The following is a 468,675-nucleotide window of genomic DNA, read 5'->3' as shown; positions in this document are numbered from 1 at the left end:
CTGGTCATGTGCCACATTCGTAGCTGGTCATGTGCCACATTTCGAAGTCATCCACGGTCTAAAATCACTTTACAAGATATTAATCATTCTCAATTATTTTCTGGATTTTGTATAGTTCACAAAATTTTAAATATAGGGATATCCGATTTCTGGGGTTATATTTTTATTATTACAATATCTCCCTTCTGGAATCTTTTAATCGTAGCTCGACCTCTCAAAAACCTAGCTTTGTATCTTCTCTCCGCCTCGACCATCTAAATTTTCCACATGTATTCTTATCACGTAATAAATCTGCTCCGGTTAATATATTAGTAGTCGTTTCAAAACCTGGAACTATAGAAAATTATTTCTACATTAATAACTATTTAACTATTCATTGAAATAGAAAGGTCCCATCTCAATCCACGCAAATAGTTTACGATTTGTTTTCTACTCCCAGAGATTTTATTTGCAATTGATTCTTTTATACGCACCACTGCAAACTTGCTTTTAATTTAGGGTACATTTACCAGTCGATATTGAATTGAAATTTGGCGTCATCTTCTTTTTCTCGTCGGAAACACGATTCAAACGCATGACCACGGTTAGCAGAAAAGGAACAGAAATTAGTTATATTTGCAATAGATGTATTTGATCAGGATTTTGGAGTCGAGTATGCTTTCGTTTGACTTACAGCATCGTTTTTGTAGAGGCACTGCCGTGTGTTAACCAGACATGTTGCAAATATTACTATGAAGAGTATGTCTATTGTCGTATTTAAATAAAGCAATGGTCTCAGTAGTTTGATATTAAAATCATGCAAGTTCTTATAGATCGAGTGTGTACCTTTCTACTCAAGTCTTCCCAAGGCCTCCCTACGCCATCTCATGGTATTCTTAAGGATACAGCAAGGACCTGTGGTTAGCTCAAGAGTAACACGCGATTAGTTCAGAGGTACTCTCTCCACATCTGTGGTGTAGACTTGTCTTCTCACGGCTCCACAAGGCATCCCTACGGAATCTCATGGTTCTCTTATGGATACATCAAGGACCCGTGGTTAGCTCAAGGGTAACACGCGATTAGCTCAGAGGTCACGCTCTCCAGATCTGTGGTGTATAATTGTCTTGTCACGGTACCACAAGCCTTCCCTACAGAATCTCATGGTTCTCTTCAGAATACATCATGGACACGAGGTTGGCTCAAAGGATAATAACAAATGTTAGCTATGGTCTCACGTAATGCCTCTTGTGTAGATGTTGCAACTAACCAATCGTCTGCACACTTTCTAGCTCGCTCCTTTAAAAGACTTTAATTCTAATGTCGTAGTTACTGATTTGGTACGTATTTACAGCCGTAAAGATGCGTTTGAATCAATCCCGAACACACACACTATCACCGGGATCAAAAGATGATAAAATTAATATGATCTTGTTAGTAATTTTAATCGTATCCCTTGTTTTTTTTAGTAGCAAACGTTCGGTCACGCTCTGCATTGTTGACATCATTTGCATGAAAGACTGAGGAGCGTTCTTCATTACCCAAGTTCTCCGGATGATTATTTTCTTGAGCTGGATCAGGATTTACAAATACACTAAGACCGGCAGTAACTGATCACAGGAGCGATCCCACTTCTGATATCGGATTTTATTATAAATTCATTATTTTAAAGACAGGACGCCAGCCTCGCTGACGTCTCTAATGTCACTTGTTTCAGTAAGTTCCAGATATTTTAAAATGAAACTTCAATTCTTCTAAATGTTCTTGTATTTCTCGAAGGTTCTTCATAATCACATTCTTTATGCTCCGCACTCGCTGAACTCTGCAGTCCCTTGTCGTGCGTCCAGACGTCATATTTAAACCAGAATTCAAACATAGTTCTATTCTCTTTGATTTCGTTTTACTTTTAACAATAGTAACGACGACCAATAAGGTGTTATAATAATTGGTGCCAGTTATTTCCATGTTGCATCCGTCATTGAAGCTGCTTGCGCCGATATATACATTTAGCGAAGCTTTGATGTAAAAAACTAAAAATCTAAATTTATCAGGTCAGTTATAATACAATTAATATAAATGTGCCCTTAAACACAAGGTATACTGACGCTTTTCTTGGGTGTAAACAAATGGGATAGAAAATGTGACAGATTTTTTTTCACCCGTGATGCTTTGCCTCATTTTGAATTCATCTTAAAGGAAGTACAATTAGAGTAATTACTACAGTATCCAGACAAAATTAATACATTCATCTTTTCTTTTGGCACTTTTCCAAGTATAAATTTTAAATTTCAAGAAAGTAATTGAGGACGTATAAACATATATTTCATTGGCCTTAATGGAGTTAAGTTTCAATACAACTTTGTAAATTTATAACGCTATGATCTGGATAAAGCAATGTAGTTTTTTCTTATGGTACTAAAATTTAGTATTTGTATGTACATTTTCTCAGCTCCTTGTATTTAAAAAAGTTGTGTACGGTTCCATGCAACTACAATACAAGTGAAAATATCTTCGGTATATAAGCATTCAAGTGTGTCTGTTCTTTATTTTTCTTTACCTTTACTGCTTACAACGGCGAAATCAAATAGGCGAAAAAAAAACCGAAAAGTTTTATTTTAACGAGGAAATTATTTAAAAAATATATTTGTAGGGCGAATAGTACAATTTAACATTACAGTTTTACATGAAATTTATAATAAAAGGCTTTATCAGTTAAAACAAATCCCTCTTTCCTCATTTTAGAATATAAATGAGATTACTTTACATGATTGGAAAAGTTTTGAGTGTTTGTGGTTACGCATGAGTGATAGATTTATTTAGTGCTTCGATACAATTAAAAACATTAATTCGTATTATACATGTTCTTTGAATAAATTAATAGTTAGCATGAAATTACGATTATATTAAAATTAGCTTCGTAGAAATTTATATTTAATAAATGCATATTGTATAGGCCTCAAATAAATCTGAGCAAAGCCAGTAATTTTTGAAATAAAAATATAAAATGATGCTGGTATAACACTTCTATGAATGCAGTGTTAAATAAATCCATTTTATACTCATATATTATATTATATAATATAATATATCAATTAAAAGTTTAAGTATCGATTTTGAGTATATATGGTTTGGGTAACATCACTTATTATTATGTGTGACGTTGCTACCATATTATCGACGTGGAAAAGACGTTTTCTAATATCATAAAATATTTCATGATATTATTATTCTGACATGATATACGACATAGATTGAAATTTCGTATATAGTATAAGAAATTGTATATGTGTACCAAATATAATATACATAATATCCAGGTGGTTGTAGTTTATCCTGAAACGCATAAACAATCAAATTTTATTTTCAATTTAAATGCATCACATTATTAAGTGAAAAAGCATAAAAACATTTATAATAAAAGTTATTTAAAAATCATCAAGTTCCCTTAAATTCTACTTAATAGAATATTGAGTAGTAATTAGATCAAACACTTGTTCCTGAAATGCTTTATTAAAGATATAACTTATCAAGACTGTTTAAAATTTATAAATATTTTAGTAAAGATGTCGACTTACAAGACTCAGTTTTTTTGTGAGAAACGACTATTAGGGATGTTTTTTTTTTTATTAGAATTTTCCAATATCTATTTATTTTAACCTCTTTTCCAATAAAAAAAATATGTAATATTACTTACTAATTTTTAAACATTTTTTTAGTTTTAAACACTTTTATTAATATCTGCAACAGGTTGAATCAATAATGTCTTCCCTAATGTTCCTTTTTGATTATTGATTCTAAGTAACGACGAGTTAACCTATATGTATAAATATATCGTTGTTAGTTTCACTTTGATGCAACTTACATAACATGCGGTATTTGTTTTCTAACAAACATTTTTAAACTAAATAATTTATTGAGTGTAACGAATATATATATATATATATATATATATATATATATAATATCTAATCTAGGTCTTTTGAAAAATACCATTAACATAAAAAAGCCAAGGTAAAATATCATATTTTTAGAAGCTTATTATTTTTGAAATTTTATTCATTTATTTATTTTATTGATTTATTTCGGTAATCCAATTGATATATCTAAACCTTTACTCCACAGTACTTCTTTTACTCGACCAATTCTTCAAATTCACCTTTAAACAATAATTTTCGAATATTTGTTCATATTATTATATAAGTCGTGGTGGCCTGGAGGTTAAAGGCCCGCCTCTCACACGTGAGGGCGCGGGTTTGAAACCTGGCAAATACCAATGTTATGTTTTCCGAGTCATATGTACTTTCTAAGAGTATTTAGACACCACTGACAGACGGTGAAGAAAACATCGCGAGGAAACCTGGTCTTATAGTTTCAAATTATAAGACTGAAATCGCCAACTCGTCTTGAGCAAGCGTGATGATTAATGCTCCTTCCTTCTTCTTCTTGCATGCTCCTGCATGCTTGCATGCTTCACCTTCTCCATGCGAAAAAGAGGCCTTATCTCGGCAGTGGGCTCCGATAGGCTGATGATTATTATATAAATTGCTATTAGACAAATTTTATTATTTTTAAATTTTAATTTGAAAGAAATGTGTATGCAATAATATATTGTATTATAATTGCTATTTCGAGTCATATCGAGCACGAGACGCGATGATTAATTTATGTAATCAATATTAGTTATTACAACAAAATTATCAAACAATAAATCTGCTTCTTATGTGTATTCGAAACTGATTTAAAGTAATATTTGAAGCTAAGCTTGAAAAAAAACCTATGATACTTTTGCTATTCTTGACATACGAGTATAGTGTGAGGGCTATAAAAAGAAAGTAATGTCCTTACAAGATTGACGATTCATATAATATTTCTTGTTTTTTTTTCATAATTTTTTCATTCTGGTAATAGAGAATTATGGAAAAAAGATTAGATGTAAGTATTTTTTGTATGAAAATAAACATAAATGTATCATATAAAGCAATCGATACACAGTTACGATGAAAAAATCAATCGAATTTTCTGCAGACATCAAATTTGGTAGCTGTCCGTTAGAAAGGACTAAGGAGTTTTCAATGCCCTTTGAAGTAAATAATCTTATGAGAACAAAATCTGTTTTTGAGAGGTCCAAGAGATAACCCTTTATCCGATAAACTTAACTCAATAACATTTCTACATTAAATATCCAAAACTGTCATTAATATTGGCTGTTATTATTTGTGCTCTTCGTGTTCAAATTTAATAATATATGATCCGAATGCTGTTAGGAAAAGGAATGAAAAAGTGTTTTAGAAAATTAAAGGATATTTAAAAATAAATAATATTCGATGACGCTTGAAACAGAATTAATTTTGTGCTGGAACGTTAATTTCAAATTCTATAACCGCACGTCGTTTGAGGTAACTCTATCGACACTGCAATGTTTAAATATAATATCAAAGCGCATAGTCTACTCGACATCAGAGCTATATATTGTTTATTTAATGTATAGTAAATTACTGTACTAATTTTTTCGCGCGACTTTATCTTAATATTCTTCGGAATTGGGCTCAAAGAAAAATTTATGAAATTTTAATGAAACTAATATATTTTCGGATGTACTACGCGGATTTTTTTTTATTTTAAAACTACATAATCCCGACGTTTCGGTTACTTTTCAGCAACCGTGATCACGGGCAGACGAGATGTGAATGTCTGTCAGTCGGTCCTTGTTATTTATCATCTATCCCCATCGATTTCTTAATTTTCTGGCGTACCGCTCTGGATGCCGGCAGAATGCGCTTACGATTTCACGAGGTCATGCGGTGTGGTCACGAACATGGGATTTTATATTTTTAAGGAGGGGGTCCCAGGTGTTGGAGAGATTCCAGCCATCTTTTCTATTGAAATTTGGATATTTTTTAATTCCAATAGCGTCGCGGATTAACCTCGGTATGTACCTGTCTTTACGAGCGAGGATTTATGAAGGGAGTTACTGACAAAGTAGGCAACATCTTGAAGAAGATTTCGATCAAGACTATTTACAAACCACATAAGAAAGTGAGCCAATTCTTGAGACCTATCAAGAGTACCATTCCTTTGCAACAAGCGGGTGTATACAAACTCGATTCTTTGAATCTAGCCTCACAAAACTTCCGAACTTCGGCAAACGGACAACGGGAACAAAGTGGCGAACGTTCTCAACGTTTGATCTCAGAGAAATCCCGAACTTTGGCGAACCGACAACGGGAATCATGCGCTGAACGATCTCAACGGTTTTCCATACAAAATGCCCGAACTTTGATAAACCGAGAACGGGAATCAAGCACTAAATGATCCCATCGATTGGCACAGAAAAATGCGTTATCAGCAAGAAATAGAACTTGAAGGCAACTTAATTTATTAAATGCTGCATTTGCTTATGATTATATCCTTGACTATACTGAGCTAAATGATATAGATATTGGCAGAATGGATAAAATATGTAACTTATGCCAAGCAAAGAAATGGGCGAATGAAGCTCCTGGACTGTGTTGTAGTGGCGGCAAAATAAATATACCTAAAATTCCGGAACTAACTACAGTTTTAAAAGAACTGATAACAGGCTCACATCCATCATCTTATTTTTTTATGAAAAAAAAAAAGTAAATTGTCTAAAATAATAACAGAAATTGGAGCGGACAAAGTGTTGGCTATAATTCACAGAGCTGAGGAGGTTCTTTGCAAAAATGAATATGATGCCTAAAATAATTATTTCACGCGAACGAAGTCACGGGCACAGCTAGTTGTAGATATTTGGGAAAACCTCCGGAGAAAGGTTCCACATCGTGAACTTGCGTGAAAATCATGTTCGCGATGAATAATGTTATAATAATATTTTTATTGTCAGACTTGACTACTAATTATAACAACTTAAGTAAAATTTTCTCATCAGCAGATTTCAAATATTTATTGTTTTCGTAAACTTAACAACTGCAAGTTTTACAATTGGGATAAACAAGAATACAGAATACTTTACTGAAACAACATTACCCGTATTTGTTTGAATATTTACAATATTATTTATGTTTATGAAAAAAAAAATCTATAAATGTAAAGCTTGTATTGTAATTCTTTAATTGAGCATCATAATAGAATATAAACGTTTTAGAAGTGTGTTCCTTTTATATGTGTCTGTAGGACATAACATATCTAACAAATATTAACTTAAAGGTGATACTGCAATAGTTATTAAATATATATAAAGCCCATAAAAATATTAAAGTAACCCGTGTAATGCGTAATGAGTAATAATAAGTATTAGGACAATAAATTCTAGCTTTATTTTTATATAATAAATTAGAACCAAAAGAAGAACAAACTTTACACAAAATTATTCATTAAGATACGGCTTGCGTTTAGCAGCGGACGGCAATAGACTGACGTGATTGATTGATTGATTAAGATTTACAGCTTAAGTTTAAATTGACAATTTTATTGTAAGAAAATAGTTTTTTTACTCTTAGTTTAAGTTGTGTCTTTATCTTAAAAATTATAGAATAATATTATTTGTTGCTAAAAAATATTTTGTGTTATCATAATTTGAACAACCTGTATCAGAAATTAAAATAACAGGGTTTATAAATATATGATAAAAAAACAATATGGTTGTTATTAAGTAATAAATAATGTTTTTTTTTTATTTGTTTCTTTAACTGATTCGTATAACAAAATGAATATCACCCCGTGCCACATAATATACATGTTAGAATTTCAGAATTTGGATTTTAGGTGTGGATAACCAAAATTTGCACTTTCGCTTTACCGCTCTATTTTAGAGACAACCGAAATTTTAAGTCACAAAAAATTGAGTTAAAGCCTTTGAAGTCAATTTTAAAGCTAACAATGTTTCTTTGATGGTAATTGTTTCCATTTAGTTAATAATATATCTAATAAAGCAAAACATTTTCATATTTACATATTAGCAAATAGAAAGAATTTTTATGACAATTCTTAATTTATACCAGTATAATGTACATTTAAAATATATTTAATACCAAACTATTTTATAAAAATCATATTCTTAACACTAATTAGGAGAACGAATTATAATTATTTTAAACTTTGAAGCTTTCTGTTGATTCATTTGTACTTTGATTAAAAGGCTACTATTATCATTGTTGACGACAATTTGTAAATTTTTGTCATAACTTTTAACAACAGAATTTCCTAAACTTATTTTAATGATGAGTTCTATTTTAATGATCAAAGAAACTTGAATGAAGCTAAGTAAAATATTACACGAGTTCTTCTTCCCAACAGATTAGTAATCTAGAATGAGAAATTAAATACACATTGTTTGTATTCCTACTTTTGCTTTCAAATTCTCATAATAACGTTTTAATGTTCTGTAGATTTGTGAGCAGTCTTAGGCAGGTCTCCATAGAGAATATCTATATCTATATCTGTGTAAGTCTGGCTTAGTCGGTGTCATGGACCTACTAAGGTCGGTGCATAAACCTGCATGACTACGAAGTTGTACCTCACGGTCAACTTTATTATAAGGTATGGGACCCTGAGTGATATATTGACACTTCGACAATTCTATCGGAAAAAATTTATAACCCCGAAACCCAACGCTATCTCGGGGGAGTCAATTATGTTGTCCAGCGAGAACATCATAATTGACTCATTGTGTTATTTTTGACGTCGTTGACATCATAATTGCAATAGCATAAAAAACAGCTTTATCTCGATGAAAAAGTCATGTTGCGTATTTATATATGTGTAAAGTTGCAAGTGTTCTTAGCATGCACTCTGAATATTGACTTTAAATACAAAAAACACTCTAGTTGGAAGTCAGGCCATTACCGAGAGTAGATTTAAATTCCCTAGTTTTTCTGTTTAAGTTGCAAACCATTTTGCTTATTTAGAAAATATTAACAGCGTAGTCCAATAACTTGACCGAGTCGACAATTCTCTAAAATAAGAGAGCAATTTATTATCTCCAGTGAAAAAGCCAAACCTTCGGGGAAGATTTTGGATCTCACGAATGAACGACAGCAACATTTTCCAACTTTCTCAGAACATCCCAATTTAATTTAGAAAATCAAGAAGCTGGTGTGACCCGATCATCAAGTCTTTATCATGATACAGAAAAAAAAACTGAGCAGATTTGTGGGTAAAAAATCCAACCACTTTGAAGAAGCTACTGGACAAGGCTGACAACACAAGCCGGAATAATTGTCACCTTATAGGTCGGTGATTCTCAGGGAAGAAATTCTTATAGGCAGTTGTATGCCTTGCATGGACCAAGACCTAGAAGTTTATATCCATAAAAACAAATTGTCTACACTTTATTCTAACAGCGCTCTAGTCAAAAAGTTGAGATTAATAGAGAGTTAAATAATATTAATTTATATGTGGCGATCCCCTTATTAACAATATAAAATCCCATGTCCGTGACCACGCCGCAGGACCTTGTGACACCGTAAGCGCATTCTGCCGGCATCTAGAGCGGTACGCCAGATCATTAAGAAATCGTTGGCGGTAGATGGTAAATAACATGACCAACAATACAGACATTCACATCTCGTCCGCCCGTGATCACGGTTGCTGAAAAGTAACCGAAACGTCGGGAGTATGTAGTTTTTAAAATAAAAAATAGTTTAATAATCTGAGACATATTAGTTTCAGGTAACATGTTTAGCTCTACCTATAATATCGCACCTGTCATCTTCATTCTTTTCTAAACCTGTTATCCAATAATAAGCCAAAGTATTATTTTAAAAGCTTTTTGAAACTATAAATAGTGACGTTAAATAGAAGTACACACTTATAGAGCTGTACTTCAAACTCCTGTTTATTGATCAAAGCTTGTGATGGAACTTTCAGAGAGATAGCTCGAAATTTAAATACCATCGGGTAAAAGGAAACCTGTTTATAGTTTAAACCGAACAAAATTGGGATCCGTAATTGTAACTAAAATATAAAAATTATATTATAGTAATCGTATTTTCATTTTTATTTTATCAACAATCCGGGGCTGTTTTCTCAAAACATAAATTTATCGCTAACCCTAAATAGCACTAATCTATTTAAATTAATTTAAAAAGTCTGCAGTTGTCCGTCTATCACGACAAAACTGGTAGATATGAGTAAAATAAGTTATTTTGTCATCACTACTAGAACCTCCTTTTTAAAAAAGGTTTAAAAAAAGTTTCTTGCTATTACGGTTTAAGGAAATAATTAATTTTATAAGCACTGCGTGTTCAATGATGTTTGTTTTGTTGCGCATCCGAAAACTTGCTTATTATGTCATACAACTAATGAATTAGGGTGCAACTAATTAAGAAATAAGTAAATAATTAATGAAATCTGCAGGTTTTATCTTAAATGTATTACTTATAATCAAGGGTACTATTCCTACTTTTTTTTAAGTTACTGGCAATTCAAGTAAATAAAATTAATTGTAAACTTTTTATTACGACTAATAACCACAATCGTCTCGTCTGCCTTCCGTTATTGGATTGATGGATCCACTACCATTAAAGATGAAGATCTTCGTTAGCTGCAAGTCCAAGATGAGAGTACCTATATATAATTAAGTAGCAACATTTTTTTAGTTGTTTGATGTAAACAACATTGTACGTATAGGAGAAAAAATGAAAAAAAATACACATATAATATGATGTACTGAAAAACACTGTTACAGATGATTAAATAATTTATTTTTATGTAAAAATATCTAAAATATTATTATCGTGAGTTTTTAATGGGTATAACTACATAATCTTCAAAGCATAATATTTTATATAAAGTACTGTGCTTCAATAAAATCCAAAGCGACATCTGTTGTAGAGTAGCAGTGGTATTAAAAACTAAGGAATCTCGATAGCGAATTAGTTAACTTCGGTATACATAGAGGACGTTGACATCGTAATAAATTGATAATGAAACCGTCTAAAAAATTTCCACGAATATTAAAAAAGTACAATAAACTTGGTACAAATATTTCAAAGAGTTGAAGTAATAATATATAATTTATAAGACCTTACACTAGATTGCGGGTAATACCTAGAAAATATGTTCGAAAAAAGAGAAAAGAAGATCTGAAATATAAAAATGTTTTAAGAAGGCAGAATAAAGTTTTTTTGTGTACCTGTTTATGACACTTGTTATCAACGTTTTTTGAACCCGATACTATTAGGAGTTAGGCTCTATACTGTCAGGAGTTAGAAAGTTGATTGTAATTGATTGTAATCCTAATTACCCGTATTAGAATTACCCGTATATTGCTGTTTTACTAAAAAATATATGTAGAAAATCTAAATAATTTCAAGAAAACTATCGGAAATTACAACGACCTTGAACAAGTTATAAATTATTTTGTGTTTTACCACTGTGACATGTCCAATAAAACAGCACAAAGAGAAAGTACAACGATCGCGTTAATAGTTTAATTACTTCTACTCATGGCCAAAGCCGAAACGCTTCACTAATTTGATTTCTGTTTCAGATAATTGTAAGATTGATACGGGGTATAAACTTCATACTTATTTACATACTTACAACTGTTTATTGGATTAGACCAAAGTTCTGAAGCGCTAAAGGACCATTTGTGCAATTATTTTTATTAGCATTAAAGCAATATTAACCACGATTTAAACCTGTAACATCCGGAATTACGCGCTCCAGTAGCTTTATTTGTTTTTGTCTTCAATGACATTTTCGTCACTTTTATAACCTAAAGATTACATATTTTGGATGATGTTGGATGCTGTATGATACTTCCATGGTCATGATAGTTTATGATGGTGTCTATCGATAGCACAGCGACGACCAGGTGTCGACTTTCTATATTCCAAAGGTTTTAATTGAGATATTTTCTAATTTAATTTTTATTTCGCTAAAGCACGTATTGTAATCCAATTATGTGGCTACTAATATTGTAAAATTTCACTGCATATCAAAAAAAGCATGATGCTAAATGTTCAAAATTGTGTTATTACGTGTTCGAGAAATCTTTTTCTTTGCTTTGTTTTTGTAGAAAAACTTTATTTTTTTCTACATTAATCTAATTTTTTTATAGGGTTTATGTTACAGAGAAGATTTTCCCGTCATACCTATCTAATTTTTCGTTGCAATTCTGTTTTTAAGCTCCTTAAAAAATCAAGGAAGCCAAATCAATATCAATTTATACATTCCAATGCATTCTTTAAATAAGTTCTTTAACTTTGTAACTAATAATATAACAGTGAAATAAATTATATGTAAATTTTTCAACTTGTGTTATCCACGGCATAAAATACAAATTGTTTCTTATAAATTACTCAAGTAACAAAAATAGCGACTACTATATATAAAGACGTTCTCATTAAAAGTGCCATGAAGGATAAGAATTTTAATTGCGTTTCAACAATTTCTACTATAAAGATATTAACAAGTTAATTTAAGAAGAGATCCTTGATCAAGATATTGTTATTGCTGCGTAATGCATGCTAAATGACAACAATAGCCCTGCGCTTTCACTATGAAATATATTAAAATTTAACAAATTGGCTTCTCTGTAGGAAATTTTATTTCACAAACATATTCTTTTCATTGTTTTTGATGTTTGTTTGTCAATGTAAGATAAAATTATTAGAACGTAAACTATGCTTTCGTTGACCTCATTAATGTAGATAACTTTTATTTGCTCAGATCCTCATAGCTTTATTTAATCAAAGATCTTTAAGTAAATTACATAATATATTATATAAAAAGATAAACAAGAAAACCAAAATGGATCCAGATAATACTCGTCGCTGTGATTATGATATCGAAAAATAACATCTTAATAAATGCAAAAAATAAACCGATAATCAATATACTTCGACTTTAATACTTCTTTAATAATTTATTTTTTAAGGAGTTTTTTGCTTAATTACACTCATAACTTGAATGTCAAACGTGTATCAAGATTGGTATTATCAAGTTTTTTTCTTTGAATATCAACTTATCATTCACTTTAATTAAATTAGTCCTATAATATAACTTGTGTGTAGTAAGTGAAATTTTATAAAATTATTTGTTTTTACCCAAGAATACTTTAAGTAATCTGGATAATGTAAACGTATTTGTAATCATTATTAGATTTGTTATTACTTTTGTACTTTGCTTACCCTCTCACATAAACTTGCAATTCTGCAATATTGATGCAGTAACTAGTGATGACCACATAGACTAAAGGTCACAATTCAATTACCCGATATGGAAAAACCAGAATACGTCTCAGACATGTTAATATCGGAATATAGGATTTTACAAGTGCTATACATTTGAGAAATTTAATTAAGGACGTAAAAAAAATAATAGGATTAAAACTTGACTATTATTTTTGCACACAATTATTTAGTATCATAATTATTAATTTTAAATAATATTTCTAAAATAAATGTCTTCTATGTGTACATATAAGTCTTGGTTATATCAGCTATATGTCAAAAATTTCCTCGAAACAAAATCAGTGGCTATTGAGATTATACGGAACGAACAGACAGACAAAATTTGTAAAATATATTATTTTGGTATTTAAACTGGTTAGTTTGTGTGTAATTTCCAAATGCATTAAATGAAAAGCGTTTATTAATTTATTCAATTCAACAACATTTATATACAATTCACTCCAAAGTTATTTGTTTGTATATATTAAAAATTTTATTAGAAAACATATGAATACAGTAACAAATTATGCCAAAAAGATTTTTTCACTATTTCCTTTAAAAATTATTTTTAATTACAGGAAAAAGTGAAACAAATTATGTAAATATATTTTTTTGTTCATAGGAAGATATAGAAGTTTTATTGAATGCACTGGTTTTTAGCTCCTTTTTATATTAAGTACATATATATATATGTACTTAATGTACGAGTATGTGTATTTCTTATTTTTGTAAACTTTTGTTTCTGAATGTGATATAAAATATTGGGTAATTTTATATCACATTCAAAGGCTCATGCAAATCCTAGTTTAACTTATATTCGTTTATATTCGTAAATTTAAACATAAACATAGCACTTACTAAATTAATATACTATTAATGCTATTCTATTATTTTCAATAGAAATACATAAAGAGTAAATTATGAAGAAACACAGTTATTCGTATAACATATAACATGCTCATATAAAAAAATATTAAGAAAAAAATTTAATGTAATATAAAAAATATATATATATATAACTTTATAGGAATAAATTTAAAATAATTTACTATATTATATAAAATGATGTCGTCCTCTTTGTGATAGTTAAGTCTCATGTTTTTTTAACCTCACGAATCGTCACACATTATATAATTTTAATTCACACGATACTACTTAAAAAAATTTTTTTTCCAAAAATTTTAGTTGAATTACATCTACTGACAAGTTTTTTGTTTCTGGAAGATAAATGAAGGCGAATACCGCCGTGAAGACAGAACAACCGGCAAAAATAAAAAAGATTGGTCCCAGACCTGAAAACAAAAGGTAAAATTATATTATTTGTATTCTAAATACTTTTTAAAATTAAAAAAGAATTTAATATGTAAATGTTTAAGATTTAAAAAATATTTCAATATATTTTTATTTAAGGCAATATTTAAATATACATTTGAAATATTTACCAAAAGCGTTGAAGAGTGGATTAAACATAAAAAGTATTACAAAGGTACAAAAATAAGACCACTCAAAAATAAAGGTGGTGGCAAAACTTTTGATCTGAAACATAAGAGAAGTAAACAATACCAACATATTTTATACAATGTAAGATGTATATAAGAAATAAGATTAAATTCAAAATCGTGAGTACTCATATATATTCGAAATGTCTTCGTGTTAAGGGCCTTGGGTTATTTAAGCGATTAGACGGGGTTCAGACGAGACTGACTTGTGACATATACGAAATATTAGAGTGTAAATAAATGTCCGGGTATCCAAGTTTACAATTCGTCATTATTAACATAACGAGAATATTGTTTTACATTTTGCAACAATTATGGAACTTAAGAAAATGTAAGGAAAGAAAAGTATTAAAAAATATAATATTTTATCTCAATCAGTAAATTAATATATTATTTTCGATTTATATCATTGCACTTCTAACGTTATAAGTATCTTGTTTTTATTACTGGATATTCCTTCAAACTACAAATCCTCCTCAGAATGTAACTCATTTTCCAGGTTATTAAATAAATTTTCCATAACGGTATCGAAACTCAGGTGTAAGTCCCAAAAATGGTTAAAATTTTTTGTATGTGATCTCGACACTGTTTTTCTTAAGTTTTATTAATCAAATAAACAGCCTCTACTTTAGTCTTGTTTCTAAAACAATACTTTAGAAATTGTGAATAACATTTTTAACTTGAAATTGGATTGAATAGTTTAAGCAATTGGAGAGTATAGGATAAACTTTCATTTTCAACAAAAAAAAATCCATAATTAATTAGAAAATTCGAGACCCTTTGTTAAAAAGAAAAGACGACAAATAGTTACCTCAGGAAGAAATATCTCTCCCGTTAAAACGTATGGCACAGAACCAGCGCCAAAAGTATAAGTCATGGAATAAATATAAATGAAACCTGCTGTCAACCAGCCTGGACCCCACTGAAATTGTATTTGCGTCCCTAAAATTAGACACATCAGACCAGTGACCAGTGAAGAGCCTATTAATAACACCTGAAATAAATATATGGAATAAAGATTTTAATTTTTTACATTTTATTACATTGTATTTGTTATATCTTTTAACTTTATTACTTACTCTTCGGCCAATTGCTTCGACTAAGACGGCTTCAACGAAGCCAGATATTATGATTGTCAAGGCAAATATAATAGACGATAAAGTTGATGACATGCTCGGAACTGCAGTCGCAAATAGTGGTTCTGCGTTTATTTGCACCACAACCAAGCCTTGAAATATAGATGTGGTAAAAAGAATGAATAGTACGATAAATGCTCGACGAGTAGAAGGCGAATTCCCTTAAAAAGACATAAGAAATCGTCTTAAAAAAATTATATCAGATATAATATGTAGAACAAACAATTATACAATTAATATTGAATACTTGGTCATTATCGTTAGTAAACCTACTTAAAAATTTTAATATTGATACATTTTTCTGGGGTGCTTTTGTGTCTGTCTTTAAGCTGTCCTTTTCTGGAATGTCATCTGTAAAAATATTTTTGTGTAATAAAAATATCAGGGTCAATGAAAATCAAATCATTCCCTTAATTTTTAAGAATGTATCATACTTATTTTCATGTCACTTGCTATTATAACTTGTCTTAAGTTCTCTAATTGAGTTTCTATTTCTTTACAATCAAGGTTAAGTCCTTTATAATAGGTGATGGTTTTAGCAGCTTCCTGTAAAGTATTATATCCAACATATATTTCTATGATACATCTAATACTTTCTGATTACAAAAAAAGACTAAAACTTACTTTTTCCAAGCCCTTCTTCATCAAATACAAGGGTGATTCTTTTAAGAACAAGAGCAATATCATACCAATGACCGCCAAACTCAGTCCTATATAGTTGATTATAGTATACTCTTGTGTACCACCTATCCAATATGATAATAACATTCCTAATCCATGGAAGATTACACCACTGGAACTGAGGGCTCCTCTGATGGATGGTTCACAAAACTCATTGATGTAGACCGGAACGATAGGAAATATACTGCCACTAAGACCGCAGAGGAACATCGCACAAATAAACGCTTCAACTCTTTTCATTAAAACCAATAATATCCAAGCCAGCTAAAAAAAAAGGAAATATTTATTGCCTCTGAAATACAATATTTATTTAAAGATATTTTCCACGGTATCCAATATCTAGAAATCGTACCAATTGTGGCAAAAAGAAAATAATTAAGGAACGCTTCCTTCCAAATTGGTCCAAAAGATAACCACAAAATGGAGTTATTATAAGCGTGCTAGCAGACGAAATACTTCCCATAACTGAAATTTCAGTTTTTGTCATAATTCGATTTAATGGTGTATTTTCTGAACCGAAGAGCTTGATTGTAGAAGACGGGAGTGTGTATAGTAGGCCCAAGGTCGTACATACGTAACTTACTGTAAAAGAAATTTTTGTTGGTAAATTATTTTTAAATTAACCATAATTTTTAATTTTGATAAACCCACATGATGTAAATGAAATTGTGATAAAGCAAAATTAGAGTAACGCGAAATAAAATTACTGAGTCGCCCAGTTTCGGTCAAACCGCATCCGGCGAGGCCCAGGGGGTAGTCCGAAAATTTAGGTAGTCCATCAATGTTTGCTATAACTATGCATTTTATAACTATATATTATATATACTGCAGAAAAAAAATCATTCGTATTTATCGTATTTATTATACACAGATATACGTGAAAATATGAGTATAAAAATCATTAATATTTATAATTAATATATCGGCCATTTACATTGAATTCTTTTTTAAGCAATACTTACGTCATTATATTTATTCTCTTACTTCATTAAATTTATTATATAGGTTAAATTGTCGTTCCAATATGTGATGAGAAGAATATTAAAATGTTCTTTGAAAAAAATAAAACTTTATTTTATAGGAATACAACGCTAATAAACTATTTATTAATTTTTTTGAGGTCTTATCCCAATTTTCTGCTTAATATTTTTTTATATTTCTACACTACAGTATAATTTTATATTGTTTTATTTATGATTAAAATAGATTTTTCCAAATTTAAGACATTTAAATCGTTTATTCACATTATTTCTTTCACTGGGGTTAGTTTAATAAATAAAAATCGTAATGGCATACGGTTTGTTTGACATTGTTATGGAGTGGTAAGTTATTATGTTTTATTTTACAATATTTATAATTAGTTATACATTTTTTTTTATTACGAACACACAAATAAGTTTTAAAAACCCTTTATAATTTTTTTTTGGAATACTAAAAACATCTAAAAAATTATTTTAATGAAAAAAGTCTTGAAAAAAAATTAATTAATACACTTTCACATTTCAACTTACTTATTGCTGTAGCCAGTAGTTGGTTAATTATACTCATTGTGATATATTTTCAATAAACTCGATAACACATTTGACTCGTGCTCTGGCGTACATCGAGGTAAAAGTGCAGATTAATAGTTGTATGTTAAACGAACGATAGTCTAAGTTGTTATTCGTACAAATTGATCGGGTTTTACTTGTTATTCAGATATCAGACGTTTTATGGAAAGTGATAGCTTATTTAGTTGTAAATTTTTGTACATATCAGGACAGTTGGAAGGTCACTAGATACTTTGAAAAAAAAAAAATTCTTTTAAATCCACAACATTTTCAGATTTATTTAGAACTAGCTTTACCCGCGACTTCGTCCACGTTTCCGTCGTTTTCCGTAAAAAAGTAGCATATGTCCTTCCTCACGGTTCAGTGGTTTTGATGTAACAGACAGATTAACTGTCGTATTTTAGTAGGACAATATGTCAATCCACAATACTTTGGAAAAATATAAGGAACCGCAGAATATTATTATTAATAGCTGTGGGCGAGACTCCGTCAGCGTGTAACTCCTTATTTGTTATTAAGTTAAATTATTGCTAACATTGTCTAGATCAGTTTCACATGAGGCTTAAGTACCTATGGAACGAAAATCCTTCAGCGCAAAGCTTCCGGGTAAACTATGTTGAAAGTTAGCTCGTCCGGCACGTGAACATAAAGATATCTAGAGCTGCTAACCCGGGAAAGAGTCTACTCCATCAACATGAAAAGACTGTCATTCGGTACTTGACCCTCAAGAAGCTCCCGAGTGATTTTATCCCACTTGGGATTGGTAGTTAAAGTAGTAAATAAGTCGTTATGTCCATTTTTGCTTACGTAACAAAAAGCGTCTTAAGTACGTTCGGGTGTGTTGGGTGAACCACCAGAAAAGAAGAGGGTAACATAACTAAACGGCCCATATTCACAGTAACATTATCTTGCTGCATGGCGTCACGAAGGTGCACGTACTCTTCAACACGTAGCTGCCTTTGATCCTATCAAATGGTAAACCTGACCTTGTATCTTAAAAGTAGGCATAAAAGGACCTTCTGAGATTTTTTGGGCACCAAAGGATGTCATTTGAAATGCATTATTATACAGTACAGGCCTTTCATTTTATCATTTATTTCCCCAATAAATTCACAATATAAAGTTGCTTCACCCACTGGAAGCTGCTTGTCAAAAACTATTATTGCAGTTTCATCAGCCGGTTCAAGTCGTACTTCCACCGGATTAAGTGTTGAAACTGAACCCCCATCATTGATTTGGAGTCTTACACTTTTTAAATCCAAATCTAAACTGTTAAGCACTATTTCTTTTATTTATTGTACATAACGTATATGTGTAAGTATTTATGGTTAAGTAATTTGCATTAAAAGGGATTTTTGCCAACTACTTTATCTAGATGTAGTCCATTTCGTTCTCGGCACTCCTGCTACCTACAATTACTACAATTTTCTATCACTGCCCGGTAAGTGCATCAATTGACCACGGATTTGTTTTGTAGTCTTTAGACTGTGCTTACAGTATTATTACCTTATTTAGTAGGCGTAAAATAACAAGACTATAATATCAAGAGTCTGTTTAAACGAGTGTCTATTACAGTACTGAATAATAAAATCATGTGACATAATATTTATAGTAGGCACAAAACTTACCCCTTTTATTTTTAAATTGCGTATACACTATGATACGTAACTATTTATTACAAAAAGAAATTCACAATAACATTTCACACTCTAAATATATATTACCTGCATACAAATTAATTTATAACAATGTAATTAAAACTATTTCTTGTAATGCAATAATAAAAATATAATATAATATAATTCAATGTATATGTAGTCTAAATTATAACAACTAATAAAAATATATGTATAAATCTTTTAAAGTAACACTCATTAACATATACTCATACTAATTCAAATTCACTTCACACAATCACTTATGAAGTTGGACTTGATTCATCTGTCACTGCTGTCGAAGTGGCGGCACTATTTCCTGCCCCATTTTGAGCTATAATGACGTGCTCGTCTGTGTTTTTTTGTGTAGCCACTCTTATGAGGGAAGAGGGGGAGGAAAAGTGGGAAAGGAGGGAAAAGGGAAGGGATAGGTAAAGGTGGAAAAAGGAAAACGGTAACCGGCTCACTCATTCATCGGACGAAACACAGCCATTAAAGACTACTTCACGCCAATCTTCGGTGAGAGGGTGGTAGTTCCCCGGTTAAGCCAGCCCATGTTCGAGCTGCAATGTTCGAACTGTAACTTGACCACAGCTAGGCTCTTCTACCTACAAAATTTGCTGAAGAATAAACTATAGGCTTATGAATCATATATACAGTTAATGGCCTGCCTTCTATTAGAGATCGAAAGTGTTTTATGGCTATATATATAGTCAATAATTATCTGTCATGCGTGGTGTAAGGTTGTTGAGCTTCGCTTAATATATTTGAGAAAAATCATAATGGTCTTTATGAATTACCTTCTTTTTAAAAACAGCGCCTGCGCAAGTACTCGAGCAATCTGTCATTAGCGCGATTGGACAATCCGGCGCTGGAAAGGACAAGGTAACAGCGTTTTTAATGCCTTTCTTACATAGTTCAAACGCTTCGATGGATTCTTCTGACCACTGAATTAAACTTTTATCTCTTTTCTTGGTGTTATGTAAAAATAATTTAATTTAGCGTGACTTTCAGAGGCTTTAGGCATATAATGTCTATAAAAGTTTATTATTCCGAGAAGATGACGTAATTCTTTAACCGTTTTCGGTCTCGGAAATTCCGATAAAACCTTAACTTGCTCTTATAATGGCTTCTAATGGTTTCAGCCCTTCTTTCGATTCTCGAATTCCCAGAACTCTAACTCAGGTTTTCCGAACTCGCATTTGCTAAGATAATAGTTATACCTTACTTACTAAGACGATTTAGTACTTGTCTAATGTGCTCCTTATATTCCGATATTCAGTTTGACGCAATCATGACGTCGTCGTAATAGATAAATATAAAGTTTAAGTCCCGTAATATTTCATCGCTTAAAAATCTTTGTAAAGTCTGGGCAGCATTTCTTAAACTCACATAGTCCAAAGGGTAAAGTTATGGCAGTTTTTGATATATCCTGTTAATTATTTCTTATATTATGGTAAGCTCTGTGTATATCAATTCTCGAATATATAACTTTGCCATGTAGGAGGTAAGTACAGTCCTGAAAACGAGGTATTGGATATCAATCTGGTTTCGTTATAGCGTTTAACTGTCTATAATCACCGCAGGGTCTTATTTCTACGATCTTCTTCGTAACTACATGTAATGGACTAGTCCAATTACTTTTTGATGGTCTACAAATGCCCATTTCTTGCATTCGCTGAAATTCGGCTTTAAACTTACTGTAGTTATCTGGCGGTAGCGGTCTCGGGCGCTTGTAAACAGCTGTACCCGTAGTTTCTATATAGTGGACGATAGAATGTGTTGGAGTTTCTTTAAAGCACTTATGTTTGGTAACGTTGGGAAATTCACATAAAATGTTACTGTACTGATTTTTACAATTTATTTGTCTAGCTGAAAGAATTTTTTTTAAAGTTACGGATCCAATAGTTTATAAAATAGCACTGATTCGATAAGGTTTCATTTACTTACATTTATTAATAGCTTATAATGACTTAAAAAATCAATCCCTCAAACAGGTTGCTTAAGGTCCGCCAATACAAAAGCCCAACGATATGATCGACGTAAGCTAAAGTCCAAATTTAAAGTTTTTTCACCATAAGTTTTTATTTCGGTGTCATTTTGCGGCGTAAAGTTTATAGTCTTCACACCCGTTTTAATATAATCTGCGACTATTTAATGGTAAAACCGAAATGTTTGCCCGTGTTGAGTAAAAATTTTATACCACTATTGTTATCACTAATACATAGGAGGTGTACTGGAATTATGGCGCAAATCACCGCTTGCGATTGCAGATCATTAAGTTTTCCTTATTTTGTAATTGTAATCGTGATCGTGTTCGATCAGCGTCTCGTCGAACTATGACCTCTGTATGTTCCTCGTCTATTCCTTTGTTTCTAGATATTAGAAATTTTTAGACTTAATTTTGCTATCACGGTAATAATGAATGCGGTGTCACTGCTGGTGCTGGCGCTAGAACTTGACATAGCTTGAACTTCAGCTACTTGCAAAGGTCGTGTTATTTCCATAACCTTGTCGGCAATGGCTGCTAAAACACCTCGAACTGATGGAGGCAGATGCCCTTGCCACATTATACTTAATGTCTCGTCCAAAATTTTTATACGTGCCAGGTCTCTCATTCGCCATAAAAGCTGAGTTGGTTTCTGATCCCCAACTTCCATTTCACTTAGTAGTTTTTGGAACTGTCTAATTTCCGATTCTTCGTAGAACTTTAACAATCGTTCTTTCAGGGTATCATATTTCTTTACTTAAGGCGGCTTAAGCAGTAGGTATGTCACTGACCTACACTATGGCGTCCTTACCTAATTTGGTGAAAACTAAGTTAAATCGCGCTTCATCCGATTACTTTTGAGGTACAAGGATGGCTTTGCATTTAACAAACCAAAATCGCAGTTGGTCGCACCAAACTTCTGGTATTCTGGATGACACGGTAACAACTGCCAATTCCAATAGATCACTTATGTTGTCTCCTGCTATTTCTTAAGACGTCATTTTTTACTTTAAAAATAAGATATAATACACAGGATAGCACCTTATTTAGTAGGCGTGAAATAACAAGACTATAATAGCAAGGGTCTGTTTAATTGAGTGTCTATTACAGTAGTGAATAATGAAATCATGTGACATAGTATTTATAGTAGGCACAAGACTTAAGGTATCTCCATAAGAACAGGTCTATTAGACTCAAATTCGGGTTGCATGGTGGCCAGGGAATATCTTCTCTTCGAGATATCACTTTGTTAGGGAAAAGTTGACGAACGACGAATCTTGTTGAAACAAAGTCCGGGTATTAAAGTTTGAAAATTCCGACAGACTGTTCAAAATTTTATTCAAAATTTATTTTCCAAGGATTTATGAGATAAACTGTGTTTTATGTTCTATTCACAAGATTACGTAAAGTATAATTATTAAAAGATCTCAGTTTTGAAACACATTTTTTAAAGAAAGGCAAATTATGATTTAATTTAAATCATCATAAATAGATTTTGCAATACGAAATACAAAAAGTAATGACACCAGCTAACGATATTTTTAGTTATAAGCATTATTTGCTTGCTAATTAATTGCAATTTCTGTGTACACTTTATTTTTATTCTTATAAATATCTTATTGTGCAATTTGGTTAAAGTGATTATTTTTGCATGTTATTCAAAATATTCTATCTTATACTAATATAGCTACCATTTGTTATAAAAATATGTTATAAAATAGTAAGAAGGTATAAATAGCCTTTAAAATTTAATTTGTATGTAACCTTAACAGTGTGTTTAATTTCTTGTACTTATATCTTAAGATAGACTTATATAACATTGGGATTATTATTAAATTAAGAAAATTTTGTCTTGACCTATCAAATATAGAATTTTCATTTCTAAGTATTTTTAATTATCTACTAATTGTTACGTCACATCTTCATCTGGGTGTTCCACGCAGACAAACTAAAGTTAAAACACTCGCCCAGTCTCTGTACTATATTAGTTTGTAAAGATAAATAGTTCACTGAGGTCACAGACAGGGAGTCTATAAGAGACGTTAAGATAATAAAAGAAACTAAGAAAAATTAAGGTTGTAAAAGAAACCCTGCAGCTAAAGTTATGAAAAATTCCAAAAAGTTATGATAACAGTAAACTAAAAATGTCTAGGAGCAATTCAACAAAGACATCACAATTTTAAAACAGCAATATTTTAGTTTTTTTTTTTCAAATAAAACTGAGTTTGCTGGAATGAAAATACCAACTAGATTGTGTCTCAATTTTGTCCATTTGAAATCGAAATGTTTAAAGTATGCTAAGATAATCGATATGATAAATTTTTATAAAAATACGTTAAGTCATTTGCGTTAATGGCAGCATCCATAAATCTTCACAAAGTTGCTCATTGATTAATATCAGTAAGATATAGCTAAGTGTTCTGTGATTACAAAGTGCTTTTTTATTAAATAACATTGAATTTATATGCCCATCTGTCCCATGTCAAATTATAGCAAAAGACGTCTGCCAAGTACTAGTTGTAGAATTTCAATGCTTACTGAAGATAATGCTTTACGATATGTGTTCTCGAATTAGTGGTTAAATTAAATATTGATCTCAAATTATAACGTGAAAACAGGAGCACAACTGTCCATGCAGCTTGTAATTTACTGCATTCTAATAGATAGCTACCGATTAAAATTACGCGTCTTTTATTTATTTTTTATAAAAGTCAATAATTCTTCTCAAAACAGATTCACTGACATTCAAGTGTTTCTTCACAAAACTGACATAATATTTTTGTATCGAAAATAAGTCATTAACGAACATTAACAATGCATAAAATTATTCAAATTCAATCCTTTAGACGTGTTATAAAAGCGCGACGTGCGTTGAAAAACAATTTATTTGCGCGTCGTTTTATGCAATATATTATAAAAACATAAGTAAAACAAGTCCTTGCCGAGGCAGTACGCGTCATCAATTCGGTTTATATTCTTTTGTAGATGTTAAAAAAATGTTCCCAATTTATTTCGAATAAAGTTGTTATTGTGTTACATTCGTATTTACACAAAAACTAATAAATAAAACGAAATTATAATAAAAAAATTTAGATATTGAAAAATGTATAAAGAATTCATAATTTATACATTGAACACAAACACTCCAAGCGTAGAATGCCATAAAAAGAGAAAAGCATGTAAATTTTATCATTTTTCAAGGTCACGATGATAATAATAATTTCATTCATTGGGAATGTTTAAATTAGTTGATGTCATAGTTTTTATGACCTATACATTGGCATGTATTAATTATATTATAATAAAATTGAATATGACTAGTATTTTACTAATGATTTTATTCTAAATATAATAAAATATAGTTCTGCATCGTATCAAAGAGTTCTTAAAAAATATTATAATTTTCATTTAAGTACTATCTCTAACTGCTTTACTTTTAAGACTACTTAACTTAACTTAAACGTATAAGACATACTTTATATTTTGCATTTAAATTATGTAAATGCTTATTTCCATAATTATCTTACCTGTTTAGAAGCCTTCATATAAAACATGTTGCAATTTTGCAATATTCTTATTATTTTGTATAAAAGTAATAATTACATATTCAATAATGGATCCACAGTTATTTTATGTATGATTGTCTACAATCTATCTTCTATGCAATCATTTTTTAGGTAGGTATTTAATTACACAGGGTAGACCTTTAGTGGTAGAGGGTAGGTTAATTAAGAGAGTTATATATGGAATGTTTAATTGTATTATATATATAACAGTTGCTATTTTTGTTATTTTAAGATTTTATTAAAAACATGTTTGGGACTGTTAAAAGAAAGATTTTTATTTAAGTTATGTTGTTTTACATAAAATGGTTCTTCTGTGCAAGTGGTTGAATAAAAAGAAGTCCATTACAGTGACGAGCAGTGGCAGATTTGTCGCAATAGATTTTACTGGCACAAAGTTTCTTTACTACTGAAATATTCTACACAAAAAAAAAATAATTACTTTAATTGTAATTTGAAAAAAAAGATAAAACATAGAAAGAAAAGTTGAAAAATAACTAATATAATTTCCATATTTTTGACCCAGTTTCATCAAACTCTGTTTTTTAATAAAAACGAGGCATTCACTGATGAATCTCCAAAAATATAAAAGTCTGTCGAAATATTTACGTCCCACGATGAAAAGTGAACAAAGCATTATTAAATGTTACGTTTAAATGTGCAATGTCAAAAAAGAGTCGTGGGCCAAATTTCTCATCATATGAAAAAGAAATTTTATTTCACTCTATTAATAGATGTAAGGAAATGGTTGAAAATAAAAAAAAAACAGCTGCTGTTACTATGGCTACAAATATCAGGGTTAGAATTGACATTTGTGTTTCGATTATACAATAGATTAGCAGTCCGTAAGCCATTTGACGGACCTCTAGAGCAGGTATTAATGTTCTTGCCTGGTTAAGGCACCTAAACACACATTACACGCTCGATACATCTAACAGTCTATGAAATACTTTGACAAGACATCGTTTATTTAACATTGTTTGGTGAAAATGAACCGTAATGAATCAAACAGATTTTGTTAAACAATATTTTTTTTTTAATCTGCCAAAATATTCAGTTGTATAATTATAATTTAAAAAATTAAACGTTGATAAAGGTTTCATACACGACTACAGTATCTATGAAATTGTTGTTTATAGAGATTACATACTAAAATTTAGAAAAATAGGTTAATTACATTAAACATTCTTGAGAAATAGACACATGACGTTAAAATTTAATTGTTTTGTTGATAATTCTCTTAACTGTTACGAATTATTTATTAGTGTATACAGTCGTACTATATGTGTATTATATATAGTAAAAATTCAGCGCATTGCTCTCTATACGTAGAAGGTATATGAGAAAAATATACCTGGCTTTATAACTTTATGTGGCTCTGTCCCTGTTAGCAATGCGAAGAGTTTTGTGTTTTGATGTCCAATGGCCGAACGTCTAATATCGAGTATAGAGAAACATTTTTGTAAGATGATAACCTTTAAATATCGAAACGACTTTATTATGATACAAAATAAACCAAGAGTTCTCTAAAATGTTGCTTTAAAAGTCACGGGTACATTGACTACAACAATGAATATTCATATAATTCAATATATTAATGTTATTAGAATTTAATTAGAAATTATGATTGACTCTTTTAATAAATATATATAAGAATTACAAAAAAATCAATCCATCAAAAGTAATCGAAAGAAAAAATTTATGAATCCAATTTTTGGTCTTAAGTTATGTAAGTTCATTTTATATTTCAGTCAAATATTGAAGAGAAAATCTTTAAAAGCAGAACATAATATCATTTCCCTGAATGCCATATCTCATATGGATTGTAATAGGATCATTAAATTTGAAATAAATCCTTAAAGCTATATCTACGTACAAACTTTTAAAAACTCGTTTTAAATTTGAATAAATAAATTACCATAACCGGTGCCATAAAAGTGATTTGTGCTTTGAAAATATTTCCTTGCAAGATTATATTTGATTAGCAAAAATATATTTCAAATCTAAAAGGAAGTTATCTGCGTGATATATGTCAATCAGTTACTCTGCATCTAATTTATTCAAATTATAGTAAAGGGCGAGCAATAATATCAATGTCTAAAACACTGACTATTATTAAGAAGTCAGTTGTTAGTTGTTAGACATTTTGAATATTTTATATATTATATATGTACAATACTTTATAATACGTTTAAATTATTGTGAGAACAATTCTTCTTAACTAAATAGTAACATCGGTCCAGATGACGGAGTCATCATTAAATACCGCTGATCCGGTGCCTAGCGCTGTTCCCAGGTCCATATTCTGAAGAATCTTCTAGGTGGGCGTCTTTGCGATAATTAAAACAATCAATCGTTGTCATTATAATAATGAGAGCCTCCTGGGTGGCATTTGTATTAAAATTCAAAATTGTATTAATATTTGTAATTGTTTCTATAATTACATATCAATTATATTTGAATAAGGTAAGCGTAAAAAAAAGTCTGTACCTTGAATACAACAGGCCTGGCGCAGCCGATAATATTCCACGTGACTACTATTTGAATATTATCTATGGCGACCGTTTAATAACTGTCTCTAAGGAAGCCAAACCCTATAAGTCACATATAACGCGTACATCTTCTGAAACTACTGCTGGCTTCAGACTCAAGAACGAGATGATCTGCAGAGTGGACCCTAAAACCATTCCTACTTACTCATTTCCTGTATCCTAGATATGTGTGTGAATTAGATTTAAAGTTTTTGAAATATAATAAATAACATAATACATATGAATTTACTTTTAAGGCATTGTAATTTTTTACACTACATCATATTACTTTGAGAATAAAATTAAATTTGAAATGAAGTATATAATTAAAATATCTTTAGAAATTAACAATGTCGTTCCTATGCACTTCACGTTATAACAGTCAAATTAATAGTTTTATTTAAATAAATTGTCAGATCCAACTTGTGGTTAGATGGAAAACAATTGAGGACTAATAATAATATTATCTATATTTTAATGCCTTACTATAATTCTAGCCACAACCTACTTCGACATATATATTGACATATATAGATAGGAAATGTATTTAATTCTATATTGTTAAAACAAATTTTTATTACTTTTATAATTAAAAATGAATTCAGGAATGGAATTGATATTACTTTTGATTATAAGGCAAGTGTTTTAAATAATCTATGACTTCAGAAATCTATGTCGCAATTATAAGAAATCCAAAAATACAGGTTGGATACTTAAGATTTATTTTAAAAAATTGTTATAAATATAAATATAATTCATTAGTTTACCTAGAATTATTATGTAATACAAAATGAGGTAGTGTCGTGTTTATTTTATTAATTCTCATATTTTATTAAGGTCAAGCCTCGTCACACATTATATAATTTTACTTCACTCGACACTTATTTCAAGTAAATATTAATAAGTCCCACATAATAATAACTACTTAAAATAATTTTCTCTCCAAAAATTTTTTTTGAATTACATCCACTGACAATTTTTTTGTTTCTGGAAGATAAATGAAGGCGAATACCGCCGTGAAGACAGAACAACCGGCGAAAATAAAAAAGATCGGTCCCAGACCTGAAAACAAAAAATTAAATTAATATTTATATTTTAAATATGTTTTAAAATAAGAAAGGAGAGTCCATACTTTTTCACAAAACACACACACACATACGAATGCACACATCCACACACACACGCACGCAAATATATATTTAAAGAAGTATTGAAATTTCAATGTGAAATATTTACCGTAAGCGTTGAAGAGTGGATTGAACATAAAAAGCATTAAAAAGATACAAAAATAAGACCACTCAAAAATAAAGGTGCTGGCAAAACTTTTGATCTGAAACATAAGAGAAGTAAATAATACTAATATATTTTATACAATAAAAATAAAAAGAAGATTAAATTCTAAATCGTAAGTACTCAGATATATTCGAAAAGTCTTCGCAATAAAGGCCTTGGGTTATTTAAAAGATAAGACGGGGTATGGATACGACTGACTTGACATATACGAAATATTGGAGTGTAAATATATCTCCAGGTATCCAAGTTAGAGTTCGTCATTATTAACGTAAAGAGAATATTTTTATACATTTTGCTAGAACTATGGAACAAAAAATTATTTTCCGTATATATCATTGCACTTCCTAAGTTTTTATAGTATTTCCTTGTTCATTACAGAACATGCCTTCAAATTCCAAATCCTCTTGTATGTGATATTCACACTTTTATCTTTATTTTTTTAATCAGATAAACGGCCTCTGCTTTAGTCTTGTTTGAGAAAAAAAAAACATTTAACATTGCGAATATCATTTTTTCACTTGATATTGAGTTTAAGCGAGAAGACTATGATAAAATTTATTTGCAAACAGCATTTTATTTTCAAGTTTAATATTTTTATAATTATTAAAGATATATAATATGCAATTTACCTGAGGAAGAAATACCTCTCCCATTAAAACGTGAGGCACAGTACCAGCTCCAAAAGTATAAGTCATGGCATAAATATAAATGAAACCTGCTGTCAACCAGCCGGGACCCCACTGAAATTGTATTTGGGTCCCTAAAATAAGACACAACAGACCAGTGACCAGTGAAGAGCCTATTAGTAACGCCTGAAAAAATATATTGAATGATGATTTTAATTTTATTTATTATATCCTTTAACTGTATTACTTACTCTTCGGCCAATTGCTTCGACTAAGAGGGCTTCAAAGAAGCCAGTTATTATCATTGTCAAGCCAAATATAACGGACGATACAGTTGACGACATGCTCGGAACTGCATTCGCAAATAGTGGGTCTGCGTATACTTGTACTACAGTCAAGCCTTGAAATACACATGTGGTAAGAAGAACGAGTAGTACAATAAATGCACGACGAGTAGAAGGCGAATTCCCTAAAAATGTAACAAACCCTCTTAAAAAATTATTTTCAATAAATGAGATATTATAATTAAAACTAATAAATATAAAATAAATATTAATTCTTTTATTATTATCGTTATCATATCTACCGAAAAATTTTAATATTGATACATTTTTTCGAGTTGCTTTCGTTTCCGGATTTAAGTTCTCCATTTCGGGGATGTCATCTGTAATGATATTCTTGTTAAAGAAAATCGATAGCTCCCTTATTTATTAAAACACTATTTTTAGCAATATGTCATACTTAATTTTATGTCACTGTTTTTTATAAGTTGTTTTAAGTTCTCTAGATGTGTTATGACTTCTATAGAATCAAGCTCAAGTCCTTTATAATAGGCAATGGATTTAGCAGCTTCCTGAAACGAGTAACATCCAGCATATATTCCTGTGATACACCTAGTACTTTTCGCTTCCACTAAAAGAATAAACCTTACCTTATCCAAACCCTTCCTCAGTAAATACAAGGGTGATTCTTTTAAAAAGAAGAACAATACCATACCAATGAGGGCCAAACTTAGTCCTATATAGTTCAATGTACTGTAGTCTACTATACCACCTATCCCATAAGATAATAACATTCCTATTCCATGGAAGATTATACCACTGGAACTCAGGGCTCCTCTGATGGATGGTTCAGAAAACTCATTGATGTAGACCGGAATGATGGGAAATACACAGCCACCAAGACCGCAGAGAGACATCGCACAAATAACCCCTTCAACCCTTTTTACTGACACCAATACTATCCATGCCATCTGAAAAAAAAGAAATATTTATTGCACCTGGCACACAATATGTTTTAGATAGATCTCAACGAAATCTACTACGTATCTAGAAATCGTACCAGTTGTGGCGAAAATAAAATAATTAAGGCACGCTTCCTTCCTAATAAGTCCGAAAGATAACCACAAAATGGAGTTATTATAAGCGTGCTAGCAGACGCAATACTTCCCATAAGTGAAATTTCACTTTCTGTCATAACTCGGTTTAGTGGCGTGTTCTCTGAACTAAAGAGCTTGATAGTAGAAGATGGTAGTGTGAATAGTAGACCCAAGGTCGTACATGTGTAAGTTACTGTAAAAAAGAAATTTTAGGTAAAATATTTCATCATATTTCATCATGTTATATTATGTGACGTAGCAAAATCAAAATAACGCTCAATAAATTCTTTATATCGCCGTGATTTGACTAGACTGCATACCGGGCGTGGACTACGAGGGGAGAAAGGGTCCAAAATTTCAGGTAGTCAATCAATGTACGGTAAAACTATGCATTTTATGGTGCCTAAGGTGAGCGATGTCATATATATATATATATATATATACAAATCATTAATATTTAAACAAGCCATTAACATATAATCCTGTTTAAGAAACATCTATATATAATTATTCGTTGATTTATTTATTTAATTTGAATTAAGATAAGGAAGTCTTACAAACTGGTCAGATTTTATTTCAATATGTGATGAGATGGATCTTAATATGTTCTTTCAAAATAAAACATTATTTTTTATAAACTATTGCTAATAAATTTACGAGAGAAAGGGTTTTATTTTAATCTCCCAAACAAATTAATTTTTTTTGGAACTAATCACAATTTTCTACTTAATTTTTTTACAATTCCAAATGTATATATACTAATTACGTTAATGACAACCGGAGATTTTTAGCAAACTAAACTTTTCCTATAATATATTTATAATTAAAAGTTACAACTAAAACCTGTTCTGATAAAAAATAATGAGCGATGTTAGATCAAATATTGAATGTCTCTTGATGATTGAACCTTACTAAATATATTGTCTGGAGTACTGACATTGAGTATTAAATTAGAGTTTCTCGTACATCGACGACCTGGTAGCTCGGCAGCATCAGCGGTTGCCCAATAGGTATTGCATATAATGTGCTAAGTATAACTGGGGTCGAAGTGACAGCAGTTGCTTAATAGTCTGAGTCTATACTCTCAGGGGACTAGTCCCCATAGCAGCAACTATTTGAGGAGTTTCGGCGATAATGTTGCTGGTGCAGATTCATGGGTTTTCAATCCACTTGATTCGGCATTAGTATGCTCTTTTTATCTATCGTGGTTCTTGTTTTTTTTTTTGGTACTTTTAGTTTTCGTTCCTTTAAAATGACTTTGAATGAGAATGATTAACGTAAATGCAGCTTTAGCAGCTATAATATTATACAGAAGTATCATGGTGAGATATGATATGGTATCTCTCTGGTCCGATTTAATTGTGTTCTGGACTGGTATTCCATCTTTGTAGGTTTTTAGGGTTCAGTGTATTCAGTGTCATGTGAGGAATCTTGTCAGCCTCTAGTGATGCATAATTATTAATATAATTTCTAGCTTCTGTGAATTTCAGTGGCCCCCCTATAATTTCATCGCTGATGTTAAGTGTATAGATAGCTTCGATCTGTAGAGAACACTCATGTGGCATAGTAGCGAGATAGCTCCCGGACATAATTTTCGTTTATTTTAGAAAATGTAAGAGTATTAGAGCGATAATCCAGTTGCTCTAATACTTTTTCATAGATAAGCATTCAAACTTCGGGTATTCTGTTTCCATGTACCTGAACGATTTTCAATCGGTTGCTATAAAGGAATACGGAGGTATAAAGGTCTGCCATAGCTTATTAGGCCCAATGGAAAATTCAAGGATATCGACAGGTATAATTGAGAAACTGAAATTTATTACTATACATTTACCTACCACTAACTACCAAATTGTATTCAATAATAATAGTCTATTAAATCAGCACCAAAAATGTAATGAATCAAAGCTAAAGCTGTCAATTCATGGCAGGGACCCGGTTCGAAATATTGTTATACTAATTGGTCGCAGACATTATTAACTGAGTTAGAAACGTGAGTCTTCCTGTCAAAGTCCGGTAGCAACTTTAATAATCTATAAAAAGTGTCAACGTCAGCTACTTTACCGTCTAAATCTCATTTTTCGTCTATAACACCAAACCTATAATTTTTATCTAAACTATTTTTTAATCTAGAGTTACGATATTCGAGTGGATAGAAAATGGTGGAATAAGGATTGGCAACACTTAGAAATTGTTTACACTACTTACATCTATTTGTTTTGGCTTTTCGTTACACTGATTTCTAAGTGTGTCCTCAGCAACGTTCGTTGATTCGCATAAATATACGAGTATAAAAATCTTAAAAGTGTAAGCCGCTGAATATGGCCCGCTTGGAGACGATTTTGGTTTCAAGACGTATCATGACTACTTCGACTTATCCTACCGACTGCGGGAATTATGTAGGGTGCGTTTCACAGCCGCTAGAGGTTCCAGCAAAACTTCGAAACTTACCTATATGTTTATTAGATTAAATATTACATAGTTAAAATTTCTGACCTATACCTAAGAGTGTATTATTGCCCCGATGGCAGGACAGCAATGCCATTCCATTGCTTGTGCTGTATCTTCAATATTCTAGTTAAAGAAGCCGTGTGTTCAGTTCGCCAAGTCAGCATCGTCACTCGTAATGTGATATTTTATCCAAACAACGAGATTGCCAGGGCGATGTTCGTTTATTTTTAATGACATACTTTTAAGTAAAGTCACATAATTTATTTTATTTCATGAATTTTCCTTATATAACAATCTCAATTATTTTCTCCAGAAACAATAATTTATTGCAAGTAAATTAAAAATTAATTAATAAATTAACATAACCATTTAAAAAGTGACTGACTTTTGATTTAAAGGTGATATGTATTATTGACTAATTACTGACTAATTGATTAACTAGCAACAAGTCCATTGATAGTTCTGTATTATAATCTTGTTATTTTTATGTTTTATTTACTATTAAAATAGATTTTTTCGAAATTTATGACACATTTAATTCGTTTATTTTCGTCACTTATTTCCCTGGGGTTAGTTTAATAAATTAAAAACATACCTTAGTTATTGAGGTGTGTTGGACATTGTCATTAACTGGTACAATATCATATTTTATTTTACAATATTTGTAATCAGTTGTATTGCTTTTTATATCAAGAATAGTTAAGGTTTAAAAACCGTTTATAAAAAAAATATTGTAATACATAAAACTCCTTGGAACCTATTTTAATGAAGAAAAGTCTTAAAATAAAATTAATATTTCAACTTACTTATAAATGTAGAAAGAATTTGTTTAATAATACTCATTGTGATATATTTTCAATAAACTCAACAACACCTTTAACTTGCGCTCTGGCGCACGTCGAGATAAAGACTGCAGATTAATTTGTAAGTGAAACGGACGATAGTTTAATTTGTTGTTTGTACAAATTAGTCGAGTTTGTTTATTATTAGATGTTGTCTGGCAGGTGGTGGCTTATTGACAGTTGGCTATTTGGATCAAGACAGATGAAATGTCACTTGTCACTATGAAAGGAAAGCTTATTTTTCAAAATACCGTTTACCTTTTCTGGTTTATTAATACTATTTTATTAAAATAATACATAGTATTCATATCTTCTTAATGCACCTTTAGCTAAGAAATAAGAGTCATTTTATATTTTCGAAGGTCACTTTTGTTTTCTTTTTCAAATTTGTGATTATCAGAAAATTTTCACAGAATCTTCACCATCAGTTGAAAATCGATGGCAAAAACCAATCAAAGCATACTATCGATAAAGGTGGTCGAGAAAAGATATGTTTATGATATTACCAATACAGTCATTGTGTGTTTGTAATTTTCATTTTTCTAATAATGTAATTTCATATGAAACTGATTGTTATATTTACAGACGAAAGCTCTCAGCATTCCATGGATTCACCGTGCTAGTGCCGGGTCCATCGCGTTGCAGGGAGAGGAACTTCAACAGTGCCTGGGACTTGCGACCCAGCTGTAGGTTTAAGGGGCCCCTATCTGACGCGCGTTAAACGCTCTTCTTTACTGTCCAAGCTCCTCTCTCTACCTATAATCTAAATATATATATATATATATATATATATAACACAGAAAACTGTTATATATAAATAAGAGTTAAAAAATTCAACATGCCAATTAGGTTTACAATTTAAATCATTATTTATTTATAACAGTAGCTGTTAATACAGCCTTACACAAGTGAATATTCTTGTGTACATTTATTTATCTATTTTATATAAACAAAATACAGTGAAATTTATAAAATATAAATTTCTTGTTCCTTTTCAAATAAAAAAAAAATATATGAATATATAATTTATATTTATCATAACAAAAATTTAATTTTAAAATTTTGACCTTAGATTTTCTCCGTTAATATTTATTTCTCATTGAGAAATTTTTTAACGGATTCCGACTAATTTAGTAGAGGTGATAGGTTTTGGGTGATGGGTAAAAAACAAGATATATTAAGCCCCTAGAAAAATAAAAAATAATTATTATTAATTACTACAATGCTAATTATTAGATTATCAATCATTATTCAATTCAATCCATTAAGTGTCACAAAAAAAAAACATGCGCTATATTTTGAGGTCTCGTTGTGTGTTGTTGTCTTGTTTTATATTTTTGAGGATTGGATACCAGTCTTACAATGGCCAGCCATATTCTCTAATAAAATTAGTATATATTATTGTGAGTTAAGTTATGTAAATTTTATTTTATTAGCTTTTGCCCGCGATCACGTCCGCTTGAAGATAAGAGTTGTTTTCGGAGAGAAATGTTTAATTGGTCAAAAAATTATATATGTATATAGCAATTTACGTTGGAGCATCTTCACTTTAAATAATCTATACACCGACTATAACGCCGTCCGCCAAAGTAACTAAATAAAAAATTTTTAGTCTAAGAAGTATTAAAAATAAAATATTTTCCGGCCACAACCGTTTCTGAAGTAGGCAACACCCTCTCATCCCTCATGAACGCCACAACATAGTTCACTCCAGCATGAAGCGAAGCCGTTTTAATAAATTTAAATAAAGTTAAAGGAACCACTTATTGTGAGATAACGACGATAGTAAGACATATGGTACGACATTGCTTTATTGTATAATCAATAGTTTTGGCAGCGCTAGCCAAGTAAGGATTTTTTCGGGTAATTTTTTTACACCTTAGGTTTCGAAAGACAAAGATGCCCCAGAGCAAAAGTCAAGGCTTCAATTCTACAAGCAGTTTATGATAGGAGCACAAAGTAACAGAGTAGGGTTAGGATCAAGTAGGAAAGTTCAAGGTACGGATATATTGAAGTCTTTTATTTGGCAAGACGAGAATGATAAAAATAAGATCCATGCAATGGGTTTAGAAATGCAGAACGAGTGGTTCGACATAGAAGATTTTTGCATCCCATTAGCACTAAAATGGCGCATCTTAATCCATGATTAGTCGGCAGCATTGCTGAAATTATATATATATAAGATGGGGTAAAGGTACCGAAAGACTTACTATATCTGCGGGAAGGCAGTTGGAACTGCTAGGAATTTGTTAGTGGGATGCAAGGTACTCCTGGAAAGCGGTCAATACTCGCGTCGTCAGGTAGGGTTCTGGAAATCATACGTAAAGCGGTAAATCTTTCGGTAGAAAGAGCGCATAGGGAAATAACCAAAAACGAGTGATCAGTAGGTTTTGTGAGATAGAGCACAAGGGCTATAAAATCAAGCGTCCAGCCTTACTCCATCCTTAAAGTGGCTTCGGATTGAACTATAATGATGGATACGTATGAAAAACAATACAAAATCCCCGAGGATATTTGTGCGTTGGCCTCTAGACCAGACATATTTATGTATTCGCGAATTTTAAACCGCGTTGTGATGATAAAGCTTACGGTTCCTTGGGTAACCAACATTCCCAAAGATCATACCATCAAGGTCAACAAATATTACGAGCTTACTATCGAACCCACTAGAAATAGGTTTGTCGTGGATTTATACGAGGTAGAAGTGGGAGCGAGAGGTATAACGGCTAAATCTCTCTACAACCTACTAAAAGACTTGGGCCTGTCCAGAACTCACGTCAATTCATTCTTGGAACGTACTTCGAAGGCAGCCCTAGTAGGTTAGTAGCGTTTAACACGCGTTAGATAGGGGCCCCTTAAACCTTTACCTGGATCGCAAGTCCCAGGTACTGTTGAAGCTCCTCTCCCTGCAACGCGATGTACCCGGCGCCCGCACGGTGAATCCATTGAATGCTAAGAGGTTTCGTCTCTGAAGCAAATTTCAAACAATTCAAATTATTACAGAATTTAAAAAAAAAACTACCTTTGAAATAGTGAACAACTACATTTTTTAAATTAATATTTCACATATAATAAGTTTAAGATTTATATATTCATAGTGATATACAAAATTATTAATAAGACGAAATCGTGGTAAACATTTTAGATATAAAAAAAATCTAGAGTCAATTCAAAATTCATTCTTTGAATACTGTCATTCCAAATGTAAAATAAAAAAAGAAAAGAAACAAACTGTAAACTTTCAAGAATTCGTTGATGAGTTCATTCATTGGGTATGTTTTAATTAATTAATTATATTATTAGAACATTAAATATGACTCGGATTTAACTAATGATTTTATTCTAAATATAATAAAGAATAATCATTAATCATATCAATGAGTTCTTAAAACTTATTTTAATTTTCTTTTAAGTGATTTATATTTACATTTCCACAATTATCTTTTAGAAAATATTTAGAAGCCTTCATATAAGAGATGCTGCAAATTTGCAATGTTATTAATATTTTTCTTTAAAAGTAATAATTACAAATTCAATAATGTATCCACAGTTATTGTATGTATGATCGTCCACAATCTATCTTCTATGCAATAATTTTTTTTGTGGACCCCCTCTTGTAATTGTATTTGTAGGTATTTAATTACACACGGTAGACCTTCAGTGGTAGAGGGTAGGTTAATTTAGAGAGTTATATATGGAATGTTTAATTGTATTATATATAACAGTTGCTATTTTTGTTATTTTAAGATTTTATTAAAAACATGTTTGGGACTGTTAAAAGAAAGATTTTTATTTAAGTTATGTTGTTTTACATAAAATGGTTCTTCTGTGCAAGTGGTTGAATAAAAAGAAGTTCGCTAGAGTGACGAGCAGCGGCAGATTTGTCGCAATAGATTTTACTGACATAAATTTTCATTACTACTTAAATATTCTACCCAAAAAAAAAAACTATTTACTTTAATTATAATTTGAAAAAAATGTTATATATAGGAGGAAAAAATTGTTTATTTATAGATATATATATTTATAAATGCCAGCGCCACCGCCTACTTAAGAATATTTGTCGATTTTAGGGTATTAAAATAGTTTTTCACGGACTAATGTTGATGAAAATCGAAAAGTAATAGGACTTTTCTAATATTTCACAGTTACTCTTTTTTGCTATTCTTTTTTTAAATAATAATTAATTAAAAACTGTATTTAATTTTAAAACTAATAATAGTGATTGATTGAAAGTGGAATAATGAAATGCGGATATTTAAATTTATTTATATTTGTTTGTTTGTCAATATGTCAGATTTTATATTTTCATTACCACTAAAACTTTGCATATATTAATACTTAAGAAACTCTTAACAGGAAGGAAGGCAAATTTCAATACTATAAACAAATTTAGATGAGAATATTTGATAAAAACAAAAAAAAATAAAAAAACAACAAGGATGGAATAACTAATATAATTTCAATATTTTCGACCCAGTTTGATCAAACTATGTTTTTTTAATAAAAACGAGGCATTTACTGATGAATTTCCAAAAATATAAAAGTCTGTCGAAATATTTACGTCCCGCGATGAAAAGTCAACAAAGCATTATTAAATGTTACGTTTAAATGTGCAATGTCAAAAAAGAGTCGTGGGTCAAATTTCTCATCCTATGAAAAAGAAATTTTAATTCACTCTATTCATAAATGTAAGGTTAATTACAATAAATATTCTTAAGAAATAGAAACATGACGTTAGAATTTAATTGTTATGTTGATAATTCTCTTAACTGTTGCGAATTATTTATTAGTGTATACAGTCGTATTATATGTATATTATATAAAGTAAAAATGTAATTGCTCTCTATACGTAGAAGGTATATGACAAAAATATACCTGGCTTTATAACTTTATGTGGCTCTGTCCCTGTTAGCAATGCGAAGAGTTGTGTGTTTTGATGTCCAATGGCCGAACGTCTAATATCGTGTATAGAGAAACATTTTTATCAGATGCTAACCATTAAATATCGAAACGACTTTATTATGATACGAAATAAATAAGAGCTCTTTTAAAATGCTGCCCAAAGTACAATACAAAGGGCAAAGTCACGGATACAGTGAGTAAAACAATGAATATTCATAGAATTCAGTATATTGATGTTATTATTCACTAAAATACATTTAATAAATAAAAATTATGATTGACTCTTTTAATAAATATATATTAGAATAAACAATAAATACATATATTTCATTAAAAGGAATCGAAAGAAGAATTTCTAAATCAAATTTTGGTCTTAAGTTATGTAAGTTCATTTTAAATTTTAATCAAATATTTAAAGGAAAATCTTTAAAAGCATGAACGTAATATCATGTCCCTGAATGCCATATCTCATGTGGATTGTAATCAGATCTTTAATTTTGAAATAAACCAATAAACCCTTAAAGCTATATCAATGTACCAACTTTTAACAAATCGTTTTAAATATGAATAAATAAATTACCATAACCAGTGCCATAGAAGTGATTTGTGCTTTAAAAATGTTCCGTTGCAAGATTATATTTGATTAACCAAAATATATTTCAAATCTAAAAGGAAGTTATCTGAGTGATATATGTTAATCTGTTTACTCTGCATCTAATTTGTTTTCTCACTAGTGAACATATGTATATAATTGTATCCAAGTTATAGCAAAGGGAGAGCTGTAATAGCAGTGTCTAAAACAATGATTATTATAGTTATGTGAACATCATTTTGGAGGGAGCTGAGAGCTCTGTATTGGGTCCAATCCGAGGACAGACTAACTATACCAGTTTTGTAAATTTAGTTTCGACTTGACTGTATCTGTTAGTCATAATGGATTTGTCAGCGTCACCAGAAGGAGTGGGTGGCCCGATGGAACCTAACCGTTAAATTAGGGCCTGGAGAGCTCGGGGTAGGGGACGGTGCTACCACCCCAAAGGTATCATTAAAAGGCCATACCTCTACATAGGACCTCGTTGAAGGAAGGGTGGCCTCATCAGGTGATACGACTGCATGACGTCCTCCGATGACAGAACGCCGGTCCAACATGAATGAACCGTTATATGGTCTTCGCTGGCGAAGACGGTGTATGCTGGTTTGTCCTGAGGGTTTTCATGTCTGTGTTGTCGCTTGCTATTTTGTCGTCAGTGTTCAAAAGGACATCTTACTTATCGGGGAGTGTGCAGACCGGAAAATCTTTGCACGCTTTGACTATTAACGCGTTGGGATATATCAACGCGTCTCGAAATATGTTTTTTTATGTTAAAGGTGACAAATGGGAAGACGGCCTAGTTGGTAGGCAGTAGCTACCGTCGCCCATGGACCAAGATTGCCAACCTTGATTTTTCAAGAATAGGGAGGGATGGGAATAAGGGAATATCAGGAGAAGGTGGGATTAGGTAAAGGGCAACCGGCTTTCCCACTCATCGGACGAAACGCAGCCATTAAAGTCTACTTCACGCCGATCTTCTGTGAGTGGGTGGTACCTCCCCGGTCGAGCCATCCCATGTTCGATCTGTAGTTACATGACTACAGCTAGGCTCTACCACCTTTGAAATCATCCTGAAGTGTGTTGCTATCGTAGGAGGTTGGAGATCCCAATGGAAATATGATATATAGATAGGAAATGTATTTAATTCTATATTGTTAAAACAAATGTTTATTACTTTTAGAATTAAAAATTTATTGATAAATGGAATTGCTATTTAATAGTATTCACAAATGCCAACGCTATTAAGAAAAGGTGTTTAAAATATTCTGTGATTTAAAGACCTACGTCACAATTATACATATTCAAAAAATACAGGTTGGATGATTAAGATTTATTAAAAACAAAAGGTATAAATATAAGCAAAGCCTTCAAAGTATTTCACAAAATAAATTATATATAATAAAAATATAAGAAACAAAATATCGTTGAAAGAGAGTTCTTAACAAATATAAATAATTATGTAGAAATTATAAATTAGTTTACCTAGATCTATGTTATATAAAATGATATCTACAATGTTCTTTAAAATATTAATTCTCATGGTTTTTTATGCTCAAGAATCGTCACATTATTTTATTTTAATTCACTCGACACTGATTTCAAGTAAAAATTCCTAAGTCCAATATAACAGTAATTACTTAAAATATTTTCCTTTCCATAAATTTTTGTTGAATTACATCTACTGACCAGGTTTTTGTTTCTGGAAGATAAAAGAAGGCGAATGCCGCCGTGAAGAAAGAAAAACCGGCGAAAATAAAAAAGATTGCTCCCAGACCTGCAAAGAAAAGGTTAAATGATATTATTTAGGAGAGTCCATACGTTTTCCACACACACATACACGCACGCACACACACAGACACACACGAACAATAAAAATTATATTTAAAAAGATATTGAAATTTCAATGTGCAATACTTACCAAAAGCGTTGAAGAGTGGATTAAACATAAAAAGCATTATAAAGGTACAAAAATAAGACCACTCAAAAATAAAGGTGGTGGCAAAACTTTTGATCTGAAACATAAGAGGAGTAAACAATACCAACATATTTTATACAATGTAAGATGTGTAAAAGAAATAAGATTAAATTAAAAATCGTAAGTACTCAGATATATTCGAAAAGTCTTCGCGTTTAAGGCCTTGGGGTATATAAGCGATTAGACGGGGTTAAGGCGAGACTGACTTGTGACATATACGAAATATTAGAGTGTAAATAAATGTCCGGGTATCCAAGTTTACAATTCGTCATTATTAACATAACGAGAATATTGTTTTACATTTTGCAACAATTAACCAAAAAAAATTAAGGTAAGAAAATATACTATTTATATTATATCAATCAGTAAATTATTTTCCGTCTATATCATTGCACTTCTAATCTTCTTTTTTTATTACTGAAAATACCTTCAAAATCAAAATCCCCTCAGAATCTAACTCAAATTCCAGGTTTTTTTTACAACGGTTCCATCTTGTTATAGAAACTCATAACTTAGTCCCAATATTGGTTTTAAAGATTTCGTATGTGATATTCACACTTTTCTTTTAATTTAATAATCAGTTAAACGTCCTCTGCTTGAGAAAAAAACATTTAACATTTTTCACTTGATATTGAGTTTAAGCGAGAAGACTGTGATAAAATATATTTGCAAACAGCATTTTATTTTCAAGTTTAATATTTCTATAATTATTAAAGAAATTTAATATGCAATTTACCTGAGGAAGAAATACCTCTCCCATTAAAACGTAAGGTACTACACCAGCGCCAAAAGTATAAGTCATGGCATAAATATAAATGAAACCTGCTGTCAACCAGCCTGGACCCCACTGACATTGTATTTGGGTCCCTAAAATAAGACACAACAGACCAGTGACAAGTGAAGAGCCTATTAGTAACGCCTGAAAAAAATAGATTGAATGATGATTTTAATTTTATTTATTATATCCTTTAACTGTATTACTTACTCTTCGGCCAACTGCTTCGATTAAGAGGGCTTCAAAGAAGCCAGTTATTATCATTGTCAAGCCAAATAAAACGGACGATACAGTTGATGACATGCTCGGAACTGCATTCGCAAATAGTGGGTCTGCGTATACTTGTACTACAGTCAAGCCTTGAAATACACATGTGGTGAAAAGAACGAGTAGTACAATAAATGCACGACGAGAAGAAGGTGAATTTCCTAAAAATGCAACAAACCCTCTTAAAAAATTATTTTCAATAAATAAGATATTATATTTAAAACTAGTAAATGTAAAATAAATATTAATTCTTTTATTATTATCGTTATCATATCTACCGAAAAATTTTAAAATTGATACATTTTTCCGAGTTGCTTTCGTTTCCGGATTTAAGTTCTCCATTTCGGGGATGTCATCTGTAATGATATTCTTGTTAAAGAAAATCGATAGCTTCCGTTATTTATTAACACGCTATTTTTAAAAATGTGTCATACTTAATTTTATGTCACTGTTTTTTATAAGTTGTCTTAAGTTCTCTAGATGTGTTATGACTTCTATAGAATCAAGCTCAACTCCTTTATAATAGGCAATGGATTTAGCAGCTTCCTGAAACGTGTAATATCCAGCATATATTCCTGTGATACACCTAGTACTTTTCGATTTCACTAAAAGAATAAACCTTACCTTATCCAAACCCTTCCTCATTAAATACAAGGGTGATTCTTTTAAAAAGAAGATCAATACCATACCAATGACGGCCAAACTTAGTCCTATATAGTTCAATGTATTATAGTGTACCATACCACCTAGCCCATAAGATAATAACATTCCTAATCCATGGAAGATTACAGCACTGGAACTCAGGGCTCCTCTGATGGATGGTTCAGAAAACTCATTGATGTAGACCGGAATGATGGGAAATATAGAGCCACCAAGACCGCAGAGAGACATCGCACAAATAACCCCTTCAACTCTTTTTACTGTAACCAATAATATCCAGGCCAGCTGAAAAAAAATGAAACATTAGTTCACCTGGAACACAATATGTTATAGATAGATTTCAACGACATCTACTGGGTATTTTAAAATCGTACCAATTGTGGCGAAAATAAAATAATTAAGGCACGCTTCCTTCCTAATACGTCCAATAGATAACCACTAAATAGGGTTACTATAAGCGTGCTAGCAGGCGAAATACTTCCCATAAGTGAAATTTCACTCTGTGTCATAACTCGGTTTAGTGGCGTGTTCTCTGAACTAAAGAGCTTGATAGTAGAAGATGGTAGTGTGAATAGTAGACCCAAGGTCGTACATGTGTAAGTTACTGTAAAAAAAAGTTAGGTAAAATATTTTATTTCATCATGTTAATTATATTTATATGACATAGCGAAATCAAAATAACGCTCAATAAATTTAGTACGTCACCGTGATTCGACTAGACTAAATAACGGGCGCAAGCTGCGAGGTGTGGAAGGGTCCGAAATTTTAGGTAGTCAATCAATGTACGATAAAACTATGCATTTTATGTTTCCTGTATATATATATATATATATATATATATATATATATATAATACTTATTCGTTATCTTTGACGGTAACTATCGTTCAGATTTTTATAGATTTTATCATTGTAAAGGTAAAAATATTACGAGAAAGAATACGGAAAATTTACATAAAGTTCATTTTTAGGGAATACCTAAATAGTTAATTATAATTATTCGATTATTTGTTAAACTAATTTGAATTAAGGTGTTAATGTTGACAAGACTCCCGTGATCATGGTTGCTGCAAAGTAACCGAACCGTCGGTAGTATATAGTTTTTTAAAGTAATTAAAATCGCTTAGCCATCCAAAAAATATTAGTTTCATTTAAATGAATACTCGAGACAGTCTTAGATCTCATCATTATGTTACTTTAATTTTCGTTCTCGTCAGATGACTTTGAATGAGAATTATTTACGTAAATGCAGCAGTACCAATTTTAATTTTATACAGAAGTATCGTGGTGAGATATGATATGGTATCTCTCTGGTCCGATTTAATTGGGTTCTGGACTGGTATTCTATCTTTGTAGGTTTTTAGGGTTCAGTGTATTCAGTGTCATGTGAGGAATCTTGTCAGCCTCTAGTGATGCATAATTATTAAAATAATTTCTAGCTTCTGTGAATTTCAGTGGCCCCCCTATAATTTCATCGCTGATGTTAAGTGTAGAGATAGCTTCGATCTGTAGAGAACACTCATGTGGCATAGTAGCGAGAAAGCTCCCGGACACAACTTTTGTTTATATTAGAAAGTATAAGAGTATTATGGCTAACATCCAGTTGCTAGAATGATTTTTCATAGATGAGGTAGCGATCGAACTTCGGGCATTCTGTTTCCATATACCTGAACGATTTTCACTCGGTTGCCATAAAGGAATACGGAAGTATGAAGGTCTGCCATAGCTTAATATGCCCATTGGAAAGATCAAGGGTATTGACAGGTATAATTGAGAAACTGAAATTTATCACTATACATTTACCTTTTGTTTTTTTTTTTGATGACGCAGGGAAACTCTTTTTACGAGCCGTCTCAGCGGCCTTGGTGAGGCCGGAGAGGATGTGTGAGACTCGACCTGGGCAGGTCCCTACTCACTAAAACCACTGCGAAAGCCATCGGCCGCTATGTTGGTGCATCCCGGATCTGTCAGCGACAGGGCACACCAGCGACTGGCCGGTCCTGGCAAAGACCGGACTTACTCCCTCGGAGAAAGGAGGCGATCCCGGCAATTAGGATCGCCCCGACGACGCCGGGCTTTCACAGGAGCCGGGTTACCGGCCCGACCCCAGCCCGGAGTGCACGGGCGCCATTGGAGGCGTTGCAAATATCGCCTCCGGCGCACCCCGTCTGTCGTCTGCAGAGGGAGGGTGCATCAGCCGCAACCTCCCGTTCCCACTCAGATGCCTCCTTCGTGGATATAACCGTCTCACAGAAAAAGGGCACCGCCATCCAGGACCTGTTACTCTCAAGCATCTTCTCCGCAACACTCGAAAGCGACAAGCCCAGTCCGCCGAGCGCCGCCACAAGGTCTTGGCGCTGCGCAGCCCATCTCGGGCACACCTCGAGGGTGTGCTGGGCTGAGTCCACCGCAGCGCCGCACTCATGGCAACCTCCTCCCGGCTCTCTCCTGGCCACCCGACACAAGTAGTCACCGAAACAGCCGTGCCCGGTGAAAACTTGCGTCAGACGGAAAGTGAGGGACTATACGTTTACCTACCACTAACTACCAAATTGTATTCAATAATAATAGTCTATTAAATCAGCACCAAAAATGTAATGAATCATAGCTAAATCTGTCAATTCATGGCAGTGACCCGGTTCGAAATATTTTCATCGCACCCATTATCAAAACTGGTTATAAACATAAGTATTCCTGTCAAAGTCCGGTAGCATCTTTAGTGATCTACTTTCTACAGAAAGTGTCAATGTCAGCCACTTTACCGTCTAAATCTCTTTTTTCGTCTATAACATCAAACCTATAATTTTTGTCTAAACTATTTTTTAATCTAGAGTTACGATATTCGAGTGGATGGAAAATGGTGGAATAAGGATTGGCAACACTTAGAAATTGTTTACACTACTTACATCTATTTCTTTTGGCTTTTCGTTACACTGATTTCTTAGTGTGTCCTCGGCAACGTTCGTTGATTCGGATAAATAAATAAAACACCTAAAAGATAAAATTTCTGACCTATACCTAAGACTAAACTACACTATACTATACTGTACCTATACTGTATTATTGCCCCGATGGCAGGATAGCAATGCCATTCCATTGCTTGTGCTGTATCTTCAATATTCTAGTTTAAGAGACCGGGTGTTCATTTCGCCAAGACAGCATCGTCACTCGTAATGTGATATTTTATCCAAACAACGATAATACCAGGGCGATGTTCGTTTATTTGTAATGACATACTTTTAAGTAAAGTTAAAGTTTTTATTTTATTTCATCAATTTTCTTATAAAGCAATCTCTAAATTTTCTCCAGAAACAATATTTTTTTCCAAGAAGTAATAAATATTATGTATATTTAAAAATGTATCGACTTCTGATTTATAGATAATATGTATTATTAACTTATTGCAATATTTCTATTGATAGTCTTGTTATTTTTGTTTTATTTACTATTAAAATAGATTTTTTCCAAATTTATGAAATATTTAATTCGTTTATTTTCGTCACTTATTTCCCTGGGGTTAGTTTAATAAATTAAAATAGCAATAACTAAGGTATGGTGGACATTGTCATTAACTGGTACAATATCATATTCTATTTTACAATATTTGTAATCAGTTGTATTGCTTTTTATATCAAGAATAGTTAAGGTTTAAAAACCGTTTATAAAAAAAATATTGTAATACATAAAACTCCTTGGAACTTATTTTAATGAAGAAAAGACTTAAAATAAAATTAATATATCAACTTACTTATAAATGTAGAAAGAACTTGTTTAATAATACTCATTGTGATATATTTTCAATAAACTCAACAACACCTTTAACTTGCGCTCTGGCGCACGTCGAGATAAAGACTGCAGATTAATTTGTTGTCTGTACAAATTAGACGGGTTTGTTTATTATTCGGATATTAGATGTTGTCTGGCAAGTGGTGGCTTATTGACAGTTGGCTATTTGGATCAAGACAGTTGAAATGTCACTTGTCACTATGAAAGGAAAGCTTATTTTTCAAAATACCGTTTACCTTTTCTGGTTTATTAATACTATTTTATTAAAATAATACATAGTATTCATATCTTCTTAATGCACCTTTAGCTAAGAAAAAATAGTCATTTTATATTTTCGAAGGTCACTTTTGTTTTCGTTTTCAAATTTGTGATTATCAGAAAATCTTCACGGAATTTTTTTTTTTTCATTATCCAATGCATAATGAAGATAGTTCTTAACAAATATAATATACAATGATTTACTAAAAACAAAATCGTGAATAACTTTTAGCATGACTATCAACCATCAGTTGAAAATCGATGGCAAAAACCAATCAAAGCATACTATCGATAAAGGTGGTCGAGAAAAGATATGTTTATGATATTACCAGTACAGTCATTGTGTGTTTGTAATTTTCATTTTTCTAATAAAGTAATTTCATATGAAACTGATTGTTATATTTACAGATGAAAGCTCTCAGCATTCCATGGATTCACCATGCTAGTGCCGGGTCCATCGCGTTGCAGGGAGAGGAACTTCAACAGTGCCTGGGACTTGCGACCCAGCTGTAGGTTTAAGGGGCCCCTATCTGACGCGCGTTAAACGCTCTTCTCTACTGTCCAAGCTCCTCTCTCTACCTATAATCTATATATATATATATATGTATAAATTATATATTCATATATATATATATATATATATATGAATATATAATTTATATTTATCATAATAAAAATTTAATTTTAAAATTTTGACCTTAGATTTCATCCGTTAATATTTATTTCTCATTGAGAAATTTTTTAACGGATTCTGACTAATTTAGTAGAGGTGATAGGTTTTGGGTGATGGGTAAAAAACAAGATATATTTAGCCCCTAGAAAAATAAAAAATAATTATTATTTATTAATACAATACTAATTATTCGATTATCAATCATTATTCAATTCAATCCATTAAGTGTCAAAAAAAAAAACATGCGCTATATTTTGAGGTCTCGTTATTTGTTGTTGTCTTATTTTATATTTTTGAGGATTGGATACCAGTCTTACAATGGCCAGCCATATTCTCTAATAAAATTAGTATATATTATTGTGAATTAAGTTATGTAAATATTATTTTATTAGGTTTTGCCCGCGATCGCGTCCGCTTGAAGATAAGAGTTGTTTTCGAAGAGAAATGTTTAAATTGTCAAAAAATTATATATGTATAAAGCAATTTACGTTGCAGCATCTTCACTTTAAATAATCTATATACCGACTATAAAGCCGTCCGCATAAGTAACTAAACAAAAATTTTTTAGTCTAAGAAGTATTACAAATAAATTATTTTCCGGCTACAACCGTTTCTGAAGTAGCCAACACCTCCTCATCCCTCATGAGCGCCACCACGTAGTTCACTCACGCATGAAGCGAAGCCGTTTTAATAAATTTAAAAAAAGTTAAAGGAACCATTTATTGTGAGATAACGACGATAGTAAGACATATGGTACTACATTGCTTTTTAATATAATCAATAGTTTTGGCAGCGCTAGCCAAGTAAGGATGTTTTTGGGTAATTTTTTTAAACCTTAGGTTTCGAACAATGATTGGACTTTTGGATTTCCAAGAGATATATCCTGGGGAAATCCCATGATAACGTCGTTACATCGCTCCCTAAAGACGAAGATGCCCAAGAGCTAAAGTCAAAGATTCAATTCTACAAGCAGTTTATGATAGGAGCACAAAGTAACAGAGTAGGTTTAGGATCAAATAAGAAAGTCCAAGATACGGATATATTGAAGTCTTTTATTCGGCAAGACGAGAATGATAAATATAAGATCCATGCAATGAGTTTAGAAATGCAGGACGAGTGGTTAGACATAGGAGATTTTTGCATCCCATTAGCACTTAAATGGCGCACCTTAATCCAAGGTTGGTCTGCAGCATTGTTGAAATTATATCTCACTGCATTCCAAATGACTCTCCCAGATTGAAGTAATTCAGTAAGATGGGGCAAATGTACCGAAAAGACTTGATATATCTGCAGGAAAGCAGTTGGAACTGCTTAGAATTTGTTAGTGGAATGTTAGGTAGTCCTGAATAGCGGTCAATACTCGCGTCGTCAGGTTAGGGTTCTGGAAATCATACGTGAAGCCGTTAATCTTTCGGTAGAAAGAGCGCATGGGGAAATAACCAAAAATGATCAGTAGGTTTTGTGAGATAGGGCACTTAGGCTATAAAATCAAGCGTCAAGCCTTACTCCATCCTTAAAGTGGCTTCGGATTTCACTATAATATAAATTAAAAAAAAAACAATAAACCCTTAAAGTAATATCAATGTACAAACTTTTAACAAATCGTTTTAAATATGAATAAATAAATTACCATAACGAGTGCCATAGAAGTGATTTGTGCTTTAAAAATGTTCCGTTGCAAGATTATATTTGATTAACCAAAATATATTTCAAATCTAAAAGGAAGTTATCTGCGTGATATATGTTAATCTGTTTACTCTGCATCTAATTTATTCTCTCACTAGTGAACATATGTATATAATTATAACCAAGTTATAGTAAAGGGAGAGCTATAATAGCAGTGTCTAAAACAATGATTATTATAAACAACAACAACTCGATTGTGACTGTGGCTTGTCATACATTGGACAGACGAAGAGGAGCATCGGTACAAGGGTTAAAGAACACATCTCAGACCTCAAAAACAGGCGCGCTTCGAAGTCAGCAGTGTGTGAACACACAATGGACAAACCAGGCCACTACATTCGGTTTGATAAACCTCAAATCCTCGCTCGGGAAGACAAGTATATACTGAGATTAATTCGCGAGGCTATTGAAATTAAAAAACATCCCAATTTCAATAGAGAAGATGGCTGGAATCTATCAAACACCTGGGACCCCGTTCTTAAAAATATAAAATCTCATGTCCGTAACCACACCCCGCAGGACCTCAAGACACCGTAAGCGCATTCTGCCGGCATCCAGAGTGATACGCCAGAAAATTAAGAAATCGATGGCAGTAGATGATAAATAACAAGGACCAACTGACAGACATTCACACCTCGTCTGCCCGTGATCACGGTTGCTGCGAAGTAACCGAAACTTCGGGATTATGTAGTTTTTAAATAATAAAATCCGCGTAGTATATCCGAATAATACTATTTTCATTTAAATGATTATTATAGTTATGTTAACATCAAGTTTAGTTTAATGGTGATGCTATTTTAAATGCATCTCAATTTTGTAATGGTGTTTTAATTACTGCCGCCTTAGTTAACTATAAAAACCGATATGTGACAACTATGATTAAAACTAGCCTCGAAATAGAACTGACATTGACTAGTAGACCTTTTATAGTGACAAATATAAACCAATGTATTTCTAACAAATTAGATGATGGCTTAGAGATAAGCTAATAAGTTGAAGGTTTATCTACCCCTCTAGAACGTATATTAGAAATTCACTATCCAAATTTAACGGAAAGAATAAGATATTTACTAATCTAATCAATTTATTTAAGTTACTTACAATATAGTCGAGAACATAATATAATTAATACTAAAACCTACACAACATACACAGAACCCTTGCTATATTAAATATTACACTCACGAGTAGCGTATCGCAATGATGCAGCTTCACAATATACAACACCCCATTGTACCAAGCAAACCGACAATTTTGGAGGGAGCTGAGAGCTCTGTATTGGGTCCAATCCGAGGACAGACTAACTATACCAGTTTTGTAAATTTAGTTTCGACTTGACTGTATCTGTTAGTCATAATGGATTTGACAGCGCCACCGGAAGGGGTGGGTGGCCCGATGGAACCTAACCGTTAAATTAGGGCCCGGAGAGCTCGGGGTAGGGGGCGGTGCTACCACCCCAAAGGTATCATTAAAAGCCCATACCTCTACTTAGGACCTCGTTGAAGGATGGGTGGCGTCATCAGGTGATACGACTGCATGACGTCCTCCGATGACAGAACGCCGGTCCAACATGAATGAACCGTGATCTGGTCTTCGCTGGCGAAGGCTTCGCTGGTTTGTCCTGAGGGTTTTCATGTCTGTGTTGTCGCTTGCTATTTTGTCGTCAGTGTTCAAAAGGACATATTACTTATCGGGGAGTGTGCAGACCGGAAAATATTTGCACGTTTTGACTATTAACGCGTTGGGATATATTATCGCGTCTCGAAATATGTTTTTTTATGTTAAAGGTGACAAACTGGAAGACGGCCTAGTTGGTGGGCAGTAACTACCGTTGCCCATGGACCAAGATTGCCAACCTTGGTTTTTTAAGAATAGGGAGGGGTGGGAATAAAGGAATATCAGGAGAAGGTGGGAATAGGGAAAGGTCAACCGGCTCTCCCACTCATCGGACGAAACGCAGCCATTAAAGTCTACTTCACGCCGATCTTCTGTGAATGGGTGGTACCTCCCCGGTCGAGCCATCTCATGTTCGATCTGTAGTTACATGACTACAGCTAGGCTCTACCACTTTTGAAATCATCCTGAAGTGTGTTGCTATCGTAGGAGGTTGGAGATCCCAATGGAAATAGGATATAAAGATAGGAAATGTATTTAATTCTATATTGTTAAAACAAATGTTTATTACTTTAAGAATTAAAAATTTATTGATAAATGGAATTGATATTTAATAGTTTTCACAAATGCCAACGCTATTAAGAAAAAGTGTTTAAAATATTCTGTGATTTAAAGACCTACGTCACAATTATACATATTCAAAAAATACAGGTTGGATGATTAAGATTTATTTTAAAAAAATGGTATAAATATAAGCGAAGCCTTCAAAGCATTTCACAAAATAAATTATATAAAATAATAATATAATAAACAAACTATTGTTGAAAAAGGGTTCTTAAAAATATATATAATTATGTAGAAATTATAAATTAGTTTACCTAGATCTATTATGTTGTATAAAATGATGTCTAAAATGTTCTTTAAAATATTAATTCTCATGGTTTTTTAAGCTCAAGAATAGTCACATTATATTATTTTAATTCACTCAACACCCATTTCAAGTAAAAATTCCTAAGTCCAATATAACAGTAATTACTTAAAATATTTTCCTTTGCATAAATTTTTGTTGAATTACATCTACTGACCAGGTTTTTGTTTCTGGAAGATAAAAGAAGGTGAATACCGCCGTGAAGAAAGAAAAACCGGCGAAAATAAAAAAGATTGCTCCCAGACCTGCAAAGAAAAGGTTAAATGATATTATTTAGGAGAGTCCATACTTCTTCCACACACACATACACGCACGCACACACACACAGACACACACAAACAAAAAAATATATATTTAAAAAGATATTGAAATTTCAATGTGCAATACTTACCAAAAGCGTTGAAGAGTGGATTAAACATAAAAAGCATTATAAAGGTACAAAAATAAGACCACTCAAAAATAAAGGTGGTGGCAAAACTTTTGATCTGAAACATAAGAGGAGTAAACAATACCAACATATTTTATACAATGTAAGATGTGTAAAAGAAATAAGATTAAATTAAAAATCGTAAGTACTCAGATATATTCGAAAAGTCTTCGCGTTTAAGGCCTTGGGGTATATAAGCGATTAGACGGGGTTAAGGCGAGACTGACTTGTGACATATACGAAATATTAGAGTGTAAATAAATGTCCGGGTATCCAAGTTTACAATTCGTCATTATTAACATAACGAGAATATTGTTTTACATTTTGCAACAATTAACCAAAAAAAATTAAGGTAAGAAAATATACTATTTATATTATATCAATCAGTAAATTATTTTCCGTCTATATCATTGCACTTCTAATCTTCTTTTTTTATTACTGAAAATACCTTCAAAATCAAAATCCCCTCAGAATCTAACTCATGTTCCAGGTTTTTTTTTACAACGGTTCCATCTTGTTATAGAAACTCATGTCTTAGTCCCAATATTGGTTTTAAAGATTTCTTATGTGATATTCACACTTTTCTTTTAATTTAATAATCAGTTAAACGTCCTCTGCTTGAGAAAGATACATTTAACATTGCGAATATAATTTTTCACTTCATATTGAGTTTAAGCGAGAAGACTGTGATAAAATTTATTTGCAAACAGCATTTTATTTTCAAGTTTAATATTTTTATAATTATTAAAGAAATTTAATATGCAATTTACCTGAGGAAGAAATACCTCTCCCATTAAAACGTAAGGTACTACACCAGCTCCAAAAGTATAAGTCATGGCATAAATATAAATTAAACCTGCTGTCATCCAGCCTGGACCCCACTGAAATTGTATTTGCGTGCCTAAAATTAGACACAACAGACCAGTGACCAGTGAAGAGCCTATTAGTAACGCCTGAAAAAATATATTGAATGATGATTTTAATTTTATTTATTATGTCCTTTAACTGTATTACTTACTCTTCGGCCAACTGCTTCGATTAAGAGGGCTTCAAAGAAGCCAGTTATTATCATTGTCAAGCCAAATAAAACGGACGATACAGTTGATGACATGCTCGGAACTGCAGTCGCAAATAGAGGTTCTGCGTATACTTGTACTACAGTCAAGCCTTGAAATACACATGTGGTAAAAAGAACGAGTAGTACAGTAAATGCACGACGAGAAGAAGGTGAATTTCCTAAAAAAGCAACAAACCCTCTTAAAAAATTATTTTCAATAAATGAGATATTATATTAAAAACTAATAAATATTTATTATTTGATTATTATCGTTATCATATCTACCGAAAAATTTTAAAATTGATACATTTTTCCGAGTTGCTTTCGTTTCCGGATTTAAGTTCTCCATTTCGGGGATGTCATCTGTAATGATATTCTTGTTAAAGAAAATCGATAGCTCCCTTGTTTATTAACACGCTATTTTTAAAAATGTGTCATACTTAATTTTATGTCACTGTTTTTTATAAGTTGTCTTAAGTTCTCTAGATGTGTTATGACTTCTATAGAATCAAGCTCAACTCCTTTATAATAGGCAATGGATTTAGCAGCTTCCTGAAACGTGTAATATCCAGCATATATTCCTGTGATACACCTAGTACTTTTCGATTTCACTAAAAGAATAAACCTTACCTTATCCAAACCCTTCCTCATTAAATACAAGGGTGATTCTTTTAAAAAGACGAACAATACCATACCAATGGCGGCCAAACTTAGTCCTATATAGTTCAATGTATTATAGTGTACCATACCACCTAGCCCATAAGATAATAACATTCCTAATCCATGGAAGATTATACCACTAGAACTTAGGGCGCCTCTGATGGATGGCTCAGAAAACTCATTGATGTAGACTGGAATGATGGGAAATATAGAGCCACCAAGACCGCAGAGAGACATCGCACAAATAACCCCTTCAACTCTTTTTACTGTAACCAATAATATCCATGCCAGCTGAAAAAAAATGAAACATTAGTTCACCTGGAACACAATATGTTTTAGATAGATTTCAACGACATCTACTGGGTATTTAAAAATCGTACCAGTTGTGGCGAAAATAAAATAATTAAGGCACGCTTCCTTCCTAATACGTCCAATACATAACCACAAAATGGAGTTATTATAAGCGTGCTAGCAGACGAAATACTTCCCATAATTGAAATTTCACTTTCTGTCATAACTCGGTTTAGTGGCGTGTTCTCTGAACTAAAGAGCTTGATAGTAGAAGATGGTAGTGTGAATAGTAGACCCAAGGTCGTACATGTGTAAGTTACTGTAAAAAAAATTTTTGATAAAATATTCTTTTTCATCATGTAAATTATATTTATATGACATAGCGAAATCAAAATAAAGCTCAATAAATTTAGTACGTCGCCGTGATTCGACTAGACTAAATAACGGGCGCAAGCTGCGAGGTGCGGAAGGGTCGGAAATTTTAGGTAGTCAATCAATGTACAGTAAAACTATGCATTTTATGTTTCCTGTAGAAAAGTGAGCGATATCATTTTTTTTTTGGTTTCGGGTTGGAAAATCCTCATGGAGCCCCGTCGCCCTCGGGGAAGGGCGAAGGGGACTGTCAGACTCTTACTGACTAAAAACCAACCCGTGTTCCTCATGTACCCGTATGTCAAAGGGGCGGGTATCGCCAAAGCATTCGTCGCCACCCCCCCGACAAGTATTGACCCACCAGATGGTCAGGTGGGCCCCGTCAGCAAGCGATATCATAATATATATATATAATATATATATAATATACATACTTATTCGCCATTTTTGACAGTAACTATCGTTCAGATTTTTATGGATTTTATTATTGTAAAGGTAAAAATATCATGAGAAAGATTTCATTATACTTAAACCAATAGTAAAACTAGATGCAAAAATTTTCCATCCAAATCATACACACAAAAAAATATATCTATAAAATCATTAAAATGTATACGGAAAATTTACTAAAAATTTATTTTTAGGGAATACCTAAATAGTTAATTATAATTATTCGATTTTTTGTTAAACTAATTTGAATTAAGGTGTTAATGTTGACAAGACTCCCGTGATCATGGTTGCTGCAAAGTAACCGAACCGTCGGTAGTATATAGTTTTTTAAAGTAATTAAAATCGCGTAGCCATCCAAAAAATATTAGTTTCATTTAAATGAATACTCGAGACAGTCTTAGATCTCATCATTATGGTACTTTAATTTTCGTTCTCTTCAGATGACTTTGAATGAGAATGATTTACGTAAATGCAGCAGTACCAACTTTAATTTTATACAGAAGTATCGTGGTGAGATATGATATGGTATCTCTCTGGTCCGATTTAATTGGGTTCTGGACTGGTATTCTATCTTTGTAGGTTTTTAGGGTTCAGTGTATTCAGTGTCATGTGAGGAATCTTGTCAGCCTCTAGTGATGCATAATTATTAAAATAATTTCTAGCTTCTGTGAATTTCAGTGGCCCCCCTATAATTTCATCGCTGATGTTAAGTGTAGAGATAGCTTCGATCTGTAGAGAACACTCATGTGGCATAGTAGCGAGAAAGCTCCCGGACACAACTTTTGTTTATTTTAGAAAGTATAAGAGTATTATGGCTAACATCCAGTTGCTAGAATGATTTTTCATAGATGAGGTAGCGATCGAACTTCGGGCATTCTGTTTCCATGTACCTGAACGATTTTCACTCGGTTGCCATAAAGGAATACGGAAGTATGAAGGTCTGCCATAGCTTAATATGCCCATTGGAAAGATCAAGGGTATCGACAGGTATAATTGAGAAACTGAAATTTATTAGTATGCATTTACCTACCACTAACTACCAAATTGTATTCAATAATAATAGTCTATTAAATCAGCACCAAAACGTAATGAACCAAAGCTAAAGCTGTCAATTCATCGCAGGGACCCGGTTCGAAATATTGTTATACTAATTGGTCGCAGACATTATTAACTGAGTTAGAAACGCGAGTGTTCCTGTCAAAGTCCGGTAGCAACTTTAATAATCTACAAAAAGTGTCAACGTCAGCTACTTTACCGTCTAAATCTCTTTTTTCGTCTATAACATCAAACCTATAATTTTTATCTAAACTATTTTTTAATCTAGAGTTACGATATTCGAGTGGATGGAAAGTGGTGGAATAAGGATTGGCAACACTTAGAAATTGCTTACACTACTTACATCTATTTGTTTTGGCTTTTCGTTACACTGATTTCTAAGGGCGTCCTCGGCAACGTTCGTCGATTCGGATAAATAAATAAAACACTTAAAAGTGTAAGCCGCTGAATATGGCCCGCTTGGAGACGATTTTGGTTTCAAGACGTATAATAACTACTTCGACTTATCCTACCGACTGCGGGAATTATGTAGAGTGCGTTTCACAGCCGCTAGAAGTTCCAGCAAAAAGTCATCATCGTCACTCGTAATGTGATATTTTATCCAAACAACGATATTGCCAGGGCCATGTTCGTTTATTTTTAATGACATACTTTTAAGTAAAGTTAAAGTTTTTATTTTATTTCATCTATTTTCTTATAAAGCAATCTCTAAATTTTCTCCAGAAACAATATTTTTTTCCAAGAAGTAATAAATATTATGTATATTTAAAAATGTATCGACTTCTGATTTATAGATAATATGTATTACTAACTAATTGCAACAAGTCTATTGATAGTTCTGTATTATAGTCTTGTTATTTTTGTTTTATTTACTATTACAATAGATTCTTTCCAAATTTATGAAATATTTAATTCGTTTATTTTCGTCACTTATTTCCCTGGGGTTAGTTTAATAAATTAAAATAGCAATAACTAAGGTATGGTGGACATTGTCATTAACTGGTACAATATCATATTCTATTTTACAATATTTGTAATCAGTTGTATTGCTTTTTATATTAAGAATAGGTTTAAAAGTTAAGGTTTAAAAACCGTTTATAAAAAAAATATTGTAATACATAAAACTCCTTGGAACTTATTTTAATGAAGAAAACACTTAAAATAAAATTAATATTTCAACTTACTTATAAATGTAGAAAGAACTTGTTTAATAATACTCATTGTGATATATTTTCAATAAACTCAACAACACCTTTAACTTGCGCTCTGGCGCACGTCGAGATAAAGACTGCAGATTATGTATGTGAAACGGACGATAGTTTAATTTGTTGTTTGTACAAATTAGTCGGGTTTGTTTATTAATCGGATATTAGATGTTGTCTGGCAAGTGGTGGCTTATTGACATTTGAATATTTTGGGTCAAGACAGTTGAAATGTCACTTGTCACTATGAAAGGAAAGCTTATGTTTCAAAATACCGTTTACCTTTTCTGGTTTATTAATACTAATTTATTAAAATAATACATAGTATTCATATCTTCTTAATGCGCCTTTAGCTAAGAAAAAATAGTCATTTTATATTTTCGAAGGTCACTTTTGTTTTCTTTGTCAAATTTGTGATTATCAGAAAATCTTCACGGAATTTTTTTTTTTTTTTTTTTTCATTATCCAATGCATAATGAAGATAGTTCTTAACAAATATAACGTGCAATGATTTACTAAAAACAAAATAGTGAATAACTTTTAGCATGGCGATCAACCATCAGTTGAAAATCGATGGCAAAAACCAATCAAAGCATACTATCGATAAAGGTGGTCGAGAAAAGATATGTTTATGATATTACCAGTACAGTCATTGTGTGTTTGTAATTTTAATTTTTCTAATAAAGTAATTTCATATGAAACTGATTGTTATATTTACAGACGAAAGCTCTCAGCATTCCATGGATTCACCGTGCTAGTGCCGGGTCCAACGCGTTGCAGGGAGAGGAACTTCAACAGTGCCTGGGACCCGCGACCCAGGTGTAGGTTTAAGGGGCCCCTATCTAACGCGCGTTAAACGCTCTCCTCTACTATCCAAGCTCCTCTCTCTACCTAACCAAATTTGAAAAAAGAAAGTAATTTTAATCTTTTGCTATTCAACTACATTTCCATGTTCTTAGATTATAAATTTGATGGCTTTTCGATATTATAATTGATTGTTACTAGATCTCAAGCTACAAATTTAAAATGGTGAAATTTTGTGTTCTATAGTGAAGGTTTTTTTTTATTAATCATACATATGAATAATTTTTTGTTTAGTCAAAAACTGCTTCATTTTAAAGTTAAATTCTTTGACTTCTAGTCTTTTCACGGATTAAAAACTTTTTGAAATGAATTCTTTCAACAGCAGTAGTTACTCACTGGCCGAAGCAGAATATTGTTTATGACAGAATAAATATATATTCTGAGTAAAATCTTTGCTGCGCTTTCTGACTGAACTATGAACTCATTTATCAAACATGGGTATCAAACCCATTGTCGAACTATGCTGTAAATAAATAATTGTTAGTTAAACAATCTTTTTAGTTAACGAAATAAGTGACTATCACACTAATAATGACTTGCCTGTATATATACACACATCAACATTGCCTAGGGATATTTAATTTTTACCTTATGTTATGAAATTCTGTATATATTTCGTTAAAACAATTATATATGAAATTAAAGTTTATACTTGCAATACATAAAAAGAGATGCATCAAAGATTTTTTTTTTGTATTGTGATTTTTTTTTTTTGGGTTAGGGTTTGAAAGATTGTGATTTTATTTCTAGGTGTTATTGTTACTTTGAACATAATGGATTTTATGTTGGAAATTATGAAAATTAAAGTCATAAAATAAAAAAAAGGCATTTTATTAAAGTTAGTAATCAGTATTTTCTTCCCTAATATTAATTAGAGTTCGGCATCAATTACTCATGCTCAAAATTCAGTTATCCAAATCGAGCTGTAGTATCAGGTCCCAGGTTCTTTCAAGTGTAGGAAAAGTTGTTCTTCTGTTATCAAATTTGAAGAAAAATTTACCATAGCTCTTCGATGTAACATGTCCCATGCTTGTTCAATGGGATTCACGTCGGGGGACTGAGCAGGCCAGTCCATAACCGTAATTTCATGTTCCCTAAGCACAGTTGATACCAGCTCAGCCGTAAGGGCACGGGCATTATCGTGCATAAGTAGGAACTCCTGACCCATTTGTACCCTGTGTGGGATAATCACAGGTTCCACTACCTCATTGCGGTATTTCAGTGCATTCATGTTCCCTCTTATACAAATGAGATCGGTTCGCGCACCGATACGAATACCAGCCCATACCATAAAAGTTCTGCCTTGATATGAATAGACTTCTTGTGGATACTGGAGACGGCTTCGTCTACCAGGAACTCGCCAAACCTTCGCCAAATCTTCGTGAATCCGGATGAAATCCAAGCCGAGACTCATCAGAAAAAAGCAACATGGACCATTGCTTGTCACTCCATGTGAAATGTTCTCGAGCCCAAAATAGTCTCCGTCCGCAATTACCACGCCGCAAAGCTGGAACCCGAAGTGCTCTGCGAGAATTAAGACCAGCTTCATGTAATCTTTATCTTACATTTTGGTCACTAACCAACAATTGGTGGTCAGATTGTTGCCTTTGAACCATTTGCATAGCTGTAATATTGGGTTGTCTTCTAGCGATATTTTGAAGAAAATGGTCCTGTCTAGGAGTGGTGATGCGATATCTGCCTGAATGCCGTTTAGCGACATCGCCTGTAGCACGATATCGTGACCGGGAGCGTACATTTTGTCCGGTTTGCAGAGTTTCAGCAACCAGGCTTTGTATAGCACCCACTTCCAACATGCCTACAGCTCCAATCTGCTCTTCCCTTTCAAATGTCGACGTGACATAACAATAAATTTAACACACGTTGGAAAAATTGAAGGAAAGAAGAAAATGTGTAATCACTTATATTTTTCAGTACTTCACTGTTTTATTGTAACATGAACTAACTTTTCGACGGCCAAATTCAAATAATCATAAAAAAAATAATAATAAGAGAAGAAAATATTTTATATCCAAACTTTTTTATACAGTAAATAGTTTTTAAGTTAAGAAGTCTTTCATGTAATATCCCTAGACATTGTTGATGTGTATATATATATGTTATTTATAATTAAGATTAAAAAAATTCAAAATGCCAATATGTTTACAATTTAAATCATTATTTCTTTATAACAGTAGCTGTTCATACAGACTTACTCAAATGAATATTCTTGTGAACATTTATTTATCTATTTTAAAAGCAAAAAACAGTGTAATTTATAAAATATAAATTTCTCGTTCCTTTATAAATACAAAGAAATTTATGCCCATATAATTTATATATACCATAACAAAAATTTTATTTTACAATTTTAACCGTACATTTTATTCGTTAATATTTATTTGTCATTGTGAATTTTTGAAAGGAATCCGACTAATTTAGTAGAGGTCATGGGTTTTGAATTCCATTGTCATGTAAAAAAAAAGGAAAATTTAGCCTCTAGTAGAATAAAAAGTAATTATTATTAATTAATACATTGCTAATTATACAAAGCGTGACGTGAGGTGAAACACAATTCAGGTGCGCAATGTTTTATTCAATATAACAATATATTATAAAGACTTCAATAAAACATCTTCTCGCCGAAGTAATACGTGTTAAAGATTTTGTTTACATTAGTATAAATATGAAGCAAATTTAAAACAATTCAAATTATTACAGAATTTTGGAAAAAACTACCTTGTAAATATTGAACATTTATTCATGTAAGTTTTTTTTTTAATTAGTATTTCACATAAAATTATTTTAAAATTTATATATTCACGAGAAACCAGCCCCGGCTTCGCACGGGCTCTTTACAAAAAAAAATAGCCTATTTAATTTTGAGAATTATTAAACTTATATTATGATAATTTTCAAATAGTATTCCTGATTTTAATGATTTAAAAAGTAATTTACGGATACTGATATAGGATTGAAAACGAAGTAATTTATTTTGATAAGACTTAATACCGTATTTATGTAAACAGCTTTCCAATAAACGCTTTAGGAATACCAATTTTTAAAAGTTGTAAAATGGATATAGTTGTAAAATAGACATATGCCACCGCGGACTTTAAGATAAGATACATAATTCCACCATTTTTATTTTGTTATATCTCAAAGACTTTAGGCAGCGTTTTTGTTAAATGCTATCAGAAGGCTCATGTTTTCCCGACATCTTCAACAAATATCGTTAATGTACACCAAGTAAATACAAAAACTTAACAAATAATATACTAAAACCTTCCTCGAGAATCATGCTATCGAGTGATGATAACTGTTTTATAACTCTCTCAGAACTCTCACAGAAATCCGGCGTGAAGTAGTCATTAATGACTGCGTTTCGTCCGATGTATGAGAGGGCCAGTGTCCCTTTCCCTGTTCCCACCCTTTCCTGTAATTTTCTTATTCCCACCCCAGCCTTTTCCTCAACAACTAAGGTTGACAAAGCATCCGTAACAACTATGTTGCGAATGTCCATGGGCGACGGTGCCCATCAAGTAGGCCGTCTGCTCGTTTGCCATCTTTTACATAAAAAAAAATCACAGGTAGAGAAGTTATATGCGTAATGTGCGTAATTTTTAAATGTGTTGATTTGAATTTTTAATTGCAGACAACATTTTTAATTACAGACCGGACTCATTCACGTTAAAATAATATATATAAATAGCTAATACTGCAGCAGGTTTTTCACGGGCTTATGAGGATTGAAATAGAAAAGAAAGATGACTTTTATAATATTTCGGAAGTTGTTTTACTGCAATTCCGAACGTGGAATAAAAATTTATTACTGATATAATTACTTCAATGTCTGGTTTTTTGATATTAATCTTTATTAATGCAACTGAGAAACTTTACAGCTTATTTTATTTCTTAACACTATGTATGAAAATTGTATATAGATATTATTATTTTCTATTCATAGGTACTTAGACTTATTTTTTGTCTTTTATAATATTTAAAAAAAGTTAAAATGTGCAGTAAATAACTCATATCATTATTCACAAATTATACAAACATGTTTACTAAGCTTATACTAGTAAAAGTGGCGAAGAAACTTATTTTAAAGTTAGTTTATTGGATTTTTTCTAAATTTGATCGTTAATCCCAAAAAAAAAAATAATTAATAAATTCATTACAAATATTTTCAAAAATTTAGGACAGTTTTGAAAGTAAAAATAAGAATGATTCACAGCACGTCTCCGCACAAATCTTATTCAGGCTCGATAACTATTGATTCATTCATCTAGGACAAGTTGTTAAAATATTGACTTTTGTTAAGACGCAACTAAATATTTTAATTTCAATGTAAGTATAACATACCCGAATGAGGAGACGAAATCTCTAAGCATTCCATGGATTCACCGTGCTAGTGCCGGGTCCAACGCGTTGCAGGGAGAGGAACTTCAACAGTGCCTGGGACCTGCGACCCAGGTGTAGGTTTAAGGGGCCCCTATCTAACGCGCGTTAAACGCTTTCCTCCACTGTCCAAGCTCCGCTCTCTACCTAACCAAATATGAAACGAACCTGCTAGGGCTGCCTTCGACGCACATTCCAAGAATGAACTGATGTTAGTTCTTGGCAGGCCTAAGTCTTTTAGCAGGTTGTAGAGAGATTTGGCTGTTATACCTCTCGCTCCTACTTCTACCGCGTACAAATTTACAACGAACATATTCTTAGTGAGTTCGTTAGTGAGCTTGTAATACTTGTTGACCTTGATGGCATGGTCTTTGGGGATGTTCGTTTCCCATTGATAGCAAGGAGTATGTTACGCAAACATAACCGGGGAATAAGTTTATAAGTACAACAATAATGTTAAGTACCAAATGCTGACTCTGAGATATCGGTGGGAATGGGAACTGGGTTCCAACACATATTCAGTCTGGAGTCAATCGTTGACTTAAAGACACAATATAAGTCTTAATTTGTTAATTGAATATAGTTTTATAAGTAAAACTGATTTTTTTTGCATCCTTCGCTGCCACCAATCGTAATTGGCGCAGTCGGTAGGATATTCGAGTTATATTCGGTACGGTCGCGTCAAGATTTCCCCTAACATCGGTCCGAAGTCTCGCGTGACTTACCGATATCGAGTATTTGAATCTACTTGGTGGTCAGCAAAGGTGAATCCAGACATCGATTCAGCAAGAGAATGATGTTAATGTAAGTACTCTGAATCTTTCAGATCCTTACCTATCCTAGTTATAACTTTTATCCTTACCTATTTCAATTAAAATTAATAAATTTATTATATTAATTTGTTTAATGATATTTAAATATATTTTGTGAACTCTACTTTTATTTCTAGCGTTAAAAAATTTGTTCTCAAAATTTTTCATCCAAGGGAATCGAGTAACCGTAGTACGAGTAGGAGTAGATCTCGTAGACTCGATATTATTGACGAAATCAGACAGTTAAGCGAATTTAATATATCTAACATTAATATGTCTCAGTATAAAATAGGTGAGATTTACAAGTCACTCAGGGTTTTGCCTGATTTCGACGGTAAACCCCACGTATTAACGCGTTTTATAAATTTATGTGATCAATTAGTATGTGCATATTTTAAAACAGATCCAGGTTATGAGTAAACCAATTTTTCCCTTATTAATGGCATATTAAACAAGGTCATAGGCTCCCCAGCTAAATTGATAAATTCCAATGGTATTCCCGAAAATTGGTTCGGTATTCGGAATGCACTCGGTAACGACTTTGTAGATCATCAGCAAGAGACAGGGGTCTTCCACCACAAAAGAATTTTATGAAGAAGTTCAAAATGTATTTAGCACCATCATGACATACGTCACGTTGCATAAAACCGTGGATACCACCATTGAGGCCAAACGCGATTTATATAGAAAGTTAACCCTACAATGCTACTTGCGTGGTCTTAAAGATCCTTTAGGTTCTAGAAAACGTTGCATGCGGCCTAAACTATTGCTAAAATGCTTTAGAGTTTGTACAGAAAGAGCTTAATACACTCTATATGCAGCAGCGCGCTGAAGGTTCACATAAGGGTAAACATAATATTAATAACCAACAGCCTATTAAATCTAATTTTAGCCTGCCTTTAAATAACTTCATGCAACATACAGGGAACAGATTTAATATTAGTTCTTTTAAACCGCAAACATATAATATGTCAGGTACAGTTCGTCCTCACCAATTTAGCTCTCAACCTAATCAAGGTTGGCGGCCTAATATGTCTCCAATTCACCAACCCCGTGGTCTTACACGCACTCAACAAATGTTCCGTGCTCCACCTTCAAATTATAATGCGCACAGTAATATCTTTAGAGTTCCAAATAAGCCACATTTACAGCCCACTAATAATTTTAATTATATGACACGTCCTATGAGTGGTGTCAGTCACTTCGTGTCCAAACCCTTACCTTTGACCGGACATAATTGGCGTAGACCCGCAACTGGCAACCCGCAACCGAATAATTATTTTAAAACTCGTGAAATGAATAACTATGAATTTGACTACGAACCTTATTACGACTATGATAATTTCGACTATTACCAATAAGAACGTTTTAGCATTCATAAGGACATCTACGGCTCACCATGATGTCATTAGTTTAAACTCAATCAGAAGTATAATAGATAAGTTACGTAGTATTTACAGTAGTTATTACGTAGTAGTTAGATTAGGGTCATATTATGTAAGTAATTAAATAATTATAGTATATAAATTCCCAATTATTTTATCCCAAACATGTGACATATATAAAATATCATTTACCCCTAACAAAAACCATGAAATTCTGATCCCTCACTCCGGATTCCTTGCAATCCATCTGAAAGATTTCAAGTACATAGAGGCTGAATGCCCGAAGTCCACTAAAGGGCATCTATGTGAAGAGATACACCACATGTACAGCCCAACATTGCGTGATTGTATAACAGCCCTTGTTAGGCCAGCCTACGAGAAACTCGACGACCGACACTACACCATCAGTTTTCCAACATAAACTAAAGCACGGTTATCTTTGCGGTCAAGATGAAAAGAAATACATTACATTAATAAAGATGAAAAGAAGTACATCTCAATTCTATTTCACATTATATTCTTAAGGATTGTTCTTTAAACCACAAATAAAATTACAGATATCGGATTAAAATTTTTAATGTTATTATACAAAAGATTATAATTATTACAGGATATGAAGAGATAACAATTTTTGCTATAATTGGTTCTACAAAATGGAACATAAAAAGTCTGTTTTAGACGTGATGTTGGACGAGAGCAATTGAATCGAATTTTGTTCCATAAATATTCTGAGTCTATGAAGTAGTTTAAAATTAAAAAAAAATTTCCCTTTTTCTCGCCGTTTCTCCCAAGAATCCTAGCGGATAATTTTAACAGCGTTTATGCCAAACTTGTATATTAACCTTTTTACATATTTTGAACTTTCTCTATCGCTTTAATACTATTCATGTAATGTGGATTCGAAACATAAGACGCAAATTCTAATCTAATTTGGAGCTAACGAGACTGTTATATTGTAAATCAAAAGTTAATATATTTTTAAAATCAATACGTTGACGAAAGATGAAACCAAAAATTTGGTATGCTCCCGAAACGATGTTTCGAACGTCTCTTCCAAATGTAAGTTCCTGATGAAGAGTTATTTCGAGGTCACTAATCTCAGTTAGCCTAGACAGATGAATGCCATTTATATGATAATCGAAAGAAATTGGAGTTTTTTTCTTGGAAAATGTAATTACATGGCACTTATCAGTGTTCAAATGTAAACCATTAATGATACAATAGTGCCCCAAGGAAAAAGGTATTTTTGTAGATTTGAACAGTCTGTATGTTCCTTTATAACTTTATAAATTTTCGTGTCATCGGCGCAGAGTAAAACGTTTAAGTGTTTAAAACAATTACACATATCATTAATGAAAATATTAAACAAAAGGGGACCCAGATCAGAGCCCTGGGGAACTCCAGATGATATTGGTACAAAGGTTTGTATAAATCCCTTAACTGCCACTGCGTGAGTTCTATCCCTTAGGTAAAATTCCAACCATCTCAGAAAGTTACCATGTACAACAGCAAGACAAAGTTTCCCTATAAGTAATGAGTGAGAAATTTTATGAAATGCCTTTGAATAATCGGTTTACACGGCATCCACCTGAAATGCCTCCTCTAAAGCGTTAAGAACAACAACAAGAAATTTACAAAGATTAGTTTCGATAGAACGCTTTTTAATAAATCCATGTTGTGTCCAAAAATATCTGAAAAAGAGTGTCGTAAATAATTGTCTCAAATAATTTCAGAATAACAGATAACTTAGATATTCCCCTATAATTTGTGACATCATGCCTATCATCACTTTTATGTATCGCAACTATTATTGATTTTTCCCAGAGGGGTGGTAAGTACCCGGATTTTAATGATTTATTAAATAACATAAACAAGGGAAAAGAAAGTTGTTTGTAACATCTTTTAAGAAATACCGGATGAAGTAAGTTTAGGCCTGGGCCCTTATTTATATTGAGATTGGAAAATAAAATGGATATTTTTCCACCTGATTATAACTTATGGGGAAATTGTTAATTGGTATTTGATTATCGTAAAATGAAAAACCGTTCATTGTTAAGTAACCTGCAAGGTTGCCATCAATTTTGAAGACAGACTGAAAAAATGAGGTAAACAAATCTGAGATAAATTGGCCATCGGATCCTAAACGCTCGTCTAAAAACATTCTATCTGGTATATCATTACTTCCTCGCTCGGATTTAATGAAGGTCCAAAATTGTTTAGAGTTGTTACGAATGTTACGTTCTTTAACTGACATAATTATCATAACAATCCACCGCAAGTCGCTTAGTTCGCGTTCTTAATTCAGAAAAACGATCATAGTCGCAGGTTCTACCATGAATCTTCTATTTTATATGCAATTTCAATTATTTATTGACGAGTTTTATTAAAGATTTCTAGAACCGCTTTGGAAATTTATTTTTGTCATATACAACTTTATACGGAATACAACGATCAATTGTATTATTATAAATAGAATAAAAATTATTTACCGCAGACAATTTGTTATCAGAGTGAAGTTCCTGTATCCAGTTCACATTGTCTAATTCGCCAATGATGAAATCATAGTTAGCATCATGAAAGTTACGACTTATGCGAGGAGCAGCTGCTAAATTATTTGTGCTGATATTAATTTGTACTGAAATTAATAAAGCAGGGTGATTCATATCCTCAGGAACTGAGAGTGTTGAGGTTCTTTCAACGTTACAGCGAAGGTTAGACATTATGAGATCCAAAAGTCTATTAATTATTACTGCTAAGCACATGACTGTATTGAAACCAACCAGAAAAAGTAATGAAAGCGAACAGTTGCATAACAATTATTTTCAGAGGAATTGAATATACTAAGGGCTTCCTCAGACCCCAATGAAAAAATTGCATCCCTAATATTAAAGTCTCCTATAACAATAAATTTGTCGTAAATTTCAGGTTAATGTCACAGCTTTTGACAAAATATAGCTCCCTGTATTACGAAACGCGCTAACTTAGTTATATAGACGAGACAGACAGACACTCACATCTCGTCTGCCCGTGATCACGGTTGCTGAAAAGTTACCGAAACGTCGGGAGTATGTAGTTTTGTATAGAAATAAATCACGCGTAGTTTATACGAAAAATATTAGTTTCATTTAAATAGCTATATGTTTTGAACCTGAGTGCAGTCCCTGTCTATACTGGTCGTTACGACGTTTTTATATTGCGATATAATTTTTTCGCTAAGGATATTAGATCTTATTGTCTTAATAGTATAAATGTTAATTTTAGACTTACATATATGGTTTTCTCATCAACGTATCGTTTTCTCATAGTATAAAAGTAAAGGGCGAGCAACAATATCAATATTTAAAACACTGACTATTATTAAGAAGCGATTGTTAGTTGTTAGACATTTTGAATATTTTATATATTATATATGTACAATACTCTACAATGCCTTTAAATTATTATGAAAACAATACTTCTTAACTAAATAGTTACATCGGTCCAGATGACGGAGTTATCATTACATACCGCTGATCCGGTGCCTGTTCCCAGGCTCATATTCTGAAGAATCTTCTAGGTGGCCGTCTTTGTGATAATTAAAACAAACAATCGTTGTTATTATAATAATAAGAGCCTCCTGGGTGGCTTTTGTATTAAGATTCAAAATTGTATTAGTATTTGTAATTGTTTCTATAATTAAATATCAATTATATTTGACTAAGGTAAGTTTAAAAAAAGTCTTCACCATGAATAGAACATGACGGCGCAGCTGAAAATATCCCGCGTAACTAACTAATGGAATATTATCTACGACGGACCTTTAATAAGTGTCTCTAGGGAAGCCGAACTAAATAATAAATAAGTCACATGTAGAGCTTACATCTTCTGAAAATACCTCTATTCTGCCTTCAACTTAAGAGGGAGATGATCTGCAGAGTGGACCCTAAAACTATTCCTACTTATTCATTTCCGGTGGTATCCTAGATATGTGTGTGAATTAAATTTAAGTCATATGAATTTACTTTTAAGGCATCGTTATTTTTTACACTAAATCATATTACTTTGAGAATAAAATTAAATTTAAAATGAAGTATATACTTAATATATCTTTAGACAGTAACAATGTTGTCCCTAAATTTAATGGTAGAGAAGTTATAATTTCTATTCATTACAAAGTAAGAGTATGTTACAGATACGTTTGTAGTAGGGGGGAATTTCGATTACGACCTTTGTATGCATTTCACATTATAACAGTCAAATTGAGGAGACGAGGGGTTATTTAACTTTTAAAAGACAGGATTTGTATTTATGGCCTAGTCTTAATATCGCCATTAAGCATCATTGCGTTCTGAAGAATGTATCGCCATTGAATTAGAAACTGAGAAAATTGAGAAAATAATCTTGTCTACATTTCTGTAACAGGGTCCAAAATACCAATATCACATTAATTACTAAATTCAATTTTATACTCAATTCAAGTTTGCTTGAAAGTAAAATAATAAAATACAATTATTAAGCTATGAATTTATTTTTATATAATTTACCGGAAGATTTACTAAGATTTTTTCCTTTAAAAGTGTGCGTTTTCTTCGTTTAAATGTATGCTTCACTTGAATGGGCTATAAGTGTCGTATTAGAGCAAGTAGATTTCATGCAACAATAAAATTCTCGGAATAAAATGATGAAGCATCCTCACTTCAATACGGGATATGCTACATCTTCCAACAAATACCTTGAGAAAATTATAATAAAACTCTCCTTCTCAAACTTCTACTTCAGTAGCAATCCTGACAAAAGCCGGATACTTTTCAAAATTTTTGAAAATTCCTCGCAACCTCCCAAATACAAATTTGGTATAGCTCCTAGTAAAACAACGTCAATTAATTTAAAATCAACACTCTTGTCACCTCCCTTACCAATCAATGTACAGCACAGATGTGAGTAAGAAAACTCATCCACCTTTTAAACCACAACGTTTTCACCTAAATCAACATATTGTTGAGCAGCAAGGCTCTGAACACCCCAACCGTAGACCGAGTTTCAATATTATGACTAGTATTCACTAGGAAATTAATGACATAACAAATCATAAAAATATTGAGCGATATGAAATGATAGAGAAATATTTAGTTCCAGATCAATTATCAGAAAAAAAGCTAAAGAATATTTAAAAGATATTAAATACATTGACACCTTTGGAGTTATCAGAACTCATGCCTCTACCCGAAATCATGAAGTCATACGTTATTCCTTTATTCCAAACGTTCTGTAACCCTTAAACACAAATATTACATCTATAACGTAGACGAATTCTGTGGAGAATTAGTAGGAAGCGATCTTTTAACGCATCATCTTCGCTGGCGAAGACGAAGTGCGCTGTTGTTGTGATGGTGTGTCATGAAGGTATTCATGACTATGTTGTCATTTGTTATTTTAACATCAGAGTCCAAAAAGACGTGTTTAGGACGCATCTTACCCATCAGGAAGTTTGCAGATGGGAAATAGTTTCACGCTTTAACTATTAACGGGTTGGAGTGTATCATCGCGGTCTCGAAAAATATCTTTGAAATCGTCTTGAAGTGTGTTGCTGTCGTAGGAAGTTGGAGATCCCAACAAAATTCGGACTTCCTGATAAACCCAGGATGCGCCTATGTCAGTTCAGCGTAGGGACGAGTATCGTACAAAAAGTTATATTACAACAGAAGCAATCAAAGTATTATTTGTTTTAAACAGAAGCAAAGGGATAGTTTTATTTAAATAAATAGTCAAATCCAACTTGTGGTTATATCGAAAATAATTGAGGACTAATAATAATATTATCTATATTTGCCTTACTATAATTCTAGCCACAACCAACTTCGACACATATATTGACATATATAGATAGGAAATGTATTTAATTCTATATTGTTAAAACACCTGTTTATTACTTTTATAATTAAAAATTAATTAAGGAATGGAATTGATATTACTTTTAATATAAGGCAAGTGTTTAAAATAAACTATGACTTCAGAAATCTAGATCGCAATTATAAGAAATCCAAAAATACAGGTCGGATACTTAAGATTTATTTAAAAAAATGTTATAAATATAAATAATTCATTAGTTTACCTAGAATTATTATGTAATACAAAATGAGGTCGTGTCGTCTTTTTTTCATTAGTTCTCATAGTTTCTTTAAATCAAGCCTCGTAACACATGATATAATTTTACTTCATTCGACGCTTATTTCAAGTAAAAATTACTAAGTCCAATATAACAGTAATTATTTAAATATTTTCCTTTCCAAAAATTTTTTTTGAATTACATCTACTGACATTTGTTTCGTTTCTGGAAGATATAAGTAGGCGAATGTGGTCGTGAAGAAAGAAAAGCCGGCGAAAATAAAAAAGATCGGTCCCAGACCTGAAAACAAAAGATGAAGTGATCATTTATATTTTAAATGTTTTAAAATAAAAAAAGAGAGTCCATACTTTTTCACATAACACACACACACAGACACATATATATATATTTAAAGAAATATTGAAATTTCAATATGAAATATTTACCGTAAGCGTTGAAGAGTGGATTGAACATAAAAAGCATTAAAAAGATACAAAAATAAGACCACTCAAAAATAAAGGTGCTGGCAAAACTTTTGATCTGAAACATAAGAGAAGTAAATAATACTAATATATTTTATACAAAAAAAATAAAAAGAAGATTAAATTCTAAATCGTAAGTACTCAGATATATTCGAAAAGTCTTCGCGTTTAAGGCCTTGGGGTATATAAGCGATTAGACGGGGTTAAGACGAGACTGACTTGACGAAATATTAAAGTGTAAATAAATGTCCACGTATTCAAGTTTACAATTCGTCATTATTAACATAACGAGAATATTGTTTAAAATTTTGAAACAATTATAGAACAAAAAAAAATTTAAGGAAAGAAAAGTATTACAAAATATAATATTTATATTATCTGAATCAATAAATTAATATATTTTTTTCCGTAATATCATTGCATTTCTAAAGTTATTAGTATTTTCTTTTTTTATTACTGAAAATGCCTTCAAATTCAAAACCCCTCAAAATCTAACTCATTTTCCAGGTTTTTTTACAACTGTTCCATCACGTTATCAAAACTCACATCTTAGTCTCAATATTGGTTTTAAAGATTTCGTATGTGATATTCACACTTTTCTTTTAATTTAATAATCAGTTAAACGTCCTCTGCTTGAGAAAGATACATTTAACATTGCGAATATAATTTTTCACTTGATATTGAGTTGAAGCGAGAGGACTATGATAAAATTTATTTGCAAACAGCATTAAATTTTGAAGTTTAAAATTTTCATAATTATTAAAGATCTATAACACACAATATACCTGAGGAAGAAATATCTCTCCCATTAAAACGTATGGCACAGAACCAGCTCCAAAAGTATAAGTCATGGCATAAATATAAATAAAACCTGCTGTCAACCAGCCTGGACCCCACTGAAATTGTATTTGGGTCCCTAAAATAAGACACAACAGACCAGTGACCAGTGAAGAGCCTATTAGTAACGCCTGAAAAAAATAGATTGAATGATGATTTTAATTTTGTACATTTTATTACATTATATTTGTTATATCCTTTAACTATATTACTTACTCTTCGGCCAATTGCTTCGACTAAGACGGCTTCAACGAAGCCAGATATTATGATTGTTAAGCCAAATAAAACGGACGATAAAGTTGATGACATGCTCGGAACCGCAGTTGCAAATAGAGGTTCTGCGTATACTTGTACTACAGCCAAGCCTTGAAATACACATGTGGTAAGAAGAACAAGTAGTACAGTAAATGCACGACGAGAAGAAGGTGAATTCCCTAAAATGACAACAAATTCTCGTAAAAAATTATGTTCAATAAATGAGATAAATTTAAAACTAATAATTATGAAAGAAATATTTATTATTTTATTATTATCGTTATCATATCTACCGAAAAATTTAAATATTGATACATTTTTCCAAGTTGCTTTTGTTTCCGGATTTAAGCTCTCCATTTCTGGGATGTCATCTGTAATAATATTCGTGTTAAAAAGATATCAGTAGCTTCCTTTATTTATTAACACGCTATTTTTAAGAATGTGTCATACTTAATTTTATGTCACTTGTTTTTATGAGTTGTCTTAAGTTCTCTAGATGTGTTATGACTTCTATAGAATCAATCTGAAGTCCTTTATAATAGGCAATGGATTTAGCAGCTTCCTGAAACGTGTAATATCCAGCATATATTCCTGTGATACACCTAATACTTTTCGATTTCACTAAAAAAATAAACCTTACCTTATCCAAACCCTTCCTCATTAAATACAAGGGTGATTCTTTTAAAAAGAAGAACAATACCATACCAATGAAGGCCAAACTTAGTCCTATGTAGTTCAATGTACTGTAGTCTACTATACCACCTATCCCATAAGACAATAACATTCCTATTCCATGGAAGATTATACCACTGGAACTCAGGGCGCCTCTGATGGATGGTTCACAAAACTCATTGATGTAGACCGGAATGATGGGAAATACACAGCCACCAAGACCGCAGAGAGACATCGCACAAATAACCCCTTCAACTCTTTTTATTGTAACCAATAATATCCATGCCAGCTGAAAAAAAAATGAAACATTATTTCACCTGGAACACAATATGTTTTAGATAGATTTCAACGACATCTACTGGGTATTTAAAAATCGTACCAGTTGTGGCGAAAATAAAATAATTAGGGCACGCTTCCTTCCTAATATGTCCAATAGATAACCACAAAATGGGGTTACTATAAGTGTGCTAGCAGACGAAATACTTCCCATAAGTGAAATTTCACTCTGTGTCATAACTCGGTTTAGTGGCGTGTTCTCTGAACTAAAGAGCTTGATAGTAGAAGATGGTAGTGTGAATAGTAGACCCAAGGTCGTACATGTGTAAGTTACTGTAAAAAATAAATTATATTATGTGACGTAGCAAAATCAAAATAACGCTCAATAAATTGACTATGTCGCAGTGATTTCACTAGACCGCACACTGGGCGCGGACTACGAGGGGAGAAAGGGTCCGAAATTTCAGGTAGTCAATCAATGTACTGTAAAACATAACATGCATTATGGTGCCTATTGAAAAGTGAGCGATATCATATTTATATGTAATAATTATTCGCCAGCTTTAACAGTAACCATGGTTTAGATTTTGATAGAATTTTATCATTATAAAGGTATATTTACTATTACAAAGATTATATAATAATTAAACTAATAGTCAAACTAGATGCAAAAATTTTCCATCCAAGTCATACATACAGGAATATATATATAAATCATTTATACATAAACGATCCATTTACATAAAATTCCTTTTTAAGAAACGTCTGTATATAATTATTTGTTGTTTGATTTATTTCATTTGAATTAAGATAACAAAGTGTTAAAAACAGGTCAAATTTTAGTTTCAATATGTGATGAGATAGATCTTAATATATTCTTTCAAAATAAAACATTATTTTTTATAAACTATTGCTAATAAATTTACGAGAGAAAGGGTTTTATTTTAATTTCCCAAAACAAATAATTTTTTTTTGGAACTAATCACAATTTTCTACTTAATTTTTTTACAATTCCAAATGTGGATATACTAATTACGTTAATGACAACCGGAGATTTTTAGAAAACTAAACTTTTCCTATAATATATTTATAATTAAAAGTTACAACTAAAACTGATTCTGACAAAAGACAATGAGCGATGTTAGATCAAATATTGAATGTCTCTTGATGATTGAACCTTACTAAATATATTGTCTGGAGTACTGACATTGAGTATTAAATTAGAGTTTCTCGTACATCGACGACCTGGTAGCTCGGCAGCATCAGCGGTTGCCCAATAGGTATTGCATATAATGTGCTAAGTTTAACTGGGGTCGAAGTGACAGCAGTTGCTTAATAGTCTGAGTCTATACTCTCAGGGGACTAGTCCCCATAGCAGCAACTATTTGAGGAGTTTTGGCGATAATGTTGCTGGTGCAGATTCATAGGTTTTCAATCCACTTGATTCGGCATAAGTATGCTCTTTGTTCTACCGTGGTTCTTGTTTTGGTATGGTACTTTTAGTTTTCGTTCCTTTAAGATGACTTTGAATGACAATGATTAACGTAAATGCAGCTTTAGCAACTATAATAGTATACAGAAGTATCGTGGTGAGATATGATATGGTATCTATCTGGTCCGATTTAATTGGGTTCTGGACTGGTATTCTATCTTTGTAGGTGTTTAGGGTTCAATGTATTCAGTATTATGTGAGGAATCTTCTACGCCTCAAGTGATGCATAATATTTTCTAGCTTCAGTGACTTTCAGTTGCTCCCCTTTAATTTCATCTTTGATGTCAAGTATGTAGATTGCTTCGATCTCTTGAGAATACTCATGTGGCATAGAAGCGAGATAGCTCCGGGACACAACTTTTGTTTATTTTAGAAAGTATAAGAGTATTATGGCTAACATCCAGTTGCTAGAATGATTTTTCATAGATGAGGTAGCGATCGAACTTCGGGCATTCTGTTTCCATGTACCTGAACGATTTTCAATCGGTTGCCATAAAAGACGGAAGTATAAAGGTCTGCCATAGCTTATTAGGCCCAATGGAAAGATCAAGGGTATTGACAGGTATAATTGAGAAACTGAAATTTATTCTATGCATTTATCTACCACTAACTACTAAATTGTATTCAATAATAATAGTCTATTAAATCAGCACCAAAAATGTAATGAATCATAGCTAAAGCTGTCAATTCATAGCAGGGACCCGGTTCGAAATATTGTCATTCCAATGGATCGCACACATTATCAAAACTGGTTAGAAGCATAAGTATTCCTGTCAAAGTCCGGTAGCAACTTTAGTGATCTACTGTCTACAGAAAGTGTCAACGTCAGCTACTTTACCGTCTAAATCTCTTTTTTCGTCTATAACATTAAACCTATAATTTTTATCTAAACTATTTTTAATATAGAGTTACGATATTCGAGTGGATGGAAAATGGTGGAATAAGGATTGGCAACACTTAGAAATTGTTTACACTACTTACATCTATTTGTTTTGACTTTTCGTTACACTGATTTCTAAGTGTGTCCTCGGCCACGTTCGTTGATTCGGATAAGTAAATAAAACACTTAAAAGTGTAAGCAGCTGAATATGGCCCGCTTGGAGGCGATTTTGGTTTCAAGACGTATAATAACTACTTCGACTTATCCTACCGACTGCGCCAATTATGTAGAGTGCGTTTCACAGCCGTTAGAGGTTCCAGCAAAATCTCGGAATTTACTTATATGTTTATTAGATTAAATATTACATTATTAAAATTTCTGACCTATACCTAACACTGTATTATTGCCCCGATGGCAGGACAGCAATGCCATTCCATTGCTTGTGCTGTATCTTCAATATTCTAGTTAAAGAGGCCGAGTGTTCTGTTCGCCAAGTCAGCATCGTCACTCGTAAGGTGATATTTTATCCATACAACGATATTGCCAGGGCGATGTTCGTTTATTTTTAATGACATACTTTTAAGTAAAGTTACATAATTTATTTTATTTCATGACTTTTCCTTATATAACAATCTCGATTATTTTCTCCAGAAACAATAATTTATTCCAAGTAAATTAAAAATTTATTAATAAATTAACATAACCATTTAAAAAGGTTCTGACTTTTGATTTAAAGATAATATGTTTTATTAACTAATTACTGACTAATTGATTAACAAGCAACAAGTCTATTGATAGTTCTATATTATAGTCTTGTTATTTTTATGTTTTATTAGTATTAAAATAGATTTTTTCGAAATTTATGACACATCTAATTCGTTTATTTTCGTCACTTATTTCCCTGGGGTTAGTTTAATAAATTGATATCGCAATAACTAAGGTATGATGGACATTGTCATTAACTGTAAGAATATTATATTTTATTTGACATATTTATAATTAGTTATAATATTTTTATATAAAGAACACTTAAGGTTTAAAACCGTTTATCAGAAAAAAATTGTAATACATAAAACTCCTAGGAACTTATTTTAACGAAGAAAAGACTTGAAATAAAATTAATAAATAAAATTTGATATTTCAACTTACATATAAATGTAGAAAGAATCTGTTTAATAATACTCATTGTGATATATTTTCAATAAACTCAACAACACCTTTAACTTGCGCTCTGGCGCACGTCGAGATAAAGACTGCAGATTAATAGTTGTATGTAAAACGGACAATAGTTTAATTTGTTGTTTGTACAAATTAGTCAGGTTTGTTTATTAATTGGATATTAGATGTTGTCTGGCAAGTGGTGGCTTATTGACAGTTGACTATTTGGATCAAGACAGTTGAAATGTCACTTGTCACTATGAAAGGAAAGCTTATTTTTCACAATACCGTTTACCTCTTCTGGTTTGTCAATGCAAATTTATTAAAATATTATATAGTATTCATATCTTCTTAATGTACCTTTAGCTAAGAAAAAAGAGACATTTTATATTTTCGAAGGTCACTTTTGGTTTCTTTGTTAAATTTGTAATTTTAATCTTGTGCATTTAAATTACATTTTTCATGTTCTTAGATTATAAATTTGATGGCTTTTCGATATTATAATTGATTGTTACTAGATCTCGAGCTACAAGTTTAAAGTGAAGGTTTTTTTTTCTATTAATCATACATATGAATAATTTTTTGTTTAGTCCCAAACTGCTTCATATTAAAGTCAAATTCTTTCACTTCTAGTCTTTTTTCGGATTAAAAACTTTTTGAAATGAATTCTTTCAACAGCGGTAGTTACTCACTGGCCAAAGCAGAATATTGTTTATGACAGAATAAATATATATTCTGAGTAAAATCTTTGCAGCGCTTTCTGACTGAACTATGAACTTATTAATCAAACCCATTGTCGAACTATGCTGTAAATAAATAATTGTTGGTTAAACAAGGTGTGATTCCTTGTGAACTAGGAATATATATACCTGTATGTTAAAGGTGGCAAAAGAGCAAACGGCCTACTCTATATATATATATATATATATATATAATAGACAAAACTGTTATATATAAATAAGAGCTAAAAAATTCAAATTGCCAATATGTTTACAATATAAATCATTATTTCTTTATAACAGTAGCTGTTCATACAGCCTTACACAAGTGAATATTCTTGTGTACGATTTATTTATTTATTTTTATCATAATAACATTTTTATTTAAAATTGACCTTAGACGTTATTCGTTACTAATTTTTTCTCATTGAGAAAGTTTTGAAAGGATTGCGATTAATTTAGTAGAGGTGATGGGTTTTGAATTTCATTAACACGTCAAAAAGCCTAAATATTTAGCCTCTAGTAGAATAAAAAATTATAATAATTAATTAGTACAATGCTAATTATTCGATTATCAATCATTATTCAATTCAATCCATTTAAGTGTCAAAAAAAACATCTTCTTGCCGAGGTAATACGTGTGAACGATTTGGTTAACATTTTTTTGTATATGTTAAAACAATGACATACAAAGAATATATTTGTAAATAAAACTATGATTTTCGGATTTTCCAACACGATTTACAGCAACCATTGTCACGGGCAGACTTGATAAGCGTTATGTCAGTTTGCTTTCTTTCTTTTCATTAACAGCTAATGATTTATTAATTACTTCGAGTTCTCTTCTGGAAGTCTACGGGATGCGCGGTATTTTGAGGTCTCGTTGTGTGTTGTTGTCTTATTTTATAATTTTGACGATGCCAGTCTTAGACAATGGCCAGCTATATTCTCTAATAATATATATTATTATGTGAATTAAGTTATGTAAATATTATTTTATAAGCTTTTGCCCGCGACCCCGCTCGCTTGAACATAAGAGTTGTTTTCGGAGAGAAATGTTTAAATTGTCAAAAAATAATATATGTATATAGCAATCTATGTTGCAGCATCTTCACTTTAAATAATCTATTTACCGACTATAACGCCGTCCGCATAAGTAACTAAACAAAAAATATTTAGTCCAAGAAGTATTACAAATAAATTATTTTCCAGAGCACAACCGTTTCTGAAGGAGCCAACACCCTCTCACCCCTCATGAACGCCACCACATGGTTCACTCACGGATGAAGCGAAGCGTTTTACTAAATTTTAAAAAGGTTAAGGGAACCATTTATTGAGAGATAACGACGGTAGTCAGACATATGGTACAACATTACTTTGTTGTATAATCAATAGTTTTGGCAACGCTAGCCAAGTAAGGATTTTTTCGGGTAAATTTTTTACACCTTAGATTTCGAATAATGATTCGACTTTTAGTAAGGATGTCAAATTTTTTGAAATATTATCTAACATATAGCTTTTTGTAATAATGGACTTTCTAGCATTGAAAGAATTTTCCAAACAGATCCAGCAGTTTCTGAGATTGACGCGTTCAAACAAACAAACCCTTCAACTTTTTCATATTAGTATAATACGAAACAAATTTAAAACGATTCAAATGATTACAGAATTTTCTAAAAAAACTAACTTTTAAATAGTGAACAATTACATTTTTGTTATTTGTATTTCACATATAATAAGTGTAAGATTTATATATTCATATTGATATACAAACTTATTAATAAGACGAAATCGTGGTAAAAATTTTAGATATAAAAATAATCTAGAGTCGATTCAAAATTCTTTCTTTGAATACTGTCATTCCAAATGTAAAATAAAAAAAAGAAAAGAAACAAACTGTAAACTTTCAAGAATTCGTTGATGAGTTCATTCATTGGGTATGTTTTAATTAATTAATTATATTATTAGAACATTAAATATGAATGAGTTTTAACTAATGATTTTATTCTAAATATAATAAAGAATAATTATTAATCATATCAATGACTTCTTAAAAATTATTTTAATTTTCCTTTAAGTACTACCTCACACTGCTTTACTTTAATAACATAATTATCAGACATACTTTAAATTTTACCTTTAAGTAATTTAAATTTATATTTCCATAATTATCTTACCTGTTTAGAAGCCTTCATATAAGAGATGCTGCAATTTTGCAATATTCTTATTATTTTGTATAAAAGTAATAATTACATATTCAATAATGGATCCACAGTTATTGTATGTATGATTGTCTACAATCTGTCTTCTTTGCTATCATTTTTTGTGCCCCCCCCCCCCTTGTAATGTATTTGTAGGTATTTTATTACACACGGTAGACCTTCAGTGGTAGAGGGTAGGTTAATTTAGAGAGTTATATCTGGAATGTTTAATTGTATTATATTTATAATAGTTGCTATTTTTGTTATTTTAGGATTTTTTTGTTTAAGTTATGTTGTTTTACATAAAATAGTTCTTCTGTGCAAGTGGTTGAATAAAAAGAAGTCCATTACAGTGACGAGCAGTGGCAGATATGTCGCAATAGATTTTACTGACACAAAGTTTTTTTACTACTTAAATATTCTACCCAAAAAAAAAATTACTTTAATTGTAATTTGAAAAAAATATATATAGAAGGAAAAAATATAAATAACAAATATAATTTTCAGAGCTTTCGACCCAGTTTAATCAAACTCTGTTTGTTAAATAAAAACAAGGCATTCACTGATGAATCTCCAAAAATATAAAAGTTTGTCGAAATATTTACGTCCCACGATGAAAAGTCAACAAATCCTTAATTAATGTAATGTTTAAATGAAAGACTACCAAATCTTTCGTTCTCGTTAAAAGACAATCAAATTGAGGAAATCAAATCAAATTTAACACTATTTGTTTGCTGCTATACAAAACTTTATCCCTTAATCGTATAACAAGTAACCTGTTAGATAAAGCGACCAAATTTTATTCATCCTTGATTGCATACATTTGGCAAAAAAAAGTTTTCTTTTCAGTTTACTAGATGTAACCTGTCAAAACCGTGTTGTGAATTGTGACTGTTTTGAAGAGATTTGTTATTATATATTGTATTAAATAAAAAACAAATAAAAATCATTTGCTTGTTTTTCATTCATAATTTATGAAAATCACGCGATATTCTCATAAATTCTATTCAAGTTATTAGTAAAGTAATGCAAACTAGCTAATGTACAATGCCACAAAAGAGTTGCGGGCCAAATTTCTCCTCATATGAAAAAGAAATGTTAATGTACATTATTAATAAATCTATGGACGAAAAAAAAACAGCTGCTGTTACTATGGCTACAAAAATCAGGGTTAGAATTGACATTTGAGTTTCGATTATACAATAGATTAGCAGTCCGTAAGCCATTTGACGGACCTCTAGAGCAACTATTAATGTTCTTGCCTGGTTAAGGCACCTAAACACACATTACACGCTCGATACATCTAACAGTCTATAAAATACTTTAACAAGACATCGTTTATTTAACATTGTTTGGTGAAACTGGACCGTAATGAATTAAACAGATTTTGTTAAGTTTAACAAAATCTGTTCGAAAATATAGTTATATTTTTTTTAATCTGCCAAAATATCAAGATGTATAAGTATAACTTAAATAAGTAAACGTTGATAAAGGTTTATACACGACTACAGTATCTATGAAATTGTAGTTTAAAGAGATTACATACTAAAATTTAGAAATATAGGTTAATTACATTAAACATTCTTGAGAAATAGAAACATGATGTTAAACTTTGATTGTTATGTTGATAATTCTCTTAACTGTTACGAATTATTTATTAGTGTATACAGTCGTATTATATGTATATTATATATAGTGAAAATGTAGCGGATTGCTCTCTGTACGTAGAATATTCTTCTTCGTCGCAAGAGTCTTTGCAGACTCGTCGTTGTCATCACGTATCAGTGATCCGTATACATAATGACTTTCATAGGAAGCTAGTTGCAGTGGTGTCCCCTTGCCTTCTGCACCAGCACTTTTTTATAGTTATTTAGACCCCAAGGCTTGCTGTAGCCTGTTCCAGCGAATGGTGTCTAAATGCTCTTAGAAAGTGCATATGCCTCAGAAAAGATCACATTGGTACTTGCCAGGTTTCGAACCCGCGCCCTCACGTGTGAGAGCGAGACATTTTTTTTTTACGTAGAATCTGAAAAATATACCTGGCTTTATATTCATAACTTTATGTGTCTCTGTCCCTGTTAGCAATCCGAAATACAAATAAATACAAATGTTAACAGACATTTAAGATGACATTTGATTCACGATTTGTTAAAAGTGCCATCTATCAATATAAAAACGAAACATTTTCGATCGGCCACTGCTAACTGCTAGCGCCGCTATGCATCTAAAGCGGCGGTAGACACAACTACTCGGTGCTTATTTTCCATACAAAAATTCAGAAGGACGATCTACAAATCTCGTGTTGTATGAGAAAATGTTTGCATGTGTGTGTGCAAAAATCTATGTGTCGGTTGTATTCGAGAAGCACTGCATCCTTTTCATCGTATAAAATGTCGTAGAAAGTCTATTAATTGTCAAATGAAACGGGACTCTTTGATTGGTCGGTAAACTGTTCATATATTTTTTTCGTCATTTTGTTATTTTTGAATATTGTCAGTTGTCTTTCTAAGCGCAAGTGAATAAGTTTTAAGTAGCTAATTAGTTAATAGTGAATTAATTTATTAACGAATTATGGAAAATAATAACTGGTGATGTGTGTCTAACGAAACTTATTACGAGTAAATTTTCAATTGTCGTTTGAGTTTGTCGTTTCTTGTTATTTGATGATACAATTAAAATAATTACAAAGGGAAGGTGTGTGACCAGTTGTGAATGAACTAAATAAAAGGTAATGTTCTTCGTTTTAATAAAAAGTATTATGATAGTTTTAATCAGCTAGCAGGTTGTGTACACACAAATAAGCTATTTTGTTTTCCTTGTTTGTTGTTTTCAAACAATAATAATAATAAGACTGTTTGTATCTCCACTGGATATTCCGATTTAAATAACATTTATAAAGTGGTGATGAACAAATCGTAATCGTTCTAAGGTACTTTCGTGACTCAGAGGTAGTTGAGAGATTCATAAAATATATAGATGTTCGTTCTGACCAGACTGCTGTAACTTTATGCGCATTATTTTATTATTTTAAAAACTACATACTCCAAACGTTTCGGTTATTTGCGGCAACCGTGATCATACCAGACATCCCGTCTGGCCGGTTAAATAATAAATTACGCGTAGTAATCTCAAAATATAAGTTTCATTTAAATAAATAATTGTGAAAAATCTCAATATTATCAATAGTTTAGAGGAGGAAATTATGATGAAAATTGGTATATTTTTCTCAAACATATTCTGCCTACCCTACCCCAAATCTCTGTGCACGCCACTGACCAGGAGCTCTTTAAAAATGCTGCCCAAAGTACAATACAAAGGGCAAAGTCACGGGTACAGTGAGTAAAACAATGAATATTCATAGAATTCAGTATACTGATGTTATTATTCACTAAAATACATTTAATTAATAAAAATGATGATTGGCTCTTTTAATAAATATATATTAGAATAAACAATAAATACATATTTCATTAAAAGGAATCGAAAGAAGAATTTCTAAATCAAATTTTGGTCTTAAGTTATGTAAGTTCATTTTATATTTCAATCAAATATTTAAAGGAAAATCTTTAAAAGCAGAACATAATATCATGTCCCTGAATGTCATATCTCATGTGGATTGTAATCAGATCTTTAATTTAAAAAAAAATAATAATAAACCCTTAAAGTTATATCTACGTGCATTTTTTTAACAAATCGTTTTAAATATGAATAAATAAATTACCATAACCAGTGCCATAGAAGTGATTTGTGCTTTAAAAATGTTCCGTTGCAAGATTATATTTGATTAACAAAAATATATTACAAATCTAAAAGGAAGTTATCTGCGTGATATATTTGAATCTGTTTACTCGGCATCTAATTTATTCTCTCACTAGTGAACATATGTATATAATTGTATCCAAGTTATAGTAAAGGGTGAGCTTTAATAGCAGTGTCTAAAACAATGATTATTATAGTTATGTGAACATCAAGTTTAGTTTAAAGGTGATGCTATTTTAAATGCATCTCAATTCTGTGATGGTGTTATAATTCCAGCCGCTTTAATTAACTTTAAAAACCGATATGTGACAACTATGATTAAAACTACCCTTGAAATAGAATTGACATTGACTAAAAGAACTTTTATAGTGACAAAATATACCCGAAACTAATGTATTTCTAACAAATTAGAAGATTACAATATAAATTAAAAAAAAGATCAAATACTGATATTGATACTAATAGTAGATTGAGACGTTAATCTAAGAAAAGAAACAGAAGATTTAAAAGAATTAGAAATATCGAAAAGGGCTATTTTAACAAATACCTCACCAACTAATGATATTGATCAAGACTCAGAAGAAACCCTTTTTGCTAGAAATTAAAATGGATCCCCTTATTCTTTATCATTTTCTTTTAGTTCTTCTTTATGAGCATCAGAAACTGATACAGTAGAATCCAAAGGCATCCCTATATTACAGGAAGTACTAGACACTAAGCCGACATTTTAATTTTTACATGGTTTAGCGAAAAGATAACAGTTGAAGATTTATCTAACCCTGAAGAACGTATATTAGAAATTCACTATCCCAATTTAACGGAAAGAATAAGATATTTACTAATCTAATCAATTTATTTAAGTTACTTACAATATAGTCGAGAACATAATATAATTAATAGTAAAACCTACACAACATACACAGAAACCTTGCTATATTAAATATTACACTCAGGAGTAGCGTATCGCAATGATGCAGCTTCACAATATACAACACCCCATTGTACCAAGCAAACCGACAATTTTGCAGGGAGCTGAGAGCTCTGTATTGGGTCCAATCCGAGGACAGGCAAACTATACCAGTTTTTTAAATTTAGTTTCGACTTGACTGTATCTGTTAGCCATAATGAATTTGACAGCATCACCGGAAGGAGTTTGTGGCCCGATGGAACCTAACCTTTAAATATGGGCCTGGACGGCCCTGGGTAGGGGGCGGTGCAAAGGTGTCTTTAAGAGGCCAGACCTCTACTTAGGACGTCGTTGAAGGGTGGGTGGCGACATCGGATGACACGACTGCATGATGTCCTACGATGACAGTACGCCGATCCAACATGAATGAAACGTGATCTTGTCTTCGATGGCGAAGTCGGTGTATATTGGTATGATGATGATGTGTCATGAGGGTTTTCGTGTCTGTGATGTCGGTTGTTATTTTGTCTTCAAAGTTCTAAAGGACGTCTAAAGGAATCTTACCTATCAGGGAGTGTGCAGACCGAAAAATATTCGCACGCTTTGACTATTAACGGGTTGGGATGTATCATCGCGTCTCGAACAATGATTTTTTTTAATGTTAAAGGTGACAAACAAGAAGACGGCCTAGCTGGTTGGCAGTAGCCACTGTCGCCCATGGACATTTGCAACATCTATGTTGCGGATGCGTTGCCAACCTTGGTTTTTTAGGAATAGGAAGGGGGAAAGGGCAACCGGCTGTCTCACTCATCGGGTGAAAGGCAGCCTTTAAAGGCTACTTCACGCCGATCTTCTGTGAGAGGGTAGTACTTCCCCGGTCGAGCCAGCCCATGTTCGATCTGTAGTTACATGACCACAGCTAGGCTCTTCCACCTACTACTGTGCCTTTTAATTCGTCTTGAAGTGTGTTCCTAAGGTTGGAGATCCCAATGGAAATATGATATATAGATAGGAAATGTATTTAATTCTATATTGTTAAAACAAATGTTTATTACTTTTATAATTAAAAATTAATTAGGGATTGGAATTGATATTACTTTTGATATAAGGCAAGTGTTTAAAATAAACTATGACTTCAGAAATCTAGATCGCAATTATAAGAAATCCAAAAATACAGGTCGGATACTTAAGATTTATTTTAAAAAATGTTATAAATATAAATTTAATTCATTAGTTTACCTAGAATTATTTTATAATACAAAATGAGGTAGTGTCGTGTTTATTTTATTCATTCTCATAGTTTTTTAAAGTCAAGCCTCGTCATACATTATATAATTTACTTCTTTCGACCTTTTGTTTCAAGTAAAAATTACTGAGTCTCACATAATAATAACTACTTAAAATATTTTCCTTTCCAAAAATTTGTATTGAATTACATCCACTGATAAGTTTTTTGTTTCTGGAAGATAAATGAAGGCGAATACCGCCGTGAAGACAGAACAACCGGCAAAAATAAAAAAGATTGGTCCCAGACCTGAAAACAAAAGGTAAAATTATATTATTTGTATTTTAATTTTTTTGTAAATAAGAAAGGAGAGTCCATAGTTTTTAAACGCACACACATATTTAAATATATTTTTAAAATATATAGAAATTTTAATATGAAATATTTACCAAAAGCGTTGAAGAGTGGATTGAACATAAAAAGCATTAGAAAGATACAAAAATAAGCCCACTCAAAAATAAAGGTGGTGGCAAAACTTTTGATCTGAAACATAAGAGAAGTAAACAATACCAACATATTTTATACAATGTAAGATGTATATAAGAAATAAGATTAAATTCAAAATCATAAGTACTCAGATATATTCGAAAAGTCTTCGCGTTAAAGGCCTTGGGGTATAAAAGCGATTAGACGGGGTTAAGACGAGACTGACTTGTGACATACACGAAATATTAGAGTGTAAATAAATGTCCGGGTATCCAAGTTTTCAATTCGTCATTATTAACATAACGAGAATATTGTTTAAAATTTTGAAACAATTATAGAACAAAAAAAAATTTAAGGAAAGAAAAAAATATAATATTTTATCTCAATCAGTAAATTAATATATTATTTTCCGTATATATCGTTGCACTTCTAAAGTTATTAGTATCTTTCCATTACTGAACATGCCTTCAAATTCCAAACCAAAATCTAACACATTTTCCAGGTTTTTTTATAACTGTTCCATCACGTTATCTAAACTCATGTCTTATTCCCAATATTGGTTTTAAAGATTTTGCATGTGGTTTTCACACGTCTTCCTCTATTTTCTGTTAAATGCTATAAACGTCCTCTGATTTAGTCTTGGTTGAGAAAAAAACATTTAACATTGCGAATATCATTTTTCACTTGATTATGAGTTTAAGCGAAAGGACTATGATAAAATTTATTTTCCAAACAGCATTTTATTCAATGTTTTTACAATTGTTTAAGATATATAATTACCTGAGGCAGAAATATCTCTCCCATTAAAATGTAAGGCACAATACCAGCGCCGAAAGTATAAGTCATGGAATAAATATATATAAAAACAGCTGTCAACCAGCCTGGACCCCACTGAAATTGTATTTGCGTCCCTAAAATTAGACACAACAGACCGGTGAGCAGTGAAGAGCCTATTAGTAACGCCTGAAACAAAAATGTTGAATGATGATTTTAATTTCGTACATTTTATAACATTCTTTTTGTTATATCCTTTAACTTTATTACTTACTCTTCGGCCAATTGTTTCGACTAAGATGGCTTCAACGAAGCTAGATATTATCAGTGTCAATCCAAATATAATGGACGATACAGTTGATGACATGCTCGGAACTGCATTCGCAAATAGTGGTTGTGCGAATACTTGTACTACAGTCAAGCCTTGAAATACACATGTGGTGAAAAGAACGATTAGTACGATAAATGCACGACGACTAGAAGGCGAATTCCCTAAAAAGACAACAAATTCTCGTAAAAAATTATGTTCAATAAATGAGATATATTTAAAACTAATAATTATGAAAGAAATATCGATCATTTTATTATTATCGTTATGATATCTACCGAAAAATTTAAATATTGATACATTTTTCCAAGTTGCTTTTGTTTCCGGATTTAAGCTCTCCATTTCTGGGATGTCATCTGTAATAATATTCGTGTTAAAAAGATATCAGTAGCTACCTTTATTTATTAACACGCTATTTTTAAGAATGTGTCATACTTAATTTTATGTCACTGTTTTTTATAAGTTGTCTTAAGTTCTCTAGATGTATTATGACTTCTTTAGAATCAAGCTCAACTCCTTTATAATAGGCAATGGATTTAGCAGCTTCCTGAAACGTGTAATATCTAGTATATATTCCTGTGATACATCTAATACTTTTCGATTTAACTAAAAGAATAAACCTTACCTTATCCAAACCCTTACTCATTAAATACAAGGGTGATTCTTTTAAAAAGAAGAACAATACCATACCAACGACGGCCAAACTTAGTCCTATATAGTTCAATGTACTGTAGTCTACTATACCACCTATCCCATAAGACAATAACATTCCTATTCCATGTAAGATTAAACCACTGGAACTCAGGGCTCCTCTGACGGATGGTTCACAAAACTCATTGATGTAGACCGGAATGATGGGAAATATAGACCCACCAAGACCGCAGAAACACATTGCACAAATAACCCCTTCAACTCTTTTTACTGTCACCAATAATGTCCATGCCACCTGAAAAAAAAAATTTTTTTAATGCACCTGAAAAATATATTTTAGATAGATTTCAACGACATCTACTAGGTATCTAGAAATCGTACCAATTGTGGCGAAAATAAAATAATTAAGGCACGCTTCCTTCCTAATACGTCCAAAAGATAACCACAAAATGGAGTTATTATAAGCATGGTAGCAGACGAAATACTTCCCATAATTGAAATTTCACTTTTTGTCATAACTCGGTTTAGTGGCGTGTTCTCTGAACTAAAGAGCTTGATAGTAGAAGATGGTAGTGTGAATAGTAGACCCAAGGTCGTACATGTGTAAGTTACTGTAAAAAATAAATTATATTATGTGACGTAGAAAAATCAAAATAACGCTCAATAAATTGACTATGTCGCAGTGATTTGACTAGACCGCATACTGGGCGCGGACTACGAGGGGAGAAAGGGTACGAAATTTCAGGTAGTCAATCAATGTACGGTAAAACATAACATGCATTATGTTGCCTATTGAAACGTGAGCGATATCATATTTATATGTAATAATTATTCGACAGCTTTTACAGTAACCATGGTTTAGATTTTGATGGTATTTTATCATTATATACATATATCATTAATATTTAAGGGAGCCTATTACATAAAATTCATTGTTAAGAAATATCTATTATTCGTTAATTAATAATTGAATTTTAATTAAGATAAGAAAGTGTTAAAAACAGGTCAAATTATTATGTGATGAGATGGACTTTAAAATATTCTTTGAAAACAAAACATTTTTACAATTCCAAATGTGTATATACTAATACGTTAAAAAAAACCGGAGGCCTTTAGAAAACCAAAATTTTCTTTTAACATATTTAAAAGCAGCTGCTTAATAGTTACAGTAAAGCCTCCAGAGCAGGAACTATGTGAGGAGTTTCGACGAAAATGTTTCTGGCACATATTCATGGGTTTCCAATCCACTTGATTCGGCATAACTATGCTCTTTTTTCTCTCCTGATTCTTCTTTTGGTATGGTATTTTTAGTTTTCGTTCCCTTCAGATGACTTTGAATGACAATGATTAACGTAAATGCAGCTTTACCAACTTTAATATTATACAGAAGTATCGTGGTGAGATATGATGTGTTATCTATCTGATCGAATTTAATTGGATTCTGGACAAATATTCTATCTTTGTAGGTTTAGGTTTTAGTCATTCAGTATTATGTGAGGAATATTGTCCTCCTCTGTTGTTCCATAATAATTACTAGCTTCAGTGAATTTCAGTTGCTCCCCTTTAATTTCATCGTTGATGTCAAGTTTGTAGATTGCTTCGATCTGTTGAGAACACTCATGTGGCATAGTAGCGAGATAGCTCCCGGACACAATTTTCGTTTATTTAAAATGTATAAGAGTATTATGGTGATTATCCAGTTGCTCCAATAATTTTTCATAGATGTGGTTGCGATCGAACTTCGGGTATTCTGTTTCCATGTACCTGAACGATTTATAATCGGTTGCCATAAAGGAATACGGAGGTATAAAGGTCTGCCATAGCTAATTAGGCACAATGAAAAGATCACCGGTATTGTCAGATACAATTGATAAATTGAAATTTATTGAAATGCTTTTACTTACCACTAACACCAGCCTTTATTAAATTCACTTATTCAAGTCACTCGTAATGTTATATTTTATCCATACAACGATATTGCCAGGGCGATGTTCGTTTATTTTTAATTACATACTTTTAAGTAAAGTTACATTATTTATTTTATTTCATCAATTTTTCTTATATAGCAATCTCTAATATTTTCTCCAGAAACAATAATTTATTCCAAGTAGTAATAAATCAAAATAACCATTTAAAAATTTATATGTGATATGTATTATTAACTAATTACTGACTAATTGATTAACTAGCAACATGTGTATTGATAATTTTATATTATAGTCTTGTTACTTTTATGTTTTATTTAATATTAAAATAGATTTTTACCAAATTTACTTACTGCCCCTGGGGTTAGCTTAATGAATTAAAATCGTTATCACATAAGGTACGTTGGATATTGTCATAAACTGGTACAATATTATATTTTATTTTACAATATTTATAATTACAACAAAAAAATAACGTCTTTGAAAAACGAGATTACCTATAAAATCCAACACCAGTAACCATGCACCAGATGTGCAGCTGTAAATGGGCAATGGTAGGCACTTAATGTCAAATACGTCCTCCGTGGAGTTGTTACCTTTTTAACACGCTTTTATTAGCTTGGGTTGTATGTACATATGTACGTATGTATATAACGGAATCTTTGAACTTAATTTTCTCCGGTTTCTAGAAATCTGAATAATTTGAAACTTTGCATACATATCAACGACCGATGGCAATGCAATAATTTGATAACAGTTTTCCATTGTCCTTATTAGGACCGCCAGGACTAATGAATTATTTTATAGATCATCTGCAGTGGAGTGAGAGAGATAGAGCTAGTGCGTGATCTGAACATGTCTGCAGTTTAATAATAGTTTTAATAAAATAAAAAAACACGCTTTTAAATTTAATTGAACAAAAAAAAATTTTATTTTATTAGAGCTAACCGAACTAAAAACTAGAAAATAATTTTCAATTAAAACCAAAATTATATTTTAGTATTAGAAGGTTAAACAATCATTTATAGTTATTCACTTCAAAATAAAATTTTCATGAAATTTAAGTTATTAGCAGAATAATTTACTTCAGAGTAAAAAGCGTGGGGTGCATTTGACTTCATTACATATCATAGATAGTTGCCACTAGAGTGATTATAACATTCAATATCGAGTACCCCACGCTTTCTACTCTGTATTCAATTATCCTGTCAATAACTTAAATTTTATTATAATTTATTTTTAGGTGTTGGACTATTTATTATAATTTATTTTGAGGTGTTGGACTATTTATTATAATTTATTTTGAGGTGTTGGACTATTTATTATAATTTATTTTGAGGTGTTGGACTATGAATGATTGTTTGACCTTCTACTACTGCAATATAATTTCTTTGAAATTAAAATTAATTTCTAATGTTTAGTTCCGTTAGCTATAAAAGCGTGTCTTTTTAGTTTTTTTTTTAACTATATTTTTTTTTTACTGACATAAAAAAATAAAACGTACAGGAGAAAGAAGGGATTCTTAATCTTTTTGATTTTATACATCAGTATCCTTAAAATAAAAAGTAATATAACTTATTAGTTATATTACTTTTTATATAAACAACACTTAAAGTTAAAAAATAGTTTATAAAAAAAAAATTGTAGTACAAAAAACTCCTTGGAACTTATTTTAACGAAGAAAAGTCTTGAAATAAAATTAATAAATAAAATTTAATATTTCAACTTACTTATTAGTGTAGAAAGAATTTGTTTAATTATACTCATTGTGATATATTTTCAATACACTTAAAAACACTATTAACTTGTTCTCTGGCGCACGTCGAGGTAGAGACTGCAGTTGTATGTAAAACATATGATAGTTTTTTAATTATTTGTACAAATTGATCGGACTTATATAGTATGCAGATGTTAGATGTTTTATGGCAAGTGGGAGCCTATTGACAATGAATATTTGGATCAAGACAGTTGAAATGTCACTTGTCACTATGAAAGGAAAGCTTATTTTTCAAAATACCGTTTACCTGTTCTGGTTTCTAAATGCAAATTTATTAAAATATTATATAGTATTCATATCTTCTTAATGTACCTTTAGCTAAGAAAATATATATTTTTTTTATTTTTTCACTTTTGGTTTCTTTGTCAAATTTGTATTTTAATCTTTTGTCAATTAAATAACATTTTTCATGTTCTTAGATTATAAAATTGATGGCTTTTCGATATTATAATTGATTGTTACTAGATCTCAAGCTACAAGTATAAAGTGAAGGTTTTTTTTTTTTATTAAACATACATATGAATGGTTTTTTGTTTAGTCCCAACCTGCTTCATATTAAAGTCAAATTCTTTCAATTCTAGTCTTTTTTCGGATTAAAAACTTTTTGAAATGAATTCTTACAACAGCGGTAGTTACTCACTGGCCGAAGCAGAATATTGTTTATTACAGAATAAATATATATTCTGAGTAAAATCTTTGCAGCGCTTTCTGACTGAACTATGAAGTTATTAATCAAACATGGGTATCAAACCCATTGTCGAACTATGCTGTAAATAAATAATTGTTAGTTTAACAAGGTGTGATTGAAGTAATAGCAATATAAATAATTTTGTTCAGTTAACGAAATAAGTGACTATTACACTAATAATGACTTGCCTTGCCTTGTGAACTAGGAATATATATATATAACACAGAAAAATGTTATGTATAAATAAGAGTTAAAAACTAAACACAAAAAAAATTGTCTAAGAAGTGTTAAAAATAAGTTATTTTCCAGAGCACAACCGTTTCTGAAGGAGCCAACACCCCCTCACCTCTCATAACCGCCACCACATGGTTCACTCACGCATGAAGCGAAGCCGTTTTAATTAATATAAAAAAAGTTAAAGGAACCATTTATTGTGAGATAACGACGACAGTAAGACATATGGTACTACAATGCTTTATTATATAATCAACAGTTTTGGCAGCGCTAGCCAAGTAAAGATTTTTTCGGGTATTTTTTTTACACCTTAGATTTCGAATAATGATTTGACTTTTAATAAAGATGTCTAATTTTTTGATATATTATCTAACCTATAGCTTTTCTTAATAATGGACTACCGAACACTGAAAGAATTTTTCAAACAAAACGAGTAGTTCCTGAGATTAGCGCATTCAAACAAACAAACTCTTCAGCTTTATAATATTTGTATAGATATGAAGCAAATTTAAAACAATTCAAATCATTGCAGAATTTTCTAAAAATACTACTTTTCAAATAGTGAACAACTACATTTTGTTTAAATTAGCATTTCACATATAATAAGTGTAAGATTTATAAATTCATATTGATATACAAACTTATTAATAAGACGAAATCGTGGTAAACATTTTAGATAAAAAAAAATATAGAGTCGATTCAAAATTCATACTTTGAACACTATCAATCCAAAAGTAAAATAAAAAAGAAAAGAAACAAACTGTAAGTTTTCAAGACTTCGTCGATGAGTTCATTCGCTTTAAATGTTTTAATGTGTTGATTTCACAGTTTATATTAACTATAGATAAAGATGTATTAATTATATTATAAGCATACTAGTAGATATTAATGTCATTTTACTAATGATTTTGTCATAGGGGAAGTCCGGGGTAGTTAGCTATAGTTTTTCTTACATGCTGTTCAAGAAATACCTTACATGTTTTTCAAAAATTTTGTATTTGTAAATAAACTTTAAACAATTTACTTTTAAATTATAATAACAAAATTAACATTATCAAATGAGATCAATGAAAAAAATATATTTTGTTTTTAAATCATGATTGGCCATCTCTCAGAAAGCATCCGGGTTTCATGGCAAAGGCATTAGAGATAACTTGGCCATATTCTTAATTCTATATTTTTTGGTATGAATATTATTTTTTTCACAGCGATTTTGTCGGTGCTACATTCAGAACACATGTCTTCAATTTGAGTTCAATTTTTATGAACCTAATATTAAGTATGAAACGAGCCTCCGCAGAGACGAGTTTCATAAAAATTTTCTTCACATCTGCGACATTTATATAGTCGTGTCAATTCTTATTTGCTATCATTTCTAATGGGCTATCGCTACTGTTATCATATAGTTCGAATGCCTTTTTCGTTACCGCATCTAAAAGTATTTTTTACCTTTTATTGGATTTTTTAGTTCTTTCCTTTTTGACATTTGTCTGCAGGGCATTTTCTGACGTTGATGTATTCTTCCGAGGTCACTATTGTTCCAGCCCGTTTTGCTCCCTATGTCTGCTGATTTTGTAGTTGTAATCTTGGAAACATGCCACCTTCAAACTCAAGTTTTGCCCTTCATGATACAAGCAGGTGGCAGAAAAATGCCTTCAGCATTGTAGCAAACTATACATGTCACCGTCTCGCCTTTTTAGGTGGAAGCATCTATGGAAACTACTTTAGCACCTTTTTGAGCAAGTACAGACCCTGGACGACTATTTTATTACAAACCTGACTCATTCACTTTAAAAATATATATATATATATATATATAAATAGCTAGTACCGCAGCATGTTTTTCACGGGCTCATGATGATTAAAATAGAAAAGAAAGATGTCTTTTATAATATTCCTCAAATCGTTTTACGACAATTCTGTGCTAAAATAACAATTAATTAAAAATATATCTCATTTTAAAACTAACAAGAATATTGAATTGAACGTGGAATAAAAATTTATTACTAATATAATTATTTAAATGCTTGTTTTTTATATATTAATTTTTATAAATGCAACTGAGAAAGTTTATAATTTACATTATTTCTGAACACTATGTATGAAACTTGTATATAGATATTATTATTTTCTATTTATAGGTACTTAGCCTTATTTTTTGTCTTTTATAATATTTAAAAAAAGTTAAAATGTGCAGTAAATTACTCGTATCATTCACAAATTATACAAACATGTATGCTAAGCTTATACTAGTAAAAGTGGCGAAGAAACTAATTTTAAAGTTAGTTTATTGGATTTTTTGTCACTTTTCTACATTAGGTCGTTAATACCAAAAAAACAATAATTAATAAATTCGTTACAATTTTTTTCAAAATTTAAGGACAGTTTTGAAAATAAAAATAAGAATGATTCACAGCACGTCTCCGCACAAATCTTGTTCAGGCTCGATTACTATTGATTCATTCGTCTAGGACAAGCTGTTTAAATATTGACTTTTGTTAAGACACAACTAAATATTTTAATTTCAATGTAAGTATAACATACCTGAACACTTCTATTTGAAGAACAAATCTGAAACCTAGTAAGTTTTTTTTGGCCGTCTGCATGCATTCGAAATTTTATCTGTATAGTTACAAATTTAATGTTTGTTATGGTGTTTACAGCTATATTGGTAATAATTATTAGTAAATAGAATAATTGCAGGTTAATATAATAATTCTTGACTAAATACATATAGATGCCTGTATTACGAAACGCGCTAACTTAGTTATATGTTTTGAACCTGAGTGCAGTCCCTGTCTATACTGGTCGTTACGACGTATACTACGTATATAATTTTTTCACTAAGGAATATTTGATCTTATGGTCTTGCTAGTGTTAATGCTAATTTTAGACTTACATATATGGTTTTCTCATTAACGTATGGTTTTTTCATAGTATAACAGTAAAGGGCGAGCAATAATATCAATGTTTAAAACACTGACTATTATTAAGAAGTGAGTTTTTAGTTGTTAGACATTGTCAATATTATATGTATACAATACTTTATAATACGTTTAAATTATTGTGAAAACAATACTTCTTAACTAAATAGTTACATCGGTCCAGATGACGCAGTCGTCATTAAATACCGCTGATCCGGTACCTAGCGCTGTTCCCAGGTCCATATTCTGAAGAATCTTCTAGGTGGCCGTCTTTGTGATAATTAAAACAATCAATCGTTGTTATTACAATAATGAGAGCCTCCTGGGTGGCTTTTGTATTAAGATTCAAAATTGTATTAATATTTGTAATTGTTTCTAGAATTAAATATCGATTATATTTGAATAAGATAAGTTTAAAAAAAGTCTTCACCATGAATGGAACATGACGGCGCAGCTGAAAATATCCCGCGTGACTAACTAATTGAATATTATCTACTACGGACGTTTAATAAGTGTCTCTAGGGAAGCCGAACTAAATAATAAATAAGTCACATGTAGAGCTTACATCTTCTGAAGATACCTCTAGTCTAATGAGATCTAAGATTTTCGCGAGTATTCATTTAAATGAAACTAGTATTATTCGGATTTACTACGCGGATTTTATTATTTAAAAACTACATAATCCCGACGTTTCGGTTACTTTGCAGCAACCGTGATCACGGGCAGACGAGGTGTGAATGTCTCTCAGACACACACGTCGGGATTATGTAGTTTTTAAATAATAAAATCCGCGTAGTAAATCAGAATAATACTAGTTTCATTTACCTCTAGTCTGCCTTCAGACTTAAGAGGGAGATGACCTGGTGAGTGGAACCAGTAGTTCAGTTACGAACTTGTTTACGTAATGGTAATGCTTTTTTAAATTTATCATAATTTTTTGATGGCGGTAGAATTCCTGTCGCTTTATTTAACTATAAAGATAGATATGCGACAACTATTATTGAAACTGTCCTTGAGATGTGTGACATTGACTAGTGCCAGACCTTTCATAGTGACAAAATAAAACCCAAATTAATGCATTTTTAATAAATTAGATAATTACAATACAGATTTAGAATTAGATAGAATACTGACATTGCTACTAATAGTAACAGAAGATTTAAAAGAATAAGAAAAAATTTAAAGGGCTATTGTTCTTAACTCTCCACCAACTAACAATATTGATAAAGAACCAGTAGAGTCTATAAATATTTGTGATCAAGATTTAGAAGAAACACTTTTGGGTAGAAGTAAAAATGGATTCCCATATTCTATACCACATTCTTTTAGTTCTACTTTATCAGTATCAGAAACTGGTACAGTACATTCAGCAGTGAGAAGGAATCCGAAGGTATCCCTATTTTACAGAAATAATAGATACTAAACAAACCAACATGGTTGGCGAGATAAGCTAACAAGTTGAAGATTTATATAAATCTCTAGGACGTATGTTAGAAATTCACTATCCCAATTTGACGCAAAAAATAAAATATATATCTATTGAATAAATTTATTTAAGTTATTTACAATACAGTCATTAACACATTATAAATAATAATAAGACATACACAGAACCGTCGCTTTATCGAGTATTACACTCGCGAGAAGCGTATCGGAATAATACAGCTACATAATATACAACACCTCACTTATACCAAGGAACCCGACAGTTTTGTGGGAAGCTGAGAGCTCTATATAGATTCAAGTCCGAAGAAAGACTAACCTTACGCGCTTCACTAAGTTTACGCCCTTTTTTATGGCCCATTATCGGTTACCACTCCTATCGTGTGCTCCACTATTATCCTGTCCGACTGTTGGACGTATTTACATCGAACAATAATACATTCTAATTTACAATATCAAAATTGATCTTACAGCTAATAGATTCCAATTGAAATTTCATTAAATAATTTCCTCCGAATTGTTTTGATACAATAACAACAATCAAAGTAATATCAACAATGTCTTGTTGGTGAATCGAAAATGTTGAGGAAGAAAAATAATCAATATGAATATTTTAATGCTTCACCCACAATGGTTCAAAACATTTTTTATTACTTTCATAATTTAAAATGAATAAAGGAATGGATTTTTTATGACAAATGCCAATACCATAAAGATAATCAAATAATCTGTGACTTACCTAATATGTATCAGGATTTCTAACAAAACGTTTTTAAATGTAAGCGGAAGTTGAAACTACATTTAAAAAAAAAATCTTTAAAAGATAGTTGAAATTGAATTCATTATACCTATATATATATACATTTCTACAAAATTATATATATATATATATAAATTAGTTTACCGAAAATTATTATATAAAATAAAATGATGTCGTAAAGTGTTCTTTGTGATATTAATTCTTATGGGTTTTAACCTAGACACCGCTGACACATTATATAATTTTAATTAATTCGATAATTGTTTTAAGCGAAAATTACTAAGTCTAACATAAAAATTAACTACTTAAATAATTTTTTTTCTAAAAATTTTCGTTGAATTACATCTACTGGCAAGTTTTTTGTTTCTGGAAGAAAAAAAAATGTAACTAGAGCTGTTAAAAAACAGGAACCGGCGAAAATATAAAAGATTGGTCCCAGACCTAAAAACAAACAATTTAATTATATTATTTGTATTTCATATAAATTTTTCAAATAGAAAAGAATCTACATATATATTTCAATATGAAATATTTACCAAAAGCATTGAAGAGCGGATTGAACATAAAAAGCATTAAAAAGGTACAAAAATAAGAACACTCAAAAACGACGGTGCTGGCGAAACTTTTGATCTGAAAAATGAAAGAAGTTAACAATATAAATACATTTTATACAATGTTATAATTTGAATTAAAAAGGATATTAAATAGTGAATATTAAGTACTAAGAAATATTCGTAAAGTCATCGCAAAATTTACCTAGGGGTATGCAAGTTACAAGACAGCGTAAAGACGAGACTGACTTGACGTACACAAAATATTTAAACAAAACTAACGTCCGGATCACCGAGTCAAAGTTCGTCTTTATTATTGTAACGAGGATATTGTTATTACATATTACCTTATTTATCAAACTAAAAAACATATATACACCAATAAAAGTATTAAAAAAGTATTTTATCTCATTCAGTACATTAAAGTTATTCTATTCTATCTAGTATAATATGTCACAGGTCCTATTATATACATAATAATCGTAATCGTAATAAATAAACTAGCGCGAATGATTGAATTCTATAACTCCACAACAAATAACACATGCGTTTACCCCCACCAGCCTACTACATATGTATTTCATGAGATGAATAGTATTAGCGAGAAGACTATGATGGAATTTAATTGGATAGAACATTTCATTTAAACGGCAATATTTCCATATTTATTAAAAAAAAATTGAGACCCATTGTTGGAAAAAGAAACTGACAAATAATTACCTGAGGAAGAAATATCTCTCCCGTTAAAACATAAGGCACAGCACCAGCTCCAAAAGAAAAGGTGCTGGAATAAATATATATTAAAACAGCTGTTAACCACCCTGGACCCCACTGAAATTGTATTTTCACCCCTAAAATTATACACAACAGACCGGTTACGATTGAAGTGACTATTAATAACATCTGAAAAAAGTAACGTTGAATTATGATTTTAATTTCGTACATTTTATTACATTCTATTTGTTATATCCTTTAACATTATAACTTACTCGTCGACCAATTGCTTCGACTAAGACGGCTTCAAAGATGCCAGATATTACGATTGTCAAGGCAAATATAACGGACGATAAAGTTGATGACATGCTCGGAACCGCAGTCGCAAATAGAGGTTGTGCGAATACTTGTACTATAGCCAAGCCTTGAAATATACATGTGGTAAAAATAACGATTAGTATGATAAGTGCACGACGAGAAGAAGGCGAATTCCCTAAAATAACAAAGCCTTTTATATATAATAAAGATATATTTAAAGCAAATTCATTCATTGTCATTGTTGTTGAGATACCTACTTAAAAATTTTAATATTGATAAATTTTGCTGGGGTGATTTTATTTCTGAGTTTAAGCTCTCCATTTCCGGAATGTCATCTGTAAAAATATTCTCGTGAATCAAAATATCATGGTCAATCAAATTCGAAAGTTTTCCTTATTTATTAACACCTTATTTTTAATAATATATCATACTTAGTTTGATGTCACTGGTTATAAGCTGTCTTAAGGTCTCTAAATGAGATATGATTTCTATACTATCAAGATTCAGTCCTTTATAATAGGCGATGGATTTAGCAGCTTCCTGAAAGGTAAAATAATCTAGCTCATATTCGTGTTATACAACCTAAACTTTCTTATAACACAAAAATACTAAAACTTACTTTTTCCAAACCCTTGATCATCAAATACAAAGGCGATTCTTTTAAGAATAAGATTAATACCATACCAATGATGACCAAACTCAGTCCTATATAGGTCATTGTAGTATACTGTACTGTACCACCTATCCAATAAGATAATAATGTTCCTACTCCATGGAAGATTATACCACTGGAACTCAGGGCTCCTCTGATGGATGGTTCACAAAACTCGTTGATGTAGATGGGAAAAATGGAAAATAGAGTTCCACCAATACCGCAGAGAAACATCGCACAAATAAGCGCTTCAACTCTTTTTAGCGTAACTAATAATATCCATGCCAGCTAAAATAAAGAAATATTTGTTGCTCCCGAAATATAAATTTTATTTTTTAGATAACCGTTTCAATAGTAACCAGTAATTTTAAAATCGTACCAATTGTGGTAAATATAAAATAATTATGGAACGCTTCCTTCCAAATACGCCCAAGAGATATCCATAAAATGGCATCATTACAAACGTGCTAGCGCATGAGATGCTTCCCATAATTGATATTTCAGCTACTGTCATAACTCGGTTTAATGGTGTATTCTCTGAAGTAAAGAGTTTGACTGTAGAAGACGGGAGTGTGTATAGTAGTCCGTAGGTCACACATATGTAACAAGCTGTAAAAGAAATTTTAGTTGGTAAAATAATTTTAACACCTCTAGCTAACACCTCTTCTGCGGAACATTTGGTCAGCCGAGGAGTTACCGGATGACTGGACTAAAGGGCTTCTCATCACTGTGCCAAAGAAGGGAGATCTCAGTGAATGCGCCAACTGGAGAGGGATTACCTTGCTTTCTACTCCGTCTAAAGTGCTGTGCAAGATTATCCTAGACAGACTATCGAGGGCCATTGAACCTCTTCTTCGCAGAGAACAGGCTGGATTCCGACCCAACAGATCGTGCACCGACCAGATTATTACCTTACGCATAATCCTCGAACAAGCATCAGAATGGCAGAGGGAAATGTATTTGACCTTTGTGGATTTCGAAAAAGCTTTCGACACGCTAAGATGGACAGGTATCTGGGAACGTTTACGTGAAGTTGGAGTCCCCGACAAAATAATTAACCTGATAAAAGCCCTCTACAGGAAATATTCCTGTAAAGTAATTCACAACGGTCTTTTGTCGGAGGACATACCAGTCAATGCAGGTGTTCGCCAGGGGTGTCTCCTTTCTCCTATTCTCTTCCTTGTCGTTCTGGATGGTATCATGCAGAAAGTGACGAAAAGCAAGCGCCGCGGCATAGAATGGGGACTGTCCAGCACTTTGGAAGATTTGGACTATGCCGATGACCTATGCCTGCTGAGCCATACACACGCCAACATGCAAACCAAACTGGACGACCTACGACGAGAAGCATTAGAGATGGGGCTAAAAATAAACACGCGTAAGACCCAGGAGATGAGGTGCGGAGCAACAACCTCTCTGCCGTTGCTCATTGGCACAGAGGCTATAGAAAAAATCCACAAATACACCTACCTAGGAAGCATAGTATCGGAGAGTGGAGGTGCCGAAGAGGACATCGCTTCGAGAATCGCCAAATCAAGAGCAGCCTTCGCGCAACTCCGTCCTGTATGGCAGTCGCGGAAACTAACCAGGAGAGTTAAACTCAAAATATTCCGGTCCAACGTCAAATCCGTGCTGTTATACGGATGTGAGACGTGGAAGGTTACTAAGGACATCTCGCATCGGCTTCAGGTCTTCGTCAATTGGTGTCTTCGCCGTATTCTCGGTATTTACTGGCCCGAGAAAATTTCCAACGTTAATCTCTGGGAACGCTGCGGTGAGACACCGATTGACCTGCAAATCAAACGTCGCAAGTGGAAGTGGATCGGCCACGCGCTCCGAAGGGATCCGGAACACATACCGAAACAAGCCCTAGACTGGACCCCTGAAGGAAAGCGGAAACGTGGTCGCCCTAAGCAGACCTGGCGGCGGACGATCATTGCAGAGGTCAAAAACATCGGCAAGACTTGGAGCGACATAAAAGGCGAAGCTCAAGATCGAACGAGATGGCGACGTACTGTGGATGCCCTCTGCCCCATCTAGGGGACATAGGACCAAGAAAGAAAAAGAAGAAAAGAAAATAATTTTAAAATCCATAGGGTTTTCAATGGTTATTTATGAACAGTTAATTTTTTAGAAATAATTATTTTATCAATGCGATCAATGTTCCTTGACTTGCTTGTCTCGTGTTATACCCTTTTACGTAATACTTATTTACTTTTATCCGTCATAATTATAAATAAAAGTTTGAACTACTTTCTTGAAAAGTAGCATAATGAACATATAAGATAATAAAAAAATAACCTTTCCATCATAATTATCAATTAATATAGTATATAAATTACGTTACGTTTTCGGGCCCTATAATTTAAATTACTTATCCGCTTCATTTTTTTATAACCCTCTCCCCCCCTCAAATAACTGACATATCAAGTTTAAGAAACTGGACTTTATGGGGCATTCGATGATAAGACAATCTCCGTGGATGAAGGACTTGAGTCGCCAGTATAGCGTTCAGCTCATTTTGCTCGCTTCACTCAATAACTGTAAAGTATACAATGAAATTACTCACCGCTGTTTGTCCCTATGTACGAATAAGCCTTTGTCTAAGTAAGTATGTCTCTGGAACATTATAACGGCTTTTGATTTCTTATCGACTGAGTCTTTGACGAGGAAGGCACGAGTATAATACATCTATAACATAATAGCGACATACTGTTGACTTAAGTGGTTTCTTATATGATGTTGTAAATAAAGATATTTTTGGACATTACTTTGTATACGCTAAATCCTTGGAGTTATACCCGTAACAAGTAACTTATGGTGGACACGTGTATATTACGCAGGTCTTACGTAAAGTTCACATAGGTGTCAATGAAGGCATCATTGCTCCGACTTTATTTATATACCCAATATAAAAATTTTACCACCTTCAAAAATTAATAACTAAAAATGAAATAAACGCCTTAAAGCTATTCACATCAATTGATTATAAATTCTTATGATTTTATATAATTTTTTTGCTTGAGTAGGTATTTCATTAAGATTGTTTTTATGTACACCATGTAAATTAAAATAAATCCTTAGATGATGTCGCAAAATAAAAATAAACGGCGATATAACTCAGCTAGACGGCATCCCTATAGGAAAGTCAGCGATATGATATATCCATAAGTATGGTATGGTTATCAAAATTTTCAATTTTAGTACTTTAAAAAGTTTTCCAAATATTGTACTAATTCTTCCATAATGCAAAATGAAGTCCTTCGCTGCTATTGTCAATCTATTTACAACAAACTCAAAGAATTGTGTTCTAATTTGACCGAGATCTACATCTCGTAGTGACCCGGCTATTTTATATTTTCTGTAAAGGTCTTTGGCTTTGCAAAGCTGTGACAGGTTGGGGGTTATTGATGTAATGATTTGATATTTATTTGCTCTCATTTTATTTTATTTAATGCCTGTATGATGGAAACTAGTTTATAGAAAACTGATGTGATTTAAGGTCACTTTTTCGGTCAATTAAATTTGGAATAAAAATGTCATCTTAAAAACAATTATTCAATCGATGCCGTTTGCTGTACAAGTCCTTTTTAAAGACAAAAAAATTAGAGTTTTCTTGAGTTTGGCTTATCTTATAAAAAAAATGCTATATCAATGATATTAACAAAAAACTTTAGAGTCGAGTAAAACTTGAAAATAAAATTTAAGTATCTATTTTTATTTGTTAAAATATAAAATAAATTCTTTGTCTTAATAAGAATTTTACTTTTAGAATGACGGAATTCTATATATATATATACAATAAATAATATCAAAGAGTAATATAAAAACAATTAATATTTATACATGTATATACCGGCCATTTACATGAAATTCCTTTTTGAGAAACAGCAACGTCATTACATTAATTCTTAGTATATGTGATGATTTAATAATTTAATTTTAATTAAGTTAAGGGAGTGTTTAAAGCAGAATAGATTGACGTTCTAATATGTGTTGAGATGGAATTTAAAATGTGTGCATTATACAGGATCATGAAGTCGAAATTACTTATAATTTAGTAAAAAAAAATTGTGTTTTATATAGTTTTTGATTTTTTTTTTTTTCATCATATTTTTTTATACAAAAATTCGTTATATATTTTCCAGAACCAATAATTTATTCCAAAAGTAGTAATAAATCAAGACCATAACCATTTAAAAATTTATTGATTTCTGATTTAAAGATAATACTTACATTATTATTAAGTAACAACAAATCATTTTTTTTTTATATATGTTATAGTCTTTTTATTACAAAGGTGGCCAACCAGCTGACGGCCTACTTGATGGGCAGTATTGACGGTCACCCATGGACATCCGCAACAAAGGAGATGTTGCGAATGAGCTGTCAACCTTGGTTGTTGAGAAAGAGAGAGGGGTGGGAATTAGGAAATGGCAAGAAAAGGCGGGAACAGGGAAAGGGCAACCGGCTCTCTCACTCATCAGATAAAACGCAGCCATTAGAAACTACTTTACGACGATTTCTGTGAGAGGGTCTTCCCCGGTCAAGCAGTAGTAACAGATCAGAGCTAGGCTCTAGCACTTTTAAATTTTTATTTCTTTTCATGTTTCAATTAGTATTCAATTGATTGTGCCAAATTATAACTAATACTGTCTGTCTGCCTCGCTTGAACGCGAAAACCACATGACTGATCGGAATGAAATTTGGTACACATTTAGACTAGGACTCTGAAAAACGACATAGAATACTTATTTCCCGACTTTAAAAAACGAGTTCGGATGTCCGCATTTTTTTCAAAAACTACTGATGCTATTTGGACGAGGTTTCCACTATTAATTGTTATCTTAATTTTAGAGAAGGGTTTTAGAATATATTTTTTTAGAATCTGATGACGGATCATCAAAGAAAAAATCATGAAACTCCTGGCCAACCTGCACTAAATAACTGTTGCTTATTGCAAAGTAAAACCCGAGTTTTACTTAGTGTAAGTGACTCAATTTAATCATCTTTTTTCTTTTTAATAAAAATCCTAAGAATTATCTTAAGCTAAAAGTATTTTGGTAAAAACTCTTAAAATATAGGTTGTAAATAGTGTCTCACTCTATTTTACCTTTAACACCAGTCTTCCGTCATTATTACCCTTCCGTCGTCACCACACTTCCATCATGAATTCATTACCAAAATTATAATCACAAACCTTCCACAATCATCGTCCTTCATTATCATCGACTTTACAACGTCATCGGTTAACAATGTAGAAGTCACTTATACATGTAGTGCTGTTAAATGTTTACCGACTTAAATTAAACTAATATATATAATGTGAAGGTCTTAGTCTCTCAACTTTGGAAATTTGGTATTTCAAAGAATTTTCAAATCTAAATATCTGTAATATTAGCAGACGCAGTGACGTCGTAAGACTGTTAGAGCACTCTAAACTGTTGGTTTGGGATGAAGCACTTAAGAGCAAATAAAGGCTTGAAGGACATTAAAGGCAACCACTATATCATGGGCGGGATGGTGGTATTTTAAGCTAGCGAATTTAAATGGTCTCTTCCGGTTATCACTGCAGACGAAATAAATGTCTGTGTAAAAACATCTGTTTATGGGTAGTCATGGAAAAGGTTTATCTGGCTACTAATGTGCCTGTACAAAATCAATACGATTCTCAAGCAAGAAAACATGCTTCTGTTGTTCTAAAAACCGAGAAAATGTTTGGATTCCCTTTAGCCCAATAATTCCAACTGTTTTGTCTTTTCGGTTTAAAAGCCTACAGTTCTCTCTAGAAACACCATTTGACATAATTTTTAATAAAGCTCAGATTCAAACACACAAAGTGACAGTTTGTCATATGAGCAACTCCAGGTAGTGTACTCACGAATGCAACCTCCAAATGTTTTTATTTTGACAAAATACGGTACAACAAAAAAAGCGTATAAAAATGTCCTTAAGTAAACTTATAATCATCCTGACCAATCCTAATCCTGTCTGTCTCTGTCATGCAAAAAACACTGAATCTTTTGATCATTTTGTTCTCTTGGAAAATACTCCATTTTAGTAACACTTATTTGATTCTATTTATTTTAAGACTCGACGTTTTCTAAATGGTCATGTTGAATTTAAAGAAATAAACGATTTTGATAATGGTGAAATTTGGTACTCAAGTAGATTGGAGCCGAGGGAAGGACATTGGTTACTTTTTATCTCGATGATACAATGAAAACGGAAACTACGGGGGTAAACCCACTGCGCACACCAAGTTTATGATATTTCTAATCGTCTATTTTCGTTATTTATTGCACTTGGGTTGGTTTACTAAATTAATATCGAAGCGCCACACTATATGTTGGATATTATCATAAACTGATGATTAAATGAATCGTTAAAATTCATTTAATCAAATATCAGTGTATTATTATATTTAATTGTATAATATTTGTAATGTATTGTATAATTTATGCAATAAGTACTAACATTTGAGATTTAAGAACCGTTAAAAAGATTGTTTGTAGTGAAAAAATCGTTATACCTTATTTTAATGAAGAAAGAATTGTAAAAAAAAATTCAATAAAATTTAACATTTCAACTTACTTATTCCTGTAGCAAGAAGTTGATTGAATATCCTCATTGTAATATTTCCAAAAAAACTAAACAACACTAGTAACTTGTGTTCTGGTGCACGTCGAGATACCGACTGTATATAAATAGATCTACTCAAAACGAACGATATTTTTCACTTATTATTGGTACGCATTGGTCAGGTTTGTTTATATTTCTAATATCAAAGGTTTTATGGCTAGATATAGTCTGTTAACAATTGAAAGTTTGCGTTACTCAGGACACTTGTTACGTCACTTGACACTTTGAAAAGAAATTAAATCTATAAAGAAATCAGAACCACGTACAATACTTTGTATAAAATTTCAGATGATTTTTGACATAGACAAACTTACATCCATTTCCTGCAAAAAAAACTTAGAAACGCGAATTTTAACTATAACTTCAATAATTCAAAAACTGTGGCAAAAACCAATCAAAACCTATACATATTATTTTGATGAATACGGCCGGGAAAACTTATATGATATTAGGAGTATGTATTAACTATACACTTATAACTATACACTTTTGACCAACTTCTGTATGTAAAAATATAGGAAGATTGTATTTGCTGCACCTAAAGGATCTGAAATATTAAAAATACACTATAATAAGACGAGGTATAAACACTATAACAAGACTAGGTACAATACTTTCGCATATTGATCATTACAAAGGAGTTTACGAGAGCAGAAAGTATGGGAGATTGGCAAGCACATTCGGACTGCATTAAAGAAATGCTACCATATCTCCACGCGTCTGGGCTAATTATGTCCACTTGTACTTGCAAAAAATGCTTTAATTGGACGAAGTAGTCGATCCTAGTGTATATCAAAGGCTAGCAGAATGATTTTTGACTCTTTGACACTCTGATGAACTTTGTTGTGGAGCTTCAAGAAATATGATTACTGAACAAACGATGATGAAATCTATGAAAACAGTTGAAGGCATTTGTCGAGAATGAAAGGAATATTAAATTGCACAACAACGTCAAACTGCAAAGACAACATCCCTGAGTACCTTTGGATTTGAAAATTCCATCGAATTAACATAACTTTTTCGCTTACAGTTATAATAAGTCTCGTTTCCGTTATAGTAAAATTGTCATGACAGTTAGCGGAGTGTATTTACAGGGGACTTCTGGAAAAAAAACTCCGAGTATATCACAGATGGTGAGGAAATGTGTGCATATCATGTGTAATTTGTCCCAAATGGTAGGGAAAAAAACATAAGGACAGTTAAAGATCTACAATTTCGGTTCGAGATTTTTTTCATAAAACAGCATTTTCTAGAAAAAACAAAATCTCCAATTTGGATCTTTTAACCCCAAATTACTTTTGTAGCACACATAGGATGCTCATTGGGTGGGTATTTTTAAAACTTTATTTATGACGATAAACCCCAGCTCTCCACCAATTTTTGTGTAATCGAAAAATTTTGTTATTTTAAATGTCTATATTGACTGAACTAGAATGCAAACATCAACAAAAATAAATTAAAAAGTTTAAAAGATTTGTCCTTGACCTGAAAGTAAAAATAATCGTTTAAAAAAAATAAAAAAAAAACGCTTTTATAGCTAACCGAAATTAAAAATAGAAAATAATTTTCAATTACAAAGAAATTATATTGCAGTAGTAGAAAGTAAGACTATCATTCTGCAGAAGCCCGACTCGCGGACGGTCTCTTCCAACGGAGGTCTCAACGTGGAAGAGCTTCTGCAGCGGGCCGTTCGGGAGGCCGTTTCATTAATGAGTGCCCGTATGGACGCCCGACTCGAGAGTCTGAGTGACCGGCTCTTACCGGAGCCTCGAGTGCGACCACCGCTTGCCTCGGACAAGCGAAGAGACAATGCGGCCCCAACAATAACGTCCGCGGGGCCATCGCGAGATAATGAAAGGCGTAACGAGTCAACCCCTGCGGTTACGAAGCTCATGCCACCGGCAAATCCGGGCCCAGGAGTGAGTAAGAAAAAGAAACGCCAGACTGCTGCTGCTGCTGAAGCGGCGAGTAAAAGACGCGATGCACCGCAAGTCACAGCGGCATCGGATCAACCTCCTAACGAGAGTTGGGTAACGGTGGTCAAAAGGAAGACCAAGAAGGGGCCTCCAAAAGGAAATAGTGGGCAGGCCTCAAAGCAGAAGGAAAAGGGGAAACGAAAGCTCCGTTCTCCCAAGTCCGAGGCCGTAGTCCTTACCCTACAACCAGGGGCAGAAGAGCGCGGAATAACGTACAAGTCTGTCTTAGAAGAAGCAAAACGGCGAGTTGACCTGGCTGCGCTGGATATTCCGGCAGTCAAGTTCAGACTGGCTGTCACCGGAGCTCGCATCCTGGAGATCTCCGGTGATGCCAGCAAACAGAAAGCGGACGCCATGGCCAATAGGCTAAAGGAAGTGTTAGAGGGGGAGAACGTGCGCATCTCTCGCCCACAGAAATGTGTTGAGTTGCGGGTGAGCGGTCTCGACGACTCCGCCACTGCCGAAGAAATCGCGGAGGCCGTTGCGAAGCCAGGCAATTGCTTGCCCGGCGATATCAAGGTGGGAGAAATCCGCCGTGATCGGAGAGGACGCGGAACCGCATGGATAAGGTGTTCTGTAGAAGCCGCCAAGATGGTCACGGCACCGAATGTCAGGGTGTGTGTGGGGTGGACAGTGGCACGGGTACAGCTGCTGCCCGAGCGGCCGATGCGATGCTATCGCTGTCATGAGCCGGGGCATACGCGGGCAACCTGCACCAACGAGACCGATCGCGGCGAGCTATGCTTCCGCTGTGGTCAAGCGGGGCACCAATCTGCACAGTGCCTGAACGCGCCACACTGCGTATTATGCGCGGAGAAGGGAAAGGCCGCAGATCACAGCCTCGGTAGCAAGAGTTGTATGAAGTCGACTCCGAGAAGTAAGAGCTCAAGAAAGAGCACGAAAGCTCAGATGCTCGCCCCACCAACTATGGCGGGAACTGAAACCGGAGTGGCCCCGATGGAAGCTCAATAACGGCGTCTCTAAGATTTCTGCAGGGCAATCTCAACCACTGTGCCCAAGCACAGGACCTCCTGGTGCTGTCTATGGCGCAGTGGTCGATCGATGTAGCCATCGTGTCGGAGCCGTATCGAGTCCTTCCAAGGTCTGATTGGGTCGGGGACTGTGACTCTGTCGTGTGCTTGGTCCTGGGTTCCAATATGCCGCCACCGTCACCTGGCAGCACAACAAGGGGCCATGGCTTTGTGGCAGCCAACATAGGGGCGCTAATAGTCGTGGGGGTATACTTTTCCCCTAACAGGCCGCTGGTCGAATTCGAGGCCTTCCTGCTGCGTCTTACGGCCCTCATAGGTGGTGCAGATCGTTCTGTAGTCGTGGCCGGGGACTTTAATGCGAAGTCAACGCTTTGGGGTTCTCCGGCGACGAACACAAGAGGTCATGCGGTGGTCGAGTGGATGGCGTCCGTAGGACTCGTACTGGCCAATCGAGGTGCTGTCAGCACCTGCGTTCGCCAACACGGAGAGTCTATCATAGACCTGACTCTCGCAAGTGCGAGTCTTGCGCGGCGCATTACGGACTGGCAAGTGGCGGAGGGTGTCGAAACCCTTTCAGACCACAGATACATACGTTTCGACGTATCTACTTCTGCGTCTGATTTGGGCCGCACAATAACACCGCGTGTTGGCCCAAAATGGTCTCTAAAAGGGTTAGACAAAGGATTACTGCAGGAGGCGGCAATCGTTGCTTCATGGGCGCCATTAACTGCAGGCGATGTCGATGAGTGTGCTGACTGGCTGAACGAGGCAATTCACAACATATGTGATGCCTCGATGCCCCGTGTCAGCACACTCAAGTTTCCGCGAAAGACCTACTGGTGGCGCCCAGAAATACAGAGGCTGCGGAAAGAATGTGTGGCTGTCCGCCGACGCTACACAAGGTACCGAAGGAGACGGCTCAGAAGCCAGGAGGAAGAGAACGCCATTTACCAGGCCTACCGCACGGCACGCCTTGCACTGCGAGACACCATCCGGCAATCGAAAGCTGAAGCCTGGCAGGAGTGGCTCAATACACTCGAGCGGGATCCATGGGGCAGGCCATACAAGTGGGTGAGGCAACAGTTTCGTCCCGCTGCTCCACCCCTGACCCAGAATATCGACCCCATTTTGCGCCGAACAGTCGTGACGACACTATTCCCAGACAGGGCCGACTGGTCTCCCCCAACAATGGCCCCCCCAAGGGAAGACTCGCAGGAGGAGGAAGAGGAGATCCCTTCAGTTACCCCGGAAGAGTTGCATGCGGCGGTGGTGAAGATGGGCTCTAAAAACACAGCCCCAGGCCTTGACGGTGTGCCAGGAAGGGCTTGGATGTTAGCAATACAACATCTAGAGCCACGGGTAGTCTCCATTTTGACTAGTGGTCTGGTCCATGGCAGAGTACCCCGCAGGTGGAAGACCGGGAAGCTCGTCCTCCTTCAGAAGAATGGGCGACCAGCAGACCAACCGTCAGCTTACAGACCCATCGTTCTTCTCGATGAGATCTGTAAGATGATGGAAAGGGTTATAGTGGCGCGTGTCACGGGACACATGAACATCGTGGGGCCGAGTTTAAGCCCCAAGCAGTACGGCTTCCGTGCGGGACGGTCAACGATTGGGGCAATAGCGCACCTGCGCGATGTTATAGAGGAGACCTTAGCTCAGGACGGAGTAGTTCTGGCGGTATCGCTAGACATATCTAACGCGTTCAACTCCCTGCCCTGGGCTACAATCATAGAAGGACTCCGGTACCACGGAGTACCCAAATATCTACGGAGGGTCATAAACGACTACCTCTCTGCCCGCTCGGTGCAGTTCCCGACGCGGGATGGATGGGAGGAGCACGAGGTCGTGTGCGGCGTTCCACAGGGGTCGGCTCTAGGGCCACTCTTGTGGGACATTGGGTACGACTGGGTGCTCCGTGGTGCCTTCATACATGGAACAGACGCGATCTGCTACGCCGACGACACTCTAGCCATCGCGCGAGGGCAATCACACAGGGAGGCAGTGCTACGAGCCACAGCTGTGGTTGCACAGATCGTGCAACGAATACGCGCCTTAGGATTGACAGTTGCCTTGAATAAGTCAGAGGCCATCATCTTTCACAGACCGAGGAACTCGCCGCCACCAGGGACACGCATCGTGGTCGGTGGCACGAGTATAGAGGTCAGGCCATCTATGACCTACCTAGGTCTCGTCCTTGACAGCAAATGGTCCTTCAAGGACCATTTCAAGAGGCTGTCCGAGAAGGCCACGAAAGCTGCGGGAGCGTTGGCGGGGCTCCTCCCTAATCTTCGGGGTCCGAGCCTCGGGTGCCGACGTCTCTATCTGGGAGTGGTACAATCTATGGTAATGTACGGTGCACCGATCTGGGCAGCGAATCTGCAGTCCGAAAACCGCACAATGCTCGGGAGGACGCAGAGAATCCTTGCTATCAGAGTCGTGCGCGGTTACCGTACCATTTCCAGGGATGCGGCATGCGCATTGGCGGGCAGCCTACCTTGGGACATAGAGGCCGAGTCATTGGCCGAAGTGTTCTGGCGCTGTCAATCCCAAAGAGAAGAGGAAGGACGCAACCCACCACCCAACATCATCCGGGGGTGGCGAAAGAGTGCGAGGGAGCGGGCGTTCGAAGCCTGGAAACGGAGACTCGGGGAGCAAAATACCAGCTCCAATCTGATGACGGCCATACGTCCCGTCCTGAAGGACTGGGCCAATAGAAAAACTGGCGCTTTATCATTCCATCTCACACAGATGCTGACCGGGCATGGCTGCTTCGGTAAGTACCTGTGTGAGGTGGTACAACGGGAAGAGACAACGGCCTGTCACCACTGTACTGAAGTGTGTGACACGGCCGAACACACGATTTTGACATGCCCCGCATGGGACAATGAACGCTCGTATTTACGACAAATACTCGGATATGACATCTCCCTTCCAACATTGCTTCACGCATTGTTGGACGGGGAAAGGAAGTGGCAAGCGGTGGAGACCTTCGCTCATAGAGTGATCTCCGCCAAGGAGGAGGCTGAGCGCAGAAGGGAGCTGGAGACGCTCAACCCCCGACGCAGACGCAGGCCAAGACAAACGAGACGCCAGATCGACCATGATCGGAACGTCCTGCCTTAGCCTGGGAACTCGGGGTGGCGGCGTGGGGACGCCGTCGCCCATTGCACTGGGTCCCCGAGCTGGTTAAGGTACGCATCATACTCCATGCGTGCCGTAAAGAAGAAGAAATAGAAGGGTGAAAAACACTCTTGCAGAGTCGGTCCTGCTAGACCCACACGGCAGGTAGACTGTCGGCGGAGTCGCGGAAGTCAAATAAACAGTTCCCGTGGCTCCTCCAATGGCGGTGAAGAGGGAGTATCGCTGAGTTTTTAGTGGGTAGAGGCTGCGTCCATTTACCATCTTTCGGGAGCAGCGAGTCCCACATACCCGCGGTCGGTTTCCCCAACTGACCGAGGGATGCGGAAGAGCATTTACTCAGCGTAAAAAAAAAAAAAAAAAAAAGACTATCATTCATAGTCAATCACCACAGAATAAAATTATAGTAAGCTATTAACAGAATAATTTAATTCAGAGTAAAAAGCGTGAGGTGCTCGATATTGAATGTATCAATCATTCTAGTGGCAACTATCTATGAGAGAAAAGATATGAAATGGAGTCAAATGCAAAGTCTGTATTTATACAAACCCCTAACAATTATGTGCCATCATTCATGTAATTCAAAATTTGTATGTGGTAGATATAAAAAAAAATCTGACCTAACTTACACAAACTTATATTATTTTAGAAGACATTAAAATACTGGGTAGTTTTTTTTTTTTTTTTTTGATGACGCAGGGAAACTCTTTTTACGAGCCGTCTCACCGGCCTTGGTGGGGCCGGAGAGGATGTGTGAGACTCGACCTGGGCAGGTCCCTACTCACTAAAACCACTGCGAAAGCCATCGGCCGCTATGTTGGTGCACCCCGGATCTGTCAGCGACAGGGCACACCAGCGACTGGCCGGTCCTGGCAAAGACCGGACTTACTGCCTCGGAGAAAGGGGGCGATCCCGGCAATTAGGATCGCCCCGACGACGCCGGGCTTTCACAGGAGCCGGGTTACCAGCCCGACCCCAGCCCGGGGCGCAGGGGCGCTATTGGAGGAGGCGTTGATATCGCCCCCGAAAATACTGGGTAGTGTTTTAATGTCTTCCAACCCCTTTTTTATGTGTTGCAACCCCTACTTCTGTTTTTTGTTAACCTAGTCGTGAATTTTGATGTTTCGTGTAAAATTTAAGTATTAAAACAGAAATTTACATAGAAATAATATTTGCGCACATCACTGAGTGTTTAGATGTGTATAAACATCAACACAATAAAAACGTCATAGTAGTTAGCGGCATGTCACTATAAATAGTCACTATAAACAAAATTGCCAAAAAGACATACATTGAGCGTTAACTTCAAAACTATATTGTTTCTCATTGGAAATTTAAAAATTGTGAGTTAAAGTGTTTTTTAGGAGCATCGTAAGGCTTTAAAATAAAATTTCCTGCGTAAGTAAAATTCCTCAACTAGTTTCTTTGTATATTGAAGTAATATAAATGCGACGAAAAAGCGATTGTTTCATTAATTCCTTAAATATGGTTCTATGATGATGCCTATATAGATATAGAATAGCAGATAGATGGAATTGTTATATGATTTACAATTTTTAAAAAGTTTAAGTTATAAATATAAATTGTCTTGCTTTTCACGCTGTATAAAATTCTCGTGTCACAATGTTCGTTCCCGTACTCCTCCGAAACGGCTTGACCGATTCTCATGAAATTTTGTAAGCATATTGAGTAGGTCTAAGAATCGGCCAACATCTATTTTTCATACCCCTTAGTGAAAAGAGTCGTTCCCCCTGAAACTTTTTTTTAAATTTTTGAACGAAATTTTTTGTTTTTATTTTTTTATAATGTGGCATCAAAAAATACAAACAACTCAAAATTTTTGCTTTTTTTATCACCAACTCCTACTTTTTTATATATATGTAAACACAATACGAGTGTATGTTTGTTTCGGCTAATATCTAAAATGGCCGAACCGCGTTTAACGGCACTTATTGGCAGGTAGCTGATGTAATAAAAAGTAACTTAGGGTACTTTTTTTCAAGATCCCGAATGACCATCCCCAAATTATAACGCGCGAGTGGGAGGCAGGGCGCATACGGGGCTTTAAAGTTTTGTCATAATTTCTTATTATTTTTCTTACGCAGACGGAGTCGCGGGTAACAGCTAGTATATTTTTTAGATTGTATAGTAAAGTTTGACCAAAATGATGTTTATTAGAGAAAAATCAGGAATATGACATCTGTAGTAATGAGGCATTAATTTTAAATTAGATAAGACCTCATTATAAATGGGTCAATAATATATATCTTCTTAAATTAAAATATGATATATTATAACTTGATAAGTATTGAATTCTATATTGTGAAAACAAATTTTTATTACTTTTAAGGAATGGAATTTGTATGACGAATGCAGGTATTACAAATAGCAGATTTTTGCATGGTTATGTACGTGAGTGGTAGTAAATCTTGAATATTTAAACTTTGGTGTGTGTCTCCAGTAGCGAAGAGCACGATAGGGACAATATAGACCTTATTTAGGTTCCAGATTCTAATTATTTCTTCTTTTATTTCTGTATATTTATTGATCTTTTCCGTAATTGTTTTTAATAAGTTAAGTGTGTTTAGAACAGAAACATCAATTAGGTAAGCTTTTTATTATTATTAAGTAAGATAATTTGTCAGCTTACGTTATATCCGGTAGTTATATAAAGTTTAAGTGAAGTCTTTTTGAAGTAATATTTGTGTGCAAGTTTTTGATGTATGTAGTGAACTATTTGGTTGTGGCGATGGGTGTAGTCTGTTTGAACTAAAGTGAGGCAAGCTCGTGCAATATGTTGTATATTTTCCGGCATTCTGTGATAGTTTCTGATTCTATTCTAATCTGATCTGATTCTTGTCTGATTCTTTAAGTATATATTTTTTTAAACTTCGTGTATTGATAGCATGGTCTTGAATAGCAATTAGGAAGCCTTCTGTTTTGGGGACCAGAAAACCTTTCGATAACCATTTATTTGATGCATCTAAATCTACGAAATTTTATCAAACACTCTATTGCAATCTACTAAAAAACTATATTTTGAATTCCCAAAAACTTTAGTCGCTACATGATCTACATTAAAGCCTTTTTTTTTGTTTGAAAATAAGACCTCTCTGGAAAACCATATTTAATAGTAAAACAAATATTCAACTATTGCTTCCGATGACAGACCATTTATGTAGGTGAAGTGATAAAATGGTTAATGTTATAATATTTTGAAAATTGAAATGGTTGAAATTTCCTTAATACTTGCACTGGATTGCTGCAGAAAAAATATAATTACTGCAGAAAAAAATGACTGGCTGATCCCAAGTTTAGGACCTTAAAAAACTATACATTCCTATTACACAACAGGAGCATAAAGTTATGCTAAACTGCATATCGATTGTTTGTTATCTCTTACTGAACTTCTAAAGTAAAAGTAAGTGTAAGATGTTAAGGAAATTATTAGCCATAAATGCAGCAAATCCCAAACATAATCCTGGAATGTTTTTTTAAGAATAATTAAAATTTTCTAGTCCAGTCATATGTCTTTTAGCAGCCTTCGCGGGCAAAAATTTGGAGAGTAGCATTTTTGCTATTCCTTTTAACATGTAGTTTAACATTGTGATTTTCCTTATATTTTTAATGCCACACGATTTATATTTTAATTTTTTTTATTAGCTTGAGGCGTTCCAAAATACGTTTATATGTATATAAAATCTGTTTAATATATCTTGTTATATCACAAACATAGCTTGCAACTGACAATCTAGTTGAATATACCTGTTATTTAAATTAAGATACGTGTGTCAAGAATCACTATATTTATAAGATAATCATTAATAGCAGGCGCTAAGTTGATACAAAAATTATACACTTGAAAGATGATTAATGTTTATGAACAAGTGCCAGTCGATAATTATTATGCCAGAAATAATGTGACTGCAATGAACAATATATATTCACATCTTCAAGGCTACAAACAACATCAGACTACGACACAAAACAGATATACAATAATAGAAAATAATATAAAAAAAAACATTCAATTCATTTTTGAACTGTGCACTTGCTATATTACGTTTTATGTAATGACCATAAAAACCTATAGACGTTATGTTAATTCCGTTAATGTTGATTGAGTGATAGAAACGACTTCCATATCGATAATTAAAAATTATTCTTTGGTTAAGATAATAACACAATTGAGAATTAATACAATTGATTTTGAGTTTGTTTAAGCACTTAAAAAACATTGAGAAAATTAAGTGCACAACAAATAATCGTGAAAGATATTACAAGAAACTTCTAGAAACTTTGTGCTTACATTATAATAGATAGAGATAATCCATAACAGATTTTTAAACTTTAGGAATATCTGACTTTTAAAACTATTGAAATCATTGGTTTGGAATAAAATAAATATCATAAATCGTGAAGCAAAGTTATGTATATGTAAATATATCAATATTTTATAATTAATGGAATTTTTATTAGGTTATAAGAAAAAAATTATTTTAGAGTTGACAGCTATAATACTTTTTTTATGTTATTGTATTCAAAATCATTGAGGGGGCAACAGCTTTATGGTTTAATCTAAGTGATTTTATTTAAAAAAATAAAAGAAATAGTAGCTTTTTTCATAAGATTTTTGAATATAATTCTTTAAAAAAATTTGACTCTTAAAAAGCGTTTGTAGATACATATACCTGATTTAAATATTTTTTAGTACTTAAACTCCAGGTTAACAGTCTTACGGTAGCATGCATATGCATTCTAACAAAGCAATGTAGAAAATTAAAATATTATTTCTTTTTCACAAGTGTTAATTTGTTACGTGTTATGTACATATACATACACACACACATACACACACACATGTACAGTAATTAATTGATGTGTACTCGTCACTTCTTAATAGTTTATTTCACGAACTATGATAAAAACTGTTAGTTCAGAAATAATACTGTAATTACCGTAATCACAAAATTAACATTTTGATTGCTGATGACTGAATGTAATTATAAACTTTTTTTGGAAATAGCCAAAGACAGCCATGACCTCTTTTGTCTTAACAGTTAACAAATAGAATATTTATTGGAATTTCAAAACGCCTTATGTCTTTAAATATATATTTTTAAGCTTGCTTTAATTATATATACCAACTTTGTTATTTTGTTAATAGCTATTGGAATAAGATTTAAAAATCCAATTCTTTTACATATCATACATTTAATGAATTATAGATTATTTGCGAATCTAACAATCTGTCTTTATTATGATTCATATCTTTAATTCTTCATAAAATACTTTTGATTACTAGGACTTATGAAAATAAACAAGACTTTAGCGAACAATGAAACAAAGAGTTTTATTTATAAGAAGGCCATAATTTAAAGAAAAAACTCTCGTCCCAAAGACTAAAGTGTTATGGAACTTTAAGGAAAATAAAAATCAGAACTATGTGTAAAAGAATGAACCATCTTATCGATGTGATTGTTTACAGGCAGTATTTTTCTTGCTACCTTTATGTTTATTCATGTCTTAAGTCGACTCATTATGTGAATAGTTTTTCTATCTTTATAATTAGGACATCAAGCATTCAGTTTTTTACTTCTTGTTTATTTTTATTTATCATTTAAACATTGTTTCGTTCAATACCGTCCATTATTATCCTAGGAATATGAGAAAAACGTTGGCTATTGTTAAAGCTTTAAATTATCAAAGTATTAGCATTTTTGGTCATTCTTAATGCTCTTTATTTAACCCTACACACTTTTCTACCTCCCAAAGAAAATGAGTTTTTCTGGGGGCTGGACTAATAAAAGGTAGAAAGTTATATCTATAAACTAATTTTATATGTGCAAGCCACGGTTAGCCCGATATCCGTGGAAAGCTACTTAGATGCATATTAAAATAAATTTACATATCTATAATCAATACCAGAGCCTACTCGATTTTCCTGGCATCAGGTTAACGAAGCTATCACATTCTTATGTAGTATCCGGAATAATGATATCTAAGATTTTAACGAGTTTTATTCATTTAAATGAAACTAATATTTTTCGGATAAACTACGCGTGATTTACATCTCGTCTGCCCGTGATCACGGTTGCTGAAAAGTAACCGAAACGTCGGGAGTATGTAGTTTTTTACAAAAATAAATCACGCGTAGTTTATCCGAAAAATACTAGTTTCATTTAAAAGTATCCGGAATTTTAGGGTTGCCACGGCAAAGTGATTCACTCCTTATATTTTATACAAACAACTGTATTGCCCCTACGATGTGTCTTTTTTAAATAAATGTTTTGCATAGGTACTTAAATACTAAGGAAGATAAAGCTATCTTTAAATTATAAATAGGCACTTAAATATAATTCATACGTAAAGTGGAAATTTTTAACAATCCTAGTGATTATGGATGCATTTTATTTTTTGAATATTTAATATTATTAAGGATCTTTTATACTTCAGTATACACCAGTTCCATCGTATCCTTTCCATTGCATCGTACTTTGTTAACAAATGTATTTGTTTTTGTAATCTTTAGTCGGGTCTAGACGATAGATCATGAAAGTTCATACGTGGGTGATCTTTAAATCTTTCTTACACAACATCATTCTTCATTATGATTTTTATCGGTCACATTCCAGTCACACATGGTAAATATTTTGAAGTACTCCAAATATATCACAGTTGGGGGTGTCTGATTTTTCCGTAAGACCTTTAAATTTATAGAAAGGAGTATGACCGTATTTAATTCTTAATACTCTAACAGTTAGTTAGTACGCTTTTATAACAAATTCCATTTTCTTTAGATCCCTCATTAAATTATTCCTTTCAGATTTTAAAACATACAATTTAACTTTTTTCAGTACTTGCCAATAATTTGGTGAAATATTCAATACAACGCCATCCGATATTTCTTTTTCTCGCTAAAATATCAGCCTCTTTGCTTCACGTCAATCCAATGTGAGAAGGAAAGTATTGAAAAACAAAGTTCACATACATAAGATATTGAACGAAAAAAAACTGTTTGTGACAGGAAGTATATGAAACTAATAAACTTCTATTTACATAAATTCATAACCAAGGAAGTTTGTAGGCTGAAGCTGAACATACATACGTCTACATAACTTCTGCAGTTTGCTCCGTCTCTTTTCCACATTTTGCTTTGTTTGGAATTAGTTACAAATATACCTTTAAAATATATTTAAATATTTATTGGTTCAGACTTTGAAAGCAACCGTACTGTTGTATCAATTAAAAAAAATACACTTTTTTTTTTTAACTTACTAGATAATTGTAGACATAAATTTCTTTTTAGATATGAGTTTAAAAAATATTTAATTTAGTCTAATATACATTTTTTTTAATAGGATACATAAATATATAAAACTAAATGTAAGTACTTAATAGAAGATGTATATTTTTTAATTCTTTGGGATAACATCAACTGACAATTTTTTCGCTTGCGGCAGATAAAAAAAAAAACTCAAATACCGCTGTAAAAAATAATGCAACTGGAAAATTATAAAAGATTAGTTCCAGACCTAAAATCAAAAAACAATTATTACTCGTAATGGAAATGAGATAATATTAATTACTTATAAAAAAACTATAAGCCATAAAAATAACAACAACAAATGACAATTTTATATATATAAAACTTATATATAAATTAATGTCTGCAATCGAAATCTTTGATATCGTTAACACGTGTACATAAGTGAGTACATAAAAATTGAACGCTTTAATTTAGTTTAGAATGTATGAATTGATTATTAAAATACTCAGCCTCAATGAGGGCAGCGAATATAAAAAGCATAATGAAATTACACGAAAATGCGTTTAACGGGCGTCTAACGGGCTGGCAAAACTTTTATTCTGAAACAATAAAACAAAGAAAACACTTAAAGTAAATAAAACAAATCTCAGTGTAATACAATAAGCAATAGAAAAATCGACATGCTCGTAAGTATTTCCAAAATGTTGAACTACTGATTAGTCATCGACCGCTGCCTTCAACTAAATACGTTTCCAAAAAAGAACAAACTACTTTTATGATAATTCATTATAAAATAAACGATGTACTTTAGAAGATCTTCTGAATTGCAGATCTAAATAATAGTTCTTCAAATACTTGTCCTATAACCAGTCCGGGGCTTATTGATGTGTGGCAAGTGATTTTCTTTAAAAACAAAATGAAAATATTATTAATGTTGACAAAAAAAAAATTATAACAATCAATATAAAAATTTTGTAAGTATCTGATCAATATTCGATACTATAGAAAAGAAACTGTATGCTTTTTAAGATAATAAAAAAAAAAACAATTAACATATGTACGTACTCAAATATTTTAATACTTTATGACTATTTGTTAAGTATTATCATCTGAGTTAGACTGGTACCATAAAATATATAGCTACTTAATCGAAATATACACATTGCGCGTAAAGACGCCTCGAAAATTTTTTACGAAACTGTTAGAATTTATGGCAGTTGTAATAAGACAACTTATAACTGGCTTCTCATGTTTTATTAATATTTGTATATTATTAATTAAAAGCAGCAATTGCGGCAAGAAAAATGTGATCACGGTTCGTTCCCTCCCAAATGGGTCCAAAAGATAACCATACAATGGCGTTAATATAAGTGCCAGCACACGAAACGCTTCCCATAAATGCAATTTTAATTTCAATCATACCTCGGTTTCACTTAGTTTTTTCTGGAGTGAAAACTTTCATTGCAGACAGTGAGAGTGTTCAATAGTCCAAAGATAGTAAAGGGTGACTTTTATAAAAAACAACTATGTAACATGTTTCTTATCACCGATGATAGTCACTGATACAACCATAGAAAATATATTTGTAAGAAATATGTCAATAACCGATTAACTGCCTTCTTTCAGTAATTATAGTTAATATAACCGTCAATATCCCTTATTTACTAATTGTGACAATGTTAAAAATAAAATACAATTCTCAATTATGCTAAGACAACAATCTAGTTGGAACCTAGATCTTTTAGAAGATATACTATTTATATATCTAGTATTTATTTCCATTTAAAGGGTTTGATGTGCAACAGAAAAAAAATAACACTATTAAAAAATATATATTCTTTAATACATTATTGCTATATTTTATACATTTTAAATAAGAGAATAATGATTACATATTAAATTAATTCTAAGCAAACATTGGGCATGGCTAAATATTTAAAAAAAAATATATCCTTTCGAATTAATATCTTCAAAAAATTGTCTATCGGTGATAAAAGGTTTCAAGACGGAAGCACATATTTTTCTTTTAAACATCAAACTTAGTGAAAAATTTCTTATATTAAATTATTTACGTCGTTTATCGCAATTTTTATTATTAAATTGTTACTTATTATTACATAATATAACTATTATTGTCTTACATTAAATTTTTAAAGGAATATGATTATATTTGAACCTCTCAATTTAAGGAATCTGTAAGGGAATCTGTGAGGATATATTTTTAGGTCAACCTTAAATATCAACGTTTATTGTAGCCGTCCGGAGTAGGGGAGTTACAATAAAGTATCATTTTAAGTGACACTCACTTTATGAGTTTAATAAAATACATTCATTATAATGAAAAAATACATTACTACTGACTTAAAAAAATATGCCCACGCTAACGTAATTTTCCTACTTTTAATTTTATTGCATCAGAAATCTTCATTCGTAATATACGTTTCTTAAGTTCCGTATGACGACGATGGTCATTCTCAAAAGATTGTGATTTCGTAATTTAATTACTTAAAAAAAAAATTGTTATAAAATTACCTGTAAAAATTATTTATGCATTTATGGCAGAATAGTCCTAAATCTATTGACGATTGTGTCTCGGAATCATCAAAGCATCGGAGTGAATTATATTTTTAAATGTTAAAACATAATTAACATACGAAATCCATAAAAAGGTTTAGATGTCGATTTTTATTTTAATCCAATTATTTTGCATAATTTCAACGTAATCCTCGCACGTTGTTTATTAATTATTGTTATTATTCCCACTTCGTGAGAAGTAAACAAATAGCTTATAACAAATAATTTATATCTTATGTTATTTTCCTACCAAGGTCAAACCCGAAGGGAAATAAATGTAGATTTTTTTATATTTAATATTTATATTTTGATACCGGATATTTTTTTCTCATGATACCATTTTTGTGTGTTAACATTTTTCCTAATAAACAAAATTATTTCCTATTGTTTCCATATTTCGTGGAATTACTTCCAATGTTATTCCACTATTACTATAGCATTACTTCTTAACAAATAGTTTATATTAGACAATATTTAATTTGATAAAAAGACATATTTTTGATTGTTCAAAATTTGTCAAGACACTCACAAGGGTTCACTAATAATTTACGTTTGTTTTCATAACTTATTTCTTTAAAACTTATGTAACCGATTTTAACTAAGGATAATGTTTGTAAATAAATTTTGGACACACAAACACTGTGTTCACTTGTATTCCAGTTTTATTTCGAGTTTATACTGTATTTGAAAAGGTTTAAGTTATTTAAATCATTTATATTAACAATATGTTTAATAATTATAGTAGCAACAAATATATTTTTTATTTTTAAACGCATTATTTTTTGTTTCTTGATCTAATGTTGGCAGTACATATACTTACATAAAATACAACATCTGGTGTTGATTATCAATGAAAATTACCACGTGCATGTTACGTGTATGTTTTATAATATCCTTGTTCGGTATCCTATTTAAATGACAGCTATATATTTTAATAATTTTAAATATATGACATCAATTAATATTCATTGCTGTAAATGTACTTACTTTTTTATTGTAAGTAGAGAATAAATGAATGAAATATATTTAAAGTTTTTATGCTTTGTTCTTAATATAAAGAATAATAGTATAAACTAAATAAAAATAAAGTATTTTTATTCTACTACTAAGGTACTCATATAAGAATATTGTTAATTTCTTGGCGTTTCATAGTATGGACTGATTCAGTAAAACATATTATTTTATATTAATAATGCAAACTTACAATTTTTTTCATATTTTCTAAGTTCATTTAGCCAACCCTAAGTTTCATCATCATCATCATCATCATCATTAGCCTATAGGAGCCCACTGCTGAGCAAAGACCTCTTCTCACACGGAGAAGGTGAGCATTAATCACCACGTTTACTAAAGACGGGTTGGCGATTTCAATTTTATGATTCGAAATTATACGACCAGGTTTCCTCACGATGTTTTTTTTCACCGTCCCTCAGTGGTGTCTAGAAACTTTTAGAAAGTACATATGATTCGGAACAGATCACATTAACCTCCAGGCCACCACGTCTTACCCCTAAGTTTAAAAGTTATTTATTTCGTAAAACATTCTGGAATGGCGTGTAAATAGCTTTACCGACGTAATGAGATTTTTACGATATACAATTTTATGTGAATAAAATATTATATAATGAAACGAAGTCCGAATTCAAAACGGTCTGTACCTAAGTGATGAAGAACCTTGCATGGACGCCAGGCTCCAAGAACTGCTGGCGGTCGAACCTAATTCCAATAATTCCAGTAAAGTGAAGCTTTTAGAATGGAAATTCAAAACATTACCAATTGCTTGTCATACTATAAAGTCTCTTGTGCACAAATTTCAACAGAAAGTCAAAGGATTCAGACACAAGAGGATATCATAGCGGGACAGTTCAAATTAAGTTCATAAATCATAATGGTGGAAACCGGAGAGTTCGATAACATTAGCGCCATCTACAAATCCGCATGCTAACTATTTCAGACCCGCATCAAGATAAACGCTACTTTTTATATATCATTATATATCACAAGGTGAGAGGAATCATCAAATTAGATATTAGATTCATTATACATTTTATAAGATATATTACAAAAAAATCTAAATTATTTTATGGGGTAAAATCCATAATGGAATTTTAAATAAAATATATATAATTTAAAACAGAAAGACTTGAACAGAATCTTTTTTTCTTTTACAGGATATTGGATATTTAATACACATTCGACATCTATCATATACGTCTTCCGAATAAAGAGCCTCGTATTGTATTCTTTTACTTGCAAAAAATTTTGCATGCCAATCTATTGATTGTTAATGTAGAAAAGGGTTTTTTTAAATAAATGTCTAGATTGTTGGTTTATTTAAATCTCATATCTTAAATATTCTCACGCTTCTAATTATTATATTGAAATTTGTGAACCGGCAAATTATCTTAAAAAAAATAAATTTCATGAATTTAAACACCCTTTCATATAAAAATTTACTTCTCGTTAATTTTTATTTGTGCTAATCTTAATCATTTTTTTATTTATTAAATACACAAAATTAATACATATATTTAAATTAAAACGAAAACTTAGCTGGTTATAACCACGACGTTTTTTTTGATAATACTAAAAAAAATAAGTATACACTACGTGTATAATCAAATGATTCATCTCACTAACATGGGTAATTATTTTGAATTGATTACAATAGATTTGTAATCAAATTAATTAAACTGTTGGTACATTATCGAGTGCACAGTGTGTTAGTATATATGTGTGTTAGTATGTATTAGTATATATTTGTACAACTCCATTAATAAGTCTATCGCGTCATTAATAAACAGTTCCTCTGCATATATTACGTTTACATCATGTGGACGTTCAAAGGTTTTATTTACAAAAAAAAAACATGAAATATTCATACGGTAGCCTTTGTGAACTTCTTCCGGCAGACATTAATCATGGTTTCCATTTAAAAATGATTAAATTTCCTTTGTTAATATTCTTATATGGAAATTATATCCGAGAAGCATATGTGATGTTATTTTTCATAATACATTAGACGACTGACTAGCATTAAATCAATTAAACATATATTAAATTAATTAATTTATTCATAGTCATTTGCGTACTTAAATCTTTAAACAATTAATAGATTTTTTGTTCCCAGTAGATATCACAACAATATGATAATGGCAAACACATTAATTTCATAAATGTATCTAATGGCGGAAATTTAGCTTATTTTTGTTTAAAGCACAATAAGGCTAAGCATTTTTTTAAATTACATTAAATTCTCTTTCAATGGCTCATCGAACATTTGTATCCGAAATTTCTAGGATTTGTTATGAACTTATATACAGTATAATACTTTTATTTGTATAATCTTATAATACTCTTATATGTATAATCTTTCGATTATGTTTTATGTATAATCGATTTCTTTTCAGCTTAAACAAATAGACGTTAAGGTAAACAAAGTCTTCAGAATGACACCTTTATTCAAAGCAATATAATTCGTTTTACAGGATCTTACTTGTGTACTCCAAAAATGTTATATTATTACATATATATATATAAAAATTACGTGTCCGTAAGAATTTGTTTCGCTGAAAAAGAATTGGTAAAGTATTCCTCTTATAATTTTAATTTGACATGCTTGAAAATCTCTCCAATCGTATGTTGAAAAAATATATATTTTTTTTTATATCAGAGCGAAAGTAATTGGCATAGTAATCACCAAAATACCTGTTGTATCGATAGGCTTGTATCGATTGAGTAGAGACTAGGTATGTCTTTTTTCCAATAAATATCCAGAGTTTTATATAAAATTATATTACGACATAGTGAAGACGAAAAACATCGCAACGAAGATAAAGAAAATCTGACTACTTGAGGATAGTCTCAGTAATTCTACGAAGTAAGGTCTCTGTGGAATATACTGCGCAAGAATGTCTTGGTTTTTGGGCTTATTATTATCATAATTTTTTATTACTACTCTATTATCAGCCCAGTATTATTATTGCGTTTTGATTATGATTTGTGATCACCCAAGATCCAGTATAAGAGCCATGACAAGGCTGCAAGTTTTATTTAGTCGTCTTTACAATCACTGTGGAAGATTGTACAGGTACACCCAGTCCCTGAAAGTACTAGTAATCAGGTCATTCAAATTACAGGTTTATCATTCCTTATCCCCCTTCTTTCTAAAGTATATCTAGAAGTGCACAATCTGGTGTGTCTTCTAATGTAATCTCGTAATTAATCTCACCTGGTGTGTCTTCTAATGTGGCTTATTCACCCCTGAGCTTCGGGCATTAAGAGTGAAAATGAGGCTTTGACAGTCAGGCTAGATAATGTGAAACCGTTCGGTCAGGTCTGGCAACGGGGCCTTCTAACAATCTCCACAATTACGGATTTTCCACAGAACTTTGCAAAAGGATTGCTAGATTTCTGTTCAGCAGATAAAGAAAACCAAGAGCTGTTGACGACAATTACGAAATATGTTGTGTCGTATAGAACGAACCAGGACCAGGAGCAAAAAATATTAAATGGCAAGTTTAACCCCACATAGAAAACTTCTCTTATCTTTTTGATTTATTCTTATAAAATGTATTAATAATATTTTTACCGACTTCAAAAAGAAGGTTCTCAATTCGTATTAATCTTTTTTTATGTATGTTCTCCGATTTCTCGAATAATCCCGGACCAATTTAAATTTATTTTTTATCTGAAAGGCTGGATCCTCCAAATCGTCCCATAGTCACCAAGTGAGGCACTAAAAATTTAAGAAAATCAAAAATATTGGGGAAAATAAAAATAATTGTTGTTGATTTAAATAGTGCAGCATTATACAAGTTTCTCCTATTGCGGACACACATGTTATTCAGGTTCTGGTTCAAACGAAATAACTCCGCTGGAACATTTCATAAGACAGTCAGCAATGTTTAGTCACCAATAGTGATTAGATATTAAGAAATTTTATATATTTAAATGTAACTTAAAATTTAAAATTTAATAAAATTAAAAAAAAAGTCGTGGTGGCCTGAAGGTTAAAAGGCCCGCCTCTCATACGTGAGGGCGCGGTTTCGAAACCTGGCAAGTACCAATGTGATCTTTTCCGAATTTTCTAAGAGTATGTAGACACCACTGGCTGGAACAGGCTACAGTAAGCCTATGGGGCCTATAGCCCCAAAAAAGTGCTGGTGCCGAAGGCCAGGGGAAACAATTACAACTATCTCTTCCCATGAAAGTCATCATGTATCGCGAACCACTGATACATAATAACCACGACGAGTCTGCAAAGACTCTTATGACGAAGAAGAAGTAATGCAACTAATATTTTCAGAATACTTCGCGTATTTTATTACTTAAAAAAAAACTAAATACTCCTGACGTTTCGGTTACTTTGCAGCAACTGTGATCACAGGCAGACGACATGTGAATGTCTGTCAGTTGGTCCTGCTATTTATCATCTACAGCCAACGATTTCTTAATTTTCTTAATTCTCTGGATGCCGGCAGAATGCGCTTACGGTTTCTCGAGGTCCTGCGGTGTGGTTACCGACATGGGATTTTATATTTTTAAGAAGGGGGTCCCAGGTGGTTGTTAGATTCCAGCCATCTTCTCTATTGAAGTTGGCATGTTTTTTAATTTCAATAGCCTCGCGGATTAACCTCGGTATGTACCTGTCTTCATGAGCGAGGATTTGTGGTTTATTAAACCGAATGTAGTGGCCTGGTTTGTCCATTGTGTGTTCACACACTACTGACTTCGAGGCGCGCCTATTTTTAATGTCTGAGACATATTACTTCACCTTTCTACCGATACTCCTCTTTGTCTGGCCAATGTATGACAAGCCACAGTCACGATCGAGTTTGTATACACCCGCTTGTTGTAATGGAATGGTACTCTTGACAGGTCTCAAGAATTGGCTCACTTTCTTGTGTGGTTTGTATATAGTCTTGATTGGAACCTTCTTCAAGATGTTGCCTATTCTGTCAGTAACTCCCTTTCCATGGTAATATCGCAGGTTGTCACTAATCTATGGGTGGCTTCAAGTGGTTTTTACGATGCTGGCGAGGCACGGCACGGCACGGCAGGTTGTTGATGGTGAAAGCATGTTTTATATGCTGCAGCTCGGTTTCTTGATGGTCAGCATCACAAAGGTAACTGGATAGGGTAGTGATGTGAGTTACCATTGAGATACCTATACGTTCGTGTGGGTTTTCTATAAACAGTATATTCCAAGGCATTGCCAGTATTCTTAATGACAAGTATATTAAAGAAAGTTATAGAATTATTTGCCTCTAATGCTATAGTAAACTGAACCTTGCTATTAATAGAATTAAGGTTGTACAGAAAAGTAGATGTTTGATTTTTATTAAATATTGTGAAGGTGTCATCTACATACCGCTTATATATTAAAGGTTTTATTGGACTAGAGCAAAGGATTCGCGCCTCAAAGTCCTCTATGAATATCAGCAACAACGGGGGAAACCGGTAAACCCATTGCATCTCCATCTACTAGTATGTAGAATGCATCCTTCTGCATAAGGTAGTTTTTTAAAAATAATAAAATACGCGAAGTAATCTGAAATATTAGATAGATTTAAATAAATATTCGCGAAAGTCTTAGATCTCATTGTATATATTTAGTTAGGTATTAAATTAGATTATTGGAAAGTAAATAAAAATAGTCATTGTTTATCTAAATAAGATGTTTAGTCTTTTAAGTACAAATATTCAAAAATTATTATTAGACAGGTTAGAAAAAATATTCCAGGGTATTTTTTTTTTGCGTTTTAGTACCTATGATGTTTTGTTGAAGTCGTTTTTTTTACTTTAAAATAATTTTAACCACAAAATATTATCAATCTGCTTTTAGTATTTTCACTAGCCAACCATTATATTGCATCAATATTTGTTTTTTAAGTTTTTTCCATCGATTTGGCCGTGGTTAATCTCAAATCAAATTACCTCATTGTTTATTACTTTACAACAAATTGATATATTTTTATGAATATAAGTTTATCCATCCTAAAAATTACGTAAAAAAAGGAAAATTAGCTTCAACGACTTTGCCACTAATAAAATATGAAACAGTTTAATTGATCCTATATATATAGCAATATTTAGCGTTAAATATTCGTCAAAGTTTATTAGTTTGTCTGCTTTACATTTGTTTATTTCGTGATTAATCAAAATATTATTTGGATTGTGGATTATTTTTTGTATACTTTTTTTTTATAAAAAGTATTAAATTACATTAGGGGCCCCTTAAACTTAAACCTGGGTCGCAAGTCCCAGGAACTGTTGAAGCTCCTCTCCCTGCAACGCGATCGACCCGGCATCCGCACGGTGAATCCATGGAATGCTGAGAGGTTTCGTCTCGTGGAACAGGGTGTTAAAGTAAATAGAAATGCAGTGATCACCATACATAAAGTAATAAGTTCTAAGACTTTCGCGATTATTCATTTAAATGAAACTGATGTTTTCGGATAACTACGCTTTATTTATTATTTTTAAAAACTACATATTGAATATCATTTACATCTCGTCTGCTCGTGATCATCGTTGGTGCAAAGTAACCGAAACGTTAGGAGTATGTAGTTTAAAATAATAAAATAAGCGTAGTAGTAGTAGTAAAATAAGCGTAGTAGTCCGAAAATGTTAGGTAATATTTCAGACACTTCAAAAGATAGGCATCAGCATTGTGTGCATATAACGAGGTATCAACAGATACTACAACACTTCGTCTATCGAATACAGAATAGATCGGATCCGATAAGAAGAGATAAAATTGGATATAAGAAGTACAAATTACAAGTCGCAAGCAACAAATCTTGATGATTCTCATTAGGACTCTGTCATATATAATAAAACAAGAATTTCAGCTCGGTGCTCATTGTCAATATACTGGACTTGTCCTTAATTAGTCCTTACAATTAAAGATAATGAATTGATCTAAACGTCTTGTGTCGAGGTATGTAAATGAAAGACATATAAATATCCTCTTTAACATGGTCATCATCCTGCATCTATGGTAGTTTGTTGTGGCTTATTTTATCATGTAGTCATAAAACTACATTCTTGTGAAAATGGAGTCAAGAATTCAGCCAAATTGTATTAGGATACAGTCTTGGTTCATCATCGATCATTGGATTTTATAAGAGCTGAAAACTAGCCTTAGTCTACTACAGACCTAAATCCTCTAGATTTCAAATTATAGTCAGTTTTAAACGACATGACCTGTTCTCAATGTGTTTTTAAAATCTTCAAAGTGGTCTCTGTGATGTTTCCTCAGATTTCAATTCTGTACTAAAAGGACAGGTTACTAGAGAATTATTAATAATTAATATATTGTGCTTTTGTACAAAAATTCTGTTAATTATTGAACTTTTTGAGTAAAAGTCAAGTATTTAAAGATTTATTGTAAAAATTTTACTTTTCGGTGGCAATTGTGCGCTGGTGGATGCTAAATTAAATGAATAATTTATACTTTTAGAAAAGAATATCATTTAATTATTCAAATTTTGTCGTTAAACCAAAATGGATCTTTTCAATCTCAAGTTCATATTATCTTATTTAATTGCTTATATTTGAATATCATTTCAATTAAGTATGACATATCGTAAAGTCTACAACATCGCTTGTTTGCTATCGAATATGATGACAGCATAAAGATTACTTTCACTAAGCTGACAGTCAATGTAGATATTTTTAGACATTCCTTCCATTTTCTAAAATAATATTGATTTCTTCTTCAGACTTTGCTCTCGTCTCTGGCATGAATAAAAATGTGAAAATAGATCCTAGGAAGTTAACAAACGCATATACTATGAATGTAGCATATGATCCTATGGAGTTTTTTAGTGGCATATATGTACAAATTAGAAGAGACGTCAAAATCCACGCAATGGTGATTACCATGCCCATGACTTTGGCTCAAATCTGTCAAAAAAAAAGAAAACTAATAAATTGTCATGATTAAGTAAAAAAAATATCACTAATGTTATGAGTTTGCTTACTTGAAAGCTGAACATCTCTGTCACTATAATATATGGCAAAGAGGATATGCCCCCACCATACATAGTTACTGTAATAATGATGGAAAAGACTAACAACCACGATGGTATACCCCAGCCTCCTTCTTGTAATATCATAAGTATTGCGATAACAGCCATAGATACAGCCGATACAAAAAATAGACCCACCAGTAAATGCTAAAAAAATATGTAATTTACTGCAAGACTAAATGGGTTAAAAACCATAAATTAGGGTTTAAAACTTAACAAGCAATTTGATATGTTAAAAAGAAAACGGAATTTAATTTGTCTTTTCATGATGAAAGTAATGTTTACCTTCCTTCCACATTGTTCAACGACAGCTGCTAGTAACAACGTAGCAACAATCATAAAGATGGGAAAACTGAAAGTCTGCACCTCTGGGCTGATATCGAATTTAACTCCAGAAGAAATAAGTATGGTTGATGCGTAAGTTACAATGACAAAGACTCCATTAAAACCTTGAAAGACGAAGATTGTAAAAATAAGAAGGAACCCACGGCGCCAGGACTTTTTTTTAACTGAAAATTGCATACATATGTTATAGACAGATATCTAAAAAAAAATTGAACTACATAATTTGTAAACAATTTTTTTTTGAGCATTTTTCATAAGGAGAAATTTGTTTATTAAAAGTTATTTCTCAAAGTTAACTTGTAACAATTTTAAAAATAATTAATTTTGTTTATTTTTATATCCTTACATATACTAACAAATGAAACATTTGGCAACGATTTAAATAAAATTTCTTCATTTTTCATATATTCTATCAAAGTTTTTACAATTTTGTCATTCGGATCCAATCCTCTGAGGCTCGCAACAATATTCGTTGCTTTCTATAAAATAAATATGAGATAAAAAAAATGCATCGATCAGTATTATAAATGAAAAAAATATAAATAACAGAGCATTCGTTAAACAAACAAAAAACACATATTTTAGGAATTAAATCAAAGTATTCGTATGTACAAAGGGATTGATTTATAGATATTTTAAACTTACTTCGTATTTCTCCTGCTTAACGAGAAAAGCTGGTGATTCGGGAGCAAAGGGTACCAATAATGTAACAAAAATAGGTATAGCGAAAGCTATGATTGAAACGGTATAATAACTGAAATTAAAAATTTAAATTTAAAAAAATTTAAAATTTAATAAAATTAAAAAAAAAGTCGTGGTGTCCTGAAGGTTAAAAGGCCCGTCTCTTATACGTGAGGGCGCGGTTTCGAAACCTGGCAAGTACCAATGTGATCTTTTCCGAATTTTCTAAGAGTATGTAGACACCACTGGCTGGAACAGGCTACAGTAAGCCTATGGGGCCTATAGCCCCAAAAAAGTGCTGGTGCCGAAGGCCAGGGGAAACAATTACAACTATCTCTTCCCATGAAAGTCATCATGTATCGCGAACCACTGATACATAATAACCACGACGAGTCTGCAAAGACTCTGGTGACGAAGAAGAAGTAATGCAACTAATATTTTCAGAATACTTCGCGTATTTTATTACTTAAAAAAAAACTAAATACTCCTGACGTTTCGGTTACTTTGCAGCAACTGTGATCACAGGCAGACGACATGTGAATGTCTGTCAGTTGGTCCTGCTATTTATCATCTACAGCCAACGATTTCTTAATTTTCTTAATTCTCTTAATTCTCTGGATGCCGGCAGAATGTGCTTACGGTTTCTCGAGGTCCTGCGGTGTGGTTACCGACATGGGATTTTATATTTTTAAGAAGGGGGTCCCAGGTGGTTGTTAGATTCCAGCCATCTTCTCTATTGAAGTTGGCATGTTTTTTAATTTCAATAGCCTCGCGGATTAACCTCGGTATGTACCTGCCTTTATGAGCGAGGATTTGTGGTTTATTAAACCGAATGTAGTGGCCTGGTTTGTCCATTGTGTGTTCACACACTACTGACTTCGAGGCGCGCCTATTTTTAATGTCTGAGACATATTACTTCACCTTTCTACCGATACTCCTCTTTGTCTGGCCAATGTATGACAAGCCACAGTCACGATCGAGTTTGTATACACCCGCTTGTTGTAATGGAATGGTACTCTTGACAGGTCTCAAGAATTGGCTCACTTTCTTGTGTGGTTTGTATATAGTCTTGATTGGAACCTTCTTCAAGATGTTGCCTATTCTGTCAGTAACTCCCTTTCCTTGGTAATATCGCAGGTTGTCACTAAACTATGGGTGGCTTTAAGTGGTTCTTACGATGCTGGCGAGGCACGGCACGGCACGGCAGGTTGTTGATGGTGAAAGCATGTTTTATATGCTGCAGCTCGATCTCTTGATGGTCAGCATCACAAAGGATAGTGTAGTGATGTGAGTTACCATTGAGATACCTATACGTTCGTGTGGGTTTTCTATAAACAGTATATTCCAAAGCATTGCCAGTATTCTTAATGACAAGTATATTAAAGAAAGTTATAGAATTATTTGCCTCTAATGCTATAGTAAACTGAACCTTGCTATTGATAGAATTAAGGTTGTACAGAAAAGTAGATGTTTGATTTTTATTTAATATTGTGAAAGTGTCATCTAAATACCGCTTATATATTAAAGGTTTTATTGGACTAGAGCAAAGGGTTCGCGCCTCAAAGTCCTCAGTGAATATCAGCAACAACGGGGGAAACGGGTAAACCCATTGCATCTCCATCTACTAGTATGTAGAATGCATCCTTCTGCATAAGGTAGTTTTTTAAAAATAATAAAATAAGCGAAGTAATCCGGAAATATTAGATAGATTTAAATAAATATTCGCGAAAGTCTTAGATCTCATTGTATATATTTAGTTAGGTATTAAATTAGATTATTGGAAAGTAAATAAAAATAGTTATTGTTTATCTAAATTAGATGTTTAGTCTTTTCAGTACAAATATTCAGTAATTATATTCAAACAGGTTAGAAAAAATATTTCAGGGTAAAATTATTTTTTGTTTTTTAGTACCTATGATGTTTTGCTGAAGTCGGTTTTTTTTTGTAACTTTAAAATAATTTTAACCACAAAATATTATCAATCTGCTTTTAGTATTTTCACTAGCCAACCATTATATTGCATCAATATTTGTTTTTTAAGTTTTTTCCATCGATTCGGCCGTGGTCAATCTCAAATCAAATTACCTCATTGTTTATTACTTTACAACAAATTGATATATTTTTATTGCAGCATTGCTTTTATAACTTATCAGGATCTATGTTTTTTTTGAGTTTCTGTATTTTTTTATGAATATAAGTTTATCCATCCTAAAAATTACGTAAAAAAAGGAAAATTAGCTTCAACGACTTTGCCAAAGTTTATAAGTCTGTCTGCTTTACATTTGTTTATTTCGTGATTAATCAAAATATAATCACAATATTTGGATTGAGGATTATTTTTTGTATACTTTTTTTTCATAAAAAATATTAATTACATTAGGGGCCCCTTAAACCTACACCTGGGTCGCAAGTCCCAGGCACTGTTGAAGGTCCTCTCCCTGCAACGCGGTGGTCCTGACATCCGCATGGTGAATCCATGGAATGCTGAGAGGTTTCTTCTCGTGGAACAGGGTGTTAAAGTAAATAGAAATGCAGTGATCACCATACATAAAGTAATAAGTTCTAAGACTTTCGCGAGTATTCATTTAAATGAAACTGATGTTTTCGGAAAACTACGCTTTATTTATTATTTTTAAAAACTACATATTGAATATCATTTACATCTCGTCTGCTCGTGATCATCGTTGGTGCAAAGTAACCGAAACGTTAGGAGTATGTAGTTTAAAATAATAAAATAAGCGTAGTAGTAGTAGTAAAATAAGCGTAGTAGTCCGAAAATGTTAGGTAATATTTCAGACACTTCAAAAGATAGGCATCAGCATTGTGTGCATATAACGAGGTATCAACAGATACTACAACACTTCGTCTATCGAATACAGAATAGATCGGATCGGATAAGAAGAGATAGAATTGGATATAAGAACTACAAATTACAAGTCGCAAGCAACAAATCTTGATGATTCTCATTAGGACTCTGTCATATATAATAATACAAGAATTTTAGCTTGGTGCTCATTGTCAATATACTGGACTTATCCTTAACTAATCCTTACAATTAAAGAGAATGAATTGATCTAAACGTCTTGTGTCGAGGTATGTAAATGAAAGACATAAATATCCTCTTTAACATGGTCATCATCCTGCATCTGTGGTAGTTTGTTGTGGCTTATGTTATCACGTAGTCACAAAACTACATTCTTGTGAAAATAGAGTCAAGAATTCAGCCAAATTGTATTAGGATACAGTCTTGGTTCATCATCGATCATTGGACTTTATAAGAGCTGAAAACTGGCCCTAATCTACTACAGACCTAAATCCTCTAGATTTCAAATTATAGTCAGTTTTAAATGGCATGACCTGTTCTCAATCTTCAAAGTGGTCTCTGTGACGTTTCCTCAGATTTAAATTTTGTACTAAAAGGACAGGTTACTAGAGAATTATTAATAATTAATAAAAATTATGTTAATTATTGAACTTTTTAAGTAAAAGTCAAGTATTTAAAGATTTATTGTAAAAATTCTACTTTTTGGTAGCAATTGATATATTATTTTATAACTGAGCGCTGGTGGATGCTAAATTAAATGAATAATTTATACTTTTAGAAAAGAATATCATTTAATTATTCAAATTTTGTCGTTAAACCAAAATGGATCTTTTCAATCTCAAGTTCATATTATCTTATTTAATTGCTTATATTTGAATATCATTTCAATTAAGTATGACATATCGTAAAGTCTACAACATCGCTTGTTTGCTATCGAATATGATGACAGCATTAAAATTACTTTCACTAAGCTGACAGTCAATATAGATTTTTAGACATTCCTTCCATTTTCTAAAATAATATTGATTTCTTCTTCAGACTTTGCTCTCGTCTCTGGCATGAATAAAAATGTGAAAATAGATCCTAGGAAGTTAACAAACGCATATACTATGAATGGAGCATATGATCCTATGTAGTTTTTTAGTGGCATATATGTATAAATTAGAAGAGACGTCAAAATCCACGCAATGGTGATTACCATGCCCATGACTTTGGCTCGAATCTGTCAAAAAAAAAGAAAACTAATAAATTGTCATGATTAAGTAAAAAAAATATCACTAATCTTATGAGTTTGCTTACTTGAAAGCTGAACATGTCTGTCACTATAATATATGGCAAAGATGATATGCCCCCACCATACATAGTTACTGTAATAATGATGGAAAAGACTAACAACCACGATGGTATACCCCAGCCTCCTTCTTGTAATATCATAAGTATTGCGATAACAGCCATAGATATAGCCGATACAAAAAATAGACCCACCAGTAAATGCTAAAAAAATATGTAATTTACTGCAAGACTAAATGGGTTAAAAACCATAAATTAGGGTTTAAAACTTAACAAGCAATTTGATATGTTAAAAAGAAAACGGAATTTAATTTGTCTTTTCATGATGAAAGTAATGTTTACCTTCCTTCCACATTGTTCAACGACAGCTGCTAGTAACAACGTAGCAACAATCATGAAGATGGGAAAACTGAAAGTCTGCACCTCTGGGCTGATATCGAATTTAACTCCAGAAGAAATAAGAATGGTTGATGCGTAAGTTACAATGACAAAGACTCCATTAAAACCTTGAAAGACGAAGATTGTAAAAATAAGAAGGAACCCACGACGCCAGGACTTTTTTTTAACTGAAAATTGCATACATATGTTATAGACAGATATTTAAAAAAACTTTTTTCAACCACATGATTTGAAAATAAATTTTTTTATCGTAATTTATCGTATTTTTCGTAACGAGAAATTTGTTTATTAAAAGTTATTTCTCAAAGTTGATTTGTAACAATTTTAAAAATAATTCATTTTGTTTATTTTTATATCCTTACATATACTAACAAATGAAACATTTGGCAACGATTTAAATAACATTTCTTCATTTTTCATATATTCTATCACAGTTTTTACAATTTTGTCATTCGGATCCAATCCTCTGAGGCTCGCAACAATATTCGTTGCTTTCTATAAAATAAATATCAGATTAAAAATTTGCATCGATCAGTATTATAAATGAAAAAAATATAAATAACAGTGCATTCGTTAAACAAACAAAAAACACATATTTAAGGAATTAAGTCATAGTATTCGTATGTACAAAGGGATTGATTTACAGATATTTTAAACTTACTTCATATTTCTCCTGCTTAACGAGAAAAGCTGGTGATTCAGGAGCAAAGGGTACCAATAATGTAACAAAAATAGGTATAGCGAAAGCTATGATTGAAACGGTATAATAACTGAAATATGTACCAATTATGTACATAAAGAGTAAACCTATTGTTTCTAATAATACAACAAAGGTTCCTAGAATTCCTCTTATATTATCTTGACTTATTTCTTTAACGTACGTTGGAATTACAACAAAACATCCACCAGCTGACAGTCCTGCTAAGACTCTTGATATGATCAAAGTTATCGTGGTCGAATAGCACAGTCTTATTATCCAAGAAATCTAAAAAAAACACGACCATACTTTATATATATATATGGCATGACTTCGGGCGATGAAACATCGGTTCCTTATTGAAGAATCGAAGTTTCATTTTAAAATATCATGGAACGCACTGAAAGAAGTGACATTAGTGATGCTGGCGATGCTGGCGTCTATCTCTTTTAAAACAACGAATTTGTATTAAATCCGATATATAGGTATATATTGATAGAATAACAAATAGTAGTATTATTATTACGGCCTTGCAAGTTTTTGTAGCCTTTTCTTGCAAAGTACGTTGGTTTCAATGAGGTATTGCAAGTTAATTTATTTAACACATTATTCGATATAAAGTGATTGGTTCACTATGTGAAGTTGTTCTTCATATTAATTGATGGAACACTTAAAAGATTACGGAATAGTTAGTTACGCATTTTTACAATCTAGATATGAAATGAAAATGCTTTGGCAAAAAGAACTCGAATAAACCAAAAAATTTAAAAAGTCTTTTTAATATAAAAATTACGTGTGTTGATAAAGAAATAACTTGATCCTATTGTCGGTTAATTAAGAACAATTATTATAATATTTTGGACAAGAAATTATATAACACAAATTGGGTATGAGATATTGTTATAATGTACTAGCAAATTATTTACGGATTCCTTTATTTTCCATTTCTTAAACATTAAAATAAAAACTTTATTTGCAATACAATTAATAATTACTTACTGCTTGCGGAACAGCAATACATGTGATACTTATTTTTCTACCATAACTATCCAAAATGAAGGTATAAATAGATACTCCAAAAGTAGCTGCTATATTCAAAGAATTTGCTATCCAAGATAGAAAAGTGTCAGTAATTGCTTGTCCTGTTGGAGATTCGTTTGATTGTAATATTTTGGTCATTGGCGATATCCATCCACAATCCATTCCATAAGTAAAAAGTGTACAATTCGCTAAAAAACCAAAAAAAAAAAAAAATATGGAAAAAAAGATGATTTTTTTTGTTTCTTTACTTAGTATTTCTTTTTAATGTCCTTGTTACGTAAGTTCTTAACGTGAAGGTTGTAAATCGTAAAAAAACAACATCATTACCTAAAAAGGTAAAGATCCATTGACGATAAGTTTTCCCTGTTTTACATTTCTTGAATAAAACCACCATTTTTAAAACTGCTACAACATTTTCTCTTTATTTATTTTTAACGGTAGAGAAATTAAAAAAAAGTTTAAACTGCAAAATAAATTATTTTTATTTATCGTCAGAAAAACAGTATCTCAATTCTAATTTAAATACCTACTAGTAACTATTAAGCTATGAACACTGACGTAATTATCGCGAAATAAATGCGTTGTTAGAACTTTTGATTTAATTTCCACTTTATTATCCCTTTATTTTCATTTTAGTTTTTGTGTAAAATATTCATCAAAATACTAATTAATATTAAATTGAAAACATGCTATTTCATTGAAATATTTTTGAAAATACATACCTTCTAGACAGTAAAGCTTTTCGTACACTTAACCAGTTATATTCACCTGTACTTTAGAGAGCATGTATGCCTTAAATTACTTATAATATACATATATAAATATTTTGTAATTAATAAGATATTGATGGTTCTGTGGATCCTTAATATTTTAGCACACGATTTGTAATTTAAGATAATAATTTACAAAAATAAACTACATATATACATAGAAGTCTCTATTTTTGACACAAAAATTTGTCACTGCCAAAACTTCAAAACAAGCCTTTTTACTTATCGGCTTAGAATAATCGTAATAGAATTGACAACAACAGCTTATATTTTACAGCCAAAAATACATCTAAGAAGAAAAATTAAGTCGTGTCTGCTTATGTGGTATTTAAGTCTTATGGATAATTCAAGGCAAATTATTTAAACACACAAATTTATATTTATTTTTTTAGACTTCACTCAACGCCATACAATTGAAAGGAGTTGCTTAACAGTAAGATACTATAAACAGAATTTGATCTTATTTCCAAGAATCTGGAAGAAATCTCTTCCAAACAACCTTACCAAGGAGATAGTTGATGTGAAAATCAGATCGTGATGCAACATAAAAACATAATACATAAATGATATGAAATGTATACATAGGTATCAAAAATAAACAAACAAATAATATATATATATGTGAGAGCGAGGGGATCCTCGTGGAACCTTGGCCAAGACCCTAGTCCTTTAAAAGGCTTTCAGGTCTGGGCGTTAAGTACCGATGACGATGGACAGGCTTCCATTTTGAAGCAAAGATAGTCTTTACTCAAAATGATACTTGTTTATTGCTAACAAATTCTTACAATGAATGTCAAGAATTGTATAGCGGAGATTCTACCACTGTGACTCCTAAGAGCGACCAATGTAGAATGAATTCAGTACGATTATGCTTTGACTTTTATATGGTAAATTCTGTATTACAATTGTGGGTACTTGGAAAAAACTAATCACCTGATGTATTAATAAAATTATTAACATCGGTTAAGTGGGTAATTTGAAAACAATTATAATGAACGAAAACACGAAAAGGAATATTTTCGATACGAGAAGGCTGTCGGCGCGACATATATATTATTTGTTTGTTTTATATATATCCGAGGAAATGGAAATTTTATATATATACATATAAAATTTCCATATATATATATATATATATAAATAAATATAAAATTTCCATTTCCTCGGATAGTTAGTGACGCTTGACCAAGGTCTTAATTTTTTTTTAAACATTCATATTACTATATATTGTACAGTCTAAAGACATGCATATTAAAATATTGACAACAAAAGAACAACAGTTACACACAGTAGAATCTAAACCTTGGGAAATTTGATCTCTATGACTTGATACCAGATCATATGTAAAGTATGAGTTCAGTTATATCACTCCTTCAGCATCCACTTTACCAATACTATAGTTACAAATATATAGATATTCTGGCAAATTATAAGACGGTTAAACAAAGTTTTAACAAAGAGAGTTACATAAGTATAGCGAGAATCAAAAGACCTTAGTATCAGAGTGATGAGCATACTTACATTCAGCATTAATGTGGATAATGCTAAAAACTTCCAGTAAACCTTAGAAGAAGGAATAAGTTTGGGACACCTACTGCTATCTAAGATTTTGAGATGTAGTATTAATCGAAAACCTTATTATAGATTTATAGATTGGTTTGGTTTACTTTGAAAAATTTAATCACTCGAGGAATCACCACAGGAAGATAGTGTGAAACTATATCTACTTTCTATAGGAGACTTTTTACAATAGAAATTAATGCTAAACATTCACATAAAACATGTTATATATATCTGCGCAATTCTTATTATTTGAATGAGTAATAATTGAGGGTAGTTGAAATTATCAGATGTCATCCGCATAACCACCTGCAGAGTCACCTGTGCAAGTGTAGTCACAACAATATTGGTATAAATAGAGGCGAGAGTAAAGATGACGGGGGAGTCTCGCTCGAGCCGTTGCAGGGATCGGATCTCTTTGAAGTAGGGGATTCGTCAAACCGTGTACGAGGTTACCTTCAAGAGTCTAAGATCCAGACGACATTCAAGAACAAAGGCATCGGTGACGTCAGGTATACTGAGGTTACTGTTTTCAAATACGACAAAGTGCTTCCTACTCCGACATATATTATTATAAACTATAATACTACTAACATAAGTATTTAAAAATACAAGCCAATGTTAATAGTCATAATAATAATAAATTCTAGTAGTTACGGCTATTAAGATAAAGCAACAATGCAGTATTCAGTAAACGCAAGCATGTGTTGTCAATTCAAATTAACTTCTCGCTATTTTTTTAAATATGATTTGAGAAATTTTAAATTTATATACTCCTTAAGGAACAGCAATACATATAACGCTTATCTTCTAAAACAATTCACGATAAACGTAAACATTGCTACTGAAAAAGTTTTTGCTATGCTCAAAAAACTACTCCAAAAATTCATCATCATCAGCCTATCGGAGCCCACTGCTGAGCAAAGGCGTCTTCTCACATGGAGAAGGTAAGAGCTTTAATCACCACGCTTGCTCAAGATGGGTTGGCGATTTCAATCTTATAATTTGAATATAAGACCAGGTTTCCTCACGATGTTTTCCTTCACCGTCTGTCAGTAGTGTCTAAATACTCATAGAAAGTACATATGACTCGAAAAAAATCACAATCACACGAGTTTCACTCCAAAAATTGCTGCTTGGCTTTTGATGGTTGTAGATCCTAGCTGTGGCCAGTTACTACAGTTCAAACATAGGCTGGCTCGATCGGGGAAGTACTATCCTCTCACAAAAGATTGGCATGAAGTAGTTTGTTGGCGATTTCCAGTCCGTACTGGTTCACATAATGAGATCTAAGACTCGCGAGTTTTATTCATTTAAATGAAACTAATATTTTTCGGATGTACTACGCGTGCTTTATTTTTTTGTTAAAACGACGTACTCCCAACGTTTCGGTTACTTTTCAGCAACCGTGGTCACGAGCAGACAAGATGACATCACGCATTGATACTACAAATTAGATATCCTTATACAATTTATGTTTTATGAATATATTTAGAACTTTAGTATTAGCGTTACGCTTACATATCTTATGACGATCATATTTTTATGTTTAGGTATATAGCTACAATGATATATGACTTTAAGGGTGGGAGGTTGTTGGCAGGCTTCCTTGTTCTTTCCATATTCGTACTTTCAAATATATTTAAAAAATGGACCTTAATTATCAGTCAGAAAGATTTAACATAATTACATGCATCTGTGTCAAGAGGTGCTGACACTTATACATACTGATAAATTTGAGCATATGCCACCGTTATTTAATTTTTAATTAGAGGTATGTTTTCTGAACACTATTAAATTCTTTTTCTTATTTGGCATGGAAAATTATAAAGTAATCTAGTTTGACATACATATCTATATCTGTATACTAACATTCTAACTATACTATACTATAACTAACACTCTCATGCAGTTTTCATCAGGGTTATTTATCTTCCTGCTTGTTAAAATTCATAAAAGTTTTGTTTTTGTTATGAAAGATGGCACTTTTACTCACCAAATCATGAATCGAATGCAATTATAAATATCTGTGCATACTCGTACTGAATAACGTATGAATGAAAGTTTTTAAATGAAAATTTAACGAGGTAGGCTTAGCTATTTTATATGTATGAGTTTTAATGACAGTACTAATTTACATTTATGCTGTGCAAGCAAGTGTATAAGCCAGTTAATAAGGAAACGACAAAAAATACATAAAAACAAAGAGGTGTACCAAAATCATAATAATGAAGCTTTATTAATACTCGATAAACTGCGAAAAACATCGCAAATTAATGTCTTATTTTAAACTTCTTAAACACCATCAAAATTTAATAATTAATCAGAAAAAAAATAACACACACAAAAGACGATCTTATAGCCAAATGGAAACTTGATAACTGTTCCAGCTAAGTTAGGAGAATATCGTCGTGGAGTATTATATTACGTTATAATAATATATATACAGAAAGACGAAACTTCTCACCATTCCATGGATTCACCGTGCGGGTGCCAGGCCAGGCGTTGCAGGGAGAGAAGCCTCAACAGTGCCTGGGACCCACAACCCACGTGTGGGTTTAAGGGGCTCCCATATAACTCCTTACATACATGAACATAAAACTTAAATAATTTAAATATATAATAAGAATAAAGTATATATATATATATATATACTTTATTTTTCTGCTATGAACGTAATTGAATAAGTTAGTAAACGAGAACTGCGTTTTTTCTCTTTTACTACTCAGCCAATCTATGTAATCATGTATTTAAATATTAATCACAAATATTAAAAGTATAGATAAAAAATATTAAAAGTCACAAGTCCAAACAAATAATAGTTCAAGATTTTAGAAGTGGTATAAAATATTTTATAAAAATAATTTATGTTTTCAAGTCATTATAAACCAGTCTTTTCAAAAAGAAGCAGTCATATAAAAAAGACTTTCATCATTTTAATATTATAACTTTTAGTCATTTAGAAAAATATGTTGTCTGAATTCTTATTTCTTATGTATCAGGATGTATGTATGTCTGAGTATAATTCAAGAGCAGCGTTTAAAGCTGTGACATCTTTGTGGAAACGCATTAAGTTAATACCATTAATTATTTCCGGTGTGTGTTTTTCTCGGTAAATACAATCCTAGGTCGTACTAGGTAGAGAGGTAGAAAAATTGAAAAGAAAGAAAGGTAGGTAGAAAGAATAAAATGAAAATAAAAATGAATCCTAATTTAATAAATCTTGGCCACCATTCTGTAAAAATTCTATTTTCTTGCCTTTACGCAAGACTGAAAAAATTACTAGAATATGACAAGAGCAAACAACGCGATTAAAGTTTTACTTTTTATGGCATAGTAAGATGGTGAAATAGTTTTCTGAATAAAATACAACAAGTACATACGTGATATAGCAAATAGTTTATTAAGACCAATAAGACAAAATCTGCCAACAAAACCCTAGTAGGGTGATATTAATCGTTAAAAATATATACTTTTATTGCACCTAAAACATTCATTGGTTGATTACAATAAATTCCATGTTGGATTTCAAAATTTGTATCTCTTTTTCTATGCTATCGTTTCCTGGGTAAAACATTAAATATCGTCTTTAACTTAATAATAATAGTATGCACATTCGTTTTCAATGAAGACTGATCACGTACTGTATTTGATCTGTCCTGAATCGTTTAAATATAAAGGTTTGTAATTGATTTATTTTCCATAACTCAAGAGTCTTGGAACTGCAGGCTATAAACCCTTCTCAATTCTATTTTTTTTAAACAAACTCTTCATCAAATAGTAGAAATTTGTCCTAGCCATAGCATAAAAACTACTGTTCTAAGGATTATAAAGAAATTCTAAATACACCCTTCTTATAACTAACCCATATTGCACCCCAGTCTTATCTTAACATTTTGTCGTAAAAAATTCTATTGACTTTCCGTGTTTTATTATTTTCATTATTTTCATAAATAAATAAAATTTAAACTGTTAAAGAACAATGACCAGTATTTATTACATTTTTTACTAGAACTAGTTTTGTATTATTGTCAAAAAAAAAAATTAATAATGACGTCATATTTTTGTCATAGTCTTGAAGAGTCACTTTGAATTACAATGTAATTTTTTTTTATATGTGTCAGTGTAAACAAGCTGGTGGTCCTTAAAAAGATTAATAGTATAATAGTTATTACTGAGGCAACGCCGTGCATTTATCTATTATACAAATAGATTTATTTTTGTCTTGCTATAATATTTATATTGCCTTCATGATAACAATTTATCAATTCAAATATATGTCAAAGTCAAAGTGATATCACAATAATTTTAAAGTTATATATTGTATTTCATTCGACAAACTCCTCCGTCTTTTCTTCACAGAGTACTAAGATAATGATTCGTTCAATAAATAAAAACGTTAATATTAGCAAAATATTCCACGATTCCAGTGCAAATGAAGCGTTAGTATTATATATATAAACTCTGTATTGTATTTCTTTTTACTATTATAATATATACGAAATCACATATATACAAACACTATGTACAATGAATGTATGCAAAAACACTTTTTTTGATTGGTGTATCTATTCTTCTAACAAAGATATCATAAAAATTCTTTGGCGTTATGGTGGCTGGCCTAAACTGCAGAAATAAGCTATTGTATGTCAATGGAGTCGTGGTGGCCTGGGGGCTAAAGGCCCGCCTCTCATACGTGAGGGCGCGGGTTTGAAAACCTGGCAAGTACCAATGTGATCTTTTCCGATTCATATGTACTTTCTAAGAGTTTTTAGACACCACTGACGGACGGTGAAGGAAAACACCGTGAGGAAACCTGGTCTTATTATTTCAAATTATAAGATTGAAATCGCCAACCGGTCTTGAGCAAGCGTGGTGATTAATGCTTCTCCATGTGAGAAGAGGCCTTTGCTCAGCAGTGGGCTCCGATAGGCGATGATGGTGATAATGATGATATCAATGGAGACATATTAAGTGAAATCGTAGATATCACTTACAATAAATAAAATCATAGAAAATTATAACTTTCACTTTCAATTTTGTACATCAACCGCTACAATTTGTGGAAGACAGAATTAAAATTGGATAGATTAATCACACGGTAAAGCTACGGAGTATAAATTGAAATAATTATATGATTTGGAATATCACACTCCAACCCCATAAGTATTGTATAAAGATTATGAAAGCAGTGTGCTCGCTTTGGGTTTCAATCTATATAAATATTGGATTTGTAGCTGAATGTTCAAATGTTCTAGGAAAATATTTTTTTTCAAGTTTGATTAGGTGGAGAGAGGAGTTTTAACGGTGGAGGCGAACGTTTAGATAGGAGAACGTATCGTTCGATAGGAGCCCCTTAAATCTCCACCTGGGTCGCAAGTCCCAGGCACTGTTGAAGCTCCTCTCCCTGCAACGAGATTGACCCGGCACCCGCACGGTGAATCCATGGTGTAGTCAAATAAAAGATTAGTTATTATATCTTCAAATATATTTATATAAAATAATTCAATAAAAGACAGCTCATTATTAGTATAAAACTAATAAAATATAATTACAAACGTTCTTAAGAATAAATTATTAATGTCGATATGAAATGTTGCTTGTTTCTAAAAAAACTTATATCACTATAGCGTAGAGATCACAATGAACTAAACAACTCATTTGCAATCTTAAGATATTTATAAAATAAAAGAAATCCTCTTCCTAAAACTATAAGGAAAAGAGATACAAAAAAATAACAAATATTATTCCATTTTACTGACCCCTCAACTATTTCCATTACATTTAGATATCACTTTTATTGTCTTATACTATGATGGATGTGTTATTACCTACAACAGTACTTTTATTTAATACCAAACAGTCAACTAAACCGATACCTATTAAAATTCAAATTAGACCTCTTTGGTATTATTTTTCACGAGCCCTTGTTTAATATAAGTTATTATTTTATAAAAAACTTGGACTATACATTTTCATTTCAATTTACCTTAAAATAAAATATTTATTAATTGTTTTATATTGTTCAAGTTTGACTATTCAAAATATTATTTCTATTTTCTAAAATTGCTTCAATTTCTTCTTCGTTCTTTGCTCTCGTTTCCGGGATGTAAACAAAAGTAAAAACAGCTCCCAAGAAGTTGACGAAAGTGTAAAATAAGAATGGCGCGTATGGTCCTATGTAATTAGTTAACGGCGTATATGTGGTGACCACAAATGCCGTCAAGGCCCACACTAAAGTAATCACTATGCCCATTACTTTGGCTCGGATCTGGAAAAACATTTATTACTATTTATTATTGAAAATAATTTTAAATTACTTTATTAATTTTTATTGATCCTTTTGTTTATAAATATTTTTTAACACAATACGATAGAATGCTTACGTTATTTACAAGGAACCGGTATCGTAAGAATAAGTCTACTTTAAATGCGTTGCGTCATAAATACTATAATTCGCATTACTTAAAGTTTACGATATTTTATAAACTTATACAACCTCTATAAACGTTGTTATAACAACCTTAATTTCGTATTATTTTTGTTACCGAATGGTTTATTATGGGAAAACATAAAAAACTATAGCTTACCTGAAAACTAAACATCTCTGTCATTATAATATACGGTAAAGCAGATATGCCCGCACCATAGATAGTTACTGTACTAATGATGGCTAAAACTGGCAGCCATGCAGGTATCCTCCAACCCAGTCCTTGTAATATTATAAGTATTGATATAACAGCCATAGACAAGGCGGCTATTAAAAACGACGCAAACAGTAAAAACTGTAAAAAAAATCAGATTTTATGAAATTCTACTAAGATTAGAATTATGTCATTACTTTTAAAGTTAACATACTTTTCTTCCACATTTTTCTACACAAGAAGCGAGCGCCAATATACCAATGACCATGAAGATTGGAAAACTAAAAGTTTGTATTTCAGGACTGATTTTAAACTTTACTCCTGTAGAAAGAAGGACTTGTGATGCATAAGTTGATATGACGTAAGCTCCATTCATCGCGTGGAAGGAAAAGATTGTTATAATAAGAAATAAGCCTCGACGCCATGACGTTTTGCGTACTGAAAAATATCACACAAATATTTATATGTATGTTATAAATTTTCTTGAATATACGTATACGTTATACATACATATGCTAGCGAAAGAAACATTTGGCATTGATTTACATAAGTCATCTTCATTTTTCATAGAATCTACCAAATGCTTTACAATTTTGTCATCCATATCCAACCCTCTAAGGTAAGCAACAGTTTCCGTAGCTTCCTATAAAAAATATGGAACATGAAGTCTAGCCTTAAACCAACCATAGTGCTATAAATTATTAAAGTTTTTTTTTGGAAATACGTCAATATTGCGCAAAAAAACATTTTGCGATCGAATTATATTTAGTACAAAATAATAAGCAAGGATTTCTTAGCATACTCTGTTAACTTACATCATATTTCTTTTGTTTAACGAGAAAAGCTGGAGATTCGGGAGCTTTGAGTACCAAAAACGTTACAACAATTGTGAAGGCCAATGTTATTATTATAACTGTGTAATAATTCAAAAACGCGCCAATTATGTACATGAACAGTACACCTGACATTTGTAATAATGCTACAAATGTTCCTAGAATTCCTCTAATGTCATCTTGACTTATTTCTTTAACGTACGTCGGAACTACAATGAAACATCCACCAGCTGCCAATCCTGCTAAAACTCTTGATATGATCAAAGTAATGGTTGTTGAATAACACAATCTTATGATCCAAGAGATCTAAAAGAAATAAAATTTGAGAATTAATTCATTTTATGGTGAGTATTTAATCGATGACAGAAGTATGTGCTTATACATACGAAATCTGATCTATAAATAACAAAAGCATGTGATATACTTACTACTTGTGGAATAGCAATAAGTATGAGGCCAAGTTTTCTTCCGTAATTATCTAAAATAAATATATAAAAAGATACTCCTAAAATAGCGGACAGGCTCATGGAACTTGCTATCCAAGATATGACATTGACAGATACAACCTCGCCTACAGGTGATTGTTCTGACTGCAGGATCTTAGTTGTTGGGGATATCCATCCGCATTCCATTCCATATGTGAAAATTATGCCATTAGCTGTGAGCAGATATAATACAATCAGGCAAAGAGAATTTTAAATAAATCAATTTGAATTTACATAGATATATATAAATTTTATGGCCTTATTTTACTCTTTCTGGTTGGAGACTTGGAGACAGTATTTGAATTACCAAAGAGTAAGCTAAAAATTTTAATTTCTGTCTTATACAATTAAAATTGTATACCTATTAATGCAAAAATCCACTGTCTGTAAGTGTGTCCTCTCTTGAAGTCCTTCTCTAATGAAATCATTTTGTTGCACTTTTATGATAACCACTTAAAATATTAAAAAATAAAAGCTATTTTTTTATTCTTATTCAATTATATGTCACACATCACTTGCATTCGGATGTCAATCATCAAATGGCGGTCGGGATGTATAGGCTTCGTTTATAATTAACTTTATCTTTGCTGAAGGATTTTCTACGTAATAAACGTATATAAACGCCTTTATTTAATTTTAACCAAATCTAAGTGGAAAAATTCTAACTGAAAATTTTGTTTTAGTTCTATTAGCTGAACCAAGAATGTTCTAAGAAATTATAGGGTCAATTGAAATACAAAATGAATAAATGCAATTTTGTGAAGATTTTGTTTTTCTCGTCCGTCCTTAAATGTTTAAGGTAACCAACGAACGTGTGGGTCTTTTTGGTTCATGATGGAAGTGTTTGGAAGTGGTTTTATTCAGTTCATGAAATTAACACGAGTAAAATTTTGTATAAAATATATATAAAAATTATCATATTTATTTATTTTGTAACTTAAAGTTAACCGTATTTAAACTAAAGCTTAATATAAAAAACAAACATTAACAAATAATCATATTAAAAAAAAATCCTATGAGTAAGGTAAAGGTAAATTATTAAATTTACAAATTATAATACTAAGAGTATATCATATTTACAAATAAGTAGCTGGGGAGAAAATATTCTATGATAAAAATAACGTCGAAATAATGTATGACGATATTAATATTGACATTAAAGTAATTTAATTGTTTATACTGACACTGGGTAAGCCTTTTATTTGCATTTTACTCCGCTTCTATTAGCTTAACATTTAAAATTGTGATAAAAGATTTAAATGAAGAAATCCCGCGACTATTAATCATTCTGTCTACGCAACCTGGAATAATTTTGATAATTGATAAATAGAAATAATATGAGACACGGTTTAAAAAAGTAAAAAAAAATCCCAAGCACGGAAACATGGGGTACATATGGCATAAGTTTACTTTTTCTCAGAGTCCAGTAATTTGTCTAACCAGGTTCTTATGGCTGACGAAGAGATTCTAGTTACAAGTGTGGGACTATTTTTTGTGAGACATTCATCCAGGGTCCATCCAGATGTGATCCCCCAAAGCCCATCTTCAGCTGTAATCGGAGCTCCTGCATCAGGCTGTAAATTTTAATGATTTTATTATATGATAAGATAAAATTTTGATTAATAAATGGTCGTGAGTAAAAAGAACTAAGAGAAATGTTACCATGCACGGACTATGGTGGGACTTAATTGGTATTAAACATAGACTAGATTCGTCTAAGGTCTGGTTTTGTGTTTTCATTAAATCAAAGCATTTTTCCCAAAGTATCATTTTCTGTGTTGAAACTCTCATGCTATTTTGTTTCATTCTTTCCTTTGCGGTTTGGTCAAGCACTCTACCGTTGACCTGAACAAAAATCATTAAAACTGAATTCGTTTAATAGAGCTCAATAACAAATAATCATAGCTTAATTTCCACATTTAAAGGTACAAATATTTTAATTAACTTACAATCAATCTAGGCCAATAAGTAGTTAAGAAACTAGCACTGACAATTTTTTCCGTAACATCAGTTAAGGCAATTGGTTTTATGAGATCAGAAAAATCAAAAAAGTGACCAATCTTCAGCATCGATATATCAAAATTTGGTTTTCTGTATACATATGACGGATGAATTTCAATTTCTTTTATTGGCACTAATAAACCCCCTTTTTTGCAATTCACTGTTCCCAGCCTTGCTCTAAATAACTTAATCGTTTCTCGAATACTGTGAAAACATAGAAGTATTATTTAAATTACGTTAACAAGTTTTGAATTAGCAATAAATAAATCTTTATGTAAGTCAGAATAAAAATAATAACATTAAGATATCTTACTTGTAAAATTCACTAGCAACGGTCACAATCCATTTCTTGCCAATTAAAGCACCTGAAGTATAGTGCGATCCTTTCCTTTGAATAGAGACAGAGAACGGATAGCTTGCTAACGCCTTGTTGCAGCTTGAGGATAAATGATGACCGGTGTCGTTTTTTAACGTTACGTTCGAAAAATCGTTGCCTGAAAGTTTTAAATTGCAAAGTCAACCAATTTTCAAACAACAAAAGAAATGCTGATTCTTTTTAGTAAGTATAAGTGACTCAAATTCCTAATGCTAAGTTTCCAAAAAGCTCAGATAAGATTATTGAAACATATTTGTAATTAATGGAGTCCTAATTCCTATTCTTGTGCTTATAAGTATGTTTTTACTGTAATCAAATTTTAGTAGGAGACTATAAACGTTTATTATTGATTGACTTTATTGATGATTTTTATCAGTCACATAATTATTGTAAATATTTTGTTGATTGTATAAATGTGTATATTTTTACGTAGCAGCAGATAAATCTAGGTTTGTTTGTTTCGAAGAGTCTTTAATAAATATGTTCATATTGCAACTTTTTTGCTAATTTAAGGTGTTGAAGAAAATTAATATTTTTTCAAAAAAGATTATACGAACCAACATCATATGTATTATTAGAATCTCCATACATTATTAATCTCCGTGGTTTTTCTCTGCTACTAGAATTAAACACTTCATTACTCTCTGAGTCTACTGACGTGCTTATATTACTCTCTTCTTGTATATCTTCATAGTCTTCTGTTTTTAACACCTCGATATTTATAAAAATGACTAGAGCAATTATTTTGATACTTAATGAAGTCATTATAAAAATTTTACTAAAACTTATAAGAAAATATGTTACATAATCATTTTTAACTGATATATTTTTCTGCCTATCTTTATGACAGTTTAATTACACTTTTAAAGCGACCTAGTTCATATTAACAAAAAATTTTGGAAACAGGTGTTAAATAAAGAAGGGACATAAAAAAAGGAAAAATTCTTTTCAATTCATTTATGAAAATAAAAGACATCGCTTGCAAACAATTGTAATGATCGTAGTTGAATTGAACAATCGATCTGATTTCTAGAAGAAAAAAACTTAATTGATACTTTTTTGTTTATTTCTAGAACTACATAAATTTTCATTGAAAGATGTTTAACTCTTTCAGCCAGTCATTGTCATTATTAGAATTCCACTAAATGGATGTTTAATACGCCAGAGGTCAGAGTATTATAAAATCTTATTTACCTAAGCAGTTATTGTTACTTATTATACAACTGTAAACAAAGTTACAAAATTTTCGCTTTGTTTAACAGTTGCGCCATTGTACCTCGTGTTTGTTTATTTGCGGCTAACAATTATTGTTTTCATACAGTTCTCAAAACTAGCGATAATTAATAATTAAGCGGAAGTTTCAGTTCATTTGAAAATTTAAAATGGATAAGAGATGGTTACTCGAAATATTTTAATTTTCTCTTCGTTTTTTATTTACTTACATTTTAATAGTAGTTATATTTTAAGTGGTAGGTCTTTTCTTCTTTTTTCTTTTTAAATAATACTCCGTAGTTTTTTTGGCTAATCGTCATATTTATCTGACGTTTTTAGCGACCACAGCTAAGTCACAACTAGAATGTGAATTTCCACCAAAGCAAGAAGAAGACTTTACTCACATAAGAAGGAAAAGATTAACAACAGAGTCAGGACTTGTCTGCTTAGAAGATTATCCTTACACTGTGTCCATACGGTACGTAAAAATTATAATGATTATTTCATTCGTTAACATATTTTGTAAGAATATAAATAAAAAATAAAATTTTCATAAAATTATGTATGTATATTATTGTTCTAAAACTTCTAAGCAGCTATTTTATTTCTTATAAGTCATTTGAATGATGTCATCTTCCATACTTTCTAGTACATATGGAAGTTTTAAATAAAATAATATTTTTGTTGAACACACACAGCTTCGTTCGTTCCAAAATCAACCCGTCCTTATTAAAAAACCCTTTAGTATAGTAATAAGACATATCTTTATTTTGGGTATCTGTCTTTTAAGATTGCACGGGAAGCATTGGTGCGGCGGCGCTATAGTTGGTCTTCAATGGATACTCACAGCTGCTCAATGTTTTGACTAGTACGTATATAAATAAAATGTGTCCACATATATCATTATTAAAAACCTATGACTATTAAGTTGTTTCGTGCGTTTACTAAGTGTTTGTAAATTACTCAGTTTGGTACAGTGAGAAACACTTACTGTGCCAAATATATTAACAACTTTATATATTTCCTTATAACTTAATCTTTCCCCAAAACTTTATCACTGCCAATTAGTAATTCGTAATCCAAATAATTTAACCTGGTAATCGGTTCATTAAACCTAACATTATTATTATTTAAGATGAAAGAAGCCATATTAGTGACATTAAAATTCAGATTTTATAAAATGTATCTCTTAAGTGTTGATTATATGTCTTGACATGATTACCGGTATTCAATAGACCTTTCGTCTAAGTTGAATGCCTCTGATTTGCCTAGACAAGATCTGTTGTGTATTTACAATTTCTTATTAAAGTAAACCATATGGATTAAAAAATACTAAGACTTTTGTAAAAGTCATAATAATAATAAATTTTTAGATTTTTTCAACACGAACTATGGAAAATCAAATTTTTAAAATGCCAAAATGTTTATTTTATGATGTATGTTTATAAAGTGTGATTACGTTCCTAGTGTTACTATAGAAGAAGTAACAGTTCGCATGGGGTCGGTGTTTAGAGACTTCGGCGGTAAAATGGTATCAGTTATTGATATCCAACGTCATCCAGAGTACAAGATGGATCAATATTATCCCGAACATAACTTGGCTTTAATTAAGGTATTTTAAAGGAATTTTTGTAGCAAGAATTGTTGAGTTCTTATGAGTTCTTAACAGCTTCAAATTAACTTTGTGACTCGTTGCTTTAAAATATTTAGATCGATTTGATAAAACGTTGATTTATAGATAAACATCAAAATAGAGGTGAGTAGCAGGATCCAAACGGTATCACTTGCAACGACTGATGCTGAAATTCCATCAATGTTTGGAGAGGTTGTTGTCACTGGATATGGCTCTGTGGTAATATCTTTACCTAATATTAATAATAATTACCAAAGTTGAAAGGACTTTACAACAATATAACGTTATGTAGGTGACAGGTCAAATAAGAGAAGGAGTGAATCAAGAACTTCGTCGCATGATAGTTAAACAAGTTCCTCGGTCGGATTGTCGTGTTGTATATGGCAATGACTATCACATACAGCACGATCACATGTGCTTGGAAAGTGTTGTCAAAGGAGTAGCTTTGTGTGCGGTAATAATATTCTACTACCAGTATTCTATCTAACATATAACTTTGGTATAGGACTAGTTAATGTACACAGATATCTATCATGCTGTATTTTTCAATATAACAGCTCTATGAAAGTACGGCGATGCTAAAAAAAATAAAAATAAATGGAATAAATAGAATTTGAAAGTTATTTGTTATCTGATCTTTGAATCATTAAGAGGAGATTATTTTGAAATAACCAATTTCAGGGTGACACAGGCGATCCCGCGGTACATTTCAGCGGTATCAATAGGGCAGGCACGTTGTTTGGGATAGCTTTGTTTTCTGGTACTGAGGAATGCGCTAACAAACACAAACCCGGCGTCTATGCCAAGGTATTGGCAAGTTTAATTAAAGGAAACAAAATGATTTTCTCTTAAATTACATTTTCTTAATTTGTATATATTATGACAGGTCTCCCTTAGCCGTGCCTGGATCAATGGAATATTAAATGAAAATGAACGTTTTGAAAGTGCTGATAGTGTTGAAAATGCAATACCGATTGATATGGACTAGCTTTAATAAAAATAAAACTGTAATTTATGTGGCTACCAAAAATACACTGTTCATTTAATTTTTTTTTCCTTTACAATCAATGCCTCTTTGTTATACTAAAAATAGCTATGGACTTACTATAAAGAATACTGTAATAATTCTTAACTATAGATAAAATCCATCCATTTTGCTCAAAAAGTAAAATATCCTCATTTTTTTCGACCTTTTTGGATGTAAAATTTTTAAACGAAATAGTTTTGACGTCTACACAATAACAAAGTCAAATATTGGATCAAATTATAAATACGGAGTGGAATTATATCTGTAACAACAAATCAAACAAACTTCATCGCCTACAATATAAAAGAAACACACGTCTTTTGTTTTGAATTTGTAAAATCTTTTAATAGTTTTAATATTTTTATAATGAAGTGACTGAATTGATATTACACATAAGTGTTTTAATATTTCTTGTGACTTTGAAAAAAACAATTTATGGCATGGTTATGGCTGTTTTCATATATATTCATAGTTGGTGAGTATCACATATATTTTTTGCAATATTAACTTGAAACTAACTTAGCTCTTCCTGGCTTAGTCTCTTTTATTTAAACATTTGATGTCTAGTCGGACTTTAAAAAGTGTTGCTTAAATATGTTCATTTAACAAAACTCATTAAAATCTTGGGTCTTTAAAGAATTAATACTCCTAAATATATCAAAATAGATATTTTTCTCTACAAAGATTTTTGCCGATATTATATACAAAATATTATATATTGATGAGGACTTTAAATATAACGTAAGAATCATTTGTAACTTGTAGTAATGATACTCAAAATCAACAATGCCCTGGACCTGGCAACATTTTCTAAATTCGTCGAGAATTTCCATAAATTAGTGGAAGAGATGTCCATTTACTTCGAGCCCTGTGGATTTCCAATAGAACTGGTGGAAAGGTTTGAATAAAAATTGTATAAAATCTGTTCTTTTAATAAATTAAATCCCATATTATAGTTAACAGCTTCACTGAGGCGACCTATTTACATCTGAAAATAACAAAATCCTGTCTAGTACAACAATTTTAAAGCTTTGTTAGAATAAGTGTAAAAATCGTTACTTGTGTAATTTTCAAAAGTATATATTTCTAGTGTAATTTTTAAAAATATATACATATATATATATATATATATATGTGTGTCTTCGACTTTATGATGGTTTATTTTGAATCCCATCAAAATCTTTTAATCTGTTTTAAAACAAGTGATTACAAAAATATAATAGGAAGACTGACGAAAAGACAAAAAAACTTGTTTGTAGTTCCTTACGTACATAAATTTAAATAGTCACAAGTACTTGAATCTTGCGATAACATTTTTTGAAATCACTAACTGTTAGTTATACGAAATGTCCTTTTTGTTACAAATTTGTCATTTGTCAATTTTTTTGATTAGTTTTTACTGAAGTAAATGCAATAAAGAAATTCATATCATTTCAGATGTCAGCGTGATAGTCAATATGCTCAACAAGAAATAGTACGACTTACCGAAAGTATGAAGTAAATAGACATTTTTAGCACTTGAAAGAATAAAATGACGATTTAATTTTTTTAATAATTATTTTTTTCTTTTCATTTAAACTCTTAATTGGTGAGATGAATTGGCTCACTCACTTAACTTGGTTGATGTATCCGTATAGCTTTGAGGGAAACCTTCTGCAAGATGTTGTTTATTCTGTCAGTAACTGACAGAATCTGTACAATTGATTCTTACGGTGTTCGTTGTTGCTCGTTGATAGAAAGGGCTTTTTGCTGGAAAGAACGTTGATAGAAAGAGCTGTTTGCTTTACATACTTCAACTCAAACATCAGAAAAATGTCTTGAGACCTCTATAACACCAACGGTAGTTAACTGGTTAGGGTGGTGGTATGATTTTACAATAAAGTACCTATCGGTTTATGAAGGTTTCCTGTATAGTGTATCCAGTCTAACCCAGAGTATTCTCAGGCTTCTTAATGGCAAGTTTATTGAGCAAAGCTAACAAATTATTCTATAGTAAATTAAATTTTAGTGTTAATAGAATTAACGCCTAAGGATTAAGAAAGGCAAATGTTTTATTATCCTGTAAAGTGTAATGCAATCAAAACTTCACTTAAAAATGTAAAATAATACATAAAATCGCTAAGTATATACGACAATCATAGTTTTATTTATCCTGTAAATGTATTTTTGTATCAAAAATTACATTGTAATATATGGGTATGAAAGACAGAGGCAAAACCTTTCAGCATTCCATGGATTCACTGTGCGGGTGCCGAGTCCATCGCGTTGCTGGGAGAGGAGCTGCAACAGTTCCTGGGACTTGCGACCCAGGTTTAAGGGAATAATCTGAGTTACTGACAGTAAACTTCTTCAAGGAGGTTTCCATCAATTCAATATATAAACCACACCAATTCTCGAGACTGATTAAGAGCACTATTCTATCAGACGTCGGGAAAATGTAGAAATAAAATAATAAAAAAACATGTATATAATAAAGAGTAAAAACTTAATAATAAAAAAATTAATGTAACAATATTAGTTTAATTTAAATATGTACGCTAGAAAATCTTAGATCACACTTTATTCTAACGAATAGTTTTATTATTAAAACTTTATGAAAATAAATAAAAACAGCAAAATTATTGATTTCTTTTATTAATCGTTCGTTCATTTAGCGTATACATTGAGTAATATTTTAATGACACCAAGTCTGTGATTAAGAAAATACTAAAAATCACTGGATACTTATGTATAAATAGATAAGAATTAATTCCAATACAATAGTTTAGGTACATCCTTACATTAACATTTAGACCATTAAAGTATTCGAGTAAAAATATTTTATGAATAGAATAATAAATAAGTAGCATTATTTTATTATCGAATAAATCTACTAATAAATAAAATAAATTTAAATGCAATTTCCTTTTGAGCTATACGTACACCATTTATGTTTTTATAACAAAACGGCGAAATGTAAATCATTATTTTTATTTACACATAAATTATCTATTAAGAATAAATAGACAAATAAATAAACAGTCATAACTTAGAAATAATCTTATTTATATATAATGCTAAAAATAAAATTATGTTTCTGTCATCAGGCGATCAATGCAAGGTTGTCATAGTTAAATACGTCATGACAAAAGTTTATTGTCGTCTATTTACGAGAAAATATTAAACACAACTAACATAATAATATATTAAACTACTTTCGATCTCAATCAATGCACTGCCGCATAATGTTGACAGGCGCCATATATTTTTTGTACTTAAAATGAATCCAAAATGGAAGACGAGTAATTGGTCTCTAATAAATTTAGCTTATGTTTAACGTTGGCACTAATTTAAAGTGGACACACGTCTTAAATGCATCGATATGTTTTAAAAAGCTGATATAACTTTAACTAAATATAAACTAGCGTTGTTATTTATCGGTAGAGATAATTTTTAGGTTCCTCTGCGATGGGTTCAGTGCAAGTTCCCAGATGTTTAAACTGAACAAGACGTCTGAAATAAAAAATAAAATCAATACATATATAAAATTAATAAAAATTTTATTGGCAAATTATAAAGTTTTTTACTTCAAAAACTATGTGTGTTACCTTGATCTACAGTTTTCCATTTCGAGGAAGCAATTATTTGAGTAAGTCTTATCGTCGGTCCCACAGACCGGATCATATTCGGGAGGACAGACACGAGCACAGCCAGAGTATTGGAAGCGAGATAGGCAACGCTTCAACGGTACTACATACATGTGTTTCCTGTAAAGAAATATTTTATAATTAATAAACAAGAAAACTCAATTGATCTCATAATGAGTATATAAATTTTTTTGCATGTAGAACATATCCAATGTTTAATATACTTCTAGTCCCGAAAAGTTGAAAAACAAATTAAAACATGCTTACCCGCAATTTTCTTTTTTCATAATGCATTCATTCTTATAGAAGCGGTTGTCCGAACCGCAAACAAAGGCAGGCGTGTCAGGGCAGCGCTCGTGGCATAGCGCAGTGGTACGGCAATGGGACTCTGAGACCGAAACCACGTGTTGTCCGCAGGTAAGCTTACGAAGCTCACACTCTGATCTGTTGATTTTAATTTTAGTCTCTTACACATCTTATCATTTACATTCAATTGAATTCATCTTAAGATAAGTTTAAAAACATTGAAATATTCCAGTCATTAGTTGTCTTTAAGTATATGGTAAACAAAATAAGTAAGAGTCATAATATAATAATAATATCATAAATTAATAAAACAAATAAATAAGTCCACACAGCTTAATTTATCAAATTGATTAATTTGTTACATATTTAAATAAAACGTGAGAAGAAGTATACTATCAATAATCATTTGTGAGTAGGACATTGAAAAAAGTGGTTAAGAATACTGAAGCTATATAAAAGATAAATATAACATACTTGTAAACATTTCCATCGGAACCACAGACGGGTTGCTCGAGTGCATTATCGCAGTTGTCAGGGCAATCGGTCTCCATTCGCGGCAGAACAGTACAGTTGCCGAAGTGCGCTAGTTGTACCCCTTTACTACAAATTAATAAAACTTTAAGAATTTTTCTTAAATTTTATATGAGTACCGTTACACAGTTTATAAAGAAAATATTTTAAATATAACATATTTTTATGAAACAAAATATAAGATTAAATAAAATGTATTAAAAGTATTAACAGGTGAGTTAACATAAGTAATTTATTTATTTAGTTTAACTTATTAAGAAAACCGAGCCAACCCCACCTAACGTGGGAAGAGGCAAAGAAGGAGAAGAAGAAGAATTATTAAGGAAAATAAATACTCACAGACAGGTAGCAACTTTCAAAGCGCAAGGATTTTTATAAACAGTTGCATCGGTCCCACAGACCGGGTCTTCTTCGGAAGGACATTTTACTTTCATACATTTGCTCATTTTAGATTTGCATTTCTCCATATCCACCTTCTTAATTACTTTTCTGTTGCTGATGCTGCAAAGAATAGAATACCATATATATTAGGATAACAAATAATAAAAATAATGTATCAAATTTGACTTGGACTCATGTGGAAATGTGGAATTTGCTAGCACAGTTTTTTCTTCCTTGTTTAGGCTTTTCTGAATAAATAGCGTACCTATATAATTTAAATTTAAAATGCAATTCAGCTTTATTCTTGCAATACGCGGTAAAGCCTGTCTAAAGAAAACCATAAACTCTAAGTATAAAATTTTATTATGGGCTAAATTAAGTCTTATCCTACGTTTGTATTTAAATCCTTGTAATTTGCTATATCGTGTTGGATAAATAAATTAGACCCTATTTATTTTGATTTCATTTTTTCCCTTTCTGTTTAAATCATTGTCGAAGACATGATATGACTAACCCGCAGTTAAGCATCTTCATTTCACACTCGTTCCTGTATACGTTCTCGTCGGCGCCGCATACCAACTTTTCCGGTTGTCCGGAGCAGTCTGTGGGACAAGCGTCCGCACCGGAAGTCCTCTCTTGTGACACGCAGAAAGACATCGGCACTTCGAATACATGCTTACTGAAATAAATGTATACATACATTTGCATGAACGTTCTGCATAAGCGTAACAGATAATAAATGAAACGCTGGAATTTGTCACTATGGAACAGAAAAATTCTGTATCAAACTGAAATATTTTTTTAAAGAACAAAAAACATATATTCACCTTCCATATTTTTTAATACTTATAAAGACGGAAATTTCTGAGTCAAACCTCAATAATTCTGTTTTGCTCAACGCAATACTCACCCACAGTTTGTAGCCTTCATCCTACAAGCGTTAGCGTAAAGTTTTCCATCAGAACCGCATGTAGGTCGTGAGGAACGCCAACAAGACTCTCTGCAGTGACGGGTCGTCTGACAATGCTTCTTGCTCGTTTTAACTACACCTTGTCTGAAATTAAGTTACCTTGAAATAACTTTACTTACAAAAAAACAAAAATATTTTTTTTTAATTTAGCAAAACATTCGATTCATCTAATGATTACGATTAAATTTTAAGTTCCGATAGGTGCTCTCAGATATATTTTTAGGAAACATTATCAAATATTTAATTATATGTTAACGATTAATAAAAAAATAGGCACATAAATTTACCCGCATGTTAAAAGCTTCATCTGACAGGTGCTTTTATAGACGTTACCATCAGAACCACAGACGGGTCCATCCAAAGGAGCTTGAGAGCAATCAACTGGACAGTTTTCGCGATGAGCGCTGATATTGTTACACGCCCCCAAATGTGAAAGACCGATGCCTTTTCTGTAAAAACGATTGAAAGTAAAAAAAAATCTTATTGTGCATAAAATTTAAGACATTGGCAACATCCACTAAATAAAACAGGTTTGTTAAATAAACAAAAATACAATGATATGGCTTAAATAAGCAACCCAAGCTCCTGAAAAGTTGTCAAGACCATGATTATCCACATCATAAGATTTTTTCATACTCTCAAAGGAATTCCAAGTGTTCTTCCTACTAAGATTTTAAAGTTTGAGCTTTAGTTCTGTCACTTATTATTTACCTGCAAATCTCAACTTGCAGCATGCATCTGTTCAAATAGGTCCGTCCATTGGTACCACAGACAGGGTCTCGTTCTGTTGTGCAACGATTCTCGCACTTGCTGCCTTGAGCACGGGAGCATACGCTTTGATCTGGGGCCAGCTTTACACCTAGAAAATATAACAAAGTTGTTCTACTTTAGATAATGGCTAAAATTCAAGAATTTGCAGAAACTGTTCTTGGCGATATTGTAAACACTTTAATTTGGAATTTAACCTTTTTACTTATTCTATGTACACCGCTTTTATCAAAGCTTGGTAATCTATTGTAAGGCCTCGCAACTATAAACGCATAATGCTTTATTATTTTATTTCAATGAATCTGCCAGATACGCCGCAGTAAACGCGATAAGATCAATAAATTCCGCTCACAACAATCACCCACGCGGAATATCTGAAAAGTAGCTTAAATCATAGGATAAAATCGAGATGAGGTAAATGTTTAAGTTATATTCTAAATTGTAAGCATTCATCTTAAATGAGATTATAAAATGAATAAGAACTTTCACACAAACATATAACTTTACAGCATCGCTGTTAAGTTTTGATCATTATGAATTTATATCAATGTCACCTAAAAAAGTTACACGTAAATTTACATTAAAAATGTTTTAAAACCTTAATACATTAATCATATTTTTTCTTTCTCCAAAATATAACTAACGCTTTTTCTAATTTCCATATACCAAAAACTTATCTTTCGAGAAAAAATGCACTAGAACAATATACTCGTACATATATATATGAGTATACAGACAAAATATTTATTGTTCCCAGAAGACTTCCTCATCTCCGAAAGCAAATTGCTTATAATTTCACACATCAACTGGTGCATAGACGCAAAGATTTGCGAGTTCATGAATAAGTTAGTATAAAGAAAGTGAAGCATACCTTTCCCACAAGTCTTCTTCCGCATCTCACACAGTGATGGGTATATAACTCCATCCGTAGCACACACCGGCTCGCCTTGAAGCGCCGGGCCGCATATCCGAGGACAGGAAGCGTCGCGAGCAGCCTGAGATGACGCTGGAATAAAAATAATGCTGCTTTAATTTCTGGAAGTTCAAATATTATTAAATCTATTCGTGATCCTTTGGTTTTAAGTTCGTGATGTCGAAGATTTGACTGTTATCATTTTGTATAATCAAATTGAAAAAAAAAAGTTCATATGCTCTGTAATCAATAATTTTTCACAACTAGATTTCTGTATAAATGCCGCACATATTTATAGCTCTACGATCTTTTCCGCGTGTACCCTCATTATAAATTCTTTTTTTCCACGAAATCGTTCAAAAGTGCTAAGTTATTAGTTGTTTTAATAGAACTCATATTATGCACATATACACAGCCATACAATAATATAGCACACAAAGATTGTCCTAAAGAAATTACCTCAAACGAAAATTTCTCGTAAATATTGCATTTGTTCTTCGACTGTTAGTACTGAGGAAATCAACAATACACGGAGATACTATCGCATTAAATTAAAGAAAAATGGGTAAAGTAAAAAGAATTAGAAACGTTTTTGAACACATCGTTTGATTAGTAGGGAAAAGCTCTTCACTTTCAGTGTCAAAACAATATTTTCTTCACAACCAGAACATAATAGTGTTAATAAATAAAAAAAAATTAAAGACCAAATATAATAAGTACCTTATATTTTTTTCTAATTTAAAAAAGGTAAAAGCCCTATAATAATAAATAGAGCGTAAAATTATAAATAGATGTAATAAAAATAAAGATAGCAGGTTAAAAATACAATAGATAAAAACTCAAATATATGAGAATCATGAAAAAAAATTCCCAAAATCTTAAGCAAATACAAAAAGCAAAGCTTAAACAAATTTAAAAGACGTAGAGTTAGATCAAACATTAAGGACACGCGAACGGAAAAATTAAAAAAACATGGTATGGAAATGCCTTTTCAAATATGTGAAACCATCATCACTTTACGAAATATACCATAAAACAGAAAACGAAAGAAATAATTTAAACACGTATAAAAATACATATGTATATATAATATAATGAACAAAACTAAACCATACAAATATTTGTTTATAATTAACTTTGATATTTCATTTTAATATATACTAAATTACAATACACATATATATATATATATATATATATATATATATATATATATATCATGAGCTTATCAAAGCAATAGGAATTTTTAATTACAACCATGGAAAAAACTACTTTGACTGTTTGTTGTGTGTCTTGTAAAATTTCATTTGTTGACACTGGGATTTCGAACAAAAATATTATACAAAGATAACAGTTTTTTTCTCACAAAATAAATGTATTGTACAATGTGTTGCGCCTGACAACAGTGCATTCTTATTCCTTATCACTGGCAAAATGCTATTTGCCCAAAACTTTATCTACCACTATAACTCACTCGATTATAATGCAAAACAGTAAAGATCTATGTAATTACAACACAATAAAAGCAAGCGAACTCCAAGATGTACCTTTATCTGCAACACTCGAGTAAAAAACGTAACCAGATGCTATGTACATATTTATTTACTACTTAACTAAAATAAGCGGATTACATTTATTATCTACATTGTTTGGAAGGAGCTTGTAGTGACTAAATTACTATATCAATAATGATTTAGAGCTATTTAATTGCTCGAAAGCACGCGACGTAAGCCGTGATCGGATCTCTAGTGATATGTTCTGGACATGCCAAGCTTTGCATCGAATGGTGCCATGATATAGCCAGTTAAATATCCGAAATCCGAAAAAAAATATCCGAAATAAAAAAAAAAGTACTTTTATTCTTCTTTTCTCCTAGTACATAATTAAATTAAAATAAATAATACTTTATTACGCCTTAAATTTATAACATTTATACCGTTACCGCTGCGCGCTGTACAGCGTGTACTTCAAATTTAATATAGGAATTAGATATTTTATGCGCTTCTTTATTATGTGAAATAAATAATATATTTAACACGTGCATGTTGCTATTTAGATATTATAGAAATAAAGTTATGAAAGTAACGAACAACGAATATGAATATGAAATATAAAAGTCATAATCAATTTTTATTAAAAATAAATAATTATACGTCAATGCGGTTAATATTTAATCTCAATCAACTCAAGGCAAGAAAGAAATGTAATGGCTTTAAAAATGATTAAAATATTTCAAGAAAAATGACAAGAAAATAAAAATCGTGTACGTAATGCTTTTATTATTTTATTATATAATATAGAATTTGCATCTTGCAATATAAACAGAAAGAACTATATAATGAACAATGAATACATGACAAATATATGTGAGCATTATATTTCTCTAAGAAATTTCACAAAACACTGACGTTTCTAAGTGTTTAAGACCGTTGATAAAATGGCTGATGGCGCTGCAACTACGAGGAAACTCCATTACGCTACTATTCCAGTACAGAGACAAAAACGTGTTGTCTCAGACGCCTACATGTTGGATCGCAGGAAATTTTAAGTATTTATAGAATACGTTACCGTGCACGAGCAATTACTTGTGATATTCTTAAAGTATGTAAGGTTTTGACGACTATATATTATATACATATGACTTCATTAATTCGTTTCATGTCAATATGAATTGTTCATTTACCAGACACATTTTAATTGTTTTTTAAAAAAGGAAACAAATAACTGGGATACCATTATAAAAATTCTATTTCAATGATTAAAAAAAAATAAAGTATAAATGTTTATTGAAATAATCAAACTAAATAGAATAATGAATAAGAACTTTATAAAGACTTATATGAAGAGGTTTTATAAGGATATACAAAGCCTCCTGATATAAACCTTCTTTGTGCAACCGCGAAGTTACAGATAACGGCTAATCTAAATAATAGCAGCATTTAAAATAAATTAAAGCTTCCTAGAATCGAAGAATAGAATCGAGTTTTTCGTTTGTATATATGAATGCTAAAACATTTTTATTACTAGCAACATTTCTATTTTATACGCAATTATTCCTGTATATTCTGTTATAATTATTTAATTATATTTGTAACGTTTAAATTTATATATAATTTAGTTTTGTTTTTAAGTTATGTTATATAAAGCTAAACAAATAAAAGCTTGTTATTAAAAAAATATTAGTTATGGTATCTGAACATTTCCAAAGTTATTAGTTTCAGCCCAATTTCAAATTACATCAAAAATTACTAAGCTGCATCGATTGACCGCTCGGCATAACGGTATTAACATAATACTGTCATTCAAATACAGAAGTATTTATTAAAAATTTCACATCACTCTGTTAAGGAAAACAGCTTTAAAATCCACTCGCTTAATTTGAACCCGTGTATAAAGGCATAACATACATTACAAGTTAAATAAACGGTTTGCAAAATGTTAAACATATCTAATCATTGACCCTTAACCAACTCAAATATATAGGTAGAGGATAACAAAAACCGATTTAAAATAAAAAAATACAAAAAAAATCGAAAATAGATCCTGATTTTTAATTGCATCTACGAGTATATAAGTTTTTGGTTATAAGATAAAACTAAGAATAAGAAAAGAAAAGAAACTAAGAATAAGAATTAGTATTATCTACCAGACAACTATATTATCGAGTAGCGAGCTATATAGTGTGTAAGGTCCCTCATCTAATTGTGATACATTGCCCCCAACCTTGAGGTGTGAGCTGAATAGGAGCATCACATCCCTATCACGCTGCATGTGCACTAACAACTGTCATTATGACAATTTGTTAGTTATAGATTAAATATTTACTAAATAAAATGTTAACTAATATTTTTAATGACTAAAAGCAACATCATCGGATATAATCTTATTATGTTTAATTTCATAATTCCTACTCTATTAGTTTATTTTAAATATATAAAAATTTCAAGGATATGTCGAAAAAATAAGAAACAAAAACTTTTATCTAAATGTTATTTTACCAGAACATTTTACTTTGAATAAATACAAACTGAATTATTTCTTGAGCACAACAGATAAAAATGAAATGATATACATACATCGGATACTATAACTTTATTCTTAACCAGTAGTTAAATAACTCGCAATTAGTGAACGGTAAAATATAAATAAAATTAAAAATACAAATTTACAATGGTTATTTTAATGAGTTTTTATTCGTTCCGAGTTATTAGGAAGCTCAGTTTTTAATGTTAATCCATATTTTACACTTGAATGAATTTTACGATTTTAAACATATTGGTTCATTGAAATCGATTGTCTTTCAAAAGTTATTTTAATTAAGTTTGCATTTTACTTTCGAGTTAAATAAATTGGAATCATGTTTTATCGTTGTTTCGGCTAGTAAATGTTACTTTGATAATTGAATATACTTATTTTAATAAAGCCAAATGCTTTATTACTTATATGTAAAATTGGAATTGAAGAACTCAAATATTATCTTGTTTTGTTCGAGTAATTCTAGTTACTTGATTTTTTAAAAATACATATAAAATATTAAATTCATTTTATTTATTAACTTCGTTGAGCACCTTATAGGTTAAAAAAATTAAATTACCAAAAAAAACGTCCTTTTCATAAAACATAAGATATTTTGGATCAATGTAAAAATTTAACATCACCAAGGAAAAGGATCGGTTGTCAATAAACAATTTGTGCTCATACATAATCTTACGGCCATATAAATTAAAAAAAAATGTATGGCAATCACTAAATCCACCTTTTTTAAGTCGGTTAAAAACCTATTGCTTTTCGTTAGTAGATCTTAAAATTCAAAACGATCCATCCGGTTTCCTGTATAGAATTTTTCAAATCAATTTAAACCTTAACGATTAAATTTCATTTACAATATGTAGCCATGAAAAAAATGCAAAAAGGCTGTTAAGATTACACTTATGGCAAATTTTTTGAATGACGGTCAAGGTCAGAGTCAAACATAAAAAGAAATTCACACATAGGAAACAATGAATTCAAGAGCACTGTGGTTAAGTGAGTTTTAAATATATTTCTATTTTCTATTCACTCTCAATGTGAAAGTATCACGCAATTGCGTACTTTAGATTCAGCGTTCATACCTCGTGTCTTGGGGATTTTTGTTTGACCGCATACTTAATGCAGATCCTAGTTTCTTAAATTTAAATACAAATAGTATAAATACTGATTCATTTGCCTCAAAATAACATTGATATGTAATTAATTTGGTTTATTTTGAATTTGATTGGAACTAATATATTGGGTTATATAATATATAATTTTCTATATTAACTTTTAATTCACATTACCAATAAAAATTATCTTCATCATAATTTTCTAAAATCCGAGCATTCCCTATCAATATACATACGGTTCTAATCAATCTGTATCTTATCTGGATAGACTTAACAAATGATCGGGATCACTCAGTAGAGTACCGCATGCGCAGGCGCATTATAGTTGTGTAGTAATTAAAGTGCACCTATAAATATCGATCTTAATGACTTAGTCTTTATAATCAGTCATCTAACAATAACGGAGTCTGAAAATGGAAATATATATGCAAATTTACTATATATTTTTATATGTATATTTTTATATGTATATATATACATTTAAATAAATAAATATAATTATTTTAACACAAACATAATAAGTGCTTATATCAGAGATATATACACATGTACACATAGAATACAAGCTGAATAACGACTAATCTGTACTTTGTTCTACGAACCGTTATTTGAAGTAATTTTTTTATAACATATATAAAACAAACGTGTTTTAAAATAAAGCAATCGCATTTACTGTAACTGACATCTGAAATCTAATATGATGTGTTAAATTAAAGCACATCGTTCATCGCATTTGGACCCTCGCATCCGCTGTTAAAATTGTCATCATGCTTTAAATTTACATAATTATCATCGAGATACATCTGACTTATTAATCATATTTATGACGGTGTCTAATTAATACACCCAAAAATTCTTTGACTTCCAGGTATTTAAAATCAATATCTTTTTTTGGTACGTTTACCTCGAAACAAACAAAGGAATGCATTGCTGTTTTTATTTGAGTGTGTTTGAAATTTAAATTAGCGGAGAAAGGTTTGTACACGTCAAGAGATTAAATAAACACTACATATATCCGGGCTGTAGTCACCAAAGGATGAACTTTTGTCTTCGCTTTATCTTTCTTCCTTTACGGGCAACAATATCATAATGATAATAAGCCACAAAACCTTTTTATAACAATTACTATACACAGAATTATGAATAGAATAAATATATTTTCACTACCTTAACTCACAGAACTATTAAATAAGTTTTAATATGTATATGTTTGTACCGATGTATTAATATGGAATTTCAATGAGAAATTAAGGAATATTTGTAAAATAATTTCCGTGAATATTCATTTAAATAAAACTAATATTTTCGGATGGACTACGCGTCTTTTATTCTTTTAACATATATACATTGCAGCAACCTTGATCACAGGTAGACGAGATGAACATGTTTTGTTTGTAAAATACTGATACGGTGACATATTTCTGTGCTACCTCTTAAAGAAGAATACTTATATACTTATCAGATATATTATACGTAATAGTAAAAGAGTTAATATTTTATAAAAAAACGAATTCTACAATAGCAGGTGCCTAAATATCATATGATCCTTCACAAGTATAAGAGAAACGTATTTACAATGTTATACCACAGCTTCAGGCTTTGTAACTTTAATTAATTATTTCATAGGAACATTTGACTACTTTAAATCAAATTCTAAATACCAAAATCTCGTTTTAATCAGCATTACAAATTTGCCAAATTTAATAAAATTTATTATCAGTACCAGCCCAATGCATGACATCCATAAATAATACAAACGAAAAATTCTCACGAGACCGATTAATAGATTAGTAACCAAATGATAGATTTGATATCGTAATGTGTCTGCACCTTAAAGCAATGCTCCCATGCACGTAATTCACAAGTGCAATGTGAATTGCCTTTGAGAAAGTAAACCTTATTTAAACAGTCAACAAAAGAATCACTTCACACCGATATAGCCTTTCCCTTCATTGGAATACAAGTGAAAGTCCGGTACATAGTTATAAAGGGAACTATATTGTTTTGGACTATCTTATTTTGTTGGTAAATTGTGCTAAGAGAAATCGCAAATAGCATCTGTTTGCTTGGAATATATTGAATATATAGTAAGTTTATGTGAAAGTGCTTTTCTAATATTGGTACATAGAATTTCTAATATTTGACCCTAAAGCTCTTTGTGCTTTTCATAGCCGAGACTAATTTGTGGTAACAGCTATCATTTGTAAAAGATTTATGTTTGCAAAAACCCTAGAGGCATTCTTTGCAAGATTTATTAAAGAAACAAAATCAATACTTAAGTATTTATTGAACCTGTGAGCTTTGTATCCTACAAACGAACGAAAAATTAATAGGTTTCAATTAGTACGCACATTAAGATTTATCCGACATTGTTTCATAAAACATAATTACGTTTCCTGGATTTTGGATTCCACTAAGTCTGATTAAAAAGATGCAACAATGTTTGAAAACTAAACCTATTGATTATTTTAACCGCACAATTTCATATAAATCAAACGCCTTTAATTAGAAGTTTTAAATAATAATACATTTTTAGCATGTTAGGGTACCGCTGAAGACACGACCTTTTACTTTATTTAATAGTAATTATTTATACATTGAAAAAGAACATTGAATTACAGTTTTCACTGTCATCAAGTTCACTCTCGCTATATCCAACTAGTTCTACAACTCAGTTGAAATTAGCCTAGGAATGCCTAGCATTCCTTATATAAACCTAGGACACGGATTTATTTAAATTTAATTCTAATTATAAATGTACTTAAAATTTTATACAACCTAAAACTCAAATAATTTCAAAATTTTTCACACAATTTGTGTGCAATGTATTTTGATAGTTTTTTACTAATAAACCGTAAAAAACTGTTACTTAGAATAGAATTTAAATTTTTATGTCCAATAATACTATTCAAAAAAGTGTAATTCTCAATAATTAAGTTAATATCAAACATACAAAACGCGCATGGTTTAAATACTGCCAATTCGTTTTACATAATACGTGACAACGTTCTCAAATTCCGTTACTGTTTTAACACTTTATGAATTTAACTATTTATTTTGTTTATTGGTTAACTCATTAGCTTACAATTTACTGTATTTCTTGATGTATTATTACTTTTAGAATACATCCAATCTAAATACGACATCATCTTATCATCACACGAGAATCAAGTTCCAACCGGATGATATAATTAAGTTTAGTCTTTAATGTTTTCCCATTTAATTAAATATAACATTAATGGGAACATAAATCAAATATCCGTTATAATTAACTTGCGATAAAATTAAACCTATTATCAGATGAATTGAAATGACATTTTGTTCATTAACTTAAATTAACTCGTGGGTTGAAATTTGCAGATATGAACTATGATTAGGAATTAACATTTAACAATAAAACGTTTGATTGATAACTCAATCGATTATTTTATTTCAGTGGACAAATATAAAAATTTTCCTTTACACTATCTTTTATAATATATTGGCGTAAATAACGGTACAGTACCTGCTGTCTTGTAACTGGCCGGTTTAGAAGTACCACGTTACTGTTTGATATCCCTGATTTGTGGTCTTGGAAAACCTTTGTGCTGTCTGTCCATGATTTGTTTTAAAGCTAAACTAACGGTTTACGTGAATTGTGTTACTGGTCTGACATATTTTAATATAAATTATTATTTGAACGAGATCAACGGCAGATTGAGTGATGGTTGTTTTAGTTATATTTTTTTTTTCGTAAAAGTGAACAGTACTAAAAGATGATTGAATTTTATAACACTATAATGTGACTATTTTCATGCCAACTAATTAAATATGTATGTCCGTTCCTATAAACTAATAAACCTTTTATTCATAGTAATAAAATTTTGTATTGTGATTAATTTAAAAACCTAACTCAAATTCCTTTACTTATAGTATTTAAATTTTTCATTATAAATATAACTTCAGAACGAACAATGCAAATTAAAATTACAAACCTGCGATGACAGCGGTGAACAGGACGTAAGTTATAAACTGCATTATGTATTTTAAACACTTATTTATACGAGCACTAAAATGAAACAATCACTTTAAAACTACTATCAGCCGTCCATGATGTCACTATCTGTAACAAAAATAAAATTATTGATTAAAATCACAAAATATTAAAATCTGTCTTAAACTAACGGGAGTGAAATCATTATAAGATGGCTCTACGATCATTGGCTGATCATTAAACTAAATGATCACAATGTTAGACACTCATATTTAAGTAAAACAATCCTGATTTATCAGATCGTATGATAATCTCTTGTATCACATAAGGCCCATTTACTCAGTAAGTGTGAACAATCAATATACAAAGTAATAAATACAACACAAAGTAGTAAAATATTTTACATATATACGACATAAATATTCATTTGTTTCTAGTTTCCTTAATATTTCTGTTCTGTAAATAAGGATCTACTAAAATAACACTATCATATGGAAATAATACGGAACCAACGTATAAAATAAGTTATTGCAAATTTGATTTTAAGTAGATTGAAACATTATGCAAACTAATTTACTTTCGCCTGAGAAAATATTTCGCTACAGTTAAGTATCGTCTGTTACATATTAAAATGGCCGAACTTAGTTTTTCCCACACGTTGAATACGAGATTTGCATGAATGACGTCATTTGCTTCAAAAATTTTTTTTTGTCGTTGCAACTATAAACATTAATGACAACACTCTATACACCCCTTTTTTTGTTTCACGTACAAAAATTATAACAATCGTTTCCACAATATGTTACCTAAAACCTTATAAATTAACACCAGACAGGTGCATTAGAATCTGGACTTATAAGATAATGACTTTGGCTGTATATTTTAAAAATTAAAGAACAATTGTGCAGAAGCTTCATAAGTGACAGAAAATGTTTGTTTATAGGCATTTATTTTTTTCTGAATAAAGTCTAAATCGAATTGGATTTAGATATAAAAGTAGATTTAAAAAAAAACATGATCCCATTTGACGCTTCACTGGCAAGACTAAAGACCGCATTGTTTTCACCGACCTACATAAAAGAGGTAAGAATTTAAACTGTTTCTTTTGAGTCACGTATCACAGTTTAATAGATAATGTATGGCGTTATTTTTATTTATATATAAGAATTATCTTATAGATATTTGAAACAATTTAGAGTTAAATTTATTTTGTATATATATGATACATAAATTGACATTAAAAACTCGGAATATAAAAGAGTTAAACAGTTATTGACAGTATATTTTATGACTTGAATAATAAAAGGAAAAATTATTTTAAAAAGTTTTGATAAAACCTTTAAAAAAAAAAGATTCAAACAAATTTAGAAGCCTTATCTATAAAACCTCATAAATATTATTTATAAGAATATCAAAAACATTATTTTATGAGTGAATTCAACAAACATTACGGCGTATATGTATGTAAATTGTCTGCAACAGTATTGACATTTGACAGAAACTCGACAACTCCAAAATTCAGTAACGGTAAATACTTAAATAACTATTGGAGGAATCGAAGACCATAACTAAAGTAAAGCTTAACTAAGATAACTTATTTATACTATAAATACAAAAATATAGGGTGCATATACGTTTGATGATATTTCATGCAAAATATACTAAAATTTCCAATAATGTAGCCTTGACATGGGTTAATATATATCTAGGGTATAATTTAACCCATCATTCAGTTTATTATGTGCGGGAACAGATCATAAGAATGGTATGTAGTATGAAGTGCTTCGGAACAGACGATAGATGTCGCTAACGGTAGGGAACACATGTGAACATATAATTAAAACGGAATATTCGTTTCTTTCTAAGCACAATAGCGATAACAAAGCCGTTGACAAACGCTATTATTGTATACGTACATAAATAAATTTTGGAAGAAACAAAATTATATATCCGATAACTAGATAAAGGAAACTATTACTGCAGTTTTCACATTAAGTATATTAAAACGAAATGTTTTTCAACCATAACGAAACAATAAGTTGGCAACGGATGAGTTATTTATAAGGAATATTGATATTAAAGTAATAAAAACTATCAAAATATAATCTAATCTAAATATAAACTCAATATAAAAAAATGGCATGCTTGGAATTAAGTTTTTTCACGTAAATAACAACGAAATTCCCAAAAATAATTCCAATGGAATCATATACGAGTATACACTCAGGCAGCAATTTGCGGCCATCTTTTTAAATAGCTGTCGAGTGAAATTTACGAGAAACTTTTATGCCATTATATCCTTTATCATAATATCATAAGGACAATAATTGTATATATTTTTAAACTACCTCTGTTATTATCATAATTTTCTTCCTCTGAAATGGAAGCTGTTTCTGACGAACAAAAGCCGACAAGTTATTTTTTTTACAACTGGTATTTTTTGGTAATAAATATTTTTTTATGCATTCATTTTTATTATTACACTGTATTTGTGGAAATATACTTTATTTTTTCATATGAAAGTTATGATTATTCTGTTTTACTTTTTAATTAGTTATTTAGATTTCTATTGTATATTGATTGATTTGAAACACTGAAAACACAATAGAATCATGTAAAAATAACATTATTAAAACAATTTATTATATATTTGACTTAAACAGATAGTCATTTTTATTATTTAAAATTACAAAAAAAATAGACATTGAAGACAAAATATAAGCAAAAATTTATTTTTTGAAATATTATCTCTCTCGGCGCTCCTCCAGAAATGAAATATGAGAACAAAACTTGTTCTTAGAAAAGGCCATAAAACGCAGATTCACTGTGTAGTTATTATTTCTCTCCTTTATTTTTTACTTATAATATTGTCACTGTGTAAATCCAGATTCAAAAAAATATGTTTAAAGAAAACTGAATCCTCTGTAAAATTTCCAAGTCCCGGTAATATATAATGAACTCATGAGATCGAAACTTAAAAACTAGGAAAAGTGCTCTGTAGATTGAATATTCATAGCTTCTTAGAATTTTAAAGCCTTATCACTAACCCTTCAAACCTCTAAGGAACTTTAAAAATCTACCTCCTTGAGAGATCTTTGACTACCTCACCCGTCTGGTGATATCATAAAATTTAATAATATTAAAATAAATTAACGAACACATACTATTATACTGTTATGTTACATAAATTTAATTTATGTAACACATAATCTAACACCATCTTTACGTTTTGAGAAGCATTAAAATTAACAGTTAGCGCATAAAATTCATCATTCAAATACGACTTGGAACACCGTCTGGGACATAAACGCATAGGCGTTAAGCGCTCGTAAACCACAATCACTCAAGTATGATATACAAAAGAATTTCAAGACCTTAATGACTAAATAACTGTTTTTACGAAATTCGATAAAATCTTTACAAAAAAACTGTCTAATATCTTCGGCACTAAGTGTAGCATTGTCATAAAATACGAGAAAAAGCAAGCCGCAAAATCATCAAATAATAGATTTCTGTGTCTAATGTCAGCGAGAGGTTAGTCGGATATGTGCAGAGCATTGAGTGTAAAATAATGACGTTTCGAAAATGTATGTCGGTGGACCAGGGTAGCAGAGGTCACGAAGAGGCCGTGTGAAAATTAAGGTTATAGTTTTCCTCTTTATACTATACCGTTTAAGTACTACTTTGTAAGTTTTGGCATACATTTTATGTGCAATTTCGTTTAACGTTGCTGTTGTACTGTTTGCGCATTTTGACCGCTTTCTGTTTACATTGGCAACATTTATATGGAATTACTTCAAATAAAACAAAAACATTGAAATCATATACGTATTTTCAAAATGTTGACATCGTTATTAAATATATTTTTTTGTAGAGAGTATAAAGATCGGATAAGTATTTAGAAATTGAACGTTTAGAAATTCAGAATAAAAAGCCCAAATCTCTCATTGATTCTTTATTATGGCAATTTTAGTGGAAGTGCAGTTTTAACTGAGTTTTCCAATGATCTGAAGAAACATATAATTTTAACGCCATTTACGCATTTACGTATAAATTAAATGTTTATAATGCTGTGATAAATTTTATACGATACTTTGAACGCTTACGCGAAAATGTTCCAATAAAAATATCATAAGACTTTCTATACTAAAATATATAGCCCTAAACTCTTACTGTTATCTCTACAGTAAGTGTAATAAATTCTCCATACATAAAGAACGTATCGGTAATTACTGGGTTAAAAATATCTTATAAGATATCTTAAATAGACATGTTTTAAAATCTATATTTACCCACTTCGATAACTTAAATAATTTTAATAGTTACACTTTACAGGGATCAAACAGTATCCTGAATTCCTTATGACTAAAATGTATGAAAACGAATCTATTGTCAAAAGCTTTTGTTTTAAAAAACTTAAAACTTTTGTTACTTTTATATATTCCGCGTTACATGAAAAGCTTCATTGCGATTGCTTTATATTTAAACAACTCGTACCTCAATAAATATCGAAACAAAGGGTTTAAATAATTAAAAGAAAACAGATAATAAATCGTTAAAACGCAAATTTATGCAATTTAAAAAAATAACCAACGTTTTTCACGCGGCGTTCCGAATTCCAAAAATATATTGCGCTCTGGCAGATAAAAAGTATTGCAACAAACTATGCACATGTAAAAACAGTATCCGACATCTTTGTAAATAAATTGCACCGAATGAATAACGCATTGGGCAGATTTTAAAACGAGCGCCATTGTTCACGTTTCAGCCCAGTGACCTCAATACAATCGAACTTTCATTTTAAATGCAGTTTATCTATATGATTGCAACACTGGGGGCATTTTCACCGGTTCGTTATAATGTTTCTGATAGATTAAATAAAATTATTTAAAAATAAAAGTCTTTGGTGTACAAATATATATAAATTGATATACAATACAATATCATTATCTGTTTTTTTTTTCTATACATACATATAATAAAAAATATATATATAAATACGTCGTCCAAAACTATATTGACCTTAACCTAACCTCAAAACTGACCCAGAATGTAATACTGGTACTAGGAAATCATAAATCCGAGAAGGTTGACTTATACAACCTTGAGCTTTGAATGGGGGCGTTACCTATACAAAGGAAAGTAAGATGCATTAGCCTCTTACTTTTTATGTTCGCCTGGTACAAGTGATCATTGGATTGTAATATAGACGCCCAAAAAATCATCAAATTAGAATGATCAATGAATGTTTTCTTCAGCTAACGAAGTTAATCTGTCAGGTACATCTTGGCATACTTAGTTAATGCGTCGAAAAAAAAAATAAACATTTTTATCTGCCAATAAATTTTAGTTGTAAGTTAATTTGAACTCTATTGCTTTAAATTAAAAATGTTATTTGTGATGTCGCTAGCTGAGACCGTTATGAGGCTGACTTAATTTATTAGGTTATGTTTGATGAATCGACCGCACTTTTTCAACGTATTCATCACACGTTTCATTTAAAACGTTTATTTTTTTTCTCTATTACCTGTCAACCTCATGTCCAATAAATAGCTTGAATAACCTCACACCTTTTCTTTTGTACTTTCTTATTTATTATATTATAAAATTCTAAAGTTTTGATTTTAAAAATAAAATAAAATAAGTATATCTTTTAGTTAGAATGCCGCTGTCACTTCGGAGGTAATCTTTCGTAACCATGGCAACAGTATAACATTAAATGAACGTTGAACTTTGATTTACGCCAGTTCTAGTTACAGCACTATATTTTTCTTAACACAATATTATATCTTTGACGTTTAGCGCCGTAATTGTATATACATTATCAAGTTTACACTGTAATTTTTTTTAAAGATGTTTCGATACTTAAACTCAAAGAATCTATTAAAATATGTGGCAATTAGTAAGAATTCTAAAGCACGGTTCGTTCCAACCTGGCACGAGCCGAATCACCGCTCTATAACGGCGTTATGAACCACAGTAAGATAGCCTGCAATTTTACGATTTTATATCAAATTTTTTCATCTGGTTCTTGTTGATACGATCTTTACTAGTTGTATGTAGCTCATGATTTACAAAAGCGGCGTTTTTTTATGCGCATGTCTGTGTGTGTTAACAAAAAATATAATCAAATATGAGGGTAATTCTAGTATAGAGAAAATTATTTATCCTCCACACGCCAGTTGCTCGCGTGATCTCGACTTCGGGATGTCATTAGGCGTGTACAAACATGATCTCTCATGAAGATTTACAATATGTCTTCGAATATACGGTGTTTATTTGTTTTTGTAATTAAATATTTAAAAAATTATTCATTTACATCAAGGTTTTTTTATATATTTTCTTATCAAATCCTGTTTCGATTTGAGCATTAATTAATTAAAATATTTTTGCAAATTTATAGTTATGTGTGTCAAGAAAGATGATTAGAATTTGGCACCATTTTCAACCCTGATTATTTTCAATATAGACGATAAGAATTAATGAATAATTTTTTTTCATTTATCTTTTTTGAGAACGAAGAGAAACATACAGTCGAAATTATTATCAATTATTATTTTGCTTTTATAAAATTATTAAACTTTGTTATTTAAGAATTTGTAACGGTCTTTGTCGAGTCGTTCTGAGTAATCCCTTTCATTTGATACTAAGGTTGTAGGAGAAAATTAAAAATCTTTAGTCGCCGTCTTGGTTCCGATATTAGATCTATGATGACGTCACGCAGGGCCAAAAATTGTTAGCCAGGCAATATATGTACACAAAACTGTAGCTTAACCCGTAGAGGAAATTGTTTCAACATAGAACTCCGAGACTGGACTCGAATACACAAAAATACATGCATACAGAATATACAAAGCGAGTTGATTAAAAGTTTATGAAATACATACATACATACCCAGAACACCTTATTTATATGAAGTCGGTTAATGATATGATTATTATTTTTTTTTTAATAAAAAATACATTTGCATCATAATCTTCGAACCGTTATCACGAAGTACCGTTGTTTGTAATCGACAAATAAACAATGAAGAATGTTATATAAAATGGTATAATTTACCAAAACATTACCGATACAATAAATATTGTTATTAAATTATGATAGTTACAATAAAGATGTTGATAATAAAAGAAACAAAATTCAAATCTGTTTTGAGTTACTTAATTGAAGACTTAATGTTCTTTGATATGATCCGTACAGTCGTCATCTCATGAATAGAACTCGTTTATGCAATTTTAAACTCACGGGTGGTCGATTCCTGGCATGCCGATTGTATCCGTTACTATACATAACTCATAATTGCAAACCCTTTAATTCTATTTACAATAACAGTGGTATTTTATTGCTTTCGTAAAACTTAACTGTTACAATATAAATATGCTTTTTGGGTTTGATATTGATGTTTAATTTAAAATTATTCTTTATTTTTATTTTCATAAATAAGTGTATTATTTATCTTGATATTTGGAAACGTAGTTACGTTTTAAAGTACCTAGAGACGGAATAGAAAAACGAACGTACGTGATAAATTACACAATATGCTAAGAAAATTCTGGAATAGCTTCCTCAATTGAAATCCGCTCTCAATTGCTTGGTGCTTACACTTAATGGCCGTTGGAGAAACTCGATTCGTGAAGTGATTTGTTAAAACAACGGTTAAGTTCGGTTCATCCGGCTCGCGGTTACTTAATTACTCAACATGAGCTTTTTAAGTGCTTTTAAAATGCTGATAATTAATATAAAGTGTAACATCATATGTCCGTTTTGTAGGAAATTAAACATGTATTTATTGTACGCTTCATAGTATGCTTACCTCTAGTTTTCATTGCACACTACATACGAAACGTTATTAGTTTTTGATTTATACATGTCGGCACATAAAAGTACTTAGGAAACGCTTCATTTGCAGTATAACAATGAGATCTTATAGCAAATATACTATTTAAAAAATTATATATATATTCCATATATATATATATATATATACATATATGGAATATATATATATATATATATATATATATATATATATATGGAATAATAATTATATTTGTACTCTAAATTACTTAGTACGAAGAGTTGTCGGTTTCCCTATCCATATAATTAATGACCAATAAATAATCCAGGCTATCATTATAGCGAGTATCGTGGGCCAGTCGATAATCTCAGTCGTTCAGCCTCAGTTCGTTTGAAACATAAAACTTTAAGTGCAAACTTAAAAATTTACTTAAACATACATAGTTAGCATAAATTTATACTCAATTTATACTATATATAAGAAAAGTTATCATATCATTAAATATAAGAAAAGGTTCCATTAAACTGTATTATTATACAAGATTATAAGGTTATATTCTATATATATATATATATATATATATATATATTAAGGTTATATTCTTTGCAACGTGTTATTTTCTGCTCATCTGTTATTTATGAGTCAGAAAAACCATAGTTAAGGAAAGATAAATATTATATATTGACCATTTAGTAATGAAATCTTTATTATATTAGTATTACGCTAACCTTAAAAAATATATTAAAAAGATAAAAGCATGCACGTCCCGCAGAGCTTTACCGTTTATCGCCCGAGGCGTATGTCAATAATGAATGCAAAAAACTGACCTACAATTTTATTAAATTTCATTCAGTGCTCGTCAGGTTTTTTTTTCTGACACTAAAAACCTCGTCGCTGTTTTTTTTTTTGCAAGAAAAATAATACGATCCTCAGACAAGCGTATTGTTTGGGACAGTTTGTTAATCTGTTTTGATAAATGGATCATTAGACAAATATGATTATATCTGTCATGTTATTTATTGTAATTATGACGAGGCGTATTCTATATAGCCTCGATATTATTGGTAAATTATATTTTAAATGGGGAAAGTAAAATATTAAAGACATTTTCTGACTGATATTTTCATTTCTCAGAAAAAGATCGGAGAAAGGAAAACTTTTAGGTTCAGATAATAATATATTATAACACGATATATTAACAAATTTTATGTGTGACATATATCAAAACCTAAATAAATAAGCATTTGTCTAATAAAAAAATCACGTCATAAATTAAACGCTCTTGTGATTGTAAAAGGCATCAAATCGTTAGTATGCACTCCATCAATGAGATTCAAAGTCATTTGAAAGCGAAAAGTCGGCACAAATGTACCTATCATAAAAAGAAATCATTCGGAACTATTGATGGCGATGTCAATAGACAGCAGTTAATTTGTGGTCTCTTGATAGATGATGAATGTGATCGAATTTGACAGAGCAGCAATACACAGTTAATCTGATTAAGTTATCAGAAATTCTTTATATCATTGATGATTTTTTTTTTATTAAATTTTATTTATATTTTTTTTTCATGTCTATTCTGTACTGTTGTAATGAAATAATAAAAATTATTTATCATCAGTTTATATTTAAAAAAATAACTGGCTTGATAGATAGTCATAATTTAAAAAAAAATATAATTGATTTATCATATAGAATGGACATAAATAGTTAACAATCATGTACATTTACTGGGGCGAACTTAATAAACTGAACAGCAATTGACTTCGCGAAGGTCAATTGGTAATTGGTAAATCAAGAATCGCTGCACTGGTATGTTAAAGGCATTAATCATATGAAAGGAGCGTCAAGCATTTTTTTAATCTACGTTAGTACATAGTGTAAGTATTTGTCGTGTTATATCGAAATCAAAATTTAATTGCATTTTTATGATACTAAATATTATACTTTTTGTCGCATATTTCAAGAAGGATAGCTTCAAAGTTTGTGTTTCGTGAAAAGCCCACGAGAATTGTGTAGCTATTGAGTTCTCGATAATACATGCAAACTATTCACAGGTTTTTACAGAACACACTAATTATATATAATGACAATTTCACAAAACTCCAACAATATTGATTACATGTGACGGGCGAAGAACGATTGGCGTTTTTCTTTTGCCTCATTTATCTTTATTGTGTCGATTGCACTTTCTAATGCACTTTCTAACTGTAAGCGAAATAACACTTAATTTTAATGAAATGTTGAATATAATACATTGTTTGAAATTATCAAAAAACTATGACTCTCACAGCTCACTCGTAACCAAATCATAATTCGCCAGTTTATATACTAATATAAAAAAGACCTACATTAACAAATAAAGTATTAATAGAACATTGTTTAAAATATATTTTTATAGTCACAGAACAAAAATCCTCCCTTTTTTCGAAGTCGTTTAATAAAACATGTATTAAAATGGTCGGAATTAAAATACGGAGAAGAGTAAACGTCACACAATGCATACAAAAGTGCTTGCAGACCGTGAACACAATCTTTGTCTATTTTGTTACCGCTGACTATTATAATGCTTTAGAGACGTAATATACCTATATGTTTCATAGAATTTATACAAATATCGCTCAATAATAAGCAGACGATGTAATATAGAAAGAAATACAAAGAGTTTATCAAAAGTAGCATTCATATCAGTCTCATTCTTTGTTTACGACTGTCGCGCCGACTGCTAACAAACCTTTGACTATTTATTATACAATGGCCGGTTTTATAAATTTTATATGGTAATCATAAATAAAATGCTTTCTTCTTTCATACGAATTCTACTGTTCAAGACGTTTGGTCTCATAACGCTAAGTATGTCATAAATATTTACTATAGACAATTTCCTGTTCTTACTCTTGAAATAGCCGTTGTTAAAAACAGACCCGAGAACCTGAACACTAATCAAATAATAAAAATGGAAAAGTTGAAGCATCTCGAACATAATGACCGACGCAATAAAATAGCTCCATAACATCAAAATTATATTTATAGAACATAATTTAAATTACGCAAAGAAACAATTATGTTTGTAAAAAATTACCCCTAACTAAATGTCACATTAATATTACGCGCATTAAAGTCTGGATTTTTATTTAATTTACCTTTACTTTCGTTAATACTTAAAAAGATTTTTTAGACTTTCAATAATGCGATTCCCCCTAAAGCGAATGCCACAGCAGTTTTATTATCTCGCGGCATCTCAGATCAGAACCAGTCTTAATATCCCTAAGTCCTTATACAACCACTCTCGTTGAAAGGAATATGGAGGTTCTATATAAAGTGGTCCCTGATATAATATCCACCATTGTTGTCAAGCCTTTCCAGAGACTTATTGCCAATACGACGGATAAAACACGATATATCTTGGATGCAAAATAATGGAAATAGTTGGAATTGTGATGATAACAGCTTTCAATAAACGATTGCTGGAACTAGATCAATATTTCACAAAGGATTTTGTGTTTTATCATTATTATATAAGACTTATATTCGATTGTTGGTGACTTAAACATTATTGAATTTTAATGAATTCCAGGTTACAACATTCAAACTAAAAATAGATATTTGTAATAAAACAGGACAACGAAAACTTATCTAGATTAAAAATTCTCTTTAGAAACACCATTAACACACTAATATATCATTACTTACTTTCCTTTATTTCTAAATTTGAAGTCTTTTTAGTCTATAGATTTAAAAAATATTAATCTACAATAGACATAGTTCATCATATAATGGAAAAATCGTTTAATTTCAGAAGCTTTAACAAGAAATATTATCAAAATATTTTTTATTTTTTTGAACACACTGAGAAAGCAATGCATTTATTACATATTTTTTATCTGTGTCTCAAATCTTTATAAGTCGAATATACTCCATCCAGTATCGAGTCGAATATACTCCATATACAAAAGCGAGCACATAAACTCGAATTTCAATGCTAATTCTTAATAAAATGAGAGAAGAAACGACTCAATGGGACTTGATTGAGCCAAAATCGCTATACAATGCTGTATTCTAAGCCATATTTGAACGCGTTGCACGTATCTGATACACGAATACAATTTAAATCAAAATGAAGACATTAACTTAATGTTGCATATATAAATAATAATTTTGCCATATAAATATCTAGTGATAAACTTGTGGCAGCGTATTTTCCTCTCACAAGACACCATCAATCAATTTTTATTCTAAGCTTACCTAAAACAAATGAACATCGGAATTTTTATATGGAAAAAATTTATAACATTAAGTATGTAATATAATTTATTTTTTAAAACACATACTCTGTTATTTGAGAATATATAAATAGTAAAATACTTTTTGTTGCAATAGAGGAGACGAGTTTCAAATGTTTGCTTTTAAAAATGAATCTGGAGATAAACTAATTAAAAAATATCATAGAAGTATAGATATAATTATATTTGCTTTCAAAGAATCGTGCAAATTGCAAAAGTTGTACATCAAATAGCATCCTAACAATGAAATAATAGGGATTAAAATCGATTATACATCGTAGTAGCACACTAGGTCTTCCAAAAAAACATTTCGAGGTAGCATTTAAGATTCATATCTCGTTTACTGGAGACAGTACGGTGTGCCCCAAGGCAACGCACTTGAACCCATTTCTAATAGCTTTCGTTCGGTTGGAACAAACGTAACAATAAGAGATTTTATTGAATTGTCGACGGAAAGTACACTTTACGGTACTGATTTAGCGCTTGGATAAGTTTCTGCATGAATTCAATTACGCGAGATCACTGACCCAATCTGTATGCACTGAACGGCATTGGATGGTTTGAGGAATTTCAATTAATTGGATATACTAGAGGCTAATATCGAACTGTTAAAATTCATAGTAATCACAGTGTACTTTATTTATTTGGAGAGCTATTCGTAAATTATCTAGTTTAAATATATCAAAGCGGGCGTACAGAAAACTAAAAATACCATTACAAGAATAGTTCGCATGTGTAGGAACCGGATAAACTTGTTATATAAAGTACACAGACAGTTATTTCTTATTACCGGTTTTGTGAATGAAAAATACCGAAACTTAATTAAAAATGAACTTAATTTGGAGCGTCGAATCCGTTTTCAATCAATATAAACAGGTTACGTGTTATTAAAGGGTTACTAAAATCGTGTTATGTTTTATTTATATTAAAATAAGGTTCTTTTTTAAGTAATGAATTATCGAGACATATCTTCCTATTATATGACACCGACCACATAAGCTTTGAGTTTAGCAAACACATGCGGGTGTTGGTAAAATAGGAAATTGTATATCTTAAAGATTTACGTGATAAGCATTTATTCTTATAAGTTTATGAGAAAATAATTTATAAAAAACTATTGTTAAAATTGAGTTCAAAAGATTTTGAATCGACTAATAGTACGATAAAGATATATTATAATAGTTTGATTATAAGTAAAAACGTAAATTTATAGTAATCATGGATTATTTCAAATTCCCCACTGAATTCTGAAACGGTTCATGAATAATGAATATCTTGTATAAGCACGACATAAATATTGTATTTTAAATTCAAATATAAGATTTTAGATACAAAAGGTCAAGTATCTCGGTTTTGTTTAACTATAATAATTTTAAATCACATCGATCAATCGATAGTAAATTATGTCTTTGAAATTGTATTGATTTATGCTATAGAATTTAGTTTATTTTAATGTTATAGAAAAACAATGGCTACGTGCTACTTCATGTCCCGATTTAGTTTTGTTTCAAATTCGCGGCTTTTATAACTACGCTGCGAACTATATTTTTGCGTGTTAAATTTTTATAGACAACATTTTCCACACATAAATAAACAAAATAGTTTAATACTTTTAGCAATAAATATTAAAACAGACTGGATAATAACGACAGTTGTCAAAAGTCATAACATTCTCTATGAAGTTAAATTGATTAAAAATATATATAAATAGACAATACCCGCGCGGCACTTACGTTAAAATGTACGAAAGTGTTTAACAATGAAATTAATAGCAACAATCTAACAGAATTTAAGATTAAAAGTAATTTTTTTTTTGTGTAAAACTAAATTCTAAATGTAAACAGTTACTTAACAAATGTATCTGTATATTTATGCAACGATGTTTCAAAGTCACGGTGGCTGCATCCGCACATTTCAAATCGTTTTTACTAACCGTGATACATATCACGCTTTGAATAAATTCAATTAACATCACAACAATGTATTTCATAGTTATCATTGCGTACCAATTGCTTGTCATGGCTAAAAGGAATGTTATATGTGAATGATAATTTAAATTGAAAGTACGGAATGAAGAATTGATTTATTTTTGTATAACAACAATTGTACAAAAACAACAAATAAATAGAATGTGATAAATAACAAGGACCAACTGACAGACATTCACATCTCGTATGCCCGTGATCACGGTTGCTGAAAAGTAACCGAAACGTCGGGATTATGTAGTTTTTTACAAAAATAAATCACGCGTAGTTTATCCGGAAGATACTAGTTTCATTTATTCGAACATACGGAATACCGGATGGTGGCTTTGTTTGAGCTATAGTAGAGTAGCCTCATTATATACGTACTTACATTTAACCGTCCTATATAACTATATTGTTCTTACGTTTAAACATAGTCATACAAACATAAATGTAGTTATAATATAAATATATATTATTTATTTTTGTATACATTATTAATTAAACATAAAAAAAGGCACTCATTTGTTAAACGAAACTCTAAGTGACTAAATTGTACGCACTTTCATAAAAAGTATAATTCAATTTGATTTAACAAAAGTGAAAGACTAAAAGTACTATAAAAAGTAAGTAATAGATACAAAAACAAGACTGCACCTGACCGACTTTAAAAAAAAACGAGGCATTAGTTTAACCTAAAATCTTATACACTGCAGTCTTGCTTCAACGTATTGGCGCAATTTTATTCAAATTATATGCTGATATCATTTTGATATCTAATTCAAAGTCTAACCAATAACCATCGAGAATTAAGTCCAAAAATAGTTATTTTAAACTGAAATAAAGAGAATTTTTTTTGATACTCTTAAAATACTTACAATTTATATTCGATTTTAGATAAATTCATTCTTATTTAAAATATTTACACTCTCCACAGAGTCAGCTAAGACGGCTAGTTTTTTTAAGGCTAAAAAAACAGCCAATACTCTTAAACAACACTATACCTACATAATCAGATGTCCCTAATCTGACCATTCAAGAGGTATCGGGGTCAATAAACCAATTGAACATCTTGTTAAGAATTAATTTATTTACTTACTGACATCAATTGGTACAGTGATCGATTATTTATAAAAAAAAACGTTGCAATTGCAGACCTATTGGTTAAATTTTAGATCCTCAGTTAAAATACATACAAACATGTATATGAGACATTCTTGAAAGTGCTTATTTCTTATTTACATAAACAAATTAATAAAAACTAAAAATAAAAATTTAGATAAATCTCTTCTCTTTATCACCGTTTATAAAAAATCATCAGAACTTAGGTTTAAACAAAAAGACGTTAGTAATTATATATATAAATCTAGCACTGTATAGTTATCTCGATAGAAAATATTTTCAAGTCTTCTAAATTTTTATATAGTCCTTGAATAGGATATTCAATTTATCTTAAATTTGATACATCTAGGTCCATATTTTAAAGTAAATATCGCTAAGGACACAGTAATTGGTATTATATTTATAATTTGACCCAAAATAATCATTAATTATTATATTATAATGTGCCAATAAACGAATAGCTTTTAAATAATAGCTTTTATATATTCTACGGTTTAATTTGGTGCTGTGGATAAAGCTCTACCTATCTAAATAAAAAATTACATAAATATATATATATATATATATATATATGTATATATTATTATATATTTATTGAATTTATATTATAGTAATAATAACTTACTAAGGGCGCTCATTTTAAAATCGATTACGATAAAGTAAAAAAAAGCTTCTATCAAAATGGGACACATCAATTATAATGAGGCTTAAGACTTTCGCGAATATTCCTTCAAATAAAACGAATATTTATCATCTCGTCCGCCCGTGATCACGATTGCTGCCAAGGAACCGTAACATCGGGAGTGTGTTGTTTAAAATAAACAAAAAGCGTTAAGTAAATCCGAAAATATTACTTTCATTAGCATCAATTATATTTGCGGTTAAATAATAAAAATTAACTGTGTTTAAATATCATTATATCATAACATTATAACACATAACCTGATAACTCTCCCGCGTCTCTAGTGAGTGCACAGCCTTATTCAACCTAGCAACAAGTCTAAGTTAGAGCGTTCCGTTACGCAGTATGGTGCATACTGGATTCCAATTTCACACAATATATTACTTTGTAACCTGAATCTGATTACATCTATCTTTAAAATACATTGTTACAGTCAAATATTTAAATACGAGACATTTCAATCTTCTTTTATGATTTTGAACCAACTCTGCGAGCCTTTTTAATGTGATTTATTTTTTAATAGTACAATTAATATTGAATTTAATTCAATAATTATAGTTCACAAAAATGCATGGAAAGAAAGAAGGATAAGAATTTATATTTAAAAAAAATAAATATAACTGACTTTGTCATTCTGGTAAGCTTGTATTTACATGTTACTCGAAAACAGCTGAAATATTTTTTGTTGAATTTAAAAAGTAGAAAACTTATTTAAATTCTGAAATTTACTTCAAACTTGTGCTATCAGACGCTATATATATCCTATGTCTCTACACCACTTCAGCTCAGCCTGCTCCTATGACATGCATTCACTATTATAATTTAGTTTATTTCAATAGACCGTTTCCTTATAACGATTATAACTTAAATGGTATGGCATAAAAACATGAGGTCAATGACCGACAACTAAATGGTCTTATTAATCCAAATTTGGAAACCAGTACCACGTGGGATGTTAATAAGATAACGTTTTGCCAGTCGGAAATTAATGCACTCGGTTGAGATCGGTAAGATAAGGTTCGTAATGTGGCAGCTTAAGATATATTTGTGGTGTTCCATGATCATGAAAATTTTTTTTATAAAAAGAATGAAGTATAACATTAAACAGAAATTAAAAACACTTTATCGTATAAAGTTATTTATATAAATCACAAGATTACGAGTTCTTAATAAAATCTCGAGATTAAGACTAAGACTGAGACTTGGCAGTATTGATTATTTGATTTGATTCGTCATTTTATAATAAAGTATGAGATACACATTTTCTTTATATGTATACAGATTTTAATTAGGACTGTTATGTAATTTGAAAATCTTACTGATCATTAAGGGTTCCGTAGAAACAATAATTCAATAGTGTTCGAATTATTTTTTATAAAAAAATCAAGTATTATATAGGTACTTAACAAATATCTATTAAGTCCATAAAGGATTTAATAATTAAAATTCTCCAAAAAATAAAGTACTCACACGCCTTACATATAAATATGTTCATCAAAATTGTTTAAAATTCTGTATAAAATAACATTTGAAAAAAAAAATTGTTAAAATAAAGATTCCGCTGACTTCCTTCAGCGGTCTTTATGAAAAGATAAACCTCTAATCTCCGATGTAAGACGAGATGCTAACAGTCTTCACAGCAACAGAAAACATTAATTAAAATTATCTCAGAGGACACGCGATCCTCGAGATTAATAACGACTAGAAGAACATCCACTATATATGTAGATGTATCCAAGCCTACCAGAAGTTTTCAATGCCGTGTGCATGGCGTATTTATGTAATATATTAGACCAAACTTTAGTAGTTTTAAAATTATTAATCAATATATATATATATCGCAATAAAAGTCGTGGTGGCCTGGGGTTAAAGGACCGCCTCTCATGCGTGAGGGCGCGGGTTCGAAACCTGGCAAGTACCAATGTGATTTTTCATAGTCATTTGTACTTTCTAACAGTATTTAGACACCACTGACAGACGGTGAAGGAAAACATCGTGAGGAAACCTGGACTTATAACTTCAAATTATAAGTTTGAAATCGCCAACCCGTCTTGAGCTAGCGTGGTGATTAATGCTCAAACCTTCTCCATGTGAGAAGAGGCCTTTCCTTAGCAGTGGGCTCTTATAGGCTGATGATGATGATGATGATGAATAAAGATAAAAATGGTTATTTGGTAAACAAGGATTATAACCCCTTTTATTAAAAAGATATCATCTTATTTTGACTGCCGCTATTCTTCTTTGCTGGTTTTTTTGATAAATTCGGGGATTAAGTAAAAAAATAATAATACGATGACATGATTAAGGATTTTCCCATCTTTGAAGATAAATTTCTACTCAACTTTTCCCACTATTAAAAAAAAATCGTTCAATCGTTTTTATTTAATCGTATTAGGGATTATGCGTTCAACACTTCCCTTCTATACTTTACAGATGTTAAATCTTAATTTTCTTAAACCTTTTAAGGAGAGTATTAAAAAAAATACTTACGAATCTCGAAGTATTTTTTTTTTTTAACAAATCGTAAATTATTATTCTGTAGCCGCCGTAACTTAAAAAATGTAAGCATCGTCAGCTTGGAACCAACACTTTCAATAATTTTTATCGTAATAATTATGGTGACTTTACTTTTCAATCAACTTCAAATAAGGAGGAGGTTCTCAATTCGTATTTATTTTTTTAATGTTTGTTCTACGAAAACTGTGAACTCTACGTCTAGATAGATGCCGAGAACTCTTACTAATAAAACATATTAAAGAAACGTCAATTGCAAATCAAATCCTACAACGCATACTACAATACAATATTTAAATCCAAAACAAAGTATTTATGATGATATTCAAATTAAACTTCACATCCAAATAAAATAAAGTCCAAAAAAAATTACAGTTTAATTTTCTACTAATATAGAAAGTTTTTTTGTGTAAAGATTCATTGACCGACACAGAGACCCTGGTAATTCATTACCACAGTGAGCCTGGTTTGAACCCAGACCGAAAAAAACCTAAACGAAGCCTAGAACCACGGTTGGTATCTTTTTTATCCTCACTATAAATTGGAATTTATAGTGACTCTGTGTTGGATTTAATTCTTGTAATCAATTCCATGGACCAATTACTTACTCTCACTATATCGTAATTAAATAATTTAAATCTCGTTTTTATTATAACTGTTTTAATATTTTTTTTCCTGTTAAGTTTATCAAGTAAAGTTTATAAAAATTTAACATCAAAATCTTAGAGTGACTTCAACGGCTTTGTTATAAACAAATAGATTCATTATTTCTATATATTTATTTTATATCTCATATAATAAATAAATTTTATATAAAAAAATAATCTTCCATACTTTTATTCTTAAAAAATACATTAACATCGTTGAATCCAAGCCATCAAAACTTAATATCATCAACCGCACAGAGTGGTCTCGTTAAACAAAAAAAAAAAATTCTCAAGTGATAAAAGAAATAAAGAACTTACTCAACAAATTCCCAAACCACTCGCTTGACCACTGCACTATGAAAATGTTATTTCAATTGTCACGGCACGTCCTTACCGCTCGGCAGCGCTATGTGAACTGGTCAGGAGACCGTCTCTTTATCGTCTATTATACCTCGTATACTAGTTTCCTCGTCTTTCACTAGCAGTCAAATCACCAGCGTTTTCTGGGTTAATGAGGACTCCAATACGTCAGCTGCTCTCAGTTTTCTAGCCTTGTCATAGGAAGGTCGTGCTATCCTGGTTAATATCGGTGACTTTATAATTTTATTATTACATTTTTGTCAAATAATTAGTTTTTAAAATCATTCGAACCGGCATTTCCAATTAAACCGACATCTGTACTAAGCTCAATATTAAATGTTACGCGTGATTAGTTAAGTCACCTTGATCGAAGCTTGGCGGCTTTAAAAGTATAACTTGGGTAAATAAAAAAAAAATCAAAGGAATTATATTCTTAAAGTTGATATTTTTAAGAACGAAGCTTTGACTTATACATATATATTTTTTGATCCAAGACTATGTTAAAAATTACTATTAAAGTCACAACAATTGTTTTTATTTAATAGAATAACAACAAAATGACAATTAAAATAAATTCAGTCAATTCTACGATGTCTAATTATAATTAAAAAATATATGAATAAAAATTCCTCAAACATTTTCAAAACAGTTATATAAAAGCTTATGTACATTAGACGTACGTATTTTTAAGTAATTGAAAGGGTGCGAAGGGAATTGCTTTAAAATAAGTAGTCGGAGAATAGTTCGTAAACATTTTTCTATAAAATGTTATCAAAATAGAAAGGTAAGTTAAATTACGGTAAACATTAAGAGTAACGGAATAAAGGATCTTAAGAAAAATACGATCAAAAGCGATTCAATACAGCTTTTAAAAGAAAAATTCTATGTTATAGGATAGTAAAACTACGATGATTTTATTTCAGAATTAGGTACTATAAATCATACGAACTTTCTCCAACTGCGTGAAAAAAATACAGGACTATCTAATTTACAATCAAATATATAAAATAAGACTTAAATGTTACATAGAATGGCTAACAAGGAAGATGCTATTAGCCAATAAATATAGATTTTACAATATTATAGAAGATTATACAAACAAAACCGTGCATTTTTGAAATTTCCATTTTATTGACGGTGAATAATTCGTTATTTTTGTGTGACAAAATCCTTCTTAACATCTATAACCAACAGATAGCATCACTTCAGACACTGTCAGCTTGAAGAGACAGGCTCAAGATAACGAAAAACTAAGCAATCACTTATTAATAATAACCCACTGAAGTGAATGATTTTAATTACTATCATCGAAATAACTTTGTTATCATACCCGAATACTGTTGAATATTATGTGTCGAAGACGGTACTTGCATAAAAAAAATAATTTTAGTTCCTTTTATCTATCTCTTTACTATATTAGTCCCTCAGTCCGGTAGGTAGTTTTATAAAATCTAACTTAGAATAAATTTTAAACTACTCCAAAAAAACAAGGCCTCCTCAATTGTAAGCTGAATTTCAAAATTTGTTTTATTTCGAAAGAACATCCCCTAAGTATGATAAAGACATGAAAAGTAAGTAAGGTATTTTACATGCCCCGGATATTATTTTTACTTTCCATGTAATAAATACAACCAAATACTAAATATGTATAACCAATTCAACGAATACAAATACATGAATAAAAAGTATTGTCTCGTTATTTTATCAAATCATCGTTAAATTTTTTTGCAATATTCATCACTTCAAACATACGGAATACTTTTAGTCCACAAAATCGTAATTTTATCTTCTTTAATCTGATTTAAGTCGGATAAATGCGGATTGGCTATCAAACGAACAATAAAGAATGGATTTAAGCCATTGAATGTAACCGTTTGTAATAACAGAATAATAAAGTGAAAGTTTCTTGATATTTATTCAAATAATACAATAAAGGCTACAATGTTTCGATTCATCCTTTCCTTATTTTCACTTTTTACATATTAAATATTGACTGGTTATCAAACGGTCCTGAAACAGTAGACAAAATCGTCTTTTGTTTTAGCTGGAATAACAGAATAACATAACATGTCATTATTTTGACATTTAGTGCCAAAACACACTGAGAAATCTTTTCAGATTATATGTATGTCAAAGTTGTAATAGTGTGTATAGTTATTTTGAATAACTTAATGTTTTTATAATACATTTTATGTAATAAAAGCTCCGTGCTCTTCTCCATATTAACGTTGATTGTGTAAAATTCCACGTCCATCCGTTAGCATATTCCTCTTAAAAATGTTTATAAAGTTTTGCTTCACGTTTTAGTATTGTAATGACTTAATTGAAACCAATTTTAATTGAGAGCTGTGTGCTTTACAAATTTATTAATAATAAAAAAAAACAAAAAGAATGCTTGGAATCTGTGACTTCAATGTTTACAAACAAATTAGGTGACCTTTATAGCGTCTTAAGTAAATAATAAAAGTAACAAAACCTGCTTAATCAAACGCTAAGCTTAATATTAAAATTTTAAAACTAATGTGCTTATATATCACTAAACCATTTAAAAGATTTTTCGTTTATTTGTGATACACTCCTATTCACTAAATTTCATGATGTCAAATTAAGGTCGAACTCTGAGATTTGATTCCCTTCACAAGCTAAATAACCTGTCTCTCGTAAAACTACTTGGACCTCAACAATTTATTATCTGCTCCAAAAGATATCACACCGACAATTGGATATTAGTTTCAGCTTGATGCTTTGACACGTTCCTGAGAAAAAGGGTCTTGACAGATGCATTTGGATACATTGACTGACAGCTAATAAAATAAACCAATAAGAGTTTCCTTATTGCCAACAGTCTAATGAGGAGCGGAGTTCTTATTAACAATCGTATTTACAGCTAATTAAATGCTTCGAAGAAATTTTTCGGCTAAATAATTTTTATTATGTATCAAATTTAATATGAAATTTTTTACAGAAATCTCGTTTGCATATCTTTGTAAAAATATTTTTGTGTTCACAAATAATAAAAAAATTCAATTTTATAAGTGTAATTTAACAATATCGTAAATCCACTAATCTTTATTATCTTATATAATATAAAAATTCTATGACTTTTGACATGATAGCTGACATATTTTATCGCACTCTTTCCTGTAGAAAAATAACTATCCCCTTACTCTCGCATACTTTTTAATCTCATATAAATTTCCATAAAAGTTTTTATAAAAATGCGTTAAATTTTTTTAAGAATTCATGAGAATTTCTTTCACAATTAATTTAAAAATCTAGACCAAAAGGCGACAGCCGCAAATGTTAATAATAATAATCAATAAATGATTAACTATTTAAAAAAAATTTGCTGCGTTAATATTTAAAATCACCTTCACTCTTTATATTAATAATTCATAAGCCATTCTTGGTTGTCTATTAAAATACTTAAGGTGCTTGGAATATATAAATAAACGGTGATTGCGATTGCGATAGCCTTCGCCATTTTCACTATTCAAACTAAGCATCTCGGGCTGAACTCTCTATTTTCTAAGCACTATAATATAAACTCGATGTATTGTGGAATATATTGAAGCTAAGCTCAGATCTTAAGCAAGTCGGTCCGCATAATTAGGGTTACCAAAATACTTGTTAAATATCGGAGAAAGGTTTTATGTGAGATGGAGTGGTATGCATTTTTTTTTGTTCATCAAATGTTGTAAGGTTACGAATAGAATAAACTTATTCTACACGTAACCTTAAAACATGTGATTTCGATGAAAAAAAAAGAATTGTCAAAAGAGAAAAATATGTGACAAATAATGAGAATTCAAAAACCAAAACCGATTCTTTCATTTAAGGAAAAATGTATTTTAAGTTTTATAATCATAAATATACACTTAAATGTATATGTATAATAAAACTTTACTGGGCATTAAATAATTTTTTTAACAAGCTGATTAAATACTTGATTAAGTTCATATATAATTCTGGTCCAAAATATCTAGAAATGTTTCTTAAAAATATTATAAATAACTGTAAATAAATCCTTAACATTTTACAAATAAAACAATGTCTATCAACAAAAAGATGTCTAAGATGTTCCCAAGAACACACGGAAAGCTTTCATCTTGACCGTCTGATCACGGCTGCCGTAAAGCCACAAAACCGCCGAGTAATATTTTTATACAAAAAAAATGTTTATGTCTCATACTTATAGTCACAAATTTATTTGACAATTACTACGATAGAACATTAATTCTTATTAAATCATAACAGGAACTTGCAGTACTCATTCAAATCCCTTGAAACCCTGAACCCCTAAATCTGTGAGCTTGCCAAGAACCTTGTTGATTTGCTATATCTAGATTTATGAAAATTAAATCACATACGAAGCTTACACTTTGGCTATTTCATCGTCATATATACATTTTATAGGAGAAACAAACTTCCAAATTCTTAAAGCACTTTGTTGGTCATTAATACTTACGACATAAAAAACAATCCACAAATAACTACATTTTTTTACAAACATATTCCTTTGTTTATGCGAACCTTATTAATCATCAGCGAAAAGTTAAAACAATAAAATTGTGTCTAAAATGACCGCGGTACAACTCATTTGAGATTTCGCTTCACCTAAATGTCAACATGAGCCATGTTGACATATCATCAGTTCAGCTGATCTTTTCCTAGTCACATATCAATCTACTCGGTATTCATATTTTAATGCTGCTATTATTTATCTATATTTTATATATTAATCTGTAATATATTTAGACTTAACTTCTATACTACCGCTATGAATTATTATAAAATTATATATGAAATATTTAAAGCATTTGTTTACAAATAAACCTCTTTAAATAATTCTCTAAACCCCTAAAACCTCTCTTCTTGTGTCAGTGGTTAGAAAGTAACCTTAAGTCATATCAAACATAAACTTAATATATAGTTAGGAGTATTTTTTTTACTAAATATATAAGGAGCTTTATGAACTAAACATAAGTACGATTAATTCAAATTTCAAGGTCTGCAGCGCCTACAACAATCCTTATGTCGCAGATGTCTACTCTCCATCTTATCCACCGTCTGCCTGCTTGTCTCTTTTAGTCATTGAAAAAATACATTAAATGATTAACTCCTTCCTACATTTGGTATTTGGAATAACTAACTACACTGTTCTTTTAATTGCTATATTTTTATGACCCATTTTAAATAAAATAAAAATAAAATTAATTGAAGCCAACCACAGGATATCAATGAAAACCGCAGTCAAATCTTCGTAGACGTTTTTGAGGTAAGCAAACTTAGACTGAGAAATAAATTTATAACAAACTGTCTTTTTTATTCTCTTTCATTTATTAATCCTGAATAATATTTTATCTCATACTCCTTCATGTCCGTCATCGTCGGTATAACAGTCAGATTTTTACTATAGGTATGTATAGAATAGACTGAAAATCATACTTAGAAGGTAAAATTAAAAAAAAAATACACTTTTTTTAGACCACAAGAACCCGACAATAGAACGGAATTCAAAACGAGATCGAAAGTTCCTCCGAAACCTACAACGCTAGAGAGATTGTATGAGAGCTGTGATACGTTCTGCGGGCACATTCTTTGTACAGTATAAAAATAATGTCGGTGATTAAAATGCCACCAACATCCTATCCCCATTATAACATGATCTTAAACAATCTAAAATTAAAAACGAAATCATATGCCTATTATTTGTTATTTATTTTGTATACTCTATACTCTGGTATAACTATAAAACCTAAAGTTGTCTATTTCAGTTGTTGTCTTTGATCACATGTGATTAAATGAACATTTTCTTTAATAATCCTGTTTACTTTTATAATGTTTTAAAAAATATTCTTACAAAAATGAAATACTACTATACTTGTTGCCTTTATAATACAAATTAGTTAAGGAACACTTATAATATCTTTGGAGCTGGTTACAATCAGAGCATACCATTAACTTTTATTAATACCCAGTGATTCTGGTATGTGTGTAAGTTTTATAATGTCTGCACTTAGTCGTCGTGTGCTTTTACAAGATTCCTTAAAGCTCTTCAGACTGGCTTGCTTATTGCATTATAGTTTTATAGTAGTTCATGGAATAAAATACGGGAAACGCTTCGTGTGAAGTGTTCAACACAAACTCGGACTAAGCTTCGATCAAAGCTCGATCTATTGTCTCAACCAACTCCACATATGACAAAATCATTCGAACCTAAATAAATATTTTTGTTGCAGCCATTTTTCGATACTGATTGAATCATCCATAATTAAATTTTCTATAAATAATGATATGGTAAAACAAACTACCATTTAATTAAAACGATTTTTTTTTAACTACATAAATTTGCTATTCAACAATAAATGCATAAAAACTAACAGACTAACCCAAAGTATTTAAGAATAAAATTTTACAGCGAATATATTTTTATAACTGAAATTATATGTACAATCATACTACGAAATAAACTTAATTTCATTTTCATAATCAAGTATAAGGCCAATATGAAAGACCTCTATTGTTAAGACCGGTTTAGTTTAATGGAATTTAGTTAAACTTAGATATTAACTCGGGAATAGTTGATCTGTTTGGTTAGTTAATTCTCTGATATCTAACGTAACAATGTTTGAACACTATTCGGTTTGTAACTATGTTGATTATCCGACGTATTGATGCAAAGTAGAAAATCAATTGTACATTCTGTTGATTGTACGGAATGTTTACTTTTACCAATGCTATATGAAACCTTATTTATAGTATACATTTTAATGACCACAGTTTGTAAAGCAATTCAAAACCGTTTTGGATTTAAGATATTAATAAATTTATTACTATACATAATGTATTTTTATCATTTATTTATTTAAATTCAGACAAGTTTTCTGTATACAAAAACTTTAATGTAATCATTAATTCTTGTAATTTTTCTGTACACCGAAGTGTCTTTAAAAAGGCTCTAATTTTACATTTAAACTTAAAAACTAATTGGGTATTTTATACACTAAATTCTAATAACTTTTTATTATCAAGCAATGAAAAATATTAACAAAATCTTAAATACATATACTGTATTAAAAAAATAACAAAAACATGATTCAATAATAGGAGGGTAGTTGAAAAAATATATCATTTTGAGGAAAGGAGGTACCTAACTGGTTGGATTTGAAATAAAGTACTCTTAAATTATTTTAAGGTTTTTGTTATTTGAAAAATTTCAAGCTAACATTTATAAATTGAAATTATGTATAAGTTCAATTATATTTTTAAACTAGTTGTTGTCTGTGGCTTTGCCATTGCATGCATGCTTGAGATGTACGTTATCATCCTTAAAAGGTTTCATTAAATTTCTGGACGACCTCTTCATCAAATCCTAACTTGGTGACACGAGCACTACCTCAAAACAACGCCCTTTCGACTATAAAACTAATTTTGAAAATCGGACATAAATTGAAAAAAAAATGTATTATAGTTATATTTTCGAGAACTTCCATCGCTTTGGAGTGGCTGAAGACTAGCCTAAATTACTCCTTATAATATTACTTACCTGGGGGTAAAACTCCTGTCCAAAACGGTCCACCCGTTCTATAACTTAGTTGGATTTCGTAGTTACCACTTGACTGTATATGTTAGCCATAGGCTGTGACAGCGTCACCAGAAAGGTTCTTAGTTGGAACAACCAAACACAAAGAAAGACAATTTAAAAATTGCTTTGATATGCGTTTAACGAAACATTTTTATTTTAAAATTCAAGTAGATAACGATGTTAGGAGTAGATTAGCAAGGCGGGTCATAATATATTTTAAAGTATTGCTATATGTGTAAAAACAAATATGATGTCTTGATACAGCTCCTAAGAATATCATTCCGACTAATAGTTTTCATACTTGTAAACAGTAATAACGAACCATTATTTTACCTTAAATTTATTGAATAATAAAGAAAATATAACTAAGTAATGATAACATTATTTACTCTTGTATTGAAGGGGTCTTAATGAGAAATTAAAATAAATTACAGAATAAATAACTTTATCAATATTGACGAAAATAAATAATACATACTTACAAAATAACTTATAAATAATTAAACATATTGTAACTTATATACGAAACAGTATTTAATTCATTTCAATGGCCGGTAAAGCAACAGTTTTTGAATCTGATCGATGGTGAGTCCTTTGGTCTCTGGTACTATGAAGATGGCAACGAGACAATCAAGCAATGCGAACATTGCAAAGCTGTAGAAGACGCCGTGGACCCCGAGGAACTTAATCATGAATGGAAAAACACCAACCAGCAGGAAATTTAAAAGCCACACCCATTCCATAAGAATCATAGAAGCGACACTTTGAACCTGCGACAAAAATAATAAATTACTCCTTATATCTATTTCATATACCTTAAATTATATGTTATTTTAAATGTGTGACAGTATTGTATACGTGTCTCTTCTCTGGATTTGAGCTGATTATACACAATTTTATTATTTGCAAAGATTAACAAACCCTTTCAAACCTATCATCATAAATTACGCATCTCATACCTTGAGAAAATACGTCTGTAATCACTGATAAATAAAATCTCATGTGACATTAATACACAGCTATGACATTGCATCATTACAATGTCATTACCAGGATAATGATTAACTATTTATTTGTCGATTTGTAAATCAAATATTTGGCTATCATTAATGTCAACGAAATAAATTATAAGGTACATATTATTATATTTTATCTGACACTTGTATGATAACAGCATCAAAGTTTATCTTAGTAGTTGTCAGCTATAATCCTTTCAATTATTTATTACTTCATGATATTTTTAGTTACTACGTATGTATCTGTCTAGGGTGAAAAGATTTAATATTAAATCTCACTTTAAAGGAACGCTTTCTATAAACGAATATGTTTTTATTCAATAAAGCAATGATCTACTATATAATATTTTTTACTTTACCTCTGATATAAACATCTCAGCCAACATAACATAGGGCACGGAGCCGGCACCGCTCATGAAGAAAAAACAAAAGAATAATATCACTAAAGCTGTCACCCACGCTGGAGCAACACTGGTCTGAATAAAGAAACCCAAAGCTACAAGGCATACACCTGTTCCAATAGACGATGAGATCAATGGAATCTGAAAAATACACAGCATCTTACATTGAATCTTAACCTTAACTAACATAATTATATGAATGAAAGATGTATAATGTACCTTTCTGCCGAATCTGTCCAAAAGTAATCCATTAATAAGGCTGCCAAGCAGGAGAGTGGACGCGAACATAACGGAACAAAAATGTGAAGATAGATTAGGCGCCGCGTGAGTGAAGATATCCTTAGCGTACACTTGCACAGCTATCATACCCATCATAACCTGTGTATAAAGCAGAGATTTTTAACTGTGTTAGAGCCCAGAGGGTGTAAACGTAGAATGATCTTATAAGCTAGTACATATTCATCAAAAATAATCTAAAATAGCACTAGCAGAACGTGGTTTCGATCCACGGACCTCTGGGTTATGGGCCCAGCACGCTTCCACTGCGCCACTCTGCTTATATTACAGGATCTAACATTCATATTATCGTTTCAGTGCAACAAAAATTATATATATATATATAAACTAACATTATTACTAATATAAAGACTATCGTTACTATTAGTGTATGACGTTTTGTAATGATTAAAGTATTATGTATATAAGTTTCGACTTGTAAAGATCAATTACCTGCAGGTTTGTAATAGCACATATTATATTTTAAAAGCTAATTTTAAATTCGTTATATAAGACTATACTTCTCTTAATTAGTACACATATCTTTCATCATCACAAAGGACATAGGACCTTCAAACCTAAAAGACATAATTTTTCAACTTACTTGTAGAGATAGTATGAGGAAAACAGTTGTGAACGCGCGTCGAGATGCTGGCGAAACAACTGAAAAATAATATAATAAGTTACTATTGCTTAAGTTCTTCATTGAAATTTTAATATTTTATAAAAAGACTTACATAACATTTTCAATGGTGACATTTCATCCTTCGTTTGTTGCTCGACATCATTGATTTCAGCGTTAAGTTTTTGTTTTTCACTTTGATCTGAAACAAAATTCTCTTACAAGAACGTTCCAAAACACTATACATTCTTATTATTATAAAACATTATCTTTTTTGTATGTTTTTCATTGAAGTAATGAAAATAAGTACCTAATGACCTGAACTTTCCTATATCTACTTATTAATGACTGAGTGCAAAGCTTTGACTGCTAACATTAAACATAGCCTCGGTTCCGGAAAATGAATAAGTATAAAAATATTGTTATAAGTTACCCAATAAGTTTCAAATCTCAAGTCTCGAATACAGATATATATATATATATATATATATATGTGTATTGTAAAATAAATTTGTTTCAAATTTAATGTCAATATGTGGGGCAACATATAAATTTGAGACAGAACAAAAACTAGTTTCTATTATAAAGCAAGAATTATAACCAAAATCCCTTTCTTTAATATTTTACTTTCTTTAAGTTTTATACTTAATATTTCTTTTATAATTGCAAAATAATTACCGGGGTCTCTTGCTACTAGTTCTACCGAAGGCGCTATTTGTTCTTTAAGTCTAGAGAATTCCTCAAGTACGGCCTTAGAATTTACAGAGCCACCTAAGTAATGACTGACAGCCAAACGAGCTTCCTGTAAAGATAATATGTTTTTTTATATTTCGTCAATGGAGTAATTAAACAAACGACAACTTGGTTCTCATTATTGTGAAATATACTGATTTTGAGCTACGTACATCTGACACTAATATTATATAATATATTTAAGAAAGAACTAACTAATATTTAGAAAATACGTTTAACCTCATAAAAGATATAACTAATATACATAAAGTAATAGATTTAATTCTTTATAGTTAATGGTAACATACAATTAGAAATATATTTCTCTCTCTCCTTCTGCACAATAAAAAAAATATAAAAAAAATGATTACAGATCTTTGTAACACACCTCTTCTCTGTTTTTCCGAAGCAAATACACTGGACTTTCAGTAACCGTCATCATAAGGGCGGCGTACACAATACAACAGATCAAGTTACCCCATATGACGTACCGGTAGGTTAGAAACCAACCCATTAAGTAGGAAACCAAGATACCGATGCAGTAAAATATCATTGGAGCTGCGAAAATATTATAAAACAGTAAGTTATAAGTAATATCATCCAATATATTGTGGGTATAGCAGATATAACGACTCGCTATTTGGAATAGCTTCGTATCAAATACATTATAAAATAAAATATATTGATGAACTACCTTAATTCTACAACTATAATGTAACTCCCAAAAAAAATAATTTAAATTTCCGTACCAATATAATATAAGTTAAGTGAGATTACTTTTTTTCTATCAGAAAATATTAAAGTAGTGCTTCTCCACTTGAACATTTATCACAACATACCAGAAGCCAATGTTCCTCGTATCGATGGTTCCGCCACCTCAGATATGTAGATGGGTGAATGGACGAGAAAACCACCTCCAGACACACCACTAAGAAATCTCGCTATTAGAATCACCATGGATGATCGCGTTAGTTCTATTATCAACCAGGAAGCCTAAAAATTATTTTTAACTTAATGGATACTCCATTTCAAAATTAAATCCTTATATTATAAGCCTTTTGAAAGCATTTAGAGAAGAACTTTTGGAAGTTTCAAAATTATCGTAGTTCTACAAATACATACCAACATTGGAAAAGCCAGGATCAATCCTGTCCTCTGTCTCCCAAATATACTCATCAACCATCCAACCAGTATGGTGCCAGCCATGGCTCCCAAAGATGGCAGACTCCCTACTAGGGAGCTTTCAATTTCAGTCATTGGAGAGTCGAGATATTCTGTATCAGTTTTTGTGAAATGTACGACGGTGTAGGAAGGCCATACGTACAACATGCCAGTGAGCATATTCCCTAGACCACCTGTTCAGAAATGAATTCAATAAATAAAGTGCCAGATTTTTTTTTTTAAACTACGAGTGAATAAAATTTATTCTTTAGTCTAAAATAGAGATAACAACAAATGATTACATTGCATCATACGAAATCAACAGTTATTTACACTGAAATCTTTCTTGTCACATTTTTTTCTTATCAACTATATGTATGTATACAATAAGTAAGTGGATTGGCTTTTTCATTATGAAGTCATTTTTTAAAAACTACATCTAAATCTTGATATACTATTAAAGTGAGCAGTCATAATTCTTTTGTATCAAAAACCTCGGAAATAATGAGTCCAAAATAAGTTTCCAAAACAAAAAAAACTTAATTCATAACTGCATAATCCTTTTCCACACTACATTAACTTCAGAGTTCGCTATTAGTTGTTTTAAATTTCGTTTATGTCTAATTCTATATTTATAAACAAACTTGTTACATATAATTACAATAATTATTATAAGAACCGTAATTTATTTTCCATTCAAAACTATTTATGTATAACTATTGAAATAAATTACATTTTTTTTAAAAGAATACATTTGCCAAACTTACAAGTTAGGCTCGTATGAGCTTGATGTATCTTCCCCATGATCAAAATAGTTTTTCTAACCACTTCCTTCTTTGACACAATCACCGCCTCATACTGATCTATTTCTGAGTTGAAACATTTTGAATCTAATCACATCACAGGATTTAATTGTTTATAAAATGATAAAACAACGTCTCCGTAGAAGATATTGAATATTATGAAAACTATTTTTACAATAGTTGAGACAAGATTTATCTGATGGCCTTAGGAATTCGCTTTTATCAATGGCTGATATTAAATTTATTAGAAACAAGTTCAAGTCTATACACAATTTTTAATCTGATATATGTTTGATACAGGATGCTGTACCATTTGTAACACAATAACTGCTCTAATAATATTTTACGAACATAGCAATTACAGAGAAAATATTTTAAGTTTAAGCCAAACACTTATCATAATTGGAAAACCGAATTTAAATTCTTTCGACATTATTGCATAACACAATCACTCCACTAACGTCAACGTTCGATGATAAAGTATTGTTGAATGTTTTTAACGCTTTTATTAACAAATTCAATTTGTAAGTATTTCGATAAACATGCAATATTAAAGGAAAACCAAGTTAATTGTTTAGAAATAATACAAAAAAATATACTCATCTTTAGGCTGAATAAATTTGAATATTGTTTTTGATTTATAACTGATTTATTGTGTTATCCATACTAATATTATAAATGCGAAAGTAACTCTGTCTGTCTGTCTGTTACTCAATCACGCCTAAATTACTGAAACAATTTGCACGAAATTTGGTATGGAGATAGTTTGAGACTTAAGAAAGGACACGAGTTACTTTTGACCGAGGGAAAACAACGCATTCCCATGGAAAAATTTACTTTTCTGGCCAAGGAAGGAAAAACAAAACACATCGTATATAAAAATGTATTGCAGTAACCTATCTTCTTCTTAAAATGTATTAACCTAACCTATGACAATTACACTTAGTATGGCCTCATCCCATCTCGGCACAATTCAAACATACGTACAAAAAAGTACGGTTCAGGTTTTTTCATACTACTATACAAAAAAACTATCCAATGCGGACGAAGTCACGGGTAAAAGCTATATATTACTAATTCTGAAATTTACGCGGACGAAGTCGCGGGCAAAAAAAAGTATTTTAGAATAAAAATCTACAATTCAAATCCGTCTCATATCATTTTGGTAATTTAACAAACGCAAACAAGGAATCCTTATTTGAGATCTACAACAAGTAAATATTATTTTTCTAAACATAAATACATGTTTTCTTACACAAATAAATCTTATGTCATGTTTGAATTTTTATGCGTAAAAATCTGGAAACGCTGAATAATGATGACTAACGAAGTGTGAGGATGCAAAGTCTTGCTATCAGTCTAGTCCAGTTATGTCATAACTATAACATATCATATCACAAGAAAAGTAGTAAATATACATACTTTTTGTGCAGAATCTTCAATCTTTCAATTCACGATCAAAAACCTTTACTTTACTCCGAAGTTAACCTTATAACCTTTTTCACACTATCAGGTCTTCTACGAAATTATTATTAAGGAATCATTTTTTCCTAACCACTGAGCTATGGACCTGTAATATTGCTAATGTGGGTGACTAATGAGTAGTGACTATCACTCTTTTGCACGAATAATATATTCTAGAATCATCAAAAGCAATTCGTGAACGCTACGAATTATTACTTATTTGTTAATAAGTAATTATTTTGTCAATATTCTTTGCCTACATCTAACTAGCTACCTAAAGTTTCAATAAATAAAAACTTTTTCGAACCCAAAATATTTAATGAAATACCAAGCTCTCTACCTATATAATTGACGTAATACTTTGGTGCCTTATTTACTAATTAACGTAGCAAAAATTTACAAGCATTATTAAGTAAATAAACTTCTATATCAAGACTTACTACTTTTTCTTCAGTTCGTCTATAATTACTCCATAGTTTAATAATTAAACTTTAAGACATGAGCAGCACTGCATTTAGTCTATCATGTATTATAATAAACATTTTATAATCATTGCCATTGTCCTTAATAAATTGATATAACCAATCTAATTACAGCCAAGACTCTCATATCAATAACAAGATATTGAAGTTGTAAGAGTAGTTCTATTAGGAATAATCTAAAAACCTTTATTCTTGGAAATTCTAACAAAGCTACCTTGTTAAGACTGTCGGTTTGCTTGTGTTATTACAAATTTTGTAACTTTCTTATAATACAACATCTGTAACATCTTCCTTAACGTGCTTGGTAAACATATTGATTTCCACTTCGGGCTCATATGATGGTACTAGGTAGTTCTTAAAAAGATATAATTTCTTAAAAAACAAAAATTACAAAACAATTATTACTAACCTATAAACCACGGAATTACTTTATTTTACCACATAATAGCCTGAGATGGTTATAAACTACGTCATTAAAAACCTTTTTTACCATTACGTTGAAATTGTTGATAAAATCATTTCTCGCTTAGTACGGATGCGAGAAAGATTTACAGCGAAATGTTTTATGCCCTCGATGCATCTGGTTGTCAACTGATAAAAATTAAATGGAGAAATTGAATGACCTCCCCACAATATTCCTGCCCACACTCCTTAATGCCAAGAGGCCTTACTATTTTACTTCTTCGCTAATGACTTACTAGATTGCTTTTAACCAATGCGTAGTCCTGTACAGCTTAGAAAGCTAAACCTCAAACCTCAAAACATCGCCGCAGGAGTTGTAGTTTTAGAGCCAGTTTCCAGAAGCACTCCTTAGGGCAGGACATACTAAAGCACCTGTGTATAAAGACTTACTCAGGTTTAACCAGTTTAAGCCTTGGATAGGGTTCAGAAAGACTTACAGCTAAAAGATGGAGCCTTGAACTTCGTGCTACAAAATTTTGCGGTTTTGAGCATCTAACCGGAAAAGATATGGTGAAAGCTTGTCATATTCAGTTTAATCACATTAGGTTGTAAAATAAAGTGGAACTTTGGTACGTATGGGTACTTCGGCGAAGGCAATACAGTATTTTATCACCTGTCGTATCACATCCGGTGCTCTCGAAATTCTCTAAACGAACTGAGTAAGACTTAGCGACACGTTAAAACTACGAGCTTTAATGACTGTATGCTTAGTCAGCTTCCATTGAAACAACTGGCATTGATGCTTAACATTAAAATCTTCTAAAATACAAACAGTACTGAAGACTAGCGAAATGGAAGTTTTCGAATAATTGATTTATCTCCTGGTTATCCTCGTATGGTCGGTAGAAAGCGTCAAAAACATTTTACCACATTAGTGTGCCCCCAGAATCCAGAACGTTGAGAATCCGAGGTTTTCAAGATGACGGACATGCCTTAACCGAGACAACCTTTTCGCATGTATACAAACCCCTGCGCGTTAATACAAATTAAGCTCAAAAGACTACCCAAACAAAAATAAAGTGGAGTTTATTGGTCACATTGGAGGACTACTTTTAATGAGAAAAATGCAAGTACTGTAATAAATTGCTTTTCCTTGGGATATTATTAAAATGAAGGAAAACTTAACAAAGGCCTTAACTCAGTAGTAACCCATTCTTTTTTTTATATTTCAAAGACGGTCCGCGCAGATGGCATATCTGAAGGAAAGTAGTCACCGTCGTCCATTGACATCTGCAACATAAAGGATGTTGCAGATGCGTTACCGTGCTTGATTGTAAGAGGGGAAGAGGAACGGGTAGAAAAGGGTGGGAAAAGGTGGTGAGAGGGAAAGGGCAACCGGATCTCTCACTCATCGAACGCAAAGCAGCCATTACAGACTCTTTACGCCGATCTTCTGTGAGAGCCACTCACTACCACACTCACTTTTGCCTTGAAGACATCCAAGTTGAATGTGAAAATATATAAGCTGACTGCATGAGTTTATCTAATGTAATGTTTGTATTGTAATGTAATGTTTATGTAATGTAATTAAAACGGCTACTCCCTCGAGAAAGAAAAATTTTATAAATTTTCATTACCAACTTTGTTGTAAGAATGAACGATGTTGAAACTGTTCCGTATTGGTTTCCTAGGTTGTTGGTGGAAAGGCAATGATAAGAATTTCGGATACTACGCATTTTTTTATTATTTTATAACTACATAATCCCGACGTTTCGATTCCTTTACAGCAACCGTGATCACGGGCAGATGAGCTGAAATAATTTCGAATGTTCTACCAACGTTGTGCGTGACAAGTTTTGTCTCTATTCTTGAAATTTTCATTTACACCGAATAATTCCGCCGTCGCATTAGTCAATGATCGCATATTTACAACTAATAACAAAAAAACGAGAAGGAAATTATATTTATATAAAACCGAAAACTTGTCCTATACTGTGGGTTCTGCTGAGAAAGTCATAGTTATCACTTCCGCTTCACCATGTGAAGGTGGCTGCTCCAGGTTTTAAATATAGTTTTGTTGTAAATGTATTAAATTATGTTAAAATATCCACATAATTATTATGTAAATCCAAGTGAGAATATACGTTTACTTTTTGATAATAATAAAATGAATTTATTTAAATAAACGATAAAAAACACTTTAAATTAAAAAACCTCAAATATTTGTCAATGTTTGATAACTCAGATAAAGCAGTGTAGCTATAAAATAAGACTTTTCTCGAATTGAAAATTTTTATAAACATTTGTACAAAATCATATCTGAAAATTTTCGAGCAAATTTTTTGTACAAAATTGACCTTTGTATAAAACTACGTATATTTACAACTTCGCAGTTATAAATTAATATAATGTAAGTAGAGCCCTCAAAAAGGTTTTCCTTATTACTTATATTCCTACTAACTGTTTCATAGATTTGTATCATCGCGTAATGTTTTTACAGTTAATGAACTCTGATAATCATCTTTATGTTTCGTCAAAAAATCTCAAATGATCTCATTTACTGAAATTATAAAATATAATTACTTTTCAATAAATTATACAGGGTAGCAACCAGAGGTTCCAGGAAAACTACGAAACCGACTTATATGTGTATTATAATAAAAATTACATATTAAAACTTATAACCTATATCTTAGACTTCATGATTGCCCCGATGTTAGGATAGCAATCCCATTCCATAGCTTGTGTGGTATCAGGAATCTTCTGGTTCACACGGCTTGGTGCTCGTTCCGCGGAGTCAGCGGCGTCGCTCGTTATATGATATTTTATCTATACAACGATATTGCCCCGGCAATGTTCATTTATTTTTTAATATGTAGCGCGTACGTAACAAATAGGTAAATAACAATATTATTTAGGCTTGAAAACGTTATAGGCTTAACGGCTAATATTAAGTAAATAAGAATAAATATTATTCCTATTAAGCCTATTTTAATCGCTTTTCTGACTACTTCTATGCTATTTATTTCGTTCAAATTATTTATTATATTTTTTTAATTTTTTTTTATTCAACAAATCCAAATACTCAAAATTTTTATAGAAACATTTGCAGAACAGGTAAACTAAATATAGAACACGGCTGCCTGTAATTAGAGCTATTAACGACATTTTCCTGCTTACCTTCATGACTGTAACCATAAGGAAATCTAAAAACTAAATAGTACTAATAGCCCTCATAAATATATAATTGAACTTATTCTTATTTAATGATTTGACTAATGAAATTACCATTCATTTGGTTATTTTCAATAAAAAAAAATCATTGGCACTACTCTAATGCTTAAAGGGAAATTAATCTGTTGATACTAAAAAAAAATACTTAATTAGGAAATATTAAAAACTAATTACATCAGTTTTCCCCAAACCTTTTTTTAAACAACTAAATAGTGCTAAATGAGAATTACCATGAAGGTTCTATTCCAATACAATAGAAAGACGTTTTATTATTCCAAAGTCACTTTATTGTAAGGTAATTATTTTAATAATAAAATTAGCGCGTATTTTTTTTTACTGTAAGTAACATTTGAGCTAAAGTAAGATTCGTAGTGCATCACTCGGCTACACGTTAATACATATGAGCTGAGCTTAATATAAAAAAATATACAAAAAGGATCTTTTTTTTATTTTGAGAAAATAACTTGACATTAATTATGTAGATAGTTTTTAACCACGTCGTCTTGATTTCCAATAATTTTTAAATCAATGTTCTTCCTTGAAAGTACCGTAAGATGGAACTCGCCTAAATCCTTATAAAGGATCAGTTAACTTTCTATTATAAAACTTTATTAATTTAATTTCTATAACCACTTTAAATAGTGATAAACTGCATACCTTGCTTAAGTTTAAAAAATTAATTTCCATATAGAAAAGCGATAAAGCGATACAATAGTTATTTAAAACTCTTATTAAACAACCACTTTAAAAACTACATCCATTCCATCTCGCCCATGATTGAAATAATGCTAAAATCGGTCCTTATTACATTATTTCTTTATTCCTTTAAATAATATACTAAATTTATAGTAAAATTGTCAGCTATTAAAAAGATTTGAGGACTATGTACAAACAAATTTATCGTACTTTATGAACGCATATGACCTTTGCTTCTTTCTTCCTTTAGTTGGGGTACAAGTTGTCGTCTCTTTTCTAATACTTCCTTATCAAAGTCTTCTGAGACAAAGATTTTTTTGGCAGCAGTTTCTTGTTACGTAATATGTATTATTTTTCCAGGTGTTTAACATGTTTACTAATATTGGGCGCGGTTTCTTGCCGGCTTTCCCAATACGAAATGGTTTATTTATATCTTGTTTACAAATTTCAATGCCCGCGTTTTTTAAGGTTTTTGATATATTTTCTACTATGTTTTTGTTTTCTTTTATCTCCTCTAAGCCATAAAATATCAAATTGTTTACCCTTTTACTCAATTCTATGCGTTTAAATTTTGCGTTTAACGTCTGTACTTCACTTTTCAGTAGTTTGTTGTGTTTGTGTTATTGGTTTAAGTTTCTCCTCCATCTCTTTCATTACTTTAGTAAGAGAATCAGTTAAAGTTACGGTTTGTTTCTCCGTCTCTAGTTTTATTTTAGAAAATAAAAGTTCCATTTGTTTCTCCATTTTTTGTTCTGCTTATTCTTATTTTTTGTACTTATTTATTTATTGTTTTGGATATTCCTTTTTTTTTAGTAGAAATTATAATTTTACTTGGCAACCCAGGAGTATTCAAAACAAAACGCAACTTTCGTTTGTCAAGGTATGTCAAGTCAATCAAGTCAAAGGCAGTTGAACGTCAGCTCGATTTGTGTATTTTAGGTGATGTTATCACAATAATATTAACACTTTTATAGATGTTTTCGACACTTTTTGTGAAGTTATGTTCGATTTTGGGGTTTTGTTATTTGAGCACTTGCACTGATTTAAGTTTTTATGGCGTATTTTACCAGTTTTGTGAATATGAATTACAGAGCACAGTCGATCGCGTCTACACTTGTGAGATCCGGAACCGGAAGTCACAATTCCATATAAAATATAATAATTTTTTTTTATCAACTTAGAGTATTGAAGAGCTCCTTCTATTTCTACCATAAAAATGTTTTTTTTTTTGACACTGGATCCTGCTCGAGTGTCATTCCACCCGTTAGTAGGTATAGATAAAGTCGTAGGGAGTAAACGAACTGTCTCAGCATCAGCTTATTTTTTCAGTCTTGAAGACACCTAAATTATAATTGGAAGAAAACAGACGCAGGCAAACTGCTCCAGCTCAACGGAGTCTAAACTAGATATATCTTATCATATTTTCAATATGTTTTATTAAAAAAAATCACATAGTAAAAAATTTAACATACTGATTAATTATCAGGAGAAACAATTAGATTATTTTGGTAAAAAAAAAATATTATATATACGACATAAAGATGCATGTTTATAACAAAATTTTTTTTTTTTTAATTTAAGTATAACTTTTTACAATCCAGTTGTTGTGAGATAGTTGGAAGAGCACTTTTGACAAGAAAAATCTTAAAATTTGGCTACATTTTAAGACTCTTTCTGGAATATAATCAAATAATCCATGTTCTTTTCCATAAATAATTAATTTAAAAAATAATGTGTTAAAACTCCCTGACTAGTAACAATACATCAATCAATTAAAATTATCTACACTTTTTGTGTGTCATTTCTTTTTTCTTTCAAAAACAATAACTGTATCTCATCAGCTGACAAACCCTTGGTTTCTGGCAAGCAGAATTGGCCGTAGGCTGCTGAGAGGAAACACATAAAAGAGAAGAAATAAAACGCAGAACCAAGACCCCACCACTCCACTATAGGGTTAAAAATGATGAGAGTAACCCAATTCATAATCCACATTGTTGCCATCGCTACGCTATTTCCAAGGCCGCGTACCTTGAATAAAGAATCAAAAGTTGCTTATAAAACAATTATGAAAAAGATTGTTACGAAAAAAAACATAGTCATTTTTTTTCATCAAGAAAATATGTTAACCATAAAAAACTTCTCACCTGCGGCAGAAACACTTCTGCAGTTAGCACAAAAGGTACAATGGCGGCACCAAGATTGTACACAAAACTTGAGCCATAGATAATGAAGGCGGTGAACCAATGTGGCGCCCAGTGTAAATTCAGTTGGGTCCCAAGTATTATATTTGATATCCCTGTTAATATACTTGTCACCGTTAAAAGTGCCTGGAAATTAAAAACATTTGTAGTACACACGTTCTCTTGGGAATAAATTAAAGGCTTCATACAATTTTCTATGTAAATCATTCAAAATTCAACTTATTATTATTATCATAGACATTAGATTATAAAGAGTCAGAATAAACTTCAAGAGAAAAATAAGACTCGACTTAAATTTTAATGGCATAAATTTAAACCCGTTTTTATAAGATTCCTAAACAAAAGAAAAAAATACTTTATGTTTCTTTTAGGAATCAAATAAGATAAAATATTAATAAAGGGGATAAACAAAATGAAACTAGCAAAGGAACGTTACCTTTCTTCCAAATTTGTCTAACATACTTGCACATAATAGGGCAGCTGTCAAGTAAGTGACTGCCATCAAAATGGAGCAAGTATTTGGATGCATAGTGGGAACTGCCTCTTTAAATAACGGTTCAGCATAAACTTGGAGGACTATTGAACCCATCAGTATTGTCAAAGACATCACTGTAAAGACAGCAATTAAAGCCCTTTGGGATGATCGCGATCTCTCTGTAAATAGAATTATTTTTGTCTCATAAAATATAATGATTATATTCATTGACTGTTATATCTCGTATAGAAGAGATTAAACCAGTTACAGAATAAATGAAACTAATATTTATTTATGAAGTATGTAGTTTTTAAAATAATAAAATATGTTTAGTAATCCGAAAAATAATAGTTTCATTTAAATAAATACTCGCGAACGTCTTAGATCTCATTCAGTTACAGTATAATTTCCAAAATTGATGAGCAAAAAGAAATTTATACCATTCTGAGGAATGCTTATAATCGGTTTGATAATTCATGACAGCGGACAATTTATAGCTGATTGATTAAATATATGATACAAAAACTATGGACTTGGGATCTTCAAATCTGTTATGTTGAAACAGTCTAGAATGTAACTATATAGCAGACAGGCATACTAAATCTTTTACTGGGCTTACTAGACGTTAAAATATCGAATAAATGAAACGTATTTTTTATGTTTTCAGTGAAAAAATAAGTTGAAAAATAAGAAAAAATAAGTTTACCCCATAGGAAAGACTAACTTGGAAATGTTGATTCCATGATTAACTTACAAATGTTTCTTTGCTGATAATCACCTTCACTTAATTAAATTATAAATTTGCGTTTGTTCGTATAAAGTAACATTTTTCATAGCTAAATACTTTTTGGTACCTCAAATATAGTTTCATAAATTTTATCTGGCACTAGTCTTGGTTTTCGTATCCAGGACCAACGTGGATAATATTTCAATACAAACTAAATTTTTATAAAAATTCTAAGGCTTACTTTGACTTAACAGAGTTCATATATTTTTTTAAATTTGATTACTTATTTTTGATAGCAACATATTTTCTTTTTGAATTTTTGACATTTTTTTTCCCACTCTATTGACTTTAAAATTTAATAACATACTCACTCTGTGGCCTTTGCGTTATTTATAAATATCTACTCCTCCACTTACTAATGTACTGTTACTGAACTGAACTATTTGCCTTATTTATCATGCAAATAGTTCAGTTATTTAAAATTGTATCAAAAACAAAAAATATATAATATACAGTGAGTTAAAATTGTTTTGTTTGTTCCAGTCAATTTATAAAAATTAATTATTGGGTATATTACACGTCAGAGCGAATACCTCATATTTACGCAATTAATAATAACTAAGGGTAGTTAAATTATCAGGCGTAGCGACCTGTGCGAGCGCTGTCCCAACAACGAGTTTTGGTTGGTAAAAATAGAGGGGAGGATACAGATAAAAACATTCTTACTCGTCGCAGGGCTCGGACCTCTTCGAAATAATGGATTCGTTAAACCGTCTACGAGGTTACCTTCAATAGCCTGAGAGGCTGACGGTAATCAAGAACTAAGCCATTTGTGACGTCAGTTTTGCTGACCTCACTCCTTTTAAAAACGATGAAGTGGTTCTCATTCCAATATAAATTTTTCGATATAATTTAAAAGATATAGCTATTTTATTTCATAGATAAAGAAAAAAATCGACTGAGTATGAAACTTACTTAAAAACTGCCACGCTGTCTCTTTCTTTTCATTTGATTCAGCTGAAGTCTTTTTTAAAAGATCTTCTGCTTCTTGAGTATCTGAAAACAAAACCGTGATAGATTATTGTCTTTCTGTTTAACTAAATGTTTTTTTTATGTACACAATATTAGTATGAATATTTTTCGTCTTTAGTAACGAATTGGTTATCATTCACAAAAAAAAAAAATTGTTTTTTATAAATAAATTTTATCAGTCAATTATTCTGTTCAAATCTGCAATTTTAATTGCTTATAAGCCATCATTGAAATAGATAGCAAATTACATTTTACTTGCTATTTTTTTTTTTTGTTCATCCAACATTATTCTACCTGTGACGTTAATCTTAAAAAAGATAATGCAGTTCTAAAATGATGTATTTCAGCTCACTCGTATCAAATGCAACTGTGATATTAAATGTAAGCTAGTATCTAACGACCTAGATACACTAATGCAACACAATTACCTTATATTTAAATAGGATTTAACGATAGTTTGTATAAATAATAAGCAATTTACTTCCTATGAGGATTAAATGAGAATCATATAAACGTATTTACAAATAACAAAACGTTGATTACCTGCGTCGGATTTGAGTATTTTGTCTGCTTTAGAACCTAATTGCAGTTTAATCTTCTGAATTTCTAATTCAACTTCTTTAGACGACACGTCCACTCTTTGATAAAAAGCTATTGACTCCGCTGCCTCCTAAAATTAATATCTTATTTTTAATTTTTTTTTTTTTTTATTATATGAATAAAACCCATAATAATGCATGCATGCAAAAATTTACAGCTGTTGCTTAAAGATTATAATCCAAATAAATATCTGTCCAAACACATAAGAATGAAAATTATTTATACGATTTTCTTTAAACTGTTAAATCCGGGCGAGGTGGAAGATAATTTGAAAGTAAATAATAAACTAACCTTCTCCTTCTCAAGCATGAGAAGATAGCACGGAGATTCCTTTAAAGGTATCAACATTAAGATGTACAAAACTGAGAGAGCTAGATGTGTGTACAAAACACTATAATAAGACATATATCCCCCAAAAGTATAGGACATCAAGAGGCCAAAGAAAAATCCATAGACTGTTGAAGAAGTTAAAGCTCCTCTTATTGAATCTTGAGCTATTTCTGATATATAAACGGTAGACACAGCTTGACCTGCGGCGCCAAACCCAGATAAACCAACAGCAAACAACACAGTGTAGAATGATGTAGTTGCAGCAATAAGGGCCCATGATATCTGAAAAGGATAATGAACGATATACATAAAATCATTCAATACAAGGTTAACTTTTCAGCGCTAGCAAGCGGTTTTTATAGCAATAAAAACCTATAATTCTAAAATTTTACAATAAACCTATGTATGGCTGTAAAACGATTTTCCCATTATGAGACCACCAAATCTAATTGTGAATATTGGTTGAGTGAGGATAGAATAATATGACGAATTTATGGTACAATTTGTTTTCTGTTAAGGTACTTCTTTAAATATCTATAAATTTACATGCGACTTTTGAACATTCTTGTGTTAATCGACTTTACCATCTTATTCTGTCTAGCATAGCATTTAGATTTCTGTTCACAGTCATCAATCTTCAGGATCTAGTACCTCTTCTTACTGACTAATAACAATTGGACAATCCTCAAAGATTATTGCCGTACATTCTTCCCTTTAAGTTCTTATGACATATGTTCTATCTCTACTCGATGACTAAAGCTATTCATTCTAATTTACCTCAATTATACACAGCGTTTAAATTTATTGTGAACTTTTTCCCGGTAAGTAAAAAAAATCGTCATTCAATCGATTCTGCATTATCATTGTAATTAGATTTCTCACGGAAAGAAAATATTGAATCATTTCTTTACGCTCTTGTCTCATTGTCAAAAAAATATGTAAGTTTTGTTTGAAGCACATTTCGATTATCTATATTTGAAAATAATGTATTTCAATAATTTTTTTATTTGTAATATTCTCGTACATATAAGATAAAAATATGTGTAAAATTTCTTTAAATGTCTAATAGACGACCCGTTACTCTTAGTTAACGACAAGTCAGACAGATATATTTCCTAATAAAAATAATCAGCTTTTAAAACTATATCTTTTGTATTCTCACAAAACCAATTGATCGATCATTTTTGACTATTTTGTTTTTGGGCTATGGTTACTGAAAGGCTATCCGCATAAGTATGATTTCTAAACCCCTATCGTGACGACGCGAATATTGGCCGCTATCTAGGAGTACCCTACATTTTACCATCAAATGCTTAGCATTTCCTACTGCCTCCCCGTAGATATAGTTTTTTAGAAACCTTTACCCCATCTTATTAAATTACTCTGATGTGAGAGTAATTTAATAATTAATTAAGTCTGGATCGCATTGATATAAAATTTTAGCAGTGCTGGCAACCAATCATGAACTAAGATGCGTCATTTTAGTGCTAATGGGATGCAAAAATCCCCTATGTTTATTCGTTTTGCATTTCTAAACTCATTGCAATGATCATATATTTAGCATTCTCTTCTTACCGAATAAAAGACTTCAATATATCCGTATCCTAGGCCTTCTTGCTTGATTCAAACCCCACTCTGTTACTTTGTGCTCCTATCATAAACTGTTGGAATTTGAATTGAAATCTTAACTTTAGCTTTTGGGGCAGCTCCGCATCAAAAAAAAATACTCGGAGAAAAACCTGTTCATGTTTCGTCTTTGTTTATTCTCTATAAGCACAAACTCTTACATAGAAGGTACATTTCTATTTAGTTTCAATATCAAGAAAAAATCTTCTAAACCCATTTCACTGCTACAGATGTATTAATAAAAGTAATGTAAACAATACCATAGAAATCAGCGAAAAATAATAATTTGTCTTTAACTGATATAATCATTTAACGTATCTGACCTGACCATCAGACCTTATAGTGTTCACAGATTTGCCCAAATTCTATTATAAAAGTAAGTTTTTATGAAATAAATTAATTCTTATTTGATAATGAATTAACTATGCAAATATTTTTTTGTATTCTAATTCAAGGATTAAGTCCTCATTAGTCTGTTCAAAGAGCTTTTATTACGATTTTTTACAGAAAGATTTTTTTAAATCCTCAATTGCCTTAAAGAGTTTGATGTGCATTTCACTCACACTCTTCAAAAAACCCTCCAAGAAGGGTAAAACTATTGACTGAAAATTAAAATTTGTGTACAAAAAAAATATGTACAACGTTTATATTAATTTTGATAAAGGCATGTGGCACGTTATTAAATGATTTATTCTATGGTTTCATTGATATCTTTATTAATTCAGGTATTCATGATTTATCTAACTATAGATATTTATATATAATTAATAAATATTGTATAAAACTCTTATTACTTTATTTAAGTACAATACGTTTACTTCATCAGCTTCTTTATATTATCTGATAAAACGGAATTCAAAAGAATTTAAACAAAGAAATAATAGTTGCATAACAATATGTATATGATACAGATGAATAATATTAATATCCATGTTATTTTATTATAGTATTAATTAATAAAATGAAAAAATAATGTTTTTTCTATTGTAAAGGAGGCAAACGAGCAAAGGGCCTACCTCATCCTGCATCCGCAACATTGTTTTGTAAATGCGTTGCCAGCGATCTTCTGTCAGAGGGTAGTACTTGCCCGGTCGCACTAGCCCATTTTTGAGCTGCAGTAATTTGACCACAGCTAGGCACTACCAGCTATGAAATTTGTCCGTTGTCCAAGAAGGCGACAATTATAAATAGTTACTCACCACAAAGGGCAATCCAAAAAGCATAGCCGAGTACTTCCTTCCTATTTTATCAACAGCATATCCACAAAGCGGTGTCGCTATAAGTCCACCAATATTGACGATACTTCCCAACAGGGACATTTGGTTGATGGTTATCGGTGCATCGAGATAAGTATCATTCGATAAATATATTTGGAAAGTATAAGACGGCCAGGCATATACGAATCCTGTCAGTGATGTCAAGAAGCAAACTGGAAATATTAACGTTACTTGTATGCCGATTGAATTTCCTAATTTTTTTTCCTCTTGATAATTTAGAAATGGTATTTTTGCCTAATAACAAAAAAAAAATGTATTTTTTGTTAAATATTTTTAAAACGTCCGTCATACAGAGGACACAAAATGTGTGACTACTAAGGCATGTGTACGAAAATATGTTCAAAATAGTGCCTTTATAAGCTGCCACTTGGACTGTAAACAAACAGGATACAAACAAAATAACATACGGCACTAAAATTATTTTACACTTTATCCCTATCCTTAATCAATAAGGCATTCCAAAAAAAAAAGACAATCCTTGTTTACAAACTACTCACTGATCAAAGTCGCAATTCCTTGCACCAAGATAGCTGTTAATTTAACTTTTTCACTCATTGTTTATGTTATTTGTCAGTTGTTTATGAGTTAGTTAATACAGTACCGCTCTAACATAATCTACCTCTGTAAATGACTACTATGATACTAACCTAAACACTATTGTTCTTAATTTTATATAATGTATCGCAAATGAATGCTTTTACTCAACCTTATCTCTGGATATCATGCGGCTTTGCTAGTGGCCTATCAAGAAGACTTCTGTTTGCCTAGACTAGTATTGTTTATTACGGTTTAATATAATTTTAATCCTGTGTATGTAGTTTATTTATAAAAAGCACATATCATTAAATTATTACTTTATGTAATTTTAGCGAAACTTATTTCTATTATTATTTAAAGATTTTTAATTACTATACTTTTATATTTTCCACATAATAATTTAACCCTTATTAAATTCTAGTTATAAAAACTTTTTACTGTTATATTTTAATATAGTTTTTTTTTTTACATCCACCACACACATCGATATATACATATATGGAAAGGTTCGTATTAAGGCCTCGGAGGAACTTCTCACAAAACATTAGCATCTTATTAATGAAGTAAGTATTTAACGCTTAAAAGTAACGCTTACTTTCAAAGTATTTCAGGACTTACAGCACACAGCCAATATAGACTAGAATATTATAGACATATTGACAGGTGTTATGTTAAAATAGTTAATACGAATTGTAACGCCGTTGGTGATGCAGTCAACTATAAACGAGACACGGCTTCAGTCAACTATATCTAACGACATCAGTTTTTTATGATGACGTCATTATGGGCCCAGTATCAAGTATGGGATTGGTTTGATTCTGTATAATATGATGGCAATAAGTTTGAAAAATCTTATCTACTTATTAGAATATGAATTTGATGACAGCCAAATTACAAAAGAATAATTCTTTCTTAGACCGTAATCTGTATCACAAGAAGTGAAATTGCAATCCTTTAGTCGTTACGGAATTTAAAGAATGAAAAAAATTTACAATAAATACTCCTACGACAATAGCCAACTAAGTTCAAAACTGTACGGATATTATTAAGGAGTGTGAAATATCGTAATTAAAAATCAATACTATAGAGAAAAGGATAAATTTCAATGAGTGCGGTGCACGTGGACTTACACTATAGGTCATATCCTGTATTATAGGATATGACATTCTTGTAGATCCACCACTATTCCTGATCGAAAGGACAAAACTAGACGCTACAGAAACGACACAGACAATTTATTGTAAGGATGGTAGTAGATATATAATAGATATAATCTAAATATATATATGTTGATCAACATTTTATTCAATGAACAGTAATCTGTGCGCTAGCTCTTTGATATCAATCTATATCAGAATAACATACTGAAACGAATGGCCTTACTGTTTTATAAATATATGGCAATCATATATGTAAGTGAATTGGAGCAAAATCACTAAGTAGGAGTAACCAATATTATAATTTGCGTTACAGTTAGATGGTAAATGTATCATAAATTGCTATAAAGTCAAGTCTACATTGTCAGCTACAGTTTCTCTGACGTAATCATTTATTATTGTCAGTTATCTTTACAAACACTTATTGTGTCCTCAGTACATATCATTCAAATGCGAGTACAGATAGCGAAAATTATTAAATAATAATATAAATATACTAACGATAATTATGAAATGTCATTAGCTTTTATTGAATACTAAGAATATCAAATAGTTTTTATGGAATCCTAAAGTCGAAACTATAAACGTACCGTCAGCATGTTATGAAGTATATAAATTAAAAAAATTGGATTCTTTTTTTCTGTCATCCGTACACAAACAACCACGCAACATCTGCCAACGTGGCCAAAGAAAAATATTATATGACTTTATCACTGCAATTTGTTTAAGATTAATTATACTTATTTATAAGAAAAAAAAATAAAAATATTTTAATCTCAAAATAAAATGTTAATCGAAATATACACATAAAATATTATTAATATGAAGAGAAAGTTTCTTTCGTCCCTACTAATATTGCAATCGCGGATGTAACTATGTCTGTCTGTTGTCTGTCTGCTACCTCTTCATGCCTAAACCACTGAACCTATCTTGGTGAATTTTTGCATAGAGATAGATGGAAATCTGAAGAAGGACATTTATCCTTAAACTACAAGGCCGGAACCATAAAGTCCAATTCGGGTTCAACGGCCGTAACGGCAGAGGAAAACTCTGATGTCCACTCGGAAGGAGTCCGAATAACTTAGTTTCATTGAAATGTGTTGGAAGACAATATTAATTATCATTATGATTCTATGTTACTTTTCGTTCTCTCTATTTATCATGAGATTTTTTGATAACAACATTTCGAGCTCGTTCTTCTAATATTAATTAAGTATATTTAATAAATTTTTAGATAGGCGTTAATGATATAATTATGACATTATGAAGTTTATTTTAATTTCATCAAAGTCTTTTAAATAGATCTCTTAACATGGTGACGATGTAACAAACTCAGGAATATGGATTGGCGGTTTAAAAACAGAGTCTGAAAATCGGCCATAAATTTCGTCTTATTTCGATTTTTGAACTTCACCCTTTTTAAAAATCGTTTAAAAAGGAGCCTAAGCTATTTGTTTATGAAATTACCTAGCTGAACATTAAGTTCTTGTTAAAATCTGTCCCGCATCTCCAGATCGGCCCAAACCAGCAATCAGACTGGCGAAAATAAAAACAAATTATTTTTATATATTATTTATCTGTTTATATACCAAAAGTAGAAATAAATACAGTATTATAAAAGAAATGTGATGAACATAGGATAACTTACCTCTTAAAAGAGATCTCAGAAGGCCTTTTGATAAAAAAAAATGAATTAGATCTAAAAAAGTGGAGCGGGTACCAAGAAAATATATATATATATATATATAAACAGACAAACAAAATTATAATATTAGAAAATTTTGATATAATACATACATATATACATAATCAATTATTACATAAACATATGAATTTAAAAAGAATTACTATAAATAAACAAAATATCAGAAAAAAAGTAATCGTGTCTCTTAAGTGGATGTTTAAATGCAAATGCACTTGGAATCTCTTTGTAAATAGAAGATGGGAGTGGGTTCCAAAGTTGTGCACCTTGGACGGAGAAGGATTTACGATAAAATTGTTTTAAAGCAGGGGATATTAAGAGGATTCTGTGTAACAAAAGTAGTATAGACTATTGAGTATAGACTATAGAATATATTATATTCCTGCAATATAAATACAAACGTAATATTTAAATTTTCACTCATACGAATCAAAGAAATATTATATCAGTTTAAAATTTTGCATTTTCAATATTCTCTATTAAATAAAAACAAAATTGAATTGGTAGATTAACATACAGGACAGAATTACTTTTTGCCGTTAACCTTATAATTTTTAGAATAACGACGAGTAATACATACAATGTACCTACATGTAAAGAAAAAGCAAACTTTCTTTTCTAGTCTTTTAGTTATTGATGTTTCTTAATAGAAAATCTAATGACAAATGTTATTATTGAACTGATCTATTATATCATACAAAATATGTCCAACATGAAACTTATAAAAAAAAATGCGCCTGCAAGTATATATCTTCAATTGTGTAGAAATTCATTTTCACTATTATTTTATGATATTTGTTATTGCTGGTAATAAAATACAACGTAATTTATCCATCAACAGCAGACAATATAAATTAAGAAAACCCAGTGCAAGTTTTAAACAATTTATTGTTGCGTGTACACAAATGTATTCTTCGACTCATAGATTCATGACACATATAATTTTATGTATGGCAAGGTTTTAAATAACTTTTATCGCAATACAAAAGACATCAATTACAGTGTTTTTATATGCTATACTTTTAGATTACTGTTTCTCTCTTTCTTTATAAACAGAAGTTGAATAGCATCCGCTGATAATCCTTTCGTCTCCGGAAGACATAAATGACTGTAGACCGAACCAATGAAACATATGACAGAAAATATATAAAATGTTTGCCCTAAACCAATGAATTCAACCAAAGGGAAAAATGTTGACACAACAATCCAGTTTGTGATCCACAAAAACGCCAAGGCAATGCTATTCCCAAGAGCTCGTACCTAAAAAAAATATCTAAATTACTATAATATTACATTTAAGAAAATTGTGTAACTATCATCCTTTATTATACAAACCAAACCCAATTTATAAACTAAGCATTCCCAGATAAATGTACAGAAAATAACACTTGTCCAGATCTTTAAGCTACATGTCATATATAAACAAAAATTCTCTTGATAAAACATAGATGGAGCTCTATCGTGGAAGAATGAATATACCATCAGAACAAGAATACAAAAGGACTTGCTCGTTTACCTCCGGTAAAAACACTTCTGCGGCCAACACCAGGGGTACTTGCGCGACTCCTAAGTTGAAAATAAAACTGTGTAAGTATATAATGACAGCGGTGAACCAATATGGAGCCCAATGCATGTGCAGCTGAGTCCCTATGAGGATCGTAAATATACCGGCAATGAAGGACGTTATCGTCATAAGATTCTGTAAAGGAAACGTATTGGTACAACTTTTCATAATTAAAATCTTTACATAAATTTAATTCCAATGAAGTAGTCTTTAGTGGCTGCGTTTCGTCACATGGGTGAGAGAGCCGGTTGCCCTTTCCCTGTTCCCACCCTCTCCTGTCTTATTCTAACCCCTCCCCTTTCCTCAACAATCGACGTTGGCAACGCATCCGCAACATCTATGTCGCGGATGTCCATGAGCAACGTCCCCTTCTGCCTATCAAGTAGGCCGTCGGCTCGTTTGCCACCTTTCACATAAAAAACAATCAATCAATTTTATAACCTTCCGTCCTAATTTATCCAACGTGGAAGCACCAACCAATGATGCCATCAGATAATCCACAACAAGTAATATAGCACACGTATTTGGCCGCATACTAGGAATGGCCTCCTTAAATATGGAGTCTGCAAACATTTGCAATACCAATGAACCCATAAGAACCATGACTGACATAGTTATTATCACCGTCAACAACGCTCTCTTGGATGATTCTGATTTTCCTGGGAACATATATAATAATTTTAATTAAGATAATTTTTAAAACAGTTCTACATAGCAAAAATCAAACAAATAAATACATTTGTTTTTATTCTGACTCAAAGAGTAACAAACACTTTTCGGCCATATTTATATTATTTAGTAGCAAATGGGACTTACTCAAAAATTGCCATGATGATATTTTTTTCTTAACCGGTCTCGGTTCAAATTTAATGAATGTTTCTTGATGTTCTGAAATATATTTTCAAAAGTACTGCGATGTTTTTCTTAGTAAAAAAAATACTTTATTTTTTTACTGCAAAATGCATCATATATTTAAAATAATTAATAAATGTAAATAGCGTGACTTTATACGAACTTAGGCAGACACTTGGCTGTATAAATGGTATATAGCGTCAAAAATTGCTGCTATGAGGCCTTTTCAGAACTAGAAACATCAGTAAAATTGCTACAACTGATGTTTGTTTTTATGATAGTTTAGAGATACGTTAATAACACTTATAAAATAAACGTAATAATTACTTAAGTAGACGTAGTTACCGTTAGCTACACACTTAATATCTAGAAACTTTACTTAAGAAATGAAAACAAAGAAAGAATTCTTCATTGTCTCGTCCTTAGAAAAATGTAACATGGTTTAGAAATTTAAGGCTACAAAGGACTTTATTATCGTATTATTTACGTAATGTTTTAAGTATATACTTTAAGTCTTTATCTAATACAACCACGACACCTACCGTTTACAGTTTCAGGCACGTGATTTGTCGTCTAAAACATAAAACATTTATATTACATACATAATAGAGTTTTCTAAAGATGTATTATTTATTATATTATAGCATAGCATTCTAATCATTACATTGTGATGTTACTTACGCTGTCTTCTATAATAATATCCGAATTTAAATCTAATTGAACTCTCAGACTCTTAATTTCTCCTTCCACTTCTTTGGAATCTACATCCACCCGTCGATAGAACGCGATGGAATCCCGAGCTTCCTAATAAAAAAAAATGAGAATGACATTTTGAATAATATAGAATAATAGACATCATACCACTTTGTGAAGTAGCTATACATAAAGAGATCTTCTCTCTATTAGCTTTTGATTTGTCTTATCTTTTTATGAGGTAAATTTAGACAGATAATGATAATTTATATTTAGAATGTCTTAAAATATGGCAATATATATTTCATCTGCAATTAAAATTTATATTTTAACACCGAATGCTTGTTCTTGTAATATCATGTTTCCAAGTTTTTTTTTATTTATTTAACAAAATACCAACCTTTTCCTTTCCAATTTTCAGCAAATAACATGGAGATTCCTTCAAAGGTATCAACATTATTATATACAGAATCGAGAGAGCTAAATGAGCGTAAAGAATACTGTAGTATGACATATATCCCCCCATAGTATAAGAAATTAACAGTCCTATTAAATAACCATAGTTAACCGACGAGGTCAATGACCCTCTGATCGAGTCTTGACATATCTCTGATATGTAAATAGAAGAAATTGATTGGCCAGCGGCACTGAGACCAGACAACCCAAGCGAGAAAAGGACTACATAATAGGACCTGGTGACGGAGATTAATGCCCATGTTATCTGAAAAAAAAAAAATTTTTTTCCTGATGGAAGTACCATGAAAATGTTAGGTATATTTTAAATAACAATTTTGTGATTTACACAAAATAGTTCAGTAGTTAGTAAAACGATGATAAGTGGAATATATTCATTATTATAATTAATTTTTCACTACGTGATTACTTTAAACTGTTATAAATAGATACAATGTAGCAATATAACTAGTTAGTGATCATTTTTATTACTTTTAATTACTTGATATATTCTTTTTAAAATTGTTTTTGAACTAAATACGTTTTTCTTCTAAACCTGCAAACATGATCCGGTGGTTTGAGAATGTGGGCCAAACTTTATAATTACAAATATACAATTTTAAAATACTTTGTTTGATAGTTTTTGAAGCAGAGAAATAAGTAGACCCATTTGTCCTACTAAGTTTATTATTGAAAAATTCATTTAAATGTTTAAATCAAAACTTTTTTAAAGGTCATCAAATTTCCAACATTCTGCAAAAAAAAAATCAACTAATAATATTCTGAAAAGTAGCACTCACAACGTAGGGTAGTCCAACGAGCATAGCAGAATACTTCCTTCCAAGTTTGTCAGCCATATAAACTGTCAAGGGCGTCCCTAACAAAGCTCCAACATTTATAATACTTCCCAACATTGACATTTGACTGGTACTAATAGGAGCTTCTAGATACGTCTCATTGGACAAATATATTTGGAAGGTATAAGAGGGCCAGGCGAAAACGAAACCAGTCAACGATGTCAGAAAACAAACTGTAATTTCATAGCAAAGATTTTAATAATATATATACAAAGTGATTTGAGAATAATATGATATTCTGTCTTAAAACACTCACTAATCAAAGTCGCACATCCTTGCATTAAAAATGCTTTTGGCTTTACTTTTTCACTCATTATGATTTTGAATAATATTCATATATATATTGCAATGTCTTTAATTGATCGTTATATGTTGTGATGGTTTTTTCTTATGTTTTATTTTATGACTTCTGATTTACTTTTCACCACTGCGACAGTATATATATCTTACTAGTGAATGTATTGTCATGTCGCGAAAGTATTTAACATCTTTACTCTTGCCTTATCAAGGAAACTGTTTGTTTCAATGCTTAAGATTGACGCATGCTTAGTTGTATCTTTCGACGGGGGTTATAATTTCTTAAATTTAACTCTACAAATTTAAGTCTACAAACAGTAGACTGAGTAGGTGGTAGAGCCTAGCTCTAGTCATGTGACTACAGATCGAACATGGGCTGGCTCGACGGGGGAAGTACCACCCTCTCAAAGATGATCGGTGTGAAGCCTTTAAAGGCTGCGTTTCACCCGATGAGTGAGTCAGCCGGTTGCCCTTTCCCAATTCCCACCTTCTCCTAGTATTCCCTTATTCCCACCCCTTTCCATTCCTAAAAAACCAAGGTTGGCCACGCATCCGCAACAGAGATGTTGCGGATGTCCATGGGCGCCGGCGGCTACTCCCACCAAGTAGGCCGTCTGCTCATTTGTCACCTTTCACATAAAAAAACATACATAACTTTTTTTTTCTTGTTTTAAAACGTAAATAACTTTTTGGTTATTGTTTTTCCCGTATCATATGTATCTGAAGTATGAGATTTAAATTCTGCTATAAATAGTCGCTGTAACATAACGTCAGATATATTTCCCATTCTTTTAAATAATTCTTTCGTAACCTACTAAATCATATACGTATTATTAGCTTAATAAGTTGACTATAATAGATAAATTACGATATCAAACGCCTTTCTTATCTTGCTTAAATATTATAGGAACTTACGATGTTGAAATATTGTGTAAATTAATATGAGGTATTATTACATAAAAAAAAAAGTTGTACATCGAAAAACATTTTGAATGAGACTGATATATTTATTATTTATTTATTCATGTACCAAAAGTAGAAATATTTACATTATTATGAACGAAATGTGATTCACAAGGGATAACTCGTGTCTTAAAATATATCTCTACCAGAAACCCTTTTGATTTTGATAAATATACACATAAAATATATACATAAATATATGCATAGCTCTTTGCTACGAATGGTATAAATAAATAAACATTACATATCAGAAGGTAATAGTGGGAGAAGATGTCTCTTAAGTCAATGTTTAAATGCAAGTACACTTGGACTCTCCTTGCAGACAGAATGTGGGAGGGAGTTCCAAAGTTGCGCACAAAGATGGAAAGAGAAGGAGTTACGAAAAAATTTTGATTTAAAGGAGATATCGAGAGGATTTTGTGTGACACAAGTAGTATAGATACAATATAAATACATACGTAATATTTAAATTTTCAGGCTTATCAAGGCAATATTCAGGCATATTCAGGCAAGACATCTTTATCAGCCTATCGGAGCCCACTGCTGAGCAAACGCCTCTTCTCACATGGAGATGGTCAGAGCATTAATCACCACGCTTGCTCAAGACGGGTTGGCGATTTCAATCGTATAATTTGCAATTAAAGGTCCAGGTTTCTTCACGATGTTGTCTTATAGTCTTAGAAGGTACATATGACTCGAAAAAGATCACATTGATACTTGCCAGGTTTCGAACCCGCGCCCTCACGTAGAGGCGGGCCTTTAACCTCCAGACCACCACGACAGGCAAGACATATTAAGGCAATTTAAAAAGCGATTAGGAAGTATTCTTTGGGAGGAAAATTTAAAACGCTCACAGATGAAGAATGTTTGAACATACGTTATCGTTAAAACATGCATATTCCAGCGGAAGCGGACGCGGAGCCACTTTAACTTACTGCGGATTTCAGAAATGTGGTCGTATTTACGCAAGCCGAGATTAAAACGGATGCATAAATTCTGCAGTCAATCTAATTTCGAGCAAATCGTCGGTGGCATCTAAACAGCAAACATCACCGTAATCGAGTCAGGAAAGAAGAAGAGAAATGATAATACATTAATAAACCGAAGTTTTTTATCGGATCTAGAAATGGGATTGTATCCCCGTCGTACACTATACAGGGCAAGATGTCAAAATTAATTTGATTGTACTCGTACATTTGCCTGCTTCCAATCAGCTGAGATTGATTTAGGGTCACTAGCAGACCGTAAAAAAAATTGTCTATTTATTTACAGAATCAACACCTGATTAATAGCCTCGATAGTTACCTTAAGTGTAGATGACGGGGCATGCCTACAGAGCTGCAAGTTATCTGCATAGAGGGAGAAGAAATATTTTTGAAAATATTATCCATGGATATAAAAAAGAGACAGGACGCCGCTTTGTGGGACCTGGGCACATGTGCCATTCCGATCAGAGGAGCTCTCATCGGATTTCACCATCTGCCGATGACCGACGAGATAAGATTGAAACCATTTATTAACAGCTGGAGATATCGAGAGCGAGGAGAGGATTCCTAGTAAAATGTTAAAATCATCCGAGTTAAATGCTTTACTGAAGTCTAGGAGAACTAATACGGCTAGTTTCCTGTTATCCCCAGGATACCGGACATCATCTATTACTTACTAGTAAAGCAGAACTGGTACTATGGTGGGGTCGGAAACCGGATTGAAGGGGGCTAAGGAGAATAATGCAGTAGAGTTAGTCAGAAAGTAGTTTATGAATATTAAATTCAAGAACTTTAGAAAGGATAGGAATAATAGAGATAAGTCTAAAGTGAGATGACAAAGTAGGGTTGGGCAGTTTAGGTGGCGGGATAATATAAGTCGATTTCCTAGCTGTAGGAAATGTTCCTGATACCAAAAAAAAATTAAAAATATGAGTTACAGGCAAGCCAATTCTGAGTAATGGTACATGTGAACGATGATTTCATCAAATCCTCCAGCTTTGAAAGAAATTGATAAAAGAGATTTCTCAACATCTTCTTCTCTTATTATTGGAAGTAGAAAAGGAATATCTCTTACGAGATGAAGGGACAGACACCGGAGGATTGGAGAAATGATTATTTAATTTATTTAAATTAATATTTTGTAAGCATTTGTAAGTTGGAACGATTATTCACACCTAATGAGTTAGAAAGCTCCACATATGTGAGCTTGATGTACTTCAAACAGACGAGAACATGTAGCGACGCTTTGAATCCCTACACATTCTATTAAAAAGATTATGAAAGGTTGTTAACTCTGAAAGATACATTAAAAGATAGGTCATTTTATATTTGAAGCCAGGGACTTTGCTCGTCGTCTTATTTTTTTTTTCTTTCGATTTCCTGATAATTCCTCTTAATCATCTCCTGATTTGATGATAATTATATTACCTCAAGACACTGCCCTTATGAATAAAAAAAACCTTGAAGTCAGTTTAGCTGTTCCAGAGATAAGCCCAAAACAAACAGATTGACAGGCAGGTATGAATATAGCAAAATATAATAACATTCTGTTAGTTTCAAAATACAAATAGACACATTATATTTATTTACTATTGAGATTTAGTGAATAAAAAACAAAATCATCATTAAAGTCAATACAGATAAAAAAATTAAGAGTCAATTAAGCGAAATAAAAGGCACTTAATGTAAGTAAGACTTATCTATTTATATTATTTGAATACTTTTTTAAGTTTAAAGTGGACTTATGAAAATGTTTTATTCATCTCCCTTAATTTATAACTATAAAATTTTACTTCCACCTTAGCTCATCTTTCTTATTCTAAATTTTTTAATTACGTTTAGAACTTCAATTAAAAATACCTTAAGGAAATTATTGTTACTCATCCTTGGTTAAAACTTTACCTCTTAAAACGCCTGACGTTGAAAAAACGCAATTTTACACATCAATTCGTTTGCTTATACTTTCTCTGTGTCTTAATATTAACTAAACAGTTTGTTATCATTTTGCTAATTACTTCGCAAATAAGTTTATAGCCTTTTATTAAATGTATTATTTATTTTTAATAAATAAATAAATAAATAAGTGTTGAAATTCTTAACGAAATAAATGAAGTTAACTAACAAATGAAATATAATTAGCAATGATCAGTATTAAATAAGTTATTAAAAGATAGAAACTAACTGTATTTGTTCATTTTTTATATATTTATATTCCTAAAGCAACACTTAACTTTATAATTAAAAAGCTTCAAAGAGTTTTGAGCTAAATTTTAATTTTTAAAATTATCAAAATTAGGACACGAAAATTATAGAGACCATATAAATCATGTATTTTTATTGAGAATTAACTTAATTTATATTTACAGTCATAAATAAAACATTATTTAAAATGTGTTCGTTATAAATATTTAAAATGTTCAATAATAATTATTGATTAAAATTAACATAAAAATATTTTTTATGCTTTTAAAATAATTCCTAGATAATTTTTTTATTTCTTTTTCTTATATGTAAGCTCAGGAGACAGTTTGTTAACAATTATCAATTATTTATAAATAGTAGGTATCTACAAAATATTAGAATTCCCACTTAATACTGAACTACATTAATTACGATATATTATTAAAATAATAATATCAACAATAAAACCGACGATATTTATAATTTAAGTGCAAAAATATAGCCAGAGACATTGTTTTTTATGATTACGCGAATTTCGCTGAACCGCGCGATCTGTGCCAACAATGAGTGACTAGCAAACTGCTTAATAGGGATCCAGCAAGAACTAGAACGCCTCCCCACAGCGCTGCTGTAGATGAAATGCATATCCCAGCTTCATTGGGTAAATCTTCAGCGAACACAACCCTCAAACCCTTCTCAATAGTAGTAACCGGTTCGTAAGTTCTGTTTCCTATGTGAATGACGTCCCGTCTCTTCCTCCTGGGCTCCGTACTGCCAGGACTGGGGCACACTTCGCAGTCCGTTTTGCACAGTTCAACATCACATTGTATGATCAAGTCCATTTCGTCTGGGAATTTAAAGGCATTGAAGTATGCGTAAGCGATAATCGAAGCCCCGGTGTTTCCTGTCTCTCTTGTTTTCTGGAATGCTCCAAATAGTTTTGGTTTTAGCACGCAGCCGTTTGAGTCGGTCAATGGGACGATATTGGTGTTGCTTGAGTCGCGAGCGATGCATTCCCTAACTAAAATATCAAATCCTGCATCACCAGTTACGGATACTACTAACGTCATAATTTCTCCGATCTTAATCAGCCCGTTGGCTTCGGGGGCAAAAGGTCCTCTGCCCGTCTGAATATCCAAACGAGCCATAGCAGTATCACCGCTGAAATTACTTGTTATCTGATTCAACATACCGACGCTCAAAGATGACACTAGCTGTTTAGTTAAATTTCCTTCCCACAGGCATCTTACGCGCCGAATGTGATCCCAAACTTCTTGAATCCCTGGCTCGTTTTGGAGAACCAAGACGTTTTCAAGATAGGCTTGACCTTCATTTTCGAAATCGCTAAAGAATCTTGTTCCACATTTATTTAGATTCACTGTAAACGAATATTTGATTTGGTTTGAATTCTCCTTAACATAAATGCACTCAGAGTCTTTGTAGTGGTCTTGAGAATAAATGATCCCGTTGTAGGCCTTGTTGAACTCAATGTTAATGGTCATCATTTGTTTACCACAATCGACGGTGATATCGTGAATATGAGGTGGATGACGGTCTTCGTCTTCTGGATTTATGGGAGTCTGTGGGCCATTATCATTATCTCCAGGCTGATCTGGTTTTTCTGGCTGGTCAGGTAATCCTGAATCTTCATTAGGTTGACTAGGTTGATAAGAAGGAGAAGTTGATTGCTGAGGTTGCGACGACTGACTTGGTTTATAACCAGGTTGACTTGGTTCGTAACTGGGTTCTGAAGATTCATTTTGGTCGTAAGATGATTGTGTCGGTTGACTAGGTTGGTAAGAAGAGGATTGTGACGGCTCACTGGGCCGGTTTGGTTGGCTGGGTTCGTATGAAGATTGAGTGGGCTGACTCGGCTGGTAGGATGAATAACTTGGTTGACTCGGTTGATAGCCAGGTTGGCTGGGCTGGTAAGGAGATTGACTAGGTTCCAACGGTAGTTGGTCAGGTTGGCTAGGTAGGAATGGGGAACTAGGTTGACTCGGGCCTTCACTGTATGAAGGTGTCGGCCGACTGCCAGGTGCGGGGTAACCTGTCACTGGTGGGAGATAAGAAGCTGGTTCAAATGGCCTCGGCTTTTCGGGTTTTCCTCCGAAGTATTGTCGAGCTGTAATAGATTTTTTAATTAAATTAAAATGTGTAATTATTCATGGATAATTTTTTTCTAACGAGAGCAAAATACTGTTTGTGTTTTTGTGTCGTGTCCTCTTTATCCCAGCGTGAAAGCATGGTCGGCGTGTATTTAATTGAGTATTGTGCTTTCTTAAAATTATTTACATTTGCAACTAAACCGTAACAATTATACGAAAATAGTTTAGACCTTAATTAGTACCTAGAGAATGGAGTTCATACAATATTTTATTTTATTTAAGTTGTGTGGCCCTATTGAAGTTAGTAATAGTATTAAGATCAATTCATCCAAGGTTTGTTATTAAATAACAGACCAAAAATTAATCTCTTATGTTTAACGTAAACCGATATCTAAACAAGTTTAAAGGCTCCTTCCGTCTGACCTCTCCTATTTTTCTGTTGGTAGAATCCTTGAATCCACTGGAGGAGATTGGTGACCATTTCATCGGTATCTGGCTGGCCTGGCTGGAGATCGGCTGGAAAGCACTTCATCATCAGAAGTCAATCGAATTTTATATGGCCTTCACCAAGATAGTTCTCATTAGAGAGAAGAAAAGACAACACACCCTTACGATTAATCCTTTTATCACCCAATTGAACAAAGAAATGTTTTCCATATTGTATAATGAGTTAGTTGAAATTTCCATTGCCAGATAACAACCATGTCTAAAAACAAAAACATGCAAATTCCAAATAGATTCATGCAAAACTATCCCATTCTACTAATCATACATTTCTTAAGGGCAGCTTTTACTACACAATAATATAATAATATATTTGATATATAAATATTTCAAGAAATATAATAACTGAAAAAAGAAACGGCAACAGAGAAACATGACACTATGTTACTAACAGCAATATTTTTATAGTGAAGTAGACTTTGTTACTTGTTTTATAGAAATATATACACAAGTGTACAAGGAACTCAGCCGCTAGATTGAAATATAACTCTCTCGTTTTGAGGCTTCATGCAAAAAATAAACCAAAATTCACATGTATGTATTCACAAAAATTTACAAAGATAAATATTTACATCTCTTTAAATTCGTATATTTTAACAATGACACGTACTTCAAATATATTTTATATTATAATTAAATTAACGAATTATGTTATTTTTTTATATGACAAGCATTTGGAGAGGGTAGGTTGCGTTTGTCAGCGTTGAAATGCAAGATTCCATTTACTCGGTCAGTCAGCCCGTGACCACTGTTGGTACAAGGGAACCGAAACGTCGGGAGTATGCAGTTTAAAATAACAAAAAACGCATAGTATACGAATAAAATACAATGTACTTGTAAATAGCTCGTTAGCAAACAAAGTTAACCCCTTTAACCCTTATAAAGATCTCAGGAATCTTGCATTTTATAATCACCACTATATCCAATATGTAGGTATAGTGTACGTACCGATCCTAGGCTTTTTCGGGTCTGTAAAAATTGTTTTATTTAGTACATGGTATTAAATAATATTTATTCTAATATAAGTAGTCAGCTTGTGTAATATTAATTCCAATTGTAGGTTTTTCTTATATTTTAGATATGTCACTGCAAAAATTGTGGGACAGACGGACCTTTTTAATGTATAGAAAAATATAATTCTTTCAAACTTACGAAATCTAGAAGGAGTGTCTATAGCTGCGGCACAGGCGATCACCGCCCACAGTGCCACCACATACCACCGACCCATCTGCAATGATTACAGTATATAAATGAAAAAAATAAAAAATATATAACACGTTGCTTAGCAACCATAGAATAATCGTTTATTGAAATAAATAAGAGACTTGGAATTTTAATAAAAAAATCTCAGCTTAGTTCGCTAAGCTATCCAAAATTAAGGAGTCATTTCGAAGGTACACTTCAAGTTTCCTAAGTATTCGATCCCAACAGAAAAAAAACCTTCAAAGGCTATACGCTAATAGGAAGCTGAGATAAAATCTATTTATCAAATCTGTGTGATTGCGAATTAATTTAAACCCAAACATTAAAATCCATTTTGCATTATGAGCAGATGTTAGAATTGCACAAGTAATTGTTCATTGTAGGTTCGATTCCCAGCGGCTGATTTATCTTACAATGGTCTTATCTTAAAACTATATGTTAACAGACGCCTTGACATAATATATTGTTTTCTTGTCTTCCTTGTAATTAAATAACTTTATTGCATACTGGAGCTTGTTACTTAGTTGGCTGGATTAAACCAAACTTATTTATTAATATTGAACTGTCTCCGTTAACTGTCCAATGTTTAGAATAAATATTTAATTCCGGTTGTTTGCAGGGACCCTAATCCCTGGGAGACGAGATGAAAAATTCATCGTCGGGAGTAAGAGTGTAGTTTAATATAATAATAATAAAAAAATATTAGTTTTGTTTAAGAAGCAAACTCACACTAAAGCATTCTTAAAGCATTCTAAAAGCTAAATTAATTATTATTAACCAATTCTTATTATTTTAATGCGACATTTTGAAAATTAAAAAGAAGGAAATTGCAATCACTTCTCAAACGATTATTTTTTAACGTAATTCGCAATATACTGCAATTTTTGTACTGCAAAGTTACAATATATTTATTGCAATACTTTATCTTACCGCGATAGTTTTAGAGATTAAAATGAAATTTTACAGTGGAGTGCCTTATTTGTAGTTTTGTCGATAAGATTATATACAACGTTCTGAACAATTTTATCTTAATGAAATTTTTTTTCTAATCTAGATCTCTTTACAGTAACAAAAATTACAAAATATTACGCGTTCCCCGACCCATTGACCTCAGACGTACGATTAAAAAGATAAATCGTAATAAATTTAACGTATAATGAGCTCGTCTCGTCTGTGTGAACAATTATATTACAAAAAAAATGCACTAAAGTGACCAAATCTGTTGATATAATTATGAAAAACTTCGCTTAGAATAACCCTATTTTAATTTTTATTATAAGCTAAAACTAATGATTTTATTAGAAGCATTTATAGATTTAGTATTTGCAAAAATTAACATCGGACTTCGAATTCTCTGAGTTTCAAATTAAATAATATTTTCTATAGTATTTTATACATAACTTAGCCTTTTTCTAAATAAAGTAAAACTCCTTGTGTGATTAGGAAAAAACAATTTTTTTAAGAGTTACTTTTCATAATAATGACATGGAATTATACAGTCATTATTTGTATAATTTTCGGCATAACCTATGATGTAATAACAAGGCCTGTCTTAGGCGGGTGGTTGAAACATAGCGTTTTAAAAAACGCCACAAAATGGTTTATGGCAAATGATACGAGCGCCGGTTTATTAATTATTTTGAAGTATCATCACTTTACATAACAAACAATGAATTTATTTAAAAGTTATATAAATATATTATGCTCGGTGTGTATTCTAAATAGAAAACAAAGGAATAATGAAAATGTTATATATATATATTGTAAATAGGTTTTAGATTTCACGCGTACTATGTATATGGGGAAATACTTATCATAACACTGGTATACGCGATATTATGATTTATTTACATTGTCACGAATCGTCCGCCGCTTGTGAGTCGAACGCATTGCGTAACATAATACTTTGTAACATGGAAAAGTGCAAAATTTATGTAATTTGTCGTGTCAAATCATCCTCACCTTTAAAGGGCTTGCATCACGCTCCAACGAAAATATTATTCAAGATAGCGAATGAAGTTGCATTAAAAACATACCATGTACAAAAGTGCGTTTAATTCATAATATTATATAGACAAAACTAAAAAAATATTTAAGACTTTCTATCGATTTCAAAATCTCCTTAACTTATATTAAAATACATTTGCACAAGTACTGATACTAAGACTTGCTAGAATGAGGCTTTTTAATAATGACATATATCTTCCATAATGGAAACAATGAACCAATTAATAAAGGTCGTATTTGTTCACGAAAATGTAGTGATTTATGTTCATCCGACTTTGTACACTCACGACTTGAGACATATCTTCGGAGCTTTCACCTTGTTACATGGCACAGCTTCCGAGTTACAGTTAGGACATTACATAATACTCTCTTCGTTAGTATTCCACCAAACTCAAACTATAATCAAAGGTTAGTGGAATCAATAGACTATACTGGATTATATAACATACTTATACGTCGGCAGTACGTAAAACATGATGATTAATTTGCCAGAAATTGAGGGAGAAAACATTTTTAGAATCGACCTTTTGGTATTTAAGATATATCTAATTATATATATATATATATATATGTGAGTGTGTGTGTGTGTTTATTTACTTTCCTAAGCGTCATCCCAAACTGAGGAAAGCTTGGCGTAAAAACACAATGAAATGATTAATTTATAACTACCATTACTAACTTATACTGATAACAAATAAAAACGTTGACATGGCCAAAATATTCCAAGATTCCAGTGCGGATGAAGCCATAGTTCAATTTAAAAAAAAACACAGAGTAATGACGTCATTTAATATATGAGTATGATCACTTTCATGTGAATCGATCATAGACAACCTACAACTATTAAATTCAATAACTAAATTGCTAATTAAAATGACCATACGTTACATCTAAATTAAGAATCATTATGTAAAAATGAATTACATAATGAAAGTCAAAATTGCATAAAATTTATATAAAATTATGATGAATGATGCATATGCATTAGGAAATATAGAAATATGCATCGTAACACGAACTATGAGATCTCATCCGTACAATGCACGACCTGTACGTACTTATATAACGTCTCGATACTCCTCGCATATTTCAAACCACAGACAACATTAATGCACAAGTTATCACCGTTTGTTACATTTCCATACAAAATTTGATTATAAAATTTTATAACGACTTGTTCTATATTGGTTATTGCGTTATTTGTATGAGTTTATGTTGATATATGTTTAATATGTATATATGTGTGTGTATATACATTTACAAACATACAAAGCTATCGTTACATAGTATATGCAAAAGTTCCTTGATAGTGTGAATTTATTAAGTCATTCATAACAGTTGTATAACGTTTTTCTAACGAAAGGATTTATGCTGTGTCCTCATTACCAATTTGTATCAAACCAACTGAGATATAACTTTCATGTTTATTCAAAAGAAACGACTTGAATTTAAACAGAAAAAAAAAATGATAAAATAAAAAATACAGTAAAATAAATAGCAACAATGTCTTAAACTCAAAAAATATATCAACTGTACAATAAGTTTCGTACTTTTCTTAAACACCGTGAGATAAAAACTTCATGCTCAGTTTAAGCGTTTTTCCAGTTAGGTCTCTTTAAAAATAAATTAAGGCGTATATAATGTATAGATAAATCTATTTCAATCACTCTATGTAAACTGTGACACGTCGTAAAGTTATTTGCTACTCATAAATGTTAGTAAATATGAGCTTAATATTTAATTAATAACCGAGTATCAGATTAGATCCGAAAATAATTTGTTATTTGCCTTGAGAATATCAGGACACATTAAATGTAATGTCATCAGTCAATAAACTTAAATACTAAAACAATATTTACATCACAAACAATGCAATCTACAATTAGTACTGCAAATATTTAAGAACAGATCTACACAGATTCACGTTTGAAATAATTTTAAATTGAGAATTATCACAAATTTATAACAAACGTAGAATACGTATATGTACACACTGTATAGGTTAAATATTTATATGTTTATCTAATTTTATAGAAAAATATTCTTTCTTATAATTGATATATCTTCATTTTTATTTACAAAAGATATCAATCTATTTCATAACAGCATCGATCAACGTCTGAATTCAGCTAATCGGTCTTTTACGCAATTCTATGGCTTATTACAAGCTAATAAAGATTAAATTACTATGAGAACTAGCTGGAACAATAACGTGCGACTAGTTTTTACTTAACGATATCATCTTGTACGTTTTATCTGTATCTAGGACGAAATGGCGCGAAACTGCTACTTGCGTTTATATATTGTATCACCAGCTCTTTCCCGCGTTTTTGTCCGCATTGACTTTGAAATCTACTTCAAAGGAAAATAATTTTAGATTAATATACGTACTTTACTGGACTTTAGTCCAAATAAAACTGTATACTCAACCCATTTTGGAATTTTAACACCACATAAATTAATACTAAAATGTTAGTTCAACTATTTTAATGTCATATTTAAGTGTATTAATTTTGTTTCATAAAAGAAAATAAATAAATTATTAAATATGCAATTTTTTAATTTAATTTATTTTTATCTATATCACTTTAAACTTTTAGATGACCGAAAAGTTATTAAAATAAGTTATTAACGAGTAATGAATAAGGTATTATTAATATATTATGTTCATTACCACCTACCACAAAGTGGAATGACAGCTATGCATCATGCACTGAAATTACAAAACCCATGTAATTATAGTATGTTAAATTTAATTAAAAAGCCAATACTTTTAAGATCGGTACAGTGCAATTTTAATAATTATTTATCAATTAAAATAATAATTCAACAACTTTTCACAACTTCAAGTAGAAAATCATAAACCTCTTAAACCGATAAATCGTACTGAATGTTTTATTTCAATCACTATCATATAGATTTATAGTAAGGTTTTAATGTTATTTGTTATAATGTATATAAATCAATTCATAAATAGCTATAAATAATACAATTTTAAAAATTTAATGACACAAGAATGTACGTAAACTAGATCAACTCCCACGCAATTATGTAAACCGGTAACATTGTTTTAAACCGTTTTTACTTGCCAGCACTATAGATTATATTAAACTAATGAACTGTTACTTTATTATAAGCAATGTTAACAGTCTAAATACACTGAGTTTTTTGTCTTAAACACTAGATATCTTAAGCAAGAATGTTTTTTTTTCTTAACTTTTAATTTAATTTGCTCGCAAACAAAATAATCAACTTCGTATCTTGATATAAGTGAAACTGAGTCTTCTAGCGAAAGTCTTAGGTCCTTAGCATAACGGGTCGGGAATCCTAACCTAGCTCAACCTTTTACTTGTGAAGGTCAGAGAAATTTGACATAGAGGAATGCCTCGAATTAAACTTGTTTCAATGTATTCATGATTTATAAATGCTTGATGTTTTTGCTGTCACTCATTAATATATTTAAGTTATTTTAATACATGTATGAAACAGTCGAGATACCGTCAGAATGTCCAATTGTAGTTAGATTTCCTTTGAGCCAGCTGAGTGCATTTTTCTTGAGATAGTTTTACTTTGAAATTCGTTGAGATTGAATGAACATATAGTAAATTATCTGATATGAAAATTAAGTGCATATTTCGTAAACACATTATGCTCATCTCCAATAATAGTATGAGCATAATGTTTAAGTATTCTTGAAAGCTTCGCTGGGCATGGTCTTGTGAGTGTGACCCGGATTTCAAAATTACCCTCTCATTAAATTACACGCCGGCTCCTAGAGATGTTTCCCAAGAATAGATGAGAGGTCAAGCATTTTAAGAGAACTTCATTTGAATTCTTTCAGATATTTTTATTTATTTTTTTTTTTCGCATTAAAGGTACGTTCGAAAACATCAATATTGTGTATTGTTTTTGGAGTTATTTATAAAAAAAGCCCATAATATCACTTTCCCTCTTACACAGTCCATACAGAAATTAGTAAAGTATAAGATACAAAAATGCGATTTTATATTTATATTTATCGTCTACATATCTATTTAAACTCCATCTTTGTATTGACAAATTAATTAAAAGTGTTCAAATTAATGAAATTATATGAAGTGCCATAACTTTTAGCTCTCTCGTAGTTAACTAACGAGAGCTTTAGGAGACAAAAATCATCCTGTGTTTCAAATTACTTACAATTATTAATTTAAATAACTTAGTTATATGTTTAAAGTTTTGATATACGTATGTATTGTATTATTTTTATTATTAAAACTGGCTTAACATTAAGGAACTTCACGCCGACGACTTCATACACTTGAAACGAATTTCATCTGTAAAACAATATGACAACCGGCCACGTCACATTCACCCGATTCACGTGACTCATTACAAAATAAGACTATATAATAAAATTATGTTTGATTGAGTGATTAAAAAACATTTAGAAATAAATAATGTTAATGAGTTTACAGACGAGTTGGGGAATTATGTTTGTTATTAAATTATAATGTGTTAAATCGATTCGTACAAAAAGTCTATGGTATAGACATAGACGTCTGGTCGTCGTCAACTTAATCATCAAGGATTTCTTAAAACTTAGCCTTATAAATATAGCCACCATTGATAACAAATCCCATACTAAATAAGCTTACAATTCGTAAATTCGTTGCTCATAGTTTTCCTTCTTGTTTCAAAATGTGTTATGTATTATACTGACAAGAATAATTTATGTTTTCATGTTGTAATCAGTGCTAAGGACAACCTTATAATTCACACTTATATTTCATTAAGGTAAGTGCACCAAAAATTACCTATTACATCTTTATATTAGCTACTACCAGTATCATCATGATTTATCTCAAAAATCTCGTTAATTTTTAAAATGACATCAATATCGTGACATTTTAAAAAGGTCTTTTTTATAGGAATGAACTATATTCAGATTCCATTTAATATATCTTATTATATTAAAAACATCAAGGGAGATAACTGTCGTAAGCTAAGTATCGTAATATATTTATCCTTGATTCCGTAAAAAAGAATCACAACTTGACTTTGAAATATTTAAATTTTTATAATAAAATTATTATGTTTAAACACACTTTGTTATAGTTACAAGTGGCGCCATCTGTGCCGTATTAATTATAACATACTATAATCATTAGAATCATTTTTATGACTGATTATAATGAATTATAATACTGAACCAGTGTAATTTTGTAATGGCAACATTTAAGTATCAACTTGTATTTGAAAACTATAAATACTGGCTTCAGAACATTTTGTAGGACATAACTAGAAGTAACGCTGAACATTAAAAATCAAGACCGAAACTTTACCTCAAACATTATATCATTAAAATGCATTCGGGCAGACAACGCCGTCGAAAAAAGCTAGAAATAACTTTAGCCCTTAAATTTTTTTCTTAATATAAATAACTTGTTTTATAAGCAAAATCTTGTTTAACCTAAATACGCAATTCTTTTATTTTATATGATTCGACAAACGTGAGACGTTGAAATAAAAATCTATTGAAAGTTTTGCGTAATAAGATGCTAATTGCATATTTTACAACACTCCGTATAACAGAACGTACTGACACGTAGAATTCAAAAGGCTTTCATTAATCATTATTTGACAATTGTCATTAACGACTATATAATGAAGGGTAATGCAATTATGAGTTGCTTTAATTCACAGCTATTCTTTTAAATGAAACTAAAGCTTTTGACACTACGCGTTATTTATTTTAAAACTACGTAATAACGACGTTTCGGTTACTTCGCACTTCGCGGCAACCGTGATCACGGACAGACGAGATGAAAGTGTCCCATAAGTGAAACAAAGCCGTAGTTATATTCAAAATCCTTTCATACATTTAAATGCATACACACGCAAAAATCTTATGTATCATTTCTTCTTCTATTTAATAAATTATGTTCATGCTTTGGCCAAATATAACTCGTATATATAAATTAAGTTGGAATCATTAAATCGCAACGTATAGAAATCGCTGATGAGTTCCGACATAGCTTTTTCATGAGAATACCAACTGATTACACTAGTTATGTGACGCGTCTTCATCAGGATGTAATTTATATCATAAATTATAATAAAACTATACCAATAACAATATAACCAAAGAACGTATAGACACAGTTTACAAATCTTGTATCGTGAATGTTTCATATAAAAAATTTCATTAAATTACTCATTCTTATTTATTTTATAGAATATACTAAATGAATTTTATAGTTACGTATTAAGCAACTATTATTATTTTACAATACAATAAAAATGTTCATGTCAAAGTTACTTGAAGATTCAAAATTAATTGTGACAGAACCTTGACATAAAATGTCGCAAGTCAATAGGGGACATTTTCGCAATGTGCTTAAACAAAAATCATCTTGGAACGTTAGGTTAGATATTTTTAAATCGTAAATACATACCTCATTTTGTTTTGGACAAAATTAAACAAAGAAAAAATAATGATGAGAAAGAAATATAACCGAAAAATCAATAGTAAAACGAATGAAAAATTCAAAGAACGAATGACAATATATTCAGCCGATCGTAAAATAATGTCTTATTTTTTATTTTTTTTTAAAGTACGAATAAGTTATAGTAATTTTTCTTTCATTGAAATCATCAAATTAAATAAAGTAAGATAATAAAATGTCTGAACGTTATTTTTATTTTTTACAATTATAACGACTACATATTTCAATAACATTTTAATTGTTATTTACTAACGAATTATTATGGAAGTCAAAGTTGTAAAGATTCTCAGCACATATGTGCTATAATGTTAAAAAGATATATATTTGATTTTAATCTTCTATTAAAACATGGTCCATTAGCATCGGTATTAAAAGCGAGTTGGCTCGTTAAACATTTATTACAAAGTATTGAAAAATATGCAAAGCGTAACATTATTTTTTTCACGGATTCTGCTTTTAAAATTTACACTAGGAAGAAAACTGTATAATTTTTGTGGCTAGAACGAAGACGATTGATAGTTAATTTAAAAAAAAAAACGATGATATATAAAGTTAAAGTTAAAAGTTTAACGTGTTATTTATTTATTACCTACACAGCCTACTAACATAATAATGTAAACAGTAAGGCATCAAGTTATTTCGATTATCATCTATATTTTAATAAATAACAAAGTCTTTTTTTATATCTATTACTTCATGATTCAATATACGATTGACAGATCTCACAGAAATTGTCATTATGTCACAATGAACAAATTAAAAAACATACGAAACCGGAACAAACAATTATTAAATTAAAAATAAACATCACGGTAATCAAATCAGCAACCAGGCTCTTAACTAAACTTTGAAAGTTATAATCGTTTATAAATTTCACGCAAAACCAATATTCACTCTCTAATTTAATTAATTTTTTTTTTTGTTAATTGCTCACTTTTACTGTATTGTAACATTCAGGTTGTTAAGTAAAAGTATTTAACAAGTGCGTAATTTAAGACAACGTTTGAGAAACGAAGCTTCTTTCTTAAGGATGAAATACATAAAATAAATATATATCGATGAATCAAAATATTTACCTCTTATATTAATTTAGTTCTTATTTTTTTCATTACTATTTTATTAAGTCTTTTAAAAGACGGATAACTCTTATCTTTGCCTCTTTCTTATGTTGTTACAAAAAAAAAGTTAAAATTATATGTGATTTTCAACAGTGATTGGCTAAATTACTTAGTTTAAAATCATATTAGATATATGGGACATTTGCAAAAAACAATATACCTACATATAAATTATATAGTTTTTCGTGACATGTGACATTATTAAATTCGTGACAGATGACACAAGAGCTTTCACTGAGATGAATGGCATATATTTTTTCTATGCTCTAACAATGTTTTTTATTTTTTATTTTCATCACAAATTTGACCTAATATAATTAAAAATAAATAGAATTAATTGCACATCTATGCCCTAATTATGTTATATTATTATTAATAATTTGTATTAAAAAAGATATTAAAAATCTGTACTGCATTTGAATTTTAATTAATTTCACAACAAACAATGTTCATGAATATGTAAAATAACCCGCTTTCTTAAAAAAATCTCAATAATCATTCTTATTATGCAAAAAGCAGATGTAATTAAAAACCATAAATTAGTATGATATGATATAATAAAGTCGTTGATACTATAATTCACATGCCGAAAGAAAACCAACAATGCTTATTGCTCCAACAAATGTTTTTACAAAATTATTAGAATATATAAATCTTTTAATATAAATTAATATAAATATATATATACTTCTTACTTTACTCACCGTTATAATTTTGATTCCTGAACTTTAACACACACTTGAATCACTCTATATTATATTTAGTCTATACCGTAACTAGCTGTCTAACGTCAAATGCCTAGCCGGCTTCGTGATTTGATGGAGAGTGTACGCGGGCGTTTCATAGTTCACGCTTTTAACCTCTCCGAAGTCACTACCACTTCTACACACCATTCTATTGTGACCCCCATTGAGTAATATTTGGTTTAACATATGAGATTCACTAATAATGGCGACATTTCGCATTATTCGGACATTTAATTAATCGAGGTAATTAGTTTTTTTTTTTCAACCGATCAATGTTTATTTCGTTACTTAATATTGTTAACTATTTTCTTGTACCTAGTTGTGAGTTTTTTATACTTTTTCATATTAAAATTTGTCTAGTTCTATTTAGTATTGAGGAAAAAAATTAACAATTTTATTTTGTTTTTGATTTCAAAAATATGTATATAAAATACAAAATATCAAGTTCAGTGATGAATAAAAAAAAAATTATTTCATTAAAAAATAACTACATATATTAATTCATGAAATATACTTATGTAATGTACGTAACAAAACAAATTTTTAGCCTTACATACATATGTATTGATTAAATCTGGGTACTCAGTCGTTTAGGATACGGTTTTAAGTCCATTATTTATTATATTTATTAAGGAATAAAAACAACAATTTTAATGACATTTATATATGTTATCAGATTTCGCAACTTCTGTCGAAGAAAAAATTATAATAAATATTTAAAATGACTGATTTGATCGTTATTTTATTTATATTTTTCTTATAGAAATTTTACTATTCATTACTGCATATCACCATCGATAGCTAATTGCAATGTGATGTTCTACGATACTTAAACAATGCTCAATATATCTTGACCAAATTTCACCGATCGCAGGCAGAGCTGCCGGTGATATAAACACGCGTAAGGACTTAACTTCGTTCCGGTATCGAGATAATGAATACAGGAAGTCAATTCACTATCCAATTAATATAGTTAGAAAATGTTTGTTTATTTGATACAATATAAATATTAAAGTTTAAATTTAAACTATAGCTTATGATGTCTAAGACTTTCGCGAGTATTTATTAAAATAAAACTAATATTTTCGGATTTACTATGCGTTTTTTATTATTTTAAAATGCACACCCTTACTTGAAAAAAAAAACGTGATAATACATCCGAAAACATTACTTTTATTTAAACTATTACTATTATATTGTTAAACATAACATATTATGAATATTTATTACACGTTAATAATTATATAAACATATTCGAGAAGACGTCGTTTTGTAATAATTATTTGTATATTTGCATACGCACGCCTAAGGATGGAAGTGTGTCGGAAAAAAAAGTATAATTGATCGAAATTGAGATTTAAACTAACAAAAATAACTAGCGATTGACGAAATTATGGGAAAACTTTCACATTTATTGATGTTATATCATTATTACAAAACAATCAATGAAGCTTTTTTGCACTCGATAAACCATTGCTCAATACATACCGGAAACAAATCAATGTCAAATGTCACGTTGACGTTTGAAAGACTTATTTAGATTCACGATGATCTTAACTTGTTCAGCTTTTATGTTATAAATTAACATTGAAATAAGACGGATTGAAATACTATTTTTATGCTTATAGATATATTTTATCTTTTTTAATGAATAATTATTTAATTTTTATAATTTTTTAAATGACTATTTGATTTTGATCGTTCATTAATCTTAATAATTTCGTGCGAAAAAGTTCGTTACAAAAACCTACAAAATTAAAAAAATCTATTTCATTTCCTCGAAAGTATCATCTGATATATAAGCAAAAAAAGTAATTATAAACAATTTTTTTCATTTACAAATAAATTAAAAACGTGACTAACCGTCATTACACTTGACATCATTGTTTGAAATTCAGATAATCGTTAGCCAAGAACGTATTTTAAACTTTTATTATGAATATCATCGCAATAAATTGATATTGAAGCCACGTAATTTGATAGCAGTATAAAAATAGCATTAAGCTACAATCCTACAACAGATAATATAATTTACATAGATATAAAATGTGGACTTATAATTTTTTTATAACACCTTTTTATAATTTCGATTGACAAAGTTTAAAAAAATTGAATTAAATTAAACTTTATTTTTCGTTCCAAAGAGGTTTCAATCAATTATCATCTAAGCTTTTAACAAAAGCTTATTTACCTAATTACGTGAAATAAAACTTTATTTCACAACAATGAAGAAGGCTATCCTTTCGCAAAGCGTTTACAATGACTCCATCTATTTGTTAATTCTTTATTGACCGTCGATTTAATCTGTTGGTTCCGTGAGCATTTATAAATAACGCTATCTCTAAAAAAATTCTAGGTTCTTTATAAATATTCACTTATATTTATTATTTTTTTATTCTGTGATTTAAAAAAGTATCTAATGCGTAATGTGTACTTGGCGTCATTTTATTGTCCTATATTTTATTAATTCATACAAAGTTAGTTAAACATCGTCATTTTATATTTTACTTAAATTAAAAATTATAAAATTTCAACTATCTGTTCGTTCGTGTATAATTTTTATTGACGTTATAACATGGATATAGAAACGAACCCTGAATAAATTTTTATTTTATTATTATGATGTGAACAAAATGATTCATAGTTACGGCGAATGTTATCAAAAATTAGATTAGAACAGAAAATAGTCTTAGGAAAATATTACTCAATTTTTTTCTGAATAGGTTTTTAAAGTTTTTTATTCATGAGACTAAACCTCTTAGCATTCAATGAATTCACTGTGCGGGTGCCGGGTCCATCGCGTTGCAGGGAGAGGAGCTTCAACAGTGCCTGGGACTTGCGACCCAGGTGTAGGTTTAAGGGGCCCCTATCTAAGGCGCGTTAAATGCTCAACTCCAATGTCCAAGCTCCTCTCCCTACCTGACCAAATTTAAAAAGAACCTGCTAGGGCTGCCTTCGACGTACGTTCCAAGAATTAATTGATGTGATTTCTGGATAGGCCCAAGTCTTTTAGTAGTTTGTAGAGAGATTTAGCCGTTATACCTCTCCCTCCCACTTCTACCGCGTATAAATCCACGACGAACCTATTTCGAGTGAGTTCTTTAGTAATATTTGTTGACCTTGATGGTATGGTCTTTGGGGATGTTGGTTTCCCAAGCAACCGTAAGCTCTATCATCAGAACGCTCTCTAAAATTCGCGAATACATGAATATTTCTGGTCTGGAGGCCGGCGCACAAATATCCTCGGGGATTTTGTATTTGTTTTCATACTTATCCATCATTATAGTCCAATCCGAAGCCGCTTTAAGGATGGAGTAAGGTTTGACGTTTGATTTTACAGCCCTAGTGCCCTTTCTCACAAAACCTACCGATCGCTCGTCTGTGGTTATTTCCCTTTGCGCTCTGGCTACCAAAAGACTAACCATTCATCTAAATATATTTTCTGGTATATTTTTACATCTTATTTATTTTGTTTGTTGACTTATAACACAAAATTATAATCGTCTCGCGGTACACATTATAATATTCCTAAAAATCTTACTTATTCATAGATATATTAGATTTGTTTATAAGATTGATTTTATACATATAGATATTTTATATATAAACAGAATAACTATGGAATATTTTGCCAATGTCAAAGTTTTCATTTGTTGGACAAATTATAATCTTTAGTACTGTGTGGATAAAAAACAACTTTCACACATGCTTAGTATTTAAATTAGTTTGATTTACAACGTCAATTTCATTGACATCTTATTTTTTTTAACTGTCAAATGTCAAATCATTAACCCTCCATTCTGCCAATGTGGAGTATGCTTTACTTATATTCTTATCACGTTCATCATCAAGATCATCATCAGCCTGTCGGAACCCACTTATCATGTTATTTTTAAATAATGCAACTAACTAGATTTTTTTCTGTATATTTAATTAATAATGTATAAAATAAATATAATATTTTTTTAAACAAAACTTATCATCGACAAAGATCTCACCTGGTCTCAATTAATCAAGTTAGATGGCATAAAATTTTTAGTTCATTCAATCTGTCCTTATACACTAACGGTTTAATAATTTTTACCTCTTCTCAATTATTATAGAACCTCTATTCTTTAAACAATGAACTACTTTCTCTTTAAACAACATTAAAATGTATGTATTATCAAAACTTTTAATATTTATAACACTTTCACCATATCATAGCATAAGAGTAATAAAAATTATATTAACTGTTTTTTATCATAAATAAAAACGATAAAAGAGATGATAATGCTCCCAACACTTAATCCTGAACCAAATGTAACATCCCTATTTACATATATTACGTTAATTTTTACCTGAGCATATCTTCGGTAAATATAATATACTAAAACAACACCGGATATCCGGTCATGAGTATTCATCCTATGTTTCCTGAATTTGTCAAAACAATAATCTTAAACACTAGAAAACTGAAAGTGCAGTGTTAAAGTGATTACGTTTGGGTCGCGTAATGCTGCCTGTAGTCTTACTAAACAGTCTTAATATGGACAACAATTAGTTCGGAGTATAATGTAAATTCATCTATAAATTATACACTCTCTTATATTATATACTTATGTAGATAGATACATCATTATCATTTTGATTTTTTTCACTACAAACTACTATATATATATATGTAGGATGTAGGATATATGTATGTAGGATATATTCTCAATTTAATACAAGAAGTTGGAATTCTGTCCATTTCAAAAATCAACAAAAAAAATGCAAATTTTTGCAATTAACTATGTACTTGACTCCGAAATAAAATATTCATTTTTTTAAATTATATTTTATATATTTATATATATATATATATATCGTTTTGTTCTTAGTAAACATTCTGATATATTTTTTTATGTTAACCTATAAGTTTTTTTTTTATATATAATTAAATCTTAAACGTACTTAATTCAATTAAATTTTGAAGTAACGGTCGACATTCGTTTCAATTGCTGTCAACGCGTAAAAATCAATTATCGATTCCCTAAACCGCGAAATCCGTCCCTTGTTCAATTATCACCGGCTTTTGTGATTCACAAAACCCTATTGTCACACATTTTTAATTGATGACAACCGAAAATAACTCTACCTACATATAAACTAATAACTTTATATTATTATTTAGTCAAAAAAGAATAATGCTTAAAATGAAACTAATGTTTTCGGAATTGCAACCGTGATCCCGGGCGGTCGAGCGGCAAAGTAACCGAAACGTCGGGAGTATGTAGTCTTAAATAATTAAAAACGCGTAGTAAATCTAAATATATATATATTATATTTAATATATATATATATATTAAATATAATATATTAAATGAATACTCGCGATAGTCTTAGATCTCAGTATAAGAATATTCTTTATTGTTAATTATGTATATATCTTTATGAAGGCTCGCAACTTTTTGTAACTTAGTTATAGTACTGTTCACGGTCAGTCGGAGATTTCACGGAAACTACGAAACTTGCTGCGACGTTAATTAAATTAAATTAAATTACTTATACTTATAACCTGTACCTAAGGCTACATGATTGCCTCGATGTTAGAATAGCAATACCATCACATTGCTTGTGTGGTATCAGGAATCTTCTGGTTCACACGGCCAGGTTTCTTCCGCGGAGTCAGCGATGTCTTTCGTATGAAATTTTATTCATACAAGCCTGTCACCCCGACGTTGTTTCTTATATTTTCAATAGGCATCGCGTAAGTAAGGACTCTACCGTTCTGTATAATATTTCTAACATCTGTATGAATTACACAAAATATATTACGAAAATTTACTTCGTAGTTCGACTCTTATTAAGATTTAAGAATTTTTTATTTTTTTTTATTCCCGTTATATTAGTAAATGAGACATTTAATAAACCTATTTCATGACAAATCCTTTGCGAATTTTACTCTACTCTAGTTATATGTTTGCATTCTACAAACCTACCGCTTTAATATGTTTAACTCATGAACTTACGTTAATAAGAGCACATAGATTTGTATACCGCAAACCAAAGAAATCATCATTTAATTTGAGTAAACAATTTTTATCATGAATCTTGGAATTCTTACTTGATTTTAAATCCTCTGCCACATTACCCTGTTTATATTTGCGTGATAATATTATTTTCATTCATACATACTTTTTTATTGTTACAAATAAAATAAATCCTCCTATTTCTAGTTGATAATGGTCTAAAATTTTGATTTCAAATCCCGATTCGCTTTTGAATTTGAGTTCAAAAAGAAATGTATGTTTAAAATTACTATAAATTAACAAAAAATTTTAGCCATAAATATATAATTTAAATGTCTTCGAAAAGTTAATTTGTAAATCATGAAAGTAAATATGACAGTTGAGTAACTGGGTACTGAGACTGTAATGTCAAATGTCAAACAGATTTCATACATCCGAACACTGTTTTAAAAAAATTTAAATGAGTAATTCTATTGATTTACAAATCTGTGTGCAATAAGTAATTTAGACTCAAGTTTTTTACCATCTAAAGAATATTTTCATAACTTTTACTTTTCTAATTTATAACTCACTATTATGAAGTTTTATAAATAGCGTTCAGAAACCTTAATATGAAATCGTATATGAATATCTTTGAACATGTGAAAGGCTGAGGTAAAGCCAAGAATACTTTTGCGTTATTAAGTATATAACAAAATATATGTTTCCCCTTCAAACTAAACACAACATTGTATCATAGACTTTTTAAAGTATAGAGATCCCATGAACTTGATGATTAAACAAATCAATTTGTTACGATCTGTAGTAAACGTTTACTTTCACTTGTAAATAATTCATAGGCTTTGTATTTAAATCCGCTCGGAAGTTGGTTCTGTGTAGATTTTTCATCAAATCCCACGGTTTACTTGACTCCTAATCCTCTTTCACAGCTCTTACGTAAGTGTCATTAAATAGACCTTATACGAAGAAATTGTTTGTTATCATACTATTTATCAAGAAAAATATATTTTTATATATATTAAGCGTAGCAATAGCAAGTAAGCAATGCTTAGAAACTTTCAGCTTATAAACTTGGTTCCTGATGTAACTAATTAGTCTGAGAAAGATACATTATTTAAAATTAGCACAAATAAAAATTGTATAAATGATAGGATATAAACAGAAAAAAAATAATTTAGGTAGTATCATACGATTAAAGTCATGATATATTTATAAAGCTACATGACAGCCACAAGTTTTGATATAAAATCAAAGACAATACCAAACGACTTTTTTGCTTTTATTTGACATATGTTATTCCGCGGGAAAACATCATGAAATAGAATAACAAGTAAGGAAAGCTAACAGAAGTGGAAAGGGTTAATTGTTAAAATGAAAACAAAGGTTCAAAGGTTTTATGTATAAATCTTTGTTAATATAATTAAATATAATTGGTTATGTATGAATAACATACACGTTCCTCGTAAAAGTTAACGGTCCCTACCTAAGAGCGACTTAGAAATTAATGTATTGAATCTTTTATAATAACATTTGATATATTTAAACATATCGATTTATGCAACAAGAATATATTATAATAAAGTTAAGGTTTTTAATTCTTTTCTTTGCTTTTTATTAATTAAAATGTTTAATTTCTGTCAATGTCGTTGTCAAAAAACTTTTTAATTGTATCTTTTGTGAATCAAGCTATGTGATTGTACAGCTAATACAAATATTAAATGCACATCAAATAAATGTTGTAATGTTGTACTTATACAGAATGTATTGAGACTGAAAGCCAAAAGGTCACGTTGCATGATATGGTTATGAAATATTAGTTCGAAATATCGAGAGACGATCCGATAGCAGACATGACTAAATCTATATAAGTTTAGATGAGTATTAACATAAAGTATTTTCATAGACAAAACTTTACTTAGTTATGTTTTCATTATTCAGCCAATTGCCGTGAATCCTATATAGCTTTTTTTTTTATTTGTTACATATGTCACCTTTAGATTCATCGAGACAGTAAAAACAAAGTGCTACCAAATATAAATTCAACAATTTGTTAATTTTATACATAAGTCTGTTTCTCTATTCATAGATATATTATCCTTGTATTCAATCTCTTAAACTTATTAGCATTAACATAATTTTTGCGTGTCCATTGTAAAGTTAAATCACACTAATATCGATCATTACAATATTGTTACTAGTTCCTAAACCATACAATGCCAATACTTATACTACTGTTACGATATTTTGAAACATAATATTAGTAAAATAAAAATTAAGAGCCATATTTTATAATTTCTAAGACATAAAATGTATAGTCTATTAGTATTTACGAATGTTTTTCAGAGTTTAGACACATTTCTGTATGAAGCCGGCTATAATTCTGAAGAAAAAAATTTCTACATTAAATTAATATCCTTCTATATTTTATATTCAACATTATAACAAACTATTTGATAACATTGCAATATGCTGCATTGAAATATACAGCCAATTTTGTTTCTCTTTCGAGGTTTCCATTGACTTTTCACTTCAAATTTAGAAATACTGTCATTCAGATTTCATATTTATTTAAGAGAAATATGACACATTATGAATATATAATTTTTAAATAATAAATTAAAAGAAAGAAGACGTTTCGAATTGAACTGTGAGAATAATTATTCATGAGCCTGTAACTTCTTAAACTATTATAAAATAATTCAGATTCATTCAATAACCATTACTATATGATTACTACTTCATAGAATTTATTCGAAAATAATTCGTCCACTTTGTACAAACATGTACATCAAAGTAAAAATTAAACAGATGACATAAATAATGGCGGCGAATGACAAGTCGATATGAATGTTAAGATTGATGGCCTGTGTAAGGTTGAATGGTTGAATGTAGACTTAGTGAATATTTCGCAAGGAAGCCACTGCAATATGACGTGCACTTAAAAAGTATTTTACGCGGAATTAATTTATTTTAATAAATATATAATATACTGATTAAAGACAAGAAATGTATGTCAGTTACAACAGATAAAAAAGAATTAAAAAAAAACAGTTTCATTAAACATAGTTCAATGAATGCACAGATGAAATTTAAATCATTGCAATATGAACGAAATTGGATTGACCGGTTTGCAATAAACGTACAATTGATAGTTATGGTATTATTTGTATGGATGGGAAATTGAATAAAAAACATTTTTCTGCTTTTATATTTAATATTACGATAATGAACTCATATTTGATGTTTTTTTTAATATTAATAAACAGAATATTAAACCTATACTAGAATATTTGGTCTCTCCAGCTTACAATCGTAACCGGATTCTTTATAAGTCTATATATTGCTATCTTCTTATGGGCTATATTCATTATTATTATATACAACCTACATAAAAAAATACGTTACTTTTCCATTAAGTGCTTTCGACCATTCATCCACATTTTAAAAAAAAACGATTTTTGATATAGATATTGTTAGTATAACAAAAATCTTAAAAATATATCGTAAATAGATACATCACTCATTTTATATGAGTCATGAATGATCTCTTTAGAATACCGGCGCTTTTTATTTTTTATTTAATTTTGTAAATGGCCTCTCGTTACTCACCGTAAAGAAATAGTCTTTACGATAAATATAATTTATATGGTCTGTGGGAACTGCTTTAGCATTGAAATGGTTAAAACAAAGTTCGGCGAAAACAAACTTGGTCCTGTTCAAATGTATTAAGTCAAATATAAACTGTTATTAGAAATTAAATTATAAACATATATGTTAATATTTTTAATTAACTGTACATAAAACAAGAGAAATTGACCGAATACTGTACATTCTAAACTTTGTTAGTAACAATTTTGAGTGATCATATTATACGGCAGGCGGATTAATTTGCATTATTTTACATTATTAGAGTTCCCTTATGAAATTATGAGTTTGTATACCAAAAAAATACTTAAAACGATCCGACCCGTCCAGGCAAACTGTTTAGGAACAAACAATTAAGGCCTATGTCACTGTTTGGTATCTTTTACGTTATTTTCATATTTTTTATTATATCGTTTCATTTATACGGAACTCTTAAGAATCGAATTCCGTTCTTGACCGGAATGCAATGAGAGATAGTAAAATGTGAATACAAAAGAATATTTAAATAATGCTTATACAACTTATGTAATTAAAAATTCATAAAACATTGACGTAACAAAACGAGATAACAATAAAAAAAAATTAGGAATACTATCTTTAATTGATTTCACCTTGATTACAATAATCATTCAATTTGGTCGAGTTTAGAAATGGAAAAGGTTTTTAAAACTCATATTTTGTCAAATAATTCGCATAATAATAAGCGGATTACGCTTATATTTTTTTCGTAAATGACTCAATAAAAACCTCTTTGTTTGTATATCATTGAGTGTGGGTTGCGTTTTTTAGTTCTATATCTTGATAACCGAAGTTGCATTGTTTTACTATTAACAAACAAACGCTAATTCTAGAGCTGCTTGCGTCGCTAAACTTTTGTTTTTAAAGCTGTTAATTTCGAACAAAAAGAGCTGCAAGCTATTTTGCGAGCTATAAAACATGTAACCACAAGCCATTGTTGCAATTCACACATCATTGCGTGAACGAAATCGTTATTATACAAGTGTTATTATTACATAAATAATATGAAGAGTCGCGTGGGTCATTTATTAACACTTACACGATTGCGAAAAAGCCTAAAATAAATGTTATTTTTTCATCTGTACTGTCTTTTTTGATACTTTTTACTTTAAAAGTAACATTTAATGTATAAAACTCTTTAACAAGTAACTTAGTCTTTGAAAACCAGATGTTTTTTGTTTACGATTCCGAACTAAGAAATTATACTAATAAGTTTTCACTAGTTGAGTCTTGTTACATAATAGGAAGCAGGTCACAATAACTGTTGTTTACGAAAAAGTCGCTATAACTGACAGTGACAGATGACCTAAAATTATTGGTTACCGGTAAATAAAGATGCACAGATAGACGATATCGTGTATTGAGATGTCACGATTCAGGTACAAAAACGTTTAATATCTTTTTTAATATAATAATTATATTATGAAAAAAACGCTACAATATGTAATTACTTTAAAATTTTAATACGCAGAAAAAACACCCTTACAAATTTTATAGTTCCTGCTATAATAGAAAAAACTATATGAACAGTGGATAAGTGCTCAAAAATAAGTGAAATTCATTATTAATTTTAACATACTAGAAGATTGTAAATATAAATTGCCATTAAAATGATGCAGGAGCTTAATTGAAATACAATAATGCAGGCGCTTCATTGTTATTTTAAGACAATACTATTTGATTAGTCACTAGTTATATTGACATTAATAGATATTAATATCTTACCAAGAACAAATTGACAAATATTTAAAATAAATTTTATTTTTGCAAAAATATGTTTCCGCCCGGGATCGAACCGGGGACCTTCTGCGTGTTAGGCAGATGTGATAACCGCTACACCACGGAAACCATGTTAAGCGGATGATAATATAGCAACATTTCCTAAAACTATTTAAAATGAGATAATATTCATATTTTAATTAAAATTTAATTACCTTATAAAATATACAAATAAGTATATTTTTAAGATAACTAAAATTTTTAAGAACAAATAAATTATAATAAAGAGGGACATATTGAATATTAATAAAATATAAATGTGATTTGTTAAAAAAAATTTATTGATATAAAAGTAGTATACAATCTCTTTTAAGTCAATTTAAACTTATCTAAGAGCAAAATATACTGAATAAAAGTTATCAAAGCTTAAAAAAAAGCACATTTCGCATGACCAGTTCATTATTAAAATTATAACTTAAAATATATCCCACAGAACTGTATGATAAAATAAATATTTTAAGTATCAAATATGTTTTTTATTTAGTAACATCCATTTGGAATGAATAGAATGAGCAAAAATAAAACTTTTCATATTTAAATAGTGTCCTTTTTATAAAAACAGGTTTAATATAAGGCCAAGACCTTAAAATATCAGACCATAGGACCTATTAAAATATATGGCCTTATTATACAACAAAATAAAGCATAATATGCATAAAAAATATCAACTCCTATCTGTAATTCAACAAGCTTATTGCATGTATGCATAATTATTATTCATAATTACACAGATTGTATGATGTCAAATAAAATTGTACACATCTGTTGTGTATAAAACAATTACTTTATGTATATCATAGTAATTCAAACTTATAGAATATATATTATTCTATTTTCTTCTAGAACTAAGCGTGTTCTACTCTAGATAATGCTACATAACTATGTTTCGTGTTCATGTCGTAGTATCCGACCGGCCCCGCATCACAGTCGGCACAGCTCAGGTACTTGTAATTATCGACGGTGAGAGTGAATCCTATGTTCTCAAATGTATACATGTTTTCTACATGATAGAATTCAGTTATCTTTTCTGATTGTAATTCACCTTCTTTTCTAGTGTCTTGATGCATTAGAGGTAGATTCATCTGAAAAATATTACAATAGATTATAGTATTATTATAATTTTGTTCAAATAATTGTATAAAAATGCATCACAATTAAACATTTATTATAAATGATAGTGGTCAATTAACTTGTGAAAGTAACCTATTATAAAAATCGCAAAGTAAGCAAATATGTTATTATATAAGAAATATGAACCTCTTGTACTACAAACTTTCCAGTTTTCTTTTCTAATATTTTCGAACCACAAAATTTGCATTTTACAACCAATTTGTTACTTCCATCTTCTACGAAATCACTCGAAGCTTCTTCTGATTTACTTTGTACGATCTCTGTATCAGACATTATTGAAAAATATTTTAGGAAGTTTTGTTTATGAGGTATATAAAGAAAAATCTGTTATATAAATAATGTAAATATATTAATTAATATGTTTTTAATTAAAAAGCCGCTAAGGGTATAGAATATGGATGTATTCAAAACAGTGTTGACTAAATTTGTCATTGCCAATTGCATAGAACTCGACTGTCATTCAAGTTATGAGCTATGACAGTACAAACTAAAGTTATCTATCTAATAGCTAAATAATTGGTTTTATCATTCTGAACTATTGAGAAAATTACTATGTGTATCTAAATATATATGAAAAATTTATTAGTAACAAAAAGAATACTAAATTATAATAATAGTTCTTTATGAAAAAATATATAAACATTACATTTGTCAATGGAAAGAATATAAAATTTTTTATAGCTTAAAATTTATTAATGTATCATATTGAGCATTTTAAGTTTATTATAAATAAACTAGGATGGAAATGTTAGTAGGACATATTTAATGTTGTAACCCAATACAACTGTTATCAAGGTCGTTATTGACTTTACGATAGTGACAAATAAATTTGACAAATCTGGATAAAACATTCATTAGATATTGTTATTTATCAAGTGTACAAGTTATAAACGCATAAGTTCAAACAGTACAATAAACAAAATAAACGTAAAATGAGCTCAGGTTTCATATCAGAATCAGAAATATTAGAGGCGAGACGCCGGCGTCAAGAAGAATGGGAAAAAGTCCGAACGGAAGATCAACCAAAAGGTTAAATTCATTATGATTTTACAAAAAGGCTATACGAAGATAAATATTATTATTATGTCATTTAATAATTTATAAAGAATTAAATTCTTGAAGCACATTTTCATTTTAACAATGGCCGTCTTTTAATCTATAGGTAATTACGTTATGATTAACGTAGTTCCTTTTGTTTTAAAGAGGCGCCTGAGGAAGCGTATGACACCCGGCCTCTATACCAACGACTGGAGGAACAGCGAATGAAGAAAGAAGCTGAATATGAAGAGGCACACAAACTTAGTGAGTGGGATTTAGAAAAATATGTTTGATTAGTATAGATTTGCTATAAATATAAAAGTATTGAGAAATAAAAAGTCATTAAATCCAGTCGACGAAAAAAAAAAGATATATATAACACAGTATAGTAATTTAACATAATTTATTTTAAATTGTATAGTAGGTCAAAAAGTGATGTTTTAAACAAAATATTGGACTCAACTCATTAGAATAGGAGTGAAAAATATTAAAACTAAGAATTTTGTCAACCTTATCGTATTATAATAAATCTGTAATGAATATGTGAAGGAAAATTCATAAAATTTTCAGAGAATATGATAAGAGGGTTAGATGATGATGAAGTGGGCTTCTTAGACCTGGTTGAGAGAACTAAAGCGGAGGTCGCACAGCAGATCAGCATCGAAGAACAAAAAGAAATGAAGGAATTCAGGTACTATAATGAATTAGAATTATTATGAAATGCTGTAAATGGCCATATAATGTAATTACAACTGTTTTTTTTTTACTTTTCACACATTTTTTCTTTATCAACCTTACATACCTTCAAATGTAACTATAGTTTTAGATATCACTATGCATTTTATTATTTTATAACTATATAATCCAGATGTTTCGGTTCCTTTGCAACAACCGTGATCACAGACTGACGATATGAACATGCCTTTTTCATCAGCTTAGACTCCTAAGATCAGCATCAAAAAGTTTTATATAAATTATTGTTTAGGGTTAAATCATAACATTCAATGTGCGAGTCAAATATAGAATACACATATGTATTTGGAAAACTGAAAATTTACTGATGTCTAGGAAGAGTGGCTTAATAGTTAAAACAACTGAAATATAATGTGTCAGAGAAAATAGGTTCAAATCCTCAATGCCTATATATTTTTATTCCTTATTTTCAATTTAACACAATACAGCTGCTATCAAAAGATTCGACTTTTAAAGCAATTATGATATAATAAGAGGAATAATTAAACAACGCCAATAAACACACAGACACCAATACTTATTGAAATTAATATGGGTGGAAAAATTGACAAAAATTTTCAGAGAAAGAGTATCGAGTCTGGCAGAGAGTGAAGAATTGAGTCGTCTTAGGGCACAACTTGCTCCGACTAAGGCTCCACCCACACAACACAACAGAAACAAACTCGAAGGGGTAATAAATTATAATATTTCATGTTAATTCTCCACTTTGAAAAATTTTTCTCAATCTAAAATTCCTTTACATTTTTGTACTTACGTTATACACTTTGTAATTTGTTGATATTCTTTGTTTGAATATCTTAAAACAATTTGGCATACTAATAAATTAATATGGATATCGCATGATAATTTCTAATGTTATAATAAATATTCTAAACTATTGATATATATAATAACATATGATTTTCACTTCAGGTGGTCGTAAGAAAACGGAAAGCGAGTGAAGTTGAAGACAGTGGTCCACCGACAAAGAACGGAGTTGTTAGCCACAGCCAAAGGTTCCAATATATATATCTTTTAATGTTTTCTTTATATAAACCCCTTGAATTTAAATTGATATCAATATTTTTTAGATGTACAGATCAAAATTTACTGTAAAACATATTAGGATTAAAAATTAACTTTAAATATAAAAATAGTGATAATAATAAGAAGTATTCTAACTCACTTCAAAGTAGATTAAAATATAACTATTGATGTGTTGGTGATCACAAAATGCTGAATAAAAACTTAATATAAATCATTAATATAAAATCATTATTTATAATCATGGTAGCGGTCAGCCAGATTTGAAGAATGGAAATAACAATTCGAGCATCCCCAGCAAATTGGGTGCCATGAAATGCATCGGTGTCCTGCCGGGGCTAGGTTTCTATGAATCATCATCCAGCGAGGAGTCCAGCGATGAATCTGATGATGTATATATGAGTTTTTTCTACATTAAAATTTTTTTAGTAATTATCTTTATATTTTTAGTATATGTTTGAATAATTATGTGATATATTGTAAATTTAATATACATATATATATATATATATACTTTATTGAAATAATTTATTTAATCAATATATAAATTAATTTTGAGATATTTATTAAGTATTATAGTCTTGTATATAATACCTTTTGGTTTATGCCTATAATATGCCAAATTCTTGTTAAATTTCTCTATGTGTGTGTAAGTCTGGTAATTTTTTTATTACAGAATGACAAGTGTACTGACAAAAGAGATCTGCTTGGACGAAGATCAGATCAAGCTGATAAGAAAAAAGATGATGATAAAAATTAATTTATTGCAATTAAAATTGTGAGGCCCTCGGGCTATAAATATAGGGAGTTGGGAGAGATTTCATTGTGTCTATTAAATATAAGATGTAATTTACCTTATTTCATTTCGTCTAGAATAAAATGTGTTTTTTACACCACCTGAAGTAAATTAGGTAGAGAATGTCAGAGAAACTAATAATAAGGATTAAATATAAAAGTTCGTGTAGCTTTTAAGGATTCATATCTCTTTGCATTATTATTAATTTCGTGTTTGTATTAAACTATTGTTGAAATACAGTTAGCTCTTCACCTTTGCGGTAATACAACAGACAATCTAATACCGAATTCTTTAAGACAAACAAAAAAATCTACACAAATATTTTTGATAAAAACCGTTAAAATAAAATGCTTCCCTTAAAAAAATTACAAATAAAAAATAGTCTTTACAAAAAAAAGGTTTTTACCAAATCTTAGAAAATAAATTATAATAACTGAAACGGAAAACGGCGCGTTAACGAAGTAACTGTCAGCGTGACAGAATTTAGAATAATAAACGTGAAATTAATTTGATAATTAATTCGAATTTAAGGTATTCTTTTAATCTCTAAGCAATATCGAAGAATAATTTTCGATATCCTACCACTGTGTAGAAAGTACTGCGTGATGTAACCACACAGTGAGTAAATAAGTCTACAATATATAACCCCTTGCGTTCCTATACTTAGGATTGGATTTTTTTTAATTTAGATGAAACATTACAATCAGTAAATGAAGAATAAATTATAAAAGCTTTCCCATCGTTTTGTTGGACTGTTTTTACTAAATTATAAGACCGATTACGGTGTAGAGGATACATTAAAAATATATATGAATTTAAATGAAACTAGTATTATTCGGATATACTACGCGGATTTTATTATTTAAAAACTACATAATCCCAACGTTTCGGTTACTTTGCAGCAACCGTGATCACGGGTAGAGGAGGCATGAATAAAACTCGCGAAAATCTTAGATCTCAATATATATGAAAATCGGCGTAATCTGAAAAATACTATAGTATCTTCTGCTATGTAAGTAGTTACTTTAGTAGTCAGTATTTAGTAATAGTAACTTGTATGATTACATTTCATTGAAAAGTTTACTGCAATTATTCGATGCAGGAGAAAATAGCTTTTTCAACTTATTAATTGTAGATCAATAGTAAAAATGATATACAACTACAAATTTCAAACCTCGCATTTGCAGCCATATATTTTATACACGCATGATAAAACGTGGTCGTAGTATTTATTTATTGAATGACCAAAAAACACACACACACACAATGGCTCTGTTACACAAAATGTATAAATACTACACAGTCAGCTGCTATGACTCGCGCCTACTTATCTTGACAGCCTTGGACTTTTTTGCCTTCTCCGCGGCTCTATGTAATGCAACATGTGATATTTGTACGATAAATTTGTGGAATATAATAAAATTCTCATTAAATGTTTTGAGATCTACGACAGTCGCAAGTATTAAGAGTAAGATTATACTACCCACATTGATCACGGCAGACGAGATTTGCCTGTGATCACGGTTGCTGCAAAGTAACCGAAACGTCGGGAGTATGTAGGTTTTTAAAATAATAAAATACGCGTAGTATAATCCGAACAATATTAATTTTACTCACATAATGTTCCCAATGTTCATAAATATTTCGATTTTGTGATTATATTAATTACTAACTGATTTAAAATTAGTTATTCTCCGACTGTTGGCGCTTTAAGCGAAAGATGCCCAAAAATTGGCAAAATTAAGTTATTAGACTACATAACAATTATTGTCACATTAGGTACACAGCCTGTTTATATGTTACGGTCACCGTAACAAGATCACCTGAACTAACATTTCATTATATTGTTTAGGGTAATAAAACAAAAATATGTCACATATTTTTATTATAATATGAACACTAATACTGAACACCTTTTATCTCAGACAAAAATTAAATTCAAACTACCCACAAAAGTTGAAGAGGCTGTTAGTGTCACTTATAACTTGTACAGTGATAGCGCTGGCTTGGACTCCCTGTTCATGAACTGTTTTCTTCTTGGTCTTCACGTCACTGGAGTCTTCGCTGTGAGATTCTTCCATGCTATCATTCATCTTTTTCTTTCTTCTATTTCTGTAACATAATATATATACACTCATATATATATGTATATATAAAATTTATTAGTCAACAAAATATAGATTTTTTATTTTTTAAATACAAAATATTATTTATTAATGATATAGTTATCATTTCTTGGTGTCTAACAAAAAGGTTGCAATTACTTTTCCTCTGTTAATTATAAACTCAGATTATGTGTAGAATTAGTTAGTTAGTTTAGTGAGAAAGGTCTTCTACTGGAAAATTATAAATCTGATTAAAAGCTAAGTTAGATTTAAAGAAGATTTTGGAGGAAAAAAACTGAATAATCATTAAAAAAAAATAAAAATTAATTATTTAGCAATTTTGTTCATTTTATAAAATATTATTTAGAAATGCTCTTGATACTATGGTTTTCATAAAGAGCTGTACCTTTTTGGGTAAGGTTGTTTGAGATGGAAGGTCCTGTAGTGGAGTTTCATGCTGTTGCTCTGTGTGAACCTCTTGTCGCATAAACTACAAGGGAACGGTTTCTCTCCGGTGTGAGTCTGGAAATATATTTTATATGATATAATAGCAAAGAATTCGTTTGTCACTCTATACGAGGGTAGACGTGACTTACCACGGAGTGTCGCTTAAGAGATATGGTCGTATAAAACTGTTTGCCGCACGTCTCACACGGGTGGACCTTTTCTCTGCTGTGCATGTTCTGATGAGCGATGACGCTCCCCGGCTATAAACACACACACACATATATAATATTAAACACATTGACAACTTTAATTTAAAAGCGGTCAAAAGACAAACACGTGCCTTGGTAAGTTTGTATTGGACATATTTTAATTAGCACCCAAAGTAACGTATTTTTTATTTATTAACATTATATAGACCATTTTGTTGCTAACTATGTGTTATTCTTACGTCTGGGTTCAACACAAATATAGTCCGTGGGATAATATAATTCAGTTTGTGCTCACCGCGAGGGATGCTCCGCATATCTCACAGATGTGTCTCTGGTGCGGAGCCGTGAAGGACGTCCGCGGATGTTCCGTCACGTGGTGCTTCATGCACGCAGCCTGGGTGTCGAAATGTTTACCGCACTACCGGACAGTCACATGAAATTAAACGTAATACGGTTTAAATTAGGATTTTTACTTCTTTTTTTCTTACATTAAAATAAACAAACGCATTTAAAGATATTTCACAAGGAGTACGAGCTCACACCGATGTTATATAAAACATAATTTGGATGTTAATTCTGATGTATTTTTTGTGTTCTTTGAAACGATTTGTTTATATCACCTTGAGACGCGATCAAAGTGTCTGGCAGTTACTCTGATTTGTCAGCCTTACAAATAAAATATAACACCAAAATTAAAATAGAATTTAACTGTCATTTTATAATTAAATAGTATGACATAAATAAAAATCAAAAATTGGGACACTAATGATCTATTCTGTTAAAAAATTGTATCCTTTGACATATGTCAGCGTGAGTAGGCAAAAGAAAACGCAGCTTCAATTACACATCGTAATTGTTAGGATCACATCAATGCACATGATATAAATATCTTAAGACGGGTCCGACGATACCACGACAAGTGAACGGTATTGTTTAAAATGTACATATATTTTTCAGTTCACTCAGACGAAAGGCTAATAAGAATAGTGAAATACATGATAATTAATATAAATAATAATATCAAGATGCAAGACTGTAATAACGTTGAATTAACAGCAGATGGGGTTAAACGAATACTTTTGTTAAATAAACATAACTCGGGTAGGAATATTTTGAAGGAATTAAATCCTGGCATTCCTCGCCTCTGGTATCATTAGATTGTTTGGGCCGATATGAAAACTATATATTTTCTTTACTGATTGGAAAAAATTCAATGATTATCGAAATATTGTTTTTAATTTAAGCCAAAAAAATGAAAAAAATTAAAACCAATATTGGTCACATGGGTTATACTTCAACAGAATAGGCGAGATCGCAATAAAAGGAGAATATGGACTTTGAAAACATCTTGTAATAAAGAAGTTACAGTAATATAACTGTGTAAAGCGGAATCAATATTTGAAACACGTATTTATATTTCATTAGATTAGATAATTTTATATATAATAATTAATATTTTATATGAGAATCGACACATTATATAAATAATACATACTATGACTAATAGCTATGTTATCTTGGGATTTATTCGTCATTAAATATCTCGTGTGCGTAAGCTAATGTCAAATGTCACTTCTGTTAGATCACGCGAAGAATATAATTGTGTTTCATACATTGACCTCAAAACTATTTGCATAACACCTAAAACACCTAAAACATATTATTCTAATTATAAATTTACACACACACACATACACACGCACACACACACACACACACTCATATATATATATATATATATATATAATTTAAATTATGTATATTTAACTCTAACCTGATGACAGGTGGTTGGTTTCCTCGGTTGTCTTCTCCTCTTACAACTCTTCCTCTCCGACTTAGTCATATTCCTTGACTTCCTGTGCATATGCATCGTGCATCAATAAAATCAGTTTCAATATATTATTTAAAATATGATTAATGCCACAACACTTACTTGGACAATTGACCGGTTATCTGAAAATTTGATAAAACAAAACATATACAAACTTTAATACTGATTTTGAAAAAAAAAATTATGAGACAAATGTATATATATACTAATTTCTACAACATAAACCAGATAACATTATAATTAATATATATTATACAGAGTGTTCATATTTTTATATATAGCTATAAACATGACCCAACCTTTTCCTTCATTCTCTTGCCCAAAACCTTCTTCCGTTTGTCTTGAACAACTTCATTATCATTCCTGTTAACAATAAATATATATATAAGTTAAAGCCAAAATAGCAGTGGCGTGCACACCATAGATACAAATAAGCACTGCTTCCCCTACCCATACAACGACTAAACCTGTATTGTTTAATGCTTACTTACAGACTTTTCATCATACATTATGGAGGACGAATGATTACAGACATTTAATGTCATTTGATTCGCGTTTTGGAAAAATTGTTAAGAGAGCCATCTATCAACGTGAAAAGAAACCTCGCAGCGGCCGCCGCCAGCGACCAGCTCGGTATTTTTTCAAACATACTCTGCCTATCCCCCCCCGAGTCCGTGTGCGCGCCCCTGCTGGGTATGCACCAGTATTAGCGCCATGTATACTAACTCAATGTCTTCTATGTGTTTGATGGAATGCAGCAGATGCTCGTCGTAGGCCGGCCTGCTCTCAAAGCTGATGTCACACTTAGTGCAAAAAGTGTTCATCTCCTCATCGTCAGGGGATTCCTTGAAATTATTATAATAACATACATATCTGCATCACGATACATGTTATATATCCTTAGTACTAGCTTCAACTTAAATACTGTCAGTTTTAATGTTTTTAAATAGAAGTTTATATGATAATTAGTATTTTTGTGCCAAATTTTAATAGGTAATCAATCAAAATCAGCATAATCAACAAAAATTTATAGCGTCAAACTTTACACGCGGCGTTTTCCGTTTGTCATTAATAATTATACTTTATAATATGAAGAACTCAAATCGCTCGGTATTGTAGTGTGACGGTGCAAAAACATGGTGGACACTCCTATAAATTCAAGTATGTTTGTTAGAATATAATTTCTATTACTTAATCATACAAAACTAGTGGACCTATTTTGATGAAATTCTGTATTCGGGAAAATGTACTGCAGGAGTAAAGTACGAATGACAACACAAATGGTAAGTGGAAATGACGTCACAGGTGGTCAAAGAATTACTCAGTAAAAGCATATGTAACAAGTGGCGCCATCCGTGGCGTGCTAATTATAATACACTATAATCCTTATAATTAATTATAGTACTGAACCATTGTAATTTTGTAACGGCAACATTAAAGTATCAATATGTATTTGAAAACTATAGATACGGGATTCAACCATTTTGTAATACATTACAGGAAATAACGCTGAACGTTAAAAATCAAGCCTGAAGGTGTGCCTCCAACACGTATTCACTGTTTCCTTGAAGAGTTACAAAAATAATTCTTCTAATAAATGGAAAAGTTTGTGAGGGTTGTTTGCTATGATATTTGTTATTTTCAAACAAAACATACTGAACGGAATTTGATGAAACTTTCCAATTATGTAGATTAGACATCAGAAAAAGAGATAGGCTATATTAAACCTCAGCACATTATATGAATGGTATAGAGTATGAGGTCATTGACACGACGATAGAGGTCGCTGGTGGTTGGTAACATATACAATTAAATAAACAGAGCCGCGGACAACAATTAGTTAATTGGTGAATACTAACAACACTGTCACAGTGTTTGATCCGCTTGTGTTGATGGAGTCCGGCCTCGCTGACGAACGACGACCCGCACACACAACACACGAACTCACTCTTATGTGTTCGGAGGTGAGAATAATATGTTGACGAGTGACTGAAACATACATATATACCATTATAATAAAAAAAAATGTTTTAAATATAATTCTTAAACTAATAATTTCTTAATAAATTAGTCTGGGAATATTTTAAACCAATAACTGTCATTTTTATTCTGATACTTTTTATTCTATGAATTTCTTAACATGAAAAATATTGAAATCTTTAGATCTGCATAAATGACGATAAACAATCTATTGATTGTACGACTGGTTTAAAAAAAAATCTTATTACTTTTCCTTGTCCTTGCTTATATAAGTGGCATTTATCTGAATGCTCACTGTTTCAATAGTATTGAAGGCATTACAGCTCAGAATGTTTAAACCCAGCACCACATATACCTGAGATATATATTTTTTTCTTATAATATAAACATATTATAGTCATATGAGTACATAGCCTACCGGAACTCCTCATTGCAGTGTCTGCAGGTTCTTATGACACCGCTGTGGAACTCCTCGTGGAACAATGCTGAACCCCTGAAAGATCAATATTGTTGATCATATGTTATTCATTGCCATACTACTACAATGAATATAATGCGTGTATGTGTTGCACATGTGTGTATGTGAATGAATGTACACAAACACACACATAGAAACACAACACACACACAAACATGATACATTACATTATATTTGAAGAATATTACTAGCACTTCATACAAGATTGCATTTCAATAACTACCAAATATTTATGATACAAAAACATTAAAACTGTTCGTATTTGGAAAGACGATATGAAATTGTACTAAGGTTAAAGATGAGAGACGACATCTGTCGCCTTTCTAGATGAATGAATGTCTATATGTTAAGACTAATAAAAGGTTTTCTGTGAAATTAAAATATTATAATATTTAATTTTATTTCAGTTTCTGTGTGTTATATTTCAGAATACATATACTCACGATTTTCATTTTTTGAACAAACATTTTTGTTACAATTAAATTTATAAAGTAATTATAATAACTCACTCCAAGGGATACACCACATTACACCTCCTGCATTCATACTTAGTGTAATGGCCCCTCAAATGTTTCTGCATGAAACAATTTAACTTAAAACGCATGTGACAAAATGGACATTCTATTTTATATATCTGGAATAAAAATAAAACAGGTGTATTTAGGAGTAGTTATTAAGGGGAATGTGAATGCATTTTAAGGGAATGATTATTTCTCTAAAGCCTCAAGGATCTATTGTCTGTCTTTATTAAATTATATATATTTATATTATAATATAATTTTAATATCTATGTTGAACTTACTTCATTATGCCTCAAGATTTTATGTCTCTTTAATATATTCTCTTTTGAGAAACCTTTGAAACAATCTGTACACTTGAATGGTGCGCTTTTGTATTTATCATTCTCCGCTCTTGCTTTGAATTGCTGGGAACGGAAAGGTATTGTTTAAGTTTTAATTAGTATCATAATTAAATTAAATATGCATTTATTAACTTCTCCATTTTTAATCTAAGTTAAATATTTATTTATAAGTCATTATTGTGGAACTTATTATAGAACAGTATCTTATTTTCTTAAAGCAATACTCAAATTCTTATTGCAAATATTTCTTTTTTTAAAACTTGCTTTGGAAACTTTTTTTTGGAACTTGCCTCGACTGCTTCTTCTTCTGACATTTCATGTTTCTTCCAAAAAGGTTCATCCAATGAGATCTTATGCCTTAGTATTCCATTTTTACTATCATTTTCATTATCATATGTGTGTAGTGATTTGGATTCATCTGGATTCTTATGTCCATATATATTAAGCTCATCTTCTGTATTAAGTGAGTCTATATATTTAGCATTTGTATCTATATCCTGATTGTCTTCACCAGTAGATACATTGTTATCAATTTCAGTATCAACATTCTCAACTTTTGTATGAATTTCTTCATATTTGGGCTCCTCTTTGAAAGTATAGTTAATTTCAAACACATTCACTATCTTTAACGATGGTTTCATATTTGAGTTAAATGTATATGAATCGTTAATTGTGTTGTTGGTTATCTGTAAGGTGTTAGAGATAAGAAAGTGGCTTCTATTAGGTACCTTATATATTACAATATTACTTACTGGGCCTCGACATAACATCTCTGTCAGTATTTTATAACCAATACTACACTTTTCTTTGAACTTGTGAAACTTATACAGCAAATATGCACACTCGAAACAGAAGTATTGGGGTAGATCATCCATATCGGAGTTCTACAAACAATAATATATTATAAAAAGACATTTTTACTTCATATTTTAATGTGTTAAAATGCACTAGAACTTACAATATTATTTATCACTTCATCATAATACGTTTTCAGTTGGTATTGGTGCACGTTGTAAAGCTTAATTTCTGTTTGTAAACAAATTCTGCATAACTTTATTTCCGACATATTTTTCAAATAACATTAATTTGAAATCTCATAGGTTCCTTTCGAGATGATGTTGAGAATATTTGAATTGCACTAGTTTTATAACATAAAATAAACTAATCCTTAGGCTAGATAACTTAAGCCTATGACCATGGCATGTAATTTTATTTTCATCGGTGGCTTCAGGTTATAAATTTTAATTATAATAAACATTACTATTTTGTTATGACTTATTATGACACACTAAGTTAAAACTTAAATGGTTGTTTATTTTTTCTCACGGAAAAATGATTTGCCTTGAATTCCTATAATTTTAGCAATAATGCTTGTAATCAAATATTTTATGAGAGAAATAGACTATAGGACTCATGAGATTTTTTTATAATTTACTAATTTAAAAAAGAAAAAAAAGAAAAGTTCATGTTTATTATCCTAATGTAATTGGCTACTTTAATTGTAATATTTCGACTTTGGTTTCTTTTAACAAACAATATAAGAAATTTATATTTTTTATATGAGCCATTTTTGGATTTAATAAATTTACATAAAGTTCGATTTTTATTAATCAGAGAGTGCCTTCGATATTACGTAAAAAGACATCTATATTTTGGAACATAAGTGAAAGTGCTAAAACGATCCCAGCTTCTTATTCATCTGAGATTAACTGGCATTGAACCTGGCAACTTTTCCTGTAGAGGTTATGATAATAAATAAAATAAAGTTATCAAACAAATATATTTATTAATCCACTTTATCCCAACAACATAATGCGGTTCCTGCAGCTATTAATACTATTCCCATTATGGACACTGAAATAGGAAAAGTGGAAATTAAAAGAGACAAATAGAATACTGATCTTAGACAATAAACAAATTTTCAAAAAGACAGTTCTAATCAGTGCGTTAATTACATGTTAAATATTATCATGTATTACCGAAATCCAAAGGCTCTTCAATACCCAGCGTTGCTCCCGTTAGTGCTGTAAAGGCGAACGCAAGGCTGTTGGCGGTAGGCACAGCAAGAGACAAAGGCACACGCTGCACAGCCGATAAATACACCAACGAACCGCATTGGTTAATCAACCAGGGTACAACGTACTGAATAAAAAATTCCAATTTGTTAAAATTTTAAGACGATAGTTGTCGTAGTATTTCTTTAAATATTAGAAGCTTTATCACAAATTCAAATAAATGGTCATCATTAAAAGAAACTAAACATGTATCTATTACCCTCCAATTCCCTAAGAGAAAAATAATCTCTGCGTAAGCCTGGCCCAATTTCGTTTTAGCGCAAACTTTCCGTAAACCTTTTGTGCCTTGTCTTATGAATGGGTTTGTACAACCCCATAACATCCCCGTTAATACAAGCAAACCTGAGAACCAGAATTTATATTTTTATATTCATGTATTATTCTTTTCAAAAATGGAAAAAAATTGTTTGAAAAAAGAAAGAATTTTTTAAATGTATATACTAGTAGTAACTATAACCCACTGAAATATATTAAATTATTTTATGGTAATACTACATAAAATGTATGTAAAAAAGTATCCGAACGTTGTTTAAGGAAATTTGAATTAAAGTATGACGCGTACTATCAAATGTCAATGTTATAACTTATATTGTAATTACAGAGTATTATGTTTGATAGACACTGGCAGAATATACTGTGCACGTTTTTGCACAGATGGAGGCCACATTTAAAACAATAAACCAAGCATTATGTATGAAATACATAGTTATTACTTTTTTAAGATCCGACTACTAGTTGGACTTACCATATGAAAACATTTTCCTATAGGCCTACGTAACTCGCAATTGTCCACTTAACTATAAGGCAATACGTTTAATAAATGTTTCAAAGTGTATAGGTATAAGTAGTATACCTTGTTACGGTTTGTTTTCTTGTCAAAAGAAAAAATAACAATATGACATTAGACATCACTAAAAGCTATCAACAGGCTACAGCTATATAGCAAAACTGAAAATGACAGATACTAATCTTGTAAAATAAGGAGTAAAGCAAAAATAAACATATAGATAGACTAACTAAAATACGGTTATTAGGATAATATCTCCATTTATCCATTAAAAGCTAGATGAAAAGTAAAGCTAATATTAATACAAGATCAAAATTCATAAATGTATGTAGTGTTTTATCCGAAGTATTCGTATAAAGTATAAGAACATACCTCAATGAAAATTATACATCATGAAATAGTTGACGTGTTACAATATTTATACTGTTTATTTAATCAAACTAAATAAAAAATTGGTTCTCGTATAGGTACTCCTAGCTTCGTCTGATTCATCGTTTGATGTATCGGTTTTATGAATTCTGCAATCTATTGTAATCACTTAACTCCTATCGGAAAAAAAGAGTTTTTACAAGTTTGACCTCGATGTCTGTGGGTCTCTTTTCTGTTTTTTTTTTTCAATTTGGAAACAAGTTTCCTTGCGGTGGTTCTTAGCTATGTTTGGTTAATAACGGTCTAGAGGTGTAAAAGGATGTAGTATCAGCTCGGTTTCGAAATAACATATTTATTTATTTCTATCGTATGATTTCTTAATTAAGTCTTCAATATAACCGTTACATGACTATACGTAGGGGTGTTTTAGTTTGTATATTATTTAGTTAGTATTTGGATACTATTAGAAATATTTTTAAGATCTGAAATTGATTTTCTTAAGAATTGGGCTTCTGCTAATTTACTTTCTTTGTATTTGGCTGAAGTAAACTGCTAGTGAAGAAGCATCAGATTTCTTCTAACATCAAACTTGCCTCTTCTGCTTTCGATTAAGAACGACCGCTTTTCATGTGTTATGTGTTGATGCAGTAAAAAATCGTAGATAGAGACACACAAGTCACTGTCGATTTTTGTTAGGTTTTAGACCTAATCGCTAATCTGACTTGACAATCTGACTTAGTTTTAAAAATTAAATTGTTAGCAAAAACAACAAATGGTCTTTTGATTATTTAATTTATAAATATCTTAATCTAGTGACCTGTGACTGGTCAAGTGAAATAATATTTTTCATTTCAATTGTTTTGGATTTATGTACCTATGTATAATTTTCATGTAGACAGAGAGATGCCAGGATTGTTAAAAATATGTATTTTACTTTCTCATTAACAATAAAATTTGTATATATATATACTTACTATCAGTATTAAAGGTGTCTTAATAAATTCTTTCCATACATGATGTTTATATTAATATGAAAAAATAAAACATTAATTGCAATAATTGTAATAAACAAAAACTCCTTAGTTATATATTGTGTAGTGTGTACAAAGTTTATCAAACATTGAATATATAATAAATAGCGGACAACACACCAATCAAAACACACAAAATAGGAAACCAATACTTCTGAAGCCAGTTCCTGTTATCAGTAACAACGACAATCTTCTTCTCTTTATATTTCTTCTTTTTGCCGCTTAATTTCCAAGTGTATTCTTCTAACTCTCTACGATTCCGTTCTTCTTCTAATTCCTTAAGTCTTTTCGCCTCTTTCTCTTTTTCTAATTGGGCAGCAACTTTTTTGGCTTCACAGCTCCCGTCACAAATGACCTGCACCTCCATATTCCTAACAGCTTTGCAAGCTGCCTCTTTCTTTAAATTGCCACATGGGCAGTGTATTTTAGTCTTCTTGTTGCATACTTGATTCTGCCCACAGCTACCTGAATGGCACAGGTTTTTACATCTATGGCCACATTCCAGACTCTTAGGGCATTGTTGTTTGCAACTTAGCATTTCTTCTGTAGCATTCTGTAACTCACGACATCTCACATATATCTCGGTTACACCACAATGACAGGGTATCCTTTCTAGTATATTACAAGGCGGACAAGGTCCAGGGTGACAGCCCTGTTTTGCACACTTGTGTGTACATTTCGGTGGACGGACTACCAAGCACTCTCTGTTACATGGTTTGCATGTATATGGTACATTTGGATAATCTGCATTGGCCTCATACAAATGACAGGATAATTCACACTTATGGTTTCCACATGCTAATGGACGACCACATTGTCTTCCACACGGCTTCCTTGAAGCAGTGTGACACGGTTGGTTATCTGTTTCATGCTCACCAAAGCATGTAACCATCACTGGTATCTCACAAGGGGGACATTTCAGAGCTACTATTTTCGTCTTCGGAGGCTGTACCTCCCAAGGAGTTGCTGGTTTCTCAACTTGTTTAAACACAACCGACACATTTTCATGACAAGTTGCAACACACCTGTGTTCACATTTTTCATATTGTTTATTACAAACTGCCTTACATGGAGGACAGTCTCCGAAGTGACATTTATGTTTGTTTTCATCTATATGCCCACATTTATATTTAATTTTACATGCTAGACTGCATTTTGGTGGTTTTGTATACCTCTCTCTGCCACACGGTACAGTAACATATGTTTCTTTACAACGACAGTACACTTTTGATTCAAGTGGACAAGGATAGCAAGGGCCGTGGTGACAAACTGTTGTACATTTATGACGACCGCACTGTAAAGGTTTGTCACATATCTTTTCGCAAGGTGGACAATTCATGTTGCAGCATTTCCTGCCACAACCATGTTTACCGCAGGGCCTAGTGCCTCTACATTTTGTTTCACATTTAAATTCTTTGTAACAAGGTAAAGACCTTGTATGGGTTGAACACTGGCATTTCTTTTCAATTACAACTTGGCAAGGTGGACATGGACCCTTGTGGCATTTATTTGGACAGTTGTGCTCACAATTTTCATGCTTCTTATTACATGTACCAACACATGTTTCAATAGTGTCAGGACATTGTATAAATCTTTGGTTAGCACCACAGGGGCAGGATTTTACTCCAGAATTGGGACAGTCTCCACAGTCACTCGAATGACATACTTTCTCACACACATGGTATCCGCAAGCAAATGGTCGGTTACATTTTTTCTTACAATGCCATATTAAATCATCACATGGGCGCTTTGCCTTTTCAGCTCTGCATTGACAACTTTGCAAGCTTGTATAATTGCATTGTGGGCACTCTCCATCATGGCATTCTATTTCACATTTATGAGTATTACAAGGCAATATCTTCTTACATAGTTGTCTGCAAGACCATTTACTGGCACTGCACCTAATTCGTTTAACTTCCTTTCCACAGTAACAAGTACCATTCACAGTTTGGGGACATGGTGGGCAAGGACCAGGATGGCAAAGTAGAAGACATTTATGTTTACAGTTATTTCCAGTTGATAAGAATTTACCACACACCTCCCCACAAGTGTGAGGTATTAACCAGGGGTGTAAAGGAGGGTCATCAGTTTTACCACAATAACAACGGTACTTGTGAGGTATTTGTTGTTTATTATATGAGTATCTGCATTTTGGACAGCACCATTCTACTTTCTTGGGTAACAAAACTGTAACAGGCCCTTGATTTTCCTCACTGCGTAAACTGATGCTATCATTAGCCCACTTCTGTATGCAGGATAAATGGAAGTAAGAGTAACAATGTTCACAGGTCCAGATAGCATCGGCACGTTTAATTGAACTTATACAAATCAAACAAGTGATTGATCGACCACTAATAGCTTCTTCTAGAAGGTTCTTAGTTCTGTTGAGTAATTGAGTATCACCGCCGCCTTTACAGTAGCTTTGAAATACTCCATCCAGTACACTTGGCTCGAAAGGTTCATCATCTTCAGAAGAAGACAACTCTTTCATTCCTTGTAGATGCTTTTGAACACTTTGCTGCAATTTAGCAGCGGCATCGCGATATCTTCGAGCCATATCTATTTCAAGTCTTAAAAACTCAGCTTATCATAGTCAGTTACTAAATAGCACATTAAGTCCATACTGTCAGTAAGACGTAATAAGGAAAAGAAATTCGAAACTTGAAAAATAAAATGTTCCATGTCGGCAATATTTCCGAGTGACGTTGACATTATATGACAAATATAGTCTTACTATTTTCATTGTAGTAGTACGAATTGCTTAACTTTTTGATAATTTTTTTTAAATATAAAATACAAATATGATTCAAATTATTGTACTGTTCCTTTATCTAACATAAAAAATGATTCTGTATGTTATTTCTTTATTATTTATATATGTGGCTTAAAAAAAAATGCAGCTTAATAAATAATACAAGCTTAATGTAACGAAAGAAAATAAAGTCTTTAAATATTTTTAAACAAATTTAATAAAATTTTGAATAGTTAGGTAAGCTGTAAGATATGAAACCTCTTAGCATTCAATGGATTCCCCGTGCCGGTGCCGGGTCCGTCGCGTTGCAGGGAGAGGAGCTTCAACAGTGCCTGGGACTTGCGACCCAGGTGTAGGTTTAAGGGGCTCCTAACTAACGCGCGTTAAACGCTCTCCTCCACCTCCAAGCTTCTCTCCCTACCTCCTCTCCCTAATTAGAAATTAAAAATCAGAATTATGAACTCCCATTTATAAGGAAGAATCATTAACAGTAGCGCCATCTTTAATCGGTGGTCACTGAACTTATAATTAAGCTATAACCAATTGTCGATAGAGGACGGTGTTTAAAGTTACTCAGTTTCGCTATGTTGGAATTCTTTGGTGTTCAGAAAAAATTCTTGTACTGTGTGCGTTACTTGAGTCTTGAGTTATTACTTATTCTATTGTTTTGTAATGTCTTAACTTATGCAGATATTTGCTAAGCTCCTTTGATACTACTACCCTGCTCCGGATATATTCAAAAAATTTAATGCATATCGTGGACTCCGACTTTATACCAGATAAAAGACGTGAAATAGACACATTTTTTAAAAGGGTGAATAACAAACACGCCATCTATAATCGGTTATTAATTTTGATGTCAGTATATATAATCATAATGTATAGTCTATACTCTATGCCCTAAGGTAGAGATTACACAAGTTTCACCTAGCAATTTCTTTAGAAGTCCTAAACACCATAGAGTTCGAATTATTTAATATAATAAACATGAAGTAACAAGTACTTTTGGTTATCGGTTTATAAAATGATTAATACATTAGGTCAATCAGTTGCAAGAAGTGTTTACATTCGTATAAGCTTTATCCTAAGTTCCACAGCCTTGTTTACAAAGCCAAGCATACTTATCTAATTTATTTTATTTTAAAATAAGATTCCAGTGAAAAAGAATGTTTATACAATGGGTATAAAAACATACGTGTTCTTTGATATCGAAACAACAGGATTACCGTATCAAGAGAAAAACCACACTAAAATAACTGAACTTACATTTGTAGCAGTGTCACGAAATGATTTAGAAAACGGTGATAATCAAGCTCTACCGCCTACAAATAAATTATCCTTACTTTTTAATCCCCAGAGACATATTTCAGAGAAGGTTTGTAACTTGACTGGCTTATCAAATAACTATTTAAAGAATCAAGCCATTTTTAAAGACAAAATAAAAATTATAAATTCGTTTTTAGAATTACCAAAGCCTGTATGCCTTATAGCTCACAATGGCAACAGATTTGACTACAAAATATTACTCTCTGAGTATTTGGATGCCCAAGAAACTCTGCCATCAGATTTGTTATGTGTTGATTCTTTGTCCGGATTCAGGCATGTTATGAAAAATATTGACATAGAGCAATGTAAAAACAAAAAAATATGTACTTCCTATGATTATAATGTAGAAGATACAAGCGATTGGCCAGAACTTGATATAAGCAATGAAGATTGGGACAAAATTGACAGTCTTGTCGCATCTTTTTCTGAAATGGCTTCACCAAAAACTGATAATAAAAAGATGTCTTACAGTTTGTCAAATCTGTATAAGGTTTTGTTAGGGAAGGAGCCAGTTAATGCTCATAGAGCTGAAACCGATTGTGTGATGCTTTTGGAATGTGTGCTCGCTGTAAAGGAAGATTTCTTATCCTGGGCCGATGCTAAATGTAAACCTATTAAGGAGATCAAACCATTGACAAGAATGTAGTTATTGACAAACATTGATAATATTAATCACAATATCAAAGATCAAGTAAATGTTATTTGAAAAGAATCTTATATACATATATAAAAATATTTTATTTACATTGTAACATGTAATGTTATTATATACTCGTATTATTTGTTTGCTATATATATATATGTCTAATTTAGTACTATAAATTATATTATTATTTTTATAGTACATTAATTATGTTTGAATGAACAATGTTAAATAATTTAATATATATTCTTTTAATACCAGTGTTTCAATTTAGGTTCCAAGTCGAAAAACTTTTTGTCATCTCCTTTTAAAAAGTGAAATTTTCTTGCAATAATATTATGTAACTATTACATTGTATTGAGTTTATTCGCAGTGATATAATCTGCACCCTTAAGACAAGTTTGCGTCATGACTTTACATATGGAAGATTTTAAGATCTTCATTCTTAAATTTTCGCAAATGATCCTATCAACATAGGTCTATTTGAGTATTGTTTGAGATTATTTTTTTTTTTAAATAACGATTTAAATCAAAACCAAAACGTCAATTAACAAAATAAAGGTGTTTGTATGTATAGATATGTCAACGTGATATTCTATAATATTTAAATAACTTATTCTAGATAGTTTCCCCGGTAATTCTAATTCCTCTATTACTTTCCCATTTAATATCTGTATGGACGCATAAGGCGGGGATTCGCCAGTTGCCAGCTATGCAAATTGTGCATATTTGTCTTAATATATTATATTTTTTATTGCGGGGTTCTTAAGAAGGCAATAACGCCTTAATGTGTAATATCTATCAGCACAATAATATACTGCATTATAACGGCAAATAATCGAGCAAAATTTGTTGATTTATGGAAATGGTGACTAAGGAAGTGAAAAAAGGAAAAAGTAACTTAAAAAAAAAACATTTTTGTTCTAGAAAACTTATAAGGGCTGCGATATACGATTGCCAAGTTATTTAATATTTACTGGACATCCCTGTATAAGATAGCGAAAGTTTGTAAGTCTATAGGTACCTACCCCGCGCTTCAATAATTGTCCGGTTCAATTCATTTATTATCAACAAACAGTATCATAAGTAAGCATTGTTTTTAGCAATGTAATAGTCAATTTGAAGTTGAAAATAAATTGCAATTTTTAAAAGACAGATATAATCGTTGTGAAAGTAAAATGAATCTGTGGTTTACCAAAAAAGTGCACTCTAATTTACAGGCACATTAATGATAGTGAACCGAAAACAATCTTAGTTACATAATTAAAATTTTCTTTTTATCAATATATTTTAACCTATAAGATATTATTCATAAATTGTCCTTAAAAAAAACTTAAGTATTCTAAAGAAATAGTTAATCAGGATGAATTAGCCATAGAGTTACAAAACTATTACAGCGTACATAATAAAATAGAAAAAAAAAACGGATGCAATAGACAAATGAAATAATCTTTATAAAACGATATATAAGAGTTGATAGAAAAAATAAAAATAAAATAATATAAAATACAAAAGCCTTCTATTTTTTGCAACAATTTCAAAATTACTATTAATAAAAAAAATTAATTAATATTATTAATAGGTTTTGTTATTACCAGAAAAATATTTTTAATTCGTTTAGTTAGTTAGTTAAATATTTTTAATTTTTAATTACAGTTCTTTTATAAAGGTCTTTTAGACCCGTAATATTATATATATATCTATCTATATTATTGTACAGGAAACCCTTCGCGGGTAAATTCCAATTTGCCTAGATTGCGCTGTTTGCATCCAATTTGGAACCACTTTTCGTTTAATTTTGTCCTCACAACTGTTCCACCAGCACGGTCTCCGTCTTTTTTGCGACTCATTGGCCCTCTTCATTCTGATATTCTTTTAGCATCTTTGATTTTGCAAGCGTGCTTTGTGTCATATCCACTTTCATTCTTATTCAAGAGCTTGAGCTAAACCATCTCATTTGTGTCATGTTGCGTATTTTTGTATGCCTTATTTATTGTTTATTTTTATCGTTAGCATACTCCACTCATTCCTTGTTGGCACTTATATATTTTAGAGTTCAGTTCGATTATCTAATAGTAGTTGTTTAGTCTGTCGAGGCTTATTTGTTTTCCTAGGAAATAAGCCTCGACAGACTAAACAACTAAAAAAATGAATGTAGTTTACGGTATATGAGAGAGGCTAGTTTTCATTGCATATTTATACATTGGCGTTGTTGGTCATTACCATAATTTTAGTGAGCTTCGTTTCTAGCGCTTCAACGATGGCAGTCTAAATTTAGTGATTCTATGATTTTAAGTAATTCTCTTCCTTTCTCTTATATAAAATCACCGGAAAAAGACGGTAGCTTGAACACTTTATTTTTACTTTTATCCGGCTCTCTTTCAAGTTTGTCTTTTTTATTACTGAATTTAATGTGGCTATAATAATTATAGGTGACAATGGGTCCCCCTTCTCGCTTTTCTTTATTGGAAACCAAAAACTGTTTTTTTTTCTACTTCAACTCTACTTGTGCTCTTCCTGGATATCCTTTTCATGACTTATAAACATTTTCCACATTCTATGTAGCTAGAGTTTCCCATATTCATTTAAATGAAACTAGTGTTATTCGGATTTACTACGCGGATTATATTATTTAAAAACTACATAATCCCGACGTTTCGGTTACTTTGCAGCAACCGTGATCACGGGCAGACGATGTGTCGGGATTATGTAGTTTTTAAATAATAAAATCCGCGTAGTATATTCGAATAATACTAGTTTCATTTAAATGAATAAAACTCGCGAAAATCTTAGATCTCATTTCCCATATTTAGTTGTGTATCGTACCAGTTACAAAGGTTTACTTCTTTCTGGATACTTCTCAATGAGACTATGAGACGTTCGAGGGTGCGGATGAGGTTGATGGTAGAGAATGTTTTTGCTCAACCCTACCTGTTCAATAGGTTTCATCACTGTAAAGAAAGGTTTTCGATAAGTTTTGCGTTAACAAACGAGAAGATTTAGGATGCGGTTGGTATGAACAGAAGATTGAGGTTTTTGAGAGTCTCTGAAAAAATACGAATAATATATACGAATCTTCTAATTATTATAAATAGCAGTTATGTAGTTAACAGAAAAAAACATTTTAACATTTTCTTATTAGTCGTTGTTTTCTTGAATTTGATGTGAGCCATGTGTAAGCCAAGAGCTCGTTTTGGAACTCTTCAGTTTTGATCTGTTACAGATGTTTCCACCACCAATAATCTAAGATTTCATTAGATTTACATACTCCATGTGGAAATAATATTCAAATTATTGCTCACAGTAAGCAGCTGTGGTTAGACATATTCTATAAGAATGATCCGTGATAAATTTTAATTGGTTATTACGTGATTACTTACGGCAATGATGTTAAATGATGATAATTTAGACATGTATGCTTAATGTATGGAAAAAATCATTTAAGCCTGACTTCCTGCTAGCGTTCCTTACATTGTATTCGAACTGATGACCATCTAGCTATTGAGTTGAATTTTATTACAGCTTAGGTTTTCAATTAATTATTACATTATGGCTTCTTTTACATATAAAGACAGACTTGTAACTATTTACTAGTTTGAGTTGGTGCCAAAGTTCTTCCGATAGTTAATATAAACAAACATTGATAGTTTTATACGAAAATAGGATAAAATAAGTAATTGCTCTTAAAAAATCTAGTTTATATTCTGATATAAGACATAATTTATCAATTTTTTTTATTATATAAGACATAATAGCAAATAACTTTTTACCAACATTTCGGAGACATTGCCTTTCAAATGTATGTTATCATCATTATCAGCTTATCAGAGTCCACTCCTGAGCAAAGTTGTCTTTGAAAAAAGCCTGGGAATACGCACTAAAGCCCAATTGCTACCAACATCGCCTTAGCAGATCGCCACGGGGTCGCTTGCGCTTGCTCGCTTATTTAATTTATATTTAATTGTTAGGTAGGTAGGTATTCTTCCGGAGATATAAGTCCAGAAAAAGAATTTTGAAGGATAGTCTATTACGAAGTGTATAAAAGATGATTTAGGAGTGATCTTTCTGGATGCTGAAGAAATAAGAGCTAGATGGGACATACATATATTGAATTACGAAAATTATTGAATGCTGATAAGCGAAGAGATTTAACATGAAGGAACAAGAATTTAAAAAGGCTTTAAAAAAGGCTACATGTTAATTTATTATTAAAACACACAAATGCTTATACACACAACGAACAGTCTTGCTAATTAGTATTATAAATTGTTATTAATTAATACTTAAGTCTACATATATATATATATATATATATATACAGTTACTGTGTAATTCTGTATTAGTTTTAGTATTATTTAGTTATATTTTTGTATTATCATTATTATAAGCATTGTTGGATTACCGAAATAAAAAAGTAAATAAAAAAATATAGTACTAGTCACTAATGATGCTAAAGACAGTTGTGAGCGAAATTGAAAAGGCTGGTGAGGATGGAGATGTAATATCAGTAAAATAGTGGAGTAGGAGTGGTTAGCTTAGCGTTAAAATAAGTATCCGAAGAATTTGGAACAACTATATGGTTGACACAAACAGTTTTTTTTCAGATTTGAAGGAATGCAACGATTATAGGCTAATGGAAGTTACTCTTGCCACTATGAAAGTATGGGAGTGGTTGATATAGCGACGTTGAAGAGAAAAGTGTGATATTTCACACCGGTTTGTTTTTATGTCTGGTTGAGGGATAAGGACGTAAAAACTCTCACATGGTGTTCGTTGATGGTGTGTTATGATCATCAAATTTACATCCAGTCTGCAGCTAATATTAGAGACAATTACGATGTGATGACAGTTATGTACTAAGGGCAGGTCTATTAACCCTTTCTCCTTCCTGCTGGTAAAAGTCTGTGTAACGACGGGTATTCAGGATGAAGCATCCGGTGCACTTCTTCGCCAACGACGTCGTTCTTGTTGCAGAAAGTGGTTACAAGTTGGAACTACGTGAAGAAATGAATGGAAAGCTTTGGCAGTTGACCTCAAAATAAGGCATACTGAAACGAAATATATGCGTTGTGAATTTACGAGCAGAGGGGTGATTTGACCAGTTTAATTAGATTTTAGCTATTCTGGCTCATTTTTGCAGGACAAAGGGGACCTTAGTCGGTCTATTGGCTGAAGGATCAACTCGGAATGGATAAAAGAGAGACAACTACATATATGTGACCTTAGGATGTTTTTTAAATAAAATGGGTTCATTTATACATACATATATATCAATTATAATACTTGTCGTATTGTATGGAGCTGTGTGTTAGGTTACTAGGAAGTGAGATAGGAGTCAATTGCAAGCAGAGGAAATGAAAATTTTGAGATTTATGTGTGGACCAAAATGGAGAGAATAAGGAATTAATATGTTACAGACAGTTGAGAGTGGCAAAAGTGGAAAAAACACCGAAAGGAAAGCGATAGTGTGGATATGTTTTGACAAGGGAATATTCAAAATGAGACTGTTTTTCAGATACAGTACGTGGTTTTATTATACTATTTTACATTAAATATTTATAAATAAATGAATAAGCGTATTTACACAGAAAATTGTAAGCTTAACAGTTTTGTCCTTTTTTACATCTATGATGATGAAATAAAGAACCTTTCCTTATCAAAATAGAATCATTAAGAGAGAAACTTTGCTAATTAAATAGATAAACTTATTTGAATATAATGCTAATATTGAATAAAACGTATCAAGTAACCTTGACACATAAATAAGTAGAGAAAGTATAAGTGTACCCATGTCAGGCAATGTCACAGTTTTTCTCCAGATGAATTCCACTTTGTAAAGCTAATATTTTTGTCGCCTAAAGTCCATATCACAAAAAAGATCATGGTTCCCATATTTTAATTAGGATGGACTAAGATGGTGTGCAAATTTAGCAGGAGAAATTCTTTTTTTTTTGTCTACAACCACGATTGTTGAAATTTGATTTAATTAGTTAAGCTTTTATATATATGTTTTTGAGTCACAGCATTCTAGGTATGTTTGAAGTAATCCGTTATTTCATCTTTATATTACTTTAATAATTTCTTCCTCTGTCACCCTAAATATTCTTTTTTTAGCATAGAAGTCAAGGGATCAATGATATTTTTTACCTGTTAGTGTCGGGGAGATTATTAGCTATCAATCAAAACTTTGAGAGATATAACAATTACTATATACGTAACTTTGAATTTGTATATAGATGATAAAATCATTGTTAAAATAATTTGATATAATTTATATATAAAAATAGTATGCAAAGCGTATAAACTGTAATTTATATACAGTACACTATAATAAATTATACAAGTGGATACCACAATACAAAAATATGTAAAGTATAATTAACGAAGCTCCCTTAAGTAAGATGACTATTTAGTTTTAAAGTATATTTTCTCAACGAGAAAATTGTTTGATTACACCAGGGCAGTTAAAATCTAAAATTGAAGCAAAAAAAAAAAAATTACAAAGATACGGCAGGAATGAAAAGTGAGTTTAAATTCTAGAGTCATGATATCTCATGTAATTTTGATACTGAAATCCCTTAGAATTCATAGATAATTTAAATGAAACTAATATTTTTCGGATAAAGCACGCGTAGTTTATCCAAAAATATTAGTTTCATTTAAATGAATAAAACTCGCGAAAGCTTAGATCTCATTCATAGATAATTTTCAGGATGTTGCTCAAACTGGAACAAAGAGCCTAAAGGATACAGTGTTTAAAATCAAATACAAAATATACCGCGACTTAGTCGTTTTCTTGCGCTGGCATTTGACCTCCATGACCTCTATAAGATTTGCAGCTACTAATTAATATATTTGGCCGAGACGTTTTCACGGACATGAAAATATATATTTATTTATTTATTTATTTAAATAGGAAGCTAACGTTGTATACAATTTTAGTTCTTAGTCTTTATTAATACTAAATAATTTAATTTGTTACATGCATTAATTGTACACCCCACTTATAGGCTAACTCGACATTCGCATGTACATGATATGTAATAAAATAACATTCTTTGCATGTTCACTCACGAACAAAAAAAAAATAATAATAATAATAATCTTAAACAATAGCAAATGTAAAACAGTTGAAAGTAACAATTGGTAAAAAATGAGGTACAAATAAAGTAAAACAATTACAAGCACTGACTTAAGGAAAAAGTAACGAGAACCAAAAAAAGAAAAAGTGTGATCACAATTCATAATCAAAACGCAATAATAAATAAAATATATATGTACATAAAACATACATAATAGTGTACATATGTACATAATAGTGGTTCTAAAACTAAGTTCTATATTATGATTGTTACTTATCTTATCTTTTCAGTTAGACTATGCGCTATAAAAACAAGTCCTTGATTTGAAAAATCTAAGGAAGGAACCTTGAACATCCCTTAAATTAACCGGCAAAATGTGAGTCGGACTGGCTCACGAAGGCTCTCGCTATAATTTTTAAATAAACTAATAATAACTTTGGTATCTGGGTGGGAGGGCCTTTAAATATTTATTTCAATCTGTTTTTATATTTGTTGTTATATCAGAAATAACATTTATAAGACTATAAATGTTATTAATATCAAATATATATGAGAATGAGAGAGAAATATATATGAGAAAGTTTACAAACGAGGAGACGGCCATCTTGATGGGTAGTAGTCAGCGTCGCTCATGGGTATCCGCAACATCTATTTTCTGGACACGTTGTCGACCATGGTTGTTGAGGAAGAGCCAGGCGTGGGAATAAAGAGATGGCAGGAAAGGGTGGGAACAGGAAAAGGGCAACCGGCTCTCTCACTCATCGGACGAAAAGCAGCAACTAAAGATTACTTCACGCCGATCTTCTGTGAGAGGGTGGTACATCACCGGTCAAGCCAGTCCATGTTCCAGCTGTAATTACTTAACCACAGCCAGTCTCTACCACCTTACTTTTGACTGTAAAGATGACTATTCATGTAGCAAACGGATAAATATACGGACAGCGGAGTCTTAGTAACAGACAGCTCATACTCAAAATATATACTGGTTTTTAAATTGCAGGACGTTAATAAATTATCATAACCAGTGCTATAACATATGAGTATAAACGCTTTTGTAAATTTTCTAGGGATAGTGATATTTTCTGTACGCAAAATTTTATTTTAATCTTTATCAAATTAATTAACTAAATTACGATGTTTAAATTTATATGACATAACAAACAGCTAAATCTCTATACGACCTGCTAATACCTGTGGCCAGTCCAGAACTAACATCTGTACATTCTGGGAACGTACTTCGAAGTCAAGCCCTAGTAGGTGGTTTCAAATTCGGTTAGGTAGAGAGAGGAGTTTGGACAGCGGAAGTGAGCATTTAACGCGCGTTATATAGGGCTCCCTTATACCTACACCTGTCGCAAGTCCCAGGCACTGTTGAAGCTCCTCTCCTGCAACGCGATAGACCCGACACCCGCACGGTGAATCCATTCAATGATAAGAAGTTTCATCTCCTTTATTTACTTTAACATTGCATCGATTATAAAATTCATTTTCTACGTATAATTAAATAATTTATTATTAAGAATTCATCTTTCTGTCAGTTCAGAGTAGTCCATGGGATCTTATAAACTCATATTTAATAGTATTAAGTATATTAATTAATATTTTACAACAAGTAAATATTTAACAACATTATTATTATAAATCACGATCAAAAATTATCTTTTGTCAGTTCTATGATCAGATTTTTTGTGACACTTTATATTTTATGTACTGTGATCTTTAAATACACGGCAATAAATTAAGAACTTTGACCGACATACAAGTATGACGACTTTTATTGCATAGAAAAAATTCTTTCATAATAACAATAGTATCTGCCTGTATATATGTAGAGAGAGATAGAGAGATAGAGATAGATAAAACAGATATATGTACTATTAATATTATGTCAATGTCGTCGGTATATTCATACATGTAAATAAAAACAGTAACCACAGTTCTTGCGGACACATACGTCATTAACTTCACGTGGACTCAACGAATAGGAACACGTAGGAATATTAATTAAATATGTACATAAAATATAAGCTATGTCTTATGGTCATGGTATCTCGTTACGCTTTATGATGTTTGTTTGTCAAACTGAGATAAAACTGTTAGAAAGCGATGTTGTCATTGACCTCATTTATAAATACATCCTTCAATTACTTACAACCAAATAAAATTATTTTATCTGTGCAAGAAAATATAAAAAAAAAACAACAAAGAATAGGAAATAGACAGTTGTTGACGTTGCTATTGCTATAGAAAATAACATTTTATCTGAAATTCGGCTATTTTAAACTAGCTCACGCGTGTTTTTATGGTGAACCAAATGTGTAATCGTCTTACTATTTAGTTATTTCGCAACGACGACAGTTTTAATTATCTAAAACACAGTCATTAAAATAGGGAGCAATATAATAATGCTGATATGATGTATCTATTTATCTAAAAGTGTAATTAAACACAAAAATGTTACCATATCAAGAATTCCTTCAGAAAAACCTTGAAAAAAGAGAGCAAACAATATCGTATATGTGAGAGAGAGGGGTTCCTCATGGAACCGAGACCAAGACCCTAGTTCAGTACCGATGACGATGAAGAGGTTTCCATTTTGAAGCAAAGATAGTCTTTACTCAAAATGATACTTGTTTATTGCTAACAAATTCCTACAATGAATGTCAAGAATTGTATAGCAGAGATTCTACCACTGTGGCTCCTGAGAGCGACCAATGTAGAATGAATTCAGTACGATCATGCTTGAATTTTTGTATGGTCAATTCTGTATTACAATTTTGGGTACTTGAACAAAACTAATTATGATGTATTACTAAAATTATTTACATCTTCATTCATTTCCTCTCTCTCCCTCTCTTATTATTCCCCCTCCCCAGCACGTTGAACTTTTAACGCAACCTTGTTTCGAATTTTCCATCAGTTTATACAGCCGTCTCAAACGAGAGAGCCGGCAGCTTAATATCTAAGTATTTTTTGATATTTGTTGGTTATTTAGGTTCTCTTATTCTGAGGCGCTCCAGGATATTTTTTGAACTTTTTTAAAATATTTTTGATAATTCATAATCCCTGCTCCCTTTACTAAAATGGTCAACGCCATATAATTTATATTGTTGTTAACTTCTAGTTAACAATATTCAACAGCGCTTTAAAGCGCTGGAGTAAATGCGTGTAAAGCTTTCTGGCCTCCCCTACTTTTTCCCATATTTATGAAAATTAATGAAAATAATAACCGAAATGTCGGGATGTAGTCAAAAATAATAAAATAAGTAGCAATCTGTGGTAATCCGAAAATATTATTTTAAGATATTGTAAGGATTTTATATGAACCTACTTTGTTCCATTTTTACACGACTTACGCTTTCGGATAAACCCTGTAATTCTGGAATATTTGCTGAAACGATGAGTACACAGGCTAAGTGTCATAATTCTAAGGCATTCCATAGCAGAAAAAAATTATTAAACATTTATTATCGTTTATTCGTTAAAACTTTAGATATAAAACAAATATATACATTTATAAAACATTTTAAGGCAATGAAATTAAGCCTAGTTGTGGTAAAGTAAGTAATTAATTTGATCACGTCACAAGAAAGCTTCGTGAGATGAATCCGTTTTAAATCCATTTATATCTGTTCTAGAGAAAGGAAACAGATATACAGAATACATTATATTTGGTAAAATATTTTAACTTTTAATATCACAATCACAGTATAATTCAGTATTTCTAAAGGTTAGTTTTAAGTATATTCGCAAATAAAAACAAAATGACAACTTTGATAATATAATAATATTATTGCGTTTGTGTGATAAATGCAGTAAATTATGAACATTAAATGAAGCTATGCGTGTAGAATAAACTTACTTAAATTAAATATAATTTTGCTATAGTTAATTAATTTAACATATCACCGATATTGAAATTGACGCTAGCTAAATACTTATAAAGAATTTTATAAAAATGATATATTGAATACACTCTCTCTCGCTTAATCACGTAATTATAACTATATTAACTCGGCACCTTCTTAAGTTATCAACAACACAATGTCCTTAGAATACTTATACCTAAGAATTTGTTGGTCAATACATTTTTCCTTTCAAAAATTTTTCTTGTATTACATTCACGGGCAAGTTTTTGGTTTCCGGAAGGAAGAAGAAGGTAAATGCCGCAGTGAAGAAACAAAAACCCGCGAAAATGTAGAAGATCGGTCCCAGACCTGAAAACAAAACAAAACGTTACGGTCGCGCCTAAGAAGAAATACTCTTATAATATTTGGCAAAATATTTGACAACATTTTTAAGAAATATCTCAAGTTTATAATATAACATCAGGCGAATTTAATATATGATATATTTACCAAAAGCGTTGAGGAGTGGATTGAACAAAAACAGTAACACGAAGGAACAAAAATAAGCCCACTCATAGACGAACGTGCTGGCAAAACTCTTGATCTGAGAAATAAAAGGAATAATCAGTAACAAATGTAAAATACTAATAATAATGCAATATAACTAGATGAAAACAAATATTTTATTTCCAAGTACATAATTTCAATATAAAAAAAAACAATCTAATTTTGCGTATTAATAAGCCAAATAATTACCTGTGGAAGAAATATTTCTCCCATCAAAACATAAGGCACAACAGCGGGACCAACAGAAAAAGTGACGGTATAAATATATATAAAAACTGCGGTCAACCATCCTGGACCCCAATGAAACTGTATTTGGGTCCCCAAAACAACGCACAATATACCAGTTAGGGCTGAACAAACGATTAATAACATCTAAAAAAGTCATAACATTACTAGATTAACTCGTGATTACTCTTTAATTTATATGATTTATGTCATAACCTGTATCTCTATTACTTACTCGTCGGCCAGCTGTTTCGATTAAGTAGGCTTCTAAGAAGAAGGAAAGCACAACTGTTATCCCAAATATGATAGACGTCAGAGTGGATGAAATACTCGGTACTGCAGTTGCGAAAAGTGGTTCCGTGAATATTTGTACCACAACAAAACCTTGGAACACAGTCGCCGTATATAAAACGACTAGCACAGTAAATGCACGGCGAGAAGAAGGCGATTCTCCTAAAAATATAAGCGATGAGCCTTTTAAACTGATAGTGTAGGAAGTAAATAAAATATTATTTATTATATGCGAGGTAGCGAAGAAAAATTAATAATTAAAATTTCATTATTTTGTAAATATTATTCTGATACCCACTCAGAAATTTAAATATCGAAACATTTTTTGTAGGCGCTCCTGCAACTTCTGCATCTGATCTTAATCTTTCTATTTCTGGGATATCACCTGTGAAGCAATTTCTTGATAAATTAAATGATTATTGTCAATGAAGATCAAAGACATAGTTAATTTTTTTAGAACATTATTGCGATATATTTAGATGTATCATACTTATTTCTTCGTCATTTGCTAGAAGCCTTTTCAAGTTTTCCCCATACGCGGCAACTTCTTTGCAATCAGGGTCAAGTCGTAGGTAATAACCAATAGACTTGATAGCTTCCTGAAAGGATTATTGTCAAGGACTTATTTTCATGCAATAATACTTTTTGACAACCCACAAAATGATACCTTACATTTTCCAAGCCCTTCTTCATCAAATATAAAGGTGATTCTCTTAGAAATGAGAGCAAAAACAAGCCAAGGACGGCCAAACTTAGTCCTGTATAATTCAATGTCGCGTAGTCTACCGTACCACCCAAGCCGTAAGATATCAACGTTCCTATGCCATGAAATAGCAGAGCACTAGAACTAAGAGTCCCTCGGATTGATGGTTCACAAAATTCATTGATGTAGACTGGGACAATGAGAAATATGCTGCCGCTAAGGCCGCAGAGGAACATGGCACAAATAAATGATTCAACTCTATTTAGTGATACTAACAGCACCCAGGCCATCTGAAAAAAGTAATAGTTATTACATCTGGTTCATAATATTTTTCAATATATGGTTTTATTATAAAAAGCGGACCACTTGTACTATAAACAAAATTATAGTCGTTTTTTTTCGTCCCAGCGAATCCAACAAATAACCACAAATCGGCGTTGTTATAAGAGTGCTCCCACACGATATGCTTCCCATAAGGGCGATTTCAGTTTCAGTCATGACTCGGTTTAATGGAGTGTTTTCTGAAGTAAAGAGCTTGACTGTAGAAGATGGGAGAGTGTATAGTAGTCCCAAGATAGCACATACGTAATTTACTGTGGAAGAAATTTTGGTAATTAAAATGTATTTATTAAACCACCTAGAATTTGAATGAATTATTGATAATAAAATTAAACATGCATATTCATAATCTATCGCTAAAGATAGGATATTAATCTCTTGATACCAAAATACTCTCAGATTGAGAGAAGGGCACACACTTACACACAGATAAACGCACACACATACACATTAACTCAACACACACATCAAAATACACACACATCAAAATACACACACAAAACAGCATCGTCGTCAGAATAATTAAGAGGAGAGTGTTCTTGAGCTGTCGGTTAAAAATCATATAAAATATAAGAGTCCCATATTAGTTTGAATGAAATTACTATTGAGTCGATAGAAAATTTGTGAGCGCATTTTTTAGCAACGCATTTACTCACGCATCACGCATTAAGTCACGGTGTCATGTCACGTGTAACATGATCTGTGTATTATGAATGAGAAAGCGTTTGTTTATTTTTGTTTTAATGTATCTATGAATTTAGTAGATTTTGATTCCAACACAAAACTTATAATACTTGATAATTGAATTATAACGGAGGCATTTAACAAGTTAATCGAGTCATTAACAATTCTTAAATATCGGTTCGTCATTAATAGTATTACGTGTTGTTATTGCTCGTTTAGAAGTTTGACAAAATCCTGCTCTATAATATGTTTCGTATAAATATTTGTTTGAAACTCGTTTTAAAATTATGTTTTTTTCCAATACCTCGTGTGAAATAGAACGAAAGGCTATAGTTATATTAATTAATACAAAATCTTACTACTGCGACTCGTTCTGTATATATGTTAAGAAACCTCGTTATAATAATGTGATTCTTGAACATTAGACAAATACTTACATTTTTAAATTTTCACCGTTATCGTAAAGGTTATATATAATATAGAATAAAGTTGTTATTTTATTTTTATTAAGTATAATACCATAATGCATTTGAACTTCATAAAAAATAATATATAGTGTAGTTTTTAATTTGTCAAATAGTACGATATTTATATTTTTTTTATCTATAAACTCAGTTGGTATTTACTTTATTAAGAAAAAATATTTATATAGTGTGTTACATTTTTCAATTTTATTAAAATTCCATAAGGTAAAATTGGAAAATATCAAAAGTCGAAAAAAATTATTTTATTTATGTATTTTTTTAATATTGTACAAATATATAACTCTTACATAAAAACGTACAGAAAATAATGCACGACTTAAAAAAAGTGTAATAATAAAAAATAAATAAAATATATAACGTGACGAGAAAAAAAAATTAACAATCGATCTATACTCGAGAAAAATAATAGAAAGAACCAGATCAAGTGATAAAAATATCACGCACAAAGCAAACATTTTAATTATATTAAAATAATCCTTTGAAAAGGCTTTGAAAATTGACTCGGGCATGTCATTCTAATGTCGAACGAATTTTCATATAAAAGAAATCAAACAAAACCAAAAGATGGAGAGATGTATGAAGCAGTAAGTCACATCGACGAGAAATAACATTAATTTGAGACACGCAAGTGTAGAGCGATAGAATTGAACGAAGCTGATGAAATATTCTAAGACCTGGGCTTTATAACACGAGACAGAATAAAATGTTCACACCCCATATATAATACACAGTTATTAGTAACGATATTCACTGAGAAAAAAATATCAATTGTACACATGGATTGATGAATAGTCAGCTATATGAAGCATAGATATACGTTTCAGAAAAATTTAAACTCAATAAAGTACACAATATACTATAAAATCATTATAAAAAAAATATATATCAAAAAAAAAAAAATGACGAGAAAAGGGCATATGAATCGCCTCTCAAACACAATATGTCATATTAAAAACTCCTTATGAATTTTTAATTAATTTAATTGTAAACTATTAATATATTTTTTAACTATACTCACGTATTCCGGTCGCGAAAAGCTGATTGATTATCGACATTATAATTTTTATTGAATGACCTCAACAATACCATTTACTTGTGATCTAGAGCACGTCTCGTTTTAGACTGAAGTGGAATGGTAGTTATGTAAATTAACAATACATAATTAATTATTGAGAAAAAAATAACTTTGTTTTGGATATCATATAATGTGTTGAAAAATTTTATACATTTTTTAGATTAAAATTAAACCGGGATTTTAAGCTATGTTTTATTTTCTACAATTGTCCGGTTAGAACTCTACTTGTCTTTATATTTATCATTATCCGTTTAAGTATCTCAGTTGACTTGTAATTTGTGTTGTAAAACACGTTATATATATTTTTATTGATTTTAAAAATCTTATCTTTATATAAATTGTGATAATATATTATGTAATAGAGGTAAATTGTCTCCGACTAATTTATTTTCTTCTTTTAAGCAGTCATCCAGCTTTCTGTTTAGATACTCTGAATGTCTAGTAATACTAAGTGATGTTTTACAAATGGATTCATTTACATGATACAATTTTCAGGGCTGCTTAAATATTATAATTATTGTGGTCAGTATTCCTTGTTGGGTGTTGGTTCTCGTTCCGTTTGTATTGTGGTGCAGGTGAGGTGCGTACTCTGCGGTATTCCTTGGTGGGAAGCAAACGAGGCTGATCTATGGGAGGGATAAGCATCCATCATGAACGGGCCCGAGCTTACGAGACTAATAATTTAGGTTCAAGTGGGGTTGGTCACGGTTTCGGATATTCAAAAGGGGGAAGGTGATGTCTCGGTAAGTTTCGAATAGAGCAGAAACAGAGATAAATCTTGAAAGTCTAGATATCATAAAATACATTTGGAACCTTCCTCTGGTTCGTAATAGTAGAGGCCGTCAAGTATCATTAAGTGCCTTTTTCTAACCCTTTCGCCACCTTCGCGTAAGTAGTTAGGGTGGCATGAGACCTACGTCCTATCGATGGGCCAGTGCGCCAAGAACAGGTGCATGTAATGTTTAGATAGGACTTTATATAAGAATAAACTTTTACCCAAAATTTTTACCCAAACATGAAATCATTTTAAAATCTATAAACTATTGCAGAGGCAAAAAAAAAACTATTTTCATTAAATTTTTATTACCGTTTTATATATTTTTTCCTTTTAATATTTTATTTATATAATAAATAAATAATCTCATAAGAGATCTTCAGCCATTGTTTATATTTTGTTTGTGGTAGAATAATAATTTAATTCTGCTTCTGTTTAAAATAAAGGATAGAGGCCAAACGAGGTCTTGAAATAATCTATTTTAATAAATTATACACTCGCAGTCCAAGTATCTTAAAATTCTTGGCGAATAGTATTTGCCTCAAATCTCAGGCCACGTGGTCAAAGCCGTGCTTCATATTTTATTAAAAGAGACATTTCGCGGTCTTAAAGTTATAGATTATAATAGTTTTGTATTTTCGTAATCGCTTCTATTAATTAATTATAAATTTAGAAATAACAGCTTTTCACACAAATTACATTTTAATTGTTGAATATATTAAATATTATTTTTCAACATGCTGATAAATCAGTTCTACTAATAATCATGTATAGTTAAAAACAAATTCTTATCCAGGTATATTCTGAGATAATTAGGTATGATATAAATTATGGATTAAGAGTTACATATTTTAATTAAAGCAATGAAAAATATCGAAGGAGCGTTTCCGGGGTTGTAAATGGTTTGGGGTTGTCTTGTTTATGGTTATATGTCAGTGGTTGAACTGTTTTGTTAACTTAAGTTCTACTAACCTTTATTGTTCCAGGCTTCATGCTTATGTTATTTGACTCGTTTCTTCATATTTTTGACTTCGAGCGTTACCCCGACTATTTCTGTGTATACTTGTTAAGATTTTTCATAATGCTTTGTTTGTTGTTATTCGTGTGTGCAATCCGATGATTTCGATTGTGTCCAAGCCTTCTTCTAGTTCTTTTGCTTTTTCTTTAGATTATCTGCCGGACTATTTTCTGTGCTTGAAGGTTTCTAAATGTATCTACTAAAAAGACATATAACTGTTAGTAAATATTTTTCATTATAATAAGCCAATTCTTGTTCTTTGTTGGAATTTTAAAGTCTCTGTACCCAGTTTTATCTTCCTGTAGCATTTTAAATGTATGAGGAAGTCGAATGTTTTGTTATTAATATTATTTTATCTTAATTTTCTTTGTCAAGGCCCTATGTTTCTCAAATATATAAAAAAGCACATTTTTACTGCAAACCCAACTCTACCAAAGAACAGTTAATACCACTATATCCTTTGGGTCCTTGAACTGGCTACTAAGCTTAGCCATGGTCATCATCATATTCATATTACTAGTTGTGCTTATAATTAAATTTACTTGTATAATATCATATAACTCGTGAGGAAACCTGGTGTTATAATTTCAAATTGTAAGATTGAAATCGCCAACCCGTCTTGAGCAAGCGTGGTGATTAATGCCCTAACCTTCTCCATGTGAGAAGAGGCCTTTGCTCAACAGCGGACTGCTATAGGCTGATGATGATATAATTCGTAACACGTGAACGCTATCTGGTCTTGCTTTCCCGGTTCATTAATTTATAAAATTATAAGAATTTAAATGTAAGAACAACACAAAAAGATACTTATATCTAATCTTATGGGTTTCTATTGAGTAAAATGTTTTTTTATTATTGCACAATAATTAAATGTTGATGTCAGCTATTTCTTTTTGGAATAGGTGTGTCTGAAAGTATTTATTAAAACCTAGTTAGAGGCTTATAGTTAATATTCCAAGATGCTGGGCTCCCCAGACCTTGATTATTTTCTGAAGGACAAAAAATATATAATGGGTTAATATTAGCATCTGCAGTAAACAGCCAATTTCCCAGGTACCAGATGCTTCAGTTGAGTATAATTTGTACTCGCTGTACTTATAGTTTGAGGTGTGATTTTTGCGAATGTTGTAGGAAATATTGTTAACAATTAAAAATTTATATTGTGAGAAACAGCAGAATTTTTTGCAGACACTTTAAATATCGACACAGAAAAAAATATTATCTAAATTACAGTCTGATACTTGATTTTCAAATATAATATTTAGGGGACTATTTAAATGTATATCGTGGTCTAGCAGACCAATCCTGGGGGAAAAATATCTTTGAAAGGTATTCTTTAGCGTCGCTGTGAACTAGAGCCTATTCATGATAATTAACTGCTTTTTGATAAAAATATTTCATTAAAAATATCTCGTAATTTGTCCAAAGAAAGCTTTCAATAATTTATATGATTTATAACCCTCCAACTGTCAAAACGATTGCATGATAATACTTAAAATTTTGTGACGTAATTGTCCATTTACAGAAGAAAATTTGTATTAAATATATACATAAAGAAAAATAATGTTTTGATGAGAATAAACTTCAGAGGGTATGCATAAATTTTATCGTTTATTCATAATTTTAATTTATAAGAAATAAGGAAATATTTATCGCAGCAAGCTTCTATCATCACCTCAATTTCCAATATCCTCAACGTCTACGCTAACTCACATAGCAATGCTGTTTGCTCGCACATGTTAGCAGCCTAAAGTAAGAGGCGCTGGCTCTCGCTAATATAATTATGCATTGTGGTCATCATTGCAATTTTACATACATTGGTATTTTTTTTTCAAATACATTGTAGTGTTGAGATTGTTCTTAATTCCAATTTCTTGGTGCTGCTGTCGCGAAGCGAAGTACTGCCATACTTTCACAAGGACACAGAGTTTCCTCGCAGTCGCCTTAGCATTTCCGCCCGCATTTAAGGTTTGAGAATACTTTAGTTAGTCTACTAACTGAAGGCCGTTGGAGTGTTCCAAGGACACATTCTGAAAATTTGGAGTCAAGGTGAATGGACTCTTCTGTGCGTAAAGACACGCTTGCGATATGGTGGCGCTAAATGGTTGTCTCTGTTTGGGATTCTGCTTGAAGAGCGAAATTAACATGCTTTACCATGGCCTCTCCTTCTAACTCTAATTGATCTCGGCAGGTCCTAGCTTGCCCCTAAAATAGCCAGTGATTTCAGGTCGTCAATTTTCATACACTAAAAATTCTCGCACACACTATGCTGATAATAATTACAGTTTAACGCCTTACTCTGTCTAATATCGTGTTTTGTAATATGTAGAGTTTGGTTCTAGGAATTTTTACTTATTCCCAAAATGGGACCCAAAGTGGGGTCTGGCTAAAAAGAAATTTCCGAGCAATAATTTTAATAGTGATATTTTTCTTTATTTCAATTGAGACTCAGATCACATAGCTGTGACCGTTTCTCTCTGAACAAGAGATGAAATCCTCTATCAGTCAGCGCGCAACATGGCATTTTAAATAATATCATTTTTCGGACTACGCTCAATTTCTCAATATCTCTTCCCATCCGAGGCACTAAACCGTGAATGAACGGTCACTCCCTCTGCTACAATTCAACGACTATATATAATGCGATACGAATTTTTTTTCGGAGTTTGCGATATATTTGATGTTTTCCCGACATCTTCAACAAATATCGTTAATGTACACCAAGTAAATACAAAAACTTAACAAATTATATACTAAAACCTTCCTCAAGAATCACACTATCGAGTGGTGATAACTGTTTGATAATCGGTGTAGTAGTTTTTCCGTTTATAGCGAACACACAGACAGACAGACGCGGCGAGGGACGTTGTTCTATAATATGTATTGATGATGATTGATTGGAAATGAAAGAGGCGGTATCATTACTTTTAATTTTTATTATATTTTATTATTACATCAACCCAACGACTATAACTTTAAGTACAAAAGCATTAGGTTTTTAACAATCTTATAAGCAAAAATACATGAACAAATACATCCTCGGATTATTCTTATTAGTGATATAAAAGCATCTTTATATATATAAGTAATTCGTTTTAATGTAGTGACTACGAGCTAAACGGTAACGCGCTATGCAAATGGCACTGCTCCAGTATCATTTGTATATATATATATATATATATATAAGTTAATTTATTACACAGATTAAGTCCAAACGTTTATAATATTAATAAATAACGAATTTTCGTCGTCGTCCTTATTAGGAATATTAATTAATAAATGTTATGAAAAAAAATTTTAACAGGTCCATGTAAGCTTTGAAAATTATTATAATATGAAAAACACGAGAAATTTTAATTTCAGAGCCCCTTCATAAAACTAACAGCTCGGTGAATTTAAATTATATATATTTTTATGTTTCGCCTGACTGTATTGGGAAGACTTCGTTTCGATAAAGTAATTTATCGCACTCTGGTTGTCTCTTTCTTGTTTTTGGAAGACATCTTGAACCAGCCGGCCCTTTTGTCCTTGGGCACGGACGTGGACCGCGCCACGCGCCCCCTCCCGTCCCCGCTGAGCTCGTCGCCGGCCTGACTCTTCTTCCCCGCAGTCTTCCGCGGTATCGTGCTCTGCGACGCGTCGCTCTCCTTGTTTCTCTTCTCCCGCCTGTACAGCGCCGTGCTGGAGCTCGTCAGTCTATTGCCCTGGCTGCTCGGTCTGGTGCTGAGCGCCGTGTGGCTGTATGACTTGTTCTTCTGTAGCGGCCTGTCATCTGTCAGGGTTTTGGCGGGAGTTTTTTTGTACGCGCTGTCCTTGGGAGCGGATCGCCTGGGTTTCTGCGCGTAATGCACGTCGTATTGGTCGTTGTAGCTTTTCGGCGTCCACGGTGCGAACAGGGAGAAGCTCTTAGAGGTGCTGCGAACTTGGACGTTCGAAGACATGACCGAGGACACGTCGTCCCTGGAGCGGTTCCTCGTCATCTGGCCGGGGTCGGGTATGTCGCCCACTGTTCGCATGATTAAATAATGTTAACGAAGAAAACATATTACATAAGGATGTAAGCACTTTTGTTAATAAAAACATTTAAGCGGTAAAGTTTTTTTGAAAGAAATAAATTAATATGTAATGTGGATGTGAATAACGATGTCATGAAAACCTTATATTGGTAGAAAAGAGTTTTACGTTCATTAGTGTTGATAGGGACGGGAGAAAATTACAAAGTCATTTACAGGATGTTTTTATATATTTTTTTGTGTAACACAAGTACAGTTTGTACTCTATGTATTGTGATGTAGAGTACTGTGCGAGTGTCTGAAGCGGACTATACTAGTTATGAGCGGTGGTCGGAGGGGTCGCCTACCGGTGGTGGCGTGCAGGAACACCACGCTGCGCTGTGACGAGTCCTCCGCACTGCTGTCGGACGCTCGCGCTCTGACACAACGTATTAGTATTTATTATATATATCGGTTCGAGACGAGACACATTCTTGTGGTCGTGGTATTTTGTACAGTTCGACGATTATTGCATTGGATTGAGACATAATTTTTTCAGAGACATTGCCAGATAACTGAAACTAATATTTTTCGGATGTACTACGAGTGCTTTATTTTTATATAAAACTCCATACTCCCGACGTTTCGGTTACTTTTCAGCAACCGTGATCACGGGCCGACGAGATCTCGTCTTTTTACAAAAAAAAAAAATAAATAACGCGTAGTATATCCCAAAGATATTAGTTTCATTTAAATGAATAAAACTCGCGAAAGTCTTAGATGTCTTTGTCAGATGACGCCAACAAATATAGGCATCTAAATGTAGTCAATAATTTTATTTCATCTTGGAAACAAGATGGTATCTGATGAAACAGATATTAAAAACTACAGCGCTGCATAAACCGCTGTGTTTTCAGAGTAGCAATTGTTTATTTACTCACTTTAGCTCTCTGTTATCTTTCCTGATCCTCAGTTCTGATGAGCTGCCTCTGTCGTCATTTCTCCCGACTCTCCTCACGTCCTGGGAGCCCTTCAGCGTCTTGGAGCTGCTGTGGCTTCGACTCCTGTCGTACGGGCTGATGGGTGGCTTGCTGGCGAACTTTTTGCCGACTTGGCTCTCATTCTCCGAATTGCTCTGAGCCTCGGATATGTTTTTCAGATTCTTCTTATAATATTCCTTCGTCTTCGGCGATTCGTTGTCTCTCAGGTTAGTCAGTGAATAGCTTTTATTTGACAGCTGGCTGTGATCGACCTCGTCCAAGCCAGTGCTTGAGTTGGAGATCGTCTTCCTTAGGGTTCCGTGATTTTTAGTTTGCCGTTTCGTTTTAGTGACCTTGACGTTTGTTTCAGATTCTTGGTCGGTATCACCGAAGAATCTCAGGTTTTTGGCTGGCGAGTTCAACGGCTTTGTCTGCTTGCTCCAGACTCGACGGCTGGAGTCATCCTCTGTTGTGATGACGCTGTCTTTTTCAGCCTGAAAATATAGAGACACGTCATTATCATCACACAATGATATTGTTTACCGGAAGACATTGAGATGGAAACAGGGATTTTATAACAATATGGCTTAAACTATTTCTGGTGAGTTGTTGCTCATCTAGCCTCGAGAGCCTGTGTGAAGGTTCTTTATCCAGGACTGTGTGATTTATGTTTTTGACATCACTATATAATCTAACCTTGATATTCTTTTCTCTCTTCTTTCCAAGTCTGTCCAAGGATTTAAACCAGCTCGACTGTGAAGCTTCCCGCCTGGGTGGACTCGGTGTAGGGCTCGGAGTGGCCAGGCGCCGTCTCTCGCGGTATCTCTCAGCCTGTAACATTAAGAATATCAAGTTTCAGATACTTTAGATATATTCCTATATTGATCTTCTATTATTACCGCTGGTTTATGATGTATTTAGGTAATCTGCAGTATAACTGGCAGTTTCCTTTACTTTAAATAGACGTAATCTTTTCAGGAGACATAGTATTTTATTCATAATGTACAAGCGAAAAACATGAATACTCTCACGGTTTACGTTAAATGCCTACCTCCGCAGAATTTATTGATAATATTCCTCTTTAATGTGAGTGTTCTCTGTCATTGCTTTTTGTCTCGTTTTAAATTTTAATCCTTATCATAGTTTTTTGTCGCATCATGAAGCGGAATATGTATGAAGAAGTCGTCTTGATCTCTGTCCGTATGTCTTAAGGGTCATCAATCATGATCTTCCTTGAGCGTTTTTTATTATGACTAATTATGATTTATTCTCTGTACAATTCTTCTCTTTAATCAAGAAGGATATATTTTTTTGTTTTGACAATGACGAATGTTTACAATTCATAATACACGGTAAAATGTAAATTTTGGTTTATTTAATGAAAAAGCTCACAAAAGACGGGGTCGACGATCTGTTAGAGATAAATTTGGCTGTTTAAACAATTTTAGGGTTTTTGAAATTTTATTTATATCCAATCTGAAGATACTTTTAAAATCTGTAGTATATTATTTCAATATATATATTTAAATTAATTTTGCCAGCGTATTGTATTGTGTACCAATTTTTTTATAGAAAAAAAATATATAATATAGATATCAGAAGCTCTATTGACTGTTTACGTGTATATAACAAGCCGTCAAATTGAAATTCACCTACAACTGATTAAGAAATTGCACAGTTTTGTAAAAATTTTAATGGCAGCGGAGGTGTATCATGTTGATTCACTGTCCAAGGTCACCGGGCTTACCATATGTTTGGCGACCTTACTTGGACCGTCTTTGACACTGATGCACTTACATGCAGACAACTTTTTTGAAACAACACAACTTAATTCTTGTGTCAGTTTATATCGTTTGAGTGAAATCAATGTCTCATCTAAATCAAATTTAGTCATAAAATATACGAGTTATTCAAACAATATGTCGATTTTATTATAGCTCAATAATGATTACTTTACCGTTAAAGTACAGAGTCTTTATATTATACGATCGAAGGTTTTATAATCGTATCTAAATTATATTCTTATTACTTTGTCTATTTCATATAATTTGTTACACACCTAACGAATCCTATTGAAATAGACAAACAGGAGTAGTCATAATTTTCCTTACTACAATGTTTGAAAGTCTAAGCTCAGTTAATATATTTCCTTCAGTCTTCTCTTGGACGTTTGAGGACTGAGGTATATAAATTTTAATCAAATAGTTCAATTTACATATTTTATATTAAGCTACAGTAAATCTTCTAAAGGTTATGATTACAGCGAGCTCACTACGATAAGTAACTATAATTTACCTACCATTTCTACTGCACCACGTCTTCTAAAAGGTCGGTCTGAGTCAGTCTATTCGTAAAAGGCGTCTGATATAATCATTCATGTGTTTATTTGTCGTATTACCTTAAAAAGCTAACAAATTTTTACTTATTCCTTACCCACTTGAATCAGTGTGTGGGTAGTCCGAGATTTGTTGAGACAAATACCTGCTGATGCGCACTGATTGAATTTTTGAACGTTGTACATTACTAAACAAAAGGCCTAATATATATGTATATATATATATTGTGTTTTGTGTTTCAATCAGTAAGTTAAAAACCATAACTCCTTTTGTCGTCTTATTTGATTAACTTACAGACTGTGTTAATTTTTTTATTTTCCTTTATACACTTTCTGTATAATGACATACAAAAAGACAAACGAACGGTCATTCCGGAAACCTATATGTCAAGTAAAGATCTTCTAATCATTAATTCACACGTCCCAACTAATTTTATTGATGTCTTTTTTATTGTTTGAGCAACAAATCAAGCGCACGAAAAAGTTTCATAGCTATATTTTTGTTTTATCTTCGATTCGAACAAAAAATGTACGATACGAAAAAAAATATATTTTGTGTATTGAATAAATTTAATTCAATAATAATTTGAGGTACGTCATGTGTGTTTCATCAATGTATCAACACTGAGGACGTGTGAAGGCTTATTAGGCATTATTTTAGTTTATGTTTTCCAGTTCAACAGCCTCCGGGGTCATCGTCATCTCGCGTGACGTCATGTGAGGTTTCATTTCATCTCAGTATGAAGTATTTCGGAGCTCGTTCATATTAGTCATCGAATTAATACAATTCGTTTGTGATAATTAATTTTAAGTATCTTTTTTTCTTCGTCAGCGCTGTATATTTTGATTTTCATTGTCTTTAAGTAGGCATTAACTGAGGCATTTAATGTTCAGTTCGTTACTTCATCCGACTTTTAATTAGTTTTTGGTATAAAGATTAAAATTTAGATTTTAGGTGATGGAATCTCTAAAACGGTTCACCGGTTAAATCTTAAATGTAAAATTTGTATAAATCCTAAATTTTTTGTTCTGTTTCATACACAAGTGTACCTAAACGTTGAGAAGAACAAATAGTCGTGAAAGCATTTAAAAAAAACTTAATATATATGTATGATAATGATTATTAGTAATATCTAACGAAGGCTAATAGTAATCATTACTTCAACAAACCACACCTACTTGTATCGGTCATTTCTATCGATAATCGATAGACATTTGTATATAGAGCGCAGCACTATACAAATAGAGTACTGTGATCGATAGATTGATAGAATTATTTAATAGACGCCATTTATTACCTAATACAGAAGAATAGAAAATTAAGTATATTTTTTATCGAAAGCTTAATAATATAGAATGTTTTGAATGTATTGTCAAAAGCTATTGAAACTGCCAAATATTTTGATGAGTGCTCACAAAAACTGAGGTCAATGACCCAGAACAAAAAGACGTTTGTCCAGAGGTGTGAATTACATCGACAGTGTTAGCATTCGGGACATGTGAGAGACGAACTGACAAGTACATGATCTGATTTTGATAAGGATTTGACAGTAGTGGACTAAGTCGTACCTGTTATAGTCTTTTAGGTAGCGAGTTTGAAACGAATTTCAGTATTGTAAAGTAAAAAAATAATGTAAGGCTCTTAGTAGAAGTGATTTCAATGGATTATATCTAAGACTATCTGAGAATAGGTTTTTTCTTTATATGAGATTATTATCTTTGCAGTATGTAAGTTATAAGAACGTCTGAAATCTTTTAACTTAATTTTGAAGCCGATATCCTCAACGGATTGATCTGAACCTTTGTTTAAGAGCCCAGTTTGGACTATAGCGTGTGGTCACATGTGTGACGTCATACTTTATATAAAATGGCGTCACATCCAAGATGGCGGATTTGTTACATTTAATGCTACTTGCAATATGGGTATCAAATGTGAGATTTGTTTATGAAGAGACACGAGCTAATCGAATAACTTGGGGTAATTGATTTTAAGTATCCTTTAAATTTCTGTAAATAGAAGTACTTAAATATAACGGAACGCATTTATCGCATAAATTATATTACAAAAGTAAAAAATATGTTTTTTTTTTGTTTCAGCGCATCAAATAAAAGCTGTGTTTTTAAAGGATTTGCTATATTTTTAATATATTTCTATGTTAAGCTTCCTTGACAAGACACACGACAAACACCCATGCCACACATTTCACCAGCCGGGTATCGAACAGAGAATATCGTATACTATAATTATATAACGATAATTTTATGCAAAACTATATTTTGACGCAATCTGTTACCCACGCAAGAGCAATAAAAACATAGTAATGTTTGCTCGGTAACTTCAAATTCACGAAATATGAAAGGTATTTATAGTTCTTGACATTTATAAACAATGTGATTGGTTCATATCGTACTGAAATAACAAAAGTTTTTAACCTAAATCCCCTACAAGGGTTATACAAATAGATATAAAATAAATTAATGAATGAGAAATCAGTTTGTCAGAAATGCTATCCAAGATTTTACGCGTATTTTGTTATTTAGTAAGTAGGTTCCTTTACAGCCAGCGTGACCACGGGCGGATGAGATGGATTTTTATGTATCAAAAACAGGTTAAAGCAACTTTTGAAATATCTCATATTAAGAGTAATTCAATAAGCTTAACATTTTATATACAACGTTCATCGTATCGTATCATATCGTATCGTATCGTATCGTACATAATGGTCTGCGTATTACGATCCCCTTCAATTTAACTTTCATTTATATTTCAATGCTAAAGATTTTGCATTTTAAACTATTTACTATATTATAATATAAAACAAAATTGAATGACACGAGTCGTTTATTAAAAGTTCGCTGGTTAAGAATAACTTTTAATTTAGATCAATTATAAAATTTTGTTTTAAGTGACACAAACAGATAAATGAAACTAATATTTTTCTGATATGCTACGAGTGCTTTATTTTTGTTAGAACTACATACTCCCGACGTTTCGGTTACTTTTCAGCAACCGTGATGACATTCACATCTCGTCTGCCCGTGATCACAAACGTCGTCGTCGTCGAAACGTCGGGAGTATGTAGTTTTAACAAAAATAAAGCACTCGTAATATAATATAATATATTATATAAATATTAGTTTCATTTAAATGAATAAAACACGCGAAAGTCTTAGATGTCAATTATATTAATAAAGAGATAAGGATTCAAAAATTCCTCGTCTTAACTAACCGAACCTATGTCAATAATGTACTATGGAAACAATTTTTTTAACATTGTTTATAAAAGGTATATCACAAAATTATTAAGTGTATATGAAGTTAAGTAGGGAGAAACAGGATCACCAATCATTAGTAATTAAACACAAAACTGCCGAGTTAAGCGTATAAGAAAAATTATTGTATATGTATCACATGTTAAACAAATCATTTCATTTCTATTCGATTTTTTGTGTTTTTGAATAATGTTAAAAAATATTCAGTCAGTGTTTGTGGGACACACAAAAAACATTTTTACTATCAAAATTTGCGATATAATTTAACCAGATATTTTTATAAATATTGCACCTTCTGGTGTAAACGCTACTTCAAGTTGTGTATCTACAAGGACTTACCAGCGCTGGTGAATCCAGGGCCCTGCGATCTCTCGTACGTCTCTCGGTCTCCGCGTCTGACGCGCGTTCGCTGTCTCTCTCTGACGAATACCTTCTCCTGTCGTCTCGCTGTTCCTTGTATTTGCTGTCTCTTTTCAAAGTTCTATCGTAACTGGATGAAAAATATTCAATTGTTATTTAAATTACCTCGACATTACACATTAGCAGCTCGGTGCACTCTAAGTACGTCTATAGTATCTCACCTCCCCTTAAACTCGGCCTCTCTATATTTCTCCTGTCTTCTCGCGTCGCTCTCTCTCGCCGGACTTCTATATTTATCTAAGTCCTCCCTCGAGCGCGTGTATTTCTTCACATCTCTAGCATCGTCCCGCCTCCTAACGTCTATGTCGCTGGGCTCCGGGTCCGTGTATCTGTAACGATCATGGTACAGTTTGTAATGATTTCTGTATATCTTTGTCAAAAGAATGTTATTTTGTTTACTCTACCGTCTGTATTCAGGGTCGTCTCTTGCAAGATGTTCGGGGCTCTTGAGTACCCGAGTGCGGTTTTTCGGTTGGACTATTTCCTTCTCTTTCTTGCTCTTCTTGGAAGAGTCGCGAGAGAACAGCTGTTTCATCTAAATAAGAAAAAAAATTCATATAAATCTATTTACATCGTTTATATTAGAGTCAGTGAATGGAAATACCTTTTCGAGTCCAGAAAGCTTCTTTGTTGCTTTCGGCGGCTTCGCACTGACTTTATCTTCGAGGCTGCTGGGACTTTTGTCATATCGGTGCACTTTAGGATCCAAAAGCGACCCGTCATCAGCGTTTCTATCTCTGGGACTGTACTCCTTCCTGTCACTGCCTCTATAGTCTTTGTAGTGTAGTAGATGAGGGTTGTTAGCGTATATTTGCTCACTTGGATAGTTATCTTCAGTGTGCTGCCTTTCGCTGGCTAAAAACATGGACGTATCTCTAACGTCGTCGTCACTCTCGGGTCTCCTTTTTCTAGTTCTATGAATTTCTCCACTGGAGTTGTGCCTGAAGTCATTTTCAATTCCCGAATCTACTAAGCGGCTGTCGAAGTCAAAACGACGCGGAGATCTTTCTTCAAGGTAGTAATCCCTACTATCGCCCGAATCGTGTCGATTTATGCTGGTATGGCTTCTGGGATCTTTTTCTTTACTCTTCAAGCGGCGTAATGAGTTATGGTATGACTCGTGTTTCGTATTATATCCAATATTAGCGTAGTCCTCTTCTCTCTCTTGCGCAATTTCTGGATTCGATGCATAATGACCCTTTCTTTTACCAAAATAATCGTCTCTTATTTTATATTTCTGGCCACTTTGTACGAGATCATGACTAGATGCAAAGTGCTTTTTAACTTTATATTTCTTTTCTTTGTATTCATCGGGAGATGAAATAGGTTTTCCAGGATTAGATTCAAGACTCGGTGGTTCATATTCGGGTTCGGGTGGAAATATCTTTCTGCGTGTTTTGAATCTCTCGGAATCCAAGTTGTCGATAAACTCTCGCCTGTCCATTTCTGCTATGGGTGTTTTGTGATAAGATCTCGATTCCGTGCTATATTTAACCTTGTGACTATCAGAATCGTATTTATAATCTTCAGTCAAGGTACTTTCCACTCCGTCTCTTTCTAACGTGTGACGATAGTATTTTACAGTATCATTAACGTACTTTTCTGTTTGTTTCATACGTTTTTCTGCTTCGTAAATGGGATCATTTTCTACTAGATATTTTGATATTGGCTCATCAAAATTGATTTTTTCCCTATCAAATCTTCTAGCGTTCAATCGTGATTCCAGCAACTCTCTTCTGTGACTTAGTTCGTTGAAGTCCAAATCAATTTTATTGTCAGATTCATATACTTTCTTTTTCGTGTCCATCCCATCCGCCCTGCCTCTGAAACTTTCAATTGGTTTATGATCATCAAATTCTTTGCCGTTTAAACCATTGGCGTATGTCGGTTCGCTGTCTTCGAAACTCATAAGTTTATATTCTTTAAATCTTGGCCTAATCGGTGACTCTTGCACGTTATAAGAGTCATTAAACTTGCGATTGTTAATTTTATAGTCATAATCCATTATACGCTCTGAAGAGTACTTATGCCTATCCTCATAACCAAGACCTTCGTCTTCGTCAGATAGATTACCAAATTTATTATTTAAAGGTGAGTGAAGCTTATGAGCTGGTTTATGGAAATGGTTGTGATTGTCTGTATCACGCATCACTTGAGCGTAGACAACACCTTTATCAGTCATCTTGTTAACAGGACTCGGTACTCTATCCGGACTGGTACTCCTTACAAATAAGTTTGGATCCGGACTAGCGCTTGGCTTCGTGTAAGAGAAGGGTTGGTTAATGTTTGTTGAATTGAGTGGTGCTATTAAATGGGATTTCGGCGAAGGTGACTGTTGATCTTCCTTTAAAATCCGTACGAGATGACCCACAGTGTGTCCTCTAGTTAACGGCGGTTTTTCGGGTGGTATTTGACTACTGTGTATCATTTCTTTACCACCATAGACGTTTTCTTCAATTTTACGAATGCTTTCTTTAATTTTTTCCTTTATTTCTAGCGGGTTATCCTTGAACTTGTTTGAGTCTATTTCATCGACGAGAATAGTCTTTTTAATTTCGGTTTTACGTTTAGGAGTTTCAGAAATAATAGGAGATTTCTCCTTTTCAGCAGACTTGCCCCTTCTACTTCTTAACGGTGGTTTGGGATCTTGTTTTTCAGGAGTTTTGTATCTTGGTGGTTTTTCGATAGGATTGACTTTTTTGCTATCAATTGAAGTTTGATCATCAGATTTAAAATTGTCCTTTTCAGGAAGTTTCTCTTCGTAAAGCAAATCTAGCGGCGATGTCTTCTTGAAATAATCTTCTCTTGGAGAGTTTTCTATTATTGGGGATAGTTGAGATTTCTTATTACGTAACGACTTTAAGAATTCCTCTGTTTCACTTCCAGATCTCTTTCGTATTGGTTTCGTTTTTATGAGATTAGTATTAGATTTGAGATCTGTTACGTCGCTTTTGCTTCTTTTAACGGCAACGGTTGGTTTCGTTGTCACAACGACAGGTGATTCTGGGCTTTTGGTTCTTTGCGCCCTTCTAAACAAAGTTGATAGAGAGGTTCTTTCTTTTTTCCTCTTTGGGATCACATCACTCGTGGATCTTCCAAGTGATGTTTTTCCAGTAGCGTCTGGTGTGTTTGCGTCGTCACTACTTCTTCTTATGTTCTTGTCTTCTTTGAACTTCCTTCTATGAGGTAAAGAGAAGAATTTCTCCGGCGGATGATCAGCTGTGCATGTGACGCTCTGTGCCTGTGCTATTACTTTATTCGCTTCCTCGATGAGCTCCTTCTCTGATAAATGTGTGAAGGGCTCCTTCCGTATCGATGGTACCTGATCCGTCTGACTCCGTTCGCGAGGTTTACCTGTAAATAAGGAAATAAGTAAAACTAGTTAGAGCCATGTTAGTAAATTAAACGTTTGTTAATATAACTAGACATGAAAATTTAGTAAGGACAACAACAGGTGAGTTTATTTGTTGCGTGGAAGAAGTTAAATATGATATTATATATAATAAATCAAATCAAGCTGTTATAGAGATGTTGTTCAACTTGTTAAGGCTGGTTTAGTTTTTAGTATAATTTTCAATATTACAGTGGAATTCCTTCCTTTTATAAACATCTGACCAAGTATCTTGAGTGTTACAACGTTAGATTATTTAAAAAATATAGATCCGGATCTCCAAGCAATGTGTTTTATAGATCTAAGTAAATAAGGAAGTTTTCTTGAATCAAATGTTTGTGTATTTATTGCGGGTAGTTTATTTTAATTAAAAGTCAGCTGGTCATGAATTGGACAGTCTTATTTGGTTTACATTTATTTAGTCAGTTATAAACGTTTTGTTTTGGTTCTTATTCCTTTAATATTTTTCTTAATTTTTCGATTTACTCAAGACGAAACGCAAAGATTTTGTTATCCAGACAAGTCCTATACATCACACAAAATCTATCTTCACTTTTGGAACCGCTAAAGCAACATTCTTTATGAATCTACACGAACATAGACGTGATTAAGTCGAACACAATAACATAGGAAGTCTTGTTTAGTTTTACTTCTATAGAAATACGTGTTTAAATAATTATTATTCGTAATAATGTTATTAGAGTTTCTAACAAAGTGTACAGAATCGCGACAAGTGTCGCGTCACAACACGATCATGACTATTTATAGCGCTGACTTTTGGAAAACAAGATTCGTTCGAGTTTTTTGACTTAATCTTAACGACGCCTTTTAGGGTTCATCGTTACCGAACGGCTTTAAATACTGAGTTGTATGGTCCGCTTCGAAGACACATGAGTTTTAACCTCACATTACAAGGTCTCTCATTGGTGTCATAGCTTTATAAACATTTGTTAAGTTTAGATAAGTAAGGATTTTCTCTACCTTATCATACTTGTTTTGGAAAAAATAACAAATTTATATAATATGTAGATATAATGTTAAACAGCATAACCATCACATGGTTATGTGATGTAATATATATATTTAGCACGAATAAACACAAGCTAATAAAATTTAACCTTATATACAAATAATATTAGTTGCTATCTTTTATATTATAATACTGAAAATCTTTTTCAACCCAAACGTAATATTATAATGATTCTTACTAAATAATAAACTTGATGCATTTACGGAACCAATTCCGCGATAGCTCTAAAATTTACTAGATGGCTTTTTTGTTGACGTCGCCAGCGTGTCTTGATAAGGAATCAGACTCTAAAGAAGCTTTTTAACGAGATAATACGGTGTTATTCCTGTTAATATTAACATCGTTTAAAAAATCTTTAACTTCACTCGTTCTACTTCACATCTCGTTAACATTACGCTTCGTGTTGTGAATGCTAAATTTATTATAATTGAAGTTAATTTAAACCTAACTAGTATATTAAATGTAAGGTGAACTGTAAGAAGCATTTACGAATCAATTCTGAACATGAAGTATAGTTCCAAACAGCATTTCTCTGTTCGTCTGTCGATGATTGTATAAAACGAATTCTCATATGACTAAAATTAATGTCCAAAATGGTAATTTTTATTTCAACCACAGTATATGTCTTGGACGAAACTTTGAAAAATTATCATTCTTATTCCAAAAATATTCTGATATTAAATATTCTAAAATATAAACTAACTTATTTCATACCAAACTTAATCTAAACGAGAAACTTATATTGTCAATACGAATTGTATCTATAAAGTACATATATATACTAATATATTATACTCCAATCAAATAAATTAATATCTATTTATTTCAAACGATTGCCCGAAATTAGTTATACTTCTCTAAGCGTATTAAATAAATTATTTTTTTAATAATTTTCACATAATATCCTCTCAGTAATATACTTTAGAGGACAAAAAACTTATTCAATTAAACAAGACTAAACAAAGACGGAGCGTATGAAGTCATAGTTATTTATCACCTTTTTTGCGATCAAAGATTATTGTCCGCGTGGGCGCAATACTGCTAACTGTATAGCGGCGCCTCGGTAGTCTTAAATACGAATGAGTTCAACAACTGTCGAATTAAAAGCTGATTTGAAATAAAATAAACCAATAAATGAATATCTATTATAATTTGGGAAATGAATCAGATTTTTGAATCTATCATTAAAGAGTTTAGGAAAAAAATATCGTTATAGTAGTCATAATTATGACCTGTAGTATATATTAAAGGTATATAAAAAAGACAGTCTATCGTATAAAAAAATATACACGAAACAATATTTTCTTTGGATTTGAATACAAAACTATAAAAAAAGGTAACAAAAAAAATTTAAACGTAATTTGAGACTGAATGTCTTAGATGCTTGTCTTCCACTTTGTCACATAATAATATCATAAGGGTTCATTCACTTCTAATTGCTTCTAAAATCTGATTTATTTGCATTTATTGTTAGTCAAATTAATTTTATCTTTTATTACATACTTTTCCAATATACAGTATTGCTAGGATGTTTGTATAAAACATGTCCGACTAACAGTAAATAAAAAACTAGTTGATATCCGTACGTAAACACAGTTTACGGTAATATCTGTTAAACGCAAATAATCCTACTGTTAAATTAAATATACTGGATTTTTATTTTTAAAATTGAGGTCTATGCGAAATTTAGCACCAAAAGAAATTGTTTAAAAATTTCTTGGAACAAATTCTATAAATATATATATATATATATATATATATATATATATATATATGTGTGTGTGTGCGTGTGTGTGTGTGTGTGTGTGTGTGTGTGTGTGTGTGTAGTTAAAGTTCCCTGTTATAATAACACGAGAAATTTGCAGGCTTAGCGCAAGTTTGTGTCGGACTACACACGACTCGTTTCCCGTCTCTCGTTCAACAGCCTACGTTAATGCTATAATGTAAGATCGATAAACAGAACACTTACAACGTATGTTATTTCACTGGAACATGTGGTTCCGTATCCCGAGCGTATCCATCGCAAACTAAACTCCTATATACACTAAATGCTATCGAAATCGTTGGAAATATTTCTGTTTTATGTAATACTATTATATAAATATTAAAATATTTTATCATATTTAAAGTATATCTGTTTCAGAGAGAGTCCATTTAATTCGTCAGTATTAAAATGTATAGTTTTGATATGATTTATGTAATAAAAGATATCTACATATTTTCATTTTAGAAAATTAATTTCATAATTATTATACGCTTATTGAATAACTCTTTAACATTAAATAAGATTTTCTATATTATACATAATTATTGACATATGTATTTATTGTTTTTTTTTCTTGTAAAACACTTGTGTAAATCATGTCTCAATGACATCACTCGCGCGAGACATGTACCTACGAGACGGTGAATACTTAACCTTACACAGAAATTAAGAAAAATAAATGTACTGGGGCTTTGGCATTTCAAAGATCTTTGGCTTATCGAATGTGCTCCCGAATAAAAAAAAATAAATGTTGGGAACCTGTGTCGTGTGTGCGAAGTGTAGTTAGTCTTGATTGTAATTGAAGTGACATGAACCAAAGTATGTTATAGTATAAATAATGATTATTATTGAATTTGGTAACAGTTTAGAATTGAATATAAAGCATACGGTAGTTTCAAAGATCTTATGGGATCTTGGTTACAAGATCCCATAAGTTTGAAAAATTATCAATCATCAGCAATCGATAGTTCATTGATAAAAAAATTTTAATATTGAAATAAACCCTAGACAAAATTCCATGATCTGTAAGGTTTTGTAAGAGAGAGTTCAGTTTAAGATTTAATTCTGACTTTGTTTTGTAAATTATATATATATATATACATATATTATAAAATAAGACTGATCTACCAAGTACCAATACTCAGGGTATGACATATTGTTGTAAAATCCAATGACTAATTGTTATATTTGTCAGGTAGTTTTGATCGTCGTCGCATTTATGATGTATCAGATGAAGACACTTACAGCATCCAATGTACTACGAAAAATAATGAATCATTAAAACACTACAAATAATTAAAATATTAAAGGAGCTAAAAACATATTCTATGTTAATAAATACTATGTAATTCTAATTTAATTGTTAACTATTTAAATTACTTACTGAACGAATTTCAATTGATTGTACAATAAAATTATCTAAAATAATTAATTTGTAAATTCTTCTTTAAATGCTTTTAATACTTTTCTTAATAAAAATTGCTTTTATATCTGAAATTACGTTACGTTACGTTAATTTAGTTAATTCCACCTAAAGAGAGAGAACACGAAACATCTTATCATTCAACATATTCACCGTGCGGGTGCCGGGTCCATCACATTGCAGGGAGAGGAGCTTCAACAGTGCTTGGGACTTGCGACCCAGGTGTAGGTTTAAGAGGCCCCTTATCTTACGCGCGTTTAGCGCTCACCTCCACCGTCCAAGCTCCTCTCTTTACCTAACCAAATTTGAAACGAACCTACTAAGGCTGCCTTCGAAGTAATTCTAGGAATGAATTGATGTTAGTTCTGGTCAGGCGTAAGTCTTTTAAAAGGTTGTAGGGAGACAAATTTACGATGAACCTATTCTTAGTGAGATTCTTAGAACGTTATGATGTGATCAAATCAAATGCCTTATAAGCCTCTGACTTATGTACACTGACAATACGTGACCTTCAGAAATCCTTAATACACATATAATAAGTGCTAATTAACAATGATCAAACTTCCTACAGTGTTTGATTGATATACAAAGGCGGAGCTCGTTGAAGCCTTGGCGGCTTCCGTTCACACATTTAGATACTAATAACGCGAAGGCTGTATTGGAAGAAGATACAATTAGATGTATTTTAAATTATATTGAACATTCTAAAATATAAGGTAATAAATTCTGATTTACGCTTGTTATATATACAACTAAATATTTTTAATTTCAACACGGATTTATCAGGTTTAGAGTTGAGAATCCACTCTCATATAGGACAAAGCGAAAAAGACAAAGTATGAATACATATATATGTAACTATATATATATTTAAATATCAATGTGTAAGTAATAAAAAAACAATAACACAGATATCGGAATGTGTTAAGTTGTTAAAATAAAAACGATAAAGATAACGAATTTAATGCATTTCTGTATAAAAAAAATCAAAGACTATTATTAAGTTATATTCTTGTTATAATTCACCGCCGATAACTCTACATTTTTTATTGTACAACTCACTTGTCAATACACTAGATGTATTTTGACAATATTAATAATATCTCTTGTTCTTCCGTCTGTCATCGTTTAACAACTACTGTTTCAAATTAAACGTAATCAACCAAACGTGTATTAGTAGAAATGAAATATGTAAAGCACGAAGAATGTTGTTATTACTTAAATGTTCATTATATCTATGACTTTTCATGGAACACATTAAAAAACATATTCATACGGTTAATGAAAATTTTATTACGTCATCTAACTATTATACTACATTAACACTCTCGCCTCGTACCTCGTCTTGTGCTTCGTCTCGTATCACAGCTCACACCTCCGGACGCGAGCGCTGCGAAGCGCGAGACAAGACGCGAGGCGAGCCGCGAGCGGCTATTTACACTCTCACCTTGTGCTTCGGCTCGTGCCTCGTCTCGCGACTCGTACGCGAGTGTAAATCTACTATTACAGTAGCACGCGTGAAACCTTTATTTAAATTATCGTAGCCAAAAAATTACTTACATCATTTTGGAAAATTGCTGATACTATTACTGATGGACCGATATTAACCAAACATAGAAACTAGCTTACAAATGAATAATACCGCACTAAAATGTGTCGATCTGTCTGAGAGCTTGGATGCCACAGACAGATACATACATATGTATTTTAACGCCGGTGGTTGAAAATCAATTACATTTTAAGATAACGTTGAATTCGTTTTACAATGTTTCGTTTAAGATCTCGGTTCTTTTTGTAACGACATCCCACTATATATATACATCCACATGTAAGTATACTTTTAAATCTCAAGATATTGTCATGACAGGAGTAATTAAATTCACTATTTACGATACGAGTTCCGTCTCTGTATAAAATATTCAAAGCAAAATAAGTCTACAATCATTTCAATAAAGATTAATTTCACTTGTAACGTTACAAATTTATATGTATTCCGAAAATTTCCTTATGTATAATGTTTATATATATACATATATGTATATAACATATTTTGATTTGTTTATAAAATATTTTCAGTAATATTATCACTATGGTCAGGTTAATTTTACAGTTAAAACAAATTGAATTAGTTTAGCTATAGCTAGCTATTATAATAGAGCAGGCTAATGGTTCTATCATACGAGGGTCCAACTTAAATATCTAGTGTTCCGTATTCACCAGTAATATGTTAGGTATTTTCGTAAAAAAAAACGTGTTTCTGTACAAATATTATAATTAGTATATAAGCTCAGTGCTGTTACGAACCTAAATTTTGAAATAGAAGGTAATTAGGTATGACATGTATGAAATTTTAAATTATAATAAGGATCCACGCGGCCATTATATGCTTAGCACAAGTTAGCACGATGATACTACACACGAAGCGTCTCCCGTTTCTTATTAAGTAACCTTCTTAATGCTATAATGTGAAAAGATTTACGAATGAAAATATGTTACAGATTGTAGTGTTGCGATCACTGGGGTTAGGCATACAGACGTGTTGATTATCTTATTAGTAATTATAGTAATTGAGAATAAAATAAAAAAAACTGTCATCTTACTAAATAAAGTCATTAATTAAGTGACGTGCATAAAGTGTGTTAATAATATCAAATAACAGTCATTAAAGCGAACACACCTATAATAAAATACAGTTATTTCCACATTAAGTGAACATATTCGTCCGTTTAGTTTGGGTTAAGGTGTTAATTAAATTTTATATATTAGTGTATTTCCAACTCAAGATCAATAGGAGGAAGTGTTGGCTGATTTAAAACCATCATTTAGTATTGATAAAATCTGATTGCAGCTGTTTGGCCGGATGATGAAAAAGTCAATTATTTATGACCAGCACATTCTACGTCACGATAAAAATGACTCATAAAAATAACAATTTCCTATGCACTATTATTTGATATATTATATATGTTAAAATAAATATATGCACGTATATACAGCAAGCTGTTATTATGGCAGCAATTGGGTAGCCCACGTGGCATTGTAACCGATAGCTGACATTACCGAATTCACCCACGAAGAAAACAATAGAAGAATTTTATAAATACATAGTTATTGTGTGTGATGATAAACTTAATTTATGACAATCAGCATGTGATAACGGTAACATCGTAATACAATGAAGCGATCAACCGCGTTGATAATAACCAGACGAACAAGATTTTTATTAGGTATGTTGAGCATTTATTCAAATTAAAGTCACGACACTGATACGTCAGTGCGTCGTCAGAATAAAATGTAGTAAGTATAATGATTCTAAAGATAATACATCAAGGAACTATGATCCACATATCAGAGACAAACGAACTATCAGTCTGTTATTATGAATAAAAAAAAAATAGACAGTCATTGTATGAGTCAATCAAATCAATGAGATCTCTGTCTAATGGAACAGAAGATAATCTTTCTATAAATAGGTTTTTGTCACCAGATTATATATATCTCACGAGACAGCAGTTAATTTATTTCTTAACAATTCAATCTGACAGACGTTGTACCAAAGAAGATGGATCTAACAAATTATCTCAACAATAATAGAGTATTAAATTTGGTTAATGATATTGAGTACCAATTATCATATTAGTCTACATATGATACAAAGAATGTCTATTGATTTATGTAAATAAAATAATTCTTTATTAATTAAAATGAAAAAAATCATTAGTACGAGGCACGAGCGGAACTCGAACCTGCGACCTCCGGAATGTTCTGATGAAGTTCTCATTCTATGTTTTCCATTTTAAATATAAGCTCAACGTTTTTTAAATATAAAAAACATAATTGCATTATTTTATTGCCTTTTAAGCTATTTTTTTTATATTTCGCTTAAATACTCTCATAGGACTGTTGAGAAGTAAATTTATAAAATATTACGTATATATGAGTGTATAGATATTGTTAGAAATGTTTTGAAATAGTGACGTGGCTGAAGTATAAGTAAATATATTCTCATAAAAACAATGAAAATGTATGCAATAATGATCCCTTAATAAATCTTGTCTAATTTTAATAACAGAAAACTGTTTGGAGACCGTTTTTACCCTCGTAACTAATAACATTATAAAATTCTTATAAAAACAGCCTCGTTCAGTAATGTTCAGATTGATTGAAGATGGCCAATTTGTTATACAAAATGTCTACCATAATCTACTTGATACTGATTTAAATTATCTACATTACGCAACGACCTAACTAATCTATTCGGATGACAAGGTTTTTTTGTTCATTAACGAGACATTAAAGTCTAATAAATTAATTCAGAATCACACTAATTTGGCTGATGCTTTCGACAGTGCAGCGTCTACAAATGGTTGTAATAGGTCAATGTCTTGCTTTATAGATATCATCTATTTGGTATGTACAATCATATCAGACCTTTTTTGGCAACTGAGTGACTCTATAAAGAAATCTCACAGACAACTTTACTTGGTAATGCAATCAGTACCGCAGGGCGCTGTCCTTGGACCGCTTTTATATTTGACGTTTAAGTAGGATTTTATTGATTAATTACCTTTCATCGGATGTGTAAGCATTATATAATTATATTACTAAGTACTATTGATACAAGGTTTCTTTGTCACATAGACAGTCATAGACATCAGTCAGTATATAGTCAGTACTATAGTCTCGTCTATTTATATTGAATGTAAATACATAATTTTCGATACTTTTATTTTTTATGGTTAACACATTTATTCATCAGCAAAAGCTATGGTGTGGTATGGCTAAGCGATATTATAAATCCTGCTTACATTCTTTAAGCAACGTAAATCCTATTTAGTTATCTCTTAAAGAATTCGAATGTCCTACATCTTTTGGTATATTTTAGCGAATTCGTGTTTAAATGTAAATTTAAAGTAACGTATTGCAAGTTAATGATGTCACCGGCTATCGATTGATGTGAACACACTTACATAACACAAGTAATTGCTAGTAACCTGACAGATTTACGTGTACCGCCTCGTTACACTCGCTCTTGTGTCTTGCCTCACAATTTCACTTCTCAAGGGTTGCTACCAATTAATTTCTACATATATACAGCTTTTGAAAAGGGATCTTTTTTTAAATATGATAATTTTTATGAAGCTGACCGAGAAAAGTGTAATAGCAATAGAATTATACGTAGTTTCAACATAGTTTTCTTTGAATATATTTACAGTCGAGATATAATTTTTGTTATCATATCGTATATAAGATATAATAACGTCAGAAATTATGCATATTAGCCGTGACTGTCATACAAATATGCAAATTCAGTGGTTCCAGAACTAAAATTACAAATCACGATTTGTAGTTAAGTTTTGTTTGAGTTTCGTAAGTCGTTTCGTAATATTTACTTAGCTACTGAAATATCAGAGACAAATCCGCTCTCGGTGTACACGGCATAATACTCTACAGCCGACTTTACTGAGCTATTGAAATCATTAAATAAATGTAATAAATAGAAATTTTAACACAACATTAATTAATATTAACGATGCATATGTATTAACAATAACTTATAGAAGGAAGGATTATATAAGGATGTTATCATGTTAATAAAAAAAACGCCATTTGTAAGTCAATGAGGATGAAAAGTAAAAGTGTATTGGAGATGGTTTCTCTGGTGGACGTCCTGTCCACACTCAAGGTCATTGTGCCAGATACGAATCCTTGACAACAGATTTTATAGTTCCCACATTAGCTCTGTTATTTGGTATATTTTTACATCATAAAAACAATAAAATCTTATAAAAATATTTAACACCTTGTTACGTACGCGCTACATATTATAAAATAAATGAACATCGCCGGGGCAACATCGTTGTATGGATAAAATATCATATAACGAGCGACGCCGCTGACTCCGCGGAACGAGCACCAAGCCGTGTGAACCAGAAGATTCATGATACCACACAAGCTATGGAATGGGATTGCTACCCTAACATCGCTGCAATCATATTGTCTAAGGAGGTTATAAGTTTTAATATGTAATTTTTATAATAATACATATAAGTAAGTTTCGTAGTTTTCCTGGAACCTCCGGTTGCCTGTCCATATCTTCGCGAAATATTTTTTTCGAATATTAAGAACTAAATGATACTGAGAACTGTATTTAAGTAAGTACAAAACTATACAAAGAAACGTATAGCAGCTTTGTCTCGATTTGCTGATAGCCACACATCTTCGTTAGCATTATCAAAGTCATCAATCAATGCAAAACACACATTATCTTACTCTGTTCAACGTGTTTCAAATTTTTTATTAGTTTATCGATGTTCTGTGAAATCAACACAATTAGTTTATCCTTTAAACAAGTGTTTATATATTTGAATGAGACTAATATTTTTCGGATAAACTACGCTTCTCGTCTGCCCGTGATCACGGTTGCTGAAAAGTAACCGAAACGTCGGGAGTATGTAGTTTTTTACAAAAATAAATCACGCGTAGTTTATCCGAAAAATATTAGTTTCATTTAAATGAATAAAACTCGCGAAAATCTTAGATCGCATTAAGTGGTTATGTATCTTATTATACTTTTTTATAACTATAAAGGCCATCTCTTAATGTCACTTAAATAAAGATCACAACACACGCTGGCCGGCTCCTTGTAAAACAGGATATTGGATTTTGTTGATATATATATAAATATATATATATGTTTCCTTTATTTGGCGTTGGTATTAAAATAGCATTCGTCATGACTGTTTAAATATATCATATATGAATAACATCCCATATATTTTTTAATTTATTTTATGTTCCCATTTTATTATATTATATACTTATTTAATATTTATATCATATAACATTCTGCCGACACACAGACAGCTTTTCCATGCAGTATACGGTACATCTACATATATATTATTAGTGTAAGTTAGTTAAGAGATGTTCATTGATTTTTTTACGTATTAGTCGGTTAAGTCCTTCGAGTTCAGCGCATTTACTCATCAGTCCATTAGCTTGATAACATATAAACATTATCTCTACATTAATATATATTCAAATAAACCAATTAATACGCGATCGTCCACATTACATAATATATAAAATTAATTGGAAGTGAAAACTATTATTATATAATGTATTTACACAATCTCAAAAGGTATTTAAATTAAAACATTTCGTTTATGCAGGAATAACGTCTTCTTGTGTCGGAGCATTAGTAAATGTATGGTTACGTGTTTCATTATGTGTCATACAATATATATAAAAACTCCTTATATTCCTGAATGTCAAGCAAATGGACAGATATATAGACAGAATGCGTGACGTGTGACTCACCGAAACGTTTAACGTGAACGTCTCTGTTAAACGACACAGATCTCTGTTTACCCTCTTTTTCTTTTTCTTTCTCTTTCTCTTTCGGTGCTACATCGCTCTGAGCGTTCTTCACATATGTTTCATTGGACATCGGTTAGTGAGGTACCCGCAGCTTGGTACCTCGATAGTTTTTTGTATCGATTATAATATTTTCATCGATATATTTATCTGTAAACGGTAACTTATGTAACGCACTGTTCGTGTATGTGTATTCTACATGTGTATTAAACTTCTTACCTCCTAGAGATGGTTTTTTATCGTAACGCCCATTTGTATTTCGCCAATTCTTCTAGTGTGTAGTTCGGAGCCGCATAATATTCTGCAACATATAAATTTACTTGTCAATATTCTTATATATTTGTAATATTATCGCGTATTTTTCTATGAATAAGACGTCTGCATGTATGAGTTACTTGTATGTAACAAACATTAGTGTATTAATATCAAGTAAAAATGATTCAGTTAATAGGTAAAGGAAGATTTAAATCTTTTCATATTTTAGACGTCAGGCGGCTTTAGAAGAAGTTTTTGGTGTAGTATCTTCATAATATATAAAATCTAGAAGTGTATATATATATATATATACTAGCAGTGCCCGGCAAAGCTTCGCCGCATTTGCGAGGGTGAGAAATGAACAACAAAAGACAGCATACGTTTTATTGTAGTTCATTTTTTCTATACTTGTGGGTACAGAATAGTTTTTTTGTTTTCCCGTAGTTTGTGTTAATATAGATGCTATTTGGTTTTCCAACACGGGAACACGCTACATACAATTGTCCATGTGGAAAGCATTCTACATCCAAATCTAAACCACGCGTTTCTAAAGGTTGACCTTGAGCTTTGTTAATTGTAACTGCTGATTAGGAATTGCACTTTTTTATATTGAAATGGTGTATCGGTCGGGATCATGGCAATACGAAAATGAGGACATCTTCACCTTTGAAAGGCCACGTTGATATTGTTGCGTCCACTATGTTGTTCATTAATTTTTTAACTGCGAGTCTTGTCATTGCAGAGTTTTGGTTGGTTACTAGCGCACTTAGGGGTAGGTTAGTGTCGTGAAAAATAGATAAAAAGAAATCCTTGAGACGTGTTGCATATCGTGTCAAAATTTCAGCTGTCAGTGCAGAGCATTTTGAGTTTTTGAAGCACAAACCACCTTAACATTTTTATTTATATAGATACGTTATTATTATTTATTTCAAGCATAACATGATGATATGAATGATCAGAAATCAAAATCCCTCCATAGATAAAAAGAACTACAACGTCCTCGCTCTGTGAAGTACGGTTATAAATATTGATATTCATGATTTTTTGTAAGTCATAGACGTAACTTTCATATGCTGTTTACCTCTCCTATGGTTCGAAGATAATTTTGACAAAAACTGTAATATTTTAAATAGATCAGTTGTATAAAGATCAAGATAAATAAATTAAAAGTTTGATTGCAATGTTTTTATTTTGAATAATATTTATTTGGTTGTATGATTGATTGATTAAATATAATGCTATGGAATCTCTATTATTTCATGATTGATTAAATAGACTGCAGAATTAAATAGGGTTCCGTTACCTCAAACAGATTGGAACGGATCATTGAATTAAAAAAAGCAATTATAACGTATCAATAAAAACATGATAGTCCGATCAAGTAGAGATAGGGTTGTCAGCTGGAAGTTAGTTACACCAACAAAATTTTACTGAACTCCCTAAAGATAAAGCTCTCGAAATACTTAAAGTTTATTGCTTGTTTCCTAAATTATTTATTAAAAAAAAAATATTTTTCAATGATTCTTTCCCAATCAGACTTTCGATAAAACTCACGCTTAAAATATCGACAGCTACAAACCTAGAAGGAGAATAACAATTCTTCAAATAATAAAGGCGGTACTTACTCTTCTTATATTATTTACATTTCATTTGTATGATACTTAAATCTGTCAAATACATCAAAAGCATCTTGTAATATCGATAAGTAATACATCATTCACGTCACTAGCTAATGTATGAGATGCTTATCACAAGTCTCAACGTGAATGCTCTCTGCATTTCTGTAATAGTTGCATCAGCTGTGATTTAGTTAACCGAATGTATTGTAAGAGAAAGGTAGTGTTCCGTAAAATAAACTGCTAACCAGTTTGTATGTCTTAAGGCTATTACTAAGCACCAAGATAGAGTTAGAAAATAATTTAAACAACATATATATGCTTCTTCTATGTAACATAACATTTGTATCTTATTAAATAGAGTACAAAGATATAAATTAAATAAAATATTTATCACGAGCAGACGAGATGACATCTAGTCTGCCCGTGATCACGGTTGCTGAAAAGTAACTTAAGCGTCGGGAGTATGTAGTTTTTAAAATAATAAAATACGCGTAGCTATCCGGAAAATATTAGTTTCATTTGAATGAATAATCGCGAAAGTCTTAGATCTCATTAAGAGTACAAAAATGTTATCCAGCGCCGTTCAAAGAAATTGTTAAAATGTTACAAACACAAAAACAATAATGTACATATGTTTAGCTTTCGCAAGGACCAGTGAATGTTTTTCATATATATGTAACGTATAGACGAACCTACATTCCTTCCTGTAGTAACACGCCGTAATACTTTATAAGACATTACGCAACCCACACTACAGGTGCCATATATTTTTTAATCCAATTATTAATGTCTCTATGAAGCTATTTTAAAGACCCGTGCGAAACCGCACGCTGCTGCTAGTTCATAAATTCCGTTCAATTGCAAATCTGTTATTTAATCATTCGACCTGATTGGAATATCCAGTATTAAGATTTTTTGTTTCTTATTAAAAAAAAATTGTCCAAACAAACCAGTTTACTATCGCAACGTTAGTATGGTCGCCAGGTTACGACACACATCCGAATAGTTACCACGAGTACAGCGTCCGACTACATACGGAGCGTTTTAAATATAAGATATTACCTACTTTGACATTATTGCAAGGATTCATAAACTTGCAACGAACCGTTTGACAGTGCAAACTGGTGTTAAGGTTACTGACAACAGGTGCTGGTGAAGTCCACTGTTGGTTGTCTATTGCCAAGTTACTATTACTAATTCGTAACTTATATTTTGTATATTTATATTAATAAATTTATATGTATAAAACGACTTCAATAATACTTTTTATAAATTGAAGAAATCTATAAGTTGTGAATAAAGTTGAAAACATTATACAAAACTTATCAAAACCTTTAGATGTGGAAAGATTCACTTAACTTTTATTGTATGATTTATTTTTTGATTTTAGTTAATTCTGTCTTCATTAGAATAAATATATTTCCGTTCACTTATCACCGAGAATACAAGCATTATCAATCGCTACCCGTGCATCCTGCAACCTCAATCTCCCTAAGACAATATTTGCTGTCATTTTTACTTAATTTTTATAAATACCTAGTTATTACGCGCGACTCCGTTAACGTGAACATTACAGTTGCGCTCAGATAGATATTTATAAAGTATGTTTATACAATACATAGATATAGTAGGCTACGTTGCAGCCTTTTCAGTTTTAATAACTTAGATAGGATTTGGGGTTAATCGCAAATGTTACACAGCGTATTTCATTCAAATCGGTCCAGCCGTTTAGAAGGAGTTCAGTGACATACACACGCACCGTAAAACAAAATATATATATATATATAGTATAGACATACACACGTACCGTAAAACTATACTATATACTATAACTATATATATATATATTGTATGTATATATATATATAGTTTTACGGTACGTGTGTTTGTCAATCTGTGTGTGTATATATGTATATAAGTTCAGCTGCCTTCACGTACATAAAAACAAATATATGAAATTAATATTACAGTGCAAATAATTATATTAATAATTGCCATTATGTATACAATATATAATGTATTAATAATATGTTGCTGGGTCGCATTCTCCGCTATTTGTAATACCATTACACACTAGCAGGTTATCCTTTCTCTTATAAATTTCATCTTATACTTCAATAACACTCGTATTATAAGTAAAGGCACAATGTTTAAAATAAACTGTCAGGTTAAATGTTTGTCGTAACTTATATATTATTATATAAAGACCTTGAAAGACGGAACCAAAATTAATATTTAAGCCAATTAAAGCAAATACATTTACTCCTTCTAACGCCTATCAACTAACAAACATACACATGTACATATAATACTGAAGTAGCTTGAAATCGTGAGCTCCATATTCATTATTATTGACGAGAGAAATGGATCCTTCGTATGATGATGACGTCACTTCGTCCACGTGTGACGTCACCAGGATCCGCGTGGGCTGAAGGTGACGTAAGATCACATCCTAATAAACCTTTACATGAAAACCTTTCACCTCGTCTGCCCGTGATCACGGTTGCAGCAAAGTAACCGAAACGTCGGGATTATGTAGTTTTTAAATAATAAAATCCGCGTAGTAAATCCGAATAACACTAGTTTCATTTAAATGAATACTCGCGAAAATCTTAGATCCCTTTACATGAAAATTGTTAAATATAAATTTTAGCAACTTGACTGGAATCGCTATGGAAATCTAACATTCTGTTAATATGATGGAAGTAACGTCTTAAAGGCACAATAATGTGTGTCTAAATCAGTGAATTAAAATGGCTTTTTAACTTAATTACCTTAACTGTCCCAGTTCATGGTGTAAGTGGTGTGTAGTCTTAAGTCGCGTGCCACGAACTAAGTGTCGCTGATGTTTGGATAACATAATACAGATTGTTTTAACACAATATATTTCTCTCGGATTGTGATTCCGTAATCGACCCGCAGTCGCGGGCTGTAACTAGTTTTTAGTTTTCAAAATAAAGATAAATGATTACTTAGATACCTATAGAATTCAATAACTAAGATTTAAAATACTTCATTACTGTTTATATATATATTACGTATACATCCTGTTACGTAATACGTAAATATACCTCTGGAGTATTACACAATTCACGATCGAACCATCGGTATTCAATAAACGTACAAAACTTACAATCATACTGTCGGTTAAGTGGTAAACCTGGCAGTGCACTCGTGATTTATAGTACGTAATAAGATAAGTAGATAGAATTTAAATGTCGACATGATTATTCTTTCAGGATCAAGAAATAGCATTAAAATACATATTGGCATTTATTTCATAGAAGGAAACTATACGTAGAGACAGATACTTTATGTAGAGAACTTTGTAGTTAATAAAAATGTTAAGGCTTTCAAGAAGGCTATAGAAATGTTGGTCGTATATTTAAAGAGAAAATAAATTGATTTTTTTTTATATCATATCAAATAATTTTTCTTTATACTTTATATATGTTTTAAATGGATTATTTTCCTACTGTGAGCCTTTTCCTGGAACAGAAGAAATGAAATCCGTAACAATGACTCCCTTATCATATTACGTAATAATTTTTCCTTCGTGAGAAATTAAAAAGCTATTTATTTATTACTAAAATTATTATTGTTTATTAAATAAAAATATGTTTTTGTTTTGTTAAGATAATGTTTTGCTTCGTAATATCGAAAATTTCACTACACTATGGTTTTGTGTTATCAGTATGCTTACTCCAAGTCTGCATCTTCACACTTCATACGGAGCGTTTCCCGTTTTTTAAGAACCTACGTTAATATTATAATGTAAGCTTAATACAAGAAAACCAAATTAATCATCGTAATTTTGTAAGATTGCTTTATATATAAAATAACTATTAAATATTGGAATTTTATTGTAAAGTAGAAGTGTACAACAAGAAGTTTTTATTTACAGTCACACGTATGAAACAGTCCATTCTACACATCAGTATGTACTAAGCCTTATAAAGCTAGATCATACATACTCTTCTTATTAAGCTCACATTTCTCGAAGCGGTAAGTTGAAATCAATTTTAAATGATGCAGTTTTACATATTAACCTTTCGGTCCAAGGTGTCTCGGACCTTGCGGCTCCATTTTGGGACGTCCGCCATTTTGTTGTAACTTTTCCGTGGGTCGCAATGTTAACTTGTGATGATTAAATATTTAATTTTTATCCCGGTTTTGGTATTCCAAGGTCGCTGGCTCATTCACAATTCGATTACACAGCTACTACGATGTATTATTTATTTCGCAAGAATATGAATTAAAATTTTTGGTCGAATTCTTGTGTTGCCGTTAAAAACTTCAGTTTCTACGTACTTGAAGTTACATATATAAAGGTTGTGATAAAAAAAGTATTGGTAGTTCCGAGAAATATACTTCCGACTAATATAATGAACTTTTGTTTTGTATTATAAGTCGAAATATTTACAAAATTTCACACTTTTTCTATATTTGAGATATTCCACAGATAGAAAGAGACAAAATTTTTGTGTTTGAACTAAATGAACCTTAACAAATTTATTTTTTATATACACAACTAAATAATAACTTAATACCCTTTTATAAATACCAAATAAAACTAAGTCCAATAAGTTTCCCACTCAATACAAACAAAACAAAACATATTTATAATTAGATCAAGCGAGATCTAATACGATGACATCTTATAAACAAACCGGTCATTGCACAAACAGCTCTATTGTTTAGATTATAAGGGTCAGGTGGCAATTCACCTGCGGACGTTATTGCCAAGGAGAGCGACCTGTCGCGGCCAATCAGCGACACCCATAACATATACATATAAAACATAGAATATATATGTTTTCATATAAATTAAAGCATTTTTAACGAGCAATAAAAAAAAAATTGTTTCAAATATATTTTTATAATAATTATATTTGGACGTAAAGCGTTTGATGTATATTACGTAACATTGTAGATTTAGAACGGAAATGTCTCGGAGATAATAACACATTATATATTTTTTAATAAAAACCTGTTATTTAATATGTATGTAACGTATGATACTTGTATTTTTTTATATTTTTTTTAATGTTATTCATATATTTTGCGATTAAGACTTTGTCAGCTTAATAATCGCGTTTCTCACGCAGAGGCAATAACTCTTGTCTTAGACCTTCGCGGAATTCAAATATAAAATATATTTAAAACATACATTTGGATGAATTCAATACAGAAGTTTTTATGATGAGTAGCGAGAAAATGTAAGAACATCAATTCAAAAGCGGCTTGCAATCAATCATATAGGTACCTAATAGTTTTTTTTATTGATAACACATGTTCTTCATAAAGGAAGATCCATCTACATGTATATATAGAGATTAAAAATATTGTATTTAAATAGACTAAGCGAGTTTTTCGCTTGGAAATTTACTATAGAAGTTAATTTCATTAGTATGAAATATCATTCAAATACAAAAATTCTTCTATATAAAATAAAACTTACATTCATACCGTAACAAATTCTTCAATAAATGAGGTTTTGACATTTCAAACAAAACTTTAGAATTTTAAAAATCAACTTCCGCGATCGTTTGTCTTAAGATAAAATAAAACTTATATTTTGTGTATCAAAAAACATAGGTAAAGATACATAAAATGTGAAGATGTTATAAAAATAATGATTGAAACTAATTACAGCGTCTTGATCTAAATAAAAATTACAAAGTACTGAGAACAACAACTTAATAAATCTTTTATATCTATCTACTTCTAAATTTTCCTGCCAAGAATCCTCTTCCATCGATCGAGGTCGGAGAGAAGAGAGAGAGAAGAGAGTTATCGAAGTAATTATGTTAATATAAATAACATAATAAATTATTGAAAAATTGAATACACGTATATACAACGGAGACAGAATTAAAACAACCTTATAAAAACCGGTCCATTTGGATGTTGAGTAAAAAACATATTTAAAATGATTAATATGCAAAAAGGTAATATTTTATTACTTTGAGCTTTTAAAGACGGAATCATTTGACATAACTAATTTATTGTAAAGAAATTTAATACGACATATTCAATTAATCCAACCAATATTATTCTATTATATTTTTTAACTTTATTCTAATATGAAACATGGATTTTGAATTGAATTTTTTTAATTGTAAGACGGTACAATTGTGTCAAAGTCTGTCTTCAAGACCAAGGCTTGTCGTCGTGAAGTTCAAATAGTGAAAAATTCGCGTGGGCGATGCCTTATACAGTATTGATAATGATATTTAACATGTGGGATTGGTGTTTGACTTATAACACTTAATTCTACATAGTGTAAGGCTGTAGTTGGTATGTGTATAACCTTCTAAGGTCCAAACATTACAGGCGGATAAGCATGATCTTTGCTACGTAGAAATTAAGCTGTGTATTTTTAATTTATGCTATGGCTTCATTCGCACTGGAATCGTGAGAGAAATTAAGCTGTAACTAATTACAGCACAACCTGAGTTATGCTTCACATTCTGGCTTACGAAGAGCAGCAACATATTGACAAACAAAACTTTTTCGTCTTGATTCATTGAAATTAACACAAGTCCCTTCCACGTTATTAAAAAAAAATAATTTTGTTTTCAAAATATAATAAATATTAAAGTTGTAAGATAATTTTCCTTCGACAACCCCAGGTTCAGGTCCTACTACCCACAAAAGACAAAAGAGACGTGATTTTCTTAAACGGACGTCAAAAACTCCTTGAAAGCGTCATTACCCAACAAATATAAAACAAAACCAACTTAAGTACATTGTAAATGAATTACAAATATCAATAGGTCTGTGAGTTTTGTAGTTTTAAAGTAAATAATATTGACCTTTAAAGGTCATCGAATCTCCAGGACCAAAAACGTTATCACCATTATTCTAACGCGGTTTATTTTTAAAGCGGCCGTGATCTTATAAGGATAAGACCTATATAAAGATCTATGTAAATTCGGACTAACTCCTGACTTCATTCGCACGTTGTTCTTTATCATATATATATAATTAATTGAGTAAATAAATGAACTTTTTTTATATAATGTAATGAAAACTCAAAAAAATTTCCATTCAAATAATGTAACTCTAGTAATCAAATGTTTTTGCCTAAATATTAGAAGTGCACACCAGAAAAATCCTAGTAATGTTACTAATATGAGACACTATAGATGTGTGTACGTTTTGTTACATTTTCCTGCTAAATACTGAATTAAATTTATTTTTAATACTATACAATGAGATAAGTACGCAACTATTATAAAACGTATCAATCCACCAGGCTCTTAGAGGCTTCGAAAGATCGATGCAAGTGAGACATTTAAAATTAGAACATATTTATATTTCTGTCTAATAAAATGTCACAATAATAGTGTTGTTTAATTAGATCACAATAACCGGTACGCGATTGTATTAGACTGGCAAATGTCCTTTAACTTCCCGCCAATTTAAATGTCAAGATAAAAAAAAAACCGATCCTAAAAATAATTATTCGATGCAATCTTATATGTCATATAAGAGATATAATTATAAGTGACTGTTACGTTTTTAAAGATATGTCGCTGTGTATATTGTATTTTATGGGACGACATACAATGATTGAAATTTATGTTAGACGAAAATTCTAAATGTATTTATTGGGACAGGCTTACACTTATGCAAGTATGATTTACGAATGGCTAACCTCGTTACTGTCCGCGTTTAGGTCCTAGATACGAACGCATAGTAAAGATAATGGTTTGGAAACTTTCATAATTTATAATATAAATGATCGTTTATATACAAGTCTCTTTTATTCAGCTGTCGTTTCTGTCCAACTCATTATCGTCTAACAGAATCGGCTTACAATCGACTTTCCAAGGTCAATATATAGGGTTACCTCAATGTACATAAAAATAAAATTTATCGGTCTTAAACGACATCGCTAGATAATCTTCAAATACAATATTATTTAACCACTTAATTAATTTTGACAAAGAATATAAATAAAAAAAGAAACATGAATTGTCAACCCTAATAATCATTTTAGTCTATTAATAACATCAAAAGCCTTTACAGAGAGCTAAATTCGTTCAGTTATTGAAATTTTATATGAGAATTATTTAAATTTTCCTACAACGTTATAACATTCTCAAGTAAATTGCTCAATTCAATCCATATTACAAAATTCTGTTCGAGTGGAGTTATAGTTGGGCAACAGTTAATTAAAACTCGATGCAAAATATATACTTAATAAGTGTGCCACTGAAAATCTTAAAAGATAAAGATAATCTATTAGCCTGGATGTAGATGAGGTCAGGAAGAAAGTTAAGATATCATAACCTCGGTAATAAAACTATAAGAGTGAGATACAGTGAAATTTTTAATTACTTAATTAAAAACATAATCTGTAGTCAAACAAATCTGGGTGTTGTTTTCTGTTTTTCCCAGTTAGATCATCTATAAATAGGTTTGATTACAATTAAACAGAATGCTATATTAATTAAATATAGTATTGGTTCTGCATTATTCAGTACAGTTACCTATACTCTATAGTATGAATGCAAACTGTTGTGTAGAGTTTAAATAAGTACGATGCAAGTCGATCATTTATAACAACTTTAATGTACTTTACGGAAGATTACTTTCTTGTATCTGACCTCATTATGTAATAACCAATTTATGTGAAGGCAATGTTTAATAATTTTTTTCGTCCCCTCCCGGTGACGCTGTCAAAACCAATAGATCTAGCAGCTATAGACAAGTGGAAACTAAAAAACCTTCCGTCGAACTGAAGAAACAAATTTGACAATAAAATAAGTTAAATCGGTTCAAATGTACATGTCAATTGATTTGTAATAGCTCTCGTTTATCGATTAGGTTAAAAACACTGTTTGAAGGCATCGAAACAAATTCTAAGGACTATAAACGCAAATATACTCTAATGTAAACGTATAAGAGGGATTGTAGACAAATGTGCCGCGTGAACTGTTGTGTAGAGAAGACGCCGTTATCAAGAGAAACAACTCCGTAACTTTAACTCTATAAAACGAAGTTAGCTTAATCAATGTTTTATTTGTTTGAGCGTGAAATTCGTGTGGAGTCACAGTAAACAACTATCATGCAATTATGTATTAATATCTGTGAGTGGTATTACTGGAGAAGCGTAAAATCTTTAAATGTGCGTTCTTTTGTTTTATTCAAAGACGATTCGTTATAGCGTCGTCATTGTTGTGGCCGTTCAATATTCATGTCTACGCGTCATGTGTTGGATCACTGACACATAATAAACATTACACTAACGATAGTTCGATACAAACATTACATATGTCATATACATATCACAGAAAGCTGAAACGGAGGGACCCCCAAGCGATCTAAATTAACAAATCAGCCCGGCAGATGGAGCTGCAGTTGTATATAGGTTATTTAAAATCAAACGCCTTTGACACAGATTACTATATGTATTGTTTTAACACACTTTAATAAAAAATATACGTAGCACCTAAAAAAAATAATACATTCCAATATTATGGACAAATCAATCATGTTCCGTTTGAAACGAATATTTTTAACTAAAGTTTAATATTTTATCTGTTACCTTTTATTACGTTAATTGATTTGACGGTATTTCTTTTAAGACGTAATCATAATTATCGAAGATAATTTACTTAACGTGACAAACGAGCTTACTATCTTGTTATAATTATTGTGTTCAAATTTATAAGAAAGAGCACTTATATTTAGAACGAATTAATTTCTACTTAGTTTCTTGTTTATATCGAGCTTGTTGCAATATTTTGCATTTCTATGAGTTGTAGCGGTCATAAAACTTGCTGTTTTAGACTCCATAGAAAAATATATACCGTTTTTTTCTTTGTTGTGTCTTTAAATAATAAACTAATAACAACTTGTCCAACATATTTTTCATATTATTGTCACAATTATGACAAACTATTTTAACGAACAGTAATTAAAACGCAATAATTTAATTTAATTTCAAGATGACGTGTGTATGAACGTGTGTGTGATAAAGTGAGTATCAGGAACAATATGAAATTTACAACTAATAAGACATTCACAAACTATAGACGACTGTAAAACAAGGGTCATAACTTAGAGTATAACACTATATATTATATGTATGACATAAATTAATATTTAATATCTCCAAACAAAAGACCTTTTTGAGGAACTCAAACCCGAATTGATAGCATATATAAATATTAAAGTCCCATTGAAGCTAAAACAGCTTGTAAATTAGAAATTGATTGAAAAAAAATCAAAATCGTGAATGTTCTGCAGTAAAAATAAATAATTTATTTAGTAAAACTGAGGTTTAGTAGTTACTTCCTAACCTAACTGAGATGAAACTTCTCAGCATTCCATGTATTCGACGTCCTGGTGCGGGGTCCATTGCGTTGCAGGGAGAGAAGTTTCAACTGTGAGTGAGACTTGCGACCCAGGTGTAGGTTTAAGAGGCCCCTATATAACGCGCGGTAAACGCTCATCTCCACTGTCTAAACTCCTCTCTCTACCTAATCAAATTTGAAACGAACCTACTAGAGCTGCCTTCGAAGTACCTTCTAAGTATGAATAGATGTTAGTTCTGGTCAGGCCCAATTCTTTTAGAAGGTTGTAGACAGATTTAGCTGTTATACCTCTCGCTCCCACTTCACCGCGTACCACTTTCTGAAAATTTTCAATATGATAATTTATTTGATAATCAAATCAAGATCGTTATAATATGTCTGTTTAATAAGAGTCATATGCTTGGCATAGTGGAGTTCATCACCTCCTTAGAGGATTGTTCATTAGTTTTTTTTATTACCAACAAAATTTTAACAGAATTAATTCAACTTTAGAATCGCAAGTCGGCTTGAAAACTTTAATGATTTATCTTTAGTTTGATGTTTAATTTAAGAAGTATGTATTTCATACACTTACACTAAAAAAAATTATCGTTCGTAATTTTCATTGTCCATGTAAAAGCAAAACCCATACTAAAGGTGACCTTATCGCGAAAGTGAGAACCGTCTTGTAATGTCTCATAATATCTTATATAAAATAAATAAAATCTATTGACAGAGACTGAATTTCCAAATATACGTTTCTTATTAACTAGAGATAGACAAAGGAAAATATAATAATTTGTCCATAGCTTCACCAGATTTTAGACCTGAGTACACGGTTTTAGTACAATATTCAAGGTTTAATCAAAAAAATTGCTTTTCTTATACATTATTATAGTAATACATGTGTTATAAATGTGTAAAGTAACAAGTCCTGATCGTCACTTGACACAACCATTCATGGGGAAAATGTATCCAAGGTTGCACGTAATACTTAGTGCTCGCATGACAGTCTCTGTTATAACTTCTTTACTTGAGACAATAACGACGCTTTGTTTGAAACTATACACTATTTACCGATATAATTAGATATTGCAATTATCTATAATGATAAAAATGATATCATATTATTAATATATAAGAATAAATACATTAATTATCATTGTACGGTTCGTATCAAGCTTATTTACATATATATTTACTTAAAATTATGCTCCTGTCTTTAAATTTTGCGTGCTAAAGAAACGTCGAGTATAGAAAATTCAAAGAGAAATATTGTGTGAATCGCATAGGATTTAAACCGGATACATTTGAATACCGCGGACCAGCTGTGTTAGCCTTTAAGCTATCGTGTCATATATAATTAAAACATCTTATTGGTAGACCGAGCCGTACCAATGTGTTCGTAACTGTGATCTTTGTGTCACTTTATTATTTAAGTTATTACATGTTTAACTTTGACCCCGTGGCCGCTGTCAGTCTGTCAAGGTCATCCTCTGTCCTGTTACAAGACTTGTCACGACGGACCTCAAACCGTATAGCATCTTTCTAAAGGCCTTGTTACTTTTAAAATATTATTTACAATATTATATGCTGTGAGGAGTTCGTTTCTTTTGTTTCTTGACGCTGCACTGGGACATCGATGAGAACTATGACGAAAACTGAGCATAGTTATCGTCTTATGAAAAATTATTTTTCGTGCCCTGTCCCAGCTTAAATTAAACTCTTATTATAACGTGATGTACGTAAATTTCCATCCTATACTAAGTTTACATATTTTCCACCTCTAAACGTATGAGGCCGCGGGCAGCAGCTAGTATAACATATTACATAATAGAAAGATTTTACCGACAGTCAATTCATTTTGTTTACTTTCAGTATATTTTGTGAGTCGGTTTTTATAGAAACTAATAATCTCTACGAAACGTGACTTCATAACAGTTAATTCATTTAATAATTTGTTAATTTTGGTCGAAGGCAAAGCACGAGGAAGGACCGTTCAGTAGGTATGTTCTGTAACAAAGTTAATACTGAACTTAAGGCTGAATTTTAATAAACAAAAGTATTTTGTGACGTCATATATATCTGTCTGTTCGCGATTAACGGAAAAACTACTATACCGATTACCAAACAGTTATCACCACTCGATAACGTGATTCTCGAGGAAGGTTTTAGTATATTATTTGTTAAGTTTTTGTATTTGCTTGGTGTACATTAACGACATTTATTGAAGATGTCTGGAAAACATGAGCCTTCTGATAGCCTTGAACGAAAACGCTGCCTAAAGTCTTTGAGATATAACAAAATAATATATGGTGGAATTGTGTATCTTATATAGGTCTATAGAAAAGTCCGCGGTGGCATATGTCTATACCTTAAGAATAACATACTATATCCATTTTACAACTTTTAATAATTGGCATGCCTAAAGCGTTTATTGGAAAGCTATTTACATAAAAATACGGTATTAAGTCTTATTAAAATAAACTACTTCGTTTTCAATTAAATGAAACTAATATTTTTCGGATAAACTACGCGTGGTTTATTTTTGTAAAAACTTCATACTCCCGACGTTTCGGTTACTTTTCAGCAACCGTGATCACTGTTAGTTTCATTTAAATGAATAAAACTCGCGAAAGTCTTAGATCTCATGACTTCGTTTTCAAGCCTACATCAGTATCTATAAATTAAATCTTTTTTAATCATTTAAATCGGGCGTGCCATTTGAAAGTTATCATAATATAAGTTAAATAATTCTCAAAATTAAAGGCTATTTTAATTTTTTTGTAAAGTGCCCGTGCGAAGCCGGGGCTGGGACCTAGTATATATAATATTCATTTAATGCTTATCCAAGTGTACACGATACCTACATTAAAAATGAAATTTAAACACTTTTTTTTCTTACTATTTTTGAAACAGCTGGAGAGATTTTGACCGGGTCTTTTCCATGATTTAAGTCATTGTGAAAATGAGTTACTAGGTTACTCTTTAACCGACATCAATAAGGAGGATGTTCTCAATTCGACGACATGTTTATTAAGCTGTGACTCCTGCGATTATACGCTGATTTCCAAAATTACTTTAATGGAAAAGACATTGTCTTGAGGTAGCCCTATCATCATCAAGTCAGACTCTCATGAGCGGTATCAAAATAAACAAATAAAAATGATGACACGCATATATATTATATGTATATATCATTTATCAATTAATTAGCTCAATATTGTTGTAATGTTGAAAGCCTTTTATTGATAAGGGCAATGTATAGTACAACTTCATTGTCTGCACGGTGTGCCTTTAAAGGCTTTGTCACTGATGAACTATTTACAATCTATGTATGGACATTGACAGCTCCACGACATCCTGGAGCAAGGTATGCATGCTGATGACGAGCGGCAACAGTCTCTTAATGAGATGCATTAACTATACTATACATGTACATGGAGTCATATAACGAGCCATACAATGACCACTTAGAGATTCGACCGATAACACGATAATTGAAACAAAGAGTGAACAGGTCAGAAGTTGTTAATATATAATAGTAATAATAGCGGCTCTTTGTCTGATAAATATTTTTATGTTCTAAACTATAAGCGGAATTATTATCATGTGAAAAACTAGCAACGGAAAATCCGATTCATTCTAGAAGTTTATTCTTTGTGTGAACCTAAGTAACAATACTAGGAATATATATCACCTACACTGTTAAACAAGGGTAGCCAATAAAAGTTTCACAGTGATCTGAACAGTTTGCCTGCATCTGTTTCCTTGAACCCACAAACTAGGTATCTTCAAGACAAGACAGAAGAAGCTATTACTAAGGTTTATCGCAACATTTACTTACTACCAACAGGTATTATGGTCAAGCGATAGCCAATCGCCAGTTTATATTTAAAGAAAACCTAAAAATATAAACAAATTACTTCAATATCGATTCTAGCACATTAATATAACATAATTCCAAACTTAATTTAGAAAAAGTTTTAAGACAGCTCGATATAAGAAACATGATATATAAGTGGGTATATTTTTGCTTGTTAATACATAAATAAGTTGCGGAAATCCTTCGTCACTTACAAATGGCTCGGCCGCGTGACGTCACAGCCTTGCGCCCACGCAACATGATCCCTCTATATTGTGGATTAAACATTTTGTATGGAATCATTTAAATTAACGGTCCTTAACAAATTAAACGTGTGACAGTTTGTAAATATGTATTTATGTAACACATAAGAATTTTTTTGTTGCGTTCAAGATAACGAAAATATGTAATATAAGTAAATTATCTGGTCATTTTTTGGGTCGAGAAGAAATTAAACCTGCGCTGCACGTCAAGGTATTGACCTGGTTGGAGAGAGGACAAATAATTTATTAGATATTGGAGTATCATTTGCCTTTCAAAGCACTTACAAAATCCTTACTCGGATCATTGAACTTGCTTTTGTATTTAATAACGCGTCCAAGAACCAAGTCCATCTCATTATGAGAAATTCAACGTCCAAGACTACAAGAACCAGAAAGTTTCCATGGATATTCAGAACGAATTCCTTATTTGAACAGAGAGACCCAATAAAAAGATCTTAGTACGTTTGCTAACTTTACAGTTTATATAAATAGGACTCGTTAAAGGTCGTGAATCAGGAAGAACCGTCTTCATTGGTCGGCGAAGAAAGCGCTGTTTGTTACGTTGTTAAGGAATTGAACTGCCAATTATTATATCACAGTCTCTATAAGGAGTTCGAGTAATGAAAACGATGGTAAAACCTCTATTATACTGAAAATTAAGACACATATCTTATATAATGTCAATATAATATTGGACAGAACACAAAATATTATCAATAATAGTTAGAATCACGCAAATACAAACTTATCGGTTAAACAATATTACAAATGAAATCAAATTCATGTTATTTATAAGACACTTAAACGTTTCCCACAAGTCGTTTTAAATAATGCAAAAACCAAACGCTTCGTGTCCGCGTCAAGGTGACAATCCCGACCAATCAGGGCGCGGAGATTTGATGACGTAACGCAACCCGAGAAACCATTTTAACGACATAAATACAGTAAATATGTTTACTACGCCTTCATATATAAAGTTATTGGAAAGAAACGCCTGTATTTAACATGGATAGTTAAGAATTTATTTCTATGTCATATAAAATAGTACCAGTTTGAAATCAAGACATTTAAAAGGGTGTCATGCTAACATTAATCTGTAGTTAAGTGACCTTAACGGGCACGCGTTCTAAGGGTGTGGATTTAGGACACGACATGTCTCCCCTTATACGGTTCAATTATGGTTCTTTTAGCTTAGTATAAAAATCAAAAAGGACATTTGTGTGAGCTGGACTCGTTTGTACATTGTTCAGACACGATCTCATATGATGTGGAATTTATTGATATAATATAGAAAATGAAGATCCTTTGAGGGAATTGAATTGGTCATATATGAGTATTTTATATAGAGATAATATTTTTTCACTTTGACCGAAAAATTTCAAAAATTACAGTACTTTTTTATCAACACATTGATCTTAAAGAAGAAAAAAAAATATTTCTCTGAATGTGAACGTTAGTTATTTTGATTTATACAGAAATTATTTTTATTACTATTAAAAACAAAACGCGTTATTATATTAAACAGTTTTGTTTTTTTCGCTGAAAATATTTTACAGCTAATACAAGGGAAATAAAATACAAGCAAAAGACTACGTTATTAAAAACAAAGTGGACGTAACTGTTTTAGATAAAAACAATTCTTTCTTTAATTTATTTTATATGTAAAATAGGGTTGTCCTACATTAGAAAAATGTTATTTTTTTAGTGTAATGTGTGTCACTGTCTCAGAGCGTGGTGCTTCTTATCTATGGCATTGCACATATTGTCACGTACGCCATGCTTTATGGCATAAGTAGACTGCCATGGATAATTGTCGCATTTTAACGGATTTTGATTTCAAACAAAACAACGCGCTGTATGGATATTACGCCAAAATTAGTAAAAAAAATGACATCCATTGAAAAACAGTTGCTATATTTATGTTTTAAAGTTATGTATCGTATTCATAAAAATGAGAATAATTAGATACTATAGCTTATAGTTATCCGATTTAAAGTAAAAATTTGTAAATTTTTAGTATTATTTTTTAATGAAATAGTGAGCAGGATAAAATATAAGTTAAAAGAAGTAAGGAACGGTTTAACTTGCAGCTTAGTGTGCTAAAACGTTGAAACTTTACTAATAGTTATGTATTTATATATAATGAAATAAATGACGGTTGTGTTATGTGCGTGCGTGTGCGTGTGCGCGTGTGTGTGTGTGTGTTTGTGTGTGTGTTTTCTTAGCTTCTCTGAACGAAAATGAGATTAAAGGAACATTTAAAGCAATAAAAAATTAGACCTAAGAATTTTAAGTTGTTCAAGAATACAGGGGGTAGGCTTTTACGGAAAAAGTGAGCTTATCATCTATCTGAGATTTCATCTCTACCTACCATCTCTAATTAGTATTAATTTAAAATACTCTTTTTAATCTGATAGTATATATTTTAAAACATTTTTTTTTAAAAACGTCATTATATCTTTATTTTCTTTAATTTTCTTTACCATCGTATGAAAAACATATTTTGTTTCAAATCTGTTTGTACTGCGTTTCAAATCTATATCAAATACAGCAGTAAGTGACACCATTCCAACAAATGTTATTCCATACCCATACGGGCTGCGGCTGGTGTTACGACACGGAGACGTTTTGTACTCCGTCACGACAGACCTCGTGAGATCCTTACAATGGATGTACTGGTTTGCGTAAAACTGTCACAATGTCATCTTTTGTTAGTGGTATATGTTTTTGTTAATATATATATGTACATGTACATGTAACACTGAGAAGGGACAAGCTAAAGATTTGCGTATAAAATGAAAGGAGAAAAGACAAATAAATTTATATACATATTATGTAGTTTACTATAAAAAAGATCTACAATAAAAATAATATTATGTTATAAAGTAATGCTTAATTTATAATAATAATATCTCACTAATTAATATTTTGTATAGAGACAAAGATCTTCTGATCTTATACATGGTGTTCTAAAAGCAGGATGTTATAAATAATAGCGTCGGTAACGTTAATCTTACAGCGTTAACCTTGGTGTGTTCATGGAAACAATGTTTTTCTAAGAAGGTTTCATCCAAATTTGTATACATAAGGAAAACTCATTCAGTAATAACTTCAAAGGATAAAAACATTTACAAAATAATATCACAGTACTAAAACAGAGATCACTTGACCTTTGTTAACAAATTTTCTTGTAAACTCACAAATAAGCTTCTTTACTAAATTAAGCGTGATGTAGTACAGTAATAAACCAACATATATAGAATAAATTAAAAAACACGTAGTAATGCTTACTTCAACTTTATTGTTTACTTGTTGAAATTAATTAAAATCATAATTAATATTTTTTATATAGTCTAACGTAAAACGTACAGTACGGAGTTTTATTCATAAATATGCTGGAGAATATTCGTATAAATCTGAATTCATTAATCAAATATCATTTAACTTTCGGTATTGTGTCTAAAACGCTAATGCTGAAGGTCATACGTACTTCTAACTTTAGGTCCGTGATAAGAATCAACATAATTTCGTCACTTAAATTCTACTTCATCATTCCACTTGTCTTATTATTATATAGTACGGAATATTTGTTAATGTGTATGTCTGTCATTGTCTGTAAAGCACCGGAACTATTTCATTCACTCTATAAACATATTTAGCCCTCCTCTTATTCCAATAGAGAATTGGTATGAACATTAGACATCTCGATAATAGTTTAATCAAAAAAAACCTTATAATACAAAATTTACTTCACATAATCATCTCGAAAGCACATTTTTTTGTTGACCGTAATATCCTCATTACGTTACAAAGAAATTCAAAATAGAAAGTGCGTCCTTGACTTGATGTCTCGTTGCGATGATGTTTTGTCATTTTTTACTTCCATCACAACCTGTATATATTTTTTTTATAATACTAAACTATTCACAATATGACGATCTTAATATTTAATATGTAAGTTTCATTTAATCGCCAGTTTGAAATAGGTACTTTCTATTATAATTCAAATCGTACTTTGAAATTTAAAAAAAAAATATTTATTTAGTAGTTGTATTGATACGTCATTATACATAGACAGTCAATAGATCATTAATAAATTCGATCTTTATTAAACGGTCTAGTTCTCGATTAAGATACACGGTGAATGTTGGTACGACCTTCGCTTGCAGGTGCCGCCTTCTGATAGACTTGTTTGTTTGTCATACAATGTTACACGGACGGGGGTTGTACAACAATACATTATAGTTGTTAGTACTATACAAGTCGTAAGGTCAGATCATGACTGCACTATTGTGTTTTTGTTATTAATGTGATTTAGAAAATATAAGAAATAGATACAAATAAGATAATATAATAATAGTATTGCTCAAATTCTAGTAGAGTATCCAGCACGGGAAAAGATTATCTCTTATCAGAATGAGGGGCGATACTGTCGGGTATATAGACACAATAAAAACCAAATGTACCTTACTATTTTAATCGGAAAGTAAAGAACTTTATTCGTTACAAATTTCATAAATACTACAAATAGGTCTACACTATATAAATAATATCTGGCCGTCTGTAATGTAAACATAATATTATTAATCGAATTAAACCTAATCCAATTACTGTCTTCACACTATTAAGTAGCCCCAACTGACAATGTTAGACAAAAATGTCGATTGTTATTTTCTTGTATAGGATTAATGATTATCATTGAAGAGAAGATAACAATATTCTAAACTTGAATTATATGAAAATTGCCTTTTTTATATTAAAACATAATATATATTAAACTTTTTCTAAATTTTAAAACTGAGTGCCAATATGATCAATCGTATCCCCATATAAGTACGTCTCGTTAACGTCGCGGGTGCGAGCGGTGTGGGATGTTTGACGTCATTCTTATTAACTTTATTGTAGATATATTAATAATTCATTATCACATGGACATATAAGATCCAAGAAATATACAGTAATCGCTATAATAATTTTATTACGCATACACAAAACAGAAGAAAACTATTCATTATATAACTGTTTGTATTTAAAACGAGCCAAAAATCCATAACAATTGAGAGAAACGAGGAAATATTTTATATTTATTTATTTATTATTATTATTTTTTTGCAAAAAAAAAAACTTTTTACATCAATAAATCGATTGTTTCCGCATACATCTGTGCGAGTGAAATGCCATAGCCTCTGACATATTCAAGTTACCTTGGACAGAATCGACGGTAATTATATCATTTAATATCTACATATAATATGTTTTATAACGGTTTTAATAACTATTTAACTCAACATCACGACAAAAAAAACACTTTAAAATATAAGTTCTGAAATGTACCTAATTCCAACATCAATACGCACTCAAACTAGTTTACATTCCCATATATTATTTATATGTGCTATTCGCACACATCACAATTAGCTAAGGCTAACAATTCTATAGCGACGTTATAAAAATTACTGTAAACGAATTATTAAATTTATTTTTTTCAAAGCGCAACTAATTAATTCATAATGTCATGGAATAAACATATAAATTGATTATTAAATTGGTGCATTCAAGACTGTTTTTTCGAGTCGAATAACTAAAATCATTAAAAATAACTAAGGTAAGACTCAGTTGACAACTCACTTATACAGCGTACTCGGTATTATTTTATATCACATTTAATCGACTAAAATATTAATGATTTAAATCACAATTTCTTAACACACGAGGATAATTTTAATCGTGTACGTAAATAAAATTATTTAGGTTGATTGTTCGCGTCGCAAATAGATAGATTTCAATTATATTCAAGTCAATTTGATTATATAGTCTTATGTTTGAATTCATGTCTTTAGACACTTGACTAATCTTGAATTATATTCTTGAGACATTGTCTTTTCATGAAGAGTTGTAGGATTATCCATCTTATAACTTCAGTGATGAATATTCTCTTACACATACCAACTATGTAAATATATTAATACAACACAGATATCGCGAGAAACATCTAGTTATAATATAAATTATACCATTTATTGTATATGCATTTTCTGTAGTGATGCATTTTAATTAAGCTTTGGTTAAACATAAGAATCCGGTTTGTTGAGATAGTTTTTTTTTTTTAAATAACAAAAAGAATAATAAAAATGTAAATATAAAGTTTTGTTTTTAAGTATGACGTCAATAAGAACAAATGATGTATAAACCCACAGCTAACTTTCAATCCGATCGTAAAGGTTACCGCGGCGAGAACCTATTAAGGTATTGTGTAATGACAATATTATTCATAATAAAATCACTATTTTAATATACACATGTTACATAATATTCGTATACATATGTATTAATGATTTCGGGCGACTCATACATACTTAACTTCAAACAATTTGATGTAACACAAACTTACCGAAAAAACGCATCCGGCAATGAGATGAAAAGCTAAAGAAAAAAAGCACTCACTTATCACAGATGTTATAAGAAACTCTACAATAAAATATCTAATAATTAAACACTTCAATAAAATCTGCATACGATAAATACGTTCGTTGCACTATACGAGTGACATTACAGTTGTAATCACAACACTTGGCGCGAAGTTTGACACATACAAAATGGCTACCTGACAACCATTCCTCTCAGTAGCCCGAGGTCGACTGATCACTGAACACAACACAAGCAGTGAATGACTTAAAACTTAAAACAGCGACTCTAGAGTTTATATTACGTCTTAAAATTGCGAATAATTTCGCATGAGGTCGTGCTGCGAGGAAAACAACTTATTAATTTAAAAAAAACCAAAGAAATTGTTTGAGGTTTTACTTTTTAAAAGTTATTGTGATTGGAATGAAATCATATTCTCTTTAAGCCCATTATTGTAATATAAACTTTCGATTGTGATTATTTACTTAGAACTTACTTAACTAATAATAATCTTAGGAGAGCTGTTTGTGATGGTTTTCATGTTTCAAAGGACAAATATCCTTCACTTTTCGTTAGCGATAGTACAAATCATAAGTAGGTACCTACCTACATTCATTATCGCTTTTTTCAGATTCGAACTTTTCGGACTCATAAAGACTGAAGACTTTTTACCATATTTCAAATAATAAAATATTACATATATACAAACCAAAACGGTCAATATGTAATTACTTAATAATATAACACAATCTGTAATATGAAAATTAATATAATGTGCAAGATATTTACTCCATATATACACCATATATATATATCAATATTAAAACAGCTATCGAATTGAAAACAACAATATCTGTACATTATTTAATATCCACCCGACTGCGGTATTCGGTGCAGTCACGAAATGTTTCGAGAACTCAACAATACACTTGATACTGCCTAATATGCTTATTATTATTACAATTGTATGTTTAATATTGGACGAATTCATGACTACTTAATTCCATACGATTTTTATTATCCATCACTCTATACAATACAACAATATTATGGGATTTTTTTCTGATATCGTCTTTGACACAACACTTGTGTCGTAACAAAATGTCTACAGTTTTTATATTCCTTTCTTCAAATATCTAAAGTTACGTAAGAGTACAGTTAATAGAAAATCGATGTGAACATTGTTTTACTCGCTCAACGTGTGCCGGAAGCCTTAAATCCCTTTCCCTTTTACCAGAACCCCGTGGTTCCTTCACTTCTCTTCCTAATCTTCACCTGTCTTATCAGTAGCAATTTACCAACACCTTAATGTACCGATTTGTATAAAATTTAAATTTTTCTTCTTTTAACATGAAACTTTCAAATATGTGCAATATTAGATGCCACTTTTTGTAAACATCTCATATTTTTAGTTTTAGTAATACATCAACATCGAAATACACTTTTAATGCAAGTTTACGCCATCTATTAAATTGTACAGGAAACCTAAGGCCATCTGTCTGTAGACTTTTAAACTAAAGAAGCTGCGTAATGTTACCCATCACTGAAAATTACAGCGCATTGCACCTCCAAATAAAGATGTCAATATTTTAGACTGGTTCAGAAGTATTTGTTACTTTTTAATTTACCCGGGTAAACCAGTTCATATTCTTGAACCATTGATATTCTGCAATACCTATTACCTAGCTCTGCTAGGTATAGGCTAGTCAAACATGATATATTATTTGACCTAATTCTGTTGTTGTGATAATTTTAAGAACTAAGTGTACAAAGTGAAGCAATACAAATCTTTATATGAATCTTGTTGAATTTGTTTTTGTGTGACCTTGTTTATATTTTTTATATTCGACTATTTTTATACCTGTACTTTGTTCTAAAGAGGAAAGACAAATTAAACAAAATTTTCAAGATCTCGATTTAAACTGTAGTCTGTTGTTATCGCTGCGATATTTATTTATGATAAATATTTAAAGATAATTTTTATACGTGTTATCATGAGTTTATTTTTTTAATACTGTTATATTGTAAATATAAATATGTCTTTCGTAAAATGCTGTTTTGAGGCAGGAGAAGGGCATGATTTCTTGGATTCTTTTATTCAAAAGTGCACAGATCCTGGATGTAAGTCAATTTCTTTTCTTTTCGTATTTTATTATGTAAGTTTGGCATTATGTATAATGGAGATAATCAAATTATGCATGTTACCTTCACATACTTAACGTTTAGCTCTAAACCCTATTTTGTCAAACTACTTTATTGATTAATTCATGAATGTTTTCTTTATACAGTGCCGCCAAATTGTTATAGGAATAAGCTTCCGCTTACGTTCTGAAACGTAGGAGTTTTTCTAATTTTATAAGTTACAGAAAACAAGTTACGTATAAAATCATATTCCTATAATAAATATATTAAATGAAGAAAAAGAAATTTATATGTATAACGCATTTGCATAATCTATAAGAAAAACTTCATGGACTTTGACGTTTCCCCTTGCAACGAAACCAAAACACTAAAAAAGTGTCGATTTGCGAGTCAGATAAATTAACGCCCTTTTCTTAATTATTGTTATGGTATGAAACCGTTTTGATTAGAGTTATAATTTAATTGGAGAAAATGGCTCAAGGTGAGTTTAAATTACCTTCTTTTCTATCTTATTAACTCATATCGTTCTAATACTGTTTCGAATTGACATATGTTTCCGCGTCGGCCATCTTGGTTTTGTGTATTCAGACTGTCATTTTGTCGCGTTTTCTAACCCAAGCTCCAAGTGTAATTTATATTATTAGTGAATTAAAACTGATATGTGGTGACTGTTGTTTATCTTAATGTATGAATGTTAAGATACGTGTAACGGCTCAATAAATGCCACAATTATGACTACTACAACCGTGCAAAATCAGACCAAAACCAATAATGGGGCGCAGGGGAAGCAGCCAAAAACTTACGGAAAGATAGTTCTCACTTTACATAACTGTTTATTGCCTGAGACTGCATTTAAGGAAACTCCTTCTCAGACCGATGGCCTGGATTTTGAAACAGAGACCGATCTACGTATCCTCGGCTGTGAGATGATACAAACGGCGGGTATATTACTTAAACTACCTCAAGTAGCTATGGCTACTGGGCAAATGTATTTACAAAGGTTTTACTATTCAAAATCTTTTGTGCGCTATCCCATGGAAACAACTGCTATGGGTAGTATTTATTTAGCATCCAAGGTTGAAGAAAAACCTTGCAGAATACGTGATGTAATCAATGTGTTCCATCATATTAAACAAGTGAGAGCGCAAAGGACGATATCGCCTTTAATAGTCGATCAAAATTATATTGAACTCAAGAATCAAGTTATTAAAGCAGAGAGGCGCATTTTGAAAGAGTTAGGGTTCTGTGTTCATGTGAAACACCCTCATAAGCTCATTGTAGTCTACCTTCAGCTGTTGCAGTACGAAGAGAACAAGCAGCTAATGCAAATGGCATGGAATTATATGAATGATGCACTCCGGACGGATGTCTTCATGAGGTTTCCACCTGAAACAATTGCCTGTGCCTGTATATATTTGACGGCTCGAAAAATTGGATTACCTTTACCAAACAACCCACACTGGTTCCAACTATTCAAAGTAACTGAAGATGACATTAGAAACGTGTGTATAAGAATCCTGCAATTATATAAAAGACCAAAAGTTAACCCTGAAGAATTGGAATCCAAAGTGGACGCATTGAGAAAGGTTTATCAAGCAAACAAACACATCCAGGCACAAAAGGAGAGAGATGCAAAGATTGAAGAGAAGAAAGCCACTTCACCCACTGCTTCTACATCAAAAGAGTCCAAGAGAGATGTTAAGAAAGACAAATCACCTAAAACACCCCCACTGTCTTCAAAATATCACAGCAGTCACAAGAAACGAGAGAGGAGATCCAGGTCACCATATGATAGAAAGAGAGAGTACTCTAGCAAGCGACACAAGTCTAGATCCAGGGACAGAGATTTGGACAGGTCTCGGGAGAGGAGGTTAGATGACAAACGGAACCGTGGATCATCCAGAAAGTATAATGATTACGACCGATCAAAAGTAAGAGACAGAGATGAAAAGAGAAAACATTAGATAATGACTGAATAATAATAAAAACATCCCATATTAATGTTGTTTCTTATTAATTTACCACTAATTACTAATTTCTAAACATATTTGATTGGTCTAGAATAGGGTTGACAAGTCCAAGTTAGTTACGAGATCATTTTAATGAGGACATAACAATTTCTGATCACAACAAACACTAGTGTTAGTGTATTCAGTATTCAGTTCATGTTCCTATGATAAAAGATTTTTATTACAATACTTGCTATTAAATTTTTTTTGCAATAATTAATTTCAAGGAATAGTTTTATCTTAAAGATTTTGTTTAGGATTTTTGTCACTTTTACGTTCCCATATTTATTTAGAAGAAATGAATAATTATTGTAATATATGATAGAATTTTTTATTAAATTATCATATTTAAAAACATTTCTTTTGTACACATGTTATTGAAGCTCAATGTTTGTGGGGCTTTAAGATGACTTTTGTTTGACGGCTTTTTAAATTACTGTGTCTTCAAGTAAGAATTGTTCGTAAAGTTATAAAATATAAGATTTTCCTGTTCCTACTGAGTCTAAACATTTCTTAGCATATTATCTCGCATAAAGACTTCATAATATGGCACTATTGGTTATCAATGTTACAAATTGTTTTTTAATTATTGAAGGTATATTAGTGTAATGAGATAAGTCTCATTACACAAATAAGTTTCAGAACATTTTTTATTCTTTATTTAAAAATAATTTAAGTATAATATTTTGTAACAGTATTATTTATTTTATATAATGTGCATTTTGGTTATATATAACTAAGATTAACTTTAAATTTTTACATTAAAAGAGGAATTTCAAACAAACAGTTCCTATGGGAACATAATTCATGTTGGTTCTAGTATGTAGTAATATGCCTTTACTCTTCCGGAGATGCTCTTAAAGCAAATGGCAAGAAAAAAAAAATTCAAATATTCTAGTGTATTTGTTATAATTATTGACATCAAACATTTATGGATATTAACGCTATTTTTAGCTACACTTCGACCCACCGGAGTTTCCTGTATAAGCTCATTCAGAAATAACATACAAAAGAATCGTAACCACAAGATTTACAAATGACTTAGTCTTAGTGTGAGCCGGGTGCACTTTCACTTTTCAAGTGTCACTGTAATTCAGTCCTAGGGAGCACAGAATTTAAATATAGAATAGCTTATTAGCTTTCCTCAGTGATTTCAGTTCGTCCTTGGCGTGCGGACGTGTTACGTGTGTGTTAACGGTTTTTATTAACAATAAGTTATGATGCATAATTATTGATAACTTTATTGAAAATTGTTTTTTAATCAGTTTTGGGTGACAGTGATGTGTGACGTCACAAAAGTTTCGATATAAAACTTCAATTGCGTTTTATTGCTTATTTTATAAATAATTCCAATGACCACATTATTAAATCGCATTATTTTTTTAATATTTGTAGCTATAGACAGGAAACATTAGACTAGTTGGAAGCCTTTGTTGACTAAATCTAGTTTACAGAAATAACATTTGAAACGTATTAAAAAATAACAAGCTAACGTATATTTGTACATATAATAAATTGTAATGAGTCAATAATTACTGACTTATTCTATTAATGGAATCGCGTAATGTGTGCCATGATATAATTTATTGAAAATAAACTCATTTTTTCGTTAAATAAACGATAAATATTTCTTATTTTAATTTCAACAAATATCATTTAAATTATTTTCTTTGAAGCGTTCCATGAAAAAAAAGACGATTATTGCATTTAAAAAATATCCTCATACTGAGATCGTCATATAATTTAAAATTTTTATAACTTTAACAGATTTGTTTTACATCTATACTATTTGGAGTTGTTATAACGAAAACTATTTTTATAATAAAATCAAATATTCCTATAATAGATAAAAAAAAACAATTGCAAAAAGTAATTCAAACACATCAAAATATCAAATTTAATGAGAAACGATTTGAATACTTCTCTATATTATCAAATATAAAGCGGTTTTTGGAAAAGTTTAAGATTTAGAAGATCCAGTCTCATATTACTTATTGGAAGGAAGGTTTTCCGCTTGCACATTTTAAGTAAATGTCACTGATGTTACATCCGACCTCTATCAATAATCTATTTCTAGATATAGGCCATTGAATGTCAGGGCGACATCCCTTCATAAGTAACTGGGATGAAATCGATTGGCTTCTATTTACATTACAACACTAGTTCACTTCTGTGACTTTGTCAAAAAATGTAATATATGTAATTTAATTTAATTTTCATGTTGGCACTTCTAACAATATTAAATAAAAACGACAATTAAATGGTAAAAATATGTACGTAACCTTTCGATTGTGATAAAGCTCGTGCGGAACTAATTTACGATTGTCTCTATTTATCAAACCCAACATTGTTTAGGTGTTTGCTATTTTACTCATTACACAATAATATTAAAGAGATAAATTAAATAAGTAAAACATTTAAATAGACTTTGACTATTCACATCAAGATACTTACGTAGGTTTGTATGCGTTTAATTGAAAATTGGTAGTTTTTTTAATGAAACGTTTATTACATCTTTATCCTCTATTTGTCGCATGTCGCATTACAAAACGCTGCGGAATAGTAGTAATGTGGGGGCGATCAGCAAAACTCTTCTTATAGCAGCTGACCGTGTAGTATTATATGTTAACTATATTCTGACCAGTTAACATAAGTCTATCATATGTGTGGGTTGTAATTATTTACAATTTATTATTTGCCATCTTGTCCTCTATTGGCTTCCTATGACTCCATTATTACTAACATATATAATACATACTATCTAGTTCACATTTGATCGGGGTAATAATTCGCTAAATTAAAATTAACAGCAGTAGTATTATAACATTGTTTGAATGATAAGTTACTTTATTCTGTAAATCCCGAAGATGGAATTATACATAAAAATATTAACAATGTATTCTGTGTAATAAATATCCAAAAATATTTGTCGTAAGCTGTAATTTTGGTATCCGTACAGCACTCCCACAGACTGAATTAATTTTTAATAGGATTATTGAGGGATAATGTCGTTGTCTTCTGTAATACAATACTCCCTTCAATGTTATATCCAGAGATTAGAGTTTATAATTAAATTTTTACAAATATATTTTAAATATAAATATATATGAAGATGTTTTGTTATCTAGTGCTAAAGCCGGGAGGGTTCGGTAGATTTCATCGAAAATCTTAGAGATGTGAGGAAGAATATAAATAAATTTATGGAAATCATATTATTTGAAAATATTTGTTTTCCATTACAGCTGTATCGCACGAGACTTGGCCTATTGCCCTAAACGTGGATAAAATTATGACTATCTTGATGATTAATAATGTTTAGATCCACAAACAATTCAACTGTTCGTTCTTCATACAAATGATATGAACAGGTTTCGATCTCTTCCTTTCTCGTGCCTTTGTAAATACCAGTTTTTGCAAGCGCTTCGTCAATTTAAATGATACAATTTCTATTATAAAATCTTATGATTTGGATATTTGTGTTCGTTTGTTTTTCTTACTAAATTATTTTTATCAAATGAACCGCATGTGTTTAACGTTATAGTGATTTATTTATTTTTCACTGAAATATTAAACTGGTACATTTATTCCCTTACGTGTTTGTATAGTTAGGATCTGTAGTGTTGTATTCATTATCAATAAATAACTTTCTAAGACAAGTGTGTTGCGAACCAATCATGCGAGCCTCGTCACACTTGACTGCTCTTATCAATATGTTATCACAATCTCAAACCCGTCTCTCCGCACGTGGGTTAACGCAAGTAACATAACACATACAAGTATTAACGTACATCGTAAACAACTGTATTGCCTAAGCATAATTATATTCAAACTGTAATATGATTAAACATATCACAATTAAAGCGAAATAAAAGCAAACGACTATTTAGTTTTTTATCGACGAGATCCCAAAGGCAGGATAACCAGAGGTTCAAGCGATCAGTTCAATTAATAATTAATATACCTGTGTTATGTGAAGTGGTTTTATTTGGTGTGATCGTTGCCACATGTTACCAATGCGTAAGATTGTCCACCGAGCCTGCTTCGTCATCAGTCGCACGGTGTATATGACATGTGAGTAAACAATGACACGGCGGTGTTCCAGGTGGTCTAATAAAGATAATCTATAGTTATAATGAATTTTAAGTTAGCGTTAGTTTGTATTAGCGAGGTTTTCTGAATGCAAAAAGGCGGTGAACTGTTTGACCAATGACCAAAAACTGTTTGGGCCGCTAGCAAATTCTTTTAAAGGCCCATTGGTCTATGTGTTTATTAGTATTAGGAAACACGGATATTTTAAGTTGAAAGTAAGAAAGTTTCAAGTATGTTCAATGTACTATTTAATGAGTATATGTTCTTTAGTAAAAAAATCACCCCCAGATAAGAGAGGCGGATTTGAATATGCGAGTTATCTTGAGTTTGCCCAAATGTTATCCTAATAATATTTTTAGCCAAACGCAAAAAGAGGGGTTTCATTACTGCGTTGTGGGTGTCTGTGTGTGCGTGTGTATTTATTTGTGGCAGTGTAACTCTCAAGCGGATTGACCGATTTGAATGCGGTTTTTTTTAAATTGGAAAGCCAGTTTCCTAGTGAATTCAACAGTGTAAGAGTATCAGTGTTTTTTTCCAAATTAATGTAACGTATTTTTGGCCTACGACAAGTCGATTGTTTCCTCATGTGAGCAACTGTAATTATTGTGTCTGATATTTTATAAAATTAATTAAATTTTCAGTTCTGCTGTATAGTTAATCATGTATATAACTAAAAAATGTTTAATATAAAACTTATCAGAACTGACTTCGTCTCATATAGATTTATCTTTTGTTAAATTGTAAAAAAGAAAAATACAAATTGAACCGGTAACTACGTAATCGGATGTTAAATTTTAAAATATTGAAAGGATTTTTGTAAACCATAATCTTAAATGTTTCCTTGTTCTTTCTTTTTCAAAGATTTCTTCTCGTAAGATAGCTTATATCAAAGAATATAATACACACTGATGATCGTAAACAATAACATTTTGTGAGTTATATTGTCGTATAGATCAGTAAAATATACATTTTTCAGAGGTATTGAAAGATAAATAACGTAGTTAAAAATGTTGAGTTGTCATGATGAATATGATATTTGAAGTTAGATACTGTCATTCACATATTTGAATTATTTTGCACATTTTGTATTGATTTTTTATTTCATAAAAAATATATATATGGTAATCTTATTGGTGGAAATAGTATAGCGGATTAGATTAAGCCAATCACAGCCCAAATTCCATGGCAGTATTTTCCTAGGTTGCTGTGGTTGTTGCTCCGCTCTTCGTCCTCGATACAAGCGCCTGGTCGACAACATCTTCCCCGCTTCCCCTCAGGATGGGCTGGTCAAGTCGAATATGGAAAAACTCACCTTCTACTCGCTCTCCAGTCCAGAGAAGCTTGACAGGATCGGGGAGTACCTGTTCCAGAAAGCCGCCCGGGATATTTATAGACGACGGCATGGGTGAGGCTTCCTTAACTGAAATTATAGATGTATTATTTAGTGTTTTCGTTATTACCAAATTAATAAGAAAAGCCTATAAACACTCCCTAAGTTTGGTCGTGTTAAAATTTAACGTCATATGGAAGTGTCTATTAATGTTGGTTTACATCGATTTAAAGTATTATTAAATCTTATCGCGAAATATGTTCGTGACGCTAATGCCAACAGATATGACAGAAGTATTCATTAATGAAGCAGATGTCTTTGGAACATATGTACCAAATATATAGGTTATTTTAATGTTAGGATATAGATGAAGATTACTTACAAATGTGGACAGAAAGATTCATCCTTGCCAGCAATTATACGCGACATGTCAGTACGGAAACCATTAAAAAATAATTAAATAATCTTCCCCTAAGACCTGGCTCCCTCGACTGGTCGAGAGGTCTGTCCATTACACCTAACTGGAACATAAGCTATTCTTGCAAATAACATCGTTGCTCTGCTGAGTGCTGGGGATTCAAGCGGTTGAAAATATTAGAGAAATTATTGCTTAATTTTTCAAAAGAAACTGCTTTAGTAACAGTAATTAAGACACTTAAATGAAACTAATATTTTTCGAATGTACTACGCGTGCTTTATTTTTGTAAAAACTACATACTCCCGACGTTTCGGTTACTTTTCAGTAACCGCGATCACGGGCAGACGAGATGTGAATGTCAAGGACGCGTAGTATATCTGAAAAATATTAGTTTCATTTAAATGAATAAAACTCGCGAAAGTCTTAGATGTCATTGTACTTAAGACACCCCTTAAAAGTTACATATATGTGATCTTTATAACGTTAATATTTATGGTAACTATAAAGGCAAGCTCATGATTTTTTCAGTTTTGTGATTATCGCTATGGAGGCTATGGACCAGTTGTTGTTGGCCTGTCACTCGCAGACTCTCAACCTGTTCGTGGAGAGCTTCCTTAAAATGGTGCAGAAGCTATTGGAGTCCACCGACCCTCAGCTGCAGATCCTGGCCACACAGAGTGTTAGTGTTACTATAACAAATAGGACGATCCGTCTGAACTTTTACTACGTGTTTGTCGTCAAACTACGTACGCAGAGTTTATAGTTTTTCATTCATGAATGATATCAAGACTTCTGATAAGGATGCTAAACGACATTTTGGACAATCCCTCCAGATGTCTTCAACATAAGTGTTATAGTAATTATGGTTAACTTTCATGTTTCTGATGGCGTCTCCGTACATTTCGTGACCGTTTATCTTTCAGTTGTTTGTTATAGTTTTTCTATAGTATAGTTTCACTGATTGTGTTTTCTTACTTCATATAAGAACTGGCCGTCATAAGGTTATCAGTTATTAATCTTTTACCATATATTTGAAGTGAATAAGCAATTATCATTGATTGTAGAATAGATAGATGGGTCATAAATGTGTTGGTAGAGTAAACCTTAATATAAGTATTTTGTGCATGTGATGGTTTCTGCTAAAGACTCGTCTATTTAACTTAAAAATTTATGCCTTTACAATTGTATCAAATATTTTAACAAATAAGAATTTCGTTCGCGCCGTTCACGATGAGTTAGGAAGTAATTACGATAACGAAAAACCTTACATTGATCATCGAGTTCACAACACACTTCACCAATACCTTGCTTAATGCCCAAAAAGACATATATTATAGAAATAATATATGTTTTCTTGGAGGTCAAAAAAACCCAAGAACAATTTCTCACCATCAGTGTTTGTGTTCAGTTCGTCAGATTCGCGAACATAGAGGAGGATACTCCGTCGTATCATCGCAGATACGACTTCTTCGTGTCCAAGTTCTCCGCCATGTGTCACAGTAACCACAACGACCAGGCGGTCAGAGACAACATCCGGCTCGCTGGGATACAGGGGCTCCAGGTATGATGCAGCGGTTCCAGGTGTTACATCACCCACATACAAGACAATATATCAACACTGTGAAATGAAACCTCTTAGCATTCAATGGATTCACCGTGCGCGTGCCGGGTCCATCGCGTTGCAGAGAGAGGAGCTTCAACAGTGCCTGGGACTTGCGACCCAGGTGTAGGTTTAAGAGGCCCCTATTTATCGCGCGTTAAACGCTCACCTCTACCGTCCAAGCTCCTCTCTCTAACAATTTAATACTTTGACACAACTACATTATAAGCAAAATCATGTTTATGATATTATCTACACGAATTTTAAAAATTAAATGTATTTATTTAAAACGATGTTTGAAATATCTGAATAACGAATACAACATCTACAATTATTTAAATCCTACGTCAGCTGTAGAAGAGCACCTTTGTACGCCTATCATGTAACTTGTAATGCGACATGCGTTAGATGGATGAAAAAATAATGAGTCAGTATTAGTAATTTTTCACGTTAATAATAAATATATATTTTTTGCTTATTTGTAGAGAATGAAGTATTCTGAGATAAACAAGTTTTGTAAAAAAAATAACTATTCCAAAGTCCCAAAGAAAAACTTAAAACGAGGCAAAGAAAGATAAAAAGATAAAATATAAATAACTCTTTTATAATATAAACGGTTATTATGAAGTCATATAAAATACACCTCAATATAAAATTTTCGTGTGTTTAAATTCTAGTTTTTTTTTACCAAATCGATTTTAGTTCATTTATCGATATAATCGATTTTATTTATTTACAAAATCGATTTAGACGATTGCTGTTATATATTTTTCAGTCATGAACCAGTCACGATCGGCATGCATTCCTACAAATTGAAGCGTAAATAATTAAATGTTATTGATAGTGATATTTACTATTTGACATCTATGTGTTCCAGGGCGTGATAAGGAAGACGGTGTCCGACGACCTCGTGGAGAACATCTGGGAGGCCCAGCACATGGACAAGATCGTACCCTCGCTGCTCTATAACATGCAGGTAGAGAATATAAAAATATTCAGAGCTACCAGGTGCCAGGTCTTCTGGACACAATCACTTATTAATATTAACATATAATAAAGCTTAATACAGCCGAATATGGTTATTTTAATATAATTTTTAACTAAATAATATATTTTTTTAACAAGCCCTGAGGCGTTGTCATTTTTCTGTACCACACTGTGATTGTACTATAACTCGTGTGATATTGAATATCAGACAGCCGAGAAATACGAAACGGTCACCTGTATGGAGACGGACGCGAGGGACGGCTTGGAGGACGACCCGCCACGCCTCGCCGAGGCCTGTCTCAGGGAGCTGGTGGGCCGCGCCTCGTTCGGACACATACGGAGCGTGCTCAGACCCGTGCTCACGTTAGAATTATAAACTAGCTTATACACTAGCTTTTAAAAGCGACTTTGTCCGCTTCCATAACGGAATTAGTCACAGGAAATTTTTGATATCAATTCATCAGTTAACTGAAAAAAGAAACGAATATACAGACTATACACAAACAATTAATTGTATATAAAATATAATGTTTTGATACACATTATAATTAGCTGAATATAAATAACACACATTTGTGTGTGTGCGTGTGTGTGTGTTTGTGTGTGCGTGTGTGTGTATTAATATACATCATTATATTTCCAGTCATTTCGATCGTCACGAACTGTGGGTGCCGAACGACTTCGCCGTCCACACATTCAAAATCATCATGTTCTCAATTCAAGTAAATATATGTGATATGAAGAATTAGTAACATTAATATACAAAACAATATTTATTTATATAAGGCGAGCTAAGAACGGTATGTTTCGTTGATGACAACTTGCTGTGATGAAGTTATATATAACAGATAAATAATATAAATATGTTTGTATGGATTATATAACCGTATGGGAGCCAGGTCTCGACTGGTTATTCAGTTCGTATCGACAGATTGAAACCTCACAGCGGTTTTCGTTACTGAACTATATAATCATAATCACAGATTATGAAATATTTCCTCTAAATTTTCCGAACGATATTTTGAATCGGATATGAAATAGATAATGTTATTTATACACGTCATGTGTTTTCGTTACTTTCAGGCCCAGTACTCGTATAGTGCTGTAGAGGCTCTGATGCAGCACTTGGACGCGGGGACCTGCGGGGACCCGGCCGCCAGGACCCGGGTCAGAGCCGCGAGGGCCGCGGTCCTTAGTAACATAGTCGCCATAGCAGCTGGAGATAGTGTTGGTGAGTTTGATATAGGAAGATTAAAAGTGATTTCCACCAATCACAGCTGGCTGTGACGCAGAGAACTGGAGAGATTTGGGCAACCAAAAAAGATTTCCGCCAATCAGGACTCACCGTACCAAAATTTTCAACTCCTCATAATCAGAGTTATCCGGTGCAGATGAGACTATGGCTGATTACGTTTAATATAAATAGTATCGTAAACAAGACGCTCAACTAAGGCTCATTCACTTTGTGCGTCTCATCCATATATCGTATCCGCGAAACAGTTTTTTCTTGCGCGTTTGTCACGAGTTTCATCATTACAGGTCCATCAGTTTTGGAGATCATCAACAACCTCCTGACCAACCTGAGAACGTCTGTGGCGAGAGATTCAGAGGTGAGGTCCCACCATACTTGTGTAGCCAGCACAGCCTTCGAAGATACAAATAGCCTAACCTTTATACGCAAACTTGTTAGATCAAATATCGTTATATTTTGTTAGAGAACTCGATATTCTGTAAAGTCGTCTGAAAAGAGCTAACAAATCTCATTTACATATACAATGTATAAGAAACTCTCATTATATCGTCTTAAATATTTTCTAGCATCTGTCGCATGTCGTATTACATCCCAGAGTAGCCAAGGCCGATCCGACGCCAAGAGCTTGAGTCAGCTGCTCGTGTAGATTTTAATTCCATTCTCTATTAAAGCGGCTTCCAATAAAACAATTCGTATATTATATTTCTTTTCCTAATTTTCCAATGATCCGACTTCAACTTCATTCCATTTAACTTCAAATAGAATATTCACGGGAATTATTCAAACAGATATATTGTATAAGTTATTTTGAATGAGTCGCTTTATGATGACGTCACGTATAACACTACAGAAGGAGTCGGACGAGAGGTTGTACCAGGAGGCTCTCATCAACGCGCTGGGGGAGTTCGCGGACCACCTGCCCGACTACCAGAAGATAGACATCATGATGTTCATAGTGAGCAAGATACCCACCACGCGCGGCAAGCCCGCCCGCGCCGACGTCATGCTGCAGAGCATCCTGCTCAAGTCCCTGCTCAAGGTAACGGCGCCCACATGTCACACCAGCGAAATCGTTAACAAACATACCCGTCTCATACAACCGGTGCTTTGAAACAACAAGTGACACCTCAACCAGAACCAACTGATGAGTGCCTTGGACCGAAACACTTTCAATAAGCTCAATTCCTAAGTACTTTCCCGCGTAAAAGTTAACAAACAAAATGTAAAAAAAAATGTCAAAAAAGTGCGATCCTGAGTTGAAAGGTTCGGTTCAAATTAAATGTGTTCCCCAAATATATATGTATATATATAGAAAAGTAGAAGAAGGGTCGATACTAGTGTCTGGTATTTGGTAATTTTGTTTTGCGTACACGAGGGATATAAAATTGTTATTGTCATACATATTATTATGCGCCAGTCTGATGCGACGAGTATTATTTAAAGTCTACTCTGATTCTGTGTTGATAAGTCCCGAAGTGTCCTCGTACGGGTTAATATATATTGTTAATCGCCGGGGAGGTGGGCACGACGTACAAGACGAGCGAGCTCAGCAAGGCCTTCCCCGCCGCCTTCCTGGAGGCGCTGCTGCGGCTGTCCGCGGCCGCGGGAGACTCGCCGCCGCCCGTCCTCTTGCAGCGGATACTGCACACGCTGCTCGACAGGAGGGGCAACGCGCACCTGCTGGCCGAGCCCACGTGAGACACACGGACACGCCACTGACACGCACACACACACACACACATACACACGCACAGATACAACTATTATATTATAAGCACAACCTTAGTTTTAAATATACTCTAAGAATATAAGATTCAGATGTTAATGACGAGACGAGCGAGCGATTTAATGAACGTGTTCCTTGACGTACCTTCCAGGGTGGAGTACGAGGCGCTGGGCCTGTCTGTGGGCAAGTGCTCGCGGCCCGACCTCATATTCATCAGCAAACACGGCTACGCCATATTTAACTCGCTGTACGAAGGTCAGCACTCAGCCTCCCGCGTTACAATCAATCACTCACTAGTTCCTAGTTCAGTTTCAACTGTCTGAAAATGTTTTATTATATCGGTTAATGTATGTTTGTCGGGGATGTCCAGGGTTACAGCTGGAGTCCAACAACCTGGAGAACATCAGCGCCATCTACACCACGCTGGCGCTGCTGTTTGTGGAGCTGGCCTCGGACGAGACGGTGTGCGACATGCTGCAGCTCGTGCTGTCGTATGTATCACCAACAACGCTCGCGACACTGGACGGGACGTGATCCATAAGGAACACGGATCACGGTCCCTGCAGAGTGATCCATAAGGAACACGGATCACGGTCCCTGCAGAGTAACGTCGGGAGTATGTAGCTATGACGTAATAAAATACGCGCAGTAGTCCGGAACTCTTAGTGTCATGTGATATCCAGGCTCGCGAATGTCTCAGACCTCGTGATGTAACGGAGGACCTCAGAACTCAATATTGTTTATTTAATTTGGATGACATACTTTACCCTGTCTTCATCGCGTCCCGAATCCTTGCGTTGTTGCTCGCGTATTTCTATCAGGCGCTTTTATCTTCGCCAGCAATAGTAAATATATCTCTCTATCTTTCCCACATCCGCCTTCGTCTCACCGTGTTATTTGTTAGGCGACACATTATCTGGTGGTTATACCGATCTTGATGTATTCGTTTCATTCATTCATTCATTAGTTCATTCTATAACCCCATCAATCGTCAACGTACAGCGTTTCCTCGTCACCTTCATACACCATCAAGTCAAACGTATTTCCTCTATGTTATACGACGAATAGTAATAGCGTGTAATGTGTGTATGTGTGCTCAGTATCCAGCAGTCCGCGCTGTCCAACCCGGTGCTGTCCGTGTGGCAGCAATGTTCGCTGCACGTCGTGTGCGCGTCCCTGGCGGCGCTGGTGTGTCACGTGATGATGCTGCCCGCCCTGCAGCACTACATCACTCAGGTCGCTCTAATAAAAATAACTAACTCACGTAACCAGTAAAGTGTCGACTATATATTTGTTGTATATGACAATATTCATTAGTATAATAATTTTAAATAGAAATTTGTGTACTCGATGTAACGGGTCATCCCTAGTGAAGTAGCGTCAGCAGCTACCGTTGATATTTGATGTATGTGTGTGAACAGATCGTCGACGCTCGCCGCGAGGAGGCGCCGCATCTCTTACCGCCGCTGAAGCAATACGACCAGCTGCCTCCCTCCAAGATGCCCAGCAAACTGCCCTACCTCATGATAGACCAGGTCCTTATTATCACACTATCTTGAACACGTTAAATTATTGCCCTTTGTGAGGAAACCCGAAAAGCATCTTATACGTATAAAATATTATATATGTCAGTATGTTCCATACATTTTTTTTCATCCATCAAGAACTTTCCGTTTTTCGTTTGGTCCCAGAAGTTTTCTACATAATTTTCATATAACATGGCATTGTATATAAACGCACAGTTCCTTTGGTCACCGTCTTCTTCAATGAAGGGGGTTATTTTATATAGCACTTGTTGGACATTTTTGGTATTCAATAAAACTGTTATATATCAAATTCGTAATGTGTGTTATGTTAAGTGGCAACACTGATAGTACCTTATATAATGAATTGATCTGCCTGCTGTGTACGTGACATATTGTTTAACTATACCGAGCCAGTACAACTGATACACATACACACGATGTTGTTTTATTAGGTTCTTTATTTATTTAATTATGAACGTTAACCGACTCTCTAACTGTACATTGTTTAAATCTTACATCATTTTATTGTTACAAGGTAGTATGTTGGGTTATTTTAAACAAACTCGTTATGTTTATCGACAGATGGCGTTGTCGGAGTGTTTGTCATCGTGCGGGGTGGAGGGTAGTCGACTGTCGAGTGGCGCTCGGTACGGCCCAGCTGTACACAGGCACTCCTGGGTTGAAGCTGGTGAGTGGAGAATACACACACACACACACACACACACACACATAGATATATATATATATATATATATATATACACACACTAGGCTAGCCAGTTTAACACTAACAGACACTTGTATTAAGATGATGTTTGTCGTGCAGGAGCTGCCCAGGGTAGAGACAGCTTGGCAGACATCTCAGCCGGGCCCACCACGGATCTGGACAGCGCTAACAGCTCTCCAGGTGTACAGAGGGTGAGGGAACATACATACATACTTGTTAAACTATTACTATTTAGATCAAAATGATGTACGATGATCAGTAAAGGCTGTTTCATATAAAATTTTTATAAATAAATATAATATTGTATGATTAAAAATGTTTGAACAGAGAATTCAGTACGACGATCTGGACGAGGAGTACAGACAGTTCATAGAGAAATATAACCACAACCACCGACCCACCGCACACGACTTCGGAACATACGTAACATACTACTAACTACAAGTGTCGCGTTACAGACTTGACGACTGAGATACGGATAGTTTGTTACACTCTCATACAAAAACTACTGAACGGATTTCGATAAAATTTCACGAAACTATAGTTTCTATATCAGAATAAGATATAGCATACAATTTATTGCATACATCCAATCAGTTGCGGACGCGGTAAACACTATAGATGTCGCTGTCAGCTGATACCAAACCTACCGTCACGAAACTAATTCCTATGACCAAAATCTGTAAGACAATTGATATATAAAATTAACAGAACCATCTTTACGAAAATGAAAGTGACTTCATCAGCTAAATAACGTTTATAGTATACTATAAATATAACACAGAGGAATGACAACGATTTCTGGCAGTGGGGCCACGAAGAGAGCCACATATCAGAAGATATGAGAAAAGAAAAACTTACAACAGTACAGTTTGATGTATATACATACATATACAATATGTAGTGTACATTTATATATGTAGAGTTAGATGTGGGCTGTATGAAGTAATTCTTAATTATACATATTAATACTGATGTAAGTAAAGATTCCAGAATCCAAACGTGTTCCCAAAGTAATGCCAACATGCTAGATTATGTTTTAAATACAGTTTAGTTATTTATTTATAAAAACTTAATCTACTCATCGTATAATTATTATAATTTATTAAACGGTTCGATAAGTTATCTCATTTGGTCTGTATATTGTCACTCAAACTCTATATAACTCACATTGGAAGTGATGCGAGATATTTTTCAGGTAATCATATTGTGTGGTCAATTAGTCACCAAAAATGTGACAATTATATTATATATGAAAAATAATAAAAACAATAGTAACCATTCACGAAACATGATCTGAGTGACTGGTTCTTATTAAACTCTGATGCAAAATTTACGATACATAAATACTTTTAGTCCAAAGGTTATAAAAATATTCTAAACAGAAAAATTTTAATCATTTGTTCGATTATTATTTATCTATTAGCTCATTTACCTGAAAGCATCGTTTGTTGTTGTAACCGTAACGAAAATTTTGATTAGTAGTAATTGTTTTTAATATTATTTAATAGATTGTAAGTAAATAATATTTCATATATTTTATCTTATATTGAATGATAAAATTTTAGATAGGTGTCAAAATTGAATTCTTACTCGTAAGTATTATCTGTTAGTACAGTATTAGCTTATGACATTTATTTGATATAATACATTAAATGGTGACTTGACGGTAACACAAATTTCCCGCCGTATAATAAAAAGTAAAAAATGTCAATGTCAGATGTCAAATATTAAAATTTAAAACGGTATCAATTATACATATATGTAAAATTATAATCGATCTCAGCGGTATTAGTTATCTAGTCACAACTTTGTCCATTCTCAAACACCCCTTTATATAGCTCTGTATAATATTCACACCCGACGTTGGAGAAATCTATAAGGAATCTCAAAGAGATAGAGAGACAGAATTATTCAAATAAAACCACTTTATTACAATGTGCTGTATGTACATGTTTGTTCCTAGCATTCCGGTCAGAGCGAGAGTGTCAGTTTGGAGGCGCTTGTGTCCGCAGCCCGCGGTCCCAGCGAGGCGGAGAGGAAGGACGCCGAGAGACGCCGCGCCACCCTCAACAACACGTTCAGGACGGCGCCATTCACCAGTTTACTGAGACTCACGCAACCCAAGGTGATACAAACATACGGGAACTGAATCCACTCAGATTACTTACCAGTGCTATACTTGCAATTACAGCTCAATATATAAAGTGTAAATCGGATTCACACGAAGAGTCCCGTATCATATATCTATAAAAACCTTAAAAAGTATCTTATATAGAGGCCAACTTCTCGTTATAGCGGCAATGTCAATACATAAGCTGTGAAAATTTCAACTGTATGTCATGGTACATGAGATACAGCATGGTGACAGACGGATTGACGGACAACAGAATCCTAAAAACTTATCCATATATACTATAGCACATATTATAAACTGAGCCTTCAAGCAATATGTATAAGGAGCTGTCTCCTCAATCACCACTTACAACTGACTGTTCATTGTATTATTACTGCATAGTATCCTTAAACATCTGTTTCTAGACGCATTCTATCTATTAACTAAAGTTTGAACACAGACATAACCAGTCAAATTAAAAATAGGTATATTTCTTGTTGCTACAGAGGTTTTGATGTTCAAAAGCAAATAATATATAATACAAATTCAAATCATTTTATTTTCAATGAATCTTAAGCTAGATTAATAACTTATCTTGTTTCAATTCCAGTATGAGATAAAGGATAAACTGGAGGAGATCTTCAACTCCCTGTCCGAGGAACCTCTCCTGGCTCCGACGGCTAACTCCCCTGCGGCCAAGTGTCAGAATGCACCATACAACAAGTACTTCCCAGAACTATTCCTATACTAGGTATGATTAACATATATATATAACGCAGAACTATATCTTATATACAATTACATTGTCTTATATATAAAATACATTTTAAAACAGTATATCTGAAAATTGTAATAAGTAATATTTAAGATAGATATATAAACTTCCATTACGTACTTACATCGGTTCATTCTTGGAACATGTGTTGAAGGCAGCCCTAGTAGGTACGTTTCATATTTGGTTATGTAGAGAGAGGAGCTTGGACAGTGAAGGTGAGCGTTTAACGCGCGTTAGATAGGAGCCCTTAAACCTACACCTGGGTCGCAAGTCCCAGGCACTGTTGAAGCTCCTCTCCCTGCAAAGCGATGGACCCAGCACCCGGACGGTGAATCCATGGACCACTGAGCGGTTTCGTCTCACTATGATCTTATCTAGATACATTATTTTATACAACAATGTGTTTGTCACTCTTCCAGACGGCGATGGCTGCTTAATGTATCTCTGCTGCTTCGCATAACATAAATACTTCCAAAATTTAATATACTCAAGAATAAACGATTTATTTAAGACATATAATGTTTCATGTGGGTAGTTATTAGTGTCTTTGTTTCAATATTTATTGGTTATTGAGAGCGCTAAGTGTTGGTTATCTCAAGGTGTGGTTTTGTTATTGACACATTAATATGTTGAGAGAGTACGTAGTCTTCTTTCGTATATAGCTCTGTGGTTACGGTGGACTATTATGATCGACCAGACTTAATATCTAAATATATTAAAGTTATGTAAGAATAGTATTATTTTTATTTAAACTATTATGAAAGTTTACGGTTACATTCCATTGATATGAGATATTGAGTAAAGGAATCTCTTAGCGGTAAACTAATGTACTGTGATTAATTACAAATAAAGCCTCTTTATAAATTTATGTAACAGTTGATATCTTTCTGACTCGGTGAAGGCAATGGTATTTTTTTTAGTTTTTACTTACATTTTTATTGGTGTTACGTATTTAGTAGATTTTAGGTATAAAACGACTAATAGTATACTTCAGATATCACTGATATTAAATAAAAGAGAAAATGACCTTATTTTTTCTAAATGTCAATAGGGTTGTCTCTGAACTAGCATTTATTTACAGCTCAAATATTTAGGACCAATGTAACCAGTAGCTTGCATTTGCTAACCCTGAGCCTTAAATATATAACAAAGCATTTAAAAATTTATTATATCTCACTTTATTATAACCTGTTTGAGAAATTAACAAAATGTAATCTTTTACTGTAAGCACCCGATGTAACATATACCTTATTGTATCTTTACTCTTAAGACAATACTTTTACTTTATAAGAAATGTTTCAATGTATCCATGTTTGTTGTCAGAGGTAGCGTAGGTTGTGTTCAAACAATAAATACGGTTCGGTGACCATTCTTTTATTTATAACCTCAAATTATACTCTGTGCTATATTCCAATACGTGACAGTCAATATCCTTACCACGAGTCTGCATCAAACGAAACAGCAAACAGACAGTTTCCACTATTTTATTCGTCTACCTAATTTGATACTGTCATTTGGACATGTGCGAAATTTTTTTTATGCTATTAAGGTGCATTTTCATTGGTCGATAAGTCGGTAGTTAGCCCGATTGCGGGGAGTACCCGCATGCGAGCTAACAACCAATGAAATCCACTGGTCGATAACTCGGTCGATTAAACGTGTGCGGGTGATATCCGCATTCCGGAATTCGCATGCGTTATAGAAATCACCCGCACCCCGTATGCGGGCTCTAACGACCAGTGAAAACGATAAACTCTTTGCGGGCTCTATGGCATGCGTTACAGAAATCTCCCGCACCCCGAATGCGGGCCTTATCGACCAATGAAAATGCGCCCTGAGTATGGCTTCATTCAACGTTTTTATTTGTTGGTCGAATTATAATCTTGAGTACTGTTTGGAAGAAACAAGGAGTTTGTTGAATGGAATAAAGGCTTTGTTTTAATTATTTTTTTTAAGAAGAGTTATATTTTTACCATCACCTAAAAAATTAAGATTTATAAATGAACTGTCAACTGTCCGTTTGACATAAACCAGTAGCAACACCACCGAGGTTAATGTCAGTATATTCGGACTCGGATATATAAGTATTTTTAATTTCATACCTATTATTATACAACTGAAAGATCCACAGTGAATCCTAAATCTTTACTAAAAAAAATCTTTTAGTTTGTCTTTAATTGGTGATCAATAAATAGCATTCTAAAACTTAAAGAAATGAAAAACTTTGTCTTTATCATACATTTAATTGATTTCTATCTACATTCAACTATTATTTACATTTGTTTTGTATACGGATGGCGCACTTCATGAAGGACATCGATTTAACGCAACCACAGCATTCGGTATGTAAAATTCAATACAAAAATTAAATTCATTTTCATATAATATAATATTTTAATCAAGTCCATTTGATGTATCGTGGCTAATGGCAGTGTTGGAAAAAAATAATTTAATAATAAAAATTTTCTACAAAATCGAATGTTCCTAGTTAAAATGTTAGCACCATGTTATATTTACAACTATTTACAGACAACATCAAAGTCTTGATTTAGAATATTGTTTGAATTCGTTATGAATTGTAAAAAAAAATCGATTAGGAAGTAAGTTACATCGAGGAACGTCGTTTTTGTATTAATTTTATAAAAAAATATATGTATATAAATCCTTTCAAAAAATTATATATTAGGTACAATTCAAATAAAGATTTTCGTATTTATATTTAGTTTGAGCTATACTTTTTTTATATTACTATATAAATATCTTCATGGGAACCGTATGACGGTTGTCCCGACCGCTTCATCACTGCACGCGTGTGCCAGCGCCGCTTCGAAGTCGTGAGGTAAGTATACCTGGAGCATATAATAATGTTATATTGAAAATTAGTTTTAAAGTCCTAAGTTCTTAATATTTATCTATATGATAGTGTAATAAGTAATACATATGTCATTAAAGCATTCGAGTGGATGGAGTGAATGATCCCGTGCAATTTGAATGAGTGAATGAAAGCGAATATAACGATTGAAATTTTATGAGAAAAATATATTACGCGTTTGACTGTGTACAACATCAATAATATCATAAATTAAACGCTATGTAACCTGATAGTGTGACCGAGTTTTTTTTTACCTTCTTAGTTAAATCAGTTGATAAGGATGGTTTAAATAATATTTAAGACCTGGATATGTTTTAAAGTCGGATGTTGTTCAAGGACTTACTGTTGAACCTACCACTTATATTATCAACAGAAGATAAACTGAAGAATCTGTGTGATCTCAGACCATATTTTGTTGATTATTATCTATCATTTAAAGAAGGCTTCCCAAACTTATCACTTATTTTGCCTACTGCCCACTTTGAGAATAAATTATTTTTTTAGTACCCCACTTTTTCACCTACTAAAAAAACACCATAACTTATTCTAGACAAATTCAATTAAATTTCAACCCCCGGCCTGTACACAACACCCCCATCATTTTTCTGGGTTTCCTACCTACTTAAGGCCCGCAGTGACTACAAGAGGGCGTAAACGCCCGTGTAATTCATAGTTTAGATAATTACTTTTTTGTACTGAATAAAAAATAAACATACCATCATAAGTAACACAAGTTACAGGTGACAGGAGCTGTTAGATTTACCATAAGATAAAAAACTACATTGAATTTCTGATTTTTTAACTCTAAACAAAAAAAATATAAGCAATAGGAATATGTTCATTCATTAAGTAGTTTTATAGTATTAATGTCATAGAGAGTCAGCAGGTTGTCCTTTATATTGTAATATAATTGGTAAAGAGCAAATGTTCAGTTTCTGGATGGATCCCACACCAGCTGGTGGACTTCCTTCCTCATCAACTAAACTGACATTATAATGTAATAAATCATATTCCTAATACAAATTATATGTTTTTAGACTCAAGCTTTTGTGAGGCATATTTTTATTTTATTTTGATTTGATCGCGCTTTGAGCTTTTGATAATGAATGCATGTAAATGAGTTGTATATAGATCTCCAACCTTGTCTAGTACCGGAGCCAGCTGACCCTCGTCCACCATTTCCCTCAACACCTCCAGCTGTTCGCTCGGATTACCATCTTCCAACCAATCAGTGTGCCAGCCGAGACCAACTGACCACTGACATATGAACAAAGATTATATATATATATATAGCATATACGTTACTATTTAATATTGTATTCAGATAATCTTAAGGATACAAGTTGCTGTTTATCGAAATAACTAACACTTTATTTTATCTTCGCCTCAGTCTTATGTATTTTCTCACATAATAAATACATAAATGTCACATGCAATACATATATACAAATTAAATCAACAACTATCACCTATATTTTGTGGACTGCGAGTCCACTAGTGTTATACAATTAGATAATAATGAGTATTGTGTTGTCAACTCACCCTGAGCAGCCTGTACATCATGAAGGCTACGCAGAAGGCCGGCCACACGGGGGAGGGGACACGGTCCGACAATAGAGGCCTCGGACGCAGAGATATAGAACGCAAGCGACTGGTGGCTCTGACAAGGTATTTACTATTAAATATATGAATTTTACAGTTTGATATTCCAAGTAAGTAATTATATTATTCGCTACACTCGACGGACCGTCCGCTGGAGTTTGGAAGCAGACTCAGACACACATTCATAGCGCGCAGTAAAAATGCCGACTCAAGTGACACGTAGCGCCATCTATGTGTTGTGAGGTTTAGTAAAAAATACAATAATTATGTTCTGATCCGCGCATTTAACATTAAAGTATAGATTGCATTGTGTATAATATTCTGATGTATAAACTACATTATTAGAAAGTCACATCAAAACCTGTCCAGTGCGTTTTGCGCGATAGAGAAATACACACATCGTCACAAGCTGTCTCACAATCAGTTACTGTCTTAGAAAACGAGATCAGAATTGACTTTTTTAAAAATAATATTGGATATAATTTCACAATTTTTTTTGAATTTACACAAAATTAAAAAAAATAATTAAATTAACGACTACCTCGATTTGAGTTCCTCGGTATATATAACACTAACGAAAGATTTAAACACACTTTGAAAAATTACGATCTATTGATCTATCGCACCGACGCGCGTTACGAACGAAAAAAGGCTTTGATTTTCTTTGACAACTGCTTATATGCCGTTCTAGTCCGCCCTACCCTCGCATATTCCTTCTCCTTCCTCATATTATATTATAATGTTCGTGTATTACAACACTTACTTGACGAGTCCCTTGTGCGGGATGTTGGGCGCCGTGTCTCCTAGGACGAGCGAGTCCCAGAGCGCGGCCCGCGACGTAGCCTTCTCCAAAGACACCCACCACGCCTCCGACGACAGGTCGATGAACTCGTGCGCGCCTTCAGGAAACACGCGTGTGGAGTTAGTGACGAGGACTTGTATGTGTACATGTGTGTGTGTGAGTGTGTGTGTGTATGTCAGAAATCATGAACAAACCACTCATGACATTCGCACGCAAGTTTTTTTGAGTTCATACTTGAAGCGGAAGTCAATATTGGTTATATATTGAAAATTATTGACTGACTAGGAGCCGGACCAGCCGGTTTGGAGATTATTGTTAGCCGGAACAAACAGTATCAAACAAAGTCATTCGTATCTCAACTATTGTACTCTTAGATCCGTCGCGAGGGGTCGCCTCTCGACGTACCGCCAGCCGACTTCTATATGATGAGCTCACGATACACAAAGTGCGGGTCTTATTAAAACTCTGTCTGTTGAACTTTTATATATACCGAGTGCTTTCATGGTGGGATGTGCTTTCGAGTGTTCAGCGACGCACACCCTCGCTCCCCGCCCGCACAGCAGCTGTATCGACAGGCACGAGGCGGACGTGTTGCCGCCCACCACGCACACCCTGAAACACGCGCGTACATAGGATGCTGTTATATATATATATATATATATATATATATATATATATATATCATCCAGCATCCGCACTAGCTTCAGTCACCCCTCCTTATATATCTATATACAGAAGCTCCATCATAGTATGTCAACAGTACTATCTTTTCTCGAACCAAACCGTTACATTTATAAATGTCCTAACTATTTAATATTATATTAAATTCCAAGCGTGTAAATTACATATCATTGTGCGTTGTCTCTCCACCACCGCAAGTTTAAATACCTTTTTCCCTTCATATCAATCTTTCCGAGGGCCTTTAGCGCTCTCGTGCCCCCCCAGGGGATGGCGGCCGCGTGAGGAGGGGATACGCCGCGCGGGGAGCGACTCACACGGCTCCTTGATCAACAAGCAGTTAAAATAGTTCAGTAACATATAATGTAGTAAATATATATATCCCCCTGTATAAGCGTGTGCGGTATACCCTCACCTCCTAATTGCCAGTAGTTCACTGGCCCCGCCGCCGCTCCATTCGCTGACGACTCCCCAAACCTCGTCGCCCAGTTCCAGGTCGTTGACCCCCTGGCCCACGTCCAGCACCACTCCTGGGATAGGATTCTTAAAATGCATCGACTCTTACGAGCAAAATATAACTGTATACACTTTGTGTCCAACTTTTCACATTTACAGGGTAAGTTGGCACTGATTAATTGTAACTATAAGAGATATTGACACTTGTATTATGATCGCATGTGTAGATTAGAGCGTTACCCGCGAAGCCTCGTCCCACAGTAACGGGTCCGGTTCCCAACAGAGCTCGCAGGGCGGAACCCCGGCCGCGCAGCACGGCGCGGTCTACAGGACACACACTGAACGACTGCACTCGGACTAGCACCTCCCCCGCTGACACTCCTATCGATAACGTTCCAATTCACATTTATATTCTATATCGGCTGTGGCCGCGTTAGTTTCATTTCTTTGAGTAAGAAAAATATTTAAAATAAATGTACCCTAAGTCATCCTTTACTACATCGGCTATCCGCTAGTGAAAGTGCTTTGAGAATTGTTCCTTCGTTTCAGAGATTAGGCGAAACAAACAGACAGATAGACAAGCAAAAATTGTTTAAACTCTGTATTGTTGACATTCAGACGTATTTAGTAAAACATCGGATATTTTAATATAAACAACAGGAACCGTCATTCTATCGGCTTGCACGGATTAATTAGAACGTTTTCAACACGAACAGCCATCAGCATCATGTATATACCCGGAGACACAGCATCCTCTACCAGGAGGACGGTCTGATCGCTTTGCGTGTGCAGCGCCCTAGCGTGAGGTCCGAGAGGAGCGCGGGTCCCGGCCCGGAGCCCGACCATTAGGCCCGCGCCCCCGCCCACCGCAACGCCACATACGAAGATCACCATACTGCGACGCCATACTGGAATGTGTTTTGTGAGTCATCTTGGAGACGCAATAAAAACAAAATATTAGTAAACACAATTATCTTGCTAATATAGTACGTTTCTGATAAAACGATGCTTGTATGGCTGGACATACCCATCCAGGTCTGTTGGGATATTATTTAAATTTGGATTTTTTTATCGAAATACAATTTTCAAATATGATTTCAAAGTCCTGACAATAGAATAAAAATATAATCAGTAATGCCCACCTCTATCCTTGAACAGGTCGACCAGGTCTTGGTATAAGACGGCCGGAGAGAGGGGCAGAGCGCCCTCTCTGATTCTGCGCACCGCCTCGGCCGCCCAGGCCGCCGCTCGCGCCCGGCCCTCTAACACTAACTCATGCTGCCACAACTCTAACACAACCTCTCTGATCTATACAAGGAAGCACATTTTGGTCGAGGACCTTGTAATCTCGGCCGTTTGTATTTGTAACCTTATTATTAGTTTATTATTTAACATATTATATAAATTTGATCAAGACTTCCGCGACTATTCATTTAAATGAAACTAATATTTTCGGATATACTGCGCATTTTTTTTGTTATTTTAACTAAATACTCCCGCCGGCTCGTTTATTTTGCAGCAAACATGATCACGGGCACACGAGATGTATCTAGTTTTAAAAATAGTAAAATAACGCGTAGTAATCCGTGAATATTAATTTCTTTTTAAGCTGTTAAACTCCAATAACTGATCTCTACAGCCTTCAACTAGTTTGTCCTAATCTGTTAAAATTCTCCACCGTATGTACATACAAGGCTTTATGAATGGTAAGCCTAGAAGCGGTATACATGTACCATTAATGTTTCTCTGCCCTGAATAAAGACACGATGAGATTATCCTATATTCATATCAGCACCTGACAGCAACCATACTGAATGGATCCTATCTATATTTATTTTTTTCTACACATGTGCATCCGTCTGTATTCTTGGTCAGTTCTAAAACTTAACATCAACATCAGTTTATCGGAGCCCACTGCTGAGTACAGGTCTCTTCTCACATGCAGAAGGTTAAGCATTAATCACCACGCTTGCACAAGACGAGTTGGCGATTTCAATTTTATAATTTGAATATAAGACCAGGTTTCCTCACGAAGTTTTCCTTCACCGTCAATCAGTGGTGTCTAAATACTTTTAGAAAGTACATATGACTCGGAAAAGATCACATTGTTACTTGCCAGGTATCGAACCCGCGCCCTTACGTACGAGAGGCGGGCCTTTAACCTTCAGGCCACCACAACCCTTAAACTTAACATACCTCTGTATAACCTTAATTCAATTGTAAATAATTACACGGCTTTGTCGACTCAAATCGATAAGTGAAAAGATTAGAAAATTGGTACATAAATTTTCGGCTCAGTGAAAAATTTATGACATGATATAAAAATTTTAATCACAATACATTTTAGTATTTATTATAAAACAAATTCTATTTGAACGAATGTTATTTGTTTATATAAAAAATCTCTTATACCCAAATATCTCTAAAATTATTTACTACTATTCCTAAATACTAATGATTTTATTAATTTGTGATACAAGTGTTTTAAATGTATAAACACTATTAACTATAACTTGCCAGTTTTATTGTATTAATTGCCATTACAGAAAAAAAAAAAACTATCAAGAATTAATAAAATAATTTTTACCGCGTAATTAATTTTTAATTAATTGTGGGAAAAGATTTTTTAAATTATCATGTACATATATATAATATATTAAAATTCTTAAAACTTTATTTCGGAAACATTAATTTACTTGATGTTATTATTTGTCCTAAAATATTCATGAACCTGGTTTCTTCTAAGTTGACTCGACTTATTTTACTTGGGTAGGATTAAATAAGATGTTTTAAACAGAATACTTTTAAGAATAATCAATTATTCTCACCCGAATGAAATCGGTTCTTAATTTCACAATATATAAGTAATATTTTTACAGTTTAATTATCTGCTGAATTTTCTAGCTAACAAAGCATTTATTTATTTGTTAACCAACAAACTAGCGATTGATAATTAATATTAAGATATATATATTCTTATCCTACCTTCTTTGCAGCCTCAACGGTTTTATCAATAGCATCATTGATTTTGATTTTGCTGTTATTTGCTACACCCAGAGCGGCATCCTGTAAATGATATATCCCTTATTAATATCATAGAGAATATATAATGTAGGAAACATTAATTTAAAATAAATTAAACACTTTCATAGCTATTGAGAGTTAACCATTTTATATAGCTATGTAACTTGGACTTTAGCAGCTGAAAACGTAAGACCCACAACCATAACAATAAATGTATATTTTGGCAACTAGACATAGTTACATAAGTTTCAGGGTCAAAAGCCACTTTGATAAACAAAACAATTAATGTAAATTAAGTCTTGACAGTAATACAAATATATTTTATTAGTTAAATGCAAGCGATGAAGGTAATAATTGTAGAACAACATCAATAACATTGAACAGAAACTCACATGCAAAGCCCCAATTTTTTCACCAGCTCTCAGTTTGAAATCATCCATTTCAGCCACAAACAACGGGGGAGGGTCGATCTACTCCAAACGCAATGTTACTTCATGACTTCATACCGAAATGCACTAAAAATTTAACCTTTGGCCACTATCCATAGAAAATTATTTGGGCTCAAAATAGAACGTCATTGCCAGTGCATTCTTACAGGAAATTATTCTTCATTTAGCTGTACGAATGGTTGTGCTAGGTTTGTTTTAGGTGGATGTTTTATTTTTTTGTTAAAGTGGAAGGATTTTTTTCTATAAGGTATTTTTTAAACAAACATAACCACTTTTCTATGACATCGACACACCTGATTTTGACATTACGATAACAATATTGTTTGATGTCTAAGCAATCGAATAGTGTCACCTGAATATTGACAATGTAATTGTATTATATAAACTATAAAGGATATTAATTATTAATGTTATATTTTAAAAGTAAAATTTGCAATTCATTCTAATTAGTTTTTGCAATCCATTCAGGTACTTGGCAGAACACAGATATTTGTTATAACTTGGGTTTACTAGTAAAGTTATTTTTGTGAAATATGAGGGATTTCACAAAAAAAAAAAATGAATTGTTCTCGTTTTTTATATAATATATAAAAGTTTTATTATAAAGTTAAACTTTTGTATGAATAAATGAAAATGTGTCTGGACGTAACATGTATTAATTTTCGTTGTTCTTTTCTGTAATCCCTAAATATGGATTTTAACGAAGCAACAGTAATGTAGTTCTGTCGTCATAATAACATTGAAGATTATAATTTATCCTGAAATTCCGTAATTCTTTTCAAATACAGCATAATTATTTATTTTGTATAACATAACGTGGCAGGTACACATGACAGATAGCGTCAGTGGTCAGTCATCTTGTTTATGTATCAGATATTAATTATAATCCTTTCAATTTTAGAACAATTTCGAAATCCACGAAGACAGAGATGCTCACAAATGTCTCATTTACATGAGTACAGGTATAGGCACAAGTAGTGACATTGGGAATGTATTTTTAATAATTACTTTTATAAATATAAATTGTTTGTGTTTTACCTTTTTTTTATTTCAAAGGCGGCAATAGATGAGACGGCTAACTTGATGGAAATTAGTCACTGACGCCCATGGACATGCGTTGCCGTGCTTGATAGTGGGAGAGGGAGATGAAAGGGTAGGAAAACGGGTAAAGGGCAACCAGCTCTCTCACCCATTGGACGAAACGCAACCATTAAAGACTACTTCACGTCAATTTTCTGCGAAAGGATGGTACTTCCCCGGTCCAGCCAGCCCATCTTCGATCTGTAGTGACTGACCACAGCTAGGCTCTACGACCTTATTTTTTTCAATTTTATACCTACCTGATCCCGACGTTTCGGTTCCTTTACAGCAACCGAGATCACTGGAAGACACTTTCATCTCGTCTGTCCGTAATAGAATAATGTAAAACTATAGGAAAAACTTAATTTCATTTAAATGTGTACATGTGAAAATCTTACATAATAGATATAATTTTGTTTAACTTGTTAGACTGGATCATTATTATGCAATAATATTTATGAATAAAACAGCTTTTCTTCATAAATTCAATTAAAATACATCGACTTTGTGTTGCGAATTCCGCTCACAAATATTGTAAAAAGCGATTTTGGTAAAAGTAACTAAGGATGAAACAAAACGTTTGATTTTATAGTCTGTTCAGATAACGGTGACGAATGAGAATAATAATATAAATAGGAAAATAACTGAAATAGGTACATAATATTTATTTTTTAATAAGTACATGTAGATACATGGACATACGGTCTGAAAGACCTCCCCTCCACCGTCCAAGCTCCTCTCTCTACCTAACCAAATTTGAAACGAACCTACTAGAGCTGCCTTCGAAGTACGTTCTTATTTTATAGTATAATGTGTAAAGATTTATTAATGAAAAATTGTTAAAGCCTTAATTTACCCTAGGAGTGAAAACCTAGCTAGTATAGAACCTGGACTGGGACTTTCGTTTAAAAATCGAATCTATATAAGATTCCATCTAAATATGTATACGTAAAATACTTTTTACTGCTTTGTTGTAATTTAAAAGCAGTTAATTTTTTCAATACCTATTTTGTTTGTAAAAGGTTTACTACGAAATTTGTGGATTGAGTTAACTACAAAAAATGTAGATGTAAAAGAAAATAATATTATTCTATGTTCCTAAAATATTTATAACTTATTGTTCTTGCACTGGACGAGTTCATAAAATGTTTAAAGTGTTGAAATAAATCGATATAGCTGAAACTAGAATTACATGATTTACAAAGAATTTTAAATTAATTAACATTGACGAAATATTCTCTGGATATCGATGAATGAGGGGGAGTAAGTAAGTACAGTCGTCCGTAGCTGACTAACTTACTATTAAAACTCAAAATGATACTGATATGTGGTGTGACATAAACCCACATATTATGTTTGAGTTACCTCGTACATGTTAGTCTATTAATAATTTAATAAAGATATATTTTATAGCACGCATCTCATTTGATCAAATATATTACATATTGTAAGCTGGTCGTAAAATTGTTTCCTTTGATAAATAATAATTACATTTACAATGAAACTATAGTTTGCGGATACTATTCATGAAATGAAAAAAAAAACATTATTTTTGTAGTAGATAAATTTTAGGAGATTAAATACTTTTTGGACTAAATCGTCCTTTAACTTTTTGTTTTGTAAATTATCCTTTATTATTATCATATATTAAGATATTTTTTTAATAGTAAATAAGTTTTTGGGTAATACTTTAACTGAAAATACAGTATAAAAATCTGCACAAGACGGACACGAACCCGCGACCTCTGGAATATCCATCATTAGTCTCCTACAATTAGGGTAGAATGCAATAATTATGATTCTGCTCATAACGATCTTAATAAATTGAATATTCTTAATGTTAATTGTATCTTTAAAAATTATGTTCATATTTGAGTAATTTTTTTTATTACAAAGTAAGGCCAGAAAATTATTTCTTTTTAAAAGACTACAGAACCAAAGCATATAATAACGAATTTTTAAGGTGGTAGAGCCTAGTTGTGGTCGAGTAGATACTAACTATAGCTCCAACATGAGCTGGCTCGACCGGGGAAGTACCGAACTCTCACAGAAGATCGGCGTGAAGTAGCCTTAAATGGCCGCGATTCGTCCGATGAGTGAGAGAACCGGTTGTCCTTTCCCTGTTCGCACCCTTTCCTGCCATCTCTTTATTCCCTCTCCTGCCTCTTCCTCAACAACCATGGTTGGTAACGCAACCAGAACATAGATGTTGAGTCCAATGGCGACGGTAACTACTGCCTATCAAGTAGGCTGTCTGCTCGTTTGTCATCTTTCATATAAAAAGAAGCTAGTGTTTAAAGTCATAGATTCTTTGGGGTAAATATATCTTATTATCAAATATAACGATTTATTGGTCGAAATTTTAGCTTTTTAACCATTTATAGTCCATGGGCCAGCGCCTGTTTTCATGATGATTACTAACAATCTGAATATTCGTGAGTAGCTTCATTTTGAGGAGACGCCCAACTTTTTCCTCTACAAAAATTCTCGATAGTGAGGGCTAATACAGTATGGAAGCGTCAGCAGTGTCAAATGGGTGAATGTTCAAGTTTTGTTACTAACAACTACTTTGTTAACTAAAAATTGAAACAATTTTATAACAAATTTGAAACAATAATTGTCCTACACAGATGATGATTGTATCAAAGTGTCCCCCACTCCCAACATGTATCAACAACTAGGTCTAAAAAAATTATTACTAACTGGCTGATTTTTTCACTGTTGTTTAGTAAATATTTCCGTTATGAAATGGCTACATTGTCCTACAAATTGAGTGGTACGTTTTTTAAGTCCTACGCTCGAAGATTGTCAATTTAACGATGCTACCTTTTTTATTACTAACTGTAGGACATAAATATTATATGATAGGTCAGCATATTTCTTACCCAAATAAAAAAGTGTCCTACAAAAAAATAGGTATCTATCGCTAGTCCGACAAGAATTATTCAAAATTAAATAGTGCAACGGCAGCCGTTGTAAGACAAATTCCATTTTTCAAAATTTTAATATATATATTTTTAATTAATAATATATATATATATATATATATATATATATAAATTAATCTACATCAGATTCACTCAATGTTTCTTCTTCGCCACTAATATCATTTTCTGCATCTTCATCTTCTTGGCTACCATCATTAGTAAAGATGGCCATTGATATCGGCTATATGTACTTCAAAATATTTTGAGTTCAATAATTGTTGCAATAGAATTTTATGTCATTGTATTTTTATACAAATGTATATTTTAATGTACATAATGATTTTCGACTTTATAAGTAAGTAGGTATGTTGTACAAATTTAATAGGGCCTCGATTGAAAAAAATAAATTTACATATTAAATTTTATTCAACACAAAACATCTATTACTTTGAGATATCAAACAAAAAATATATATTAAATAAGAGTGTACGGACTAGTAGATATTAATTTTATTGAGACATAATTACACGTCTTTCAGAACTTTGAGATCTCAGCAAAGTATGATTTTAATTTCACCGATGCTTACAATATTTTCGACATTAGAATCAAAGGATACTGATAAGTTATCAACATATTTAACATCTTATTTTCCTTAAGAAGATACAGCACATTAATTCGCAAGCTCCAAACAGAAACATGAACGTAGTAGCAGACAGCCTATAGTCACTATACAACTGCCGCCACAATTCACATCAGTCTAAGCCGAGAGCGCGTTGCATAGTTTCCAAACAAAAATATTATACGACAGTGTGATTTTTCATAGTGAAAAAATTAATATGAAGTACATAGTATAATTAATTTCAATATATATATAGTGAAAAATAAATTAAAAATGTTACAAAGAAAATATTTTCAAGATGGAGGACAAATAAATCAAATAATTTGTGCGCTCTTGAGTAAGGAAAGCTTTTTTATAAAGTTTAAAATATAAATATGTTTAAGTACTGACTTTATATATGTGGTCTGTATATCAGAATATGTCTATTTTGTTCTTCTGATTTTGAATAGTCATTTTGCGTATCGATATATTTTTTGTTACAGCTAAAAAATTAAAATTTGTACAGCTATTTTAAAATTATTTTACTGAGACGTTTCAAAAGCGGTAAATATTTTAACCTTGACATATTGAACAACGTAGATCACGTTTATTATAAGGATATTTGTTTAAACTTAAAATTATAATTAAATCATAATTTCATTTCATTCTTCCTTATTATATAATTTATCTTCACGAATATCAAAAGTTTTGAGGTCTTCCGTTTTTGTGGTACTGTGCAAAAAATTAAGGCTCTGACTCTTGTTGATATATGTACATTATAATGTAAACATCACAGTTATTCCGTATATAAGACATTTAAATCAATCGAATACATTACCTAATAATATATATGTATATATATTTAATAAATTACATTTAAATCTAGTTCCAAGCGTATCATTCAGTTTATATATATATCTATAAAAATTTCATTATATATAAATAAAAACAAAAATTAAGTATAATAATTTTGTGGAGAAATGAAAAAGAGAAAAATTAAAAAAAAAAAAAACACTATAAACTTCGAGTCTAACACTTTACAAACACAGAGCCACTTTTAAACCATAGACAAAATTAAAAATATATATTTCATGTGTATTTTAAGCATCATTTATCTGTGTTAGTTCATTATTAACATGTTCAATAAAAAATATTACATAAATGCATTGCAAATGATAAATTATTATTAAAAATAAAATGCACTTAAGATAATTCATACATTACTAAAGGCTGCGGTTATCACAAGTCTTCAAATAAAACAAGTAATACATTTATCTGATAGATGTTAATTTATTTATTTAAGTGCAATGAGAATATAAAATTATTGCAATGATAAATTATGTAAATTGTTATCTCTTTACGCGATCTACTAAAATTACGGACTTATATTTTTGAATCTTTATGTCCAATACGACTGTTTTTGTATTTAACATATTTTTTATATTTTACACGATGTCTCTACATCTGTCTACACTCTCAAATAAATTGCTGAATTTAAGTATGCCTATTGATTAATATTGTGTTACAGTGAGGTTTTAATTATGTGTTGCTGAACTGAATAAAAATTTAGTTGTTGTTATATTTAAAAATAAATTTATATTCATTCGAGGTATTCTGAGCATCGACGGTTCGATATTTCAATATGTTAAATGGAAACACATGATTCTTTTGTAAAAACGAAATAAAACAACGTAAATATCTTTAGTATATCATCATCATCATCATCAGCCTATAGGAGCCCACTGCTGAGCAAAGGCCTCTTCTCACATGGAGAAGGTTAGAGCATTAATCACCACGCTTGCTCAAGACGGGTTGGCGATTTCATAATTTGAAATTATAAGACCAGGTTTCCTCACGATGTTTTCCTTTACTGTCCGTCCGTAGTATATATAATCTATAATCTATCTATATAATAATATATAATATCCTTAAATATAGAATAATATTTTTTTATTCTTGTCATATTTAGTAATAATTATTAGATAAGACGATTAAAAAGAAACTAATATTTTCGGATTACTACGCGTATTTTATTATTTTTTTTATTTAGTATATGAAAACAATAGATACAATTTTAACGCCTTATCGATAACATTTACGGGAGTTCTTGTATTTGAATGCGACTTTATCCGGGTAGGCGTAAAAGCTAGACTTAGAGAGACATGTATACAAGTCTTAGAACTATGACCAAATATAACTACAAATATATGAAAATCAACTAGTAGCGACATCTATATGCGTCACGTGATTATAATAGCAGTCATTTTTATATCCTCAGGGAACCACACAACTTTTTAGAATATATAATAGCCTATGTCTCATTGTGATGTCTAAGCTTCGTTACTGTAAAGTTGCAAACATATCCGATACTTAGTTTCTCCGTGAAGGAACCTCAAACATTTATACGCCCATAAATCCCAACAAACTTTCGCTTTTCTAATATCATTAGGATAAATTAACTGTAACTTACACTTTCTTGTATGAAGGTATCTAAGCACATGTATTTTTGTTACAGTAAATTTGCCCGTACTATCTTATGGATGTAGCGTTGGGTGGATGTCACCTATGACACTTCTTCTGCAGTCAAAAGATTCACCCAGAGGGACCCCTTTAACCGATTTAGAGGTAATGAAGATTTAAGATGCAAACATCCTAAATCTATAACATCTCATACACTTAGAGACGGTTGAATATAAGTTAAAATCTGGGACCATTTAATTGTAAGCAGTTGAGTTGTTTCCCACAAAACACGCCACAGTAATGTGCCTAAGTAAGTGGTTATCAGTGAATGGGGCTGACTGTTTGCTAGTATTTTAAACCTCGATATTAGACAAAAAAAACTTTATTTAATTCTATACAGAAAATTAAAGAAGAACGAATTTGTATTACAATAATAACAGCTTTATAACTTTGATTTATATTTCCAACAAACAAAAGCTTGATTTGAGATAGATATACTTAATAATTAAGTTTCTCATCCAGTGACATTTGGCGCTAGCGACAAAAAAAACAGATATTACACATCGCCAGAAAACGGTAGGTAGTATAAAATAAATACGTACATACTCACTGTATTGTCTAATTTGAAACAATTGACAATCTGGCGCTAATATAACTTATATCCAATGTTCATATTTAAGAGGAAGCTTAGTTTTTTATGCAAATAATGACGTTATAGGTTTTTTTAATGGTCAGGAAAAATATGTTTTCGCAGTCAAAGAAGTCTAGTACAAACAGATCAATTTATAATATAGAGAAACTAAATAATTTATGAAACTGTTGTTAATAAAGCTGGGTACATATACTAAACTTATATGGTTCCTGTGTGTATAAAAACCAATTAAGAGGCAATTTCTACATTTTTTTTAAACGAATATTTGTTTGTGAAGAATTAAATGTCCTATTAACATATTTAAAAAGAGTATTTGTAAAACACGTGACGAATAGACTTATGAAAAAAAAAATTTTGCTTACAATTGAGGGCAATTGGTATAGCAAACATTTTGATTAAGGTCAATTGTGTGAATGGTTAATCAAAAATATCGAGTCCAGTCCTAATTTCTACACAAAGATTACTGAATATTTATCAAAGGCCGAATGATTACCTCACTAATATTCTAAAACAGAATGTTTGAAAACTATCTGTACAGTAAGAATTCCTCTTCAAATATTTCGTAATAAACTTGTAAAAATGCTGTTTAATATATAAAATTGATTGATTTAAATTTCTGTATAGACTTAAATTTATAGATTGAATATGCATACAAGACAATTTGTGGCCTAGCTCTAATACTTAAGATCTCTTTAAAATTGTTTGATAAAATAACTTTATACGTACAAGGTTTTAAATGTACAAGGTTTGGGAGGTGCAAAATTAACGCCTCAACAGCAAATTGGACGAGTGAAGATAAGTTTGCGTTCCTCGGAAAAAAATTATGCAACTCAATAAAATATGGTTCATCAAATAACATTTTATGTTTCTGAAACAGCTAGAGCTAATCATGTCAAATTAAATTTCTTTCTCGCATTCCATTCGGAAGGTTTTTGTTTGCCTTAAATTCAAAGTAAATTCCTGGTTCCAGGTGTCATGGATGGCATCAGTTCCATACTTGGTTTGCATCCCATGTGATCTTCTCATGGCTGTCATAACAGATAAGTGGGGGAGGAAGACAGCTTTGATACTTATATCGATATCGTCAGCGGTAATTATTTTAACATTTTATGTAAACCTTCTTGGTCCTTCATATTGTTTCGCAAATAATATGTTTTTATAATCTAATCGATCAAACATCGAAGTACTTCCTTTTTTAATGCTACAAATTACATTATTTAGGGAACATATATCATAGCTTGTATGAGATGATTTTGCGACAATGCTTTTTTTATTTCTATAAAATTTGTCTTTCATGTAGATAAGTTGGATTCTTCTCCTCTCGTCCTTCAACATTTGGGTCTTGATTCTGGGCCGAGCGCTAGTTGGGATCAGTATGGCAGGTTCCTACGTCACGTGCCCTATTTACACCAAGGAAATAAGCGATGACAACATCCGAGGCGCCTTGGGATGCTTGGTAATACATCACTGAACGACAGCTCGGATTTAATTGCTCTGATTTGGGATACACTCCGATTAGTCAATACTAGCAAAATAATATACGTTATTTAGATTCATTCCTGATCCCATACACGACATATTATATTACTGATAGTGATAGCTTCTTTATATATTTGTTGGCAATACTTTTACTCACATTGGTCTCATTGTATTAGATTGGACCTATTGCGGACATTAATTTTTTTTGTTGCTTATGGAGTTTGTGTAATATAATTCATGTTTTCAGGTTATTCTTTTCCAAACAACCGGCAACCTCTTTTTGTATATTATAGGGGATATTTTAAGTTATAACTCTATACTCTGGATATGTCTAGCTATTCCTGGGATACATATACTGTTGTTCATACTAATGCCTGATTCCCCTTCCTACTTGCTCAAGAAAGGAAGAATTGAGGTAACAATTGAAATTTGTTTTAGGAAATAAAACGTTAATTAATATATTAAGAACTTGAATTCTTTCAAACTTTCATTAAACTTAAATATTCAGACAAATATCCATTCGTTAATATTATAATGGCTTTATTGGGCGCTTGATACCTACTTTAAAAATTCTATAAATCATATGAAAATACCACAAAGATTTACTTTTATGTTTAAGGATACCACCAGAGCCTTATCATGGCTGAGATGTAGACCAGCTGGTGATCCCAAAATCGAACAAGAACTAGATTTGATCAGGGCTGAACAGAACAAAGATGAATCCAACAATTTTTTACTGAAGGATATATGTAAGTTAAGTCACTTATTTATTTACTACTTTGTATTCAGGTGCATGCACCTGTGATTTTCTGAGATAAGATCCGTTCAAAAATAACCCTTAAACTAACCCAGTATAAAGGTCATAATTATACAAGAGATATAGATAAGGTTCGGATTTTATTGGGGATTTTGGTCATAGGAAGCTTCTTTAAAAAAAAATCTGTGAAAGTCTTTAAATCAGTGAGAGAATCTCTTTCTCAGTTATTTTTTTCCTTCAATTACTTTTGAATTTTCAGAACTATTTTCCTTCTCACATTTTGCTTATTCTTATTATAATATACGGGCGTTGACATTTGATTTATCGGTCAAAGTATCATTAGTATTAGTAAGTATAAATAAATATTAAAGATATTAAGCTAACAAGAACAGTGAGATCTTTATGACACGGGCTAAATATTGACTTTTCTCATACTTTGAAATAACCTTGATATATATGATTACATTTTGAGGAAAATTTCTTTATCAAAATAAACAACATCATATTTAAAATAAAATACTTAGATTAAAATGCAAAATTAATATTTTTTTTATTTGCTGCCTGCCGGGCTTTGAAATTATTTTTGAGATAAACAATTTTCAATCCTCTGCGCAGGTTTCGAAGACATTTGTTAAATGTTACATGGTAATGTGTAAACATTTTAAAAGATGGATATAGAATACTTTTACATAGATAATTTTGTTGTATGCTTATATCTTAAATCTCACATGATTTCATAATTTTTTTTTCAGATCAAGACAAAATTCTGTTCAGGGCTTTTATAATAGCCATGGTGACGACACTGTCCAGAGAAGCTTGTGGTGCGGTGCCAGTTCTCAACTTCGCAGGGGAAATCTTCAGTCTAGCATCCAGTGACAATAATCTACGTCTCAGTCCAAATCAACAAGCCATGCTGTTGGGGGGTGTTCAAGTACTCGGTTCAGCGTTGGCTTCCAGTTTGGTCGAGAAATCTGGGCGAAAGGTACAAAAATTGTGTGCCCTTATTAACTGAAATGTTGCTTTATTCTTCATACATTTTTCAGTCTGGAATCAACTTTTTTAAACTGTACTTGAGTGTGTTCAAATAAAGAAATAAATGCTTTTCATCAATTTCCTTGTAACCGATAATATTTCCTTATAAAATAGTATCAGGAAAATACATGTTCTTTCAGGGTTATTCTTATTAACATTGTATGATCAAAGAGCACTTAAGTCTTTTATTTCATCCAAAAATAATTTCGCAGCCGCTGCTCTTCACAACGTCCCTTCTATCTGGTATCAGTATGTGCACACTGGCGTCTTGGTTCCTTCTACGTGATAATGGTATCCTAGCACCTTCCTGGTTGCCACTGGTTACGCTGTGTGTTTGCATCTTCTGCGATTCCTCCGGTCTACAACCCATGTCCGTGGTCATAACGGGAGAAATATTCTCTTTCAGAGTAAGTATTGTTTATAACATCATAATATATAATATCAAAATGATATACACATAAGATTCGCATATGATTTTTAGCTGTGCGAATTCCGTGTATGCGAGTAGAGTTACATGATAATCATTTTGATGATATTATTTCTTACATTAAAATCTGATATATCCAAAAATAAACCAAGTTTTTTTTTGCAGTACCGTGGAACGATATTAGCAATAACCATGGCATGTGCGTCATTATTTGACTTTGTGCAACTGTTATTTTTCAAGTCTCTAGCCAATGCTGTTGGGATTCACGTCTCATTTTACTTTTTTGGTATTCTTTGTCTCCTGATGGCTCTATACGTGATATTGGCGATACCAGAAACAAGAGCCAGAAGTCTAGAAGATATTTACAAAGATCTCGTAAAGAAGAAAGATTTGATGGGGATTATTAATGATGAAAGATATGTTGAAACAAAAGACAGAGAAGTGTCACGAATTTGAACGATTTAGTTTAATTAATTAATAATGTTAGTTTTGTAAGGCTAAGGATTGAAACTTTGTATAAAATTGTTGGTTTCTTATAAATTAAGAGTTATCACATAATATTTACTTTTATTTATTTACCTCATTCTTTTATTTATTATACCGGTACGTGAGACCTTTATTACAGTTTTGAATTGAGACTCAAAATATTAATTAAAGGTGGTCCTAATTTTTTTTTGATAGAACATTTTCGTGAATTTATTTATTTTATGACAACATAACTACTATAATAGTTACTTATGATAGGGGTCAAATACTGTTCTCTCATCTATTTTCAATACGAGCGTGAAGTCCAAGATATGATTTGAATAATACAAAAATTATCTAATTACATATTACTACCAATTTTTCCTTGCAGGGATCTGATGGATTTGGGCTAAAACATTTTGTTCTTAATTCAGTGTATTCATTATTTCGAGGTGATGTCCAATATGAATGATTTAAAGTTGAATTTTTACCAATAACCTAATTTAGAAAACTACTTATGTGTAAGGATCAATATCCTTATACTTTTTTCATCACCGTTAGACAGCATCCATATTAAGATTTACAAACATATGCAAAAACTAATATTGTTAATGAACTATAATAATGACGTATATATTGAAATAAACATAATACTTTTCGAGCACGTCTCGTCTGCCCGTGATCTCTCTGCTGCAAAGTAACCGAAACGCCGCGAGTATGGTGTTAGAAATAATTATAAACGCGTAGTAAAGCCGAGAAATATTAGTTTAATATAATGAATACTAACGAAATACTTAGATCTTAATAACATATATTTTATAAATAATTTTTTGAGACCACTCATAAATAACATTGAGATAGACCTTTATGACAAAACAATACAAACTAGAGTTAAATTAAATATTAAAATATAATAAAGCCTATGTACGTAGAGAACATGAAGGTTTTTATTTATGAAATAATTTTAAAATCAATAACATTTTTTTTAAATTTTTTTATCTTCTGTGATTCCTTTTTTTAATACTCAGAGTGAAATTATTAATCAGGCGATGTTCCTAAAAGTTAAAACTGATGCAGAATTGTTCGATTGGTTTGAAACGAGACGATATAAAATCTATCTATAGGAAATGAAATGCTTAGAAAAATACAACATAAACATTATTATTTACAACTATATTAAGGAGGTTGTTTTTGTTATTTTATATAATACATTGCAAACTATATTTAAGTCGTATGCGTTTTTGTAAACGACGTCATAACCTTAATTTAGATTTTAATTTAAACATCATAACTTTTTATAAGTATACACACTTTGTTGGAGATTAATTTTCTGTAATTCACTCTGAAGCCACGTTTTGACTGAAGACAGTTCTCCGATGCTGACTCTTTTGTTATCTTTACACACCGACCTTGATACTCCAACTACCGTCAGCACTTTGTCCTGGAAGACACAAAGTAATAAAGACTTATCATTTGAGTTACATATATTACTAGAGATAGAGAGAGAGAGAGAGAGAGAAGTTTTAATATAGAAGTATAAAAGACATAGTCTAAACAGTTAATGACAGACTAAAACATCCTAGTCATATATTTTGTAAAATAATAATTAGGCTAAAGAAATATTTCAAAGAAATAGTTATATTTACACATAATCTATACACAGAATAAGAAAGAGAAAGAAATAAAGATACAGAATAAAACATAATCATTTATTGTATATGGCTTAATAGTTTTTAATTAATTCCTGAAAAACATACACTAGACAGGCAAAGCACTGGCGCGCCGGGGGTTATGATGCAATCGTCAGAGTCACTGACGTTCGTGCCACAACACACGTCGCCTGGATCTTGTTTGGGACGACAACCCTTCTGCTCGACGGTCAATAATGTCTGAAAGGTAACAGACGTTAAGGCTCAACGATAATTTATTATACAATATCTTGAACTACTCATGATGTAGTATTTAACATTGTAAACAGTTTCGCATTAACAAATATTTTTTTTGCTTTGCTTTACTTTATTCTTAAAACGGATAATTCAGAGTCAAATAAAAAATGCGTATGTTAGTTAGTTTCAGACATAGTAATTCTGATAACTTCAGATGGTTTCAGAAAAGTACACAGATATAGAGGCATGCAGAATTTTTTGTGAGTGATTTAATCAAAATATACTCTACACGTTAATTATCGCCTAAATAAACGAAGAAAAAAAATTTTTCCGCCTAATTCTAGCCCACTACGCAATATTTTTAAATATATATTTATAGGCAATTACTATTGCCAAGATTTCCTTTATAACTTTAAGGATAATAACAGAAGAATTAAAAATATAAAATATTTTGATTAATTTTAGTTTAGAATGCTCTTGAGAAGGTCATGTTGCATCTCTTTTCGAGAAACATATAATTTCTATTAACCAAAGATTATCAAGATTTACATCTTAAAAGTACTTGTCCTCAATACTTTATAACTCAGGCGTTCATAATATTATCTCTTCGCTTTTTGAATATCAATATTATGTTACATCACATATCGTCATATCAATCGATTTGTTCTTTAAATAGTACTAATTGAACTTTGTATGTGGGAGTATTTGACTAAAACATTTTTTTTATTACAATACAAAAAACTAGGTACAATTATGTATTCATCGGAAAGCAAGTTACTACACTTCATACTAATAATAATACTATATAAAAAAGTATCTCTAAAAAAAATTTTCATTAGAAATATATAAAGGGGGGGGGGGGATAAAAAAGACAGAGCGAGAGGGAATGCGTAGCACTCGAAAGCATGCGGGCAATCAATTGTAACTTGTAAGTAATGTTAATAATGTTTGTCTTAAAGGAACACTAGAAATTCCTTAAAAATCAATTTCTACCCCTTCCTGTTTTCATTTCAACATCACGAAGTTTCACTTCTTCCGCGAGGAGGGACTGCACGTACATTTATTTTGTTAGTAATAATTACCGTCGCGACATCAAAGTCACTACTGAATCCTGTTGCTAAACAGTCCCCTTGTAATTTGGTGATGAAGTCGAGACAGGCACTCCTTGGCTTTTCGTCGCCCCATTCAACGTTTTTCTCCAACACCAAAATACCGAAGTCATGTACATGTGTACCTGAAAAATAATCAATGGGCTTTAGTAAACTATAAACTTTTTTGTTTCAGTAAATTCACGATCAAGTTTCTGTTAAAGTCGGTAAGTTTTTTTTAGAAAATATATTTTGTTAATAGAATCTACTTTAATAAGGCGGACAGCAGAAGAAAAACCTTTAAAATAATAAAAAACTACTTAATTTCGAAACAGTACAATGAACACGCTATGAAAAAAAAAAACAGTTTAATGCCAGTGCAATTTTCTATACTTCCAAAAAATTTTATTACAATATACGCCATAGTGTATTTAATACCAGAATTATAATCTTTATGGGCTACGCGGTATTGGACCGTGTAATTCTTCTTAACGGTTGAGGCGGGCGCGTGAACATACAGTTTGTGGCTACGTGCTGCTAGAAGACAGGTCGCCGAAGTGAGCACCACGTTTGAAGAGATGAGGACACCGGCGCAGAAGAGACGCGATGATTGTGGATTTTCTGGTTGCAACCTGTAAAACTATTAGTCTTAGAATCCCCCGATGAAATTCTTGCCGTACTTATTTTTGTAATATTGTTGACTTACAAATGATTCAAAATCTATAGCGCATCCCGGCACACAACAGTAAAACTTAAGAGAAAATTGAAGAGCTAACATTTAATGTCACACCACGAAACATTGATAAAATTGTAAATGATATTTATAGGCAACAATTTTCAAACGTCTTAGTTCATTGAACCCCTCAGTGTATTTTTTTTTTTTAGAAATGATTTGTACTTTCATTTGTTATAATTTAAAACACCATTGTTGCATAAGACCTTTTTTTAGTTTATTATTATAAATATATTGGAACTAACTTGTACAGCGCCACAGTCCACGAACTCTCCTCATCGTTTGTCGCTAGACACCTATCTGGAATGGCGATAGTTATATTTGGATAACACAATAAAATCACAGTTTGCAACTAAATGACTGGATTAATATTGAAGAAATGTTTATATACAGATAGAACTACATATAAAAAAGCTATACATACACATAAAATTACAGGCAGTTTAAACGTAGAGATATTTAAAAAATATGCAATTTTTTGTCGTTTTTACAAATCATTTCATAGATAAGAATTATTTTTTTAATAAATATTGTTGATCACTTAAAAAACAAAGATTAATAAAAGACTATTTAACAAGAGAGGATGAAATTTCCCTTACCATTAGGTGTAGTTTTGGCTTGTGTGGGTGTGTTCAATAGTTCAACAGAGCAACACCAGTCCAGCTCTCCAACACAAACGTGTTTTTCTCTGAAAAAGATTTACAAGTACATATATAGTCCATTTAAATAAATTCCTCTTTTTAAATGAAACATTTATTAGGTATATCGTCCCATTATGTTAAATACGGCCACGGAGTAGGGCTAAAGTGAAGGATGCCAATTAGAAAACTATTCACGTCGTAACGGCTGATCTCATAGAATAAGTATTATCACTCATTCGAGCAAGTGCATCAATGTATACATTTTCTCACGATGATGCCCAATTTGAAATTACAAAATTAACCATAACATACAAGTTATTTCAATTAACTTAAACCTACTCGTTACATAACATGCTCTTTTTTTATGTTTATTGCTGTTAGCCCTGCTGTTTTTACAGCGTCACCGGAGGAGCGCAGAAAATGTTTATTCTCTTATTCAGATTCAGGGTTATTGCGTATCTATTGTCTGAGTTTCTGTTCCATCAAAGTTTTACCTAAGATCGATGTCTTCAATGTCACCTCCTGGTAAAATAACGTGATCTTGATTGCAGAATCTCTCGTTGACACACTGACCCTCTTTACCATGCTTGGTAGTGCATTTCACATACTTTCCGAAGTGGTCTGAAAACTTACATGTATTATTTTCCTCTAAATTATCCAATATTTCATATTATTTATAATATTTTTTATATATAAATCGAGATATAATTATTTAATGTATAATAATGTTGCAGCAATGTAAATGTGATGATGATGAATAGCATCGGTATTAATAACATTATAAATAATATTACCCTTCACCTAAGATTATGATATATTACCTTAATTTTAATTTTCGTAATACAGAAACACGATTGCTTAAATAATTATATAAATGTCAGGCATAAAAATTCGATTAATTTTGGTAATGGTTTTGTTTTTTAAAACAAACTAATATTATTCGGATACACCACGCGCTTTATTTTTGTAAAAAATATATAATTTTTTATTTGTTTTCATAAAAAAAGCAATCGTTTTGAGCATATTATGGAGCCATGATCTCATACTTTTATAGCGTTCAAAAAAAACCTAATATTTTCGGTTGCACTGCAAGTTTTTTTTTATTATTTTAAAACTACATACTCCCGACGGTTCGGTTCCTTTGCAATAGCAATGATCACGGCAGACACGATGAAAACAAGGCCATTTGAGTTGAGATATTTTGACATCAGAAAAAGAAAACTATAATTTTAATTACTAACTTATTTTTATTAAAAGGGATACTAAATAAAATTACGGAAATTACTATTGCTATTACTAATTCCAAAGGTATATCGGACATTTAGGTCGGGAGAAGAACTTTTGACAACTTCTCTGATTAAAGAAATAAATTATCTTATGCAATGAACCTTTCAATTGCACTTTAAGAAAATAAAACTGCCCATGAGTTTTATAGTCAATGTCAAATAAATTTCAATACAATAATGACGTATGTAACATCAGATGAGAACATACAGAGAAGTTTTGGAACCAAATGCGATCTTTATAAGATAATAAATAAGCAGATATTTGTTCGCGGAATGAAAAAACCTCTAAAGTAAAGAACTCCGTGCATGCGTTCCAAGCAATAGAAAAAGCTTTTGATTCTTACGAATATGACTCCAGGAAAGGAGCTAAAGGATAAGCTGATACTATTAAGTAGTTTATTTTCCTCATAACACGAACAATTCACGTCAACGAAAATGTTCAATCCACGTCACTAGCTTCAGACTAGCTTCTTAATCATAAATCCAGTTAAATGGCGTACGAAAACTGCAGAATTCACTATTATAAACAACGATAAGAGTGTGTATAGGTAAGTATAAGGTGAGGTGAAGAAATGAGTTGGAAATTGAACAAGGATGAAAAAAATGAACAAAAAAAAATATGAAGTTTCAAATCATCTAAAAAAAACTCTCTCTCGACCCTTTGTCAAAAATTCGTGTTATTATTTGTTACTAAAATGAGTTAAGGCTTTTTATTTTCAAATTTTAATTTAATTTTGGTATTCATTTAAAGATATATCTCATAAAATAGGAGGAATTGTATCTTTTATAGATAGGTTTTGAGGAACGAGGTTTTGAGGCCTTCAGAAATAATGGATGCATGTTATAGTGTAGCTAGAAGTGTAGTATTTTTAAAATTATAATACATTCATGTTGCTTTAATACCTGTTAAAAGTGGCGTTAAGTCTATATCTGAGGTAGTGTCTGCTTGGGCAGCGACCACTTCCACGGCAACCCACAAGATGATAACGACCTTGCTAAACACCAGCATCTGATAAAAAAAATTAAATGTTTTTTGTTTTATCTATTAAAATTATTAGATGTTATTAATATTGGAGAATAAATGATCGAAAATAAATACATAGTCATAATTATAACACATAATAAATAAATGTCAAAGATACATAGTTTCTTTCGAGAAAAGATTTTGAAATTTTGTTACCTACCAAAAATTATTTTAGCAAAAATACAATTAAAGAGCTGAAGAGAGAAAAACACAAAATAATTTATTTTATAATAAAATATAAGTTCTAATTATCTGATTAAATGTAGTGATTTAACAGAGTTCAGGTGATATTTTTATATTAATGTTTGTATTCTTTTCTAAAAAAACTAGAGGTACTGAGTAAAGCGAAGCGGTACTTCACGCCAGGAAACTTGATTTTTTATACAAAGCACAGGTTCGTTCCCACATGGAGTATTGTTCATTTTTCTGGTCCGGTGCCCCACAGTACCAACATCTTCCACTTGACTCCATACAACCTCGGGCAGTTCGTATTGTCAGCAATCCCATGCTGATAGACGATCTAGAACCCCGAGTCTTGTGTTCTGAGGAACTGTTTGATACAGTGCCTTCGTCACTTTTCTACCATCACACTACTCGTCGTAGGGTCGGATTTCATCCACATCACCTAGATGCATTTAGTTGCAAGACTTTACGTGCGTCGCTGTCATTTTTTCCACGTACGTGCAGGATCTGGAATGATCTTCCACTCGAGGTTTTCCCAGAAAGCTACAATATGAGGCTTTCACACATGAAGTGTTCAGGTGGCTCCTTCACAAACAAGGCCGGCAACGCATTTACAGCACCCCTTATGTTGCAGATGTCCATGGGCGACGGTGACTACTTTCCATTAGGTAGACCGTCTGCCCGGTTGCCCCTATGGGTATTTTTGACAAATAGCCTATTTCCTGTTTATAGTTTTAAAGTAGCGACGATGCTGATAATTTGATTGTAAATATTAATATTTTATTCATTTATGGTATCTGTTTTGGTGTATTATCTATACATGTTTTTAAATTTTAACGGTTTATTTATATATGATTATAAAGAATACGTATTTGTTTAATAATCTGTGTAGTGAAACAAAATGAAAGCCATGATAAGATCTTCTGTAGTTCTGTTGGTGGTGAATAAGATTAAAAAAATATAGCTGATGATATGAATTGTTAAAATCTTCTGGTCGCTTTCTGTATTGTTGTATAAATATATAATTGGTTCAGTGTGACCTCATTCTCTCCTCTTAACCTTGCCCCTAACAATATTTCCAAAGCAATCACACAAAGCGATAAGTATTTTTTTCCTCAATATTTGTCACAAACTTTACGTAACTTTTATTTTTTTAAGATGGATACCAGTGTACAGTAACGCCATTGATCCGGGATCACCTGTCCTTGGTGAAGAATTCACACCCACCATTATTCCATCTGGTCAAACGGCTTGTCCAGTCTTCATAATTTGTACTGCCAAAAACTGGCAGTAACCACGTAGATTTTAGCTCCCTCTTCACAATTTTGAATTAAAAAGCCTCACCCTCCATGCACTTCTTAGTAACCAGCATCTACTCTTTTCTGCTATGCATTAAAGTCTCCGCCAACGTTTGTCTCTTCATCACCAGCGTTATTGATCACCACAATATCAAAGTCTTCCGATTATTTCTCTTTCACGTCACATCACACACTATTTGAGATATACTTTCCTAATTCCGCACTAGATCTCCTTTGGTCACTTTTACAACTACTGTTAGTCCATCATTAACAACTAAGACACATTTTTCAATTCACTATCCGGACCAGTTCGCACAAATATCTTTTTCCATCACTCCTACAATTATAGAATTTACGGCCATTTTAATTTCACTGCATTATTTCATAGTATTGTCATTTTATTTCATCCCTTTTCATCTCTTTTTCACACAAATTCATCTATTGTCAAAGGCGAGATAAGTATAGATATTTTGTGTTACATAGAACTCATTTGAGTCCGCGGTCTTAAAGTTCATGCAAGAAACATTTTCACTTAAAACTGCAGATTAAGATTTACGTTTACATCGTACTTTAAAACTTCGGACGTGAAATTTACTTTTTGTTTATTACTTTTGACAAAAATTATAATATGACCTAAATTCTGATAACTCTGACATTAAATCTGATATTAGAAGATATTTTTCATAAATGATATAAATAATATGTTATTCTCCCTTCAGCCTTTCTTTTGTTCGTCCTAACATTTTTTTATTTTTTATTTAATAAATTTAAAATATTATGTTTGACGTTTCTTTATAGTGTTGTATAATTAATTATCAATATGCATATATTTTCGATTCTATAATCTTACATAAAATAATTTTAATAGAACGCTAGAAGTAAGCGATTAAAGTAATAGTTATCAGTGACTACACATTAGACAAGAAATCGTTAACAACTTTGACATTTACAGAACGAGACGCCTTTATAGCTTGAGGAGGATAGATGCTTGTTATGTCACTATGTTACATTAATCTTAGTGGATATTAACAAAATGTGACACTATTAAGCCTTTATATATTAAAAATATATATGATTTATTTCACTAAATTAGATTATATACAATATAGTATTTGATGTGTCCATCCTTTATTATAAATCTATTTCACAAAGTAAAATTAGTCTTTGGTTGAAATGAATGGGTATATAACAGTGGTTGCCTTTGTTGTAACATACACCGATTCCACATTTACTAGTTTAGGTTATAACTTTTATGTACAAAAACACACAAAGGACTATTACTTCATTACTTAAAATCTAAAAAAATTATATACGAATATTTAGAAGATGATTTTACCATAAAAAGTCAGCGCTAGAACTGGTTGTCATTGCAATATTTTTTTTTATGGCTGGCCGTGGGTAAATAAAACTGGATTCATTGATTAATGTGTAAATTATTTTGTATGTCAGTTTATTTTGCATAATAATATTATGTTGTACTATACCTTGAATGCGCGTCCAATGTCCATTACTTCGATCACACTTGAACACAATATTTTAAAAGAGAATCATTATAAAGTTTTAATAAAGTAATTTTGTGAGGACCTTGACGCTACACTCGCTTGTTTGACACTGAATCAGATCTCGTATTAAAATAATAACAACAACATATAATGACAGTTCTCGCTGTTATACAGAAGCGTCGAAATAAAAAGGAAAAACAATGGTTTTAATTAAATTGACTCACACGGATTTGACGTATAGGTGAATTTTAATGCAATGAAATCATTAACAGCTTAGAAGTGACGAAATTAGGCTTTGGAAATTATATTTTCGTGTTTTAATAATATAGCCTACCTATCTATATATTCTTATCTTATTATAGAAAAATAAAATAAAGGTTTTTTTTTTGTTGAAAAGACAATTTGGGAATATCCGTAATTACATAAGAAAAAAAAAAATTCCCAAGTGAATATATGTTGTCTGCAAACAAAAACTGGAAAAATACATTTAGAGTTTACCAGAAAAAAAATACATTTAGAGTTTACCAGAAAAAAAATACATTTAAAACCAGGATGATATTCAAATCTGGAAGTGTTTAACAGCAATTTGAATTAAACTTGCTGTTATGAAATGAATGTAGTCATTAGAAGATGAACGACGCTACCGAGCTTATTCAACCTTTTTTGCTTGCGTTTATCATATATACCTACATTAACAATATATTTGTCATGTATTATTGTAATTAAATTAAAAATTAACATATTCCGGCAATGTCAATCCTTCCTAAGGAACATTATATATTATTTATTTATATTTTTGCGTAAAACTAAATAAATATCATATATATTATATAGCGTGTACTGTGTAAGGTATAGCGTGTGTTGTGGACGATACTCAAAACTCGTTTTGCACCGGCCATCAGTGTTCAAAAACTTTGCGACAACCAGAATTCATCTGTATGGATTTTACGTAATAATCATTTTGAAAGGAACTAAAACCAAAAATATTGATGTAACTATTGATTTCGTTGATTAAATTAGTTTAACTTAAAGTTTGTTTAAGCAATAACTTAATAGAATATTGTAAGTGTACTTTGATTTAAGTTAAGGCCCCAACGTGATCATTCGTTACCACTGTCTTTAACGCATAGTTCTTTTGGCTTTTAATAAAATATCATAAAGAATAAAGATCACATAGTTTTATTTGTAACGGAAAATATATCTAGAATGAATATAACAATACATTTTAAATTTTAATTAATCCGCTTGGCTTTATAGCGTCGTCTAGACTTTGAGTATTTTAAATGTCCTTGTATTTAATTTTGGATTATTGAGCTACCCACAAATCCCGAAAGCAACAACTTTTCTTGCAACTAATACTGTCTCTAATAAACTTATTGGATAACTAGAGGAGCTGTCAAAGACGCATTGAAGTCAGTTATACATCAAAGTGGAAGCGCTTATCTCTCGAGCAATGAATCAGTTGTCGGAATGAAAACAGAATCAATTACACTCAGCGTAAAAGACTACAACTAGCGTTCAAGATTGTTCATCATCTATTCATTATTTATCAAGCTTACATATATAAAATAAGATACTTCCAATTAAGGAGAAAGAAACACGTACAGGGAAGCACACCGAACATAACAGACAAATTATGAGATCTAAGATTATCGCGCATTAAAATGAAACTAATATTTTCGCATTCTACGCGTTGTTTTATTATTTTTAAAAACTACATGCTCCCGACGTTTCGGTTCCTTTGCAGCAACCGCGATCAGGGCAGACGAGACGAGAATGTATTTGTCGTCTTATACATTTACTCACACTCATACTAATTGCTATATTGCAAGTGAACTATATTTTACTAGTAGTACAAGTTAAAAGTCTTCATTTAGCACACACATGTTTAGTATAATTTGTAATAACGAATAAAGCGTGTAGCGATACCGAGACTTCCTTAAAATATTACGACAGCATGACTTACTTTTATTTTCCATTATTAATTGATTCTGCTAATAAAATTGTTATGTTTATTTTTCTCTGTAAGTGTAATAAATGTAGGTAGCTTTATTTTTATATATAAGCCATTTATGCTCAGTTTTTCGAATTACTTTTTCTGCTTCCTTATTAAGTATAAAGACATCATGTCACTTTCAATACTCTTAAAAATTTGTAATAAAATTTCCCATTCAAATCTGCTAGAAGCTATCAGATGGAGACTTGTACATCATTCTAAAATCTACTTGATTATGACTTCATTTACAATTATATTGAAAATAATTTTATATAACTACGCATCAACAAGTGAATGTCTGCTCCTAAGTAGAAATTTATTTTTTTACTAAAAAAAATAATTAAACACTGCATAAACATTGCGTTATTTAATTTAGTATATTAGGAATCAAACCGAAAAACACTCTAGACACTCATTTACGTTAAAACAAAACATATTTTTCCTCCTAGAATGACTAATCACAATGTATACGTACACTAGTTTTTGCCCGCAATTCAGTTTGCGGGAACGTCAGAGTTGCCCTCAGAGGGTAATGTATGAATTGTCTTAAAAATGCATATGATATCAAAGTTTCACAACACGGTTCTTCTACAGTAAAATATTTGGAAATATATGTAATAACAAGTCGATTAATACATTCGCTCCCTGCTAAATGACTTACGTTATAACGTAATGAGCTAATCTAACAACATCTTATGGTGAACAGATTAATATTAAAATCTTTGTTTAAATAAATTATATTGTCTTGGCCATGCCATGAAAATGCAATGCAATTCACAAGCACTGCATATTATGGCAATTAAGATTGTTTAATGCGATTGCAAAACCACGCGAAGTGGCGAGACTCGATTGTTTTTATAAATTTGTTTTGGATTTTGATGGCATTATGTGTACGGCAGCACCGCTTTTTTTCTACTTGGCGGGACATTACCGTGTCCCCGGGTTACTTAAGTTACCCATGTTACAGTTTTCCATTTCAAAATCCCCTAGTAACCTAGATACCAATTGCAGCGCTACCTAAAGGGTTGAATTGTAAGTGTAAATTATTTGAGGCACCACTCAAATGCATACAAAAATTCCTTCAAATCGATTCAGGCGTTTACGTGGAGTTCACTGACATATACGCGTACAGTATGAGGTACCTTAGCTATATATATACATTTTTTAAAACCTTTTTTCTCAAGTTCCTTGTTCATGATTTCTTTCCGTGTCGCTTTAAAATTAAACAGATTTTTCGGTAATGTCAATTCAAATGCCAGTGACGTCACCATTACAGTGAACAAAATGAGTGAAAGATTATTACTGAACTTAATTAAACATACAGTTCTGGATTTGTAAAAAATAACATTGTTTGAATTATTTTTAAGGTAAAAAAAGGATACCTATTTATTTCATTTCTGTACCGACTATTATTATTTCTTTGACGTCACCTGATGACATGGTTATTTCTTTGCAAGCCGCTATATCAATTGTGAAATAGATTTGTTCCCGAAAAATTCGATTAACTGGAATTAATATAATTCTTCACACTGACAACATTCATGACGACGTGTATGATAATGATATTAATTTGATTGAAAGTGCTCCGAATAATTGTAACTTTCTACTAAAAAAGTATTCAATATCATTTCTTCTTACGATGTTATTTAATAGTTCTAAAATAAATAAATATGAAATAATAATATGGAAGAGGAATATGCAGAATAACTTCCAAATTGAATATAGTTGTTGTCTTTGTTGTGTACGTCATAAATGTTGTGTACGTCATAATTATACACTCATTGCCAAGGACAGTAATCGGACACATTTTTCTGCAAATTAATGGTTATTATCCTCAATGAACTTATTTACTGTGATATATTCCACTTTCTTTCCATTCCATAAGCCTAAACGTATGTTTTTCATGCGGGCCAAGAAACTTACTTTATACAATATAAAAGACTAGATCGTACTGCCATGTAAAGTCTATAAATAACAAAAAAAAAAATGTGACATTCATCATTACTAATGTAACAAAAGCCTTATTCGATGTTCTTTTACGGAAAAAACAGTTACTTTGTCACTGTGCACTAACCAATGTTTTGAATGCATTCCGTGATTAAAGAATTTATGTACGTTGATCATCATTTTTCTTATTGCCAAAATAAATATTTGTACATCTTTGATATTAGCTATGGTAATAAAAAGTGTAAAAGTGCCGCCTCGTTTCTTAGACGTCAGGATGAAAACTCAATAAAAAAATAAAAAAATAAAAAAGAGGTTTGTGTTTAATTTGTCTGGACGAAGAAGTTACGATCTTTGCCATATTAGTTTAATTCTCTATGTCAAATAATATATAGTAAATAACATAAAAACAGCAAAACTAAGCTTACGAAACAAAATATATATTAACCGATATATAAAGCAACAAAATATTTTGTTGCATTAATTTCCTATCTATAAAACACAACAATAATGATCGAATGTATGTTTATAAGATCAAGGTCTCAGTCCGTTATCACACAGAGTAGGACACGTGAAAATTGAGAGGAGCGTACGAGTACAGTACAGTGCAGTAACAGACGTCACAATCTAGCTGTCTGTAACCACACATTTACTATCAAAAAGACTAATAACAGAATCAGGAATATGTATCTTTTAAGACCTTTGACATGAGATCGGTTTACATCGATAAAAGGTCGAGCGTCATAGTGATTGAAATGTACGATAATTTTCTTTCATTCTACAACTTTTTTAATATACGGGAAGTTTTTAATAGTTTTATTATATGTACAATAAATGTAAAAATTTTATACATTACGTAAGTATTTAAGAGTGGGTGTATTGTGAATTACTGAACTGATTTCTATAAATTTTAACGGTGATATTTCTTATGCGATAAAATAAGCTATACGTTAACGTTTGTGGTAGTGTTATTAAACGACGGGATTTAATTATATTTCTCTGCCAATAAAATATAGCGCTATGGATATTATTTTATCGATTATTTAATAATCTGTTACAACACTAGCTTTCATTTAATATATTCTACTTTGTTGCACTCCTCATGCCTCAGTTTAATTTGAAACAATGCCTTTTATTAACGAGGACTGTCGTCAACCGTTGCTCTCTTCAAAAAAATGTACGTTACTTAATTTATCTTATTATATCTTTAATAGAGTTAACTATGTTACTATAGATATCATTGCATTCTTCCTCGTCTAAACCATGTTCAGTCAGCATCATGTGCAGTAACAGTCAGCAATAGACGAGCAAACAGTTAATGAGTTGTCTTTTTTGGTCCTGGTTATTTTTGCTTAATATTGGAGTATCTTTATAACAAAATTCAAACTTTTATTCCATTTTAAGTAAAGGTCAACTTAACCATCGACTACCGCATAAACGCGTTTTGTTTTCCTATTGCTCCTTATAGTAAATCTGTCACATTTAAGATTCTGATTGGGATAAATGTAATTCAAATTGTCGAAGAGTCTTGTTCTAGGAACAGCGATCACGTTTATATGAAACGAAAGTTGGGATAAAAAATATTTTGATTCTGAACGTTAGCATGGTAAAAGTCCCAGTACTAATATTATAATTTTTTATTAGTTATTATTGTAATCTTAAATACTATGACTACATTAAATTACTTTAAATTTATTTATCTAGCTGAAATTTAAAGTATTTTTTTTTATTATTATTAAATAGCAATGTGACAATAAATTACGTACTGGATTTAATTCTATCTATATTTTTTGATTAGCTGTAAATCATACTTTGATTTATATTGTAAAGAACATGCAAATAAAATATAATTACTGATTACTCTCGAGTCAATTGTTATGATGATAGCTAGAATCTGAGCAACTGCACCAGAACAGGAAATTATTTAATATTAATGAAAGGCGCGAAATATTTATTGCTATTAACAATCTAACTTGTATATATAATCTATTTTCTGCACATCTTTAAGTCCACCATTAAAAATATTTGCTGTCTTTTATCAAAAAGAAAATATCACAACGGAAAGGCAGACTCTAAATCCACTACAGTACCTATAATATAAAAATATTTTTCTTAAGCATTAATAACCGTTAAGACACCTTTTCTTAAGATAATTATATTAGTTTAGTTTATTAAAAACCTTTATACTATTCAAAAATATTATTAGTCATATCAGTTCTATAGCATGTAAAAGTATGGCGTATTCCTTAAATCTACACTCAGCTGGGAAGCCAATTAATAGCGACATCTATACAACATGTTTGGAACTATAATTTTATTATACAATTGAAATAAAAAAGTAAAAAATAAAATCAAGTTAAACGGTTTTATATTCCAGATAAATGTACTAAAAGCTAAAAAATATTTCATGGATACAATCCTGGGTACCAAAATGTATACATTGTCATATATAAAAAAATAAAATAATATCGTGGGGCACGTCCACTTTAAATGAATTTTGGATGACCTTGGGATTAACTGTTTCATATTCATTGAATAATGAAATGATAACTTTAAGATAATCTTTGATAGCTTTTTTTACTTTTTATTTTCTGCTTTTTTTGTGTTTTTATATTTTGTAGAATTTGTTGTTATCATTATGTTCCCACGAGTACTGGACATTTTTACGGTCGACAAGAGAGGTCCAATAGAGGGGCAGGGCTATGTACAACAAGATGTGCCTGAATCATAAGGGGAAAACGCTAACGACATATCATTGTTATCCACCCTAATGCCATACAGTTCTCGGCGCACTTTTACCTTTTACCTAAAATTGGGTGGTGTACTCCTAGCGACGTATCATTTTTAGCCACCCTAACGCCTCACAGTCCCCGGCTGGATACCAGATCTTGACTTGGGTGGGAGATTCATATTGTAATTTTGTATAGTATACTGTATTACACTTACCAAGCCCTTTATTTTGATACCTATATTGATGGGATTGAAAAATACATTGTCCGCCATTTTGTAGCAGTGGCCATCTTTGATTTTGATTTTGTATAGTACACTGAATTCTACTTGACAAGTTTTTCATTTAATACCCATATTGATAGGATTGAAAAAACTAAGTTGTCCGCCATCTTGTAGCGGCGGCCATCTTGGATTTACAATAAAATTGAATATGGATAATTGTATTGTCATCAGAATCAAAGGCGTATATCAAATTTCAGATCAATCGGTTAACGGGAAGAGGGTTAAATTTCAATTACTAAATTTGACCCAAACAAACAATCAGGGTGAGCTAAATAAAACCGTTTAATAAAAATGTAATACAGTATGACGGTGTTGTTAGACGATTGTAAGCTATTTATGTTTCCCGCGTTATATATAATAAAATTAATATCATCGTTCGAAATTATTTGTGTTTATGTGATTTGTCTTTATATTAGTCTTCGAGTTTCTGAATTACAACAAGTTTTATTTTTCCGTATTACTTGATATCAAACGAACGACAAAAATATATTAAACTAACTATTGAAGACTTTATTTCATTGTAAGGGAATGGTGTATAAAGTATGTGATGACAAAAAATAAACAATGTCTGTCATGTATTTTATAATGTATATTAAAGTAGGCAAGAACAGATCGATATCATCTGTATGTTAATAATTAGTTTGTTCTCGGTTCACATTAAATTTTCACGGATTTCAATTCAATGACTTTTTTTATTATAATATCAGTATTCTAGTATAGAAAACTAAACCGAAATAAAGTGTGTAAATTCTTTTGTGTTGTAGCTATAAATATTAGTACTAATCATAGTCTTTATTTATTTATTTATTTACTTATTCATTCATTAATTTATTTATTTTATTTAAATAGGAAACCAACGCTGTATCCAATTTTAGATCTTCGTCTTAATTAATACTAAATAATTTAAATATAATATAAGTTGTTCCATGTACTAACTGTACATACCACTTATAGGCTAACTCCACAGTCACGGGTACATGATATGTAATAACATACCATTCTTTACATGTTCACTCTCAAAATTAAATCTAAAACAAAACACATGCAAAACATTTAAAAATAATAATTGATAAAAAAATTTGGTATAAATACGAACAATTACAAGCAAACTCTCAAGCAACTGTATTGTATTCCAAGACCAGATGTATTCAACTTGTATTTTTATTCAACTTATAAATTTTATTACGCAAGCTTAAAAAGTTATCTCTTATTAAGGGAGAATTAAATTTTTTAGTAATAGATCTAGGGCGCAAGGAATTTCTATTTAGTTTCGCAACACGGCTGCACTTCACTATACTTCCTTTCGGTACTTTATAGTTGGTAATCTCACCAATCTGTTCTACCGTGTTCAGCAGGTTTTCGCTTCTTTCTTCAGGAATGTAGTGCAGTTCAACGTTACTTGGTCTTGACTCCCTATCCAAAATATTAATGGTATTCGTTTGACTTTTTAGGGTTTCCCTAAGTATACCATTGTCTTTAATTAACGACTGAGTTTCCTCCTTTACAACATCTAATTCTTGTTTAATAGTTTCTATGAGGCCCGATAGGTGTTCTATTGAAGATGTTATATTTAAAAAAAAACTCAGTTCTTCTCGAATTCCACACTTATTGTTCGAGAAAAACTTCCTGCACCTCTCCTTATGGCTGACAGCCAATCACTGCTGGTTGCTGCAGTTTCTTCGGTGCTTTTAAATATATTAGTGTTGTTGCTTTCCAGCAGCTCAGAAGGGTACTTTGTGGTACTCAAAATGGTGCTTTGTATTACATTTAATAAAGTTGATCCTTTTTTGTGTAACTAGTATGTTCAATTTGCATACAATACACGTAATCGACATCATTCAACACTTATAAAATGAAAAATATAATATGAGAAATGTGTCCTGCCGTCGGTGAGATTTGAACCTAGGCCCTAACGTTTCGTTGCGTTGTAGTTATCGCACTTGCTCCACTATGCCAGTGAAAAGTTGTTCAATTAACTAAATATCAGCAAATGTGTTTTGTTTATACATTCACCGTTGTAAATTATGTGGGTACTTATATTGTTACTTGCACTTTGTGACTTTAATATCAAGTTTGTGAAACTTATACGACACTACACTTCACAACTTTAGTAATACTAGTATAATAAATAACTCATCTTAACTATGAGTAAACCATTAGACTACTTTATTTGAGTTACTTTTAATTTCACAAAACGCATTCCGAAAGCTGAACAAACAAATAATATCCGTCCGCTTTGACAGTTTTTCACGTAACGTAGTATTTGTGGACTAAGGCTGTAATTCTATTGATGTCACTTCTTACGTCTTATTATGTAAAGATACTTATTAATGAATGCTATTGTCCACCGTCTAACCTCGTTACGTTAAAGTAAGTAAAATAATTTTAGTTTTTTTTTTTAAACTATGGCTTTTTTTTCATAACTATGGCTGTGACTGTTGGCTTAAACCTAATAGAAGTTCATACTTCTCTTAAAAGAGTTCTGTACTAACTCAGGCCGGGCCTGGATTTGAATGAGCATTGTAATCTAACCGATTGCGAAGCAAACAGTTTTATTTTTATCTGTAGTAAATCTTGTTTTGATTGTGTAGTGGACAAAAAAAAATACAATAAACGAAATATAATTAATTATTATTGATAATAAATGTACTTAGTTTAAACAAGCAGTGTCCCATGGTGACGTTGATTAAAAATATGTTAATAAAATAGTCAAAGAGGTCTCGAGTGGTGCAGAGAAAGATGTCACTTCCCACAATAATCGAGGGTTCAGATACAAATCAGTAGTCGATTTATACGCCGGAGGCGGATGAAGTGAACAAAAATTTGCTGAGCGTAAAGGACTTAGGCTAGCGAAATAATGCCAACAAAGATAAGACTATGTCCTGAGGTTTATATTTAAAAAGCAAAGAATCAAGTCATAGCCCTAACTTAAAATGGTTACGAAAATTCTGTGTAAATACAAAGCCTATAGTCAAGAACAAATATATTATTAAATTGTAAATTGTGAATTTAATTAGACGATCTTTACAGCATTTGTGTTCTAAGTGCCTACGATTCAGGTACAGTGAGTTTTGGTTTTCCAAATAATTGATCGAACATTTTAATTAAACAATTGTTACTGTTGAAATAAAAAAAAACGCGTTTCTTATATAAATACCTTTTGGAAATAAAGCAATGACTTTAAAAAGTAATTCATTGAAACTTTCAATCGACTTTACTTTAGCAAGAAAATGTTCGATAAACATTAGAAATTAAAATCTCACGTCTTTGTTATTTTTAACTAGGACTTAGATACATCTAACACTTGTGATAAAAACCTAATCTTTAATGATAACGCAGTTTATTTGGTTGTGGTCTATTCATCTACGTTTATTTAACATCATCTAGTGTGCTATGAATTATTATGTAATATTATATTAGAGAAATTATTTTTTATTCATATATAAAAACATATCATAAGTAAGTGTATCTTGAGTGCATTGTTCGAATAATCATTATAAAAAAATTAATTTAAATAAATTTGTTAACATATCAATTTAATGTGTGGAACATTAATTGGTATTTAGTGTTTATGAATTTTTTCAGAATTTGAAAAAATATATATATATATATTTTGTTTAAATTTATTCTCTATTTCTGTCTCGTAACTTCGTTGGCGTTTGGTCGTATAACGTTATTTGCTTGTTAGTTTGTTACATTATCAATAAATATAAATAAATTCTGTGTATTTCAAACAAAGGCCATTATTCGTTAATGTCTCCAGTCGTTAAACTATAAATTTAATAACAGCGAGCTAGTTCGTCGTGCTAATTAAAATTATTTAATGTGTATTACGGCATCGGTTCCAGAGTATTTGTGATTTGTAACGGTTAAGGTAAATATTTGTTTTGTAACTATTAAACATGTGAACAAATAGTTTTATATATATTGTTACTTTTATATAAAAGCATTATATAAGAGGAGTTAGTTATACATAGAAGGGAAATGATGTGAGATATTTTAAAACAAAATTAATCAAATCAAATTAATATATATTTTATAATGTTATTTTTTATTTCTCGTTTTGATGTTTCGCTCATGAATAAAGTTTGTGATAGTCGTTACATATAAATTTTCAAGATACCCACATTTCCTTATTATTACTTCAATCGAACATATTGTAGGTTTTAAAATACACTTTCGTTTCACAGCCATGAAGAAATTGCGTTTCTTTTGTGAGGGCAGCCAGTTTAATCAAATACTATGTGCATTTTTGAGTGAGTTGTGTCACATATGAAATAAAGTTTTAAGCTCGATTGTGATAATAAAATTTCACTGATATTTTCAGTATCTATACCAATGTTCTGTTATGGAAACACTATTGGCTGGATGTCTCCTATGACGCTTCTGCTACAATCAGATAAATCACCCAAAGGGGTGCCTCTGACAGATCTCGAGGTAAGTATTTTATTGGGCTTTAGATACGACAAATTATCAAATAAGAATTCCACCGAATTTTGCCATGTGTCCTCTTAAATAGATCTATGAGTATTTTTACATAGGCTCAACCACCTACAGTTTAAAGAAAACTCGAAAAGAGTTCAGGAATCTGATTAAATATGTAAATAGATATATGGTAGTTATCACACGGTTAATAGGTTATTTTAATTCAAAATCAATAAATATACAATGTAACGCCCCGACTCCTATTGTTTTTGAAATTGTACAGAACATATTTACACTATTAAATATTGATTATTATTTGTTCCTCTTCGCTCTAATAATGCAGGGACCATCTTTTAGTTCTAAACTTATAATAATAGTTAAAAAATAAATGTATATATTTCATTTCGTTATCATTAACTGTTCCCATCTTGAAACTAAGAAATACTTATCTGCGATTACAATAGAATTGATACAATTGATCGTCTATCAACAACCTAGCGGAAAATATTGATTCTAATATTGTATCCCATGATACATGATTGATTTAGAGCCACTTATTTGATTTTCGATGTCTTAATAATTCAATCAATCATCATTCGTAGCACAAATATCATTTTTTGATTTTGATATTCGGTTTTTATCCCAACTTCGAAGATAAAAAAGTAACTACACAAGAACAGACAATTATTTACCTATAAATGAAAAGGTTCTCATGAATTTCTTTCTGAGGAACGCTTTAAAATTGTCCATATATTGTAAGATCTAAGACCATTGATTGTATCTAAGCTGCGATAGTTACTGAATTTTCTTTACTCCAGATTTCTTGGATGGCATCTTTGCCATATTTAGTGTGTGTGCCTGGTACGTATTTAATGGCTGCGATTGGAGATCGCTACGGAAGAAAATTAGCTCTTCTCATAATGTCCGGTATATCGGTGGTGAGTATTTGATCTTTACAATTATTTTTCGTAGCAATTACTCGTTTGCCAAACAATCTTCCGTTTGTTCAAGGCTGTATGGGTTTTGAAGTTAAGCTCTATGAATATCTGGGTTTTCATCATAGCGAGGATCTTAGCTGGCATTATCATGGCGGGAAGCTGCGTGACCTGTCCCACCTACATTAAAGAGATCAGCGAAGACAACATCAGAGGAGCTCTAGGTTGCTGGGTGAGGAACAGCTTACTTCAGTATAAAATCATATTAACAATAAAATATAACAAAATGATTTCATTTTGAAGCGTAATTAACATGAACATTTTAAAATGATAATTTTATTAATTGCTTTACATTTTTTAGGGCGCGCTGTTTTTCACAACTGGAAGTTTATTTGCCTACATAATATGCGATGTCTGCAGCTACAATGTGATATTAATAATTTTCACTATCATACCGGCTGTGCATTTTGTGATATTCCTGACGATGCCAGAATCACCTTCGTATCTTATAAAGAGGGGGAGAGAAGAAGTTGGTTGATAATACTGAGATAATTATATTTATAATTTTACGCCAAATGGTTAACACTTTTATCATATGAAACAGACATTCGTTTCGTAGAATAATCAGTTAAGTTGCAGTACATAAGCTCCAAATTTATTTAGTATGAATATAATAGTTTTGCTATCTAGGACGAATCCAGTCCTAACCTATTTATTAAAGTATTATTTAATTAATGAGATCTAAGACTTTCGCGAGTTTTATTCATTTAAATGAAACTAATACTCTCCGAATATACTACGCGTGTTTTATTTCACATCTCGTCTGCCCGTTATCACGGTTGCTGAAAAGTAACCGAAACGTCGGGAGTATGTAGATTTAACAAAAAAAAAAAATAATAATAATAATAAAGCACGCGTAGTATATCAGAAAAATATTAGTTCCATTTAAATATTATTAAATTAATTTAAAGGAAGCATCAAAATGTTTGCAATGGTTGAGATGCAGAAGTGAATTTGATTCAACTATCAAAAGTGAAATAGATTACGTGAAACGAGAGCAAAAGAATGATGAGGGTCGTGAACAATTTCTATTAAGGAACATTCGTAAGTATTTTGGTAACACAATTTTTTATTCTATTATATATCCAGTAAACTGAATTGATTAAAAATAAGTCCAAAATACCCAAGGCAAAATAATATAGGGCCCTAAAACGAATCCCACATATTAAACATTCACATATTTAAGCAGAAAGGTTTTTTATTACAGTTTCGGACAAGATCCTCCGAAGAGCATTTCAAATATCTTTAGTAGCTGCGTTGTCCAGAGAGCTTTGTGGAGCTGTTCCAGTTTTGAATTTTGCTGGGGACATCTTCCATTTAGCCTCGGAGGAAACTGGTCTGAAACTCAGTGCCAACCAACAGGCCATGGTGCTCGGCACGGTCCAGTTGTGTGGGGCTACCTTAGCTTCTGGTATTGTCGAGAGATGTGGCCGCCGAGTAAGTCACTTATAGCAAAAATGTTAACATATATTTAGATAAGAAAGTATCTCCTTTCTTCAATTGAATTAAACAAACACACTTTACATATATGTATTATATAAAGATTTATAATTTTCAATTCGAGTATTTATATCGACTTTGTATTCTATCATATCATCTTTCAGCCCCTACTCTTCGTTAGTTCAGCGATATCTGGTCTAAGCATGTGTCTATTGGCAACCTGGTTCCTGTTACAATACCTCCACCCTCCAGCATGGATTCCTGTGATAACTCTGTGCTTATGCATATTCTGTGATGCTGCTGGGCTGATGCCTATAGCTGTTGTGATAGCCAGCGAGACCTTCTCTTTTAAGGTAATATTTATTTTATTGCACAATACATAGATATATGATGGTGTAGGTGCGTTATTTTGAATAAGTTTCAATATGATTCATGTCATTACGGCCTCCTTTGCAGTATCGAGGCACAGTATTAGCAACGACAATGGCAATAGCATCAGTGGCAGACTTTATACAGCTTTTGTTCTTCAAGCCTTTAGTGAGAGCAATTGGGATACACGTGTCATTCTACTTTTTTGGCCTAATGTGTCTACTCACGGCTGTCTACGTTATAATAATGGTACCAGAAACTAGGAACAGGAAATTAGAAGAAATTTATTACGACTTGAAGACTAACAAGGAGAAAAAAGAATTGGAGAATAGAAATGCTTTTTAAAAGTGAATTTATTTATTTCGTATTCTTCAGTATTTATTTGATATGAACGACAACGCTTATTTAGAATTATAATTTAACATTTACTATATACATTTTTATTAATTAATTTATAATTTAATCTGACATAATTGTAATAGATAAACGGTGACCCTTTTTCACTTTCGATTGCGTAGTTGCTTTTAAATATGATTTTAGTTAAATATTTCCTATATGTTTATAAGTATAAATGTTTTTTGTTAAGTTATTTACGTTTTATTAATCTCTAATTTTAAATTAAACCTCGGACTACGGTCGACCGTCAACATTCCATATTTAAATTGGTTCAGTTTTGCTATCGTGAAAGCAAGACGGTTACTTACGCATGTAATAAAAATTATGGGAAACAATACGGGTTATTATTACTTTAAAGTATTTCTATGTATTTTCTTTTATTACTTTTTAAATTTATTACGAGTATATCTAGTATTTATTGAATATTATATTATATACTTTTAAATTATTTTTTTGTGTACCATTATCTTAAAATATCACCCTTTAAATTACTTTCTCTCAGAATATTCCGTTGTTGATAGTGATCTTATGAAAAAATAATACGATCCATTTTGAATATCATTTACTTTTATTTTATTTTATATCTGCTTATCATAAATAAATAAGGAATATCTTAGAGTTCGAACAGGTTTAGGGCCTTATGTTCCAACTTCAGGAGGTGTCGCTTGGGTCAGGGGTAGGTGACATAAAGATTCTCTAGGAAGGCATACCTCAAGCTCTACGCCATCTTACTTATAATAAAAATTAGTCGCAAAGCTTAGATGGCCTGACTTCACAGGTACCATTATATGAATGATAGAAAGAAATTAATGATCTTGATAAGGCTTGAATATACATCACGTAATGTTTACCGTCTCTAAACCTTATATTGTCTTGGGATTTGGTAATTTTTAAACACAGTTACGACTCGCACACAACTCGAACCGAAATTCTTTCCATTCACACCCAAACCACACTAATATTCTGCCGCTAATATTCTAATCTAGTAGTAAGAACATGTAAATAAACTTTCTGATAGTGATTCTTTACCTTAAACTATATAAATAAGTAGTTTCGGTTATCAAACAAAAGAAACTCACAGCCATGTTACAGGCATTGATAACAATTCTAATGAAATAAATTATCATATTAAAAAGGCGTCTGGAAGAAATTTTTAAAAGATAAGACCGGTATATAGATACATATTATGTTGTAAAATATGACAAAGCAACAAGCTCGCCAGGCTTCAATTACCATACACATGTATGTATGTATGTATGTATGTATGTATGTATGTATGTATGTATGTATGTATGTATGTATGTATGTATGTATGTATGTATGTATGTATATTACATAATTTCTTTTGAATCGACGGTATAATGTTTTGTGGAGATTATAAGACCTATGATTATTTTTTTGAAGATGAAATTTACTTGACGCTGTATTTCGATGATTATTAATAAAAATTTTAATAAATAAAATATTAAAATTTTAATGCAATTATTTTTTAACTCGTAGCTGAGCTTTTTTTTACAAAGACTGTCTGAAATCTCTACTGAAATTAGTCTGTCATTCAATGTGTTGCAGATTAATCTCGTTATGTACCGGTCTTCGCGAGAGGGTAGCTGTAGTTTGTCCATTGTGTTTAAACACTGCTGACTTGGACGCATGCCTATTTTTAAAAGCATAAGTAATTAATTACCATTTCTTTGCAACAAGCAGTTGAATGCTAACTTGATTGTGACTGTGGCTTGTCATACATTGAACAAACGGAAAGGAACTTGGAACAATGGTCAAAGAACATATCTGAGATATTAAAAATTTTGCACACACATGACACTTCAAGCCCCTACATCCGGTTTGATACAGAAGAGATCCCTGCTCATGAAGACAAGCTGGCGTTTATCTAACACCTGGCTTTCCCTCAGTGAAAATATAAAATCCCTTGTCTTTACTTTTACCTTGTCTTTACTACACTGAAAGATCTAAAGACATTTTGACGTCGTAAAACGTCGGTAATATGTGGAAATATAATAATGAATGCTAGAAGTATATCGGAAAAAATAGTCTTATTTTAAGTCTAATGGTATTAATTATAATTATATTAATTATAATTGACGAATTTAGTAAATAATTTTGATAACTCGATTAGTTTAAAGTAAAGATAAGTATAATCAGAAAAAGGATATTCTGGAAAACATAAAAAAAAACAAAATATAAATAAATTTTCTACTTTCTTAAGTAAAAATATTAACTTGCGACATTCTTTTGCTTAAAAAATAATAATAATATGCTCTGATGCAATATCTTGTTGACATTTTTATTCTTTAATAAATGTAATCCTCATTTATCAGGGGAACTACCCGCTCGAGCCAGTTCAGGTTCGAGCTGTAGTAATTTGACCACAGCTCGGCTCTACAGCCTTAAGAATATACATCGTTTTATAAAAACGGGTCGTTACGTAAATAACAAATATTTATTATATATTTTTTTCTACATTAGTTTCATTATCGTTCTACTAATCGTCACGGTTCACATTTGTGATTATTTAAATAAAATTAACTATTTTCGAACACATTACTGAAGGTTATTTAAATGGGTGTTCAAATTAATGGAAGTACGTACGTTTTTCGTTTAAGATTAATTTCGTCCACATGGTATACTCAAGTATCATGGTAAGTGTCAGTTATGAAATTACTAACATCAATTCCTGAAGGAAGTCAGTAGACGTAAATATTATGCGCGTTTTTAAGTATGTTTTTTCTTGTTTATAAAATCAAGAATCATAGAAATATTATTATTTTAATTAAAATTATGGCTCTCAGTTTCGGTGCCGACATTTTTTTACGGAAACGCTATAGGATGGAGGACACCAATGATCTTCCTTCTGCAGTCGGATTAGCTCCTAAAGGCGTACCGTTGACTGATCTCGAGGTAAGCATTAGTCCTCTAAAAACTTTTATCGCCAATTAAATACAGTTTTCTCTTTAATATCTGTACTTAACTTTTAACCCACGGTTAGATTTCATGGATGGCATCATTACGTATATAGTGAGCGTACCCAGTACATACATAATGTCTGCTATTGGTGGACGATACGGAAGAAAGCCAGCCCGTCTAGTAGCAACCTTTAGTGCGGTTGTAAGTTTAACTATTTTTAACATTAATGCAAATTATATACATATCTACAGAATTTTTGTTATATTTTTTTTTATCAAGCCACATGGCTTCTTAAGCTGTGCTCGATGAGTATCTGATTGTTTATCACAGCCAAAATCTTGGTTGGCATTACTATGTCCGGATCCTGTGTTACCTGTCCTACCTCCATCAACTGATAGCTAGGATAACTGTGATAGCAACATAGGGGGAGCTCTAGAATGCTGGGTACGGATATGTTTAGACGTGGTGAAAAAGATGTGAACGTCACAATGTATAGGAATACTAATTTTGACAGCTCTATTTAATATTTCAGACCAGTGTCGGCTTTGCTTCAGGCGCTTTGTTTGCGTTTATAATTGGTGGCGTATTCAGCTACTGGGTCGTTCTAGTTGTTATAATGGTCCTACTTATTTTGCATTTCATTTTATTCTTAATGATGCCTGAATCACCTTTGCATCTGATAAAAATAGGAAGACTTGAGGTACGTTGAGCTATATCAAGTATTATGAAATGTGCCTTTCAATGTTTATAGAATTCGATTATTATATAAAATAGTTATTTTATTTTATATTTAAACATAGTAAATACCCTTAAAATTTTCTAAGATGTATATTTAAAATATGAGAATAAGGGTTGTCAGAATGAATTTATATATTATTAAGTTTATTACAAATTTAAGGATGTATCAAAATCTATAATATGGCTCCGGTGTAGAAGTAAACACGATTTTACTATTAAAGAGGAAATAGTTTACATCAAAGATGAACATGAAGAGGATGAGGGACAGGAAACAGTTTTATTGATGATAATATGTGAGTTTAATTTTATTTTATGTCAGTCGGTAAACGAGCAGAGGGCCTACTGGATGGGATATAGTCACTTTCGCCCATAGACATCTCCAGCATACGGATTGTTGCGGACGTGTTTTATAAATTTCTACCTCTAATATAAATGTTAATTTTTCCCTGTATACTTTCATTCCATCGGAATTATATAGAAATACATTAATATCATAATTTTCTGATTTGTTATAAGCAATATATATATATATATATATATATATATATTATAATCATTTTAATATTGGATGAGAATTAGGATTATCCTACAGATAAGGAACGTATATGTCTAAGTAACCAATGATATAACTAATTCAAAATAATATAATACGTTATTAAAGTGATATGATATTCTAAATATTAATAAATTTCTTACAGTGATTAATAATATTCTTTGCAGAGCGTTTCATATATCTCTAGTACTATAATTGTCCAGAGAGCTCTGCGGATTAGTTCAATTTACGATTTTCGCTGGAGATATATTTTAACCGACAACAGCTCAGTCAATAATGAAACTAAGTACTAATCAAAAAGCAATCGTGACTGGATTTGTGCAACTTTGTGGCGTTACTGTAGCTTCAGTGCTGATTGAGAGATGTGGTCGGAAGGTGAATTTAATTGGTTTTAAATTCAAACGAAATTTCATTGACACAAGCAGGTTTCGAACTAACAACCTGAAAAATGACGCATTCCAGTTGCTTTACAACCAAGCTATCATATGATGTCTTAATCATCATATCGGGACTTATACATTCTCTATGTCAATTTCTATTCAATTGAAAACTCTACATTGGTGAAATAAAAAAAAAACAGAGGGATTGAGAACCTTCTCCTTTTTTGAAGTCGGTAAAAAAAAGTAATCACAAAAAATTAATTGATTTTATATTTTGACATATTTACCTAAGAAACAATAAAGCCGTATGACGCTATATGACGCTATACCGGGTTTCAGCCGCTGATCATCGTCCGTCCTTCATTTCCGGTTTGAGCATGTGTGTGCTGGCCACTTGGTTTCTCCTATAACACTTCAATCCTCCAGGATATATTTCCGTCATTTCTCTCTGCTTTTGTATTTTTTGCGATAGTTCTGGCACTTTATGTCTAATATTAACAGGCGATATGTTTTCTGATAAGGTAAGATTTTCAATCAAGTGAAGTGAGCTTTATCCAGTTTTTATTTCTTAAGTCTATAATCAAGGTAATCGGTATTTATTTTGCATTTTATTTTTTTGTAGCCGTATGTTTGTTAACTGCGCTCTATGTACTGATAATGTTACCAGAGACGAAGAATAGGAAATTAGAAGGTATTTACTATGACCTAAGAGAAAGTGGGGCTATCGTAATACAAGTCAATGGTGACTTATGTATCCAAAATACGTTTACAAGAATACATATGTTTAATGTAATTATTTGTAATGTAAGTTATTTTTTATTCTAGTATTTATAAAAAGAAATGTATATACAATAATCAAGCGTCACTAATCGATAGACATGTTTTAGATGTATGAAAAGATATTTAAGTTATAGCTTAACCAATTACAGTAACAATGTTTGTACAATTCACATAAACTGAATTGAGTGCTTCCCTTTTGTAAATGTTCTCCATCCTTTATACTAGAATTTTCTTATCAAAGGTGCAATTTATCGTTTTTTGTTAATAAAATAATAAAACGTCAAGAGCAATTCATACTCAGATACACGCAATATAGTAACGAGTATAACACACAAAAATTCGAAGGTTTAAAGCCGTATTTTCACTTTTTGTTAAATTATTACGTACTTATGGAATCGGATTGTAAAAATTACGCTGTGTTACCTAATCCTTTATAGCCTCTGTCTTATAATCGAATAATACTAATAATAATAATAAGGAGAGAGGTGCAGGAAGTTTTTTCTCGAACAATAAGTGTGGAACTACAAAAAATTCGAGAAGAACTGAGCGTTTTTAAAAATATAACATCCTCATTAGAACACCTATCGGGCATCATAGAAACTGTTAAACAAGAATTAGATGGTGTAAAGAAGGAAAACCAGTCGTTAATTAAAGAAAACAGTGAACTTAGGGAAACCCTAAAAAATCAAACAAATATAATTAATATTTTAGATAGGGAGTCAAGGGCAAGTAACATTGAATTGCACTGCATTCCGGAAAAAAGAAGCGAAAACCTGCTAAAAACGGTGGAACAGATTGGTAAGATTACCAATGTTAATATACCTGAAGGAAGCGTAGTAAAGTGCACCCGTGTTGCGAAAATAAATAGAAATTCCTTGCGCCCAAGATCTATTATAGTAAAATTTAATTCTCCCCTAATAAGAGATACATTTTTGGCTGGCGTAATAAACTTTAATAAGTTGAATAAAAAAGACAGGTTAAATACATCACATCTTGGAGTACCTGGTGAGAAGAGACCAGTATTTATTTCGGAGCACTTATCCCCCACGGCTAAAGACACCTACGCCGCAGCTCGTATTTTCGCCAAGCAAAAACAATATCGTTTCGTCTGGACGCGTAACGGTAAAATATTCCTGCGAAAAACTGAATCCAGTGACGCAATTGTAGTTAAATCAAAGGACGACTTACTCACTTTAACTTAAAGTTTATTTAATTGTTTTTTTTATTCTTCTTTGTAGTTGTATTGTAAAATTTAATTTTCTTGTATTATTATTTTTGCTATATATATATTTTTTTTATTAAGTTAAGATAATATTACGCAGTGCTTTTTTTTTTGAAAATTAAAATCAAAATGGCTAATGCCATAAAAATATTCTATCAGAATGTTAGGGGACTAAAAACGAAAACCAAAGACGTTTACTTAGCAACGCTTAAGTCTGATTTTGATGTATTAGTTTTCACTGAAACGTGGCTCAATAGCGGAATATCGGACAACGAGTTGTTCGATGCGCGATATAATATATTTCGCAGAGATCGTGAATCATGCGATTCTAAGAAAAAGGAGGGCGGAGGAGTTTTGATAGCAGTCTTAAAAAAATATAAATCTTACAGGGTTAATTCTTGGGAAACTAATTGTGAAGATATATGGGTTAATTTAGTACTGGAGTCGGAAACTATTTCACTATGTGCAGTATATATCCCATCACCACTACAATACGACATTCTTGAACGTTTCACAATAAATGTTGAGAGAATAACAAATAACAAGCAATCACGAACCCTAGTATTAGGGGATTTCAAAATTCCGTCCATAGAATGGAGTCTAGACCTTAACAATAATAAAATGTTTCCATGCAATAGTGGTCCAGTTATATCTCTAATTAAGGATTTTATGGGGTTAACGTCTCTTTCGCAATATAACTCGGTAACTAATGCATACGGGAAGATATTAGATCTTATTTTCAGTTCAAATAAAAAGTTTGAAGTAACAGAAAGCAACTTCTCAGCATGCTCGGTTGACAAGTTTCATCCTCCTCTACAGATTAAGCTTGAACTAGAATATAAACCATCGACGCTGGAGGTGAATACTAATGTTAGGTATAACTTTAGAAAGGGTGATTATGAAAAAATTAATGAACTCCTTGCCGGCATTGACTGGGAAACTTTACTTATTAATTGCGACAACGTAGATAAAATGACCGAAATATTTTATTCACACCTGGGCAACTTAGTCCAGCAATGTATTCCAAAAGGGCAACCGAAGAATAATAGTAATTATCCTGTATGGTACACGAGTAATTTAAAGAAAAGATTAAGAGAGAAGAATAAGTACAGATTGCTGTTTAAGAAATATCACAACCCCATGGATAAAATTGAATACGAAATACTAAGAGACAGATGTGAAATTTTAATTGACACTGATTATAGAAATTATTTAAATGAGATGGAAGACAATATTAAATTAAACACTAAACACTTTTACTCGTACGTCAAAAATCTGCGCGGTAACAGATGTGAGTACCCGGCATTGATGACAATGAATGGTTGCTCTTTCACAAATGGGTCGGATATATGTAACCAATTTGCAAAACATTTTTCTAATATTTACGCTACGAACGATTTAAAAACCACTTCATCAACCCCCATTACAAGAGCAATGTTTAACACACATTTGAACAATACGCACATCCTTGAGAGTGACATTGTAAAAGAGCTGAAAAGTCTCGATATTGCTAAAGGAACTGGTCCTGATGACATACCTCCATTATTCATTAAAAGATGTGCTGTTCCTTTAGCAAAGCCTTTATATGTAATTTTTAACAAATCGCTATCTCTCGGTGAATTCCCCTCCCTGTGGAAAAAGGCAAGAGTGGTACCAATTTTTAAAAGTGGTGATAAAAATGACATAAAGAATTACAGACCAATCTGTTTACTATCTGTCTTCTCAAAAATTTTTGAATCATTTATTAGTCCTCTACTTACGTGGCACATGAAGTCTACAATGATAGATAATCAACACGGCTTTACTAAAAAAAGGTCTACTATGTCTAATTTAGCAATTTTTGTTGACGATATATCAAAGGCTATGGACAACTCGGAGAGAATAGATTGCATTTACACGGACCTGGAAAAGGCCTTTGATTTGGTGGACCATCATATTTTACTTCAAAAACTTAGCGACTATGGCATCGATGATTATCTTTTAAGGTGGTTGGAATCATATTTAACAGGGCGTACTTTGAACGTTGTCGTTGGAGGTTACCAATCAGATGCATTTACTGCGACCTCGGGTGTTCCTCAGGGTTCTATTCTTGGTCCTATTTTATTTGGAATTTTCGTCAATGATATAGCTAAGTGTTTTAAGCATTGTGAGTTTCAATTATATGCCGATGACCTCAAACTCTATAAGACGATAAACGACATTAAAGACGCAAGGAATATGCAGATGGATGTCGATAGGCTTGGATTATGGTGTGACCAGAATAAATTAAAATTAAACCATTTAAAATGCTACGCTATTACCTTTAGCAGAAAGGAATCAAATTTCATATTTGATTATAATATTAAAGAAAACGTACTGAAGAGGTTACATCAAATATCCGACCTAGGAGTTACACTGGACCACAAACTGACCTTTATTCCGCATATTGATAATATTATTACAAACGCATTCAAAGTATTAGGTTTTATCATAAGAATCACAAAGGAATTTAAAAAATCTTCAACCAAAATTGCACTCTTTAACTCATTGATACGCAGTAAACTGGAATATTGTTCTGTTGTATGGAATTCACAATATCAAACACATACAGACAGAATCGAGAGAGTACAGAAGAAGTTCTTACGTCACCTGGCCTACAAAGATAAAGTCTTAAGACAGAATGACAGATACGAAGATTTGTTAAATCTCTACCATACGCCTTCCCTGTGTAATCGTAGAAAATTAATAGATTTATGTTTTCTTCACAGAATCGTGAAGGGTGATCTTGATAGTGCAAATTTGTTAGAGAGAGTTGGATTGGCGATACCAAAATATAACTCAAGGAGCCACATAAGGAATAAACATACGTTCAGGGAAAGGTTTGCTAGGACTAACACCGGCCGTAATGCTCCCATCAACAGAATGATTCTAACTTATAATAACGTATTTAAAGGAGCTGGGTTAGATATTTTCAAGCATTCTCTGTTACCTTTCAAAAGACTAGCAAAAGGCTATCTGACTACTTGAGGTTAGTCTCGGTAATTCTACGAAGTAAGGTCTCTGTGGAATATACTGCGCAAGAATGTCTTGCTTTTTGGGCTTAGTATTATCATAATTTTTTATTACTACTCTATTATCAGCCCAGTATTATTATTGCGTTTTGATTATGATTTGTGATCACACTTTTTCTTTTTTTGGTTCTCGTTACTTTTTCCTTAAGTCAGTGCTTGTAATTGTTTTACTTTATTTGTACCTCATTTTTTACCAATTGTTGCTTTCAACTGTATCACATTTGCTATTGTTTAAGATTATTATTAGATTATTATTATTATTACTATTTTTTTTTGTTCGTGAGTGAACATGCAAAGAATGTTATTTTATTACATATCATGTACATGCGAATGTCGAGTTAGCCTATAAGTGGGGTGTACAATTAATGCATGTAACAAATTAAATAATTTAGTGTTAATTAAGGCTAAGAACTAAAATTGTATACAACGTTGGCTTCCTATTTAAATAAATAAATAAATAAATAAATACCTTATTATAGAATTAAGTTAAAATATAATTTGTGACTACGACTTTAAAATTAAAATGATTTACGTATTAATATCACGTCTCTATGAATCCAATATTATTCTGTCCAGTATCACATAGAAATTAAAGGCCCGCTCTCCTACCAATGTCATTTTTCCCAGTCATATGTGCTGTCTAAGAGTATGTAGACACCGCTGACAGGCGGTGAAAGAAAACGTCGTAAGGAAATCTGGACTTATAATTTCAAATTATAAGTTTGAAATCGCCAATCCGCCTAGAGCAAGGGCGGTGGTGAACCTTCATCTTGTAAGAAGAGGCCTTTGCTCACCAGTAGGTCTCAATAGGCTGATGATAATGACATTGACATTAGATAATTTAGTAGTATATAAGAAACATGGAATTTTTGGAGAATATTTTAGTCTTCCATTATGCATTATTGAACTTATTTGTGCTTATTTCACAGTCAATGAGTTTTCACTGTCTACCGTTTGGGTCGCTGTTTTCTTTGAAACACTCTTCATTAATTAAAGTTTTGACAAAGTACGCTTCTGTGTAATTTTTGCATTAAATATGAACCTTATACTACTTTCATGATTAAATACACTATTATGCACTTCGTCGAAAATTACTGTTCCATTTAGGACTGTTAGCGAGAGGGACGTATCACGTAGTATTGTATAGATAAGTGATTATTATAAAAAAATAGAAGTAAAATGAAAAATTACAGAATAGTCAATATATTTAAGCCCATTTACATCATTGGTGTAATTTTTTTTACAAGAAAATTCACTCTAATTGATAGCAACGTATCGAAAGTTTCTGTTTTTTATATAATTTATGCAATATTTGGTAATATTATGATTTATCTCATGTTTTTTCACATGTTTAACTCTTTTTTTGAACTTTTAAATAACAACTCCCTATATTTCTTCTACGTTATTGTCTATTTCTTATTTTCTTTCAATCACACAGTCATTAGCGCTCTTAATATAATCAACAGCGAAAATCATATTAAAGTAATGTTAAATCTTCAAAAAATCCAATCAATTTTAGGCGATTCGAGAGATAGCAAATTCATATATATAGTAATTCGAGTTTCTTTATTCGCTTTATTTACAATATTTTTAATTTTGATATCCATCAAATTAATATCTGATCGTCTCTCGAGTTTTTCACGTGGAATTTTAATATTTTTAACCACCGTCTCCGACGTTGAATTGTTAAATGCAGCGTTCGTAATGTTATTTCTTTCGCGTTATGTTGACCAATGGCTTAGGAGGATGTCTCTTAAAATAGGAACAATATCTTTGAGGGACATGATCAAAGATGAAACGGATGAAAGGGAACGGATGTTTCAGGTGAGTTATTTTTTTACTCGCAACTAATAACTTTTCCATAAAATAACTATGTTGTTAATAATGATAGAACAAGAGATATTTTTTGTATTTTTTGAGTTCTGTCAAGACAAAACATAAGAAGCTGCTACATCTTTTATCTTTATGTTTCATTCTTTTGTTATCTTTTTCAAAAATAATAATGGTGACATTAGGTCTACACGCGATCTATGCCTTCTTGAACTCTATGCCTATCAGTACTAGATATATCTATTTATAAAAAAGATTAGATTTATCCAAAGGATTTTAACCAGGTTTTATCCCGAATATTGCTTACTTAAATTACTATCAAATGACACTGAGGCTGATATAAGACTTTATACCTAATTTCTTTTCGTTTGAACTCTCATTAAAATATTTTTTTCCAGATATCTTAACATACGATATTAATTTTTACTAATATTCTCTAATAATTTGGTAAAATATAAATTATTTTATTCCTTTTCAGGTGTTTAGAACAATAATCGACACAGCTATTAATTTGGAACAGGCTACGAACGTAACAGTTCAGTTTCATATAGTGTAATGCAATTAAGTTTAATTCATTGAAATTCATGTTATTTAAATATTTAATAATTTTCCTAACAGATTCTAAGTCATTTTGTTACCCAGCTTATTCAATCACTGTCATATATACGAATATTGATATTATGGATGCATAGTGAGAGGAAAGAGGTAAATAAGTCAATCATGTGAACACAGCCCAATTTCAGTTAACAACAGTTAAGATTTGTATGTTGTAACAACACGTTTGTTTAAGGAATCTGTTGAAATACTGAGTCACTTCATCGGAGTGTTGATTTGGATAACAAAAGGTTTTTTAATAGAAACAATTCTCTGTGTTTGTTGTGAAATATACTATCGTAAAATTGTATTTGCGAGGACCGTTGTACTAATCTATAAAGGTCATTCATTCACATGTAAGAGTTACTATATATATATTTAAATTAATACATTAAATTGGAGCATCAGTAAGTATTTTAAAATATACAATTTCTGTTTTAGATAGCGACAGAAAATTAACGAAGAGAATTCTAAGCGATATAAGTACTCGTTTCAGACGAATGGACTGCCTTGGATTGTTCACTCTTGAAGCGGCGCTGTTGTTGAAATTACTAGCTCTGTTAGCACATTATACTGTTGTGTTGTTGCAGTTTGTATTTTAAATTATTTTAAGACAAGACAACCAAGGGAAACAAAAATAAAACGATACTTATATGTCGGTATCAATAATATTAAATACGTCTAAATAAGTTTGGACTTTGTTTTTGAGAGAAATAAAATTAACATTCTTTTATTCCAAACAATTTTCGTTTTTTTATACTTTGTTACCTAATTTTTCGTTTTGAGTAAAATATAATCTGCTTTTCACAACTTCCGGATTTTTCTGTGATTTTATACGATTTCGTTTTTCATTTGTGTTCTGCTTATTTAAAAATAAAATTTGAATACATTGTTGAAAAATATCTGTTTCGTTTTCTTTCATTATCCTCGATAATCTGAACATAAAATAATGATTTAATGTTTATCACTTATAAGAAAAATAATATGTGAGAATTTTGGTTACTATTGTAAGTAAGGATAACATTTTCTACGATAGTGCTTCATATAAGTTTTGAATTAAAGAGGACAATTATTGAGGCTTCCACCAAAATCGTAATGTTTCAAACAAAATCTTCATCTGTCAGGATTTTGTAATATTATTTTATAATATTATACATATATATAATTTTGTAATCAATTGATTTGTTTTTACGTATAAAAACTTTTTGCTTCTTTAAAAAAAAATAGTAAGATAAAAGGAAATACACAGAGCTAGGACAGAAAACTATGTTGAGCTCAAAATGTTTAGTCTAATAATGAAACAGGTAGGAAGTATACTTTAAAAGAATTTCACAATTCTACATTTGTTAACATTGATTACAGTGAACAAGTTACTATAAGGGCAATAAAATTGCGAATGATATGCTAACAAACACAGTGTTCAATATTAAGTTTATGTGGAATAGAATTGGAAATCAGAGATAATACTGGGCTCTAAGATTATTCCTTTTTTATTTTATGTTGAAAAATTTGCTTTGTTGCATACCTTTCCACTCAGGTGCGATCAAGGTATGGTCATGCGAGTCGGCGGCAAGCCTGCAAAACAACTCCGCATCCCTGCCGATTTAGCCAGTGTATCAACAAACACTTACCCTCATCGCCATTGTATGGCATCGCGGGGTAGCTTTAACATTCACCGCAATACCCTGGCAGAATATATAAGAACATATTCCTTACCATGGGCTTTGTTATATTAGCCGGTGTCAGCACAACCCAGGGAGGATCTTCCCCTGTAGCTTCCAAAGTAGGTCAAGGAGTTTGGTCTCGATAAACCTGACCATGCAGTACCCCCGAATCACCCACACCGCTATATTCAAGTGCGCTTTGTGTAAGAGAGCCTTGGAGCTAGAGGTAATAGCTCCTTACCAAATGGGGATACTTTACAGGGCCATAAACGCTGGTGTAGAGTCAACGACATGGTGACACCGACACTGGGCCAAAAATTAGCACGGGCCAGCCAAGCTTCATCTTTTTTTTTATGACAAAAAGGGCAAACGAGCAGACGGCTTACCTCATGGAGGTAGTACCGTCGCTCATGGACATCCGCAAAATAATTTTGCGGATGCGTGGCAACTCTTATTTGGGGAAGAGGGAAAAGAAACGTTGGGAAAAGGGAAAGGGTGGGAAAAATTAAAGGGCAACCGACTCTCTCACTCATCGGACGAAACTCAGCCATTAAAGACTGCTTCACGCCGATCTTCTGTGAGAGGGTGGTACTTCCCCGATCGGGCCAGCCCACGTTCGGGCTGCAGTAATTCGACCACAGCTAGGCTCTACCACCTTTCTAGGTTGAGGCTCAGACACCCCATCTAGGCCTTAACCACCATGTCCAGCTCCTGGATGATAGATTCCCAACGAGGGAGATTACATTGAGGACCGTGCAATAGGAGGGCCTCCGTCTTTGTGGCAGAGATCAGTCTGACGCAGCCCCAACTCCCAAGAGCCCTATGTGGTCCGATACCAAGCTTACTATCACCATCCTACCCAAGTCCGTAATTTTGGACATTTTATTAAAATTAATTTAAAATAAAAACCTAATCAAGCATACATACTACAAAAGGAATTCATTGATACTGTAATTAACATATTTTTGTATTCCAGTTAACCCAGTACCAAACAGAACTAGAAAGGGACTTGAAATTTAATCAGAGTTAAAACCCGTATGCTCTTTGACTTAAATCAATATTGTGGTGTGATTAATTGGAAATTAATTTCTCTTTAATATTACAATCAGGTCTTCTGATAAACCAATCTACAGCCTCCCTAAAAAATCACATCACTATTTGATTTCCTTTGAAACGTCACTACATCTACATAACCAAAAATATTGTCCTATTCGACACCGATATTGAGTTCCGGGAAAATCCGAGACAATGTTTTGGTTACGCGTCTTTTCATGATTTGAAGATGCGCAGAAAGTGGGTTAGAATTCCATTGAACCGGTTCTAGTAGAAAATGCTGACATGTTTTCAGCTATAATAGTTACAACCATTCTTGATAAAATATTTTATTACTATCAAAGCATTTTTAACTCTTTAAATAAAATTAGGTAGTTGAAATGTTTTGAAAAATATATTTATCTATATAATAAATTAACTAAGTTATTTTATCGTTCATTCAACTTATTAGAATGAAACATAAAAATATATTTTTAGTTCAGACTGTAGACTGTCTGTCATGTGTACATTGCCACTACATTTAATAACCAGTTAATATGAGTTTTATTTTTAGTTTTATTATTATTATTGTGTAATTTTTATTGTTTGAGATTATTTTATAGGAAATAAATATATGTTAGGATACTCTGCAGTTATAAATATGACCTTTCCACTAGCAGTACCTGAAGGGTATAAGATCAATCAAATACTATGTGCTATTTTAAGTAAGTGCATACTTTGATTTGATACATAGAAATATTGATTACTAGAAATATCTCGAGTGGTTTTTTTCTTCTATTCTCAGTTTCAATACCAGCATTTTCTTACGGAAATTCTATTGGATGGATGTCTCCCATGACCCTTCTCCTACAGTCACAGGAATCACCCAAAGGTGTGCCTTTGACTGATCTCGAGGTAAATGATATTAATTAATTATTAAAAAAAATTACTTATTCGGGACCCAAAAAAAACCAAGATACTTTTATGGGCCCCGTAGAAAAATGACAGGATCTATATTTAATACTAATTGAATGCGTTTTTTGTACTTTGTAATTATATAACATAAAGAAGTTTGAAACAAAGACAAAATCTTTTCGAATCAGATTTCGTGTATGGCATCCTTGCCTTATATAGTGTGTATACCCAGTACGTACTTAATGGCAGCCATCGGAGATCGTTACGGAAGAAAATTAGCTCTTCTCACAATGTCTGTTACCTCGGCTGTAAGTTTATTATTTCATATGTAAATACTTTCAAAATTACTTTTACTGATTTGGTAGAGGAGCTTGGACGGTGGAGGTGAGCGTTTAACGCGCGTTAGATAGGGGCCCCTTAAACCTACACCTGGGTCGCAAGTCCCACTCACAGTTGAAGCTCCTCTCCCTGCAACGCGATGAACCCGGCACCAGCACGGTGAATCCATGGAATGCTGAAAAGTTTCGTCGTCTCGTTACTGACATTCTACTCGCTTCTTTCAGACAATCTGGCTTCTGAAGTTGTGTTCGATGAATATTTGGGTATTTATCTTAGCGAGGATGTTAGTTGGCATTAACATGTCTGGCACGTGTGTCACCTGTCCTACATACATCAAAGAAATTAGTGACAATGACATCAGGGGTGCTTTGGGATGCTGGGTAAGTTGTATAAGATTAATAGAAAAATAAAAAACGATATTCTCAGTCATTATTTAGTTTAATATATTACTGAGACACTATATTTTTTGGTGACAAAATTTTTTAGACTAACTAAACTAACAAAACAATAAAATGTTTAGATGCAGTTAGTGAAAAATTTATGAACATTAAAATCACTCTTACTCCGTAGATTTCATTGTAGGATGAGTCAATTGGGTTTTTGAATAAAAAAGTTATCGATTTTTTTTATTTCTTTCATTGATTACGACGTTTAACATCTTGAGTAACAACTTTAAAGTAATTTTTTGTGGGTTGTTTTTGTAGCATTCGTACATAACGGTACGAAGCAAGCACGCTAACTTTTAAGGATCGACATTTTTAATATATTCCTCGATATATTGAAGATATATCGAGATATTATCGGTTAAACGTCAAAACATTGTATCGCCTGTGTGAGTGTGTGAGTGTGAGGATAAATTAACATTGTGACGTCACACGCGCTCTTTACTGGATTCAAAAAAATATTTTTAATTTCATATAACTTTAATTATACCGAAAAAAAAATTGTTAAAAGACTTATCTATCTATCCATTTAACAAAAAAAAAAATTTTTTTTAATCCTATTAGATCAGTATAAGTCAGTTACTCACTAACCTAAGCTAAACTAAGCTTATATACGGTCTTTTATTCCAGGGTACCCTATTTTTTACTATGGGGTGTTTATTTTCTTATATTATCGGTGACTTATGCAGTTACCGTGTAATTCTTCTGATTTTGTTGACGATACCAGCCCTACATTTTGTGATATTCCTGACGATGCCAGAATCTCCGTCATATCTTTTAAAGAAAGGAAAAGATGAGGTGTTTTATATCTTTAATATAACCTAATGAGATATTATATTTGTTTCATTGATGACCATAAGCATGCTTTTTAGGAAGCATCGAAAGTTCTGATGTGGCTTAGATGCAGAAAACAATATGATTTTTCAATCAAAGAGGAAATGGACTATATGAAACAAGAACAACAAAGAGACGACAATCAGACGGCATTCTTATTAAAAAATATTTGTGAGTACTATGAAGATGTTCGGACTCGTACCAAATAACTTAATATCAATGAAGAACTTATATTAATATAAAACCTTATAGACACACAATATAAAGTATTAAAAATTACTTGACAAATTTATAATATACAAATGTATGTATGTAAATAACTGTCTGTTAGGAATTAAATGATATCACATATAATTAATATTATAATATATTCCTGTCATGACGTGTGACAAGTTTTGAACAATGAAACTAGTATTATTCGGATTTACTACGCGGATTTTATTATTTAAAAACTACATAATCCCGACGTTTCGGTTACTTTGCAGCAACCGTGATCACGGGCAGACGAGGTGTGTGATCTTAGATCTCATTAAGTTTTGAACAGTTATTAAACACAACTCTACTTGAAAATTCGTTTAAAAAAATATATGAGAGCGATTAAATTTGAGAGGTATAAATATTATAAAGTATTGCATATCTACGTAAATAAGAAAAAAATTCTGTACTAACTAATTTTCGTCTCCTCTGATATGTGATGAGGTGCATCTATTTTAAATATTTTCATTTATTTAAATGAATTTATTACATTCAGAAGTCTGTATATAATGAAGGAAAATAATACGAAATTTGATACATAGTATAAATATAGAAATAAGATTCATTTGTAGTTTATACTTTGGCAATACTTTGTGTAAAAGTTGTACTAAAATATTTATTATCATCTCAATCTAACATGTTACAATACATTTTAGGGAAAGATAACATTCTTCGCAGAGCATTCTACATAGCATTAATAGCTGCGATGGCTAGAGAGCTTTGCGGAAGTGTCCCAATTTTGATATTTGCTGGAGATATATTTAAAATGTCATCAGAAGGAACAGGGATCGTTATGAGCCCAAACCAGAATGCCATGGTGTTGGGAGCTGTTCAGTTACTTGGAGCTACTTTAGTTTCCGCCATCGTCGAAAGATTTGGACGGAAGGCAAAATAATTATTTGAATTTTATTAATTTTAATAATAATTTGGTCACTAAACATATCGCAAGCTTGCATCTTCTTCATAAATTCAGAGTTTCATTATCACGTCAGACGATCTGTGAATAAATAACTGAAAACGCTCTGTATTGAGTTTGTAGTGCAAACTTCGGATAAGGGTGCATTAATATCAGGCTCGTTTTCTTCTTCTTTTCCCACTATATGTGTGGTCGGCACAACATGTCCTTCCCTTCCATTCTCGCCTGTCAACCGTCATCTCAACAGTCACTCCTTTCTTACTCATGTCATCCATCCAATCCATCCATCTTTTCTAGGTCTCCCTCGACCCCTATCCCTCCACATTCATATCTAAGTCTTCTCGGCATGGCATTCATCTCTTCGCATAATATGCCCATGCCACGCTAATCTACTACTTCTCAACTTATCCGTCACTGGCGGTACTTTCAAACTCCCTCTCATAATCATTTCGTATTTTTTTAAATTATTTCATTAATTTCAGAGTAAAGGTATGAATATTACATCTGATCATGTTTTAGCCCCTGCTTGTAGCGACCTGTCTCCTCTCCGCTACCAGCATGTGTGTTCTTGCGTCCTGGTTCGTGTTTCAAAACGTCCATCCGCCATCTTGGATTCCCGTGCTTACTTTGTGTATAGCCGTTTTCTGCGATTCATGTGGCCTCCTGCCCATAACACTTGTTTTAACGAGCGAGATATATTCTTTTAAGGTGATACATTAATATTAAAGAGAGAAACCAAATGCGATCCATGTGTATATAAACGTATTTATCTGTTTTTCATTGCAGTATCGCGGCACAGTATTGGCAACAACAATGGCACTCGCGTCTTTAGTGGATTTTTTCCAGCTTATTTTATTTAAATTTTTAATCAAAGTAGCCAACGCATGTTCAGCATTTTATATTTATGGGGTCATCAGTCTTCTGACTGCGCTATATGTGCTTGTTAAAGTACCGGAAACTAGGAACAGGAAATTGGAAGATATTTATTATGAAATGAGAACCGAAGCGGAGAAAAGGCAATTGGAAATCCGAAATTCAATTTAAATCGATGAATAATGCAGATAATATTATAGGATAGGAACCAGATTAAACATAACAACCAATGAAACCTTTCTTTGATCTGTCTCTTCAAATATGAAATTTAACATAATTTTTGATACAAGGAAAAATTATAAAACATACCACATCATTAAGTCTATAATTTTGAAAAAAATATAAAATAATTAGAGAGTTATTATGACTTTTTTTTATATGAAACGTAGCTTTACAATTAACTTTACATTTTTTATTTATCTTCACATATGTATTCATTTTTTTCTATCCTATAAATAACTTGAGAAACTTTCTAAGAATTGCTATAAGTGATATTACATTAATATTGTTTCGTTAAGCGAGAACTCTATTAATAAAAAAGTAATGAAGAGTGTACAAGTTTTTCAACTTATAGCTCTGTTAATGACACCAAATTCCCAATAATACCAGGCCATATATATCAATTTTGACTACCTTAGAAGCTGAACAGATAGGGTCTAAAGTGTTATAGGCTTCTGTTAATAAGGGACTAATAAATAACACGAGCCCATTGATTTTGTATTAGCAACACGTCACATTAAAATCATTCTGTTGGAATGCTCCTGTTATTTTTTAAGGAGCAAAACGAATAAAGACGTCAAAAATTTATTTCACGATAGAGTCTAAAATTGCATTACTTATCAACAAATATATATGATTCAAGTAAGAAACTTATCTTTGAGTCGCTTACGAAACTCTGTATATTATTTATCTAAACATATATATTTAATTCACAAGATCAATATCAATAGACTTGTGTACGATCTTAATTACATAACTGCGTTCTAAGAAATCATAAGTAACAGAAATTTGACACTCATAATCATAGATCATGAGTCTCATTTATCATTGTTATAAATGATCTTCGAATGTATTATTATACGAAATGAACACCAGTTTAATAAATGGGTACAGATAAATACAGAACGCTGTCACGGAGATCAAGGTTACTGCTGCTAATAGGGTTCTAATAGAAAAAAATAAGCTAAAACCTTAAAGTGAATTTTAATGCTATTATCTTTTATATTTATAAACTGTTCACCAAGTAGAGGCGGCTCCTCCAAATGTTCATAATTCTATAGCAGCTCCGTCTTGCCAGTTGGCGACCAGTCTAGTGGATCTGAAGGTTATGTGTGCGGGCTTCGGGAAAATACAAAGCAGTGAATCAGATGAGATGCTATAAATCTTTGCATCTTATTCTTTATGTCAGCGTAAATTTGTTACTGCAAATCCGTCAAGATGAATAGACGTTATAGCCTATGAGACACCTCAGGCTTTAGAATACTTTATGATCATCAGTGACATGTCCACTGCTAGCAAAGCTCGCCTGTAGTATATGCTCGTATGTGGTCAGGCTGAAATAGATAAGCATTCGATATATTTTTTCTGGGCAGGGAAAACCACAAGGCTCCTATTTGTTTTTCCAAACAAAGCCTTTAAGCAACGCATCAAGCTCTACAGAAGGGCTTAAGGAAGACTTTCTGTCACGGAGTAAGCATTCTAGAGCGAACCCTACGTTCAACCTGATATCAGTAGAACTTTCTAGTCTCCAAGCAAAGCGATGGAGACAAATTTCTGTAGAGTTTCACAACTTTATCAGTTTAAACCAGATCTAAAAGTAACCTATTACTCAATCGAAGAAAAAACACCTATCCCTTCTATTTGTTTCATAGCGACTACAGCACTCCACCTCGCCAAACTGACAGGGGTCCTCAGTGAAATATCTTCTTACTTCTAATATGCAGAAACTGAAAAATCGTTGAGTCTTGATTTCACCAAGCAGTTATCCATTGCACCTTTGTTAGAGCCTAATGAGATCTCAGACTTTCGCGAGAATTCATTAAAATGAAACTAATATTTTCGGATTAGGTACTACGTGTATTTTATGGTTTTAAAACTACATACTCCCGACATTTCGGTTACTCTGCAGCAACCCTGATAACAGCGGACGAGATGTCCCAAAATATTAGTATCGTTTATTTGTTAGATCCTGTACAATGATAACATTTTTTGTTCTTTGACTTTAACATATTGTAAAATATATGTATCTCTTCCTGAGCCTCTTTGAGCCTTCACTGGAAAGTAAAGATGAAGTGAATTAGCTTTTAATAAAGAAGAAGTAATTTAATGAGCTTAAAATAATGAGATAAACTTTTTACATTTCACTCTACCCTACTTGCCATCTCTTTCAACCCCCCGACTTTCCCGGCCGTAGTGGGGTTGCTATTTACCCGACCAGTTTTCATAGCGCCGAGATTATATAGGACAGAAAAAAAATGAAGTGTCTTATTAAATTACTAGTTTAATACTAGTTTAACTTTAGGTAAAATGTGTTAATTACATTAATTTCTTCACGTAAAATTGATACCTTGATTTTTTTGATGCCTTTTTTTGATAATATTTGGCTATGGATCATATATTTTCATAAAATCAATACAAACGATCAAAAGTGAAAATAACAGCATCGGATTCTGTCGATGCGTTTGAGAGTTAGTGTGCTACAAACAGACACACACCGCGACACATAGCCATCAAAAGCCCCTCTTTTTGCCTGGGGGTTAATAAACTTGCACATATAAAAAATAATACTATTTTCAAAAAAGCCTTTTAAATTCCTTCATGATAATTGAATTACAAATAACGAAGATAACAATTTGTTTTTAATTGCTAATTGCTATCACAGTTTATTAGAAATCATCAAATAGATTTCCTTTAGAAATGATATCATCTAAGATTATATATTTTCACCTTTTAATTTGCATGTAAAATAACAAATAATACAGAAAAATCATAATCCATAAATAATAAATACAGATAAAAATTGTTTGTATTGTAAATTCAGATATATTTTTTAAAGTTAAAAATGTCTGAAGATTAATTATCTGGAATTAAAATATCTAAACTACGCTTCCACTTCGTTGTGATGAGTTTTGAATTTCAAATTAAATGTACACATTGGACATGTTCACTTACAATTTTCATCTAAATAAGACGCTCATAAGAGAGCTTAATTTAAATAAAAGCTGTTCTATTAACAAAACGAATTTAAATAAAAAAATCACTGTTATTTTTAACTAGCAAAGTGTATTTAAAATTAGCACTAAATATATTATTATTATTATGGAAGAGGAAATATTTTTTTCTATAATTTCTATTTCATTATTTGTCATTTAAAATATTATCAGAAATAATATTGAACGTCTATACCTGAGTCTACGTAACAAAAAGCTTTGTCATATATTACGCAAAAAGGTATATATATATATATATATATATGTGTGTGTGTGTGTGTGTGATGAGTATTAAATAATTCTATATTTATACATAAGTATTTAAATTATTATCGTAACAGGTACTTTGATAATAATTATCTATATTAAATCACGGCTCCCGCGTTATACTTATGATACGATCAAGTAAATTTAGGTTGAGATAAGGGGGGTACTGTAGCATTGAAAACAACATGACAGAGTACTGTTTAGTACGTTTATACACTTCATATATTCATATATATATGTATATATAGTCACAAGTGTATTAGATTATATATTAATGAGCTATCTTGCGTAACGTCAGTTACATCCTATTAACGAATTAAATTTCTAAACGACATACGATTAAAATTTTTTAAAAAGCACATATGAATAAAGGTCTTTTACTTTTCATTAAAATTTCTTAGCTTAATGAACGAATTTCGTCCTATAAGAAAAAATTCACGTCTTCCACGTGTGACAGAAACAGTGGTCTTACGATGAAAGCTAAAGATAGCATATACAACAGAGGTTGGAAAAGCGATGAGATCAATGGAAGAAAAATCTGCTCTTTATTAAGTTAATGTGAGTGACGACTCTTTACATTGCCTCCCTCTACAGGCTATGATATTTATTAGTCAAATTAGTACTGGAATTTAACGTTGCACTCTGAACTGATAAAAAAAGTCGTAATTTTTTACGTGAATAATGATTTATAGTCAAAAACATAATTAAAACAATTACATAATAACGTTTAGAATTGAAATTCAATATTATTAATTTTAATAACATTTTTAAGGTGCAACTCTATCACTAAAATGCTAGTCACAGAAGAGACGCGTATTATGTAACTTACAATGAGATGCTTCTGAAAATAGATATGAAATATTTAAGTATAACCATATATTTTGTTTGCTGACCGTCACTCACTGTCTTATTGTAAACCAGTAAACAAACCAGTCGTACTTTGTCTTACACGTTTAAAATCTAGTGACAATGTGATTTATAAAATATTTTATAACAACACTTAGATTTGGTAATAAACAAACGAACATTCATATCTATATTAGATTAAGCTTGGAAGTGAAAAACATTGTGTTTATAAAAAAACATCTATTTATATTACGGCTAGATAAATATTCAAACAATAATTTCATTTACAACATTCATATAAAATGTTTATAAAAACTACTTTAAATATATACCAGTTACTTCAAAGACTTACAAACACATTTATATAGCCTATTCATACTAAAGACATGCTTATGCTGTTATAATAATTGTTGTTTAGCATAACACATGCTGAGGATTTTATTTAAATGACATGTAAAACCGTATACTATAGGTCGTATTCGTGAGACGCGTACAATCGCGTCGCATGCGCCTGCGCCGATGTCAGTAGTGCTGTGGCTATTCGCCAGCTAACTTGGCTTACGTTGAGGATTTTTTTTTGTAATTTAACAAATACGTTGTTTTACGTATTAGATGTATTTGTGAAATATATATTATTTTGTTTCATATTTAAAAAAAAATACTTATTTTTTGAATAATTTCTTTAAGCCGAATATTTTCTTTAAAATTAATAAAAAGTTTTTGGTGTATTTAGTAATGTATAAATGTGATAAACGACTGAACCTTCGGAGGACATTGAGGTGATGGTTCATGAGTTTCGGATGAGGGGAAGATGACTTGGACCCGGGAGTTGGATGAGGCTGCTACCCTGGCGACGAGACAAGGCTACTGGCACATCATTCTTTTCTATCTTCTATGTGGTCTCGCGGCGATACCTACTTCGTTTTTAGTTTTCTCCCAGGTAATTCAAGTTGATAAAGAAATTAGCTTTGTATTGATTTTACCCAAAAAAATGAGGTGATTTAAATTATTACAAGTAACAAAAAAACATTTCCGTTATTTTCTGACAATCGGATACTTTCCACGAAAAAATAATAAGTAAAAAAAGTTTAGAAATATATTAAAATTTTATATATAACATAATTTTACATAACAATGTTTATTATAAATTTTCTGTATATATAGATCTTTTGGAAATTAAACAAAAAACGAAAAACTTCTCAAGGTAAGATTTATGCAAATATAAAGAAAAAGCCAAATGTAAACCACAAAATCTTCAACTGTTTTTCAATATTATATATATATATTCAATATATTGTACCCAGTTCAGAGAGTCATCTGTTTATAAAAAGGGCGGAATACGTCACGCAACGCGTATTTCTTTCTAAGTGCCCCTTCAAATTAATGTTCATCTGCGTTTTTCTCTGCGTACTTATAATATCAACTGTCAGAATTTTTTGTTACTTCATTCGTACAAACATCGTAACTAATTCAAGTCTATGGTTATTTTACATATCTATATTTTAAGCTTTATTGATATTTTTTTTATGAATTTTTTGCTAACTAGGACTTAGATTGATTTCAAAACGCAAAAGTTCAAATACGAAATATTATTTTTAAGGTAGTTGCTTTTTTGAATAGCGCTTGTTTCGTGTCGTATACTCTTATTATTTTTCTCGTTTATAAAAAAAACGGGAAATTTTGGATCTCCTCTCTTAATAACATTAACAGATCCGTAAATATTTTAATTACTCTCTAACTATTTACTCACGATTTTAAGTTATTCTCCTCTCGTCGTTCATTTACTCTGTAAAACACAATTACTTAATATTATAAGGACGAGGAAGTATTTCATAAAATTAGGTCAATTAACTTATGTTGACTGTTAGAATGACTGAATCAAGAGTTTGCTTATGATGAATTACGGACAGGGATAAAGATGGAAAACCAGTTTCCAACAACCCAGTAAAGAGGTTGGGTTATATCAGGTGGAAAAAATAGGTGTAAACAGTAACCAAGGACCTAAGAATAGGCTTATGGTTAAATAACAGTTGAAAACAATTGAGAATATGATATGGTCGTCTAAATTTATGAAAAATTCTTCTCCATTTAACATCAAGTTGTAAGCTGAAAGAGTAATACGCCTTTTAATAACTAGACGAACTCTTGGACATGTTAAGTCTAAGTTTCATTCATTAGAATGTATTTTTATCACCATTCATGTACAAAGTTAGTTTTAGTTGAAAGTAGTGATGTAAAACTTGTTTACCTGTCCTTGATCTATTGAACACAATAAACTCTCACCGAGTTTGATTTACATAACAGTACTCTGTACGTGTTTACATACTAGATTTAATTACGATAGGCTACAATTATTTTATAAATTTAAAATATATATATATAGATTCCGAGATACATGTACATTTTTATAATAAAATAAAGATAATAAATATATATCACATATAACTTGATTAAGCTCCTACCATTACGGTTTAAGTCTTCTCAAAATAGAATCAGCCTTTCATGCCCCCCCAATAAAAATATTATATGTATCCGCTTGTAAACTTGTTTAGCATTTAAATAATTACTATTTATATGATAATAAATTAATTTTAATTTTATGTAGGTTCAATTATTAAATCAATTACGTACCTTGAACTAAAATAACTCGGACATTATTAGATCTTGTTATAATTAATGCTGGATAGTGAGAAATATATAACTAACTTTAATACATTCACAAGATTCATTATTTTTATCTTAAATAAATTACTATATTTAAGTAAAAAAGTATTGATACAAATTGAATTTATATAGTACTGAGCATAATTGTTTTTACATACTCAAATATTAAGTCAGGTTTTTGTCACAAAAAATTATTATCTATATTTAGTAAATGGCCACACCAAAACAAAAAACTATGTTACTGTATAAGTTTGAGACAATTTTTTTTGGTTTCTTGCATTAATTAACTTCTCACCGAAATGAATATTAAACCAGACGCATTAAAAATTAAAAAAACATACATAGTAGTAATTAATTCACATTTCGAAACTCAAAAATTGTACCAGGAGAACATAAAAGTCGAAGCGGTTCAATTCAAAAATCAAAATATTTGGTTGACCGCCATAGCATTTTATTAAAATTTTATGTCGTGCATAATATAATGAATCGTAATTTATTTAAAACGGGTCTCGTTAGCGCCAAACTTAACGTGTCCAACGCGAAATGTTGTCTGACAGGATTTTTGATATGTACATATTGCATATACAATTTGTTGTTTACATTTATTTTTTAAATAATTAAAATTTAACAGCCGTTACTTATTGTTCTGGATCTGGACACTGTATTTTTATTATTCCAGGTGTTCACGAACGCCACACCAGTCCACTGGTGTGCTCCGATACCGGAAATTGATGAATTGGATCTTCCAGAGGACGTCGTACTGAACCTCACAGTGCCGGGGGTAGATGGAGTTTACGAGTCCTGTCTCACTTACGACATAGATATAAACGCATTAAACAAAACACTTAAACAAATTACTAACAGGTACATTTTATTATTGTTTTTTGGTCATAAAATATCAACTTAGTACATTTAAAGTTTGTGTACAGCTTCGTTCGACTTTGTATTGGCAGACAGCCAAATAGTTCATTATCATTTTGGCTTCAAAACATATTGATTCGGTGCCCATCGCCTTTATCGTAAAATATATATTACGCTTATTTTAACCCAGCCTATATTCACGTGTAATCAATTACCATTGATATTATATGTTGTAAATATCGATTTGTTTTCGACAGATCCAATAACGTACTACAGGGATCAGTACAGAATGTACTTGAAGATAAACAGGTGATTTTATTTATGTATAAGAATTTGTTAATGTTAAATTGTGTGCGATTTTACACAGTTATTTATTTGTTTTAGATAGAGTCTGTAGGAGATAGTATATTGATGTTGAGGAAGGGACGTGTGTCCTGTAAGAATGGTTGGCAATTTCAAAAAGATCTGTACACTAGGACTTTGGTCACGGAGGTGAGAAATCAAGGATGTAGGTCAAAAATTTGTACAATTTAGTCCGGATAGCATTAATAGTGTTCAAAAGATAAATTATATCTTTAGAAATATCAATTTCGTATAGAAATTTTGGTTTCCTTAACATTTTTCGTTGCAGTTTTCGCTGGTTTGCGACAGAGAGTGGTTACCAAGAACAAGCAACACGCTATTCTGGGTGGGATCTATTTTCGGAAACGTATTCTTCGGGTTATTATCTGACAGGTGTGTTCATAAAAGAGCTCATTGGAATACTCATAAAAGCAAGTAATTTACTTAAACAGTATAGAAAAGCTAATTAAATGGAAAATAAGAAAAATACAAAAGATTTAACTGATTTGACCAATTAAAAAATTTACGTATTCTCAAATACTAGATACGGGCGCAGACCCACGATTCTACTCATGATAACCCTGGAGGTGCCGCTAGCTATCGCCGCTTCATTCCCAGGGAATTATTGGATGTTCATAGTGTTGAGGGTGGCTGGTGGACTGTTCTTCCCAGCGCTTTACCAGTTACCCTTCATATTAGCTTTGGAGCTGATGCCGCCGAAATGGAGAACTTATGCTGGTACGCAGCCTATGAAGGGCTCACGAAACTTATTGTTAATCACTTTATGATTTTTTTTTTATAAATTTTTAAACTTCCATATTATATTAGGTCAATTCGAGGTCTTGTTTTGAAGAGTATGACCTTAATGAGTTACTGTAAATACGACTTAATTGTTGAGCTCTGTCTGAACATAACTCAACAATTAAGGTTGGCTGACTAAGAATCAAGTTATTGTTATATTAAACTATCCCGCCGTGGGTTTTGAACGCGATATTTCTATGGTAACAGGTTCGTTCCTGCGGTACGTCATGGTCATGTCGATAAATTTCACACTGTATGACTTCTTATTAAAATTGAAATTTAATCATTGACTTCTCTTTAATGAAATTGGCTTTTTAATTTTTGTTTCCTTTAATACTTTAGAATTGACGTGAGATAGTTTGATAAAGGCCATATGTTTCTTCAAAGATATTTATAATATTCCGAAAATATATTATATATTGTTATGAAATTGTACACTTTTTTTTATAAAAAACTATATTTTAGAAGATGTTTCTTATTACTAAGAGAACAATTTACTTCGAAACTATGCAAATCAGTCAGACAAATAGATAGTGTTTTGTATAACCGCCATAATACAATCTTCTTTTTGGAATTATCTCTCAGTATTGAGAGGTATTTGCAAATGAATCTCAAATACTTCGTGATGTTGCGTTACGTTTCAGGTATCGTAGTTGGGATGTTGTTTGGAAGCGGTATGTGTCTGCTGGCAATCCTGGCGTGGCTGTTGAGAGATTGGTTTTATCTATCGCTCGCCTCCAGTGTTCCCTTCGTCCTTTTGTTTGGGTTCGTGTTAAACTTGTTTAAGCAATCAAATATCGAATAGAATAGCCTACATCACGTTATATCTAGATTCTACAATATATTGTCCTCCTACAGAAATGTGAGTTTATATTTGGAATTAAATATATGAAGTAAGAAGTGCACCTCATTAACTTCATGAAATAAAGATTTTGTTTCAGGCAATGAGTCAGGTTCCGCAATGATTTAAAATATTATTCAAGAATTTACCATAATAACTTTAAAGTTCAGTACAACAGAGACTATTATCTTTCTTATTATATCCTATTTCAACCCTATTGTTACAGATATTACTGGCTTATTCCCGAATCACCACGCTGGTTAGTGGGGAGAGGACGTATTGCTGATGCAGAGAAAGTTCTCAGAGAACTTGCTAGAAGAAATGGTATCCGTTTGGACAGTGGCTTTCTAATAGAATTACATGTAAGAATTATGAAGTTGGTCGTAAATTTTTTTTATATAAGTGGCTTTTTTAATATTATGTACTTATTACAGAAAAAGGTGAAAAACGATGACGACGAAGCACAAATTACAATCTTACGTAACGGTCAGGTTTTGTCGCCACAAACGAAGGAATTGAAGCAAAGAAAGAATGAAATGATTGCGTACAAACCAACAATCATAATAAGTGAAGTACACGAGGAAGATGATAAAACTGACCACATAGCTGAAGAAGAAACAAGAAATATTAATATTATAAAACTTGCAGACACTAAAAGTGATACAGAAGAAGAGCTGAGTCCCAACGACAGAAATGAAATCCTACAACCAATTGACAAATCAAAAATACATACATTGAGACGAAAATCGATGCAATTGGTGAACAAGATCTTACTGAAAGAAGAGGAAGAGGATATCTTAGAAAGAAATCGGTTAGATGACCAAAACTCCGAAGGAGATTGCAAGGCTTCTCCCCTTGATATATTCAAATATCCTAATTTAAGAAGGAAGTTCTTTTTGCTCACTGTCAATTGGATAGCAATAGGCGTTGTGTACAACGGTCTGAGTTACAATACACCAAACTTGGGCGTGGACGATTATCTGGCATTCTTTATAGGTACGGCCATTTTATTTAACTTGCACATTAATATACACAGAGATGAAACTTCTCAGCGGTCCATGGATTCACCGTGCGGGAGCCGGGTCCATCGCGTTGCAGGGAGAGGAGCTTCAACAGTGCCTGGGACTTACGACCCTGGTGTAGGTTAAAGGGGTTTCTATCAAACGAGCATTAAGTACTCACCTTCACCGTCCAAGCTCCTCTCTGTTACTAACACAGTTTACTTCTTAACTTGAATTTTGGTTTATTTTTTGTCTGTAGTTTCTTAGGATAGTTTTTCGTTTCTCTCGAGTAATAACAACCGATTCTCATGATGTTTCCAGGAGGTTTAGTGGAACTGCCATCATATTTCATTGCCTGGAAGTCCATGGAACGGTTCGGGCGGCGGTGGGTGTTGTTCTGCTTTGTCAACGTTGGTGGAGTTGCTTGTTTATGTTGTGCGCTAGTGCCAGAAGGTAAACGATGAAGTTATTTTGAAAGTGAAAGACTACACCTCCAAAATATGCATATTTCTTAAACTTGTAAAAATTTTTATCAATTGGTGACATTTTTTAAACTTTTTATCAGTTCTTCAGTGCTTGAATTGGTAAAAAATATACATTATTTTATTAAATTATCCAAATAGAAAAAAACATGAATTGAATTGACAATTGAAGGAGATTTTTTAAAATATTACGTAGTCCAAATTTTTCTACACAATTTAAATGCAAGGTTTTCAAAAGCACAGGTTCACATCAAATATTATTCTATACTAGTCGATTAATATTAATTACTTCTAGCTTGGCCGTGGGTGACAGTGTTTCTGGCGATGCTGGGTCGTCTCTGTGCAGCGGCCTCTTTCTCTGTGTTCTATGTGCACATAGGTGAACTTCTGCCCACAGTTCTAAGAGCACAGGCCATGGCGTGCGCGTCTTTCATAGCCGGAATAGGACTGTTGGCCTGCCCGTATATTGTGTCTTTGGTGGGTATCCGATCAGATAGTTTTCGTAAAAAAAAAGAAAATTTAAATATTTTTAACATCAAAAGTGTGTTCCCTATTAGCATTTTATGCTCGGAAAATATTTTTTTAAGACTTCCTATAGGTTAAATACAATCAAATTTAAAAATGATTTTTTATTCGCAGAGGTGTTAATGAAGCTTTCTTTACCCTGTTTTGTGGCTTATAAGTATGGCAACACAAACTTCTACATTACTCTACAACGTGAAACCGCTTTCTTCCTAGTTAAACAAGTGTTTTACGTCAGCTTTGTTTCTAGGCCTCCTTGTCGAGGGACCTGCCCTTGGTCATCATGGGCGTGTTGAGTTTGTTTGCGGGAGTCATCACATTATTCCTCCCGGAAACTCTCAACCAGCCGTTACCCCAGACCCTGGGGGATGGAGAATTGTTCGGTCGAGATTTTAAAGTACTAAGCTGTGTTGAGAAAAACCTTGAATAAATCGTTAAATATGAGTCGAAGAAACAGATTAATCGCGAAAACCATTCTATGTTATGTGTCCATATAAAATATTTACAATCACTACACTAAAAACATTGATGCATTTAAAAGGTTCCATCTAAGTTACAGCAGCAATTCTTGCAACTAATGTAAAGAAACCGGAAGGGAGACGCGATGTTTTCGCGTGTAAAATACATCGGCTTTGTCTGTTCCTCTTTATATATATTAATTATATTTAAACAATTCACGCCCTCTAATTGTGTAAATATTAAAACAGTATTATTATTATTAAAAAAACACCAAAAAAAAACTTAATCAGCAATTTTAGTCGTATTACTAATTGATAATAAAATAGTTAATGAATTTTTTTTATGAAATAGTTGCCAGAAATATATAGGGTAAATGGATTTTTTTTTTAGCATAAATTAAGATAAATTGTGGAACATGTTGGGAATTTATTTTTGCACATTAATTAAAAATAACATATTATGTAAATATATCATTATATGTTTATGTCGGTATGTCTAGTCAGAAAAAAATTGTGAATCTTTTTGTACTCGTATTATATCCGATTATATCCTGATTGAGTTTGAAACTACATTTTATTAACGAATATATATTGTGACCTTCAGTTTTATTCAATACCCATAAAATTGCAATACTAATATTGCAACACTTAAAATTTTTATTGTATCTAACATTATCGCTGCATTCATTTAAATGAAACTAAGGTTTTCGGATATAACAACGCTTTTTTATTATTTTACTTACGGGACACTTTCGTGATCACGGCTTACTGCAAAGTAACCGAAACGTCGGGGTTACGTAGTTTGTAAAGTAATAAAAAAACCTTAGTTTTATTTAAAATTATGTCTTGCTATTTAAAATTTTATAAAATGGTTACTTAATTTATATCTTTATAAAAAAAGTTAATGAGGTTAAAGGTCAGAGTCGAAATAAGCTATAAGTATTTATTTTTAATAAACTTAATATATAATTTTATATTCATACTATTTTGTAACAGTTTATTTTTTTTAATAAGCATGCCATCGGTTTCCGTGGTGTAGCGGTTATCACATCTGCCTAACACGCAGAAGGTCCCCGGTTCGATCCCGGGCGGAAACATATTTTTGCATTTTTTATTAAATTGACTAAAATAAATATTATAAAATTATTAAAATTAAAATTATAACAAGATTTATATCGTTTCGAAAAAAAAAAAAAATGTTCCGTATCAGGATACATTTGCAATACGCTTTTGTTTTTAGAATAACATTTATTATTCATAATAAGAAAAGAAAAGTATAAGCGGTTTGCCAAAATCCAGAATAAATATCTTTATCTCATATATTACATTTTGATCACTTCAAGCGGTGAAAGGGGTTCCAACAACTAAAAACTCTTATAATTATTATTAATAGAAGAATGAGAGTAAAATTCTTTAAATATTGGAAACACTGCCATCTAGCGTATAATTATATGTTACACAAATTATAAGCTTACTTAGCAGCAATAGAGTTACGTTCTGCTTTCATAGATGGCACTTTCTTTAAAAATATTGTAGATTGTCTTCTCTCTCCGTCTTCACAATAATCAATGAAAGGCGGGAAAATAATATGAACTGAATAAATCTTATATAATTGTGACGACTAAAATAAATTTACTTATAAAATATTAAATTGAAAAAATTCGTTTATAGATATTATTATTCTTAGAATTATATATACATATTTTTAAAACTCATAATTAAAAAAATCTGACTAAAGGGAAAGTTTTGTATCCCGGATTAACTGTAATGACACGAATTGATGTTTGGGGTCATGGGTTTTTACATTTTGCAAATAACTTTTGTTCCTTTTCTATTAAGAACAAGAAAGCCTTAGATATATTTAAAAATAACTTTTACAAAACAGCCAGAACTTTTTAACAACAAAATATTATAACCGAGAAATTTATTAAAATAGAAAACTTACTTAACCTATATACATATTAATATAAATATATTAGGTACTCGTGTCTCCTCACAATCAAATCTCACATTTGATACCTATATTGTAAATAGCATTAAATGTAACAAATCCGCCATTTTGGATATGACGCCATTTTATATAAAGTATGACGTCACACATGTGACCACACGCTATAGTCCAAACTGAACTCTTAAACAAAGGTTCAGATCAATCCGTTGAGGATATCGGCTTCAAAATTAAGTTAAAATATTTCAGACGTTCTTATAACTTACATACATATACTGCAAAGATAATAAGCTCATATAAAATAATAGATTATGTAAATTAATAAAAAATAAAAACAAACAACAATAATTATATTATGTATTTAAATTGTATGATTGTGTAATCGGATACCAAGGAAGCATAACATGTAAGAAATATGCGCAGTATTGTAATATTCAAGAAACATTGTCAAAATATTTCAAACTATCATTAGATTAAGATAATATAAATATATACGTATCGTAAATTTATAATTAATAAGAAATTAATTAAATTGTATTTACCCACTCAAAGCGCCATCTATGTACATAGAACTACAACTCCTAGTCTAGAAAATAATTCCAGTATACTGCATAGTGTACACAGTCCATTTGCTATCCTAATGTATGTGCTATATCATATAAAAGTTTTGTTAAAACACGTTCAGCTTTTCTCACGTTAAAGAGTAAGAAACACTCATCTATAACAATTCCTTTACAGATTTTATGTCCACAGTCTAATTACAGTGATTTACATTTACCTACTGTTTTAATTACACTGTATCATGTTACGAAAGATTTATACTAATATTCTGATATGAAATTATCTAATACATTTTTATTTTACTAATTAATAATATTAAATTATAAAGTAAGTAATAAAAATCTCGTGGAAATCTGTAATCAATCGTGAATTCTCCAAACCTAGTATCAACTAAAAATATATCTATGTATATATATATCTACATATATATTTAGTAGTAAATATATATATATATATATACATATACATATACATATATATATATATATATATATATATATATATGTGTATATTCTTTAAATAGTATATCAATAAATGGCTTCGCTAAAGTATTTTATAATGAATGTACGTCGTGAGAACGTATGATTAAGTCACCTCCCGGCGCCTGTAGCGTCCAACGTAATATTAAATTAATTAATAATGTAGAAATATAAATATTATACATAACATTAATAAATAATTACTGCAACTTTATTGTATTCGTTATATCATCTTAATTTTGTTTACTTAAACTTCAAACTGACATCTCTATAGTTAAAATTTCTTTTCTTTAAATAATACAACCATTAAAAAATAATCTTATTGAAATGTTCAATTGAATCGTATGTTCATAACGATCTATTAAATTGACAGTCAAAATAAACGAACATATTTTTATAGGTTTCAGGGAAACACGTCAATATTTTTAACACACGCACACATGGACGGTGTGTTGTGTACACGTGTGTGTGTGTGTAGTGTTGCAATCCCTTAAATAGGGCAATCCGACTACTAATAGATAAAAACAGGACCGGCTTCACATTCATACAAAAAAACTATAATATATGTACTAGTTTTTGCCCGCGACTCCGTCCTCGTGAACATCAGAGTTGAGCTCAGAGATAAATATATACCTAGTGTGTTTAAAGAATGCATATAGGAACCTCGTTGCGACTTTTTCATTTTAAATAACGCAGATAGCGACCGCAGCGCCATCTGCCGGGCTGATTTGTGAATCTAAACTAGCTGAGGCTCCATATAAATGTACACAGAAACAAACCATTCAAATCGGTCCAGCCGTTAAGGACGAGTTCAGTGACACGAGTACCGTAAAACTAGACATATAAACTTTTTCATTTGTCTCTTCATATATATTTTAGAATAGCTTATGATCCAGCCACACAAAAGAGGAAATGTGAAGACAAATATAACTTTTACATCTTATTTTATGAAAGAATGGTAAAGATAAAAGATAAAAGGTACTCACAGCGTGGCTGGAGGTATGCGCTGCTAGCACTGGTTAGATCTCGGGTAAAACATCTTAGTGTTCCTCAACAAATACATCAGATATTTAATAATTACATTCATATTAAAAGGGCAAGTACTCGACATGCCTACACTAGCTCCCGCCCGCGGCTGTACTCACATCGATACAAAAAATATATTTGGTAACATTATATTGACGGCGATGGATAAAAATTCATTTTCAATAAAATTATATATATATATATATATATATATATATATATATATATATATATATATATATATATATATATATTAATAAGCCCATCACAATCCGTGTCTGTTATTAAAGTTAAAAACACTGTTTGCATTTTGAGTATACTTTTAGGTCATTCGTATGTGTGTGTGTGTCTGTGTGAGTGTGTGTGTGTGATAACTTCACTATAGTTTTCTCTAAGAGTCCGTCCCGCAGTTTGATATACTGATACGAATAATAACTATATCATTAACCGAACTACTTAATATTATAGTTAAGTCGCAACTATATAACCTTAGTATGGGTTATATGTGAACACGGACAGTATGCTGTATCTGTCACACTGTCCTGTCGTTCTCGGAGTCCTGATGAGCCTCCTCGATAGTCTTTTCTTCATGATACCGTCCAAGGCCGTCCACAATACAGTTCAGAGGTCACCAGCTCTGATTGACCAACTCATTTGTAAACAATCGTCGTATGCTAATACATTGTCTTTTACTTTTGGGATCATCCACTGGCGTCCTGAGGGTCTAGTGTTGATGGTTTTATACCAAACATTATAAACGACATGCATACATACATACATGCATATATGTAACATTTTAACCGTTTTAATTTAATAATTTCGTTAATAAATCTATGTGAAGTTAATTTGACTCAATAACAATAGTTTTGTTATAATTACACTTACAAAATTCAATACTATAGTATATTTAGGATGAAGAGTGTTTGTCTTTTTGTTTGAATTCACGATATCGGAAACTACTGCGGTTAATTGAAATATCCTTATTTTTTAGTAATCACACTTATTTAGAAAGATTTTATTTACTCTCACGATGGAAAACAACATCTGAGTATGAATGAGAGATGCTACGTGCTTTATTAGGGGATAATATACAGGGTGATTATAAATAGGCATGTATGTTTTGAGGGTGATTTATATTATTTAGATTCTACTGAATATTATATTCATTATAATAATATTAGTACTTCCATGTATATATCACTCGCTACAAGTTACAACAACGTGTGTACACTCGTACAGCTCTATGTATTATAATTTACATTAATTCCTATACTAATTGTATAATAGTATATAATTATAATTTTATTGTACTATATATAATAATACAATGATTTTTAATAGTACGCATTCCTTCATAAAAACTTCCAAAACATGAATGTTAACTGTCCGCGTCGTGTGGGCTACCTGACACACTTTCGTTTGTAAGGAACGCCTCGCACACAGCGCGATACAACACACACAATACACCTATAATATGTAATAATATTTTAACAACAAATTATACATATAAAATGATTCATTAAATCATATAATCATTACATTCATTTCAATTACATAAATGAATGTAATCCTTACATTTAACTGGATTACATTTTTTTTTTTTTGTTTTTTTTTCCGTTTTAATACGAATTTCCGTCTATCGGAATTACATTTTAACGTTTCATTTAATCGTATTATAGGCGTGAATGTATATAAAAATGAATGTAAATGTAATATATACGTTATATAAAATGATGGCATTAGACCGCAGAGACCTCATTCGCGAAAGTGAGAGTCGCTTGCGTAACTTTAAACTTATGACGCCCCGCTGGGATTCGTGGATGCTATTATAGACCTTAAGCTTATAGCTATAGGGGCTAGTTTCGAATGAAGGGATACATTTGCAGTTTTTAGGTATGATGACTCGTTTTGAGTGGGAGCTGAAGGTTTGTGCTTAATATCCTGTTACTTATATTAAATATATATATATATATATATATATATATATATATAATTTTTAATATTTACTATAAATATAGATATTTATGGTAGACCATGACTTATATTTTACTCATTACTGGATAGATTGTAAATAAACGCAAATATTAAATAAATTAACTACACGTTCATTGAGAGAATGTGGATCTTATATATTTACATTTACATTACATTATAAACATCATGTATTAATAATATAATAAATGATCGTTTTTATGATATGACAATGATATGATATTATAATGATAGAAGAAAATTACCTGGGAAAAGAAAAATGATGTGCAATATTACGTATCAGAGAATGAAGGAATGATATTTTTTACGTTTGTTCATATATTATATAAGGTTATCACACTTAATTCCGAGGATATGAGCTGCCTGCGAGAGCTTATCGTCCCAGGTCTCCAGGTCTCTAGGTCTTCTGATCTCCAGGTCTGTACCAGCATTGCGTGTCGGTGACTGGGTTACCGGCGCGGTTGCATCACAACCACTTTCTGCTGTCGCTCGCCTACTTACCCACTGACTGAGACGTGCAGACATCATGGATTGGACGTTTGACCAACGAAACTAATGTTTTAGTACAAATAATAGTTTATATACCAATCTTTCTATATATTCATACCAATTTAACATTTTTTGATTATAATTATATATATTTTTAGCTTTAAATAGTTATGTTATTATAGGTTTAAAATCTACTGAATTCATATAAAAGATTATCATAATTACACAGTAAATTATAATTTATTAAAAAATGTTATTGATAATAAACAATGCGTCGATATTATAGAATGTCAATGTTATATAAAGAGCCAATTCTCGATGTCAGGACTACATAGCGCCGGCGCATTGCATCACACCCGTTCACCGCAACCCCACCAGCGGTCCGTTACTGCTTCTTTTGCACTTTTTAATTAAACCTATGACGGAGTATTCTAAATTCAAATCCATTCAAATTTGGAACCCCCCACCCTCCTCCCATTAGCTGAATTTTCCATTTGACAGTTCCGTAATCGCCACATAAACCTATATGTAATTTGAATTTGGAACACTCATTAATCGCTTCCTATTGGCCGGAACATTTCTATTTCACTGAATTATGTAACTGATTTGAATTTAAAAAAACATTCGAAATTTAAATGATAACGAACGTTCCATTGAACCAGATTGATGTTAATTTGGAATTTAAATTAACCTATTTTGTATTCAAACTCTTTTTGTTCTTTTGATGTTTATTATTACTCATGTGTTTCAGATAATTTTAAATTAAATTTTCTAATTATGTACCACTTTAAATACATTCTTATTTATTTTACTACGAATTAATGAAATAGTTTATTTTCAATCTGTTCCAAAGAAAATTATTAATAATATACGTTCTATATAAAAAAATAAAATTATTATTGTTAAAAAAAATAACGGAAATTGAGTTAATGAGATTAATGGAAGAATTAATTGTTTGATTGCAACATTAAATATATTAATGATAATTAAATTTTGGGCCTTTTAATTTTTAATCGTTTTGATTGCTGGAGTTTGTTTAGTTTATAGAAACATATTTTTTTTATGAATTTATATCTGATCTCGTTTGAATTACTTAACGGGCTTTACCAATATCGGTGTAGACTTATAAGTGTAATATAGTGTATAGTAAAATTATAAATCCTTAATATTTGATCCTTAAGATAATTGCTTACATTTATTACCTTGAAAGTGAAAAAAACTATTTAATGTAATATTTACTGGCTGCACTATAACAATAGCTTCATAACTTAAACAAATGACAACTCATTATTTTAAATAAAATCTTTTTCAGATTAATGTAAGCTGAATGATATTGTTTATTTTTTTTTTATATAATCTGTCTTGTTAGCTCTCTAACGGTTATTTTTGTTCTGTGTACTGATTTTATAAGCTGAAAGTGTTTTTTTTTTATCTTGATTTTTGCCTATACCTCTAAAATTCTCTGCGAACCACCTGCTCTATCAAGTAGGATTTCAGTGATATCCAATATGAAATACTTTCTACATCTCTAAGAACCAAAACCTTGTCTTGTCTTAATTCGTATTAATGTATATTTAATTTAAAAAAATGTATAATTTTATCAAAATACATATAATGTATAATGTTAAGACCGCTTACTGTGATATCATATAACGCTGAATTACCAAAATATATTTCAATGTACTGGGTCATAAACACGTGTTGTAGAACTTGTGATTGACAGACAGGACACCTATATATATATAATTTTAAAAAGGTTATAAAATGTTGATATTATTTTCTATTTATTTACTACGTTACTAGAATTCCCAGCAATGATCATTTACATTACAAAGACTTATATTAATCGACATATACTATCAACGCAACCCTCTGATAGATTAAAGGGTCTGTTATAATAAATTCCTTTAAATCGATGTACTATAACGTTTATGTAAAAAAATACCTAAAAGCAGATTTGATTATAGTATAAGTTCTGAGTAGTGATATTATCAAATACAATCGTTTAAAAAAATATATATTTAAATTTTTTTTTTTTTTTGTAAATGTTTTTACGGCTCTGGATACGAGTCCTTTTGAGCCTTATATTTAAAAAATGACGTTTAGTGTTGCCATTGTCAAATCATTTGAATAGTGATGCGATAATACAGATATTTTTTATAGTGCTCATCGGTAAATATTTAACTTGCTAGTCATCCTGTTTAAAACTCCTTCTATAAAAACATTAGAATTTTTATTTTTTTTATTTTAAGTAAACAGAAAAACAATTTATAAGATTTTATTTTTGCTGTTTCAAAACGTTTTTGTTACAAACTCATAACAATAACGTGGAATCCACATTGTATTTTCTTTGAAAGTTGGTTTTGTTGTGTATTATTTAATCAATTTTATTTATAAATTATTTATCTAATGTTATAAATACAACATAAAATTGAATATCAAAATAGATTTAAGAAAAAATTTAACCATAATTTTCTCTTAAATTTTTTAACGTGTCTGCTATAATTTTTTGAGCCTTTATATAAATTTAATTAATTTATATTTTATATGAAACTAATATATATAATTAAGGAAATTACATGAATATAGAGATCTATATGATTACCAAAAGTTTGCACCGACCGTACACACGAATAGTTTCTCGTTTCTCCTTAAATAACCGATTTTAATACCATAATACGTGACGATTGATGAATGAAAAACTATTAACGCTCTGTAAGTACTGTGACAATGCAAACCCCGACTAAGGATACAGGTGGAGCTGTGTGCAAAGCTTAGTATCAATTTTAGTCTTGTCTGAATCCACACATTAACAACACGCCTAATTATCAACTTAGTATGCCTGTTGTATTATTATACAACCGTAATTATTTAATTATTAATTGTCTAATTAAAATATAATTAATAATTATTCGGCGAAATTTTTAATTAATGTCTCAAAATTTAGTCACCATTTTAAAAAAATATTTTTTTTTTCATTCAGAACAATGTAAATATGCGCCGATCGATAGTTATATTACAATAGTTTCAATATAATCGGTAATTATAAATGAGATACTTTAATATCTTGACCTTTCGACCTTTAGAAAGTTTCTTCGAACTTTTCAAATCCTCTATGTAAGACAGATTCAAAGACATTGGAGTTGGTGTAACATACTGTTATAAAAAAATCGTCTTAAATTACATTTTAATGTGTGTTTCATTATATTATTTGACACGTAAATAATACTTAATCAATATTTAAAAAAGTGAGCTTTATTCATTAGTTTTCATGTAAATAAAACCAATGTTCTCGGATGCACTAAATTTTCATCTCGTCTGCCGGTGATAACGGTTGCTGTGAAGTAAACGAAACATCGGGATTATGTAGTTAAAATTATTAAAAAACGCGTAGTAATCGGTAAGTATTAGGTTTTATATATATGAGCTTTATATTAAACAAAAATTAGTACGAGTCGACGCAGATATTCGGTGTGAGCAACTCATTCGTCCTAACTTAATGTTTGGGATTTCCAATAATATGCATAGAACTACAAACTATGATCAGAAACTGTGCATTAATGATGAACTCGTGTGAGAACAGATTTAAACAGTCCGATTGAGAACCTCTCTTATTTTGATCCGGTTAAAAATATGTAACGAAGTTTTTTAAATTATTAGAATAGAGGAATTTAAAATATTTAATTTTTATAAATACTAATAATTTTTTACATTAAAAGGATTGTTCGTCTTCCTGTTTAAAGATTTCATAGGTTGCTAAGTACTATTACAGTGTATATTTTGTGAAACATACAAACTTACAGTTAGACGGTTAGATCGATATCACGTTACGTAAACGTTATCAGTCTCCGTGCTGCATCTCGTATCTGTAATCATAAGTCGTGATGATAGCGTCACTGATAACGCTTATCTATTTCTTTGTATTGACTACGTTTTCTTTATATACTTTTTATTTATCTTCTAATAGTAAATATTAGATATATCTATATATAAAATATATTAAATAAACAATAATAAAATAATAGTTTATTATAACGAATTTTATCTTTTATTAAAAACATTTAAAAGCTTATAAAACAAAAAATAGAAATAAATAAAATAATTCAAATTATAATTAGAGAAATATTGACCTGTAGTCGCGGAATATCTGGTGGGTCAGATCAGTGAGTGGGTTGTATAAAGTAAACGATAATATTATTATAAAGACCGCGGGCCGCGAGCAGGCCTGGGGACCAGGGCCCGAAGACTTTTACTCGCGAAGTTCTCGAGCAGCTTCCTTCCGGTCGCTGGACGGCGGACAGGCTTGCGCGCGCGCCTCGCCAGTTAGCGGCCGGCCCTCGGAGCGAACGCACGTGACGCGGAGTGCATGTGCTGTGACACGGAGGACTGTGAAGTGGAGACCCGCACAGGAACCGCTGGGCCCCTCGGCCCCGGCGGGATGGAATCCCCGCAAATGTACGACCAGGCCGCGGCGCCGCAGCCGCCGCCGCAACCAGACCTCAAGAAGGCCAACGAGGACAAACGGAATGCCTTCCCCCCGCCCGACCTGGACGAGCTCAATGGCCAGGAGATCAGCCTGGACCTGCAGCACCTCATCGAGGACCAGTTCCGGGGGGAGGAGACTATGGCCCTGTTCCAGGAGATACTGCCCGGGGCGAGATCCCCGCAGCAGAGATCGTTCCCGCGGACTCTGGCCTACATGCCGCAGCCCGTGCACTCGGGGGCCTCGTACGTAGCGCCCGTCCCCAACAACAACCACGAGCAGGCGCCGCCAATAAAAGAGGAGCCCCCGGAGCCCCACGACTTCAGGAGATCTGTTTCGTGTGCTCAGTATACGGGTCAATACAACCCCCAGCCTCCCGTGGGTGTGAGTGGTCCTTACGGTGGAGGATTCACGCCACTGCCTCCCCTGGGAGCACCCCTGCTGCCTCCCATGTTGAAACACAAGCCCGCCCCGGCCAGAAGGTCGTCAGGCAAGGTTCTGGACAAAGGTACCGACGAGTACAGGAGGCGAAGGGAACGAAACAACATCGCAGTACGGAAGTCACGCGAAAAGGCAAAGGTCAGGTCCCGGGAGGTGGAGGAAAAGGTGAAGACGCTGCTGAGAGAGAAAGAGGCTCTGCTGAAAAGGCTGGAGGCCGTGACGGGCGAGCTCAGCCTCCACAAACAGATGTACGTCCACCTCATAAACCTGAACCACCCTGAGATCACGGAGTTGTGCCGGTCGATGCTGCAGCTGGGTGCTCCCCATGGAAACGACCACACGCTCTGACCGTAGGTGAGTGTACGTTTGTTGGCTTGTTCCACGTCATCTATAAAACAATAACTAGTCGATGTGTTTTTTACATTTCCTATAATTTTATTGTTATTTTACACTCCGCGTTATGTTCCATTTATTTTCGTGTTGTTTCAGTGTTTTATATTACTATTGAAATCACCAAATTTTATTGATGCATATATTTTTTTCTTTTTTCTCGGCGTTCATTTATTTTCTTTTGTATTTTTTTTTAAATTGCATATAAGAGTTCTGTTCCATATAGTTCATATAGAACCTCTATGAATATAATTTAATAAAATTAATTTAAAAAAAGTTCAACTTATATTTAGAGCTTTGAATTTGGAAAAGTGTTAAACTCTGCAATAATTTGCAATAGTTTTAAAAGATGGCGTTAGTTTATCGATGATTAATTAAAAAATTCAAATAATAATATGTTTATCAATTAAATTATATGATAGTGTGGGCTGTTCTTAACAAGTTATTATATATATTCGTCTTCGCCTACATTTCCTACTTTTCTTTTGTTGTGACTTTTCTTTTACGTCACGTGTCCCGATCACGTGGCCTGAGTCACTCCATGTTTTCTAAAACATTCAAATAACACTATGAATAATTTATATTAAACAGCTTTGTAGTAATCACAACTTTATCAATTATATATAATATACATTAAATTATATTTCTTTGTTCGTTGCACGTTAGAGAACTGCTATGGCGTTTTTATAACACTTAATTCCTCGAGGACTTTAAAGAGCCCGTATGACATGCATTAGTAATTCAATCTTATATAGTGGTAATAAAGCCAATTTTCGTACACATTAAATGTTATGCTGGATGTTTATAATCCCAATCTCCCGCCATTTTATGACGTCCTGGTACTTTGATGTCAAATCGTTGGTCTGGAAACTAGTGTCGTTTTTTTTTTAATTTAAAATCTCTTCCGCGTTTTCTTTTTTTTTATCAAATTTTAGAGCATTTATCTCAGCCTTGACAGCCTCCAGCTTCCTCTCGGCCAGGGATATGTTATCAATGAAACTATATTTTGGCGAATCAGTTCAAACCATTAGCGGACGTATGTGTGCATTATATTAAAATTCGCTCTATTTATTTCGTTTTGATGTTAGAATCCATTTTAGGAAATAACCTTATGAGAAATAGAGCTTCTATTAAAACCTCTTTGGTATAATAATAATTAAAACACACACAAAGGACCTAACGTAACAAATCTTGACATCAAAACGGACCTACGGCAATGTTAAAATAAAAAAAAAACCGCGAACGGAATCGAGAACTCGTATTCAGATTCGTTTGTGCAAAACGTACTTCATAACTTTCATTTTCGCTATAAGCGTCACATCGGATATTCGACTTTATCGAGTATATAATAGGATTCGTTTTGTTCTGAGCTCTGTCGAAATTTCGCCTGCCCTACTTCCAGCCTTTCGATTGAATTGTTGATTTTAACTATTTCACGTTTGCTTACGGAACAAAAACATTATAGTTCTGAAGTATATCTTTTGTCTTCCTGCTTATAGATCCTTACTAAACACTGAGAACATTCTAGTTGTAGAAAACTTTATACGGACTTATCAAAAATGTGTAACGAGACTATTTGAAATACTTTAATGTTAGAGGCAATTTTTTTAATGTATTTTTTATTTAAACTATATCGTCTTTATTATAACTTAATACCTTTTGGCTTAGTCTTCTCGTGATTATACCTTATATATATAGATGTCTGATTGTCTGTCTATACTTGTACATTTATAGATGCAGAGAAAGCACTAATTTACTAATGAGATCCATATACGAACTAAATTAACTCTATTAGCACTGATTCAAATAAGGCTCTCTGAACACTATTACCTGATTACGACTTCTACAACAATGACTTTTCTACATTATACATAATTAAAAAAATAATTATTAATAATGTGTTTAATGTAATTTCAAAGAATATAATTTTTTAAGTTAGATTTGAGTAATACAGCTGTTATAATATGAGCATTTGTGAATAGTTTGGTTTATTATGTATGAATTTGATATATATATATACATATATATATAATGTTTCACAATATTTGTCGTGTCTGTGATCAGCCTTATCCTCACAAGGATCTGTTCACGATGAATCAATGTGTGCGTGCGGTCTGGTGTGTGTGTATGTTTGTGTGTGTGTGTGTAGCTTTCACTTTTTTTTGTGTGTCTTTTGTATTTTGGACGATACTATGTAAGAAATATGTATATATTAAATTTTATTTTTCACTTATGTATAATTTAAATTTATATATATATATATGTATGTATGTCTACATATATATATATATTTCTTAATGAATTCATCTAAACTTTATTCAAATTGGTTGTGGATTTTTTCTATTTTATTTTTATTTATAAAGTAGGTATATGTGTTAAATAATTAATGATCAGCTATCAAAGCTCATTTTTAAACGTAGTCTGGCCGAAAAGTCTCAAAAATTCTAAATTATATCTTGTATTCACAATTACTTTTACTAATACAGTATTATTAAAGTTCAAAAAAATCTTTGCGTGTAAAATAATGTAAATTCTAATTAAAAAAAGGTCTCCCGTAACTGACAAACAGACTAACAAACTAACTATATCACCATTAATATTATTACGGGTTAAGTATTCAGGTGATTTCCACTTCTTTAAATTGTAAACCACAATCAGTGTCGCAACCCAGGCAGCGAGGTGTCGACACTGTATGTATGTCAGGTTACGTCATACTTCATAAAATAATATAAAATAAATAAAAAAAATCATTTACAACTAACTGATAAATAACAGTTGGTGCGGTATTGTATAACGCGGCCCGGTTGGAAAGTCGTCTCAAAAGAGAAACTTCGATACCTTTGTTGCCCAAAATACATCGGCGTTCAGATGTATTTTAATGTCATATTCGGGATTTACTCTTATTTATGAACATTCATATTAAAATACGCGTATTTTTTTTTGTTTTTACTATTACACATACATTACTAAAAATGTAACAAAATCTCGAAAAGATAATCCTTCAATATATTTATTAAAAATTTATCATATGTTAAAATTAATCTATATCAGAATATAATTATAATTGACCTATATTTTGCTTCGTGTCCTGAGAATTTCAAAAGTCGATATACCACTATATTTTTATCATTAATAGTTAGTTAATCTTTTTGTCTGTTTGTTCATTCGTTTTATTCTATTCCATACTATTATATAATAAAAGTACAATAAAACAAACATACGACTTTATCTTATAATCATTACAATATATTCACCCTCCTTAGTAATAAAATCATAATATATATTTGTTATTTATTGTAAAAATTATGTCTCGTTATTAAGTTTCTTATATACTTATTATAGTGATATAAATGATATGTCGTAATAATATTTTTTTTAAATGGCCACGTTTCCGCCGTCATGGCTTCCAACGTGACTTAAAGTTTGCAAGTCGAAAGCTTAGTAACGACGGATATTTTTATATAATTTTTTTTTTGTCATATATTTAGTCGCTTTTATATTGGTCCGAAAATATGTATATATAACCCTTTATATATAATCAGAACAAAAATTATTTATACCAATACATAATGTTAATTTAACGTAAATTAATTTTAACTTAAAAGAACTTTGATATTATTTTTTTAGGTAATAGTAATTAAAAAAATTTGGATTAACTAATTACGTATTTGAGTTTACAGTTATATTCGATCGAAAATATCGATGTTAGATTTAGTAATAATTTTTCACAATCATAAGTAAACAGAACGACTGAAAAGTGAAAATGTTGACGTTTTAAAGTTATTAAAAAAGAGTTAAGCGAAAAACTCTGTTTATAACATATAAATGAGCGAAGTTAAGACCTTTCAGAATTGACGTAAATATTCCAAGCTGCTATTATCTATCAGTTAGTGAAGAGTTCAGTTAAACTAACCGGGCACGGTTAAAACTACGGTATCGTTCCTTTATTTGGGGCATCGATAGAGCGACATAGATCCGCTATCAACAAACAAACAAACAAGATATATATCGATAGATTATATTCTTAAAGTAAAGATTCTATGACCCAATGATCTCGCTACATGAGATTTTCGACTGAACGCTTGCAAGTACGAGTGTATTTTCAAGCTGATATTCTTTGGATTTAAGACAGGTACATTTATCTTACTTCGAAATAATTATTATTAGGTAATATATAGTATATTTGATCGTTTTGTAAATAGAAATTAGTAAGTTATTTTTAAATTCAACTTCCCTTAAATTTCTTGTAAGTTATTTCTAATATACATTAAGTTTATATTGAATTCTAATCGTGTAAAATTATTAAAAATAACAGTTTCGTAATCGCTACTATTTTAAGTTTATCAGTGTGATAACGCTTTGGATACATTGAGCCCTTTCAATATTAATAAGTCACTGAATCACTAAAAACTGTGACTAATTTGTATAGCATTTATTTATTTGTTGTTTGTTTTGAACTGTATTTAAATAAGTCGTAGTTTCAAACTGTTACGATACTTAATCAGTATAAATTAGTGAAATGGTTCATTGATTGATTAATGTAAGTGTATTATTGAAATATACATATTTTTTATATCTTTTCTTACTAATACTATAAGGAAAACTCGATACAAAATGTGTGTCATGCAGATTCAAAACTCGTTTAAAATCCTTAAGTAATATCTGAGTAACATGCCCGTCCTCACGTCCGCACGCCGCACCGGCCGCGCGATGAATGACAATCTACATGTCACTTTCACTGCGCGCGTGTGTGCGTGAGACGCCATGTTGGTTTTTTTTATTATTAATTCAACCCACATTTGAGATCCATTACGTCATAATGATTTTATTTTGACTTTTTGGGTTTCTGTGTAATAGTATAGAAATTGAATAATATTTTATACATAATACGGTTTTTTTTAAAAGCTCCGTTCATTGAGTAAGGTAATCTTTTTGTTTTTTTTTAATATATTTTTTTAATGTCAATCTATTCGTTGAAAGTAAAAGTTATATTATCTAATAAAACCTCCTTCGAGTATGTCTTAATGCAAGTGGATAGTGTTTTGCTACACTAGTAATTTAAATATTCTAACAATGATCTATTTTATAAAATTCTTATCATACACGTGGTTGAGTGCAACGGCCATGCACCGCGGGGTCATTGAGCCCCAAACTGTGATTTTTCTATGACGCTAGAATCATCTCTATCGTGTACCATTGTAGAGATGGTTTGAAACCCTTTACATGATAAAGCTCTTTGATATAAAACAACGTTAATATATGAAGACGACAATTTAATGTTATTTTTTTTTATATTCACGATAAATGTAAAAAAGTTAAATATTAATTCATATGAATGTACTAAGCAGAAGTTTATAAAAGTTCCGTATTAATATTATAAACATATGATGTTTAATAGTCTTTGTATTTATTGTAATAATAAATAAGGTGTCTTAAAAGTGTAATATGAAGTGTGCACTTTAACCAACCAGTCGCTGGAAGCTTCTATGATTTAAACAAGAATGTTCTAGAATCTAACTATCGATTCACATATCTTTGAAATCAATTCAGTCTGATTACGATGTGTTCTTGACTTTATAACTGTTATATTGTCATAATTTTCGGTTATGGCAACACACGTGCTGTTTCGCACGCGCTACTTTCTAATAACATTCAACTTCAAAAAAATATATATAATAATAGTGACGTAAGAGCGTCAGTGGGATATTAGGTCTGTGGAACATTGCGCAAGAGTTATGCAACTGTGAAAGTAGCACAGCCAGCTTCCGCGGTTATATAACACATCTTATATACACGGGCTTGACTGAATGGATGGCTAATGGGACGGTAACCGTGAAATCTATTAGTTAAATATACGGCCGGTTTAACTGTTCGATGTTCATAGCGGACACTGCGAGCTAAAGCCAGATATCGTTTATATAAAGAGAAAATTATATATATTTATTTCTTTGGTATTTTTTCCTACGATAAGTCGTAGTTGGAAATATTGATTTCTTTTGCATATATTTTTTTGTTAATTTAAGTCGGTTAACTACAAAATTCTCAAAACGTACTTAGGACTAAAACTCATCATCGATCAAGTAGTGTGATTGATGTGATGTAACTTTATAGCGTTTAAGATTTTGCAACACTAGCTGACTCCCCCAGCTTTGCCTATTAACCCGGATGTTACGATCCAAATATAAATTAATATATGCATTATTTTCGTTACTTATAAGTTTTAAAGAAAAAGCGACACAAACAAACGGTATTCTCTGACTTTCCCTATTTACGTTTTATTGAGAGCTATTATCTTAATTTGTATGTTTGTATGTGTTATGTATAACTAATAACATTTCTGTATTGTTTCAGACGTATCCATTGAAGGGACCGTGATAAGTGCATTACATAGACGATAGTGTCTGTTTGTCTGTAAGGTAACCGTGCAGAGGAATAATTGTGATTTTTACACTTTAATATTATATTATAGTATAATGGGAACAGATTACAAAATGGCCGCTAGGAAGTGATCTCAATTGTCTGCGGCCAATATTTTTTTATCTGTGTAGTCATAATTTTTCCTATAGTTTTTTCTTTATCTTTCTTTTTATTATTGAACGGAGTTATTAGTATGTTGTATTCCTGCTGAGGCACTACGCCCTACCCTCACTGCCAGAGACGATTTAATTTGTTTCTTATTGTTTTAAACACGAAAACCATATGTAGATGTCGCTAGATCGCTCGTTTAACACATTCACAAAATTCATTTCGCTCTATACTTAATCTTGTTAATGTAATATATAGGAATAATTGTAATTATTATGTAAATCGGTTGTATATAATAATTTTTTTTGTTTTTTTTTTTTTGGGAAACCTATTTTCTGTCTTACATCTTCCGCTACATCAAACGAGTGACTTAAATTATTTATGCTGTACATTATCACACTAGATGGAGACGTTATTATATATGATATATATATGAATGTTTGTAAATAATAGATGTAATGGATAACTCTGTAAGGTATATTGTTGATGTGTAAAATGTTTATTCCTATTATGTACCTTGTTGTTATAAATATAAGGAGTAATCTTTTGAGTACAATGGTACCTTAAGCGGGTCACAGGCCACGATACGGTAGGCTGTACGCCTTGTGGCTCTGTGGCTAGTTAATCTATGGGGTTGGAGTCAAACGGGTCTCGAAACATAGTTACCACGGATCATGCAATAGATTCTACAAGCCAATGAAATTTGATAAGTTTTTTTTTTATTATTTTATATATTCTTGTTTAATTTATTCCACCATCCCTCTGAGCGTTCATTGGTCTGTAGACGTTAATTTAGGTGAAACTGTTATTCCGTCCCGTTTTATAATTAAGTTTTTAAGTCTATATATTTTATATTTTAATGTAATTTTATAAAAAAAATTTAAGTACGTCGGTCTGCACAGACTGTAGACGAGATCAAAGATATTAGAGGCTCGATCGTGCATTTTGAAATTATACTTAGATTATCTCGTCTGAAGTCTGCGTCGACCCAAAGCCGAGGCCAAGAAACCTAGTTTCAAATCTTTTTTTCTTATTTAATTTTTATTGAATTGTTGATTTTTGTTTTATTTTTTATTTTTTTTTTTCAAAATGGTGCTAAACTTCATTCTTCGTAGAACCAAAGACTTTGTTATTGTTTCTGACTTGTTTTTTTTTTGTTTCCATGTAACGCTATTCTTTCCTAGAGGTGGCCTTTTTGACAAAACTGTAATATAGGTGCAAGTAATATAATAAATACTTATTTAATATAAAACCTTTTTTCATTACACCCAAAAATCTGATCGGATTCTGATACCTTATTAATAATGTCAATTATGTAAAAATATACTTTTTAGATCCAAATAAATGCATCAGTAAAGAACAAAAGTTCTTTTAAAAAAAAATTTCAAGTGTAATAAAGCCTGGAACAATTTAAAGTGTTGTCTGTCGGCACATGGTCACTGTTTTTATAAGAAAAACAGCAGATCAGCTGATTATGAAAAAAAAACACTTAGGAGTTGAATCGTGAAGAAATTAAACATAATAAAAAAAAAAAACTGAAAAATTACAATACAATAATTATTACATATTCTTTAATGTAACCCTACTAATATATTTTACGTTAAGGTATTAATTATACATACATTATGTGTGTGTCTGTATCTGGTGAATCATATCTGTCTGCATTCTTCTCACGCAGTACATAAACTAAAATAGTTCAGCCTGCATGTCGAGTACTATATGTAATAGCCAATGCCAATTATACAAATATTTAAATTACAAACTTTGCGTATCAAGTGTGACAACGTAACTTGTGGTAAGTGTAATATATAATTTAAGTAAAGTTAATATTTTCGAATGTATTCTTTTCTTATTATTATTTTTAACTATATTCCGGACGTTTCGGTTACTTTGCAGCAACCGTGATCACGGGCGGACGAGATGAGAATGTCTGTCAGTTGATTTTGTTATTCGTCATCTACCGCTGACTTACGAGTATGCAGTTTGAAATAATAAAAAAAACGCGTAGTACATTTGAATTAATTAAAAAGAATACTCGCAAAGGTTTTAGATATTATAAAATATCCTTACCATTAGCTTACATCGGTAAACATACGCTTTACAGTTGAGACTGAAAACTGGAGACAAAGATATACATTTATACCCTGAATACATACGGGTACTACAACTGATTTAACTTTTAATGCGACTTACAACAAGGTTGCGTTAAACGTTTTACGCTTCTGGGGGGGGGGGGGGGGGGGAATTTCTAATTCTTCCTGTTTTCATTCCAACATTACGAAGTATCACTTCTTCCGCGAGGAGGGACTCCACACGCCATAAAATGTTTTAGTATGTAACACTTCCAAATTTCTTGAAAACCTCTAACGTTGTAGTTACGTGTACTTTTTTTTTTTTTAGACTTCATTAAAAATCTATTATTATATTCGCAAGGTTGCATGTACCAACTCAAGAACTGTTCTGATTTGGAGGAACCAGTCTATATGTATTCAAAGTTTGGAAAGACTGAGTCTGGAAGTCACTAGTAGTATTGTCAACTCTAACTCCGACCTTGGCTTCATATTTACTCTCCTATGTCAAAGACTCATGAACAACTGACATGTTATCTATTGTACAACAAGAAATTGTAGATTTTTTTCTGCGTACAAAGTTAGCATGCTATAAACCTTAACTATCAAGACTGTTTTCTTTTGTTTAAGTTTCTTCTTTATATTGACATTAGTTTCCGCCCGCGACCTCGTCCGCGTTACTTTCAGAATTGGAAATGTATAGCTGACCGATCGTACTCTGTTCCTCCTTAAAGGTAATAGATAAGTACATTGTGGATTTTATTAATATATTTTTTTTCTTTTTCGATCAGATGTTAAGTATCCTTTATGCTATTGTTGGTTCTAAGCTTTTCCGTTAATTTTCAGCCCAGCTCATACAGCCGTTCGAGAGATACAAATAGTGCAACTAGCACGACTTTCTTTTAAATATTGGATATTATGAGACAATTTAAGTGTTAAATTTATCAGAATAAAAGATTATGTTTAGTTGTTTTAGAGTCATAAATGAGGCAGCTTCTCGTCAGCAATGTGATGCGTACTAGTTCTATCTCCGGGAATAAAATGTTTTATAAGACGTATGTAATTTTTCCCACACTATATAATCATCGCTCAGTTCTGAGTCATTCTTATTTAATATGTGATTTTATTTAGCTTTAAGTAACTAAAGTATTTTATGTCGATCAGGATCAATCCTTTCCTTCCATACCTTGATATCCCAGATGCATGTCTGGATCAATTCTCGCCAAAGTATAATGTAAAAAAAAAAAGTATGAAATAAAAAGTCTTTTATGTGATCTATTTGTATTCCTGTTGATTTTTTTTATCAAATCATTTTTTCATATGAATGAAAAATTAATAATATTTTTTTTTTGTGACATTATTTTAATATATGTGAGAATGCATTTAAATATATATTTTCTATTCTTCAAATCTTTTTTCTAGTTTTATGACATTTATGAAATTTTTATAATGAATAAAGTTTTATACCTTCATACTTTGTCTAATTCCTATATTTGGGGGTCAAATGATATCTTGTTGATGAGTTTGTGAATTTAATTAAAAATAAATAAAGATTATGTCTTGTAAAAATCTCATCGGATAGAAAAAATTATGAAGTCCCCCTTAATCTGAAATAGTCTTCATGCTGAGACCTTAGAAATAAAAATAATTAACACGTACGCCACTGCTTTAAGATTAATAGGAAAATTCGGAAAAAATCTTACATAACATATATATTAATAAAAGTCATTCGGGAAATTTCCAGAAAATTACCAAAACCGAGTTACATATTAGTCTATGGTCCAGACCAAGATTCATATCTTTGTTAAATTCAACGATATTTCCAAAATCAAAGAAATGATTGCTAAACTTCCAGAAGCCGTTCAAATGGAAAAAAAAACTTCGAATATTTTCGTTCGAGACGATGTTTGATAATCACGAAAAGTTAGTTTTAAAGTTACGACTGTAACTCAAATTAAAGAATATTGCACACGCTGTATAACCTAAACCAAACCTAAACAATATATGTGCATAGTAATAAAACATTCAATTTGATTATGAAAAAATGATCTAACACTATCATCTCATCTGAGGATGATCACGGAGCTGAAAGTTATCGAAAAGTTTAGAAAATGTAAAATTAAATAATAAAACAGCGTATTATAATTGAAAAAATAATGTGTACTCGCAAAATTCTTAGTTATAAGTAATGTAAATTGCAGACTATAGTAGCGGACATCTTAAATATATAGTTTCAGCAATAACACATGCCAATTGTTATTACTAATAATACAACAAATAAATGTCACTCATAAAGAGATTCTGTTTCAATTGTCAATACTATAACCGTAGAATTTTATTATAGTACAAAATTACTGTATCACAGCTGTTTATTGATAACACGTGATCTCATTACTATCGCTATTATCTTCAAACGATCTAAGCTTTTTTTTCATAGAGAGGAAGATTTTGATATTTAAATGCTGAGCAATATTCGATGTCATCGGTCTTAGTATTTGCCAAATCTAGTTGGCAGACGAGAGGCTCGGATATAATCGTACACATCACCTTGACTGACACGCAGCTAAACATATATATACTGAGCTATTTTATAAACTTTACTATCAATACACAATTAATAAGATATTTTCAATATTTAGGTAATTAAATACATTGTTTATAGCATTTACATTCACAATACAAAAAATAATACATTTTGATATGCGTAACAAAAAAAATATTTATCTAGAACTTTTATAACGAGAATTTATTATTGCAAGCGTCCCACGAATAAAGACAATCAAATAGTAAATTGCGTTTTGTTAAATTGAAACAAATATGCTATAAAGAAATGCAAATGCAAGCGATAAACGAATTACATATCAAATATATTACAGCACACAGACTACTAACGACACACGGAGCCGTCACACACGAATGACAGTGACAGCGACAGAATATACTTAAAAACAGTCCATATATACAAAGAAAATTAATCTGTCTGTCGGTTTCGTTTTCTAAAAACATTTATCTTTGAAAAAACAAAGGATTGCACAGCACTTATAACATAATTACAAGGAAATATTCAGTTGTAATAACATATATTTTTTAATTTCTTCATATAATATTTTCATCTCAACAATCACTATACTATAGATTATATTATTGATATGTAATTGTAATGTTAACAACTCAAAGTTATAGTGCTTTAATGCAGGTGGTAAGGTTTTTGTATTACTCTGTGATCAGCTCAAATAACATCCAGCGAAACCTAAATGCTGCTTCCTGTAATATAATGTGACTTATTAATGTTACAAACAAACAAACAGAAACCGACTTTCTTCAAAAGAAATACATACACATATGACAAGCTATATATTTAATATATGACTGATAATAAAATTTTTCCGTCAATATTTTGATTCCCAAACATACTTATTAGACCAATGTGTCATAATATATTCTACGTCTGATGCTGTACATTATTCTCTCTTGTTATAATGATTGTATGAACTCGTATCAGTTTTATTCTCGAGGAAAATGTATGACTCCCATCCGGATATCCGGGTTTATCATCGAGGTCGCATTTCTCAATAAATTATTGTGAAATTTAGATTTCTTTAGCTATATATTTTTTGACACAGTTTACATTAAATTGAGAAAACGGCGGAGTGACAGGAGGTCAGGTCACGGGTCCTGTGACCTTTAAGAAAGTGTTTGTTTTGTCACATCCCTGAAGCTGATGACAATGAAACAAACATCCTTGCTAATAAATAATCGTTACTAGAACAATGGAAAAATGAATATTCTTTATGACACGCCATTTTGTTTTTTGTAACATTCATGTTGTCATAGGTATAAAATAAGTTATGGGCTCTGATTGATAATCGTAAATAATGATTCAGTTTAATTTTTAATCGCTTTAACTTTATCTTTAGGCCCTTAAAATAGGTACTGATAGTATTTTAAAAAATAAAACAATATATGTAAATTCACGAAGAAATAATATCAGATTTTCTAAATATTAAAATATAAAATTTAATTTTTAACGTATTAATTCTGAAAGTTAAAAATATATATATGTCATATCAATATCTTGAAATAAGAGGAAGTATAGAAGAATATAATTAGAATAAATAAAATTATTTGTATAATATAATATAAGAAAATAACTGATTTAAAAAAATCAAAGAAATTACATATATATAGGTCAGCTCAGATATATTATTTATCTAGTAGATACAATAACAACTATTTGCTTAAAATTTTTTAGAGTAGACGGCTTACCTGATTGGAAGTAGCCACAATCGCCCATGGACATCTGCAGTACGAACTTCGGACTGCCCGACGTCGTATGGAGTCAATTGAAACAATACTCAATGTGGGGACAAACCTGTGCTTTGTATATTAAAAGCAAATGTCCCGGTGTGAAGTACTGAATCGCCCTTTTCCTTATGATAAAGGGGGAAAAACAGCAGACGGCTTACCTGATGGAGGTAGTACCGTCGCCCATGGACATCCGCAAAATAATTTTGCGGATACGTTGCCACCCTTGTTTGGGGAAGAGAGAGAGGAAAGGTTGGGAAAAGGGAAATGGGAAAGGGTGGAAAAAAGGAAAGGGCAACCGGCTTTGTCATTCATCGGACGAAACGCAGCCATTAAAGACTGCTTCACGCCGACCTTCGGCGAGTGAGTACTGCCCCTAGTTTTTTAGAGGTTTCCCAGTAGCATAAGAGAGTGAGAATAGGTGCGTAAAACCAAAGTCAATTCGGAAGCATACGTCTTAAGCACAGAAGCTGGGTTACCATCTGGACCGCTGGACTCCTTGATAACAATTGACGACAGGACGGCAAATACAGTGCTCTGGATAAAACGCACATTGCGCATGATCTGATTTCGATGCAAAAAGAGTGCGAAGAAACTCAGCCTTCTTTTTAATGGCGACCCGTCAGGATTGTAGAGAAAGGGTAAAGAGTAAGTACATTAATAATGGCCTTTACTGCTTTAGGGAGAGACCGAAAGGACCGAAAGGAACGAGTTCCCTAGGGGACATCCAATAATCTCGCACCAATTCTGATTACGTGCTCCGTCTTTCACTGGCAATCCCCTACTCGCAACACCTGGAAGCAGCATTATAATCTTTTTTCAATTCGGAGGCTTTCGGATCTCTCATAAATAATGTCGGAGCCCAAATTCGATGTTTTAACTGTTTTAATGCTCCTATACAGGACTTCCAAACCAGGGTGGCGACTTACCACCCGAGTGAATAGCAGAGCTGGAAATAAAATGCGTTCGCGTAGATCGACGAATCTTCCGAAAAAAAACAAGGCTGCCTCCAGGGGTAGGATGCGTAATATTCTTGCAATCCATCTCAGTTTGCTGACTTGTAGTGACATACAAGACGTCTCTCAGGTGGACAGGGAATCATTGTTTGCACTGATTGTGCCTCAGAATGCACCAGTCAGTGGTTAGATGACCCAAGGAGCATTACCCATGGTCTGAACTGAGAGTCGAGGTTTGTGTGT

At 31.6% G+C, this 468,675-nt stretch overlaps 33 protein-coding genes, 2 long non-coding RNA genes and 3 other non-coding genes across 72 annotated transcripts; 14 read left to right on the top strand and 24 right to left on the bottom strand.

The window, feature by feature from the left end:
• Positions 1-14,252: 14,252 nt before the first annotated feature.
• LOC116775147 (facilitated trehalose transporter Tret1-2 homolog) lies at positions 14,253-18,061 on the bottom strand. 2 transcript variants are annotated; one of them, XM_061524660.1, is made up of 9 exons: positions 17,964-18,061; positions 16,805-17,034; positions 16,396-16,716; positions 16,206-16,317; positions 16,045-16,122; positions 15,715-15,932; positions 15,447-15,629; positions 14,579-14,672; positions 14,253-14,428 (listed from the first exon to the last, which is right to left on the bottom strand). In XM_061524660.1, exons 1-9 carry the CDS (start codon positions 17,998-18,000, stop codon positions 14,292-14,294), a joined length of 1,410 nt encoding a protein of 469 aa, XP_061380644.1. In that variant the 5' UTR covers positions 18,001-18,061; the 3' UTR covers positions 14,253-14,291. The 2 variants fall into 2 exon arrangements, with proteins under 2 accessions (XP_061380644.1, XP_061380645.1); XM_061524661.1 differs by having other exon boundaries at positions 16,221-16,317.
• Positions 18,062-28,446: 10,385 nt separating this feature from the next.
• LOC133319567 (facilitated trehalose transporter Tret1-like) lies at positions 28,447-34,452 on the bottom strand. Of its 4 annotated transcripts, XM_061524652.1 has the most exons (9): positions 34,296-34,452; positions 31,002-31,231; positions 30,592-30,912; positions 30,402-30,513; positions 30,247-30,324; positions 29,912-30,129; positions 29,664-29,846; positions 28,978-29,071; positions 28,447-28,803 (listed from the first exon to the last, which is right to left on the bottom strand). In XM_061524652.1, the coding sequence occupies exons 1-9, from the start codon at positions 34,330-34,332 to the stop codon at positions 28,667-28,669; spliced, it is 1,410 nt and encodes a 469-aa protein (XP_061380636.1). In that variant the 5' UTR covers positions 34,333-34,452; the 3' UTR covers positions 28,447-28,666. The 4 variants fall into 4 exon arrangements, with proteins under 4 accessions (XP_061380636.1, XP_061380635.1, XP_061380637.1 ...); XM_061524651.1 differs by having other exon boundaries at positions 30,402-30,912; XM_061524653.1 differs by lacking the exon at positions 34,296-34,452 and adding an exon at positions 31,976-33,850 and having other exon boundaries at positions 30,402-30,912.
• Positions 34,453-39,448: 4,996 nt separating this feature from the next.
• On the bottom strand, positions 39,449-47,403 carry LOC116775146 (facilitated trehalose transporter Tret1-1-like). Its single transcript, XM_061524655.1, has 8 exons — positions 47,253-47,403; positions 43,880-44,109; positions 43,280-43,790; positions 43,124-43,201; positions 42,789-43,006; positions 42,540-42,722; positions 41,747-41,840; positions 39,449-41,602 (listed from the first exon to the last, which is right to left on the bottom strand). The coding sequence occupies exons 1-8, from the start codon at positions 47,287-47,289 to the stop codon at positions 41,466-41,468; spliced, it is 1,488 nt and encodes a 495-aa protein (XP_061380639.1). The 5' UTR covers positions 47,290-47,403; the 3' UTR covers positions 39,449-41,465.
• A 3,570-nt stretch (positions 47,404-50,973) lies between these two features.
• LOC133318724 (facilitated trehalose transporter Tret1-2 homolog) lies at positions 50,974-58,057 on the bottom strand. 4 transcript variants are annotated; one of them, XM_061524657.1, is made up of 9 exons: positions 57,947-58,057; positions 54,974-55,203; positions 54,564-54,884; positions 54,374-54,485; positions 54,219-54,296; positions 53,895-54,112; positions 53,647-53,829; positions 52,841-52,934; positions 50,974-52,694 (listed from the first exon to the last, which is right to left on the bottom strand). In XM_061524657.1, exons 1-9 carry the CDS (start codon positions 57,981-57,983, stop codon positions 52,558-52,560), a joined length of 1,410 nt encoding a protein of 469 aa, XP_061380641.1. In that variant the 5' UTR covers positions 57,984-58,057; the 3' UTR covers positions 50,974-52,557. The 4 variants fall into 4 exon arrangements, with proteins under 4 accessions (XP_061380641.1, XP_061380640.1, XP_061380642.1 ...); XM_061524656.1 differs by having other exon boundaries at positions 54,374-54,884; XM_061524658.1 differs by lacking the exon at positions 57,947-58,057 and adding an exon at positions 57,106-57,333 and having other exon boundaries at positions 54,374-54,884.
• Positions 58,058-71,455: 13,398 nt separating this feature from the next.
• On the bottom strand, positions 71,456-92,422 carry LOC116775145 (facilitated trehalose transporter Tret1-2 homolog). 6 transcript variants are annotated; one of them, XM_061524647.1, is made up of 9 exons: positions 92,266-92,422; positions 88,992-89,221; positions 88,585-88,905; positions 88,395-88,506; positions 88,238-88,315; positions 87,906-88,123; positions 72,776-72,958; positions 71,955-72,048; positions 71,456-71,808 (listed from the first exon to the last, which is right to left on the bottom strand). In XM_061524647.1, the coding sequence occupies exons 1-9, from the start codon at positions 92,300-92,302 to the stop codon at positions 71,669-71,671; spliced, it is 1,413 nt and encodes a 470-aa protein (XP_061380631.1). In that variant the 5' UTR covers positions 92,303-92,422; the 3' UTR covers positions 71,456-71,668. The 6 variants fall into 6 exon arrangements, with proteins under 6 accessions (XP_061380631.1, XP_061380630.1, XP_061380628.1 ...); XM_061524646.1 differs by lacking the exons at positions 87,906-88,123; positions 88,238-88,315; positions 88,395-88,506; ... (1 more) ...; positions 88,992-89,221; positions 92,266-92,422 and adding exons at positions 73,044-73,261; positions 73,376-73,453; positions 73,533-73,644; ... (1 more) ...; positions 74,134-74,363; positions 77,552-77,697; XM_061524644.1 differs by lacking the exons at positions 87,906-88,123; positions 88,238-88,315; positions 88,395-88,506; ... (1 more) ...; positions 88,992-89,221; positions 92,266-92,422 and adding exons at positions 73,044-73,261; positions 73,376-73,453; positions 73,533-74,043; positions 74,134-74,363; positions 77,552-77,698.
• A 5,269-nt stretch (positions 92,423-97,691) lies between these two features.
• On the bottom strand, positions 97,692-107,286 carry LOC116775148 (facilitated trehalose transporter Tret1-like). Of its 4 annotated transcripts, none has more exons than XM_061524704.1 (10): positions 107,191-107,286; positions 103,166-103,287; positions 100,976-101,205; positions 100,564-100,884; positions 100,376-100,484; positions 100,202-100,279; positions 99,902-100,119; positions 99,633-99,815; positions 98,898-98,991; positions 97,692-98,802 (listed from the first exon to the last, which is right to left on the bottom strand). In XM_061524704.1, the coding sequence occupies exons 3-10, from the start codon at positions 101,108-101,110 to the stop codon at positions 98,663-98,665; spliced, it is 1,278 nt and encodes a 425-aa protein (XP_061380688.1). In that variant the 5' UTR covers positions 101,111-101,205; positions 103,166-103,287; positions 107,191-107,286; the 3' UTR covers positions 97,692-98,662. The 4 variants fall into 4 exon arrangements, with proteins under 4 accessions (XP_061380688.1, XP_061380690.1, XP_061380689.1 ...); XM_061524706.1 differs by having other exon boundaries at positions 103,166-103,215; positions 107,191-107,271; XM_061524705.1 differs by lacking the exon at positions 107,191-107,286 and adding an exon at positions 103,368-104,230.
• Positions 107,287-147,820: 40,534 nt separating this feature from the next.
• Positions 147,821-150,319, bottom strand: LOC116775163 (facilitated trehalose transporter Tret1-2 homolog). Its single transcript, XM_032667997.2, has 7 exons — positions 150,160-150,319; positions 149,742-149,971; positions 149,296-149,619; positions 148,991-149,123; positions 148,695-148,918; positions 148,427-148,621; positions 147,821-148,107 (listed from the first exon to the last, which is right to left on the bottom strand). The coding sequence occupies exons 1-7, from the start codon at positions 150,224-150,226 to the stop codon at positions 147,862-147,864; spliced, it is 1,419 nt and encodes a 472-aa protein (XP_032523888.2). The 5' UTR covers positions 150,227-150,319; the 3' UTR covers positions 147,821-147,861.
• Positions 150,320-150,817: 498 nt separating this feature from the next.
• On the bottom strand, positions 150,818-152,309 carry LOC116775231 (hypodermin-A-like; the record flags this gene model as incomplete). The annotated part of the gene is made up of 4 exons (XM_061524675.1): positions 150,818-151,372; positions 151,461-151,643; positions 151,748-152,003; positions 152,113-152,309. Coding segments are annotated over 4 exons (804 nt in total), but the record flags the coding sequence as incomplete, so codon positions are not given.
• Positions 152,310-153,532: 1,223 nt separating this feature from the next.
• On the top strand, positions 153,533-156,066 carry LOC116775432 (hypodermin-A-like). Of its 2 annotated transcripts, none has more exons than XM_061524698.1 (8): positions 153,533-153,644; positions 153,727-153,865; positions 154,178-154,255; positions 154,855-154,999; positions 155,126-155,236; positions 155,313-155,474; positions 155,702-155,827; positions 155,907-156,066. In XM_061524698.1, exons 1-8 carry the CDS (start codon positions 153,569-153,571, stop codon positions 156,006-156,008), a joined length of 939 nt encoding a protein of 312 aa, XP_061380682.1. In that variant the 5' UTR covers positions 153,533-153,568; the 3' UTR covers positions 156,009-156,066. The 2 variants fall into 2 exon arrangements, with proteins under 2 accessions (XP_061380682.1, XP_032524224.2); XM_032668333.2 differs by having other exon boundaries at positions 155,126-155,239.
• A 169-nt stretch (positions 156,067-156,235) lies between these two features.
• LOC116775248 (uncharacterized) lies at positions 156,236-158,625 on the top strand. Of its 2 annotated transcripts, none has more exons than XM_061524699.1 (4): positions 156,236-156,522; positions 156,813-156,945; positions 157,485-157,537; positions 158,273-158,625. In XM_061524699.1, exons 1-4 carry the CDS (start codon positions 156,483-156,485, stop codon positions 158,374-158,376), a joined length of 330 nt encoding a protein of 109 aa, XP_061380683.1. In that variant the 5' UTR covers positions 156,236-156,482; the 3' UTR covers positions 158,377-158,625. The 2 variants fall into 2 exon arrangements, with proteins under 2 accessions (XP_061380683.1, XP_061380684.1); XM_061524700.1 differs by having other exon boundaries at positions 157,485-157,544; positions 158,273-158,623.
• Positions 158,626-158,664: 39 nt separating this feature from the next.
• Positions 158,665-192,103, bottom strand: LOC116775433 (agrin). The gene is made up of 12 exons (XM_061524697.1): positions 191,989-192,103; positions 172,661-172,788; positions 163,501-163,635; positions 162,573-162,720; positions 162,149-162,310; positions 161,802-161,945; positions 161,406-161,570; positions 160,850-161,011; positions 160,454-160,579; positions 159,941-160,117; positions 159,635-159,793; positions 158,665-159,539 (listed from the first exon to the last, which is right to left on the bottom strand). The coding sequence occupies exons 2-12, from the start codon at positions 172,701-172,703 to the stop codon at positions 159,461-159,463; spliced, it is 1,500 nt and encodes a 499-aa protein (XP_061380681.1). The 5' UTR covers positions 172,704-172,788; positions 191,989-192,103; the 3' UTR covers positions 158,665-159,460.
• Positions 192,104-199,942: 7,839 nt separating this feature from the next.
• On the bottom strand, positions 199,943-204,768 carry LOC116775375 (facilitated trehalose transporter Tret1-like). Its single transcript, XM_061524731.1, has 10 exons — positions 204,594-204,768; positions 203,788-204,020; positions 203,505-203,658; positions 203,054-203,223; positions 202,612-202,735; positions 202,049-202,135; positions 201,916-201,974; positions 201,255-201,413; positions 200,994-201,176; positions 199,943-200,388 (listed from the first exon to the last, which is right to left on the bottom strand). The coding sequence occupies exons 1-10, from the start codon at positions 204,628-204,630 to the stop codon at positions 200,158-200,160; spliced, it is 1,437 nt and encodes a 478-aa protein (XP_061380715.1). The 5' UTR covers positions 204,631-204,768; the 3' UTR covers positions 199,943-200,157.
• On the bottom strand, positions 201,521-201,592 carry Trnam-cau (transfer RNA methionine (anticodon CAU)). Its single transcript has one exon. It is a non-coding gene; the product is annotated as a tRNA-Met (tRNA).
• A 6,825-nt stretch (positions 204,769-211,593) lies between the features above and the next one.
• LOC116775362 (facilitated trehalose transporter Tret1-like) lies at positions 211,594-219,848 on the bottom strand. Its single transcript, XM_032668253.2, has 8 exons — positions 219,673-219,848; positions 219,098-219,327; positions 216,234-216,554; positions 215,886-216,012; positions 215,286-215,366; positions 213,545-213,762; positions 213,052-213,234; positions 211,594-212,935 (listed from the first exon to the last, which is right to left on the bottom strand). Exons 1-8 carry the CDS (start codon positions 219,728-219,730, stop codon positions 212,690-212,692), a joined length of 1,464 nt encoding a protein of 487 aa, XP_032524144.2. The 5' UTR covers positions 219,731-219,848; the 3' UTR covers positions 211,594-212,689.
• Positions 219,849-223,492: 3,644 nt separating this feature from the next.
• On the bottom strand, positions 223,493-227,447 carry LOC116775331 (facilitated trehalose transporter Tret1-2 homolog). Of its 3 annotated transcripts, none has more exons than XM_032668213.2 (9): positions 227,247-227,447; positions 226,934-227,163; positions 226,081-226,401; positions 225,669-225,791; positions 225,530-225,560; positions 224,952-225,023; positions 224,577-224,794; positions 224,088-224,270; positions 223,493-223,831 (listed from the first exon to the last, which is right to left on the bottom strand). In XM_032668213.2, exons 1-9 carry the CDS (start codon positions 227,302-227,304, stop codon positions 223,586-223,588), a joined length of 1,482 nt encoding a protein of 493 aa, XP_032524104.2. In that variant the 5' UTR covers positions 227,305-227,447; the 3' UTR covers positions 223,493-223,585. The 3 variants fall into 3 exon arrangements, with proteins under 3 accessions (XP_032524104.2, XP_061380725.1, XP_061380726.1); XM_061524741.1 differs by having other exon boundaries at positions 224,577-224,698; XM_061524742.1 differs by lacking the exon at positions 224,952-225,023 and having other exon boundaries at positions 224,577-224,698.
• Positions 227,448-231,626: 4,179 nt separating this feature from the next.
• Positions 231,627-245,682, bottom strand: LOC116775352 (uncharacterized). Of its 4 annotated transcripts, XM_061524737.1 has the most exons (5): positions 245,550-245,682; positions 235,182-235,257; positions 234,978-234,998; positions 233,949-234,041; positions 231,627-233,542 (listed from the first exon to the last, which is right to left on the bottom strand). In XM_061524737.1, exons 2-5 carry the CDS (start codon positions 235,255-235,257, stop codon positions 231,942-231,944), a joined length of 1,791 nt encoding a protein of 596 aa, XP_061380721.1. In that variant the 5' UTR covers positions 245,550-245,682; the 3' UTR covers positions 231,627-231,941. The 4 variants fall into 4 exon arrangements, with proteins under 4 accessions (XP_061380721.1, XP_032524132.2, XP_032524133.2 ...); XM_032668241.2 differs by lacking the exon at positions 234,978-234,998; XM_032668242.2 differs by lacking the exon at positions 233,949-234,041 and having other exon boundaries at positions 231,628-233,542.
• Positions 245,683-257,022: 11,340 nt separating this feature from the next.
• On the bottom strand, positions 257,023-257,095 carry Trnav-aac (transfer RNA valine (anticodon AAC)). The gene has a single exon. It is a non-coding gene; the product is annotated as a tRNA-Val (tRNA).
• A 191-nt stretch (positions 257,096-257,286) lies between these two features.
• On the bottom strand, positions 257,287-258,595 carry LOC116775128 (guanine nucleotide exchange factor MSS4 homolog). Its single transcript, XM_032667950.2, has 2 exons — positions 258,284-258,595; positions 257,287-258,108 (listed from the first exon to the last, which is right to left on the bottom strand). The coding sequence occupies exons 1-2, from the start codon at positions 258,428-258,430 to the stop codon at positions 257,872-257,874; spliced, it is 384 nt and encodes a 127-aa protein (XP_032523841.2). The 5' UTR covers positions 258,431-258,595; the 3' UTR covers positions 257,287-257,871.
• A 358-nt stretch (positions 258,596-258,953) lies between these two features.
• LOC116775319 (PSME3-interacting protein) lies at positions 258,954-261,820 on the top strand. Its single transcript, XM_061524716.1, has 7 exons — positions 258,954-259,186; positions 259,361-259,459; positions 259,766-259,886; positions 260,510-260,618; positions 260,861-260,943; positions 261,222-261,363; positions 261,648-261,820. The coding sequence occupies exons 1-7, from the start codon at positions 259,090-259,092 to the stop codon at positions 261,729-261,731; spliced, it is 735 nt and encodes a 244-aa protein (XP_061380700.1). The 5' UTR covers positions 258,954-259,089; the 3' UTR covers positions 261,732-261,820.
• A 1,815-nt stretch (positions 261,821-263,635) lies between these two features.
• On the bottom strand, positions 263,636-270,980 carry LOC116775062 (zinc finger protein 62-like). The gene is made up of 15 exons (XM_032667866.2): positions 270,638-270,980; positions 270,432-270,563; positions 269,970-270,365; positions 269,620-269,742; positions 269,327-269,451; positions 268,758-268,832; positions 268,219-268,348; positions 267,086-267,204; positions 266,659-266,722; positions 266,462-266,481; positions 266,303-266,384; positions 264,824-264,946; positions 264,469-264,579; positions 264,279-264,394; positions 263,636-263,879 (listed from the first exon to the last, which is right to left on the bottom strand). The coding sequence occupies exons 1-15, from the start codon at positions 270,743-270,745 to the stop codon at positions 263,711-263,713; spliced, it is 1,893 nt and encodes a 630-aa protein (XP_032523757.2). The 5' UTR covers positions 270,746-270,980; the 3' UTR covers positions 263,636-263,710.
• A 465-nt stretch (positions 270,981-271,445) lies between these two features.
• Positions 271,446-272,708, bottom strand: LOC133319559 (transmembrane protein 234 homolog). The gene is made up of 4 exons (XM_061524601.1): positions 272,500-272,708; positions 271,954-272,096; positions 271,659-271,821; positions 271,446-271,533 (listed from the first exon to the last, which is right to left on the bottom strand). Exons 1-4 carry the CDS (start codon positions 272,510-272,512, stop codon positions 271,466-271,468), a joined length of 387 nt encoding a protein of 128 aa, XP_061380585.1. The 5' UTR covers positions 272,513-272,708; the 3' UTR covers positions 271,446-271,465.
• Positions 272,709-273,956: 1,248 nt separating this feature from the next.
• Positions 273,957-276,643, bottom strand: LOC133319560 (NF-X1-type zinc finger protein NFXL1). Its single transcript, XM_061524608.1, has one exon. The coding sequence runs from the start codon at positions 276,496-276,498 to the stop codon at positions 274,024-274,026; it is 2,475 nt and encodes an 824-aa protein (XP_061380592.1). The 5' UTR covers positions 276,499-276,643; the 3' UTR covers positions 273,957-274,023.
• Positions 276,644-277,617: 974 nt separating this feature from the next.
• LOC116775288 (three-prime repair exonuclease 1-like) lies at positions 277,618-278,919 on the top strand. The gene has a single exon (XM_032668158.2). The coding sequence runs from the start codon at positions 277,871-277,873 to the stop codon at positions 278,663-278,665; it is 795 nt and encodes a 264-aa protein (XP_032524049.2). The 5' UTR covers positions 277,618-277,870; the 3' UTR covers positions 278,666-278,919.
• Positions 278,920-289,293: 10,374 nt separating this feature from the next.
• LOC116775376 (facilitated trehalose transporter Tret1-2 homolog) lies at positions 289,294-294,028 on the bottom strand. Its single transcript, XM_032668275.2, has 9 exons — positions 293,905-294,028; positions 291,742-291,971; positions 291,348-291,668; positions 291,166-291,274; positions 290,974-291,060; positions 290,620-290,837; positions 290,349-290,531; positions 290,103-290,196; positions 289,294-289,961 (listed from the first exon to the last, which is right to left on the bottom strand). The coding sequence occupies exons 1-9, from the start codon at positions 293,939-293,941 to the stop codon at positions 289,825-289,827; spliced, it is 1,416 nt and encodes a 471-aa protein (XP_032524166.2). The 5' UTR covers positions 293,942-294,028; the 3' UTR covers positions 289,294-289,824.
• A 4,642-nt stretch (positions 294,029-298,670) lies between these two features.
• On the bottom strand, positions 298,671-344,701 carry LOC116775434 (uncharacterized). Its single transcript, XM_061524462.1, has 11 exons — positions 344,447-344,701; positions 321,963-322,044; positions 321,687-321,893; positions 307,359-310,108; positions 307,159-307,289; positions 306,916-307,083; positions 306,674-306,824; positions 301,423-301,557; positions 300,688-301,220; positions 300,115-300,185; positions 298,671-299,760 (listed from the first exon to the last, which is right to left on the bottom strand). Exons 3-11 carry the CDS (start codon positions 321,814-321,816, stop codon positions 299,216-299,218), a joined length of 4,614 nt encoding a protein of 1,537 aa, XP_061380446.1. The 5' UTR covers positions 321,817-321,893; positions 321,963-322,044; positions 344,447-344,701; the 3' UTR covers positions 298,671-299,215.
• Positions 344,702-346,146: 1,445 nt separating this feature from the next.
• On the top strand, positions 346,147-366,522 carry LOC116775435 (protein EFR3 homolog cmp44E). Of its 7 annotated transcripts, none has more exons than XM_061524466.1 (22): positions 349,780-349,795; positions 352,499-352,682; positions 353,901-354,105; positions 354,977-355,127; positions 355,857-356,009; positions 356,926-357,024; positions 357,244-357,398; positions 357,679-357,757; positions 358,119-358,266; positions 358,575-358,645; positions 359,138-359,326; positions 359,806-359,981; positions 360,165-360,268; positions 360,384-360,504; positions 361,114-361,249; positions 361,435-361,548; positions 362,122-362,227; positions 362,365-362,456; positions 362,593-362,688; positions 364,232-364,393; positions 364,992-365,132; positions 365,576-366,522. In XM_061524466.1, exons 2-21 carry the CDS (start codon positions 352,616-352,618, stop codon positions 365,130-365,132), a joined length of 2,565 nt encoding a protein of 854 aa, XP_061380450.1. In that variant the 5' UTR covers positions 349,780-349,795; positions 352,499-352,615; the 3' UTR covers positions 365,576-366,522. The 7 variants fall into 7 exon arrangements, with proteins under 7 accessions (XP_061380448.1, XP_061380447.1, XP_061380454.1 ...); XM_061524468.1 differs by lacking the exon at positions 349,780-349,795 and adding an exon at positions 349,803-351,069 and having other exon boundaries at positions 352,523-352,682; XM_061524467.1 differs by lacking the exon at positions 349,780-349,795 and adding an exon at positions 349,803-351,069.
• Positions 347,178-348,603, top strand: LOC116775183 (cyclin-L1). Its single transcript, XM_032668025.2, has one exon. It carries the CDS (start codon positions 347,334-347,336, stop codon positions 348,564-348,566), a length of 1,233 nt encoding a protein of 410 aa, XP_032523916.1. The 5' UTR covers positions 347,178-347,333; the 3' UTR covers positions 348,567-348,603.
• An 857-nt stretch (positions 366,523-367,379) lies between the features above and the next one.
• LOC116775085 (reticulon-4-interacting protein 1, mitochondrial-like) lies at positions 367,380-375,352 on the bottom strand. Its single transcript, XM_032667895.2, has 12 exons — positions 374,983-375,352; positions 374,552-374,632; positions 372,709-372,874; positions 372,304-372,474; positions 371,807-371,947; positions 371,526-371,640; positions 371,321-371,434; positions 370,923-371,044; positions 370,394-370,529; positions 369,571-369,688; positions 369,169-369,285; positions 367,380-368,005 (listed from the first exon to the last, which is right to left on the bottom strand). Exons 1-12 carry the CDS (start codon positions 375,028-375,030, stop codon positions 367,919-367,921), a joined length of 1,416 nt encoding a protein of 471 aa, XP_032523786.2. The 5' UTR covers positions 375,031-375,352; the 3' UTR covers positions 367,380-367,918.
• A 4,432-nt stretch (positions 375,353-379,784) lies between these two features.
• LOC116775086 (facilitated trehalose transporter Tret1-like) lies at positions 379,785-387,009 on the top strand. The gene is made up of 9 exons (XM_032667896.2): positions 379,785-380,002; positions 382,160-382,269; positions 383,727-383,846; positions 384,057-384,212; positions 384,483-384,650; positions 384,855-384,984; positions 385,745-385,974; positions 386,237-386,431; positions 386,617-387,009. Exons 1-9 carry the CDS (start codon positions 379,939-379,941, stop codon positions 386,905-386,907), a joined length of 1,464 nt encoding a protein of 487 aa, XP_032523787.2. The 5' UTR covers positions 379,785-379,938; the 3' UTR covers positions 386,908-387,009.
• Positions 387,010-387,663: 654 nt separating this feature from the next.
• Positions 387,664-396,734, bottom strand: LOC116775325 (uncharacterized). Its single transcript, XM_032668206.2, has 9 exons — positions 396,540-396,734; positions 393,454-393,559; positions 391,759-391,885; positions 391,223-391,311; positions 390,869-390,923; positions 390,329-390,522; positions 389,885-390,036; positions 388,674-388,805; positions 387,664-388,357 (listed from the first exon to the last, which is right to left on the bottom strand). The coding sequence occupies exons 1-9, from the start codon at positions 396,561-396,563 to the stop codon at positions 388,202-388,204; spliced, it is 1,035 nt and encodes a 344-aa protein (XP_032524097.1). The 5' UTR covers positions 396,564-396,734; the 3' UTR covers positions 387,664-388,201.
• A 4,885-nt stretch (positions 396,735-401,619) lies between these two features.
• On the top strand, positions 401,620-411,468 carry LOC116775342 (facilitated trehalose transporter Tret1-like). 4 transcript variants are annotated; one of them, XM_061524708.1, is made up of 10 exons: positions 401,620-401,674; positions 407,700-407,765; positions 407,837-407,946; positions 408,753-408,872; positions 408,946-409,101; positions 409,231-409,398; positions 409,841-409,973; positions 410,137-410,366; positions 410,534-410,722; positions 410,826-411,468. In XM_061524708.1, the coding sequence occupies exons 1-10, from the start codon at positions 401,623-401,625 to the stop codon at positions 411,081-411,083; spliced, it is 1,482 nt and encodes a 493-aa protein (XP_061380692.1). In that variant the 5' UTR covers positions 401,620-401,622; the 3' UTR covers positions 411,084-411,468. The 4 variants fall into 4 exon arrangements, with proteins under 4 accessions (XP_061380692.1, XP_061380694.1, XP_032524122.2 ...); XM_061524710.1 differs by lacking the exon at positions 401,620-401,674 and adding an exon at positions 405,862-405,879; XM_032668231.2 differs by lacking the exon at positions 401,620-401,674 and adding an exon at positions 407,190-407,383.
• A 3,495-nt stretch (positions 411,469-414,963) lies between these two features.
• LOC116775182 (uncharacterized) lies at positions 414,964-416,234 on the top strand. The gene is made up of 3 exons (XR_009753137.1): positions 414,964-415,087; positions 415,515-415,722; positions 416,067-416,234. It is a non-coding gene; the product is annotated as an uncharacterized LOC116775182 (long non-coding RNA).
• A 5,357-nt stretch (positions 416,235-421,591) lies between these two features.
• LOC116775210 (uncharacterized) lies at positions 421,592-424,016 on the top strand. Its single transcript, XM_032668060.2, has 5 exons — positions 421,592-422,603; positions 423,088-423,144; positions 423,228-423,314; positions 423,400-423,559; positions 423,645-424,016. The coding sequence occupies exons 1-5, from the start codon at positions 421,959-421,961 to the stop codon at positions 423,803-423,805; spliced, it is 1,110 nt and encodes a 369-aa protein (XP_032523951.2). The 5' UTR covers positions 421,592-421,958; the 3' UTR covers positions 423,806-424,016.
• A 2,419-nt stretch (positions 424,017-426,435) lies between these two features.
• Positions 426,436-430,758, top strand: LOC116775437 (facilitated trehalose transporter Tret1-like). The gene is made up of 9 exons (XM_061524628.1): positions 426,436-426,624; positions 426,705-426,814; positions 427,003-427,122; positions 427,378-427,533; positions 428,227-428,394; positions 428,469-428,601; positions 429,342-429,571; positions 430,121-430,309; positions 430,388-430,758. Exons 1-9 carry the CDS (start codon positions 426,534-426,536, stop codon positions 430,643-430,645), a joined length of 1,455 nt encoding a protein of 484 aa, XP_061380612.1. The 5' UTR covers positions 426,436-426,533; the 3' UTR covers positions 430,646-430,758.
• Positions 430,759-435,322: 4,564 nt separating this feature from the next.
• On the top strand, positions 435,323-443,753 carry LOC133318704 (organic cation transporter 1-like). 4 transcript variants are annotated; one of them, XM_061524582.1, is made up of 13 exons: positions 435,323-435,736; positions 438,140-438,324; positions 438,579-438,630; positions 438,706-438,813; positions 438,953-439,056; positions 439,208-439,401; positions 440,109-440,229; positions 440,532-440,667; positions 440,740-440,872; positions 440,954-441,301; positions 441,628-441,759; positions 442,084-442,265; positions 442,561-443,753. In XM_061524582.1, the coding sequence occupies exons 1-13, from the start codon at positions 435,608-435,610 to the stop codon at positions 442,738-442,740; spliced, it is 2,004 nt and encodes a 667-aa protein (XP_061380566.1). In that variant the 5' UTR covers positions 435,323-435,607; the 3' UTR covers positions 442,741-443,753. The 4 variants fall into 4 exon arrangements, with proteins under 4 accessions (XP_061380566.1, XP_061380567.1, XP_061380565.1 ...); XM_061524583.1 differs by having other exon boundaries at positions 435,324-435,736; positions 440,740-441,301; positions 442,428-442,764; XM_061524581.1 differs by having other exon boundaries at positions 435,325-435,736; positions 440,740-441,301.
• Positions 443,754-443,792: 39 nt separating this feature from the next.
• Trnav-aac (transfer RNA valine (anticodon AAC)) lies at positions 443,793-443,865 on the top strand. Its single transcript has one exon. It is a non-coding gene; the product is annotated as a tRNA-Val (tRNA).
• Positions 443,866-452,500: 8,635 nt separating this feature from the next.
• LOC116775349 (uncharacterized) lies at positions 452,501-453,611 on the bottom strand. The gene is made up of 2 exons (XR_009753124.1): positions 453,065-453,611; positions 452,501-452,600 (listed from the first exon to the last, which is right to left on the bottom strand). It is a non-coding gene; the product is annotated as an uncharacterized LOC116775349 (long non-coding RNA).
• Positions 453,600-462,368, top strand: LOC116775348 (CCAAT/enhancer-binding protein-like). Its single transcript, XM_032668238.2, has 2 exons — positions 453,600-454,541; positions 460,929-462,368. Exon 1 carries the CDS (start codon positions 453,630-453,632, stop codon positions 454,533-454,535), a length of 906 nt encoding a protein of 301 aa, XP_032524129.2. The 5' UTR covers positions 453,600-453,629; the 3' UTR covers positions 454,536-454,541; positions 460,929-462,368.
• The last annotated feature ends 6,307 nt before the right edge of the window (positions 462,369-468,675 follow it).

This window comes from Danaus plexippus, chromosome 25 (genome assembly GCF_018135715.1).
Source record: "Danaus plexippus chromosome 25, MEX_DaPlex, whole genome shotgun sequence".
Lineage (NCBI taxonomy): Eukaryota > Metazoa > Arthropoda > Insecta > Lepidoptera > Nymphalidae > Danaus > Danaus plexippus.
Note: the sequence above shows the minus strand (reverse complement) of the source record. Positions and strands in the feature narration are given on the sequence as shown.

Bases quoted from the DNA above. Each gene is read 5' to 3' on its own strand.
- LOC116775432 (XM_032668333.2), top strand. From the start codon at position 153,569: ATGGTTACTCGAAATATTTTAATTTTCTCTTCGTTTTTTATTTACTTA. The intron at 153,866-154,177 runs GTACGTAAAAAT...CTGTCTTTTAAG, and splicing joins CCTTACACTGTGTCCATACG to ATTGCACGGGAAGCATTGGT. The intron at 154,256-154,854 runs GTACGTATATAA...TTACGTTCCTAG, and splicing joins GCTGCTCAATGTTTTGACTA to TGTTACTATAGAAGAAGTAA.
- LOC116775376 (XM_032668275.2), bottom strand. From the start codon at position 293,941: ATGTCGATAATCAATCAGCTTTTCGCGACCGGAATAC. The intron at 291,275-291,347 runs GTAAGGTATCAT...TAATCCTTTCAG, and splicing joins TGAAGAAGGGCTTGGAAAAT to GAAGCTATCAAGTCTATTGG. The intron at 289,962-290,102 runs GTAAATATATCA...TTTTGTTTTCAG, and splicing joins TCCACTCCTCAACGCTTTTG to GTCTGGGACCGATCTTCTAC.
- LOC116775145 (XM_061524644.1), bottom strand. From the start codon at position 77,588: ATGAGTATTATTAAACAGATTCTTTCTACATTTATAT. The intron at 74,044-74,133 runs GTACGATTTTTA...TTTTTTTTTCAG, and splicing joins TTTTATTTTCGCCACAACTG to CTGGCATGGATATTATTGGT. The intron at 72,049-72,775 runs GTATATTGTGTG...CTTATGTTTCAG, and splicing joins GAGAGATATTTCTTCCTCAG to ATCAAAAGTTTTGCCAGCAC.
- LOC133318704 (XM_061524581.1), top strand. From the start codon at position 435,608: ATGACTTGGACCCGGGAGTTGGATGAGGCTGCTACCCTGGCGACGAGA. The intron at 438,814-438,952 runs GTGAGAAATCAA...TTTTCGTTGCAG, and splicing joins CTAGGACTTTGGTCACGGAG to TTTTCGCTGGTTTGCGACAG. The intron at 442,266-442,560 runs GTGGGTATCCGA...CTTTGTTTCTAG, and splicing joins GCCCGTATATTGTGTCTTTG to GCCTCCTTGTCGAGGGACCT.
- LOC133319559 (XM_061524601.1), bottom strand. The intron at 271,822-271,953 runs GTAATAGATACA...TTTTTTATTCAG, and splicing joins TTCTCTTAGGGAATTGGAGG to TACGTTGTACCCTGGTTGAT. The intron at 271,534-271,658 runs GTAATACATGAT...TTCCTATTTCAG, and splicing joins TGAAGAGCCTTTGGATTTCG to TGTCCATAATGGGAATAGTA.
- LOC116775362 (XM_032668253.2), bottom strand. From the start codon at position 219,730: ATGAGTGAAAAAGTTAAATTAACAGCTATCTTGGTGCAAGGAATTGCG. The intron at 216,555-219,097 runs GTGAGTAACTAT...TATCCTTTTCAG, and splicing joins TTTTTGGATTGCCCTTTGTG to ATATCATGGGCCCTTATTGC. The intron at 216,013-216,233 runs GTTAGTTTATTA...TATTAATTTTAG, and splicing joins TCATGCTTGAGAAGGAGAAG to GAGGCAGCGGAGTCAATAGC.
- LOC133319567 (XM_061524651.1), bottom strand. From the start codon at position 34,332: ATGAGTATTATTAAACAAATTCTTTCTACATTTATAA. The intron at 29,072-29,663 runs GTAAATTGCATA...CTTATGTTTCAG, and splicing joins GAGAGGTATTTCTTCCTCAG to ATCAAAAGTTTTGCCAGCAC. The intron at 28,804-28,977 runs GTAAATATTTCA...TTTTGTTTTCAG, and splicing joins TCCACTCTTCAACGCTTACG to GTCTGGGACCGATCTTTTTT.
- LOC133319560 (XM_061524608.1), bottom strand. From the start codon at position 276,498: ATGGCTCGAAGATATCGCGATGCCGCTGCTAAATTGCAGCAAAGTGTT.
- LOC116775433 (XM_061524697.1), bottom strand. From the start codon at position 172,703: ATGCAGTTTATAACTTACGTCCTGTTCACCGCTGTCATCGCAG. The intron at 161,571-161,801 runs GTGAGTATTGCG...CATTTATTTCAG, and splicing joins ATGAAGGCTACAAACTGTGG to TAAGCATGTATTCGAAGTGC. The intron at 159,540-159,634 runs GTAACACACATA...TTTTTATTTCAG, and splicing joins ATGGAAAACTGTAGATCAAG to ACGTCTTGTTCAGTTTAAAC.
- LOC116775163 (XM_032667997.2), bottom strand. From the start codon at position 150,226: ATGATTTCATTAGAGAAGGACTTCAAGAGAGGACACACTTACAGACAG. The intron at 149,124-149,295 runs GTAAGTTAACAG...TATTTTTTATAG, and splicing joins TTAAACAAAAGAAATATGAT to GAAGCTACGGAAACTGTTGC. The intron at 148,108-148,426 runs GTAAGCTATAGT...ATGTTTTTCCAG, and splicing joins CAGAGATGTTTAGTTTTCAG to ATCCGAGCCAAAGTAATGGG.
- LOC116775319 (XM_061524716.1), top strand. From the start codon at position 259,090: ATGAGCTCAGGTTTCATATCAGAATCAGAAATATTAGAGGCGAGACGC. The intron at 259,460-259,765 runs GTGAGTGGGATT...TAAAATTTTCAG, and splicing joins TGAAGAGGCACACAAACTTA to AGAATATGATAAGAGGGTTA. The intron at 260,619-260,860 runs GTAATAAATTAT...TTTTCACTTCAG, and splicing joins ACAGAAACAAACTCGAAGGG to GTGGTCGTAAGAAAACGGAA.
- LOC116775183 (XM_032668025.2), top strand. From the start codon at position 347,334: ATGACTACTACAACCGTGCAAAATCAGACCAAAACCAATAATGGGGCG.
- LOC116775062 (XM_032667866.2), bottom strand. From the start codon at position 270,745: ATGTCGGAAATAAAGTTATGCAGAATTTGTTTACAAACAGAAATTAAG. The intron at 266,385-266,461 runs GTAAGTGTTGTG...GCATATGCACAG, and splicing joins ATAACCGGTCAATTGTCCAA to GAAGTCAAGGAATATGACTA. The intron at 264,947-266,302 runs GTTAGAGTTAAA...ACTGTCCGGTAG, and splicing joins AACCAACCACCTGTCATCAG to TGCGGTAAACATTTCGACAC.
- LOC116775342 (XM_061524708.1), top strand. From the start codon at position 401,623: ATGCCTTTTATTAACGAGGACTGTCGTCAACCGTTGCTCTCTTCAAAA. The intron at 407,947-408,752 runs GTAAGTATTTTA...TCTTTACTCCAG, and splicing joins TGCCTCTGACAGATCTCGAG to ATTTCTTGGATGGCATCTTT. The intron at 409,399-409,840 runs GTTGGTTGATAA...ATTAATTTAAAG, and splicing joins TAAAGAGGGGGAGAGAAGAA to GAAGCATCAAAATGTTTGCA.
- LOC116775148 (XM_061524704.1), bottom strand. From the start codon at position 101,110: ATGACAGTAGCTGAAATATCAATTATGGGAAGCATCTCATGCGCTAGC. The intron at 100,885-100,975 runs GTACGATTTTAA...TCTTTATTTTAG, and splicing joins TTTTATATTTACCACAATTG to CTGGCATGGATATTATTAGT. The intron at 100,120-100,201 runs GTAGGTATCTCA...TTGTTATTTTAG, and splicing joins ATCAATATTAAAATTTTTAA to GGAATTCGCCTTCTTCTCGT.
- LOC116775352 (XM_061524737.1), bottom strand. From the start codon at position 235,257: ATGGGTCGGTGGTATGTGGTGGCACTGTGGGCGGTGATCGCCTGTGCC. The intron at 234,999-235,181 runs GTAAGTTTGAAA...CAATTTTTACAG, and splicing joins AGACACTCCTTCTAGATTTC to ACCCGAAAAAGCCTAGGATC. The intron at 234,042-234,977 runs GTACGTACACTA...AGTGCTTTCCAG, and splicing joins CCCGAAAAAGCCTAGGATCG to CCGATCTCCAGCCAGGCCAG.
- LOC116775437 (XM_061524628.1), top strand. From the start codon at position 426,534: ATGTTAGGATACTCTGCAGTTATAAATATGACCTTTCCACTAGCAGTA. The intron at 426,815-427,002 runs GTAAATGATATT...TTTTCGAATCAG, and splicing joins TGCCTTTGACTGATCTCGAG to ATTTCGTGTATGGCATCCTT. The intron at 428,602-429,341 runs GTGAGTACTATG...AATACATTTTAG, and splicing joins ATTCTTATTAAAAAATATTT to GGAAAGATAACATTCTTCGC.
- LOC116775147 (XM_061524660.1), bottom strand. From the start codon at position 18,000: ATGAGTATAATTAACCAACTACTGGCTACAGCAATAA. The intron at 16,717-16,804 runs GTACGATTTCTA...CTTTTTTTTTAG, and splicing joins TTTTCTTTTTGCCACAATTG to CTGGCTTGGATATTATTGGT. The intron at 15,933-16,044 runs GTAGGTTTACTA...TGTCTTTTTAAG, and splicing joins ATCAATATTAAAATTTTTAA to GGAATTCGCCTTCTACTCGT.
- LOC133318724 (XM_061524656.1), bottom strand. From the start codon at position 57,983: ATGAGTATTATTAAACAAGTTCTTTCTACATTTATAA. The intron at 55,204-57,946 runs GTAAGTTGAAAT...TTTTTTTTACAG, and splicing joins AGTTCTTTCTACATTTATAA to TAACTTACACATGTACGACC. The intron at 53,830-53,894 runs GTAAGTAATACA...ATATTTTTTCAG, and splicing joins TCGAAGCAGTTGGCCGAAGA to GCGTTACTAATAGGCTCTTC.
- LOC116775288 (XM_032668158.2), top strand. From the start codon at position 277,871: ATGGGTATAAAAACATACGTGTTCTTTGATATCGAAACAACAGGATTA.
- LOC116775086 (XM_032667896.2), top strand. From the start codon at position 379,939: ATGTTACAAAGAAAATATTTTCAAGATGGAGGACAAATAAATCAAATA. The intron at 380,003-382,159 runs GTAAGGAAAGCT...TTTTTGTTACAG, and splicing joins AATAATTTGTGCGCTCTTGA to TAAATTTGCCCGTACTATCT. The intron at 386,432-386,616 runs GTAAGTATTGTT...TTTTTTTTGCAG, and splicing joins GAGAAATATTCTCTTTCAGA to TACCGTGGAACGATATTAGC.
- LOC116775325 (XM_032668206.2), bottom strand. From the start codon at position 396,563: ATGGACATTGGACGCGCATTCAAG. The intron at 391,312-391,758 runs GTAAAACTTTGA...AATCTTTTTCAG, and splicing joins ATTGAAGACATCGATCTTAG to AGAAAAACACGTTTGTGTTG. The intron at 390,924-391,222 runs GTAAGGGAAATT...TCGCCATTCCAG, and splicing joins AGCCAAAACTACACCTAATG to ATAGGTGTCTAGCGACAAAC.
- LOC116775085 (XM_032667895.2), bottom strand. From the start codon at position 375,030: ATGGATGATTTCAAACTGAGAGCTGGTGAAAAAATTGGGGCTTTGCAT. The intron at 371,948-372,303 runs GTATATACATGA...CGTTATCGATAG, and splicing joins AGAGGATGCTGTGTCTCCGG to GAGTGTCAGCGGGGGAGGTG. The intron at 370,530-370,922 runs GTATATATAAAA...TGTTTCCTGAAG, and splicing joins TCCCACCATGAAAGCACTCG to GCGCGCACGAGTTCATCGAC.
- LOC116775434 (XM_061524462.1), bottom strand. From the start codon at position 321,816: ATGTCCAATGAAACATATGTGAAGAACGCTCAGAGCGATGTAGCACCG. The intron at 301,221-301,422 runs GTTAGATTATAT...CTATATTTTCAG, and splicing joins AGAGAGAAAAGAATATCAAG to GCTGAAAAAGACAGCGTCAT. The intron at 299,761-300,114 runs GTAGGCGACCCC...TCATGCGAACAG, and splicing joins GTTCCTGCACGCCACCACCG to TGGGCGACATACCCGACCCC.
- LOC116775146 (XM_061524655.1), bottom strand. From the start codon at position 47,289: ATGAGTATTATTAAACAAGTTCTTTCTACATTTATAA. The intron at 43,202-43,279 runs GTATGACACATT...ATATCATTACAG, and splicing joins AAACAGTGACATAAAATTAA to ATGACATCCCCGAAATGGAG. The intron at 42,723-42,788 runs GTAAGTAATACA...TATTTTTTTCAG, and splicing joins TCGAAGCAGTTGGCCGAAGA to GCGTTACTAATAGGCTCTTC.
- LOC116775331 (XM_032668213.2), bottom strand. From the start codon at position 227,304: ATGAGTGAAAAAGTAAAGCCAAAAGCATTTTTAATGCAAGGATGTGCG. The intron at 225,792-226,080 runs GTTGGTATTTTG...TTTTTTTATTAG, and splicing joins TGAAAATTGGAAAGGAAAAG to GAAGCTCGGGATTCCATCGC. The intron at 225,024-225,529 runs GTAGGTGTCGTG...AATATATTTCAG, and splicing joins CGTGCCTGAAACTGTAAACG to AACATCAAGAAACATTCATT.
- LOC116775128 (XM_032667950.2), bottom strand. From the start codon at position 258,430: ATGTCTGATACAGAGATCGTACAAAGTAAATCAGAAGAAGCTTCGAGT. The intron at 258,109-258,283 runs GTTCATATTTCT...AATATTTTTCAG, and splicing joins GAAAGTTTGTAGTACAAGAG to ATGAATCTACCTCTAATGCA.
- LOC116775435 (XM_061524463.1), top strand. From the start codon at position 346,497: ATGTCTTTCGTAAAATGCTGTTTTGAGGCAGGAGAAGGGCATGATTTC. The intron at 357,025-357,243 runs GTAGAGAATATA...ATTGAATATCAG, and splicing joins CGCTGCTCTATAACATGCAG to ACAGCCGAGAAATACGAAAC. The intron at 364,394-364,991 runs GTGATACAAACA...TTTCAATTCCAG, and splicing joins TGAGACTCACGCAACCCAAG to TATGAGATAAAGGATAAACT.
- LOC116775210 (XM_032668060.2), top strand. From the start codon at position 421,959: ATGAAAAATTACAGAATAGTCAATATATTTAAGCCCATTTACATCATT. The intron at 422,604-423,087 runs GTGAGTTATTTT...ATTCCTTTTCAG, and splicing joins AAAGGGAACGGATGTTTCAG to GTGTTTAGAACAATAATCGA. The intron at 423,315-423,399 runs GTAAATAAGTCA...CGTTTGTTTAAG, and splicing joins TGCATAGTGAGAGGAAAGAG to GAATCTGTTGAAATACTGAG.
- LOC116775375 (XM_061524731.1), bottom strand. From the start codon at position 204,630: ATGGGGAAGATACATCAAGCTCATACGAGCCTAACTT. The intron at 203,659-203,787 runs GTATGTATTTGT...AATAATTTTTAG, and splicing joins TCCTGGCTTTTCCAATGTTG to GCTTCCTGGTTGATAATAGA. The intron at 201,975-202,048 runs GTAAGTCTTTTT...ATTATTTTTCAG, and splicing joins GTCACCATTGAAAATGTTAT to TTGTTTCGCCAGCATCTCGA.
- LOC116775348 (XM_032668238.2), top strand. From the start codon at position 453,630: ATGTGCTGTGACACGGAGGACTGTGAAGTGGAGACCCGCACAGGAACC.
- LOC116775248 (XM_061524699.1), top strand. From the start codon at position 156,483: ATGGCATGGTTATGGCTGTTTTCATATATATTCATAGTTG. The intron at 156,523-156,812 runs GTGAGTATCACA...TGTAACTTGTAG, and splicing joins TTCATATATATTCATAGTTG to TAATGATACTCAAAATCAAC. The intron at 156,946-157,484 runs GTTTGAATAAAA...ATATCATTTCAG, and splicing joins CCAATAGAACTGGTGGAAAG to ATGTCAGCGTGATAGTCAAT.